Here is a 542,385-nt window from a genome sequence, read left to right as displayed (position 1 = left end):
CATACCTTGCCTGGTTCACACCTTGAACCTGGTGGTACAGTGCTTCCTAAATAATTATCCGGAGTTAACAGCCCTGCTCCATAAGGTGCGAAATCTGTGCTCGCACATCCATTGCTCGCCCATAGACTCCAGTCATATGCAGAGGCTGCAGCAATCGCTCAATCTCACCAAGCACTGCCTAATCATAGACGTTGCAACAAGGCGGAACTCCACCATGCACATGGTTGAGAGGCTGTGCAAACAAACAGAGGCAGGCTGTAATGCATTTGTCGGAGGATACACGGGCAGGCAGTTTGAGGACAGACATGGAGTTGTCGGGTGTGCAGTGGTCACAGCTGAATGACCTCTGTAAAGTCCTTCAGTGTTTTGAGGAATGCATACGACGCCATCATAAGCATGAGCATCCCACTTATGCATCTGCTCATGCAAACTTTGACGCACATTAAGGATCAGGTGTCTGCAGCGGAGGAGGAAGAGGAGGAGGGAAGCCTTGATGACAGTCAGCCATTGTCTGCTCAGGGAAATAAGGGTTAACAGGCAGAATAAGGGTTAACAGGTTTAATAACAGGGAATACTCCACGCAGGGAAGTAAAGGGATAAACAAGGGATAAAAGCCAAAGGATATGGTGAAGAAGAGAACAACGTTTCCGATAATGGCAGTTCGTTAACACGTATGTCAGGAAGTCCTTAAACTGCAGCTCCTGCTGTGAACACAAAAGCGCCAGCAACGGCGGGCGCAGTGACCTTTCCAGAAGTATACCGTAGACGATGATCCGTCTTCTAGCGGCAGTGATCGGTCTCCGGTTACTTCCACTGCCCCTATTCCATGTACTGTAGTGGCTAAACAACGGTGAGGGCCACAGTCCTGTACGAGCCCTATGTGGCTCCTAAACTAACTTCACTGGAGAAATCAGGTCACAAATGTCAGGCCAACTATCTGCAGCAGAAGCTTAGCTAGGGGTTCAGCTTAGGGGGGGCGAAAAAATTTGAGTGGGCCCCTAACCGGTAACCCTGATTACAACTCAGGTTGGCACACTCTAGTCGTGAGCATAGGGGAACCTCAGCAGATGACCGTGCTGTAACTGAAAAAAATCTCTATGCAAAAAACAATACTGATATTACTGCCATATGGTGACCTCATAGTGGTAGATACCAGTCCTGCAGCATATACTGTACAAGAGTTTACTATACAGTTACATATGATAACTTACAGGCCACATTCTTTCTGATAATCGTTCACTTTTACATCTTACTCAGACCAACATGTATACTTCTCCAGCCAGGACTCATCTGCAAAGATTACAAAAAAGACACCTTTGACTTCTCACATTTCCAGCTTAGTACCCATCTATCTCCAACCTGCACAAACTACAAACCCCGATACTGAGCCGCTGCTGCCGTATGTGTCCCTACTATTGTACCTGACACCCCAATACTGAGCCGCTGCTGCCGTATGTGTCCCTATTACTACACCTGATACCCCAATACTGAGCTGCTGCTGTATGTGTCCCTATTACTGCACCTGATACCCCAATACTGAGCCGCTGCTGCTGTATGTGTCCCTATTGCTGCACCTGATACCCCAATGCTGCGCCACTGCTGCCGTATGTGTCCCTACTACTGCACCTGCTGTGTGGTACAAGTGCAGGGATCTTCTAACTGCCTCACATAATAATGCCACCATTGTGCCCTTTACATAGCAGAATGTCTCTTGTGCCCTCACAGTAGCTCCCACACTGTATATAGACCCCCATACTGTATGATGGCCCCCACAGTAGCTCCCACACAGTATATAGGCCCCCATACTGTATGATGGCCCCCACAGTAGCTCCCACACTGTATATAGGCCCCCATACTGTATCATGGCCCCCACAGTAGCTCCCACACTGTATATAGGCCCCCATACTGTATGATGGCCCCCACAGTAGCCTTTAAACTGTACTGTATAATGGACCCCACATTAGCTCCTATACTGTATAATGACCCCTACATTTGCTCCCATGCTGTACAATGACCCCTGCATTAGCTCATCCACTGTATAATGACCCCTGCATTAGCTCTCACGCTCTATACTGGCCTCACACTAGCTCCCATACTCTATCATGACCCCTGTATTGGCTCTCATGCTGTATACTGACTCTTGCATTAGCTCATCTGCTGGATAATGACCCCCGAATTAGCTCTAACACTGTATAATGACCCCCGCTGTAGCTTCCATGCCTTTGATTCTGGTCTCTTGTCGGTCCCTGTCTGTGGGCTCCAACCTGCACAGTCCTGATATATATGACAAAGAACTAAATAGAAGAAAATATAAACAGCCAGTGGGTGTGTATAGAGGCCAGAATATGGGTATAGCTCTCTGAATGTACCCAGGTAAACCCTAAAAGAAATACTCTTGTCTGGACAAGACCCCAAAGAGGGAACTGGAAAGAAAGAGGAAATTAGAAGAGAGGGAGGTAAAATATTACTCATGTAAAGAAGAAACTGTGCCGCCTGGTACGTCTTCTCTTTTATTCCCTTTTCTGCCTTTGAGGGGGTCTTGTCCAGAGTATACGTTCAGGGGTCTATATGTGATCAGCTATACGCACCTGCTGGCTGTTTATATTTTCTTCTGTTTGGCTCTTTAAGGCTAAGTGCACACGTACTTTTTTGCCCTGCGGATTTTTAAGCATAGAATTGAAGAAATCCGCAGGTCAAATGACCTGCATTTTTCCTGCGGATTTCTTCCTTTTTTATTGCGGTTTTCTTGCAGTTTTTGTGCGGTTTTCCCCTGCGGATTTGGAGAATGTAGCAGGTGGAAAACCGCACAAAAGAAGTGACATGCTGCATATTTTGTACCACAAGAAAACCGCGCGGAAAAATCTGCAGCGTCTGCACAGCGTTTTTTTTTCAATTGATTTACATGCTACTGTACATCACAATGCGGATATGCAGCGTTTCTGCGCAGTAAAATGCGATGCGGATCCGCTAGATATCTGCATCGTGTGCACATGGCCTATCAGATATATTCATCCTCAACTTTGTGGGGATTATTTTTTTTAATAAAAGTTATATACCATAATTGGGTTTTCATGCTTGCCACCCTGGATTTACAATATGAGATGATAGGACCCTCAACCTGGCTACAGGACCAAGTCACAGGGTGTGTGTGTGTATATGTATGTGTGTATATATACTGTATACACAGCATGAAGGATGGGCAGTTAACTCACCGTGTGGCAGATCTCATCCTGAGTGCATTCTCTCACAGCCGGGGAGAGACGGTTAAGGGAACCACCAGTGAAAGTGAGTCTGGACAGGGAGAATGCTGAGGGAATGTGTGTCACGGTCCGACCCGGGTACATGCTGTGCAACAGTGAGAGGAGTACAGGGAAAGTGGAAGATATGCACTGCTTGAAATGTGAGGTTAATGCTGTAACAGAACTGGATGTGCTGTGTCCGGAAGTCAGGAAAGTTGTCAAAGTTGATATGGACTGTGTCTCAGTTCTTGCTAATCTGCCTGGAGAGGGTCTACTGCAGGAGAGGGAATATCCTGGAGGAGCTGGACCTGGAGACACAGGTAGGCTGATTAATGGACATTATTTTCATGTAAGAGGAGGTCAGGGCACAGAGATGAATAAGTGTGCGGTCATGACTACAGCCCTGGCACTCCCTTACATGTGTACACTGCTCTGCACGGCTCTGCTCTCGCTGGCTCTGCAGCGCATGTCTCTGCTCCGCTTGGCTCTGCTCCGCTCTCTGGATTACTGGTGGGTACACTGCTTCCCTCAGCACAGCAGTCCCTGCCCTTCGGTACTTTGTGTTGGGCTGGGGAGCGGAGTGCACCGCTCACCTGCCTGTGCGTCGCTCTGCCGTAGCGCCAAACTGACTTGCTTCACATGCTTTTCCCTTCTTTTTCTCTGCTGCTGCACGTGCTTTTCTGGATCTCCCCACCCCCCTTGGTCAGGAGGAAGTCCGGCTCACTCAGGCTTCCCCCAGGCTGCAGGGGAAGGTCCGCCTCCTTCAAGCTTCCCCCCGGGAACAGTGAATGCAGCCTCTCACTGGACCCGGCACGCAGGTACCCGCTGTCTCTTCATCCCCCCTACATACACTCTGCACCCCATCTTGACTAAAAAAAAACAGAAATGTAGAAATTTTTACAAATGTATTAAAAAAGAAAAACTGAAATATCACATAGTCATAAGTATTAAGACCCTTTGATCAGTATTGAGTAGAAGCACTCTTTTGAGTCTTCTCGGGAATGATGCAGCAAGTTTTTCACACCTGGATTTGGGGATCCTCTGACACTCTTCTTTGCAGATCTTCTCCAGTTCCGTCAGGTTGGATGGTGAATGTTGGTGGATAGCCATTTTCAGGTCTCTCCAGAGATGTTCGATTAGGTTTAGGTCAGGGCTCTGGCTGGGCCAGTAAAAAATGGTCACAGAGTTGTTCCGAAGCCACTCCTTTGTTATTTTAGCTGTGTGCTTAGGGTCATTGTCTTGCTGGAAGGAGAACCTTCAGCTAAGTCTGAGGTCCAGAGCACACTGAAAGAGGTTTTCATCCAGGATATCTCTGTACTTCATGCAGCTGAAAAACACCCGTCGGGCCACTCTGCCATAAAGGCCTGACTGGTGGAAGGCTGCAGTGATAGTTGACTTTGTGGAACTTTCTACCATCTCCCTACTGCATCTTTAGAGCTCAGCCACAGTGATCTTGGGGTTCTTCTATACCTCTCTCACCAAGGCTCTTTTTCCACAATTGCTCAGTTTGGCCGGACGACCAGGTCTTGGAAGACTTCTGGTGGTCCCAAACTTCTTCCATTTAAGGATTATGGAGGCCTGTTATGATTGAGTCACCATAGGAGGCAAAAACAGAGATGCTAGCTAAGTCCAGAAAACCAGAGAAGTTGGCAGCTATCGGATTGCAGACCCCTGAACCTATCAACACAACTAGCAGTAGCCGTGGGGGGTTCCTACGATGCCCTAGACCCCTCGATCACAACCGGAGAATTAAATAGGCCTAAAGAAAGAAAGGGGAAATCTAAACTGCCCCAGAGCAGACCCCAAAGCAATAGGCAGCCCCCCACATATAATGACGGTGAAGCAAGATGAAAATACTAACACAGACAGAAAGATAGACTGAGCAAAGAGGGGCCCAAGCTAACTAGACAGAAAAGGACAGGAAGGCTGCTGTCTGCAATCCGTGAAAAACCCTATGAAAATAAGAGCCAACAGACTGACAGTGAAAAAGGCCATGAAGACGCTAGGCTTCAAAAAAGCTATGTCAGTACTCAGGAATATACTGAAGACAGAGCTACAGGCAAAAGGAGATTCAGCTCACCCCAGCAGGGAATGGCAGAATACTGAAAAGCAAGGAAAACAAAAAACAAAACAAAAAGCTAACAGGCAAAACAGAAAACTTAGCTTTAGAGGAGCAGGAATCAGACTGGTGTCCTAGAAGTCCACAGAGAAATCACCCGCAGGGCAGAAGGGCGTCGACAGCCTTATATCCAGTCCGTGACTCCACTCAGCCAGTCATCCTCATTAGACTCAGGTGCCTGATAATCAGGCTCATTACCTTCCTTTACCAGAATAGGGAGTTCACCAGACCCCAGTGACGAAGGGGAAAATGAACTCACAACAGTACCTCCCCCTTGAGGAGGGGTCACGAACCCTCAACCACGCCACCAGGGCGATCAGGGTGAGCCCGATGAAATGCACGCACCAATCTTTTGGCATGAATATCAGAGGCAGAGACCCAGGAATTATCCTCCTGACCATAACCCTTCCACTTAACCAAATACTGGAGTCTCCATCTAGCCAGACGGGAATCCATTTTCTCTACCTCATATTCCATGTTACCTTCAACCAATACAGGGTCTGGAGGTGCCACCCCAGGAACAACTGGTTCAACAAACCTCTTCAACAAGGACTTATGGAACACATTATGGATTTTAAATGTGACAGGAAGAGCCAAACGAAAAGAGACTGGATTAATAATCTCCAAAATCTTGTAAGGTCCAATAAATCTAGGCTTAAACTTAGGAGAAGCCACCTTCACCTTCATAGCAATATTTTTTGATGATAACCACTAGAGTTGAGCGACTTTTGGTTTTTTAGGGTCGCGTTTCGTTTCGTGAAACCCGACTTTTCCAAAAGTCGGGTCGAGCAAGATCGTCCGATTATAGGGAAAAGTCGGGGTCGTCCCGAAACACGAAACCCAATGTAAGTCAATGGGGAATAAAAGTCGGCAGTGAGAGGAGGACAGGAAACACACCTACCGTGCCCATTTGAATGCCAAAAGCATCAATTCTTCTTACTTAAGCTTGTCAACCTTAATTAACTTCATAATACAAGTTACGCACTGAAAAATGGGGGTTATTTGGCTAAAGTTGTGGGGGGGAGGGCTGGCTGCAGGTTTTCATGTGCCCTGGGCGAAAGAGCGCACCTTTAACACATACCACAACTCATCATGCTCCGATACGGCAGAGAAATAGCCGTATAGTACAATGAAAAATACCTCACTTTTTACATCTCATGACGAGGCCCATCTATTTCTCCATACAGAATCATTGGTCCCATATAATGTTTGAAACAGTATATGATGAGCTCCACATAATGCTACAGTATATGTTGGTCCCCATGGATGAAGCTCCACTGTCTTATGGGCCCAAATAATGCTCCAAACATAATGGGCCCCATTTCTAATGCTCTAGTGTATAATGGGCCCTGTAAATGCTGCTCCAGTGTCTGATGTCCACCTTTGGAATGTTCCAGTGTATGGTGGGCCCCATCTATCATTCTCCAGAGTATAGTGCTCCCCAAAAATTGCTGTCCCAACATTGAAAACAATCAAATAAGTCTCCTCGCTAGGGAATCCCTGGACTAGTCTGGACTCCTCGTCGTCCCCATCTTCCATCTCACTGCACAGTATTTCAACCTTGCAAGTGCTGTGATCCTGAGCAAGCAGGGGGGGCCCACTTGTTGGCGACGGCACTGGCACAGGGCCCCTAATAGTACGGTGGTGTGTCTGATGGCGGGTGGGCCGAACCTGCACTTTCATCTGCAGCTTCCTCTTTGTCACCGTGTAAGATGGAACTGTATATGGGAAGGGTAACCTGAGTTTCATCAGGGTCAGATTCAGGCCGTGTAGCGTGAGAGGGGAATGTAGTGGTCTGGGTCAATGTACCAGCAGATTCATCGAGCAGTCGCTGGGCATCAGTGCACTTGTGTCGCCCCCAGGAGTACGGTCGCCACAGTGGCATTACCTTCCTCCTAGGGAGTGTGATGTCATGCTTGGGAGCAACGAAGGATCTCTCTAGCAGGTTAACTGATTGGGCGGCGTTATTCCCACGAGTCATGACCCTCCAAACAGCGTTCATGAAGGCAAAGTGTTTGTTTTACGTGGGCAGTATGGTTGCAAAGCTGAACCTTAAAGGAATGTCCAGAAGGGCACCACCAGGAGTGGAGCCTACGGTTAAATTAGACTCCACCTGGGAAACCTCAAACATGCCAGCTACAGAACAGATGCACACATTGCAAGCTTAATTCCGTTAACGAACGAGACTCCGTCATGCCCCGCGGTCCGAGTCCGGCTTACTAGAGGGACACGTGAGGCTCTGGAACATGAGATTGGCCAATAACTGGTGTGTCATGCCCTTACATGTCCGTGGCTGCATGTGCGCTACACTGAAAAGGCCAGCGTTTGTCGCTTACAGGTGCAGATAACCCGCTGAACAACGTTAGTGATGGGGATCACTGAGTGATTACAATTATTACCCGCGAACAATGATTTCTCAGTAAGTGCAGGTCAGCTGCAGTTCCGGAATTAGGCCTAACCGTCATTCCTGAAAAAATGAAAAACTTACGTGTGCAAACCACAGGTGCTGTAGCTTGCCAGCCGTTCTCACGCCCAGTATGGATTACACGTGATTGCACAAAGGTTAGAAAGGGTACCGTATCCCCAGATAACATGTATGGATAGCGTACACATTCAAAATATATGTCTCAGGAGGCAGGCTCAGACGGTGTTAGGCCCAGTATGGATTGCACGTGATTGCACAAAGGTTAGAAAGGGTACCGTATCCCCGGATAACATGTATGGATAGCGTACACATTCAAAATATACTGTATGTCTCAGGAGGCAGGCTCAGACGGTGTCAGGCCCAGTATGGATTGCACGTGATTGCACAAAGGTTAGAAAGGGTACCGTATCCCCGGATAACATGTATGGATAGCGTACACATTCAAAATATATGTCTCAGGAGGCAGGCTCAGACGGTGTCAGGCCAAGTATGGATTGCACGTGATTGCACAAAGGTTAGAAAGGGTACCGTATCCCCGGATAACATGTATGGATAGCGTACACATTCAAAATATATGTCTCAGGAGGCAGGCTCAGACGGTGTCAGGCCCAGTATGGATTGCACGTGATTGCACAAAGGTTAGAAAGGGTACCGTATCCCCGGATAACATGTATGGATAGCGTACACATTCAAAATATATGTCTCAGGAGGCAGGCTCAGACGGTGTCAGGCCCAGTATGGATTGCACGTGATTGCACAAAGGTTAGAAAGGGTACCGTATCCCCGGATATCATGTATGGATAGCGTACACATTCAAAATATATGTCTCAGGAGGCAGGCTCAGACGGTGTCAGGCCCAGTATGGATTGCACGTGATTGCACAAAGGTTAGAAAGGGTACCGTATCCCCGGATAACATGTATGGATAGCGTACACATTCAAAATATATGTCTCAGGAGGCAGGCTCAGACGGTGTCAGGCCCAGTATGGATTGCACGTGATTGCACAAAGGTTAGAAAGGGTACCGTATCCCCGGATAACATGTATGGATAGCGTACACATTCAAAATATATGTCTCAGGAGGCAGGCTCAGACGGTGTCAGGCCCAGTATGGATTGCACGTGATTGCACAAAGGTTAGAAAGGGTACCGTATCCCCGGATAACATGTATGGATAGCGTACACATTCAAAATATATGTCTCAGGAGGCAGGCTCAGACGGTGTCAGGCCCAGTATGGATTGCACGTGATTGCACAAAGGTTAGAAAGGGTACCGTATCCCCGGATAACATGTATGGATAGCGTACACATTCAAAATATATGTCTCAGGAGGCAGGCTCAGACGGTGTCAGGCCCAGTATGGATTGCACGTGATTGCACAAAGGTTAGAAAGGGTACCGTATCCCCGGATAACATGTATGGATAGCGTACACATTCAAAATATATGTCTCAGGAGGCAGGCTCAGACGGTGTCAGGCCCAATATGGATTGCACGTGATTGCACAAAGGTTAGAAAGGGTACCGTATCCCCGGATAACATGTATGGATAGCGTACACATTCAAAATATATGTCTCAGGAGGCAGGCTCAGACGGTGTCAGGCACAGTATGGATTTGACGGCCCAGATTACACAGCGGAGGAGCAGGGAGAAGTAAAGATTGCAAATGCTGGGGCCCTGCCCAAGCAAGGGGGGCCCACTCGTGGGCGTCGGTACTGGCACTGGGCCCCTCATAGTACAGCGGTGTGTCTGACGGCGGGTGTGCACCACCACCGTCAGAGACACTTGATTGCACTATGAGGGACCCTGTGCCAGTGCCCGCGCCCAAGAGTCGGCCTACCCACCTGTCCAGGGCAACGGCACTCGCACGGTGTCGTGCGCTAGGTGGTGACCCCGGCCATGGGGGGGGAGGCAGCACAGTTAGGGAGTTTTAGAAAGTGTCATATGTTGATGTTGGACATTCAGCTGATGCAAAAGGCGAAATAGGTGAAGTCCCAGGAAGAGGTGGACCAAAGCAAGCCATTTTTCTGTCACCCTATGTGTCATCAGGGGAAGGTGGGACAAAATCCTTGGAAACCCATGCATGGTTCATTTTAATGAAGGTTAGATCATCCACATTTTGGGTTGACAGACGGGTCCTTTTTTCTGTCAGGATTGATCCAGCTGCACTGAAGACTCTTTCCGATAGCACACTTGCAGCTGGGCAAGCGAGCTCCTGTAAGGCATATTGTGCCAATTCAGGCCAGGTGTCCAGTTTAGCGGCCCAATAGTCAAAGGGGAATGACCTGTGTGGGAGAACATCGATATGGGAGGAAAAGTAGTTTGTAACCATGGTTGACAACTGCTGTCTCCTGTCACTTTTCATCAATGCAGTATTACCAGTTGTGTGAGCGGTATTTGAAAAATCAGTCCACAACATTGTCATGAAACCCCTGTCTCCAACGCCACTTCTGCTGTGTGCACCACGAACACCTCTGCCAAGCTGCCCCCGGCCCGTACGGCTTGTGTGAGAACCATCACCGCTGCTGTGTGCTGGGAATGCCTCAAGCAACCGATTTACCAGAGTTGCTTGTTTATTAGCCAATATTAGGTCAAGGTTCTCCTGTGGCATGATGTTTTGTAATTTGCCTTTATAGCGTGGATCCAGGATGCTGGCCAACCAGTAGTCGTCATCGTTCATCATTTTGGCAATGCGGGGGTCCCTTTTTAGGATCCGCAAGGCATAATCTGACATGTGGGCCAATGTTCCCGGTGTCAATGATGCACTGCGAGTGCTGGTTGGAGGAGCACTTTCTGGCAAATTCACATCCCTCCAGTCACGCACAAACCCTGTACCAGACCTTGCCACGCCAACATTTTCACTTGCCCCACGAGATGCATCCTCCTCCCCTAAGTAATCATCCCCATCATCATCCTCCTCCTCCTCTTCTTCCTCCACCTCGTCCAGGAGAGGTCCCTGAGCAGACAATGGCTGAATGTCATCAAGGATTCCCTCCTCCTCTTCCTCCTCATCAACATTGGCTGCAGACGCCTGCTCCTTAAGGTGCGTCAGAGTTTGCATGAGCAGACGCATAAGTGGGATGCTCATGCTTAGGATGGCGTCGTCTGCGCTTACCAGCCGTGTGCATTCCTCAAAACACTGAAGGACTTTACAGAGGTCTTTCAGCTTCGACCACTGCACACCTGTCAACTCCATGTCTGCTCTCAAAGTGCCTGGCCGTGTATCCTCCCACAAATGCATTATGGCCTGCCTCTGCTCGCACAGCCGCTCCACCATGTGCAGGGTGGAGTTCCACCTTGTTGCAATGTCGATAATGAGGCGGTGGTTCGGAAGGTGGAGCAATCGCTGCAGCTTCTGCATACGAACGGAGTGTACAGGCGACCGGCGGATGTGCGCGCACAGTCTTCGCACCTTCTGGAGCAGGGCTGTTAACTCCGGATAATTTTTGAGGAAGCACTGCACCACCAGGTTCAAGGTGTGAGCCAAGCAAGGTATGTGGCTGAGTTTTGAAAGGGCTATGGCTGCCACAAAATTACGGCCGTTATCACTAACTACCTTGCCTGCCTCAAGATGTACACTGCCCAGCCATGACTCAGTTTGTCGCTTCACGTACTCAGCCAGCACCTCGGCGGTATGTCTGTCGCCCAAACACATCATCTGCAACACAGCCTGCTGACGCTTTCTACTAGCTGCTCGATAGGGGGACACATCGTGTGCAACAGTGGCAGCTGCAGATGGAGTGCTCGTACGACTGCGCTCTGTGGACGAGCTTTCGCTTCTGGAGGAGGAGGAGGAGGAGGAGGAGGGTGGAATGCCTACAGCCAACTGTTTCCTATACCGTGGGCTAGGCAGCACTGTCCCACCACCGCTGTCCCCTGTGGACCCTGCATCCACCACATTAACCCAGTGCGCAGTGATGGACACGTAACGGCCATGGCCATGCCGACTGGACCATGCATCAGTTGTGAGGTGCACCTTTCCGCTCACTGACTGCTTGAGTGCATGGACAATGTGGTCTTTCACATGATGGTGGAGGGCTGGGATGGCTTTGCGAGAGAAGAAGTGGCGACTGGGTAGGTCATAGCGTGGTACTGCATAGGCCATGAGTTCGCGGAAAGCTGTGCTTTCCACCAACCGAAAGGGCATCATCTCAAACGAGATTAGTTTGGCAATGTGGGCGTTCAAACCCAGTGTACGCGGATGAGAGACTGAGTACTTTCTTGACCTACTCATAGTGTCTGGGAGGGTGAGCTGGACTTGAGAGCTGCATATGGTGGAAGTAGCGGTGGACAGGGCGGACTGAGAGAGGGTTGATGATGGTGATGGAGTTGGTGTTCTTTCTGATGGCCTAGAATCAGTCTTTCGTTGATATAACAGTGGGATTCCCTGACTGCTGTGGCCTTGCAACGACACCTGAACATTTGCTGCTGTGCTAACCGGTGGGCTTACAGTGGGGGAAACAATGTAGAGTTGCTGACTACCTTCGTTGTGATCAGTTGCACATGTGGCACTTGAGGTTTGGTGTTGTGTCCACGCTTGCAAGTGCATGCTGGTTAAATGTCTAAGCATGCAACTGGTATTCAAATTTTTCAGATTTTTCCCTCGGCTAAAGGTCTTTGCGCACTTCTTACAGATAACCTTGGCCTGATCATGAGGATTTTGTTCAAAAAAGTGCCACACTGCACTCTTCCTACTTTGGCAGACATTTTGCGGCCTAGCACGCTGTGATCTTTTGACCCTCTGGACAAGCTGTCCAGCAACTATTTTGATGTTTGGAACCTGTCTTTGGAGTGCTCCGGGCCTGCCAGATAACAGCTGTTGCGATGTCGATGTCTGCTGTGGATGCTCCTCATCTGAGCTATTGGAAGCAGCACCCTCTTCCCCCAATGGATGCCAATCTGGGTCAACAACTGGGTCATCCATCACCTCCTCTTCTATGTCATGTGCACCTTCCTCTGTGTCACCGTGTATGGTGGTATAGTGTGCGGGAAGGGGCACCTGAGTCTCATCAGGGTCAGAATCTGGCTCTGTACACTGCGAGGACAATGTAGTGCTCTGAGTGAATGTACCAGCAGAATCATCCATCAGCGGCGGTGCATCAGTGCACTCCATGTCAGATTCATCTTGGCCTGGGTAATTCACCATTTCACTTGATAATCCAGGCATGGTATGTGAAAACAGCTCCATGGAGTAATCAGTAGTATGGCCTGCGTCATCCTTCAATCTTGGTTGGGGTGAAGGACACAAGGAAAGGTGTGGTTCATGAACATGAGCCTCCAATGACGACTCAGTGCTTTTACTTTTTACAACTGAAGAAGAGGAGGCGATAGAGCTGGAGGCTGAGTCAGCAATGTAAGACAAAACTTTTTCCTGATGCTCTGGCTTTAAAAGCGGTTTGCCAACTCCTAGAAAACTAAGCGTTCGAGGCCTTATGTTGCCAGACGATGACGCAGGCTCAACACCTCCTGCATTCGGTCCTATTTTGCTCTTGCCACTACCATCAGATCCACCACCAACACCATCATTACCAGCTGCCAACCCCCGCCCAATTTCACGGCCTCTTCCACCAGCCTTCCTCATTTTTGGTAGAAATGTAGACAAAATCCAACAAACTATATAGTATGTAAAACAAGGTGTCTATAGGACAGGGGAGATTTTGAATTTCTGCACACACTTTTGGACACTGGACACTTTTGGATTGTGTGAGGCCCACTGATATCTGAGCGCTATGTGACAGGCTCGATGGCACAGCTGTGACCTAAGTGACTAGAGAATAAGTGAGATTTTGAATCTCTGCACACACTTTTGGACACTGGACACTTTTGGATTGTGTGAGGCCCAATGAATATCTGAGCGCTATGTGACAAGCTCGATGGCACAGCTGTGACCTAAGTGACTAGAGGATAAGTGAGATTGGATTGCTTTTAAAAAAGCAGTTTGCGGAGCAGTGGGTAAACAGCAATGCCAGCCTGTCAGGAAGCCTTAGAAGGCAGCCCAGCAACCAACACCACTGATACACCACTATATAGCCTCCCCTTGCACTGCACACACAGTGACTGGTGTGTTGTGCAGGCCAAATCGCTAGCAGCAGAAGCAGTTTTTTGGTCTTCTTCCCTGCCTAACGCTCTCCCTACAGAATCAACAGCAACCTCTCCCTATGCTAAGATCGGCAGAAGTAAGATGGCGGTCGGCGTGCACGCCCTTTTATACCCCCTGTGACGCCCACCAAAGCAAGCCAATCACTTGCATGCCCTTCTGAAAGATGGTGGTGACCCGTGCCTATGTCATCACGTTGCCCACAGTGTCCGTGGATCCTGATTGGCTGAAAAAGAGCGCAAAACAAACTTTTGAAATGCGACTTTGGCGCGTAAGTCGCCGACCTCGTGGCCGACCTCATCCTAGGGTCGGGTTTCGTTTCATGAAACCCGACATTGCCAAAAATCGGCGACTTTTGAATTTTTTCGACCCATTTCGCTCAACTCTAATAACCACACCATATCACCAATCTTAAACTGGAGACCAATGGTCCTATGTCGATTGGAAAACCGCTGGGCCTTTTCCTGGGAGAGAGATAACTTATCCACCACTTGGTCCCAGATCTGGTGCATTCTCTCCACCACAGTGTCAACACCTGGGCAGGCAGAAGGCTCCACCTGCCCTGAAGAAAATCGAGGATGAAACCCAAAGTTACAAAAAAAAGGTGACATCACTCTCTTCTTCCACTGGTTAGGAACATACAACTTTCCACTGGGACAACGCTCAGGTTTGTCCTCCTGGAACTCTTGCAGAGCAAGTCTCAAATCGGGCAAGATGGCAGAAAGAACTACCCCTTCGCCTAAGATGGTAGCAGGCTTGGTCACCATGTTTTGGCATAGGTGGTTTCCTTCATTGGAGACTGCCCTTCCCGTGGTTGTTCCTTCCCGGGGAAAGACCTGGCTGGTCATTGCTTGCGTTGAGAAACATGTGATGGTGTCTCCGCGGGTTATGTTTTGCATATTTCCCATAAGGGATGGGGGCAGTGCTCTAGAATCACTGCGTTGAGAAACATGTGATGGTGTCTCCGCAGTGTTGGATGTTGATCTCCATGAGTTCATTCATCCTCATTTTCACATTGCATAGGTTCAGACGTCTGTTCAACCGGTGGCAACACCTCTCGTGCAATCCTGCGTTCACGTAATCGCCGATCAACCTGAATGGCTAATGACATAGAATCGTCCAGACCAGAGGGAACAGGAAATCCCACCATAGTATCTTTTACGGCTTCTGACAAACCCTTCCGAAAGAGAGCAGCCAAGGCATTATCATTCCAGGTTGTAAGGACCGCCCACTTTCGGAACTTTTGACAGTACAACTCTGCAGAATCTCGACCCTGGTTCAATGCCAACAGGGTCTTTTCAGCCTGATCAATAGCATTAGGTTCGTCATACAACAACCCCAAACCTTGAAAGAATGCGTTCACATTAGTCAGAATAGGATCATCTGGTTTCAAAGAAAACGCCCAATCCTGGGGATCGCCACGCAGCAAAGAGATGACAATTTTAACCTGCTGCGCGGAGCTCCCTGACGAGTTAGGCTTCAAGGCAAAAAATAATTTACAATTATTTTTGAAACTCAAAAATTTAGATCGATCCCCAAAAAATACATCAGGTGTAGGGATCTTTGGTTCAACAGCATGCGAACGAGCAAGGTAGGCGGAAATTCCCCGCACTTCCGCAGCGAGCTGCTCCACACGATCAGACAATTGCTTTATCTCCATTGAGAGAAAAAAAAAATTCCCCCTATGGCCTCAGAGATATAGAGGAAAGAATATACACACACCTTTTTTTTTTTTAAACACAATTCTTTCCTGCTATTGAGTACCCTAGGATCTGTGGTAGGGCGGGTGATTCTGTTATGATTGAGTCACCGTAGGAGGCAAAAACAGAAATGCTAGCTAAGTCCAGAAAACCAGAGAAGTTGGCAGCTATCGGATTGCAGACCCCTGAACCTATCAACACAACTAGCAGTAGCCGTGGGGGGTTCCTACGATGCCCTAGACCCCTCGATCACAACCGGAGAATTAAATAGGCCTAAAGAAAGAAAGGGGAAATCTAAACTGCCCCAGAGCAGACCCCAAAGCAATAGGCAGCCCCCAACATATAATGACGGTGAAGCAAGATGAAAATACTAACACAGACAGAAAGATAGACTGAGCAAAGAGGGGCCCAAGCTAACTAGATAGAAAAGGACAGGAAGGCTGCTGTCTGCAATCCGTGAAAAACCCTAAGAAAATAAGAGCCAACAGACTGACAGTGAAAAAGGCCCTGAAGACGCTAGGCTTCAAAAAAGCTATGTCAGTACTCAGGAATATACTGAAGACAGAGCTACAGGCAAAAGGAGATTCAGCTCACCCCAGCAGGGAATGGCAGAATACTGAAAAGCAAGGAAAACAAAAAACAAAACAAAAAGCTAACAGGCAAAACAGAAAACTTAGCTTTAGAGGAGCAGGAATCAGACTGGTGTCCTAGAAGTCCACAGAGAAATCACCCGCAGGGCAGAAGGGCGTCGGCAGCCTTATATCCAGTCCGTGACTCCACTCAGCCAGTCATCCTCATTAGACTCAGGTGCCTGATAATCAGGCTCATTACCTTCCTTTACCAGAATAGGGAGTTCACCAGACCCCAGTGACGAAGGGGAAAATGAACTCACAACAGAGGCCACTGTGCTCTTAGGAACTTTGAGTACTGCAGAAATTCTTTTGTAACTTTGGCCAGATCTGTGCCTTGCCACGATTTTTTCTCTGAGCTCTTTTGCCAGTTGCTTTGGCTTCATGATTCTCATTTGGTCTGACATGCACTGTGAGGTCTTATATAGACAGGTGTGTACCTTTACAAATCAAGTCCTATCAGTTTAATTAAACACAGCTGGACTCCAATGAAGGAGTAGAACCATCTCAAGGAGGATCAAAAGGAAATAGGCAGCATGTGACTTAAATATGAGCGTCTGAGCAAAGGTCCTGAATACTTATGACCATGTGATATTTCAGTTTTTTGTTTTTTAATAAATTTGCAAAAATTTCTACATTTCTGTTTTTTTCAGTCAAGATGGGGTGCAGCGTGTACATTAATGAGAAAAAAATGAACTTTTTTAATTTACTAAATGGCTGCAATGAAACAAAGAGTGAAAAATTTAAAGGGGTCTGAATACTTTCTGTACCCACTGTATATACCAGGATCTGGGACATATATACCAGGAAGGGGCCTAGAATGGGGGACATACAGTATATACCTGGAAGGAGCTCAGGATGGGGGTCATTTGTTTAGATGGGGGACATTACTACATAATGAAGGTGGTGGGGCAGACACAGATGTCTTTATAGAATTTAGAACGCAACAAGGGCCAACACATCTGACCAACATGCAGGAGGGGGCCGGGTCCACATTTTGTATCGTTACCCACCTGAGTCTAGTTACGCTAATGCTGAATAGGGATTTCATATTGTAATTCAGCAATGGTTATCAGTGGACCTTTCATGAGGCTACATTTACTACCACTCATTTAGTGAATATGTCCCCCACTTCTCCCTTTTAGGTCTCCCTGGCAGTAAGGGCCCTGTTACACGCTTCAATGTTACAGTGATCCCATCAATGATCCGACGAGGATGGGATCGCTGGGACATAGTTAGCTGATCGCTGGTGAGCTGTCACATAGGCAGACTCACCAGCGATCAGGACCAGTGAGCACGCTGGTATCCAGGGTAAACAGCGGGTAACTAAGCGGCGCACGGCGCTTAGTTACCCGCTGTTTACTCTGGATACCCGATCAGGACCAGAGAGCACGCTGGTATCCAGGGTAAACAGCGGGTATCTAAGCGCCGCGCCGCTGTTTACCCTGGATACCAGCTCCCAGCATCTGCTGTATGGCGCTGGTAGCTCGCTGATCATTGGTCTGTCGCTGTCACATGCAGTGATGTGTGCTGCCCAGCGGGAGACCAATGATAGTTTTATTGCCCAGACCATTAGGCAACGATTAACGATCAGCTAACTGATCGTTGATCGTTGCTACGTGTCACACGCAACGATGTCGTTTTGACATCGCTGCAACATCACCAAACTGGTGACGTTGCAACGATATCATTCACAATATCGTTGTGTGTAACGGGGCCTTAAGACACAATGTCCCTGTCCCATACATCTCACTCCAGAGATATACAGAATTGAATTTATGGACAACTTTTAAGAAAGGTTACTCAGAGAGAATGGAGGTTTATTTGTACAATGATGGCTCAGACTGCAAATTCTACTACTATGGTTTATTTTTATTTCATTCTATAGAATTTCAAAACCTTTTTTTAAATGATTAATCATCTCTGCTCTGTGTCCTTTTTCTATTGTGAAAATTGTCATTGTTTCTCTGCTCTGTGCTGGAAACAAGTGTTGGATTATCAGTTGGCAGTTTAATAAGAACACTGTTCTGGATGTCTTCTGCTGCAAGATTTTCTGTTTGGCCAAAAACAAGAATTCGCTTTCTTGCAGCTGGTTTTAGAAGGCTGCGGATTTGTGAGTTTCCTTACCCCACTCAAAGGACTCTTAGTGCCCGTCATAAAATTTTATTTCACTAAGTGGAAGGAACATTGACCACAGCTCTGAACACTTTGTCCACAATCCCTTTACATTGCCATGGAAATAGGCTGAATAAAATAAGCCAGGACATTCTTGTTCTCTCTCAAGTGCTGCCAGGATACTCATAGCTGTGTATTTCCTATGGGTAATTCACAGATAACAAGCAAAGAGTGTTAAATAGAAAGAATCTGTCACACCATATGTTCAATGGGGACTGAATAGATATGTACTGTAAAGTAATAACAGAGTGGTAATTACGGGTTTTCTCAATTTCTCAATTTGGTTTGGTGCATGGGATGGCAGGCACCAACCCCCCCCCCCCCCCCGATACCTTCCCAACTAACTAAAATGAAAAGACGACACATGGTGTAATGGTTGCTCAAATATTAAATATATTCAATATACTAAACCAATAACCAACAATAAAATTCATTACTTCATAGCCACTAAAAACCATTCAATATCTTCCTAGCATTAATAAATACCATGACAACATTATCAGTTCCGCCATCAGGGCATTACTGCCCTGACTGGCGTATGGGGCCCGGTGGGCAGAGGGGGCCTGCATCGGGCCCGGTCTCCTCTGCTCACCGGGCCCCTACCAGCAGGTAAACCGCACGTCAATAGTTAACAGCCGCCAGCCAATCGGAGGCTGACAGCTGACGTCAGCAGCAGTGCGCACCTCCCCGGCATCTGCCGTCAGTGTCAGTCGCCAGCTAGAGCAGGCTGCAGCGTGGAGGGATGGAGCTTCGCCCACCGCTGGAGCACAGCCAGGTAAGAAGAACTTTTTTTTTTTTTTGACAGCGGCGATCCGGGGGGCAGAATGCTGGACTGTGGCAGAATGCTGGACTTGGGGCAGAATGCTGAACATGGGGCAGAATGCTGGATATGGGGCAGAATGCTGAACATGGGGCAGAATGCTTGACTGGGGCAGAATGCTGAACATGGGGCAGAATGCTGGACTGGGGCAGAATGCTGGACTGGGGCAGAATGCTGAACATGGGGCAGAATGCTGAACATGGGGCAGAATGCTGAACATGGGGCAGAATGCTGGTCATGGGGCAGAATGCTAGACATGGGGGCAGAATGCTGGGCATGGGGGCAGAATGCTGGACATGGGGCAAAATGCTGGACATGGGGCAAAATGCTGGACTTGGGGGCAGAATGCTGGAGACGGGGGCAGAATGCTGGAGACGGGGGCAGAATGCTGGACATGGGGGCAGAATGCTGGACATGGGGGCAGAATGCTGGACATGGGGGCAGAATGCTGGACATGGGGGCAGAATGCTGGACATGGGGGCAGAATGCTGGCTATGGGGCAGAATGCTGAACATGGGGCAGAACGCTGGACATGGGGCAGAATGCTGGACTGGGGCAGAATGCTGGACTGGGACAGAATGCTGGACATGAGGGCAGAATGCTAGACATGAGGGCAGAATGCTGGACATGGGGGCAGAATGCTGGACATGGGGGCAGAATGCTGGAGACGGGGGCAGAATGCTGGACATGGGGGCAGAATGCTGGACATGGGGGCAGAATGCTGGACACGGGGCATGATTGGAGACAGATGGGGCAGGGTTGGAGACAGATCGCATAGGATCATGGGGCAGGATGGATACGATGCAGATCATATGGGGAATAATGGATACTCATGAGGGCGGGATGGGAGAACAAATGGCTAAAGCCAGGAATGAGACACACGGCGGCTAGGATGGGGGATATTATTATCATAGGGGCTAATTAAGGGATATTATTACTGCAGTGATGTATTTAATTTTTTGAGGATACCGTTTTAAATGGGGGGGTGGTCCTGTTACTGTGCAGAGCGACACTCCTTTTTTCCTTCATGTGGTGTAATGTAGGAGTTGGGAAAAAATAAGTAATGTGTTCTGCAAGTGGAGCTCTAGATAACCGTGTTATTTCCTGCAGAGACGAGCCCTGGCTGGAAGACGTGATGGCGAGCTTTGCTGGATGAATGAAATGCAAGAATGAAGGACTTCACCTAGAGACGTCACTGGTGAGTTAGTGTTACCTGTACACTGACACTATACATTGTATACTATATACAGAGGTCCTGTGTATAATGTCACCAGTGATCACTGTGTTATCTGTACATTATATACAGAGCTCCTGTGTATAATGTCATTGATCAATATATAACCTGCACACAGACACTGCATACTAAATACAGATCTCCTGTGTATAATGCCACTTATGGTGATAGTATTATTTTTTTTTTATTAATGATCAATATTGTAGTATTTAGTCACCATGTGGTGGTAATATGTGGTCTGGGCATGGTGTGATGGTATTTGTCCCTTGTATGTGCTATTATTTGGTCACTTTGTGGTGGTAATATGTAGTCTGGTCATGGTGCGGTGGTATTTGTTCCTTGTACGTGATATTATTCGGTCACTATGGTAGTAATATGTGGTCTGGTCATGGTGTGGCGGTGTTTGTTCCTTGTATGTGATATTATTGGTCATTTTAAAAATTTAAAAATAAATAAAAATGTACCTAAAGTGTATTGCATATTTTAACAAATATTTAATAGGTTACAGTAGAGTAGAGCCTGGCCAAAAGTGTCTACCCTGTTATGGTGGCGGCTTAAAAAAATCTTTTGTCCAAAGCAAAAGCTGCCGGCTATATGTGTGATCTGGTGATGGGAACTGTTAATGTGTGATTGGTGAGAAGTGGAGTTTTTCCAAGAGAGAGCGGTGGGACTGTGGACAGTTTGAGGGGTGGAGGCGGGGCTGGGTGGAGCCTGGGTAGAGTCTCAAGGGGGCCCCGAAATTCCTAGTGGCAGCCCTGGACATTATACTTAAGGGAGGGCGGGCAGCTGTTTCTTCAAAATCCTGGCTGCTGTGAGTTCTCTGACAGGAATGTCGGGCTTAAAAAGGCTCTTCTGCTTCGCGCCGAAATCTGTCCACCAATCAGGCTTCTGTTGCTCATTTCTGCCTGGTAACTGAAGACTAAGAAACCAATCTACAGAAGGTAAGTACCACTAGAGATCCAAATAGAAAAATGCGAAATGGTTCCAGCTCCTTAAAAAGTGATTTCTTTATTAAGTCATTTTAAAAATTCATGTGGAAAGTGGTATGCTCTCATGTGGACATTGGCCAAGGTATATCAAAGGCAACGCATTTCGATCTAAAAGATCTTTCTCAAGCCATACCTAACCCCAATACATGGCCCACTTTTATAGATGAAAACCACCAATGATAGTGTGTACTGGGGTCACATGATATAAATAAATAAAAACATTTGCAGACATTTACAAATACACGGTACATATATAAAAAAAAATTAATAATGTAGCATGAGATCGTTCCGTTTATTTAAACCAGCAGGAGATATATCCAAAAAGCCTCACGTGTGAGGAGACGTCGCCTGGAGTCTACGCCACGTGAGGGCATAATTACAAGCTCTATACCCTGCACCTGAAAACATGCCGTGCTTCGAGCATGGTGTTCTATTAAATGTTTAGACGCAGCAGAAATGCTGCGATTTTGACCGGTGGTATTAATTATATCGTATAGATGTTCTCTGATTCTTACTTTGAGTTTCCTGGAGGTGCACCCAATATATGATAACTTGCAGGCACTGCAATCAATTTTATAGACTACATTGACGGAATTGCAGTTTATGTACTGTTTAATTTTAAAATTGACAGGATTATATATAGATTGAAAACTCTTAGTCACTACTGCATGTTTGCAAGTTTTGCAATTATTGGTCCCGCATTTTTTGAAAAACCCCGAGCAATTTAACCAAGTTTTACTAGATTTTTTATTTTCCAGTAAAAAAATGCTGGGAGATATTTTACTACCAATAGTAGGTGCTCTGCGTGACACTACATTAATTCCCTCTTTTAAGATTTCTGCAAGTTTTTCATCTTCATGAAGAATGGGTAGATATTTAATTACAATCTTTTTAATATCAGAAAACTGAGAACTATGTTGGAAACAAATATACATTTTTTTCCTTATTTTTTCCCTATGTTCTTTTCTATAATTTGGAGAAATTAATTCTTTACGATCCCTTTTTCGGGCTAATTGTTGAACCCTGTTAATCATCCAAGATGGATAACTGCGATTTATGAGTTTTTCTGATACATAGGAAAATTCCTCATTTAGTGCCACTTCTGCACTGCAATTGCGTTTAATTCTAGTGAACTCCCCCACCGGAATGGATTTAATAGTATGCTTGGTGTGACTGCTTTTAGCATGCAAAATCGTATTGCCGCATAATGGTTTATGGTGCGTTTTAGTAAACATGACGCATCCATCAATGCCCCAATGATCCAAATCCAAGAATGATATTGAAGTAGGATTATGTTTGAAAGTAAATTTGATATTGTAGTCATTAGAAGTTATGTAATGGATGAAGTCTGGTATGGCAGATACATCTCCACCCCATATGAGAAGGGTATCATCGATATATCTGCCATACCATACTATCTGATCCAAAAAGTGATTCGAGGCAGAAAAAACAAATTCCAACTCCCAAAAAGACATAACAAGATTGGCGAGGGAAGGTGAAAATTTGGCCCCCATCGCCACTCCTGTCTTCTGTAAATAAAAATTGCCATCAAAAGAAAAAAAATTATGTGATAGCAAAAAACTTGTCACCTGTAAAATGTAATTATTTAAATCCATAGAATAATTACTATGTTGAGTTAGATGAAACCGCAATGCGCGGATTGCTAGGTCATGAGGGATACAAGTGTATAGTGACACAACATCACAGCACAACCAAGAATATTCAGATGACCAGATTTTATTTGCAAACATATGAAGAACTTGTTTAGTGTCCCTAATGTATCCGGGAGCTCTCTGGACAAGGCGTTGCAACAATGAGTCAACCCATTGACCAAGATGTTCGTTAGCTGACCAAATTCTGGATACAATGGGGCGCATGGGAGGAATACCCTCTGTCTTATGGATTTTAGGAACCCCATGTATGATAGGAAGGACTGGATTATTAATTTGTAAATATTCCACTTGTTTTTGCATTAGAACCCCCAAGCTTTTACCTTCATCTAGGATCCTATCACTTTCCTTTTTAAATTCATGAATAGGATTGCATTTTTAATTTTTCATAGATCGTGTTATATGACAATAATTCCATCATTTTATCATAGTAATCTCGTGCATTTAATACTACTACAACATCCCCCTTGTCAGACATTTTGATAACTAGATCGGACATTTCTCTTAATTCATTTCATGCTTGGTACTGTTTGCTAGAAAAATTTCTGCGGTTCATTCTATTGGAATTAACATTTTTATGGAGCGATAATAGCTCCCTTTCCATGATGTCCTGAAAACGGTCCATGCAGTCCGATCTGCTTTGTACTGGATAAAAGTACGGGTTTTTTGCAGTAAAATTTTTCTGTGAGCATTAGAGTCTGAGTCCAATTGCTGTAGGGTAATTAGCGCAACTTGTTCTCTGAAATTCAAGTCTATGAATTCATTAGATATGTTGGTAACTTGTTCAGTTTCTTGTGCATCTTCTTCTTTCTGATTATCACCATAGAAGAAATGTTTTTTAACGGTTAAATTCCGTATAAATTTGTTTATATCTAATATGGTGTGAAATAAATCAAAATTTTGGTCTGGCACAAAATTTAGACCTAGGGAAAGCACCTGAATTTGTTCTGGAGTCAAGCTTCTAGATGATAAATTCAGGACATTTGTAAAGCCTTTTATTTTGTCTGATATTTTTTCCTGCGAGTGGAAATTCCCAGATCTTGTGCAATGTTTTCTGCCCCCGCGCCTTTTGTGTTTTTTGAAAGGCGAAAATCCTTTTTTGGGGCATTGATGAAGCTCTCATTTAATGAAACATCTGATGCACTAAGTTGGTAATCAGAAGAGTCAGGATCTGATGACATAAAATTCACATGCAATTTGGTTATTTTGGATTTTTTATTTTTTCGTTTGAGGTGAGCATGACTACTTTTCAAAATGGATTTAAGTGTTCTGTTACCAGTTTCCCAATTGTCCCACTGATATACCTTGTCAGTTGAATAGTCATTCAAGTCTCTGGTCAATTTTCTCTTTTTACGGTCCATTATTTCATCTTCTACTGCCGTGACTTTCTCATTCATACCGGCAATTAGAGAATCAAACTGTGCCAAAGATTTAAATTCAATCATAGAAGAATTTATCATATCCATTTCCTGCTGAATTTCTTTGAGTTTAATGTCCTCATATTTTAAAATCAGTCTCATCAAATTCAGTGAGCAATTGCTCAAAATGGTATTCCATTCCTTACTAAACTCTTCCGAATATACTGTGGTCTGGAGTTTTTGATTCGGAGACCTCTGGGTATCATTTCTTTTGCAATATAATTATTTAGTGTAGTATGATCCCACCAAATTTTAGTCTCTTGTATTGACAATTTCTCCAGTATTATGAGACTCTCCTTAAGACCTGGTGCAGCAGCATTAATGTCCAGTTGATTGGAAAAAACATGTGCAGCCTTGCTGGAACGGTCTCTGGTTAAATCTGTAGCCATGATCACAATACGCTATTGCATTAGCAGGCAACAATGTCCTTATAATAGAATTCGAATTGAATAAGAGAGCAAACTAGGAGCACGGCAATCAATACCACAGAAATGAAAAAATAGAAAAGTAGCCAGCTCACCAGTAACCGCCTCAGGTGCTCGGAACAGCCGTGTAGACACAATGTGGACGTCCAAATAGAAAAATGCAAAATGGTTCCAGCTCCTTAAAAAGTGATTTCTTTATTAAGTAATTTTAAAAATTCATGTGGAAAGTGGCATGCTCTCATGTGGACAATCTACAGAAGGTAAGTACCACTAGAGATTACATAAGGAAGGGGGGGAGGAAAAGGAATAGAAGCCCACTACTGAGAGAACTAACGGGACATACCAAGACTCAACCCTAAATAGACTGGGCTTTTAGCAAATGGGGAGTTGGTGCCAGAATCCCATGAAGCCCCCACGCTATTTGTAGGTACAAAAGCGCTAAGAGAAAGAGAAAGGGGTGCTGTGTTGTAGTTTGACCATTAGAGGGCAGTGGGGAGTGTAGGAGTTTGACTGTGTAACTGCCACTGGTCAAAGAAACTGTCAGGTGATAGTGTGCAGAGCTACCAGGACTGGGAGTATAAGAGGTTGAGGGAAGGTTCTGGAAAGTCCAGTCAGCCAGGGAAGCTCACTAGCAAGGAAGTTCTGCTGTAGAGAGAGACGGTAGAAAAGCTCCACAGAGTGACAGTTGAGACGGTCACGGGGGGGTGTCCCAAAAGACAGTAGCCGCAGACGTAGACGGTCTGAGGGTACCAAGCGGATGGCGTACTTGGAATGGTGAAGCACTGTGGTGGATAGGCCTAGGGCAGCCACAGTGAGAAGAGCCACAAAGGACGCCATGACGATGTAAATAAGAAGTGAAGGTACCCGGGTCTGTGAATAAAAGAAGTGTGCAATTCCTGTGGAGAATTGCGGTGGTCGTCAGTGAGGCGGCCAATAAAGACGGACCTGTTGAATGCAACCCTTGTCTCAGTCTCGTGTCTGTCAGCGGCAAGAAGTGGGTCACCCCCCATCCCTGTTGGTTAAACTCTCACACCTATCCTACAGGTGCACTAAAAAATTTGGATGCCATGCGGCGCTAAAGTAAAGCATCCAATTTTTACTGATGCATTGCAATTCTGTAACATAGGAAACTGTAAATGGTCGTGTAATGATTAATAGCTGCTTGTGTAAAAAAAACGCATCACATACAGATGGCAAGTGAAGAAAAGTCATCTCACCTTTTTGGATGAAACTTTGATTGATTTTTTTTTAAAACACTCATGTGAAACTAGCCTCACATATATTGGTTGTTGTGAAAGAGTAAAATATCTGCTAATGTCTAAGTGGAAGAAGTTGTGGAGCCAAGCCCACCCTGTATGCAGCGGGTGACAGTTGTGTTATTATACAGATGAAATTTGCCTACATCTGCCAGGATCAGAGATAACTCAGATACTAACAGATTAAGGTCCTAAGGCCCCATTACACATAACGATGTCTCAACGATCCCACTAATGATCGGACATGATGGGATCGCTGGGACATCATTAGGCTGATCGCTGGTGAGCTGTCACAAAACAGCCCCTCCAGCGATCAGGACCAGCGACGCTGGACGCTGGTTTCTAATGTAAACATCGGGTATCCAGGAGCTCCTGGATACCCGCTGTGTACCTTGGAAACCGGCATACACGCTGGTTTCCAAGGTAAACAACGGGTATCTAAGAGCCGCGTGACTCCTGGATACCCGCTGTTTACCTTGGAAACCAGCGTGTACGCCGGTTTCCAAGGTAAACAGCGGGTATCCAGGAGCCGCGGCACCTGGATACCCGATGTTTACATTAGAAACCAGCATCCAGCATCGCTGATCGCTGGTCTCTTGCTGCCACACGCAGCGATGCGCGCTGGCCAGCGGGAAACCAGCGATCGAAAAACGGCCAAGGCCGATGCTGCACGATCAGCAATAACCGGCAGGGGGGCCGGTTGCTGATCCCCGTCACACACAGCGATCTCGCTGGCGAGAACGCTGTGGCGTCACAAAAAGGGCCTTTAGATGCAGTGGGGTCTCCCTCTGTCACTTCATTGCATGTTAGAACTCTGATTAGCCCAGAAGTATTGCATTGTATTGTACCAGAGCTCATGTGATGGCATGTTCAAGTTTCATTATGGGGCATAAAAAAGGGCTTAAAAAATGTGAAAGGACAATGTTCCCCCTATTGCCATTTACCATATAATATGAACACAAAAAGTAAATATAATTGGTACCGCTGCGTCTGTACAACTCCCAACTATTAAAGGGAATGACTGTTTAAACGCCTCCCTGTGGAAAGCTATACAGACTAAATGCACAGTCCAAAAAGGGGGATCAATGCCCCTGTATGTATATATGTGTACAGTATAAAAAAAACTTAAGGAAAACATAAGAAATTAGCTGAAACATACAGAATGTTGGTAAAAATGAAGTGTGTAGGTGTACATTCACACAATGACCATTTAAGGCCGGGTTCACATTAGTGTTTGAGTCCACAGCATGGTGCTGCGGACTTCTTTCCTTAACGCAAGGGCCCTCCGAACGCAAGAAAATGCAACTTGTTGCATTCGGAGGGCACTTCAAAACGACGCACGCAGACTCATCCGCATACAACGCATGTCCCTGCGTGCACAATGTTAAAGATAGGTACGCAGGATGCATGCAGAAGTAGGCGTAGCATAAGGAAAGAAGTCTGCAGCACCATGCTGCAGACTCAAACGCTAATGTGAACCTAGCCTTACAGACAGAAGCTATTATAACAAGAAAATTAGCAAATACCCTGCAGTAAGTAAATTAATAGTAATAGTACATGTTAATAACATAGGTCAACTTGGTTGATACTATTTTGATCAAAAAAGCATAAATGCCATCCCACCAGCACTAAGGTATACCCAATCAGGTTGGTCCGATCACTTATGTAAAACCTCTGTCATACTTCTCCTGAAACAGGAGGGAAAGGAAGCTTTGCCACTAGGGACCCCTGATACTTGCCTTGCACCACCCTGAGCTCCCTAGCGTCCCTAAACAAGTTCTTTCACCCAGTGTGGCGATCACGTTCCTACCCCCGTCATACCCTATTTACCACCCTGTATATTGAGCAGGACAGAAGGAACGCTACTCCTGCTCTACTGTAAAGACACAGAGGGGAAACAGACAGCAATAGAAGAAAATCACAATCATACAAAAACACTCTCAAACAATCCAGTGGTAAATAAGGAAGAAGAGGGTGAGGCAAGCAAAATCAGACCAAAGACTAGGAGACACACACACAAACCAGCTACACGCAGATATTTCCTATAGCAACTGCAAACGCCTGTTCGTTTCTCACCTCACTCTTCCAGCTCCAAACCAGGTAGTTACAAGCTATCAATGACAGGTTCCCTTTAAGCAAATTTCTAAAAACAATGTCAAAATTGATGTTTTTTCAAATCCACCCAGTAAAAGCATTATATTCTGTTTTTCAATGCATTCTATGGTAATTAAATTAAACGGAGCCATTAAAATGTTTTTTGTCACACACAAAAAAACAAGCCTTCTTCTACACCTGGTGAGCTTTTGCTCGCCCTGTATGCCCATATAGCTGCCATTAAAAGTGTTAATAGAGCTCCACACTTTACTGGCTGAGCAGGACCTCTAGGACATCTTAGAGCAATGATCCCCAGCAGGGGTGTAACTAGAACTGATTGGGCCCCATAGCAAACTTTTAAATGGGGCCTGGCATTAATTAAGCTGAGACAGCAAGGGTTGCCTACCTTCCTCCGCGCAAACCGACCTCCAGGAACTACATTTCCCAGAGGTCCATGTGGCAGGCAGCTCTGCTAATAGACAGCGAGGGCTCAGGGAAGGGGCGGGACTGAACTAGTCTGAAGCAATACACTGGCTGCAGGCAGGGAGGTGGGCCCAATATGTGCTTCGCTCCACAAAGCAGGCACAGAAATGCAGCGTAGGCTGCAAAATCATAGTGTACATTTTTTTCCACCGGGGCCCAAGATCCCCTACACTACACACACCGGGCCGGCGGGCCCCCAAGACAGCGTTGGCCACAGCACCCGCCAGAGCGCCGCAGTAATGTACCGTATATACCCGTGTATAAGCCGACCCCCCTAATTTTGTCACAAAAAACTTGGAAAACTTACTGACTCACGTATAAGCCTAGGGTGGAAAATGCCGAAGCTACTGGTAAATTTCAAAAATAAAATGGGCCCCATAAGATGCTCCATAAAGTTCATGATGGGTTTCATAAGATGCTCCGTACAAAAATATGCCTAATAATGCTGCACAGTGAATAATGGTGGCCCTATAACATGCTCCATAATAACATATGCCCCATATAATGCTGCAGTGATTGGTGGCCCCTTATAATGCTGCACAGTGATTGGTGGCCCCTTGTAATGCTGCACAGTGATTGGTGGCCCCTTGTAATGCTGCACAGTGATTAATGGCCCCTTGTAATGCTGCACAGTGATTAGTGGCCCCTTGCAATGCTGCAGTGATTGGTGGCCCCTTGTAATGCTGCACAGTGATTATTGGCCCCTTGTAATGCTGCACAGTGATTGGAGGCCCCTTGTAATGCTGCAGTGATTAGTGGCCCCTTGTAATGCTGCACAGTGATTACCGGCCCCTTGTAATGCTGCACAGTGATTAGTGGCCCCTTACAATGCTGCACGGTCATTAGTGGCCCCTTACAATGCTGCTGCCGCTGTCTCAATTAAAGAAAAAAAAAAAACCTATATACTCACCTCGTCTCTGCTGCTGCAGCTGCTGCTCCTCAGCGTTGCCGGCTCTGCACAGTGACTGTTCAGGCAGAGGGCGCCTGCTAACTGCGTCATGGCGCCCTCTGACCTGAACGTCACTGCCAGAGGAAGCAAGACAGCAGAGCAATGCGCAGCGGTGGAACGGGGGACAGGTGAATATGGCTCCCTCCGTTATACTCACCTCTCCTGCATGTCTCTTGCAGCCTCCCCCCGTGCTTATTCCATCTCAGCGCTGTTCTTCCTGCTTTCAGTGTCCACGTGGTGCCGCACATTACATATGCGCATATGTAATGAGCCGCTCATTACATATGCGCATATGTAATGAGCGGCCGCTGAAAGCAGGAATAAGCAGGGGGGGCAGCAAGAGACATGCAGGAGAGGTGAGTATGTACTTAATTGCACTACCCGGGTAGCGCCGATCGGAGCCGGGGACCCGGGCCCCTATATAGGCCGGGCCCCACAGCAACCACTTCGGCTGCTACCCCGGTAGTTACGCCAGTGAGCAGAGCGATGCGCAGCGGTGGAACGGGGGACAGGTGAATATGGCTCCCTCCGTTATACTCACCTCTCCTGCATGTCTCTTGCAGCCTCCCCCGTGCTTATTCCATCTCAGCGCTGTTCTTCCTGCTTTCAGTGTCCACGTGGTGCCGCTCATTACATATGCGCATATGTAATTAGCCGCTCATTACATGTGCGCATATGTAATGAGCAGCCGCAGAAAGCAGAACGAACAGTGCTGAGAAGATGGAATAAGCAGGGGGGGCTGCAAGAGACATGCAGGAGAGGTGAGTATGTACTTAATTGCACTACCCGGGTAGCGCCGATCGGAGCCGGGGACCCGGGCCCCCTATATAGGCCGGGCCCCAAAGCAACCGCTTCAGCTGCTACCCCGGTAGTTACGCCAGTGATCCCCAGTTTTCTGAGAGATGGCTGTGAGCCACCTACTGCGCACCAATCCTCCCACACCTACCCAGAGCCCTATTTACCAGTTTAATGACAGCCAAAGCTTCCCACAGAAATTCCCTTTTGACACCGTACTTTATAATTACTATGCTTGCATCTATGGTTACCCACTTTCCTCTCATTACAAATTATAGCATTCCCACCAAACTATATCATCCAGCTTCAACACCCCTCTAACTAATACAAAAACCCTATCTCCATCTTACAATAAAGTATATATCCCCAGCATCCCTCCTGCCAGTATATGTGCATTCAGATCTGCTCTCCTGTGCTGGAAAACTAACCAAAGTAACCATCTGGAGACCTTTTCTCCATAGCTGTTTGCTGGACCTTGCACTAATGCACCAAGTTGGCATACAACGGTGAGCCATGGATCTTGGGTCTACGAGCCACAGGTTGGGACTGCTGCGTTAGAGATTCAACTAATGGAATCTATATAATTTGATAGGTGTGTTGTTATGACAGTGCTTTTACCATGTTTTATTATATTTATTACATTGCTAATCTAATCTAACTTCTAGCGCAATTAGATTTCAAAATAGTATCTAAAGTTCCAGAGTATAATAGGTAAATTGTCTCTTCAGAGAGGAAGAGGACTAGAACTCTAGTGTCACCTATTGGAAGTAGCAATCCTAAAAGGCAATGTCGACCCTTTAACAAGCCTTGTCATATTACTTAGGATAAGAGCCAAACCAGAATCTCTTATTAGTCTCTTATCCTAAGTCATGTGACAAGGCTCGTTAAAGGGTCAACATTGACTTTTCGGATTGCTACTTCCAATAGGTGGCACTAGAGTTCTAGTCCTCTTTCTCTCTGAAGAGACAATTTGCATTTTTCCCAGAGGGGCATTGCAGCTTTATTTACGTCTCCTCATCTCGGCATGCTTAGCATGTCAGTCTCCGCAAGGAGTAACAATACTTCCAGAGTAATAGGTAGGCATTATGGCATCAGAGGTGAAGATTTAATTGGTGCCCTAGGTTGTACCTAAATACTTTGGCCAAAGCATTTCATCCCCCTACTCACCTTGAACCCCAGGGGGACACTCAATTTGACTGTGACACAAAAGGTTAGAAGACATTTAGACTTGGCTATTATTGGAACTCCCATTATAGTGCATAGAACTGAGCATGTGCGACCATCTCTCCATTCACAGCAGTCACATCACTAGACAGACCATAGTTCTCGAGATAAATGTGGACCAAAGAGGTCCACATCAATTGGACATTTTAAGGATTTCTCTGTTAGTATGAAATGGATTAAAGCACACCGTGCTGTCAATGTGTTCCATGGTTATGGATCACATACCCCAGCTGCTGTAAAACCTCTTTTGAATGAAAGCGGTGCTTCGTGTTGGTCACCGATTAACTGACACAGAGGTCACCAATATCTTCTAGAAGACGTCATGTAGTATTATTTCTAACTGAAAACGTAATACTTTACTTTCTTGCTTTCGCAGCACATCCTTTTCAGATACAGCATCAGCATAGAGTTCCATACAGTCCATATCCTCTACTTTCCCTGCACTTCCTTCTACGTCCCTCAGTATGTGCCCGGGTCGTACCACCGCTTGCGGTACCGCAGTGTCCTCCCTGTTCAGACTCACTGTGCCTGGGGGTTCCCTTGTCAGTTTTGCCCCGTATATGAGGCCATTAGCCCATGCGATGATCTGCCACATGATGAGCAATCTGCGTCCCCGTACTGCTTAGGACCTCTTCTCTTGCTTCTACTCCACACTGCTGCTACACTACTGCTTCAGCTGAACTTCTGTCCATCCGGACTGTGGAAGCTGGGTACACTGACTTTAATGTTGCAGAGCTGCTGGGTAGCTCGGGCTCTAAGCCCACCTGAGTTGTTCGGGCTCCCTACCCCTTCTCCCCTTATCTAGGAAACTGTTCCTGACTTAACCTCCAGTAACTCCTCCTACAGTTAACTAATTATAAGGCTACTGCTACAAACTACACTGTGCCCCCTCTAGTGACTAAACTGAGGCACTGCACTCTCCCTATGTTAACCATCTTATACATAAGCAGAACATGTATATACATATATACAGCTATACACAAAGATGGCTCTACAATAAGTAAGTATTTACATTAAGGAAGGGAGAGGAGTATCACACGGTCCCGGTACACTCCTTACATACACTCTGCACCCCATTGTGAGGGAAAAAAACAGAAATGTAGACATTTTAGCAAATTTTTTAAAATAGAAAAACTGAAATAGTGAATAGACCTATTCTTTCACTCAGACTCGAGCAAGGTGGAGGTGAGGTGCTGCTATGGGCTGCTAATATTAAAGGGGTTGTCCACTATTAGGACAACCAATTCTTAATCTAAATGTTTGGCCCCGATATAATAATAAAACCTACAGTGGGTACGGAAAGTATTCAGACCCCTTTAAATTTTTCACTCTTTGTTTTATTGCAGCCATTTGGTAAATTCAAAAAAGTTAATTTTTTCTCATTAATGAACACTCTGCACCCCATCTTGAGTAAAAAAAACAGAAATGTAGACATTTTTGCAAATGTATTAAAAAAGAAAAACTGAAACATCACATGATCATAAGTATTCAGACCCTTTGCTCAGACACTCATATTTAAGTCACATGCTGTCCATTTCCTTGTGATACTCCTTGAGATGGTTCTACTCCTTCATTGGAGTCCAACTGTGTTTAATTAAGCTGATAGGACTTGATTTGTAATGGTGCACACCTGTCTATATAAGACCTTACAGCTCACAGTGCATGTCAGACCAAATGAGAATCATGAGGTCAAAGGAACTGGCCAAGGAGCTCATAGACAGAAATGTGGCAAGGCACACATCTGGCCGGTTACAAAAGAATTTCTGCAGTACTCAAAGTTCCGGAGAGCACAGTGGCCTCCATAATCCTTAAATGGAAGACGTTTGGGACCACCAGAAGTCTTCCGAGACCTGGCCATCCAGCCAAACTGAGCAATCGTGGGAGAAGAGTCTTGGTGAAAGAGGTAAAGAACCACAAGATCACTGTGGCTAAGCTCCACAAATGCAGTAGGGAGATGGAAGAAAGTTCTACAAAGTCAACTATCAATGCAGCCCTCCACTAGTCAGGCCTTTATGGCAGAGTGGCCTGACGGAAGCCTCTTCTCAGTGCCAGACATATGAAAGCCTGCATCGAGTTTGCTAAAAAAACACATGAAGGACTCCCAGACTATGAGAAATAAGATTCTTAGGTCTGATGAGACAAAGATAGAACTTTTTGGTGATAATTCTAAGTGGTATATGTGGATAAAACCAGGCAGGGCTCATCACCTGCCCAATACAATCTCAACAGTGAAACATGGTGGTGACAGTATCATGCTATGGGGGTGTTTTTCAGCTGCAGGGACAGGACGACTGGTTGCAATTAAAGGAAACATGAATGCGGCCAAGTACAGAGATATCCTGGATGAAATCCTCTTCCAGAATGCTCTGGACCTCAGACTTGGCCGAAGGTTCGCCTTCCAACTAGACAATGACACTATGCACACAGCTAAAATAACATAGGAGTGGCTTTAGAAAAACTCTATGATCATTCTTGACTGGCCCAGCCAGAGCTCTGACCCAAACCAATTGAGCATCTCTGGAGAGACCGGAAAATAGCTGTCCACCAACGTTCACCTTCCAACCTGACGGAACTGGAGAGGATCTGCAAGGAGGAATGGCACAGGATCCCCAATTCCAGGTGTAAAAAAACTTGTTGCATCATTCCCAAGAAGACTCATGGCTGTACTAGCTCAAAAGGGTGTTTCTACTCAATACTGAGCAAAGGATCTGAATACTTATGACCATGTGATATTTCAGTTTTTTTCCTTTTTTAATAAATTTGCAAAAATTTCTACATTTCTGGGTTTTTTTAGTCAAAATGGGGTGCAGAGTGTACACTAATAAGAAAAAAATGAACTTTTTTGAATTTACCAAATGGCTGCAATGAAAAAAAGAGTGAAAAATTTAAAGGGGTATGAATACTTTTCGCACCCACTGTATGCAATTGGAAAACTGCTTTTTTTAATTCTCTGCGCTTTTCTTTTATGTGTGTCAAGCTGGCATCCTTACTGGCTACATTGCAGAATGGCATTCTTGCATTCCGGTTTGTGCTGCCAGTTCCCACACAATGTGAGGGAGGGAGGAAGGGGAGGTGAGGCAGTGGGAAAGGGAACGACACAGAAATAAAAAATGGAAGAACATATTTCCAGGTGACCACAGTTCATATTAATCCAATACTAAATACAGTACATTCAGGAATAAAGCCGAGCAGTGCACAAATAATAGAAAAATTTCAATGATAAAGCAGGAAAGATGTATATCTTTGTACCGTGTTAGCCAGTAGATAGAAAAATATTCAGAATTGAGAGTCCTCAGTGGTTGATACATTTTAATGGCTAACTGAAAAGATGGTAACACATTGAAAGCTTGCAATGTGTTACCATCTTTTCAATTAGCCATTAAAAGGTATCAACCACTTTAAGAGACCTGAGTAGTCTCGAAAGCTTGCAATGTGTTACCATCTTTTCAATTAGCCATTAAAAGGTATCAACCACTTTAAGAGACCCGAGTAGTCTCGAAAGCTTGCAATGTGTTACCATCTTTTCAGTTAGCCATGAGGTATCAACCACTGAGGACTCTCAATTCTGAATATTTTTCTAACGATAAAGCAAATATTTGCTAAGTTTTTCATACTTATTTATACAGATTTACTTACATGGTGATGATGTCTGGGGGAAAGTCCTTGGCAGAAGGAATCGTCCATAATCCAGCACCAGAACAATTGACATAAATTGTTGTGCACCTACAGTGCAGAGGACACAATATTGGAGTCTGTGCTCTGGATCTTTGTCCTTGGTCCGAGGAACAATCATCACTTTCAGTGCTTACCGGATTTGTTGACCTACATCCCAAATTAATCCCTGATTCTTGAGATCTCTTTTTTCTCAATGCTAAATTTGCATTCAGCAGGGATGGATACAAGAAAGTAGTATACAACAGAAACAGAAGTACTGGTTGTCCACCTGTCCAGCAACTGAACATGATAGATGAGCATAGAAGGTCCAGAGTAGCAGTTGCATGGACTATATAGACCAAAGCGACCAGTATACAACTATGTGTCAAGTGTATTTAGGATGAATCAATAGACGATACCTGCACAATATTTCTTGCCATCAATACTACCATAATCTATTTTCCTAGGCCAACATAATTCCAGCTTTCTAAAATCTGGGATCATCCCAATCTGAGAAATTCTGTCTGCATAATCCTCTCTCCTGTCTCTGCTATAACTTGTCTTGCAGTGCTCCAGTACTGCTTATGTTTTCATTGTGACCAGTGGTACCCCCTGGATATTCAGCCCTGCTCCACTTCTTTCATCACTAGCCTGTGCCCTGAGGGGGGTGTATCTCTCTAAACAAGGTCTCACCCACCCCCATAAATTCTCCCTAGAACATTCTTCACCTGCATCTCTTGGAAACCACGTTGTGTATCTCAGTGGGTGGCGGGGCATTTAAATTAATGTGATTTTAAAAAGGTCATTCGCCGATCTCTGTCTTTTCTGGAGACACAGTGAAATCGAAATGATGCCCTATAAATGAAAATGGTACTGGAAAATTTTCAAAAGCTGGCCACTCTATATGATGAGTTATACAAAAATGGAACCCCTTTATATATGGCATGCAAAAGGGAATCAAGTGACAAAATTAGCCACATACTTCTCCAGGTCAGACTTGCAAAAAACTCGCACAAGTCTCGTGTCTCAATATCCGGCACTGCCGCCGGCTCTCGGTACCGAAGCGCTCAGCTGCATAGAAATACATGCAGCCGCGCACTGCGGTCCCGAGTGTCGGCGGCAGTGCCAGGTATTAAGATGCGAGACTTGTGCGAGTTTCTCGCAAATCTGACCCTGGCCTAATACTCAATGTGGTTGGGACCATTTTCTTGATACTTTTGGTATATTTTTCCAAAAAATATTCACCAATCTTTGTTTTAGGCTGGAGTCACACATAGCGACTCACCAGCGATCCTGACAACGATATCAATGTGTCAGGATCGCTGGTGAATCGCTATGTGATCGCTGGTGAGCTGTCACACAGACAGCTTCACCAGCGATCAGCCCGGCGTCGCTGTGCACGTTAGTAACCAGCGCGCTGATGCAGGAAGCTGGTAACTAACGTACACATCAGGTATCCAAGGGACGTGCATCCCTAGATACCCGATGTGTACATTAGTTACCAGCTCCCTGCATTAGAGTGCTGGTATCTAATGTACACATCGGGTATCTAAGGGACGCACGTCCCTTGGACACCCGATGTGTACATTAGTTACCAGCAGGTCGCTGGTCTCCCGCCTGTCACACGCAGCGATGCGTGGTGGCCAGCGGGAGACCAGCGACCAAAGAAAAGTCCTGGCCTTTCCTGCAGCGATCAGCGATACCGGCAGGGGGGTCGGTCGCTGATCGCTGTCACACACAGTGATCTCGCTGGTGAGATCGCTGTGGTGTCACAAAAATTGTGACTCAGCAGCGACCTCGCTAGAGAGATCGCTTTGTGTGAAGGGGGCCTTAGATATCAGCCTATGTGTTGCTTCTAAAGTGCTGCTTATACATGATGCATAGCAGTAGACTTACTAAGAACAACAGCAGTAAAAAGTTGACAACTGGACTCTGCAGCACAAAAGGTCCATTGTTTGATAAAGTTTCTCTATGATACATTGTAAATCCTAACAAAGGGCAATGGGGATCATTCATTAGGGCTCCTAGGAATGGTACTGCACTTATCAACTGTCTATAGACAAGACTTTTTGACACCATTCTTGCTATTTATCATGCCAGATATTACAAGTTGCTGAGCTTTTCCTTGTCTGGTAAAATGTTTGTTTCCTATCCTTTGATTCTAATATGTTGTTATATTCATGAATCTAATAACAGATAGGCAGCAGTGGATGGTGGATGAAAGGGATTATTATTATTTATATAGCACCCTTGATTCCATGGTGTTGTATACAAGAAGGGATTACATACAAATTACTGATATCACTTACAGTAAACAAACTAACAATGACAGACTGATACAGAGGGGAGAGGACCCTGCCCTTTGTGGGCTTAAGGCCCTTTTACATTTAGCGATGCACCAGCGATCCGACCGGCGATCCGACCCGGTCAGGATCGCTGGTGCATCGCTAAATGATCGCTAGTGAGCTTTCACACAGAAAGATCTCACAGCGATGCAGCAGCGATGCAGCGCACGATACTTACCTTTCACACACAGCGATCCTGACGTCCTCCCGCCCGCCTCCAGCGTCGCTCGTCTCACACAGCGGGAAGCCCAGCAGGAAGCTGACGACGAGAAATGGAGCCGCCCAATCTCGCGCGATCAGCGATGGACAGCGGGGGAGCCGGTCGGAGGTAATTATCACACATAGCGATATCGCTAGCAATATCGCTATAACGTCACAAAACCGGTGACGTTTTAGCGATATTGCTAGCGATATCGCTATGTGTAAAACCCCCTTTACATTCTACAGGATGATGGGGAAGGAGACAGTAGGTTGGGGGTTGCAGTAGCTCCAGCGGTGTTGAAATGGCAGCGGGGTCATTGCAGTTTGTAAGCTTTCTTGAGGAGATGGGTTTTCAGGTTCCGAATGAAGGATCAGAATGTGGTTTATAATCATACGTGTTGGGACATAGAATTCCAGAGGAGAAGTCTTGGAGGCAATTGGGTGAGGAACGAATAAGTATGGAGGAGAGAAGGAGGTCTTGGGAAGACCGGAGATTATGTGTTAGGAACGGCGGAATGCACTAAATAAAAATAAATAATAAAGTGCATTCGCCGCTCAGGGTGATCCGTGCAGTAGATGTTACACCACTGCTAGGTAATGACAGACATGCAATATGGCGGTATAACGCGCACAGGTTAGACTTCACCCGAAGTGCGCAAAGCGGGCTCTGTTCACACACAGAGGCACCGAAACATAAACATACAAAAACACTGAGCCTGATAGTATCACAGGCCTCAGGTAAATGCACACACGGTATCTGGTCACAGGAGCAGGACCCAAGACAGAGGAGCTGCATCCGTCTAGACCTACCGTGTGTGCGGCGTCGCTACTGCGAGTGCCAAGAAGGGCTGCAACTGCAGCGCGGCGTAGGTGCGGTGTGCACAGTGGCCTAAGGCTTGCCACTGACTGGTGCTGCCTGCTGAACTAATTCCCTATCCACATGCGTAATATCAGAGGGAAGGGGTTTCTTATTAAGTCAGTCACCAGAATCATACATCCGTCACCATTCACACATAGCAAGTATAGTCTATACTAGCGCATGGCCGAACGGTCATGCGCGCTTTTTATAGCCGTGCGGGACCTTCCAGATCTCCGAGATGGACCAATGAGATCTGGAGCAGGACCTAGGCACATGACTCCCGATCTCCAATGGGAGATCGTCTCATGAGCATGCCCAGTATGAGCACAGAGGAACTTAGTCTCTGGAGCGGTCTGCTGCAAAGTAATCTTCTCTGCAGTAGATAGACAGCAGGAGACCGCAGAATGTGAGGCTCTGGATTCCTGCAGAGCAGACGCAGAAACCTGACGCCTAACATTATGTGAGGGAAAATATTGAGAGATTAGTTCGGAGATGTATGGAGGAGAAAGGTTATGGATGGCTTTGAAGGTCAGTGTTAGAAGTTTGAACTGGATACGCTGGGGAATTGGGAGCCAATGAAGGGATTTGCAAAGGTGGGAAGCGGAAGAGTGGCAAGGAAAAAGATGAACTAGTCGGGCAGCAGAGTTAAGGATGGACTGTAGAGGTGCAAGAGTATTATTAGGTAGGCCACAGAGAAGGATATTGCACTAGTCAAGGCGGAAGATGAAGAATTTTGGTAGAGTTAGGGTTAAGGAAAGGAAGTATTCTGGAAATATTTTTGAGCTGGATGCAACAGGAGGTGGCGAAAACTTGGATGTGCAGTTTGAAGGACAGTGCAGAGTCAAGGGTTACTCTGAGGCACAGTGATGTCAGTTATTGTGATGGATAGATGAGGCAGGGAAGATACATGAGATGGGGGAAAGATAATGAGTTCAGATTTGTCCACATTGAGCCTGAGGAAGCGAGAGGAGAAGAAGGAGGATATGGATGGTAGACACTCCAGGATTTTGGACAGCAGAGAAGTAACGTCTGGGCCTTTGAGGTAGATTTGAGTGTCATCATCGTACTGATGGTACTGGAAGCCATGGGACTTTATGAGTTGTCCAAGGCTGAGGGCGCAGATGGAGAAGAGTAGGGGTCCTAGGATGGAGCCTTGAGGGACTATAACAGAGAGAGGTGGATTTTACAACGTAAAGATACTGTATATAAACATTCATACAGTATAATGAATATTCTCTTGCAAAGCAAACTTTTTTGGAAGTCACTAGGTGGCAGCACTCAGCACAAAACTACATAATACACTGACAGCCCAATCAAGTAAGGTCACGCTGTGTCAGTTTGCACTTTTATCGGATTATCACCTGCTCTAACCTACAGAATGTTGTTCTTATTATTTCCCTCACGTCGCTATGTTTTGCAGCACAATACAGTACAACTGAGGATCATGTTACATATGTGATCATTACACCTCCTCTATTTGCTCTATTAGATGTACTGTCTTCTCTGACTCACTAGAAAACCTTAGAAATGGGTGTTTTGTCCAAGACTCATTATCAGCTAAACACACAGGCAAAGAATCTATAGGTGATATCAGACTCCATGGGACAGAAAGAACACATGCAATCAGAGCCGTAACTAGAATTAATAGGGCACAAAAGCAAAGTGAACTGGGCGGCCCATAACCCTTAATGGAAACTGAAACAGCAACATAGGTAGGAGTGATTAAAGGGTTTTGATTGGCCCTTGGAGTTCAAGTCTGCAGTCACTGTATGTGAATAAATCTGCAGTTATGAAACCTCAAAGTCCGGAGAGCACGCTCTGAAGATTCTCCTGTACTGGCAGTCATATGACAGCAAGTTTGCGATTTGCATACCCCAGGTCACATTCCAACTAGACATATCCAACTTTGCTTATTTTACTTCAATGAGTGAGGCCGCAGATGTCTACTCAGCATGTGACCGCATGTATGGAAATCCTATACTTGCGGCCCCACGCCCACCTGATGAGTATCCTGACAAAGCACACACTGAGTGCTGTGAGGATTCAAAGATCTGCAGTCACATACAGTGACTGCAAACTTGTATTCCAAGGCCAGACAGCCCCTTTAAAGCTACTGATGTAATCGTAGAGATGGGCAAACCCAAACAGTAAAGTTCGCCATCCGTACCGAACACCTATTGTTCGGGAATTGACACTGAACACGGACTTCACCAGGAAGTCAGTGTTACTGTTTGGGTTCAGCACCCAGAAACCGGGTGTTTGTCAAATGACAGCATGAGTGCTCAGCTGTGATCGGAGGAATAAAGTTTACCTCCGATCATTGGTGTCAGCTGATGGGACTATTACATCATTCAACGCCTGACTGCTGCTAATAACAGTGGTGAATTTGAACTGCGATGAACCCGCTTCTGCAACAGGGATCTCACTGAGGTCACCGCATTTCAGCCCGGCTGGGAACGCAGCCACAGTGACCGGAGGTAACCTCAATGACTTCACCGCTGGTCACTGATGCTGTGCCCACAGCACCACCCAGGTTGAAAACTGTTTATCCCCCAGACATGGATTACTGTGTGGGACAGAATGATGGACAGGTGAGGGATATTGTTGCTTTTTATTTTTGTTTTATTACAGGAGAGCGAGGGCTTCGATGGAATTAGGGATTAGGTGAGTATAACTGTGTTTTTGTTATATAAAAATGGAAAAGTCTGTTTTGTTTTATTTCTAATAAAAGACTTTATTCTGGCTGTGTCTTTATTTACAATGTAACTATAGGATTAATAATGGATAGGTGTCTTATAGAAGCTTCTCCATTGCTAAGAAATGGGCTTGATATCACCGTACAATACAAATGTGACATCAACCCCACAAGTATGAACTCCACTTGCCACCGCTAAAGGGCAAGTGGGAAGAGCTGAGCAAAGTGCCAGAATTAGCGCATCTAATAGATTCACCTGTTCTGGACAGCTGCGGGCTGCTATTTTTAGGCTGGGGGGGCAATATTCATCCATTACCAGCCTGAGAATACTAGCCCCCAGCTGTCTGATTTAGCAAGGCTGGTTGTCAAAAATGGGGTGACCCCACGCCGTTTTTTTAAAATTATTTCAAATTTATTTAAATAATTAAAAAATACAGTGTGGGGACCCTTCTATTCTTGATAACCAGTCTTGCTGAAATTGACAGCTGAGGGTTGCAGGCTCCAGCTGTAAGTTTTGCCTGATTGTGCAGATATGTCACATAGAATTGCATTAGATGCAAAATATCCGCAGGTGAAAAAACACATGCATTTTTAGTGCTTTTCCACTGCAGAAACGCACTAAAAACGCTCATAATCCGCAATCAATAAAGCTTAGCCAAATCCAAATACCATTTAAATATTAAAAAAGTAACTTTATTTAACTCCTTAATGACCAGAGATATTTTTGGTTTTCAATTTTCTTTTCTTGCTCCCATCTCTGTGCAATCCCACAGTTGTTTTTTGTTTTTTTTTTCGACATGTTCACTAAATGCTAAAAATAACCAGACATTATGATTCTCCAGGTCATTACGAGTTCACAGACACCAAACATGTCTAGGTTCTTTTGGTGAAAAAAATTCCAAACTTTGTTAAAAAAAAAATTGCGCCATTTTCCAATACCCGTAGCATCTAAATTTTATGTGATTTCGGGTTGGGTGAGGACTTTTGCATGCCAAGCTGATGTTTTTAATGGTACCGTTTTGGTGAAGATACGATCTTTTGATCGCCTGCTATTTAATTTTAATACAATGTTTCAGCGACCAAAAAAACATAATTCTGGCGTTTTTAATTTTTTTCTTGTTACACTGTTTAGCAATCGGGTTAATTCTGTTTTATATTCTAAAGATCGGGTAATTCTGAACACGGCGATACCAAATATATGTATGTTTTGATTTTTTTATTGTTTTATTTTGAATGGGGCGAAAGGGGGGTGATTTGTACTTTTATATTTTCTTAATTTTTTTCATATTTTTAAAAACTTTTTTTCTACTTTTTGCATGCTTCAATAGTCTCCATGGGAGACTAGAAGCTGCACTTGTCCAATCAAATCACCTGTATGTAGCAGAATTGCTGACTTGCTATAGCAGTCCAGCAGTGACAACCCTAGAGGTCTGCATGAGACTGCTGGTTGTCATGCCAACCCATCGGTGGCCCAGGATCACGTGATGGGGGTCACCGATGAATGGATTTCTGCGACAATTGCCGGAAGCGCATATTGAGTGCAGCTGTCAGAGTTTGACAGCAGCATTTAATGGGTTAATAGACGTGGGTGGATCGCGATTCCATCAGTAGCTTTACCGGCACGTGTCAGCTGTTCAAAACAGCCGGAGCCTACATCAAAGGGAGGGAGTTCTACATAGGCAAACATTTACGCCCAATGTCAGAAAGGGGTTAACACATGACATACCAAAAAGAGACAAAAAGCGCAGGGTCAAAAACGCAATGAAAACTCATGAAAGGAATCTGCAACATGAAAAACACACCAAATACTCATCATAGGAACTTTACCGGAGAGATGAAAATTCATGGGCACAGAATGATCATTAAGGCCAGGTTCACATGTAGTAATCGCAGGTACACGTGATGCAGTGACGAGACGGGAGTCAGAGTGAAGTGGAGTGAAGTTAGGATGCAACTTTTATATATATATATTTATATCTATAGGGGCTATCTTGAGTAACCAACAAGCTAACAACAGTTGTCCTCGCAGGTATCAAAACAATAATACACAGGTAACACGATTGTAGGGGAAGTGGACTGACGTACGGACCTGTCTGCAGTGGGACGATAAAGGTATAGTGTGCTTTAGGTGGACTGCTGTATTTATAGATGGGAGACAGCTGGAGATAGGAAAGATGGATGTAGTACTACAGTTTGGCCACAAGATGGGAGTAGAGAGAGTTGTGAGAAATTGACTCAACATCAGCTTATGGCTACGAAACCGCACAGTCATGGGGGGCGGGGTTACAAGAACTCTAGGGGGAATTCCCAAGTAGGGGGATAAAAGGAGGCTGGAGAGTTCTAGAAGGGGTCAGTCCAGGGAGAGGAACTCAGGAGAGAAGACTGAAGGGAGAGACAGATAAGCTCCAGGAAGGATTGACAACGGAGACTGACAAGAGAAGCTGCAGACGGAGAGACAAGAGAGGCCGCACACTGAGAGAGCCTGGGGGTACCACAAGATGGACGGACTCAGGCAGGCGAAGCACTGTAGTGGTAGGCCTAGGGCAGCTGCCGTGAAAGAGCCGTGAGGGCCGTCATATGGAAGTAAGGAGGAAGCGAAGGTACCTGGGCCTGTGTGCGGAGTGTGTCTAGCTGCTGCTGTATGTTGCTGTGGGTCGTCAAGAGGGCGGCCAATAAAGAGGACCTGCTGGACGCATTTCAGTCTCATCTCAGTCTGTTCGCGGTGGTAAGAGGACCACCACCCAGTCGGTACACCTGCCTACACGATCATGACTACCCGGTCGAGACCGAAAACTATAGGGCAGCGGTATGGCCGACTACCGGTCCAGAAACTACAGGTTATTAACTACAACGTGTCACTTATCCTCCTCTGATGTCCGGCAGAGTGGAGATCGGTGTCTCTTCGGCGTCTTAGCCGCTGGGCCCAGCTGACGAGTATCTGATGCCGGCTCCTGGCGTTCCTACTCCCAGGTGGAATGAGGGCACAACAGGCCCCTGAAGAGTTCCTCTGCATTGCGCCTCCCAGCGGAGGCGGGATGGCGTTGGCTGGGGCCCGGGGTGTGTAGGCCGCAACCGCGGGTTGGGGCTGGACAGCAGCGGCCGCTGCTGGCAGCGGGCAGGCCACAGCCACGGGCTGGAGTCGGGCCCTGGCGGCCGCGGGTGGCAGCGGGCAGGCCGCGACCTCAGTCTGGAGATGGACAGCAGGTCGCAGGCACGGGCTGGAGTCGGTCAACGGCAGCCGCGAGTGGCGGCGGACAGGCCACAGCCATGGGCTGGAGTTGGCCTGCAGCCACCACGGGTGGCAGCAGGTAAGCCGCGGCCGCGGGCTGGAGTCAGACTGTGGTGGCCTTGGGTAGGCCGCAGCCGCGGGCTGGAGTCGGACTGTGGTGACCGCGGGTAGGCTGCAGCCGCGGGCTGGAGTCTGGCTGTGGCGGCTGTGGGCGGCAGCCTGTAGCCCGCAGCCGCGGGCTGGAGTTGGGCTATGGTGGCAGCAGGTAGGCCGCAGCCGCTGGCTGGAGTCAGGCTGTGGCAGCCGCGGGCGGCAGCGGGTAAGCCTCAGCATTGGGCTGGAGTCGGGCAGTGGCGCTGCGGGAAGTGCGATCGTACAGTCGGTGTCCGTCTTCTGGACAGTTCGGTGCCGCCTCCTTCTTGTCTGTGATGAGTCTCTCTCCAGTCCCTCTAGTCGTCGCTCACTTCTAGTTCTGGCTCTAGCTCTCTGGCGCCCGCTAGTCTTCCTGCTCCTTCTCTCCCACTTTGTCGAGTGCCCCCTGCTGGCGTCCTCAGCTCCTTTTATATCGGATATGCCCCCTCTCTCGGGTTCATCCTTTAATTAATGTATGTCCCCCGGAAACAGTCCCCCTAGAAACCTTAGTGACAGTCCCCTTAGTTCCGGCCCAGCGGGAACTCTCCCTCCTACACTCACATACAGTATTTCACATCAGTATTTGTAAGCCAACACCAGGAGTGGGTGGTAAATCCAGAAGTGGTGACGGGTTTCTATTATACTTTTCCTCTGATTGTCCCACTCCTGATTTCGGCTTACAGATACTGAGGTACCTTTGCTGTGTAGCAGCAGCTGAAGGGGAAAGTTGTGGCTACCCCTAGAAAAAAACATCTATAAGGCCGGTTTCACATTAGCGCTTTTTAAGCGCACGCACGGCCGGGGGTAGCTCCGCCCCCGAGCCGGCTCTCTGCCCGGCGTGCCCGCCCCTTGCTTGTAGCGCCGCCTACTAGCGGACAGCGGCGCCTGCGATCGGCGCACCCTATCTTTAGCATAGGGTGCGCAGATCGTGCGCAGGCCGTGCGCTAGTTGCGCTTTGACCTGCGCTGCGCACTTTTGACGGTGCGCCGTGCGCGCCAAAATCAAACTTTTCGGATTTTGGCGCGCACGGCGCACCGTCAAAAGTGCGCAGCGCAGGTCAAAGCGCAACTAGCGCACGGCCTGCGCACGATCTGCGCACCCTATGCTAAAGATAGGGTGCGCCGATCGCAGGCGCCGCTGTCCGCTAGTAGGCGGCGCTACAAGCAAGGGGCGGGCACGCCGGGCAGAGAGCCGGCTCGGGGGCGGAGCTACCCCCGGCCGTGCGTGCGCTTAAAAAGCGCTAATGTGAAACCGGCCTTAGGGATAGGGATCTTGAAAACTGGACACCCCGTGATTAGTAGACCAGTGGCTGCCATTTTAAGGGCATTGTTTTTGATGAGACCAGTGGTGGACACAGATAGAAATGGGCTCCTGTGCCAGAAGAGTATAGGAGGCGTCTGTAGTCTAGTAGCTCATCATAATATATAATTTCAATTGGTTTTGGTGTGCAAATAAGCCCTCTTAATGTCTCGTAATATCCTCCTGACAGTGGCTAATGGCGCTAATGTGTTTGCTATGCACCCAAAATTACTAGATTTTGGCAAGTGATGCAATAGAAACAGCAAACGGTTAAAGAAAACGTTTGTGAGACTTTTATCGCATCTCCATCCATCTGGTTACCTTCCAGATTACCTCATATGGTAGCTTTCATTTGAACAGGCAGGGAGTGTTGTTCTGTGAATTAACCCTTTTGCATCTAGAGGATCTTTCGTTGCTGACCATAAAGTTACCAATAGCGGTATCACAATGTGAGAACCCCACCCTGGTGGTTCTCAGGAACATTCCAGAAGGCAAGATAAGGGAGTGTTTTTATCTCCGGATGACTCACTGTTTGATTTTATGACACTGACTGTGCGCTATTACTAGTCACTAAGTAACTGGTGTATCGTTTATAGCTTCATATTGTGTATACTAGAGGTGTATTTAGAAACCGTGCCAGGGGAATAGAAAGCTGCACCAGCTTGTAAAAAGCAAACTTTCCATTCTGCAACCAGGACGTGGAAGCATTCAGACTGCGAGCACAGAGCCGCCAGTATAATTTGTGGCTTACTATTGTTCAATGACATGTCAAGTATTTGTTCTCAGCCGGCACATTTACAGTACCAGTGTTTTCTGACCTTGGCTATAGAACATTCACCTTTTTGGCTACTTAAACTGTCAGTGTTCCATTTTCTGTTATTCATTTTAAAAGAGTAAAATCTGTAAAACTTGTCTAGAAGTATTAAGGTTGGCCAAAGGAAAAGTAAAGAAGTTGCCCACAGAAACCAATCACTTCACTGCTCTCATTTTCCAGAAGCCCGCTATAAAATGAGAGGTGGAATCTGAATGTCTGCTATGGCCAAGTGTTACACAATTTTAATTTGCACCCATTTTTTACATGCATAGATGTGTTTGACACAGTAAAGCCCCCCATAAACATTAGATATCTATTACCCAAATGATTATTCAGTGATCTCTTCAAAATCTCCTATACTATGGCCACCCATTTCTCTGTAAGAGCCAATGCCAGACTGCTTTGGCAGCAGCTTACCTCCCTGCAAAACAAAAGTATCGTCCATTGACATTCCACAGGCCTGGTCCTTCTGTCCCCTGACATCATCTCTCAAAGTGAGTCGGGAGGCCCCAATACACATAAGTTTGTGGGCCAGTCCCACTAAAATCCAGGGGTTAGGCAGGCTAGCTTACATCTAATTTGTATGGGGTCATTAAGCCTTGGTTCACATGTTGTATATTTGAAGTAAATTTTATACACAGATTTAAAAAAAACTGAAATCCGCAGCATTTCAGTATCTAAGGCTGATTTCACATTAGTGTTTTTTAGCGCAGTGCATCGTGCGCGTCCATGCGCATGCGCTATACACCCTATGTTTAACATGGGGGCGCATGGTTTAACGTTTGGACGCGTTTGTATGCGTTTTTGTGCGCATGCGTTCTTTGTAGTGTGCGCCTAGGCGCGCCGGACGCAACCTGTTGCATTTTTGGTCCGTCTATCCTCTGTCAAAAAAACACATGCGCACGGAATGCGCCAAAATAACACATTACAGTCTATGGGAACGCAGGCGTGCGCATGCCTGCGTTTAAAATCGCGTGCGCTTTAAGAGTTAACATGGCTAGAAACGGGTTAAAACGCATGCGCCTAAAAAAGCAAACGCATGCAAAATGCATGATGCGTTTTTTGCATGCATTTCTATTGCGCATGAAGCGCAGAGCTAAAAAACGCTAATGTGAAACTAGCCTAAAATCCACAATTTTTTTTTACTTATTCATGTGTTTTTATGTGTTTTTGTTGCAGAATCTTGGTTTTTATAAGCTTTTCAGATCTGATGTTGTTTTAATGAAGTTTTCTTTTCACTTTTTTTTGCTGTATTTTGACTTTACAATGTCAGGTTTGCTGTAGGTTCCATAAGGAATTTGCACCAAAGTGACGTCATTTCTTTTTATCCCCAACAAGATTTTCAAAACATTTTTCAGAAAAAAATATATTTTTATGGCCATCCATGTATATTTCTTACTGCGTTCAATAGTGTTCAAAAAAGCAAAAAGCATTTCAAGTTATTTTTTATGTGGATTTTGAAACATGAACCTACCCAGAATAACGATCCCTCTACTCATTCAACTAATGGCGGGATCAGATGACAATCTACTGTGTATGGGGGCTACCGGAGTCTCCCCTGACAGGTGATGCCATTGAAGAGAAGGATTGGGCCTTTTAATTTTCAACTGCCGATTCTTTTGTTTGGCGGGAAGGTAAGCTGCCACCAGAGCAGTATGACAGTGGCTTTCTCACCACAAAGGAATTGGTTTCCAAGATATTGTTGGAGGAGAGAAGGATCCTGCATGTCCGATTTTGGACGGCTCAGGGTATATGCACACAGCATCTTTTAGAAACTAGCGAATCTGCATCTTTTTTGGAGCAGAAGACACTTCAGAAAATAACCCATGATATTTTTATATAGAGCACCCTCTTTGTCATATTTTTAATCATTTTAATGGCGGCTTTGCCATCAGAGTCTTTTTTTCCTATACTGCATATAGCAGAAGTCTCCTGGAGTATGGTCAGGTCACTTCGATTAGCAACCTCCTAGCTTTCAAAGCCTGAAGCAGATAAAAGGCGCTACAAAAGAGGGCACATATATACAATCATTCCTGCATTGCTATGCAAATGCTCATTATATTTAAGGTTTATTGAACACTTTTTTCAGGCGGATTGAACATGGAATCACCTGTAAAAGATGTATGCACATAACCTTATCCACATTTTGGCATGGAGATAAGCCGCCACTAAAGAAGTCTGGCAATGGCTCTCTCATACAGAACACAGGAGCGCTCAGTCGACCTTAGCGCACCCGTGTATGGGGGAGTAGGGAAAGGTATTTGTCGGCGAAAATGATAGTACAGCTACTATGTGAGGGAGACTTTAGGTATAATGTGCATAAATCTGTTGCCCATCTCAAGTAGTCATTGATGGTATCAGTCTCCTGATATCTGCACGTGGCAAAACATGGATTTGGAATATTGGATGCTACAATTGGTAAACTGGGGAATGAGCAGCAAATTATTCTTTGGAAGCCTCTTATGCCCCCTTTTACGTGACTGTAAACTTTCTGAATTGAATCTACTATAGAGTTGGCTGTGGAAGCTGCCTCTAAACTTCTATCGCTCACGGCTTCCCTCGGCCTCACTCAATGGTCCTCTGTGGCCACTCACAAAGATGACATCATGGGAAGCCTAGGTAGCTATAGGCTAAAACCCGGGGCCCCTGCGGAGTCCCTCAGACTAGGGGAAACCCTGTCTGTCCCTCAACCCAGGGTTTACACTGAAGGTGTGCCTGCCTGGGCCTCTACCCTGTCCTTGTCTCCTGTCCAGCCCTAAGCTGAACCCACCACTCTCCACCCAGTGAGGAGACAAAACACCAGACCCCACAAATAAGTATGGACAGGGATAAAGGAAACGCACCACACCGCGTACACACAGGAGAATACAATAATGTGCAAGGGCAACCAAAAATTACAACACATGGAGGCAAAATGGCAACAATAGAATATACTACACCAGAAACAGTATGCTCCTTAGACCACCACTCCAGACCGGTATCGCTAGCACAAGGCAAGAGCTATAGTCGGCAAAGCCCATAGTCACGCAAGACAATTTAAAGACAGAGGGCGTGGCTAAGCCCTCAGCCAAAATGACAACCTGGTTAACCCAATCCAAGCCGGATCAGAAGACCAACCAGCGCTGCTGAGAACAAAGTGGTAGGATGGGGTATTACCGCTGTCTGCCGGACACCCTGGTGCGAACAGTGTCTGACATGACAGTACCCCGCTTTCTACGAGGGACCCCAGGAACCTCACAATGTCGAGGACCTGGCTTGTCCCGATGGTGGCGATGAAACACTGTAACCAGTCGGTCTGCATGTATGTCCGAAGCCGGCACCCAAGTCCTCTCCTCAGGACCATAGCCACGCCAGTGGACCAGGTACTGTAGAGTGCGACGCACTACCCGAGAGTCAACCACCTTGGACACCTCAAACTCCAACATGCCATCCACCAAGACGGGAGGTGGTGGCACGGGAGAAATATCAACAGCACCCACGACCTTCTTAAGTAACGCCTTGTGAAACACATTATGTATCTTGTATACGGCAGGTAACTCCAAACGAAATGCAACAGGGTTGAAAATTTGCTGAGATCCTAAACGGACTAATGAACCTGGGACCCAACTTAAGCGATGGTATTTTGAGTTTGATGTTCCTTGTAGACAACCACACCCAATCACCCACACACAGGTCCGGACCTGGCACACGTCTACCGTCAGCCACACGTTTGCACCTAGAACCTACATTCAGCAAGCGTTGCTTTACTCTCCTCCAAACGGATGACAATTGTGCTCCCAACTGGTCCTCCTCAGGGACGCTGGCAGAGCACCGTTGGCGCAAGGTACAGAATTGGGGATGTTGACCATAACCACAAAAGAAGGGAGATTCCCCAGACGATTCCTGACAATGATTGTTTATCGCGAATTCAGCCAGAGGAAGAAACGCCGACCACTCTTCCTGATTGTCAGACACAAAACAGCGTAAGTATTGTTCCAGGTTTTGGTTCATACGCTCAGTCTGCCCATTCGACTGCGGAAGGAAAGCCGATGAATGAGACAATTTAATCCCTAGGCGTGAACAAAAAGCTCTCCAAAATTTTGCCACAAATTGTGTACCTCTATCAGATACAATGTCAGACAGGACACCATGAAGTCTGACCACCTCGCGAATAAATACCTGAGCAAGGGTCTTCGCATTGGGCAAAGATGGCAAAGCAACGAAATGCGACATTTTAGAGAACCGATCAACTATTACGAGAAGCCTCCAGCCGAGGAGGGAAAATCCGTAATGAAATCCATGGAAATCTCAGTCCATGGCTTACTGGGCACACAGAGAGGATGCGACGTGCCAGCAGGACGGGAGCGTGGTGTCTTGGCCCGTGCGCATGTGGTACAGGCTGACACATATGAGGCCACGTCCTGCCGGATTTTGGGCCACCAAAAACGACGTGATACAAGTTCCAGAGTGCCGTTAACCCTGGGTGGCCCGCCAGGACAGTATTGTGATGTTCCCCTAACACCTTTAAGCGTAGATGTAGTGGCACAAACGATTTATTAAGAGGCAGATCCGGCGGTACCTCCTCCTGAGCCTCAGCAATCTCTGCCTCAACTTCTGTCGTGAGAGCCAAGACCACAACTCCCTTTTGGAGGATAGGCACCGGATCCTCAGGTGGCTCTCCACCCGGAAAACATCTGGACAAGGCGTCCGCCTTAGTATTCTTAGAACCTGGTCGGTATGTCACAAAAAAATTGAACCGGGTGAAGAATAACGCCCAGCGAGCCTGTCTGGGGGACAGGCGTTTAGCAGACTCTAAATAAAGCAGATTTTTATGGTCTGTTATAACAGTAATCTGATGGACAGCCCCCTCCAAGAAGTGTCGCCATTCCTCAAATGCCAACTTGATGGCCAACAATTCCCTGTTACCAATATTGTAATTACGCTCGGCAGGCGACAGCTTCTTGGAGAAGTAGGCACACGGATGCAATTTGCCCAAGGATGGACCCTGAGACAGTACCGCCCCCACTCCAACCTCAGATGCATCCACCTCCACGGTAAATGGTAGGGAGACATCAGGCTGAACAAGGATGGGAGCTGAAGCAAAACTGTTTTTGAGGAATTCAAACGCGCGCACAGCAGCCTCAGACCAGTCAGAAAGATTGGTACCTTTTTTAGTCTTGTCGGTGAGCGGTTTAGCAATCATAGAAAAATTCTTAATAAATTTCCTATAATAGTTGGAAAAGTCCAGGAATCGCTGAAACGCCTTGAGATTATCAGGCCGATCCCACTGCAGCACCGCTTGCACCTTAGCGGTGTCCATTTTAAACCCTGAGGCGGAAATTACATAACCCAAAAAAGGTAATTCTTGGACGACAAATACACATTTCTCAAGCTTGGCATAGAGCTTGCTCTCCCTGAGCAACTGCAATACCTGCCTAACATGCTCTATGTGTGCATCACGGTCGCGTGAGTAAATAAGAATGTCATCAAGGTTTATAATAACAAATTTCCCCAAGAGATGAGAAAAGACATCATTTATGAAATGTTGAAATACTGCTGGCGCGCTCGTCAACCCAAAAGGCATCACCAAATTCTCAAAATGACCCCCATGGGTATTAAATGCCGTCTTCCATTCATCCCCTTGACGGACTCTTATGAGATTGTACGCCCCCCTGAGGTCAAGCTTGGAAAACCATTTGGCACCAGACACCTGGTTGAACAAATCGGGTATCAGTGGCATCGGGTATGGGTCATAAACCGTAATCTGGTTGAGTTCCCTGAAATCCAGACACGGGCGTAATCCGCCATCTTTCTTCTTGACAAAGAAGAACCCCGCCGCCAATGGAGATGATGAAGGCCTGATGTGCCCTTTGCTTAGACTTTCTGCAATGTATTCTTTGAGAGCTTGCCTCTCAGGACCTGAGATATTAAACATCCTGGCTTTCGGTAACTTGGCCCCTGGTTTTAACCTAATAGCACAGTCATTGGGTCGGTGCGGTGGCAGCTCTGAACAACCTCTTTCAGAAAATACATCAGCAAAGTCCAGCAGTGGCTCCGGGATGCTGGGAGTCACAGCGGAGATACACGTGGCCAGACAACTCTCCTGGCAATATCTGCTCCACTGGATTATGTCCTGGGTTTTCCAATCAATCACCGGATTGTGCATAGACAACCATGGAAACCCCAGAACTACCTGAGCAGGTAAATTACTGAGCACCTTACATGTTACCCGCTCAGCGTGTAGGACCCCAATGTGGAGATTTACATCAGCCACAAACTCTTTAATCTCCCCTTGTGAGAGAGGGGAGGCATTGATGGTAACCACCCGGATAGGATTAGGCAGCTTTTCCACCTTAAATCCCGCTGTATGCGCAAACTTTTCATCAACGAGATTAGCGGCTGAACCACTATCTACAAATACAGTAATCGACAGCTCTTGGCCCCCGATTACTACCTTGGCAGGGAGCATACACTGGGAGACCACCACGGAGGATATGCAAAGGCTCAGACTAGACTCCTCCAAACCCTCTGAGCCTAGCAGTTTTCCGCCGACACGTCTTTCTTAGGTACCAGGGGGCTAGCATTAATAAAATGTCCTTTTTTGCCACAAAAAAACAGACCCCTTGCTTTTTGGGCAAGGGACATTTATGCTTGTTATTATGTGTATGTGATATACCAGCGATCTGCATAGGTTCCATGGATTCACCCGAGGCAACCTCACCAGAAACTGCCCCCCCCCACAGGCAATGTCTCCTGCGACCTCTGACGAAAGCGGCGATCAATGCGTACTACAAGCACTATAGCAGCCTCCAGAGAGGCGGGAGTCTCATACATTAGCAGAGCTTGTTTAACCCTTCCAGAAACCCCATGCAAAAATTGACTCCTTAGTGCAGGGTCATTCCATTGAGTGTCCACAGCCCAGCGACGAAATTCCATACAATAATCCACCGCCAGTCGCTCACCCTGGAGTAGAGAGCGTATTTTAGACTCTGCTAATGCCAGTCTGTCAGGATCGTCATAGATTAAACCAAGAGCAGAAAAAAAAAAGTCTACGGACTCAAATGCAGGTGAATCAGAAGGTAGTGAAAAGGCCCATGTTTGTGGATCACCACTCAGCAAGGAAATTACCAAGCCCACACGCTGAGCCTCATTTCCTGAGGAGAGTGGACGCATACGAAAATACAATTTGCAGGATTCACGAAATACAACGAACTTACAGCGATCACCAGAAAATCGTTCAGGGAGAGGTAACTTGGGTTCAGCTGCCCTGACTGCTGCCTCAGTTTGCACAGCAGGAACTGACAGGCCTTGTTGCTGGACCGCCCCCCTCAGTTCAGTGACCTGTATGAACAGAGCCTCCAGCTGCTTGGTTATGGAGACTATAGGATCCATGGTAAATAAAATTTGGGCCGACTATAATGTCATGGGAAGCCTAGGTAACTATAGGCTAAAACCCCGGGGCCCCTGCAGAGTCCCTCAGACTAGGGGAAACCCTGTCTGTCCCTCAACCCAGGGTTTACACTGAAGGTGTGCCTGCCTGGGCCTCTACCCTGTCCTTGTCTCCTGTCCAGCCCTAAGCTGAACCCACCACCCTCCACCCAATGTGGAGACCAAACACCAGACCCCACAAATAAGTATGGACAGGGATAAAGGAAACGCACCACACCGCGTACAGACAGGAGGAATACAATAATGTGCAAGGGCAACCAAAAAATACAACACAGGGAGGCAAAATGGCAACAACGGAATATACTACACCAGAAACAGTATGCTCCTTAGACCACCACTCCAGACCGGTATCGCTAGCACAAGGCAAGAGCTATAGTCAGCAACGCCCATAGTCGCGCAGGACAATTTAAAGACAGAGGGCGTGGCTAAGCCCTCAGACAGAATGACAACCTGGTTAACCCAATCCAAGCCAGATCAGAAGACCAACCAGCGCCGCTGAGAACAAAGTGGTAGGATGGGGTATTACCGCTGTCTGCCGGACACCCTGGTGCGAATAGTGTCTGACATGACAGATGGTCACACACTGGACCTTATCTTCACCCGCCTCTGCTCCCTCACTAATCTCAATAACTCACCCCTCCCCCTGTCTACATAGTAACATAGTTATTAAGGTTGAAGGAATAACCCCAAGTGTAATAACCTGTCTTGGTATTGCAGACCCCCTAGTTCCCTAATAACCTTGGTCGCTCTTCTCTGCACCCGCTCCAGTTCAGCTATGTCTTTCTTATACACCGGAGACCAGAACTGTACACAGTATTCTAAGTGTGGTCGCACTAGTGACTTATATAGAGGTAAAATTATGTTCTCCTCATGAGCATCTACAGTATGCCTCTTTTAATGCATCCCATTATTTTATTTGCCTTTGCAGCAGCTGCCTGACACTGGCCACTAAATGTGAGTTTGTTGTCCACCCATACACCCAGGTCTTTTTCAGTGACAGTTTTGCCCAGTGTTTTACAATTAAGCACATAATTATACATCTTGTTCATTCTACCCAAGTGCATGACCTTACATTTATCCCCATTAAAGCTCATTTGCCATTTATCAGCCCAAGCTTCAAGTTTACATAAATCCTCCTGTAATATAAAATTCTCCTCCTCTGTATTGATTATCCTGCAGAGTTTAGTGTCATCTGCAAATATTGAAATTCTACTCTCTATGCCCCCTACAAGGTCATTAATAAATATGTTAAAAAGAAGCGGGCCCAAAACTGACCCCTGTGGTACCCCACTGGTAACCGTGACCCAGTCCGAGTGTGCTCCATTAATAACCACCCTTTGTTTCCTATCCCTGAGCCAGCTCTTAACCCACCTACACAAATTTTCCCCTATCCCCATTGTTCTCATTTTATGTATCAACCTTTTGTGTGGCACCGTATCAAAAGCTTTTGAAAAGTCCATGTACACCACCTCCACTGCATACCCTTGGTCCAGTCCTGAACTTACCTCTTCATAAAAGCTTATCAGATTAGTCTGACAGGAACGGTCCCTTGTAAACCCATGTTGATATTGGGTCATGAGGTTATTCTTCTCCAGATACTCCAGTATAGTATCTCTAAGAAAACCCTCCAGGATTTTACCCACAACCTACTGACATTCTCTTCCTTCTCCTCTCCTACTGCACAACCCCCGCTCCATAAACTCACTCACCATTGCAGGAATCTCAAACACCTCAATTTACAATCACTCTCCGAGTCCCTTCTCCCTCTTACAGACATAGCTTCCCTTCATGACACAGATTCAGCTGCCCCCCTCACGCAGAGCAAAACTTGAACAATCAACTGGCAGCCCTGGCTGACCAGCCTGACCAAAGAACTGAGACGCGTTTCCAGGGCCCCTGAGCGGAGATGGATGAGAACTCATTCTACTGAGCACTTCAGCGCATACAAGCAGTCCCTTGCCAGCTTTAAGTCCACGCTCTCTGCCGCAAAACAAACTTACTTCGCATTTCTCATATCCTCCCTGTCTCACAACCCTAAACAGCTCTTTAACACTTTCAATTCTCTACTCCGTCCCACAGCACCTCCTCCCTCTCCTCTCATTTCTGCTGAAGACTTTGCCTCCTTCTTTAAGCAGAAGATCGACACGATCAGACAAAACTTTGGCCCGCAGCCCCCAATGCCCCTCTTAGCTGCTCAGCCCTGTTCTGCAAAAGCCAGCTTCTCCACCATGACAGAAGATCAGCTCTCCACCCTTCTGTCAAGATCACACCTCACCACTTGTGCCCTCGACCCACTCCCGTCTCACCTCATCCTTAACTTGGCCACAGTCTTCATCCCATCTCTAACACACCTCTTCAACCTTTCACTTACAAATGGTTTCTTTCCCTCATCCTTCAAACATGCCTCTATCACACCCATCCTCAAAAAGCCCTCCCCTGACCCATCCTCTGTGTGTAACTGGGTCGCCCTCCCAGGGCTGCGAGGTACTCGGTACCGGGCCGGTATCAGTGGGATGTGTCACAGTGGCGGTGACCCGGACCGTGGCCCTGGGTGCCCAAGTAATAGAAAGAAGTGAATGGTGAAATGTATTTAAATGAATAGTTCATGACGCCACCTGTGGTGCTCGGCAAGGGAGGTGTTAAGTCGACGCTGCATGCAGATCCACTGGGACTGATGGGGTGGTGCAGCAATGATGTTATAGCCCTCCACAGGCAGGGCTGTTGTCCCAGGGCAATGTAGATATGGAGACACTTAGATGTTGTAGTGTTTGGCGCAGGGGATGCAGCAGTGCCAGGCGGACGGACACAGGAAGGAATGGAGGACACCAGGGCATGTAGTTCCAAAGCTTTACTCACAGTCTGAAGTGCCCGCTTCTGTGCCGTGTCCTCCGGGTCAGGGACTAAGTCAACCTCCAGGCAAGATGGAATGCTCCCTTCCACACTCCGCCAACTTATGTGCCTTTTCTGAACGTCTCCTCTATAGCGCCATTAAGTGTGACGATCTCCTAGTACTGTGTTACACTGGAGTTCCTCCTGACAGATGTTCCCAAGAACTCTATTTGCACGGCAGACAGCTGTAGCCTGCTTCAGGGACTCTCTACTCCTAGTCCCGGCTCACTATCCGTGTTGCTGTTGTGCCCTCAAGTCTTAAATGGGAGTAGTGCATTTACAGCCCACTACTCCACCAGTGTCTGCTGCAGAACCATTAGTGTCCATACAACCTCGGGGACCGGGCCCCGGCCTTGCGCTTAGAACTTCTAGGCAGGGTTCTTCCTCTAACCCACGTCCTTTGTGTTCCCATTTTACTCCTACGTTCCATACTTGTCTTTTCCCTTCCATGGAAGCTCAGGCTTCAGTTGAATGTCCTTCTCCTTCTTTCCTTTCCCGTGCCAGCTGGCTCAGATCACTGAGGCAGCTGCAGCAATCCTTCCTCCATCCCTCTTCCAGGGATCCCCACTCCTCTCCGAGTGGCTTCCTTCCTCACTGACCTCCTGTCAGACTGACCTGTTATCCTAAACCATCCCGCTCATATATATATTCTGAACTCCACCCACCTCCCAGCACGTCTAGTGTTCCAAGCAGGGAACCACCAAAGGTGCTCTGCTTCTCTCTAAGCAAGGAGTCGCAATGTGGTTTTGCTGAACTACTCTATTGTGTGGGGTGCGAGTGTTGGAGCGTGGTCAGGAGCCTCCAACTTACCTGGATGGTGGGGCACCACACCTTAGGAGAAGTTGCAGTACCTCTGTGGCGACTGAGCCTCAGGGGTGCAACATAACTATCGCCCGATATCTCTTCTCCCTTACGCCTCAAAACTACTGGAACAGCATGTATATCTTGAACTGTCCTCCCACCTCTCCTCCTGTTCCCTGTTTGACCAGTTACAATCTGGCTTCCGACCACATCACTCAACTGAAACTGCCCTAACTACAGTCACTAACGACTTACTAACCGCCAAGAGCAAGCGACACTACTCTGTCCTCTTCTCCTGGACCTGTCCTCTGCCTTTGACACCGTAGACCATTCCCTCCTGCTACAGACTCTCTCATCTCTTGGCATCACAGACTTGGCCCTATCCTGGATCTCATCATACCTAACAGACCGAACATTTAGTGTCTCCCTCTCACACACCACCTCCTCACCTCGCCCCCTGTCATAGAATCCCATGGTTTGCAGTATCACCTCTACGCCGATGACACGCAGATCTACCTATCTGGACCCAACCTCGCCTCCTTACTGACTGAAATCCCACAATGTCTGTCTGCTATCACAGCCTTCTTTTCTTCTCGCTTTCTCCAACTGAACATGGACAAAACAGAATTCATCATCTTTCCCCCATCTCACTCTACCCCTCCACCAGACCTATCCATCAATGTCAATGGCTGCTCTCTTTCCCCAGTCCCGCACGCTCGGTGCCTTGGGGTGATCCTCGACTCTGCGCTCTCTTTCAAACCACATATCGAAGCCCTCGCCTCCTGCCGCCTCAAACTCAAAAATATTTCCTGGATCCGCTCATTTCTCCACCACGAAACCACAAAAACACTAGTGCATGCTCTTATCATCTCCCGCCTCGACTACTGCAACATCATACTCTCTGGCCTCCCCTCTAGCACTCTGGCACCACTCCAGTCCATCCTACACTCTGCTGCCCGACTAATCCACCTGTCTCCCTGCTATTCCCCAGCCTCCCCCCTATGCCAGGCTCTTCACTGGCTTCCTATTGCCCAGAGGATCCAATTCAAAACCCTAGCCATGACATACAAAGCCATCCACAACCTGTCTCCTCCATACATCTGTGACATGGTGTCCAGGTACCTACCCACATGCAACCGTCGATCATCTCAAGATCTCTTTCTCTACTCTCCCCTTATCTCTTCTTCCCACAACCGCATACAAGACTTCTCCCGTGCTTCCCCCATACTCTGGAACTCTCTGCCGCAACACATCAGACTCTCACCATCAACTAAAACCTTCAAGAAGAACCTGAAGACCCATCTGTTCCGACAAGCCTACAGCCTGCAATGATCCTCGGTCTACTGAACCACCGCATGACCTGCTCTACCCTCTCCTAATGTATCCTCACCCATCCTTGTAGACAGTGAGCCCTCGCAGGCAGGGTCCTCTCTCATTATGTACTTGTGTGTCCCTTGTCTTACACATGTTTATTATACTTGTCTATATTTCCCCTTTTCACATGTAAAGCGCCATGGAATAAATGGCGCTATATAAATGCATAATAATAATAATAATAATATGTACAATTGGAAGCTATTTACACTGGTATATTGGAACTAACCAAAACAACTGAGAGCACTGGATTGCCAAGGGGTGCGTGTGGTTAGGGACTCGGCGACCATTAAAGGTATATTACCCCCATATCTTATTCCTCCAGTACTCCTTTTTGCACTCTTGCACTTTGTATGTGGTAATGATTTATTTGTAATCTGATAAATCAACAATTAATCATGCACATTCTGAGATGTTTTTCACATGTTTTGCACATGCACTTTAAGTGACTAATCCTATTATACATATAACTTTGTTATTTTTTGGGGAATGTCTCTATTTTTTGCACACATTGATGGCTTTTTTATTAATATATATACTTTCGTGTACTTGAGGTTTATTATATGTTTTTCATGTAATCAATTTTTATATTAGGGTCTGCCTTTTCCAAATATGTTTTATATATATATATATATATATATATATATTGTCCTGAATACGCCCACATTGTTTTTATCTAATTTTCTTTGCCACTATTATTTAATAAAAGTACTTATTATTTAACTTCCTGTCTGGAATTCCTTGTGGTTTCGGTTGTTTTGGTTAATTCGTATTCACTCCTTTTCTCATAGAGCACTGGGGTTATCCACTATATATATGAGTATAGACACTTGAATATATATATATTTATTCATTCATATATTTTTTTTAATTTTTATATGTGATATTTGGTGTTTCTGTTGCTCTAATTTAACACTGGTATGTAGGATTATGGTATATTGGAGCAAGATCAGAGAAGAGCTACCAGGATGGTGAGCAGACTGCAAAGTATGTCCTACGAGGAATGGTTGAAGGATCTTGGAATGTTTAGCTAGAAAAACAGCTAAATAGAAGGCTAAGAGGAGACTTAATAGCTGTCTACAAATATCTGAAGAGCTGTCACAGTGTAGAGGGATTATGATTATTCTCATTTGGACATGGAACCGCAAGAAACAATAGAATGAAACTGAAAGGGAGAAGATACAGATTACATATTAGAAAAAACTTTTTGACAGTGAGGGTGATCAATGAGTGGAACAGGCTACCACAAGAGATGGTGAGTTCTCCTTCAATGGAAGTCTTCAAACAGAGGCTGGACAGACATCTATCTGAGATGGTTTAGTGAATCCTGCATTGAGCAGAGAGTTAGACACGATGACTCTGGAGGTCCCTTCCAACTCTACCTTTCTATGATTCTACAGAGAAACTTGCAAACTTCAAAGGGTATTCCCATCCTGTACATTAATGGCATATCCGGACTGCTGTCCGAGGTGGCCAAGACTCATTGATTTCTTTGAGAATTCGGACCACCTATAACAGCAGCATGCGACAGGGCCCTGTTCTCAACATAAATGTGGGTCTCATTGGTAGAATCTGCACCTACTACAAATTTAGGACTTAATCTTGGAATATGCAATAAATGTTAATGATGGAATAACCCTTTAATCATACCTTGCACAGTCTTCTCAAATCAGCAAGCACTATAAGCAGTGCAAAGGATAACCACTAACGCCTGTATATGTGTGACATCTGCAGACAAAAGCTGGAATGGATTATCTGCAGCAGATTGCACTGACAGTAAGCGTATAATTGCCTGAAATTAAAGTGACACGTACAATTTCCATCACTTTGCTGGGCTCCGGTATTATCTACCATAGTTTCATTTAATTCAATAAGAAACAAGCTGATGTGTCTTTTAAACATGAAAGAAAGCAACAGGACACTAGAATAAATGATGTCACTGAATGAAAGCCATCAGACAGAGCAATCCTAATACTAAGAAGATTACGTGGTCTTAGTAGACAAGTATAGTACTAGCCATAAAAAAAAACCCTCCAGAATGTGAGCACATACAGGGATCCCGGAGTTATCTCCTGCTTGTAATGATGTATGCTTGCATGGAGAAATTGGCTGATTACTGACGCGCTGAAGAGGAATTTTTCCACATTCCCCAAGTATTTCTGACAATAGCTTCAATTATGTTTTTCATTTAGCTGAACCAACAGTATAGGTTTATTAGAGTGGAAAATTGCACTTGCTTGACCCATATCAGCCTATTAGCATTGAGTACTTTGATACAAAGTATATATATTTGGGTCATTTAGAAGAAGTGACTAGGCTTTCTTTTACCCGAGGGAAAGAATGAGTGCACTGTCCTATCCATCTATCTAAATTGCTTGGGTTAGGTTGGGACTCATGAAGACATCCGTGAAATCCGGTCTGAGCACAAATCGCAAAGCATGGACTGTCCATGGGTCTGCTGATGTATGCTTATGAGGCTGTTAGAGGCTGTTGTGGACATCTGTATAAGCCCTTAAAGTGGTCCAAAGGACCAGAAGATCATGTTGTGCCAGCTTGAACCTGTCCTATGGACTGGAATTTCACTTCAGAGTGGTCAAAGCATTTGATCTTCAAACAGGGCATGGTCTTGTGCTGAGCATGATGGCTCCAGTGCATCCACTAATCATCCACATTCATTGCAGCATGGTGTGAGAAACAAAAACGTGCTAGGGCCATTGGGGACTGGATGCTATTTCTTCTTCTGACACGGAAATCGAAGGATCTTTGGGATTGTACCTGGAAATCTCCCATTTAATACCATTAGACTATTAAACTACGTGCATATGGAGTTTTGAGGATTTTGTTGGAGTGGCACCACTTCAAAAATCTGTTAAAGCACCATCTCAGCCTTTTTCTTTTTAAGTGCTGGAGTGGTGCTTCTACTGTATGGTCCCTGCCCTCGGTCTTATACTGACCCTCTTGAAACTTCACCTTTTTCAGTGCCGCTGCGGTCCCGCAGTGCCATCTTGTGTCTGCAACTTCTGACTGACTGGAAATCAGAATTTATGTCATAAACTCTCGATGCAAGTCTATGATAGGCAGAATGAGGCTCTCATAGACTTGTACTGAGTTATGACCTCCGGCTTGCTCCATGAAACACTGAAGCGAACGGCAGGAGACCGACAGGAGCGGCGGCGATAGAACGGGAAGACTGCAGCAGTTAAGTATTAGAGTAGAGTCATGGATCCTAGGTTAAAAGCACCACTTCAGCAACAAAATACAAAAACGATGGAGCAGTGTTTTAAATAACTCAAAGCTCTTCTAAAATGTTGCCGTTCCACACAGTTTCCAATCCCAAAACTCAAAAAGACATAGTGTTACAAAAAAGCCCAAAAAAATGCTGTACTTGCTTTGTTACATAGAATCATAGAATGGTAGAGTTGGAAGGGACCTCCTGGGCCATCTGGTTCAACCCCCTGCTCAAAGCAGGGCTCGCTAAATCATCCCAGACAGATGTCTTTCCAGCCTCTGTTTGAAGACTTCTATTGAAGGAGAACTCACTACCTCTCGTGGCAGTCTGTTCCACTCATTGATCACTCTGTCAAAAAGTTTTTTCTAATATCTAATCTGTGTCTCCTCCCATTCAGTTTCATCCCATTGCTTCTAGTCTTTCCTTGTGCAAATGAGAATAAAGTTGATCCTTCTACAATGTGACAGCCCTTGAGATATTTGTAGACAGCTATTAAGTCTCCTCTCAGTCTTCTCTTCTGCAAGCTAAACATTCCCAAATCCTGCAACCTTTCCTCATAAGACCGGTCAACATTCTGGTCGCTCTTTTCTGAACTTGCTCCAGTTTGTTGATGTCTTTTTTAAAATGTGGAGCCCAAAACTGGACACAGTATTCCACATGAGGTCTGACCAAAGAGGAGTAGAGGGCAATAATGACTTCACGTGATCTAGACTGTATGCTTCTGTTAATACATCCTAGAATTGCATTTGCCTTTTTTGCTGCTGCATCACACTGTTGACTCATATTCAGTCTGCGATCTATTAGTATACCCAAGTCTTTTTCACATGTGCTGTTTCTTAGCCCTATTCCTCCCATTCTGTATATGCTTTTTTCATTTTTATTGCCCAGATGTAGTATTAGCTATCCCTCCTAGCTTTGTGTCATCAGCAAATTTAATTAGTTTACCCTCAATTCCTTCATCTAAATCGTTGATAAAGATGTTGAACAATACAGGGCCCTTTGTATGGAAGGGATTAAAGCACACAGGAAATTTTGTACTACCTTATGCTGTTAGAACTATATGTACTCCACGTGCCTCCAGACCACTGCACACTGAACCTGAACTTCACAGTAACCTCTCACTAACTCAGACTGACTTAACCAAGAAATTCTCCCCCTTTTTGTTTGGTACCCCTCCCATGATGGGCTGGTCCCAAACATCTAACCGTATCCTAACCTATTGCAATACACTAATAAGGCCCACCACTGCTTATCTGCCTTAGGGCAGAGTCAGACGGCCGTATAACTCGTGCGAGAATCGCATCGCACTGCACGGACTGGCCCGACACCTCTCCTGACCTGAGCAAGACAGTGAGCAAGACAGCGTGATGGATTGCTATGTAGCTGTCAAGCTACCTAAATACTAAGCTATGCCCTATGCTTTTCGTGGGATTTGGATGTTTCGCCCCCAGCAGTTCGACCCAGCAGTTCGCCCCGGGTACATTTCGCCCCCGCACATTTTGTCCCCAGCATTTGGCCCCCAGGATGTTTCGCCCCTGCACATTTCACCCTAGCACATATCTCCTCCAGCAGTCCCCAGCAGGTTTTGCCCCCAGCAGTTCACCCTTTGGATGTTTTGCCCCCAGCAGTTCGCCCCCGGATGTTTCGACCCCAGCAGTTCACCCCCGGATGTTTCGCCCCAGCAGTTCGCCCCTGGATGTTTCGCCCCCGGCAGTTCGCCCCCAGATGTTTTGCCCCCGGCAGTTCACCCCGTATGTTTTGCCCCTGGCAGTTCGCCCCCAGCAGTTCACCCCCGGATGTTTTTCCCCCGGCAGTTCGCCCCCGTATGTTTTGCCCCCGGCAGTTCGCCCCGTATGTTTTGCCCCTGGCAGTTTGCCCTCAGCAGTTCGCCCCCAGATGTTTCGCCCCCAGCAGTTCGCCCCCGGATGTTTTGCCCCCGGCACTTCACCCCCAGCAGTTCGCCCCTGGATGTTTCATCCCCAGCAGTTTGCCCCGGATGTTTCTCCCCCGGCAGTTCGCCCCCAGCAGTTCGCTCCCGGATGTTTCGCCCCCTGCAGTTTGCCCCCGGCAGTTCGCCCCCAGATGTTTCGCCCCCGGATGTTTAGCCCCCAGCAGTTCACCCCCGGATGTTTCGCCCCCGGATTTTTCACCCCCGGCAGTTCACCCCCGGATGTTTCGCCCCCGGATGTTTCACCCACAGCATTTTGTTCCTGGATGTGTCGCCCTCTGATGTTTCGCCCCTAGCATTTTGACCCCAGATGTTTCACCCTCTACATGGGGTGAAAGTGCAGGGAACAAAACATCTAGGACTGAACATACCTGGGGGTAAAATATACAGGACCCCAATTGCTGGGGATTCCTGTGGCTGCCTTTTCAGAAGCTCATCCAGTGTCTCTTCTGGCTGGCCTTAAAGGAGTATTATCACCCTAGAACACAAAATAACTGACATACTTACCTGTCGCAGCTGCAGCTCCTTGGGTCCCGGAGTGCAGTCTAGCGGTTCCACGTGACGTCTTATCCTGCTTCCGGCTGTCTTTTCATCTTGCCTGGATCACTGATCCATGAAGCATGAAGAATGCCGTGGCAGTGAGGCCGAATGTCTCCTGGCCGCTCACTGACATGACGTCACTCCTGCCCCATTCATCAGTCAATTCAGGGGGCAGGATGCCTCTCCTGTCACCAAGACACTGCTGCGCATGCTCAGTGCCGCGATGAGATCAGGAGAAGATCAAGCAAAGATGAGAAAAAGACCTCCAGGTAAGTACCAGGAGGGGAAGATCATGATTGCTGAAAGCATGCTGCCTTATTTTGCTGTTCGGCATGAGAATACCCCTTTAATGCAGGCTATGTATGGAAACAAGGGGACTGTTGACTGACAACAGGGTTAATTCCACCAACCATCTCTGCAGAACTGAGATATTTGCTTTGCTGAACTAAAGTGGTGGTTAACCAGCTTCTACAGAACCTCTTTACAGGTCTTCAGAAGGGGGGTTTTGGGATTAGCCCTCACAGAACACTCTGCCAGTACACCAAAGAATGGTGCAGCAGATAAAAGTGGTATTCTCACTTCAGGATCCCTTTTTCTATTGATGCCCATTCCTCAGATTAGGCCAAGAATAGGGTCCAGTTGTATTCTGCATTGAACCAGCTGTTTATCAACAGCTTTAAGCACCAACGACAAGAACAAGTGACTGGAAGCTGCCACCATAGCTCTTGATTTCAGTGAGATCCAGGGAAGATGTGACAGCGCCTGGTAAAGAGCTGATTCACTGTGACATGCCTTATACAGGAGCATGCACTGCTCTGTGCAGAGAAATGCATGTTCTGGACGGGACTCGGTTGTGTGCATCCGGTCTTTCAGTAACAAACGGCCCTTTGGGGACAACCATTAAATTGGTGTGGCCCTTGGTGAATATGAGTTTCACACCCCTGATCTATGACAAGTGACCATCATTTTACTGTCATGTACTCGTGGTTTTACACTTAATGGCTCTTTTTGTCATCCATTACATATCATACTGTATCTAGTGATGAGCAAATCTGATCTGGAAAGTTCAGGTTTCGTATCGAACATTGCCTACTCGGGTTCCACCACACCGACCCAAAACAGGCAATGTTTGGAGTTTGCTCATCAGAAAATAAAAATCACTTCTCTCCCCTTTGCTGAGGTCCTAACCTGTGTGGAGAGTCTTCTTGACCAAGGGAATCCCTAGCTAGGAATCCTGAAAGGGATTCCCTCGGGTACGATGAAATATTCACACAATGTGGAAGTGCATGGAAGAGGACTGAAGAGGACCCTCCGCGTCTGCCGGTACCTCAGCAAAGGGGTAAGTAGCAATATATATATTTTCTTTTTACTATCTGGTCAGTGATGAGGATGTGGTGGACAGATCCTCCACTCCTCTGAGTCTCCATACCCATTGAGTTCAATGGAGATGATAGTTTGGGGGTGCTGAACCCGAACACAGATTTTCTTGTGTGTTTGGGATGGAACTGCCCGAACTGAACTTTGGCAGGTTCACATCTCCCTAATCATATTTTTGGTCTAAGATGTATAAATGTGATCAAGTTACTTTTTTTTTTTAATTCCAAAACTTTTAGTTTTCTAGATAAGTAACTTTACAAACAGACAGAAAAATATTAACAATTGGTCAAACCAACCAACATTGCAGAACAATATATTTAAAGCGTAACTCTAAAAAAAACATAAAACTTTTCATATATTATAGTGCCTGTGGCACTGATCTTTTCTAATGGAGACCCCCTTCCAGCAGCTTTAGTTTTTTTTTTTTAAATATAACGTTTTCTAAATTTTATTTAGTTTTGTGTGAAAAGTCCCATCCAAGTTACAGCAGCAAGCTCTATGTGCTGCAGGATTTCATTGGTTACTAAGGAAGTCGGGCCCCTTTGGTAGCTGAAATTGTGGACGGATTCAGGCTTCCTGTGATACATTCAGGGCTGCTTGTTCACAGCCCTCTTGAAAGTTCCCCTTCCCCCTCCCCTCATGTGCTTCATCCTGGACAAGATGAGGGCTTCCCCCCTGTGTAAAGCCAGTAAAGGATTGAGCACATGGGGAATTAGGGAGCTTTGCAGGGGACTGTGAACCAGCAGCCCTGTATACATCATAGGGGGCACGTTGATGCCTCTTTCAGACTTGCTGTTTTCCTGGCGATTACCGTGGCAGTTTAAAACCGTGGCGGTAATCGCCAGGAAGATAGAACATGTTTTTTTTCAAATGGAAAACCGAGTGGCTTTCTGCTGCACAGCTTTCCCGCGATTTGAGCCCATTGACTTGCATTGTACAAATCGAGTGCCATCTAGTGGTTTTGCCGGCGATTTCTGCTGCGGTTTTAAACTGCTATGATAATCGCCATCAAAACCGCTAGTCTGAAAGAGGCCTGACAGATGCACTTCCCGTGTAGCCACACGCCCTAGAGTCCATCCACAAGTTCTGCTACTAAGGCGAAACGACCTCCTTAGTAGCCACTGAAATCTTGCATCACATGGAGCCTGTTCCTGGAACTTGGATGGGACTTTTCACACAGAAGTGATGTTGCTGGAAGGTGGTCTCCATTGGAAAAGATCAGTGCCACAGGTACTATAACATTGCAAAACTTGTTTTTTTTGTTTAGAGTTACGCTTTAACTGTATAAATTAAAACTGTTAAACAAGAAACATAAAGGGTAATGAGGGGGAAGGGTTAGAGAAAAAGAGGAAAGAAAAGAAAAATTGCAGGTCTTAATGTTTGAATTATTTTACAGCTAAATATGTGACTATCAACTAAAATTCAAAGCTGTTGGCGATGCCTCTCAGATAATCTATTAAGCTTCTATTGTTGAAATCTTGCACAATACGTTTAACCCTTGCTGAAATTGCAGCGTATTTTTTGTTTCTTGCAGTGGTGGGATTTCCTGCTATTATCTGAATAATTTCTAAATTGTGGAGCTCTTGCTGATGTTTCAGGCAGTTAATGAACCGAGAGAGTACCACATGTTTCTTGAAAGCTACGGTGCCATCCTTCAACATCATTATTTGTTTGCTGTTGATCATTTAATGTTCGTTCATACATATTCCAAAGTTGAACTGGAAACAAAGGTGCCTGAAGTCCTCTGCGAGTTGTAGTACATGTGCCGACTGGGGGTGGTCCCTATCGGCTGTGGAACAGATGGGAGACAGATGCAGAAATCCATTCAATCAGGTCCAAACTTTATTGGGTGTCCTCTTGACATCCACAGCAGACACAACGGCTTCTGCTCCCTGGCCTCGGTACCTGTCACCTTCCTTCTGCTTCCATTCGGCGGAGACCCCTAGGTTCCTTCACTGTGGCTTCCATTAGGCCCACGGCCACAGCTCTTCCCCCGACCGAGTCTACCCGCTGTAACACCTACTCACTCTTCAGTGTCCAACCGTCCTGTACCCCAGACCTCCGTTAGTCACTGCTGTCCTGTCCTGCAGCTGTCCTCTCAGGGCCACCCCCCACTCCGAGTAACCATTTCTTTCTCTTCTGTCTTTCCTGAGCTTCTCCTTCCTCGTCCTCTCCTGAGCTCTATGCGCTTCTTTCTACTGGGTGTCTATCCTGCCCCTGGGACTCTCCCTCTTTATATCTCCTCCTTCTGGAAATCCCCTTCCCAGTCCCGTAACTCTGCCCACCATGACTATGCAGTTTCCCTAGCCTAAGGCTTGCTGTTGAGTCCTTTTCTCACCACTCTATGTCCTCATCTTGTAGCCAAAACCAGGTACTACACCATCTTCCACTAATTCTAGCTGTTGTCCCACACATATGCATACAAGTCAGAATAAAGCATTGTATACATCATCTCTTTTACATTTCCATCTTTATCAGAGAGGTCCATAGGTCAGTCCACCCCCTACAGAGTAATTTGACCAATATACAGTGGGGCAAAAAAGTATTTAGTCAGTCAGCAATAGTGCAAGTTCCACCACTTAAAAAGATGAGAGACGTCTGTAATTTACATCATAGGTAGACCTCAACTATGGGAGACAAACTGAGAAAAAAAAATCCAGAAAATCACATTGTCTGTTTTTTTTTCATTTTATTTGTATATTATGGTGGAAAATAAGTATTTGGTCAGAAACAAAATTTCATCTCAATACTTTGTGATATATCCTTTGTTGGCAATGACAGAGGTCAAACGTTTTCTGTAAGTCTTCACAAGGTTGCCACACACTGTTGTTGGTATGTTGGCCCATTCCTCCATGCAGATCTCCTCTAGAGCAGTGATGTTTTTGGCTTTTCGCTTGGCAACACGGACTTTCAACTCCCTCCAAAGGTTTTCTATAGGGTTGAGATCTGGAGACTGGCTAGGCCACTCCAGGACCTTGAAATGCTTCTTACGAAGCCACTCCTTCGTTGCCCTGGCGGTGTGCTTTGGATCATTGTCATGTTGAAAGACCCAGCCACGTTTCATCTTCAATGCCCTTGCTGATGGAAGGAGGTTTGCACTCAAAATCTCACGATACATGGCCCCATTCATTCTTTCATGTACCCGGATCAGTCGTCCTGCCCCTTTGCAGAGAAACAGCCCCAAAGCATGATGTTTCCACCACCATGCTTTACAGTAGGTATGGTGTTTGATGGATGCAACTCAGTATTCTTTTTCCTCCAAACACGACAAGTTGTGTTTCTACCAAACAGTTCCAGTTTGGTTTCATCAGACCATAGGACATTCTCCCAAAACTCCTCTGGATCATCCAAATGCTCTCTAGCAAACTTCAGACGGGCCCGGACATGTACAGGCTTAAGCAGTGGGACACGTCTGGCACTGCAGGATCTGAGTCCATGGTGGCGTAGTGTGTTACTTATGGTAGGCCTTGTTACATTGGTCCCAGCTCTCTGCAGTTCATTCACTAGGTCCCCCCGCGTGGTTCTGGGATTTTTGCTCACCGTTCTTGTGATCATTCTGACCCCACGGGGTGGGATTTTGCTTGGAGCACCAGATCGAGGGAGATTATCAGTGGTCTTGTATGTCTTCCATTTTCTAATTATTGCTCCCACAGTTGATTTCTTCACTCCAAGCTGGTTGGCTATTGCAGATTCAGTCTTCCCAGCCTGGTGCAGGGCTACAATTTTGTTTCTGGTGTCCTTTGACAGCTCTTTGGTCTTCACCATAGTGGAGTTTGGAGTCAGACTGTTTGAGGGTGTGCACAGGTGTCTTTTTATACTAATAACAAGTTTAAACAGGTGCCATTACTACAGGTAATGAGTGGAGGAAAGAGGAGACTCTTAAAGAAGAAGTTACAGGTCTGTGAGAGCCAGAAATCTTGATTGCTTGTTTCTGACCAAATACTTATTTTCCACCATAATATGCAAATAAAATGAAAAAAAAACAGACAATGTGATTTTCTGGATTTTTTTTTCTCAGTTTGTCTCCCATAGTTGAGGTCTACCTATGATGTAAATTACAGACGCCTCTCATCTTTTTAAGTGGTGGAACTTGCACTATTGCTGACTGACTAAATACTTTTTTGCCCCACTGTAGGTATCTTCAAAATAGTTGGCAATGGGTATGACTTCTTGTGGAAAGTCATGATTTTCCACTAACTCTTCAAATGAAGGCACAACATTCTGTGTTGGTAGAAAGGCAAGGGCAGGTATCATGCGTATCCAACGAGCAAATTCATGGTCACCTTGATATTGCATCTTGAGTCCTTCATTTTGAACGTTACGCCAAACTGACTCTGATAGGTGGAAGAAGCAACCGGTCTTCTCGAGGTTGGGGAATTCACTCTCAAATGCCTGGATTGCAGTTAGTGCAAAATCCAACATCAGGTTGTGTGGCTGCAGTCCAGGTTGCATGTTCTTCAGCTCTTACAGCAATATCTGGTATGTTGAACGGCTCTTGTCTGTCAGCAAGGCGTACTCTACAGGAACAACAAGGCCGCTGTGGACTACATGAATTGTATAAAGTTGCTTGAACAGGGATGGTGTAGTGGAAAACATGCCATCAGCAAACCACTCTACTTTGGACCAGTAGATGGGGATTGTCTCTTGTTCCAAATATCAAGATACGGCTGTTAGGCGTCGGGTTTCTCCCTCTGCCCAGGAGGAATTCCGAGCCTTGCCTTCTGCAGTCTCTCTTTCAGTCACAACCGCAGAGGAGCCTGCTCAGCAAAGACATCATTCCCGGCACCTTGCTCAAGCTAGTGCTGTCGGGTTGGTTGCTGCTGCCATTCCTGGTTCAGCTATAGCACCCTGCACTAGCCAGCAGCGAGCAGCTCCTGGGACTAAGTCCCTTTTTCGCTCCACTGAGCATGCCTGTGGCTCAACCTCCCATTGGAGTTCAGGGGTCACATGCTCAGGTCCCATGCCTGTTCTGATATGACCACGGGGAAGGTCCCGGAAGGTCGCCACTATAAAAGACTCACATGGCCGCTCGGTCATGCGCTAATATAGACTCATATTGTCAGTGGAATGTGTGATGATGGATGCATGTATCTGGTGAATGACTCCTTATGACTTCCTCCCTTTGGTTGTGCTTGTTATAGGGTTTAGAGATAGAGTCAGCGCCAATTGGTGGCTATGCTCTCGCCACCGTGCTCCTAAGTGTCAGCACACACTAGCATCCGGTAGTGTCGTCCTGTATGCGGCACTACCATACTGCGCCAAGTCATAGCACCCGCCAGTGCAGCGTCGCGTGCAAGTTGTGCACTGGTTAGCCCAACCCTGGCCACTTAGTGGCACATGCCAGAGTGGCGCCTTGTACACTTGTGCACTACTTGTACATTTATATTACTTTTCTGCTGGCATCGCAGCCGCAGCACCGAGCACTGATGGTCTAGAGGGACCCTATCCTTTGTCTCTGGGGCAGGGTCCTGTGACCGATTAATAGCGCTCCTCCTGCCGAGTCCTGTGAAGTTAACAGGCTCTGGCATCTGTTCCAGCGGCTCTGTGAAGTAACAGAGTTTGCTCCTGTCACACACCGCCGGTGTTCAGTTAGTACTCCGCCATTACCGAGCAGCAGGTTACCATCTCTGCACGGTGGACCCCGGGTTGCGATCGCACTTTCTTATATTTTATATTTAGTGCGATCCATAACCCTAACAATGACTGTGTCCACTTCCTAATTTAAAAGTGAAAGTATTAGTACAGGAAATAATGAGAGACAAAATAAAAAGTAACAAGTAGCAGACAGAGAATTTTGGGATGAATTCACAATAAATTTTCCTAATCAGAAGCATCTGTTGTTCATATCTCACATTAAAAACTCACATTTTGCTTCAGATTTTCTTATTTTATAACAGAAACGTTAAATTGAAGCAAAATCTGGTGTGAAGTGGCTAAACAATAGTTTTTTCTACAACATGTATGTCCCAGTGGAAAATGATATATTCCTATTTAAAAATGCTTCCAAGCTTCAAAAATGTCACATTTTCAAAGTCGTGAAAGGATTAACGGCAGCAAAAACTAGCAAAATACAGAATTCCATGATAATAAAAGGTTTACATCAGGAAAAACGAGCAAACATGTAAGAAATATTTGTGAAAAAAAGCATACTAACTCAATGGTTCATTAGGTCGGGGTCATATGCAGTGTAAATGTCTAAATCCCATCCACATGCTGATGAAAAAATGCACAGTTAAAAAAAACGACATGCAGTCCAGCAGTGGTATACCTACCATGTAGGCAGGGGACGCCACTGACCCCGGGCCGTCAGGCCTGACGCCAAGGGGTGTAATGCGCCCATGAACAGCGGGCCCCCTGGATCTACCATGCTCTGGTAGGTGCCTGTCATTGCAGAACCTCCATTCACCATCCAGGACAATCGGGCTTGACCAGCCGCTCTTGGATTCCTCAATGACCCCGAGCTTCAACATACGCTGCACCTCCTTGGAGGTTACTTCTCGATGGGCCTCAGGAATTTGATAAGGCTTCACTTTCATCCGCACATGTGGCTCGGTCAGAACTTTGTGCTCGACGACCTTCGTGCATCCCGGCAATTCTTAAAACATGTCCCGGTTTTTCTGGAGTAACTCCCAGCACTGTTGTTTCTGGGCCTTCGATAGCGTTTCTGCTATGGTAACCGCTCCAACCTCACCTTCTAGGTTGCCCAGTAAACACGGAGTTACCGCTGGCTCTCTATCTTGCCACGGCTTGAGGAGGTTGACATGGTAAACCTGGTATCTTTCCGTCTTTCGGGTTGGTGAATTTTATAATTTTCCTCACCAAGCTTCTCCACCACCTCATACGGCCCTTGCCACTTGGCCAAGAACTTAATCTCTACTGTCGGAATTAGCACGAGAACTCGGTCTCCCGGACTGAACTGCCTAACTCTTGCTGACTGGTTGTAGACCCTGGCCTGAGCTTCTTGTGCCTGGCGGAGATGTTCTTTAACAATGGGCATCACATTCGCAATCCTCTGCTGCATAAGGGCCACATGCTCAATGACGCTTCTGTGGGGCGTGACTTCGGCTTCCCAGATTTCCTTGGCTATATCTAGGAGACCTCGTGGTTGTCTGCCATACAGAAGCTCGAAGGGCGAGAACCCTGTGGAAGCCTGGGGAACTTCACGGATAGAAAACAGCAGATATGGTAAGAGACAATCCCAGTCTCTACCGTCGTTCTCTATGGTTTTTCTTAGCATGCTCTTCAGTGTTTTTTTAAATCTCTCAACAAGGCCATCTGACTGCGGATAGTACACTGAAGCCCTCAACTGAGAGATCTGCAGAACCTTGCACAACTCCCTCATCACCTTGCTCATGAAAGGTGTTCCCTGGTCGGTCAGGATCTCCTTCGGCAAACCTGTCCGGGAAAACACATGGACCAGCTTGCGGGCTATACTCTTCGCGGAGGAGTTTCTCAGGGGAATTGCCTCAGGATAGCGTGTGGCATAGTCCAGGATGACTAATATATACTGATGGTCCCGGGCTGATTTAACTAAGGGACCGATCAAGTCTATGGCACCTCAATAATGGGCAATGGCACAAGGAGGTTCTGGAAGTGAGATGTGGGGGCAGTTAACTGACATGTCGGGCAGGACCTGCAATAGTTTCCTATCTCCCGGTGACATCCAGGCCAATAGAACCTCTGCATAACCCGTTCCTGCATTTTTTCCACCTCCAGGTGTCCCCCCAAGATGTGTGAATGGGCCAAGCCCATCACTTTCCATCTATAGGGCCTTGTACTATTAACTGTTCTACCAACTCCTCCCTTATTTTCGTGACCCGGTATAACAACTCCCCACACATCATAAAATAGGGAAACCTTGTGTCCGCTCCCAGCTCTTGTGCAACCCCATTAATTACGGTGACATTGTTGAAGGCTTCTCTCAGTGTTGGGTCCCTATGTTGGGCAGTCCCAAAATTCTCAACGGCCACACCTAACTCCGGAATGTCAGATACAGGGGACCCTTCCTCCTCATCCCCCACAAGGACACATAAAGGAAACCCGTCCACCTCTGATGGTGGCGATACCTTATTAGGGTTCATTGGTTCCCTGCTCTTGCTAGCAATCTCAGAGCCCTTACCCCACAGATCCTAAAACAGACAGAAATCCCGGCCAATAATTATAGGATGCAACAAGTCCCGAACGATGCCAACTTCATGGGACTCGGTGCCATGCACCGTTTCAATGTTCATCCTGGCCATAGGGTAGTCTTTTGCATCGCCATGTATGCACTGAATGCTAACCTTTTTACGCGGGAGTAGGTTGAGAGGAAAACTGGCCCGTACAAGGGTCACCAAGCTCCCGGAGTCTAGCAGCGCCTTTACTGCTCGACCGTTCACCTTCACGGGACATCCTTGCTGCCCGTTAGATGGCAAGTTCACACTGCAAGCTGGATATGAATAGTAGGCATTATGGCATCCCATGCTGCAGTCCATCTGCTCAGTGGTCTGGGAAAAACGGGCAGCTATATGTCCTGGCCCGTGGCACTTCCAGCAAATAATATCACCCGTGAGGACCTTGGGCACCGCCTCCCCTGCCCCTTTTGACCTTGGATGCCCCACCCCTTTTTGGGACTCCACCCCATGTTGGGACCCCCAATACGGAATGGGCTGCTTCCCCAAGGAGCCTTCCATCCCCTGGTATCTCTCAACCAGTCCGACCAGTTCATCGGCATTCTGGGGATCACCCTGGGCAACCCAAGTCTGTAGGCGTCTTGACAGGGAATGCACAAACCTATCCATCACCACTCGCTCTACCATCTGTGCAGGGGAAGACGACTCTAGCTGCAGCCATTTCTGGACCAGGTGCTACTGTGGCGCCCCTGAGGCTCAGTCGCCACAGAGGTACTGCATCTTCTCCTAAGGTATAGTGCTCCACCATCCAGGTAAGGTGGGAACTCCTTTCCACACTCCAACACTCGCACCCCACACAACAGGGTAGTTCTGCACAACCACATTGCGGCTCAGTGCTTAGAGAGTAGCAGAGCACCTCTGGTGGTTACCTGCATGGAACACTGGATGTGCTGGGAGGTGGGTGGAGTTTAGATGTATAAAAGAGTGGGAAAGTGTAGGATGACAGGACAGTCTGGGTTCAGTCTGACAGAAGGTCAGTGAGGAGGAAGGAAGCCACTCGGGAGGAGTGGGGATCCCTGGAAGAAGGGATGGAGGAAGGAGTGCTGCAGCTGCCTCAGTGACCTGAGCCAGCTGTCACGGGAAAGGAACAGAAGGAGAAAGATGTAGAACTGCAACCTAATCTTCCATAAGAGAGAGAAGGATCAGTACGGAACGAAGGAGTAGGAGAACAGAGAGGAGACATGGGTTGGAAGAGGAACCCTGCCTATAGGTTCTCAGCGCATGGCCAGGGCCCGGTCCCCGAGGTTGTATGGACACTTATGGTTCTGCAGCAGACACCGGTGGAGTAGTTGGCTGTAAATGCACTACTCCCAACTAAGACTTGGGGTACAACAGCAACTGAATAGAGAGCCAGGACTCCGGAGAAGGGAGTCCCCGAGAGAGGCTACAGCTGTCTGCCATACGAGTAGAATTGTTAGGAACATCTGACAGGAAGAACTCCAGAGTACCACGGTACTGGGGATCTTCAGACCTTAAGGCGCAATAGAGGAGTCGTTCGGGAATGGTACATGTTGGTGGAGTGTTGGAGAGGATCTTCCCATCTGGCCTGCAGGTTGGCTGAGTCTCTGACCCGGAGGACACGGCCCAGAGGCAGGCACCCTTGTGTACCGCAGACTGTGAGTAAAGCTTTGGAACTGCAAGCCTCGGTGTCCTCCATTCATTCTCGCGCCAACCCATTCAGCACCGCTACATCTGGGTGCCATCTTTTACACTGCTGCGGCTTTCCACAACCATTACAACTACACTGCCCTGGGACATCAGCTCTGCCTGTGGAGGGCTCTACCATCACTGCTGCATCCTACCATCCGTCCCAAAGGATCTGTCTGCAGCGTCGGCTTAACACCTCCCTTGCCGAGCACCACAGGTGGCGTCACGAACTATTCCATTCCATTAACTACACATACATTCCGCCATTGACTTGGGCGCCCAGGGCCACTGTCCGGGTCACTGCTGCTGTGACACATCCCCCTGACACCGGCCCGGTACCGAGTACCCCACAGCCCTGGGAGGGCGACCCACTACAGGGCGAACATTTGGGAGCGTGGCGGTTTGTCCTGGTGATAGGCCCAGCGGTGAACTCGCTGTGCCCTGATAGTCCTTGTCACCCCCAACCGTGCGAGAATTTCCGCTTTTAGTTTGGGATACTCCTTGGCGTCTTGTACAGTCAAGTCATAGTACGCCTTCTGGGGCTCCCCGTCAGGTATAGGGCCAGTACCTCTGCCCACTGCTCTGGCTGAAGTTTTTCCATCTCAGCCACCCACTCAGATACTGTCAGGAAGGCCTCAATATCATCCTCAGGGGTCATTTTTTGTAGTGCGCATCTTACCGCCTTCCCGACGTGGGTGGCATCAGCCAGACCTGGGGTTGGGGTGCTCGTCCTGCCCTCCCGGATGGCGGTTGCCAGAAGCTGCATCTGCTGCCGTTGCTCCTGCTGGCTCTGCTGGAACTGCTGCTGTTGCTCCTGCTGGCTCTGCTGGAACTGCTGCCGTTGCTCCTGGTGGCTCTGCTGGATCTGCTGTAACAATAGCCTGTTGGTCTCCTGTTGCTGTGCTTGGGACTGGACCAGGTGTTTCAGCAGGTCATCCATTATTCCAGGTAGAGCTTACTGCCTCGCTGAAAACTTTACCCAGGACATGCAGCAACTGTCTCAAGTCTCTACTGGAAACGCTGCCCGCACTTCTTGCAACAATTTTAGGGATTCTACTCGCTCAGGTGCAGCGGGAGACAATCATGAGGCAGGTTCTTTTAAAGTTCATGAGGTTTATTTGCATCATAAAACCATAAAGCAGCATGTCACAAAGAAATAGCCTTTAGCTTAGGCAAAAGAGAACACAAATGTCCGTTACTTCAGGCTCAGACCTGGGGCCTCAGCAAACATGGAAGGCTTAGTTCTCTCCACATACAACTCCCTGTTTCAGGAGCAGTCTACATTATAAGGGTATAGCCACACCCACGAACACAGCACCTGACTGGTCACGTGATTGTGACCTCACCACAGGTCCTTGCAAGAGATTAGGAATATAGTGATATTAAATAGGGCATACACTACATTACAGAGACAAGCCGTCTCTGATACACATACCTCACATCAACTATACAACCCTTAGCCATGTCACAGTCCATTCACATGCACTAAGTAGTTGCAGCAGACAATCTGCAGCTAATTTGTAGCAGAAAATTCTGCACTAAAATTGACATCTATTGGTGCTGGTCTCATGCGACAACCTTGTCCCTGCATTCTGAGACCCCTTCAGATGTATCGCTGTCACTGATAGAACTGTGTTCTCTGCCCACTGAAAGATTTTTCCTGCTAAAGCCTTAAGATGGTGATGTCTTAATTTTCCTCCATTCTTCCTTGGAAATTTCTTCCAGTCCTGTGAGATTTCTGGTTCGTCTTGCATGCACTGGTATTTTCAGGTCTAGCCCCAGATTTTCAATGATGTTAAAATCAGGGGACTGTGAGGGCCATGGTTAGTGTTGAGCATTCCGATACTGCAAATATCGGGTATCGGCCGATATTCGCGGTATCGGAGTTCCGATACTGAGTTCCGATATTTTGACAATATCAAATACTGGAATCGGAATTTCCCATAATGCAATGAGCCAGTTGAGGATCCTAAGAAGTGTGGGCACATCCTGTTAGGCATGCTGAAATGATCTCATCATGATGTGTTATAATGGAGTGTGGGCGGTGCGTGGGCGGTGACTGTGCGTGACCGTGGGGGGTCTGTGCGGGCCTGCTGGGGGTCTGTATGGGCCTGCCGGGGGTCTGTGCGGGCTGCCGGGGTGTCTGTGCGGGCTGCCAGGGGTCTGTGTGGGCCTGCCGGGGGTCTGTGCGGGCCTGCTGGGGGTCTGTACGGGCCTGCCGGGGGTCTGTGCGGGCTGCCAGGGGTCTGTGCGGGCCTGCCGGGGGTCTGTGCGGGCTGCCGGGGGTCTGTCAGGGGTTGTCAGGCTATGCCTGTTACAATGACAGTGATTGACACATTAGCCAATGATGGGACAGTAGTAATCCCATCATCCGGCTAATGTGTTGAATGTAAAAAAAAAAAAAAACCACAAACATACATACTACATACATACTACATACAATACATTCATACAATACATACATATAGACATACAGTACATATAACATAGAGTACATACTCACGATCACTTGTCACTTTGATCCCCGAAGCCAGTGTCATCTGTAAAAAATATTAAAATAACAAACAACCAATATACTCCCTGATCCGCAGAAATCCACGAGTGTCCTACGACGATCTCCCCTATAGAACAGTGACATCTATAGGACTTTCAGTGACACACTGACAGGAGACAATGGCTCCTGCAGTGCATCACTGAGAGGTTACTATAGTTCACTGGTCTCACTTTAAGGCAAAAGCTGCGTGGGAACTTTCTCACACAGCAATGCCAAAAGTGAGACTAGGGACTATTTTTTTACAGTGGCGGAGGAATACAGTGTGGAAGGATACCTTCCTCCTGTCATTGTATTCCTGGAGCCCCTAGAGAGCGGTCGCATCAGCTGATGCTGCTGTTCTCCACGGGAGATCGTAGTGGGACACTCGTGGATTTCTACGGATCAGGGAGTATATTGGTTGTTTGTTATTTTAATATTTTTTACAGATGACACTGGCTTCGGGGATCAAAGTGACAAGTGATGGTGAGTATGTACCCTATGTTATATATACTGTATGTCTAGATGTATGTATTTCAGAAAGGCAGATTTTAAGGGATTCAGAAAGAGAATTGGAGGGATCCAATGGCTGGATATCCTTAAAGACAAAAATGTCCAGGAAGGATGGGAAATCTTGAAAAATGAAATTCTCAAAGCACAGTTGTTAACAATTCCGAAAAGAGGGAAGAATGGGAAGCATTTAAGGAAACCAGGATGGATGAACACAGAACTTAAGCACATGCTAAACAGGAAGAAAAAAATGTTTATAAAATGGAAAGAGGGAGGCATATCTAAAGAAGAATATAATGCTGTCTGCAGAACCTGCAGGGCACAAATCAGATTAGCTAAAGCTGAAAATGAATTGAGGCTTGCAAGAGATGTCAAAAGCAATAATAAAGGATTTTGGGGATATGTCAAAAGTAAAAGAAAAGTCAAAGATGCTATAGGATTTTTACAGGATGAAAATGATGAAATGGTAAGACAGGATGTTGAGAAGGCTGAACTTTTAAATTCCTATTTTGCATCTGTTTTCTCTCAGAAAGGAAATGTAACATCAACTGTTATTCACTGTCCTATTAAGGGAATAGAAGAATCCAGGATATCTATAAACAGAAAGATAGTGAGGAAACACTTAGCTAACCTAAATGAATTCAAGTCTCCAGGTCCAGATGAATTACACCCCAGAGTACTGAAGGAGATAGCAGAAGAAATTTTTGAACCCCTCTCCATAATCTTTGAAAATTCTTGGAGAACAGGAGAAGTGCCAGAAGACTGGAGAAGAGCAAATGTTGTTCCTATCTTCAAAAAGGGGAAGAAGGTGGACCCAGGCAACTATAGGCCGGTGAGTCTGACTTCTATACCAGGAAAGATCTTTGAACAAATTATTAAACAACATGTATGTCAATACCTGGATAAGAATGAAGTGATTAAACAGAGTCAGCATGGGTTTGTAACTAATAAGTCATGTCAGACTAACTTAATTTCCTTCTATGACGGTATCACTGATTGGGTGGATCAAGGAAATGCTGTAGATATAGTATATCTTGACTTCAGCAAAGCATTTGACAAAGTCTCTCATACAATCCTTATTGAAAAAATGACTAAGTATGGAATGGACAAGGCAACTGTTAGGTGGATTCATAACTGGCTTAGTGATCGGACCCAAAGAGTGGTCGTAAATGGCTGCACATCCAGTTGGAAGAATGTCTCAAGTGGGGTACCACAGGGCTCTGTCCTGGGCCCTGTATTGTTCAACATCTTTATCAACGATTTAGATGAAGGAATTGAGGGTAAACTGGTTAAATTTGCTGATGACACAAAGCTAGGAGGGATAGCTAATACTAGAGAAGAGAGAGAGAGGATTCAAAAAGATTTAAATAAACTGGAGAAGTGGGCAGCGACTAACAGAATGGTTTTTAACAGGGAGAAATGCAAAGTACTACATCTGGGCAATAAAAATGAAAAAAGCATATATAGAATGGGAGGAATAGGGCTAAGTGACAGCACATTTGAAAAAGACTTGGGTATACTAATAGATCACAGACTGAATATGAGTCAACAGTGTGAGGCAGCAGCAAAAAAGGCAAATGCAATTCTAGGATGTATTAACAGAAGCATACAGTCTAGATCACGTGAAGTCATTATTTCCCTCTACTCCGCTTTGGTCAGACCTCATCTGGAATATTGTGTCCAGTTTTGGGCACCACATTTTAAAAAAGACATCAACAAACTGGAGCAAGTTCAGAAAAGAGCGACTAGAATGGTGACCGGTCTGCAAACCCTGTCTTATGAGGAAAGGTTGCAGGATTTGGGAATGTTTAGTTTGCAAAAGAGAAGACTGAGAGGAGACTTAATAGCTGTCTACAAATATCTAAAGGGCTGTCACATTGTAGAAGGATCATCTTTATTCTCATTTGCACAAGGAAAGACTAGAAGCAATGGGATGAAACTGAATGGGAGGAGACACAGATTAGATATTAGAAAAAAAATTTTAACAGTTAGAGTGATCAATGAGTGGAACAGGCTGCCACGAGAAGTGGTGAGTTCTCCTTCAATGGAAGTCTTCAAACAGAGGCTGGACAGACATCTGACTGGGATGATTTAGCGAATCCTGCTTTGAGCAGGGGGTTGGACCAGATGGCCCAGGAGGTCCCTTCCAACTCTTCGATTCTATGATTCTATGATTCTATGATTCTATTGTATGAATGTATTGTATGTAGTATGTATGTAGTAGTATGTATGTATGTAGTATGTATGTAGTATGTATGTATGTAGTATGCATGTAGTATATTGTATGTAGTATGTATGTAGTATGTATGTATGTAGTATGTATGTCTGTGGGGTTTTTTTCTACATTAAACATTGTAGCAGGCATAGCCCGATGGGACTTGTAGTCCAATCGGAAGATGCCTGCACACAGACACAAAGACTCCCGAGAGGCCCGCACAGACCCCCGGCAGGCCCACACAGACCCCCGGCAGGCCCGCACAGACCCCCGGCAGCCCGCACAGACCCCCGGCAGGCCTGCACAGACCCCCGGCAGGCCCACACAGACTCCCGGCAGGCCCACACAGACTCCCGGCAGGCCCGCACAGACCCCCGGCAGGCCCGCACAGACCCCCGAGAGGCCCGTAAGACCCCGCCCGCACACACAGACAGACACAGTCTCCGCCCACACACCGCCCACACTCTTCCCCCCTCCCGAACTGGATGTGCAAGGAAAGAAAGGATTTATTTTCATTCCGATATTTGTGTCCCATTGACTTGCATTGGTTTCCGGTATCGGAATCGGCGATACCCGATATTTTTGGGGTATCGATCCAATCCAATACGATCCGATATTTCCCGATATCGGAAGGTATCGTTCAACACTAGCCATGGTAAAACCTTCAGCTTGCGCTTTTTGAGGTAGGCTATTGTGAATTTTAGATTCATTATCCATTTGTAGAAGCCATCCTCTTTTCAACTTCAGCTTTTCTTACAGATGTTGTATTTGCATCAAGAATTTGTTGAAATCTTATTGAATCCATTCTTCCTTCTTTTCATGAAATGTTCCCCATGCAATTGGCTGCAACACAACCCCAAAGCATGACTGGTCCACCCCCATGCTTAATGGTTGACGAGATGTTCTTTTTCTGAAATTCTGTTCCCATTTTTCTAGACACATGCCTTTGATCATTGCGGCCAAAGAGTTCTATTTTAGCCTCATCGGTCCACAGGACTTGGTTCCAAAATACATGAGGAAATGTGTCATCTTGAAGCTTAGGCCAAAATCGGATCAGAACAGAACATTCTCTGCAGGGCCGGTTTTAGACAAAGTGGGGCCCTAGGAAAAGTTTAAAGTGGGGCCCCAAATGCTAACATTGTAAAATCATACAGTTAGGTTACATTGCATGAGCAGGATGCGGATACAGTTGGCAGAGGGGCCTGGAGCCAGTGCTGGCATTATGGACCCCATATTCAGGGGCCTTATATTGGCCGACGGGTCTGCCACTATTAGCATTACACAGGAGCGTTGCTAGGTTCAGAAAAGAACCCCCCCCAAGCCCCAAAGACAAGGAGTTGTCCCCCAACCCCCTCTTAATTTTTTTTTAACACTGCAGATAGCACAGCAGGGCTCCCAACCGTCCTGGATCCAGCGGGACAGTCCCGATTTTGACACTCCCACCTGTGGGATTGTAGTTTTCCCGCACTGCAAATCAGCCGCCACGCCCACTTGTCATTTCAGAAGTCACTGTGTACCAATTGCCATACAATTCCCTCTATGCACAGCACACTCCAGAAAAGAAGCCCTCCCGACTCACGTGACCAGTCACATGACTGTGACCTCATCCTATGTAACACCAGAGAGAGCAGTAATAACTCTCTGAGAACAGATAATATAGTAGATGTCACCTGCAGTCCTATGTAACACCACAGATAGTCTTACTCTGAAACGCTATGGCTATGTTCACATGCATTTTTTTCAGTAGCCAAAACCTGTTCTATTGGTAGTAAAAATGTTGCGTTCAAAACACCTGTTTGTCAGCTTGTTTTCTGGTGTTCTTTACACTTTTTTCAGATTTTTTTTTAAAGTGAGGATGTTTGCTTTGTCTACAGTATGTTTAAGGCCACGTTCACATGTTGAGTATTCAGTCAGTATTTCACATCAGTATGTGCAAGTCAAAACCAGGAGGGTGAGAAATCCAGAAGTGGTGACGTGTTTCTACTATACTTTTCCTCTGATTGTTCCACTGCTGTTTCCGTATTACAAATACTGATATGAAATACTGACCGAAACATGTAAACGAGACTTAATAGTTTAATTCACCAAAACCTGTTAAAAAATTGCAGCGAAAAATGCCGCTGCAATATCTGCAGCTTTCTTTTTTATATTCTTTCATTGCTTTCTACGGGTGAAAACACACTGAAAGAAGTGACGCGCTGCAGATTTAAAAAGCGCACAGTTCAGAAATTCAATCAGAAAAAAGACAAGCGCATGCAGGAGATTTCGGAAATCTCATATGTTTTGCTGGCGCTTTAACCCCTTTACCCCCAAGGGTGGTTTGCACGTTCATGACCTGGCCAATTTTTACATTTCTGACCACTGTCAATTTATGAGGTAATAACTCTGGAACGCTTCTATGGATCCTGGTGATTCTGATATTGTTTTCTCGAGACATATAGTACTTCATGTTAGTGGTAAAATTTCATTCAAATAACTTGCGTTTATTTGTGAAAAACGGAAATTTGGTGAAAATTTTGAAAATTTAGCAATTTTCCAACTTTGAATTTTTACGCCCTTAAATCACAGAGATATAGCACACAAAAAACTTAATAAGTAACATTTCCCACATGTTTACTTTACATCAGCACAATTTTGGAACCAAAATTTTTCTTTGTTAGGAAGTTATAAGGGTTAAAAGTTAACCAGCGATTTCTCATTTTTGCAACACCATTTTATTTTTACGGACCACATCACATTTGAAGTCACTTTGAGGGGTCTATATGATAGAAAATCCCCAAAAGTGACACCATTCTAAAAACTGCACCCCTCAAGGTGCTCAAAACCACATTCAAGAAGTTTATTAACCCTTCAGGTGCTTCACAGGAATTTTTTGAATGTTTAAAAAAAAATGAACACTTCAGGTCCAATTTTCTTTATTTTACCAAGGGTATCACGAGAAATTAGACTGCAAAAGTTATTGTGCAATTTGTCCTGAGTACGCTGATACCTGATATGTGGGGGGAACCACTGTTTCGGCGCATAGCAGAGCTAAGAAGGGAAGGGGCGCCATTTGACTTTTTCAATGCAAAATTGGCTGGAATTCAGATCGGACGCCATGTCAGGTTTGGAGAGCCCCTGATGTACCTAAACAGTGGAAACCCCCCACACGTGACCCCATTTTGGAAACTAGACCCCCCAAGGAACTTATCTAGATATGGATGAGAACTTTGAACTCACAAGGGCTTCACAGAAGTTTATAACGTACAGCCGTACAATTAAAAAATCATATTTTTTCCACAAAAATGATCTTTTCACCTCAACTTTTATTTTTCAAAGGGTATCAGGACCCCAAAAGCTATTGTGCAATTTGTCCTGAGTATGCTGATACCCCATATGTGGGGGTAAACCACTATTTGGGCGCATGGCAGAGCTCGGAAGGGAAGCAGCGCCATTTGACTTTTTTGGCTGGAATTGGGATTGGAAGCCATGCCGTGTTTGGAAAGCCCCTGATGTGCCTAAACAGTGGAAACCCCCACAAATGACACCATTTTGGAAACTAGACCCCCTAAGGAACTTATCTAGATGTGTGGTGAGCACTTTGAACCCCCCAGTGCTTCATAGAAGCTTATAACGCCCAGGCATGAAAATAAAAAAATCATATTTTTTCCACAAACATGATCTTTTAGTCCCCAATTTTTTTATTTTCCCAAGGGTAACAGGAGAAATTGGACCCCAAGAGTTGTTGTCCAATTTGTCCTGAGTACCCTGATACCCCATATGTGGGAGAAAACTACTGTATGGGCACACGTCGGGGCTCGGAAGGGAAGTAGTGACGTTTTGGATTGCAGACTTTGATGGAATGGTCTGCTGGTGTCATGTTGCGTTTGGCGAGCCCCTGATGTACCTAAACAGTGGAAACCCCCCACAAATGACCCCATTTTGGAAACTAGACCACCTAAGGAACTTATCTAGATGTGTGGTGAGCACTTTGAACCCCCCAGTGCTTCACAGAAGTTTATAACGCCCGGGCGTGAAAATAAAAAAATCATATTTTTTCCACAAACATGATCATTTAGTCCACAATTTTTTTATTTTCCCAAGGGTAACAGGAGAAATTGGACCCCAAAAGTTGTTGTCCAATTTGTCCTGAGTCTGCTGATACCCCATATGTGGGAGAAAACTACTGTATTGGCACACGTCGGGGCTCGGAAGGGAAGTAGTGACGTTTTGGAATGCAGACTTCAATGGAATGGTATGCAGGTGTCATGTCGCGTTTGGAGAGCCTCTGATGTGCCTAAACTGTTGAAACTCCCCACAAATGACACCATTTTGGAAACTAGACCCCCCACGTAACTTATCTAGATGTGTGTTGAGCACTTTGAACCTCCCAGTGCTTCACAGAAGTTTTTAATGCCCGGGCGTGAAAATAAAAAAATCATATTTTTTTCCACAAAAATGATATTTTTGCCCCCAATTTTTTATTTTCCTAAGGGTAACAGGAAAATTGGACCCCAAAAGTTGTTTTTCAATTTGTCCGGAGTAGGCTGATACCCCATATGTGGGAGTAAACTACTGCTTGGGCGCATGGCAGAGGTTGGAAGGGAAGGAGCACCATTTGACTTTTTCAACGCAGAATTGGCTGGAATTGAGATCAGATGCCATGTTGCATTTGGAGAGCACTTGATGTGCCCAAACAGTGGAAACCCCCAATTCTAACTCCAACCCTAACCCCAACACACCCCTAGCCCTAACCCTAGCCCTAACCCTAACCATAGCCCTAACCCTAGCCCTAGCCCTAGACCTAACCCTAGCCCTAACCCAAACCCTAATGGGAAAATGGAAATAAATACATTTTTTTTTAAATTTTATTATTTTTGCCTAACTAAGGGGGTGATAACGGGGGGTTTGATTTACTATTTATGGTGGGTTTTTATGTTTGGCAGCTGTCATCCGCTAAAAGACGCTTATTATTGTAAAAATAGTTTTTGCATCATCACATTTTGAAAGCTATAATTTTTACATATTTTGACCCACCAAGTCATGTGAGGTCTTATTTTTTGCGGGACGAGTTGGCGTTTTTATTGGTACCATTTGCGGGCACGTGACATTTTTTGATCGCTTTTTATTCCAATTTTTGGGACACAAAATGAACAAAAACCAGCATTTCAAGAATTTCTTTTGGGGGGTGCGTTTACACCGTTCCACGTGCAGTAAAATTGATAAAGCGGTTTTATTCTTCGGGTCAGTACGGTTACAGCGATACCTCATTTATGTCTTTTTTTATGTTTTGGTGCTTTTATGCAATGAAAACAGTTTTTTACAAAAAATAATTATTCTAGCATTGCTTTAATCTGTGAGCTATAACTTTTTTATTTTTTTGCTGATGATGCTGTGTCATGGCTCGTTTTTTGCGGGAAAAGATGATGTTTTCAGCGGTACCATGGATATTTATATGTGTCTTTTTGATCACGCGTTATTGCACTTTTTGTTTGGCGGTATGATAATAAATCATTATTTTTTGCTTCATTTTTTATTTTTATTTTTTTAAGGGGTTTGCTAAAGGGGACAGTTTTATAGGGCGGGTCGTTATGGACGCGGCGATACCAAATATGTGCACTTTTATTGTTTTTTTTTAATTTCCAAAAAATGAATTTATTAGGGAATATTTTTTTTTTAATTTATTTAGCGATTTTTTTAAAATTGTTTTTACACTTTTTTTTTTTTTTAACTTTATTACATTGTCCCAGGGGGGACATCACTGTCCTGTGACAGATCGCTGATCTGTCACATCACAGATCACTGTGACAGATCAGCAATCTGTCACAGGCAGTGTGTAGGTTTCCTCCTTGCCTGCGCTTTGCAGGCACTGAGGAGGCCAGCTCCCTGCAGGCCCCCGAAGGTCCCCGTCGCCATCTTGGATCCGGGGACCTGCGGGGAAGGAGACCCCCGCAGCAGCGCTGCACATTGCGCTGCTTTGGGGGGCTCAGGGAAGCACGGAGGGAGCCCCCTCCCTGCCGATGCTTCCCTTTAACTCCCGGTACACCGCGATCGTGTTTGACCTGTCCCTGACCGCCCCTGACACATAGTGCCGGGTGTCAGCTGTGATAATCAGCTGACAACCGGCCGCGATCAGCTGCGCTCCCCCCGTGAGCGCAGCTGAAAGCGCTAGACGTACTATCCCGTCCATGGGCATAGGGGCCCGGGTCCCATGGACGGGATAGTACGTCTGATGTCAGAAAGGGGTTAAAAAGCAGCTTTTGGCCACATTCATATGCAGAATTTCTGCAGCTTTTTCTTCTGCAAATAAGAAGTTTACAGCATTTTATAGCACAAGCAAAGACTGAGATTTTCAGAAATCTCTTGCACACCCTTTGATTTTCTCCTGACTGAATTTCACAACTGCAGCGTTTTTTAAATCCGCAGCGTGTCACTTCTTTCAGCAATTTTTTTTCACCCGTGGAAAGCAATGAAAAAGTTTTAGAAAAGCTGCAAATGCGTTGTTTTTCGCTGTGTTTTTGGTGAATAAAACGAACTTTATTAAACATGTACTGTAGACAAAATGCATACTATACAAAAGAAACAGCAAAAGCTCTAAGGGTCTGTGTCCACAATCAGTAAACTCTGGTTTCACAGCGTCCAACCTGCAGCGGCCAGATGTTACAACATAGTGGAGGGGATTTCTAGAAATTCCATGTCCACTATGCATCCACATACGCCCGCACCTCACCCGCAGAGACGGACATGTGGTGTGCAGTGGCGGATTAAGTGGACTATGGGCCCGGGGCTGTTCATAAAACCTGGCCCCTGTACCCCCCTTCCCACCTGAGCGCTGCGGTCCCCGTGCGGGAATTGACAGCTGTACGGACCGCAGCACTTGGTTTGCTGCGGGTCCATACGGAAAACCCGCCACCATTCCACCACGTGTGGACATGGCCTAAAAAGACGTTGCACATAAGCTGTAGGCCTACGGCCAATACGCACAAAATCGCCCAACGTGATCCTGGTCATAGGGGATCCACTTTAATGTCCCCACTTTAATTTGAAGTCCCCTTACTTCATCCATTGCAGTCCCCTATCACCCACTCACTTCATCTGCAGTGCCGCTTCATCATTTGCAGCCCCTTATCCCCCCTTCCATTTCATCATGTGCAGTCCCCTTCCCCCCCAACTTCATGTGCAGCCCCACTCCCCCATCATCATGTGCAGTTAATTTTACCCCCACATCATGTGCAGTCCCCCTTACCCCCAATTCATCATGTGCAGTCCCCCTTACCCCCAATTCATCATGTGCAGTCCCCCTTACCCCCAATTCATCATGTGCAGTCCCACTTACCCCTTAATTCATCATGTGCAGTCCCACTTACCCCTTAATTCATCATGTGCAGTCCCCCTTATCCCCCACTTCATCATTTTCAGCCCCACTCACCCCCCCTTCATCATATGCAGCCCCACTCACCCCCCTTCATCATGTGAAGCCCCCACTCATCCCCCCTTCATCCTGTACAACCCCAGTCACCCCCCTTCATCCTGTACAACCCCAGTCACCCCCCTTCATCCTGTACAACCCCACTCAACCCCCTTCATCCTGTGTAGCCCCACTCACCCCCCTTCATCATATACAACCCCACTCAACCCCCTTCATCCTATGTAGCCCCTCACCCCCCTTCATCATATACAGCCCCCAGTCACCCCCCCGTCATCATATACAGGCCCCAGTCACCCCCCCTTCATTGTGTACAGCCCCCACTCACCCCCTCCCCCATTTAATTCATTTTATAAATAAAAAAAAATAAATAAAGTTCCCCATACTTACCTCACAGCCGGCTCGCTCCCAGCAGCGCCTCTGCTTTCAGCATCCTCCAGGACATGTCGGCGCGTGCACGATGACGTCATCGCGCACGCCCGACATCTGACCCGGAAGTACAGCCGGAGGGAGCCGGAGCTGAGCAGCCGTCAAGGTGACGGCCGTGCACAGCTCCCGGCCCCGGCCTCATAGAATGTGACGCGGGCGGCTGTCTGCTGCCGGCGGCGTCACAGCACAGGGCATGGCCGGCACTGTACAGGTGCTGGGGGAGCGGCCCGGGGGGCATTTGCCTCTCTGACACCCGGCCCAGCCCGCCTCTGCCCCTGGGCAGTGGCGTAGCAACTGTTTGTGGCGCCCGGGGCGGTCGAAAAATTTGCCGCCCCTTTGGTCGTTGATAATTCGGAAGCATCCGAAGAGCCCACACTACACTCAAAGATCTAATTTTTAGTCTGCTACTAACTCTGCTATTATTTCTAAATTTCTAGACTTTCAACTTCTTGCAGTTCTCTATATGTATGTATTAGCTTGATGATGCTGGATGAAGACCTAATGGCTTTTTTTAATACTAATTTTTAATAATGTGACAGAAAAAAAAACAAAGTACAAATTATTTTGGCGGACAGGGGGCGGACACTGACAGCTTGGGGTCCCTGTGCAAGAAATGTGTCCGGGCCCCCCTCCTTTTATTGCGTCAAAGCTACGTGTGTGTATATATACATATATATATAGATTATTGATGTTATATAGCCACACACACACACATACAGGTATATATTACATAGTCTCCTTTATTATGTATATTGCTGTCCCTTACACAGTGCCTTCTCTTGTTATGTACAGTTCCGTCCCTTACATATTGGATTATATAGAGCCCTGTTATTTATTACATACCGTCCTGTCTTGTTGGCTGTATAATGCAATGATGGCTGATGGAGCATGGGAAAGCTTCCTTTCTAATGGAGGAGCTGATGGACTGGTAGTTTGGTCACCGGCTCTTCGATCAGCAGTCATTTTATATCTAAAAAGAGAGGGGACTATGTAATAAAAGAGGGCACTGTAAATAACAAAATTAACAAGAATACACTATGTAAGAGACAGCACTATACATAACAGCAGAGGAAGCTATATAATAAGGGACGGCATCATATATAACTAGAGAGGATGGTACGTAATAAGGGATGGTGTTATACATAATAAAAGAGGAAACTATGTAACTAAGGATGGTGTTATACAGAATTAGTGAGTACACTATATACTAAGGGACTGTATTAGACATAATAAGCGATAATGTCTTCCTCCACCTCCCCCTGTTCCTAAGGCCATTATAAGTCCCCCTTCCTCCCATCCCAATCCCCCACACCCCTCATTGTCCTCCTCCCCTCGCATCCCATTATTGTCCTCTCCCCCACCTCCATCATTTTCTTCTCCACCACTATCTTTGCTTTCTCCCCCACCACTCCCATCATTGCCCATTCCACCACCTCCATCATTTCCTCCTCCTCCACCACCCCCATTTATTGCCCTTTCCACCACCACCATCATTGCATTCTCACCCACCACCCCATCATTGCCCTCTCGACCATCACCCCATCATTGTCTTCTCCCCATCACTGCCTTCTCCATCACCCCATCACTGCCTTCTCCCCATCACTCCCATCATTGCCTGCTCCATCACCCCATCACTCCCATCATTGTCTGCTCCATCACCCCATCATTGCCTGCTCCATCACCCCCATCATTGCCTGCTCCATCACGCCATCACTCCCATCATTGCCTTCTCCATCACCCCATCACTGCGTTCTCCATCACCCCATCACTGCCTTCCCCCATCACTCCCATCATTGTCTGCTCCATCACCCCATCATTGTCTGCTCCATCACCCCATCACTGCCTGCTCCATCACCCCCATCACTGCCTGCTCCATCACCCCCATCACTGCCTGCTCCATCACCCCATCACTGCCTGCTCCATCACCCCCATCATTGCCTGCTCCATCACCCCATCACTCCCATCATTGTCTGCTCCATCACCCCATCACTGCCTGCTCCATCACTCCCATAATTGTCTGCTCCATCACCCCATCATTGCCTGCTTCATCACCCCCATCACTCCCCTCATTGCCTGCTCCATCACCCCATCACTGCCTGCTCCATCACCCCATCATTGTCTGCTCCATCACCCCATCATTGTCTGCTCCATCACCCCATCACTGCCTGCTCCATCACCCCCATCACTGCCTGCTCCATCACCCCCATCACTGCCTGCTCCATCACCCCATCACTGCGTTCTCCATCACCCCATCACTGCCTTCCCCCATCACTCCCATCATTGTCTGCTCCATCACCCCATCATTGTCTGCTCCATCACCCCATCACTGCCTTCTCCATCACCCCCATCATTGTCTGCTCCATCACCCCATCACTGCCTGCTCCATCACCCCATCACTGCCTGCTCCATCACCCCATCACTGCCTGCTCCTTCACCCCATCACTGCCTTCTAGACCATCACTCCCATCACTGCCTGCTCCATCATACACACAGACATACATACACACAGACATATACACACACACAGACATACATACACACATACATACACACAAGACACCACCTCTCTCCTCTCACCTGTCCGCAGCATCGCCAGCGCTTCCTCCCTCACACAGCAGCGGCCGCTGAATGATGACGTCATTCAGCGGCGCTCCTCTGTGTGAAACAGGAAGCGCGGCCTCCGGGCAGGAAGCAGGACGGACCCTTGCCGCTCTGTTCCTGCTATTCACTCTTGCAGGCAGCGGAGCTGCCGTGATCGCTTCGCTCCCTGCCCGCCACTGCACTGCACTGCAGGGTGGAATTGCTGCTGCCGCGCCGCCCCCACACACATGCCGCCTGGGGCGCAACGCCCCCCCCGCCCCCCCCACGCTACGCCAGTGCCCCTGGGCCCCCAAAAAACCTTGGGCCCGGGGCGACCGCCCCATCCGCCCCTATTAAGATCCGCCATTGGTGGTGTGTCTTTCCAGACTGCAGCATGTCAATTTATCTTGTGTAGATGCGAGTCACCGCAAGAGAAATCTCACCCACACAATGTATAGGACGCGGTGATTCCGCACAGTTCAATGAACACATGCGGAATCACCAGTGTTCAACAGATGGCAGCACTTTAGACGGAGCACATGTCCACTGCGTCCAAAGTGCTGCCATTTCCGGATCGTCTGCACATACCCTAAAAAATGGGTGCTTTGAAAGCAGTGTTTTTACTGCCAAGAGAGCAGGCTTTGGCTGCAAAAACAAAATGCACCAAAAATGCTGATTCCTATGCACACCTGTACTAAAATATATATGTGTATGGTTTACCCTTATTATTTCACATGGGAATTCATTTATTTCTACATCATAAATCCCCTGATTCAGCAGACAATATCCCTGTCTTGTGTCATCCAGACAGTAGTGACAGGAGGTCGCCCTGTCACATTACAAGCAGTGATTAGTGACTGTGGTCATCCTGATCCTGCAGCAATTGGCACAGAGCTCTGGGACCACAGTGAGGAAATCACTTCTCTCTGACCTGTTATTGCTTCTCTTACCAGGTTCTGTGGCTTCACTTAGGCATATCCATTCTCAGGACAGTGCTAGGAGCAGCCATGATCAGGACTCAGGAGGAGACAGAGCTTCAGGCATCTTCCTGGCTGTCACTGTGCTGTAATCGGCCCCTCCCCTTCACTCTCAACTTTTAACCTGACTGCAGGGAGAAAGAGACAGGGGGGCTCAAGGGGCTTTGCGAGACAGACGCTCCGGACTACAGAGCAATGCACAGCATTATTCACTGCTGTACACCATCTGGGCACTTCATAAATGGACTGCAGATGCAGGGGGCCCCCTTTGTAGGTGGGGGCCCCTGGCATCTGCCTGGTCTGCCTGGTCCAAATGCCGGCCCTGATTCTCTAACCCGCAAAGATCTCATTCTCAGATCCGTGATTTTCACGGATGTGTGAATGGACCTATAAAACTCTATGAGTCTGTGTGCCATCCGATAAAAAAAATCTGGCATCACATAGACATATCATGCAAATGTGAGAATGTGGCCTAAGGGATTTTACAGATAACATTATCACTCCAAGTCACACAATGCAGATACAGAATAATATCTACATCTAGGAACTTACTCCTCACGTCTCGTCTGATTAGAGTCATTTTCTGCTGTTTCTTCTCAATCTGGTCAGACCTTCATATGGACAGCTTTCAGGCATGACTCGTCGTCTTGTCACAGGAATTATCGCAGGCCTGAAAATAACAAGGTCACATATGTTGTATACATACATGTGTCTTCTCCTGAATACAGATATGTACTCCACTATTAATATACTATTAAACACCTGCCAATCAAAATATAAAGTGATAAGCAGCACTGTGCCCTCCATTAACTATAATCTCTGCCGCCCAATAATATAAATTATTCAGTCTCTGTGATTCTCTCCAATTACCTGTTCAGCTATGTGCATACGGAAAATATGCAAGATTTTACAGTACAAGCAAAGTGAATGAGATCCCTGAAGTCTCATGCACACGCTGCTTATTTTTTCCTTGCAGATTTGCAGCGGATTAAAATCTGCAGAATATCAATTCTTGCAGCGCATTTCACCCATACTAATTATTGGGGGAAATGTGCAACAAAAGCATGTAACAAATGTGGACAAAATGGATTTTATGCAGCATTCTTCCTGCCAACACATTAGGACATGCAGCAGAATTTTCTCCTGCAAATCCTGAACATGTGCAAATAGCCTTAGTACCTGTCCTGTGCGCCCATTCATTATAAGTCCTTTTTTCTTTCTTTTTTTTCTTTCTTTTTTTTATATAGCGCTAACATATTCCGCAGCGCTTTACAGTTTGCGCACATTATTGCTTGATAGCATTATAATGAATTTGGGGGTGGGAGAAGACATTATCAGGTGCTGAGCATTCTCCGCCACCTCCCTATTCATTGCAAGTCACTGATAGCGTCTTCTCCAACCTTTCAATTCATTATAAAATGTCCTATGCATCTTACCCCATCCTTTCCCAATTTTAAGTCCCTGATAGCATCACATTGCATTGTGAGATGGAGGAAGACGCTATCAGGAACTTAGCACCCTCTGCACCACCCCATTCATTTTACATGCATATATAAGGTCCTCCTCCCCCTCCCCCTGTTCATAAGTTCTTTATACGTCCCCCTTACTCCCATCCCAATCACCCACCCCCTCATTGTTCTCTCCCCCACCTACATCATTGTCCTCTCCCCCCATGCCATCATTGTCCTCTCTCCCACCTCCATCATTGTCCTCTCCCTCACCTACATCATTGTCCTCCTCACACAGCCCTCATTGTCTTCCCCACCTACATCATTGTCCTTTCCACCACCCCCATTATTGTCCTCTCCCACACCTCCATCATTGTCCTCTCACTATCCACTTAATTGTTCTCCCCCACCTCCATCATTATCCTCCCCACCTGCATTATTGCACTCTCCCTACGTCCATCATTGTCCTTTCCACCACCCAAATCTTTATTCTTCCTCACCTCGATAATTGTTCTTCCCCACCTCCATCATTACCTTCTCCCCTACCTCCATCATTTCCTCCCCTACCTCCATCATTGCCTTCTCCCCTACCTCCATAATTGTCCTCCAACACCATTGCCCTCTTCACCATCCATATCATTGTTCTCTTCTCCCCCATAGTCCATTATTGTCCTGAACCTCTCCCCAGTGTATTGTTTAGAAAAAACAACCACCACTCACCTCTCCGTCTGTTCCCCCACAGCATCGTCATCACTGGCAACTTTGTGTCGTTGATGCTGCTGCTTGCTGGCGTCATCCTGCCGTGCGCGCCTGAGTCAGATAGAAAGCACCAGGCAGGAAGCAGAGGACAGATCCCTGCAGCTCCACTCCGCTGCCATTTTCTCAGTACTAGCTACCCTGCATGGGCCCCCCGCACCTCCAGGCTGTGATGCAGCTGCACCAACTGTACCAAAGGTATATCCGCCCCTGGATCACTATACCAAGCTTGGTGATGTATTCCTATACTGACAGTGATTTTGTTGCTGCTTTCATGTACTGATGGTGATTCTTGAGTTGCATTCATGTTCTGATCATGTAGCAATACATAAGGTGCTTCATATTAACCTCTTCATGACCGGAGCTTTTTTTTTGTTTTTGCATTTTCGTTTTTTGCTTCCCAGAGCCATAACTTTTTTATTTTTGGGTCAATATGGCCATGTGAGGGCTTGTTTTTTTGTGGGACGAGTTGTACTTTTGAACAACATCATTGGTTTTAACATAGTGTACTGGAAAACAGGAAAAAAATTCAAAGTGCAGTAAAATTGCAAAAAATGCAAACCCACACTTGTTTTTTGGATTTTTTTTTCACCATGATCGCTAAATACTAAAACTGACCAGCCATTATGATTCTCCAGGCCATTACGAGTTCATAGGCACCAAACATGTCTAGGTTTTTTTTTATCTAAGGAGTGAAAAAAAATTCCAAACTTTGTTAAAAAAAAATTGCGCCATTTTCTTATACCCATAGCATCTCTATTTTTCGTGATCTCAGGTCGGGTGAGGGTTTATTTTTTGCGTGCTGAGCTGACATTTTTAATTATACCATTTTGGTGCAGATGCGATCTTTTGTTCACCTGTTATTGCCTTTCAATGCAATGTCACGGCGACCAAAAAAATGTAATTATGGAATTCTGACTTTTTTTCTCGCTATGCCGTTTAGCAATCAGGTTAATCCTTTTTTTATTGATATATCGGGAGATTCTGAATGGGGCGATACCAAATATGTGTATGTTTGATTTTTTTTTATATATATATATTGTTTTATTTTGAATGGGGCGAAAGGGAGGTGATTTAAACTTTTATAATTTTTTTTTTTACATTTTTAAAAACATTTTTTTTTTACTTTTGGAATGCATGGGAGACTAGAAGCTACCATAACCCGATCAACTCTGCTATATACAGGCGATGATCAGATCGTCTCTATGTAGCAGAATTGCAGACTTGCTTTGAGCACCAACCACCGGGTGGCGCTCATAGCAATCCAACAGTGACAACCATAGAGGTCTCCAGGAGACCTCTGGTTGTCATGCCGACCCACCGGTGATCCGCGAGCACGTGACGGGGGTCACCGGTGGGCGGATTTCTGGTCCGATGGCCGGAAGCGTGAGTTAAATGTCAGAGTTTGACAGTGGCATTTAACAGGTTCCAGTCACATTTCAGCTGTTCAAAACAGCTGAAATGTCCCAGGAAAGATGTGAGCTCACTGTCGAAGCCCATATCAAAGGGGGGGAGGCCGATTTCGGCGTAAATTTATGCCCAATATCGGAAGGGGTTAAAACTGAAAATTCCTCAACGCTTAGTTTTGAGATTTTGTGGAGGATTTGGTTAAGTTTCTGTTTCAAAAATTTTGTATAAGCATGGGTGTGTTCACATTGATTTTTTTGTAGCATAATCTCTCCAAATCCTTCTCAAATACTCACTTCATTCTTATGATGTATTTATGTATTGACAATGGTTCTGTTGCTGTAGTCATGTAAATACCCCTTTAATTTTTTTTGCGACAATCCGGGATTGATTCAATATGACAATGTGGCCCTTGGACCAAAAAATGTTGTGCACCTCTGTGATAGGGAATAACTTCGCAATCACTGGGGATCCAACCACTGGGACCCAGCAAAGTGTATATTTGACCTCCACTCCATTCATACAGGGCTCTTGCTATTTTTCAGAGCTCCAGTTTTTGGTATTAGTGGGGGCAGTGTGGGCAGTTTTGACCCATCCTGGTATATATACAGTGGTGACCAAATGTTTTACTTTTTTTTTTAAAGTGCTATTACTTCTGTCTTGGTGATGAATTGAAAGTGCATGAAGTTGTCATCATGCAAGAATTAATTTTAACCAAAATGCTTTAAAATACAGGTATGGTCATTTAATTAAAAAAAAATCGGACTGCCAAAAGTTTTGCATATACTCTTTATTGATCAAAACATAGAGAGCAATCACTAGCAAACAGATTGAACTTGGATTCATCCAACCACATCACCTTAGACCAATCTGACTCTTTCCATTAGCTGAGTTCTTTGGCAAACTCAAGTTGGACCTTCCGGTTCTTTGCAGAGATGTAATGCATCTTCACTGGCATTCAACCCTACTTCCCTTAGCTGTCGCACCACAGTTTGGCGACTCACTTTGACCTCATATTCTTTATTCATTTCATGTGAAATCTGTGCAGCACTTTTATTGACATCAGATACTGATTTTTTTCTTAATAATGTGATCAACTTTGAATGAAGTTTTCCATGGTCATCTACTTCTAGCTTTGTCAGCTGTTCCATAACCTTCCTTTTCTTTCTTTATTATAGGTGACACTTGAATTCCATAGCTACCTCTTTCTGACTTTTGCCTGATTTCACTCTCAGAATAATAAGCTCACTGACATCTGGTGATAATTTTGCCTATTCCTTTGCCATGTTTTAACCAAAAAACACAGAAATAAACAAACAAATTTTAGGCAAAATTTGACTATCCATGAAAATATATGCAAAATATTTGGCCCAGCAAATGTTGAAAGCTAACACATAAATAGATAAAACAGTGTCAAACAAAATTTTCATCCTTATAGCTGACAAACGTTTGCTTCCGGTTAACGAAAAGCACCTGGAAAATGGCATCACAACAAGCAGACAGAAGTTATCACACTTTTAAAAAAATGCAAAACTTTTGGTCTCCACTGTATATATATGTCCCTTATCCTGGGCCTCGTTCTGGTATATATATCTCCTATCCAGGTATGTATATTCCCCATCCTGGTATATATATCCCCATGCTGGTATATATGTCCCTTATCCTGGCACCATTCTGGTACGCATATATATGCCCTCCATCATGGTATATATGTTCCACTTCCTAGCTCCATTCTGGTATATATATCCCCCATCCTGGTATATTTGTCCCTTATCCTGGGCCCCATTCTGGTGTATATATATATATATATATATATATATATATATATATATATATATATATCTCCTATCAAGGTATGTATGTTCCCCATCCGGGTATATATACCCCCATACTGGTATATATGTCTTTTATCCTGGGCCCCATTTTGGTGTATATATATCTCCTATCCAGGTATGTATGTTCCCCATACTGGTATATATATCCTCCATGCTGGTATATTTGTCCCTTATCCTGGGCCCCATTCTGGTATATATATATCTCCCATACAGGTGTGTATGTTCCCCACTCTGGTATATATATCCCCCATGCTGGTATATATATCCCTTATCGTGGGCTCCAGCTCCATCCTGGTATATATAGCCTTTATCCTGGGCCTCATCGTGGTATACATATCCCTCCCCCATCCTGGTATGTACTGTATGTCCCTTATATATATATCTCCCATCCTGGTATCTGTCTCCCGTTCTGCCACTATTCTTTTATTCATAGAAAAAATAAATCCTGGTATATGTCCCACGTTCTGCCACTGTATTTTAATGCATAGAAAAAATAAACATCCATCCGCTCCCCCGGGGTGTGGTGTCCTCTTCTGAAGCCGGCAGCTCACTTCAGCATGCAAGCGATGGAAGCGCATGATGTCACTGTCATGAGCCCCCAGGCACGTGAACGCTGACGTCAGCAGCAGGCCTCAGATTGACAGTGTGTATTGCTGTGCACAGACCCAATGAGTCTTTGCGCTGCAAAACAGTTGAGCTGCATATGCATCTGAGGAAGCACATCCATTTGAAGTGTGAGTGAGCGTCAACCGCACGGGCCCTATCGCAGTCGCGACCTCTGCGATCATGGTCGTTTTGCCCCTGGGTGGAGGTCCCAGAACCTGGGTAGTTAGATAGGGGATAACTTCCGAACTTGTGAAAACTACATAAAAAGTTACTTTATACGATACATGGGAAAATAAAGTATTGATATATTATATCTGTAACATCATTTCTCAGCCATATTATAATTTTCCTTATTTTCTTTTTAATAATTAAGCTTTAGTAAAATTATTACTAGTGGTAGAAGTCAAATATATGTCAGTGCTAAAGGTTGTCTTAATTTCACACTAAGACGTTATAGTTTAAAGGCCAATAACATAGAAAGCATAATCCTGCAGAACTAATTATGTTAGCTTTGCAATCAGTTTTCCATGGTGCCGCTGAGTCTTTGGCACACATGGTTTGTTCTGCTTTAATAGAACGGTTGAACTTTGATCTAGAAAAAGAGAAATGTCTTGCACAAACATCTGACTGCTTGCAAACAAATTCATTCATTCAAATTCATTATCCAGAGGTCTACACAGACCTGCACTGGCAGTTTCTGTCAAGCTGAGGCATATATTTGATACATTTCAGCCATTAAGGCCTCATCTGTTCCAGATTGAGCAGGACAGTGTTGAATTGGGTGAGCTGTCCCCAGATGGTCAGGGAAAAGTCCTGACTTCCATGTCTTCCCTCCTGCCATCTTCATTGCCTTGTAGCTCTTCCTCCTCAGTGTGGGCAGCATCTCTGCTCTCTACATACTTAGGCCAGGTTCACATTGCGTTATTGAAGTCCATTTAACGGATACATTACAAAGTGGCATTAACGCGATGTAACGCATCCGTTAATGCACCCATAGACTGCCAAAACATAGCGCTAACGCATGTGATAATCGGCGTGCATTAGCAATGTGCCGTCATGCTGTGACGGACCCTCGGACGCATTCTGCATCGTTCGAGGGTCCATCACGGCTAGTGCAGGTGGAGCAGCTGCACTAACGCAATCGCATAACGCAATCAGAAACAAGGCATGCGTTGAACGGACTGCCATAACGCAATGTGAACCTGGCCTTACATTGAATTAAATTACATTTGTAATTCTTGTCTTCTGATCAAGTTCTCCCCGGGATTCAAATCCCCAACCGATATCATTAGAGGAAGGAGCAAACTTTACAAGCCACAGGCTGCACTGACTAGCTCAGGAGTATTTTCTCTACTTAAATGTGCATTGTATTCACCTAAGTTAAAGGCAAACTGTACTTGTACAAAGATATATATATCTCTATAATTAACCCTTCCCGACCAATGACGCCACATAGGCGTCATGAAAAATTGTGCCAATCCGACCAGTGACGCCTATGTGGCGTCATGATTTAATTGCCCTCCTGCAGGTCAGGTGACCGGGGTCACTGAAAGGTCACCCGACCCGCAGTGACAGGACCCTTTGTACTTCACCACAGGGGGGTTGGCTTAGCCCGCCCCTTGGCTACGATAGCTCTAATTGGCTGTTGAAAGTGAAACAGCCAATCAGAGCGACAGAAATATTTCACCAATGATATTTGGTGAAATATTACAATCCAGCCATGGCCGATGCTGCAATAGCATCGGACATGGCTGGAGACCATGATCCGACCCCCCCACACCGACTGACGGTGGCGATGTGCCGCCACCACCTACCAACGGCGGCGATTGGCCGCCGTCAGTATTTGCTCCCCCTCCGCTTCCCTCCGCTTCCCCCTGCCTTCCGATCCCCCCTATAGCCCCTCCGGTACCTCCTGAGTCCCGGTACCTCCCGGTGTCCCGCCGTCTTCTTTCCATGGGCACCGCCATCTTACAAAATGGCGGGCGCATGTGCAGTGCGTCCACGAATCTGTCAGCCGGCGGCGGATTCATTCATTCATTTTACAGATACATTTTGATCAATGTGATAAACTATCACAGTGATCAAAATACAAAAAAAGTAAATAAAGCCCCCCTTTATCACCCCTACAGGTAGGGACACATACAATAATAAAGTAAAGAAAATATATTTATTTTTATTTTTCCTTTAGGGTTAGGGTTAGAATTAGGGTTAGGGTTAGAATTAGGGATAGGGTTGCAATTAGGGTTAGGGTTGCAATTAGGGTTAGGGTTGGAATTAGGGTTAAGATTAGGGTTAGGGGTGTGTTGGGGTTGGGATTAGGGTTAGGCTTGTGGTTAGGATTATGGCTGGGATTAGGGTTAGGGGTGTGTTGGGGTTAGGGATGGGATTAGGGTTGAGTTAGAATTGAGAGGGTTTCCAATATTTAAGCACACCAGGGGGTCTCCAAACGCGACATGGCGCCACCATTGATTCCAGCCAATTTTGCGTCCAAAAAGTCAAACAGTGCTCCCTCCCTTCCGAGCCCCGACATGTATCCAAACAGTGGTTTACTCCAACATATGGGGTATCTGTGTACTCAGGAAAAATTGCACAACTTTGGGGGTCTAATTTTTCCTGTTACCCTTGGGAAAATAAAAGATTGGGGGCTAAAAAATGATATTTGTGGAATAAAAATGATTTTTTATTTTCATGGCTCTGCATTATAAACTTCTGTGAAGCACTTGGGGGTTCAAAGAGCTCACCACACATCTAGATAAGCTCCTTAGGGGGTTTAGTTTGCAAAATGGTGTCACTTGTGGGGGGTTTCCACTGTTTAGGCATATCAGGAGCTCTGTAAATGCAACATGGTGTCCGATCTTAATTCCAGCCAATTCTGCGTTGAAAAAGTCAAATGGTGCTCTTTCCCTTCCGAGCTCTACCGTGCACCCAAACAGAGGTTTACCCCCACATATGGGGTATCAGTCTACTCAGGACAAATTGTACAACAACTTTTGGGGTCCAATTCCTTTTGCTACCCTTGGTAAAATAAAAAATTGGGGACAAAAAGATCATTTTTGTGAAAAAAATATGATTTTTTATTTTTTAGGCTCTACACATTATAAACTTCTGTGAAGCACTTGGGGGTTCAAAGTGCTCACCACACTTCTAGATAAGTTCCTTGGGGGGTCACTTCTGGCGGGTTTATACTGTTTAGGCACATCAGGGGCATTCCATCAAGTCGGCATTTCAAAACGTCAATGCTTCCCTTCCGAATCCCGACGTGTGCCCAAACAGTGATTTCCCCCCACATATGGGGTACCAGCGTACTCAGGACAAACTGGACAACAACTTTTGGGGTCCAATTTCTCCTGTTACATTTGTGAAAATAAAAATTCCGGGCTAAAAAATGATTTTTTGAGGAAAAAAAATGATTTTTTATTTTCACGGCTCTGCGTTATAAACTTCTGTGAAGCACTTTGGGGTTCAAAGAGCTCACTACATATCTAGATAAGTTCCTTAGGGGGTCTAGTTTTCAAAATGGTGTCACTTGTGGGGGGTTTCCACTGTTTAGGCACATCAGAGGCTCTGCAAATGTAACTTGACACCCGCAGACCATTCCATCAAGTCGGCATTTCAAAACGTCGCTACTTCCCTTCCGAGCCCAGACGTGAGCCCAAATAGTGGTTCTCCCCCCACATATGGGGTACCAGCGTACTCAGGACAAACTGGACAACAACTTTTTGGGTCCAATTTCTCCTGTTACATTTGCGAAAATAAAAAATTGCGGGCTAAAATGTCATTTTTTGAAGAAAAAAAATGATTTTTTATTTTCACGGCTCTGCGTTATAAACTTCTGTGAAGCACTTAGGGGTTCAAAGTGCTCACCACACATCTTGGTAAGTTACTTAGGGGGTCTAGATTCCAAAATGGTGTCACTTGTGGGGGGTTTCCTGTTATGAGCTCATTTTCTGCTCCGCCAGTTGAGAGTTCTCCTTCCGTTCTCCCTCTGGCGGTGACAGGAGGTAGTGAGGTTGGTTTAAGTGGTAGTGACCGGCCACCTGATAAGGAGGATAACGATTGGATCTCTGGAGTATCAGACTGGATATAAGACAGCCGACGTCCTATCCTTATGCTGGTGATTCAGTCTGATTCTCAGGTCTTGAACTTCAGCTCTCTTCCAGTCTTCTCAAGTTAAGTTTGTTTTTTGCTAATGTTCACACTTGCGCTTGTTGGTCAATTCAGTTTCTTGTGTGGTCAGCCTGCCCCTGCTGGGGCTATGCTGAACTTCCACTCCTATTTATCTGTATTTGCCAATTTGCCTTTTTGTCCCTTATTAGATTGGCCTCTTTTTGCTCTGTTTCAGAATATTTCAGAGTGCTGATATAGTGGGAGAAGTCTAGTGACTTCAGGGTTAATTTTGCTATCAGACATGTTGGACATTATTTTGGTAGGGTTTTTTGGCAGATTGCAGACAGTGGCTTTCCTTTCCTGTCCTTTCAAGTTAGTTTGGCCCCATCGTTTGCTCAGCCTATTTTCCTGCCTTTGTTTGTGTTTTCATCTTGTTTCACCGTCAATACATGTCAGGGGCTGTCTTTCCTTTGGGGTCTGCTCTGGGGCAGTTAGTTTTCCTCTTTTCCTGCTTTAGGCTTATGTAGTTCTCCGGTTGTGACGAGGCGTCTAGTACCATCGTAGGAACGCTCCACGACTGCTGCTAGTTGTGTGGTTAAGATCAGGGATCTGCAATCTGCATAGTTACCAACCTCTCTGGTTTTCTGAGACTTAACTTGTTGTTTTTTTTTTCCTCCTCGGTGACCCATTCATAACAGTTTCCACTGTTTAGGCACATCAGGGGTTCTGCAAACATAACATGGTGTCCGATCTCAATTCCAGCCAATTCTGCATTGAAAAAGTGAAATGGTGCTCTTTCCCTTCCAAGCTCTACTGTGCACCCAAACAGAGGTTTACCCCCACATATGGGGTATCAGCATACTCATGACGAATTGCACATCAACTTTTGGGGTCCAATTCCTCTTGCTACCCTTGGTAAAATAAAAAAATGGGGCAAAAAGATCATTTTTGTGGGAAAAAAAATGATTTTTTATTTTCACGGCTCTGCGTTATAAACTTCTGTGAAGCACTTGGGGGTTCAAAGTGCTCATCACACATCTAGATAAGTTCCTTGGGGGGTCTAGTTTACTATGTGGGGCCCATTATTCTGAATGGAGGAATATTTGGGGTCCATTATACTTTATGGAAGGCAATGTGGGGCCCATAAGACTATATAAAGAATTATGCTGGGCCAATTATTCTGTTTGTAGGACTATGGGGGACATTATTCTGTATGGAGGACTGTATGGGGCCCATTATACTGTATGAAGGACTATGTGGAGCCTAAAATACTGTTTGGTGGACTATGTGGGGCATATTATACTGTATGGGGGACTATGCGGCGCCCATTATAGTGTATGGAGGAATATGTGGTACCCATTCTGTATGGAAGGCTATGTGGGCCCGTTACACTGTATGGAGGACTATGTGGGCTCATTATACTGTGTGGAGGACTGTGTGGGGAACACAGCTGGGGCATCATACTGTGTTGGGGTCACAATACTTTGCCAGTGGGGTTGATGAGGGTACAGTAAAGTTATGTCTGTCTTTGTTCCTGACCTCACCTGACCTAGGCCACCATGCTTGCCTTATAACCCGACTCCATTGTCATCTCTGCTTTTTAGGCGTAGGTATCAATGCCTCTTCATTTGCTACAGAGGCTCTATCACACTACTAGCACTTTTTAATCTGTTTATTATGCACCTTATGCTTATATCATTCTCTTGATTTTGGGCAACAAATATAATTACTCTTGTTCTTGTCTTACCTATATTTTGATACCCTTTTGTGCTGTATGTGCTGGTGATATTCTGCAGAGACTTTAGGTTATCAGCCGAAGGGCAGTGCCAATATTGAGAATTATGACTTGCAGCACACGGTGATCTAATTTTGCTTATTATTTTTTGGCTTACCATATCACACCCTGCCATTTACTTATTATATAATTAGACAGTCTGGGTCTCAAATTAAATTAAATATTTTGTATAGGTCAGTATACCATACATATACGATTTGACAGAGCCCATCACCCCAATTTGGTGGGTATGTGTAGAGTCACATGTTTGACTTTTAATTGTTTTTAATTGTTGTTAGTAGTCTGCATTAATAAAAACTTTTTGTACATTTCATCCTGGTGATCCCTTTTTCTATAACATGATCCTGATGATACTGTGGAAAAATTCATTGTCGATGTATCATACCGTGTTGGGGGGGCACTTTTGTGGGCATCATACTTTATGGGGGTCAATGAAAAAGCAACCTAGTGGTTTCAGTAGGAGTATGTCACGTGGACCCGTCCTGTGTGACGCGACCCGCGGGCCGGTAACTGTAAACAACAAGACAAGGAGGAGGGAACAAAGTTACAACAGTGGGCCCTGCGATAGGGAAGGGGTACGTGGAGACCTCCTGCACTCCCCTGAGTCAGTGTCCCTAACGCTCCTAACGTTCCCTATGCCGGTTCCGCACCGGGCGCTGCTCAGGATACCTGTCGCCCTGGCACACCCTACACCTATCCCTTGCTAGGGAGCTGGGTGGCGCAGGCACTGGCCCCACCGCTGTACTAATACACACGAAGGAAAAACACAAACAGGGGAACACCACTTAGCTTTACTCCATTGCACTTGCTCCTGGCAACAGAATCCACCACCAGAATGCAGGTCTCCTCCTGAAACGCTGCCACCGAGCTCTGTCAGAGCTACAAGGAAAGCCCCTATGACTCCTTCCACACCAGGGCTAAGACAGTGCTGCAAGGAACATTCTCCAGCTCCTTCCTCCACCAAGGATGGTTGAAATGAATACTATCACCAATGCTGATTGCAACACCTGTGACTCTTTTATAGCAGAGCCAGCAATCACACCTGCAATCTAATCATGTGCACTTAACTAAAGAAACAGAGTGCAATGACGCTCACCACCACCAGGGGGCAAATTTAGAACAAAAGACACCACAGTGCAATAATCCCAATGGCCACCGGGGGCAAAATCCAAAACCTAAGCACAGAAAAAAAAGGTTACCTGTGCTTTATATCCGTCCTGATCCAGCATAGATCATGACAGTACCCTCCCCTTAATGAGGAGCCTCTGGACCCTCAAAACCGCTCTCCATCAGGGAACCACCTACAGCGGGGACGCCCAGACCCAGAGTTCACCCCAGCAACTACCTGTACATCAGATTGATGACAAACGAGCCCGCTGGTATTGGCAACATTTCTGGAGGCACCACACATCTCCGAAGCGCTGACCTGGGGAACGAGTTGTGTATGTGTATGTTTGGTATGAGCTGGTAACACTCCACAACACACTTCCACTGGATGTTTTTGGGTGGCCACCCATACACGCTCGTTCACACACAGGTCCGGACCTGAACGTTTATTGCCACTTGTTCGTTTCTCACCATTTGGAGAACTCTTTCTGGGATTGACAACAGAGGCATCCCCCTGCGTCACCACACTCACACCCCCGCACTTCACCAAGGGGTACACCACCCTTCAACCGCTACCACCACGAGGTCTGCGCCTCCCAGGGTTGGCCAATGGCGAGGGCTGAGTCTTGCCCCTACTCTCCTGCAGCACATCTGCTGCTCTCACCAGAGAGGAAGGGGTCCGTGGAAGAGAGACGGCAGAGACAGTAGTTCTTAGGCAGCAGCCCTTACACGAGTGCCCCCAGCTGACCACTTCCCTCGCCCGCCAATCTATTACCGGGTTGTGTCTTTTCAGCCAAGGGAGGTCTAAAACAATAGGTACTGGCATTCCCTCCAAGACGTAGCACGATAAGGACTCCTCATGATGTCCTATACGCAGATGGATATTCTCTACGACCTTGGTCAAGCTCCCCTGGCTTAGTGGAACAGAGTTTATTGCCTGGATGCTTATAGGCTGGGCTAGCATCCTACACCTCAGACCATGAGTCTGGACAAAGCGAGCATCCACTAGATTGACTCCTGCTCCACTGTTCACATGCACCGGTATCACCTCCAGTACCCCGCCAGCCAAGACCTCTGCTGACATGGTACCTTGGGAGGGCAAAATGGAGGAAATGTATACTCCCTGGTCGCCTCCCTCCAAGCGACCAGGTCAATGGGGCTTCTCGGATGGCACAGATAATTTGGCGCGCAATGGGCAAGCCTTCAGGACATGACCAGTCTGCCCACAGTACAAACATGCCGACACCACTCCCCGAACCGTAGGCAGCTCCGAATACAAACTAGCTACACCTACTTGCATAGATTCGTCTGGAGACTTGGCATGAACTGGGCAGGCTCTCATAAAATGGCCAGGCTTCCCACAGGAAAAGCATACCCCCCCACCATGACGAGCCGCAGACACCCCCTTTTTTGTCTCAACAACACCGGGTTGTCTGGGTTCCTCCGTCCGCACTGGTGGGTCCTCCTTCCTAGCGAGGACATCAAGGGGCACTTTTTGCATATGTCTTTCTCTGAGGCGTCTATCCACCCAGATGGCAAGGGACATGGCGGCCTCCTGCGACCTGGGGGCAGCGTACTGGACCAGAGTATCCTGCAACTTTGGAGACAAACCCTGCACAAATTGACTCCTAAGTGCAGGGTCATTCCACTGAGTGTTAGTGGCCCATCTCCTAAACTCTGAGCAGTACTCCTCAGCAACCCGGGCTCCCTGTTTACACCTACGGATCCGAGATTCCGCCAGGGCGACGCCATCAGGATCCCCATACACAAGCGCCAAAGCCGCAAAAAACTTGTCCACGGACTCTAATGATGGAGAATCGTCCAGTAGGGAGAAGGCCCAGGATTGGGGATCCCATTTAAGAAGGGACATAATGATTCCCACCCGTTGCTCTTCACTCCCTCATGAATGGGGGCGCAGCCTGAAATACAATTTACAGGCTTGCTGGAATACCAAGAATTGATCTCTCCCTCCAGAAAATCTGTCAGGGAGGAATATCTTGGGTTCTGGTTGAGCCTGTTCCTGAACCAAGCCCCCAGAGCGCACCAACAGCCGAAGCTGCGGCACCAACTCTCCGCACAGCCCACTAATCTCATTAGTAAGTGTCTGCAGGTTTTGGGCAAAGGTCTGAACTGGGTCCATGGCTCAGCAGTGAAAAAAAAAAGTTGTAGGTTGGTGATAATGTCACGTGGACCCGTCCTGTGTGACGCGACCCGCAGGCCGGTAACTGTAAACAACAAGACAAGGGGGAGGGAACACAGTTACAACGGTGGTCCCTGCGATAGGGAAAGGGGATGTGGAGACCTCCTGCACTCCCCTGAGTCAGTGTCCCTAATGCTCCTAACGTTCCCTATGCTGGTTCCGCACCGGGCGCCGCTCAGGATACCTGTCGCCCTGGCACATCCTACACCTATCCCTTGCTAGGGAGCTGGGTGGCGCAGGCACTGGCCCCACCGCTGTACTAATACACATGAAGGAAATACACAAACAGGGGAACACCACTTAGATTTACTCCGTTGCACTTGCTCCTGGCAACAGAGTCCACCACCAGAATGCAGGTCTCCTCCTGAAACGCTGCCACCGAGCTCTGTCAGAGCTACAAGGAAAGCCCCTATGACTCCTTCCACACCAGGGCTAAGACAGTACTGCAAGGAACGTTCTCCAACTCCTTCCTCCACCAAGGATGGTTGAAATGAATACTATCACCAACGCTGATTGCAAGACCTGTGACTCTTTTATAGCAGAGCCAGCAATCACACCTGCAATCTAGTCATGTGCACTTAACTAAAGAAACAGAGTGCAATGACGCTCACCACCACCAGGGGGCAAATTTAGAACAAAATACACCACAGTGCAATAATCCCAATGGCCACCGGGGGCAAAAACAAAACCTAAGCACAAAAAAAAGGTTACCTGTGCTTTATATCAGTCCTGATCCAGCATGGATCATGACAGAGTAAAAGACTTTGAAAGGGCTACAAAGTTGTGAGATACAGTATGCTCTTCTGTGACTCTACTGAATATTAGGGTTTTTTTTGGGGAGGGTCCCAATTAGAACTTCTGCTATGGGGCCCCATGATTTTTATGTACACCCCTTCCCATGAGGTAATACCCAATGCTCGGCCATATGCTCTGAGTCTGACTCTTAAGATTTAATAATTAAAATGAACTTTGTTCGTCGGACAACCCCTTTAAGTTTGTTTCTATATGAAAAGTTTCATTGTTATATTTGAAAACTTCCTCAGTTGTAGACTTTTTTTTAATAAATATCATGGTTACCCCCCCAAACTTTTGTCCACGTTTTTAATTTTGACCCTTTGTGTGTTAGAGTTTGACATCCCTGCTGTAATGGGTACAAGTTCAATCTGTGAAAACACGCATAGCACTCGTACAAGGAAAACTGATGTCTGAATGAGCATTTAGCAAGTGTACTTTCTTTAGATTGACCGATTTTTATTTATTTATTTTTTTGACAAATGCAAAACTCTAGCCTGGAAATATGCAGACATTGCAATATGTGATAGTTGTATCAATAAGAAAGCTATGTGCTAAAAAGGAGAATACAAATTGCATGCAAAACCAAGCCACAGTCACTACTAAAGTTGTCCTGTATTGTGTAGTGGTAAAATTGGGGCACACAATGTCTATGGGGAGCCCCAGACTGAAAAAAAAATCTAATAATACATTGGAATGTAGGGTTCTGCAGAACTAACACAGAACAAATCTGGCTTGGTAACCTGCAGAGAGGATAAGATATTCTGTGAAAAAGAATGTAGCCGCAGGTGACATTGTACAATGTAAATTATTAAGCTGCCCCAGGAGCATTTAGTAGAAAATAGTATGAAATCTTCATCTCTGGCAAAGTGAAAAGGTAACATAATAACCAGGGTCGGCTAGTCACTTTGAAGTGCAAAATTGTACTGGGGCTCCCAAAATGTAAGGCACACTGAGAAAAAAGAATAACAAAAGTACCTTTAATTATACAATTACAATACATTGTAGGGATTCAGTCTTTCAGGTAGGCACTGGGTGCACACGGCATGTGCAATACTGCTGATCTCTCTCCAACTCCAAAACTACTCACTTTGCTCAGCTTCCCCAGCTGACTGACCAGGGAACACATGGCCAGGTTCTAGTCATAGATATCCAGGTAACAAGAGCACCTAATCAGAACCTGTAGTGCTAGGATTTAAACCTCTCCTACCCGACTTTCCTATAACATGTAAATAATGAGGTAAAAATGTCACCAAGAAAAGAGGGAAATGTTCATAACTGTTAGGATCATGAAATATAGCTGTGATTTGCAAGTACCATCATGAGAAAAACGAGGTACACCCTCTTTAAAACTGGCATTGAATGCTTCAAAAAGTCACAAAATATTTTGTCTTTCGGCATTGTTACTTTAATTCATAGTGAGCAGTGGCACACCACAAATTTTACATGTCCCTGACTGGAGGGAGATTTTTGGCAAGGCGCATGGAAGTGCCTATCGCTTAATGAATCAGGACATGCGTCTGTTAATGAATCAGTCCCATCTGACTTCATAACACTGGTCTTGATGAATCAGGGCCTATGATTTTACATATTAGGACATCGTGAAGAATATTGAAGACATAATTTCAATCATCTGTATACTATTGGGCATGGAATTATAAAAAATCCTTGTGCACATGCTGTGGTAACATGACTCCTACCCAGTGCAAACAAAGGATTCACCCCCCCAGCTAGCTAGTATGTAGCCTTCTACAGGAAGACCCCCTGAGGATCCAAGTCATGCAGCCTGAGTCCTTTGTTCAGCCAACTAGGATGACCAAGCAAAACCCTCATTCATTGGGTGAAATGATCTTTTGTGCAGTACCAAAGATCATCGACCTCAATGGTGGATCATCCTCTGTAACAGGACTCACACTGCCGAGAACAATGGCAGCCCATGCACACTTAGCGATCTAATATAGACGATATAGTTGCACTCAGTGCACATCATTTGCTTTGGTCTACCTGTATAAACAAGCAATGAAACGATTGAACTGTAAAAGTTTACTGATCAGCGGTGTATCGTGCCACCAGTCGGTCTGTGTAAATGGACCCTTACTTTTCCTTGAGTATTTGAGGCAGCACCAATGGGTTTTGGTTCTAATCAAAATAGAACATATTAAAAAGCATCAAGTAAACAAAAACAACAAAAGCATCACAATGAAGTCCAACAAACCAAACACTTCTTTCCCGACGCCTGAGGAGAGTTGGACACTCCCATGCACATTTCATTTGGCTGAAACTCTTCTAATATCTAGGGCTATCTTAAGGCTGTGTTCACACATAGCGTTTTTTTCGGGGTTTTGCGGAGATTTTAAAGCACAATTTTGCTGCGAAAACACACAAAAAAGCATCCCATGCAATCCTATGTGATTCCACACATGCTGTGCTAATGCTGTAGATTTTTCCGTGGCGGAATTGCATCGCGGAAAAATCCGCAGCATGTTCATTCTTTGTGCGGAGTCACGGAAAAATCCGCACACATAGGAATGCATTGTTCCACTTACTTTCTGCATGTGGCTGTGCCCACCATGCGAAAAATAAGCAAAACATTTGCGGATGGTACCCACGGTGTGGAGGAGAGGAGACTCTCCTCCAGACTCTGGGTACCATATCCCTGTAAAAAATAGAATTAAAATAAAAAAATTGTCATATTCTCACCTTCCGACATCCCACGCAGCGTCAGCAGGCCTCAGTGATGCTCCCGGCAAGTCCCGTTCCCAGTGATGCCTTGCGACAATGATCTTTAATGACATCATGGTCTCGCGATACCGTAGCAGTCTCGCGAGCCAGAGCCGAGTTGCGGGAGCCACAGGCGGCAGCAGACAGACTGCAACTGCGGGCTGGAGTCGGGCGGTGGCTGCCGTGGGCGGGAGCGGATGGGCAGCACCTGCGGGGTGGGGTCGAGTGTTGGCGGCCGCGGGTGACAGTGGACAGGCCACACCCGCGGGGCAGAACCGGGCGGTGTCTCTCCGTTGGACGTCTCGGTGCTGTCTCCCTTCTGTTAGTGGTGAGTCTCCCTTCAGTCTCTCCCGTCGCTGGTCTGCTCTCCTTGCTCTGGTTCTGGCTCTCGCTCTGGCTCTCTGGCACCCTCTAGCTTCCTCGCTTCTCCTGTCCTGCTGTGTCGTCTGACTCCTGCTGGCGTCCTCAGTCCCTTTTATAGTAGCTCCTCTCCCAACCTTTCTAGAAGACTCTGCGGTCCGTCCCCCAATTGTGTCCCCCGGAAACAGTCTCCCTAGGAACCTTGGTGACGGCCCCTTGGTTCCGGCCCAGATACACAGCGGGGACTCTTCCTCCTACACTAGTGTGGCCTTTTTTTTGGGTGGGGCATCATAAACACCTTGCAAAACTTTAACATGGTTTGATACACAGTTGCTGCTGGGAAGGTGCAGGTTTTTAGTAAAAATATGTTGGACAAACCGTTGAATGAAGTGATCTGTAAAAGGGCTATGGTGATGACAGGAATGGGAAAGTTCATGATTAATAACAGCAGTGGCTGTGGGAGGTATGAGATCCAGGATACAGCCAACAATGATTCATCGTTTATCCACCATCAATTACCAGGATCGGTCTCATGCCCGTCATAAGATCGGTGTACCAGATGTGTGTGTGAGACTGGTCCAAAGAAATGTCCATGCACAATATGTTGCCAAACATGCACGTGTCTGTATAAAGAGCAAAGTGCAACATGTTTGTTAGATGCAGAATTATAGAAAGCAGATCAGTGTAGGAGGAAAACAAAACAAACTGATGGATGCTCATGAAAAACTAAGTTTAAAGAGGAGTGCACCGTCCGTAACTATAAACACACCCGTGCAACAAGCTTCTTCATCTTCACCCATATATATTAACAATAATATACAAATGTCACAGTCTAAAATTAATTGTTCAAGTGTAACCAACACTGTTAAAGGAATTCCACAAAACATAAATAACAACGACCCTTTGAAAAACCTGATTTCCTCTTTACAACATATGGATGATGGTATTGACGACTTAGAAAATTTCCACATCCACACCAAGAAGATGAAGATCATAGCTGCAAAAAATGTTCTAAAAAGGCAGTGAATGTCTGGAAAAACATTTTCTCTAGGGCAAAGTTTACCTCTTACTAAAGTGGTACCGAATGAAGTATACACAGCTCTCTGGTGTACTCAGCGTGAGATGCTTGACAGATGATTTATTCTGATTTGTACATGTCCAGACGTGTGATTTTGGTCAGTAAGGAGGTGATCTCAGGTGCAGATAGGTAGATCTGCATGTCATCGGCGTAGTGATTGCAAACCGTGCCATTACATCAGCTGTCCCAGGCCGACGGTGTAGATGGAGAGCAGTAGGGGTCCTAGAACAGAGCCTTGGGGAACAGCGAAAGACAGGTGTCGAGGTGAGGAGGTGGTGTGGTAGAGGGAGACAATGAATGTCCCCCTACCAGTCTTCTTATTTTTTAAAGACTCTGCCGATAACCCCAAAAAGAACATTTGCACCACCGGCAATGGCGCATCAGCAGGGTTAGTAAAACTACCAGCCTTACCACCACCAGCAAGATCAGGCACATGGCAGCAAAGCAACAGACTCTGTTGGTTGAACACCAGGCTCCATGAACAGTGTCTGCGGGTGATACCACTGCCCACTGTTGTGTGTGCAAGCCAATCCCTTGTCCACGGTGCATGCAAAGATGACTCCTGCCCTGCACCTGTCGTTGACCACAGATAAATTGCACCATCATCAAGCACATCCACGTCCTTGTCCCAGAACATCCTTAGTTGTCCGTACCCTAGTCATTGGACCATAAGCGGAAAGACACAGCCAACGCCCCACAGATCACAGTACTAAATTCACAAATTTCTCATCTGCTTGCATTAGAAATGTTGCATTTTAGGCTCATGGCAAACGGACGCTTTCCACAACCTGATGGCGGTGACCGTAATAAGGTACTCGGTCCCCACCCGGCACTGCTTCTCCCGGTTTGCCGTCACGACATTAGACAAGCAAGCACGTGTCCCACAACATTACCCAGGCCATCAACAATGCTGGTACAAGGAAAGTGCACCTAACCACGGACACGTGGACAAGTGCTTGTGGGCAGAGACGGTACATCTTGATGACAGCACACTGGGTTTGCGTACAAAACGTCATGACCCAGTCGGACATTGGGAGACCATGTCAGAGATGTGTGGAGACCTGGATTTGGAGTCACACACAAAATTAAAGTGGAATGCAATGTCCTTAAAACAAGTCAAAATGATGCTCAGTGTGTGGCCTCCACATGTCTGTATGACCTCCCTACAATGCTTGGGCAGCTCCTGATGAGGCGGCAGATGGTCTCCTGAAGGATCTCCTCCCAGATCTGGACTAAAGCATCCACCAACTCCTGGACAGTCTGTGATGCAACGTGACGTTGGTGGATGGAGCAAGACATGATGCCCCAGATGTGCTCAATTGGATTCAGGTCTGGGGAATGGGCAGGCCAGTCCATAGCTTCAATGCTTTCATCTTGCAGGAACTGCTGACACACTCCAGCCACATGAGGTCTGGCATTGTCCTTCATTAGGAGGAGCCCAGGGCCAACCGCACCAGCATATGGTCTCACAAGGGGTCTGAGGATCTCATCTCGGTACCTAATGGCAGTCATACTACCACTGGCGAGCACATGGAGGGCTGTGCGGCCCTCCAAAGACATGCCACCCCACAGCATTACTGACCCACTTCCAAACTGGTCATGCTGAAGGATGTTGCAGGCAGCAGATCACTCTCCACGGCATCTCCAGACTCTATCACGTTTGTCACATGTGCTCAGTGTGAACCTGCTTTCATCTGTGAAAAGCACAGGGTGCCAGTGGCGAATTTGCCAATCCTGGTGTTCTGTGGCAAATGCCAAGCGTCCTGCACGGTGTTGGGCTGTGAGCACAACCCCCATCTGTGGACATTGGGCACTCCGACCATCCCCATGGAGTTGGTTTCTTACCGTTTGTGAAGACACATGCACATTTGTAGCCTGCTGGAAGTCATTTTGCAGAGCTCTGGCAGTGCTCCTGTTCCTCCTTGCACAAAGGCAGAAGTAGCGGTCCTACTGCTGGGTTGTTGCCCTACTAAGGCCCCCTCCACATCTCCTGGTGTACTGGCCTGTCTCCTGGTAGCGCCTCCAGCCTCTGGACACTACGCTGACAGATACAGCAAACCTTCTTGCCACAGCTCGCATTGATGTGCCATCCTGGATGAGCTGCACTACTTGAGCCACTTGTGTGGGTTGTAGAGTCTGTCTCATGTTACCACGATTGTGAAAGCACACCCAACATTCAAAGTGACCAAAACATCAGCCAGAAAGCTTTGGTACTGAGATGTGGTCTGTGGTCTCCACCTGCATAACCACTCCTTTATTGAATGTGTCTTGATAATTGCCAATAATTTCCATCTGTTGTCTATTCCATTTGCACAACAGCATGTGAAATTGATTGTCAATCAGTGTTGCTTCCTAAGTGGACAGTTTGATTTCACAGAAGATTGATTTACTCAGAGTTATATTCTGTTGTTTAAGTGTTCCATTTAATTTTTTGAACATTGTCGATATATATACGTATATATATATATACCGTGAGTGTGCATATATATATATATATATATATAATGAATTATTTCTTCCCAAAATTATTGCAATAACACGTTTTGTTATACATGTTTATTTCCTCTGTGCGTATTTGAACAACATAAAAACAGAGAAAAAAGGCCAATTGGACATAATTTCAAATATAGCCCCAAATATGGATGCCACAAAATTGTGGCAACTTTCAAAAAATATGGATAGACATCTTTGTTTCAAGCATGTGATGCTCGTTCAAACTCATCTGTGGCAAGTAACAGGTGTGGGCAATATGAAAATCACAACTAAAACCAGATGAAGCCAGTGCCATGGTCTTTGAATGTAGCCACAGGGCACTTGCATGACCATCTGCTTCAACCCTCTTCTTGGCTGCTTTGATGAGTGATAATTTTTCAATCTGGATTTTCCTTTAAGATTTTAGACAGGATTCTAGATGCACAATGACAACTATTGATATTAGAAGAATTTCTGCCAGTGTTGTGTACACAGGGTGGCCCTGGCCTGTATCTTGTACATGTCTACAGTTGTACTACTTGTATTTGTACTCAGGGCGGAATAAAGATGGCAAATGTTGAATGTGTTATCAAGATGAATTTACTGAATGGACCTAACCTCAGCTACAGTTTAGGGGACTTGTGCTAAGATACCAAGCAACCTGTGGAGGAGAGAAGCAGATAACAGCTGTACAACTTCCTAGACAATCTGATAACACCAATGATGACATATGACTGTATAATACATCACCTCTGATACTGTAGTAGGTGTAATAATATTAGTAAATACAGGTGCTTCTCACAAAATTAGAATATCATCAAAAAGTTAATTTATTTCAGTTTTTCAATACAAAAAGTGAAACTCATATATTATATAGAGTCATTACAGAGTGATCTATTTCAAGTGTCTACTTCTGTTAATGTTGATGACTATTGCTTACAGCCAATGAAAACCCAAAAGTCATTATCTCAGTAAATTAGAATACTTTATAACACCAGCTTGAAAAATGATTTTAAAATCCGAAATGTTGGCCTACTAAATTGTATGTTCAGTAAATGCACTCAGTACTTGGTCTGGGATCCTTTTGCATCAATTACTGCATCAATGCGACGTGGCGATCAGCCTGTGTCACTGCTGAGGTGTTATGGAAGCCCAGGTTTCTCTGATAGCAGCCTTCAGCTCGTCTGTATTGTTGGGTCTGGTGTCTCTCATCTTCCTCTTGACAATACTCCATAGATTGTCTATGGGGTTAAGGTCAGATGAGTTTGCTCGCCAATCAAGCACAGTGGTACTGTTGTTTTTAAACCAGATATTGGTACTTTTGGCAGTGTGGACAGGTACCAAGTCCTTTTTTATGACAACACCTTCAGGAAGATCTGTTGCCTCTCCTGTTTACGTATGTAGTAAATATTGTGCTTCCAATCAAATAAGAAACCTAATGGTACGTGCACACAATGTCTTTTTCAGGCGCCCTCCTACCTGACCTGACCATTCTTTTGGACTTTTCTGTTTGGAAGCAAGTCAGTAGATAACATACACCATTAAAAAAAAAAAAACCCACCTCCAACAAGTAAAATCCTGTTGTCAGGAAGAGAACATTGCAGAATTAAGAAGTTTCAGAATTGTTAGCATGCGGACTACAAATATTTACTAACACGATCCCGGAGTGAACTGGCATGTTCTGATTTTATTGTAATGCTCGCTTATTTCCAATAAACCTTCATTCATAGGCCTTATTCCCACATATGTTTTCTTTTGTAATCCACAAAACAAATTTTTCTTCATTTTTTTGTGTTTGTTGTTCAATAACTATCAACTGTTCAGCATGTAAATGCTTATATATATATATTTATATATAGCATTTATTGTATACACAGTGACATACGAATAAGATGACGGTCATCCTGGTCAGTGGAGAGTCGCTTTCACCCTCTGCCGGTCTGTAGCTTTGTTGTCCCAATGTCTGCTGCTTGACCTTGTTGTAATGGACTGTCATCTTAGAAATTTAAGGATGGTGGCAATATGAGGCTCACTGTATCCCTCTGCTAGTAAAGCCAGAATTGAGCCCTTCTTTTCCTCACTCAAGACTTTTCTTTTCAACTCCTTTGGCATGGTTAAAAGTTATTTTTTCATTCCTATTCATTTTGGGATATTACTAGCACTTGTTTTGCCATCCAGCTTGTCTTATTGCAAGAGGATTGTGAACACCACAGCAGGGTTTTTAATACTTTCCTGCATTAAATAAGATTTGGTTCAGGTGATCACCTAATCAGAAGCACATTAAGTAGAATGAGGTGTACTCTGGTTGGAATTCAACTGACACTGGAATGGAATGGATGTCAGACATGTAGAGAAGTTGATTTTTATAAAACTGTGCAGTAGTCTCTTAATTTTTGCCAGGGCTGTATATATATAAATATTATATATATATATATATATATACAGTATATGTATGTCATTGTACTGGTAGGGTGAGTGTAGTACCCAGGTTCAGCTACAAGATGGGGGTACATTTTAGTGATAGGAATGAAAGTGTAAATAGTTAAGATAGGAGGGGCACGGTGGATATGGTAGTAAGGACTTCCTTTAAGAAGTTAGTTGGGGCCAGGGCGCCCGTGCAGCTCACTTGGGCTAATTAACCCCAGGCCACACCATGTCACGCAATGTTATCAAAGGTTAATGCCCAGTCATTTCATGTTTGTGGCCAGGATTTCACCAGAAGGAGCAACCGCAACAGTGCTAGCGTTGCAGTATTAGTGGGACTACAGTTGCTGGCGAAGACAAAGCAGTACGGGCAGGTCTCTCATTATGTGTCAGTTTATTACCTGGTGAAGAAGCAGCCAGAATGTGTATGTGATGGGAGGGCAGTGCGCACTAACGCAAATACTGTCAGCCACAACTACCGCCCTGTACCTCCCTCACTCACTGTCAGTCCCATAGATAATAAATTAAACAGTAACAATATATGTGTGTGACCACCATTCAAACAGGGAGCACAAGACCCTTGCTCTAAGGTTGTGGGTGACCCCTAGTGATTATACATTATCTACCCACAGGATAGGTAAAGGTCGCTAAAAATGAACCAGCACCTTCTAATTTCTCCATATTTTCAGCCTTCACCATTGAACATGTAATGAAATTGCACTTTCTATAACCACAAACAGTGACTCTATGGTCTCGGCTGCATCCATGAATGAAACCATTTATCGCACTGATTTTTATGGAGCCCATTTATATTAAGAGATATTCCTGCCACAGCCTTCTTTTTGACAGAAACTAAACATATTTATCCTGTCTTAATCAGGATCTTCCACACTGTCCTCTTTGACTGTGCTTCAAATTCTCGATACATTTTCATATGGATCCAATATAAATTTCACTGCGCTTGCTCTGCAAAAAGCTACAATAAATATGTATCTAGAAAAACGTTGCACCAAAAGGGTATTGGATCCTTTATTGCTGTTCATATAACAGGACTCGCACAGTGCCTGTCTTCACTTGCTGCTTCTTCATTAGGTGCATCTGTAGAACGAGCGCCAGTGTGTATAATTGTTTGCTGTTTACATTTTCATATGGACTGGTGGCCAAAACTGGACTACCTATTCAAGATGCAGTTGCACTACTGCATAAGGTGGTTGTGTAAGCAGGTTGCGGGATGCAGTGACAAACAGGAGGCAGAGCAATAGTTAACGAATTTAACAATAAAGGCACTCCTCGCAGGGAGATAAACAGTTAAACTGGGAAGGAATAAGGGTACTGTCACACTTAGCGATGCACCAGCGATCCCGACCAGCGATATAACCCGGTCAGGATCGCTGGTGCATCGCTAAGTGGTCGCTAGTGAGCTGCCACACAGGCAGATCTCACCAGCGACATAGCAGGGGTCGGGGGTCGCTACTTACCTGTCACACTAGGCGATCCTGACGTCCTCCCGCCCGCGTCCACGCTCGTCGCTCGTCTCTCCACAGGAAGCGCCGCAAGAAGCTGACGACGAGAAACAGTCCTGGACGTTCTCGCGTGATCAGCGATAACTAGCGGGGGAGCGGATCGTAGGTAAGTATCACACACAGCGATATCGCTAGCAATATCGCTATAACGTCACAAGTTATAGTGATATTGCTAGCGATATCGCTTAGTGTGACAGGCCCTTAAGTGTGAATAGCAAAAATAGCAATAGTTCACTCAGTAACCTTTTGTGTCTATGGTTTCCTTAGCTGCAAATGTTCCGATGAGGGAAGTAATCTTTGTAGCTGTCGGCGAATTGTCCTCAAGGGGGTCCAAGATTAGCGATCTGTCTTCTGGCAGCAGCGGTCGGTCTCCAGTACCTTCCACTGAGGCCCTAGTCCATAAGCTGGTGCAGCCAACGTAACAATAGCTGCAGCAGTCCGGGGGTTAAAAGAGGGTTGTGATACACTGTCCAGCAGTAAGATCCGCAGGGTACTGTCCTGTAACCGGCCCTGGGCTCTCTGCACATGCTTTGACTTTACTATCAATGGGTGTGCGGTGCCTCCTACACTAGCTGCCTCACTGGTGGCACCAGGAGCTGTCTCCTGTAGTCTGTCACAGCGCCGGTGCTTCAGGTGCTGCGTGCACTGCTCACCTTGCTGTTCACACACTGACGGTGGGAACCCCACTGCTGCTTCGCGCGCTTTTCTCTCAGATTCCAGCCAGATTTTCTGTCTAAACACGCTCCCACTGCCCCGGTCATGGGGCCTGTCTTGTCTCCTATTCCTTCCCCCAGGACGCAGCCTCGACAGTTCCAGACCCAGCTCAGTACAGGTACCTGCAGCCCGGTCTTCCTCCTTACAGTTGTCTGCCCCTTACAAACCATTATCCATAGGCTCAGTCATGCATAAAACCAAAAACACTGAGGCTTAGGCCTCATTCACACGTTCATGTTTAAACATGTACATGAAAAAAATTATACCGGTGTGAGCTGTCTGTTATAACAATCAGTGTTAAAGGATGGATAAATAAATTACAAAGTTTCTCTCCTTTGCAATGTTAATTACGGACAGCACAGGGACACCATCTGTGTGATGTACATGTTTTTCATGGACCCATAGACTCGTATTTTCCCTCTTCATCTGTGATACAAGAAATAAAAAAAAGTGAAAACAACACTGACATGTAAACATCCACTTACATTATAATGGGTACTTGGTCTAGCTGTGCAAAGTTCCAGATTTTATTAGATCATCATTGATTCCATAATGCTGTACATGAGAGGTGGTTACATACAAAATACAAATATATATTACTATGAACAAATGAACAATGACAGACTGGTCCAGAGGAAAGAGGACCCTGCCGATGTGGGCTTACAGTCTACAGGGTCATGGTGAAGGCAACTGTAGGTTGGGAGGTTGTGGCAGTTCAGGTGGTGGTACGGTGGCAACAGGGTTATTGCGGGTTCTAAACTTTCTTGAAGAGATGGGTTTTCAAGTTCAGTCTGAAAGATTTGAATGTAGTGGTAATTGGATGTCTTTGGGCACAGAATGCCAGAGGATGGGGAATACGCTGGAGAAGTCTTGAAGGTAAGTGAGTGAGGAACGTACAAAAGTGGAGGAGAGATGGAGGTGTTAGGAAGACAGAAGAGTATGTGTTGGAAGATAACAGGAGATAAGTTCGGAGATACAGTATATGAAGGGGACAGATTATGGATGGCTTTGTAGGTCATTGTTAGTAGTTTGTTCTGGATTGGTTAGGAAAATTGGGAGCCTTGCAGAGGGGAAAACAAGAGGAATAGTGAGGAAAAAGGTGGATTAGTCGTGCAGCAAAGTTAAGAATGGGCTAGTGAGGAGCAAGACTGTTAGCAGGAAGGACACAGACCAGAATATTGCACTAGTCCAGGCAGTTTGGTGGAGTCGGAGTCGGTATAAAATGGACCTACTCCGACTCCTAAGATATATGATAAATTGGGTACAGTAGTTCAATGCAGTTTGTGGGGAATATTTTATATTTTTTCATAAGAATTTTGGGAAAGTTATGAAATGTCCTATAAATGTCTGTCCTAAGTCTGATCTAAGGTCTAGACTTTTAGCTGACATGAATCTGTGCTGCAGTTTATGTTCATGATAAGTAGTGAAGCTCCTCCTCTACAGATAAGGGGAAAATAACAAATACACAGGGAAGGAATGCCTGCATTCATCTCAGAACTTCTGGAGTGAACAGGAAAGCAGGATTAAGGTACCGTATTTTTCGCTTTATAAGACGCTCCGGATTATAAGACGCACCCCAAATTTTGAGGAGAAAAATAGGAAAAAAACTTTATTTTTAATAAAATGGTGATGCATCTTATAATCCATGCATCTTATTGCTTACCAGGGGTGGTGATGGAGGAGGCCGGAGTGGAACATTGCTGCTGGGATGAGGGGGTGTTTTGATGTGCAGCGTGCCGCTGCCGGTGTCTGTTACTGCCGCCGCCCTCTGTCCCCTGATGCTTGCCACCACCGCCACGCTCTGTCCCCCGGTGCCTGCTTGCCAGCACCGCCGCACTCTGTCCCCCAGTGCTTGCCACCACCGCCACGCTGTCCCCCGGTGCCTGCTTGCCACCACCGCCGCGCTCTCCCCCAGTTCTTACCGCCACCACCGCGCTCTGTCCCCCGGTTCTTACCCCGGTGTTTGCCGCCATTGCCGCGCTCTGTCCCGTTCTGAGGGTACTTGCCGCGGCACTCTGTGCCCTGATGCTGCCGCTGCGCTGTCCGCCACTGCCGCGCTCCTGTCCCCCGGTGGTTTCTTCCGCCGCGCTCCTGTCCCCCGGTGGTTTCTTCCGCCCCACCGCCGCCGCCGCGCTCTGTCCCGTTCAGCGTGGGGGGTCTCTGTCGCTCCATGCCTGCTTTCTTCCTGGAAAATGGCCGCCGCGCATGCGCGGCGGCCATTTTCCAGGAAGAAAGCAGGCATGGAGCGACAGAGACCCCCCACGCTGAACGGGACAGAGCGCGGCGGCGGCGGTGGGGCGGAAGAAACCACCGGGGGACAGGAGCGCGGCGGTGGCGGACAGCGCAGCGGCAGCATCAGGGCACAGAGTGCCGCGGCAAGTACCCTCAGTGGCAGCGCAAATGTATATCCTCTTTGTAAGACGCACCCCCTTTTCCCCCTCAATTTTGGGGGAAAAAAAGTGCGTCTTACAAAGCGGAAAATACGGTAAGTACTTTTTAAAGCATATCTAAACTTTCAATAAACTATGCATAAATCAATAGTCCAGTATATGTTGTCTCTGTATGCTTGATGTTTTAGTTTGTTTCTCCTCTTAGCTCATGTTTGGAGAAATTAGCTGCTCTGATGACTTATATACACTATACAAAGAATATAAGGGGAAAAACTGTTTTTTAGCATCTCAAATTCGGAAATACAGTAACATAATCAATGAGGACATATATATTTTTGTGTGTGTGTGTTCTGGAATGTGATTCGGCACAAACATACTCCCTCCCTCCTCCCCTCTTCATAGACTGTGATGAACTATGATGTGAAGCATTATAGTGAGGTGTACCCTGAGACAAACCTGACATTGAAAGTTCAGAGTAAAGCTATCTAACAGCATATTTTACAAGCTTTAAACTTATCATCTGTCCTAATGATTTATGCAAAGATTGTTTTATTTCTATCCTAAATTATACAGTGCATAATTCCCCATTCTTGCAATAATTTAAATATACCTTATTTTTTATAGGACAAAATTATTTTGAGAGTGAATTTGCATAATTACAAAATGTCTAAGAAGCATCTTATGAAGTCACCTGTATTTGAGCATTTCACAGTGAATCAAGATAAAAAAACCTTTTGTGTGTCAGTGTATAAGTGTACCCCATATGAAAACAAATGCTGTGCTGCCAAAATCAATGCATACTCAGGCAGTGATAAAAATGCTCCTTCAAGAGGTTCCAATCTAAAAAGACATTTACAACACTGCCACTCAGAAGTTTACAAAGCTGTGATTGAAAAGATCACAGCAGCACCAAGAAACCAGAACACAGCACTTCCCGACAAGCAAAGGAGGAGGAAAGAACGTCTCAAACATCAGTTACAAGATATTTTTTAAGTGACAAATAGAGATGAGCGACTTTGCCTTTTTAGGGTCGAGTCAGGTTTCATGAAACCCGACTTTCTCAAAAGTCGAGAAATCGGCCGACTATCGTGAAAAGTCGAAGGTCCGACTGAAACACGAAACCCAATGCAAGTCAATGGAGAAGCAAAATCGGCAGGGAGTGGAGGACAGTAAACACACCTACATGCCGGACCGCTTTTTTAACCCCTTCACCCCCAAGGGTGGTTTGCACGTTCATGACCGGGCCAATTTTTACAATTCTGACCACTGTACCTTTATGAGGTCATAACTCTCGAACGCTTCCATGGATCCCGGTGATTCTGACATTGTTTTCTCGTGACATATTGTACTTCATGTTAGTGGTAAAATTTCATTCCAATAACTTGCGTTTATTTGTGAGAAAAACGGAAATTTGGCGAAAATTTTGAAAATTTCGCAATTTTCCAACTTTGAATTTTTATGCCCTTAAATCACAGAGATACGGCACACAAAAAACTTGATAACTAACATTTCCCACATGATTACTTTACATCAGCACAATTTTGGAACCAAAATTTTTTTTTGTTAGGAAGTTATAAGGGTTAAAAGTTGACCAGCGATTTCTCATTTTTACAACACCATTTTATTTTTAGGACCACATCACATTTGAAGCCACTTTGAGGGGTCTATATGATAGAAAATACCCAAAAGTGACACCATTCTAAAAACTGCACCCCTTAAGGTGCTCAAAACCACATTCAAGAAGTTTATTAACCCTTTAGGTGCGTCACATGAAATTTTTTGAATATTTAAAAAAAAATGAACATCTAACTTTTTTTCATAAAAAAAATACTTCAGGTTCAATTTTTTTCATTTTACCAAGGGTAACAGGAGAAATTGAACTGCAAAAGTTATTGTGCAATTTGTCCTGAGTACGCAGATACCTGATATGTGGGGGGGAACGACTGTTTCGGCGCATGGCAGAGCTCAGAATGGAAGGAGCGCAGTTTGACTTTTTCAATGCAAAATTGGCTGGAATTCAGATTGGACGCCATGTCACGTTTGGAGAGTCCCTGATGTACCTAAACAGTGGAAACCCCCTACAAGTGACCCCATTTTGGAAACTAGACCCCCCAAGGAACTTATCTAGATATGTGGTGAGAACTTTGAACCCACAAGGGCTTTACAGAAGTTTATAACGTACAGCGGTACAATTAAAAAATCATATTTTTTCCACAAAAATGATCTTTTCACCCCAATTTTTATTTTCCCAAGGGTAACAGGACCCTAAAAGTTATTGTGCAATTTGTCCTGAGTACGCTGATACCCCACATGTGGGGGTAAACCACTATTTGGGCGCATGGCAGAGCTCGGAAGGGAAGCAGCGCCATTTGACGTTTTTGGCTGGAATTGAGATTGGACACCATGTCGCGTTTGGAAAACCCCTGATGTACCAAAACAGTGGAAACCCCCCACAAATGACACCATTTTGGAAAATAGACCCCCTAAGGAACTTATCTAGATGTGTGGTGAGAACTTTGAACCCCCATGGGCTTCACAGAAGTTTATAACATAAAGCCATACAATTAAAAAATCATATTTTTTTCCACAAAAATGATCTTTTCACCCTCAATTCTTATTTTCCCAAGGGTAACAGGACCCTAAAAGTTATTGTGCAATTTGTCCTGAGTACGCTGATACCCCACATGTGGGGGTAAACCACTATTTGGGCGCATGGCAGAGCTCGGAAGGGAAGCAGCGCCACTTGACGTTTTTGGCTGGAATTGAGATCGGACACCAATTTCGCGTTTGGAAAACCCCTGATGTACCAAAACAGTGGAAACCCCCCACAAATGACACCATTTTGGAAAATAGACCCCCTAAGGAACTTATCTAGATGTGTGGTGAGAACTTTGAACCCCCATGGGCTTCACAGAAGTTTATAACATAAAGCCATACAATTAAAAAATCATATTTTTTTCCACAAAAATGATCTTTTCACCCTCAATTCTTATTTTCCCAAGGGTAACAGGACCCTAAAAGTTATTGTGCAATTTGTCCTGAGTACGCTGATACCCCACATGTGGGGGTAAACCACTATTTGGGCGCATGGCAGAGCTCGGAAGGGAAGCAGCGCCACTTGACGTTTTTGGCTGGAATTGAGATCGGACACCATGTCGCGTTTGGAAAACCCCTGATGTACCAAAACAGTGGAAACCCCCCACAAATGACACCATTTTGTAAACTAGACCCCCCAAGGAACTTATCTAGATGTGTGGTGAGCACTTTGACCCCCCCAGTGCTTCACAGAAGTTTACAACGCCCGGGCGTGAAAATAAAAAATTCGTATTTTTTCCACAAACATGATCTTTTAGTCACCATTTTTTTATTTTCCCAAGGGTACCAGGAGAAATTGGACCCCAAAAGTTGTTGTCCAATTTGTCCTGAGTATCAATACCCCATATGTTGGAGAAAACTACTGTATGGGCACACGTCGGGGCTCGGAAGGGAAGTAGTGACGTTTTGGAATGCAGACTTTGATGGAATGGTCTGCGGGTGTCATGTTGCCTTTGGAGAGCCCCTAATGTACCTAAACAGTGGAAACCCCCCACAAATGACACCATTTTGTAAACTAGACCCCCCAAGGAACTTATCTAGATGTGTGGTGAGCACTTTGACCCCCCCAGTGCTTCACAGAAGTTTACAACGCCCGGGCGTGAAAATAAAAAATTCGTATTTTTTCCACAAACATGATCTTTTAGTCACCATTTTTTTATTTTCCCAAGGGTACCAGGAGAAATTGGACCCCAAAAGTTGTTGTCCAATTTGTCCTGAGTATGCTGATACCCCATATGTGGGAGAAAACTACTGTATGGGCACACTTCGGGGCTCGGAAGGGAAGTAGTGACGTTTTGGAATGCAGACTTTGATGGAATGGTCTGCGGGTGTCATGTTGCCTTTGGAGAGCCCCTAATGTACCTAAACAGTGGAAACCCCCCACAAATGACACCATTTTGTAAACTAGAACCCCCAAGGAACTTATCTAGATGTGTGGTGAGCACTTTGACCCCCCCAGTGCTTCACAGAAGTTAACAACGCCCGGGCGTGAAAATAAAAAATTCGTATTTTTTCCACAAACATGATCTTTTAGTCACCATTTTTTTATTTTCCCAAGGGTACCAGGAGAAATTGGACCCCAAAAGTTGTTGTCCAATTTGTCCTGAGTACGCTGATTTCCCATATGTGGGAGAAAACTACTGTATGGACACACGTCGGGGCTCGGAAGGGAAGCAGTGACGTTTTGGAATGCAGACTTTGATGGAATGGTCTGCGGGTGTCATGTGCGTTTGGAGAGCCCCTGATGTACCTAAACTATTGAAACTCCCCACAAGTGACCCCATTTTGGACACTAGACCCCCCACGGAACTTTTCTAGATGTGTGGTGAGCACTTTGAACCCCCAAGTGCTTCACAGAAGTTTATAACGCTCGGACGTGAAAATAAAAAAATCATTTTTTTCCACAAAAATGATATTTTTGCCCCCAATTTTTTATTTTCCTAAGGGTAACAGGAGAAATTGGACCCCAAAAATTGTTTTGCAATTTGTCCTGAGTAGGCTGATACCCTACATGTGGGGGTAAAACACTGTTTGGGCGCATAGCAGAGCTTGGAAGGGAAGGAGCACCATTTGACTTTTTCAACTCAGAATTGGCTGGAATTGAGATCAGACGCCATGTTGCATTTTGGAGAGCCCCTGATGTGCCCAAACAGTGGAAACCCCCAATTCTAACTCCAACCCGAACCCCAACACGCCCCTAACCCTAGCCCTAACCCTAGCCCTAGCCCTAACCCTAGCCCTAACCCTAGCCCTAACCCTAGCCCTAGCCCTAACCCTAACCCTACCCTAACCCTACCCCAACACACCCCTAGCCCTAACCCTAGCCCTAACCCTAATGGAAAAATGGAAATAAATACATTTTTTTTATTTTATTATTTTTCCCTAACTAAGGGGGTGATAATGGGGGGTTTGATTTACTATTTATGGCGGTTTTTATGTTTGGCGGCTGTCGCACGCTAAAAGACGCTTTTTATTGTAAAAATAGTTTTTGCATCACCACATATTGAGAGCTATAATTTTTCCGTATTTTGACCCACCGAGTCATGTGAGGTCTTATTTTTTGCGGGATGAGTTGACGTTTTTATTGGTACCATTTTCGGGCACGTGAAATTTTTTGATCGCTTTTTATTCCGATTTTTGTGACGCAGAATGAACAAAAACCAGCGTTTCATGAATTTCTTTTGGGGGGGGGGCGTTTACACCGTTCCGCGTGCGGTAAAATTGATAAAGCGGTTTTATTCTTCGGGTCAGTACGGTTACAGCGATACCTCATTTAGGTCGTTTTTTTATGTTTTTGTCGGTTTTATGCAATGAAAACTATTTTATATAAAAAATAATTATTTTTGCATCGCTTTATTCTGCGAGTTATAACTTTTTTATTTTTTCACTGATGATGCTGTATGGCGGCTTGTTTTTTGCGGGACAAGATGACGTTTTCAGCGGTACCATGGATATTTATATGCGTCTTTTTGATCGCGCGTTATTGCACTTTTTGTTTGGCGGTATGATAATAAATCATTATTTTTTGCTTCATTTTTTATTTTTGTTTTTTAAGGGGTTCGCTAAAGGGGTTAACTATTGGGACAGTTTTATAGGGCAGGTCGTTACGGACGCGGCGATACCTAATATGTGTACTTTTATTGTTTGTTTTTTTTTATTATTTTCAAAAAATGAATTTATTGGGGAATATTTTTTTTTTTTTTTACTAATTTATTTGGCGATTTTTTTAAATTTATTTTTACACTTTTTTTTAATTTTTTTTTTACTTTATTACATAGTCCCAGGTGGGACATCGCTGTCCTGTGACAGATCGCTGATCTGTCACATCACAGATCACTGTGACAGATCAGCAATCTGTCACAGGCAGTGCACAAGGCTTCCTCATGCCTGCGCTTTGCAGGCACTGAGGAAGCCAGCTTCCCCAGGCCCCCGAAGGCCCCCGTCGCCATCTTGGATTCGGGGGCCTGGAGGAAAGGAGCCCCCCGCAGCAGCGCTGCACATTGCGCTGCCGTGGGGGGCTCAGGGAAGCACGGAGGGAGCCCCCTCCCTGCCGATGCTTCCCTTTAACCCCCGGTACACCGCGATCATGTTTGATCGCGGTGTGCAAGGGGTTAACGTGTCGGGGGCGGTCCGTGACCGCCCCTGACACATTGTGCCGGGTGTCAGCTGTGATAATCAGCTGACACCCGGCCGCGATCAGCGGCGCTCACCATGTGGGCGCCGCTGATCGCGGTAGACGTACTATCCCGTCCCCGGTCATACGGGCCCGGGTACCGTGGACGGGATAGTACGTCTCATGTCAGGAAGGGGTTAAAGTGCGTGAAAACTCTCTCTCCCCGGACGCTGCTCATGTCATCTCGTTGCCCACAGTGTATGTCCTTGCTCAGTGGCTGACAAAAGGCCCATAAACTTGGTGATTCTCTGGAAAGAGAAAGTATTAGAAAATTAGTGATTGAAGAAGCCCTTAACCAAAACAAAGATCTTAGGCTGGAGTCACACAGCTGTATAACTCATGCGACAATTGCATCGCACCACACTGGATTGTTAAGCGTCGGGTTTCTGTCATTGCACAGCAGGAATCCAGAGCCTTGCACTTGGTGGTCTCCCATTCTCCTTCAACCGCAGAGGAGCCTGCTCAGCAGACTCGTCGTTCCCAGTGCTCTGCTCAGACCAGCACTGTGGGCTTGTTGGCTGCTGCCACCTCTGGTCCACATATAGCAACGCAGGCTGGCCAGCAGCGAGTCTCTCCAGGGGCTAAGTCCTCCCTTTGGTCCTCTGAGCATGCCCGTGGAGTGATCTCCCATTGGAGATCGAAGGTCACGTGCTCAGGTCCTTCTCCAGCTCGGATTTGTCCATTCGAAAGGCCAGGAAGGTCCTGGAAGCACGCGGCTATAAAAGGTTTGCATGGCCGCTTGGCCATGCGCTAGTATAGACTGCATTACCAGACTATGAGGAGTGAGTGTTGTATGCATGTATGAATGTCTCTGGTGAATGACTTATTAAGAAACCCCTAGCCTTGGTACGTATGTGTTGTGCAGCCTAGCCTGTTAAGTGCCCAGGCTTAGGTGTAGGTAGGACAGAGTCCGAGAAAGGCATCAGTCTCCACCTGTGGCTCCGCACACCTCATTGCACGTGCTCTACACTCCGTAGTCAGCGTCTATAGTGGCGTCCGCAGTTGTGACGCCCCGCGCTCAGAAGGTCTAGAGGGACTCTGACCCCATGTCCTTGGGGCAGAGTTCTGTGACCGCTTTCTGTGCGCTCCTTGGCCATGCTCTGTGAGCTAAACAGGCTCCGGCAATTATGCTCAGCTGTATTGCGGCTCTGTGAGTTAACAGAGTTTGCTTCTGTTCACACTGGGTGATGTTAACCCACGTGTGACCTTTCCACACCGCTTTATACTCCCGCCATTACCTAGCAGCAGTGTACCACCTCTGCACGGTGGACCCCGAGCTGCGAACGCACCTACTATTATTTTATAATTTGGTGCGTTCCGCCAGCCCTAACATTATACTAGCTCCATGGTCTGGCTAGTAATAGCGGATAAACAGCAACTACTGCAGCACATTCGGCAGCTGGGGGGCAGGTTGACGACTCTCGAGCGTTCAACCTCAGCTGCGAATATTACTGCGGCCGCTGCTCAGGCAGCCGCGGAGGCTGTCTCCCGTGTTCCCACTTCCATCCCTGCACCGATGTTATCCCACCTCCCGCTGCCCGAGAAGTTCTCTGGTGATAGTGCCTCCTGTAGGGGATTCGTGAGTCAGTGTGCTATTCAGTTAGAGCTGCTGGCCGCGCAATTCCCCTCTGAGCGGGCTAAGGTCGGAGGTCGGATTTATCATTTCCCTTCTGGCTGACAGGGCTCTGGAGTGGGCCACCCCACTGTGGGAGCATGGTGAAACCGCGGTTCAGGGAGCCTCTCAGTTCCTAGTCTCTCTGAAGCAGGTCTAACTGGGACCACGGGTCACTCACGATACCGCACTCCAGCTGTTGGCTCTGACCCTATGTTCGTCCCCGATCAACCAGTATGCCATTTGTTTTCAGACACTGGCTTCCGAGTTGGAATGGTCAGATAAGACCCTTATACCAATCTTTTGGAGGGGTTTGGCTGACCACGTTAAGGATGCTCTGGCCACTTGGGAGGTTCCCGGCACTCTGGAGGAGCTTATTACCATCTCCACCCGTATTAATCTCTGCTTCTTAGAGCGAGTGTTGGAGCGCTCCCAGTCCAGACGGAGGTTTAAGTTGGCTCCAACTTTCTCTAATCCTCTGGAGCCACCCGATCGAGCGTCCGAGTCGTCAGTGGTTATGGAGGTACCTCACACGGGCTCTAAGTTCCGCCCTGCTCGAACCCCCATAGCTCACGCTCACTGGCGACAGTCTGGTCGCTTTGCCAATAGGTGTCCACATTGCTCGGAGAAACGCCAGCATTTGGTGGCAATAGCAGGAGGGTTACGAGACACCACACCATTTTCCTCCAAGTTAACCTTCAAGGGGGTGCTAGAGTTTGGCTCCTCCACTCTGGCGGTGGAGGTTTGCGTAGATTCTGGAGCAGAGGGTACTTTTATGTCCTCAGCCTTCGCTCTTCAGCACGCGATCCCCTTGGTTAGGCTACCTCAGCCGATCACCATCAGAGTGGTGAACGGCTTGACATTACCCTCGCAGATTACCCATCAGACTGCTCCACTAAGACTCTCACTGTCTCCGTTTCATCACAAGACAGTGTCCCTCCTTATAATGCCCAAGGGTATCGACCAGGTTCTCTTGGGAGTTTCCCGGTTGCGTTGCCACTCTCCCCATATTGAGTGGTCCTCGGGGAGAATTCTTAGTTGGAGTAAGTCCTGTGAGGGTAGATGTCTGAGCGAGTGCGTTCAGGTGGGCTCCACTGCAGCTCCCGCAGATCTCTCTTCGCTCCCTAAACAGTATCAGCAGTACGCAGATGTGTTCTCCAAGAGAGCGGCAGAGACTCTCCCGCCGCACCGTCACTACGACTGTCCTATAGATCTCTTGCCTGGTGCAGAGCCTCCCCAGGGTCATGTGTATCCCCTGTCTCTCCCGGAGACGGAGCCCATGTCACAGTACATCAAGGAGAATCTGGCCAAGGGATTTATTAGGAAGTCGGTGTCACCAGCAGGGGCGGGATTCTTCTTCGTTCAGAAGAAGAGTGGTGAATTGCGGCCTTGCATCGATTACAGGGTCTTAATGCCATCACCATTAAGAATAAGTACCCTCTGCCCCTGATATCGGAGCTGTTTGATAGGTTGCGGGGAGCAAGAGTATTTACCAAACTCGATCTGCGGGCAGCTTACAACCTGATACGCATATGTGAGGGAGACGATTGGAAGACGGCTTTTAATACCAGGGATGGCCATTATGAGTATTTGGTCATGCCCTTTGGCCCCTGTAATGTCCCGGCCGTCTTTCAAGACTTCATAAACGACACCTTCCGAGATATGCTTTCCTCTTTGGTGGTGGTCTATCTGGATGATATTCTCATCTTTCCTCCAGATTTGGAGTCCCACCGGAGAGAGGTTTGCAAAGTCTTCGATCTCCTACGGGCAAACACCCTATATGCCAAGTTGGAGAAGTGAGTGTTTGAGCAGGAGTCCTTGCCTTTCCTGGGCTATATCATGTCGGCCCAGGGGTTGGCCATGGATCCTGCCAAACTGCAGGCGGTAATGGATTGGCAGGAGCCTCACTCCCTCAAAGCGGTGCAGCGCTTTATGGGGTTTATTAACTATTACCGCCAATTCATGCCGCACTTCTCGACTTTGGTAGCTCACTTGGTTGCCCTCACCAAGAAGGGGGCGAATCCTAAATTGTGGTCAGAGGAGGTATCTAAGGCCTTCCTCTCCATCAAGTCTCACTTCGCTAGTGCTCCCATTTTACATCGCCTCAATGTGGATAAGCCATTTATTTTAGACATGGATGCCTCGTCTGTCGGTGCTGAAGCAGTACTGTTCCAAAAGGATGCCCAAGATCGGAACCATCCTTGCTTCTTCTTTTCCAAGACCTTCTCGCCGGCAGAGAGGAACTATTCCATTAGGGACAGGGAGTTGCTAGCCATGAAGTTGGCCTTTTCTGAATGGAGACACCTTCTGGAGGGGGCTTGCTATCCCTTCCAAGTTTACACTGACCACAGAAATTTGGTCTATCTCCAAACCGCCCAGCGGTTAAATTCTCGCCAAGCCCGATGGTCTCTCTTCTCCCGGTTCCACTTCACCCTACATTTCCTTTCCGGTGAGAAGAATGTCCGAGCCGATGCGCTCTCTCGCTCCGTGGTATCAGCGGAGGAGGAGCCTCGGTTAATCGTACCATCTGAGAGTCTGAGGACAGTGGCTCCGGTCGCCCTCAAGTCTGTACCCCCGGGCAAGACTTTATTCCCTGCCCATTTGCGTCCGGAGGTCCTCTCCTGGGCTCATGCATCCAGGGTGGGTGGACACTTTGGTACTAAGTGGACAGATGAGCTTCTGGCAAGGATGTACTGGTGGCCGCATATGGCTCATGACGTTAAAGACTGCATTCAGGCGTGCGTCTCCTGCGCCAAGAATAAGCCTTCTCGGCAATGACCTGCTGGGTTACTTTACCCCTTACTGGTGGTGGACAGGCCCTGGGAGATGGTTGGCATGGACTTTGTGGTGGGTCTACCCAAGTCCAGTGGCAGCACCGTTATTTGGGTCGTCACCGACCATTTTTCTAAAATGGTGCACTTGGTGCCTCTCTCTCGGCTACCTTCCGCACGGCGTTTAGCAGTGCTGTTCATCAAACATGTTTTCCGCTTGGACGGCATGCCTGACAAGATTGTCAGTGACCGGGGTCCCCAGTTTGCGTCTCACTTCTGGAGAGAGCTCTGTCGCTTGCTCAGTATTGAACTGAATCTCTCCTCGGCCTATCATCCCGAGATTCCACCGGCCAGACGCCATTCCTCCTTAACTATGGCCAACATCCTCGTGTCCCTGTGCCCATGCCCGTGTCATCCACAGACTCTAGGGTGGCAGACTGGGCGGTGGAGTCACATGATATTTGGGATCACACCCAGGATGCCATTTGGGCCTCTAAGGAGAGAATGAAGTTCTCCGCGGACGCCCATCGACATCCAGCTCCAACCTTCTCCCCTGGCGACTTAGTGTTGCTCTCTGCCCTTAACGTCAGGCTGTGAGTCGAGTCCACTAAGTTTGCTCCTCGCTACATTGGTCCCTTCAAAGTCCTCGAGCGGATCAGCTCTGTGGTCTATAGCCTGGCTCTTCCACCACACTTGGCTATCTCTGATGCCTTCCATGTGTCCCTCCTTAAACCTGTTAATATGTCCCGGTTCTACGATTCATCTGCCGGGACATCAGACCTGTCTTTGGACGAGTTTGAGGTCAATGCCATTGTGGGACAGAGGGTGGTGCGTGGTAAAAAGTATTATTTGGTGGACTGGAAGGGTCATGGTCCAGAGGCTCAGACCTGGGAGCCAGTGGAGAACATCCACGATCCACTCCTTATCGTGGCATTTGAGCGTAGCGAGGCTCAGAGTGGAGGGGGCGTAATGTTATGCATCAGGTTCCTGTCACTGCACAGCAGGAATCCAAATCCTTGCACTCGGTGGTCTCCCATTCTTCTTCAGCCGCAGAGGAGCCTGCTCAGCAGACTCGTCATTCCCAGCGCTCTGCTCAGACCAGCACTGTGGGCTGCTGCCACCTCTGGTCCACATATAGCAACGCAGGCTGACCAGCAGTGAGTCTCTCCAGGGGCTGTCCTCCCTTCGGTCCACTGAGCATGCCCGTGGAGTGATCTCCCATTGGAGATCGAAGGTCACATGCTCAGGTCCTTCTCCTGCTCGGATTTGTCCATTCGAAAGGCCAGGAAGGTCCAGGAAGCACGCGGCTATAAAAGCTTCACATGGCCGCTCGGCCATGCGCTAGTATAGACTGCATTACCAGACTATGAGGAGTGAGTGTTGAATGCATGTATGAATGTCTCTGATGAATGACTCATTAAGAAACCCCTACCCTTGGTACGCATGTGATGTGTTATAGGTAGGACAGAGTCTGAGACAGGCATCAGTCTCCACCTGTGGCTCGGCACGCCTCAGTGCACGTGCTCTAGGCTCCGTAGTCAGCGTCTATAGCGGCGTCCGCAGTTGCGACGCTGCGTGCTCAGAAGGTCTAGAGGGACTCTGACCCCGTGTCCTTTGGGCAGAGTTCTGTGACCGCTTTCTGTGCGCTCCTTGGCCGGACTCTGTGAGCTAAACAGGCTCCGGCAATTATGTTCAGCGGTAGTGTGACTCTGTGAGTTAACAGTTTGCTTCTGTTCACACTGGGTGACGGTAACCCACATGTGACCTTTCCACACCACTTTGTACTCCCGCCATTACCTAGCAGCAGTGTACCACCTCTGCATGGTGGACCCCGGGCTGCGAACGCACCTATTATTTTATAATTTGGTGCGTTTCGCCAGCCCTAACAGGACTGGCCGGCACCTCTCCTGACCCGAGCATGACAGCATGATGGATTACTATGCAGCTGTCAAGCTCAGGTCAGGAGAGCCGACAGCCAGTACAAGTTTTACGATGAAAGAAATAATAATAAATTTTATTTCTATAGCGCCAACATATTCCGCAGCACTTTAATACGGCAGTATGTCTGTGTCCTTAAAAAGACTCTCAAGAGACACTTTGTGTTTTTTAAAATGGATGCCTGCACACATCACAGAGTGAACTCTTTTGCTATCAACGTTCGATATGTTTGTGACAACAAAAAAATTGTTACTAAGTGTAATAATAAGTAAGATATGACTTCGCTGGAACATTCCAGAATCTCCCATTGTTACACTACAGATTAGATTTCTGCTTGTCACAAGCTGCAGAGGTGACCCCTTCTCCCCCCCCTTAGCAGTTGCAGCTGTGTGTATCTTCTCTGTGCCTGTTTGTAACCCTACACCAGACATTTCCTGTGCAAACATTCTCCACAGCTAAGGAATGTTAATTAAGCTGAGTGGAAAGAATGTCTTTGTCCTGGCCATGAGGCCAATTCAGGTATGGGAAATATTAAAAGCCCTAACGTGCACCTCATTCACGACAGAAAAATTAAACTTACATTTCTGCAAAATTCATGCCTAAAGGACCCCAGATGCAGGGAGATGTGTGGCTCCGCCTCCTCCCCACATGGCTAGCCTAAAGACCATTAAGCAACTGAAAGTGTTGATTTTCTATGTTAATCCCATTTATTTTATATTTGCATTGTACATACCTACTGTCTCAACTTTGTAACATCTTTTATCTGTGTAATTACTGCCCCCCTTTTCGGGAATAAATTATAAAATTTATTAGTCTGCCTTCATGCTCTAAGAACGAACGTACACATGCCTTTAAGATAATTACACTACTGAATAGGGTTGGCTTCGAACCCCTCTATTAAGTTTATAACTTAAGCAGAGAAATTTGGAGCTGGTGGCGGCAATGTGTGGTCTGGGCCCTGGGCACTGCTGAGAGTGACAGAAGGGGTTTTATAAGCTAATTGGGTGGCTGTGACCAGAGCGTTTTATAATTCCCTCACTGCAGCGTTTTGGGTGGCCAGACCTCATTGAAAGCAGCCGGCCGGTGACCCATTATCCCAGGTGTAGTTCCCTGACTGACCTGAGGGTAAGGAGGGGCGCCGAAGAGCTGCGAGTTCCAAAGTGGAACTGAAAAAGTGGGATATACATAAATAACTGCAGTTCGTGGAAGACTGTTAGCAGTGGTGAGGCATCCAAAATAACCCCCCTGTGATAAATTGTTAGGGCAAGACTAGCATGCTGTTTTTATCACATGGTGCCAGCAGTGGGATAACTAAGATAAGCCCTCCTGTGCTTGTGACAGCCGTGTGTCGGCAGTGCGTCGCATCCCGCTGTCCATGACATACTGGTGTCAGCGGTGGGATCGTGACACTAAGATGCTGGCATTAAAAGATTCTAAAGCTCATCACAGCAGCCAGTTTCTCCAGACCTTAGGGGGAAAAGTTCTGCAAGATTATTAACTCAAAAATGAACATGCTCTTGCTATTGTAACTGGTAATGCTTCAAACATGAGAAGTACAATTAAAATGATGAATGAGAATAATGAAAGTGAACAGCAGCTAGAAGAACATTTCACATTCAGTATTTTGGAGATGGAAGACCACAGCCCTGTTCCCATTACGGAGAAACAAATAGATATTACTTCAGAAGAACAGCAAAATGATTCTTTACAATTAGATGATCTTCACACCCCTTTCCTATTCATCACATGCGCTGTGTTGTGCGCACGCTACAGCTGGCAATAAGAGATAGTCTGCAAGAAGGACATGCTGGAACTCTGATTAGCAAAGTGAGGAAATTGGCTATTGCTGCCAGAACCTCTAAAATTGATTCCATTTTGAAGATGTGAATCAAGCCACTCGGTGGGGTAGCACCTATTTAATGATTGAGCGATTGCTTGAGCTGAAACTCTTCCTTGTAGATATGGCCAACCCTCAGGTAACACTACATGAAAGTCAATGCACACAGGTAACAGGTTATAGATGAGCACGGTCAAATGGAGCGCTCAGGACACAATGTAGATGTCTATTTTCTTTAATCCACAGCACGTTTCAACAGTCAGACACCATCTTCATCAGGTTAAAGTTGACCAGCGGTTTCTCATTTTTACGAAACTTTTTTTTAGGGACCACCTCACATTTGAAGTCACTTTGAGAGGTCAGTGTGACAGAAAATACCCAAAAGTGACATGATTCTAAAAACTGCACCCCTCATGATGCTCAAAACCACGTTCAAGAAGTTTATTAACCCTTTACGTGCTTCACAGGAACGGAAGCAATGTGGAAGGAAAAAATTAACATTTTACTTTTTTTTACAAACATTTTACTTCAGAACCAATTTTTTTATTTTGACAACTGTAAAAAGAGAAAATGAACCCCAAAATTTGTTGTGCAATTTCTCCTGACTACGCCAATACCCCATATGTGGGGGTAAACCACTGTTTGGGCGCACGGCAGGGCTCGGAACAGAAGGAGCGCCGTTTGACTTTTTCAATGCAGAATTGTCTGGAAATGAGACCGGACGCCATGTTGCGTTTGGAGAGCCCTTGATGTGCCTAAACAGTGGAAACACCCAACAAGTGACACCATTTTGGAAACTAGACCCCTTAAGGAACTTACCTAGATGTGAGCTGAGCACTTTGAACCTCCAAGTGCTTCACAGAAGTTTATAACGTAGAGCCGTGAAAATATAAAAATCATGTTTTTTTCCACAAAAATTATTTTTTTACCCCTAAATTTTAATTTTTACAAGGGTAATAGGAGAAATTAGACCCCCAAAGTTGTGCAATTTGTCCTGAGTACGCTAATACCCCATATGTGGGGGTAAACCACTGTTTGGGCGCACGGCAGAGCTCAGAAGGTAAGGAGCGCCGTTTGACTTTTTCAATGCAGAATTGGCTGGAATTGAGATTGGACGCCATGTCGCGTTTAGAGAGCCCCTGATGTTCTTTATTTCATTATATTTCCCTAACTAAGGGGGTGATAAAGGGGGGTTATTTACTATATTTTTCATTTTGATCACTGTGATAGGGTTTATCACGGTGATCAAAATGTTCGTTGAATGAATGAATGAAATCTGCTGACCGGCATATCTCTGCGGGCGCACTGTGCATGCGCCCGCCATTTTCTAACCGGAAGAAGATGGCGGCGCCTATGGAGGGGGAGCACGTTGCCGAGGACCACCGGGAGGTACCTGGGGAACGGGAACCCTATTTCTCTCTCCTCTGATGTGCGATCACATCAGAGGAGAGAGAAATTAAATGGCACGGACTTCTTTTTTTGCGGTCGCAGTTATACGCTTAATAACGGCGATCGCAAAAGCGGGTCGGTAAAAACCAACCCGAATCATGTTCTCTGGGGTCTCGGCAATCCAACTCTGGGGGGCGCTATACACTTTTTCCACAGTTAATTAACGGCGCTGTGGTTTTAGTACCCTTAACTACCGCCGTTAAAAGGAGTATCGGCAGTCGTTAAGGGGTTAAACTACTGTAACGGTCAGAAACATTATCCGAAATATGATCAATAATTGTAAGTCTTAGTGATCTTGGGTTTTTCTGATGCATAGTTAAAAAATGTTTTGATAAACTATGCAGCAGGAAACCATTCCGAATATTCTGACGGTGCTTGTTTAACCGTGCATGCATAGTTTGTATGGTCCGACCTACATATTGGAGTCCACAGGCACACTTTATTAAATATACCACATAGATTGATTGACAACTGACCTGGTGATTAATTTTGAAACTAATGCCAGTGGTATTGGATTTAAATTCTTTAACCCCATGTGTAATGGACGCACAGCAATCGCAGATGGCATTGTTGCTTCAATGAAATGGAGAGACACACTGCTGTTAGAAAATAAAATTCTTCTGGCAGCTGTTTATGTGGACCCGAGTCATCGTATATTGGTGGATGATCAACAGCTTGCTGAAGGAAAAGAAGCTCTGATTGAAGTAGTAGTTAGGATGAGTGGGCTACAGGATGGCCCAAGACAGAGCAAGAGGACCCTGCTGCTGCCATTTCTTCATACTCATCAGATGAGGAGATTGATTTTGAAAAGTATTTGGATGACATGGAGCAGGCAAAGCGTTGCCGCAGGGAAAAAGATTCCACTCCCATAGAAAACAGAATGACCATATTTCAGCAAAATTTTTCACTTGCTCTCAAAAATGTAGAAGAGTTCAGTCGTTCATCAAAACTGACTGTGCACGAGGCAATTCCTTTATATCCTGAAATTGCTTTGCCACCAACCCAATTTAGTGTAGAGAGGTTGTTCTCTAGCCTTAAAATTATTAGGTCAGATTTGAGCTCATCTATGAAGGAGGATCTGATTGAGGCGATACTATTTCTCAGAACAAATTCATAGACTGCGCAAATGTTATTCAGTACGTTTTTGTTGAAAACTTTTTTTCCACTTACTTCATAGTGTATAATAAATTGTAAATATGCAAAAAAAAGTTGTTCCAAAGTTGTATTCCAATAAATATATTTTATGAACTATCTAAATGGCTTAATTATTGTATCATAATGATGATTAAAAGCCTGATGTTACCATTTTACTACTGTAAATTTATCACTTAAACATGAGCCATATATGAGGGAGTCAGAGTCGTGGAGTCAGAGTCATGGAAATTGAGGAGTCGGAGTCGGTTTGGATAGGAGAGTAGGAGAATTAAGAGGGATTGAGGAAAGAGGTGTTCACTTTTGTCCACATTGAGCTTAAGGAAGCGTGATGAGAGTAGGATGTGGCTGTGTTCAGTATTTGTAAGCCAAAACCAGGAGTGGGTGGAAAATGCAGAAGTGGTGACATGTTTTGGCTTACAAATATTGATGTAAAATACTGACCAAGTACTGATAGTGTGAACGTGGCCTATGTCAGGATATGGCTGATGACATCTGGGCCAGAGAGGTAGATCTGAGTGCCATCAGAATATAGGTCAGTTGTGGTAAACCTATAGCATGTATGCCAGAGGGGGCATGCGCGCTTTCTCCTCATCACTAGAGTCGCCACCCCCTCAGCCTGAAGGCTAAGGGTGGTGGTGTTACTAATGCTGAGGGGACGGTGACGCTAGCGCTGAGGGGATGGTGCGCATTCCCAGAGGTACGTATGATATGGTACCTACAGACAGAAAAATAAGGCGTCCGAGAAATAATTGCTCCAGATATTTAATTCCATGGAAAGCTCCCAAAAAGTTATTCCACCACAGTTATACACATGTGAATAGTTAGTGTTGAGCCAAAGTGGAGCTTTAGGAGAGATTGAGAGGTTACTATCCAGTTTTGAGAAAATAACCTTCCCTACGAGGAAGTTTTGAGCACTATGTGGGGCCTATTATACTGTATGGAGCACTATGTGGGGCCATTATGCTGTCTGGAGCACCATGTGGGGCTATCATACCGTATGGAGCACCATGTGGGGCCATTATACTGTATGGAGCAGTATGTGGGGTTATTAAAATGTATGAAGCACTATGTGGGGCCCTTTTATTTACATCATACTTTATTACCTGTATTATTCGAGATTTTTTTATCCTTTGTTATTACATATTTAATGGGAATCTGTCACCACCCCTGGATGTATATGACCTATTAATATGAGCATACAGGTAATAGAAATGTTACACTAGTCCTACCTGTATGCCTCATAATAATGGTCTTGTTGCTGAGAAATATTATATTCTTTCTTTATGTTAAAGATTTCTTCCAGGCTTTGGGGCGTGCGCAGTGGCGTAACTACAAAGTTATGGGGCCCGGTGCGAACGTTCAAATCAAAATACACGCACATCTCCGCTCTGTACACCTCGTACACGCGCAGCTCCGCTCCGTCCAATTCAAACACATGCAGTTCCACTCCGCACACCTCATACACACACGGCTCCGCTCTGTACACATACGGCTCCGTTTCGTACACCTCATACACACACAGCTCCGCTACGTACACCTCGTACACACATGGCTCCACTCTGTACTCCTCGTACACAGGGCTCTGCTCCGAACACCTTGTAAACCCGTCTTGACACCACACATAAACCTACCCTCATCCAGCACCATGACAACCAGCACAGCAGAGTCCTGCACCCTGAGGCCCCTGGTCATGTGACCCCTGACTCTTCCCCTCCTGTGACCTCATCACAGGTCCTGTGTGCACAGAACAGCCATCGAGTGCTCCTGAATGCGCACCTTCCACTTTCTAGCCTGCCTCAGGGACTGAGCACGCTCCTGAATGCGCGCATTCGCTGCCCTAATGAACCAATCAGCGTCTGGCCAATTGCAGCCTGGCAGCTAAAGCACGGAGCTGCCCAGCCAATGAGCGGCAGCAGCTCCCTTGACACACCCAATACACAGCTCACCTTTGAAGTGCAAACTCGCGAGCGGGCCCCTAAGCACTCCGGGCCCCGTGACCGCAGATACCGCGGTAGTTACGCCCCTGGGCATGCGATGCCTGGAAGAAATCTTTGCCTCCTGTCATTACAATACTACACCCCTCCCATGCATGTCAGTTACCCGAATGGAGGATCAAGTATGTATTTTTGAAGGAGTGCAGGGTGCAGGATTCCAGGGCCATAACTGACATGCATGGGAGGGCAGTAGTATTACAATGAGGAGAGGAGACAAGGATTTCTTCCAGGTTCCACATGCCCCGGAGACAGGAAGAAATCATTAACATAAAGAAGGAATACAACATTTCTCAGCAACAAGACCACTAATATGAAGCATACAGGTAGGATAAGGTAACATTTCTATCACCTGTAAGTCCATATTAATAGGTCATATACATCCCGGGGGGGTGACAGATTCCCTTTAAATAAGGACATTGGGTCACATGCATTTTACTGCTCTTATATAACATTATATTATTCCAAAATTTTATTCTAAGATCTATTAATTAAAATGCACTTTGTTCATGGGACAACCCCCTTAATTTTGTTTCCATATGAAAAAATGAATCATTTATTTGATAAGGAAAATAATAAATATCAAGGTTGGACAGCAACTTTGTACAAGCTTTTAAATTTTGGCCCTCTGTGTATTTGAGTTTGACATCCCTAACGTAGAGGGTTATTCTCACCATGATAAAGGGTTAAAATTGCAAAGAGCTTATAAAAACAAACATTTTTGCAATTTTACTTTTGATTAAAAATCCTTTCTATTCTCAAGAACAGACCTCCACTGCAAGCGGTGGCTATAATCTTAGGCTTGGAGTGTAGGGCTTACAAGCTCTTTGCGCGCTAATGTAGTAGTTTTTTTTTTTTTTTTTTTTTTAAATGAAAACCTTAGTATTCAGGTTAAAATGCAGTGTTGGCCCTTTGCAATAAACATGAGTTTAGGGTTGCAGTTTGGGCACTTGGTCTCTAAATAGTTCACCATCACTGGTATAAGTGATTCTCAACTGGATTGAGGTCTGGGCTTTGACTAGGCCACTCCAAAACATTTACACATTTCCCCATAAACCACTCAAGTGTTGCTTTAGCAGTATGCTTTGGGTCATTGTCTTGATGGAAGGTGAACCACCATCCCAGTCTCAAATCACTGACAGACTGAAGCAGGTTTTGCTCAAGAATATCCCAGTATTTCATATCATCTGTCTTCCCCTCAATTCAAACCATTTTCCCTGTCCCTGCATCTAAAAAAAACATCCCCACAGCATGATGCTACCACCATATTTCACTTTGGGGATGGTCTTCTTGGGCTCTTGAGCTGTGTGGGTTTGGCACCAGACATAGTGTTTACCTTGATAGCCAAAAATTTAAATTTTGGTCTCATTTGACCTTAGCACCTTCCTCCATACATTTGGGGAGTCTCCCATGTCTTTTTGCAAACTCAAAATGAGCCTTAGGCACAAAAATTGTAAGGAAAGGTTTTTCTATTTATTTTTTTTACTAACTGCTCAGTACTCCATAAAAGCCAACTTTATGGAGTGTACAGCTTAGGGCTCATACTCACTTGCAAGAGATTCGCACGATTCTCAACACTGCCACTGGCTCTGGGACCGGAGCGTGCGGCTGCATAGAAATACATGCAGCCGCACACTCTGGTCCGAGTGTCGGTGGCAGTGCCGGGTTTTCATGCAAGTCTCTTGCAAGTATGAGCCCTTATTGTGGTTGGATGGACAGATACTCAAGTCTCTGCTTGGGAACTCTGCAGCTCATTCAGGATTATCTTTGGTCTCTTTGCTGCCTAATTAATGGCCTTCCCGGGCTGAGTTTCAGTGGGTGGCCCTCTCTTGGCAGGTTTGTTGTGGTACCATGTTCTTTCCATTTGATAATGGATTTGATGGTGCTCCAGGGGATCAGAGATTGTTTTTTTTAATACCCAACTCTGACAACTTTGACCCTGACTTGTTTGGAGATCTACTGGTCTTCATGGTGTTTGGTTAACGGCGCCTTTTGCTTAATGGTGTTGCAGCCTCTGTGGCTTTTCAGAAAAGGTGTGTATATATTGATAGACCATGTGACACTTAGGAAGTCCACCTGTGTACAATCTTTCACTATGCATGTGAATTATGAAATCAGATTAAATCTTTTTTGTAAACACATTGTAATATAACAAAATGGGTAAAGAGACAAGGGAATAGTGAATAATTTCACAAAACCACTGTACATGTAACACAAATGTCTGAATAAGTCCATACTCTTCATGGGATACAGTGATGACCATACTGATTGGTGGCACAGCTGTCAACATGTTGTCACCACTGTAATCAGTCGTCAAACTTATCAGGTCTGGCAATGCGAACCGCTGAAGTCAGATTTGCTGCAGTGTTGTTCACATGACGTTACCACTGTAGTTGATCAGTCGATCAGAGAGCAGTAGAGGAGGGAAAAGGACGCATGAAGGCAAGTAAAGCTTAGATATGTAACCCTCACCATACCAAAAAAGGGGGCTTAAAATACCCGCATCACTAGAAGCCATGCCTTTCCTAATACATGACAATATCTTGTTGGCTTTTGATGCAGAAGACTTGCGTTGGAGTGTTATAAATTAGTGTATTATCACCAAATCCATCTCCTTGCAGACTCACCCGATGGAAGATACACTACCATTCAAAAGTTTAGGGTCACTTAAAAATTTCCTTATTTTTGAAAGAAAAGCACAGTTTTTTACAATGAAGCTAACATTAAATGATTCAGAGATACCACATTAACAATGTATAGCGTATAAGTGACTATTCTAGCTGCAAACGTCTGGTTTGTAATGCAATATCTTCATAGGTGTATAGAGGTCCATTTCCAACAACCATCACTCCAGTGTTCTTATGGTGGTTTGTGTTTGCTAACTGTGCTAATGGATGGTTAGAATACCCTTGTGCAAGTATGTTAGCACACCTGAAAACAGTTTGTCTGATTAGAGAAGCTATAAACCTGACCTTCCTTTGACCTAGTTGAGAATCTGGAGCATTAGATTTGTTGGTTCCATTAAACTCTCAAAATGGCCAGAAGAAAAAAAAAAAAAAAACCTTTCATGTGAAACATGACAGTCTATTCTTGTTCTTAGAAATGAAGGCTATTCCATGCGAGAAATTGCCAAGAAACTGTAGATTTCCTACAACGGTGTGTCACTACTCCCTTCAGAGAGCACAAACAGACTCTAACCAGAGCAACAACACAAGTACATTATAGTCTGTAGTTTGAGAAATAGACGCCTCACAGGTTCAACTGGCAGCTTCATTAAATAGTACACGCAAAACACTAGTGTCAACATCTACAGTGAAGAGGCGACTCTGGGATGCTGGCCTTCATGGCAGTGGCAAAGAAAAAGCCATATCTGACACTGGCTAATAAAAGGAAAATATTAATATGGGCGAAAGAACAGACATTGGACAAAGATTGAAAAAAAGAGAGTGTTATGGACAGACGAATCCAAGTTTGAGGTATTTGGATCAAACAGAAGAACATATGTGAGACGCAGAACATCTGAAAAGATGCTGAGTGCCTTACACCATCTGTCAAGCATGGTGGAGGTAATGTGATGGTCTGGGGTTGCTTTGCCATGCCATCCCCTTTGGACAGCGCTTGATTGGCGCCAATTTCATCCTACAACAGGACAATGACCAAAAGCACGCCTCCAAATTATGCAAGAACTATTTAGGGAAGAAGACAAAAAACAAAAACACATATCCTAAAATTAAAAGATAAACTGCTAATAATAATAAGGGTATTTGATTAAAAGAATGCACAAGCCATCCCGCCACGTCAAGGAAACCCTTGTGGGACAGTCCTAACTCTAGTATTTAAAATCTTTCCACTTGCCATGTGACGTGAATGTGAACAAGGATTGAGGGAGTGAACCACTATTAAAAGCATAGGCCAGACAGGATGGTTTTCCCTTTTTCTGTGTAATGGTCATGTGTTAAGACACTTACATTGTGCATACACATTAACTTACTTTCTCAGTTCAGACTCCAGTTTTTTTTATTAGAATACCAGCTGCCTGCTTCTTCCCTATCTGTAGTGGAGTGGTCAGCGCAGTCACCAGATCTCAAACCCATTGAGCTGTTGTGGGAGCAGCTTGACCGTATGGTATGCAAAAAGTGCCCATCAAGCCAAACCAACTTGTGGGAGGGGCTTCTGGAAGCATGGCGTGAAATTTGCTGAGGTAATCTAGAGAAATTAACTGCTAGAATGCCAAAAGTCTGCAATGCTGTAATTGCTGCAAAGGGAGCATTCTTTGATGAAAGCAAAGTTTGAAGGAGAAATTTCAAATAAAAATCTTTTTTTCGAACTTTGTCAGTGTCTGGACTAGATTTTAAATTCATTTTCATTTGATTAACAAAAGTAAGAGTTTTCATGGAAGACACAAAATTGTCTGGGTGACCCTAAACTTTTGAACGGTAGTGTATATCACCCATCAGTGAACCTTGTCTGCCATTTTGTTCACCATACAGTCATGGCACCCCCCCCCTCCCATGCACGTCACACTGACCTATGATGTGCACTTGCGGTGCCATAAGCCAGAACATGTGTTGTGCACTTGCAGTTATAGGTACCTTATCTGACCTTCTGTAGGCAGAGTCTTTATCGATCTACTGCGCAGGTGTTGTTGAGTCTCTGCTACTGCAGTGACTCACCGGCGCAGAAGATTGATGATGACTCTGTCCATAGAAGGGCGGATAAGGTTCACATAACAGCACAACCTTATAGATTGTAAGCTTGCGAGCATGGCCCTCATTCCTCTTGGTATCTGTTATGATCTATGTGATTATTGTTATGCTGTAATGTATATTGTCTGTACAAGTCCCCTCTGAAATGTAAAGTGCTGCGGAATATGTCGGCGCTATAGAAATAAAATGTATTATAAGTGGACGGTGCATGCGCGGGATTACAGCACCACAACTGCACGTCACAGATGAGTGAGACGTGCATGTGATTGGGGTGCCATTATAAAGTAGAAGATTTATGTTAAGGATTTCTTCCAGGCACCGTGCAATTTCTGGACGAAATCATTAACATAAAACTGCTTTTCTCAACATCTACACCACAGTTATGAGGCATACAGCCAAGACTGGTTAAACCATTCCATTACCTGTATGCCCATAGTAATAGCTTAAATTCATCAAGGAACCGACACATTCCCTTTAAGGCAGTGTACCTAGGAAATTAAGAAATTTAAATGGATATATCACATTCAACTTTAGATACAATGGTGTAGTCCAAACGCCAGGTCATATTTCCAGCAATGAAGTGATGAGGTTTATAATATGAACTTGCTACAGGTCTAAGATTACAGGACTGCACCAACATTAAATTTTATGACAAGTGTCAAAAGTTTTAGAAGCAAATTGTGTAAAAATGCACACTGCTTAGAAATGCACATATGTGACGCAATAATCCAGCACAATTGGTAAAAGTAAAGATATCTGTATTCATCTACATAGCAAAATATGTGGCGACAGTTTCACAACCCATTAGAAAAACTTTAGACAAAATCAGTGAAAAAAAATGGAAATTCAGTAGAGGACCTTAAGGAGTCTCAGAAATAGAGCTTTCTAACAGAAAGAAACCGCTTTTGCAGACTGCATAAAGGCTTGGTCCGAAGAGCAGTCTGATGCCTACAAAGCCACCGATACAGCGCTTCTGGCCAAACAGGAAACCACTGCAGTGATGTGACTATTAGGGTCATTGATCTAAATGGCTTTAAGTCCCTTCAGTTGTAGGCAATAGGGATCTGCAATTACAGTGCTTTCCATGTAAACAGAGGCATTCTGCCAATGTGATCAATGACCCCAATGGTTGTAGTATATTACTGTGGCCCATCAGAACCCTGGCATCAACGCTTGCCCCATGTTAGCATGGCGTTAATGCTGTACAGTCCTACACGCACTTCTATACTTTCTCTTAACTCCGGGTAAATATGGACGGATTCACAGGTTAACAAGAATCTTCCTTCACGGACAGACCCCACAGAACAGGGGCAATAACCAATCTCTGCAGACAACAGGAACAGGAATAACTGCTGATTCAGATCACAGGAATATTGCTGGGTGCAGACCAGGACTAGCATGGTTTCACAGGCTACTAAAAACTTCCTTTCTTTTACTCCAGTCCATTGTGGGGGCCTTTTTTTGGGAACGCTTTTGGTGGGCTCGTTCCTTAGCTAAGGCCAGTGACATGTTAAGATCAAGAGATTCAGTTGGAGGCACGGGGTCAATGATGGGTGCTGGGTGAGACTCTGGAGTTGCCTATAAGAAAAAAATAAAAATATTACATCTTAATTTTATATTCACAGCTGTTGTTTCCATTACAAACAGTACAGAAGACATGACCTTGTTATATAGAGAAGTAACAAAGCCATCAAGGTGAAACAGATTAGTACATACAGGGGAGGGGTGAGCTATGAGGCAGAACTGGGTGCGCAATACACCAGGGTAAGGAAAGACACAGCTGCTCCAACTACAAGTTGTGAATATGCCCCTCTGGATCCGGTCTGAGTTTACATTTTAAAAGGGTTGTCTTGTACTTTATAATGATTGTCTAGACTTAGGATAAGTCATCAATAACAGATCAATGGGGGAGGGAGACACCTGGCACCTTCAGAGATCAGCTGATCTTGGTCTCAGTAACAGACAAAAGTGATCCGTTGTGGAGCGAAACGGCACAACTCCAACTGTATAGTGGCCGCAGCTGGGTACTGCAGATCCACTTCTAGGAACAAATCAAATGAGCGGATCTCTACACAATGTTAGACCGACATACAGTCATCAGTACAACACTTGGCGTTTCAGTCAGCCACAAAAAATACAGTGATCAACAGGCTGCATGTTCAGTTGACACTCCATTCACACTTTTCCTCAATGGACATTCTGCAAAAAGAGGACACAACCCCTCCATCAGTAGTGGTCCTAGCAATAAGCCCAGCAATCAGTTATAATTCATCCTGTGGATTAGTAACAGATAACCATCGATGAAACTCCCCTTTATGCGGCCCCACACCAAAGTATCTGTAGTTTTACAGTTTCCATTTTGGATCCACCAAAGCACCCGTATACGCCAATTCCCAAACATATGCTAAAGGCTGTCCTGCTGGCCTACAGTTGGCCAGAAGGCGTCAGAACTCTGTGGTCCAAACGGATTTTAAATCAGTTTCCCCCAAATACATTAATCATCTTTCTGCAGAGAGCTAGCAGAGCAGTCTATGCCAAGAAGTAAACAGTGATGGTGACCTGAAAACTAAAGCTTAAGTCACATAAGGAAACTTGGGGCCACAGGTCTTGAGATCAGTGGGCTGTCCAGTTGTCAGATCCCCCTAAAATCATGCATTTACCCACAAAACGTGATAAAGTATTTTATCCACAAAAGTTACCTTTTCACTCTTTTGTGTGGATGACATATCTAATGGCAGAGGCTCTGGAGAATACACCGGGGAGTCTCCTGAAACATCATCCTCCAAATATCCATCGGACTGGTCCTCCTGAAATGCAAGAGAAAAAGTTTAAAAAGGATTGTTCACTACCTGTACACCCCCCCCTCTAAAATATATTAGAGGGAGGTGGAACATCACACACACACACGTGAGAGGTGAGCGCTGCAACATTATGTTACTGGACACCCATAACAATCACATATGTAAAGGTTAAGAGGGAACCTGTCACCCCCCCCCAGACGTTTAAGTAAAAGAGCCACCTTGTGCAGCACTAATGCTGCATTCTGTCAAGGCGGCCCTTTTATTTAGCATCCCTTCCACCGCAGAAAATAGAATTAGACTTACCGGTAATTCGGTTTCTAGGAACCTTCCACGACAGCCACCTTGGAGTCATGCCAACGTTAATTTACTAGGGAGGGACTACGGCTTGCAAGACACGTCTGCCGAATGTCAGATCCCTATTGAAATCCAGTCTATAGTATCTAGTAAAGGTGGCCGCTCTGCAGATCTGCTCTGAAGACGTATTTCCTCTTGCTGCCCCGGACATAGCGACTGAGAGTGGAGTGGGCTTTTAACGACTCGGGAGGAGAGATGTCTTGAAGAATATGCCAGAGATGGACTGCTTGATCCAGCCCGCTATCGTGTTCTTTGCCGCTTTCTTCCCCTTATTTCTTCCTGAATACGGAAGGAACAGGTTCTGATCGATTCTCCAATCCTTGGTTGCTTCGAGGTAACGGAGAACAACCCTGCGGACATCCAGGGTATGAAACTTTCCTTCCTTCGGGTTAGAAGGATTTGGGCAAAATGAGGGCAACATGATATCCTGGCTTCTGTGAAAGTCTGACACCACCTTGGGCATAAAGAAGGGGTCTAGACGTAGTACTGTACTGTCTGAATTGAGTAGGAGGTAAGGTTCCTGTACCCAAAGGGCCTGTAGCTCTCCCACAAGAAACACTGTTTTGAGTGTAAGCATTTTTAATGGGATCTCCGACAGGGGCTCAAACGGGGCCTGTGTTAGGCTATTGAGTACTAAATTAAGATCCCAGGGAGGAACCCGATTAGGGAGTGAAGGACGAATTCTGCCTGCCGCTGTCATGAACCGCTTGACCCAGCGGTGTTTGGCTAAGTCTTGGTCAAAAAAGGAACTTAGGGCAGACACCTGAACTTTCAACTTGCTTGGAGTAAGCCCTAGATCCAACCCTTTCTGCAGGAAATCTAGTATTTGGGCAATATTTGGATGTGTGGGGTCAGGGGCCCCCGGAAGACACCAGGAGGAAAATTTTTTCCATATTTTGCCGTAAATTGCATTTGTTACCGGATTTCTGCTTTTTTGAAGGGTCCGTATTACCCCATCCAACAACCCTTTGGCTCTCAGAACGTTGGCCTCAATAACCAAGCTGCTAGACATAGTGTAGCTTGGTTGGGTTCGGGTGTAGTAATGGACCCTGAGAAAGGAGGTTGGTCTTCTGGGGTAGAAGCCAGGGACCTTCCTGGGCCATGTCCAACAGAGCGCTGTACCAGCTTCGTCCTGGCCACATGGGAGCCACCAGGATTGTAATGACCCCGTCCGCTCTGATCTTTTGTAATGTTTTTGCCAGCATCGGGATTGGTGGAAAGGCGTAGGCCAGTCTGAAGACCCATGGATGGGCAAAAGCATCCGTCCCCTGGGCTCCGTACATGGGACTGAGGGAGAAATAGGTCGCTGCTTTTGTATTTTGCGCATTCACAAATAGGTCGACCTCTGGGTCTCCCCATCTCGAGGCTAGAGCCTGGAAGACCTCTTGGTTTAGACACCATTCTCCTGGATGGACATCCTTCCTGCTCAGGAAGTCTGCCTGGATGTTTTCCGACCCCTTCAGGTATACTGCAGATATGGATAACAGGCGCTTCTCCGCCCAGAGGAAGATCCTTGCTGCCACCTTCTTTAGACTGGCGTACATTGTGCCCCCCTGGTGTCTGAGGTATGACACCGTGGTCACGTTGTCGGAGTATACCCGAACATGATGGTTCCTGACAAGGGTTGATGCGGCCTTCAGTGACTCTTCCACCGCAGTCAATTCCCTTAGGTTCAAAGATCCGGATCTTATGTTCTGGGGCCATTGCCCCTGGAAGTATGAATCCTCGACCACGGCTCCCCAGCCTCTCAGACTGGCGTCGGTACATAATATTCTTAGGGGAAGCCGATCCCAGCTTACTCCTCGGTTCAGGTTTCGGTAGTTCAGCCACCACCAGAGGGTCGATTTTACGTGTCCCGGAAGTAGAACCCTTTTTGACAGGTTGTTTGGATATTTTTTCATGTTTAATCAGGACATACGACTGGAGGACTCGCGTATGAGCTTGTGCCCAGTACACCGCCTGAATGCACGCTGTCAGGGAACCCAGGATGGACATGGAGTCCCTCAGCGTCGGTGCCCTTTGGTCTCTGAATCGGATTATCTTCTGCCGAAGGTCTTTTTGACGATCTTCGGGAAGAAAAGACGTCCTCTATTCTGAATCCAAGAGAATCCCCAAGAATTTTTTCCTCGCGGAAGGATAGAGGGTTGACTTCTGGAGATTTGGTATCCGTTTCGAGTATCTGTAGGGTTCTTGAAACGTCCTGGTTCAGCCGGTTTACTGAAGGGGCGACGATCAGCAGATCGTCTAGATACAGTATAATGCGTATCCCCTGAAGCCGAATGGAGATGACCGCTTCCTTCATTATCTTCGTGAACACCCTTGGTGCTGGGGATACCCCAAATGGCAGGGCATTGAACTGAAGGTGGTTGATCCCTCGGTCGTGGGCAACCGCAAACCTCAGAAACTTCCGCTGGTCCGGATGAATGGGAACGTGATCATACGTGTCCTTTAGATCTATTGTCGCCATGTGCCAGCCTCGTCCAATAAGAGGAATTGCTGAGGGGGGGGGGGGGGGTGCTCGAACTCCAGTTTCAGCCCAAATTGTATAGTGTGCAGGACCCACTGGTTCGTGGTCGTGGCCTGCCATTGGGCGAAAAACTGGGTGAGTCGACCCCCTACCCGGGAGTTACTGCTTCTCCGGGGGCTGCTGCTGTTGGGGCACAAGGATGTTTCTTCCTTTACCCCCTTTCGGGTAGATCCAGCGACCCGTTTTGCCCTTTCCTCTGAATGTCCTTTGAGAGGTCTGTTCTCTTGAGGGACGAAAAACCGCCTTTTGGTGGGTTTCTGTTCCAGTAGTGACTTATTCTTGTCGGAAGCCTTCTCAAGGATATCATCCAGGACCGGCCCGAACACGTGGCTTCCCTGGAAGGGGATGGCACATAGTTTCATCTTGGAGGTGATGTCGCCTCCCCATGACTTCAGCCATAAGGCTCACCTGGCCAAGTTTGAAAGGACTAGGGACCTTGCTGCCACCCGTACCATTTCTCCTGAAGCATCAGCTAAATAGCCTGTTGCCTTCTGGAGGATTGACAGGGAGTCTAAGATTTCCTCTCTTGGGGTACCCCCCGACAGGTGGTCTTCCAATGTACGTAGCCAGAGAAACAAAGATCTGGCTACGCAGGTGGATGCAATATTTGATTTGAGCAGGTTCGTAGAAGCTTCCCAGGATTTTTTAAGATGGCTTTCTATTTTGCGATCCATCAGATCCTTCAATTGGGAGGCATCCTCAAAGGGCAAGGACGTCTTCTTAAGGGCATGTCACACTAAGAGATATCGCTAGCAATATCGCTATAACTAGTGACGTTATAGCGATATTGCTAGCGATATCTCTGTGTCTGATACTTACCAGTGACCGGCTCCCCCGCTGGTTATCGCTGATCGCGCGAGAACGTTCAGGAGTGTTTCTCATCGTCAGCTTCCTGCGGCGCTTCCTGCTGTGAAGACGAGCGACGCGTGGAGCCGGGCGGGAGGACGCAGGATCGCCTGGTGTGACAGGTAAGTAGCGATCCCCCGTCCCCAGCGATGTCGCTAGTGAGATCTGCCTGTGTGGCAGCTCACTAGCGACCACTTAGCGATGTACCAGCGATCCTGACCGCGTCATATCGCTGGTCGGGATCGCTGGTACATCGCTAAGTGTGACAGTACCTTTAGTGACATTAGACACTTGGACGTCTATCTTAGGGATCTCCCAAATGGAACTATCACCTTCTAGGGGAAAACGATTTCTTAGCTCAGAGGGCACCATAAGTGCTTTCTCAGGGGAGGACCACTCTGGAGCTATTAAATCCTGTATAAGCTCATGAACCGGGAAACCCTTTCTACCTCTGGGTTTCAACCCTCCAAACATCTCATCCTGGATTGAGAGCCTGACCTCCTCCTCCAATCCCATGGTATTTCGTACCATGGAGACCAACTCCTCCATATCTTCAGAGGAGAATAGCTTAGTTACTCACCGATAACGGTGTTTCTCAGAACCCATGACAGCACCACGGAGAGGGGATCCGCCCTTCAGGGACAGGAACCTACAGATAAAAAGGGCGGTACCTCTCCTCCGCCTTCAGTTGGTTACAGAGCCTCAGAGGGTCTCCAGGTTAGTTAGACAACAGAAATATATACACAATATTATAATACTGCTTATTTATCAAAAGCACTGTGCCTAAACGGAAACACTCTACTAACAGTAAAACGTGCTCAACATACTCGTGAAGGGCAGGGGAATAAGCGGGTGCTGTCATGGGTTCTGAGAAACACAGTTATCGGTGAGTAACTAAGCTATTCTCTCTCACCCATGACAGCACCACGGAGAGAATTACAGAGATTGGTAGCTTAGGGAGGGACCACCGCCTGAAGGACCCTTCTCCCGAAGGTGAGGTCAGACGTAGAGGCTAGATCTAATCTATAGTGCCTGAAAAAGGTCGAAGGTGATGACCAGGTGGCCGCCTTACAGATTTGTTCTATTGATACCTCAGATCTTTCAGCCCATGAGGTCACTATTGCCCTTGTGGAATGAGCCCTCAGCCCCTCTGTGGGATGGTATTTCCACTGGATGAGTATGCCAGGGCACTCTTGGATGCCTTGAGCCCCATCCGAGGACCCTGGAAACATAGAAAGAGCCTTTCATCCTACATTTTGTGGTGGCCTCTAAGTACTGTACTAGGCACCTTTTAACATCTAAAAAGTGTGGAATTTTTCTTCCCCCTTATTTTTTGGATTTGGGCAGAAGGAAGGAAGGACTACCTCTTGGGACCTGTGGAAATGTGATGATACTTTAGGTAGATAGGCCGGGTCAGGTTTTAGGATGACTATCCTCTAGAATTTTTGTAAAAGGTGGCCCTGCTGATAAGGCTTGAATATCGCTCACTCTTCGAGCTGATGTTAGTGCCACCAGAAGCACAGTTTTAAGTGATAGGATTTTTAGGGGTGCCGAATAAATTGGTTAGAACGGAGGGCCTGTCAGTGTTTAAAGTACAAGATTCAGGTCCCATGACGGTAACCTTTGACTAGCTATTGGCCTAGATCTGGTTGCGGCCTTAATAAACTGTGCTACCCAGGGGTCACCTGCCACATCATGGTTATAGAGGGCGCCTAACGCCGCTATTTGTACTTTTAATGTGTTGACCGCCAGACCCTGTTCTAGGCCCTTTTGTAGAAATTCTAGGATCTTTTCAATCTGAACCCTGTCCTGAACCTTTGCCCTAGAAGTGGATAGGAATTTTTTCCATGTTCTGCCATAAGCTCTCATCGTAACCGGTTTCTTACTTTTTTGTAGTGTAGTTATCAGGTTCTCTGAAACCACCTGTCCCTCATCAGTGCCCTCTCAAATTCCATGCTGTTAAATGGAGGTTCAGTGCCTGAGGATGTAACACTGGGCCCTGCGATAGCAGGTCCGGGAGATCCGGTAGGATCCATGGGTCGGTTACTGAGAGCATTCTTAGCCAGGAAAACCAAGTTCTTTTGGTCCAGAAAGGGGCTATCAGTATCATTCTTGCCCCGTCCTCCCTGACTTTCCTTAGGACCGCTGGAATGAGCATAATTGGGGGAAAGGCTGTTAGACTGTCCATGGGAGCATAAACGCGTCCAGAGTTAGAGGATTCCCCCTGGGATCTAGGGAGCAGAACTTGTCTACTTTTTTGTTTTTGAAATCGGCAAACAGATCTATGTCTGGGGTCCCCCACATTTTTACAATCTGCCGAAAAACGGACCCTTAGTACCCATTCCCCCTGTCGTAATTGGGTGCAAATCAGAAAGTCTGCCCTTTGATTCTCTGTACCCCGGATGTGTAGGGCTGTCAGAGATAGCAGGTTTACCTCTGCAGGGCTCTGCACAGGTACGCCATACTGTGGGTCCCCCCGTCAGGGACAGGAACCCAACTGAAGGCAGAGGAGAGGTACCGCCCTTTTTATCTGTAGGTTCCTGTCCCTGAAGGGCGGATCCCCTCTCCGTGGTGCTGTCATGGGTGAGAGAGAAATAGTATTTTTTTGCATCATGACTGGAGGTGGACGTAGAGCCCTCATTTTCCCAAATTTCCTCCAACTACGAGGAACGGGCCCCTCCCGAGTCCGAGTCAGCTTCTATTGATGCCCTTTTCCTCTTTTTGGGGCAGGGCCCTGGGCCGCTATGGAGGTCTGAACCTCCTGTCTAATGAGAGTCTTTATGCTGTCAAACAGAGGGTTGCTCAGTACGCAGGATATTTTGCGTACAAGGCTGGCATAACTTCTTTCTGTAGTCAGAAGGAAACCTGGCACCACATATACCACACTTGCGGGGGGTTTTAGGGGCAGAGGCCTTGTCTTCCTGCAAGAAGAGAAGGCTTTACTCATACCTGTGCCACCAATTTGCTTGACAAGCCAGGGACCGGCCCTGCTACTCACTGCAGGAGGGGGAACGCTGGGCTCCGCAGATGCTGCAGCTGAGGGCTTCTCACCGTCCATATCTGCACACACAGACACTCTGTGCTTACCGGGAGCTGCTGCACCCTTTTAAGGGTGGTGCGGCTTTCATTCACTGGGTGCTCCTCCCTCCTCCCCCGTCCCTGGGGAGGATGTTGCTCGACCCCCGCCGCCATTGTATTCGTTTCCCGGGTCTCCCCGGGTGCCGGCGCGCGTTTCCCCTATACAGGATGCCGGAGGCCGCAAACCGGAAGTGCGCATCACCGCTACTTCCGGTCGACTGCCCGCCCCCTCTGATGCGCGCGGCCCAATGCAGCGCTGGGAGGAAGGAGGAAGCCAGGGAGCTTGTGCAGGACCCCGGCAGGCACCATACCACCCCGCTTTACCCCGGAGGGCGCAGGAGGGGCGGTCACGTCCCGAGTCACACCAGCGGTGGAGACGGGAGCAGCACATAGAGGAGAAGAGACGAACCCCCCGACCTCGGCTGCCCAGCTTCTGTGAGAGTACCTAGGGGCTCCGCTCGCTGGCCACAGAAGCCCCTTGTGACCTCTTCATGCCCTGATAGGGGACAGGAAAAACACTGAGGTTGCAGGAAGGGGAGGGTTATTTAACCTCTGTGTTCCTGTCCCCTATTAGGGCGGGGAGACAACCTCCAAGGTGGCTGTCGTGGAAGGTGACTAGAGAAATAAGCGTTTTTAAAATTAGCCAGACATACCAGAAGTTTGACCGGGGGGCAGGTCTTTCCCCCTCGGACACAGACGCCTCACATCCATCATTCATTTCCTCCTTCAGTGTTTGCTCCGCCTCCTCAGCGTTCATTTCAAATGCTGGCACCTGCACTGTAATATTTTTTCTTGGGCATGCGCAGTTAGCGCTGCCCTTCTCTGACATCACATGATGTTCTTCCTACCGCGCCTGCATGGATGCGCAGCCATTAGTGCTGCACAAGGTGGCTTTTTTTACTTAAAAACGCCTGTGGGGGGGAGGGGGTGACAGGTTCCCTTTAAGAAATAACAGTGACGATATACAGTAAAACAGCATTACCTTTTCAATGTCTCCATTGGCAACTTTATCCGGCAATGGACCTGGAAAATATAAGGATGTCGTTAAAACTACAAGTTTTAAGTTATTAAAAATGCTAAAATTTCTAATCGCAACCAATAAAAATAATTTTAAAATAATTAATAAAAGAGATGCGCCTCATGTCAGTCTCCGCAGGGGAGCCGTGGGTGTCAGTGAACGCATAGTGGGCATAGGATTTCTTGAATTCCCATCCACTATGTTGTAACATCTGGACGCTGTGGATGTACGCAGTGTCCAACCTACAGCGTTTACTGACCTTGAGCACATACCCTTAATCCGATGTTTTAATCCAGAGAAATACAGGTTGTTTTTTTTTTATATATAGACGAGCGGTTCAGGACTATGGGCGGGACACCAATCTGCATGAGAATCTGCCTGTGATTTGTAATGGCTGCTCTCACTGCAGAGCTGTGTGTGGTTCAAACTAACATTTGCAAGTTCCTCTCAGCTTCTCTCACAGGCTGCAGTGTTGTAATATTGTTGCAATACAGGAGAGCTGTAGCAAATATGTCTGTAACAAGACAAAGTTCAGTTCTGCTGTTCTGTGTTAGTAACATGTCTCACATGTGTCACAAAAAAAGTGTCCCCCAAAAAAAAAAAAAAAAAAAAAAAAAATGCAGATAAGGGGTTAATCTGCAGGTCAACAACATTAGGCTACGTGCAGGTGCGGGCCAGCATGACAATACAGGGAGGAAATTAACCCAGCAGCGTTCCAGTATACAGTGTGGTTGCTGTAACCATGCCCCCGGTCCTGACTCACAGCGGCTGCTGTGTATACTCAGATGACTGAACCTGTGCCCCCAGTCCCGACAGATGCTGGCTCAGCATTGGGGCCAGCTGTCAGTCAGGGCCAGTGCTGATTCAGTCGGCCTCTGTAACCACGCCCTTGGCATTAGGGCCGGCTGTCAGGCAGGGTCGGGGGTACGGTCGCAGCAGCTGATCTGTATACTCAGAGCAGTAACTGAACCAGCACTGACGCCGCCACTGTGATTGAAATGGGAACGCTAATAGGGAGAATAAAGTTTTTTTTTCTCCCTGCAGCATTGGGCTACATGCATGTGCCAGGCAGCATAATAACGCTATTAACCTGCAGATTAACCCCATATCTGCAGATGAATAGCGTTTTTTTTTTTCTGATGACAGGTTCCCTTTAAAATAATGTCTGGAGACACATTGTCAGGGAGATCAGTGTCCGGGCCATAGATCTTAACAGCTCATTTACATATGAAAAATATGTGGATCTCTGAAATAAAACACAGAAAGCTGTACACAGCGATACCTTGATACCTGCAATCCGATGACCTACATGCCAATATAGACAGCTGAGGACGGTTGATTCTACTGACAGTCCCACAATAAGAACCTTAACGGGAGTCCATGGTGGAAAATAGTGTCCACGTTTGGAACCACAATAAAACATAAATGTGACATAAATGAGACACTTAGGTCCATTTAGGTCTTCAGTGGTGGTGGGGGGCTATGGTCTTTGCAATATGTTCCTGAAGCGTATGGTAACAGCCTCTATACAGCACTGTGGAATATGAGAGCACTTTACACAGAATGGGAAATAAAAGCCGTATGCTTGTACAGTTACATTCATTCAAAACTGTTATAAGAATGTCTGTAAGGTGCTGTGGAAATAATGGCACTATGCAAGCGAGTAAAATAAAAAAGGGACTACTATGAAAAGCATTACCTTGGAGGGGATTAGTGTGGCCCAGGAGGGAGAAAAAAAAAAAAGTAATAAAGAGGAAATATAAATCTCTCCAAACAAGTAACCAGCCAGCATTGTGGGAGGCAGCAGGAAGGGCTCAGATCAAAAGCTCCCAGCAAACTGCTAGATGAGCAAATTGCTGGACTCCTTCATACAGCCCCCACGTGGAGCGGAACAAACAGCCCAGATTCATACCCTATAATCCGGCTAAGCAGATTGTAGATGAGAGGAGGGAGCAAGGATCAACCCCTCACAATCCCATCTTACTCACCTGTCAAGTGCTCCCGTCCGGGGGTCACATGACATTCCTGGAAGTATTTATCCGTCTCTGGGTCCACCACCAGCAGGGATGTTTCATCACCCCCGGCTTTGATGGCACTCACCACATCACCATGCTGTTTCCCCAACATGCTCTCCCCATTGACCTGAAAGAAACAAGACCATAGTAATGAGACTGCTGCCACTTTATTCACATGGTCAGCTATAGAATTTTTTTTTTTTGCCAACTATTTACATTTGACATTCACCATTTTCTAGAAGAGTCTCTTGACAATATTCAGATCACAAAGTGCCCCCTTGGGAAACATGGTAGCAAGTGTTCAATTACCCTCCAGCACCACTACAGGGAAAGTTAGGTATTACACCAGGTCAGTTGTCTGTCATGCAAGACAGGGTTGGTCTTCCAGACAGAGGGACACCCTTTATAGCATTTAATAAAACAACGATCCAAAAAGAGGATCCAATATATGTCCTACTCTAGGGTATATGAAAAAGGCCGGGATCACACGCCAGAAACATGGCCGAGTCTCGCATGTTAATACCCGGCACTGCCGCCGGCACTCAGGAGCGGAGTGTGCGGCTCCATTAGGGTGTTTCATTTTTCCGAAGTTATAATTTTCATATGACTTTGCTTGAATCTTTGGTCTAAGTCATCTAAAAGATCCATGTAAAAAATGTTAGCGAAATCGATTAATATTTAGGGGTTGCACACTTTGATCACTTACCTGAAAGTACTGAAATTCATGAAAATGTATCATCCACATCACACTAATGTGTATGTTGTGTTGCAACGCTCTGATAAAGAAGTTTAATAATTCAGAGATGAACAACAGAAACAGTTCTTGTTAAGAGTTGAATATCATAGAAAAGCCGTCACCAATAGTGTTGAGCGATACCTTCCGATATCGGGAAATATTGCATCGGATTGGATCGGACGAATGCCCCAAAAATATCGGGTATCGCCGATTCCGATACTGGAAACCCATGCAAGTCAACGGGGCACAAATATCGGAAATGAAAATAAACCCTTTCTTTACTTGCACATCCAGTTCGGGATACTACATACATACATACATACTACATTCATACAACACGGGGATCAAAGTGACAAGTGATGGTGAGTATGTACTCTGTTATATGTATGTATTGTATGAATGTAGTATATATGAATGTATGGGTTTTTTTTTTTTTCACATTCAACACATTAGCCGGAAGATGGGACTACTACTGTCCCATCATTGGCTAATGTGTCAACCACTGTCATTGTAGCAGGCATAGCCCGATGGGACTTGTAGTCCCATCAGACGATGCCTGCACAGACACACAACCCCCGGCAGGCCCGCAAAGACCCCCGGCAGGCCCGCACAGACCCCCGGCAGGCCCGCACAGACCGTGCATCATGATGACATTTCAGCAGCCAATCACAGCCATGCCATTAGTTAACATGGCTAACACAACTGGCTCATTGCATTATGGGAACTTCCGATTCCGGTATTCGATATTGTAAAAATATCGGTACTCGGTATCATAACTCCGATACTGCAAATATCGGGTATCAGCCGATATTCGCTGTATCGGAATGCTCAACACTAGTCACCAAGCGAACAAAAGAAGGAGTTGCATCTTTCACAGCACATTAGTGTAAATTATTTAATACATATGATACTGCCTATCAATGTTACTGTTTATTGTCACTATTATTCTAAGTTTTGGTAATTGTTTGAATTTCTGATAAAAAATACTTAACATTGAAAATCTGTTTTTTTTTTGGGCACTTTTATTAAACTGATAAAAGTGTGCAACCTCTAAATATTGTTCGATCGTCTTGAAATTTGGCATATATACTTTTCACATTAGTGAGACTCGGGGCGTAAGCAAAGTCTGCAAAAATTTGACATTTTAATTTTTACCATACAAAATGAAACACCCTAGGCTCCATGTATTGCTATGTGGTCACACACTCCGATCCGAGTGCCAGCGGCAGTGCTGGGTATTGACATGTGAGACTTGGCCGTGTTTCTCGCATGTGTGATCCTGGCCAAAGGGGCATAATGTGATCTGCTAAGATCATAAAATCTCATTTATTCCACCACTGATCTGAATTAAACTGCAGACAAACTCTAAACATTCATGGTTGGTATAGAGGGAAAAAAAAAAAAAAAGTGACACGCAACAAATGTGTATGCAAGTCATCTCTAAAGGCCCCTTTACATTTAGTGATGCACCAGCGATCCGATCACGATACGACCCGGTCAGGATCGCTGGTGCATCGCTAAATGGTCACTAGTGAGCTGCCAAACAGGCAGATCTCACCAGCGATGTAGCGACGCAGCAGTGGTCGTTACTTACCTGTCAGACGCAGTGATGCTGACAGCCTCCCACCCGTGTCCACACGTCACTCGTCGGCGCCAGCAGGAAGCGCCCAACGAGAAATGGACCAGCCGATCTCGCGCGATCAGCGACAAACCGCGGGGGAGCCGGTCGGAGGTAAGTATCACACATAGCGATATCGCTAGCAATACTGCTGCGTCACAAAATCAGTGATGCTTTAGCGATATCGCTATGTGTAAAACCCCCTTAAAGCTCTGGGAGCCCTCAGACAGGATCTTCTGATTGATGTGACAAGCCCTTAGCCCTAAGGCAATGTGCACATGTTGCAGATTTGTCCCTTTTTTTTTTCTGAGCAGCTTTATCACAAAACCCCCGATTCTAAAGTGAAATAGAATCCTGAAGTCTCATGCACACGTTGCTTATTTTTGACTTGCAGATTCAGTGCAGTATGTCAATTCCTTCAGAGTCTTTGCTACAGATTTCACTTATACTAATGAATGGGGAAAAATCTGCACCAAAAACGGCCAAGCGTATTTCCTGCCAAAGGATGCAGAAATCTTTGCACCAAATACTTAATGTGTCATATACCCTCATCCTGCTAAGGACACATCTTGCGCATCCTTGCAGTGCAGCACTTCAATAGCCAGAGATGTAAGAGACACGTGCTGGCTACTAATCGCCACATCTCAGCTACAGAAGAGAGAACCCAGGCTTCATTTTGAAGAGAATCGACAACATACTGGATGCAAACCAGCCTGAGATATCAGGGGTTAAAGTGAGAGATGCAGAAGTCTGCAGCTCACATGTCCAAAAACATCTGCAGTCACTGAATGCCAGCCTGACTGCTCAGTATCCTCCGTGCGAGCAGGCAGTTACATGACTGCATATATGTAACCTGCACACTCTAGCCATGTGCCGACTAGATGCATTTGGTTCTCACCTTCTCTACAAGGGGATTGAAAGAAGCAAAATTGGTCTTGATGACACGTGGCTACAAATGTACACATTGCATACATGCCGTCCCACGACCACCCACACATATATAGAAATATATAGACGACAAGCAAGATCCTGCGCAGAACCCTCAACCTCCCAGGTCTCTAGTAGGAGGACCAGAGAATGAGGTAGACAACCACTCCACGGCAGGGTGAGAAAGATATATAAAGAAGAATTCAATTACTATCAGAAAAAGAGTAGAGGCGACACACCATATAATGATTAAAATAAAACATGGAAGAAAAAAAAGAAGCTTGACACAAACTAACGAGGAGAATTCTCAGCCATCACCCCATCAGTCTTATTACAGCTGCTACGTAATCTCTCTCCTCCACTCTTGCCTGGGCATCTCCTCATCAGGTATCATAAAGAGACCAGCTGCTTCACACCTCTCATTGCCTATACCAGCTCACCCCAAATATTAGTCATGGGCTCGGCAATTATTCCATCACTTGGAAACACATATTAGAAACCCAACCGCTGTCCTCCATCACCATGTATCTAAGCAGCTGCCGGAGTAAACCCATAGAAGATGACCTTACCTCTAAAATACGATCTTTTGGAAGAAGCCCGGACTGTTCAGCAGGCGAATTAGGATCAACGGCTCGGACATACTGCCCTGGATGATTCTTGTCACTGTGGAGATTGAATCCGTACCCTCCGGAGCCCTTCTTCATGGTACACAGCCTGGGACGTCCTTCACTCTGAAGTGAGAAACGTGCATTCATACCGTCCACATTTATGTATATTTATCAAGGTTGGCACCCAACATTCGGAAAATTGTTAAGGTCCACCCAAGCAAATAAGATTAGGATGGAGGCAAGGTCCCTAAGAAGTCACACCCTCAGCGCTGCACTTGGATTGCTTCCATAAAGCAGGGCATGGACACTTGTGTTATGCCAACCATACCCCTGCCGGCATGCCTAGACACGCCACACAAATCCGTTTCATTCTGTATTGGCAGCCTATTACTTGAGGGTGCACGAGTAGTGTGCCGCATCACACTAAGGCTTCATAAAACATCTCTGGTCTCTAACCTGCTCATCGGACGCAGGAGGAGTATTATTAGTTACCTGGCAGTTACACAAGAGGAAGTGCTGCGGCCACCAAGTCCGTGACGGGCAGGGGAGAGGCTGGAGGACATGGACAATATGAAGGTACATACAGATGGAGATCACCTTCAACAGCAACTAAACCATAGAATAGATTCTACTCATTTACTACAATGCATCGTCCATTTATCAGCAGCCACGAGAATGTAGTTGTGGACTGCTAACCCCATTACATAGGAACTGGTCATTAAATCCATGCTGTCCAAACCAGGAGCAGAATGAGTGCGCTGATGGGTGACGGGTTCAGACACTGGTGCTATACACCAAGCGCACCAGTCGCTTGCATGGAGCTTCAGTGACACATGACCGCTGTCTGCAATCTCTCCCAAATGCCTATACACGTGAACGTTAGGCCACTTTCTCCCCATTGCAGAGTCCATCAGTAGGTCTTTGGAGTGTGGGAGGAAACCGGAGTACCCGGAGGAAACCCACAAATGCCTTGGAGATGTTGTCCTTGGTGGGATTTGAATCCAGGACTCAAGAGCTGCGATGCTAACCACCGAGCCACCCACATGGTAGAGACCTGTCAACCAACTATACCAGTGCAGGGGGAATCCGGCCAGGGGACTGCATTGGATTAGTCAGGTCTCTCTATAGTTCCTGGTCACCTTCTTTCTGCACCGCTCCTGTTGATCGACCGGTCTCAAGCATGTGTACAGGGGGAGGACTGTCAGTCACCTAGATCAGTGCAGACAGAAGACGGCCAGGGATCAAACTAGACTAGGGTGACTTTTCAGATTATGATTTCTCAAATGCCACAATGTTTGAGAGAAAGTCCAACCTGGCTGCAGTTGTGCCGTGGTGCTCACACTCATTCTGCAGCATCCAGGACTTTCACTTCTTGAGAACTGAATACCACATGCTATCCAGCCGCTTACAACTTCCTATATATATTACCAAGAATGGCCAAGTGATCAACAGCAAAATACGGAAGTGGAGTAAAAACACATCTCACAAATATAGTCTCACCTTTTCGGTTACGGACGCAGGGGGCTCTTTAACAGTCTGGAAACAGACACAGGAATTAAAGAGGTGAAGTCACCAGAAGTAAATATATGCATTATACAGATCATGAAAAATTAGCAATATTTTCCATTTATTTGAAATATTATTGACCTATTGAACAATTAGGGTGTGTGCACACGCTGCGGATTCTGCTGCAGATCCGCAGTGTTTTTGGCCCTGCGGATCCGCAGCAGTTTTTGCTGTGGTGTACAGTACCTTTATTTTCAATGGAAAACAAAAACCGCAGTGCACATGCTGCAGACTTTTCCGCGCGGATTTGCTGCAATTTTCAATCCGCAGCATGTCACTTCTTTGTGCGGAATCCGCAGCGGTTTCACATCTTCTCCATTGTAGAGGTGTCAAACCGCAGGCTAATCTGCAGGTCTTTTGACCTGCGGTTTTACCTGCGGATTTTGCAAAATCCGTGTGGAAAATTCGGCAGCAGAATCCGCAACGTGTGCACACACCCTTATGGTGTTTCGTTACATAGTATGGCGCCACTTGATGTATGACGTGTAGAGCAAAGTGCATGCAGATACATGATGCTTAGGTACTCGCCACTATGCCACATTCTCAGCATGGTGATGCTCTGCCAATTCCACAGAAGCCTATACAAACCAAGCTGGAGCATGTGCAATAATATATACCTGTACACAGCAATGCTTGTGAGGATGTATTTTTTTTATAATATATTATAAGTTAAATAAACATGGCATTCCTTATATGTGAGAGTAATGGGAACCTTATTTACAGCTGCCAGAGGGGGAAGTAGACTATATTTACAGCAGCTAGATGGGGAAGTAGATTGACTAGCACTTGAAAGTATAGGCCATTGTTCCTCAAAACTGGAGTTTTGTACACCAATCTTAGTGAAGTGAGTACTGTCACAAGATGCACATAATTCATTAAGCAGAGCAACCTATAATTGCTTTGAGTCTGACAAATGTTACACCATCTGGTGTCATTTATATCCCTCTATTAGTGATTATGAGGAGTTTGCCAGGCAAGCGTTGCTATGCCCTGACTCCTGCTTTAGCAGAGTTGCCCAGGAGTAGCATAAAAATGGGAAAAGTCAAAGTTTGTGTGACGTTTCAAGGTGTCTTAAGCCAGAATTCTGGCAAATACACATTGATGAACTATGTCCATGGTCCTTCGTAGATTCCAATCGAGTCTCATGCCCTCCCTAAATTTTCAAATCAGTCTCCTTACCCCTCTGGGAATTTAATGAGCTCAATAAATTATATCATTATGCCAACAGGTGCCATGGAGCCTATAATGCAACCCCATGATGACCTTCACAAAGGGGAAGAGACTCGAGAGTTCATCTGGGAGGAAACCCAAACATCAGTGGCTCGCACCATACTGCAGACTGGCGGACCCCCATTTACACACCGCCTTATCTCGGCTCCCTTCGGTTTTAGGGAGGGAGCAAATGCACCATCACTTTGGTCCCATAGAAGTGAATGGGATTTTGTAAATTCCCCATGCCCCTGTTGCATATAAAAGAAGAAATTTACATTGTAGTCCTGTTCTTCCACAACTGTGAAGGAACTATTCTGAGCACAGTGGTGTCAGTGTTGGCTCCGCTCTGACAATGGGGGGTGGGGGTCTGCAGGAAGGAAATAGCCAAACAATCCATGTGGGCAGGAGGGCAAGCTGGTAAATGCCAATAGATGACACAAGATGGAGGCCTGCAGGTGTCACCCAGTGCACCCATGGGCTGTTACTGAGCAGAGTTCTGAGGTAAACCTGGAGAAACTCCGACACATCAAGGTCCCTGGTTTCTCCTGTCAGGGGCAGACATCCTCGTGTGGGGTCTGGTGAAAAGCCCTGTAACGTGAGATGAATGACGTTTGGCAGTAATAGAATGTATTCCCCCAGAGAGGCCCGGCTATGAGGAAGATGGCTGCCAGCACTACGGCAGGACTCAGCCCAACTGCTCATGGATGCAGAGGGGGAAACACGTCCGGTCAGACGTACGGTGAGGAACATAAGTGATGCAAACCGGAGCAGAGGGGACATGATGAATAATCTGAGGGCCACATTGTTTTATTAGATAAAAAGTTCTGCACGTGGAAATTCTTACTTACGCTAGTTCAAAAAACTAAACTGACCCCAAAATAATCAGAGACCCGTCTGCTTCACTCGTGCTCCCGATTCTATACAAGTCACAACTGTTAGACGGCCAAATAGAAGATTATAATGGGAGGGCCTGACCCCAGATAAACGCATGCCAACGTGACCAGACAGATTCATGGGGCCTGGCACAGTACTGGCAGACACACCCAGAATATCAGTGCTCTCGGCAGCACGGCCTGCGTACACTGGGCAACCCAGAACAACGATTGGTAAGAAAGTCTCACCCCACTTATACTGGCAGATAATGCGCAAATCAGCAAAAACGTTCTGCCGAACACCACACACAAAGACGTGACCCAAATAGGGAGAAGCGCTGCCAACCATCATACATAGATGAGCGGTGCCAGCAAAACAGATACGTCATCTGTGCAGGGATAAGCGGTGCCAGCCAGCACACATGCAGACGTCATCCGTCCAGCAATAAGTGGTGCCAATCACCACACATGAAGATGTCATCCGCACGTGGATAAGTGGTGCCGATCATCACACATGCAGACGTCATCGGTCCGGCGATAAGCGGCACCAACATCATCCATACAGGGATGAGTGGCGCCGACATCAACCATACAGGGATAAGCACTTCCAACCATCATACATAGATGAGTGGTGCCAACAAGACATATGTCATGTGTGCAGGGATAAGCGGTGCCAAACATCACACATGCAGACGTCATTAATGTGGCGATAAGCGGTGCCAAACATCACACATCATCCATACAGTGATAAGCCGTGCCAAACATCACACATGCAGACGTCATCCCTCCAGCAATAAGTGGTGCCAATCACCACACATGAAGATGTAATCTGCACGTGGATAAGTGGTGCCGATCATCACACATGCAGATGTCATTGGTCCGGCGATAAGCGGCACCAACATCATCCATACAGGGATGAGTGGCGCCAACATCAACCATACAGGGATAAGCGCTTCCAACCATCATACATATTTGAGCGGTGCCAACAAAACATATGTCATGTGTGCAAGGATAAGCGGTGCCAACCATCACACATGCAGACGTCATCTGTCCGGGGATTAGCGGTGCAGACCATCACACATGCACACGTCACCTGTCCAAGGATAAGCGGTGCGGACCATCACAAATCATCCATACAACGATAAGTGGTGCGGACCATCACACATGCAGATGTCACCTGTCCAGGGATAAGCGGTGCGGACCATCACACATCATCCATACAGGGTTTAAGCGGTGCGGACCATCACACATCGATAAGCGGTGCAGATCATCACACATGCAGACGTCCTCTGTCCGGAGATAAGCGGTGCCGACGTCATCTGTCCGGAGATAAGAGGTGCGGACCATCACACATCATCCATACAGGGTTTAAGCGGTGCAGACCATCACACATGCAGACGTCACCTGTCCGGAGATAAGCGGTGCGGACCATCACACATCGATAAGCGGTGAAGATCATCACACATGCAGACATCCTCTGTCCGGAGATAAGCGGTGCCGACCATCACACATGCAGACGTCATCTGTCCGGAGATAAGCGGTGCGGACCATCACACATCATCCATACAGGGTTTAAGCGGTGCGGACCATCACACATCATCCATACAGAGATAAGCGGTGCAGACCATCACACATGCAGACGTCACCTGTCCGGAGATAAGCGGTGCGGACCATCACACATCATCCATACAGGGTTTAAGCGGTGCCGACCATCACACATCATCCATAGAGATAAGCGGTGCAGACCATCACACATGCAGACGTCACCTGTCCGGAGAGAAGCGGTGCCGACCATCACATCATCCATACAGCGATAAGCGGTGCCGACCATCACACATGCAGACGTCACCTGTCCGGAGATAAGCGGTGCCGACCATCACACATGCAGACGTCCCTATGGCCTCACTGGATACAGACAGAACTCTGCACATTTTTCCATGGACTTTGTGGGCACAGACTGTTGTAGCGGCCACAGCAGTGAGAGCGCAGCCACTTGTGACGTCACTGCTGTAAGCACACCCCGCCCACAGCCGCCTACAGAGCGGGTACCCCGGAACCTCATACCTGGGGGGGCTCCGGACTCTGCTCCTCGGACCCTTCCACCTCCAGGATGAGCGCCTCTGTGGCCGCCCGGATCTTGCTGACCACCTGCTGATGCCCGAGCTCCCGCACATCCTCCCCGCACACCCGGACCAGCCGATCCCCCGCCCGGAGCCCTGACTTCTCTGCGGTGGAGCCCGGCTCTACAAGTCTCACGAACTGGCCCGGCCGGCTCTTCTCACTGTGCAGGTGGAAGCCGTAGCCCCCGGGCCCTTTCTCCAGGACGCACGTCCGCTCCGAAGGCATTCTCCTCCCGTTACCTTATGTTCTACTGTCCCGAAACTCTACGGAGAACGTCACTTATAACGGCGGAGGGACAACTGTGTAGACGGACAGCAGACCCCACCAATCAGCGGACGGGATGAATGTAGCGGTGGCTTCTCATTGGATGAGAAAGTGAAAAGTAAAGCGACCATGCAAATAGAGGAAAGTGTGAGCCGCGCCCACTTCTTGTTTAATCGCAGCAAATCACTCACATGACCACGATAATGCCACAGGAGCACGTGACCAGCAGCCGGAGCCGCTCTGTGGGCTAGGACTGCAGTCACCTGCTGGACCGCGGCCCTGGGCGTCCAGTGTCAGCTATTACTCCCTGGTGGCAGCCCGCACAGGAGAGACGCTAAACCTCTAGTATACTGTAGGGGAAAAGGAGCTAAGCCTGACCCCATAATTCCAAGCCAAGATGGAGGCACAGTCCCTGCGGCAGGTAGCCCCCCACACAGAATGCTGCTCCTGGGAAGCCCACTCATGTGGGACCATCCCGCAGAGTCCAGGACGTATGACGCCACCCTAGTAACACTGCATGTGGTGCCCAAATAATAGTGTTCCGAGACGTATACATTATAGGGGCAAAGGAAGTGCCAGTACCAGCATCTAATGGGCCATACAACCCCAATGATGGCGCCACCAAATCTCCAATTCTAACCATGCCAGACAGTGCCGAGTGATACGTCAGAGAAGGGGCAGCGCAGCACTGGGGTCCCACCAAGGACGTCATCTGCCCGGAGGTTTGGGGGCTTCCTTCCACATGTGTGGCGCCCCTGAGGCTTCAGTCGCCACAGAGGTACTGCACCTTCTCCTAAAGGTGTAGTGCCCAACCATCCAGGTAGGCTTGTAACTCCTGACCACGCTCCACACCTGCATTCCACACACAGGATAGTTCAGTGGGGCCACCTAACAGCTTCATGCTGGGGGTTAGCAGAGCACCCCTCGTGGAACCCTGCTTCGTAACACGAGATGTGCTGGGAGGCGGGTGGAGTGAGATGATACAAAAGAGTGGGAAGAGTGAAAGTTAGTTGGTTAGAGGAGAGAGAAGGGTGTCTGAGGGACGTGATGCAGCAGGTCCCAGTGATCTGGGCTGCTGGCACGAGAAAGACCAGAGAATGAGACTGATAAGATTGATAACCTAACCTTCCATAAGAGAGAGAACAGATCGGAACGAAGGAGAATAGAAGGACGGTGGGAAGCTGGTTGAGAGAGAGAACCCTTCCAGTCCAGAGAGCGCAAAGGCCGGGGCCCGGTCCCCGAGGTTGATTGGATCTTTATGTCCGGCAACAGACACCGGAGGAGTAGTGAGCCGCTAACGCCTTGCGCCCATCATAGACTTGGGACACAACAGCAACTGAATAGAAAGCCGGAACGCAGAGTGGAGTCCCCGAAGCAGGCTACAGCTGTCTGTCATACAAGTAAAGACTAGAAACACCTAGAGCGAGGCATTCCAGGGTAACTAAGTACTGGAGTGCTTCGCACCTAAAGGCGCATTGGAGGAGTCGTTCAGTAAGGTACATGTTGGCGGAGTGTGGAAGGGAGAATCCTATCCTGCCTGGAGGTTGGCTGGAGCCCTGACCTGGAGAACACAGTACGGAGGCAGGCAGTTGTGTGAACTGCAAACAGTGAGTAAAGCTTTGGAACCGCATACTCTGGTGTCCTCCAGTTATTCCCGCACCACTACACCTGGGTACCAGCCTCCATACCATTCTGTGCCTCTCCTCATCCATTGCACCTACACTGCCCCGGGACTACAGCTCCACCTGTGGGGAGCTATACCATCTCTGCTGCACCACACCATCAGTCCCAGCGGATCTGTATGCAGCGTTGGCCTAACATCTTACTTGCCAAACACCACGGGTGGCGTCACGAACTATTCTAATAAACTTTAACACCATTAACATCACCGCCATTGATATTGGGCGCCCAGGGCCACGGACCGGGTCACCGCTGCTGTGACACATTCCCGCCTTGACACCGGCCCGGTACCGAGTACCCCGCTGCCCTGGGTGTGCGAGGGCCACCCATGAGCAGGGTACTTGGATGTAACAGCGCAGACAGTGAGGAGACGGTGAACGTTAGCCAGCACCATCTAGGTAAAAGTGTATATAAGTGAGCACGATATGGCGGTCGCTACAGTATGTTATCGCACAGCACTATAACATCTGTGACATGTTCTATTATATACACTGTTCTGAATGGTCTTATTTTCTACCAGTTAAACGGCTGTTGATGCCTTTACATGTTAACAAATGTCCCTCACAGCCAGGCCTTCTCCAGCATCTGATCAGTATCTGAACCTTCCGTGGCAATGGTGGCTGTAAGACTATGTGCACACAGTGCGGATCCTCCCGCGGATTTTACTAAATCCGCAGGTCAAATGACCTGCATTTTTCCTGCAGATTTCTTCCTGTTTTTTCGCGGTTTGTGTGTGGTTTTCCACTGTGGTTTTCCACCTGCGGATTTGTAGAATGGAACAGGTGGAAAACTGCAGCAAATCCGCACAAAAGAAGTCACATGCTGCTTTTTTTTTTTCCGCACAAAAACCGCAGCATGTGCACAGCGGTTTTTTTTTTTACATAGGCTTTAATGGTACTGTACCTCACCTGCAGTTCTGCTGCAGATCCGCAGCGGCAAATCCACATCGTGTGCACAGGGCCTTAGCCCACCTAGAAGCCACATTACCTGTTCTGCTGCCAACTACCTCTTCTCGGCCAGGCCCTTTATAATTAGTAACCTGTCCTGGTGTCGTCCTCAAACTTTTCCTGTGAGAACATAGGTTCCCACTAATAGGTTCCTATACTGTAATTATTTCTTGACTTTCACTTTTGCCTTTGACCAGCAGATGGTGGTGTTCACTTGTAATTACTCAGCTAGGCATCAACTTCAACTGTAACTGTATTCTGTCACTTGTCCACTTCCTTACACTCCAAAGACATACTGATAGGGATTCTAGATAGTGAGTCCTAGTGGTGACAGTGGCGACAATGTCTGTAAAGCGCTGTGGAATTAGTGGGTAAAACAAATAAATAAATGTCTCAGGAGCAGAGACACCATCTGCACAGCAGTCTGCTACAGTGGCATGTAAAAGTCTGGGCACCCCTGGTTAAAATTATAGTTATTGTGAACAGTTAAGCAAGTTGAAGGTGAAATAATCTCTAAAAGACCTAAAGTTAAAGTTGACACATTTCCTTTGTATTTTAGAAAAAAAAATTGTAATTTTTTTAGATTCTAAAAATTATGGAAAGGAACATGGGTCAATGCAAAAGTTTGGGCACCCTGCATGGTTAGTACCTAGTAACACCCACTATTGCAAGTATCACAGCCTGTAAACGCTTTTTGTATGCAGACAAGAGTCTTTCAATTCTTGTTTGAGGGATTTTCATCCATTCTTCCTGGTAAAATTCTTCCACTTCTGTGAGATTCCCAGGTCATCTTGCCTGCACTCATAGGCAGATTATAGTGAGGGCAATCTGGGTAACGCCCAGGGCCCCAGAGTCTAGGAGGCCCATCGCTAGATTGCCCTCACTATAATGTTTTGTGTGCAACTGTTGGCACATAACCCATCAAGGAGCTTTCCTGGCACTGCGTTCCCAGTGATACAGAATGGCAGCGCAGCTCCAGGGGAGCTCCCATCGCCTCTGCTGTGACGTTCCAGTGCAATGCTGTCACCAGCTGGCACCGGCACAATGACATCATCACGCTAGCATGTAAGCACTGGCCAATAGAAATGGAGCCTCTGGGACCGGAGCAGAGCATATGTCTGTATGGGCTCATCCCCATTTGCGATTAAAAAAACGGTCCGATTTCTGAACTGTAAAAAAGGGTGGAGTGCTATGCGAGTGTCATGCGATTTCTAATCTTTCCATACGTTTTCTATCCGTTTTACATCCGTTTGCAATCCGTTTTTTTTTTTCGCAGCAACTATTTTTCTATAGTCATTTACAGGTCCATTTACAGTGTTCTATGCTACAGAATGGTAATGTATCTGTTTAAAATGGATGGAAAACGGATGGTCCGTTTTGGTTCCATTTTTTTATCGCACCCATTGACTTGCATTGGCGAAAATCGCAGCAGGCTGCGATTTTTTTCTCAGTCCGATTTTGGATGGGGAAAAAAAAATCGCAAGTGAGATGTCACCCATTGACTAACATTGGTCAGAGTGCAATCCGATTTTAAATCAGATTGCAAACGTCCGATTTTATCGCCAGTGACTATGAGCCCTATGTGTTGTTTTTATTAACATGTGTATGGAATGTGAGGGCTCACACGGTATATAGAAGGTTATAGAGGGGCTCATATTGTATGTAGGAGGTAGAGGAGGCTATATGGGGCTCACACTGTACAAAGGAGGCTATATCCAGTCTCATTGGCTATAGGAGGCTACATATGGGCTCCGACTGTAAATAGAAGGCTATGTGTAGGCTCTTTTACTGTAAGTAGGAGGCTATGTGCAGGCTCATACTGTATATAAGAGGCTACATGGGGTCTCACACTGTATAAAGGAGGCTATATGGGGGCTCATATTGTATATAGGAGCATAGGCGGAAACACCACATGTGCAGCCGATGTAGCTGCACAGGGGCCCAGAGGCTCCAGGGGCCCCTGCAGGGCGGCTAATAATGAGGACAATCTCACCTGTTTATCCGACCCTGAGGCTCCTGGGGGCCCCTGGCCAGATTGCCCTCATGCGCGGCGGGCAGGGAGAGATCCCTGCAGCTCCGCTGCCCACAAGAGAGAATGGCAGCGGAGCTGCAGCAATCCATCCTGCTCCCTGCCCAACCACGCTTCCTGTCTCTGTCAGAGCAGTCAGCGGCACAGCTGGATGACTTCATCAAGCACCGCGGCTGATGGCTGTGCCAGAGAGAGGAAGCTGCAGTCAAAGGTGATGCTGCGGGAGAGCGTGCGGTGAGGCGAGTGAGTGTGTGTGTAGGAGAGGGGAATGATGGGGGGTGATTGCGGAGAAGGCAATAATGGGGAGTGGTGGGGAGAAGGAAATGATGGAGGTGTTGGAATGGGCAATGATGGGGGTGGTGGGGGACAAAGCAATGATGGGGTGGTGGGGAAAGGCAATGATTGTGGTGCTGGAAAGGACGATGATGGTCATGGTGAAAAGGGTAATAATGGGGTGGTGGGAGAGGAGGAAATTATGGAGGTTGTGGAATGGGCAATGATGGGGTTGGTGGGGGAGGAGGAAATGGTGGGGTGGTGGGGGAGAAAGCAAGGATAGATTTGGTGGAAAGAGCAATGATGGGGGTGCTGGGGGAGAAGGCAATGGTGAGGGTGGGGGAGAGCACAATAATGGGATGCGGGGGGAGGAGGACAATGAGGGGTGTGGTGGATTGGGAAGGGAGTAGGGGGGATTTATAATGGATTTAGGAACAGGGGGAGGTGGAGGAATATCGCTTATTATGTATAGAGGGAACTTGTCACCACTTTTCTGGCCTACAGGGCCGGCCCGAACGTATAGGCGAACTAGGCGGCCGCCTAGGGCGCCGACCCAAAGGGGGCTCCAGAGAAAAAATAGAAAAAATTATAAAAAAATCTTTTCAAAAGGCAAAAAGTTTTAGGGATGGAAAGAAAAGTGTACATATTTAAGGGCAAATATGACGTAAGAGAGGTTGGTTGGGTTGGCAACAATTTCGATAGAATCTGAAGTTGCTAAACAAATTAATCTCGGTGACTTAGTGTCATCCTTTTAAAAAAAAAAAGGCAAGGAAACAAAAATTTTAATTACCTATGGTCGTTTTTGTTTTGTGTTATTGATTACTTTGTATATATTTGTCCTATACAACTTCTCAGAAGATTAAAGAGTTAGGAGAGAGTTAATTAATCATTGTTGTTGTGGTTTATTTTGCTCCTAAATTTATATCCCAAGTTTTCATCTACTGCCAAGAATAGTAGGGGCGCAACAAAATAGTTTCGCCTAGGGCGCCGTAATCTCTCGGGCCGGCCCTGCTGGCCTACTAGCTAAAAACATCAGTTAATTCAGTGTTAGCTATGCATTCCACAACTACTTCTAAAACCCCCTGAATCCCCATGTATCACCTATAAAAAACATTTTTATTGCTCCCGCGTTGTATGGTAATGTGTTTGGTCCAGTCCGATGGGTGTTGCCTCTGTTCCCTCACTCCAACCCTCTTCGGCTTGCTATACGCATTCTTTGCCGTGAATATCAGAGATCGCGTACAGATTTATATAGACGATCTTATAACGGTATTTCACCATCAGGGCCTTCCAGCGGGGTACAGGCTAGGATGGGCAGAGTAAGCACAGTTTGCCCTGGTGGTAAAATAAGTTTGGCTGCAGCCGGGACAATCATCTTTCCCAATGCTTTTCCTTCACTTGAGGTCTCTTGGGGCTGAGCCTCTCGGATCAGCTGTTGGAATACTTTCCTTTTGAGGGGTGTGAGGGCTCCACCATTTCAGAAACACATCTGTCGACTCATTAATCAAGAGACTTCCGAGCTCCTTCAATACATTCATCCCCAGAGTCACAGCAGGGTCTTTGCCAGGGTCTCCAGCGGTCATCAGCACTCCTTTCCGGGCTACATTTTTGCCACACACAGTGATTTGCATCCAGACCACCCCTGCAACCGGGATGGGCAACTGATTAGCAGCAGTCAACCTGATCACCGGGCCCCATTCAGGCCGTATCGTCTCTGGGAAGTGACATCTGAAGTATGTCTCATGCATTGTGGTTACTTGAGAGCCAGTGACAACTATACAACGAACGGCCCAACCATCCATTTCAGCCCAAACATCCATTTCGGCCCAAACAAGAGGACTCAGACGCTAAACTTGTGGGACTTCTTGCTCTCCTTCTTGACTGCTCAGGCTCCGGGCGGGGTCCCCCAGCCACAGAGCCTCTTAGTTTAAGGAACGGCATTGTAGGGATCTTCCCAGCCGGACACGTCCCCTAGCAAAATGTACAATTTTCCTACAGTTGTAAAAGGGGGGTTGTTCTTCCATGCGAGGCATTTTCATCTCACGATGAGATTCAGGGGTTCTTGGGGCTGAAGGTTTCTTCCTCGAGTCAGACCATTCCTCACGCATGTCTTGAATCTCTTTCCACAACACTCTCACTCAACTTGGTTCGATGTCCAGTGGCAAAGATACCTCCCCGCTCTGGACCTTCCCTGTCAGGACTGTCACCCCCTGCTCTTGCTCACGTGCGCGCGCTTCGCCTCCAACTTCTAGAAAAGTCAACCGCGGATTTACCCGCAAGAGCTCACACAGGGCATGTTTCAGCAGTGCATTTCTAACTGGTCTCACAGCACTATATCAGGAGGGCCTACACATACGCCATCTCGCTTAGCAATCACAGTGTGGATCTCCTGCAGCGCGTTCATGTAGTGGGTCACAGTCTTTGAACATGGCCAAACAACCGCATGTGCAACTCTCCGATGTCTGGGGGGTCTCCGTGCATTTCTTCCAGCATTGGCAGCACGTTGTCAAAAGTGTCTCGCTCACGGGGGGACCGAAGCATGACAGAACTCCTCGCCTCCCTGTCCAGGGCCATCAGGGCAACCTCTGCCTCCATTGCGGGGTCATGGGGTGCATCCTCAAAATTCCCCTGACCCACTTAGTCCAGTCCCATAAGAGAATGTTATTCGCTGTAAATTTAGGGAGGTTGCTCAACATCACCCCCAGGGACATGCTAGTCCTAGGGGCACCATCAACTGTCCCTTCTGCGCCGGTGGACTGCATCCTGCCGACTACAGCAAGTGTGAGCAGGTTGCGGGTTGCAGTGAAGGACAGGAGACAGAGCAAGGGTTAACATATTTTACTTTAACAAGTATGTACTCCACGCAGGGAGAAAAAGAGTTAAACAGGGATAATGCAGCTAGTAGGTAATAAAGCAAGACAACAACGTGCTGAGTCCTTCCAGCAGCGGCGAGTCTCTGATGCCTCCTGCGGGATCCTGACTCCAGCAGGTGCTGTGGAGGGTAAGGCACAGGCCACAGCAATGCTTCCACGGGTCCACCGTGGAAGTGCTAGAATAGCGCGAAACGGCCGTTGTCAGCTAGTAGCACTCATGCCACTTTTACTCCGACCTGACATGTAATTGCATGTGTCAATAAAAGAGATATATTTCATCCCGTTGAGTGCAACCTTTCCTCTTCATGGACTCTAAGAATTGATTGCTGCATGGTCAAAGCACCCGGGAGTCCTGGATTACTGCTTGCTGCCTGACGCATACCACCAGCCGGTTTATGGCAATAGCGGTGCCGTCCACTCTTTCTATATTGTCACAGAGATATATATATCTATATCTGAGTGCATAGCCCCGCCCACTCCGCATAGCCACATTCACTATAATATCTCACATCATCCCGTCAGCCAGAGCTACCGGACTACTACCACTAAAATCCCACATCATCCCGTCAGCCAGAGCTACCGGACTACTACCACTAAAATCCCACATCATCCCATCAGCCAGAGCCACCGGACTACTACCCCTAATATCCCACATCATCTCGTCAGCCAGAGCCAGCGGACTACTACCCCTAATATCCCACATCGTCCCATCAGCCAGAGCCACCGGACTACTACCCCTAATATCCCACATCATCCCGATAGCCAGAGCCACCGGACTACTACCCCTAATATCCCCGATCATCCCATCAGATGGGGTCAGAACCAGAGCGCTGAGTGGAACGGTCCTAACTTCCATACCGGCATCCCTTTAAGAGAGGCCTGGCGTCAGAACCAGAGCGCTGAGTGGATTTGCCCTGACTTCCATACCAATGATCCCTTTAACAGAGGCCTGGGGTGAGAATCAGAGCGCTGATGGATTTACCCTAACTTCCATACCGGAGATCCCTTTAAGAGAGGCCTGGGATCAGTACCAAAGCGCAAAGTGGATTTGCCCTCACTTCCATACCGGGGATCCCTTTAAGAGGGGCCTGGGGTAAGAACCAGAGCGCTGAGTGGAATTACCCTGACTTGCATACTAATGATCCCTTTAATAGAATCCTGGGGTCAGAACCAAAGCGCTGAGTGGAACGGACCTAACTTCCATACCGGGGATCCCTTTAAGAGCCTGGGGTCAGAACCAGAATGCTGAGTGAATTTGCCCCAACTTCCATAACGGGGTTCCCTTTAAGAGAGGCCTGGCATCAGAACCAAAGAGCTGGGATGGATTTGCCCTGACTTCCATACCAATGATCCCTTTAAGAGAGGCCTGGGGTCAGAATCAGAGCACTGAGGGATTTGCCCTAACTTCCATTCCGGAGATCCCTTTAAGGCTATGTGCACACGCTGCAGTTTTTGCTGCGGTTCCGCTGCGGTTTTGGCCGCATCAGAACTGCAGCAGTTCTGTAGACAGTGTACAGTAGCATGTTATCCTATGTTATTTACATTCTGCTGTGCACATGCTGCGGATTGTTAACTGCGGAAAAGCTGCGGTTTTGAATCCGCAGAAAGAAATGACATGTCAATTCTTTTCTGCGGATTCTACTGCGGTTTACCATCTCCTCCATTGAAGAGATGATAAACCGCAGGGAAAACCGCAGGCCAATCCGCAGGTAAAATCGCAGGTCATTTTACCTGCGGTTCCGCAGATAAAAAATCCGCAGACCAATCCGCAGCGTGTGCACATAGCCTAAGAGAGGCCTGGGGTCCGTACCAAAGGGCAGAGTCAATTTGCCCTCACTTCTGTACCGAGGATCCCTTTAAGAGGGGCCTGTGGTTAGAACCAGAGCGCTTAGTGGAATTGCCCTAACTTCCATACCAATGATCCCTTTAAGAGACCCTGGGGTCAGAACCACAGCGCTGAGTGGAACGGTCCTAATTCCATACCGGGGATCCCTTTAAGAGGGACATGGGGTCAAAACCAAAGCGCTGGATGGATTTGCCCTAACTTCCATACCAATGATCCCTTTAAGAGAGGCCTGGGGTCAGTATCAGAGCACTGAGGGATTTGCCCTGACTTCCATACCGGAGATCCCTTTAAGAGGGAAGATGTGCCTGTGGGATGGAGGATGTGTGATGGGTATATGGGGACGGGAGGAGGGATTCATTTCTGTCATGTGCTCTCTGCCATGTGCTCTCTGCTCCTTTCTGGGGGGCAGACAATGGCTGGAGCTTATGTTCCCGGGGGTGCTAGATTTCTCCCACCATGTCAGTGTCTGCTGAGGTGTTTTCTGGAGTGGGAAAACTGTTGCTCATAGCAACCAATCACAGCTCAGCTTTTTTTAAACAGTTCTGTTGAAATGAAAGATGCTTCTTGATTGGTTGGTGATACATACATACATTCAATCTAATATATAAAGTTCAAGTGTGTATGTATGTATGTCCGGGATTGGCATCCGCACCGTCGCAGCTACAGCCACAAAATTTGGCACAGTCACATGTCTGGACCCCGAGAGCGTCCTAGGCTATGTTGTGAGGCAAAATTTTAATCCCACGCGTTCCAATTCACCAAACAATTTTGCCCCTATCTACATACTGGGGAAAAAGTGTGCGTATCAAGCCCCGCCCCTCATTATGATGTCATAATGGTTGCCATGGCGACGCTGATGTCATCATAGGTTGCAAGCCCCGCCGCTCATTATGATGTCATAATGGTTGACTATGGGATGGAGGATGTGTGATGGGTATATGGGCACGGGACTATGGGATGGAGGATATGTATGACGGGTATATGGGCACGGGACTATGGGATGGCGGATACGTATGATGGGTATATGGGCACGGGACTATGGGATGGAGGATATGTATGATGGGTATATGGGCACGGGACTATGGGATGGAGGATGTGTGATGGGTATATGGGCACTCGACTATGGGATGGAGAATATGTATGATGGGCATGGGACTATGGGATGGAGGATGTGTGATGGGTATATGGGCATGGGACTATGGGATGGAGGATATGTATGATGGGTATATGGGCACGGGCCCATGGGATCGTGGATATGTATGATGGGTATATGGGCACGGGACTATGGGATGGAGGATATGTATGACGGGTATATGGGCACGGGACTATGGGATGGCGGATACGTATGATGGGTATATGGGCACGGGACTATGGGATGGAGGATATGTATGACGGGTATATGGGCATGGGACTATGAGATGAAGGATGTGTGATGGGTATATGGGCACTCGACTATGGGATGGAGAATATGTATGATGGGCATGGGACTATGGGATGGAGGATGTGTGATGGGTATATGGGCATGGGACTATGGGATGGAGGATATGTATGATGGGTATATGGGCACGGGACTATGGGATGGATGATAATTATAATTTGCTATAACTAACCACAGTTAGTTACTATGCCCGGGCAGCGCCGGGCTCTTCAGCTAGTTTTATATATATAGATATAGGTACAATATATAAAAGTCCATGTCCATAGAAGCGTGACTATGAGGTATATGGGTATTTTGTTTAACTGCGCTGCCACTTGACTGCCCATTTATGACCTGAGGGGTTATTCTTTGTTGTATTAGGACATCATACAGTGAGGGAAATATTTATTTGATTCCTTGCTGATTTTGTAAGTTTGTCCACTGACAAAGACATGAACAGTCTATAATTTTAAGGGTAGGTTAATTTTAACATTGAGAAATAGAATATCAAAAATAAAATCCAGAAATCACATTGTATAAATTATATAAATCTATTTTTTGCAGTGAGAAATAAGTATTTGATCCCCTACAAACCATTAAGAGTTCTAGCTCCTACAGACCAGTTAGACTCTCCCTAATCAACTCATTACCTGCATTAAAGACAGCTGTCTTACATAGTCAGATTTATAAAAGACTCCGGTCCACAGACTCAATAAATCAGTCAGACTCTAACCTCTAGAACATGTGCAAGACCAAAGGGCTTTATAAGGATGTCAGAAACAAGATCATAAACCTGCAGAAAGCTGGAAAGGGCTACAAAACCATAAGTAACACCCTGGGTGAGAAGGAGACAACTGTTGGTGCAATAGTAAGAAAATGGAAGAAATACAAAATGACTGTCAATCGACATCAATCTGGGGCACCATGCAATATCTCACCTAGTGGGGTATCCTTGATCATGAGGAAGGTGAGAGATCAGCCTAAAACTACACGGGGGGAACTTGTCAATGATCTCAAGGCAGCTGGGACCACAGTCACCAAGAAAACCATTGATAACACATAACGCCGTAAAGGTTTAAAATCCTGCAGTGCCCGCAAGGTACCCCTACTCAAGAAGGCACATGTGCAGACCCATCTGAAGTTTGCCAATGAACACCTGGATGATTCTGTTAGTGATTGGGAGAAGGTGCTGTGGTCAGATGAGACAAAAATTGAGTTATTTGGCATTAACTCAACTCGCCATGTGTAGAGGAAGAGAAATGCTGCCTATGACCCAAAGAACACCGTCCCCACTGTCAAGCATGGAGGTGGAAACATTATGTTTTGGGGGTGTTTCTCTGCTAAGGGCACAGGACTACTTCACCGCAGGGCAGGACGAGCACCCCAAGCGCAAGTCCGGCTTATGACGCCCACGTCCGGAAGGCCATAAGACGTGCGTTGCAGAAAAAATACACACAGTCCATGTAGTACAGCGGGTCTGCCCGCACAGGTCATTGTCTTTAACACCTTTAACCCCAAGGGTGGTTTGCGCGTTAATGACCGGACCAATTTTTACAATTCTGACCACTGTCCCTTTATGAGGTAATAACTCTGGAACGCTTCAACGGATCTTGGCGATTCTGAGAATGTTTTCTCGTGACATATTGTACTTCACTTTAGTGGCAAAATTTGTTCGCTATAACTTATTTATGAAAAAAGCGGAAATATGGCAAAAATTTTGCAATTTTCAAACTTTGAATTTTTATGCCCTTAAAACAGAAAAATATGTCACACAAAATAGTTAATAACTAACATTTCCCACATGTTTACTTTACATCAGCACAATTTTGGAACCAAATTTTTTTTTGTTAGGAAGTTATAAGGGTTAAAAGTTGACCAGCGATTTCTCATTTTTACAACAAAATTTACAAAGCCATTTTTTTAGGGACCACCTCACATTTGAAGTCACTTTGAGGGGTCTATATGGCAGAAAATACCCAAAAGTGACACCATTCTAAAAACTGCACCCCTCAAGCTACTCAAAACTGCATTCAAGAAGATTAAACCTTCAGGTGCTTCACAGGAGCAGAAGCAACGTGGAAGGAAAAAATGAACATTTAACTTTTTAGTCACAAAAACGATCTTTTAGCAACAATTTTTTTATTTTCCCAAGGGTAATAGGAGAAATTGGACCCCAAAAGTTGCTGGCCAATTTGTTTTGAGTACCCGGATACCCCATATGTGGGGGGAACCACTGTTTGGGCACATGGCAGGGCTCAGAAGGGAAGGAGCGCCGTTTGACTTTTTGAACGCAGAATTGGCTGGAATTGAGATCAGACGCCATGTCGCATTTGACGAGCCCCTGATATGTCTAAACAGTGGAAACCCCCCACAAGTGACCCCATTTTGGAAATTAGACCCCCTAAGGAACTTATCTAGATGTGTGGTGAACACTTGGAACCCCAAAGTGTTTCACTAAAGTTTATAATGCCCGGGCGTGAAAAAAAAAATTTCCACAAAAAAGATTTGTCACCAATTTTTAATTTTCCCAAGGGTAACAGGAGAAATTGGACCCCAAAAGTTGTCCAATTTGTTCTGAGTCCGCTGGTACCCCACGTGGGAAAAAACTGTTTAGGCACACTTCGGGGCTCGAAAGGGAAGTTGCGACGTTTTGGACTGCAGCCATTTTTTTTTAATTTGTTTATTAAACCATAAACAGCTATACAATACACACACTGGTATATGATGTTGAGCTTGATACAAGATATACATATGCTTCATATAACATGAAAATGTAAAGCAAAATGTGCGCATCAGTTGTATACAAATAAAGCAAAACATAATGCTAATTAAATCACAATAGCTTTGTGTTGTTATTCCAGTGATGAAATCTACCTAGCTTCTAAACCATACCTACACCTACAAGGACCTAAACTATTCCGCAGCCTACTTCCACATAATTAGCTATTTACTATGTGACATCTCTACTTTAGAAAGTGAGGTGAGAGGAATTTCACCTCTCCCAAATCTTTTCGAATTTACCCGGGCATCCTCTGTTTTGATATAAGGTACATGGGATAATCGAATTCACCAAATTGATCCAGGACCCGAGAGAAGGAGATGAACTTCCCATCCACCGTAATGCCAGTACCTTTCGCGCCATAAACAGTGTCTCCCGTAGAAAAATCCCAGCATATTGACCCCATTGTCTCCTCATCCCATACTCCAAATAGACAGACCAGTGGTTCAAGGGGAACAGGGATTTGTACCAAAGATGTCAATAGTGATGTCACCTCCCTCCAATATTGTGCAACGATAGGACAGCACCAGATCATATGGATAAAATCTGCATCTATTAAGTTACATCTCAAACATTCCGATGATTGGTATCGGCCTATCTTAAAGAGTCGAGTTGGAGTCAAATATGATTGATTTATAATATATAATTGTATCATCCTGTTATTGGCAGACGGAGATACCCAGATTGGTGACTCCAGGATTTCTTCCCACTCCTCTCCCTGTGTATCTGGGATGAGCCTCTCCCATTTCTTAACGGAATCTAAGGTAGACTCCGTCCCCACTGACAGCATATGTGTATATAGAGAGATGAAACCTTGGGGGCCTTGTGATTTAAGGATCCCTATCAAGGGTAGAGACGAAATAGCATTATTCATGCCTATACATCTCATGTGCGATTGAAAAGCTGACCTTAGTTGTAAATAACGAAAAAACTGGGATCTCGGGACATTGCGATTAACTTGTAATTGTTCAAAGTTCCATGATCATATACTGTAGATCACCTATCAGAGACACTATACTGAGCCCAAAACGCGGCAGATGGATGTTCAAGTAGCGCCGGGAGGTAGTCATTATTCTATAGGGGCATTTCAGCTATAATATCCCCAAATCCAACCACCCTTTTAATCTGTCTCCTTATTGATCGTGCCAGCCGAAGCAGGGGTAACAGTAGCGAGACATTTATTTTCCTCATTTCCAAAAAACCCAGTGGGCAGTTAATTTGTGCAGCATGTAGTAGATGATTTTCAGAATTAGGGAGGTGACGACCTCCAGGCATCCATGAACTTATGGCTTTGGCCTGTCTAGCCAGATAATACAGGAAAAAAATCGGGTAGTGCTGCCCCCCTCCCCTCTTGGGTCTCTGTAGAGTGGATAGTTTAAGTTTAGGCCTGGTTTTCCCCCATATAAAGGATGTGATCTGGGAATTCAGATTAGCGAAAAAGGATTTGGGCACCACCACAGCACTATGTTGGAGAAAGTAGCTGAGCTTGGGGAGTAATATCATTTTAATTAAATTAATACGTCCTGCTACAGACAGTGGAAGTTTACCCCAGATCGCGAATTTGCCTTTGACCGTCTCCAGCAATGGATGTATATTAAGTTGCAAATCAAATTTACTACCCTTAGAAATATGGACACCCAGATATTTAAAAATGGTTACAATGGGCAGTAAGGAGAGAGTCTCAAGTCGTGGCATTGGAGCATGGGAAAGAGGCATCAAGGCAGATTTCTCCCAATTTATATATAGGCCAGAATATTTACTGAATTTATTTATAGTAGTGATCACTCCTGTCAGAGTTTACCTTGCTTTGTGCATAAATATCACCATATCGTCAGCATATAGGCCTATGGTGTCTGTCCGACCCGCTATTTCTATACCAGCAATACCAGGGGAAGATCTTATACGAATTGCCAGTGCCTCGATAGCAAGAGCAAAAAGGTCCGGGGAAAGGGGAAACCCCTGACGAGTTCCTCTATGCAATGAAAATTGCTCTGATATGGAATTATTTATGATGACCCGGGCCTTAGGCTTCATGTATAAAACACTGACCCATTTTTGGAATCTATCACCGAATCTGGGTCTCCCTCCCAGAGCTGTGGGGTACTCGGTACCGGGCCGGTCTCTCAGAGGGGATTGTCACAGCAGCGGTGACCCGGTCCGTGGCCCTGGGCGCCCATGTAAAAGGAGTTGAGTGATAGGAATAAAGTTTATGAGTGATTTGTGACGCCACCTGTGGTGTTCGGCAAGGGAGGTGTTAAGACGACGCTGCAGACAGATCCTCTGGGACAGATGGTGGGGTGCAGCAGTGATGTTATAGCCCTCCACAGGTAGGGCTGTAGTCCCAGGGCAGAGTAGATGAAGAGAATAGGGGTTGAGGAAGAGGGTGCAGTGCCTGGCACAGAGATGTAGCAGTGCTGGAGAAGTTGCAGAAAGAAGGCAAGGACACAGCGGAATGTAGTTTCTTTACCTTTACTTTGTAAGTACAGTCCAGTGTCCAGATTACAGATGGCACAGGAGCTGATTAGCCTGGAAGCAACTTAGGAATCTCTCTATGCAGATAGGTTGTGTAGTCTCCTTCCTAGCGCTTACTTGAGGTACATTCAGTACTGTGTTACACTGACATTCCTCCTTCCCTTTTGGACCTACCTCGTATGGCAGACAGCTGTAGCCTTCTATCTCCTTTGGCTCACACGTCGCAGTTGCATACCTCAGAACTTTTGAAGAAGGGAAAGAGGGACAAAGGCTGCGGTGCGCTGAGCACGCCGCGGCAAATTTTAGGCCACGACCCAACCACACCCATTTCACAACTAGCCACACCCATGTCCATGCCCAAAACACACCCATTTAGCACTGTTGATCACACTGACTGGTACTGATGGCACAGTGGCTGGTACTGAGGAAAAGAAAGAACAGAGAGAGAAAAAAGAAAACGGAGAGAGAGAGAGGAAAGAAATAAAGGAAGAGGGGAAAGAAAGAACAGAGAGAAAGAAAGATACAGTTGAAAGAAAGAAAGATTAGAGAGAAAGAAAGAAACTGAGAAAGAAAGATTCAATAAAGATACTATAGCAGCCCGGCTCCCATTGTAATGCCCCCCTGAGCCTCCCGATGCAGGACATATCATGATCCACTCACATGGCTGGCATCCCTGAGTCCAAGGTGATCCTGCTGTCCACGCTATCAGAGGAGGACATGGTGATGGATCTGAAGCATTCCCTGAAGTGCCTCCATGGTTCCGTCACAATCTCCTTCTGAAATTACCTAATTTCCGGTCAGCTTCTAGCACGTCGCTTCTGGTGGAATGTCACGTATGAATTTTAAAGCTCTCTTTGGGGCTCCGCCATGTACTCCTGTGTCCGCGGGAAAAGTAAGCTCCCGGCCAGGGCAGACTATCAAAATCAGGACTGTCCCGCTGGATCCGGGACACCTCATACACACACGGTTCCGCTTTGTATGCCTCATACACGGTTCCGCTGCATACACCTCGCACACACATGGCTCCACTCGGTAAGCCTCGTACACATGTGGCTCTACTCCGTACACCTTGTACACACGTGGCCACGCTCTGTAAACCTTGTACACACATGGCTTCACTCCGTAAACCTTGCACACATGCGGCTTTGCTCCATACACTTCGTACACATGCGGTTCTGCTCCATACACCTCGTACACACGTGGCTCTGCTCCATACACCTCGTACACACGTGGCTCTGCTCCATAAACACACGGCTCAGCTCTGTACACTTTGTACACACAGGGCTCCGTTCCGTACACCTCATACAAACACGGCTCCGCTCCGTACACCTCGAATACACGCGGCTCCACTCCTTGCACATATGGCTCCACTCCGCACACCTCGTACACGTGCGGCTCTGCTCTGTACACCTCGTACACGTGCGGCTCTGCTCCGTACACCTCGTACACACATGGCTCCGCTCCATACCCCTCGTACATATGCGACTCTGCTCTGTCCACCTCGTACACACGGCTTCGCTCTGTACACCTCGTACACGTGCAGCTCTGCTCCATACACCTCATACATGTGCGACTCTGCTCCGTACACCTCGTACACGTGCGGCTCTGCTCCGCACACCTCGTACACGTGCGGCTCCGCTCCGTACACCTCGTACACATGGCTCCGCTACGTACACCTCGTACACATGGCTCCGCTACGTACACCTTGTACACGGGCAGCTCTGCTCCGTACACCTCGTACACGTGCGACTCTGCTTCGTACACCTTGTACACGTGCGACTCTGCTCTGTACACCTCGTACACGTGCGACTCTGCTCCATACACCTTGTACATGCGCAGCTCTGCTACATCCACACTGAAAACCCCTCCTGACCCCACACTAACCATCTCATCCAGCACCATGACAACCAGCACAACCGAGTCCTGTAGGCACTCAGGGGTCAGGGCTGTGTGCACAGGACCTGTGATGAGGTCACAGGAGGGGAGAAGTCGGGGTCACATGATCCGGGGCATCAGACGCCCCTGATCATGTGACCCCCTGACTCTTCCCCTCCTGTGACCTCATCACAGGTCCTGTGCGCACTGAAGAACCCAGCAATCGGCGCTGGGATTCATCACTGTGGGGCTGCGGTGGCCGGTGGGTCTGTCTGGGGGGGCGTGGCGGCTCAGTAAAATGCGGGAAAAATAAGCTACCGCCCGGGACAGCGGGACATGCAGTCAAAAACGGGACTGTCCCGCCAAATCCGGGACACTTGGGAGCTATGCTGTTGTGCCTCCGAGTCTTAGATGTGAATAGAGCATTTACAGCTTCCTATTCCTCTGGTTTCTGTTGCAGGACCGTCAGTATCCATACAACCTTGGAGACCAGGCTCCAGATCATGCGCTCCAGCTGGGAACGAGCTCTCAACTACACTCAGTCTCCCAGCTTCTCTCTCCAAGTCTACACACTTCAGCCTCCTCACAGAACTGACTAATTTCCCTTCCTGGCCCTCAGAGAGCACTCCTCCCCTCATTCTGGTTCAGAGCTCCCTCTGCTGGCCCGGAGTGGGAACTGTGTTGCATGTTATGGTTAACTGCTAGAGAGACCGTTCATTGCTTCCAAACCTGACATCACACTCCATAGAGGAAGGCAATGCCACTGTGGCGACCATACTCCTGGGGGCGTCACAAATCCATACCTCTGCAGACATGTACGGAGAAAAGGCCATTCAAGAGAGTCAAAGGCCTTGGCCGCATCAAGCGATGCCAATGCCCATTCATTATTTGGTACCAGAGAACTATATTGGACCACTGACTGGACTCGTCTAATATTGATGGAGGTGCTCTTACCAGGCATAAAACCAGTCTGGTCAGAGTTTATGAGATCAAATAAGACTGAGTTCGCCCTTTTGGCCAAAATTTTTGTGAAAATCTTATAATCCATATTTACTAATGATATGGGCCCATAAGATCCACAATCTAAAGGGTCCTTCCCCTCCTTTTTAGGAACTATTATATTAGCCTCATAAAAGGATTCCGGCACGTATCCCCCCCCTCCCAAATCCCACGAAACACCGTCAACAAAAGGGGCACCAGTATCTCCTGGTATTTTCTACAGTTGTGGCCAAAAGTATTGACACCCCTGCAATTCTGTCAGATAATACTCAGTTTCTTCCTGAAAATGATTGCAAACACAAATTCTTTGGTATTATCTTCATTTAATTTGTCTTAAATGAAAAAACACAAAGAATTGTCCTAAAGCCAAATTGGATAGAATTCCACACCAAACATAAAAAAGAGGGTGGACAAAAGTATTGGCACTGTTCAAAAAATCATGTGATGCTTCTCTAATTTGTGCAATTAACAGCACCAGTAACTTACCTGTGGCACCTAACAGGTGTTGGCAATAACTAAATCACACTTGCAGCCAGTTGACATGGATTAAAGTTGACTCAACCTCTGTCCTGTGTCCTTGTGTGTACCACATTGAGCATGGAGAAAAGAAAGAAGACCAAAGAACTGTCTGAGGACCTGAGAAACCAAATTGTGAGGAAGCATGAGCAATTTCAAGGCTACAAGTCCATCTCCAAAGACCTGAATGTTCCTGTGTCTACCGTGCGCAGTGTCATCAAGAAGTTTAAAGCCCATGGCACTGTGGCTAACCTCCCTAGATGTGGACGGAAAAGAAAAATTGACAAGAGATTTCAATGCAAGATTGTGCGGATGTTTGATAAAGAACCTCGACTAACATCCAAACAAGTTCAAGCTGCCCTGCAGTCCGAGGGTACAACAGTGTCGACCCGTACTATCCGTCGGCGTCTAAATGAAAAGGGACTGTATGGTAGGAGACCCAGGAAGACCCCACTTCTTACCGCATCAACATAGAGTTTACAGGAGAAAAAAGAGGCATTCAAAGAAAAAAACACGGTCCCTACAGTCAAACATGGCGGAGGTTCCCTGATGCTTTGGGGTTGCTTTGCTGCCTCTGGCACTGGACTGCTTGACCGTGTGCATGGCATTATGAAGTCTGAAGACTACCAACAAATTTTGCAGCATAATGTAGGGCCCAGTGTGAGAAAGCTGTGTCTCCTTCAGAGGTCATGGGTCTTCCAGCAGGACAATGACCCAAAACACACTTCAAAAAGCACTAGAAAATGGTTTGAGAGAAAGTACTGGAGACTTCTAAGGTGGCCAGCAATGAGTCCAGACCTGAATCCCATAGAACACCTGTGAAGAGATCTAAAAATGGCAGTTTGGAGAAGGCACCCTTCAAATATCAGGGACCTGGAGCAGTTTGCCAAAGAAGAATGGTCTAAAATTCCAGCAGAGCATTGTAAGAAACTCATTGATGGTTACCGGAAGCGGTTGTTCGCAGTTATTTTGGCTAAAGGTTGCGCAACCAAGTATTAGGCGGAAGGTGCCAATACTTTTGTATGGCCCATTTTTGGAGTTTTGTGTGAAATGATCAAATGTTTTGCTTTTTGCTTCATTCTCTTTTGTGTTTTTTCATTTAAAACAAATTAAATGAAGATAATACCACCAAAGAATTTGTGATTGCAATCATTTTCAGGAAGAAACTGAGTATTATCTGACAGAATTTCAGGGGTGTCAATACTTTTGGCCACAACTGTATATAGTTCGACAGGAAATCCATCTGGGCCAGGGGCCTTCCCAGAGGCCATATCTTTTATGGCCTCATCCACCTCCTCTAGAGTAAACTCAGCATCCATAAAGGCCCGCTGGGAAGGACTCAGTGTGGGAAACTCTATATCTGTGTTACACCCGGTCCCCATCCTGGCGCTGCGCCCAGGTCTGCCGCTGTTACACCTGGCCCCCGTCCTGGCGCTGTGTTCAGGCCTGCCGCTGCTCTCTGTCTGGGCACTCACCTCGAGCCTCACATAGGCAGCAGCCGGCCTCCTCTGGATCTCATGCTACTGCTCAGCGTTCTGTCCTTCCTCCTGCCTCCTCCTCCTGGCGCCCTGTGAGGAGATCTGTAGCTAAGACTATTAGGGCACGCCTGCCGGCTCTCTTGCCTTCTTAAAGGGGTGGCGCGCATTATTCAAAAAATGCAATTAACCAATGGCAGCGCACTGGCTGCTATTTCTGGCCTCTCCTCCATAGGGAGAGCACCGGAGCAACGAGTATCTATCATTGCTACATCCGGTTCTCATGCTAACCTGTCTGCGCTACATCTTCAGTCTCTGTGCATTGTCTAATGCTCTCTGTTTCCACAGCATATCAGTATCCTGTGTTACCTGGTTATATCAGCAACCATCTGGGCCTAAGCCATCCCATTCCGCCTACAGCCATCTGAGTCCAAGGACTGTGTGAAGGTCACTGGAACAGACTCCTTACCAACTAACCAGATCCAGGATCCCAGCACATTACGCACTCTGCTGTAACTTTTGTTATCCCTTTTGGTCCCGCTGGGACAGCTGCCACGTGTTCAGGGTCTAACTGGAGGTAGCACCTGTGTCCTCCAGGTATTCCATTCTGGCCCTGCCTGAGGGGCTTTACTACGGGTGCCCGGGGCCCACTAGTCACGCCCCCTTCGGAGCCCCCTAGACCGTGGTCCCGAGGTTCCACTTGAAAAATAAAAACGAATGTGAACTTCACCATCTCTGCCTCCGCTTCCATTCGTTACAATCTGACAGATAATTTAGACACCCCGGGCCATCAACATCAGTCTTAGAATTGTATAATAAACCATAATAATCAGAAAAGCACTTCAGTATTTCCTCAGTTGAGGAAACCAAAGTACCATCCTAATTACAAATCTGTAAGATTGTGTTAGTTGTATTATGCTGTCGCACTAAGTAACGAATGCGTCTACCAATGGACACCAGCACGGGTAATGGCTAAAGATACCCCCTTCTCCTCTCTCCATACCCATTTACTTCTGTCACTGATCTCTTTTTTTGGCTGTAGTTTTACAGTATATTTTTGATGACTGTCTGGATCGGTACATTTGGGGACTATGTTTTGGAGATGGGGGTTTTTGGCCCCTATGGATAGCTCACAACTCCACATAGATTATTATATAATGGGGTTACCTTTAATGATGTATGGAGTCACACATGGGGCCTCTGTGAAGGACTTTTGCCTAATTCCTGTGCTGAACATCTGTGTTTGGTAGCGCACTTTTTCCAATTGGGTGCATTCTGATCTATGTCTTACATTTCTGTCTGAGTTTGTAATATATTGTAATAATGTCTTTTTAACATTTATCCTTTTGTACTAATAAAAGTAAAATTAAGAGCATATGTTGTTTCTCTGTATGGATTTTTTGCTCCAATTTTTATAAGTTGTTTCAGTTATTCGGGAGCTCCATTGGGAATTATTCCCTTCCTAGAACTATACCAGGGGTTGTTGTGCCACAAAAATATGTATTCTGAACTTGGGATCAAGTTATTTGTCGCACTAAGTAAGCTAAAAATTTGCTTGCCTGATTCCCCATCTCAAAATAAGATTGTCGGGCAAAAAATAATTTACGTTTTGCTTTAGTGTCAATATATTGAGTATATAACCTATGAGCAGTCAACCACTCCACCCTATTGCTGTTAGTTTGATCAAATATATAGGCTGCCTCCAAATCTTTCAGACGTCGCTCCATCTCGCCATCCTCCTCCGGTCACCTGTTTAATGTAAGAAATCGTAGAGGATAAACAACCCCTTAGATAAGCTTTAAGAGCATCCCAAAATAAATTAATATTTCGGGGTTCAGGGTGGGACGAGACGAAGCAACGTAACTGATCTATCGTTCTATCGGGCGATGTTGTCAACTTCAGCAAAAAAGGGTTGAATTTCCATGTTATCCTATTGGTCGATGGCCTGTATTTAAGTTTAAGAACAACCGGGCTATGATCTGAAATCCCCCTACTTCCATGTTCAACATCATCTACCCATATCGCTAGGCTGCTGGATCCAAAGATGTAGTCTATGCGAGACAGAGAGCGTTTAGTGGAGGAATGGCAAGTATACTCCCTTGCCTCAGGATGGTGCATTCTCCATACATCCAGCCACCCGCTTCCTGCCATAAATAGTGACAGCTGGGATGTAACCGGGGGGGGTCCCACTCTGTACTCCATCGCCTAGTCTCAATTTATCAAGATGACTATTCATGACCAAATTAAAATATCCCATACAAATGACGTGTGCATCTTGGTAATTCAGGGTGAAACTCAATGCCTTCTGGATAATTGACATATTGGCCGGGGGGGGGGTTGTAGATACACAGAATAACATTTCTGAGAGTTGATCAGCGCATGAACAAACATAAACCATCCCTCAGGATCTTTCCAGGCCTCCCTGGTCTCCCACCGAACATCCCTATGAATTAACAGTGAAAATCCCCTTGAAAAGCTGGTGTGAAAAGCATGTATAAACCATTGCAACCACGGTTTCTGTGTGGGAGGAATGGCCCCCGTTGAGTGTCCGGGCCGGAACCAAGGGAGCAGTCATCTGGGTTCCGGGGGAAACTGTCCCCGGGGGACAGAGTTCGAGGATGGACCGTTGTGACAGACAGATGGGCTGGGGGAGGGGCCAGTAAAAAGGAGGTGGGGAATTCCCGGGACAATGAGTCAGCAGACTGACACAGAGACAGCAGGAGACCGTGGGAGCAGCTGAAAGTGAGAGCGACTCACCAGTGCCAGGGAGGATGCTCACCGAGGACTCTAGAAGGACGGTACCGAGGCAATCACCTGGGACTTGCTGCCCCGCTCCAGCCTGCAGCCACTGCGGCCCCCGTTCAACCCGCGGCCGCTGCCACCTCCCCTCAGCCCGCAGCTGCGGCCTACCTGTGGTCACCCGCGGCCGCTGCCATCTCACTCCAGCCCGCGGCTGCGGCCTGTTCCCCGCCACCCGCAGCAGTCCTGCTCTCACCAGTGGCCACGGCAAGTACAGTGCCGCCGCCGGCCACCACTGTCTCGCTCCGCTCCAGTCCGCAGCCGGGGCCGAGCCTCTGCTGGCCGCGACTCCCCGTCGCAGCCGTTAGCTGCGCAGGTGGTCTGTGATTCGCCATCCTACATCGCTGCCGCTTGCCCCAGTCCGGAGACTGTGGCCCACCCGTCCAAGGACTCCGCCGGGGCCTGTGGGGCTTCAGTGTCATCAGCGCGCCGGAGCGCGCGAAGACTTCGCCAACGCCTCAGCAACTGGCCCAGCGACTACTACGCCGAAAGACCACCATCCCGAAGGGCGAGGGACGTCTGGACAGCTAAGTTGACTATATATTTACGGACCCATAGTCGGCAATACCGCTGCCCTATAGTGACCGGCTATTGTTGGAAGTAGTCGTGTTCTACCCGTTTGTGTTTGCTTGTTTTAGAGCCCCTGCGAGGGCAACCTGTGTTACCCCTTTTGGTGATCCAGCCGTGACTGAGGAAAGTTCCCTCTAGTCCTATAAACGTTATTATAGAAAGCACCAAATTGTCTCACGACTCGTCACTGCATCCTGCGTACCTGCAATTACCACATCTGCATCCACCGAACCGTATCCCTAGTCAGATGTGTCTCAACCAGAGCCAGAGATAGTGTCTAATTTGTGAAAACAACTTAATTTTCTTTCGAGGGGTTTTGATGCCTCTTACATTCCAAGTCATACAAATCAACTCAGAACCCATTCCCGTCCATCTGGATATGTTGCATAATGGTGCCCGAACAGAATGCAGAGATCTCACCTAGAGAACAGAACTGGCGTCGGCTGCGGCATTTACCTAAATAACTAAGAAGGAAAACCTTTGAAAAAGAAAAAATAAAACAAGAACCTAGCAATATAGGAGCTCAGTCTCACGCCCCCATCAAAAAATAAACAAGGGGATACCATCACTGAACACAGTGTCCGCTATTGTTGATAACTGGATACACCCCGAGAGAGCTTCAATTAGACCCTTAATTGAAAGGATCCGGAGTAACAGCCACCACATCAGGATTCCTTCGCATGTGATCCCCTATGGGACCGCAGCCATTCAGTCGCCTCCGCTGGATCTGTGAAAAACACGGAGGCACCTTCATGAACAACCCGAAGTCGGGCCGAATATATCCAAGTATACAATGTTCCTGTCCCTGAGCCGTTTCTTGACCTCGATGAATTGTGCCCGCTGCTTCTGCAATTCCATGGAAAAGTCCGGAAAGATGGAGATGACAGCATTATTGAACTTGATAGGACTGTTTCGCCGTGCAAGATGCAGAATGGTATCTCTGTCCTTACAATTGAGCAGGCGTGCCAGGAAAGGTCGAGGCGGGGCCCCCGGAGGCAGGGATTTTGTAGGGACCCTATGAGCTCTTTCAATAGCGAACATTGAGGAGAATTCATCTCCCAAGGAGGTCTTAAGCCAATCTTCCAGAAACTGCTCAGGATGCTGACCTTCCGAGCGCTCAGGCAGACCAATGATGCGGATATTATTCCGGCGCATTCTGTTCGCCAAGTCATCCGCCTTCTGCTTCCAAGCATTCATGGAGCCTTCCACTTTCGTTAATTTAGCCTCCATAGGTGTAGTGGTATCCTCTACCCTGGACACCCAGGTCTCCACCTCCGTAATGCGTGGCTTCATGGCCTGCATATCCTGACGAAGTCTCCCCACCTCCGTGTAAACATCCTCAATTTTCTCCGTCAGGGATGTCCTGGTTAGAGAATTAGCCTGCATCAACTGCTCAGACGCCTTTTTAAGGGTCAATTCTTCCTGCTCCGTCTCTTCTTCACCCCCAGAAGGGCGATTTTTGCGTTGGACTTGAGAGGAAGTACTCCTGATAGGTCGTGCACTTTCAGTAGGGTCGGGTCTGACAAACTCAGTTTTTCCGCCGCTCCTGACCCCTTAAATCGACTCATAGTTACCTGCAGTGCAGTCCAGTGAAATAGTGAAATGTGTGTTTCAGGTATCTTCCACCACAGATGGGACTCACAGCAGGACTAGTAATGGTTAATTAGAGTTCAGGCCGCAGAAGGAGGCCACGTTAATTGTGAGGACAGCAACCAGCACTTATTCAGTACAGTTCCTTGTGGCCAGAGGAGGGAGAGGGGGGCCCCACAGAGACAGCAGCAATGGGGGAGGATGTTCAGAGCCTCCCTTAGTAATGGTGCCAGCCAGCACAGTGAGCAATTGATAGATAGGAAATAACATGCAGGGCCCAATCTTTCAGGGCACTCACTGCGTGTCTCCTCAGGTCTGTCCTCTGATATCTTCACTGCCCGGGCAGTGGTGCAGCAGTATGGGCCGACGCCGCAGCTCTCAGTGGCAGAGCCGTGCGTCCAAGATGGCCGCCGCCTCGTGGAGGATCAGCCGCTCGCTCCTGTCTCCCCAGCCGCCCGCTCTCAAAAGTCGCCTCACGTCCTGCTGCGGGGTACCCGGGGGATCCCGACGTCCAGGGGATCCAGGCAGCACCAAGCAAGCCACAAAAAAAAGGGGTCCAGAATCCAGGATTTAGCAGGATATTGAGGCGCTCTCCTAGCCAGCATCCTCTCTCGTTCATGGCATAGCCACGCCCCCCGGACTGCAGCCTTGGACGGTCTGCGGGCATCATGTTCCGTTTGCAGAGCCCCTGATCTCCTAAACAAGAAAAAAAAAAACACATGTGACATCATTTTGGACACTAGACCCCCAAAGAACAAATCTAGATGTGCCCCAACTAATCTAATGTTTTCGATAAAGTAAATTAGTAGTGCATGGAGGTGTGGTACAATTTGAAGCAATCCTTCATACACAGGCCAGGTGTCACATTGATAAAATGGTGTCCTTGCGTATTCCCTTTTTGTAACACACTCAGCACCTTTTTTGCGGCTTACCTTTTCTTTCGGTTGGCGGGACCACCCCCGGAAAATGCTGACCTGGTACAATACGAGCACCTTCAGTTCCAGAAGTACTGGGGCCCGCTCCTTCCTGAGTGCCAAACATCATGGCCTTAACCACTACGTCTGAACTGAAGGTACGCCGTATCGGTGTGGTGTGCACATCATGACTGCAGGAATGCGTTGAGCATTGCCATTTGGACGATGTGCACGGCCAGCTTTTTACACCACACCTTGGCCTTCTTCAAAGCATTGTACGGTTGGAGGAGTTGATTGGAGAGATCAATGCCCCCCCATGTTTTTAATGTACTCCAGTACACAGTCAGATTTGCTAACCTGTGTAGAGGTATCCCGTACAGAGCAGAGGGCGCTGCCATCATCGTGTATGGTGGTCAAGAGAAGGATATCCCTCTTGTCCTTGTACTTAACCACCAGCAGATGGTCGCTGCATTGGGCTCTGCGCTCACCTTTTCTGAGCATCTACCCAAGTAGCGTCTTCGGGAGACCGCTCTGATTTTTACGGACAGTACTTGACGGAATCGCAGCCTTCCCTTGAAATGAACCAAGGACTCATCCACGCAGATGTCCCTTTAGGGCACGTACACTTGAGCAAACTTTTTGTTGAAGTGTTCAATGACCAGCCGAACTTTGAAAAGACGGTCAAAGTTGGGGTCATCTCGTGCGGAACACTGTGCATTATCAGTATAATGCAGGAATTTGTGGATGGCCTCAAAATGCGTCCAGTCAAAGACCATTCGAAACACTGGAGTGTTATATAAAATATCAACACTCCAATAATGCCGAAGTTCTGGCTTCTTCAGGATCCCCATATGGAGGACCAGGCCCCAAAACTGCGTAATTTCAACTGCGTCTACAGGAGACCAGTTAGAAAATGATGAACGCGGGTTTTGTTCCAAAAATTGACGAGCATACAAATTAGTTTGCTCCACCATGAGATTAATAAAATCCTCAGAGAAAAAGACTTTGAAAAAATCAATTTCTGTGAAGCCGGTGGTGTCAAACCTGATTCCTGATTCTGCCACAAAATCAGGAATCAGTGGCTCGTAAGTTTCGCGGGACGAGGTCCATACGGGGAGCGCTGGTTCAGCTGCGGGCATGATGGGAGCTGTGTGGCAGTTCTGCAGGACCCAAGGAGGAAGATGAGGAGGAGGAAGAGAATGAGGATGAAGAATCCGAAAAGTAGAGAAATGTGGGATCCTCTCCCTCACTATCAGTGTCAGAGGCAAAGAAAGAATGTCTCCTCCATTGAATAGCGCTGTTGGGACGAAATTGATGAGGACATTTCTTGTGTGAATATGATGCTTTGTGTGTACTTTATTTATAACTGTTTGTGTGGGGGGATAGTGATTGGTGTAAACTATTCTGAAAAGAAAAAGCTGGGAGAAAAAAATGCCTGTGGAAAAAAAGTCTAAAACAGCAGGCCCTAGCTCTGATAAGTGAACTGCATGTCATTTATCAAAATTCGGTTGCTGGATTTGCGCACGGGGGTGGTGAAAATAAAAGTGTCTAAAACAGCAGGCACGAGCTCTGATAAGTGAACTGTTTCACTTATCAAAGTTCGGCGACAACTGTATGTGCGCACGGGTGTGGCGCAAGGGGGGAAAACTGCAGGCACAAACTCTGATAAGTGAACTGCATCACTTATCAAAGTTTGGCAGCTGGGGGATGTGTGTGCAGAGTTGGCACTTAAGGGGGCTGAGAAAAAAAGCGAGCACGAGTGTTGATCGATAAACTGCGTCACCAATCAACGCTCGGCGGCTGCGCAAAGGGGGGTGGAGGGGAGTAAAGAGAGGGGAAGGGGGGATGGGGCATTGGGTGGATGAAAAGAGATCGGGCAGGGATCAGTTAAGGTTGTAGTTTAGGTGGTGCAAAGGGGGTGGTGAAAAAAATGGAAAATGTGTGCAAAGAGGGGTGGAGGCAGGGCTGCCACTAGGAATTTCGGGGCCCCATACTGGCCCCTTTAGATTCCACCCCAGCCCCGCCTCCACTCCTCAAACTGTCTACAGTCCCACCGCTCTCTTGTAAAAACTCCACTTCTCACCAATCACACATTAACAGTTCCCATCACCAGATCACACATATAGCCGGCAGCTTTTGTTTTGGCCAAAAGATTTTTTTAAGCCGCCTTCACAACACTGTAGACACTTTTGGCCGAGCCCTACTCTACTGTAACCTATTAAATATTTGTTAAAATATGCAATACAATTTAGGTACAGTATATTTTTATTTATTTTTCAATTTTTAAAATGACCAATAATATCACATACAAGGGACAAATGCCATCGCACCATGTCCAGACCACATATTACCACCACATAGCGACCTATAATACCGCATACAAGGAACAAATACCGCCACACCATGACCAGACCACATGTTACTACCCTAGTGACCGAATAATATCACATACAAGGAACAAATACCACCGCACCATGACCAGACCACATGTTACCACCACAAAGTGACCAAATAATAGCACATACAAGGGACAAATACCACAACACCATGTCCAGACCACATATTACCACCACATAGTGACTGAATACTACAATGCTGATCAGTAATAAAAAAAAAAAAAAACACAATACCATCACCATAAGTGCCATTATACACAGGAGATCTGTACTTCGTATGCAGTGTATGTGTACAGGTAATACAGTGATCAATGACATTATACACAGGAGCTCTGTATATAATTTACAGGTAAGACAGTGATCACTGGTGACACTATACACAGGACCTCTGTATATAGTATACAGTATATAGTGTCAGTGTATAGGTAACACACTAAGTCACCAGTGATGTATCTAGGTGAAGTCCTTCATCTTTGCTTTTCATCTTTCATCCAGCACAGACCGCCATCACGTCTTCCAGCCAGGACTTGTCTCTGTGTTTGCTAACTATGTAAGAAGGCTAATGGATGGTTAGAATACCCTTGTGCAAGTATGTTAGCACAGCTGAAAACAGTTTGGCTGACAAGAAAAGTTATAAACCTGACCTTCCTTTGAGCTACTTGAGAATCTGGAGCATGACATTTGTTGGTTCCATTAAACTCTCAAAATGGCCAGAAAAATGTGAAACTCGACAGTCTATTCTTGTTCTTAGAAATGAAGGCTATTCCATGTGAGAAATTGCCAAGAAACTGAAGATTTCCTACAACGGTGTGTACTACTCCCTTCAGAGGAGAGCACAAACAAGAGAAGTGGGAGGCCCTGCTGCACAACGGAGCAACAAGACAAGTACATTAGAGTCTGTCGTTTGAAAAATCGATGCCTCACAGGTCCTCAACTGGCAGCTTCATTAAAAAGTACACGCAGAATGACAGCGTCAACATCTACAGTAAAGAGGCGACTCCAGGATGATGGCCTTCAGGGCAGAGTGGCAAAGAAAAAGCCATATCTGAGACTGGCTAATAAAAGGAAAAGATTAATAAGGGCAAAAGAACACAGACATTGGACAGAGGAAGATTAGAAAAAAAGTTATGGACAGCCGAATCCAAGTTTGAGGTGTTTGGATCACACAGAAGAACATTTGTGAAACGCAGAACAACTGAAAAGATGCTGGAAGAGTGCCTGACACCATCTGTCAAGCATGGTGGAGGTAATGTGATGGTCTGGGGTTGCTTTGGTGCTGGTAAAGTGGGAGATTTGTCCAAGGTAAAGGGGATTTTGAATAAGGAAGGCTATCACTCCATTTTGCAACGCCATTCCATACCCTGTGGACAGCGCTTGATTGGAGCCAATTTCATCCTACAACAGGACAATGACTCAAAGCACACCTCTACCTTATGCAAGAACTAGTTAGAATACCAGCTGCCTGCTTCTTCCCTATCTGTAATGGAGTGGCCAGCTCAGTCACCAGATCTCAACCCCATTGAGCTGTTGTGGGAGCAGCTTGACAATATGGTACGCAAAAAGTGCCCATGAAGCCAAACCAACTTGTGGTAGGGGCTTCTGGAAGCATGGGGTGAAATTTCTCCAGATTACCTCAGCAAATTAACTGCTAGAATGCTAAAGGTCTGCAATGCTGTAATTGCTGCAAAGGGAGCATTCTTTGACGAAAGAAAAGTTTGAAGGAGAAAATTATTTCAAATTAAAATCTTTTTTTTCGAACCTTGTCAATGTCTGGAGTAGATTTTAAATACATTTGGCAACTCATTTGATTAATAAAAGTATGCATTTTCATGGAAAACATAAAACTGTCTGAGTGACCCTCAAACTTTTGAACGGTAGTGTAACTTAATCTGACAAAAATAATAAATGAAAAATTAATGAAAATTAACAAATACAAGTCAGACATTGCTTTTCAACCATGTTTCCATAAAATTAAAAAAAAAAAAAATAAAACTCATGAAATAGGCCTGGACAGAAATGATGGTACCCTTAACTTAATATTTTGTTGCACAACCTTTTGAGGTAATCACTGCAATCAAACGATTCCTGTAACTGTCAATGAGACTTCTGCACCTCTCGACAGGTATATTGGCCTATTCCTCAAGAGCAAACTGCTCCAGTTGTCTCGTATTTGAAGGTTGCCTTTTCAGACGGCATGTTTCAGCTCTTTTGAAAGATGCTCAATAGGATTTAGGTCAGGGCTCATAGAAGGCCACTTCAGAATAGTCCAATGTTTTCCTCTTAGCCATTATTTTGTGTTTTTAGCTGTGTGTTTTGGGTCATTATCCTGTTGTAAGACCAAGCTTTCTGACACTAGGCAGCACATTTCTTTCTAGAATCCCTTGATAACCTTCAAAAAGAACCTGAAGACCTACCTCTTCCGACAAGCTTACAACCTGCAGTAACCAACGATCCACCAAACCGCTGCATAACCAGCCCTACCCTCGCCTACTGTATCCTCACCCATTCCTTGTAGATTGTGAGCTCTCACGGGCAGGGTCCTCTCTCATCCTGTACCAGTTGTGACTTGTATTGTTTAAGATTACTGTACTTGTATGTATTATGTATAAACCTCCTCACATGTAAAGCACCATGGAATAAATGGCGCTATAATAATAATAATAGCAATAATAATAATAATAATAATAATAATAATAATAATAATAATAATAATCTTGAGATTTCATTGTACCCTGCACAGATTTTAAACACTGTGCCAGATGCAGCAAAGCAGCCCCAGAACATAACAGAGCCTCCTCCATGTTTCACAGTAGGGACAGTGTTCTTTTCTTGATATGCTTCATTTTTCCATCTGTGAACATAGAGCTGATGCGCCTTGCCAAAAAGTTCCATTTTTGTCTCATCTGTCCATAGGACATTCACCCAAAAGCTTTGTGGCTTGTCAACATGTAATACTTAGGAGAAAGAACATAAGAGCACGCAATAAATTCCATATAGAAAAAATATATAAATTTTATTATTATTAAACAGTTTACAAAAAATGGATAGAAAAAGATGTGCTCATAAACAATCTGGACAATAAATCCCATGTACCGACCAAATCCCCTCAAGATGGAAAATCAGGTGAGAATATACTGAAGGCCTCAGATCAAATCCAAGAACTAAATATCGCCCCAGCAGATGTGAAATCCATAATCATGGTAGCGGTGACTGGTATTACCAGTATCAATACACGCTAACAGCGGAGATCAAAGTGCTGGTGGAAATAATAGATGACCATCAGAAAAAAGCCGCCCCAGCTGATGTAAAATAAGTAATCATAGAGGCAGAAACTAGTAATACAAGTGCCAAAAATACACTGCCAGTAGTAATCACAAGCGCTGGTAGTAGTACAAAATCGAATGAATGACAACTCACCAGGGAGGGGAGAGGGGGGGGTCCAGTAGTGGGGCCTCCGACGCGCGTTTCGCGACGTCCCCCGCCGCTTTATCAAGGAGGAGAGTGAATAGAAAGATCCCAGTAGGGCCTTCAAGTAGCCCATGACCCCGGTCACGTGACCGGCGTCAGCCAATCAAGATGGCCTAAACGGCGCATGCGCCGTGGTGTCTGCAGGTCCTATGCTGCAGCCCGGCGTCCACACACTGCGCATGCGTCGGAACCCGAGGCATAGCGCACTGTGTAAAAGGACGCCGACCGCAGCATGGAGCAGCACACAGCACGGCGATGCGCACAGCCATATAACGATTGGACACAGTGTATGTAATCCCTGAACCAAGGTTCCCTAGCAAGGGGCCAAGATAAAATAAAAATGAGCCCCATAATATCAGGAGCAGCAATGCTGTATAAACGTCATAGAAAATACTATAAGCAATGATCCACAAATAACCCCCCCATTCAACAATATGTATACAATGTCGTACATTATAATACCGTATTAATTATAAGGAGTGAGCAAAAGATCATTAATACATAAAAAATGGAATACAGAGATGTACAACAAAAAGTTCAAATAAACAGCATGTTAGATGGTATTCAACCCCTGGGAGGTGTTCTTGATTGTAGACAAAGGAAAATCAGATCCGATATATAGGGCTACTTGAGGCAAAACCGGGATATATGAGATGATACTGAAAATGACAGAACACATATCTCAGAATTAAAAACAATAAAATTAAAAAGAAAATGTATTAAAAACAACCACTAAAGGAAGACATAGGAAATATAGAGTCCTGCAGGAACTTAAAACAAACTGGGGAACCATGTTACAATTAATTCAGGTTGGGTCAAGGAGGAAAGGGGAATCTCACATAAAGTGAGATGTTATCAATGAACAAAGGGCCAAAAAGGGGGAACGGAGAACTGAAGAGTTAAATTGGGCAAAAATGGAGTGTCACAAAAATGGAATAAAACTCAAGGACTCATTTAGTCCCCTAGGTCTCATGGTGTCCAATCGGACAATCCACTTGACCTCCATTTGCTCAAGGATCTTTCTATGGTCCCCACCCCTTATGCCCATATGCAAAGCATCAATCCCCCTGATCTTTAATAGACCTGCCTCACAATTATGATGAGCCCGGAAATGTCTGGGGATAGTTTTCAATTCAGCGGGATCAGATATCGCCCTGGCTGCGCCAATGTCCCGCACATGTTCACGTGTCCGCACCCTCAGCTCTCTCGTGGTAAGGCCCACATAAATTTTGGGGCACGGACAAGTTGCATAGTAGATAACGTTAGACGTCCCACATGATATCCGTTGTCTAATTGTGAACTCACTATTACCATCAGAGGAGCTGAAGGTGGAACAGCGCAGGACATTAGCGCAAGCCAGGCAATGTCCACACTGAAAAGATCCCCAGACCGGGCCACTTGTCCCAAAGAAATTTCTGGGGGTGGGTACATAGTGGCTCCGAACCAAGAGATCCCTTAAATTCCTGGATCTACGTGGCGTCATGGAAGGGGAATGTCCAAGGGCGGCCCTCAGGGCTGGTTCTGTCTCCAAAATGGACCAGTATTTTTGTAGAATGGTACGCATATTAGACCATTCGTGATTGTATGTTGATATAAAACGTATAGGTCCATCTTTATCTCGTCTGCCAATCTTCGTAGTAGATTGTAGGAGGCCATTGCGCGGGGTACATCTTGCTCGATCATAACCCCTCTTAATGCACCTACGACTATAGCCCCTTTTGAGAAAACGATCCCTCATATCTTGGGCTTGTTTTTCAAATCGATCATTGGTGGAGCAGATGCGTCGCATGCGGAGGAACTGTCCGACCGGGATGGCCCGCACAGTTGCCGGATCATGGGCCGAAGATGCATGTAATAAAGAGTTGACAGAGGTGGGTTTCCTAAAGACGTCCGTCTGGATACGCCGATCAATGTCGATCTCCAGGCGGACGTCCAGGAAATCCACAACCCTGTCATCATGCTTATATGTCAAGCGAATATTGTAATTATTGGCATTTAACGACCTCATGAAATTCCCGAGCCGGTCGACCCCACCATCCCACAAAAACAAAATATCATCGATAAAGCGGTACCAGCACAGCACATGGGAAGCGTCACGTGGGCCCCCGTCGCCAAAGAGATCTCTCTCCCAAGCCCCCAAAAAGAGGTTGGCGTACGAAGGCGCACAAGCCGCTCCCATGGCTGTGCCCCGCTTCTGCAGATAAAATTGGTCCTTGAAAACAAAAAAATTGTGGGTTAAGATGAAGTCGACCAGCTCAAGAACCAGCTCACATAGCGGGCCATCCAGGTCGGAGGCCCCCAAAAAGAGGCGAACAGCATCAACTCCAACCGAATGATCGATACATGTGTAGAGGCGCTCTACATCGGCAGTAACGAGAAGAGTGGACGGTTCCACAAGGATGCCGTCAACCCGAGCCAGGACATCCGTCGTGTCACGTATATAGGATGGCAGTGCCTCTACCAATGGCTTTAGATAAAAATCAATAAAGCGACATACGGGCTCACAAATACTGCCAATCCCTGACACTATAGGACGTCCTGGGGGGTCGAGGGTATCCTTGTGGACCTTGGGTAAAAGATAAAAAGTGGGGGTTCTGGGGAATTTTACCACCAAGCCATCAAAGACCTTCTTAGTTATGACACCGCTTTCAAATGCCCTCTCCAGGATCAGTCTAAGTTCATGTAAAAAACGACTCCCTGGATCAGAGGGTAGTTTTTTATATGGTTCAGGGTCCCTCAGTTGGCGAAACACTTCTTTCTCATATTTCTGGCTGGGCCATACCACTATGTTCCCCCCCTTATCAGCAGGTTTAAACACGACATCCTCCAATGATTGTAATTGGGAGATCGCCAACCGCTGTTTATGAGTTAAATTATCCAATTTGCGTCGTGAGGATAGTTTTTTAAAATCCTCACTCACCAATTTGGTAAAAATATCCACAGAGGGACACAGCGACAAGGGGGGGAACCTAGTGGATTTAGGCCCAAATGAGGGGGGGGAACTTACTCATAGATGGACCTTCCTGTTCGGCAAGCAAGTCCTCCAAGTCACGAATCGCCTCCCTTTCAGTGTTGTTCAGGGACCCAGGAGTATAACTAGCAGTATGAAGTTTTTTCAGAATTAATTTCCTCGAAAATAATTGAAGGTCTTTCAGGGCTGTAAAGTAATTAAAGAAATTAGTGGGTGAAAATGTTAGACCCTTCCCCAGAACCTCCAATTGTATATCGGTTAAAACATAATCTGAAAGGTTTAATACCTGTAGGTCCCCCTGAGGACCACCCTTGGAGACTCCCGATCCCCCAGCTCTAGTTTTTGTGAATTGGCGTGTCTCGACCCTCTTGGAAGCAGCCACCTTCGGGCCAAAGTTCGACCCAGTACCTCTCTGCCCCTGATCATCATCCTGAGTTGATATATTAGAACGAAGTGAGGTTGATCTTGACCGTGAATATGATGCATTTCTATTTCTAGGGCGGGATCGCCCACTTATATCACGCCATCTATACACCCTAGAAAGTTGTTTGTCTTGAACATCTCTTTTAAATTTTTTTGCCTTATTTACTTGGATGTCCAGAGCCCATTTTTGGGGACTTTTACCTTTAACATGTTTGTCTATAATTTTCTTTCGAATCTCCTGAGACAACTCTGACAACGCTTTCCTTCGCTTCCTCAGGTCCATATTGAGTGTGATACACACTATGATACCAGACAGCACAGTGAGTATCTGTAGCCCTCTATACAGGCCCACTCACTGATTCCAAGATTGTAGACACCTGTGATGCTAATTAGTGGATACACCTTGATTTAACATGTCCCTTTTGTCACATTATTTTCAGGGGTACCATCATTTCTGTCCAGGCCTATTTCATGAGTTTTATTTTCTAAAAAATTCTGTGGAATCATGGTTGAAAAGCAATGTCTGACTTTCATTTGTTCATTTTCATAGATGTTTGATTTATTATTACTTTTGTCAGATTCAACTTATTTATGTCACCATTGTGGATTTTTCTGTCATTGATCGAGGGGTACCAACAGTTTTGACCACGTGTGTAAAAGGGCCCTATAGGTTGATCGCTTTGGTTATTGTTTGAGGGGACTGTGTGGGGGCTAATATTGTATGTAGGGGGCTATGTGGTGGGTCATTCTGTATATAGTGGGTCATACTGTATATAGTGGGATGTTGGCATACTTAATTCTTAACAATAAGCTATAAAATTATTAATCATTTTTTAAATACTTTATTAATATTGAGCAAAATTAATTTTAGCCTATTGGCTCGGCCTCCACAATAGTCACCATCTGTCATGTAGCGCCTTTGGAAAGTTATTTGCCCTCCCCTGCTCTGTTTTGTATAGTGCTATGTTATGTATAGTGCTGCTATCTCGTTTTCCATGTACCGATGTGAACCAGAGCGCCTGTGTGTTACTAACATGACCCAACACATGGTCTATCAAAGGGGATCATGTGAGATGTCACGCAATACTCTCGGTCCCTTTGGGGGCCCATGCCTTCTAAACTCAGGCCCTGGCTACTCTTAATCCACCCCTGCACTGCTTTTTTGAGGTCTAGCTGCAGATATTCAAATGATGTTCAGATCAGGGGACTGTGAGGGCCATTGCTTGCGTCTTTTGAGGTAGTCCATTGTGGATTTTGACGTGTGTTTAGGATCATTACCAATTAGTAGAAGCCATCCTCTCTTCAACTTCACTTTTTTAAAGATAGTGTTATGTTTGCAATATACCACATCTCCAGAGTCTGCCAAATCTTTCTGAAGGTCTTTTGCAGGGATTCTGATTTCCCTGTCTAGCATTCCTATGAACAGCTCTCTTCCAGACCTTATCTTGACCTCCACTGTTCACGTTAACTGCCCTTTCTTAATTAAATTTCAAACTGAGGAAAGGGCAACTTTAAATCGCTTTGCTATCTTCTTATAACCTTCTCCTGCTTTGTGGGCCTCCAACATTTTTAGTGTGTTAGGCTGCTGCTTAAAAGAACCCATGGCTACTGTTTTTCGGCCAAATCTTAGAGGAGGCTCAGTTTTTGAAAAGCTGGGAAATTTGCATCACCTTGCCTTTCCTAATTATGATAGTGAATAAGCCATAAATCTAACAGGCTAATTAGGGGCTCAAAACCTTGGTCAAAGTTATCTGAGCACACAAATCTCAAACTTTTGCATCTGCTTATCTTCCTTTTTGTAATTTTTTAAATATAAAAAAAAGACACATATTGATGTCAAAGTTCAAGAGCCTCCCATTAGAAGCTGCAGAAATTAGATTTATATTGGAAGTGTGCAAGGAGGAAATTTCACTGTCCAGCAAACTAAAGTTTCATAATCATGCATTCTGATCCTGTGGTGAAATTTCTTTGCTTTGTCTGTCCAGACAGAGCATATTGTTTCAGAAGCTTGAGTATTTGCCTAGTGTCTTCATGGGCAAACGTTAAGTTTGTAGATAAAGAGGTATGTTTCCATAGTCTTATGTAGACCAGACTGCTGATCTCGATGTGATTGCGTCAGAAGGTTACATGTTTATACCATTTCTGGGTCAGTAGTCTGATTTTTACTTGTCTACAGAAACTTGTCTGATTAAATGCAGAACTAACCTTTGTCCACGAAACCTAAGGCAAACATCCAAACTTTTGGAACAATGGGCCTCATTTATCAAAACTGTTTAAAAGAAAAGACATGTTTTTGCCCATAGCAATCAATCAAAGCTCAGCATCGATATTGTAATCTGCTCTAGCAAAATGTAAATTGAGCCTTGATTGGTTGCTATAGGCAAGTTAGATAATTTTGAGAAATCTGCCCCCAAGCTACAAAAGGTACGAACTAAAAGGGCATCTAGCCCCACTATCTCTCTAACAGATGGCTAAAACTTCAGTTTTATTGTTTATACATTAAAACTAAATTCATAGGGAATAGTTACATATCAGGATCATGTGCAAATTAAAATCTCAGTAGACATTTGTTTGATTTGATCATAGTGAATGTCACATATGTCACCTTCAGTGCCATAATTATTATTATTATAATTAATTTAAAAAAATGGCACTTTGAGGTGCTTTTCTATTACTGGTTATTGATTTCCCAACAGAATTTTTAAGACAAAAAAAAACTTAAAAATTGTACCGCTACATGTTTCATTGCTATCAAGGCTTCATCAAGGGAATGGAACATGATTGTGACTGATGTGCTGCCCTTTCGCTCCTCTGTTATATTGTCTAGGCTACATCATCAGGCTGCTGCTCAAAGTATAATAATTGAATCTGTGATGTTACCAAGGAGAATGAGATGCTAGGAATGCCATATTTTGATAGGATGAGAGGAAGAACTACGTGTGTCAGTCACAAGGGACTGTGGACACCTGCCCAATCCCTCAAACTAAGGGCACCCTAGACTATCCCTGTCCCCCAGATTACCCCAGATGGTGTAGATGCTGGGGTATCATACCCTGCTATGCTCATATCTTACCCTTATCTGTTCCCTCCCCCACCCAGGGAAGTGTGAGGCCGAAGTGTATAGGCAAACACTTAACCAGACAGACAGTAGTAAAAATACAAAGAAAAGAAAACTACAATCATACAAATACACTCACAAAACAACAGCATGGGAAACAGGGGAGAAATAGGAAGGAAGAAACCAAATGGGATTGGATAAGGATAAACATGCAAACCAACCCCTTGCAGCAATCTCCTGAAAAACTCTCCAAACGCCTTCTCCAAACACTGGTCTCTCTCCTTCAATTCCAAACCAGGTAATGTTAACTATCACTGGTATGGTCAGAAGCAAGAAGGAGGGCTTGTGTTATGGTTGTGCTAGGATGGGTAGAAAAAGCTAGAACAACCCGGAGTGGACCCTCTGGGTCACGGCTCCAGAGCCCCCGTGGGCGATCTGACCAGGTGGAGCCACTCCCTATACAGGGAGTGTTAGGGGCAGGCCCACAAGGGATGAAACCGTGACAGCCGGAGCCAAAGGGGCGACTGGGTAAGCACCAGGGAGACACAGGTGGAGGATCCGAGCTGCAACTGAAGTGAGGAATACAGGGACCACGGAGCGAGAGAGGCGAGAGGACCAGGAGCACCTGGGGATGGCGGAGGCTGGAGGCTGCAAGAGGGCGAGATAATAATATAACAGCGGACAAGAGGGCTCAGAGCGGACAGACAAGGGAACCCGCAGGCACGAGGTACACCAGACAGCCTGCCGGAGATGGCAGTACGGAGGGAGACACAGGAGCAGGGACAGAGACAGGGACACAGAGCAAAGCAGGAGGTGGAGAACACAGAAGCTACCAGTGGTAGCGCAGGGAGATGGGTGAACACTGGCTGAACGGACAGCGACACCGCAAAGATACACAGGTGTCTTACCTGGGAAGACGCCGGGAAGAAATAGACGGTGGGCGCCGCCATGTTGGGGGTGGAGCCACCGCGTCACAGGTTCCAGCCAGAGCGTCGGGCGCAGGCGCGCAGGAGCGACGACGAGGAGGCCGGATGTCCGGAGCGGGGATGCGTCGTGGAGCGGGGGTGAGCCGGGAGGTGCGCAGGTAAGTCACGGCGCTGGTGGGGGGCGCGACAGCTTGTATACGTGATGGGAGTAACTAAGCAGTTTAACCCTTGCAGCACCAGAGCAAAGAAAGCCAGAAATGCTAATAGGACGGTGAAGCTGTTCTATCGCAGGTGTATGTGTTACCAGACGCTGCGATCTACTGACCCCACTCTGTCGCAGTATCCCTGTGACAGTATCCCCCTCTTAAGAGAAAAAGAAGTGCTGTGGTGAAGAAAAAGGAGAATGGTGGTCAAGGGGGGATTCTCTACTAATAGGAAAAGAAGCTGTTATTTGCCGACTGGACATTACCTCACGAGAAGTGAAATGTCTTCCAGGTGCCCAAATCAAACATGTGTCTCAGAGCATCAGGACTCTTCAGTGCTACAGATGACTACACATGTCCACTAATACACATAGGAACAAATAACACAGCAAAAAAGGACCTGGAAACTATATGCAGAGACTTTGAAGATCTAGGCCAGAAATTGAAGGAACTGGGAGCACAGGTTGTCTTGTCATCCATCCTCCCAGTGGATGGACATAGACCAAAAAGATAGAACAGGATTCTACAGGTGAACAACTGGCTACATTGATGGTGCCATGAGCAATATTTTGGGTTTCTTGACCATGGAGTGAATTGATAGTTTGATAGACCATTTGCTAGAGATGGGTTGCATCTTACGAAAACAGGAAAACACATATCTGGTAGATGCCTTGTTAAACTTACACAGAGCTTTATGGGATGGGTAATATAAGGCCAGGAAAAAAATATGCAGCTAATTAATTCTTTTGAGAACCCTGCTATTATAAGTAGTGATGGGCGAGTAGCATTGTTGCTCGGGTTATCTCCAAGTATTTTGGCGTGCTCGGAGATTTAGTTTTCCTAGTCTCAGCTGCACGATTTGCGACATGCAAACAGGATGAATACATGTGGGAATTCCCTAACAAACAGGCATTCCTCACATGTACTGTATTCAAGCTGTCTAGCAGTCGCAAATCATGTGGCTGAGGCGACGAAGACTAAACCTCCGAAAACACCAAAATACTCGGAGACCACCCGAGCAACAAGTATACTCGCTCATCACTAATTATAAGTGGAAATAAAGAACAAAAGCAGCAAACTCTGAGGGTATGTGCACACGGTCAGTAATTGGCAGCGCTTTGGATGCAGCACATGTCCGCTGCATCCAAAGCGCTGCCGGCTTTTGAACGCAGGTGATTCTGCATGTGTTCATTGAACCGTGCTGAATTACCGCGCTCAATACATTGTACAGGTGAGATTTATCTTGCAGAGACTCGCGTCTCCGCAAGATAAATTAACAAGCTTAGCTACCGGGGGGGCAGAGGGGGCGGTCACCCTGGGCCCCGCGCTCTGATGGGGCCCACTCAGCTACGCTACTGTAACTATTGGTGAGCACATTGTGCCGATACAGTTACACTCTGCTGCAAACCAGGGAGAATTGATCTCCCTGCTCTGCCACCTGGCCGCTATGGGGCCCCTAAGCAGGTAGTGGGGGGCTCAGTACCAGCAGTGGGCTCCCCGCTCATCATCACAGGGTCAACTGTATCGGCATCTAGCCAATACAGCTGACTGCATTGATGAGAGAAGGAGAGTTACACTCCCTCTCCCATCATCCCTCTCTCAGCATCTGACTCAGACACTGACAGCGGCGTGATAACGTCACTAGCCAGCGTCCACTGTCAGGAGATGAGCGGGAGATCGGAGCAGCGCAGGAACAGCAAGGAGGAGGAAGAGAGGTGAGTAATTATTATTTTTATAATGGGGTTGCATTATAATACAGAGTCTGCCTATGGGGGTGCATTATAATATAGAATCTGCCTATGGGGGTGCATTATAATATAGAATCTGCCTATGGGGAGTGCATTATAATATAGAATCTGCCTATGGGGAGTGCATTATAATATAGATCCTGCCTATGGGGGTTTATTATAATACAGAGTCTGCCTATGGGGAGTGCATTATACTATAGACTGTGCCTATGTGGAGTGCTTTATACTATAGACTCTGCCTATGGGGAGTACATTCTACAATATGGAGGCCTTTGGGGAGTGCATTATACTATATTGTGTAACTAATGGAAGCGGAGGCAGAGATGGTGAAGTTCACATTCGCTTTTTATTTTTAAAGTGGAACCTCGGGACCACGGTTCGGGGGGCTCCAAAGGGGGCGTAACTAGTGAGCCCCAGGTACACGTAGTAAAGTCCCTCAGACAGGACCAGAATGGAACACCTGGGGGACACAGGTGCTACCTCCAGTTAGACCCCGGACACGTGGCAGCTGTCCCAGCGGGACCAAAAGGGATAGCAGAAATGACAGCTGGGTCCGTAATGAGACGGGTCCTGGATCCGGATAGTTGGTAAGTAGCTGGCTCCAGTAACCTTGACACAGTTCTCGGACTCGGATGGCTGTTGGTGGAATGGGATGGCTTTCGCCCAGATGGTTGCAGGTATTACCAGGGTTGTCAGGATTCAGATATTTCTGTGGAGACAAACAGCATAAGAACATGCACAGAGACTGCTACGCAGCGCAGACAGGTTAGCAACAGAACCGGATGTAGCAATGATTGATACTCGTTGCTCCAGCGCTCTCCCTATGGAGGAGAGGCCAGAAATAGCGTCCAGTGCGATGCCATTGGATAATTGTCTATTTTGAAAAATGCACGCTGTCCCTTTAAGAAGCCTGGAGAGTGCCCGCATGCCCCAATAGCTTTGGCTGACGACCTGCCAACAGGACACCAGGAGGTGGGGGAAGGAGAGAGACCAGAATGCCGAGAAGCAGCTTGGGACACACAGGAAGCCGGTGACACCACAGGGACAGCGCGCAAGGCACGAGGTGAGTGCCCTGGACGGGGAGCAGCGGCAGACCGGTGTGCAGAGCCAGGACAGGGACCGAATGTAACATATTGAGGACTATCTGGTGTGTTATGCTATACGGAGGCTATCTAGGGGGCCATTATACAGTGTGGAGATTATAGTGATGGGGCCATCATACAGTGTTGGAGCCATTTAATAGTTTGGGGGTTATTAATGGGTCAGTATATATACAGTGAGGGGGCATTATACTGTGTATAAGAGAGCATCATACTGTGTATAGGGGAGCCATACAGGGGGAGACTCGGGACATTATTAAGTGTAAAATGGGCACTTATTGTTATGGGGAACTCAAGTTACTGTGACTGTCAAAGGGGCATACACAGGGCAATATTACTTTTGAGGGGACAAAATGTGGGCACTGTTTTCTAGGGCACTTGCACCCGGCATTACTATATTCTAGAGGGTTGCTTTAGAATTTAGATGTCACAGAGAACCACACAATAGGGACCCATACAACAGCAGCGGCTCAGTATTGGGATATAATCAGGATAAGGAGTTTGTGCAGGTTGGGAATAGTCCCATTGGGGACAGTGCTGAAAATGTGAGAAGTGAAATGTGTCTTTGTTGTAGTCTCTGCAGCAGAGTCGTAGCTGGAAGAAGTTGTCATGTCGGTCTGGGCCAGATGAAAAAGACGTGAAAAGTGAACGACTCCTTCAGAAAGAACGTCAGCGCTAAGTCATTATCTGTAACTCTGCTGTAATCTCTTATATGTTCTGCAGGACTGGTATTTACCACTTGACCATATGGCGGTAATATCAATATTGGTCTTTATATAGAGATTATTTTCAGCAACAGTGTGGTCATATGCTGAGGGTCTCCACCACTATTAGGGTGCGTCACCCAGTTGTAATCAAGGTTTCCTGGTTACGGGCCCCCCCATTGCACCAAAACCCTAGCTACGCCTCTGATAACATGCTGCGGTCTGGAAAGATGTGCCGCATGTCCGTCTCTGCTGGTGATCCGCGGGCGTCAATGCACACATAGTGAAAGTAGGATTTTTTAAAATCCACTATGCTGTAACATCTGTATGCTGCAGGTGGGACGCAGTGGATGTAACCGGTAACTAAAATATGTCTATACAAGCGCACAAAGCATGCAAAACAAACAAGGAGAATTGGAGCTGCTAACACAGATTTTAATACAAATTTTGCAGGCTACAATTTACTTATTAGAAATAGGATTGTTGTGGCATTACAGTGATTGGCTGGCCAAATATTTTAGCAGCCGCATGCACACGAAGGCTACGGTGGGAATGTGTCACAACAGGTGGACGGTGATGAGACAATTGCCAGAATGTCAGGAGGAGGACCAGGTTAGTTAATATTGATAAACAAGTGTTCATGCCGTTATTTTGACAGTAATTGTGGATCGCCCTCGCACCCAGGGCAGCGGGGTACTTGGAGCCGGGCCCGGTGGATTTCAATGGGGGTTGTCACAGTGGCAGTGACCCGGTCCGTGGCCCCGGGCATCCATTGTAAAAGGGGGAATGTTGAGTGATGGAAAAAAGTTTATTAATGAATGTTTCGTGACGCCACCTGTGGTATTCGGCAATGAAGATGTTAAGCCAACGCTGCAGACAGATCCTCTGGGACAGATGGTGTGGTGCAGCAATGATGGTGTAGCCCTCCACAGGTAGGGCTGTAGTCCCAGAGCAGTGTAGATGAGGAGATAGGGGAGAGACGTGAAAGGGGAGAGACGTGAATGGTGCAGAGCTAGGCACAAGGATGTAGCAGTGCTGGGTGTGTTGACGCATGAATAAGTGGAGGACACCAGGGCATGTAGTTCCAAAGCTTTACTCACAGTCTGTTGCAGGTACTGCACACGTGGATTTTCCTCCTGCGGATTTTTCCGCGCAGATTTGAAGAAATCCGCAGGTCAAATGACCTGCATTTTTCCTGTGGATTTCTTCCTGTTTTTGTGCGGTTTTCCACTGCGGTTTTCCCCCTGCGGATTTGGAGAATGGAGCAGGTGGAAAACCACACAAAAGAAGTGACATGCTGCATTTTTTGTACCGCACAAAAACCGCGCGGAAAAAAACGCAGCGTCTGCACAGCGTTTTTTTTATTGATTTACATTGTACTGTAAATAACTTTGCGGATCCGCAGCGTTTCTGCGCAGTAAAATCCGCTGCGGATCCGCAGGAAAAATGCATTGTGTGCACATGTCCTACTACAGGTGCCCGCCTCGGTGCAGTGTCCTCCGGGTCAGGGGCTCAGCCAACTTCCAGGCAAGATGAAGTACTCCTTTCCAACACTCCGCCAACATATGTGCCTTTTCTGAACGTCTCCCTTTTGCGCCTATAGTGAAGTACTCACAGTACTGAGTTACACTGGAGTTCCTCCTGTCAGATGTTCCTATGAACTCTACTTGTACGGCAGACAGCTGTAGCCTGCTTCAGGGACTCCTTGCTACTAAGTCCCGGCTCACTCACGTTGCTGTTGTGCCCCAAAGACTTGTGTGGGAATAAAGTGGTGACAACTTCTATTCCTCTGGTGTCTGCTGCAGGACCATTAGTATCTATTAGTGTTGAGCATTCCGATACTGCAAATATCGGGTATCGGCCGATATTTGCTGTATCGGAGTTCTGATACCGAGTACCGATATTTTTACAATATCGAATACCGGAATCGGAAGTTCCCATAATGCAATGAGCCAGTTGTGTTAGCCATGTTAACTAATGGCATGGCTGTGATTGGCTGCTGAAATTATGTCATCATGATGCGCTGCCTGTGCCGGCCTGCCGGGCGTCTGTGCAGGCCTGCCGGGGGTCCCGCACAGACCCCCGGCAGGCCAGCACATACCCACCGAGAGGACCGTACAGACCCCACCCGCACATACAGACACGCACAGTGTCCGCCCATACACCGCCCACACTCTTCCCCCCCTCCCGAACTGGATGTGCAAGTAAAGTTTATTTTCATTACGATATTTGTGCCCCATTGACTTGTATGTGTTTCCGGTATCGGAATCGGCGATACCCGATACTTTTTGGGTATCGGTCCGATCCAATCCGATCCGATATTTCACGATATCGGATGGTATCGCTCAACACTAGTATCCATACAACCTCGAGGACCGGACCCCGGCCTTGCGCTGTGAATTTGGGAAGGGTTCTCCTCTAACCCTAATCCTTAGTCCTCCTCTCCTCACGTTCCGTACAAATCCTTCTTTCTTTTGGAGAGAGTCAGGCTTTCTATCAATGTTCCTTTCCTGTGCCAGCGGACCCAGGTCACTGAGGTCGGCTGCCGCACTTCCTTCATCCATCCCACTCGGGGACCTTCTCTCCCAGACTGACCTAGTCAGACTGACTGACTGACTATATCCTAAACTCTTCCCGCTCTTTTTATGCTAACTAAACTCCACTCGCCTCCCAGCACGCTTCGTGTTCCAAGCAGGGAGCCACCAAAGGGTGCTTTGCTACACTACTGTGTTGTGTGGGATGCAGGTGTTGGAGCGTGGTCAGGAGTCTCCACCTTACCTGAATGGTGGGGTACCACACCTCAGAAGGAGGTGCAGTACCTCTGTGGCGAATGAACCCTCAAAGGTGCCACAATTGCTTCACCTCACTCTCTCCTGTGTCTGCCAGTCCTCTACAGCAGGGGTCCCCAACCGCCGGTCCGCGGCCCAGCACCGGGCCGCTGCAGTGCCCTTGCCGGTCCGCGGACACAAGGGGAGCCAGGGGCGGTCAGTGGCGTAGCGGGGGCTGGGGCGGCGCGCAGCAGTTCTAGTGGCGGCCAGGGAGCGATCCAAGCAGCTCCGCTGCCTGCAAGAGGGAATAGCAGGAGCGGAGCTGCAAGGACCCGTCCACTGCGTCCAGCTTCCTGCCCGCCGCCCGCGCTTCCTGTCTCAGACTGACACAGAGAGGAGAGCGCGGCTGCTGTGTCAGAGCAAGGAAGGTGGTGTCTGTGTGTATGTATAATGTGTGTGTGTGTGTGTGTAGCCTGGCCCTGGAGGAGATGGGGACATGAGGAGAAGGCCATGAGGGGAGTGATGGAGAGAGGGGAGTGATGGGGTGAAGGCAATGATGGAGAGAGGGGAGTGATGGGGTGAAGGCAATGATGGGGAGAGGGGAGTGATGGGGTGAAGGCAATGATGGGGAGAAGGGAGTGATGGGGTGAAGGCAATGATGGGGAGAGGGGAGTGATGGGGTGAAGGCAATGATGGGGAGAAGGGAGTGATGGGGTGAAGGCAATGATGGGGAGAAGGGAGTGATGGGGTGAAGGCAATGATGGGGAGAGGGGAGTGATGGGGTGAAGGCAATGATGGGGAGAAGGGAGTGATGGGGTGAAGGCCATGATGGGGAGAAGGGAGTGATGGGGTGAAGGCAATGATGGGGAGAGGGGAGTGATGGGGTGAAGGCAATGATGGGGAGAAGGGAGTGATGGGGTGAAGGCAATGATGGGGAGAAGGGAGTGATGGGGTGAAGGCAATGATGGGGAGAAGGGGGTGATGGAGCACTTATTCAAAACCTATGGTGAGTCGAGTCACATTATAAATGTTATTTAATTATAAGTATGCACTGCTACACTACAACCGTGTCCATAGCCCCGCCCCCTTATGACCAAAGCCCCGCCCCTGCCACACCTCCATCCCCGCCCTGCCGGGCCATGGAAGAATGGTCTTGCTTGAAACCGGTTCCTGGTGCAAAAAAGGTTGGGGACCACTGCTCTACAGGATTGTGTAACGTCAAGGAAAGCCAGGTTCCACTGGGGAGGGTAAGTCCTCTCACAACATTTGATTGATTCAGTGTGAATGGCCCCTACCTGAAGATGTATACCCTGAATGACCAAAGTAAAATGCCCCTCACTCAAAAGTACAGAATTTATTGTGATTATTGGAATAGGTCTTGCCAACTCAAGAGAAAATAGACCCTGGGTCTCGACCAAACAGATTAAACCCCATACCACTGTCCAAAAAGGTATAGACAACTTTCATCCACCCAAAAGAAGTTTGGCGGGTAAAACAACTGCGACCTTCGAACGTAGTAAATATGTACGCCAAGGTTGCTAACCTCCACGCAACCTGGGCTTCTTAATTTACGGTCAGCTGTTTGTAGTTATGTATGGATTTGCAGATACCCACAAAATGACCATTCCTCCACACAAAAAAACTCCCCCTTTTGTGTCAAACTGGTGGAAGACCGGAGCAACGAGTTGTGCCCCCCTCCCTCCCCAACTGCATGATTTCCTCAGTGGACTCAAGCCTAGGTTCATAAGACACATGACGGCTATCTACAAGGATATGGCCACCTCCAGAGAAACTGTGGTCTCATACAGAGGAAAGGCATAATTTACCCTTTCAGAAGGCTCCGACAAAACTTACTACGGAGCACAGGGTCACTCCACCTAGTATCCATGGACTACCTACATAACTTGGAGAAATACTTCAACACTGTCTGGTCTCTATGCTAAAGCTGACGTAGTTTAGACTAAGGGCCCCGTCACACACAGCGAGATCACTGATTTTGTGACGCATCAGAGATCTCTCCAGCGATATTGCTGTGTGTGACGGGGATCAGCAACCTGCCCCCCTGCCAGGTATCGCTGATCGTGCAGGATCATCCTGGGCCATTTTTTGATCATTGATCTACCGCTGGCCAGCACACATCTCTGCGTGTGGCAGCGAGAAACCAGCGATCAGCGACACTGGATGCTGGTTTCCAACGTAAACATCGGGTAACTAAGAGCCGCTGGTATCTAGGGTAAACAGCGGGTATCCAAGAGCCGCGCGGCTCTTAGTCACCCGATCTTAGTATAGGGAAGGTGACCTGACGGATGGACGGACTTGTCAGTTATGACAGAAGGGAAACGGCTGAAAAGTGTAGACGAAGTGCAGTACCCTGGATGACCACAAGATGGCAGGGGGAGTGCGAGTTCAGGATTTGACAGCAGCTTAGGGCTTTAGAAACCGTTGGTCAAGGGGGGCGGAGTTACAGGGAACCGGGAAAGTTATAAATTTGACAGGAGGGTACCAGAAAGCTCCAGTCCCTGGGAGGAGCTCAGGAGACGAGAAGTCTGTGACAAATTTTGTGTTGTGAGGAGAGCTAAACCAGGGGACTGAGGAGGAAAGAAGTCAGGGGGCTGGTCCTGACACGAAATACCGCAGTACAGACAAGGTCCCGGGGGAAAGCATACCGAATTTGACGACGACAGCTGACCAGTAAAATTGCTGTTGGTGTACAGGCCTAAGGCGGCCACAGTGACCAAACTGGCAGGAACGTCACTAAGCTGAAAAATGGACGGTGTGTGTATCCACATCTCAAGTTAAAGTACAGTGTGTGTGTACCGAGGCCTGGAAACGGAGGGCCGTAAAAGAATTGTGGTGTATTGCTGGGGCTGTCAGACGGACGGCTGGAAATAAACTTGGACCTGTTGTACCCGAAATCTGCCTCCATCTGGTGTCTGACGTCTTTGCGCAGTATAAAGAGGGACCACCCCCCAGTCTGGCCCTCCACCCCTACATCTGGCGTAGTCGGCAGGATCACCGCCGCTAATACGATACCGTCCATGGCAGGCCTGCGTCTGTGGAACCGAGGAGGACTTGGACTGTTATGTTGTGGAATATCAACACCTGTGGATTACAAATTGCTGACCTGTGGATTACAAATTGGGGACACTGTTGGGGATCTGTGCTGCTGACAGAGGATCCGGGGTGGCACCAGGTTCTGTCCAAAATGGCGGTGGTGCTCCAACGCAGGGGAGAGGCCCATGTTTTTTTTATTTTGTTCCGGACGGCCTGGGGCCCCCTCCAACGTACCCCTGGGGGAAGAGAAGTGTGCCAGGAGGCCGCCGCTACCACATACTAGACCCTGGCAGCTGGGTGGAGAAACCGACAGAGGGAGTGGCTCGGAAGAAAAGGCAGGCTGCGGCTGTTTGGCACCATTTGACTGTTGCCCACCGGACGGGATGCGACGCTGTAGTTGTCGAGGCCTCAGACGCCTGGAGTGGCGATGGTGTCAGGAGATCGAGTCTCGCTGGGAGACCTGCACCTGGGAGTCACGGACAACCATCCCGACCTCTGGCAGAGAAGAGAAGCGAATGCAGGCCCCGTGGGAGCGACCGCCAAAGACCACACTGGAAAGCCTCCCCGCGGAACCCCTGAGCCTGGAGGCTAGCCCCGCCGGACGGCGGGGTGAAGAACGGGGGCTGCGGGAGGAGCCGCGGGATGATGTGCCGGAGGCCGTGGTGCCAGGGAAGGTGAGCGTTCCCCCGGCTTCGCCGACGGCTCCGCAAGCGGCCTCCACCACTCGGCCGCAGCGCGTGACCTCCCGTGTACCTGAGAGCCTGGCCGCGAAGAGCTCTATGGCCTACGCTGAGCTCAGTGATGCCCCCGTTCCCGTCGCCGAGCCACCCCGCCCGGCGACGCCATGCCCGATGTCGCCGGTGCGGAGCCTGCCCGCGGCCGACCCTGCTACGTTCCCCCTGCCAGCAGCAGCCTCGTCCATGAAACCGGCCGCTACTCCGGCCCCATCTGCAACTCCGGGTGCGGCCTGCCCTGCGGTCACTGCCGCGTCATCACCAGAGTCGGCCGCGGCCTACTTGTGGAGCTCTGCGGCTTATTCATCGAAGACTACGGCTGCCCCTACCCGCCACCCGGCCCCAGCGGCTGCTGGGCCGTTGACATCTACGGCCGCCTCTGCCCCGCCTTCAATCCTGGCTATGTCCCGCCCACCGGACTCCGGGGCCTATGCTAGACCCTCTGTTTGGGTCGCGGAAGTCATCAAAAAGAAGAAGGCCAGGGAGCAGGAAGTGTGGAACTTGCTCCATGAGAGGGGAGAGGCTGGTATGTCGGCTACACGATCCTTGGGACGGCTCGTGTATACTAACTTACAAAAAGGGTACGGGTTCATTCGAGACCTCGCTACCGGCCAGAAAGTGTATATTAATGTGACCTCTATACGTCATGGCCGTGCCTTGCAAGAGGGGGGACTTGGTATCTTACTATAAGGAGTATTGTCCCCGAGGCTACTATGCGGTAGCCGTGCTCGCTGAACCCGAGGAACATGAACCCCCGTAGAGAGGACTCTAAGGACACTCCCTGCATCCTGGGAGCTCCACGGCTGTGGGGTCCTTTGCTACCAGCCACCAGAAGATGGTTTGGACTGTCGGGAAACCGCTGCATCGTTACGCAGATCATGGGGACAGTTTGCGTCCTGGTTAAAGGAAAAATTTTTTGTGTGTTGTTTTTATTTCCTCTTACTCCTATATGAGAGTTAAAATGTTTTGACTGACATAGCGGGGATGCAAATACAGGAAAAAAAGGGGAGTGTCAATGTCCAAGGAAGGGGGAGTAAACCTGTTATGTTTTTTTGTGTGTTGGCTAAAAGAAACAGTAAATGGAAAAAAAAAGGGGTACTTGTGCTATTATAAAGTTGGTTTAATGTATAATATGCATAAGAAAATTGCAACAGGTCTGGGTACGGGGGTCTGTGTGACCAAAGTCACTATGAGATAAGAGGGTCTGTGTGACCGGGACGCCGACCATGACTTGTTACTGAGAGAAAGGCAAAGAGATGGAAGATATGGAAACAGACAGCAGTCCAAAATCAGGTCCCTGACACCACGGACACCCCAGAAGAAAGAAGGCGGACGCTGACAATGATCTGGTAGGCGTGAGGCCTCGGTCAGGGCGTACTGGATAGTGGAAGGTGACAGAAGGGGAGAGTAGGGGAAGGTACATGCTGTAGAGAAAATCCGGGTGTACCTGGCCCAATTTGAAAGGAGTTGTCATGTGGCTTGTGCGCTAGCGAGTGGTGGTAGGCTGCTCGGAGCATGGTGCTCCCGGTTTGGTTCGGCCCCCGCAAAAGGTGGGTTTGGCCCAACCACCGGTCCGACAGCAGATAGTAGGGGAAACTTCAGAATGTTGAAGGCAGGGACTCTGATTGTCGAGGACGACAATAGGCAAAGAAAGGACGAGTGTAGGGAAGGTGACCTGACGGATGGACGGACTTGTCAGTTATGACAGAAGGGAAACAGTTGAACAGTGTAGACGAAGTGCAGTACCCTGGATGACCACAAGATGGCAGGGGGATTGAGAGTTCAGGATTTGACAGCAGCTTAGGGCTTTAGAAACCGTTGGTCATAGGGGGCGGAATTACAGGGAACCAGGAAAGTTATAAATTTGACAGGAGGGTTCCAGAAAGTTCCAGTCCCTGGGAGGAGCTCAAGAGATGAGAAGTCTGTGACAAATTATGTGCTGTGAGGCGAGCTAAACCAGGGGACTGAGGAGGAAAGAAGTCAGGGGGGTGGTCCTGACACGAAATACCGCAGTACAGACGAGGTCCCGGGGGAAAGCATACCGAATTTGACGACGACAGCTGACCAGTAAAATTGCTGTTGGTGTACAGGCCTAAGGCGGCCACAGTGACCAAACTGGCAGGAACGTCACCAAGCTGAAAAAGGGATGGTGTGTGTATCCACGTCTCAAGTGAAAGTACGGTGTGTGTGTGTACTGGGGCCTGGAAACGGAGGGCCGTGAAAGAATTGCGGTGTATTGCTGGGGCCGTCAGACGGACGGCTGGAAATAAACTTGGACCTGTTGTACCCGAAATCTGCCTCCATCTGGTGTCTGACGTCTTTGCGCAGTATAAAGAAGGACCACCCCCCAGTCCGGCCCTCCACCCCTACATTTACGTTGGAAACCAGCTTGCTCGCTGGTCCTGATCGCTGGAGGGGCTGTCTATGTGATAGCTCACCAGCGATCAGCCTAACAATGTCCCAGCGATCCCATCCATGTCGGATCATTGGTGGGATCGCTGGGACATCGTTATGTGTAACGGGGCCTTAAGTCAGAGAGACACGGTCAGGGTCGTCAATAGATAAGACCAAGGGTGTGAAAAAATTCCTTGACCATCTGAAGCGACTGGAAATAAGACTGGAGAGATAATGCCCAGGATTGAGGTCACCATGGAGAAGAGAGATAACAATCCCCACCCGTTGCTCCTCAGTACCCGATAAGATACATTACAAAGTTGCTTATTTTGATGTATACTATTGAATTATGAAATAAAATTTAAAAATGACGGTTATTCTTTAAATTGATTACCAGATCACTGAAATTGATGGTTGATGACATCAATCTTAGATCGGTGGTGGTCCGTCCATTGCCACCTCATCCAGTCCGGTGTTTGAAGAGACTGACATTGTGTGAGCATTAGAGCTTCTTCAAGGTGTACATCGGCAGCAGGTTGGTTTCTGTTTGCCTGCAATGTATTTTCCTTAGTGGATGTTCCAGACATAGTATCTGCCTCATTTGTTTCAATGAGATAATGATGCAATATCTTGAATGTCCGCTATAAAAAATACTGCGTAGGCAAGTATAAACCATGGTTGCAAAAACACCACTTATATTTTAAAGCAGCCGAGTGGAGGACATACCTCCAAACGATTGACGAATTGAAAGAGGGACAAAGTATGCGCCAAAGTATGAGTCAACCAATCACACTACCAATTGCTATTTACGCATGGTGCCCCACTAGTAAAGGAGTTTCAAGGAAGAAATGGACTTTACAGTATCTACAAATTCCATCTGCAATAAGCCCAGTACCTCATACAGAAGATAATTTGTCGGCAACCTCAACTGAACCACACATTATAGCATAAACTGAACTGAGCGATTTTGTTAGAGATTTGGATCAGCTCTTAGAGACTCCAAGTTACAGCAGGGGACTCTCATAATAAGCGATGTTAAAGAGAATCTGTCACCCCATTTTTGGCCTATAAGCTGCGGCCACCGACATCAGGGGCTTATCTACAGCATTCTGTAATGCTGTAGATAAGCCCCGATGTAACCTGAAAGATAAGAAAAACGATTAAGATTATACTCACCCGGGCGTCCGGACCGATGGGTGTCGCGCTCTGGTCTGGCACTTCCCATCTTCATACGAAGATGTCCTCCTTACTTCTCCCTCGGCTCCTGTTGAGGGCAGAGTAAAGTACTGCAGTGCGCAGGGAAAGGTCAGAGGTCCGGCGCCTGCGCAATGCAGCAATTTACTCTGCCCACAGCAGAGCAGAGAAAGTACACCTGCGCAGGAGCGCAGCATGAAGTAAGGAGGAGGACTTCATCTCTAGAAGATGGGAGGCGCCAGACCGGACCGTGACACCCACCGCACCCAACCCCGCCCCCCGGCGAGTATAATCTAACTTATTTTTCTTATCTTTCAGGTTACATCAGGGGCTTTTCTACAGCATTACAGAATGCTGTAGACAAGCCCTTGATGGCGGTGCCGGCAGCTGATAGGCCGAAAATGGGGTGACAGATTCCCTTTAAGATTTCTTTGTTCTGCAACCGTAAGGCTCTGGGCCCACGTAGCGTTTTAAAACGCACAGTGAAAACCGGACTCCTTCCCAGAAATCACGCGGTTTTTTCCGCGCGATTTCACCACGATTTTACCGCGATTCTGTTCGCGATTTTGCTGCGATTTTCTCAAGCACTTTCCAAGCGATTTGAAGCATCGCTTGGAAAGTGATTGACAGGTTGGTCACACTCGTCAAACAAACAGTGTTTGACAAGTGTGACCAGGTTTTTACTATTGAGGATGCCAATGCAGCCTCAATAGTAAAAGAAAGAATGTAAAAAATAAAAAAATCGGGGTATATTTACCTTCCGACGTCCTGCGCTGCCATCCCGGGCCTCAGCGTTCCCAGCGATGCCTTGCGAGATCTGTGATGACGTTGGTCTCGCGTTACTATAGCGATCTCGCGAGACCGCTAGAGTCACGCGAGACTACGTCATCACAGGTCTCGCAAGGCATTACTGGGAACGCTGAGGCCCGGGATGGCAGCGCGGGACGTCGGAAGGTAAATATACCCCGATTTTTTATTCTTTTTTTTACAGGGGTATGGTACCCAGGGCCTGGAGGACTTTCTCCTCTCCTCCACACCGTGGGTACCAACCGCACATGAGACGCTTAACTTCCCGCATGGTGGGCATAGCCACATGCAGGAAGTAAGCGATTCTCATGCATTCCACACAAAAGAATGATCATGCTGCGATTTTTTCCGTGATGCGATTCCGCCACGGAAAAAAGCGCAGCATTAGCACAGCATGTGCGGAATGCCATAGGAATGCATGGGGGGGAGTTCTGTACACGATTTTTAAACATTTTCGCAGCATTTTCGAGCTGAAAATCGCGGCAAAAACGCTTAAAAATCGCATCGTGGGCACACAGCCTGACAAAGATTTTGTCCAATACTTCTTCATGGAAAGCGATCTTGTAACATGCAGCAACATCAAGAGTTTAAAGGAAGCTCTAAAGTCATAATCCAGATGAATGAAGGCTCTTCATCGATTCATCCAAAAAAAGCCATCTTGCTGCATAATTACAATGCACTACCTGACAATCTTACCTAAGAAATGGCTCATTTCATAACTGAACCTGACAACTTTTGGAAATATGTAGAACAGAGTTATTGCATTACTGCTGCATTTTTTTTATGCATTTTCCCCCTTATTTTTTGAGGTTTTGGTGAAGCCGCTTTTCTAATGTGTTTTTTATATTTATAGAAAAGCTTTGATTCTGCACTTTTTACATGCGTTTTTCAGACTCCACATAGAAGCTTCTAACAGCATCCTTAGACAGGGGCGTAATTTTCATAAAATCACATACACTTTGCTTGGACACTTAAAACGCAGAATTTCTGTGCACAAAAATCAGCAGAAAATATGCAGCATTTACACTACATGTGAACACAGCCAAAATTTCCAAACAAAGTGGACGTAATTTCATGAAATCTCTGCTCTGTGCGTCTAAAGACACCACTGAACTATGCGGTTTGAGTGTTTTTTTTCCCTCTATAGTTTATATGTTGAGATTGAAATAAATGCTAGGAAAAAAACGCCCTTGCATTTTTAAACACAGAATCAAAGCTTTTGTGTATAATTAAAGGGAACCGGTCACCTCGCTTTTCAGCTATGAGCTGCGGCCACTGCCTTTCAGGACTTTTCTACAGCATTCTATAATGCTGTAGCTAAGCCCCGGATCTAACCTGAAAGATAAGAAAAACAAGTTTTATTATACTCACCCAGGGACGGTCCAGTCCGATGGGCATCACAGGTCAGGGTCTGGCGCCTCCCATCTTCATGCAATGTCGTCATCTTCCTTGCTTCCTGTCTTCATGCGATCAGAGCCGGTTTTAGGCAAACTGGGGCCCTAGGCAAAGTTTAAAATGGGGCCCCAGGTGCTAACATATTGCACATCACACAGAAGCATTTCGGTTGTAGTTACATGCGCTGAGTTCAGGCCGCTAAATGAGTGTGATCAACAATATTGAAGCCGTTCAACACTTGTTTCCCGGCCTCTTTCCACCGTCTGAGAAAGAATTATGGGGACAGAACAATCACTAATGGATCACTAACAGATCACCATACAGTATCATGTTATCAGCAGCACATCTACAATTTATACCCCATAGTCCTCCATATAGTATAATACACTCCTCATAGCCCTCTATATATTAAAATACACTGCTCAATCCTCCACATAGTATAATACACTCATCATAGTGCTCTATATAGTATAATGCACCGCCATAGTCATCCATGTAGTACAATTCACTTCCCATAGTGTAATGCACTCTATAGTTCTTCATATAATGTATTCCCATAGTCCTCGATACAGTATAATGCAGCCACCCCACAGAGTATAATGCAGCCTCGCCATACAATATAATGTAACCCCTCATAGAATATAATGCAACCCCCCCTTAGAGCATAATGCAGTTACCCCACAGAGTATAATGCAGCCACTCCACAGAATATAATATAACCCACCATAGAATATAATGCAGCCCCCCTCATAGTATAATACAGCCGCTCCATAGAGTATATTGCAGCCCCCCATAGAATATAATGCAGCCCCTTATATAGTTTAATGTAGCCCCTCCTTAGAATACAATCTAGCCCTCCTCATATAGTATAATGCAGCCCCCATAGAATATAATGGAGCCCCCCCCACAGAATATAATGCAGCCCCCCTTAGAATACAATGTAGTCTCCTCATAGTATAATATAGCCCCCTCAGAGTATGATGCAATCACCCCCCATAGAATATAATAAATATAATACAGCCACCCCATAGAATATAATGTAGCCTCAAATAGAATATAATACAGCCCACCTCCCCATAGAATATAATGCAGCCCCCCATACTATATAACAGCCTCCCCCATAGAATATAATGCAAAATGTACCCCCCATGGTATATAACACAGCCGTATAGTATACAGCCCAGCCCCACATGGTATATACAGCCCAGCCCCACATGGTATATACAGCCCAGCCCCGCACGGTATATAAAGCCCAGCCCCGCACGGTATATACAGCCCAGCCCCGCACGGTATATACAGCCCAGCCACACATGGTATATATAGCCCAGCCGCACATAGCATACCCCCCCTTCGAGAGGGGCCCCACAGTCCAGCACACACGATATATTTAAAAAAAAAAAAAAAAAAAAACACTCAACACCTTCTCCTCGTGCCCATGCTGCTCCCTGCTGTCTCCTGTCTCCTCTCCTGCTCTGCCTGGCACACAGTGAGAGCGCGATGATGTCATCGCGCACCCGCTGTGTCAGAAGCAGAGTGGGGAATGATGGGAGAGGGAGCGTCAGCTGACGTGCTCTCCTCCATCATTGCTGTGATGGCGGCCGGGGGAGTCGGCGCCTGGGGCAGACGGGCCCCCCTGCCTCACAGGTGCCCCATAGCGGCGGCATGATGTGCCGCTAGCTGGGGGCCCCTGGGGGAGCAGGGGCCCTAGGCAGCTGCCTGGTCTGCCTGCCCCTAACGCCGGCCCTGCATGCGATGTCATCATCCTGCTTGCTTTGAGTTGTGGCTTCCGCATAGGGTACTTATCTGCCCTGTTGAGGGCAGAGCCAAGTACTGCAGTGCGCAGGCGCCGGGAAAGGTCAGAGAGGCTCAGAGCCTGCGCACTGCAGTGTAAGAGTACGAGCAGGAATGCGGGATCCAGTGACGGGACGCAGGCAGAGCAAGGGTTAACAATTTGTTTACAGGGAAATGCACTCCTCGCAGGGAGTGAGGGATTGTAGGGTGATAAGGGAATGGGGCAGAACTGGGAGAGTGGCAGGGTAGGTCAGGGACGAACGAAAGTTCAGTAATAAAGAGGTGAAACTTATCAGTCTGTAGTTTTCTTGGGTGCAGCTCCTCGGGGTTGCAACGGTGGCACCGACAACAGCGGCATGTGACGTCTCGGTGAGGTCTGTGGGAGGCAGGAAGATTTCCCATGCTCACACATATCTTGCACGATACTGAGTCTAGTGTGGGGAACCACCGGAACAGGACTTCGCTCCGTGGTGTGCACAAGTCCTTAGTAGCGAGGCTCTGTCCTAGCAATATATCTCTTTCGCTCTGCGTCACACTCACAGTGCAGTTTCTGCCTTCGCTAGGGTCATCTCCTAGCATGGAGGATAGCGGGGAGCTGACAGTTGGTCGTCCACAAAAGGTGGACCTGTATGCAGGGGTCTGTCAAGTATGCGGTCACTCTTGGGCAGAGCTTGTGCGGTACTCACTATCACGCCGGGTACAGTACTAGGCTTAGCTCTGCTGACAGGGCGCTGCACGGCTCCACTCTGCTGGCATGGCTTCACTCTGCAGGTGACGAGAGCTCCTTCTATACAGCCCGTCGCCACATCGGTACTGTCTGGTGGGGAAGCAGAGGACGCTGCTCACCGCTCTGTGCGCTGCTCCCCGCCAGCGGCAGATTGCTCCACTTCGAACGCTTTTTCCTTTTATCCCTCTGCTGCTACATGCCCTTTTCTTGCTCTCCCCACCCTTCTCCATCCCCAGGAATGTCCTCCTTGCTCAGGCTTCCCCCAGACAGCAGGAGAAGGTCCGCCCCACTCAGGCTTCCCCCCGGGAGCAAAGGATGCAGCCTTTCTAGTTCCGGACCCTGCATGCAGGCACCCGCAGTCCGGTCTATCTCCTTACAGCAGTACTTGCTCTGCACTCAACCGGGCAGATCAGTACGCCTGCACAGGAGCCACGACAGGAAGCAAGGAAGATGATGACATTGCATGAAGATGGGAGGCGCCAGACCCTGACCTGTGATGCCCATCGGACCCGGACCGCCCCTGGGTGAGTATAATAAAACTTGCTTTTCTTATCTTTCAGGTTAGAGCGGGGGCTTATCTACAGCAATCTAGAATGCTGTAGATAAGCCCCGAAAGGCAGTGGCCACAGCTTATAGCTGAAAAACCAGGTAACAGGTTCCCTTTAAAATAAAGTGTTAAGACTGCTGCTTCACATTGGCACTAAAAATACATCAAATATGGTGGAAACCACATAAAAGAAATGCAGCAAACACATAATAGTCAGAGAAGATTGTTATTGCGTTGTGTGGTGAATACAAATGGAATCACAGTCTCGAAAAAATATTTAACAAGAGACAAACTCAAAAGGGGTTCACAGTTTCACTTATAACTCTGCTAAAATTAAAAAGTTATTACAAAGATTACAAACACTTAATTACCAAAATTATACATTGCATCATACCTAAAATAAATGATCACCTCTGGGAGGTGCCTAACCCTACACTGGCTGATGTCTCCCTACCTATTCTAGGTCATCACGAGAAGAAAATTAATTATCTAAACTCAAGCCAAGAAGATCAAGATTATACACCTCTCTTCTTTCTCGCATCCCTAACACTATAGGGCCCCATAGGGGTAACAGGGCGAGCCGTCGTGGAGCGGGGGGGGGCCCAATTGCGCAGGTCCTAGGGCTCCAACCTCCACTGTTAGGTAGGGAGACATCAGCCAGTGGTGATCATTTCTTTTAGGTATGATGCAATGTATAATTTTGGTAATTAAGTGTTTGCAATCTGTGTGGTGAATACACCTGCAGAAATAAAAGCATTAGAAAGAACGCAGCATTTACATTACGTGTGAATACAGCCTCAACGTTACATTTATTATTTTCGCTCTATTAAACCCATAAAAAAAGTATCAATTACAACATTTTTTACACCATTTAACAATCCCCATAAATAATCTTATCACTATGTTGCGATGATCATTACGATTACAAGAACACCAAATATGTCCATGGTATTTGCTGATTTGTGATGTTTATTTAAAAAAAAAAAAAAAAAAAAAAAAAAAAAAGTGCAGTAAAAATGAAATTGTGTTTTTCATTGTTTTTTAGTAATTTTATAGGAAGAAAAAAATAATTTAATCTCCCTCTAGAATATGGAGACATAGAAATACACTGCTGGGTACATTGTATTAGTATAATCTGCCTGCAATACCAGATTAAGTATACAAAATACTCCCAGAGCCTGTGACTCAATAGATTTAGCTCCTGCCTGTAGTGTTAAAAGTTCTGGGTATGAGGACCGGGGGATTCATAAATAAGAAAAATACATTTTTGTAATTTCTTTATTATTATTTTTAATAATTTTATGGGAATAAAAAAAATCTGACTTTCTTTACCTTTGGTGTACAGGGAACATAGAAATACACTAATATTTTATTAATCTCTATGTACATGTATAATCTGCTACTGGATTCACTGCCTGTCATACGGTTCAAGATTACCAAATTCTCCTATCTGCGTCATTATGGGCTGTGTCTCAGAGCTCCTGCCTGTGAAATTAGAAACTCAAGTTCCGGGGAGACCTGATCACAAGAAAAGAAGTGACCATTATAATTTAATTTATACAAGTGCAGAGAGATGGATCCCTGCCCTCTGAGGGGAGGCACACAGAGCAATGATGACGCCAGAGAGGAGACTTTGAGAAGTCGAAACGAAGCCCCAACGTGACGGCGGGACCAAGTCCTCAAATCGGGACAGTCCCTCTGACTCCGGGACAGTTGGTTGCTATGCTCGAGAGGATGCAATGCCCATCAATCTAATGTTGATAGATTATCTTAAGAAGGCTGGATAGCCCATCTAAATTCTATATAACATCAACTTTATATTCTGTTTGAATATCAAATATTAATGTCCATGTAAGAAACTAGAAGTGTCCTTTATTTTTTAAATAGAAAAAAAGAGCTTTTGCTTCTGGCTAATCTTCCCAAAAATATTTTGTGAATATAAATCTGAGTCCTAAACAGTGAGTACCCCACATCTAATTGGGTATTTGAAAATTGAGTTTTCTAAACCAGGCAACTTCTTTGTGGCTCCATTAGTGCTAAAGACAACTGGGTCCTGGCAGTTATATTGCCTGCGGCATAGAAACACCTAATGTGACACACGCATGAAATGATTGTTTTTGATCTTGCATATATTGACACACGAGTCTTGTTTACGGGGAGCGCAACAAGTTATTAAAGTACTGCCGTAATGAGGTGTGTAATATATTTAACTTAAAAACAGTGATTCCTATTAGCAATGCCCTTGTTTTGTTGCGGAATGTCTTTTTTCTAGAGCAGCTAATGGGAAAAATAGAGAGTGGACATATTAGACTTAAAGAGGACATTTAAATGGAAATTTTAATTTGAACTGAGCACCTCCTCTCATTGACGCTGTTCCACTGATTCTGGAAAGATTTTCTTCTATGCCACTCTGTTCCAAAGTAATGTTCCATAAAGGTGCAAATTTTCCATTTAACCAACTGGGTGTACAGAACATCTCTGTTGGCATTTGCCATTTCTCCTCAGATTCTGACCAGTCAAAACAAGAAGTTCTGAGGTATATACCCAGTTGGTTAAAGGAAAAATGTGCAACTTTATCAGAAGAAAAAGAAAACAACTGTCCCAAAGTCAGAGGAGCAGCTGCAAGTGGAGGAGGTACTCAGTTTAGATTAAATATTCAGTGAAAGGCCCACATTAAAACAAGGGGAGTAGCTATAATGAGTAGAAACGTAGCAGTTTCGCCTGCACCCGGTTTATTTGTGTCTGGATCTCTCGGGAAGTACAACTATCATTTATTTAAAATATATCCAAAATATTGGGCCTAAACAGATGGCACTTCCAATAATATAAGACATCAAACAAGACTCAGGAAGTACTTAGCCATAAAATAGAAAGCCATTAGAGTATAGTAACACAACATTAAAAATACATAAAAGGAGATATATGTCCAATTTGCTTACACAAGGTACATATGTAAATAAAGATATACAAGTGTATACAAAGTACCAAAACCTGCATTAAAGAAGCATATAGGAATACATATGCATTACATACGTATATAGGAACAGTATCCAAACAAGTGTATATAAAAGACACCAGTATATGCCTATTAATACTTCCACAAAATAAGCCCACAAGAAATTGCAACTAGTGAGTATAGTAATCCCAGAATTATCTGAGAAATAGAGCTTGCGAAATATTTTGTATAACCACAACAATTAAATGAGCCAGTGCCAGTTATAAATAAATATGTACAAAAAGTGGCAAATATGTACACATATGTACACAGAGCAAATACAAAATGTAAGGGTCCGCAATAGCAAAAAAGATTGTAACCAAAAGATGGCTATATAGTTACCATATAACACACCGTAGTGTAGTCAAATAGGAGACCCATGCTAGTCAGGTCACCACTAATACCATAGAAATTGCAGAGAAAAAATTGCAGAATGAAAAAAACGCATACAACCTTGTGAAGCCAGGCTCCACGACGCGCGTTTCACGTTAGCTTCATCTTGGGGGGGTTTTAGTATGTGTGGTTAGATGATAAATGTGCCCTTATATAGCCATATGTTGGCAGATAATTACCTGAAAGTGATGTGAAGTTCCAGGCATGTGACGTCACTCTAGAGCGCGTCCGCTCGCAGCTCTGCCACTCCCACATCCGACACGTCAGAACAAGGGAGGAAGCAGCAATGCGCCGTGCAGGACGCGTCTCCACAGCAACCCACCCCATCACGAGACGTTGCTGGCTGCTTCGCCGCGCCCCCGTCCGGCGTGTCAGGACAGAAGAGCCGCAGAAGTAAGCCGTGCGAACATGTCTATACCATGCTTACAATATAGGTCTCTTATAGAACTATTAATTGGTAATAATAAAAAGAGTCTGGATTCACTGGTCTCGGAAATTGAGCAAACAAGGATTAAATTACTTGAGAAGATGTCAGGATCAGAAGTTGAATTGTTTAATAAAGAAATGGACACCCAACTTAATATTTGGGAAAAGGAGGTTAAGGATACAAAGGCAAGAAAGTTCCAAAGAGATCTTAATGATTTCAAAAGTGGTATGATCTACAGGTGGCAATCAATCACGAAAGAAGGCCAAAATGCTACAAGGTTTTCCTCAGTATCCTCAATCTCATCTAGGGAAGATGACAATACGTTGGGTAATAGAATTTACAATCTCAGGAAGAATATCAACAGACGGAGAAATGATTACTATAGGAAGAGGGATAAGAGAATGGATACCCCTATATCATCTAGGTTACAGGTAATTAATCTGTCTGACATTGTTTTGACAAAGGTTCTTGAGGTTCTTAGTCTTGGGCTCTCATTTTCACCTACTGCTCCATTCGACTCTTTCAGCGGTAAAAGATCTACACTTATTTGCACGCAAGCTCATACTAAAAAACTACATTGAAAAAATAAAAATGGAGACGAATGGAGTAATGAGGAACTTGAAGCCATTTCTATCTTGGAGGAGATCAATGAGGAATGAGAAAAACCATCTAATTGGGGTAAGTTCATGCCCCCGGTCCCTAAGAGATTTCCTCCTCTTAACTTATATTCTAATGTGGAATTATTTGTTAAGCTTGTATCAGAGGAATTTGAGAAAATTCCAAAGCACATTGCTTATGGCAACCTTACCTATGTCCAAAGAAAAGCACTAAATGAATTGAGTAACCTCAAGGAGGTAGTAATAAAGCCGGCGGACAAAGGGGGGAACGTGGTAATTTGGCCCACGTTGCTTTACGAAAAAGAAGCAATGAGACAGCTGAGAGATAGTGTATGCTACCAAAGAATGACATATAATCCTACCTTAAAATTTCAGAAGGAGATTTAGGTTATATTGGAAAAAGCCTTTGAGGAAGGAATCATCACAAAGGAGTTGAGAGACAACCTGATACCAGAATACCCTAAGGTGGCATGCATATATTTCATACCCAAAGTACACAAGAATCGTACAGCTCCACCAAGGCGACCTATAGTATCGGGTAAGGGAAGCCTTTGTGAGACAATTTCTAAATACCTAGACAATTATTTGAAACCCTTGGTTTGTGATCTTCCGTCTTATGTACGGGATACGAGTGATGTCCTTTAAAAGATAGACGGTATCCCCATGGATGTGGACATGTGGTTGGTGAGTTTCAATATTTAGTCACTGTACACGTCCATTCAACATCATGATGGCGTGCAAGCAGTCAAAATGTATATAATGATGTCAGATTTTGATATTGAATTTATTAACTTTTTGGTATTGTTACTTGAGCATGTTTTGGAACACAATTATTTTGTGTTCAAAGAAACTTTCCATTTACAAAAGCAGGGTACGGCTATGGGGGTGGCGTTTGCCCCCTCATATGCCAACCTGTTTTTAGGCATGTGGGAACGCAAAATCTTTCTCACTAATCCCATAGCCTACATTGAGAAGGTCCTGTTCTGGGTCCGCTATATTGATGACATTCTTATGATATGGCAGGGGACGGAGCAGGACCTTCTCAGTTTTCTCAGCATACTCAATGACAATTCTCTGAACATCAAACTCACCTGCAATTATAGTCAAACAAGTATAGATTTCTTGGACATCAAAATATCTAAAGAGGAAAATGGCTTTTTACAAACTAATGTCCATTGTAAAGATACTGCGGTGAACTCAGTGCTGCATGCAACATCATCGCATCCTAAACCTCTGATAGAGAGTATTCCATCTGGTCAGTTCCTGAGGGCCAGAAGAATTTGTTCTAATGAGGAGGCCTTTCAGGAACAGATTGGTGATCTTTCCCAAAGATTTTTGGCGAGAGGCTATTCCAAACGTAGTATAAGAAGGGGAAGGGAGAGAGCTTGTCAGGCTAATAGTATGGATATCCTAGTACCTAAGAAGAAAAAAAATCTGATGTTCAACAAGTGAGATTCATAGCCACTTACAATGACAGATGGAGGGAAGTTAGAGAGGCATTTGAGAAGTATTGGCCGTTACTTTTGACGGATGGGACGTTGGAGATATACATCTCAAAACAACCGACTATTACATACAGGAGATCGGGGAATCTCAGAGACCATCTGGTGCATAGCTACCATGGTGGCTCTAAACCAGAGAAAGCATTTGGTTCTGTGGGCCAAAAATGGGGTTTTTACCCATGTCAACAGTGTATTGCATGCCCGAATATGGTACGGGCAACCACATTTGGTTCGAGTGATGGTACCAACATTTACCATCACTCAGCATATTACCTGCAATACAGTGGGAGTGGTCTATTATGCCACGTGTCCATGCATGAAGATTTATGTAGGGATGACTTCTAGACCTCTAAAAACCTGAATTAGGGAGCACTATAGAGATATCAAGAATGCACGTGACATGGAAGATATTGTCACTCTCAAACCAATACCCAAACACTAAGATTTTTCACAAATGTAACCCTACACTGCTGAAAGTGATGGGTATTGACAAGGTCTTTATTGATCAAAGAGGTGGTAACATGAAAAAAAGACTAGCCCAGTTGGAGGCCCATTGGATATATAGGATAGGTTCAGTACAACCAAGAGGTTTAAATGAGGTTCTGAGTTTTGCCCCCTTCCTTTAAAGTGGTTTTAGCTTAGTAGCTGTTTTTTAGAATTTCAACACATTTTTTATATATTTCAGAATATTCTGTATGGGTCATATGGAGGAATATGACGACTATTTGGAGAATTCACAGAATACTGCTTGGCTATCAAGTTTTATTACATGGGATGGAGGAAGAATTTTGAGAGGACTTACATCAGTGTGCAGTTATAAAAATATGGCAACATTGGTGGACTTCCGGTGAACTATGTCCCGGAAGTATTTCGCTGCCATTTCTGTGTTCCGGCACATAGTGCACCGATGCATGCGCACTAATGCTTTTCGACTTTGTCTGCAGTTGGACAAAGCATACTGCGCGTGCGCAATTGGAGATTGCAATGTGCTCGCGCGTAATATGGACGACAACAACTATGGAAATTACCTGAAATATTGCATACAGCAGCCAAGTAGTGGTGGAGGGAAGGAGCCAAAACACCGCCCATCGGACCTGATACAACTCATTTACATACAGCTTCAAATTGAGGTGACAGATTCTCTTTCACGAATGACAGACTGGTACAGGAGAGAGGACCCTGCCCATGAGAACTTATCTACAGGGAACAGCAGAGGAAACCATAGGTGAGCATAGAAGCTTCACATATGCCAGTGGTGTACCGCTAAAAGCGGCAGACCACGAAGCCGCCATGGGGTCCATGAGTCTTGGGGGCCCTATGCCAGCGTGAGCAGCTAGTCCTCCCTCTGTTTGACTTCAACTCTATAGAGTCATTCTCCCTGTGCATCTGACTTCTCAGCACAGCGTCATTACATCGTGACTCCTGTGCCGAACAGTACAGACTACACGCTGCAGAGACCAGAGCAGCGAGGGAACAAGGAGAGAAGTATTTTTTAATCCATGAGTACATTGTGAGGGCCATCATCCTATACGGAAGACTATTTGTGGGACCATTATACTATGTGGAGCACTATTTGTGAGGCCATCGTACCATGCAGAGGGCTATTTGTGGGACCATCATACTATGCGGAGGGCCATTTGTGGGACCATCATACTATGTGGAGGGCCATTTGTGGGGCCATCATACTATGTGGAAGACTATTTGTGATGTCATCAAACTATGTGGAAGACTATTTCTGGGGGCCATCATACTAAATAGAGGGCCATTTGTGGGGCCATCATACTATTTGAAGTGCTATGTGGGGGCCATCATACTATTTGGAGTGCTATGTGGGGACCGTCAAACTATTTGGAGCACTATATGGGAGCCATCATGCTATTTGGAGGAATATTGGGCCATCATACTATTTGAAGTGCTGTGTGGAGGCCAATTATACTGTTTGAAGGGCTATGTGGTGGCCATTATAGTGTTTGGGGGGCTGTGCAGAGACCAATTTTACTGTGTCCAGGATTGTATCGGAGCCATTATACTGTCTGGTGGGCTGTATTGGGGCCATTATAATGTGTGCAGGCCATTATTCAGTGTGGATGGTTGTGTGGAGGCCACTATACTGTATGGAGGGCTCTGTAAGGGCCATCATACTGTGTGGTGGAGGCCATCATACTGTTGTTGAGGTATCATACTTTGTGGGTGGTACTCTAGAGTCATCATAATGTGCATTTGGAGGGTACTGTGGAGGAATATATTGCAGTGGTATCTTACAGTATTTGGAGGACACATTTGTTTGCCTCATACTTTATGGGGGCCATGAAAGGGGTATCTTAGTGTGTGGGAACACTAAAGGGCTTCAATAGGGGCAAAATGACTTTGAAAGACCTGAAAATCTGTGGGCTATGCTCTACTGTAAGCCGCCGAATATTATTTTTTATTTTTTTTGGGGGGGGGAGGAGGGAGGTGCATTTAGGATTTCTTCTATTGGGCCCCATGATTTCTGTCATGACTCTGTTGCCGGGTGTCCCGGGACCAGAAGCTCCTTTCCTGTCCCTAAGACTAGGTGGCGCCCTAGCTCACCCTGTTCCCTGGATTACTTCTGATGGTGATAACGGGGGCCAAGTACCTTGCCTTAAGCTCTTGAATCCACCCTCAGTCTGCACCCTTCCCTCACCCAGGGAAGAGGGGAGTAGTAGTATACCGTAGTACACCAACCAGACTAACAAGGTAATATCAACAAGGATAACGAAAAATACCAAACATCCAAATATAGTCACACATATAACAGAGGAATGCACCGAGGAGTGCATTGTAACCAAAGTAGGAGAAAAAAGGAAATTATCACACACTCAAAACTTAGCAACAGTCACAGCTAAACCCTCCAACCGCCTTCACCTATAATATCCAACAACAACCACCAGCCATGGAGCATAACCTAGTTCTGACAATGAGTGCTAGCCAGGGCCAAGATTATACAGGAGATGGGAGTGGCTAACAGCACACAGCTGAGAGCCTAAATGCTCCAGAAGCTCTCAACAGAGCACATTTACACCTGCACTGCCAAAAGAAGTTTACACTGTTTAATAAGAAGGTGAAGTGATTCTAAGCAGTGCAGGAGTAGGAGAGACCAGACACTGCGGTCTTCTGGCTCTGTGACATAAACCCGTGACAGTACCCCCCCCTTCTACGAAGAACTTCCGGAACTTCAGAACTGGGTTCATCAGGGTGTGCCAAGTGAAAAGACTGGATCAGCCTGACCACATGGACGTTAGATCATGGGTCTCAATCTGCATTCCTTGAAGGCTGCAAACCATGCATTTTCAAGATTTCCTTAGCATTGCACAAGGTGCTGGAATCATTATCTGTGCAGGTGATTAAATTATCACCTGTGCAATACAAGGAAATCCTGAAAACATGACCTGTTTGCGGCCCTTGAGCAATGCAGTTTGAGACATCTGTGTTAGATGCTGGTACCCACATTTGCTACAATCTTATAAGAACCAATGAACCTGGGACCCAGTTTCCAAGCGGGAACCTTCAAATTAATGTTGCTTGAGGACAACCACACCCAGTCAGCAACACTTGTCCGGACTCACCAAACATCTCCAATCACCCACACTTTTATAATTGAACCTCATCTTCCTCAAATAATCAATTACGTCTGTGTGGCAAGGGGTTATTGATAATGAAAATCGTTCTTCACGTATTCCAGAAGAACGATTCTTAGTAAATTAGCTGAACTGAGGACGAAACCCCTGCGGATTGTCCTGCGGATTTTTCAGCACAGATTTGACAAAAACCGCAGGTAATCCGCAGGTTAAAAGACCTGCGGTTTATCTGCAGTTTTTCTGCGGTTTTCAACCTGCCATAGAGCAGGTGCCAAACCGCAGCGGAATCCGCACAAAGAATTGACATGCTGCGGTTTTGAAACCACAGCAAATCCGCGTGGAAAAATCCACACCGTCTGCACAGCAGTTTTTAATTTCCATTGATTTTAATGGTACTGTACACCGCCGTAGAAACTGATGCGGATTTGCAGAGCCAAAACCGCTGCGGATCCGCCGCAGAATCTGCAGCGTGTGCACACACCCTTACCAGTAGCCTCATGACAGCGATTATTTACCACAAATTCAGCTAAAGGTAAGTAACCCAATCCTCCTGATTCTCAGACACAAAACACCTAAGATAAGTCTCAAAATTCTAATTAACCCATTCAGTTTGCCCATTAAACTGCTGGTGAAATGTTGAAGAAAATGACAGGTGACTCCCCAAATGAGTGCAAAATGCCCTCCCAAATTTGGAAATACACTGCACCACAGTGGTCAGACACAATATCCTGTAGAGATCCCATGTAATTTTACTATTTCACTGATGAAAATTTGCACCAAATCTACTGAATCTGTACAGTATTACCTGGTAGATCAGTGGTAAAAATCGATCGATAAATTAGTCCTAAAGTCTACTGGTAATCGCCAATGGCTGGAGACACCAAGATGGACGAGTATGAAAAATTTTAGAATGCGCACAGACACTGCAGGCAACCACATACTCCCAGACATCCTCATGCACCCTTGGCCACCAAAAACGCAGAGTAAGGCCGGTTTCACATTTGCGCTTTATGGCGCTGCGACGGCCTGCACACGGCCGCCGCTAAGCCCCGCCCCCTGCTGTCTCCCTGCCTGCCCCATCCGGTCATCGCCGCCTACTAGCACACATGGACGCTTGCGATCTGCGCACCCCATCTTTAGCATAGGGTGCGCAGATCGTGCACTGGCCGTGCGCTAGCAGGATTTTGCCGTGCGCTGCGCACTTTTGAAGGTGCGCCTGTGTGCGCCGAATGCAGCATGTTGCATTTCGGCGCGCACAGCGCACCTTCAAAAGTGCGCAGCGCACGGCAAAATCCTGCTAGCGCACGGCCAGCGCACGATCTGCGCACCCTATGCTAAAGATGGGGTGCGCAGATCGCAAGCGTCCATGTGCGCTAGTAGGCGGCGATGACCGGATGGGGCGGGCAGGGAGCCGGCAGGGGGCGGGGGTTAGCGGCGGCCGTGCGCTGGCCGTCGCAGCGCCATAAAGCGCAAATGTGAAACTGGACTAAGAAGATGTGTGGTGGCTTTATTAACGGGATGTTCGGCCAAGACCTAATCAGTATGTTCACTAAGAACTCTCAGACAGATTCACAGGTGCAAAGTTTACCTAATGGACAGACAGCTGTGGTATCCCCCTGATCATCAAGGAGGGCTGAGTGACGTGCTTGAAAGATAATTACATGTATAGCGCCATGGAATAAATGGCGCTATAGCAATAAATAATAATGAAAATGAGCTTTACATAGAAGAATGGGAATAGGAAGCAGATGAATTTGATAGACAGAGACATTATGGACAGCAGAGAGGGGACATCTGGACCTAAGAGGTAATTTGAGTGTCATCAATGTAAAAGTGGCTCTGGAATCCATTGCATTGATGTGACCTGTTCCAGACAAAAGGGATAGATATAGAAGAGTAAATATCCCAGAGCAGAACCTTGAAGAGAGACTGCAAGACAAGAAGGTAGTGTGGGAACGGAAGACATTAACTACCATAGTTGTTTGGGGAGTTCTGAGCAGATCCAGAAGATGGTACAGACTATAAAGCCAAGGGATTAGAAATTAATAACAGATCCATAAATCTATAAATTGTACAATGGCTTGTTAGACTCTAAAATTGAAGCCGGTGCCTCATTGAAAAAAACCAGTTATTATTGGAAGTCAGATTGGCAGTTATGTAAATTTTGCAACTCTAGCTTATGACAATCTTTGCAAACAAAGAGCATAGTGGAGTGTTCCGATTCGGAAATCCGCCACTCTAGGACATCTTTACGCCTTACCAGAACCGGTGTTGAAGTAACATATACTTTAATTTTTTTTCATGTTGTTCTGAGTTAGAACTGTTATAGAGGAAGTGAATATGAAGGTTGTGTTAGTGAGTGAATCATTAGAAATTTCAGTACAGGGACTTTGCTCCTTGGATTAATGTGCAGCTTAAAGTATCCAAGGAATGTTAGGAGGGAATGTGCACTCCATGTGCAGCAGCAAAGCATCCATCAAGGTGATAATAATATAGATGCCAGTAAAGGATTAAAATCTACATAGATGTTTGCAAAAGAAAACATTGGTATGTAGACTATGATCGTGGAATTGGAAGAAAAAAAAAAAAAAAAAAAAAAAAAAGACATATGCGATAACCGTATCATCCATGCTGTTCTCATAGTGCAATACAGCTGCACATGGTTCAGGCTTAAGGAAGGGAACTGGCATTCCGCCCAGCTAGGATAGTGACGTCAGAACTAAGGTGTTTAAGTGATTGTTGATCTTTTTTTATGTAGCAGAGAGGGATTACTTGCTACCAGTCTGAGCGGGTGATGGGGGCCAGTTATGGACACCCACTGTTGTGACTCATAACAAAAACGAGGAAGAGGTGTGGACATTAACTTCTTTGTAAGATCCCATTAGGGTCCCACGCCTTAAGTTCTATTATCATGTGGATGCTGGTTGCATCTTTTTGTGCATATTGGATGAAAATGCTCTTATCAACAAGTAAATAAGTTTCTTCCACATACCTAGGGATGTCAAACTCAAATACATATAGGGTCAAAATTAAAAGACTAAGTCTCGGGCCAACATTAATATTTATTTTAAAAAAAAATATCCACAAGAGACATTTTCATACGGAAATAGACCAATGAACATTTTCATATGGAAACTTAAAGGGGTTGTTCCACTAACAAAATACATTTTAGGCCGGTTTCACATTAGCGCTTTTTAAGCGCACGCACGGCCGGGGGTAGCTCCGCCCCCGAGCCGGCTCTCTGCCCGGCGTGCCCGCCCCTTGCTTGTAGCGCCGCCTACTAGCGGACAGCGGCGCCTGCGATCGGCGCACCCTATCTTTAGCATAGGGTGCGCAGATCGTGCGCAGGCCGTGCGCTAGTTGCGCTTTGACCTGCGCTGCGCACTTTTGACGGTGCGCCGTGCGCGCCAAAATCCGAAAAGTTTGATTTTGGCGCGCACGGCGCACCGTCAAAAGTGCGCAGCGCAGGTCAAAGCGCAACTAGCGCACGGCCTGCGCACGATCTGCGCACCCTGTGCTAAAGATAGGGTGCGCCGATCGCAGGCGCCGCTGTCCGCTAGTAGGCGGCGCTACAAGCAAGGGGAGGGCACGCCGGGCAGAGAGCCGGCTCGGGGGCGGAGCTACCCCCGGCCGTGCGTGCGCTTAAAAAGCGCTAATGTGAAACCGGCCTTAAGTAATTGATCTTGGAATAAAATATTGGAATATGATATTTTATGCATATGGCCCAATGGCCTAATTTAAATATGTAATAACCAAGGATAAAAAAAACCATGACTAATGCACATAATAAAAGTATAATGCAAACAAAGTGCCCACAAACACAGTATGATACCCCCATAGTGAATTCCTCCACAGTGCCCCCCCCCACATACACGGTATGACGACCCTACTGTACCCCCTCCCTCAATCTTTTCGACAAACAATGGTGACCCCATCAGAGTATGGTTCTTCAACTGTAATCCCCACACAGCCCACTATATAGTAGAATGGCCACAGAAAGTGCCACATTACACCCTCATTAGCCTCTTCACAACTTTCCGTTTTTCACTCCCCTTCTTCCCAGAGCCATAACTTTATTTTTCCGTCAATAAGGCCTTGTGAGGACTTAAGGTACTGTCACACTTAGCGATGCACCAGCGATCCCGACCAACGCTATGACACGGTCAGGATCGCTGGTGCATCGCTAAGTGGTCGCTGGGGATGGGGGTCGCTACTTTGCTGTCACTCTAGGCGATCCTGACATCCTCCCACCCGGCTCTACGCTCGTCGCTCGTCTCTCCACAGGAAACGCCGCAGGAAGCTGACGACGAGAAACAGTCCTGGACGTTCTTGCGCGATCAGCGATAACAAGCGGGGGAGCGGTCGTAGGTAAGTATCACACACAGCTATGTCGCTAGCAATATCTCTATAACGTCACTAGTTATAGCGATATTGCTAGCAATATCGCTTAGTGTGACAGTACCTTTATTCTTTGCAGGACAAGTTGTACTTTTGAATGACACCATTGGTTTTACCATATAGTGTACTGGAAATGGGGAAAAAAAATCAAAATGCAGTGAAATTGCAAAAAAAAGGTGTTATCCCACAATTGTTTCCCCCCCCCCCCCCCCATGTTCACTAAATGCTGAAACTGACCTTCCTGTATAATTCTCCAGGTCAATACGAGTTCATAGACACCAAACATGTCTAGGTTCTTTTTTATTTAAGTGGTGAAAAAAATTCAAAGTTCGTAAAAAAAAAAAAGAAAAAAAAAAAAAGCTCCATGTTCTGAGAGTCGTAGCATGGTTATTTTTCGGAATCTGGGGCTGCACAAAGGCTTATTTTTTGTGCACAGAGCTGACATTTTTATGGATACCATTTTGGTGTAAATACAGTGTTTTGATTACCTGTTATTGCATTGTTACTGCAACCAAAACACAGCAATTCTGACGCTTTTTATCTCGTTACACCGTTTACCGATCGGATTAATTCTATTTCGTATCGCTGCATTCAGAAATCAATGTATTTAAAAAAAATGGTTTTATTTTTAATGGGACAAGAAGTTGTTGATTTGAACTTTTATATTTTTTAAATATTTTTAAGAACTTTTTCTACTTTTCACTTGCTTTAATAGTCTCCTTAGGAGATGTGAAGCTGTGATCGGCTGATCACTTGTGCTGCACATAGATTCACAGCAGCATTTAACATGTTAACAGCTGCTGGAGGATCGCGATTCCACCTGTGGCTGTAAGGGGCACATGACAGCTGATCAAATCAGCTAATGTTCCGGAGAAGATGCAGGCTCAGTGCCTGAGCACGTATCAAATACAGGGACATGACCTATGACATATATACATCATATGTTGTGAGTGGGTTAAGCTATGTTCTCACAGAGTTTTTTTTATAGGGATTCTAAAGCAGATCCACTTAAAAAAAAACCTGCATCAGAGTACTTGAAGAGGTCGTTGATGTGGATTTTTAAGCTGAATCACTTCAAAATGTACTGTACACGAAAACAAAACTCTGCGTGAACAGTCTAATGAGCTGGGGGTGTCCTTTCCATTTCTCACACTGTATATTTATAACTAGGCATAAAGGAGAGCAGTCCTTCCAACTATTCTTATAATTTTAATATTTTTGGTGTGTTTCTTACACATTGGACTTTTTTCTGCTTAAACTGACTAGTCTAGTTTGGAGCATTATTTCAAGTTGTAATGGTTATCCAAAGAGCATTTGAAGTGTTCTTTTGGGAATTTTGGATTAGAATCTGCTTCAAAAATCAACATAAAATCTTCATATGTACATACCCAGCAGACAGACATTGCCATTTTGTTCTCAAGAACAAGATACAGAGGAAGCTCTGCTATGGTTGCCTTATTGCAGCTTCCCTCTCTACATCCAGGAATTTACAGACAATAAAGACATTACAAAGTAACACATAGTTCAACGCATACCAAGAGGAGTGAGGGCGCTGATTGCAAGCCTATAAATCAAAGAGATTCTTATGGTTATATGTATACACGCCCCAGCTGTGGACAAACTATATTGAAACATACAAAGCTCCTCCAGTAGACATTAATCCCACAGTCAGACTAAACTGCAACCCATTTACATTAAAGGGAACCTGTCAGTCAATGCTGCAGGCACTTATATATTCTGCAGTGTCAAAACAACTTGCTGTGCAAATGCTCAGTCTTGTGAGCTTCTTTTCTCAGGTTTCCAAAGACAAGCTGTTAAAAAGTGAGTGCTCTGTACTTAATTTTGTTGAATACAATTTCAATTTTAAAAGACTGATGGTCAAAAGATGTTGGAAAGAACGACAGAAAAGAAGCAGAAAATGGCACATTGGAACAAAAGTCAACAGCATATCCTGAAGAGTTTTCCACCTGAATAACTTGTTGGCTTTGCAGAAGTCTGAAGACATCATGTGCACATACCTTTTCCATAGTAGATAGGACACTCATACACATTAGATTAAATTTGGCAAACCAGCCGAAATCGACGTGGTCTACTGACAGATTAATGTGTATCGATGCCTTTGACTGATGATTGTTGGGGAGGAAAGCATTTGGTGTGTCCGATTTGGGACTGTAGATCCGTTTCTTCTCTAATATGTAAGCGGTTGCTCTAGATCAGCGTTTCCCAATCTCCAGTCCTCGCGGACCCCAACAGGTCATGTTTTCAGGATTTCCATAGTGTTACACATGTGAGAGAATTCCTAATGCTTTGATGATACTTCCATCACCTGTGAAATACTAAGGAAATCCTGAAAGCATGATCTGTTGGGGTCTGCGAGGACTGGAGTTTGGGAACCACTGCTGTAGATGACTGGCAAAAACTCTCTCATAGAGAACACCAGAGCACTCAGCAGAGGCCTCATCCACATATCAATATTTTTAAACAGTATTTCATCAGTATTTGTGGACCAAAGCCAGGAGTAGAACTTACAGACACAAACTATAGTTGAAAGATTGACGCGTTCTGTGTTTTGGAGACACTCCTGGTTTTGGCATACAAATACTGATGAAATACTGATCAAAAACATGCGAATGAGGCTAAGGGAGAGTTCGGACAGCGGCCTAAAATGTATGGGGGCTTTAATCACCTGACACCGGATTGGTTGATATATATATAGCATCATTCAGGTAGCTGTATTTTTCGCCCAGCACACTGGCCACCCTATGTTGTTCTAGCACAAAGTCTAATAAATTAAACATTACAACATCTACATTAATACATCACAGCATCTACATTAATACATCACTAGAACCACCGTCCATGTCTACATTACTAGAACGTCTATGTAAGCAGGTGTCTGCAAAGGAATACGTGGATTTCATCCGCGCTGCCCAAATGATGAAATTCCAGAATGTTAATAAGGTTGCATTAAGTACACACAGATATAACAAAAAAAAAAAAAAAGCTAATGCTTAATGCACCACCTATGTATGCTTCATGTGGTATTTCCTGAAGAAGAGGTTGCAAAAACCTTGAAACGCGTAGAATAAACCACTGTCAAACTTTATTAGCCTTCTGGAATGTCATCATTTGGGCAGCGCGGACGAAATCCACGTATTCCTTTGCAGAGTTCTGTTTCATATAGTCGGTGACAGACTTGTGGATCTGCGGAAGCCCTTATCTATACATGCTTTAAATACCTACTACCAGGTGAGCAGTTTTTTGTCAAACCGCTTACTATATTTGTGGGATAAGAGACTATATTGCGCTTGTGCCTCCCTCTTTCCTCACACTACTATATAAGCAGGTGCTGAGATGCAGTACGCAGGGATTGCAGAGCAATGCGGTATAACAATATTGTTTAATTTGACAGTAAAGATGTAAATCTCCTCGCAGGGAGTTAATAAACAAGAATTAAGAAAATAAGGATTAATGCGATAGTCTGAGGTTTAAACAGCACTTAGTGACTTCCGCTGGTCCTCCTTCGTATACAGTCTGATAGGGGTTGTAGTACTGGCAACGGCCAGCGTAGAGTCCTCAGATGGTGTCCGCAATTAACGATCCAACTTCTGGCAGCAACAGACGGTCTCCGGTTCTGCCCGCTGAGCCCCTAGGCCTGTGATGGCGAACCTTTCTGAGACCGAGTGCCCAAACTGCAACCTCAAACCCAATTATTTAGGACGACGTGCCAACACATGCCAAATGCCCCATCATGATACCCTTCATGCAGAAATATGCCCCATCATGACCCCCTTCATGTAGAAATGCCCCATCATGACCCTCTTCATGCAGAAATATGCCCCATCATGATCCCCTTCATGTAGACATATGCCCCATCATGATCCCCTTCATGCAGAAATATGCCCCATCATGAACCCCTTCATGTAGACATATGCCCCATCATGATCCCCTTCATGTAGAAATATGCCCCATCATGATCCCCTTCATGTAGAAATGCCCCATCATGACCCTCTTCATGCAGAAATATGCCCCATCATGATCCCCTTCATGTAGAAATATGCCCCATCATGATCCCCTTTCATGTAGAAATATGCCCCATCATGATCCCCTTCATGTAGAAATATGCCCCATCATGATCCTCTTCATACAGAAATATGCCCCATCATGATCCTCTTCATACAGAAATATGCCCCATCATGATCCTCTTCATACAGAAATATGCCCCATCATGATCCTCTTCATACAGAAATATGCCCCATCATTGTCCCCTTCATGCAGAAATATGCCCCATCATGATTCCCTTCTTGTAGTAATATGCCCCATCATGATCCCCTTCATGTAGAAATATGCCCCATCATGATCCCCTTCATGCTGAAATATGCCCATCATGATCCCCTTCATGCTGAAATATGCCCATCATGATCCCCTTCATGCTGAAATATGCCCCATCATGATCCCATTCATGCAGAAATATGCCCCATCATGATCCCCTTCATGCAGAAATATGCCCAATCATGATCCCATTCATGTGGCAATGCCCCATCATGATCCTTTCATGCAGAAATATGCCCCATCATGATCCTCTTCATGTAGAAACTGCCCATTCCACCACCTCCATCATTTCCTCCTCCCGATCACCCCATCATTGGCCCTCTCCCCATCACTCCATTCTCCATCACCCCCATTATTCCCCTCTCCCCATCACTCCCATCATTAGCCCTCTCCCCATCACTCCCCTCTCCCATCATTCCCCTCTCCCCATCACTCCCATCAAAGGTCTTCTCCCCATCACTCCCCTCATTCCCTTCTCCCCATCACACACACACCAGCGGCCATACACACACGAATAACAGAATATTATAGGTAGATGGTTGACCCAGCTTAGGGGAAGGAATTTTTTTCCCTATGGAGAAAATTGGCTTCTACTCTGTGGGTTTTTTGCCTTCCCCAGGAACAACAATGCAGAACAATCTGCACTAAATTAGGCTGAACTAGATGGACATAAGGACTTCCTTCAGCCTTCAAAACTATGTTACTATGTTACACACACACACCAGCGGCCACACTCACCTGTCTGCACGACGGCAGCTTCCTCCCTCTCACTTCCTCTGACACATTGAGCGGTCTGGCCGCTGGCTGGATGGCGTCATTCAGCTCCGCGACCACCCCACTCTATAAGTGAGAGGGAGGAAGCTGCAGCTCTGGAGTAGTGAGGCAAGGCCGCGTGCAAGCTGAGAGGGCTCTGTGTGTCCTCTCTGGCACGCATGCCATAGGTTCACCATCACTGCCCTAGGCCATAAGCCTGTGCAGCCAAATTGATGGAAGCTGCAGGAGTCCCTGTACCAAGCGTGAGCTGATGCGCCCTGGCCAGGAGAGGGAACCACACCTGTGTCCTGTAGCCAGCCCACTCCTCTCCATATGAGCGCTGCCCATCGTTTATCTGGGTGCACAGCCCTCGCCACCATCACTGTCCCGCTGGAGCATGCAGGTAAGCCTAGTCGCGGCACGTCTCGGCGCTGCTGCTCTGGTTGCGGAACTGGCTGCTCACCCTGCTGCTCTCTCCCTGATGTCGGGAACGAACTGTTCCTTCGCGTGCTTTCTCCTCACTGCCCAGCTTAGCCACGCCCCTCTCCCCAGGTCATGGGGCCTGTCCAGTACCCTATACTTTCCCACGGGCAACATGGGAGGCAGCCTCAGCAGTTCTGGACCCAGCATGATGCAGGCACCTGCCGCCCGGGTTTCCCCCTTACACCTACACCACCAGAATCGCCATCAATGCATACCTACAGAACCAGAAAAAACGTCAGTGCATGCTTACAGAACTAGAACAACCGTCAGTGCATGCCTACTGAACCAGAACAGTCAGTGTGTAACGAGGTGGTAGTCATGGTAGAGTTTATTAAGACACAGTCAGTGAGCAGCCCGGACCCTTGCACACAAGGGAAGTCTTAGTCCTGTGGTACGTTAGCTACCTCCATCATACGTGTACTCCAGCCACTGGGGAGGGCTCGCAGGAAAACACCTCAGTCACAGTCCTGTTCCAACGGGAAAACTTTACTGTATATAATAGAATGCTTCCTGCTCTGTCCCTGCAACTTCGTGAGCCAGCCCAGCATCACCAGCTCCCATCCGGGTTTGGGAGCTACAAAAGTCCTTCCGGGGATGGTCCCACAACACTAGGGCCCATCCTCACTGCCCGACAGTCCTTGGCAGCTAGTGTCCACCTGGACTGTGGTACCCTCTGCTCTTGGTAGTGAAGCACATCCTGCCTCAGGCAAGCCTGCTGGGGCTCTGCTCCAGGAACAGGAAATTACTTCCCTGTCAGCTTGTTGGGCCAGCCCCCCGCTTAACTCTTTCCATCTCTGAACTAATTATGTACATATTACATATGATACTTAAGACATTACCCATTACAGTACACACACATACAATAATAAAACATTAGTAAACCACACAGTAAATTAGGATTAATTCAATGTCAGGATGCCGCACGTGATTGTCCGACCAGTGTCCAAGGGAGAGGAGGTACGTGAGGTTCCCTGCCACCTCCTTACAAGTGTATTCCTACAGAACTATCGTCAGTGTGTAAGGGCGTTACAGAAACTGTCCTGAATCTCCAAACTTGCTCTGGTTTAGTGTGTAAATTTGTATAATCGTGCATATATTATTGCTTTGCAATGATGTGTAAAATCTGCTATGTAAATATGTATATGATTAGGGAAAGTGTAATGCACACGTTTGGTCACTAGATGGGGTATTATAGGTATGCTTAGTGTAGGGCAAGAGTGTAATCGTGTAAATGGTTAACCGTACGAGGGGTCAGCTGGGTGTAAGGCAGGAATAGTTCCTTGGTAGATTCGGTGAGGGCTAGGTAGCTAAATGCCTGAGCTACTCAGCGCCCCGCAACATTTAAGGAGGAACCCAGCCATCCAGAGTCAGTGGGACAGCATAGCCTCAGAAATAGCAGTGACAGCAGCTACAGGAAATTGGGATATAGAAGTCACTGCAGGGCAGGTCGCTCACAATGTGGCAGGTCATTGCTTGGGCTGATGCCCTCAGAACCGGGGCAAACCATCTGAGGGAACACCCATATGCAGTGAGGCTGGCCAGGGAGGATGCTGAGGAGCCGCTGGAAATGGTCCAACCCAGGAACGTGCAGTGTGACAGGGAGAGGAGTGCAGGGAAAGATGAAGTAGCGTGTAACGTACAAGCTGTCGAAAATGTAACGAATCTGGATGTGCTGTGAAGTCATGAAAGTAAAGTTTTCCATTTTGAGTTGCACCTGGACTGTGTCTGTTTATTCAGAAGAGGCCAGAGGTGACCATAAAGAATGTAGAACAGACCCTGATGACGCAGGGGGCGGAGAGGCAAGTAAGCTGACAGTGGAGCGTGATTTTTATGTATTGGAAGGCCAGGGCACACAAGGCCCGATGAACTCAGCCACAACTACAGCTCTGGCTGACCTCTACAAGTGCATGCCTACAGAACCAGAACCACCATCAGTGCATGCCTACAGAACAAACCAGAATCACCATGAGTGCATGACTACAGCACAAGAACCACCGTCAATACATGAATTCAGCACCAGAACTATGTACCGTAATTAAGGGGTTAAACATTTAAAGATAAACTTAACTTTTGGGAGATATAGATTTTAGACTCATTCATTTTGAGTAGACTGGTGGGTTCTGAGTCTTCCATAGATTGTTCAACAAACCTGTTAGAAGTTTTCAGCTCACGAGACAGGACTATAACTTTCTACTGCATACACTCTGTGCTCTTCTGTCTCCTGAGATGCACATTTCAAACTTGTTTTTGGAGCGATTGGTGGGTTCTCATGACTGTAACCCTCACTAAAATGCTAAAAATTAATGGGCCTTAGACATTAAAGAGTAATTAAACTTTTGGGATATTTTTTTTTTTTAAGGTGCATTTACACTGCCGCCATTATTCAGAAACCAAATTCGGCCACTCTAAGCAGGCCGTCAATTACTGGATGCATGAGCAAATCATTTCGTTATAAGGTGAAATTATTACTACTAATTTACTTTTAATAAATTATTTTATGCTTACTTAAATATAAATCATTCTCTGCAGCATATGCTGCAGAGAACAATGCTTTTCTTATACACACACAGGACAATCGTGTTACGGATCATTCTGCGCACATAAAAGTGCGCTCATACCTGTCTAAACAGGCTATTAAAGAACCACTCTAGCGGGAAAGGGAGGTTTCACCGCTGGAGTGGTGCTTTCACTGTAAGGTCTCTGGTCTTTCACGCACCCTTCGGCATCTTCACCTTTTATTTGGTGCCGCTCTAGTCCTACACCACCATCTTGCGACAGGAGCTTCTGACTGACATGAATTCAGAAGTTGCGTCACAAGTAGAGTTGAGTGAAACGAGTCAGTCAAATTCAAAAGTCGCCGACTTTCGCTAAAGTTGGGTTTCGCCGAGTGAAACCCAACCGTAGCGTGAGGTCAGCCATGCGGTCGCCAACCCGAGCGCCAAAGTCGGATTTCGCAGAATGCTTGCACGTGACTTTTTTCAGCCACTGAGCAAGGACGTACACTGTGGGCAACGAGATGACATGTGCAGCATCGAGAGAGTTTTTGCACACTATATAAAAGCGGTCTGGCATGTAGGTGTGTTTACTGTCCTCCACTCCCTGCCAACTTTCCTTCCCCATTGACTTGCATTGGGTTTTGTGTTTCAGTCGGACCTTCGACTTTTCACGATAGTTGGCTGATTTCGTTCGACTCGACTTTTGAGAAAGTCGGGTTTCATGAAACCCAACTCGACCCTAAAAAAGGCAAAGTCGCTCATCTCTAGTCACAATCACAAGCTATCAATGCAAGTCTATGAAAGCCAGAATGAGGCTCTCAAAGACTTGTATAGAGTTTTGTATCCAGCTGTGACCAATGGCGCGCTTCATTAAACATTGATTAAATGATCCAGCAGGTCAAACTACCGGAGACCGACAGGAGCGATATCAATAAGAGGGGAAGATGGTGGAGGGTAAGTGTAAGCGTAGGATCAGGGAATAAAAAAAACTGCAGAAGTGGTGTTTTAAACAAACAGTTGTTCAGCTTCATATAACAGGCAAATCGCCAGTTGTTTAAAGGCAAAAATTGGCAATGAAATGCTCCATTACATCCAGGTACCTTATAGATGACATCTTCTCTGGTTGGAGTGTTTCTCATTCTTTCTTCATCTGGTCTTCTCCTTGGACTTCTGTAGCACATGCCGACATGGTGTTCTTAAAAACAACAGTGTCATTATATTACTCCTGAATGTATATGACCACCCATACTGTGCCCTAAACAAGCCCTACACTGTGCACTGGAATAAATAATTGACCCTCACTGTGCTCTCTTCACAAAATATTACCCCACATTGTCTCTTATGTAACAGTGTCCACACTGTCCCCTCCTATAAAATATACCCATCATACTGCTCCCCTTTAATTTTTTTAATATTAATACCACCATACTGTACGCCCTGGTGCACTACAACAGCCACTGTCCTCCATTATGAGTTCTACTCAAAACACCTTCCTCCTTTATAAACCATGACCTTCACCCAATGCCTCCACTCCATGACCCCTCTTCTCACTGTAACTTCATACTGAGCCTTATCTTTACAGTGCCCCTTCTCTATACTGATCCCCATACTTCCCCTCCTTCATAGACTGCCCCCACACTGCCTCATCTCTAGCCAAAGAATCCACATACTGACACATCTATACACTGATTCCCTTCTATACTGCCCCAACTCCATACAGAGTCCACCCCCTTATTCTACCCCATCTCCATACAGAGTCCCTCTATATTGCCCCATCACCAGTCCTTCCTTACTGTCCCATCTCCCCCCTATACTAACCCATCTCCACAGAGTCCCATAGAGTCCATATGAAGCCACTCTATACTGTCTCATATCCACTCTATACTATACCATAGTCCACCTATACTGCGCCGTCTCCATACAGAGTCCTCCTATACTGATCCATCACCATATGGAGTCCCCCTATGCTGCCTAATCTCCACACAAAGGTCCCATCACTGAACTCTATATAGAACTTCCCCAGGGGCGGACTTACCGCCCGTGCTGCCGGTTCATTGCACGGGGGCCGTGGGGGAGAGGGGGGCCCCTCCAGCACCACATGGCTAATTATTCATGCAAATTAGCCAAGTGGACTTGTGACTGGAGAGTGGAGTGTACACAGTGTGGATCCTCTTGGTCTGGACTCTGGCCTGCCTGCACAAAGTAAGAGTACCGGAGCTGAGCAGGACTGAGGGATTGGGACCGAGGAGGCAGGCATGATTTTGGGGGACTCCGTCCTGGGGGAGAACTGAAGCATGATGGCCTGGCTGCTCATGAATGGGGAGCCCCAGGCCTTGGGAGAAGCATGGACTGGCTGCTCATGAATGGAGGGGCCCTGGCCTGGGGAGAAGCATGGCCTTGGCTGCTCATGAATGGGGGGGCCCTGGGGAGAAGCATGGCTGCTCATGAATGGGGGGCCCCTGGCCTGGGGAGAAGCATGGCCTGGCTGGTCATGAATGGGGGGGCCCTAGCCTGGGGAGAAGCATGGCATTGGCTGCTCATGAATGGGGGGGGGCCCTGGCCTGGGGAGAAGCATGGCATTGGCTGCTCATGAATGGGGGGGCCCCTGGGGAGAAGCATGGCTGCTCATGAATGGGGGGCCTGGCCTGGGGAGAAGCATGGCCTTGGCTGCTCATGAATGGGGGGGGGGCCCTGTTCTGAATGGGAAACCGAGGAGGAAAAACAAGACAACAAGCTAAGTCAGAAAACCAGAGAAGTTGGTTACTATGCAGATTCCTGATCTTAACCGCACAACTAGAAGCAGTCGTGGAGCGTTCCTACGTTGGTCCTAGACACCTCGTCACAACCGGAGAACTACATAAGCCTAAAGCAGGAAAAGAGGAAAACTAACTGCCCCAGAGCAGACCCCAAAGGAAAGACAGCCCCCCACATGTATTGACGGAGAAGCAAGATGAAAATACAAACAAAGGCAGGAAAATAGGCTGAGCAAACGACGGGGCCCAGCTAACTAAAAAGGACAGAAAAGGAAAAACACTGTCTGCAATCTGCCAAAAACAACCTACAAAAAAATCGTCCAACACTTCTGATAGCAAAATTAACCCTGAAGTCACTAGACTTCTAAACCTATATCAGCACTCTGAAATATTCTGGGACAGAGCAAAAAGAGGCCAATCTAATAAGGGACAAAAAGCAGATTGGCAAATACTGATTAATAGGAGTGGAATTTCAGCATAGCCCCAGCAGGGGCAGGCTGATTACACAACAAACTGAATTGACCAACAAGCGCAAGTGTGAACATTGGCAAAAAACAAACTTAACTTGAGAAGACTGGAAGAGAGCTGAAGTCCAAGACCTGAGAAGCAGACTGAATCACCAGCACCTGGATAGGGCGTCGGCTGTCTTATATCCAGTCTGATACTCCAGAGATCCAATCGTTATCTTCCTCATCAGGTGGCAGATCACTACCACTTAAACCAACCGCACTACCTTCTGTCACCACCAGAGGGAGAGCGGAAGGGGAACTCAACTGGTGGAGCAGAAAATGAGTTCATGACAGGGCCCCTGGGGAGAAGCATGGCTGCTCCTGAATGGGGGGGCCCCTGGCCTGGGGAGAAGCATGGCATTGGCTGCTCATGAATGGGGGGCCTGTTGTGAACTCATTTTCTGATCTACCAGTTGTGAGTTCTCCTTCTGGGCTTCCTCTGGTGGTAACATGAGGTAGTGAGGTTGATTTAATTAGTAGAGATCTGCCACCTGATGATGAGGATAACGATTGGATCTCTGGACTCTCAGACTGGATTTAAGACAGCCGATGCCCTATTATTCTGGTAGTGGTGATTCCTTCTGGCTTTTCAGGTCTTGGTTTTCAGCTCTGTTCCAGTCATCTCAAGCTAAGTGTTTCTGCTAATGTTCACACATGATTTTGTTGGTCTATTCAGTTTTTTGTGTGGTCAGCCAGCCCCGGCTGGGGCTGTGCTGAATTTCCACTCTTATTTATCTGTATTTGCCAATTTGCTTTTTGTCCCTTATTATATTGGCCTCTTTTTTGCTCTGTCTCAGAATATTTCAGAGTGCTGATATAGTGGGAGAAGTCTAGTGACTTCAGGGTTAATTTTGTTATCAGAAGTGTTGGACATTATTTTTGTAGGGTTTTTTGGGCAGATTGCAGACAGTGTCTTTCCTTTCCTGTCCTTTCTAGTTAGTTTGGGCCCCATCGTTTGCTCAGCCTATTTTCCTGCCTGTGTTTGGGTTTTCATCTTGTTTCACAGTCAATACATGTGTGGGGGCTGTCTATTCCTTTGGGGTCTGCTCTGGGGCAGTTAGTTATTTAGTCCTCCGGCTGTGACGAGGCATCTAGATACATCGTAGGAACACTCCACGGCTGCTGCTAGTTGTGTGGCTAGGATCAGGGGTCTGCAATCTGCATAGTTACCAACCTCTCTGGTTTTCTGTGACTTAGCCTGTTTAGTTTTCCTCCTCGGTGACCCATTCATAACAGGGGCCCCTGGCCTGGGGAGAAGCATGGCATTGGCTGCTCGTGAATGGGGGGCCCCTGGGGAGATGCATGGCTGCTCATGAATGGGGGGCCCTTGGGGAGATGCATGGCTGCTCATGAATGGGGGGGCACTGGCCTGGGGAGAAGCATGGCCTGGATGCTCATGAATGGGCGGGCCCCTGGCCTGGGGAGAAGCATGGCTGTTATGAATGGGTCACCGAGGAGGAAAAAATAAACAAGCAGCTAAGTCTCATAAAACCAGAGAAGTTGGTAACTATGCAGATTGCAGATCCCTGAACTTAACCGCACAACTAGCAGCAGTCGTGGAGCATTCCTACGATGGTCCTAGATGCCTCGTCACAACCGGAGAGCTACATAAGCCTAAAGCAGGAAGAGAGGAAAACTAACTGCCCCAGAGCAGACCCCAAAGGAAAGACAGCCCCCCACAAGTATTGACGGTGAAACAAGATGAAATTACAAACAAAGGCAGGAAAATAGGCTGAGCAAACGATGGGGCCCGGCTAACTAAACCGGACAGGAAAGGAAAGACACTGTCTGCAATCTGCCAAAAAAACCTACAACAATACTGTCCAACACTTCTGATAACAAAATTAACCCTGAAGTCACTAGACTTCTACACCTATATCAGCACTCTGAAGTATTCTGAGACAGAGCAAAAAGAGGCCAATCCAATAAGGGACAAAAAGCAGCTTGGCAAATACTGATACATAGGAGTGGAAATTCAGCATAGCCCCAGAAGGGGCAGGCTGACCACACAAGAAACTGAACTGACCAACAAGCACAAGTGTGAACAATAGCAAAAAAACAAACTTAACTTGAGAAGACTGGAAGAGAGCTGAAGTCCAGGACCTGAGAAGCAGACTGAATCACCAGCACTAGGATAGGGTGTTGGCTGTCTTATATCCAGTCTCATACTCCAGAGATCCAATAGTTATCTTCCTCATCAGGTGGCAGATCACTACCACTTAAACCAACCTCACTACCTCCTGTCACCACCAGAGGAGAACGGGATGGGAACTTTCAACTGGTGGAGCCAAAAATTAGTTCATAACACATGGCCTTGGCTGCTCATGAATAGGGGGGGCCCTGGGAGAGATGCTTGGCTGCTCATGAATGGGGTGGCTCAAGGGGGGAGAAGAAACCTGAATCAGGTGGCCCACATAGGGAGAGAAGCAGCATAAACTGGGGGGGGCCACATGGGGAGAAGCAGCATAAACTGGGGGTGCCACATAGGGCGAGAAGCACCATGCCAAAAGTAGACCATTTGGGGGAGAGCATTATGAAACAAAGGGAAACGGGGTGCCTATACATATTACCTGGAGGCTGTCTTGTTCTATATATATTATTTAGAGGCTATGCTGGGCTGTATATATTACCTGAAGGCTATGCTGGACTGTATCTATTACCTTAAAGCTATGCTGAACTGCATATATTACCTGGAGTGGAGGCTATACTGGCCTGTATATATCACCTGGAGGCTGTGGTGGGCTGTATATATTACCTGAAGGCTATGCTGGACTTTACCCATTACCTTAAAGCTATGCTGAACTGTATTAACTGGAGGCTTTGCTGGGCTGTATTGTATATTACCTGGAGTCTGTGCTGGGCGCTGTATATATTACCTAAAGGCTGTTGCTGTACTGTATATATTAACTGGAGTCTTTGCTGGGCTGTATATATCACCTGGAGGCTGTGGTGGGCTGAATATTTTACCTGAAGGCTGTGCAGGGCTGTATATATTAACTGAAGGCTATGCTGGGCTGTATACCATTTTATTTGGAGGCTGTGCTGGGCTGTATATATTACCAACTAAAGGCAATGCTGGGCTAGTGGGCTATATATGTTATTTGGAGGCTGCAACTGGCAAATAATAAATACAGCCCAGCAGCACCCTACATATATTATATCCAACCCTGCATAGCCTCAATATTAAATATACATTACATTTACGGTGGGAAAATCCGCAGCAAAAATTGACATTGTGTAGATTTTCCCGCTCTAAAAAAACGCAGCATATCCGCTGTATATTTTAGTGGCACCATGTAACACGGACCTAGCACAACTGCACTTGCCGCGACCGGCCACAAGCCCGATAGAGAATGAATGGGGTTTGCCGGAGCGGTGCCACAAGTCGCCCGTTAGGCGGCAGAGGTGCGGAAGTCTGCCGCATCTGCTGCTAGTAGGGGGGCCCACTACAGTGTGTCCGCCCCTGAGCTTCCCCATATGCTGCCACAGTTCATACTAAGCCCCTATACTGCCACATCTCCACACAGAATCCCCCTATACTGCCCATCTCTATACAGAGTACACCTATATTGCCCCATTTTAATTCAGAATCCCCTTATACTGGTTTGAAAGACCAGCTTACCCACGTCTGACCTCACCGCACCTCAGGTTATGATTAAGGGCGTCTAGCCAGAAACGCGTAAACAATATTCTGTTGTCTGAACAGCACTCAATAAATCACCAGAGCACTTCCGCAGGATCATTTCTTCTTTTATTTCCCCTTATACTGCCCCATTTCCATACAGACCCCCTTATAATGCCCCATTTTTAGACAGTGCACTTATATTGCCCCCATCTCCACACAGAACCCCCATACACTGTTCAATCTCCATACAGAACCTAGTGTAAAATACAACCCTGCTGCACAACAATCAGGTATGTTTTTCTCTGAAACGCTCTGGGCTTTAGAGACTAATTAAAGAGCCAGCCAAGGATCATAGATAGAGATGAGACTGGCCCTGTCCTGTTCTAGGTGATTGGGAGTGACCAGTCAATCAACTGAAGCAGTGTGGGGATCTTCAAACCATGTTTACTCTGAAATGCCAGAGCAACCACTATCACATGTCCACACAAAGTAATAGCCAATATTAATAAAAGTTACTGTGAAAAGTCATTTGACTGTTATTTAGTTCTTTTGACTGAATGGACTCCCTATTAGCAGGCATGGTCTCAGGGCATAATAAACATGATAAACTTCACTATAATAGAGCAGTCTAATCACTGCTGCAAAACTGAATGTTTAGGGTTTTTTGTTCACTATTTAATGTAAAATTATGTTATTAATGTTACTAAATTAAAGGAGATGCCCATGACTGGACAACCACTTATTAATGGTCCAAGTGTGCTGCATACAGAAATGTGAAAACAGCATCTGATCAGCAGCTGCTGATTGGCTGCAACAGTCATGAGACCAGCAGGGAATACAGAGCTGAGTGGCACTGGTCATAGAGACTAGTTTTGTTTTTTGTTTTTTTAACTTTAAAAAGCACCTTGAGGTGATTAATAAGTAGTTGTTCAGTGGTGGACAATTCCTTTAAGACTTATAAATGCCCATGTCTTATTACTGCATTTTTGCCTAAAGTGAACCCATCAGCTGATACATGCTCCCCACTCAGTCCAACAGGGCAAGGACAATCATTTAAATACACCTCACCTCTATTACCTCCCCCTCTTCTTTGATTGACAGCTCTGGCTTCATAAAGCAAGGGAAGGGAGGAGATAGATGGAAAAGAAGCAGATGGGAAGGTGTATGTAAATGAATGGCCCCACCATGGACTGTAGTGCATTTGAACAGGGACTGTCAGCACAGAATGACTGTTCAAATTGACTATAGGTGCTCCATGGTGGGGCCAATCACTTAAGTGCACCTTCCCACCTATTTGTTTTCCCCGGAATCTCCACCACCTCTTTGACACATCTAGCTTTATAGAGCCAGAACAGGGCAGAGTTTGAGAAAAAACAAGTAGGTTCGAAGTTGCACTTAAATGTTTGGCCGCGCCATGATGTTTGGAGCGCCTCTACTTGGTTTGCAAAGTCATTCTGTGCTGACAGACTCCCATTAAAAGGAAATCCTGCTGATCGATTCCATTCCCCCCAAAACTGCATACATGCACATGTATCTCTTGCAAAGACAATTCCATCCACACCTTTAGCTAACCAGTCTGTTCCTCCAATACCGAAAAATCAACATATGACATAATATACAAATCAGGCTAAAGTGCTTGCAGGTTGTTGAAGCTCTTTTCTTTTTAACCCCTTCACCCCCAAGGGTGGTTTGCACGTTCATCACCGGGCCAATTTTTACAATTCTGACCACTGTCCCTTTATGAGGTCATAACTCTGGAACGCTTCCATGGATCCCGGTGATTCTGACATTGTTTTCTCGTGACATATTGTACTTCATGATAGTGGTAAAATTTCATTCAAATAACTTGCATTTGTGGAAAAAAACGGAAATTTGGCAAAAATTTTGAAAATTTCGCAATTTTCCAACTTTGAATTTTTATGCCCTTAAATCACAGAGATACGGCACACAAAAAACTTGATAAGTAACATTTCCCACATGTTTACTTTACATCAGCACAATTTTGGAACCAAAATTTTTTTTTGTTAGGAAGTTATAAGGGTTAAAAATTGACCAGCGATTTCTCATTTTTGCAACACCATTTTATTTTTACGGACCACATCACATTTGAAGCCACTTTGAGGGGTCTATATGAAAGAAAATACCCAAAAGTGACACCATTCTAAAAACTGCACCCCTCAAGGTGCTCAAAACCACATTCAAGAAGTTTATTAACCCTTTAGGTGCGTCACAGAAATTTTTTTGAATATTTAAAAAAAAAAAATGAACATCTAACTTTTTTTTCACAAAAAAAATACTTCAGGTTCAATTTTTTTTTTATTTTACCAAGGGTAACAGGAGAAATTGGACTGCAAAAGTTATTGTGCAATTTGTCCTGAGTACGCTGATACCTGATATGTGGGGGGGGGAAACGACTGTTTCGGCGCATGGCAGAGCTCAGAATGGAAGGAGCACCGTTTGACTTTTTCAATGCAAAATTGGCTGGAATTCAGATCGGACGCCATGTCACGTTTGGAGAGCCCCTGTTGTACCTAAACAGTGGAAACCCCCCACAAGTGACCCCTTTTTGGAAACTAGACCCCCCAAGGAACTTATCTAGATATGTGGTGAGAACTTTGAACCCACAAGAGCTTCACAGAAGTTTATAACGTACAGCGGTACAATTAAAAAATCATATTTTTTCCACAAAAATGATCTTTTCACCCTCAATTCTTATTTTTCCTAGGGTAACAGGACCCTAAAAGTTATTGTGCAATTTGTCCTGAGTACGCTGATACCCCACATGTGGGGGTAAACCACTATTTTGGCGCATGGCAGAGCTCGGAAGGGAAGCAGCGCCATTTGACGTTTTTGGCTGGAATGGAGATCGGACACCATGTCGCGATTGGAAAACCCCTGATGTACCAAGACAGTGGAAACCCCCCACAAATGACACCATTTTGTAAACTAGACCCCCCAAGGAACTTATCTAGATGTGTGGTGAGCACTTTGAACCCCCCCAGTGCTTCACAGAAGTTAATAACGCCCGGGCGTGAAAATAAAAAATTCGTATTTTTTCCATAAACATGATCAATTAGTCCCCAATTTTTTTTATTTTCCCAAGGGTAACAGGAGAAATTGAACACCAAAAGTTGTTGTCCAATTTGTCCTGAGTACGCTGACGCCCCATATGTGGGAGAAAACTACTGTATGGACACACGTCGGGGCTCGGAAGGGAAATAGTGACGTTTTGGAATGCAGACTTTGATGGAATGGTCTGCGGGTGTCATGTGCATTTGGAGAGCCCCTGATGTACCTAAACTATTGAAACTCCCCACAAATGACCCCATTTTGGACAATAGACCCCCCACGGAACTTTTCTTGATGTGTGGTGAGCACTTTGAACCCCCAAGGGCTTCACAGAAGTTTATAATGCCCGGGCATGAAAATAAATCATTTTTTTCCACAAAAATGATATTTTTGCCCCCAAATTTTTATTTTCCTAAGGGTAACAGGAGAAATTGGACCCCAAAAGTTGTTTTGCAATTTGTCCTGAGTAGGCCGATACCCTACATGTGGGGGTAAAACACTGTTTGGGCGCATGGCAGAGCTTGGAAGGGAAGGAGCACCATTTGACTTTTTCAACTCAGAATTGGCTGGAATTGAGATCAGACGCCATGTTGCATTTGGAGAGCCCCTGATGTGCCCAAACAGTGGAAACCCCCCCAATTCTAACTCCAACCCTAACGCCAACACACCCCTAACCCTAATCTCAGCCCTAACCCTAGTCCTAACCTTAACCCTAGCCCTGGACCTAACCCTAGCCCTAATGGGAAAATGGAAATAAATACATTTTCTTTTAAGTTTATTATTTTTCCCTTACTAAGGGGGTGATAACAGGGGGGTATGATTTACAATTTATGGCGGTTTTTAGGTTTTGCAGCTGTCGCACGCTAAAAGACGCTTTTTATTGTAAAAATAGTTTTTGCATCACCACATATTGAGAGCTATAATTTTTCCATATTTTGACCCACCGAGTCATGTGAGGTCTTATTTTTTGCGGGACGAGTTGACATTTTTATTGGTACCATTTTCGGGCATGTGACATTTTTTGATCGCTTTTTATTCCGATTTTTGGGACGCAGAATGAACAAAAACCAGCGTTTCATGAATTTCTTTTGGGGGGGTGCGTTTAGACCGTTCCACGTGCGGTAAAATTGATAAGGCGGTTTTATTCTTTGGGTCAGTACGGTTACCGCGATACCTCATTTATATTTTTTTATGTTTTGGTGGTTTTATGCAATGAAAACTATTTTATATAAAAAATAATTATTTTTGCATCGCTTTATTCTGCGAGCTATAACTTTAATTTTTTCGCTGATGATGCTGTATTGCAGCTCGTTTTTTGCGGGACAAGATGACGTTTTCAGCTGTACCATGGATATTTCTATGCGTCTTTTTGATCGCACGTTATTACACTTTTTGTTTGGTGGTATGATAAATCACTATTTTTTGCTTCGTTTTTTATTTTTTTTAAGGGGTTCGCTAAAGGGGTTAACTAATGGGACAGTTTTATAGGGCGGGTCGTTACGGACGCAGCGATACCTAATATGTGTACTTTTATTGTTTTTGGGTTTTTTTTATTTCCAAAAAATGGATTTATTGGGGGAATATTTTTTTTTTTTCTAATTTATTTGGCGATTTTTTTAAAATTATTTTAAAACTTTTTTATTTTTTTTTTTTAATCTCTATTACATAGTCCCAGGAGGGACTTCACTGTCCTGTGACAGATTGCTGATCTGTCACATCACAGATCACTGACAGATCAGCGATCTGTCACAGGCACTACTGCAGACTTCCTCAAGCCTCCGCTTTGCAGGCACTGAGGAAGCCAGCTCCCTGCAGGCCCCCGAAGGCCCCCGTCGCCATCTTAGATTTGGGGGCCTGTAGGGAAAGAGACCCCCGCAGCAGCGCTGCACATTATGCTGTTGTGGGGGCTCAGGGAAGCATGGAGGGAGCCCCCTACCTGCCGATGCTTCCCTTTAACCCCCAGTACACCGCGATCATGTTTGATCGCGGTGTGCAAGGGGTTAACGTGTCGGGGCGGTCTGTGACCGCCCCTGACACATTGTGCCAGGTGTCAGCTGTGATAATCAGCTGACACCCGGCCGCGATAAGCGGCGCTCAACACGTGGGCGCCGCTGATCGCGCTAGACGTACTATCCCGTCCATGGGCATAGGGGCCCGGGTCCCATGGACGGGATAGTACGTCTGATGTCAGAAAGGGGTTAAACATTTTTATTAAAGTTTTTTTTATAAAACTAGGAGGTGGATAGGGAGGGGGAACAAGAAAAGGGGAGGGGGGGAGGGAAAATGGTAAATGTACATAGGGCAGGTAAGGGCAATAAAAAAAAAATAGAGAACCATTGTAACAAAGCATACATTAAAACGTATACAATGTATTTATATAAATAAGAGGTACAATAATGCTGAACCTTTAAGGAGGAGATGCATGAGGGCGGTCTAGTCCAACCACTTAAGGAGGTGCATTAGAGAAATTTAAACTCGCCTAAATTTACTGTTCCAGACCTTCCACTTATTAGTATAAGCGAGATTATTATTACTAACTGCGAACCTCCATTCGATAGCATTATGTTGGTAGATTTTGTCTAGGATGTCTGAAAATTTAGGAGGGTCAGATTTCTTCCAAAAGTAAGCCAAGTTATTTTTACCTACAGTGCTGTGCAAATTAATTGGGACAAAGAATTTTTTTTTTTTTTTTTTTTTAAACTAAAATCGTAAGCTGGTTACCAGTCAGTGATTCAAACCAGTTTTAATTGCTTTGAACAGGTGTGAGTGCCTGTTCAAAGCAGTTACAACTGGTTTGAATCACTGACTGGTAACCAACTTAGCATTTTTTTTTTAAGTAAAATTGTTTGTCCCAATTAATTTGCACAGCACTGTGCTAAAAGGATGCGTTTAACTAACTGTCTCACCGACAGGTGCAGTTGATCCAAGTCCAATGAGAACAATGCTTTTTGGGGAGTCAAGGTAAAGTTTCCGGTGAAGGAGTCAATATGACGAGAAACCTGGAGCCAGAAACGTTTTAGTTTCGAGCAATACCAAAAGATGTGGTAAAGATTCTCCTGTTGCCCGCATCCTCTCCAACATAGGGGGGAATGGTCCTGGCTAATGTGGGAGAGTGATAGGCGTGAGATACCACCTTGCAAGTAGTTTGAAATAGGACTCGTGAAGAGTCATTGATATGTTGGATATGTATGTATTTTTTATGGCGATGTCCCATTGCTCAATCGGAACAACAATCCCAAGGTCAGATTTCCATCTCCTTAAATATATGTTCTTGCAAGAGAGATACTCTCTATTGAAAGAAGAGTATATCTATTCCTTAAGCTCCAGGTATTTTTATTATTTAGGTTGCACAGCAGTGAAGACACAATCCCATAGTTAAATGCTTTGCCTAATAGGATTTTTTGTACCTTATCTTTCAGCATTAAGTAAGGGATAAATTCAGAGGAGGGATTATTATATTTGGTTTTTAATTCACTGAATGGGAGAAAGTTAGACCCATTGTGTATTTTTTACTTTAATACCTAAATAACTCCAGATTTCCGAGAGAGGGAAGTTAAATATTAAAGCCACCATTTGAAGTGGAAACCCCAAGGTCTGTTCTATTTTATTAAATTTCTTACATGGTTTGATCAGTGATTTCCATGCAGAAATTATGGGACTGAAAATAGGATGAGAATATACCCTTCGAGGCTCTTGAAATAAGAAGTGGAAAAGTAATTCTTGCAGAGTCAAATTTACTTATGTCTCTCTCCAAGCAAAACTAAGCTGGAGGTTTCTGTTTGTTATTGAGCCAGAACCAGCTCTGTTTAATTAATAAGGCCGCATAGTATACGTGCAGAATAGGCAGGCTCGTACCTCCTCTGCTTTTATGCTTCCATAGAATTTCTGACGACACCCTAGGCCTCCAGTCATTCCACATGAATGATTTTAGTAGGCTTTGTAAATGTTGTATAGATTGGAAAGAAAGAGTGATTGGGCGTGTCCTAAAAAAAAAAAATACATAATTTTGGGCAGGATGATGGATTTCACAACCTTCACTCTACCAAACAGAGTTCAGTTTGCCTGAAAAAGGAAATATCCTTAGAGACAGTAGCAAGGATCCCATTTAGATTTGTTTTGACAGTTGCTTGAATAGAACTTGCTAAAGTGATCGCAAGATAAACTATCCCCTTATCTTCCCAAGCAAGCTCAGTACTTCTCTTTAGCTCCTCGATTTCCGTTTTGGGTATGCTGAGGGTCAAGAATTTTGACTTGTGAGAATTAAATTTGAAATAAGAGGCCTTTCCAGGTCTTCCGCAAGTGCTCTAATGGAATTTAAGGGATCTACAATAGTAGGGTCAAAAAGAGGTCGTCGGCAAATAGACCTATTTTAAAACAACGGGAAGGAAAAACAAATCCTACCATATTTTTGTTGGATCTAATTTTTTCAGCCAGTGGCTCTATTGCTAGTACAAAGAGCAGAGGCGACAGATGGCACCCCTGTCTTGTTCCGTTCGAGATGAAGAACGGATCTGAGAGACAATTATTAGCATAAATTCTGGCGCTGGGGGCAGAGGATAACGCAAAGACCGCTGACAGGAATCCTCAGCTAAAACCAAATTTAGTTAAAGTTGCTTCCAGGTAAGCCCAATTCAGCCTGTTTAAGGCCTTTTCCGCATCCAACGCCAGAAATGCCGATCTAGTATTAGATAGATTTGCCCTGGTAATTAAATTCAAAACTCTCCTCGTTCCATCCGCCGCCTGACGACCTCCAAAGCCAATCTGGTCATCAGATAGCAAACGAGGGAGTATGTTTTTTAATCTTTCGGCAAGTAATTTAGAATAAATTTTAATACTGTTGTTTATAAGTGATATTGGCCTGTAATTTTGCATTCTCTCTGGGTCCCCCCCCCCCAGTTTTGGGATCAAAACAATCACAGCTTCCAACATCTCTTTTGGGAAGGAGCCCAGAGAGGACGCTGCACTAAATACTGAGACCATACAGTTAGGTCCATATATATTTGGACAGAGACATTTTTCTAATTTTGGTTCTAGACATTACCACAATTAATTTTTAACAAAACAATTCAGATGCAGTTGAAGTTCAGCTTTTCAGCTTTCATTTGAGGGTATCCACATTAAAATTGGATGAAGGGTTTAGGAGTTTCAGCTTCTTTATGCCTGACTGATGAGGATAAGTCCAGGCTGCTGTCGGGGATTATGTTAAAGTCTCCAACCAGGACAAGGTTCCCAGATTTCGTTTTGTTAAATTTTTTTTGGAGTTAATTCAGGAAAGAAATTTGTCTTTTATTGAGAACATAGGTGTTCACTACCGTGCAGAGCATATTATTGAGGAGACAGACAAGGATGTGCTATCTCCCCAAGGAATCAGTGACCTTGTTGAGCAATTTGAATGGAACGTCACCACTTACCAAAGTAATGACTCCAGCTTTCTTTGAGGGGCCTAAGGACATGAATTGATGAGGGTAGTTTTTGTGTTGGAAATTTGGTTGGTGGTCGACCGCCATCTTAACCTCCTGTAAACAATATCAGAGTGAGTGTGATTGATCTCCTTCCATATTGCGAATCTCTTGAGTGGGCTATTGAGACCCCTGACGTTGTAAGATAAAATCTTCATAACAAAAGGAAATAGCAGGTTAACAAATAAGAACCAGGAACAAATAGGCAAACTAGCCTGTAAAAGTTCAGCCTAAAAAAAGAAAAAGAAGAGGTATCTAAAAGTAGGTAGCAAGAATTCTCCTGGCGGACTCCAATACAGTTGAAGTCTCACCTGAATTTGGGGGAAAACTACAAATTTGTGGCCAAGGTCCCGGAAGGACATTTTTTTTTTTTTTTTTTTTTTAAGAGGTATATTGTACCAGACTAAAGAGGACTATAGGACCAAAAGCAGTAATAGAGAACAAAAGAGTAATGCAGCACCATTCCTAATCTCTATCCCTGAAAGCAGGTTCTTCCCTGAGAAAAGTCAAGAACCGCTGGCCCTCCTGAGGGGTGTTGATTATGTAGCTCTTATTATACCATATAACCAATTTGGTGGGGAAACCCCACTTGTAGGAAACCCTGAGATCCTAGAGTTTTGTAGTAGTGTCTTTAAAGGGCATGCGTCCATCGTGGCTTTAGAGAAGTCGGAGAAAACCTTGATATTACCATGCGGTTCTGGAAAGGAACCCCTTTCTCTGATAGCCTTCAATATTTTCTCTTTGGTACCAAAAAAAATGGACTGAGAATGGTGTCCCTGGGTCGGGCTTGAGAAAATCCTCAAGGTCTGTTATGTTAGGGACCAATTTCCTAAACTGGAACTAGAGTATGCTGAGATAATACTGTGTGTGTGTCTGAACAATCTGTTTGATAAGTCGATTCATTACATAATTTAAATTTTGAGCTGCTGCTAGCATTGTCCTGGCTCTGTGCAGATACTAACCCCGAGATGCTTCATTCTGTCTGGCTATATATTTTCCATCTGTTTACCATGCCATTATCTTTTAGCTGCTAGATTCTACCTACCTCGCTTTGAGCACCTTGTATATCTTTATAATATTTGTGCAATAAAATTGATAATATTCACAAAAAGCCTCTATATTGTGGTAATATTTTTTCCATTCGTTATGTTATTTATGCTATTAGTAGCTTTATTTTTTGATTAGAGACTGTCTCCTGTTTTCTTGCTTTTTGGTGCTTACTATGACCCGGTTGTATAACAGGAATAAGGAAAAGAGCAGCGGGTAAGTGTCCCTTTAAGAACTAGTTTTGCACAAGGCAAGGTATCTTCAGGGTGGACTATTCCTGATTGGTTCCAAAGAGAACAAGGGTGGGGTCTGAAAAGCAGGAATCCAACAAACGAATCCTTCAGATTTGTAGGTTTCAAAATTTGACAACACTGAAGCCTCAGTTTTTACAGGTACTACTGGTAGACCAGAACAGTCAGATGGGTAGAAGTTGAATTATATTAACCGGAATCTCTCCTTTATCCTTTAATTGATGCAGGGATTGTAGGTTTCTCCAGAGGAGAGCACAACATTCCCTCAATGATTTCTGAGGGAAAAGCTTTATGTAATCTGCATTGTTACATGACTATCACTCCAGATCAGGGCCGGTGTTTGGGACAGGCAGACCAGGCAAATGCCTGGGGCCCCCACCTACAAAGAGGGCCCACTGCATCTGCAGCCCATTTATCAAGTGCCCAGTGGGTGTACAGCAGTGAACAATGCTGTGCATTGCTCTGAAGTCTTGGGAGTGTCTCTCGCAAAGTCCCTTGAGCCCCCTGCAGTTAGGTTAAAAGTTGAGAGTGAGGGGGAGGGGTTGATTACAGTATAGTGACAGCCAGGAAGATGCCTGAAGCTCTGTCTCCTCCTGAGTCCTGATCATGACTGCGCCTAGCACTGTCCTGAGAATGGATATGCCCAAGTGAAGCCTCAGAATCTGGTAAGAGCAGCAATAACAGGTCAGAGAGAAGTGATTTCCTCACTGTGGTCCCAGAGCTCTGTGCCGATTGCTGCAGGATCAGGATCCACAGACACATACAGCAGCGATCAGCATCAGCTCTGACCAGTCACTAATCACTGCTTGTAACGTGACAGGGCGACCTCCTGTCACTACTGTCTGGATGACACAAGACAGGGATATTGGCTGCTGAATCAGGGGATTTAGGATATAGAAATAAATGAATTCCCATGTGAAATAGTAAGGGTAAACCCATACACATATATAAAGTACAGGTGTGCATAGGAATCAGCATTTTTGGTGCATTTTTTTTTTGCTGCCAAAGCCCGCTCTCTTGGCAGTAAAAACACTGCTTTCAAAACACCCATTTTTTAGGGTATGTGCAGACGATCCGGAAATGGCAGCACTTTGGACGCAGTAGACATGCAGGAGGAGATGTTGGGTAGAGAACAGAGCTGGAGTAGTGACACCAAACTAACTACATAGGTGTTGCTCAGTGTAGTAGTGCTACCCAGTCAAGTACTGTGTGTTTCAAATGACCACCAAAATTTTTAGGACAGTCAGCAGAAGAATAACCCATTATAAAATTGAAACAATAATATTCCTTTAATATTTCAAGTAAAGGTTCATTGACAGAGCCAAATACGTTTGTTTAAGGCACCTTCTCATTTCATATTTTATTAATAAATATGTTTGGAAGAAAAAAAATGCAGCAGTGCACACGTCCTTATAAGTGGTCATCATCTTCTGAAATCTCAAAATCTCTTGCACTTGCTGCTTATTTTCCTTGCGGATTTGAATCATCAAAGCATTTTTTTCAAATCTGCAGCATGTCAGTTCTTTCAATGTTTTTTTTACCCATTCAAACTGGAAAAAAACAAAGTAAAAATGCCTGAAAGAGGCACATATTTTAAGTAAGAATTTTCCAGTCAGCATTCCTGTTTTTGCTGCAGACACACAAGACACACAAGACACACACATACACTCACTGGCCACTTTATTAGGTACACCTGTCCAACTGTGTGTTAAGACTTAATTTCTAATCAGCCAATCACATGGCGGCAACTCAGTGCATTTAGGCATGTAGACATGGTCAAGACAATCTCCTGCAGTTCAAACCGAGCATCAGTATGGGGAAGAAAGGTGATTTGAGTGCCTTTGAACGTGGCATGATTGTTGGTGCCAGAAGGGCTGGTCTGAGAATTTCAGAAACTGCTGATCTACTGGGATTTTCACGCACAACCATCTCTAGGGTTTACAGAGAATGGTCCGAAAAAGAAAAAAAATCCAGTGAGCGGCAGTTCTGTGGCCGGAAATGCCTTGTTGATGCCAGAGGTCAGAGGAGAATGGGCAGACTGGTTCGAGCTGATAGAAAGGCAACAGTGACTCAAATTGCCACCCGTTACAACCAAGGTAGGCAGAAGAGCATCTCTGAACGCACAGTGCGTCGAACTTTGAGGCAGATGGGCTACAGCAGCAGAAGACCACACTGGGTACCACTCCTCTCAGCTAAGAACAGGAAACTGAGGCTACAATTTGCACAAGCTCATCGAAATTGGACAGTAGAAGATTGGAAAAACGTTGCCTGGTCTGATGAGTCTCGATTTCTGCTGCGACATTCGGATGGTAGGGTCAGAATTTGGCGTAAACATGAAAGCATGGATCCATCCTGCCTTGTATCAACGGTTCAGGCTGGTGGTGGTGGTGTCATGGTGTGGGGAATTTTTTCTGGGCACTCTTTGGGCCCCTTGGTACCAATTGAGCATCGTTGCAACGCCACAGCCTACCTGAGTATTGTTGCTGACCATGTCCATCCCTTTATGACCACAATGTACCCAACATCTGATGGCTACTTTCAGCAGGATAATGCGCCATGTCATAAAGCTCGAATCATCTCAGATTGGTTTCTTGAACATGACAATGAGTTTACTGTACTCAAATGGCCTCCTCAGTCACCAGATCTCAATCCAATAGAGCATCTTTGGGATGTGGTGGAACGGGAGATTCGCATCAGGGATGTGCAGCCGACAAATCTGCGCCAACTGTGTGATGCCATCATGTCAATATGGTCCAAAATCTCTGAGGAATGCTTCCAGCACCTTGTTGAATCTCTGCCACGAAGAATTGAGGCAGTTCTGAAGGCAAAAGGGGGTCCAACCCCTTACTAGCATGGTGTACCTAATAAAGTGGCCAGTGAGTGTGTGTGTATATATATATATATATATATATATATATATATATATATATATATATATATATATATATATATATATTTGTCTTATGTCTGTCTGTAACCGAAATCCTACGTCACCGATTGGTCGCGGCAGTTAGGCCGCGACCAATCAGCGACAGTTGCTTAGTCGTCGCGGCAACACGGCCACATCGCTTATTGTACAGGCACATAACAGCCGTTAAAGGCATCACTGCTGCGTCGCTCATTACACAGGCACAGTCCTGTACATATACAATACATTAGGTAAGAGCAGAACAGTGACTGCAGCTCTGGGTGTAACAGGAGTACATTAGGTAACAGCAGAACAGTGACTGCAGCTCTGGGTGTAACTGGAGTACAATACATTCGGTAAGATCTGAACAGTGACTGCAGCTCTGGCTGTAACAGGAGTATAATACATTAGGTAAGAGCAGAACGGTGACTGCAGCTCTGGGTGTAACTGGACTACAATACATTAGGTAAAAGCAGAACAGTGACTGCAGCTCTGGAAGTAACTGGAGTACAATACATTAGATAACAGCAGAACAGTGACAGCAGCTACGGGTGTAACAGGAGTATAATACACTAGCTGGTGGCCCGATTCTATCGCATCGGGTATTTTAGAGTCTCTGTTAAAATAAAAAATAGTTATATACTCACCTTCCGACGGCCCCCGGACTCTTCCCCTCCTCTCACCACGCGCCCGGCATCTTCTGGTTCCAGTAATGCTTAGCGAGAAGGGCTGAAGATGACGTCACTCTCGCGAGAGCGCGACGTCATCAGCGGTGTTTCGCACAAAGCATTACTGGAACCGGAAGATGACGGGAGCGTGGAGAGGAGAGAAAGAGTCCAGGGGCCATCGGAAGGTGAGTATATCACTATTTTTTATTTTAACTGAGACTCTAGAATACCCGATGCAATAGAATCGGGCCACCATCTAGTCTGTATTATAATAAGGAATAGCCGCACAGTCCTAATGTTGTGGGTGCAATACTTCCACAAGCAACCAGCCAAGAAGCCTCCATATGTAGAAACGCTAGATTGGTAGCAGCACTACAATGGAAAAATCAGTGAAAAAAGTTTTATATGTAGCATAGTATTTGACCTTAAATTGTTTACCTGTAATGGGATGGCAAAACCACTAACCTTTAAGCATAAAGTTACAATGAATACAATTTAGGCATGGGCAACTGCCCAACCTGGAGGTTCGTATGTAACGGTGTGACTTTTTGATCAAGGAAAATATCTGATCTGACAATTTTATCTCCCAATGCTAGGTGATCTATGGTAGGAAAAAAAAGTGTAGGTTTAAGGGGGCTTCACCCATAGCGATATCGCTAACAATATCGCTAAAGCATCACCGATTTTGTGACGCAGCAGCGATATTGCTAGCGATATCGCTATAAGTGATACTTGCCTCCGCCCGGCTCCCTCGCTGGCTACCGCTGATCGCGCGAGAACGTCCTGGGCAGTTTCTCATCGGCGGCTTCCTGCTGGCGCCAACGAGCAACGCGTGGACGCTGCTACATCGCTGGTGAGATCTGCCTCTGTGGCAGCTCACTAGCGACCATTTAGCGATGCACCAGCGATCCTGACCGGGTCGTATCGTTGTCGGGATCGCTAAATGTAACAGGACCCTAACCAAATCCCTTGACTTATCTTAGATTGACAGCTTATGCAAATGTTTACGAATGATTCTGGCAATATAATTTCTGTTATCCGCATAGGTGCTGACAAAGGGGATTCTACTATCACAGCCCAGACCAAGTCTTATGGTTTCCAGGTCTTTGGTGATCATTCTGAACACCTTAAGGACTGAGCCAGATTGTAGGTTAATGACCAGGTCTCATTTTTTACATCTGACAAGTGTCACTTTATGGGGCAATAACTCTGGAACGCTTCAACGGATCCCACTGATTCGGAGCCTGTTTTTTTGTCACATGTTCTACTTCATTGTTGTGGTAAAATTTGCTCCATATGACTTGCGATCATTTGTGAAAATATCAGAAATTTAATTCTTATGCCCTTAAACCAGAGAGTCATGTCATACAAAACAGTAATAAATAACATTTCCCACATGTCTATTTTACATCAGCAGAATGTTTGAAACAATTTTTTTTTGTTAGAAAGTTAGAAGGGTTAAAAGCTGATCAGCAATTTCTCATTTTTCCAACAAAATTTATAAAACCATTATTTTAGGACTCACATTACATTTGAAGTGACTTTTGGGTATTTTCTGTCATATAGACCCCTCAAAGTGGCACCATTCTAAAAACAGCACCCCCTCAAAGTCCACAAAAACAAGTTTAAGAAGTTTGTTAACCCCTAAGGTACATCACAGGAATTAGTGTGGAAAGAATAATTAACATTTCACTTTTTTTCCAGAAACATTTTACGTTTTTATTTTCACAAGAGTAACATGAGAAATTGAACAGCCAAATTTGTTGACCAATTTCTCCTGAGTATGTAGATACCCCATATATGGGAGAAAACATGTTTGGGTGCGTGGCAGGACTTGGAAGGGAAGGAACTCTGTTTGACTTGAACGCAAAAATAGCTAAAATCAAGAGCAGACGCCATGTTGTGTTTGGAGAGCTCCTGATGTGCCTAAGCAGTAGAACCCTCCTCCCCCAAAATTACCCCATTTTGGAAACTAGACCCCTCAAAGAAAGTATCTAGATGTGTGGTAAGTACCTTCAACATCCAGGTGCTTCAGAAAAGTTTATAACAGAGCCCTGAAAAAAATAAAAAAAAAAACACACTTATTTTCACAAGGGTAACAATAAATGAACCATACAATTTTTTGTGCAATTTCTCTTGAGCACGCCAATACCCCATATGTGGTCGAAAACTACTTTGAAGCACAGTGCAAAGCTCAGAAGGAAAGAAGTGCCATATTGGAGTTTAGATTTTGCTGGAATGGTTTGAGGGTGCCATGTCACATTGGCAGAGCCCCTGAGGTGCCAAAACAGCAGAAACCCCCGTGGGTGACTCCTTTTTACAAACTACACCTCTCAATGAATTTATCTAGAGGTGCAGTGAGCACGTAGACTGACAGGTGAAGGAGTAACTACATTGTACCGCTAAAATGTAGATTTAGCACCGAATTTTACATTTTTATAAGGGGTAATAGGAAAAAAATGGCCCTCCTTTGTTGTGAAATTTCTCTTGATTGCACCAATGCCATACATTTAATTGGGTACTAGTTTTCAGGCACAGTGCAACGCTCAAAAGGGAAGGAGCACCATATTATAGTGCAGATTTTACGGATATGTTTTGTGGGTGCCATGACCCACTGGAAGAGCCTCTGATGTGCCAGAGCAGCAAAACCCCAACATAAGTGACCCCATTTTGCAAACTACATCTTTCAATGAATTCATCTAGAGTGCAGTTGTGGGAGGAACGGCCCCCGTCGAGTGTCCGGGCCGGAACCAAGGGAGCCATCATCCGGGTTCCAGGGGGAAACTGTCCCCGGGGGGGGGCAGAATTCGGGGATGGACCGTTGTGACAGACAGATGGGCTGAGGGAGGGACTAGTATAAAGGAGGCGGGGAATTCCCGGGACGATGAGTCAGCAGACCGACAGACAGCTGGAGATGGTGGGAGTGGCTGAGAGTGAGGGCGACTCACCAATGCCAGGGAGGACGCTCACCGAGGATTCCAGAAGGATGGTACCGAGGCGATTATCCGGGACTTGCCACCTCCCTTCAGCCCGCGGCTGTGGCCTACCCATGGTCACCCATGGCCGCTGCCGTCTTGTTCCAGCCCACGATTGCGGTCTGCTCCCCGCCACCTGCAGCCGCCCTGTTCTCACCAGTGGCCGCGGCAAGCACAGTACCGCCGGCGGCCACCACTTTCCTGCTCCGGTCCGCAGTAGGGGCCGGGCCTCTGCCGACCGCGGACTCCCTGTCGCAGCCGTTAGCTGCGCAGGTGGCCTGTCATTCGCCACCGCACTTCGCTGCCGCATGCCCCAGGCCAGGGGTTGCGGCCCAACCGTCCAAGGACTCCGCCGGAGCCTGTGGGGCTCCAGTGTCATCAGCGCCTCAGCAACTGGGCCCAGCAACTACTACGCCGAAAGACCACCAACCCAAATGGCGAAGGACGTCAGGACGGCTAAGTTGACTTTATAATTAAGGACCCGTAGTCTGCCATACCGCAGCCCTATAGTGACCGGCTGTTGCCAGAAGTAGTCGTGTTCTACCGTTTGTGTGTGCTTGTATAGAACCCCTGCGAGGGCAACCCGTGTTACCCCTTTGGTGATCAAGCCAGGACTGAGGAAAGTTCCCTCTAGTCTTATAAAGCATTATTATAGAAAGCACCTAATTGTCTCGTGACTCGTCACTGCATCCTTCGTACCTGCGAACACCACACAGTGATTATATTGATACCAAAGTTGTTTTACAGAATTTTATACCATTGGGCAGGGAAGAAATTTTTTTTTTTTTTTTTTTAAATGCAAAAAAAAAAAAAAAAAAAAAAAAAAAAAAAAATTGTTTTATACCCAGATTTTACATTTTCACACACAGAAAAGGGTAAACATGGCACCAAAATGTGTCCCACAATTTCTGATGAATGTGGCAATACCCCATATGTGCCAATAGCAGTGCCGAGCTCCTGCTGTGATTGAGCAGGAGGTGCTGATATTTCAGCAGTGGCTGGGCAAAACTGAACAGTCAAGTTCAGGATTCGTACAGAACACCTACTGTCCGTGTTACTGTTCAGTTTCAGGCCACTGAACATCGGGCGTTTCTCAAGCTATCATCTGCATGACAGCACAAGAAACACCGGCAGCTCCGATTGGCGGTAAGATTAACACCACCGGTCAGAGCGCTGCATCTCCCACGCTGTCAGATGACAGTGTGGATTACGGCGTGCAACAGAATGAAAGACAGGTGAGGAATACATTTATTTTTTTTATAGGAGACTAAGGATTCAGTGGAATGAGTGTTGGGTGAGTAAAACGGTTCTTTTTAAATAACGTAAAAGCGCTTTTTAATTTCAAATAAAGGACTTTTTTCTGGCTGTGTGTTTAGTTACAATAGAACTATAGGATTAGCAATGAAGAGGTGTCTAAGACACCTCTCCATTACTAAGCCATGGGCTTGATGTCACTGTACAATACAAAGGTGACACCAACCTCACAAATATGAACCCCACTTGCCACTGCCACAGGACAAGTGGAAAAAGCCAGGCACAGTGCCTGAATTGGCACAACTAATAGATGTACCTTTACTGGGGTGGCTGCAGGCTGCTATTTTTAGGCTGGGGGGCACAAAATCCATGGCCCCTTACCAGCCCCCAGCTGTTTTAGCTTGGCTGGTTGTCAAAAATGGGTAGGACTCCACGCCTTTCTTTTAAATTATCTTTCAAAACAGCATGGGGACCCCTCTATTCTTGATAACCAGCCTTGCTAAAGCTGACAGCTGAGGGTTGCAGCACGCAGCTTTCAGTTTTGCCTGGCTCGTTATCAAAAATACAGGAAAACGCCTACCATTTAAAAAAAAAAACTAAATTATAGCTCAGGCCCGGCTGATAAATAATCCCATCACCTGCCGCCTGCTCTCGCTGTTATTAGTGGCAGTAGGTGTAGACTGATAGGACGACTACTCCCATCAGCCACCGCCAGTGAATGGAGGTAAACCTTTTACCTCCAGTCACAGCTGCAGACTCACGCTGTCATTATTAAGCTATGGTTATATAATATTAGTGTATAATCCAGCAATAAATTATTTTTATGTGTTTTATCACTGTATTCACATGATATAATTAGGTCTGAATGGATTTGACAGATATAAATGTTATAACAGAAATTACTTGATTTGAGCAGACCCATGTAGGCGTGACAATGCAGGCCCTGCTCACCTCCTAACATGGAAGTGAAAAGTAGTAATACGCCTTTACTGATTTATAATGTCCCTATGCTGTTCATTTCTAAACTTTCATGTAGTGATGGCTCCTGATCGGAGACAAAAGAGCTGGCTCCCTGCGGGGAATTATAGAAGCCACCACCGTAGTGAGAGCTGCTAAATTCTCTGAATGTCTCTCACTGGGCATAAAAGGATTGTGTTCGGCGGCCAAAACGTAGACCAACCAAGCCAAACCCAGCCCACACATTGATTTAATTTGCTGGCCACAAGTAGACGGTGTTTCAGCCACAGGTAGTGTGTGGGGGGGTTGGCTGCGTTAATTTTACTTTAAATGTGTGTTCACCTATGGCAAGTTTCCCAAACTTCAGTCCTCAGGGCCCCTCCCATATCGGGATTTCCTTAGTATTGCACAAGAGATGGAATCAAGAAGGCAAAAATCATCACAAGTTGACTCACCTGTGCAATACTAAGGAAATCCTGAAAACATGATCTGATGGGGGCCACAAGGTCTGGCCTTTTGGAAACACTGCCCTATGGTGAACACTTATTTAATATGGATACACATAGGATCCAGAAGAGCTGGCTCCATTGGGTGAGCAGAGCAAAGTGAGCTAGAGCACAAAAAAGAGCTGGGCTGCCCATGAGTCCATGACTACTTACCTGCCTGATGAATTTCTGTGCTCAGAAAGTGTGCATATATCGTTTTCTGGTTAGTCAATAAAAAGGTATCCTCCTATAATTTGTGTGTTTATTTTTTTTTTTTTTTTTTTTTTTTTTTTTTTTGTTAATCGTATCAGACATTATATGACCATAATAATCTCTTGGCCAAGGTAACTAGCAGACTGTTAGATTTCAGATCTGACAGCCATTGCATCCAGAGTGGATACTAGTTTCTCTCTTTGCACCTAAGGCATCAGACAAAAATGACCCCCCTCTACCAACACCCCAATAATCAGAAGTTTAAAATGTAAAATTCTCTTTTCTAACAACCCTCTGGGCTGCATGTGTAACGTGTGCGTGTGTTGTGGGTATATGGGAAGGGAAACATTCACTATCCAGCATGCATACAGTGTAAAGCACTTCAGAGGTCTGCAGGGGCTCCAGAAGTGATGGCTGCTCCTTTCGAAGTCAGAAGACCACTGAAGTATTCGGGAGACCAGAATAAGCATATCATTGGATGCTTCTCTGATGACAATAACCGACTTAACGGTCTTGTGAGTTCAGAACGGTGCAGGAACAGACCTGTGGAGTGACTTGTAATGGATCTAATAGGTCACCGGTAGGGTTTCGGTTTTGTTTAATTTCTCAAAACATCCGGGCCTTAATATACATTTTTTTCTTTTTTAAAACACACACCTTATAAACAGCAGTGAATAAATGAAGTATGTATATGTATTAATGTACTACATACATAATTGTACAAGCAAAGCATATGCAACAAATTGCATATAAGCATATACTGCATGCATAGATCTTTAGCAGCAGGGATGCCATATGCATACCTATAGTCGAACAGTGAATAAACTGCACAGATGTGCCACTTAATGCATTTGTGTATGCAAACATTCACATACAGTACATATATAGCACAAAGTGTATACACCAGGGAAATTGTTATTTACACAGCACTTTTCAAATTTTTAGACAGCTGTGGAGAAAAAATGCTTCATAGTAAGAATGCTGTTAAAATAGAAGTGTTAAAAATAATCAATTAAACTGCAAAGTGAAAGAACAAAAGAGAACTCTAAAATCAAAATCAGTATTTGGCAGTGACATGCCTTTTTTTTCCCCCTCTTCTTCTCCAGAAAAGCATCAATTCATTTAGGTATACTTACAGTTTTTGAAGGTAGTCAGCAGGGAGTTTGTTCCAAACATCTTGCAGAACTAACCACAGATCTTCTGTGGATGTAGGCTTGTACATGTCCTCCTGTCTCTTCATGCATCCTCTTCAAATATGATGATAGGAACTGTATAGCCACCTATTGGAAGTATTAGCCTTTAAAAAGGAACCTGTTAGAAACACTTACCCCAACCCCACCATTAAAAGGGACTCAGTTTCATCGGGCCAATCCTTTAGATTCACCTTCCCACCAGCTTGTTTTCCAGCCATCTACACCACCCTCTTTAATGGACAGCTCTGGCTTCATAGAACCAGAGACGGGTGGAGATAGATAGAAAACAAGCAGGTGGGAAGGTGTATATGCTGGCCCCACCGTGAAGCACCAAGTGCCTGTAGTTGTCCTGAACAGTTATTCTGTGCTGATAGAGTCCCTTAATAGGATTGTGTAACTCTTAAAGAGATCAAATTGCTCATCATTTATTGATCCCAAAGCACTGCTCCAGCAGTGAGAAATCACATTTTGAAATTGCAACTGGAAAGGTATTAGCGCATGATAATGCACTTTAAGCTTCTAAACCTCATACTGTATTTCCTACCTAGCAGTACCCTCCCCTTGCCGATTGAGAGGTAGTTGGCTCTGGTACATGGCCACAGAAAAGTCCATACGCCAGGGGATGGTGCCGTTAGGTAGATGATAATACAGCATGAGCCTCAGCAGCTGTAAGTGCATCGTCACACCCCGATACACTTCCAGACCACTTTAAAACCTGATTTTTTTGCTTCTGAAGTAGCCCATTAGAGTTATAAAATCAATCAATTGGGTTCTCTTTGAAAGGGTTTCCACAGTCCTATAAATGATTTGTGGGGATTAAAGTCTGGTCTGACAAATTCCCTCATAAAGACCTTGCTACATGACTTAGGATAAGAAGCCAAACCAGAAACTCCATTTACAGACAAGTGTTTGCCCTTCATCAGGGCAAATCAGGAGAACTGATTTGCACCTAAGGAATCAGACAAAAATGAGGAGAACGGATTTGCCCAGGTGAAAGACTTTAGACAGGGTAAGGTTTTCTCCAAGTCAGTGAAAGGAAACTTATAGGCCATGCAATACGCCTCTTGGAATTTAAATATGCAAGTAGTCTCTTCAGAAAGGAAAATGACAGGAACCCTTAGTGTCACATAAGTAACAACCCTTTATGGATCCTTGCCACATGTGTAATACAAAGCAGCGAGAGGCAGCTAGAAAACAGCAACCATAGTAAATCCCACTTTTTTTTTTTTTTTTTTTTTTTTAGCTGTGGAGAGAGATTTAGATTAGCCCTTTATAGAAGGCAGATTACTACTTTTACAGATTCTTTACAAGAAAGCTCGGTCCCCTTCTTGCAGATTAACCCATCTGAATTCTTTATAGAAACTGCATAAAACACATGGGCATCTTATTAAAAGGACAAATATTGGAGTAAATGACAGCAGCATTTGACAGGAGCAGGTGGAGCAATCATCTGCCTGGAATAGAGCGGGCTCAGCCCTCGAGTCCTTCCCACTTATCCTCTACTGAAAAATGCCCTACGTGTGTGGTTGGTCATTTAGAGGTTAAACAATTACACTTTCCAAATAACAAAGAAAAGATCTACAGTTGTGTCCGAAAGTATTGACACCCCTGCAATTTTGTCAGATAATACTCAGTTTCTTCCTGAAAATGATTGCAAACACAAATTCTTTGGTATTATCTTCATTTAATTTGTCTTAAATGAAAAAACAAAGAATTGTCCTAAAGCCAAATTGGATATAATTCCACACAAAAAAAAAAAAAAAAAAAAAAAAGGGTGGACAAAAGTATTGGCACTGTTAGAAAAATCATGTGATGCTTCTCTAATTTGTGTAATTAACAGCACCTGTAACTTACCTGTGGCACCTAACAGGTGTTGGCAATAACTAAATCACACTTGCAGCCAGTTGACATGGATTAAAGTTGACTCAACCTCTGTCCTGTGTCCTTGTGTGTACCACATTGAGCATGGAGAAAAGAAAGAAGACCAAAGAACTGTCTGAGGACTTGAGAAACCAAATTGTGAGGAAGCATGAGCAGTGCGCAGTGTCATCAAGAAGTTTAAAGCCCATGGCACTGTGGCTAACCTCCCTAGATGTGGACGGAAAAGAAAAATTGACAAGAGATTTCAACGCAAGATTGTGCGGCTGTTGGATAAAGAACCTCGACTAACATCCAAACAAGTTCAAGCTGCCCGGCAGTCCGAGGGTACAACAGTGTCAACCCGTACTATCCGTCGGCATCTGAATGAAAAGGGACTGTATGGTAGGAGACCCAGGAAGACCCCACTTCTTACCCCAAGACATAAAGCCAGGCTGGAGTTTGCCAAAACTTACCTGAAAAAGCCTAAAACGTTTTGGAAGAATGTTCCCTGGTAAGACGAGACAAAAGTAGAGCTTTTTGGGCAAAGGTATCAGAGTTTACAGGAGAAAAAAAAAAAAAGGCATTCAAAGAAAAAAAAAAAAAAAAAAAAAAAAAATACGGTCCCTACAGTCAAACATGGCAGAGGTTCCCTGATGTTTTGGGGTTGCTTTGCTGCCTCTGGCACTGGACTGCTTGACCATGTGCATGGCATTATGGAGTCTGAAGACTACCAACAAATTTTGCAGCATAATCTAGGGCCCAGTGTGAGGAAGCTGGGTCTCCCTCAGAGGTCATGGGTCTTCCAGCAGGACAATGACCCAAAACACTTCAAAAAGCACTAGAAAATGGTTTGAGAGAAAGCCCTGGAGACTTCTAAGGTGGCCAGCAATGAGTCCAGACCTTAATCCCATAGAACACATGTGGAGAGATCTAAAAATGGCAGTTTGGAGAAAGCACCCTTCTAATATCAGGGACCTGAAGCAGTTTGCCAAAGAATGGTCTAAAATTCCAGCAGAGCATTGTAAGAAACTCATTGATGGTTACCGGAAGCGGTTGGTTGCAGTTATTTTGGCTAAAGGTTGTGCAACCAAGTATTAGGCTGAGGGTGCCAATACTTTTGTCTGGCCCATTTTTGGAGTTTTGTGTGAAATGATCAATGTTTTGCTTCATTCTCTTTTGTGTTTTTTCATTTAAGACAAATTAAAAGATAATACCAAAGAATTTGTGATTGCAATCATTTTCAGGAAGAAACTGAATATTATCTGACAGAATTGCAGGGGTGTCAATACTTTTGGCCACAACTGTGTATAAAAAAAAAAAAACAAAAAAAACAAAAAAAAACCCACATTCATAAATTAGAACATTTCTAAACTGACACAAAGCCTTTAAAAAGGATCCACGGGCAGCATGCATCAGACATTGCCTGCATCATTTTGTTTATAAATGCGGCATTTCAGAGTTAAACAAAAACATTTTAAAAGCTGCAGGGGACAGTGCCACATAGGTGTCTATGAGGAATGGTGGGTCCCCAGTGGCTTCTCCCTGCCCACTCCCCAGGAGTCTCAGGTCTCTTTCTATACACAAATGCAGGGAGAAACCAGTCACTCAAGGGTAGTGAGGAGGATCTACCAGGGACCCACTTTTCCACCTAGACCACCCTTATAGCTCAACCCACGGCGGCTTTTAAACTTTTTTCACTGAAAAACGGCAGTGTTTTAGAGTCAGACACGCAGTATATTACAAAAGTGAGTACACCCCTCACATTTTTTGTAAATATTTTATTACCGTATATCTTTTCATGGGACAACACTGAGGATATGACACTTTGCTACAATATAAAGCAGTCCATGTACAGGTCAGGTTGTATAAACAGTGTTAGTTTGGTGTGTCCTCGAAATAACTCGACAGCCATTAATGTATAAACCGCTGGCAACAAAAGTGAGTACACCCCCAAGTGAAAGTGGCCAAATTGTGCCCAACCAACCACTTTACCCTTCACATTATCATGTGACCGGGTATGAATGCGTATAAGGTGTGTTAAATTTGGTAAAATCACTTACACACACTCATACTGGTCACTGGAAATTCAACATGGCACAGAAATCTGAGGATCTGGAAAAAAAAAAAAAAAAAAAAATATTCTTGTAATATATAGTGATGGCCTTGGCTATAAAAGATATGCTGAAATGGAGCTGCAACATGGTGGGCAAGACCATACAGCGTTTTAACAAGACAGTCTCCACTCAGAATAGGCCTCACCATGGTCGACCAAAATAGATTGCACGTGCTCAGCATCATATCCAGAGGTTGTCTTTTCAGACTAGAGTTAAAGGTTTATTTACAGGGATATTCACTCCACGCAGGGAGGGGCAACAAAAGGGATAATTGCAACAAGTAAACGGTAATACAGTATTTAAAGAAATAAACGAAGGCAGGAATAAACTTGTCTGTAGAAGGCTTGATTGAAGGGTCTAATTCTCCAACGTTGGCACCATCAACAGCGGCACGTGCAGACTCAAGTCTCTGTCCACAATGAAGAAATGGCCTCCAGGGAAAACAGGATGCTGTGCGGTGAGAGGGGCTCCCGCTCTAACTATTCTTAGTCACAAGTTCACATTCAGAACGTGTCACCGCAGGAATGATGCCGCGCTCCTCAGTCAGTATAGCTACTTCTATCAGGGGCTCAGGTCTGTCAATGAGCATGCTGGGCCTGCACAAACTTGCGACTGTCTCTGACCTGTCAGGGGAATCTCCTCTGGCCACGGAGTCTGGCGGGTACACGTTCACAGAGGGTGCTCACCGCGTGCTGCCAGTCTGTCTCAGTCCTCAGCCGGAGGGCCCTCACGCTCAGGGAATGCGGCGCAGCTGACAGCTCTCTCTCTCTCCTGTACGCTGTACTTTCCCACCCTAACTCTGCTCTGCTTCCTGCACACAGCCCCTTCTAACAGGTCACCGCCCCCTGCTGTAACATGGAAAGGTCGGTCCAGGTACGATAACCTTCCCCCTGGAAACGGTGCTCCAGACACGGAGCAGGAGAGGTAACCCCATTTAAGTTCCTCCTTTTCTTCACCCTCATGCGCATAGAACCCTCCAATGATAATGTGAAGTGCAGGAGTGAGGTGGCCGGGCAGGGAGCCACTGTGCAGGCTCTAACTATACTCGTTACCGAAAACCCGGCCAGTGACGATAAACTTCTTACTAACTGCGCAAGCGCAGCCAGGAACGCCATAGTGGCTGTAACCATGTATACCTGGTGACTGTGATACCATGCGCATTGGATAAGGCATACAACTAAAAAATGAAAACAAAAAAAACACAAAAAAAAACAAACCAACACTATACAGAATATTTAATTGGAGGTCATTACCATTTTTAATATTACACCTAGTATATATTGAGATTGGAATACCCTTTACAGGCAGTGCTTGAAAATAATAGTAGCCACATAAAATATGGATGCTTTGGGAACAATTCGGTCATCTTCACTTAGGGGTGTACTCACTTTTGTTGCCACTCTTTTAGACATTAATGGATGTGTGTTTAGTTAGAGGACACACCAAATTTACACCGTTATACAAGCTGTACACTGACTACATTGTATCAAAGTGTCATATCTTCAAAGTTGTCCCATGAAAAGTTACAAAACATTTACGAAAATACGAGGGGTGCACTCACTTTTGTGATATACTGTACCTGGCTGGTGATACACAGCCAGTGTCTAATACATACATGCTGTCTGATCAGCTGTCGGGTTCCCTTTAAATTTTCCCATGAGTTTACATCTGCAATATTCGGTACTTGTCTGAATCTAGCCAAAAAAAACACCACAACTAGCCAGAGCGTAAATAAAGGAATATTTTATTATAAAGCCATTAAAAACTGCATTTATGGAAATATCCACTACTAGCGCTTAATGTGTAAACAGCCAATGGGTGAGACTTGAGAGAGCGTGAAGAGGTAACATGAAAATATTGCAGTAAGTGTATTCAGCATATACAGTTTCCTCCAATTTCTTTAAAATCCTAGGAAACTTATGGAAATAATGTCTCTAAAGGGACGATAAAAATCAGAGGAATTCTTCATACCTTGTAAACAAATCTGAGTTGTGCAACCTATGACAGTACCAGGAGGCTATTGATTGAGAACGCGTGGTACGTCACAATCTGTTATACAACCTTTGTCCGTGTAAACGATTTTGGCACAGTATTCTTGCGCAGCAGGAAGGGGTTTTCTCTAAATGAGGTCCGTCATTGAATTCCATGCAAGAGGAAACACAACGGATTCCTTAGATGTTTTCGAGAAGACTCAAAAGGCAACAAGGCTCCTGCGAGTCCTGAGTAAACAATGGTGGAGGGGCATCAGGAGAGCCAACAAACCTGTCACTGGAACAGAATATGTCCATAACTCTACAGTCAATTCTGGACCAAAACAACACTTCATACCCGGAATTGCTTAGATCATAATTAAAAACACAAAAATCAGAGGAGTCTACAGCAGCCGCTTTTCTTTTTTTGCGACTCAATGTACTGGTGGATCTGGAATTTACGGTCATCTGGGCTACTGGATCTCTGCTTCAGCTCCCTGCATAGGAAAATAAGGGACAACGTGAGGAAAAAATGTCCTGGACACTTTAGATCAGGGTTCCCCAACTCCAGTCCTCAAGGCCCACCAACAGGTCATGTTTTCTGGATTTCCTTTGTATTGCTCAGGTGAAGCAATTATCACCTGAGCAATACAAAGGAAATCCTGAAAACATGACCTGTTGGTGGGCCTTGAGGACTGGAGTTGGGGAACCCTGCTTTAGATTGACATGTGTGAGATACTGGGTTTCAGTTCTATAAATTACACCCAAAAATAGATTAAAGAAAATTAAAATCACATTGCTACCTATAAAATGAATTGTTGGAAGCTTCCATCACAACAGCAGAGGTCATTAACAGACGCGAAGAGAATATATTCTGCATTGTTTTCTGATATTACCAACATTATGCAGTGCCTAGCATATACTCTGCAGTAACAATTATGGTATAAGGTACAGCTTTACAATTATATATGTACATCAGTGCAATTAAGGCTATGCAAAAATTATGTTGCATGCCTTAGTTTGGGAGCCATGACTAGGTTTTGGGTAAATGTTATTGTGCGAGGACTTTATTTTATTTTTTACGACATTCATTATGCAGGATAAACATGATATTACAATGGCTATGGAGACAGAGAGATTAATTTTCTTCTATCATTTATATTTTTTCATAAAAAAGAAAAAACGTTACTTCTAGCTTTCAGGTTACACAGCGGATACAATGTAGATATTCAACAGCATTTCTCCATAAGGGGGGAAAAAACAAAAATCCACAGCGTGCAGAACAACTATGCATTAAATAGCTTGTATCTGCAATAAAAAAAATACGCAGGTAGGAAGGACATGCTGCAGATCTAAAAACAAATGCAAGGCCTCCTTCACCTGTCAGTGTTTCCAGTACGTGTGGAATTTTTTTTTTTTTTTTTTCACAGATATCACACGTACTTATTTTTACACGGACCATGTGTTCATGCAAAAGTCACTGATGTCCATTTTTGTCCCGCAGCACGGATGACAAGGGCCAATACAAGTCTATGGATCTGGGGAAACCACGTACAACTCCCAGAGGGCATCCATGTGCTGGGTTTAACATTGCAAAGTATAGGAGAAGCTTTGTCATTTCATTCTTTATTCATTCATCCTTGAAAACACTGATGGCACCGATACTGGTTTTTCACATATGTGTTGAAGCACGGGCGTGTAAGTGAGGCCTAAAGTGAAGTTTTTTTTTCTCCCTCAGTACTGGTGCTGCAGATTTTACAGTAGTTCTAGCGACGTCTGTGCATCTGCACTAAAGGTTTGATTATTTTTACTTTTTTTTAGCCACACCATTTAAAGCAATTTTTCAATGGCCTGTATATAGGTTTGTACGGGGTAACAGCCGGGCAGTGTCGTGCTCTGGCACAGCTCAAAAGAATCACTAGAACAGCAGGCCAAAAGCTTCCTTCTGCTTAACCCCATCAATAATGTGGTAAATAGCTAGAAGCCATTTATGTGGCTAAACAAAGGAGTATTAGCAATAACTGCAAAGGCAGTGTATTACAAATGGCTCTCTCCCACTTTGTGCAAGGGGGCCAAGCATTACTTAACCCCTTCATCCCAGAGCAAGTATTCACCTTCCTGACCAGGCCAAATTTTACAATTCTGACCAGTGTCACATTATGAAAAGAAAAGGGGGAGACAGGGCGCTTCCAATGCGTAGGTCTGTATGGAAAGTAGAAGAGTGCACAGCAAGTGTTAGGCTCACCTGATAGGGTTGTGAGAGTCACAACACCTATAATCGCATAAAACAGCTGCAGCAGTGTGCACGAGGTCCAAGGACTTGGTACAAAGAAGGCTGGTAGGGCATTGATGCCCTGATGAAGTGAGCTGGGACTGGCTCAGGAAACACGTTGGCATTAAAGATACCTTGAATTCTACCACAGCAGCGCAGTCTCTTATTGCACTACCAGCCTTCTCAGTGTCACATTATAACAGGGGTGGGGAACCATTTTTCTACCAAGGACCATTTGGATATTTAAATCATCCTTCGGGGGCCATAGAAAATCAACTTGAACATTACCTTGCTATATTTAGTCAGACATTTAACTCACCCCTAATGTGATGTCTAGAGCTGCTTCTCTTTGGTGCGGCTGTGATGAAAGGTGAGGATTGAGGATGCTGGTACCTGCAACTGCTTGTCAAGGTGCACAAAGAATGTGCAGCAGTAAGTTGTACCAAATACGGATGTATATTACACTGTAGATCTCACAGCGGGTTCCCCCATCTCTAGGAGTGATGAATTTCCCAAACAGTAAAATTCAGCATCAGTACCGAACACGTACTGTTCGAGCAAGAACACCAAACACTGACTTCACCAGTGTTACCATTCGAGTTCGGCCCCAGAACACAGGGGGTTTGTCACACTGTCATGTGCATTAAAGGCCCATTACACGTAGCGATACCGCTAGCAATATCACTGTAACGTCACTGATTTTGTGACGTAGCAGCGATATCGCTACATGTGACACTTACCTCCAACCGGCTACCCCGCGATGACCGCTGATCGCGCGAGAACGGCCTGGGCCATTTCTCGTCAGCCGATTCCTGCTGGGCTTCCTGTGGCGCCGACGAGCGACGCGTGAACGTGGGCGGGAGGACGTCAGGATGGCCTCGTCTGACAGGTAAGTAGCGACCCCTGCTATGTCGCTGGTGAGATCTGCCTGTGTGCCAGCTCACTAGCGACCACTTAGCGATGCACCAGCGATCCATATCGTTGTCGGGATCGCTGGTGCATCGCTACGTGTAACGGTACCCTAACAATGCGAAAAACCCAGCTTCTAATTGGCAGTAAAATAATTACCACGTCAGACAGCTGCAGTTCTCACGCTGTCAAATGAACCTCTCTTTATCTAGTTTCAAATATATCTACTGTATATTACTGTGTTTTTGAGTATCTTTGTGTGTACATATACAATATTCAGCTCAGACGCTTGTGATCTCTGTTTGGTGTACACACCATGTATCTAGGCAACCCTATAATCGGTCTTAAAATTATGTTTATAATCACAATTGTTTCTATCATCAGCCTAAAGCGTGTTAAATACATTTCCTTGGCATTTCAAATAATCACTTTGTATGCTTAGTGTTTGGATTTAGCATTTATATGTCTATATCTAATGCCTATTTATCACTACTGCGTGCACAGTATTTTGCAGCGCATGCGTGATTTAGCCGTTGGATGTTTTTCCCTGTAATAGGGATAAGGTATTCTCTGTGACAGGGTTGGAATACGCAGTCTGCGCACGCGCTTTACTATGGATCTGACGCATGCGCTGTGTAATTTTCTTGGCATTTTAAATAATCACTTCATATGCCTAGTGTTTGGATTTAGCATTTATCTATATCTAATGCCTATTTACTAATATTGCGTGCGTAGCGCTCTATTTCATAGCGCATGCGTGACTTGATCATTTGACGTTCTCCCCTGCAAAAGGATAAGGTCTTCACTGTGATTGGGCTGGAATACGCAGTCTGCGCACGCGCCGTACTATGGATCCGGCGCATGCGCTGTGTAATAGTTTTCTCCCCGCAATGGGGATTGAGTCTTTATTGTGACAAGGCTTGAGTGCGCTGTCTGCACACGCGCACAACTATGGGTTTTGCGCATGCGCTGTCCAATTGTCTGCCCAACTTTAATACTCCTCCTGACGCCAACAAGATGGCCGCAGCCATGCAAACTCCTGGACACCTCATGTCAGTAAGTTTCTACTTGATTATTTTGCACCTGTGTTACTTACATAAATACATCTGGCACACCCAGACGTTCAGCGCTTCATTCTCCCTTGAGAAAGCCACTTGGGTGGTGGCGATACGCGTGGGGCCTTGCTCCCCCCACCACTTTATCCCACAGCTGCACCAGGCACTTTATTTCCTCTATGCACTTTCATGCCTCAAGGAGCTTTGTTGATCGATCTGGCTCTTTTACCTTTCATCCTTAGAGTAAATGCAGCCATCGCTGTATATTGCCTATCATCTCAGTGATATGTAGATATTTGAACTGTTTTGTCATATAGGCTCTACATTCTATTTGCATGGTGCTATGAATAGCTATACTTGTAGTGTGCAGGGTTCTTTATCATTTATATGAAATTGCAATATAGTGTGTTTTTCTTTTTGCATATTTAATGTGTGGAGCATATTTCGCTTCCATATGTGTTTATCTGTGGTATTCTGGATGTGGGAGGGTCATTGAATCATTATTATATGACATGACCAGTTTGCACTTTCTGCATGTTTTTAATTGTTTTTACAGGTTCAGTGTTGTTCTCTGTCTGTGCCTTTTGTGTTAAATCAAATAAAATATATTTTTTTTGTCTACTATAAGAATTATGTCTGTGGTGTCCCCAGTTTATAGGCAAGTCGCTTTCTTTTACTTCATGCCATTATCTAATTGACATGCCTTTGGAGAACCCTCATTCTTTTCAATAAAACATAGCGGTGCCCTCCTTTCAATGGTTTTGCGTCAAATGACAGTGTAATCCCGCAGCTGTAATCAGAAGCAAAAAGTTTACCTCTGGTCACTGGCCTGATGAAACTACTCACCTAACGCCCATTCCACTGAATCCCTCATCTCCCTTAATAAAACAAAATCCCTCACCTGTTCATCATTCTGTCTCACACCGTAATCTATGTCTGGGGATTACTAGTTTTCAACCTGGATGGTGCCAAGATGCAGATGGAAGTGTGTTTTGTTTTTTTTTTTTGTTTTTTGTTTTTTTATTTGAAGAAAAAGTACTTTTTGCTGTGTCTTTATTTACAAGACAATTATAGGATTAGTAATAGATAGATGTCTTATAGACGCTTCTCCATTACTAATCGGTGGGCTTCATGTCACCAGACAACACAAAAGGTGACACCAACCCCACAAATATGAACCCCACTTGCCACCGCTACAGGGCAAGTGAGAAGAGCCAGCGCAAAGCACCAGAATTGGAGCATCTACTAGATGTGCCTTTTCTGGGTGGCTGCTGATTGCTATTTTTAGGCTGGGGAGGGGGACAATATCCATGGCCCCTTACCAGCCTAAAATACCAGCACCCAGCTGTCTGCTTTAGCAAGGTTGGTTGTCAAAAATGGGGAGGACCCCACGACACAAAAAAAAAAAAAAGCATTAACCAACCTTGCTATCAAGAATAGCAGGGTCCTCACACTGACAGCTGAGGGTTGTAGCCTGCAACTGTCAGTTTTGCCTGGCTGGTTATAAAAAAATACAGGGGAACACACACCAGGTTATTTCTTAAAAATTTTTTTATTTAGAGCGCAGACTGATGAATACTTCCATTAGGCACTGCCTGCTCTCACTGTTATTAGCAGCAGCAGGTGTAGGCTGATGTGAGTAGTAGTCCCATCAGCTGAAACCAGTTAACAGAGGTAAACTTTTTACCGCTGTCAAATGTGTGAGCATGCAGCTGTGATCAGTGTGGGAACCACTGCCGTCTAACCAGCGGTAATGTTCTTACCACCGATCAAACACCGTGTTTGCCACGCTTTCATGCACATGACAATGTGGCAAACACTGGATTTTGGCGTCCAGGTTCGGGTACTGTTCTGGTACCCAAACTTTAACTGTTCGGCTGAACCCAAACATCCAGGGGTCCGCCCATCTCTAATCAATGCTCACGTAACATTTATAGAGCCTAAACAATGGGAGATCTGCTGTATACACATTGCGCAGGAGGCACCAGGGCTGGAGTGTACACACTTCATGTAGGAGATGTAGGGCATGCAGTGTATACATCACAGGAGACATGGGGCTGCATAATATAGATTACAGAAGACATGGGCCTGATGCATATACATCACAGGAGGAAACATGGGCTGCGGATTATACATCACAAGAGGGAAACGGATGCTGCAGCCGAGGTTCTCCAAGGGACAGGAGCGCCTTGCGCCAACGCCACCCATGAAGTACGTTTTAAGGCTGGTACTGGCCAGGAAGTTTTCTTTAACTGTACCTGTTGTAGCGTTCAGTAGTGTGCTCACACTCACAGAGCAAGAAGAAATTAAATGGCTGGCTGCTGTTAAAATGCAGGTGCTGACCCAAGCACTGCGTTCCCTGGGAATCTGTCCTGGAGCCAGAGAAGAGATCACCGACGGACATAAAACAGCTCCGTGGCCTGAAGTTCCCCACCACTGTTTTATGAGGTAAACACTTCAATGGATCCCACAGATTTTGAGACGGTATTTTCATGACATGTTATAATTCATGTTAGTGGTAAATTTATACAGAAATACACAAACACAAAATTTGTTTCCCCTTAAAAACAGAGTTAAACATTTACAACATATCTACTTTACATCAGCATCCTTTAAAGGTAATCTGTCACCTCATTTTTGGCATATGAGATGGCCACTGCCATCAGGGGCTTATCTACAGCATTCTGTAATGCTGTAGATAAGCCCCTGATGTAACCTGAAAGATAAGAAAAGCTAGTTATATTATACTCACCTCGGGGTCCGGTCCGATGGGTGTCGCGGACCGGTCCGTCGCCTCCCATCTTCTTGCGATGACATCATCCTCCTTACTTCTGCTGCGGCTCCTGCGCAGGCGCACTGCCCTGCCCTGTTGAGGGCAGAGTAAAGTACTGCAGTGCGCAGGACCTCTCGGACCTTTCCCAGCGCCTGCACTCTGCAGTAGTCTGCCCTCAACATGGCAGATAAAGTACACCTACGCAGGAGCCGCGGCAGAAGCAAGGAGGACGTTATCGCTAGAAGATGGGAGGAGCTGGACGCGACACCTATCGGACCCCTAGGTGAGTATAATATAACGCGTTTTTCTTATCTTTCAGGTTACAACGGGGGCTTATCTACAGCATTACAGAATGCTGTAGATAAGCCCCTGATGGCGGTGGCCGCATCTCATGCCAAAAATGAGGTGACATTCCCTTTAAAAAAAATTAGGATGTCGGAAGGCTTAAAACTGGATTAGCAATGTCTCAATTTTCCAACAAAATTTAAAAAAAAAGGTTTTGTAAGGGACTACATTATTGTTGAAGTGACTTTGGAGGGACCTATATGACAGGAAATACCCAAAAAGTTACACTATTTTAAAAATTACACAAAGTGCTCATTAAGCTTAAGTGTTTCACAGGAATTAAAGTGGAGGGAAGAAGAATTTATTTTTTCCCCTCACAGAAATGTTGTTTTAGCCCCAAATTTTGCATTTTCATAGAAGGGAGAAAAATTTACCATAAAATATGTTATGCAGTTTCACCCTAGTACAGCAATACCTCATGTGGTGGAAAACTACTGTTTGGGGGCACAGCAAGGCTCGATTTGGAAGGAGCATTTGACTTTTGGAAAGCAAAATTGTCTGGAATTGATAGAAGAAGCCATGTCATGTTTGCAGAGCCCCTGATGTGCCTAAACAGTGCAAACCCCCACCCCCACAAGTGACCCCATTTTGAAGACTACACACCTCAAGGAACTTATCTAGAGGTGTGGTGAGCACTTTGAACCCACAGGTGCATAATAGAATTTTACAATGTTGAGCCATGAATTGTTTAAAATTAGGCTGAGTAAATGGAAGCGTCTTAGTTACCAGTATTTTTCGGAGCCCATGACAGCACCACAAGAAAGGGGATCCGTCCTTCAGGGACAGGAAACCTACAGATAACAGAAGGGTGGTATCTCTCCCCCATGCATCAGTTGGATTACAGAGCTCGAGAGGACCACCATGGCTAATGGGAAAAAAATGTACAATTCTCCCAACACCGAACAATTTGACACACGTGAAAACTTAAGAGGAAGAAGTGCGCACATACACGTGAAGGGAGGGAATCTAAGGTGCTGTCATGGGCTCAAAAAAAAAAAAAAAAAAATACAGTTACCGGTAACTAAGACTTTATTTGGTCTCCCATGACAGCACCACAGGAGAATTACAGAGAGGTAATAACTGCCTTAGGGAGCAACTACAGCCTTCAGCACCCTTATACCAAGGGTGAGATCTGACAAATCACCCATATCCAACCTATAATGGATTATAAAAGGTGGAAGGAGAAGACCATGTGGCTGCCTTTCATATCTGGTCAATGGAGACTTCCGATCTCTTTGCCCATAAGGTTGCCATGGCTCGAGTGGAATGTGCCCTTAGCCCCTATGGTGCTGGCCTGCCACTCAATGTATATGCTAAAGGCCTCCCTAATCCACCTAGCTAACGTGCTCTTTGACACTAATACCTTTCCTGGCGCCCTGGAAGGATACAAACAAGGCACTGTCCTTCTAAGGATTAGTGACGGTTAGGTATTCTAGCAGGCATCTCCTAACATCTAACGGGCCTCTCACATAGCGAGATCGCTAGAGAGATCGCTAAAGCATCACCGATTTTGTGACGCAACAGTGATCTCGCTTTGTGTGACACGTACCTGCGACCAGCTCCCCTGCTGGACATCGCTGATTGTGCTCGAATGGCCTGGGCCATTTTTTCATCGTTGGCGTCCCACTGGCTGGCATGCATCGCTGTGTTCGGCGCTGACTAGCAACATCGCAGAACTCATGGACGCAGGCGGAAGTCGCCAGAATCGCTGCGGTGTGACAGGTAACAGCGACCCCCCACGGATCGCTGTATCACTGCTGTGTCGCTGGAGAGATCTGCCTGTTTGGCTGCTCACTAGTGACCATTTAGCGATGCACCAGCGATCCTGACCGGGTCGTATCGTTGTCGGGATTGCTGGTGCATCGCTAAATGTAACGGGACCCTAAAGTGTGGAGCTGCCTTTTCTTCTGATTAGTAGGATTAGGGAGGATGGAAGAACTCTCTCCTGCACCTGTGGAATCTTGAGTCAACCTTGGGCAAGTAAGCAGGATCCAGCCTAAGCACCACCTGTCATCCGGGAACTGCATACATGGAGGGAGAATAGAAAAAGCCTGGATATCACCAACCCTCCATGCCGATGTTAATGCGACCAAGAAGGCTACCTTGAGGGAGAGCACTTTTGCTGAGGCAGATATAATGGGCTCAAACAGGGCCTCAGTCATGGCTGTGAACACCAAGTTAAAGTCCCATGCATAAACCTCCATGTATAGGCCTATATCTGCCCGCCGCTTTAATAAACCTGGTGACCCAGTAGTTACTAGCGATGTCGCAGCTAAATAAGGCCCCCAGGGCAGACACCTGCACCTTAAGGCTACTAGTGGAAAGACCCATCTCCAGACCCTTCTGAATTAACTCCAGAATTTGGCCTATTGCACACCCCCTCCCCAGCTCTAAATTCTGAAGTAGCTAGAAATTTCCTCCAGGTCCTAGCATAGATCCTGGTCATAATTACTTTCCTGCTTTTTAGAAGTGTGGCTATTAAACTGGGGGAAAATCCTCTATCACTCAGTAACAACCTTTCAAATTCCATGCAGTCAGGTGGAGCTGCGCCACTTGTGGATGGTAGAATGGACCCTGGGAGAGGAGATCCGGATGTTCTGGTAGCACCCATGGATCGAAGACCAACATGTTCCTTAGCCATGAGAACCAAAAGGGGGCAATTACTATAATCCTTTCCCTGTCTTCCCCGATTTTCCTCACCACTGGAGGCAAAAGAGCTAAGGGAGGAAAGGCATAACCCAGGTTGAAGTCCCACTTTATCAGGAAGGTATCCACCACCAGAGGACTCTCTGGGGTCCAGAGAACAGAAGTTTCACTTTCCCGTTTCTCCTAGTGGCATAGACATCCATGTCCAGCCGACCCCACATCTGCACAATCTGGTTGAAGATGGCACTTTTTAGCATTCTCCCAGCCTTAGCAAGTTGCGGCTCTAAAAGTCTGCCCTGTTTGTCCTTTCCTTTTATGTGCAGTGCTATCAAAGATAGAGGAGCATTTTCTATCTGAAACAGGTGCTCTGTTACTTCCATTAGGGGGTCTGGATTGAGTTCCACCTTGGCGATTGATGTAGGCCACCGCCAGCTGATTATCGGACAGGATCCTTACGTGATGACCCAGCAGGTGTATAAAGGTGTCTGTTCTACTGCTGTTAGCTCCTTCAGGTTAGATGAAATCTACCGTTGATCCCATAGGCCCTGGACTATGACCTCTCCCATATGTGTCCCCCCGCCCCAACCAGTAGGGCTAGCGTCCGTGGTGATTACTTAGGCCGTGACTAGACTGAGGTAACCTGTCCAGGGGGGGGTTCCCTGAGAAAATCTCATATCCCAAGGAAAGGTATAGAAGCTGGGGACAAGGTAATCCTTCCCTGCAGGAACCCCCCCCCCCCCAAGAGCCCCATCATTAACTAAGATGCCTCTTTGTAGGGTCCTTGTATGAAATTGAAATTGCCACCGGACCGCCAGGATATATGAAGAAAGGGAACCCAACAGGGACACAGCGGGATTGTTTGAGGCTTTCAAAACCTGGTGACAAAGGCAAGGCAGCTTGTTAGACGGTAGACGACACGCCTGCCTTTCTGAGTCCTAAATGAGCCCAAAAAACTGCTGCACTTTTAAGGGTTGTAGTCGAGATTTTTTAATGTTTACTAGCCACCCCAACTGTTCCAGAGTGGACATTGTCCTCTCTACCTGAACTTGACAATGATCTGCCGACCTGCCTACAATAAGATAGTCGTCCAAGTAGGGAATAATCAGGATGTCGGTCTCACGGAGATGGGCCATGACCGCGGCAACCATCTTTTGTAAAAACACAAGGGGCAACCGCAAGGCCAAAGGGGAGAGCTCTAAACTGGAAGTGTCGGACTGCGCCCCCAATGATTACTGCCACCCTGAGGAACTGCTAATCTTCATGAATAGGCACATGGTAATATACATCTTTTAGATCCAACACTGCCACAAAATAGTTTTCAAAAATTTGTTTTATTGCCGAGCCAAGCGATTCCATCTTGAAGGGGCGCACTCAAAAACTCACTCAGGGCTCCAAGATTAATGATAGTCATGAAGGAGTCATCTGGTCTCTGACCCCACGGAACCTCCATCAGGACCTCCTTATGACATTGTTCCAGAACTTCCGCCTCTAGGGCAGCCCGGTAAGGCGCCCAGGATAGTTTCACGAGAGGCTCCCCTCATTCAACTGAGCTTCTAGTTGGTCTAGCCAAACCATCATTAACCTGGCCACTGCTGGCCTCGGGGATCCTGCCAATATCTCCCATGCCCTATTAAGGAATGCGTCAGCCTTCCTATATAGAGGGTCCTTCAGGGCCCCCCAGGTCCTCAAAGGGCAATGAGGACTTCTTTGATGCCTTGGCCACCGCTGCATCCAGTTACGGGGCTTAATCCCAAATATTTACTATGGGGTCCTTGAACTGGTACCTTGAATTAAATGCCAGAGGCAAGGAGCCCCTTTTCTCCGGCTTCTTCCATTCCCAGTGTAACAGGCTCAGAGTTCTCTCACTTAAGGGAAAAACCTACACTTCCTCTGATCTAGTCCCCGAAACATGACGTCCTGCATAGAACGTTCCGGCCTGTACTTTACCACTCCCATAGTGCCTCTGACCGCTTTTACCAATTTGTCCACGCGGTCTAAGAGGAAGCAGAAGTGGCCAGAGTCCTCCAAGGAAGATGAGCTGGAGGAATCCTCATATAGGTCAGAGGAGTCCAAATCCAGAAAACCTGTTTTACGTTCTTTCCCCTTTCCTTTGGAACTCTCTCCATGGGATACATACTTCATGGACTCCCTCACTTCTACCCTAATGATCTCCTTCAGACTTGTGGTAAAACTAGGCGTCTCTTCTGGTGTGTGTGTGTGTGTGTGTGTGTGTGTGTGTGTGTGTGTGTCAAGCATGAGGTAATGTACCCTACCCTACCAGCTGATTGCTTTCCAACTCCCCTCTCACCATCTACTGAACACAGGGGTGGCAATCTTTTTGGACAAGAGTCCGGCAGGGGACATCTGCAGAGGGTACATTCCTTGTGCCTTGACTTTTCTGTACATTTCTTCCTCTGGCAGGACAAGAAAAATAAAGGGGAAGACTGCATCACCAAATGAACATTCACGAAGATCACTTAACAGTGTCTGCAGTAAGTAGGTACCAGATCACGAGGGGGTCATATCTCCGCCAACGCTGCCGACTCATCTACTCTGGAGGAGCTCCTGCGGCTAGACCAACCACTCTCCTGGCCACTACTCATATCGTCACGGGTCTTTCGCCGGGCAGTACGGGGCTTCTGAGTAGTGTGCTGCTGTGCAGGGATCTCCTGCTCACCAGCAGATACATTGCAACCAATGGACTCAGAAGCACGGATACATGTGCAATGTCTCTTCTTATGCCTCCCACCAGATATCCGGGTCAGCAGGTCATGACCCGGACGACCCTTCCTTCCCTGGAACCGACACACCCCCAGCATCACGTGCAGTCCCGCTCCTCATGGGATACCGGTTACCGCTCCATACCCCAGTGATCCTGACCCCGCTACGTGCGACCAAGGGGACATACTTACCTTCCGGAATTGGCCCTCCGGAGAAGGTAATCCTCCGGACACTACTTCACCTGCCCGTTCACTGTCATGCAGTTCACCCTGGACCCACCTTGGCATTTCCAGCAACCCCACACCAGCCGAGGCAAGGGACCCACCGCTACCTGAACCAACTGGCCGGGACTGGGATACGTCGACTCCTCTGTAGGAACAGGGTCCCCGTCAGGCACAGGAAACCAACCGATGTGTGGGAGAAGTGCTGCCCTTTTGTATCTGTAGGTTTCCTGTCTCTGAAGGGTGAATCCCCTTTCTCGTGGTGCCGTCACGGGAGACCGAATAAATTGTTATTTTTTCCCACTAAAATGTTGCTTTGGCCCTAAGTTTTTAATTTTCAAAATGGTAATAGGAGAAAATGAATGGTATGATTTGTTACACAAATTCTCCCGATTATGTCAATACCACATGTGTGGTCAAAAACTACTTTTCAGTTACAGTGCAAACCTCAGAAGGGAAGCGCCATATTGGAGTTCAGATTTCATTAGAATGGTTTGAAGGTGCCAAGTCACATTGGCAGACACCCAGAGTTGCCAGAACAGCAGAACCCTCCATAAGGGACATTTTACAAATTACACCAATGAATATATCTAGGGGTTCAGTGATCATATTGACACTACATGTGCCTCACAGAACTTTATACTATTTGGCTGTGAAGAATGAAGAAATACATTTTTAGCACTAAATGTTATTTTAGCCCCATGTTTTTATTTTTTTTTTTAAGAGCTCATGGAGAAAATGCACAACAGACTCTGGTACATTTTTTTTTTTCCCTGAGTGCGCCAATACCCTAAATGTAATTGGGAAATACTTTTCAGGCATTGTGGCCTATAGCTCAGAAGGTAAGGAATGCCATATTATATCTGAGGTGCCAGAACAGTACAACCCCCCATAAGTGACCCCATTTTACAAACTACACCTGTCAATTAATTTATCTAAGGGAGCAGTAATCATATGGACACCACAAGTGTCACAGAATTGTATATCATTGTGCAATGAAGAAAAAAAAAAAAAATCCTTTTCACAAGGAGAAACGGGTAAAAATGTCAAAGATTTGTCATACAAGTTTCGGCTGAATGTGGAAATACCCCGTGTTTGCAGTACTGCTTAGCCACGTGTCGAGGCTGAACAGAATGAGCGCCATTTCATTTGACTCTTGGAGAATAGAATAAAAAAAAAAAAAAAAAAAAAAAAAAAAAAAAGTTGCAGACTATATACAGAGCCCCATATGGCCCGAAGAGCAGAATCTCCTACCTAGTGATCCCATTTTGAAGATTGCACCCCCCCCCCATAGGAATTTATCCACAGGTGTAGCAATTATGACTCATGGGGTTTTTCCAGAAACAAGCACCAGTGGATGTTGCTGAGTGAAAACTGCAAATTTGCTATTGTAGTGCCCGTACATTATGCTCAGCTCATGCATCCGGAGACATGCACCCGCAAATTTAGCTGTCTTTCATTGCTATAGAAATGCCAAACATGGGGAGGCTAAACTTCTTTTAGGCACACTGTGGGGTGCAGAAGAAAGAGGGGCATTTGCTTTTTTTTTTTTTGGGGGGGGGGGGCGGCAAGGAGCCATAGCACTTTTCCAGAATTTCGTACTACCAATAACATGGAAGCCCCCCATATTTCCACTGACAAATGATGGACCCGAGTGGGGACTTGCTTTTTTGTGCATTGAATTGAAAGCTTTTACATAACATTTTGGATCACTTTTATCATCGCTACGCTGAGCACTTACATCAGGATTTTCAACTACATCTCAGAATAACATGATTCAGATGAAACTCCTGAGGGAGCCATTCAATATAATTAACAAAGTTACTCTGGACTCTGTTCAGAGGTGTCCTTTTCGGAGGTGCAAAAAAAAAAACATGGCCAACTGTGCTTTTATGTACGCTCATAAAGGCTTACACCGCTAGATCATAGGCCAGATGGAGTCCAGTGTCAACATGTGCCTCATAGGAAACCTTCCACTGGGTATTCCATCTGAATCACACATGTCAGAGATTTGCACAGAAACCCTGACGTATGTGCTAAGTGTAGAGTCCAGGATAGTGAACCAAGACTGATTTTTGGGAGTCAGAATGAACAAATCAACAGCAGGTCAAGAATGTGTTCCATTTAGTCTTTACACTGTTCCTCGTGCAGTATAAGTGATTAGACAACTAAATTCTTAAGGTCGGTGCAATTACAGCAATACCAGATTTATATATTCTTAGGTTTGTCTGTTATCACACTAAAAGAAGCTTTTTTTTGCAAATTAAAATTTTTACATCTCCATAACCTGAGAGACATAACGCTTTCATATTTGGGCTGACAGTCATGTGAGGGCTTGTTTTTTGCGGGACAAGTTGACATTTTTATTAGTACCATTTTCAGGCACAACAAAATTTTGATAGTTTCCATTCCGATTTTAGGGAGGCAGAATGAACAAAAACAGCAATTCAGGATTTTTTTTTTTATTTTTTTAATGCCATTCATCATATGGTAAAAGTGACAAGACAGCTTTATATTTCGGGCCAGTATGAGTTTAGCAATGCCACATTATATTATTGAGATAGATTATTTATAAACTCCCATCTCAGGAACGGCAAAGAGTCTTTATACAGATTTATCTCAGAGTTAAGCATTTTGATAATGACCCATTCTGGCAGAGAAAGAAGCCAATTTTTCTGATAAGATATATTACAAAGTTGCTCATTTTCACGTGTACTATTGATTTAAGAAATAAAACTAAACAAATGGTTTACTCTTTAAATAAATGCAAAACAAAAAACACCACTACTTTGATAACCCCCTCTCAATCCCCATGTTTCCCGCTTGTAAAACACCACATGAATGTAAGCAATTTGGCAAGGAGAGAGAAGCCAACACTTACTGTCTTGTGATCCCTACGGCCAATGTTACACGACCCTGATTTAAACAATAGGTCCTTTTTGATGATGTTTCCCTTTAAAGAATCACTCTGGTGTTTTGTTTTTATCACTGGAGTGGTATGATTAATGTCTGTTCCCTGCAACTAGTAAAATACTTAACCACAGTTGTCTGTTCTTCCCAGCACCACTCTGGTCCCATTCTACCATCTTGTGACCGTGTAAAGAGGAGGTGTGAACGGATCTGTTTTGATGTGAGGTTTGCCTGTATAATGTGTGGTAATGCAAGATAAGGAATGTTGATAACATACAGTGTACAGTGAAGGGCAAGGCAAATTGTAGGACTTAGGACATAAGATAGGTAGGATATGATAGAGACTGTAGTTAGGTAGCAACATTAGGGTAAGGATAGAGTTATTGTTGGGACTAGCCCATAGTGGGAAGGCTTTGGTGTTAGGGAAAGAGACCACTTCCTGTAATTGATCAGATAGGGAAATGTTCAAGTACAAGTAGGAAGTGTCTGAGCATTGCTGCCATTGTGGGTGAACTACAGAAAAAAGGGACAAAAGAATATGGCAACCTTGAAGTGACCAAAGAGGGTAGCTTTCCATAGAAAAGGGGTCCTTGGATAGGACTCTCACGAGAATCTCTGCTTGCTAAACACCGAAGGTAACGGACCTAAACAGGACTGAGTTTGTAGGACTAGTGAGGGTCCCAAGCGTTAGATTCAGGGCACCAGTAGTGGAAGAAATAGGATGCGAAACCACTGAGTGAGTAGACAGGAACTGAACAGGACTGTGGCGACAAGCTAGGCTGTGACGAAGGACAAGACTAGAGTGGAAGGATACTGTGCTTATAAAAATGCTACAGGGTGGTTTCACATTTGCGTTTTTTAGCGCTGGAAAAAAACGCATACCTGCGCATGCGTTTTTTCCCCTATATTTAACATGGGTGCGCATACCTGCGCGCTGGTAAGCGCATGTATGCGATTTTCATGCGCTGCGTTTTTTTGGGGTGTGCGTTTGGATTTTCCAGACGCAGCATGTTGCATTTTTTGGCCCTGCAAAAAAGCGCATGCGCACATATGCGCACGTTTTGCGCTAAAAATGGCCATTATAGCCTATGGATGCGCATACATGCGCACTGGCATGCTCATGTATGCGTTTTTTTGCACATGCGTTTTTTTTTTTTTTAACCATGGAATTTAGGGGTTTAGGGTTAGGGTCAGGGTTAGGGTCAGGGTTAGGGTCAGGGTCAGGGTTAAGTATGGTTTGGTTAAGGGTCAGGGTCAGGGTTAGGGTTAGGGTCAGGGTTAGGGTTAAGTATGGTTTGGTTAAGGGTTAGGGTCAGGGTCAGGGTTAGTTAGGGTTTAGGGTTTGGGTTAGGGTTAAGTATGGTTTGGTTAAGGGTTAGGGTCAGGGTTAGAGTTAGGGTTAGGGTCAGGGTTAGTAAAGTCATGGTTTGGGTTAGTGTGAGGGGCCAACTAATGTTGGAAAAAAACGCATAAAAACGCATAAAAACGCATAAAAACGCATAAAAACGCATAAAAACGCATAAAAACGCATAAAAACGCATAAAAACGCATAAAAACGCATAAAAACGCATAAAAACGCTGCGTTTTTTTCATGCATGCTCATAAAAATGCTTGAAAAAAAACGCAGCAGTTGTATGCTTTTGTATGCGTTTTTTCAATGCGTTTTTTTGCGGGAAAAACGCGCTGCAAAAAAAAAGCAAGTGTGAAACTAGCCTTACACTGTAAGAATTGTCCATAAGACTTTGTATCCGCTACCCCTTGTATATAACCCTAACCAAGTTGTAGTTCAGTAAAGATTGTTTTAGAATGGGAGTCTTTTATTGAACAACAAACTATGGTCCTGGCTGGCCAACACAATTGGCTATAGGCAGCCTGCACTGGCACAAAGCCCTCACAGCACCAACACTCAGCCAGCACCCACTCTGTTGTTATGTAGCACGCCCTACGGGGCGTAACAGGAGAAGACGAGTGCCTTGCCCACGGCCACCGCCCCATGCCGTGCTACAACCGTAACTCGTGACTGACCAGAAGTCAAAGGTAATGGTTACAAACCCCCAAGTCTATGAGAGGGTTCTTCTTGTTCTTATTGACTTACATTGAGAAGGGACTTCCAGTCTGGTCCAGTAAACATAGAATCATAGAATCGTAGAGTTGGAAGGGACCTCCTGGGCCATCTGGTCCAAACCCCTGCTCAAAGCAGGAATCGCTAAATCATCCCAGTCAGATATCTGTCCAGCCTATGTTTGAAGACTTCCATTGAAGGAGAACTCACCACTTCTCGTGGCAGCCTGTTCCACTCATTGATCACTCTGTCAAAAGTTTTTTCTAATATCTAATCTGTGTCTCCTCCCATTCAGTTTAATCCCATTGCTTCTAGTCTTTCCTTGTGCAAATGAGAATAAAGTTGATCCTTCTACAATGTGACAGCCCTTGAGAAATTTGTAGACAGCTATTAAGTCTCCTCTCAGTCTTCTCTTTTGCAAACTAAACATTCCCAAATCCTGCAACCTTTCCTCATAAGACAGGGTTTGCAGACCAGTCACCATTCTGGTCGCTCTTTTCTGAACTTGCTCCAGTTTGTTGATGTCTTTAAAATGTGGTGCCCAAATGTCACATTGGAGTGATCCAGCAGGTAACAACTAGCAGAATAGGATGGGATTGGCACAGAACATGGCAGCTAGCAAGTATTCTTTTAGGCTAGTTTCAGACTAGCATTTGGAGGCGCACCGCAGGGCCGCCGCTAAGCTCCACCCCCAGGCACACCTCCTCCAGTCAGCTCCTCCTCTGATCGCATGACACTGCATGCGATCAGCGTACCCTATAGTTAGCGTTGGGTACGCTGGCCGTGCGCTGGGCTGACTTTGCCGGCGCTTGTGTCCTTTTGGCGCTGCGCCGAGCGCACAAAAATGCAACAGTGCGTTTTTGTGCACTCGGCGCAGCGCCAAAAGGGTGTAAGTGCCGGCAAAATCAGCCCAGCGCACGGCCAGCGTACCCAACGCTAACTATAGGGTATGCTGATCGCATGCAGTGTCATGTGATCAGAGGAGGAGCGGCCGGAGCTTAGTGGCGGACCTGCGCCTCCGAACGGAAGTCTGAATGTAGCCTTACACACAGGAAACAGTGATATCACGGCGGTGAAATAAAAGTAAAAATAACGAAGCAGCGATGCTTTATGGCACTGTAGGCTTACAGCCAAAACATATGAGATATATTTTACTCAATTTTTTTTTCACATTTTAGTAATAAAGACGACAAAGGGTACTATACAGAAACATATGTACTTGAGTCACTTACACACACCCATCCCACCACAGCCACCTAAAATACTTACTTGGCTACAGCCATAAATGCAAGTTCGACATTCACACCTGTCTTTGCGCTTGTCTCCATGAAAGGAATGCCATACTCCTAAGGATTAAGGATCAATATATATCGTAATTAATATAGTTCATTGTCAGATGGCTTTACGAATAAGTCACAGCTATGTGTTTCGTTTAAATCTTATGTTCTCCTTGGAACGACATTTCACTATAGAATTAATCCAGCAGAAAAAAAAAAAAAAAAAACACACAAGCAATGCTGTAAATGCTTTAATGTGCGTCTCTTTAAACTGATCAAATGTCACAGTCTGTATTATACATCTGTGCTGCAAAATAAAAAATTCTGAAGTCTTCCAGTATGCTTTGCTGTCTTTGTATCTGCTCATAGCAGATTGCCTTACAGCATCCCACCAAGACAAATTTCCATATACAATATTAAAAGGGAATCTGTAGGATCAACCCTCCTAAGCTGTCTATATGGGCATGTAGGTAGGAAGTTGAATGAAATGATACCTTGATATCTGTGATCTTATTTTTATTCCAGAAAAATCGACTTTTTCTTAATATGTAAATGAGCCTTTAAGATCTACAGACCAAACACTGATCTCCCTGAGAATCTACATCTAGTGCTTACTGTGAATGAAAGGGGGAGATACCAGAGTGGGACATGTAATGACTGACCGCCCGCCTTGTCTACACATCTCACACTGGTAACGCCCGCTTTCATTTAAGATAAGGTCTGGAAGAAAATTCTCATGCAGAAAAGTGCCCGGCCGATAGATCTTAACATTTACCCATTAAGAAAAATGTGGATTTCTTGGGAATAAAGGGTCCTGTTACATTTAGCAATGCACCAGCGATCCTGACAACTATACGACCCGGTCAGGATCGCTGGTGCATCGCTAAATGGTCACTAGTGAGCTGCCAAACAGGCTGATCTCACCAGCGATAAGATATCAGTCGGGGGTCGCTCTTACCTGTCACACCGCAGCGATGACGACGACGACTTCCGCCTGCATCCATGCATTGTTAGTCGGCGCCAGCGGGACGCCACCGAGGAAAAATGGCCCAGGACATTCGAGCGTGATCAGTGAAGTCCAGCGGGGGGGGCAGTCGCAGGTACGGGTCACACAAAGAGATCGCTAGCGCTAGCGCTGTTGCCTCACAAAATCGGTGACGCTATGTGTGAAAGGCCCTTAAGACAACATATCAGATCTCAATGTATCCGTTTATTCATTCAACTTCCAACGACCTGCATGCAGTTATGGACGGCTTAGGATGGTTGAGCCTACTGACAGATTCCCTTTAAAAGGGTATCCCATGGTCAGTAGGAAGCTACCATCCAAAAAAGGGCTCATGCTTTGGTGGACCTGGGTTGTCTACAATGCAGGAGTAATCTATTATATGGCTAGTAGGGATTTCTTCCAGAAATGAAAGCCGATCATAGGAACTTCTTATGCTGGACCCAAGGCATTGACTAGAACGAAAGCCTGTCACGTGGGATTAGTATAACAGACACCTATGAATTAGCACAACCTTTAACATAGAATATATCATATGCCTGCAGTAATCCATAAATTTAATACATAATTATGAATTCTGGTTAGGACTAGAGAACAAAAACTCCAGCAAAAGCTAAAACTTAGGTATTCATTAAAGTTATATATGTGTTTTAGGTTATGAATGACCCTTTATATTGGGTTCAGACATTTACATACACTACCTTTGCCAAAGTCTCCCCATCTTCTGTTCGAATAACTCGCCCACTGTTTACGTCACACTGAAAGCCAGAATATAACAAATCAATACTGTATTTGGAAGTGTCCAAGAATGTGACAATATAGTCTCATCTTAATGACCAGCTGATTGCAGTAACCAGAAGTTCCAATCATTCACTTGATCTTTTCTCTTCTGCCTTCGGCTGGATCAGAAATTTACCTGCATAGTTTACAGTAGCAGATGTGGGGGAAATTATGACAGGTATTCACATGTTGCTACATTTTTCCCTCAAGGATAAACAGAGGTGAAAGTCATTATTACTGTATGTCAATTTCTGATCTGTTGTGGATTTTCCCTGATTGGAAAGACGGTCCATAGCAACATAAAATGACCCCTTTATTTAATAAAGTTTTACTAATTTTTCAGACTCATTAAAAGGCACCCAAACACCACAAAACTAGAAACAAGGGGAAACAAGAGGATCCAGAAAAAAAAAAAAAAAAAAAAAGGACACAATAGAGTAGGAAGGGGAAAGGGCAGCTACAGTATACCTGCAACACCCCAATACTTAGTTGCCTATACCTGAGCCGCAAAGGTTGGCACCCTAAAATTGCATAATGCCACGCCTGCTCAATGGAGGCTAATCCCCATTATTCCCCAATTACTTATCCTATTGATAATAGGAAGAACAAACCGGACAGTATACAGTATATATGTAGAGCTCATCAAGCGCGTCCTTCTGCATTGTCCTATATAGGACTGAATATTTACAATTGTGGAAAAAGTGTTTGCCTCCTTCCCGATTTCCTATTCTTTTGCACGTTTGTCACACTTAAATATTTCAAAACAAACATTGATATAATTAAAGATAAGACAAGTAAACATAATGCAGTTGATAAGTGGAGGTCTTTATTATTAAGGGAAAGACATACAAACCTACAGGGCCTTATGTGAAAAAATAATTTCCCTCCCACCTTAAAGCTTAAGATTAACTCTGGCTTTTAACATTTTTTGGAAGTTGAGTTCAAATTTCCTAACTACACCCAGGCCTGATTAGTGGCAACCCTGTTCTCAGTTAAGAAATCACTTAAATAGGACCAGCCGGACAAAGTGAAGTAGACCAATAGATCCTTAAAAACTAGACCTCATGCAGTGATCCAAAGAAATTATGGAACAAATAAAAAAAAAGTATCTGGAAAAGGTAATAAAAACAATTGCTAAAGCTGTGGGACTCCAGCAAACCACAGGGAGCCATTATCCACAAATGGCAAAAACATGGAACAGTGGTGAAGTTTCCCAGAAGTGGCCAGCCAACCAAAATTACCCCAAGAGCACAGTGACGACTCATCCAAGAGGTCACAAAAGACCCCACAACAACATCCAAAGAACTGCAGTCCTCATTGCCTCAGTTAAGGTCAGTGTTCATGACTCCTCCATAGGAAAGATACTAGGCAAAAATGGCATGCATGGCCGAGTTCCAAGATGAAAACCACTGCTGAGCAATAACAAAGGCTTGTCTCATAATATTTGTCTTGTAGATTTACCGGTAGATTCTTAGGGCCCTGTCACACATAGCGACTCACCAGCGATCCCGACAACAATATCAACTTGTCAGGATCGCTGGTGAGCTGTCAAACAGGCAGCTTCACCAGCGATGCCGAGCGTGCCGCGTCGCTGTGTACTTTAGTTACCAGCGCACTGATGCAGGGAGCTGTACTAAAGGTACACATCGGGTTTCTAAGCAGCACGCGTCACTTAGAAACCCAATGTGTACCTTGGTTACCAGCTCCCTGTATCAGCGCGTTGGTAACTAAGGTACACAGAGGGTTTTCTAAGCACAGCGCGCCGATTAGAAACCCTGCATTTACCTTAGTTACCAGCGCGCTGATCGCTGGTCTCCCGCCTATCACACGCAGCGATGCGTGCTGGCCAGCGGGAGACCAGCGATCAAAAAAATGTCCAGGGCTTTCCAACAACGATCAGCGATATCGGCAGGGGGGGCGGTCGCTGATAGGTGTCACACACAGCGATCTTGCTGGTGAGATCGCTGTTGCATCACAAAACTTGTGACTCAGCAGCGATCTCGCTAGTGAGATCGCCATGTGTGACGGGGACTTTAGTCTGATGGACATGACCCAACTTGTAAACTGATAGAAACTGTTACATCGCTGATGAGTAGGTCATTAAGCAGCATGTATGACTGCGAGATTAGACTTGTTAGAGATATGGAACTGCACTGACCAAAGTCTGAAAGAGCTGTATACTTCATATTTTGGGCAAGGGAACACATTAGCAAATGTGTGCACAGCCTTTAACCATGCTGCCATTTAATAGTCAGTGTGATGCCATTTCTTCTGTAGAACTTTTGCTGTTCAGTTCTTCCCCAGCAGCAGATTTTGTGATCAGAACGTTGCCCTTGGATATTTGTGAACATTTTGGTTCAGTGTAGAACAGTGTTCTTAAACCAAGTATGTGTAATGATAATGTGCGTGTGGCGGGAGGTAGACATGTCACGTACACAGAGTAGGCTTGTGAGTCGAGTGGGTGTCACAATTCAGAGATCTGCGGAGTAGCAGGAAGTTACCAATACCTTGTTGCCAAGCAGCATGATGACCACATCCTTGTGCGCAAATTCGTGAACCTCTGTAAGCCAAGCCTGAAAGATGTACAAGTCAAAAGACACAAGAAAACCTGACTTAAAAAAAAAAAATAAATGAAAAGATGTGACAAGACAGTACACAAACATCTGGAAGATCACATACAAAACCAAAGTATTAACAGCCGTGCTCGTTTGGGTATAGCCACACTGACCACCATTACAGCTTGTAACGAAGTCTCTATGACCGTGCTCGGATGCTGCACATACAGGCTTTGTGCACAGAGTACTAGTGTATTCCTGAGCCAAAAATCCTGAAAATACACTTGAATGTTGGGCTTTTTCACCTGTAATTTTCCATTTCAAAGTTTATTTTTTTCTTCCCCTTTTTAAAAAGAGCCATAACTTTTTACTTGATTGTCTTTTGCGCACTCAACTCCTCTAGATTTGATTGGTATAATAGAGGAAAATACTATGTTTTTGTTTACTTAATTTTTTTGATGTGTAGTGCATTTTTTTAAATATATAAAAATATATATTTAATATATGTAAAAAAAAACAAAAAACAGCATGATTTAGTGTATTGTAGTCTATTGTCCTAATCTTGGTCTTTTATGAAATGCAGCCTACACAAGCGGAAATGGCCACCCATAGGAACTCTGCAGTCGCATCGCAAAGGAAACATGGCAGACACCCAGGCATGATCGCGCAGCTTAAATGCTGCTGTCAGTGACTGAGCAATATTCAATGGGTTAACAGCAGCCATAGGTGCTTGCTCCAGTTGCTGGCTATAGCATAGAGCTAGCAACCCGAGTCTGGGCATACAATCATGTCATGGAGCAAATGCGCTGTATGTCAAGAAGCAGAATGAGTTAAATAAAGTAGTCTCAAGCTTGCTAATTTAAGCTTAATATGGCAGGCCATCTAACCTGGATGGGGTCATCTCTATACTTTCCCAACAGCAGAGGTCAAGGAAATGAAGGGTCAGGCATGTTGGATTTCAACATAGTCAAACCTTGTGTTCTCACATGAGAAGCCTCCAAACAGGTGTCTGGTAGATAGTGTTTTATTCCCCTCTAATACAGTACACAAGCACACATGGCCTAATGAATGGTGGGAAAAAAAAAAAAAAAAAAAAAGGTTGTTGGCCAGAGAAGTAGTCAAGCTGACAGCCATGTACGGTGAATGGCCATTTGATGCACAAGACATGTTAGCCCAATGCCTTATGTGAATAATAATGAACATACAGCAGTACAGAATATTTTGGGAACTGGTAACTAAGATAACACAATCTCTACACTTTGAAACAACTAGAAAATAAAGTTCAAATGTGTTAGGCTGAAAATATTGACTGACCTCCCCAGGGATTTTCATACCAAGGCCCCGGATTCATAGAGAAAGTTCACAAGAATTCTAGCATAAATTGATTTGAACAGCTTTGTGACTTTTGGCATTTTCACATCAGCTTCCCGCAGTTCAGCCAAAATGGGCAGAGCTGGTGCAGAACAGGATGCAACACCAAAGTTATTCTACATCACGGCTAGCTGAGGCATTCCTTTACACCAGAAATTTTTACTCCAGTTATGGACTGGAGTCAAATTTCTGGCATGGCACATGCCATTCGGCTGACACTCCCGAATCATTAAGAAGTGTGCGCCTCTTAATGAGTCAGGAACATCTAACGCCAACACACCCCCTCAAAACCAGAGAAAAAAAAAATGCCTAGTTTTGATGAATCAGGGCTTAAGTTTAAATTCGGCAACTAAAAATTTTTGATGCGGTGTCATCTTTGTTTTTTTTAAAGGCTTTTCCTACCATTTTCATTTTTATATTGATTGAGCAGTGGTAGAGCTTGTTTTTGGCTGCCTAGTGCTTTATTAATACCAATCATTTTGATTTCTTCCTTTTTTTTTTTTTTTTTTTTTTTTTTAAATCCTGGGATCATCCAATTGCTTACGCTATATGCTGAAATACTATGGCATTGTAGTACATAGTGAAAATCGTAGGCTCCTATGAAGCTCAACCCATGGGGGAGCTTCACAAGAGTACCAAGATGGCAGCGACAGGGGTCTTTTAGCAGGCCCTTGGCTGCCACAGTAATCTTACAGTGATCACAGAAGGCCAGTCTGTGAAAGACTGACCATGGCATTTCTGGGAATAACAGCATTAATTGTGCTTTTAGACACAGATGGCGGCCATGTTATATAACCGAGATCTACCAGCCACTCAGCAACATTAATACGAATTTAAGTATCTGTACAAAGGGTTAAGTCATTGAAATTCACCCCTTCTTTGAAGCCCATTTTTCTCTTCTGGGTTGGACTAAGGGTAACAATTATTCGTTTGTTATTGGGACGTGGCCAATAGGATTTGTACAGAAATGGAAAGCCGCGTTCCTGTCAGGAATTCTTAACATGACAACTTAGCGTTACAGGCACAACACTGAAGCTGCCCCGCCGAGATCCCCTCATAACCTGCCTCCTAATTTCTTCAGGGGTACTTGACATGAAGACTGGCAGGTGTGTCTGTTTATTCAGATGCATGAATGTAAATGAGAAAATGGATCCCCATATCCATAACACTGCACCTGAGAGAAGTCAGCACAGGACATGTAATGATGAGACTTGGGGCCCATGAAACAATTGCCGTGACTAGCTCATGGCCAAGGTGTGGCTGCAAAGCAGCTCCTTTATAAAAGCCATAATGGCTTTCTGCTATATCAAGTCACTTGTAATAATTTTCATGTAATAGAACAGTGCTGTAGCATATATTATGTGGCACACCTTGCACTTTGTGGGACGCCAGCCTCAGAATCTGCCATTAGGAGTCAAGTTTGCCCGCTCACGGCACTCTTCAATTGAGTAGAGGACAGGGCCTACAAAATCTAAATTTTGGAGGACACTTCTTGGGAACAGAAGCATTTTTCATTTGGTTTACTGCCTGGTTACCTGTAGTCCATCAGAGGAGGCGCAGCATTTGCAACCTCTTTACTATAAAGCTTGTAAGTGCTGATTTGTAGCAAGATCACTTGATCCAGTCAGCTTCAGTTCCCTTTGCGCTCCTCTTACACTGCAGAGGTAACGCTGCCTCCGCAAACCCAAGTGGGCAGTGAATAACTTATTGTAATTCTATGACTGCCTGAACTGGGCATCACTCCCTCAGTGGTATCACAATGCATTAGTTTCCCGCCAACTAACCTAGGTGGAGTTTATAACAAGATGATAGTTCTACGAAACTTGTAAGGAAAAAAAAAAAAAAAAAAAGTGTGACCACCACTAGAGAATACCATTGACCTTACACATACACTTCAAACACGGCAAGTGCTGACTCGACAAAGCTTTACTGAAGGTAGGACACGGAAGAGACAGGTTTAGTTTTTGGAGAAATTTGTTACATACACGGATGTTGTCAAATGACGTCTTGCTTGTGATATCATACAACAGGAGCAGAGCTGGAGGGTAGGAGAGAAAAGTTACCAGCACCTGTCAAGGTCTCTGCCATCTCATAACATCAGTCAATTCACATACCCTGAGCATCCCTGTAATATGCATGGGTGACACTTCGAAAGCGTTCCTGACCGGCTGTGTCCCAGATCTGCAGGATGGGAAAGTAAACAAATTTTGAATGATATTCATGAGTATGAGAGTCACGGACTAATAGTCTTGTTTGCATGTAGGATATTTAAAGCTTATCTACTAGGCAACAGAATACAAACTTCTGCAATAAATATCAAATTACACTAGGTCAACCATGCAGTGTTAATCTGTGCTGTTACTATTTCTTCACTCTCCAATCCATAACGGACTCGAAATAAGACTAGTCAGGGTATCTACAATGTGCATGAGCTGGCCCAGAATGGGGTAAATAGGATTTGGCAAGAAAACCATACACATACTAAAGCTGACACAAAATAAAAAAAAAAAAAACCACATTGCTTGTGCATATTCTCACATATTGAAAAATGTCATACTGCCACCTGGTGGCTACTTGGAACTCTATACTGCATTCATTTTAGCTTAGAGGCAGCCCCATCATGTCATATATGCTCGCTCTAAGATTTCTTAATTTATTTAGATCCCACTATATAGTAAATGGGAATGTTCAGTTCTTCAGTATTTCGAGTTACATGGTCTCGTTGGAAGGCAATAAAATAGGGAAATACAAAATTAGAACATCAAAAAGCTAATTTCAATTCAATACAAAATGTGAAACTCATTACAAACAGCGTGATCCATTTCATGTATTTATTTGTTAACGTTGATTATGGCTTATAGCCAATGAAAACCCAAAAGTTTACTAATTTACTGAGAAAATGGACAAAAAACATCTGCAAAGGCTTCCTATGCATTTAAAAAAGGCCCCTTTTGTCTATTTCAGTAGGCTCCACAATCATGGGGAAGACTGCTGACCTGACAGTTGTCCATACGACAGTCACTGACACTCCACAAGGAGGGTAAGCCACAAAAGGTCATTGATAAAGAAGCTGGCTGTTCAGAGTGCTGTATCCAATAGAAAGTTGAGTGGAAGCAAAAAATGTGGTAGAAATAGGAGCACAAGCAACTGGGATAACCGCAGCCTTAAAATGATTGTTAAGAAAAGGCTATTCATAAATTTGGGGGAGATTCACTAGGAGTGGACTGCAGCTGGAGTCATTGCTTCAAGAGCCACCACACCCAGATGTATCCAGGACATGGGCTACAAGTGTCACATTCCTTGTGTCAAGCCACTCAGGACCAATAGACATCAGAAGCGTCTTACCTGTGCCAAGGAGAAAAAGAACTGGACTGTTGCTTGGTGGTCCAAGGTATTGTTTTCAGGTGAAAGTGCATTTTGTATTTCATTTGGAAATCAAGGTCCCAGAGTCTGGAAGAAGAGTGGAGAGGCACACAATGCAAGCTGATTGAGGTCTTGTGTGAAGTTTCCACAATAAGTGATGGCTGGGGAGCCATGTCATCTGCTGGTGTAGGTCCACTGTGTTTTAATCAAGACCAAAGTCAGCGCAGCCGTCTACCAGGAATGTTTAGAGCACTTCATGCTTCCCTCTGCCGACAAGCTTATTGGAGATGGAAATTTCATTTTCCTGTAGGACTTGGCCCCTATCCACACTGCCAGAAGTACCAATACCCGATTTAAAAACCACAGTAACACTGTGCTTGATCGGCCAGCAAAGTCGCCTGACCTTAACCCCATAGAGAATCTATGGGGTATTGCAAGAGGATGATGAGAGACACCAGACCCAACAAGGCAGACAAGCTGAAGGCTGCTACCAAAGCAACCTGTGCTTCCATAACACCTCAGCAGTGCAATAGGCTGATCCCCTTCATGCCACGCCGCATTGATGTAGTAATTGCTGCCAAAGGAGTCCCAACCAAGTATTGAGTGCATTTACTGAACATACATTTCAGTAGGCCAACATTTCGGATTTTAAAATGATTTTTTAATAATCAACATTTAAATAGAAATAAATCACTCTAATGACTATAAGTTTCACTTTTTGTATTGAAAAACTGAAATAAATTTTGTGAGAAGCACCTGTATCTATACATGAACAAGAAAATTTACAAGATCCTGGTCCAACAGCCACAACAGTAATTTGTGGCTGCTGGATCAAAGCCCTGCTAACTGCCTCTTCTGGTTAGTTGGTCCAACGCCATGCACACATACCAGATCGAGTCAGGCCTATGAATCAATGATTCAGACGTTGTCTCAGGGTGGAGGCAGCTTGCAGTAGTTTGGTCCAACAACTACATATCTTTTTGATCTCCTCTAAAAATAATCACCTGTCGACTCCTACCGCTCTGGCATTACTGTAAAATTGTTCCTTACCGGTTCTGCATGGATGAGCTGTTAAGCATGCACATGACTGCTATAAATTTACTTACTAGATTTTATATAGTGTCCTACTCTTGTGAAACTACTTTAACTTTTGTACTTGGATTGTACAAGACTATTGGACTGAACGATTCACTCCCATCTTGTTTCCCCATCACAGATGTCCTTCTTTGGACCACTTTGTAGGTACTATCAACTGCACATCATAAACACCCCACACAACCTGCTGTTTGCGATGGCTAGACAATTAGGTCAGGGAATCTTTAATTTGTCGATTGTCAAATCTGCTCAGATCCTTGAACTTGTCAATTTTTTCTCTTTGTCCCACACATTGTCAAGTAATGACTGCTTACTTGCCTCTTTTCACACCTGTTGGCATGTGCTAATGTAGAGACAGAACAACAACCAGTCAGTGTACAGGGTCTTAGTGTTATGGCCGATGTGTATTAACTTTATGTGGTTAGTTAGATCATATTTAGGATAACAAATATAGAAGCAAAACTTCATCTTTATTACTTGACAAACTGGTGTGCATCTTGAATTTGTTGCATCATAAAGCCACCTAATGTCTCTGCCAGACATGTTCCCCCAACCACGAGTTGCTATAACTTTGTAGTGCCAGTTAATATTCATTTGACAGGTGGACTTCACCATGCACTGTCCCAGCTGTGCTTAGATTTTCAAAAACAAAACTGGTCAGGACAGGTATAAAAACTCAAAGTTGCAACTTTTTTTTTTAGCAATTTTACACTTTCATGCCGGCCTGAAATGAATATAATGGTGTAGATAACAATTGCGGTAGCTACCGGGCCCGTGCGGGTGAGGGGCACGCCAACACCAGTGCAAACTTTAACTAGCTGTGCATCGTCTGACACATTCAGCTCAAGTGTAAGGCGACGCAGAGACCCACCGGTTTCACGTGGGGCAATACACGTTGCCGGCCAGAGGTCAGCAGCTAAAGTTGGCGTGCATGTGACGTCATGCGCTGCCATCGCTTGCACAATGGATTCAGCTGCCAGCTTCAGAAAACGCGTATATTACTTACTGGTATTGTGTTTTTACGGGACCAATAACAGCACCAACGAGAGATGGGATCCACGCTTCAAGGACAGGAAACCTTCAAGATAAAAAAGGGTGGCTCCTCCCTCCGAATCAGTGGATTACAGAGCACGAGAGGACCTCCGAGTTAGTGTATGTATATATAAATAATCAAAGAAAAAACGCAGACGGCACCGCTATTACCGTATGTCCTCAGCTGGTGTGCGGCATTCGGAGCGCTGATAACTGGCAGCTTCAGGTGCTAGACCTGAGAATTCACAATGCTCTGTAAATCCAAGTAGAAATGAGGTCGCAGTCAACGAGCTGGTGAAGATATTGCTTGATTTATTGGCACATATTACACATGTCGGGCCAAGGGAGTGACATCAGGAGTGCAGAGGGAGTTGATAATGATCGTTTCGCGCTATCCAAGCGCTTCAACTGGTCCCGTCGAAGCGCTTGGATAGTGCGAAACGATCGTTGTCAACTCCCTCTGCACTCCTGATGTCACTCCCTCGGCCCGACATGTGTAATATGTGCCAATAAATCAAGCAATATCTTCACCAGCTCGTTGACTGCGACCTCATTTCTACTTGGATTTACAGAGCATTGTGAATTCTCAGGTCTAGCACCATCTAAAACGAGGGCAAAGTTATCTCCTGCTCCCTGTGGAATTTACCTTTGGTAGGAAGGCTGGATCAGTTTTTATGATCACTATCATCCAAAAAGGTGGTATATGGTGGATTTACAGATATCGCCTGCAGCTCGCAAACACGACGAGCTGAGGTTAGGGCCACCAGGAGTACTGTTTTTAGTGTCAGCGCCTTTATTGGGATGGAAGCAATCAGTTCGAATGGAGATGCTGTCAGTGCCCTTAATACTAAATTTAGATCCCAGGGAGCTACCTTAGGTGTTAATTTTGTGGGCCTGGATGTGAAGGAGGCCCGAATGAATCTATAGATCTATGGGTGATCTGCCAGTTTTTGATCAAACAATGCACCCAGGGCCGATACCTGCACTTTTAAGGTGCTTGTGGATAGTCCTTTTTCCAGCCCTTTCTGGAGGAACTCTAGGATCTCCTTTATTGGTATTTTCTGGGCTGTTCTAGTCAATTGTCGGCCCGTGAATTGTTAGAATTTTTCCCCAATTTTTTGGTATTTTCGTGAAGTTACCTCCTTCCTGCTAGCGAGCAGGGTGGTTACCAACGGGACTGAGAACCCTTTTGCTAGAAGGAGTCCCCTCAAGTTCCACGCAGTGAGGTGCAGCCCGTGAACTCTGGGGTGTTCCACTGGGCCCTGGTATAGCAGATTCGGGGTATCTGGGAGGATCCATGGGTCCGAGATAGACATGCGTCTGAGCCATGTGAACCATGCCCTTTTCGGCCAGAAGGGCGCAATCAGGATTATTCGAGCTTTTTCCTGCCGGATCTTTTTTAAGACTAATGGAATCAATGCCAACGGGGCCCCATAGGGGGGGGACGCATATGCCAGGTGAAATTTCCACCGGTGTAGTAGCGAATCCACCCCCTCTGGCCGCTCTCTTGGATTTAGGGAGTAGAACCTGTCCACTTTCCGGTTTTCCCTGGTGGCAAACAAGTCTACTTCTGGTGTGCCCCAGGCAGTGCAGATTTCCCCAAATATTTTTTGACTTGGGGACCATTCTCCCTGGTGTAGTACATGACGGCTTAAATAATCGGCCAGATAATTGTCTGCCCCCTTTAAATGTGTACCCGATAAGGATAGAATATTGTTTTCTGCCCAAGCAAATAATTCCCTGGCCTCTGCCATAAGGGTTGCCGACCTTGTACCCCCTTGTCTGTTTATGTATGCTATGACTGTGCTGTTGTCGGATAATATGGTGACATGTTTCCCTTGTACTTTTTGCTTTACCAGGGGAAGGGCTCGCCTTACGGCTGCCAGTTCTTTTAGATTTGAGGATGCCTCCCTCATTCCGGGTTCCCACTGGCCCTGTAGGGTTTGTTTCCCTATGTGTGCCCCCCAACCACTCGGACTTGCATCCGTGGTCAATACCACCGAGTTTTGAGTCGTCCAGGGCACTGCTCTGTTAAGATTTTCAGTGCTCAGCCACCATTTTAGGGACTCCTGCACTTGAGGGGAGAGGATAATCTCCCGATCTAGATTGGAAGGACTCTTCTCCTGCTCGGACAGGATCTGCCATTGTAGTTCTCTCGTATGGCTTTGTGCCCACCGGACCGCTGGAATTGTCGCTGTTAACGTGCCCAGGAGCGACATTGCCTCTTACTGGTATGGCTCGACCAGACTGTATCCGTTGTATTTTTTTTGTGGATAGCTCCAATTTTCCTTCCTGGAAGGCTGCACTGTTTTAATGAGTCCAACTGAATTCCCAGGAATTCTTGTGACTGTACTGGAGTTAATTTGGATTTTTTCAGATTGATCATCCAGCCTAACCTGGTTAATATCTCCAGGACCCTTGTAACTGCATTTTCACAGTTTTCCCTGCTGTTTGCTATAACCAGGAAATCGTCCAGATAAGGTACTAACAGGATATTTTCCCTTCTTATAAAGGACGCTACTTCCCCGATGATTTTCGTAAATATACGCGGGGCTACTGATACCCCGAAGGGTAGTAGGCACCGGTACTGTAGATGAGTGGGGATTTGAGCAATCTCTACTACCAGTCTCAGATATTGTTGTGTTCTTCCCATATTGGGACATGGTAATAGGCATTGGTAAGATCTATTACTGCCATGTAGCAACCTGGGTCGAGTAGTTTTACTGCTGACCCCAAGGTCTCCATTTTGACTTTTTCTGTTCTGATATATTGGTTCAGGGTTTTGAGATTGAATATTGTTCTTAGTGACCCATCTGGTTTTGGCGTGAGGAACAGAGTACTGTAAAACCCTTTCCCTTTCTGATGAGATGGTACTTTTATAAGTACCTCTTTTTGAATGAGGAGCTGGATCTCCTTTTCTAATGTAGCCTGATTCTTCTTGGCTACCCGGGTCACTTAGTCTCTGAGGAGGAAGGGTTAGAAAACTGAGTCGTAGGCCCTCGTCCAACAGGTTGGTTACCCACTTTGAGGTGGGCAATGCTACCCACTGATGGATAAAGAATCGAAGCCTTCCCCCAACCGCCCTGGCGTCATTGCTTGGTATCGGGTCTCGGGGTGGTTCTACTAAAGAGAAAACCTCTCTCCTTCCTTCCCCTCCAGGGCCTACCCCGCGTGGTTCTATCGTCTGGCCGCCCTCGGCTCCCTCTATTCCCTGTTCCACGAAAGGACGAGTGAGCCTCAGTCCACCGACGCCTAGGGAAGGGGGTTGGAAACTTTTTTCTTATCTGATGCTTCTTCCAAAATTTCGTCCAGTGCTTTTCCAAATAAGTATTGGCCCTCACAGGGGACGGCACAGAGTTTAACCTCTGACTGGAAATCTGCAGACCAGTTTTTTAACCAAAGTGCTCTGCGGCCTGAATTAGAAAGGGCGCATGCACGGGCAGCACCTCGGACGGAATCTACTGCGGCGTCAGCCAGGAATCCTGCTGCTTTCTGTAGGAAAGGTATTGCCTCCAGCAGTGTCTCCCTTGGGCATTTATTCTTAATTTGGTCACTTAATTCGTCTAACCACCTGACCATAGCACGTGCCGTACAAGTGGCAGCCACCCCTGGTTTACACGACCAAGCTGATGCTTCCCAAGCAGCTTTAAGAAGAGCATCTGCTTTCTTGTCAAGGGGGTCTTTTAGGGCGCCCATATCTTCAAATGGCAATGCTATCCCTTTGGATGTACTAGCAATGGCGGCATCTAGTCTGGGCGCCTTTTCCCATTTATCGCATACCTCCTCATCAAATGGGTATTTTCGTTTGAGCGCCTGCGGTATGGACATTTTTTTGTTGGGTTTTTTCCCCACTCTCTCTTGATTAAATTTAGAAAGGTTATCATGGAAGGGAAAAACCCTTTGCTTTTTCCCCCTCAAGATTGCTAAACATAGCATCTTGAATTGATTTAGGCTCTTTTGGTGTCTCAAGTCCCATTGTGGACCTTACAAGTTTTAGCAATTTCCCAATGTCCTCAGATAGAAAATATGGACGCCCCTTTTCCTCGTCCGAGGAGTCTAGGTCTGAATCCGAGGCCCCTATCTCCCCTTGCTCTTCCTCAGACTCAATATCAGTAGTTATCTCTGTGGGAGGCAGTGGGGGCAGGGGTGAGGCAGGCGTTATATCGGTGCTATGTGTAACCTGCTCTTTTATTTCCTCTTTCACCGTCGACTTTACTTGATCCTGGATCATAGCTTTAATGCTTTGGAGCAGGGATGGTGACTCTTCGGCCACTGTCTTTTTAATGCACGAGCGACAGTCGCTTGTCATATGTTTTAGCTAGGGCCTTTTTACATAACGCACATTCTTTGTTCTTTTGTTTGGATGTGGCCTTTCCCTACAGAAAACATACACAGGGCCTTTGTTAATATATTGTGCTGCCTTACAAAGGCACTCACCCGGCCCTCTGGGTACCCCAGCAGCTGGTGGCTTTTCCTTCTGGACTTGCTCTCCAACTTCAGGATCCATTTCGTTCTGCTGCTGGCTATACGTGGAGCCTGTGTGCAGCCTCTCTGGGACAAGTGGCGTCTGCCACGACTCCTTTCTTATGGAGGAGCGGTGCGCGCTTCTGGGACTGCTCCCGCCCGGAAGTGCCCAGTACACCGCTCCCCCGGCGTGCGACGTCACTTCCGGTGCGACTCCGGAAGCCGTCGCCACTCAATCGGCGCCAGCGTCATGGTGGCCACGCCTCCCCCGGCCCTGCCTCCCACTGGAGCGGCCGCCGGGGAGTCACAGGAGGACGCCATTTGCAGCGCGCGCGACCGCGCCCCCTGCCGCTCTCTCCCCCCGGACCTCGGCCTCCCGACCGGATCATCAGAGGGAGATCCCTCCAAGGTACCGCTCTGCCCCAGGCACCCGCAAGAAACAGGAAACCAAACTGAGGGGAGAGGTGCCGCCCCCCTTCTTATGTCTCTGCTACAGGTTTCCTGTTTCCTGGGGGCGGGTACCTTCTCTCTCATGTGCGGTGCTGTCATGGGGAAGGGAAAATCCTGAAAACATGACCTGTTGGTGGACCTTGAGGACTGGAGTTGAGGAACCCTGATCTAGGGTGTGGAACTTTTCCCCTATCATTTTTTGGGTTAGAACAGTAGGAAGGTATAGATATCACCTGTGACCCATGGAACCTAGACACCACTTTAGGCAGGGTCAAATTTTAACCGCTTTCTGAAATCAGGCATAATAGTACGCCAATGTCGGACTCCCTCCCCTTTGATGTGGGCTCAGGTGGTGAGCCCACATCTTTCCCGGGACACGTTGAACAGCTGACATGTGCCCGCAATAGTTGCGGGAGGCATCGCAATCCCCCCACAGCTATTTAAACGGCACTTCCGGCAATCGTGCCGGAAATACGCACACCGGTGACCCGTGTCACCAGTGTATTGGCATGACAACCATAGAGGTCTCCAGGAGACCTCTATGGTGGTCAGTGCTGGATTGCTTTAAGCGCCACCCATTGGTTGGCGCTCATACAGTTAGGTCCATATATATTTGGACAGAGACAACATTTTTCTAATTTTGCTTCTAGACATTGCCACAATAAATTTTAAACATAACAATTCAAATGCAGTTGAAGTTCAGACTTTCAGCTTTCATTTGAAGGTATGCACATTAAAAATTGTATGAAGGGTTTAGGAATTTCAGCTCCTTAACATGTGCCACCCTGTTTTTAAAGGGACCAAAAGTAATTGGACAGATTAAATAATTGTAAATAAAATGTTCTTTTCTAGTACTTGGTTGAAAACCCTTTGTTGGCAATAACTGCCTGAAGTCTTGAACATCACCAGACGCTGTGTTTACGCCTTTTGATGCTCTGCCAGGCCTTCACTCCGGTGGTTTTCAGTTGCTGTTTGTTTGTGGGCCTTTGTGTCTGAAGTTTAGTCTTTAACAAGTGAAATGCATGCTCAATGGGGTTGAGATCAGGTGACTGACTTGGCCATTCAAGAATATTCCACTACTTTGCTTTAATAAACTCCTGGGTTGCTTTGGCTATGTTTTGGGTCATTGTCCATCTGTAGTATGAAACGACGACCAATTAATTTGGCTGCATTTGGCTGGATCTGAGCACACAGTATGGCTCTGAATACCTCAGAATTCATTCAGCTGCTTCTGTCCTGTGTCACATCCTCAAACACTAGTGACCCAGTGCCCTGGCAGCCATGCATGCCCAAGCCATCACACTGCCTCCGCCATGTTTTACAGATGTAGTATGCTTTGGCTCATGAGCTGTACCACGCCTTCGCCATACTTTTCTCTTTCCATCATTCAGGTAGAGGTTGATCTTAATTTCATCTGTCCAAAAAATGTTCTTCCAGAACTGTGCTGGCTTTTTTAGATGTTTTTTAGTAAAGTCCAGTCTAGCCTTTTTATTCTTGATGCTTATGAGTGGCTTGCACTGTGCAGTGAACCCTCTGTATTTACTTTCATGCAGTCTTCTCTTTATGGTAGATTTGGATATTGATACGCCTACCTCCTGGAGAGTGTTGTTCACTTGGTTGACTGTTGTGAAGGGGTTTCTCTTCACCATGGAGATTATTCTGAGATCATCCACCACTGTTGTCTTCCGTGGGCGCCCAGGTCGTTTTGCATTGATGAGTTCACTAGTGCTTGCTTTCTTTCTCAGGATGTACCAAACTGTAGATTTTGCCACTCCTAATGTTGTAGCAATTTCTCGGATGGTTTTTTCTGTTTTTGCAGCTTAAGGATGGCTTGTTTCACCTGCATGGAGAGCTCCTTTGACCGCATGTTTCCTTCACAGCAAAAACCTTCCAAATGCAAGCACCATACCTCAAATCAACTCCAGGCCTTTTATCTGCTTAATTGAGAATGACATAACGAAGGGATTGCCCACATCTGTCCATGAAATAGCCATGGAGTCAATTGTCCAATTACTTTTGGTCCCTTTAAAAACAGGGTGGCACATGTTAAGGAGCTGAAACTCCTAAACCCTTCATCCAATTTTAATGTGGATACCCTCAAATGAAAGCTGAAAGTCTGAACTTCAATTGCATCTGAATTGTTTTGTTAAAATTCATTGTGGTAATGTCTAGAACCATAATTAGAAAAACGTTGTCTCTGTCCAAATATATATGGACCCAACTGTAGCAAGTCAGCAATTCTAAGATTGAGGAATGGAAATATGTGACCCAGAGAAGCAGGAGGATCAGGAGGCAGTCAGCGCCCATACTTCTCAGGAACCAGTACCAGGCTCTCACGCAGGAAAACGATGAAGAAATACATCAGGATAAGAATTTGCCCACAAACAGCAACCTTGTACGCCTTCAGAGTCCTCCTGGATGGAGAAAGAAAAATGTTGTGAAGAAACGGAGAGTGGTGGTCATGGGGGATTCCCTGTTGAGAGGAACAGAGGCCGCTATCTGCAGACCGGATATAACTTCAAGAGAAATGTGCTGTCTTCCAGATTCAAAAATTAAAGATGTGTCTGACAGGATATCAGGACTCTTCAGACCTACAGATGACTACCCATTCCTGCTACTACATGTGGGGACAAATGACACCACAAGAAACGACCTGGAAACCATCTGCAGAGACTTTGAAAACTTAGGCAAGAAAGTGAAAGAACTGGGAGCGCAGGTGGTCTTCTCTTCCAATCCTCCCAGTGGATGGCCATGGAACAAGTAGGTGGAATAAGATTCTGCAGGTGAACAACTGGCTACGTCGATGGTGCTGTCAGCAAGGATTTGGATTTCTGGATCACGGAATGAATTACCTATACAATGGACTACTTGCTAGAGATGGGGTGCACCTTACGAAGACTGGAAAACATGCATTTGGAAGTCACCTTGCTACACTTGTAAGGAGAGCTTTAAACTAGAACAACGTGGGAAGGGAAGCAAAAGACCAAAAAAAGCCATACACCTGACAAATGCTATTGAGAACTCTGCTATTAGAAGTGGAAAGGAAGAACAAAGAAAAGAATCTAATAAAAATATTGGAGAAAGAAACCAATCACAAACTAAAATGTTTCTATACTAATGCACAAAGCATGGGCAACTAACAAGGAGAATTGGAACACAGGAAAAGAAATATGATGTCATTGGAATCACTGAAACTTGGTGGGACGATGCACATGATTGGAATACAAGGCTAGAAGGATACAACTTATTTGCAAGAAACAGACTTGATAAACGAGGAGGAGATGTCGCATTGTATATTAGAAACGCGTATATCTGCACAGAGATTGAAGCTTCAGAGACTGGGAGTTCTGTGGAAACTGTTTGGGTAAGAATACAAGGACAGAACAATGGAAAGGACACCATTGTAGGCATTTACTACAGGCCGCCTGTGCAAGCTGAAGATATGGATGAACTCTTTATGCATCAAATGGCCAAGTTCTCCAAAAAATATGACATAGTTGTCATGGGAGATTGCAACTATCCAGACATTTGTTGGGAATGTCTCTCAGGCAAAACTAACAGGTCAAGGAAATTCTTATCCTCTCTTGCTGACAACTTTACCTTCCAAAAAGTAGGGGAGAAAACAAGGGGAACTGCTACCTTGGATCTAATCCTTATAAACAGGGAGGAAATGGTTGAGGTGGTAAAAGTGGCTGGGACCCTAGGAGGTAGCGATCATGCCATTTTAGAATTTTGGATAACTAGAGGAGGAAGACCTGTGAAGACTCAGACATCAAGGTTAGATTTCAGGAAGGCCGATTTTAAGGGATTCAGAAAGAATTGGAGGGATCCAATGGCTGGATATCCTTAAAGACAAAAATATCCAGGAAGGATGGGAAATCTTGAAAAATGAAATTCTCAAAGCACAATTGTTAACAATTCCAAAGAGGGAAGAATAGGAAGCAATTAAGGAAACCAGGATGGATGAACACAGAACTTAAGCACATGCTAAAAAGGAAGAAAGAAATGTTTATAAAATGGAAAGACGGAGGCATATCTAAAAGAAGAATATAATGCTGTCTGCAGAACCTGCAGGGCACAAACTCAGATTAGCTAAAGCTGACAATGAATTGAGGCTTGCAAGAGATGTCAAAAGCAATAAAGGATTTTGGGGATATGTCAAAAGTAAAAAAGTCAAAGATGCTATAGGATTTTTACAGGATGAAAATGATGAAATGGTAAGACAGGATTTTGAGAAGGCCGAACTTTTAAATTCCTATTTTGCATCTGTTTTCTCTCAGAAAGGAAATGTAACGTCAACTGCTCTTCACTGTCCTATTAACAAAATAGAAGAATCCAGGATATCTATAAACAGAAAGATAGTGAGGAAACACTTAGCTAACCTAAATGAATTCAAGTCTCCAGGTCCACATGAATTACACCCCAGAGTGCTGGAGATAGCAGAAGAAATTTTTGAACCCCTCTCCATAATCTTTGAAAATTCTTGGAGAACAGGAGAAGTCCCAGAAGACTGGAGAAGAGCAAATGTTGTTCCTATCTTCAAAAAGGGGAAGAAGGTGGACCCAGGCAACTATAGGCTGGTGAGTCTGACTTCTATACCAGGAAACATCTTTGAACAAATTAAACATGTATATCAGTACCTGGATAAGAATGAAGTGATTAAACAGAGTCAGCATGGGTTTGTAACTTAGAAGTCATGTCAGACTAACTTAATTTCCTTCTATGACGGAATCACTGATTGGGTGGATCAAGGAAATGCTGTAGATATAGTATATCTTGACTTCAGCAAAGCATTTGACAAAGTATCTCATACAATCCTTATGGAGAAAATGACTAAATATGGAATGGACAAGGCAACTGTTAGGTGGATTCATAACTGGCTTAGTGATCGGACCCAAAGAGTGGTTGTAAATGGCTGCACATCCAGTTGGAAGAATGTCTCAAGTGGGGTACCACAGGGCTCTGTCCTGGGCCCTGTATTGTTCATCTTTATCAACGATTTAGATGAAGGAATTGAGGGTAAAGTGATTAAATTTGCTGATGACACAAAGCTAGGAGGGATAGCTAATACTAGAGAAGAGAGAGGATTCAAAAAACCGGATTACTTACCGGTAATACTCTTTTGTAGAGTCCACGACAGCACCCACTGAGAGAGGGGATCCGCACCCGGAACAGGAAACCTACAGAGATAAATGGGGCGGTCCCCCTCGCTCCCTCAGTTTGTGTTACCGAGAACAACGGAGGAACCGCCATACATGTTTTAGTCAATTTGTTTGGGCGATTCATCTATCTTACCCCTACATAGTTTAAGTTTGCTAAGTTTAACCACGTATAAAATTTTAAATACAATCTCCGCCACCAAGGAGACCCATGTGAAAAAAGTTTTACGGGAGGGAAGTGAGCGGGTGCTGTCGTGGACTCTACAAAAGAGTATTACCGGTAAGTAATCCGTTTTTTCCTCTTCGCCACGACAGCACCCACTGATAGATTTCCAGAGATAATCACTTGGGAGGGCACACAGTGTTAAGGACTGATCTACCGAAAGACAAATCCTCGGGAGAGGATAAATCTAGTCTATAGTGACTATAAAAGGTAGATGGAGAAGACCAGGTTGCAACCTTACATATTTGATCAATTGGGACGTTTGCCCTCTCGGCCCAGGAGGATGATATGGCTCTAGTAGAGTGCGCCTTAATCCCCAGCGGAGGTTCTTCTCCTTTAGCCAAATATGCCATTGTGATCGCATCTCTAATCCACCTGGATAATGTGCCTGTTGTAACTCCAGACCCCTTTCTGTTGCCCTGGAAGGAGACAAAAAGAGACCTACTCTGCCTCCAGGGACTGGTCCTATCAAGGTAGGCTAGTACAGCTCTCCTCACATCTAACGTGTGATATTTCACCTCGTCCTGGTTTGACGGGTTTTCGTAGAAGGAAGGTAGGCATATCTCCTGAGACCTATGAAGTTTAGTTACCCGTTTGGGAAGGTAGGACGGATCTGTCTTCAAAATTAGTCTGTCTCGTGTTATTGACAAGAACGGAGGGTCTATTGATAGAGCATGAAGATCACCTACTCTTCTAACTGATACTAAAGCCACTAGTGTAGCAGTTTTCAATGAGAGGCACTTCACTGATGCTGAATCTATGGGTTCAAACGGGGCCTGAGTAAAGGCATCCAAGACCAGAGTAAGGTCCCATGCCGGAAGCCGAGGAATATGCATCGGTTCTGATCGTTGGCAGGCTGAAACAAAACGGGTCACCCATCTATTTGCTGCCACGTTAGTTAAATAGGGCTCCTAAGGCCGATATATGGACTTTAAGAGTATTTACTGAGAGGCCCAATTCTCGGCCTCTTTGAAGAAACTCTAAGATGGCCGTAATGGGTGGTTCACCGGCTAGCCCTGCTGGGTGAAAGGTCAGGAATTTCCTCCACACCTTGGCGTATATCCTTGTTGTAGATTCTTTTCTACTTTGTAGCAGGGTATTAATCAGGTTTTTCGAAAAGCATTTCTGCTTTAATAGTTCCCTTTCAAATTCCAGTCCGCTAGGTGTAGTGCTTTGACCTGTGGATGGTAGCAGGGTCCCTGCGAGAGAAGATCCTGGTGCAGCGGCAGGATCCACGGGTCGGTTATTGACATGGCTCTCGGCCATGAAAACCACGGCCTTTTGGGCCAAAACGGGGCTATCTAGATGACCCTCGCCCTCTCTTGTCTTATTTTCCTGACTACTGTTGGCAGGAGAACCATTGGAGGGAAGGCATAGGCTAGCTGGAATGTCCAGGGTGCTTGGAGGGCATCTAGAATGTCTGGGTTGTCTGACCTGTAGAGCGAAGCAAACCTTCTTACGCGTCTGTTGGCTCTGGTCGCGAACAGGTCTATCTCTGGTCTGCCCCATTCTGACGCTATCGTCTCGAAGACGTGCCTGCTGAGGACCCACTCGCCCTGATATAGGACCTGGCGACTGAGATAGTCTGCTTGAGAGCTGTCCACTCTTATGTGGAGCGCCGACAAGGAGTGAAGATGTACCTCGGCTACCTCCAGGATCTTTTCCGCGATAGACATCAACGGTCCCGATCGCGTACCTCCTTGTCGGTTTATATAGGCCACTGCGGTGGTATTGTCTGTCTGGACCCTCACGTGGGTTCCTCTTAACTGCGGGAGAAATTGAGACATCGCATAGTAAATTGCTTTTAGCTCCTTTACATTAGAGGAGGTTTCCATTTCATGTTTACGCCACCGGCCTTGCATCATGTGCTCCTCCAGGTGGGCCCCCCAACCTAAGGGGCTAGCATCCGTGGTGAGCACCTTGGAGGGAGTTACCCACCATTGCACTCCTTTTGACAAATTGGTAGGATTCAACCACCACTTTAGGGAATTCACCACTTCCAGCGATAGGGACATCTTCCCTTCCAACCGTCCCTGCAGTCTGTTTCCTGCAGAATAGCCCATTGTAGCTTTCTGGAGTGGAACTGAGCCCATTGCACCGCTGGGATGCACGATATCAGGGATCCCAACAAGGACATACCCTGTCTCAATGATATTACGGGTCTTCCTATAGTATTTTGTATCTTATTGATTATAGCCACCGCTTTAGCGTCTGGTAGAAAGCATTTTTGGCTTACGGAATCTACTTGCAGGCCTAGGAACCTCTGACAGGTCACCGGTTCTAGCCTGGACTTCTCCCAGTTAATTAGCCAGCCCAGTGTTTGTAAGGATGAGATAATCTTAGCCATTCTTGTTTCGCACTGAGAAACAGAATTCCCCACTACGAGTAGGTCGTCCAAGTAAGGGATCACTAGGGTGTCATTCAGTCTTACATACGACATCACCTCCAGCATCAATTTGGTAAATACCCGAGGAGCCATGGATAGCCCGAATGGCATTGCCGCAAACTGGAAATGCTGAATCCGACCCTTTAACCAGACCGCTACCCGCAGGAACTTCTGGTGCTCTCGGAATATGGGGAGATGGTAATAGGCATCCTTTAGGTCCAAGACTGCCATATAACACCTGGGAAACAAAAGTTTTATTGCAGAATTTATTGACTCCATCTTAAATGGCCTCACCCTCAAGAAGGTATTAAGCTTCTTTAAGTTTATTATAGTCCTGAAAGAGCCATCTGGTTTTGGGATTAAAAATAGAGGAGAATAAAAGCCCATTCCTCTTTCGTCCCCTGGGACCTCTATCAGGACCTGTTTAGTTAGCAGTACTGCAATCTCCATCTCTAGTGCTTCCTGCTGTATCTGGGATTTCATGGAAGTCAATAGGAAGAGGTTCGGTGGATGCCGAACGAATTCTAGTTTTAGGCCCGATGAGACGATATCAATGGCCCATGGGTTTGATGTTACCTTCCCCCATTGGTGGCTGAATTTCAGTAGTCTGCCACCTACCGGTGTACTGGTATTAGCGGAACCTGTCTCCTCTGAAGGGACGTTTTCCGAATAGATTGCCCCTTTGTTTGGGGTCCTTATTTCCCCAGCGATCCTGGGGTTTAAAGTCTTTCTTTTTGCCAAACGGTGGTTTTCTGTAGGCCCTCCTATTAAAAGGGAATATACGGGTTAGGAAAAACCTCTCTTTCTCTCCCCCGCTTTTGTTAAGATCTCGTCCAGTTCCGTACCAAATAAGTACTTACCCTGGCAGGGTATAGCACACAGTTTAGTTTTTGTTTGCATGTCTCCTTTCCACCCCTTCAACCATAAGGCCCGCCGGCCTGCATTGGTTAGTCCTGCTGCTCTAGCAGATAAACGGAGAGAGTCCGCTGAGGAATCGGAGAGGAAGGCAGCTGCTCCTTTAATGAGGGGCATAGAGAACAGGAGTTTACTCCTGGCCACTCCATTCTTAATATTGTCCTCTAGGTCATTCAGCCACACCAACATTGACCTTGCCGTGCACGTGGCTGCTATTGCGGGCTTAAAAGCTGCCGCACATGCTTCCCAGGATCGTTTAAGGAGTGTATCGGTCTTACGATCCAATGAGTCAGCCAACGTTCCTGAATCCTCTACCGGCAGGGAGGATCTACAAGAGGTAGAGGCCACGGCCGAATCCACCTTGGGGGCTCTCGACCAAGCCGTCAAAAGGATATTTACGCTTTGACGTTAAGGGGAGGAAGGTTCTCTGCCCCTGTTTCTCCCACTCCTTTTTACTAGCTTTTATAGCTGGGACCACTGGGAATGCTCGGACCTTTTTACGGGAAATGCCTGCAAACATTATGTCTTGCGGAGTCTTGGGGTCCCTACTCTCTTGTAGCCCCCATGGTATTCTGGACCGACTTAACAAAGTTACTGACGCTATCTGTAGGGAAGCACGTCTGCTCCTCATCTTCTGAGGAAGGGTATTCCTGGGATCTATCAGTCTAGATCCCCGGTTTCTGACGGCGAGTTTGACGCCGGCGAAGCTCCCCCTCTTGGTGAACCTATTTCTCTCACGGAGGAGTGACCTCCCAGACTACTGGAGCTGCCTAAGGCCCGTAGCTCTTCTCTAATTATCGCTCGGATATCCTCCTTCTTCCGCGAGGATTCGTCCTGTAAGGCCTCCTCAATACACGACTGACAATCTTTTAGGGTGGCCGTCTGGGAGGGGCTGAGAACATAAGGCACACTCTCTATTTTTCGCCTTCTCCGTTCTTTTGGCTAAAAAAGGGGGATGTGGACCAGAAAAAACGGACATCAGTTATTTATTCTGACTAAAAACACTCACCCGTGAGTTTCGTCAGTAAACTACCGGCTGCGGGGTCCGTGACTCAGGCTTAGGCGAGGCGTGGGACAGTTTCTTCTTTACGTTTTTTCTCTAAGGGCTCGTCTTGTCTGGAAGGTTCGCTAGATTCCTTCCTGGAGCTGCCACTTCTTCTGGTGCTACTACTTCTCCTTGTAGTACCGCTTTGTCTGCTGCCATGTGGGGATTCCACTGGCTGATTTAATGGGAGCAAAGCTGGGTCATCTATGGATGACATGACTGCACACTGGCGCTATGCTCGTGGCTTCTTTTTATAGGTTTTTCTTATTGATGCTCCACCATTTTTTATTTTTTTTTTGCCCCATTGTGCATGCGCGGGCGTTTCCCCGCGATCGCCGCCTCCTGTGTTGACCCCGGAAGTTGTCCTACCACTTCCGGGTCGCCTCTGCCTGGGAGCGCCGCTGGAAGTGCTTATGCAGCGGCTGCCGGACAGTGATCCCCACGCACCCGGCCGCACCCCTTGCCGCAGGTATGATCTCCCGTAGCGCTGCCTGGCACAGCGCTCAGGCCCCTCTGCTTTCTCCCGGGGGGGGGGGGGGGCGCACGGCCACCATCCTGGATATAGCCTCACCCGGATATGCCCTCATAGCATATGTAATGCGCTTCTCGCCCCTTCCTGGGGGGGGGGGTATACGCCCCATCCCTTCAGTGAGCCTTGGCACCTTTCTTACCTCTGGCCTCACCTGCATTACCAGCTCTGGGGGGAGAAAAAAAAAAAAAAAAAAAAAAAAAAAGCCTCTCCGCCCGACGCTGCTTCCAGTTCGGGGGCCCCTGCTGCTCATATTATGCACGCAGGCGGCTACCAGACCAGGTATCCTCTTCTGCGGGTTCCTTTCCAGGAACGGGAAACCAAACTGAGGGAGCGAGGGGGACCGCCCCATTTATCTCTCTGTAGGTTTCCTGTTCCGGGGGCGGATCCCCTCTCTCAGTGAGTGCTGTCGTGGCGAAGAGGAAAAGAGATAAATAAACTAGAGCAGAGGGCAGCAACTAACAATGGTTTTTAACAGGGAAAAATGCAAAGTACTATATCTGGGCAATAAAAATGAAAAAAGCATATACAGAATGGGAGGAATAGGGCTAAGTAACAGCACATGTGAAAAAGACTTGGGTATACTAATAGATCACAGACTGAATATGAGTCAACAGTGTGATGCAGCAGCAAAAGAGGCAAATGCAATTCTAGGATGTATTAACAGAAGCATACAGTCTAGATCACGTGAAGTCATTATTGCCCTCTACTCCTCTTTGGTCAGACCTCATCTGGACTATTCTGTCCAGTTTTAGGCACCACATTTTAAAAAAAACACATCAACAAACTGGAGCAAGTTCAGAAAAGAGCGACCAGAATGGTGACCGGTCTGAAAACCCTGTCTTATGAGGAAAGGTTGCAGGATTTGGGAATGTTTAGTTTGCAAAAGAGAAGACTGAGAGGAGACTTAATAGCGGTCTACAAATATCTAAAGGGTTGTCACATTGTAGAAGGATCATCTTTATTCTCATTTGCACAAGGAAAGACTAGAAGCAATGGGATGAAACTGAATGGGAGGAGACACAGATTAGATATTAGAAAAAACTTTTTGACAGTGATCAATGAGTGGAACAGGCTGCCACGAGAAGTGGTGAATTCTCCTTCAATGGAAGTCTTCAAACAGAGGCTGGACAGACATCTGACTGGGATGATTTAGCGAATCCTGCTTTGAGCAGGGGGTTGGACCAGATGGCCCAGGAGGTCCCTTCCAACTCTACGATTCTGTGATATTTTATTTTTAATTTGTTTTTTTTTTTCCCTCAAATAACCCCCCTTCCGCCCTATGCTGATGTAAGGGCTACTAAAAGTATAGTCTTTAATGTAATTTTATGGACCTTTCAGTTAAAGGCTCAAAGGGGGGGTTCTGTCAAAGCATTCAAGACCAAGTTCAAGTCACATGGAGGGACCCTGGCCAATGGGACTAGTCTGGATCTAGCCCATGCCTTAATAAACCTGACTACCCACGAGGTTGTAATTATACAGACCCTAAGGCCGATACTTGAACTTTCAAGGTACTAAAGGCCCAGTCTCACATAACGAGATCGTTAACGAGATCGCTGAAACATCACAGGTTTTGTGACGCAACAGCGAACTCACTACGTGTGACACATAGCGGCAACCCCCCCCCCCCTCTGCTGGATATCGCTCATTGTGCTCGAATGTCCTAGGCCATTTTTTGATAGTTAGTGTCCTGCTGGCCAGCATGCATCGCTGTGTTTGATGCCGACGAGCGACCTCATACACAGAACTCAGGGATGCAGGCGTGAGTCATCAGAATAGCTGCTGTGTGACAAGGTCTCAACAACCGCCGAGGTAGTTATACAGATCGCCATATCGTTGCTGCGTCGTTGAATAGATCTGCCTGTTTGACAGCTTACTAGCGACCATGTAGCGATGCACCAGCGATCCTTACCAGGTCGCTATGTGAAATGGGACCCTAACCGCCAGGCCCGGTTCCTGCCCATTCTGAAGGAACTCCAGGATCTCCTTTAGGGGAATCTTTCCTTCCAGAGTACACCCTGTAGATGACAAGAAAACTTTTTTTCCAGGTCCTACAGTAAATTCTTGTAGTGACCGGCTTTCTACTAGCAAGCAATGTAGAGTCCAGGTTGGGAGAAAACCCCTTACCCTCTAGTACGGACCTCTCAAGTTCTAGGCTTTAAGTGCAGCCCAGTCACCTGAGGATAACACAAGCCACTGAGCTAGAAGGTCCGGGACTTCTGGAAGGACCCACGTTTCCATGACTGACATGTTCCTCAGCCTAAAGAACCAGGGCCTCTTGGGCCAAAAAGGGGCCTGATCTTTCTGATAACTGCTGGAATTAGACAGATTTGGGGGGGGGGGGGGCATAGGCCAGGGTGAATCCCCATCTGATCCAAAAGGAGTCTACCGCATGAGGATTTTCTTTTGGCTCCCAGTTCTGCAGAGTAGTGAAAAGGTCGATTTCCGTCCGCCCACACATGTCTATCAGACGTCTGAATACTGCTGTCTTGAGGGACCAGTCTTCCTGTAGAAGTTGTCTGCAGGTTATATTGTCCTTTCCTCTGATGTGAAGTGCAGATAGTGGAAGGACATTTTTCTCCGCAAGGCTGAAAATTTGTATGGTAATATACATTAGGGAACGGGACTGTGTACTTCCCTGATGATTCAGGTATGCAACTGTGACCTGGTTGTCCGACAATATTTTCACGTGATGGCCTCGTAGGAATGGTAGGGGACTAATGCATTCCCTACCACCAGAAGCTCCAACATATTTGAGGAGCCTCTTTTCTACTGCTGACCATGTTCCCTGAGCCAGATGGTTGTCCACATGTGCTCCCAACCCCCTGTGACTAACGTCTGTGGTAACTACCCTAGTGAAATAAGGAAACCATGGGACCTGCTCCCGAAGGGACTCCATCTTCAACCACCAGTGCAGCAAATTTATAACCTCCCGTGGCAGTATCAGTATACCTTCCAGATACCCCCGCAAGGAACGTTGATTTTTCAACACGAACCACTGCAACCCTCGAGTGGATTTGGGCCCATTTAAGTGCCGGGATACATGAGGTCAGGGAGCAAAGGAGGGGCATCACGCTCCTGAGGGACCAGATTTTGTATTGACCTGGAGAGGAGGAGACCGAGCAATTTTTCCTTTTTCTGATCCGGTGGTGAATCTTGCTGACATGAGACGGGCAAGAGTCCTACAAAGATTTGTGTCCTTTGTGGGTCTAACCTTGATTTTTCTTGGTTCAAACACCACCCTAAGCTTTCTAAGATGGTGGCTATGTCTCACTTGACTGCAGCAATGAGCAAAAGAACAGTCTACCATCAGGGAGTTGTCCAGGTATGGGATGATCAGTCTGTTCCTTTCTCTGAGGTGGGCCATCACCTCCGCTAATAACTTTGTGAATACACATGTGGCCAACGCCAGGCCAAAGGGGAAGGACTTGTACTGGAGGTGCCCCCTACTGGCACTACTACACGTAGCGTTCCAGAAGAATGTGGTAATACGCGTCCTTCAGGTCCAGGACAGCCATATAGCAACCAGGAAAAAGCATTTGCACTGTTTATATTGACTCCATCGTGAATTTTGGAATCTTCAGGAACTCGTTCAGGCCTTTCAGGTTGAAAATCATTCTGTACAAGCCATCCAGCTTCTTTATTAGAAACAAAGGAGAATAGAAGCCTTTCCCTTTTCGTACTGGAACATCCTGCAGAACGCTTTTCTCCAATAGGCCCAGTGCCTCTGACTCTAGACCTATTTGCTCAGAGCTGGACGCTCATAGGGCTGACACAATGAACCAGTTTGGTGGATGTCTCAAACTCCAGCTTCAACCCTACCCTCACCAGGTTGAGAATCCAAGGGATAGATTATATTTTCTCCCAGGCTGAAAGAGGGAGAGTCTTCCTCCCACCTGGGGTAGGGGAGTCATTTGGAGGGCTTTCTACCACCTTGGGAAGAATTACCGAACAGGAACCCCTTGCCCTTCCTCGGATTATCCTCCCACCTACTACGTTCAGTGGACGTTCTCCTTCAGCTGTATCACTTCCTCCGAAAGGACTGACTGAAGAATGAGAAGGGAGGTTTTGGGAACCCTTTCTTATTGGCAGCTTTCTCCAAGATGTCATCCAAAGCTGAGCCAAGTAAGTAGTGACTAGTGATGAGAGCATATACGCGTTTCTCCCTGAGCATGCTAGGGTGATCTCAGAGTATTTGAAGTGCTCAGATTTAATTTCTGTTGCCGCAGCTGCATGATTTGCAGCTGCTAGCCAGCCTGAATACATGTGGGGATTGCCTGTTTGTTAGGAAATCCCCACGTGTATTCAGGCTGTCTAGCAGCTGCAAATCATACAGCTATGGCGACAAACTAAATCTCCAAGCACATCCAAATACTCAGAAACCACCCGACCATGCTCGGGAATCTCGAGTATACTTGCTCATCACTAGTAGCCAGGGGAGAGAGCACACCTTCCCTTTTGCCTGTACGTCCCCTGGAAACCCCTTGAACCAGACCAGTCTCCAGCCAGCATTAGATAGTACTGCAGATCTCACGGCCATTCTGGTCAGAGAGATATATATATATATATATATATATATATATATATATATATATATATATATATATATATATATATATACATACACACATACACACACGCATACACACACGGGGGATATTGCATAATGGAGTAGGTGCAACTTGTATGTCTTTATAGGATCAAGAATATTACAAGGGCCAATACATATTACCAACATGTTGGGAGCTCAGGCCCAAATCTTACACCAGGGCTCATCAAACTAGTTATGCCACTGGTATAGAACCCTTTTATGTTGCTTTGCCTTATCGCGCATATATTTTTAATAGACGTTTAAAGAAAGGTGTATGCATTTTACCATATATGGATGGTGCCACCTCTACTTTTTCTTATTCAAGATGGGACTGAACCTTGCTGTGCATGCTGGTTATACAAGGTGAGCTGACAGTTTTCTTTATCAACTTGATTATAAGAGTTGTGCTGTGAAGTTGATGTACATGGCCGCCACACATCAGAGGGGTTTTTTCCATTCCCGAGTAATTGGGGAATTTATTTTTATCAATGACTGGAAAGGATCTACGAGTCTTCCCGTCTAGTACTTTAAACATAAGATCCTGCATTGATCTTTCTGACTGGGGCTCCTCAATCCACATAGTACTGATCACTGCTTTCAGTTTCACCAGCCGATTTATCTGGTAGAGCGGGAAGCATGAGGGACCTCCTCTGGCCTCTGAAGACGAGGATGAAGGGGACAAATCTGATTTTAATACCCGAGTCGCTCCCTGAATCTGAAATCGGGAGCCCGGGTTCTACCTTCGTAACCAGTCTTCTCTATGGTAGGGCTTTAACTGAACCCCTGTCTGACCAACTCCCTCAGAGTGGTGGTCAGGTCTGGAGTCTCTTCCACTACTAAGTTCTGGATGCACGGTCTGCACAGCTTTTTCCCGTGGCCATCAGGGAGTGGAACCCCAGAACTTTCACGGAGATCACTTACCCACGGTCTGTAAGTGAGTGGTACTGTAATCTGCGGGGGGTCTTTCCCAGCTAATGATTTGTCTCTGCGGCCCGAGGACTTGCCGGACTTAGACTTCTGACTGGACTTAGCTGCTGTAAGGCGGTTACTGTCACTAGACCGCCGTTGGGAAGCTGATCCATAGGGCTTCTCAGAGTGTACCCCGAATGCTGCCGCTGCGCTGCGGTGAGTTCATTATATGGAATGGACCTGGCTGCGGGTGGTCCCCCTGGACGCCATTGCAGCTCCTTTAAATAGCCGGCCTCCCCCAATGGTACCCACCCTGGCTGGGGCCAGCAGGCGAATCCAGGTGGCCTGCCCGGTACTGTAATGTGTGCTGGGAACGCCTCATCCGCGCCCCCCGGGATCACGCCCTCGCTAGATGACGCCTGTTTACTGGGCTGCATCCCCCCCCGCTGATGTCCGCCCAGCCTGGTGCAGTGTCACACTACCTGGAAGAGAACCGGCACCGCAGCGCCCACAGCGCACACCCGGCCACGTCACTGGACCACGCCGCTGGTCATGTCATCAGGGGCCGCCCCAATTCCCGACGGGAAGACGCCTCCACCGCAACCGCCGCCTCCACCGCACAGCGAGTGCCCCGCACGGCCGTCAACACCCACGAGAGGCAGGAGCACCTGTCCCGGACGCCGCCAGCCGGAACAGACCCGAGGAAGAAGAAAAAAGATCCCTCCGCACATATACTCACCGGTACACGCGGTGATGGGCCCCTTAAAGTCAACCCCCCCCATGGAGGGTGATTTGTCCTGCTAACGCCTCACCAGCAGACCCCTGTCGTGGGCGCCTCCAGGACACCAGACAGGCTGAGGCAGGGGCCCTCCCGCTGCCTGAGTCGACCAGCCAGGCCTGGGAACATCTTCGGTCTTCTGCAGGTATGTCTGAAGAGGCTTCCCTGTCAGGGACAGGAAACCAACTGAGGCGGGAGAGAGGGCCACCCTTTTTCTGTCTGTAGCTTTCCTGTCCCTGAAGGGCGGATCCCATTTCTCGTGGTGCTGTCATGCCGACTGAATAAAGGGTAGTGTCTCTCCTCTGCATCAGTTGGGTTTCGGCGTATGAGAGAACCTCCAGAAAGGTATGTACAATCAACAAAAATCAAACATAATTCCTAACTATGTACCCAAGTTGAGTAGGGCACACCAACTAGTGATAAAAGGGGGTGGGATAAGGGTGCTGTCATGGGCTCTATAAAATCCCATTAACAGTAAGCATCTAAGATTTTTCCCCCCCATCTTCCATGATATCACCACGTCAGAGATTTATATAGAACAAATCCACCTTAGGGGAGGGATCACCGCTTGTAATACCTTTCTCCTGAGGGATAGAGATAGGTCAGCAGAGGAAGACTGGTCAAGTCAATGTTTATGGAGGGTGGAAGGGAGGACCATGTTGCCACCTTACATATCCAGTCAATAGACACTTCCGCCTTCTCTGCACAGGAGGTCACCACAGTCCTAGTAGAATGAGCCTTCAAGTACCCCTTGTCACCTTGAGTCCTTTCCTATCTCCCCTGGAAGAAACAGCCTCACTCTTCCTCCACTGTTTCACCACAGCCAAATACTCTACAGAGACCAGCCTAATGTCTAGGGTGTTAAGTCTATGCTCTTCTGCATTTTTTGGATTCTTAAAAGGAGGGGAGAATAATTTCCTGGCTTCTATGGAATTGTGGCCACTTTCAGGAGATTGTCTTAAGACAATCCTCAGTCTATCTCCAGAAATCTGTGTAAACGGATTGTTAACCAACAAGGCCTGTATGTCACTGACTAACTGGGCTTGAGTTAAAGGGAACCTGTCAGCAGGATTGTGCTGAGTAACCTACAGTGTCAGGTCGGCGCCGTTATACCGATTAAATTACTACCTTGGATGATGAAATCTGTTTTGCAGTTGTTTAACCCCTTAACGACCGCCGATACGCCTTTTAACGGCGGTAATTAAGGGTACTTAAACCACAGCGCCGTTAATTCATGGCGCTGTGATTTAAGTGAATAGCGCCCCCCAGTGTCGGATTTTCTCCGGGGTCTCGGCTGCCAGGGGTAGCCGAGACCCCAGAGAACATGAATCGGTCGGTTTTTACCGACCCCCGCTTTTGCGATCGCCGTTATTAACCCTATAACGGCGACCGCAAAAAAAAAAAAAAAAAAAGCCGCGATTTTACATTTAATTTCTCTTTCCTCTGATGTGATCGCGTTGGGCTAGGGCTAGGCTAGGGTTAAGGGTTAGGGTTGGGCTAGGGTTAGGGCGAACTAGGATTAGGGTTAGAATTAGGATTAGGGATGTGTTGGGGTTAGGGTTGGAGTAAGAATTGAGGGGTTTCCACTATTTACCAACTTTGGGGGTCTAAAAAAAAAAATCACTTTTGTGGAAATAAAAAAAGACTTTATTTTCACGGCTCTGCGTTTATAAACTTCTGTGACGCGCTTGGGGGTTCAAAGTGCTCACCACACATCTAGATAAGTTCCTTAGGGGGTCTAATTTCCAAAATGGGGTCACTTGTGGGGGGTTTCCACTGTTTAGGCCCATCAGGGGCTCTGCAAACGCAACATGATGCCCGCAGACCATTCCATCAAAGTCTGCATTCCAAAATGGCACTCCTTCCCTTCCGAGCTCTCCCATGCGCCCAAACAGTGGTTCCCCCCCACATATGGGGTATCAGTGTACTCAGGACAAATCGCATAATAACTGTGGGGGTATGATTTCTCCTGTTACCCTTGTAAAAATAAAAATTTGGGCGCGAAAAGATCATTTTTGTGGAAAAAAAAAAATGGATTTCTTATTTTCACGGCTCTACGTTATAAACTTCTGTGAAGCACTTGAAGGTTCAAAGTGCTCACCACACATCTAGATAAGTTCCTTAATGGGTCTAGTTTCCAAAATGGGGTCACTTGTTGGAGTTTTCCACTGTTTAGGCACATTAAGGGCTCTCCGAACGCAACATGGCATCCGATCTTAATTCTAGCCAATTCTGCGTTGAAAAAGTCAAACGGTGCTCCATCCCTTGCGAGCTCTGCCGTGTGCTGAAAAAGGGGTTTACCCCCACATATGGGATATCGGCGTATTCAGGAGAAATTGTACAACAAATTTTGTTGTTGATTTTCTCTTTTAACACTTGTGAAAATCAAAAAAAATTGGTTCTGAAGTAATTTTTTTCCAAAAAAAAGTTAAATGTTAATTTTTTCCATCCACATTGCTTTCGTTCCTGTGAAGCACTTAAAGGGTTAATAAACTTCTTGAATGTGGTTTTGAGCACCTTGAGGGGGTCTAGTTTTTAGAATGGTGCCACTTTTGGGTATTTTCTGTCATGTACACCCCTCAAAATGACTTTAAATATGATGTGGTCCCTAAAAAAAGTGGCTTTGTAAATTTTGTTGTAAAAATGAGAAATCGCTGGTTAACTTTTAACCCTTATAACTTCCTAACAAAAAAAAAATTTTGCTTCCAAAATTGTGCTGATGTAAAGTAGACATGTGGGAAATGTTATTTATTAAGAAATTAATGTGACACATCTCTCTGATTTAAGGGCATAAAAATTTAAAGTTTTAAAATTGCAAAATTTTAAAATTTTTTGCAATATTTCTGTTTTTTTCATAAATAAACACAAGACTTATCGAAGAAATTTTACCACTAACATGAAGTACAATATGTCACGAAAAAAAAACAATCTCAGAATCAGCAGGATCCATTAAAGCGTTCCAGAGTTATAACCTCATAAAGGGACAGTGGTCAGAATTGGAAAAATTGGCCTGGTCATTAAGCTGCAAACTGGCTCTGTCGCTAAGGGGTTAATCTTTATTTGTAGTTTTCAGTTCATGATATGCTTGTGCTCTGGGGCAGCTTGTGGGAGGGGCTTCATGGGTGCTCTGATTATATATTCATCTGTATGGCTTATGTGACCTTCACATATTTCACATACTGTATATCTTATTGTTTTGAAAAAAAAAAAAATTACATTAATCATGCAGGCTCTGATGGCAGCGCCTGTGCTGTAGCATGATCGGACCTATTATTTTCATGTCTGCTTCATATTTAGTTACTGTATATACTTGAGTATAAGCCGAGATTTTCAGTCCATTTTTTAAGACTGAAATTGCCCCCTCTCGGCTTAGGCCTGTTTCACACTTCCGTTTTTGTGTCCGCCAAACGGATCCGTTTCCGTTTTTTTGACGGAAACTGATGCAAACGGATCCGTTTTTTTAAAAACGGATCCGTTTTTTTGACGGATCCGCGGTAACCGTAATGGAAGTCTATGGGACAAAAAAAAACGGATCCTGCAAAAAATGGCGGATCCGTTTTTTTACGGAAAACAACGGATTTTGACGGATTTGAAAAAACGGAAGTGTGAAACAGGCCTTATACTCAAGTCATTGTCCAGGGGGGTTTGGCGGGGGAGCGTGGCTGTCAGATCATACTCACCACTTCCTGGTACGATCTCTGCAGTCCCCGTTTCTCCGATGGTCTCTGGGGCCGCAGTTTTTCCTGTGTTCAGCGGTCATGTGGTACCAGTCATTAAAGTAATGAAGATGCACATATTCATTACTTTAATGTGTGGTACCACGTGACTGCTGAGCACTGGAAGGAGCTGCTGGAGACCATCGGAGAAGCAGGGACTGCAGAGACCGCACCAGGAGGGGGCAAGTATGACGGGGAGAGCATATGCGATATTCACCTGTCCCCGTTCCACCTCCGCACGCTGCTCAGTCCTCCCGTCCTCTGGCTGTGACGTTCAAGTCAGAGGGTGCGATAATGTGGTTAGTGCACGCCCTCTGCCTGAGCAGTCACTGCAGAGACCCGGAAGACAGGAGCGCGGCGGTGGAACGGGGACAGGTGAATATTGCAGGTGCCGGGGCCCTGAGCCAGGGGTGACACCAGCACCTGGCCCCCATAGCGCTCTGGTGTCACCACCTGCTCAGGACACCAGCACCAGGCCTCCAGCGACAAGAGGCGAGTATTTTTTTTTTTATTATTCGCAGCAGCAGCAGCATATGGGGCATATTCTATGGAGCATCTTATGGGGCCATCAAGATATATGGCGCATCTTATGGGGCCATAACCTTTATGCATTATATGGGGCCATCAACCTTTATGGAGCAGCATATGGGGCATATTATTCTATGGAGCATCTTATGGGGCCATCAAGATATATGGCGCATCTTATGGGGCCATAACCTTTATGCATTATATGGGGCCATCAACCTTTATGGAGCAGCATATGGGGCATATTATTCTATGGAGCATCTTATGGGGCCATCATTAACTTTTGGGCAGCATTATATGGGGCATATTTTAATATGGAGCATCTTATGGGGCCATCATGAACTGTATGGAGCATTATATGGGGCTCCTCATTCAATATGGACATTCAAAAACATTTAACCTACTGAAGTCTCAATTTTACTTTTTTCCCCTTCTGAAAAAAAAAAAAAAAAAGTCTCGAAATGGGACCGCTCACACCAATGCAGTAGCATAGTTAGGAACGCGATAAATGCTACTGCGAAGGTGCCACGGCCATTTGGCTAGAGGAAAAAAATTTTGATGCAACCAAGATGGCGCCGGCAGCACCTGCGCAGTAGCATCTATTGGATCGCCAAACAGAACTGCCAGTGTCCTGAAGCCCCCCAACAGACGAGCCAGACCTTGGAGAGTCCTATTCCTCTTCATACCGTCATTTATCTGGTTCCCTCAAAGACAGGAAACAAAACTGATGTGGAAGAGAGGTACCACCCTTTTATTCGGTAGGTTTACTGTCCTTGATGGGCAGATATCCTCTCAGGTGGTGTTGTCATGGGAGAAGGGGGGGGGGGGGGGGAACAAAAAAAAAAAAAGGGTTTTTTTTAAGTTTGACACAAAAGTCTGCACAACTGAATTGTGACAGCAGGCAAAAATTTATTGTTTGTATGTGTGTAATATATAGGTGTTATTTATGTGCTTGTAATTCTGCAAGTCAACAGACTAAAGGTGCACAACATGCTGGATCAAGCCGCCATCACGAAATCACTTGCAGGCAGTTTGTACACTTGTGGATATGTGTCATCTGATATCCTCCATCACCGTTCTAGGGAAGTGGGAGAAGATGTGCACATGTCCACAGTTTTGCACAAGGCACTATTCAGGCCAAGGCTCACCCTGGTGGTGTATAAATTATATGAGGAGACAGGTGGATTCTCACTACCTTTCAGTACCACTAGTCAATATAGTTTACCTGCAGTCACATTTTCCTATTGTCTAGTCTGGATCTTTGAGTGTCATACTATAAATATATACAAGTTTTTCTATGCTCTATTGCTAGAGAAAATCTGGTAATTAAAAAAAAAAAAATAAGAGCACTATCTGGGACTTTATTTTTACACCACATGTCTAAGAACTAACAGGTAGGTAGTTGCTAATTACCTGCCTGTTGTGCCCAGCACCGACCTCCGCCAGCACAGAGCGGTCACAGACTGCTCCTGCCAGGAAACATGTTGAGCGGACAGAAAGGTGCCGGCTGTCTCGTATCCAGCAATGCAATCCCCTGGCCTCTAACCTTATTATGGGTCACTGCGGCATAACAAGAAGATTACTACAATTACCAAAATAGGTGAGATGTCCTACGGACACTTGTACTAGATTAGTCATTAGGTTTTCACAGTAAAAGGTTTTATCATTCTGAAAAACGAGAGATTAAAAATATTGCATGAAATTTAAAAACCATGGCCATTTTTTACCATAAACTATGGCACCCTTGTCTTATGGTCGTATCTGGGATGTCAACTCAACCCTTGAATGGCAAGTTTTCAATTCCAGCCACCTCATGGCTCATTTATTCTTTTCTTTGGTTGTAGTGACACCCTTTATACATATGGCAATACCATGTGCACAGACCTAGCTGGAATCTCCATAGTTCAGGACAAACCAATAGATACTTTAAAAATTAAAAAAATAAATAAAACTTAGGAAAATTAGGTAAGACATGCTATGGACTAAGATTTTTGTAGTAGATATGAACTTAGCACTCAACTTGTGTAATCAAAAGGAGATTTATTGTAGTACAAAGGCAAGACTTTTTGGTCAATTGATGACCTTCAGTTACGTGCTTGTACTAGATTTCTTGCAATAGGATGTGCACCTATTGAGTAGCTTGGTGTGGTCAGTATTGGGACATATTGTCCTCAGGCTTGGCTGGTAAGCTTAGTATGAAGTGGAATGGGTCATACGTGCCTCCAGAGGCGGGATCCGCCAACTTACTCAATAGGTGCACATCCTATTGCAAGAAATCTAGTACAAGCACGTAACTGAAGGTCATCAATTGACCGAAACGTTTTGCCTTCATACTACAATAAATCTCCTTTTGATTACATTTAAGTTGAGTGCCAAGTTCATATCTACTATCTATACAGCTTGGGAACCTAACTTTAGCACCACCCTCTAGTTGTGCTCACGGTGTTTTGTTTTAAGATTTTTGTAGGCACATCTTTTGGGATCCACATGTATGATACCTACAAAGAGGGCTTGATGCATTGATCCTTACACACAATACTTAATTGCCTTCTGGTCTTAAAACTATTCTGTGGAAGAAAAAAAAAAAAAAAAAAAAAAAAAAAAATATAATATAGATCTCCCAGCAGCCTATCATATTTGAGAACATACTCCGAAATCCACCTTAGGACTGGAGTAGTTTTGTGGCCATTTTATTAGTGTGGTCTTATGAGTCTGGGGCTTGTCAGGATTCTTGCAGACTTTACTATAAAAAGGATTTGTCTGATTTAGGCCAAGTGTGTGGGAGAGTATTATTCCCTTACCTGTAACTTCACATTCATTCCATCCACAGTAACCATTTTATTCTGTGAAAAGAAGATGTAGAGAGTGAGGACTGACAATCGGATCACAAACAGTGCGCATGTCACAAATAAGCGGCTGCCATCAGCATGGAAGCTATAGACTTTATACAGATCATTTGTCCCATAAGGATCTTGTATACCAACCAGGGTGGCATCACGCCACTTATTTTGGGGGCAGTTTTCTGGTTCGACCATTTAAAAAGTCAATTTTGAAGCTTTTTTGGCTTGGTGCAGAGACGCCTCGAGACTTGACATGTAGCTTTTTTATCCAGTGCCATGTGCACTATAGGAGTGTTCCCACTGAAATGAATAGGAGGCGTACTCCGTATTTGGAGCAGTTTTATCAGTATCGATTTTGGAGCAGAGTCTGCTCCAAAATATTGCACAAAAGAAACTGTACGAATCTATATGTGTGCACGCTGGGCATATACTCAGTGGATTTTTTTGGGGATAGAAAATCCATTGCGTGTTACAGTGGCAGTGCATGACACTATTCCACACTTTCTTAAAAATCAGAAAGTGTTAAAGCAGATCAATTTATAATGTGAATTTTGCTGAGGATTTCACTCGTTGCAATATAAAGGGTAAAATGTGAGACAAGGCAATATATTCTTTTCTGCTGCAAATTTCACGGTGGAAAATCTGCAGCATATATGACCCATGTGCAAACAATTTTAATCCCCAACACATATATATATTTACTTTTCAAGTATATAATAAAGTTATTTTAGATACAATAGTCCCGTCCCCAAAAAAAAAAAAAAAAAAAAAAAAAAGTGTATAAAGTTCAGCATTAGATTCAAGTCAGAGTAAGAAATTAGAATACAAGTCAAGTAAAAGAAGTGAGCAGATCATAATTCTGTATATCGAGAAGATTAGCTGTGACACAGTTGGTGGAATCTGCCAAAGGCTCATGAGCCAGTGATGTCAAAACCATTACTTAAAGGGGTATTCCCATCACCAAGATCCTATTCTTCATCATCCACCATCCATCCATCAACCTCCGTTAGAAATGTAGCATAGTTTTTCTGATTCGCCATGTCCCTTTCCTCATGTGCAGGCATTGCGGGACCTTAGGTATCCATGGTTACAACCGCTAGCAACTAGTTGTCACTATAATCAGTGGAAGCAACTATGGTCCCCAAGGTCCTGCAATGCCTTTACATGAGGAAAGGGACATGGAGAATCAGACAAACTATACTACATTTCTAATTGGAGGTAGTTGCTAATATTATTACACCTACTACATATTGGGATAGGATCTTGGAGATGGGAATACCCCTTTAATGTTCCAAGAGGGTAATTGCAGTGAGAAGGAGCTTTTAACCCAGTTCATCAACAGTGACCACAGACAGAAGAGCAAAAGCAAAAAGGAAGCGCACAATGACTTGCATTTCACTAAAGCGAGATCCAAAGATGTAAAAATACAGGAGAGAACAGAAGAAAAGAAACTGGAGTTCAAAGTAAAAGACCAGCAAGAAGACCAGAGATCTTCTGGAAGAACCTTAATGTGAAGTAAAGGAAAGTTGCCATGTCAGCCTATAGTACAGCATAATTCTATCTGTACAGGTATGAGAGCCAGAAAGCAGATTAGATGCTACAAGTTTCCTACAAGTGGGAAGTCTCACCCGAAAATCAATGCCCACAGTTGCCAGGAACGCGCCTGAGAGAAACGCCCCATCTTTAAACTGGACAAGAAAACACGTCTTTCCAACACCAGAATCTCCTAGTAGCATAACCTGCGGGACAAGTAAATATTTGTTACCGTGATCTATATACCATGGCAATAATGCTGGTAAATCATGGGACCTTAGGCTGGTTTCACATTAGTGTTTTTTTGCACAGTGCATCGTGCGCGTCCATGCATCATGCGCATCTATGTTTAACATGGGGGGTGCATGGTCTTGCGCTTGCACGCGTTCGTATGAGTTTCCGTGCGCATGCGTTTTTTTCTTAAGGTGTGCGCCTAGGCGCGCCAGAGGCAACCTGTTGCATTTTTGGGTCCGTCCAACGGCGTAAAAAAAACGCATGCGCACGGAAAGCGACAAAATAACGCATTACAGTCTATGGAAAGGCAGGCGTGCGAAACTGGTTAAGACGCTTGCGCCTAAAAAAACACAACCACATGCAAAATGCATGATGCGTTTTTACTGCGCACAAAGCCCTGCGCTAAAAAACGCTAATGTGAAAGCTTTAAAAAGGAAATCTGTCAGCACATTTAACCTATGGAAACTATTAATATGGTCACACAGGTTACAGACGGTTTACGAGGGCACAAATCTTCTGAGTGCACCTCTAACCATGTAACCCTGATTACAGCTGTGTGGCTCACTCTAATTGTAGATATAGGAGAACCTCAGCAGATGACTGCAGGGTTACTAAAAATGCAAAAAATACCTATACAAAGACCAACACTGATGTTACCGCCATAGTGACCATATAGTGGTAGATACCATACCAGTGCTGCAGAATATATAAAATCACAGTGAGGTTACAGATGGTGACGGCATTCACTTTTCTCCATGTTTAACATCTGGCCCAGACCAACATGACCACGTTTTCAAGCCAGGACTCGTCTGCAGAGATCTCAAAGACGCTTATGAGTTCACATTTCCAGCACAGTCCCCATCTATCCCCAACCTGCACAAACTCCTTATCCTGCACCTACTGTGTAGCACTGCATGCCTTCTAGATCCCCCCCTTCATTGCACTAGTAAAGTATGATGTCAAACACTAAGGTAACCCTACAGTGAAATCCTCCACATTACCCTGCACACGCACAGTATGACGACGATCCTACTGTATCCCACCCCTCAACTGCCCTGGAAAAGTATTGGGACCCAACTGTGAGTCCCACACAGCCCTCCGTGCAGTATAATGGGTTTACATTACAGCATAATGCACCCCCCTCAGTCCACATGCCATAATACACCCCACACACAATCCATATTGCATAATGAACCCCATCCTCAAAATTGTTTTATGGCTACCACAATGTTCTTAAAAAAAAAAAAATAAAAAAAAAAAAAACACAACAACACACACACACACACACACACACACACACACACTTTATAGGATTAATAAAATGATCCCTTCATATCTGCGCTCCAATATCTTATCCCAGAGAAATCCACAATTTTTTAATATGTAACCAAGGTGTTAAAATCTCTGGGCCAAACATATATCTGAGAATCTGCCTCCAGAGCCAATTTCAAAATAAAAGGTGGTATTACCAGTGCGAGACATGTAATGACCTATTTAGTTCTACAGGGAGATCACAGCTTTGTTCAGTTATCAGAGCAAACAGTACAGTACAGCAGATCTAACCCTTGTCTCATTACAAACACATTTGCAGTAGTCTTTTCACAGTGCTCTCTGCACTGCTCTGCTGTACTGCCCTTCAACACTGGCTGCCTGTGAGATGGAGGCTGAAGGCAATGAGAGGAACCAGAAAATATTTTCATAATGAGACAGAGTTCGCTTCTGCTGTACTGTGTTCTGATCTCACTGCAGAAGTGTGAGTGATGAGAGCAAAGTCAGTACATGTCTCCCACATGTAATGTCACCTTTCATTTAAAATGAGCTTTGGAGGCAGATTCTTATGCATATCAAGAGGTAAAAGGCTCCCACAACTTGATAATAGCATGCACAAGAGGATCTCTAGATAGACATCCAAACAGTAACCTTCAGCACTGAAGATATGACACGTATGCAAATCAGTGTCTGGGCCATAGTTCTTAACAGCTCATTTACATATAAAAACCACCATGGTTACTTACCGGTAGCCGGTTTTTCCGGAACCCATGACAGCACCACGAGAGAGGGATCTGCCCCGCCAGGACAGGAACCTACTGAAACATAAGGGGCGGCACCTCTCCCCCGCTTCAGTTGGATTACAGAGCATTTGAGAGGACTTCCCGGTTAGTTACATATTTATCCAACACCGCATCACACAAATACACCCGACTATTGTGCACACCCAAACGGTGAAAAGGGGGGGGAAATATACGGGTGCTGTCATGGGTTCCGGAAAAACCAGCTACCGGTAAGTAACCATGGTGGTTTTCCCTTCACCCATGACAGCACCACATGAGAGATTCTGGAGACTTCGAACACCTTAGGGAGGGACCACCGCTTGCAGCACCCTTCTACCAAAGGTCAAGTCAGCCGAGGAGGATAGATTTAGTCTATAGTGTCTAAAGAAAGTTGAGGGTGAGGCCCAGGTAGCGGCCTTACAAATTTGCTCTATTGATACCTCTGCTTTCTCAGCCCAGGAGGTCGCCACGGCTCTGGTGGAATGAGCCTTGATGCCGTCAGGAACCGGGACACCACTAGCTGAATAGGCTACACTAATGGCCTCCCTAATCCATCGGGCAATAGTCCCCTTTGACACTCCATAACCTTTCCTAGCACCCTGGAAGGCTACAAATAGGGACTGGGACCTCCTCCACTGGCTGGTTATAGACATATACTCTACTAGGGTTCTTTTAACGTCTAGGCTATGAAATTTCTCCTCCCCTGGGTTTTTCGGATTCTCGCAAAAGGAAGGGAGGACAATCTCTTGGTTTCGGTGAAAGTTAGTTACTACTTTCGGAAAGTAAGCAGGGTCTGTTCTCATAACCACCCTATCCTGGTATATCTGGGTATATATGGTGGGTTGACTGAAAGGGCCTGTAAGTCACTAACTCTACGTGCCGACGTTAGAGCTACCAAAATGATGGTTTTTAGGGTGAGATTTTTAGTTGAAATCTGCTGTATGGGTTCAAACGGCTCCTTCGTAAGGGATTCCAGTACCAGATTTAGATCCCATGGAGCCATTTTCGGTAAGGAAACTGGCCTAGATCTGTGGCAAGATTTTATAAACCTGGCTACCCATCTGTTTGCCGCTATATTGCAATTGTATAATGCACCCAGCGCTGAAACCTGTACCTTGAGGGTATTAACCGCCAAACCTAGCTGTAGGCCTGCCTGCAAGAACTCCAAGATGGACTCGATTGGGGGTTCTTGACCGAAGGGTTTTCCCAGGAATTGTAGGAATTTTTTCCACGTTCTGCCATATATGTTAGTTGTTATTGGTTTTCTACTTTTCATTAGAGTAGTCACCAACCCCAGGGAAAACCCTTTATCTCTCAAAAGTGCCCTCTCAAATTCCACGCTGTCAGATGGAGCCCCTTGACTTGTTTGTGGAATATCGGCCCCTGAGCTAATAAATCTGGAATTTCTGGCAGTACCCACGGGTCCGAGAGAGACATCATTTGCAGTAGTGAAAACCACGGTCTTTTTGGCCAGAACGGGGCTATGAGGATTACTCTGGCTTGCTCGTCTCTTATCTTTTTTACCACTGCCGGGATTAACGCTACTGGGGGAAAGGCATAGCTCAGTTTGAACAGCCACGGGATTTGTAGAGCGTCTACTGCCCACGGGTTTTCCCCTGGGTTTAATGAGCAGAACCTCCTCACTTGCCGGTTGCTTTTGGTGGCAAAGAGGTCGATTACTGGCTGCCCCCATAACTGTACTATCTTCTGGAATATTACACGATTTAAGGCCCACTCTCACTGTTTTAACTTGTTGCGGCTTAGAAAGTCGGCTTGAACATTTTCTGTCCCTTTGATATGTAGGGCCGTTAGGGAGGTTAGATGTTGCTCTGCTTTGAGGAAGATTCTTTTGGCTTCGTCCATTATGGAGTTTGACCTTGTCCCTCCCTGGTGGTTGACATACGCCACTGCCACCCTGTTGTCTGACATAATTCGGACGTTTTGACCCTGTAACATGGGAATGAATGCCTCTAGGGCTCTGTTTATCGCTCTTAACTCTCTTAAGTTGGAGGAAGCCTTCTGCTCTATGTGACCCCAGGACCCTTGGGCCATATGTTCTCTCAGGTGTGCCCCCCATCCCGAGGAGCTTGCGCCGGTCAATATTACATCGGACACGGGCCTGTGCCACAAAGTTCCCCCTGCTAAATTTGTGCCGTCTAGTCACCAAGTGAGTTTTTTTCCCCCTTTCGGAAAGTTCCAGCTTCCCTTCTAAACGCCCTTTCAATCATCTCTGGGCTGATAAGATTTCCGCCTGCAGTTGTCGGGTATGAAACTGTGCCCAGTTGACCGCTGGGATACAGGCTGTTAGCGTGCCCAACAGGGACATTGTCCTTCTTAGGGTCATGTGAGGATGCTGTATTGCCGTAAGGGTCATTTCTCTCACCTTCTCTAGTTTCTCTGGCAAGAGACAAACTTGACGGTCGGAGTCCAAGACGAAACCTAGAAACGTTTGTTTCCTTAGGGGTTGAAGTTTTGATTTTTTTTAAGTTTACCATCCAACCCAGTCTTTGCAGGGTCTCTGTTATTTTCTCTACCTGATGTGCGCAGTGATGTTCTGAATTGCCAATGACCAGAAAATCGTCCAAGTAAGGCACCATAATCACATTGTGGATTCGAAGGAAAGCTGTCATTTCCGCTATTACTTTTGTAAAAATCCTTGGCGCTATGGAGATGCCAAACGGAAGAGCTGTAAATTGAAAATGCCTGAGGTCGCCCTGGATGTATAGGGCTACCCTCAGGTATTTCTGGTATTCTTGGTGCATCGGGATATGGTAATAGGCATCCTTCAAATCTATTACGGCCATGAAGCAGTTGTGGTGTAACAGCTTTATGGCCGAAGTCACTGATTCCATTTTGAATGTTTGGTTCATGATCCATTGATTGAGGCGCCTGAGATTTATTATCGTTCTGAAGGAAAGGTTGGGTTTTTTTATTAGGAATAGGGGAGAATAGAACCCCCTTCTCTCTTGATCTTTTGGGACCTCTATCAGAACTTGTTTCTCCAATAGTCCTAAGATTTCTGTTTCTATGGCTGATTGCTCTCCTGGTTCCTTTCTGACGGGGGTCACCACAAATGAAGCTCTTGGATGCTGGAAGAAGGGGATTTTTAGGCCATTCTTTATAATGTTCAGGATCCAATTGTTGGCCGATATTTTCCCCCATTCTTGAGAAAAGAGCCTCAATTTTCCCCCCACAGGAGGGCTGGTGTCATTGCGGGGATTTTTTGGCGGTTGAGGTATTTCCCCCAAACATGAACCCTGGTTCTTTTTTCCTCTTGCCGTCCCACCTTTTCCGCTCTCCCGGGGGACGGCCTCGATTGAACCTTCCCCTCCGAAAGGGCGGTCTCCTTTGATCACCCATGAATCTGGGGAAGCCCTTCTTTTTATCACCGGCTTTCTCCAGGATGTCATCCAGGTTTTTTCCAAACCAGAACTGCCCTTCACATGGTAACGAGCATAATTTTGCCTTAGATTGAATGTCCCCAGGGCAGCCTTTGAGCCATAACGCCCGTCTTGCGGCGTTCGATAGCCCCGCTGCTCTTGCCGTTAACCTCATCGAGTCGGCGGAGGTGTCAGCCAAGAAGGCGGCAGCTCCGTGTAGCAGGTACATTTCTCCTAATATTTTCTCTCTTGGTACTTTGGAGACCAATTTTTCTTCAAGTTGTTGCAACCAGACCATTAATGACCGGGCTGTGCAGGTGCCGGCTATTGCTGGTTTCAGACCCCCTGCCGCTGCCTCCCAAGTGTGCCTTAGGTATGAGTCCGCTTTTTTATCCAAGGGATCTCTCAAAACCCCTGAATCCTCCAGGGGCAGGGCCGACTTCTTGGAAGACCTAGACACTGCTGCGTCAATCTTTGGGACCTTGTCCCAGATGTCCGTGTCTTTAGCCTCAAAAGGGTATCTTCGCTTTGAAGAGGAGGGAAGGCTACCTGACTCCTCCGGTTTCTTCCACTCTCTCTCAATTAGGGCCTGAACCTTGTCATTGACCGGAAAGGTACGCTTTTTCCTTTCTTGTAGGCCGCCAAACATCACATCCTCCAGTGATCTCTCTACCTTCTCCTCCTGCAGGCCCATAGTGGACCTGATGGCTTTAAGGAGGGCGTCCGTATCTTCTACGGGAAAGCAAGGTCTGCCCCCCGTATCACTGTCTGAGGATGAAGATGACCCGTGCTCAACTTGATACTCCGAAGAGGAGGAGCCCGAAGAGGAGGAGCCTGACGAGGAACTCGGGGAGGCTTTCCTACTCTTACTTTTCTTTTTTAATAATTTTTTAAGTGAGCCCTGTACCTCCGACTTTATTATTGATCTGAGGTTTGTTGCCAGGCTCGGCGCCTCTTCAGCCATAGTCCGCTGGATACAGCTGACACATAAGTCCTTTTGGTAGTCTTTCGCTAAAGGGCTGTGGCATATGGCACATACTCTATTTTTCTTTTTGCTTATAGCTTTTTTGCCTCCCGGGCTCTGGGGCTGCGAAGGAGCGTGCGTTCTGCGTTCTTTTGACCTCGAGGAATCCCTCGATCGGTGACTTGGACGGCTGCTGCTTTTGCCACTCGAGCGGCTCTTGCGACCAGAAGCTTGCGATGGGGGCAGGGACAATGGGGACGGTGAGCGATCCTCCTGAGACGCCATTGTCACCCCTGCAGCCGCTTCTGCTCCTTCTTTAACCGGTGAGTGCCCCTCATTACCCCTCCCCCCCGCGACCGCCAGCCGCTTCTCCTGGCCGGCGTCGCGCCCAGCGCCATGACCGTCGCGTCCTGATGATGTCAGTGGTCGCGCTCCCAGAATCCTCTGCGCCGCTGACGTCAGACGCCGGTCTCCGCCCCCGGCTTCCCCTGCATGCAGGCGAAGGACGGGCGCGCGCGCAGGGGGAGGGCGGCACGTGGAGGAACCTCCGAAGGGAGGACATCGGGACGTGCCCGCACGAACCCGGGGCCCGAATCAGGCAACACCCCGGGGACTGCGCTACCAGCTGCCGACGGCCGGCGTCGCAGGTAAGTCAGCCCTGCAATTTAAACGCCGGGACGGCCCTGGGTCTTTCATCCTGACAGGCGCCGCCGCTGTCAGAGGGATTCCTTTCCAGGACAGGAACCCAACTGAAGCGGGGGAGAGGTGCCGCCCCTTATGTTTCAGTAGGTTCCTGTCCTGGCGGGGCGGATCCCTCTCTCATGTGGTGCTGTCATGGGTGAAGGGAAAACATGACTTGCTCTGAAATAGGACATCAGATCGCAGACATGAAGGCATCACTTTAGTCACCTTCCTAAAACCTGTGTGTCCCATATAGACGGCTTAGGAGGGTTGATCCTGCAGACAGATTTAATCCAATCGGTATACGGTGTAGTAAAAAAAAAAAAAAAAAAAAAAAAAAAAAAAAAACCAAAAGCCAGAATTACGTTTTTGGTCGCTGCAGAATTGCAATAAAATACAATGGGCGATCAAAAGATCATAGCTGCATCAAAATGGTATCAATAAAAACGTCAGCTTGGCATGCAAAAAATAAGTCCTCACCCAACCCAAGATCATGAAAAATGGAGACATTACAGGTATTGGAAAATGGCAGGTTTTTTTATTCTTTTACAAACTTTGGAATTTTTTCTTCACCACTTAGAACCTAGCCATGTTTGGTGTCTATGAACTTGTATTGACCGGGAGAATCATAATGGCAGGTCAGTTTAGCATTTAGTGAACCTTACAAAAAACACAAACAAAGAGCGAGTGTGGGATTGCACTTTTTTTTGCAATTTCACAGCACTTGGAATTTTTTTCCGTTTTCTAGTACACGACATGGTGAAAACCAATGGTGTTGTTCAAAAGTACAACTAGTCCTGCCAAAAAACAAGCCGTCACATAGCCACATTGACAGAAAAAAAAAAAAAAAAAAAGAGTTATGGCTTGGGAAGAAGGGGGGCAAAAAATGAATACAATACAAGTTGATGAGTCCACAAAATCCATTGGACTGCACTTTAATGACATCTGAGCATGGTCCACTTTCTACAGACTGACACAATGGAGGGGATTGTTCTCCATCTTCTCCTCAGAGATTCTGATCACACTGATTAGAGTTTGATCAGAGTGATTTTACATAATTAACCCAATTCTCTCAGAAGGGGGGGGGGGATATATGGTCATCTGCACCTGTCCTCACTGGTATTAGTGTTAAGTGTTCAAGGATCCAAGATTCTGGATCTACTTAATGGTCTTTGATCTCATTAGTAAGGGCCCCATCACACATAGCGATCTCGCTAGCGAGATCGCTGCTGAGTCACAAGTTTTGTGATGTAACAGCGATCTCACCAGCGAGATCGCCGTGTGTGACAGCGAGCGCCCCCCCTGCCGGTATCGCTGCAACAAACCTCTGGACATTTTTTTTTCATCGCTGATCTCCCGCTGGCCAGCACGCATCGCTGCGTGTGACAGCCGGGAGACCAGCTGGTAACTAACGTACACATCGGGTAGCCAAGGGACGCGCTTCCCTTAGATACCCGATGTGTACGTTAGTTACCAGCGAGTTACAGGTGCCGCCGCCTCACGCTGGGGACCAGGAGCCCACGGAGTGTGTACCTGCCGCCGCAGCACACTGGGGACCAGGAGGCAGGAGGACGCCGCCAGGAGAGGCCAGGGATGCAGGCGCGCCCTCTGCTGGTGGAGGACTGGAACAGCAGGCACACTTGTCCGCTGCTCCCGGGCTCGCTCCTTACCTCGGCGTCGCTGTGCTGATCGCTGGTGAAGCTGTCTGTGTGACAGCTCACCAGTGATCACATAGCGACTTACCAGTGATCCTGACATGTTGATATCGTTGTCGGGATCGCTGGTGAGTCGCTATGTGTGACTCCAGCTCAAGTTTACAGTACATGTGCACAGGCAGACAGTTTGTCGTGCTCACTGCATAGCTTTACCTTTTACTACCGAGTCACACATACGGCAACCTGACAATCACACACAAGTGTTCAACCCCTCCCTGATGCAAAACATGTACCTGAAACCGTACACCTTGCATCTGCCACGTCCCCAAGTGCCGTCTGCTCCTCCAACACACCAAACCCGGGCGAGAAGACATAGCATTGTACAGGATGCTGCAGCTCAGTCCTCGCCAAGGGTCACAGGTGGGATTCTTCCCACCACACAGCGCCACCCCCTGGAGGACCTTAGAACTAGATAAAAACAGCACACCTGTTATTTGAAGTGATCTGACACTTTGCATCTGCATGTCACATGACAATATATTAAGCCATCTGATACTTTATGAATAGTTAATACTTTGCGCTTCGAATAAATGAACGTTAAACTGTAAAATATAAGGGATTGCCTAACATTGTATATGAAGGAGGAAGTAGTGCTGGAGCTGCAGTGGGAAGAAGGTCAATATTTGCCATGTAAGCACAGGTAAATATTGGTACGTAGCTCCAGATGGCAACTAAATTGGTGACAAATATTACCAAAAATAAATATTTTCACCCACAGGCGCTAGAGGGATCCAAGTGATTTTGTCGCTATGGGAACAGCTGCATAGACAAATTCCAACCACAACACTAGAGGGCGCATGAGAGCTTACTGTGCCATCACCGAGCTCAGTGTATAACTATTGTATGCTAGCTCTAATGCTCCCCCTACTGGCTGCAGCAGGCAGACAGTAAGATCTGTGTTCCCGTTTCAGATACTAATGGTCGCACTGGGACCAATGTTAGTCTATGGGGGTCACACGTCAGATTTTTGTCTCCAGACAGGGGTAAAAAAAAAAAAAAAAAATTTATATATATATATATATATATATATATATATATATATATATATATATTAGCACGGTGTCAGAGGACGATTCAATATTCAGATAGCATATGGCCATGGAAGTCAGAGTGCGTGCAAAATCACGGGACTGCATTCGGATGCCATCAGAGTGGAGTCAGATTTCCACACACTGATAGAAGATGGAGAAATTTTGGTTTCCATCTTCTATTCAGTGTTCACCGACTCACTCCTCCCACAGGATAGATCACACTACGCTCACACTCTGCTCAGAGTGCCAAGTTGCAAAATCTTCCTGATTCTCTTGGATGAAACAATCTACAAGCTGTCTGACCCTAGCCCATGTCTGAGAGCCTTGTTCTTGCCCTCGTAGACCACACCCCTTCTATTTGCAACCAAACACAGTCTTGGGATTGGTCTGTTGACTGTCTGCAGCCACTGGCCAGTCCAATCAAGTTTACCTAAAAAATTAATCAAGAACTAACAATATGACACCATGAAGTTGATCACACCATCCAGAGGCCATAAAGAGCACACTCCCGCATTGGGAATGAGGAGCAGAGCGGCAGACCAGCGAGGACATGGCCTTCTCCTTGACTGTCAGCAGCGCTGACATCTTAGACAGATGGGCCTAGAACATAGCTTTCCTCTATTACGTTAACCCCATTCTCACCAGACTTTACCAAGCTTCAACAGTTTTATTTTTAGTAGTAAAAAAAAGATTTTAAGGAACTTAGAAAATGTCAAAACCTACTTTTTTGTAATTCCTGTAACTTCCTTCTTTGAGAACTGAGCATTTTGAGGGATTGGTTTTGTGCATAACGAATAGACGTTTTTATTGGTATGCTTTTGTAGTACAGACGAGGTTTTAATCACTTTTTATTGCAATTTTAATCAGCAAATTCTGGTGACTTCAACCTGCAATTGTCTGATTGCTTGTTATATAAAAAGCAATACATGTTCCAATGCAAGTGTCCGATGCGGTCCAGTCCGATGGGTGCCGCAGGTCCGGGTTCGGCGCCTCCCATCTTCTTGTGATGCCGCCCTCCTGCTTGCTTAATCAGTCCCTGGCATCGCGCTGCGGCACAGGCGTACTTCTCCGCCCTGATGAAGGCAGACCAAAGTACTGCAGTGCACAGGTGCCGGGAAAGGTCAGAGAGGTCCGGTGCCTGCGCACTGCAGTACTTTACTCTGCCCACAATGGGGCAGAAAAGTACGCCTGCACCCGAGCATTGATGCCAGGAGGGAAGCAGCAACAGGAGGATGGCATCGCAAGTTGATGGGAGGCGCCGGACCCGGACCAACCTGCGAGTATAATAAAACTTATTTTTCTTATCTTTTAGTTCAGTTTGGGGGCTTATCTAAAGCATTATAGAATGCAGTATATCAGCCCTGAAAGGCAGTGGCCGTACCTTATAGTGGCCAAAACTGCTGACAGGTTCCCTATAAGGCTTCAATGCACAACTCCTTGCAAAGAATGCAGTGATCGAATCCATCGAAAGGCTGTGTACACTACTGGCTCTGCTCGCACCAAACTGAATAGTGCCTAGACCTCAGCTTGTCTTAGTGTAAGCAAATGGTGTGGGACTCAGGACCCCAGCCAGTTGCCAAAATAAGGATCGGTACCCTTTAAATATACAGTGTATGTATACACAAGAGCAGCATTTGTGTACCCTTACTGGGTAGTGATAGTAGTACTCGAGACTGGCTCATGCAGGGGTGCAAATACGATCCTATGAGTATTGGCAAGTTATGGATCAGGCTCAACAGCAGTTTGCTGGTGAACGTGCTACTTCTTTTAACCACATCTGTCAGAAGCACTTAAAGAGGAGACAAAACAAATGTGCACAACAATGTCGCTTCTATATAGCTTTTTTTTGTGTTTGTTTTTTAGCACTTTCAGGCGAGAGCTTTTTGACATACGGTAAGTACCATAAGACAGATACCGTAGGTCTTAGAGAAGAATAGAAAAAAAAAAAAAAAATATTGAAGCAAAAAATGTGGTCAATTTTGTACTAATATTCCCCATCCTGATATATACAGGTGCATCTCACAAAATTAGAAAATAATCAAGAAGTACATTTATTTCAGTTCAATACAAAAAGTGAAACTCATTAGATAGTCATTACAGAGTGATCTATTTCAAGTGTTTATTAGTTATGAGCGAGTATACTCGTTGCTCCGGTTTTTCCGAGCATTCTCGGGTGATCTCCGAGTATTTTGGTGTGCCCGGAGACTTAGATTTCGTGTCTCAGCTGCACGATTTGCGACTTGCAGACAGGCTGAATACATGTGGGTATTCCCTAACAAACAGACATTCCACACATGTATTCAGGCTGTCTAGCAGCCACAAATCATGCAGATGAGGTGACGGAAACTAAATCTCCAAGCATGCCAAAATACTCGGAAGTCACCCGAGAATGCTCAGGAAAACCCGAGCAACAAGTATACTCGCTCATCACTAGTGTTTATTTCTGTTAATGTTGATTATGACATACAGCCAATGAAAACCCAAAAGTCATTATCTCAGTAAATTAGAATACTTTATAACACTGGCCTGAAGAAATAAAAAAAAAAAAAAAAAAAAAAAAAAAAGAAAGAAAAAGAAAGAAATTTAAAAATCCGAAATGTTGGCCTACTGAAATGTATATTCAGTAAATGCACTCAATACTTGGTCGGGGCTCGTTTGGCATCAATTACTGCATCAATGCAGCGTGGCATGTAGGCGATCAGTCTGTCACTGCTGAGGTGTTATGGAAGCCCAGGTTGCTTTGAGCCTTCAGCTCGTATGCATTGTTGGGTCTGGTGTCTCATCTTCCTCTTGACAATACCCCATAGATTCTCTATGGGGTTAAAGTCAGGCGAGTTTGCTGGCCAATCAAGCACAGTGATACTGTTGTTTCTAAATCAGGTATCGGTACTTTTGGCAGTGTGGACAGGTGCCAAGTCCTGCTGGAGAATGAAATGTCCACCTCCAAAAAGCTTGTCGGCAGAGGGAAGCATGAAGTGCTCTAAAAACTTTCCTGGTAGACGGTGGCACAGACTTTGGTCGTGATAAAACACCGTGTACCTATACCAGCAGATGACATGGCTCCCCAAACCATCACTGATTGTGGAAACTTCACACTAATCCTGGGAAATCAAGGTCCCAGAGTCTGAAGATTTGAGAGGCCACAATCCAAGCTGCATGAGGTCTAGTGTGAAGTTTCCACAATCATTGATGGTTTGGGGAGCCATGTCATATGCTGGTATAGGTCCACTGTGTTTTATCAAGACCAAAGTCAGAGCAGCCATCTACCAGGATGTTTTAGAGCACTTCATGCTTCCCTCTGCCGACAAGCTTTTTGGCTATAGAAATTTCATTCTCCAACAGGACTTGGCACCTGTCCACACTGCCAAAAGTAGCAATACCTGGTTTAAAAACAGTATCACTGTGCTCGATTGGCCAGCAAACTCATCTGACCTTAACCCCATAGAGAATCTATAGGGTATTGTCAAGAGGAAGATGAGATACCAGACCCAACAATACAGACAAGCTGAAGGCTGCTATCAAAGTAACCTGGGCTTCCATAGCACCTCAGCAGTGCCACAGGCTCATCACCTCCATGCCACGCCGCATTGATGCCAAAGGAGCCCCAACCAAGTATTGAGTGCAGTTACTGAACATACATTTCATTAGGCCAACATTTTGGATTTTAAAATAGTTTTTTCAGGCTGGTGTTATAAAAGTATTCTGATTTACTGAGATAATGGACTTTTGGGTAGTGTTGAGCATTCCGATACAGCGAATATCGGCCGTTACCCGATATTTGCAGTATCGGAATTCCGATACCGAGTACCGATATTTTTACAATATTGGACTCCGGAATCAGAGGTTCCCATAAGGCAATGAGCCAGTGTTGTGGCTGTGATTGGCTGCTGAAATGATGTCATCATGATGCGCGGTCTGTGCGCATCATGCCTGCCGGGGGTCTGTGCAGGCATCGTCCGATGGGACTACAAGTCCCATCGGGCTATGCCTGCTACCATGACAGTGATTGACACATTAGCCAATGATGGGACAGTAGTCCCATCATCCGGCTAAAGTGTTGAATGTAAAAAAAAAAAAAAAAAAAATAGATACATACTACATTCAGACATATAGACATACAGTACATATAACAGAGCACATACTCACCATCACTTGTCACTGATCCTCGAAGCCAGTGTCATCTCACTGTAAAAATTAAAACAACCGATATACTCCCTGATCCGCAGAAATCCACGAGTGTCCCACGACGATCTCCTGCACTGCATCACTGAGAGGTTACTATAGTTCACTGGTCTCACTTTATGGCAAAAGCTGCGTGGGAACTCACACAGCAATGCCAAAAGTGAGACTAGGGACTATTTTTTTTTTTTTTTTTTTTTTTTTTACAGTGGCGGAGGAATACAGTGCGGAAGGATACCTACGTCCCGTCATTGTATTCCTGGGGCCCCTAGAGAGCGGTGGCATCAGCTGATGCTGCTGTTCTCCACGGGAGATGGTCGTGAGGCACTCGTGGATTTCTGCGGATCAGGGAGTATATCGGTTGTTTGTTATTTTAATTTTTTTTTGTAGATGACACTGGCTTCGGGGATCAAAGTGACAAGTGATGGCGAGCATGTACTCTGATGCATGTCCATAGCATGCATTTTTTTTTTTTTTTTTTTTTTTTTTTACATTCAACACATTAGCCGGATGATGGGACTACTACTGTCCCATCATTGGCTAATGTGTCAATCACTGTCATTGTAGCAGGCATAGCCCGATGGGACTACAAGTACGGGCCTGCGCACACACAACCCCCGGCAGGCCCGTACAGACCCCCAGCAGGCCAGTACAGACCACACACACACGCACAGTGTCCGCCCACACTCTTCCCCCCTCCCGAACTGGATGTGCAAGGAAAGAAAGGTGTTTTTTTTAATTCCAATATTTCTGTCCCATTGACTTGCATGGGACTTCCGGTATCGGAATCGGCGATACCCGATACTTTGAGTATCGGTCCGATCCGATATTTCTCAATATCGGAAAGTATCGCTCAACACTACTTTTGGGTTTTCATTGGCTGTAAGCCATAATCATCAACAGAAAAACACGTGAAATAGATCACTAATGACTAATATGAGCTTCACTTTTTTATTGAAGAACTGAAATACAGGGTGGTCCAAAAGTAGGAGGACAGAAAACATTTATTTTGATTTATATATAAAATTATTTTTACTAACACAAGCATAAGGCTACTTTCACACTTGCTTTTTTTGCGCTGCTTGCGCAGTGCAAATGCGCATAAAAAACGCGTCTTGTTTTTTGCGCCTGGTTTTTACACGCAGACGTGCGCATGACCACGCATGGAAAAATACTATGTTTTTTCTAATCTCAGAGAGGTGGAGTTGCACTACCAGGCACAGCCAAGGAACAAGTGTTGCACTTTTGCCGTACAAAACATTTTTTCAATATCGTATGCCCCCTACAATATTCTCCTCCAAGGTGAAAGCATAGAGAAAGGTTTTGTACGTTGCAGAGAATTTGTAACATGCTGCAATAATTGCTTAAAAGGAATAATAGCAAGTAGTGGAAGGAAAATAACTTCTGACTGATTAGGTGGTGTTCAAATCTGTGTAAGGATTTATTTGGAGATGGGTGTGTGACATGCATGGTAAATGCATATGTACACAAAGAAAAGGATGGGAAAAAAAAAATAAAAAAAAAAAAAAAACAACACACCACACTGTATGCATAAGAGTATTGTGACACCCCATAACTCCTTAACCTGAAACACATTCATCTTGTATGAAGCAGGCTCAGGAGTGGAGCCTGCTACTCTATGAGGAGCAGATAGTTGTATTACAGAGCTTTTATTTGTCTATAAGGAGTGACTGGCACCAATCACTGAAGTTTAGCCTTCCAAAAACTAAGAGGCAGATAGTTAACTACTGGCCTATTTTACCAGGAGTTAAGCCAGAGCGGAGACAGACCGCTCATGCCGGCAATTCTGCTGCTCCACGTCAGAGCCGCTCTTGTCATGCTGATTGACAGCCAGCTCCCCGCCAGTCATTCCACACCGGCAGAGCAGACGAGATATATAATACTATAGTGGCATCCCGGAGGGAAGACTCATTATGGGTATTCATTGCTCCAATAGATTCTTTTTTTGCCATAGGTTTTTAGTCTCTGGACTTCACACATGCAGTTTATTAATTTATGACCATGTGGAATTTATTTAGGGGGAACCTTTTTGTCTTGTTCTGCATTTTATGACTTTAAACAGTCAGTTAGTAGTCTCTTTGCTCCATTTCGTCACATGACTTGTCAGTTTGAGAATTTTTTCTTTTTTTTCCCTGTTGTCAGAATTTGATATGTATTTTTTACTTTTAATGCAGTACATAGTATAAGCGATCGAATGATGGCAGGTTCAAGTCTCCTACTGGAACTAAAAATGAAAGGAAATCTGCAGGATTTCACCCTCCAAACTATTTACATGTGCATGTTGCGCTTTCACAGACAAGTCCACTAATACCTTTACATGGCCAGTCTGTTCCTCCATTAATGAGAATCAGTGTTGTGTTTATATGCGAATGAGGCTGAAGAGCTGAAGCCTCTGTCACTCCAGCTCTATTTCTCACCCAGCTCTGCCTCCTTATGCTTGACTGACTGACTTCTTTGCTTGCTTGAAATTACACAACGTAGAGCGCATCAAGCAGGAAGTGGCACTAGGCAGAGAATAGAGCTGGAGTGACGGAGGCTTCACCTTTACAATTTGCATATCAATTCAAATGCCGATTTCTCAGTAATGGAGGAATAGACTGGCCATGTAAATGTTCGCTTTTCTTTGAATGCGTTACATGCAAATAAATAGTTTAGTGGTGAAATCCTGATGACCAGTTCCCTTTATACAAATATAAAAAAATGTTTAAAAAGATTGGAGAAACGGGGTTAGTGGGTGCTCTCATCCGCCAGCCTGGCTGTCTTTAGCAAGACTGCATGGACCAGGGCTCATACCACTGAATGCCCGCTCTATCTCCCTGTGGGCAGAACACTACACAGACAACACAGGGTTAGGGTAAAACAGTGTGGCCATGCTTTATTGAATCACAACACCCAATAACAAACATAACAATTCCAGCAATTTCCCCAAGATGCCGCACATTACAGGGTCTCAGCCCTCCGCTGACTCACCGAGATGCTAGTGGATGTTATGTCAGAGCTCCCAGGGTCGTTATTCCACCTGTGACACACACACACACACAGAGAAGAGTAACGACAAGCGTAGGGAGACGACCAAGAATAGCCCAGAGTCCATACAAGGTTCAAAGCCAGTTGACACGATGTCAGAGCTCCCAGGGTCGCTATTCCACCTGTGATTAACACACAGAAGAGGTAACGACAAGCGTAGGGAGATGACCGTCCATACAAGCTCCAAAGCCAGTTGGCATAAGAGTCACCATCTGTCTTATCAGACCATCTCCATGGAACCAGACGATCAGCAGGTCCCAAAACTGGCTCTCTCCAAACATTCATAGTTGAGAGATGGTCACTGGATCAGATCTGTGTCCTTCCAACCGGGGCCGACAACCCCTAGGTTGATTCCTATAGAATCACAGATCCATGTAGCTTGTGATGGTGCCATGATGAATTGTCTGCAGTCCTCTCATCCGTTAAGTGTTTTGCAGAATGTCCGTTCAGTAGTGCTTTGTGATGAGATGAGACCTGGTCTCTGTCTCAGGGCCTTTTTATACCCGAGGCAGGTAAGCCATTTTTAGAATTACCCAGTGTCCTTCAGTACACCCTCACAGCCATTCCCTATCTACATTCAAAGTCAACAAACGGATTCCAGAAAATAAGCAAACATCAGATAAGCACACACTATGTTACATGGTATATCATTGTGTAGATCAGTCTTCTTGACCCACCAGAATCCACAAGCCAAATATACAAAGTCAATTCCTCCAAGCCTGCAAAAACATAGTCGTCTGGGCAATTAAGATTACTCTGGTTTCTTTACAAAGATATTAGAATTTTAAAAAAAAAACAAAAGAAACATAGAAGTTTAAATCACCCTCGATATCCCCATTGAAACATGGAGAAGCATTGGCAGGTTTTTATTTGTTTTTACAGCTGTAAAAAAACAAAACAATGGCTGCGTTGTGTTTGTTTTTTTCAACCTACTTGGAATTTTTCTCCTCTCCTTTTTCAGTACACATGTTAAAATGAATGGTGTCACAAGGGAATCTGTCACCCCCTGGGATGTGTATGACCTATTAATATGGGCATACAGGTAATAGAAATGTCACACTAGTCCTACATGTATGTCTCATATTGATGGGCTTGTTGAGAAATCTTATATTTTTTATGCATGTCATTTCTGGTGCTGGAATCCCGCACCTGCGCCCCCTTTACCTCCCTTCTATGGGCACTGCATTTAGGGACCTTCTGCGCAGGCGCCAGCAACTTCCGCTACAGTGACCTCCGGCATGCTCGATGATAAAGTGCTCACCCCATTTCCTCCTTGCATAGTCAATTGTTAGGAACCATGTGTACATAGTGATTACTATGCAGGGAGGAAGTGGGGAGCAGGGCTGTGGAGTCGGTAAGCCACAGTTGCAACTCCGACTCCTTCATAAATGGCCAATTCATAACAAATTTACTGTTGTAAAATATTAAACATCGTGCTTATTCTCAGTTTCTCACCATCATATAAGTAATCAGACCACTTAGAGCAAAAACTACATTTATTAGAATACAATTAGAATATAGCAAATAACTTTTATAAACTTTTCTAAACTGTAAGTAAATATGCAATAAACACTTTTATGCAGTTAATAAGAAGAAATCTATAAATTTGTCCTCAGAAAAAGTATTGCCTCTGTCAGATCCTCCTTCATGGATGCCCTCAAATCTGATCTAATTATTTTGAGAGCAGAGAACAACCTCTCTACACTAACTTGTGTTGGTTGCAAAGCAGTAACCACTCGGGCAACATCTCTGACAATGTCCGGATACAGAGGAATCGCTTGTTGCACTGTTATTTTTGATGAACGGTCAAATTTCTCAATTTCTTTTAGTGCACATGAAAAATTCTGCTGAAATGTACTGGCTGTGTTCCTTGATGGGGATGACTCCTCTTCTATGCGGGAACGCTTTGCACGGTCCTTGTGATCCAAATATTTTTCGAAATTAAATTCTTCATCAGTTGATGAGGGTGAAGATGTGGCAGGACGACCAAATTCTTCTTGTTCCTCCTGACTGTTCTGCAACCCTTTCATCCTTACTGCTATTTCAAACAGAGCTTCTTTTCCTTTACTTAGCTGTTGATCATCTAGAAGAATCCGATGCATTGGGTCTACATAAACAGCTGCCAAAAGAATGTTATTTTGTAATAGTAGCTCCCCTCTCCGTTTCATTGATGTAGCAATGCCACTTGCAATTAACCCTCCTCTTTGGGACAGGCTAAACATCAGGTTCTTCCACTCCTTTAAGAAAATACCTGGAGTTAAGTCCTCTGCTTGTAATTTTTTAGTCATTGTAAATGGGTGCTCTAGCAATTTTTCCAGCTCAGTCACCTGATTCCACTGACTTTCATTTAGCGTCAGTTGAGGGTTAGCCATGTCTACAAGAAAGGTTTTCAGTTCAACCAAGCGCTGAATCATTAAGTACTGCCCCATCGTGTGGCTTGATCAATAATTGCCCCTTTTCCAGCACGTCTCTTCAAAATTGAGTCAACTTTAGGGGTTCTGGCAACAGTAGCCAATTTTCTCACCTTGCCAATCAGTGCAGCAGCATGTCCTTCTTGCAGACTGTCTCTTATAGCCAGCTGTAGCGTATGCACAACACAGCGCATGTGATGAATGAAAGAACATATTGACACAGTTTCAACAAGATCTAAACTATCATGTTGCTGTTCATCTGCAGCAACTTCAGTTTGCTCCTCAGTTACAATACTGTGTTCCTCTATTTCCAACATTTCTGTGTCTGTGGACCCAGAATGTTCTTCTAGCTGCTGGTCACCATCATTACTCTCATTAGCTTAATAGTACTTATCATATTTGAAGCATTGTCAGTTACGACAGAAAGAACTTGCTCTTTTTTAAGTTCATAGTCTTGCAGAACCTTTTCCACCAAGACCTGGAGAAACTCACTGGTGTGATGAGCTTTGGTGTCTTTTACTGCCAATGTCTTGGTAACTATTTCATTTTTGTCACAAACAAATCGGACATTGATGGCAAAATAGTTCACTCTGACGTGTGCAGGCATCCATTTTAAGAAACAGAAAGCGTCCCTTGAGAGTTTTTTTAAGTTCTTCCTTTTGTTTAAAAGCTTCTTCGATTACTAATTTTCTAATAATCTCTCTCTCCAGAGAAACACCAAGCTTGCGGGCCATTTCCCCATTCAGACACATAAAAGCTGGTCGTGAAAATAATGAAATAGGCACACTATCCTTTACAACAAGCTCTATGATCTGTTTTTTAAATGTATCTACTGTCATTGTCACAGTAACTTTGTCACTGACAAAATATCTTGCAACTGATGGCTGCAAAGTTCTCTGCTCCTTTGTTTGGCTGGAAGAGCTGGGCACTGGTTCAATGGTTTGGATGCAGTCTTTCTCATCCACTGCTTTCAGTACTTCTGGATGAAAGCGCTGTAAATGTCTCTTTAGATTTCAAGCTCTGGTAGGAGCATTTTTATCTTTGCCTGAATATGCACTCATCTTGGCTTCACAGCATTTGTTTTCATCTGGATCATTTGTCATACACTGACAGACATAATGTTTTCTATCTTGAGTGATGGTGAAATGTTCAAATACAGCTGATTTAATGTGATGCTTCTTTGACACTCAGGTTTTTAATTCTGCATTCACAATCCAAATGACAATTGTTTTTCCTAAAAACAATTGTACAAAATTGCCAGGTCGTACAACTGATATAGTGGTCAGTAATACTGTTATTATTCCTCATGTACTCACAGTTAACTGATGCAAAGTTTGTTGAAAGGATAATACTTCTTACAGTCTTCCTCTTCTGAGTAGCAGGCAGCTGTGAGATGCTTGGAAGATGCACACCTAGTATGATCTAGTCTAGAGGAGGAGCTTTACTACTAAGAATTTGCAACACATTTTCACTTTCAGTTTCATACATTGTAAGTAGGGGGGTTGGGGCAGCATGAGGTTAACCAAGTATAAGATTAGATAAGGGCAGTGGAGAACAGTGACACACAAGAAGTAAGAACTGTCTCTATCTCCAGCAGAACTGCTTATCACTGTTGTTCATAGTTTGATAGAACATATATTTGAGTAACATTTATAAAATTCATATGAAAGTTCAATTCTGAAATATTAATACATTTTTTTTTTTTTTTTTTTTTAAAGATGGAGTCGGAACATTTCTACCGACTCCGACGCCAACCAAAACTAACTCCGACTCCACGACTCCGACTCCACAGCCCTGGTGGGGAGAGCACTTCATCGTCGCGCACACCGGAAGTCACCTGCACAGAAAACCACGGAATACAGTGCCCATGTAAGGGAAGAAAAGGTACGTATTGTGGAGGGATTGCAGGGCGCAGGAGTGGAATTCTAGTGCCATAACTGACGTGCATGAGAGGGAGGTAGTATTATAATGAAGACACTAGGCAGGGATTTCTTTTAGGCACCGCATGCCCTGGAGCCTGGAAGAAATCATTAGCATAAGAAAAGAATATAAGATTTCTCAAGAACAAGACCGCTAATATGTGGCATACAGGTAGGACTAGTGTAACACTTCTATTACCTGTATGCCCACATTAATTGGTAATATATGTTCCGGTGATATGAGGGGGGGTTCCGGTGATATATTGGGGGATTCAAATATGTACAACTCATGCAAAAAAAAATGAAAAAAAAATAAAACAAAAAACAAAAAGATCAGCCCACGTATCAGCATGTAGAAAGGAAAATATAGAAAGTTACAGCTCTCGGAAGGGAGGTAAAAAATAAAAAACCATAACAATGAGAAGTCACCATGTTTTAAAAGGATTATTTATATAGCACCATTAATTCCATGGTGCTGTATACGAGAAGGGGTTACATACAAAGTTATAGATATCGTTTACAGTAAGCAAGTTTACAATGAGACTGATAGAGTTAGAGGACCCTGTCCTTGCGGACTTACATTCTACGGGATAATGGGAAGAGCCAGAAGGTCGGCGGTGCAGCAGCTCTGGTGGTGGTGAGGCAGCAACCCCAGGTGGTGGTGAGGTGGCAGAATGGTTATTGCAGGCTGTAAGCTTTCAGGTTCCGTTTGAAAGATCCGAGGGTGGTGGATAATCGGACGTGTTGAGGCACAGTGTTCCAGAGGATGGGGGATATTCAGGAGGAACTTGGAGGCGGTTGTGTGAGGATCAAATAAGTGTGCAGGAAGAAGGAGATCTTGGGAGGATTGAAGATTACGTGAGGGAAGATATTGGGAGATTAGTTCAGAGATATAGGGAGGAGACAGGTTGTGGATGGCTTTGTAGGTCAGTGTTAGTAGTTTGAACTGGATGCGTTGGTGAATTGGGAGCCAGTGGAGGGATTTGCAGAGGGGAGAGACAGGGGACTAGCGAGGAGAGAGGTAGATTAATCAGGCAGCAGAGTTGAGGACAGACTGGAGTGGTGCAAGAGAGTTAGCAGGGAGGCCACAGAGAGTGCTGCAGTAGTCAAGGCAGGAGATGAGGGCGTGTACAAGAGTTTTAGCAGATTGAGGGCTGAGGAAGGGACGGATTCTGGAAATATTTTTGAGTTGGAGGCGACAGTAGGTGGCAAGAGTTTGGATGTGCGGTTTGAAGGACAGGGCAGAGTCAAGAGTTACTCCAAGGCAGCAGATTTCTGGTGCGGGAGAGAGCGTGATGTAGTTTACCATAATCGATAGATCAGGTAGGGCAGATACACGAGATGGAGGAAAGAGGAGTTTGGTTTTGTCTACATTATCACTGAATTCAACTTTTCCATGCCAAACCATTACCACATGTGTGTAAAATTCAGCCCCTTGCCATGCAATCTGCCTTCAGAAACATTTGTGAAAGATGCGAGAAGTTCTAAAGAGATCACTGATAACAGGAGTCACCGCTATAACAAGTCCATTCTTAATAAAGTCACCAAGCAAGCATTGGAAGAAGAGGTGGAGATCCTTCACTCTGGAGCAGTGGAAACGGAAACGTGCTACGTGGACTGAGAAGTCACTTCTGATTCTGGCATCTGTCCGATTCAGGAATCAGGGTTCGGAGAATTCTAGGAGAACGTTACCTGCCTGACTACATTGTGTTAACCGTATAGACTGGTAGAGGGATAATACTATGGAGGTATTTTTCAGAGGTGGTCCAATACCACTTTGTTTCACGGAAGATAAATCTTACTCTTTCAGAACACAAGACATTTTGGACAATGATATGCTTACAGGTTTAAGGGAACTGTTTGGGGAAGCCCTTTCTCTGACCCAGCATCACTCTGCCCCAGGGCACAAAGCAAGGTCTATAAAAAGGCATGCTTGGGTGAGTTTGGGGTGGATACCCGACTGACCACACAGACCCCAGACCTCAAATAGACCCTCATCCAAAATCAGTGTCTGACCTCACAAATATATCCCACTCCTCCAGGAGAGCGATTCCCACAAACAAGTCAAATTCTTGTAGAACACGTTGCCAGAAGAGGGGAAGTCGTTATAGCTGCAAAGGTGGGGGAACTCCATTCTAACGCCTATGGATTTATAATGGGACACAAAAGATAGAGTAGGTGTAATGTAGGAGTCTCGATACTTTTGTATACAGTACATATAGTGTACATACACTTACCACTATATTAAGCAGATTCAGCAAAGAAATAATCAAAGGTTAAAGCACCAGGAATGTTGGAGGTGACCTAGAGTCCATCACACTACTTCATAGAAAGTCAGAAGCCATACAATGATTTTGGCCTTACGCGCCACCCATTTTCCGAGACATTCCCCCTTAAATATAGCATTTAAAAATCATAAATGTGACCCCTTACACACGAGAAAACGAATACAGACCCCTTAATCTATTAACCACAGACCGGACTCTTTAAATACAGACCCACCTAGACCCCAAGTAACTATAACCTACAGTCCAGACCCTAAATACAGACCAGAAGGCACCCCCAAAAAAAAAAAAAAAAAAAAAAAAAGGAATTTCTATAATTATTAAACTGCGTAGAGGACACACCACGTGACTTTCCGACTAAACTATATTTACAATAAGTGTGCATCCCACGCGTGTAGGGAGGGAATATACGGGTGCAGTCATGGGATCGGAGAAATACGGTTATCAGTAAGTAACTACGATTTTCTCCCTCCCCCCCATGACGGCACCACGGAGAGAATTGCAGAGACTATTAGGGGGGACCACTGCCTCCAGCACCCTTCTACCAAAGGTTAGATCTGAGGAGGTGGCTAGGTCCAGCCAAAAGTGGTTAAAGAAAGTCGAAGGAGAGGGCCAAGTAGCGGCTCCACATATCTGCTCAATGGAGATGCCTGCTCTCTCCACCCAGGAAGTTGACACCGCTCTTGTGGAATGGGCAGTTATTCTGCCTGGGATGTCCGCGCCTTCTGACGAGTACGACAAGGTGATGGGGTCCCTTATCCACCTCGCCAGCGTGCTCTTTGATGCCTTTCGCCCTTTCTTCGGCCCCTGGAAGCAGACAGAGCCCTATCCTTCCTACACTCCCTGGTTGCCGCTAGGTATTCCATTAGGCATCTCCTGACATCTAATGTGTGTAGAGCTTCTTCTCCCTTGTTTTTGGGACTGGGGCAAAAGGAGGGGAGGGAGATTTCCTGGGTTCGATGGAATCGGGATGCTACCTTCGGCAGATATGCTGGGTCTGTTCCAAGTACCACCCTGTCATCCAGGATCTGTGTGAATGGAGGAAAGGCTGACAGGGCCTGGATGTCGCTAATTCTACGGGCCGATGTGAGGGCTACCAGGAGGGAGGTCTTGAGAGATTAATTTTAGTGTTGCCCTCTGCAAAGGCTCAAAGGGAGGCTTGGTCAGGGCTGAGTGTACTAAGTTTAGATCCCAGGGAGGGGTGTTTAGGGAAGACACGGGCCTTGATCTACAGACTGCCTTAATTAACCTCAACACCCAACGATTCCCTGCCAAGTCACAGTTGTATAGGGCCCCCAGGGCTGCCACTTGAACCTTTAGTGTGCTGGTAGTTAGGCCTTGCTCTAACCCCCTTTGTAGGAATTCTAAGATCTTTGATATGGGTACCTTCCCCTTCGGACTAGCCTTTGACACTGAAAGGAATTTTCTCCAGACCCTCCCATACTACGCAGCAGCGTGGATACTAAATTTTGGGAGAAGCCTCTGTTGTTTAATAGAGCCTTTCAAATTCCAGGCCGTCATATGTAGGTTCTCCACCTGAGGGTGCAGTACTGGGCCCTGGGAGAGTAAGTTCGGGATATCCGGGGGGACCCAAGGAGCGGAGATGGACATTCTCCTCATCCAAGAGAACCACGTCCTTCTCGGCCAGAAGAGGGCTATTAATATTACCCTTGCTTTGTCCTCCCGAAATTCCATCAGTTCTGAGGAAGATAAGGCTATTGGTGGGAACGCATATGCCAGGGGATCATAAGGGTGTCCAGGGCTACCGGGTCCCCAGATGGGTCTATGGAACAGAATGTTTTCACTTTCCAATTCGTTTTGTTGGCAAACAGGTCTATGTTGGGTGTCCCCAATAGCTTTGTGATCTGGTTGAAAACTTCCTGGTTCAACTCCCATTCGCCCTGCCTTAGCTGTGTGCGACTTAAAAGTCCGCCATCACATTGTCTGACCCTTTTATGTGTAATGCCGTTAGTGAGCCTAGATTCCCTTCTGCTAAGAGGAAAATTGACTTTGTCACTTACATAAGGGTATGGGATCTCGTCCCCCCTGATGATTCAAGTAAGCAACTACAGTGCTGTTGTCGGAGAACACCTTTAACGTGATGGCCTTTGAGGGGATTTAGAAAAAACAGGAGGGCGCGCTTCACCGCTGATAGCTCCTTCATATTCGAGGAGGCTGTTCCTCAATTTTCTGTCCAGGCTCCTTGTGCTATCTGGTTGTCCCAGTGAGCCCCCCACCCCCTGTGGCTTGCATCCATAGTAAGAATCTGAGAGACTGGTATTACCCAAGGAACCCCCCTGGATAGGTTTCGTCCACCACTGTAGAGAGCGAGTTGTTACAGATGAGATGTTTAACTTCCCTTCTAAAATCCCGTGAAGAGAAATTTCTGCCTCTAGTATCTCCCACTGGAAATTTCTTGTATGAGCTTGGGCCCACTGGACCGCTGGTAGGCAGGCTGTCATTGAGCAGAGCAAGGACATGGCCTTCCTGAGTGTCATTAATGTCCGTGTTATTGCTCCTGTTGCTAGCTGCTCTATGTGTAACCTTTTCCCTTCGGGAAGGCGGCACTCCTGCCTGACAATCTATGGTTGTGCCCAAATATTCCTGCACCTGGCTCGGAATTAACAGAGTTTTCAGTAGGTTCGGCAACCAACCTAGGTTGGACAAAGATTCCATAGTCTGGTTCAATTACTCTCTACAATGATCGGGGGAGGGGGGGGGGGTGGAGTTGCCTACTATTAGGAAGTCGTCCAAGTATGGGACTATTAGGATGTCCTGCTCTCTCAAGCGCGCCATAACCTCCGATATGACTTTCGTGAATACTCTCAGGGCAATGGCCAGCCCGAATGGGAGGGCTTTGAATTGATAATGCTTTATCTCTCCCCCTATCGCGACTGCTATTCTGAGAAACCGGCGGTAGCCTGAGTGTATGGGGACGTGATAGTACGCGTCTTTTAAGTCGAGTACTGCCATGTAACAAGCTGGAAACAATATCTTTACTGCAGACTTTATTGTCTCCATCTTGAATGGAGGAATCACTAGGCATTTGTTTAACTTTTTTAGGTTTACTATCGTCCTGAATGTCCCATCCGGTTTCTTCCGCAAGAAGATAGGGGAGTAGAAACCTCCTTTTTCTTGGTGGGGATCCTCCTGCAACAACGCTTTCTCCACCAGGGTCTGAATCTCCCGTTGTACTGCAACTTGCTCTATCGACTGCCTCTGTGGGGTCACTACGAAAGAGGGTTTGGGTGAGGTGTGGAATTTCAGTTTGAGACCTGTTTCTACAATGCTTAGTATCCAGGAACTGCTTGATATCTTTTCTCAGGTCGGGAAGAAGAAGCACAATCTTCCCCCTACCTGGGAGACACCTTCAATGGGATTGCTTCTTGTCTGCTGGTTTCCCAAACATGAACCCCTTCCCTTTGCCTCTTCTGTCTTCCCACTTGTCCTGGGAGTTTTTAGGCGGCTTCCTCTGGATAAATTTCCTGCTCCAAAAACGTTTGAAGGGGAAATTGGATGGGTTAGGAAAAGACTTCTTATCCCCTGCTTTCCCAAGAATATCATCCAGTGTAGGCCCGAAAAGGAATTCCCCTTCACAGGGGATGGAAAACAACTTTGTTTTTGTTTGCAGGTCTCCCGTCCAGCACTTGAGCCCTTCGTGCTGCGTTTGAGAATGAGGCTGCTCTGGCTGTCAACCTAATTGAGTCCGCAGATGCATCCACTAGAAATGCCGCTGCTCCTCATTAACGGGACGGAGTCCAGGATTGCTCCCCTTTCATTTTGTTCCTTAGTTGGTCGTCCAGCCACACCATCAGGGCTCTGGCTGTGCAAGTGGCAGCTATAGCGGGTTTTAGTTCACCTCCGACTGCCTCCCAGGCTCCTTTTAGGAATGTATCCGCTTTCTTATGCATAGGGTCTTTCAGTGTCCCCATGTCCTCGAACAGCAGAGAAGTTTTTTCGAGCCCTTTGCTATAGCTACATCCACTTTTGGCCTGCTGCTGTCTCTCCCCCCGCACACCCTGGAGGCCCGCTGACCCCAGCGGTGGCACCTCGGGTAACTGCCCCAGCTGGGACAGGGGGCTCCCGCTGCCATCCACCAGACTGGTCGGCCCCGGCATCCAGTAAGTCTGTAGGTTCCCTTATGGGGACAGGAAACCAACTGATGCGGGAGAGAGGTACCGCCTTTTTATCGGTAGGTTTCATGTCCCCGTGGGGTGGATCCCCTCTCTCCGTGGTGCCGTCATGGGGGGGGGGGGGGGGGGAAAGGAGAAATATTGTTTTTTTATTTTTGGTTTATTACAGGAGACAAGGGCGTTGTCGGAATTAGGTGTTAGGTGAGTATAACTGATTGTCATCTAATATATAAGGCTTGGTGCGTGCGTGTTCATCCGCACCGTCGCAGCTACAGCCAGAAAATTTGGCACAGTCACACGTCTGGACCCCGAGAGCGGCTATGTTGTGAGGCGAAATTTTAACGCCACGCGTTCCAATTCACCAAACCATTTTGCCCCTATCTACATAAGGGGGAAAAAGTGAAAGGAAAAGTGTTGGAGGCAAATTGATAGCTGCCAGATGTGAACAAGGGGGACTTAAAGAATGAGAGCGATGGCGCCAAACAGTATATACACCGTACAGTTGCTAAGGTGGGGCCCTGACATGGGATACTCACCACATGGGGATATGAACACACACACACACAAAATGCACCACACACTACCACATGCTTCAACACACATACCACCCTCAGCACACATTTCACCCTCAGCACACATTTCACCACACATACACCAACCTCGCCACATAAAAGTCGAAACACAAAATTTGCCACTCAAAACTCGCCGCGCTGTCCCAGAGCTGTTTAAAAGATGAAAAATGAGCTGTGATTGATTGCTATCAGCATCAGTTTTCTTTGTAGACAGTTGTGGTAACTAAGGCCTATTAATCTTAGCATTTCTATGGTGTTATCGTCTATTAGATACACGGCTCAGCAGTCAGTATCACACAGGATAGGATTAGATACACGGCTCAGCAGTCAGTATCACACAGGATAGGGTTAGATACACGGCTCAGCAGTTAGTATCACACAGGATAGGGTTAGATACACGGCTCAGCAGTCAGTAACACGATAGGATTAGATACACAGCTCAGCAGAAAGTATCATACAGGAGAGGATACTTGGGTAATCGTTTAGTTAATTTGTGTTGCAAATCTGTAGTGTTGAATATATGATGTGAAATGTTTTTATGTGCAATATAATCATTATAATTTGTTATAACTAACCACAGTTAGTTACTATGCACAGGCAACGCCGGGCTCTTCAGCTAGTTTTTAAATAAAAATGGAAAACTTGTTTTATTTCAAATAAAAGACTTTATTCTGGCTATGTCTTTATTTACCATGTAACTATAGGATTAATAATGGATAGGTGTCTTATAGACGATTCTCCATTACTAAACCGTGGGTTTGATGTCACCTGACAATACAAAGGTGACATCAACCCCAAAAATATGAACCCCACTTGCCACCTCTACAGGGCAAGTGGGGCGAGCTGGGCAAAGCGCCAGAATTGGCGCATCTAATAGATGTGCCTTTTCTGGGTGGCTGTTTGCTGCTATTTTTAGGCTGGGGGGGCTTATCAATGGTACCTTACCAGCCTGAAGATACCAGCCCCCAGCTGTCAGCTTTAGCAAGGCTGGTTGTCAAAAGTGGGTGGGACCCAACGCATTCTCTTATTTAAATTATTTAGAAAAAAAAAAAAAAGCATGGGGTCCCCTCTATGCTTGATAACTAGCCTTGCAGAACCTGAGGGTTAAGGGCTGCAGCCCCCAGCTGAGAGTCTTGCCTGGCTGGTTATAGAAAATAGACAGGAACCCATGCAGTTTTATTCTTTAATTTATTTACAGCACAGGCTGATGAATAAACCCCATCAGACGCTCATGCTGTCACTGTTATTAGCGGAAGCAGGTGTAGGCTGATGGGAGCAATAGTCCCATCAGCCGCCGCCTGCTGTCATCGTTATCACTTTGAATACTGGTGTGTCGTTACATGGTGTGTCGCTACATGATCGCTGGCGAGCTGCCAAACAGGCAGCTTCACCAGCGATCAGCACCACGCGGGTAACAAGCGACGCACGTCGCTTAGTTACCTGCTGTGTATGTTAAAAACCAGCGCGCTGGTGCAGGGAGCTGGTAACCAAGGTACACATCGGGTTTCTAAGTTCCGCGCGGCGCTTAGAAACCCGATGTTTACCTTGGTTACCAGCTCGCTGATCGCTGGTCTTCCACCTGCCACACACAGCGATGCGTGCTGGCCAGCGTGAGACCAGCGATCAAAAAAATGTCCAGGCCATTGGAGGACGATCAGCGATACCCGGTAGGGGGGCCAGTCACTGATAAGTGTCACACACAGCGATCTCGCTGATCTAGCGAGATCGCTGTGTGTGACGGGGGCTTTATTCTCCCCAGCAGAGGAGAATGATGAGAGCAGTCTTCAGCACCCAGTGCCGTGGAACAGCGCTTATGGTAGCATTTCTTCCCTCACGCCAATGCGTGTCACACGGATGAAGTCCCTGTGTGTCATACGTGTGCAGGACTTTTTGCGGCCTGTGCTGACGGTAAAAGACAGACATGCCAGCGATTCTTGCCCACGGACACACGGTCCGTGGAAATACAATGACATGTGCACTGACCCATTCACCTGAATGGATCTACGCATGTCAGTGTCTCCGGTACGTGTGAAAACTGTCACCACACGTACTGGAGACATGGACTTGTGAAAGAGGTCTAATGATCTTCAACCAGGTTGTGTTGCGTCTAGTAACTTATCAAGCTTGTGCCAGCTGCGTCAGACCTATGACCTGTCAGAGAGATAGAGATAATACATATATATATATATATATATATATATATATATATATATATATATATATATATATATATATATATATATACACACACACACACACACATCTGGATTAAGTTTTAAGGGTATGCGCACATGTTGCGTATTTTTCCGTGCAGTATCTGCAGGTCAAAATGCCTGCGTTTTACCTGCGGATTTCACCTGCGGATTCCTAAAATTGACATGCTGCGGAAAATAATCCGCTGTGTTTCAGAGCGGAATTTTCCGCAGCATGTGCACAGCAGTTTTTACTTTCCATTGCCCAACATTGTACTGTACATCACTTGCGGATCCAGGCAACGCGTGTACATACCCTAAAGTGGTAGAAATGTAGCCCTTAAAGTGACCCTCTAGTTTTACCTAAAAAGAACCTGCTAGTAGCATCACTCCCCTCCCCCCTCCTAAATCACATACATGGCTTTGAAATGTAAATCCATGGAGTTGCATCTTCTATCTGTTGCTACATTCCCAATTAATTTGCATTTTCATTCAAATGCAAACAGAGCACATAAGATCCAGCAGCCTCTGCCTCCTTAAAGCCCCATCTCACATACCAAGATCGCTGAGAGGCGTCACTGATTTTGTGACGCGCCAGCAATCTCGCCACATGTGACACGCAGCAGCGACCGCCCCCCCTGGATATCGCCGATTGTGCTCGAATGTCCTGGGCCATTTTCTAGTTGTCACCATCCCGCTGGCCAGCGCGCATCGCTGTGTTTGACGCCAACGAGCGACCTCGTTGGCGACGCAGACTGGAATCGTTCAGAAAAGCTGCTGTGCGACAAGGTACCAACGACCACCGAGGTTGTGAGGGTATGTGCACACGCTGTGGATTCTGCTGCGTTGTACAGTACCTTTATTTCCTATGGGGAAAAAAAAAAAAAAAAAAAGTGTGCACATGCTGCGGATTTTTCCGCGCGGTTTTGCTGCGGGTTACAATTTGCAGCATGTCAAATCTTTGTGCGGTTTCCGCTGCGGTTTCACACCTTATCATTATGAGGTGTGAAACCGCAGGGCAAAACCGCAGATTTTTCGACAAAATCCACACAACCTAAAAACTGTGTGCACTTACCCTCATATGGTTCACCGGATCGTTGCTGAAGAGATCTGCCTGTTTGGCAGCTTACTAGAGACCATGTAGCGACGCACCAGCGATCCCTACCAGGTAGTATCGTTGTCGGGATTGCTGGTGAGTAGCCAAGTGAAACGGAACCCTTAGGGTGTGTGCACACGCTGCGGACTTTGCTGCGGATCTGCAGCGTTTCTGGCCCTGCGGGTCCGCAGCAGAATCTGCTACGTTGTACAGTACCATTTTACTCTATGTAAAATGGAAACCGCTGTGCACATGCTGCAGAATTTTCCACGCGGTTTCAAATCTGCAGAAGAAGTGACATGTCACTTCTTTTCTGCGGATTCCGCTGCGGTTTACCATCTCCTCCATTGTAGAGGTGATAAACCGCAGGCTAATCTGCAGGTCTTTTGACCTGAAATTTACCTGCGGATTTTACAAAATCCGTGGGGAGAATTCTGCAGCACCTAAAAACTACGTGTGCACATACCCATGCGGCATGTTGCATTTCGGCGCACCTTCAAAAGTGCGCAGCGCACGGCAAAATCCTGCTAGCGCACGATCTGCGCTCCCTATGCTAAAGATAGGGTGCGCAGATTGCAAGCGTCCATGTGCGCTAGTAGGCAGCGATGACCGGATGGGGCGGGCAGGGAGCCGTCAGGGAGCGGGGCTTAGCGGTGGCCGTGCGCAGGCCGTCGCTGCGCCATAAAGCGTAAATGTGAAACCGGCCTAAAGTATAACTAAAACGCTGTGCACATGCTGCAGATTTTTCCACGCGGATTTAAATCCACAGCATGTCCATTCTTTGTGCGGATCCACAGTGTTTTGACACCCGCTCCATTATAGGAATCCACAGGTGTAAAAACGCAGGGAAAATCCGCACAAAAACTGCATAAAATCCGCAGTTAAAACGCAGGTCATGTTACCTGCGGATTTAGCCAAATCCGCGCGGAAAGATATGCAGGGTAATCCGCAACGTGTGCACACAGCCTTAGCTTGATTGATAGCTTAGTCGGATTTTGTTGCTTTGCACCTGATGTCACATACTCAAGCTAAAAAGGCTGGTGCTGGGAGGAGAAACAAGCTCTGCAGTGAAAATAGTAGCTCTTTACTACAACAACATTCAAAAAAGCGAGTTTCTTGAAAATGCAACAACAGATAAGGCTGTGTGCACACGCTGCGGATTTTGCTGCGGTTCCGCAGCGGTTTTGGCCGCTGCGGACCCGCAGCAGTTTCTACTGCGGTGTACAGTACCATGATTCCCTATGGGAATCAAAAACCGCAGTGCAGACGGTGCGGAATTTTCCGCGCGGATTATCTGCTGTTTTCAATCCGCAGAAAGAATTGACGTGTCAATTCTTTCTGCGGATTCTCCTGCGGTTTGCCATCTCCTCCACTGAGGAGATGAAAAACCGCAGGGCAAAACCGCAGAGCAATCCGCAGGTAAAACCACAGGTCTTTTGACCTGCGGTTTCACATGCGGATTTTACAAAATCCGCGCGGATGAATCCGCACATAATCTGCAGCGTGTGCACACAGCCTAAGAGTAAAGGTGTCAATGGAGTGACATTTCAAAGACCTGCATGCCCATGCAGTTTCAGCGTCAATAGTTAAAATTTGCAAGTCTATGTATTTGGATGGGTTGGTGCCGCTTACATGACAAGCTTGCGGAAGGTGCAGAGAGTCCCAACAAGATACAGTTGTATGTCGCTTTAAGGAGACTGTTAACGAAGAATAACTGCTCAAACTAAGTACAGGCGCTCAGTGCAGCATAAAGAGATCAAACATTTATCTGTGCCTTCCCACCTGTTCTCCCTCAATTTCAACACCCCTCTTTGATAAACAGCTCTGGTTTCATAGCGCAACACCAAGAGGGTGGAAGGTGTCTACAAATTGCCCCACCATGGTGCACTGAACGCCTGTACTTCAACTAGTCATTCCGTGCTGCCGTGCTTTAAGGCTATGTGCACACGGTGGGGATTCTGCTGCGGGTCCGCAGCAGTTTCCGGCCCTGCGGGTCCGCAGCAGTTTCCGGCCCTGCGGGTCCGCAGCAGTTTCCGGCCCTGCGGGTCCGCAGCAGTTTCCGCTGCGATGTACAGTACCGTTGTTTGCAATGGTAAAACCAAAACGCTGTGCACATGCTGCAGATTTTTCCGCGGGTTACATTCCGCAGCATGTCAATTCTTTGTGCGTAATCCGCAGCGGTTTCACACCTTAGCCATTGTGAGGTGTAAAACCGCAGGGCTAATCCGCAGGCTAATCTGCAGGTCTTTTGACCTGTGGATTTTTACAAATCCGCAGCTCTCAAAACCACGTGTGCACATAGCCAAAGGGTGCAGTCAGACGGCCATATAACAGGGACGAAGAGTGCATCGCAGTGCTCGGACGGGCCGGCGGCTCTCCTGACCAAAGTGTGCCAGCATGGATTTCTGGGTCAGTAGAGCTGATGGCCAGTCCGAGCACTGCAGTGCAATCTTCGTCCCTGTTATATGGCCGTCTGTCTGCATCTTGTACAGAGAGCCAGCACCACACACTCACCTCTACAGGTTTTCTTGTCAGCAAATATATATTTAAAAAAAAAAAAAAAAAAACTAAGAAGAGTTCTACTTTAATTCACTGTATGGATCGAATTTCCTGCGAGTCAATAGCAACGGAAAGAGAAAGTAATATAATATGTCACACAAACGTGCGCACGCGGACCGCTCATATGGGGTCAGGTTAGCGTCAGTTTTCATGATCAGTGATTGCCACACAATAATTACATCACCAACCGTCCGATAGCCTCCGTGTGCCCCCCGTGATTTCCATGGACCCACACACCTGTATGGGCGATTTTGATCAGTGACCCTAATAAAAAAAAAGGCGCGTGAGGAGTCTATAGCCAGTAACAGGTGTGTGTCCTGTCAGTGACATGTGCTACATGAAAACTGATGTCTGAATGGTCAGTGCTGCTCCACCTGGGACACTCACCCCCCTTATGGCAAGTATTGGCTCCACACCCGCACACTACAGGGGGGGCTCCCCCACCACACCCGCACACTACGGGGGGGCTCCCCCACCACACCCGCACACTACGGGGGGGCTCCCCCACCACACCCGCACACTACGGGGGGGCTCCCCCACCCGCACACTACGGGGGGGCTCCCCCACCCGCACACTACGGGGGGGCTCCCCCACCACACCCGCACACTACGGGGGGGCTCCCCCACCACACCCGCACACTACGGGGGGGCTCCCCCACCACACCCGCACACTACGGGGGGGCTCCCCCACCACACCCGCACACTACGGGGGGGCTCCCCCACCACACCCGCACACTACGGGGGGGCTCCCCCACCACACCCGCACACTACGGGGGCACGGTCCTGCGCAGTCTCCATCGACGGTCTAGAACTTTGCCTACCGGACCTCGGGGATCGTGAGCCGACACTTTACGGACGCTGCCACTTACAGCTGTGATAACGCACGGCTGTGACGGGTCAGTGCACATGCCGGGATCCGTGATATAACAAGTGTCCGGACCATAACCCACTGGTTACCGGACGGACGGAGGAATGACTGCAGCAGCCCCACCACACACAACACGGCACCTTGTATGTCTGCTCGTAAAAGGACTCCCGACAACGGCTGAACTTCTGGGATGTCACCGGAGCGGACAAGTCTCCATTCAGCATCTCGGACATGATACAGAGTGACCCCAAACCAGGAATTGGGCGGAGACTGCAGCTTTACCCCCAACAGAGAGGGCGTGGTGCTTACAGACCGCACCCCCGCTCCAGTAACTACCGCCCACATCCTCACCACTCCCCCTATATTCTTTCTAAAGCCACGCCCACTGGGAGATTGTGTTTCAGATGCCCTCGTCTTTCTGTGTAGTCAGCTGACCCGCAGTGTCCGTGATATAGCCACATTACTGACACCTGCCCGCAGCCGTGCTGACAACCGGGCGTCCCTGACACCTGCCCGCTGCCGTGCTGAGAACCGGGCGTCCGTGACACATTGGCCGCAGCCGTGCTGAGAACCGGGCATCCCTGACACCTGCCCGCAGCCGTGCTGAGAACCGGGCGTCCCTGACACCTGCCCGCAGCCGTGCTGAGAACCGGGCGTCCCTGACACCTGCCCGCAGCCGTGCTGAGAACCGGGCGTCCCTGACACCTGCCCGCAGCCGTGCTGAGAACCGGGCGTCCCTGACACCTGGCCGCAGCCGTGCTGAGAACCGGGCGTCCCTGACACCTGCCGGCGGCCGTGCTGAGAACCGGGCGTCCCTGACACCTGCCCGCAGCCGTGCTGAGAACCGGGCGTCCGTGACACATTGGCCGCTGCCGTGCTGAGAACCGGGCGTCCCTGACACCTGCCCGCAGCCGTGCTGAGAACCGGGCGTCCCTGACACCTGCCGGCTGCCGTGCTGAGAACCGGGCGTCCGTGACACATTGGCCGCTGCCGTGCTGAGAACCGGGCGTCCCTGACACCTGCCCGCAGCCGTGCTGAGAACCGGGCGTCCCTGACACCTGCCCGCAGCCGTGCTGAGAACCGGGCGTCCCTGACACCTGCCCGCAGCCGTGCTGAGAACCGGGCGTCCCTGACACCTGCCCGCAGCCGTGCTGAGAACCGGGCGTCCCTGACACCTGCCCGCAGCCGTGCTGAGAACCGGGCGTCCCTGACACCTGGCCGCAGCCGTGCTGAGAACCGGGCGTCCCTGACACCTGGCCGCAGCCGTGCTGAGAACCGGGCGTCCCTGACACCTGGCCGCAGCCGTGCTGAGAACCGGGCGTCCGTGACACCTGGCCGCAGCCGTGCTGAGAACCGGGCGTCCGTGACACCTGGCCGCAGCCGTGCTGAGAACCGGGCGTCCGTGACACCTGGCCGCAGCCGTGCTGAGAACCGGGCGTCCGTGACACCTGGCCGCTGCCGTGCTGAGAACCGGGCGTCCGTGACACCTGGCCGCTGCCGTGCTGAGAACCGGGCGTCCGTGACACCTGGCCGCTGCCGTGCTGAGAACCGGGCGTCCCTGACACCTGGCTGCAGCCGTGCTGAGAACCGGGCGTCCCTGACACCTGGCCGCTACCATGCTGAGAACCGGGCATCCCTGACACCTGGCCGCTGCCGTGCTGAGAACCGGGCGTCCCTGACACCTGGCCGCTACCATGCTGAGAACCGGGCATCCCTGACACCTGGCCGCTGCCGTGCTGACAACCGGGCGTCCGTGACACCTGGCCGCTGCCGTGCTGACAACCGGGCGTCCGTGACACCTGGCCGCTGCCGTGCTGACAACCGGGCGTCCGTGACACCTGCCCGCTGCCGTGCTGAGAACCGGGCGTCCCTGACACCTGGCTGCAGCCGTGCTGAGAACCGGGCATCCCTGACACCTGGCCGCTACCATGCTGAGAACCGGGCATCCCTGACACCTGGCCGCTGCCGTGCTGAGAACCGGGCATCCCTGACACCTGGCCGCTACCATGCTGAGAACCGGGCATCCCTGACACCTGGCCGCTGCCGTGCTGAGAACCGGGCATCCCTGACACCTGGCGTCAGCCGTGCTGAGAACCGGGCGTCCGTGACACCTGGCCGCGGGCGTCCCTGACACCTGGCGTCAGCCGTGCTGAGAACCGGGCGTCCGTGACACCTGGCCGCTGCCGTGCTGAGAACCGGGCGTCCCTGACACCTGGCCGCAGCCGTGCTGAGAACCGGGCGTCCCTGACACCTGGCCGCAGCCGTGCTGAGAACCGGGCGTCCCTGACACCTGGCCGCAGCCGTGCTGAGAACCGGGCGTCCCTGACACCTGGCCGCAGCCGTGCTGAGAACCGGGCGTCCCTGACACCTGGCCGCAGCCGTGCTGAGAACCGGGCGTCCCTGACACCTGGCCGCAGCCGTGCTGAGAACCGGGCGTCCCTGACACCTGCCCGCAGCCGTGCTGAGAACCGGGCGTCCCTGACACCTGCCCGCAGCCGTGCTGAGAACCGGGCGTCCCTGACACCTGGCCGCAGCCGTGCTGAGAACCGGGCGTCCCTGACACCTGCCGGCTGCCGTGCTGAGAACCGGGTGTCCGTGACACATTGGCCGCTGCCGTGCTGAGAACCGGGCGTCCCTGACACCTGCCCGGAGCCGTGCTGAGAACCGGGCGTCCCTGACACCTGCCCGCAGCCGTGCTGAGAACCGGGCGTCCGTGACACCTGGCCGCTGCCGTGCTGAGAACCGGGCGTCCGTGACACCTGGCCGCTGCCGTGCTGAGAACCGGGCGTCCGTGACACCTGGCCGCTGCCGTGCTGAGAACCGGGCGTCCGTGACACCTGGCCGCTGCCGTGCTGAGAACCGGGCGTCCCTGACACCTGGCTGCAGCCGTGCTGAGAACCGGGCGTCCCTGACACCTGGCCGCTACCATGCTGAGAACCGGGCATCCCTGACACCTGGCCGCTGCCGTGCTGAGAACCGGGCGTCCCTGACACCTGGCCGCTACCATGCTGAGAACCGGGCATCCCTGACACCTGGCCGCTGCCGTGCTGACAACCGGGCGTCCGTGACACCTGGCCGCTGCCGTGCTGACAACCGGGCGTCCGTGACACCTGGCCGCTGCCGTGCTGACAACCGGGCGTCCGTGACACCTGCCCGCTGCCGTGCTGAGAACCGGGCGTCCCTGACACCTGGCTGCAGCCGTGCTGAGAACCGGGCATCCCTGACACCTGGCCGCTACCATGCTGAGAACCGGGCATCCCTGACACCTGGCCGCTGCCGTGCTGAGAACCGGGCGTCCCTGACACCTGGCCGCTACCATGCTGAGAACCGGGCATCCCTGACACCTGGCCGCTGCCGTGCTGAGAACCGGGCATCCCTGACACCTGGCGTCAGCCGTGCTGAGAACCGGGCGTCCGTGACACCTGGCCGCGGGCGTCCGTGACACCTGGCGTCAGCCGTGCTGAGAACCGGGCGTCCGTGACACCTGGCCGCTGCCGTGCTGAGAACCGGGCGTCCCTGACACCTGGCCGCAGCCGTGCTGAGAACCGGGCGTCCCTGACACCTGGCCGCAGCCGTGCTGAGAACCGGGCGTCCCTGACACCTGGCCGCAGCCGTGCTGAGAACCGGGCGTCCCTGACACCTGGCCGCAGCCGTGCTGAGAACCGGGCGTCCCTGACACCTGGCCGCAGTCGTGCTGAGAACCGGGCGTCCCTGACACCTGGCCGCAGCCGTGCTGAGAACCGGGCGTCCCTGACACCTGGCCGCAGCCGTGCTGAGAACCGGGCGTCCCTGACACCTGGCCGCAGCCGTGCTGAGAACCGGGCGTCCCTGACACCTGGCCGCAGCCGTGCTGAGAACCGGGCGTCCCTGACACCTGGCCGCAGCCGTGCTGAGAACCGGGCGTCCCTGACACCTGGCCGCAGCCGTGCTGAGAACCGGGCGTCCCTGACACCTGGCCGCAGCCGTGCTGAGAACCGGGCGTCCCTGACACCTGGCCGCAGCCGTGCTGAGAACCGGGCGTCCCTGACACCTGGCCGCAGCCGTGCTGAGAACCGGGCGTCCCTGACACCTGGCCGCAGCCGTGCTGAGAACCGGGCGTCCCTGACACCTGGCCGCAGCCGTGCTGAGAACCGGGCGTCCCTGACACCTGGCCGCTGCCGTGCTGAGAACCGGGCGTCCGTGACACCTGGCCGCTGCCGTGCTGAGAACCGGGCGTCCGTGACACCTGGCCGCTGCCGTGCTGAGAACCGGGCGTCCGTGACACCTGGCCGCTGCCGTGCTGAGAACCGGGCGTCCCTGACACCTGGCCGCAGCCGTGCTGAGAACCGGGCGTCCCTGACACCTGGCTGCAGCCGTGCTGAGAACCGGGCGTCCCTGACACCTGGCCGCTACCATGCTGAGAACCGGGCGTCCCTGACACCTGGCCGCTACCATGCTGAGAACCGGGCATCCCTGACACCTGGCCGCGGGCGTGCTGAGAACCGGGCATCCCTGACACCTGGCCGCGGGCGTCCCTGACACCTGGCGTCAGCCGTGCTGAGAACCGGGCGTCCGTGACACCTGGCCGCTGGCGTCCCTGACACCTGGCGTCAGCCGTGCTGAGAACCGGGCATCCCTGACACCTGGCCGCTGCCGTGCTGAGAACCGGGCATCCCTGACACCTGGCCGCAGCCGTGCTGAGAACCGGGCGTCCCTGACACCTGGCCGCAGCCGTGCTGAGAACCGGGCGTCCCTGACACCTGGCCGCAGCCGTGCTGAGAACCGGGCGTCCCTGACACCTGGCCGCTGCCGTGCTGAGAACCGGGCGTCCCTGACACCTGGCGTCAGCCGTGCTGAGAACCGGGCATCCCTGACACCTGGCCGCGGGCGTCCCTGACACCTGGAGTCAGCCGTGCTGAGAACCGGGCGTCCGTGACTCCTGGCCGCGGGCGTCCCTGACACCTGGCGTCAGCCGTGCTGAGAACCGGGCATCCCTGACACCTGGCCGCTGCCGTGCTGAGAACCGGGCATCCCTGACACCTGGCCGCTGCCGTGCTGAGAACCGGGCATCCCTGACACCTGGCCGCTGCCGTGCTGAGAACCGGGCATCCCTGACACCTGGCCGCTGCCGTGCTGAGAACCGGGCATCCCTGACACCTGTCCGCAACCGTGCTGAGAACTGGGCATCCCTGACACCTGGCGTCAGCCGTGCTGACAACCGGGCGTCGCTGACACCTGGCGTCAGCCGTGCTGACAACCGGGCGTCGCTGACGGCTGATGTGCTGACAACCGGGCATCGCTGACACCTGGCAGCTGCCGTGCTGAGAACTCAGCATCCCTGTCACCTTGCGGCAGCCAAGCTGAGAATCTGGCATCCTTGGCCACAGCCGAGCGAAGAACCCGGTATCCCTGACACCTGGCCACCGTCCCCATCGGATCACTGCCCCATTTACCCATTGAGGCTGTGTTCTCTTTTGCCCTCAGAAAAGCATTATATATATTAAAGGGAACCTGTCAGCACTTTTTTGGGCTACCAGCTAAAAATATCTTGTAATTTAGTGTCACCTATGCATTACACAGCTACTTCTGTTACTCCCTGACTCCCCATGTATCATCCATAGATACCTTTTTTATTCCTCCTGCGCTGTATGGTAATCTGTTTGGTCCGGTCTGATGGGCTCGACTTAGTGTCCGTCTCTATCCCCTCTTCTTCTTGCTGTACATATTCCTTGCTGTGAATTTCACAGATCGTGTACAGTTTTCGCGCGTGCGCATTTAAATGGCATCTCGTGCTTTAACTGTGGGCAAATCCGAAAAGCAGTATTGCGCATGCGCCGGCATATGCGCTTGTTTTCTTTGGCCCGGAAGTATTTGGCAGCTAAATACTTCCGGTACATAGAAAGCCATAATCGCGTATGCCGGGTACTGCGCAATACTGCTTTTCGGCCTTGCCCACAGTTGGGCAAAGCATGCTGCGCACGAGCAAGATGCTTTTAGAATGCGCACGTGCGAAAACTACTCGATCGCCGAAGTTTACCGCAAGGGATGTGTAGAGCAAGCAGGGGGGGGAGACTGAAACGAAGACACGCCCATCGGACCGGACCGAACATATTAACATACAGCGCGGGAGGAATACAAAAGGTATTAATGAATGATACATATGGAGTCAGGGGGTATCAGAAGTAGTTGTGTAATGCATAGGTGACACTTTATTAAATGATATTTTTAGCTGATAGCCTAAAAACGTGCTGACAGGTTCCCTTTAACCCTTTTCCTCCAGGGGGATTTTTTGTTTTTGCGCTTTCATTTCCCCCCCTTCTTTAACACTAGGTGATTATATAAGGTGGGGTGCACGTTGGTGGGTTACACGTCGTGGTAGAACAGCTTTTACATTTTTTTTTTTTAAATCAAAAGCAGTGCTTACTAAGGCCTGTTTCACACGTCCGTTTCTCAGATCAGTTGTAATCCGCGAAAATGGCGGAAAATGGATCCGTCAGCAGATGGACAGCAACGTGTGGCACCGGATCGTTGTCTTGACGGGTCTGGCGAAGGTTGAATTTTAAAGAAACCAGTGCCCGGAAAAACGAGAGAGAATTCTTTTTACTACGATCCTGGAACGGCATTACTTGGTTAAAAATGATCCCGGAGCAAAGCTTCCGGGCATGCGCACATGAAAATAGCGGACCGTCAAGAAGAAAAAACGTTGCAGTGTTCGTCTCATCCGCCCGGGAGCCAGGAAAATTTTGGCGGATCCGTCAAAAAACGGGGGTGACGGACGACCGTCAGTCAAGATCCGCCAATAATGTAAGTCTATGGGGGAAAAAAATGGATCCGCCCCTTTTTTGACGGATCCGTTTTTTTCAAAAATTGGCTGATTTTGACTGACGCGAAAAAACTGAAGTGTGAAAGAGGCCGAAGTAATTTATGTGCATTTTTGCTTTTTATATACAGCAGAGTATATGGTCATTTTATTTTTTATATTGGGTTTGTCTATTAAATGGCCAGTGTGAACATGCACTTATACTAACTTACACTCCGGCATGTTTCTTTCGATTTGCCTTAGTCGCTTGTAATCAGTAAAACTAAAGGCAAGGCCTTTCAGCAATGTGAGTTTCATTTACAGTTGTTCTCAAAAGTTTACATACCCCAGCAGAATTTTTGTTTTCTTGGTCTTTTTTTCAAAGAATATGAATGATAACAGCAAAACTTTTTCTCCACTCATGGCTAGTGGTTGGGTGAAGCCATTTATTGTCAAACTACTGTGTTTTCTCCTTTTAAACGACAATCCAAAACATCCAAATGACCCTGATCAAAAGTTCACATATCCTGGTGATTTTGGCCTGATAACATGCACAGAAGTTGACACAAATGGGTTTGGATGGCTACTAAAGGTAACATCCTCACCTGTGACCTGTTTGCTTGTAATCCGTGTGTATGCATAGAAGTTGAGTGAGTTTCTGGGATCCAGACAGACTCTTGCATCTTTCGTCCAGCCATTGACCTTTCTGGATTGTGATTCATGGTGAAAGCAAAAGAATTGTCAAAAGATCTATGGGAAAAGGTAGTTGAACTGTAGAAAACAGGAAAGGGATACAAAAAGAAATCCAAGAAAATGAAAATGCCAGTCAGCAGCATTCAAACTGTGATTAACAAATAGAAAATCGGGGGCTCTGTAAAAACAAAACCACGGTCAGGTAGACCAACAAAAATTTGGTCCACAACTGCCAGGAAAATTGTTCGGGATGCAAAGAAAAACTCACAAATAACATCAGCTGAAATACTGGACTCTCCGAAACCTAGCGGTGTGACTATTTAAAGATGTACAATAAGGAGGCACTTGAAGAAAAGAGGGCTGCATGATCAAGTTGCTAGAAGAAAGCCATTATTGCTCAAATGCCACAAAGTATCTTGCCTACAATAAGCAAAACATCACAGAGACAAGCCTCAAAACTTCTGGAACAAGGTCATTTGGAGTGATGAGACCAAAATTGAACTTTTTGGCCACAACCATAAACGTTACATTTGGAGAGAGGTCAACAAGGACTATGATGAAGGAACACCATTCCTACTGTTAAGCATGGAGGTGGATCGCTTATGTTTTGGGGATGTGTGAGCTACAAAGGCACAGGAAACTTGATCACAGTTGAAGGAAAGATGAATGCAGCACGCTATCAGCAAATACTGGAGACAAATTTGTAATTTTCTGCCTGAAGCTGCGCATGGGACATACTTGGACGTTCCGACATGACAACAAACCAAAACACAAGGCCCAGTCGACTTGTCATTGTCTACAGCAGAACAAAATTAAGGTTCTGGAGTGGCCATCTCAGTCTCCTGGCCTCAATATCATTGAGTCACTCTGGGGAGATCTCAAGCCCACAGTTCATGCTAGACAGCCCAGGAATTTTCGGGAACTGGAGGCTTTTTGCCAAGAAGAGTGGGCAGCTTTACCATCTGAGAAAATAAAGAACCTTATCCACAACTACCACAAAAGATTTCAAGCTGTCATGGATGTTAGAGGGGGCATAGATGTTAGAGGGGGCAATTCATGGTATTAAGGAATGGGGTATGTAAACTTTTGATCAGAGTCATTTGTTTTTTTTGGGTTGTCATTATGATTTAAAAAGAGAAAACACAGTAGTTTGACAAATGGCTTCACCCAACCACTAACTATGAGTGGAGAAAAAGTTTTGGTGCTATCATTCATATTCTCTGAAAAAAGACGAAGAAAGCAAAAATTCTGCTGGGGTGTGTAAACTTTTGAGCACAACTTTTGTAGCTTTCCATGGCTGGGTGGGAATACTCCCATCAGTCACCGCCTGCACTCGCTGTTAACAGTTGAATACAACTCAACATTCTCCCCTGCTAGTGCTGATCGCAGTGCACACAGGGTACAGTGCTATGAGCTGTATTCAGCACCCGACATCGGGGAACAGCGTGAACCAGGATTCCCCAACTCCAGTCCTCAAGGCCCACCAACAGATCATGGTTTCAGGATTTCCTTTGTATTGCACAGGTGAAGCAATTATCACCTGAGCAATACTAAGGAAACCCTGAAAACATGATCTGTTGGTGGACATTGAGGACTGGAGTTGGGGAACCCTGGCGTGAACAATACCGCTGATTCCCAGGCATCAGGCTCGTATGCGGGACGTTTTGCGGCATGTGCTGCTGTTGAAAAATGGACATTAGCATTTTTTTTCACAGAGACACGGTCCGTGAAAACATACTGACGTGCACAGATCCATTCACTTGAATGGGTCTACGTGTGTAAGTGTCACTGGTGCTCGTCAAAACTGTCACCACACGTATCGGAGACACTTACGTCTCAAAGAGCCCTAAGGTTCAGCTCACATTTATCCTGCGCTCTGCGCTGAGCACTTACGTTGGGGTTTCCATGTAAATCTTTGAAATACATGATTCAGATTGAACACCCCGGCAGAAGATTCCCTATAATGAAGGCACTGTAGACACAATCTGACCTGAGATCTGAAGGTTTCTGTCCTTTTAGGTGTGCACAAAAGTGCCGTCACTCACAGTTTTGCAGTTTTGTGCACTTCTGAAAAGGACACTGCTGATCAGAGGCCAGATGGAATAAAGAGTAAAGGCCCCGTCACACTAAGGCCGGTTTCACATTTGCGCTTCAGGGCGCAGCGCCGTTAAGCCCCGCCCCCTGCTGCGCCTACGCCGGTAGCTCCGCCTCCGGGCGCATGACGCTGCATGCGTCATGCGTCCCCTATGTTTTTCACTGAGGACGCAGGCCGTGCGCAGTATGCGTTTGGCGGCACCTGCGTCTTTTTGAGGTCGGCGACCAGAGCGCCAATGTCGCTTTTCAAAAGAAGCTTCTAGCGCCCTTTTTCAGCCAATGATGGAGGACGCACACTGTGGGCAACACGATGACATAGGCATCAGTCACCACCATCTTTGAGAAGGGCATGCAAGTGATTGGCTTGCTTTGTGTGGCGTCACAGGGGCTATAAAAGGACGTGAACGCCGACTGCCATCTTACTTATGCTGATCTTAGCATAGGGAGAGCTGCTGCTGCTGATTCTGTAGGGAGAGCGTTAGGCAGGGAAGAAGAACCAAAAAACTGCTTCTGCTGTTAGCGATTTCCACTTACAACACAACACTTTGTGTGCATTGACAGCGGAGGCTCTATTTTTGTGCATCAGCTCTGTTGGCTATTAGGCTGCCTTATAAGGCTCCCTGATAGCTGCATTGCTGTTTGCACAGTGCTGTGCAAACTGCTTTTTTAAAAGCAAAAATACTTTTCCTCTTTTCTGCATAGTTACCAAGCGTTCATTTTTCCACCCTTTTGTGTGTGCACTGTGCAGCACTCCTGCTTATTAGGCTGCCTGCGTCCATACTTGGACTGAGAGCATCATTGTCAGCGTCCTCAAATCTCTAGTGAGATTCAAATTCTCACCAATACTATATACACCCTCCACCTTGTCATACACCATCCAATTTCAGCCTGATACATTGAGGTGTAATCTCTACTGGGCCTGAGACAATAGTTCAGCGTCCTCAAATCTCTAGTGAGATCCAAATTCTCACCAATACTATATACACCCTCCACCTTGTCATATGCCATCCAATTTCAGCCTGTTACATTGCGGTGTAATCTCTACTGGGCCTGAGACAATAGTTCAGCCTCCTCAAATCTCTAGTGAGATCCAAATTCTCACCAATACTACATACACCCTCTACCTTGTCATACACCATCCAATTTCAGCTTGTTACATTGAGGTGTAATCTCTACTGGGCCTGAAACAATAGTTCAGCGTCCTCAAATCTATAGTGAGATTCAAATTCTCACCAATCCTATAGACACCCTACACCTTGTCATACACCATCCAATTTCAGTCTGTTACATTGAGGTGTAATCTCTACTGGGCCTGAGACAATAGTTCAGCGTCCTCAAATCTATAGTGAGATTCAAATTCTCACCAATCCTATAGACACCCTACACCTTGTCATACACCATCCAATTTCAGCCTGTTACATTGAGGTGTAATCTCTACTAGGCCTGAGACAATAGTTCAGCGTCCTCAAATCTATAGTGAGATTCAAATTCTCACCAATCCTATAGACACCCTACACCTTATCATACACCATCCAATTTCAGCCTGTTACATTGAGGTGTAATCTCTACTAGGCCTGAGACAATAGTTCAGCGTCCTCAAATCTATAGTGAGATTCAAATTCTCACCAATCCTATAGACACCCTACACCTTATCATACACCATCCAATTTCAGTCTGTTACATTGAGGTGTAATCTCTACTGGGCCTGAGACAATAGTTCAGCATCCTCAAATCTATAGTGAGATTAAAATTCTCACCAATCCTGTAATCTCTACTAGGCCTGAGACAATAGTTCAGCGTCCTCAAATCTATAGTGAGATTCAAATTCTCACCAATCCTATAGACACCCTACACCTTATCATACACCATCCAATTTCAGTCTGTTACATTGAGGTGTAATCTCTACTGGGCCTGAGACAATAGTTCAGCGTCCTCAAATCTATAGTGAGATTCAAAATCTCACCAATAGTAGATACACCTTCTACCTTGTTTTACAGTACCATATAGCTGGTGGTATTTTGGGTACATTTTCACAAAAATGAGCTAGTATGGTGGAAGACGCCATGGAAGTGGGCGGGGGTTGCCAGCTGGTCCCGATGGTGGTGGTAGTGTTGCATCTGTTGGTAGTGGTAAAAGCACAATAGCACCTAAGGCAGGAGGTGTTGAGCCTGCGTCATCGTCTGGCCCCACAAGGCCTCGAAGTCTCTCTTTTCTGGGAGTAGGTAAACCACTTTTAAAGCCGGAGCTTCAGGAACAAGTTTTGGCTTACATTGCTGACACAGCCTCCAGCTCACTCGCCTCCTCTTCTGAAGTTTCAAAAAATAAAAGCACTGAGTCGTCATTTGTGGCTCCTGGTCAGGAACAACACCTTTCCTTGTGTCCTTCACCCCTACCAAAAGTGAAGGATGTGGCAGGCCACACTACCGATTACTCCATGGAGCTCTTTTCACATACCATGCCTGGGTTATCAAGTCAAATCGTGAATTATCCAGGCCAAGATGAATCTGACATGGAGAGCACTGATGCACAGCCACTGATAGATGATTCTGCTGGTACATTCACTCAGAGCAGTACATTGTCCTCGCAGGGTACTGAGGCAGAATCAGACCCTGATGAAACTCAGGTGTCCCTTCCCGCATACTATACCACCTTACACGGTGACACAGAGGAAGGTGCACATGAAACTGAAGAGGAGGTGATGGATGACCCAGTTGTTGACCCAGATTGACATCCACTGGGGAAAGAGGGTGCCGCTGCCAATAGCTCAGAAGAGGAGGAGGAGGATCCGCAGCAGGCAACGACATCGCAACAGCTGTTATCTGGCATGACCGTAGCAGTCCAAATACGTGTTACAAAAACCAAAAGAGTTGCAGGACAGTTTGGCCAGACGGTTAAATTAGCACAGCGTGCAAGGTCTCAAAATGTCTTCCATAGTAGGAAGAGTGCAGTGTGGCACTTTTTTGAACAAAATCCTAATGATCAGGCAAAGGTTATCTGTAAGACGTGCGCAAAGACCTTTAGCCGAGGGAAAAATCAGAGAATTTGAATACCAGTTGCATGCTTAGACATTTAACCACCATGCACTTGCAAGCGTGGACGGACTACCAAACCTCACGTACCACATGTGCACGTGCTCCAAATGAAGGTAGTCAGCAACGCTACATCGCTTCCCCCACTGTAAGCCCACCGGTTAGCACACCACCAGCAGCAAATGTCAATGTGTCGTCGCAAGGGCAAAGCAGTCATGGAATCACAATGTTATTGCTACGAAAGACTGAATCTAGGCAATCAGCAACACCACCAACACCATCACCAACCCTCTCTCAGTCCGCCATGTCCACCGCTAGTTCCACCATATGCAGCTCTCAAGTCCAGCTCACCCTACCAGAGACTCTGAGTAGGACAAGAAAGTACTCATCCTCTCATCCACATACACTGGCTTTGAACGCCCACATTGCCAAACTAATCTCGTTAGAGATGATGCCCTACCGGTTGGTTGAAAGCAAAGCTTTCCACAAGCTCATGGCCTACGCAGTACCACGCTATGACCTATCCAGTCGGCACTTCTTTTCGCGAAAAGCCATCCCAGCCCTCCACGTGCATGTGAAAGGCCGCATTGTCCATGCACTCAAGCAATCAGTGAGTGGAAAGGTGCAACTCACAACAGATGCATGGTCCAGTAGGCATGGCCAGGGCCGTTACGTGTCCATCACTGCGCACTGGTTAATGTGGTGGATGCAGGGTCCACAGGGGACAGTGGCGGTGGGACAGTGTTGTGTAGCCCACGGTATAGGAAACAGTTGTCTGTAGGCATTCGACCCTCCTTCTCCTCCTCCAGAAGCAAAAGTTCATTCACAGAGCGCAGTCGTACGAGCACTCCATCCGCAGCTGCCAGTGTTGCACACAAGGTGTCCCACTATCGAATAGCTAGTGGTAAGCGTCAGCAGGCTGTGTTGAAGATGTTGTGTTTGGGCGACAACAGACACACCGCGGAGGTACTGGCCGACTACTTGCAGCGACAAACTGAGTCATGGCTGGGCAGTCTACATCTTGAGGCAGGCAAGGTAGTTAGTGATAACGGCCGGAATTTTGTGGCAGCCATAGCCCTTTCAAAATTCAGACACATACCTATCAACGTTGCAACAAGGTGGAACTCCACCCTGCACATGGTTCAGAAGCTGTGCGAAGAGAGGCAGGCTGTAATTCATTTGTGGGAGGATACACGGGCAGGCAGTTTGCAGGCAGGCATGGAGTTGTCTGGTGTGCAGTGGTCGAAGCTGAAAGACCTCTGTAAAGTCCTTCAGTGTTTTGAGGAATGCACACGGCTGGTAAGCGCAGACGACGCCATCATAAGCATGAGCATCCCACTTATGCGTCTGCACATGCAAACTTTGATGCACATTAAGGAGCAGGCGTCTGCAGCCGAGGAGGAAGAGGAGGAGGGAAGCCTTGATGACAGTCAGCCATTGTCTGCTCAGGGAAGTCTCGTGGACGAGGTGGAGGAAGAGGAGAAAGAGGAGGATGATGGGGATGATTATTTTGGGGAGGAGGATGCTTCTCAGGGGGCAAGAAGAAATGTTGGCGTGGCAAGGTCAGGTACAGGGTTTGTGCGTGACTAGAGGGATGTGGATTTGCCAGAAAGTGCTCCTCCACCCAGCACTTGCAGTGCATCATTGACACCTGGAACATTGGCCCACATGTCTGATTATGCCTTGCAGATCCTAAAAAGAGACCCCCGCATTGCCAAACTGATGAACGATGACGACTACTGGTTGGCCAGCATCCTGGATCCACGCTATAAAGGCAAATTCCAAAACATCATGCCACAGGAGAACCTAGAGCTAATATTGGCTAACAAACAAGCAACTCTGGTAAACCGTTTGTTTGAGGCATTCCCAGTACACAGCGGCGGTGATGTTTTTCCAACGAGCCGTAGGGGGCAACATGGAAGAGGTGTTCATGGTGCACACAGCCAAAGTGGCGTTGGACACAGGGGTTTCATGACCATGTTGTGGACTGATTTTTCAAGTACCGCTCACACGACTGGTAATACTGCATCGATCGAAAGTGACAAGAGACAGCAGTTGTCAACTATGGTAACAAATTACTTCTCGTCCCATATCGATGTTCTCCCTCACCGGTCATTCCTCTTTGACTATTGGGCCAGTAAACTTGACACCTGGCCTGAATTGGCACAATATGCCTTACAGGAGCTCGCTTGCCCTGCTGCTAGTGTGTTATCTGAACGAGTCTTCAGTGCTGCTGGATCAATCCTGACAGAAAAAAGGACCCGTCTGTCGACCCAAAATGTTGATGATCTAACCTTCATTAAAATGAACCATGCATGGGTTTCAAAGAATTTTGTCCCACCCTCCCCTGCTGACATGTAGGTTGCCAGAAAAATGGCTTGCATTTGTCCTCCTCTTCTGCGGACTTCTCCAATTACTCCATTTGCAGCTGCTGAATGTCCAACATCAACATATGCCAATTTTCCACCTCCCTAACTGGGCTGCCTCCCCCCACAGGGCCGGTGTCACCACCTGGTGTACGCACCCATGCGAGTGCCATTGCCCTGGACAGGTGGGTGGGCACACTCTTTGGCAACGGCACTGGCACAAGGTCCCTCATAGTAGAATCAAGTGTCTCTGATGGTGGGGGTGCACCCCCACCGTCAGACACACCGGCATACTATGAGGGGCCCTCTGCCAGCGCTGTCGCCAACAAGTGGGCCCACCTGCTTGCTCAGGATCACAGCACTTGCAAAGTTGAAATACTTACCTCTCCCTGCTCCACCGCCGTGACGTCTTCCGCGTTTCCTGACAGTGACATTCTGGTCAGAGAGTGCAATGACATCACGTCTGTACGCCCTCTGCCTAAACAGTCCAAGTGCAGTGAGATGGAAGATGGGGACGACGAGGCGTCCAGACTAGTACAGGGATTCCCTAGCGAGGAGAATTATTTAATTGTTTTCAATGTTGGGACAGCTATTTTTGGGGAGCACTATACTCTGAAGAATGATATATGAGGCCCACCATACACTGGAGCATTCCAAAGGTGGACATCAGACACTGGAGCAGCATTTACAGGGCCCATTATAATCTGGAGCATTAGAAATGGGGCCCATTATATATGGAGCATTATTTGGGCCCATAACACAGTGGAGCTTCATCCATGGGGACCAACATATACTATAGCATTATGTGGAGCTCATCATATACTGTATCGAACATTATATGGGACCAATGATTCTGTATGGAGAAATACATGGGCCTCATTACTCTGTATAGCGCACTATGCGGTGGCCATAATACTGTATGGAGTAATATACTGTCCGTTTTTGGAGCTATTGGAGAATTTAAGATGGATATCAGTCATGAGATGTAAGAAGTGAAGTATTTTTCATTGTACTATACCGCTATTTCTCTGCCGTATCAGAGGATCATGAATTGTGGCATGTGTTAAAGGAGCCCAGTGACACTCTTTGGTCCAGGGTCCACGAAAATCTGGAGCCAGCCCTACCCCTCCCTACTACTTTAGCCAAATAACCCCCAGTTTTCAATGCCTAACTATTATTATAAAGTAAATTAAGGTTGACAAGCTTAAGTAATAAGAATTGATGTTTTTGGCATTAAAATGGGCACTGTAGGTGTGTTTCCTGTCCTCCACTCCCTGCCGACCTTGGTTCCCCATTGACTTGCATTGGGTTTCGTGTTTCAGTCGGCCTTCGACTTTTCACGATAATCGGCCGATTTCGTTTGACCCGACTTTTGAGAAAGTCGGGTTTCATGTACAAAGGCTCTGGAAAAGCGCTATGGCTCCTTGACCCCCCCTGAAAGAAATCCAATGAAATCTGTGCTCCCAAATCCAAATGCCCCCTCCCTTCAGAGTCTCACAGTGTACCTAAACCACATATAGTGTCCACATGTTTGGCAGGGGTTTAATTTCCAAAGTGGGGTCACTTGCGGGGGTATTCTGCTCTTTTAATGCTTAGGGGCTGGTGTCTGCAGACTATTCTAGGAAAATCTGCCCTCCAGGAGGCAAATAGCGCTTCGTCCATCCCAAGTCTCACTGTGTGGCTAAGCAGTACTGTGCAGCCACATATGGGGTATAACCTCTTTCAGCAGAAATTGTGTGATAAATTTTGTTGCCATTTTTACCCATTTCCCTGTGTGAAAATGTAAGTGGTAAAAATGTAATTGTTTTTTCTTCACTGCCCAATGGTATAAAATTCTGTGGTGACAATATGATCACTGCACCCCTAGATGAATTAGTTGAGAGGTATACTTTGTAGAATAGTCACTTATGGGGGGATTCTGCTGTTCTGGCTCCCCAGGGGCTCTCCCAGTGGGTCATGGCACCCGCAAACCATAACATTAATATCTGCAATATAATATGGAACTGTGCGTGAAAAGTAGTTCATGATTAAATGTTAGCGCACGCAGGAGAAATTGCACAACATTCTGAGGTCCAATTTTTCCAACTAGCCCTTATAAAAATTAAGAATTTGGGGCTAAAACAACATTTTAGCGGTAAAAATGTAATTATTCTTTCCTCACCACCCAATGGTATAAATTTATGTGAGGCATATGTGGTGTTAACATGCTCACTGCACCCCTAGATGAATTTTTTGGGGGCATAGTTTGTAAAATGACATCACTTATGGGGGGTTTTTGCTGTTCTGGCACCTCGGGGGCTCTGCCAATGTGACATAAAACCATTCCAGCAAAATCTGAACTCCAATAGGGCGCTACTTCCCTTCTTAACTTTACACTGTGCCTTAAAAGTAGTTTTCGACCACATATGGGATATTGGTGTATTCATGAGAAATTGCACAACAAATTTTATGTTCATTTTCTCCAGAGACCCTTGTGCTACCCTTAGCTACCCATTTGGGGCTAAAAGAAACTTTTTGTGGGGAAAAATTGCATTCTTATTTTTTTTTTCATTTTCATGGCTCTATGTTATAAACTACTGTGATGCACCTGGGGGTTCAATGTGCTTACCACACATCTAGATACATTCCTTAAGGGGTAGTTTCCAAAATGGGGTCACTTGTGGTGGGTTTCCATGGTTTAAGCACATGAAGGGCTCGCCAAACGCGACATGGCATCCATTCTCGATTCCAGCCATTTTTGCATTCAAAAAGTTAAACAGTGCTCCTTCCATTCCAAGCCCTGCCATGCACCCAAACAGTAGTTTTTCCCCAACTTTTGGGTATTTTGTGTCATGTAGCGCCCGCCCCCCAAAGTCACTTCAAATGGTTTTGTGAATTTTGTTGGAAAAATGAGAAATTTCTGATCAGCTTTTAACCGTTATAACTTCCTAACAAAAAAAGTTATGTTTAAAAAATTGTGCTGATGTAAAGTAGACATGTGGTAATGTCATATAGTAACTATTTTGTGTGACAAAACTCTTTGGTTTAAGGGCATAAGAATGAAAATTTTCAAAATTGTGAAGTTGCCAAATTTCCAATATTTTCTCAAAAAAAAGCAAGTCATATCGAACAAATTTTACCACTATCATGAAGTATTTATCACAAAAAAACTCTCTCAGAATCAGTAGGATCATTGAAGCTTTCTAGTGTTATTACCTCATAAATTGACAGTGGTCAGATTTTAAAAATGAGGCACAATTATTAATGTCAAAGGGGGTCGGTTCTTAAGGGGTTGCCTTTTACTTACTTACAGTAGGGTATATGTTCATTTTGTTTCTATCCTAGGTTTTGTCTGTCAAATTTTAAGTACATATGACAGTTAGTTCACTTTTATCGCAATTTCTTCAGGGAGGTGCAGTTACCAAAAAATAGCAATTCTTGTTTTGTTTTTGTTTGGTTTTTTTACAGCATTTAACAAAGAGATAAATAATGTTTACATTTCGATCTGAAGCAGTGATACCAAATCTTTTTCCCCATTGTTTTTAAAATGGGAAAAGAAGTATTTTAAAGTCATTTGATCACGTGCTATATACTGCAATACTTCATTATATTCCTAATTTTAGGTTAAGGGCTATTGTTACTTGGTGATTTTTGGTATGATATTCTTTGTTAAATTAATACTTCATTATAGCAGTATACAGTGAAAATCACAGCTTCCTTTGAAGCCTAGAGATACTAAGGCCTCTTTCACACTTCAGTTTTTTAGCATCAGTTCAAATCCGCCAAAAAGTCAGAGAAGCGGATCCGTTCTGAACTGATGCGAACGGATGGCACAGGATCCGTTTTCAGACGGATCCTGAAAATGAGGAAATATAAAGGAACTGCTGGCCGGGAGAGAGAGAGCGAGAGAGAGAGAGAGAGAGAAAAAAAAACAAAAAACGTTGCAAGCTCCGTTTTGAAATCTTTGAGGATTGTGACGGACAGCAACTTTTGGCGGATCCTCACAAAAAACGGATGCAACGGACGGCAATCCGTCACAATCCGCAATTAATGCAAGTCAATGGGGGAAAAAACGGATCCTCAAAAGAAAATTGAGGATCCTTTTTTTTCAAAACCTGGCGGATTGTGACTGATTGTAAAAAACGGAAGTGTGAAAGAGGCCTAAGACTCTAGTTAGTGACGGAGGCCGTTAGCATTTTCCCTGCTGCCATGGCAACCCATCTGCACCAAGTGACCTAAGTGTTCCATTGTTTGTCTTTTTTATTCCGCCATACCGTTGCAGAGATATGGGCATTTTTCTTTAGGGCTGATTTTTGTGGTCTGTACCAAGAAGGTGTTGCTCAGGATTCTCTTGGGGGTGTGAAACATTAGCACTAAATAAAAAGGTCCATATGTCTGAGTCCTTATGGCGTATTTAAAAAAAAAACACAAAGAAAGTATTGAATACTCAGTGGAGCAGCGAGAGTAAAATAAGAGCAAAAACTGGCCACTTTTGACCTGGGGACAGGTCTTCTTTGTGGGGCTTAAACAGTAGCGATCGGAGCTAGCTACAGTCACTGCTGTGCCATAGCACAGCTGGCACTCACCATAAGTGGAGAGCGTTCACATATCGGGAAGGGGTTAATAGCATCATAGTTTGTGCAAAACTACAGCTTTTTTGCGTTTGCTACGCCACAAATCTTATTCCAGTCCCTGCCACTTTGCTCATCTCCCGATTCATTATGAGGCGTGCACCCATTAATGTCAGGAGCCTCGCACTCCACCCTGGCCCTTCATCAAGATTGGTGTTAAGATCGCTATAGCAGATAGCAGAAGAAATTTCTGAACCCCTCTCCATAATCTTTGAAAATTCTTGGAGAACAGGAGAAGTCCCAGAAGACTGGAGAAGAGCAAATGTTGTTACTATCTTCAAAAAGGGGAAGAAGGTGGACCCAGGCAACTATAGGCCGGTGAGTCTGACTTCTGTACCAGGAAAGATCTTTGAACAAATTATTAAACAACATGTATGTAAGTACCTGGATAAGAATGAAGTGATTAAACAGAGTCAGCATGGGTTTGTAACTAATAGGTCATGTCAGACTAACTTAATTTCCGTCTATGACAGAATCACTGATTTGGTGGATCAGGGAAATGCCGTAGATATAGTATATCTTGACTTCAGCAAAGCATTTGACAAAGTATCTCACACAATCCTTATTGAAAAAATGGTTAAGTATGGAATGGACAAGGCAACTGTTAGGTGGATTCATAAATGGCTTAGTGATCGGACCCAAAGAGTGGTTGTAAATGGCTGCACATCCAGTTGGAAGAATGTCTCAAGTCAGGTACCACAGGGCTCTGTCCTGGGCCCTGTATTGTTCAACATCTTTATCAATGATTTAGATGAAGGAATTGAGGGTAAAGTGATTAAATTTGCTGATGACACAAAGCTAGGAGGGATAGCTAATACTAGAGAAGAGAGAGAGAGGATTCAGCAACTAACAGAATGGTTTTTAACAGGGAAAAATGCAAAGTACTACATCTGAGCAATAAAAATGAAAAAATCATATACAGAATGGGAGGAACAGGGCTAAGCAACAGCACATGTGAAAAAGACTTGGGTATACTAATAGATCACAGACTGAATATGAGTCAACAGTTTGATGCAGCAGCAAAAAAGGCAAATGCAATTCTAGGATGTATTAACAGAAGCATACAGTCTAGATCACGTGAAGTCATTATTTCCCTCTACTCCTCTTTGGTCAGACCTCATCTGGAATACTGTGTCTGGTTTTGGGCTCCACATTTTAAAAAAGACATCAACAAACTGGAGCAAGTTCAGAAAAGAGCGACCAGGATGGTGACCGCTCTGCAAACCATGTCTTATGAGGAAAGGTTGCAGGATTTGGGAATGTTTAGCTTGCAGAAGAGATGACTGAGAGGAGACTTAATAGCTGTCTACAAATATCTCAAGGGCTGTCACATTGTAGAAGGATCATCTTTATTCTCATTTTCATAAAGAGGGCTGTGCACAATTAATTTTTTTCAGTGGGTCTCTATCGTGGATGTATGTTTTGGCATCCATTCTGACTATGTCCACTGTCAGACGCATACAGCGGAATAAATAAGTATTGATCATGTCACCAATTTTCTAAGTAAATATATTTATGAAGGTGCTATTGCCGTGAAATTCTCACCAGATGTCGGTAACAACCCATCCAATCCACACAGGCAAAGAAATCAAACCATAAAATAAATTATGTGTAATGATGAGAAATGACTCAGGGAAAAAGTATTGAGCATGCTTGCTGAAATTTTTTTAATGCTTCATACAAAAGCCTTCGTTGGCGATGACATCTTCAAGACGCCAAAATTCAAATGTGGAGAGCTGCAAAAATAGCTTTAACGATTTATTTACTTAGAAATTTGATGGTGTTCAATACTTATTTCACCCACTGTATTTCCTGAGTTCATAGTAGGCAAACACGCAGTGCGGATTGAGCCTTACACAACCAGCATTTGACTCTAATAAGAGCTGAGTTGTTAACACCTAATATGCTACTGTCAATCTGAATGTCTAAAGCGTGAAGCCCGGGGTCACACTGTTCTATGCACCCATCATCAGCAATGCGGCATACTGATGGGTTGCTATGGCAGTCCTTGACTGCTGAAGGTCTCTGTACCTGCCAAGCTTATGGTTGGCATTCATAGAAGACAATTATTTTTATGATATTCTGCATTATTGTGATATTGTAGTATATAATATAAAATGATCAGTGAGGAGGACAGTGGTAACCAACACTATTTATTTGACTAACATAGAAAGAAAATGTATCTATAAGTATACATACACAAGTAAGTAGTATATTGTGGGTAACAGTAACAAGGTCAATATTATGATACTTTAGGAACACAGTGATGCATCTACATACAATATATATTCAACGTTCTATTTATATACTGCCCCACTGATAACTCTGCCTATTATTGAAGAGTCTTTCAGGAGGGTGGCTGTGGATTTGGTTGGCCTGATGGCCCCCCACAGCAGCTCCGGGAAATGCTTCGTAATGACAGTAGTAGAGTATGCCACCCAGTTCCCGGAAGCAGTAGCCTTGTCGTCCTTTCGGACCAACAAGGTGGCCAGCTTCTTAGGCTAGTTTCACATTTGGGTTTGGAGGCGCAGCGGACGCTTGCCATGAAGCTCTGCCCCCTGCTGCGCCTCCTCCGGTCAGCTCCGTCTATGGGCGCATGCTGCTGCATGCGGCCTGCGTACCCTATCTTTAGCATTGGGTACGCAGGCCGTGTGCAAGTATGCTTTTGCCGCCACATGCGTCCTTTTGACGGTGTGGCGATTGCACCAAAATGCAACATGTTGCGTTTGGCGCAGGTCACCGCACCGCATACCTGCGCACGGCCTGCGTACCCAATGCTAAAGATATGGTAAGCAGGCCGCATGCAGCGGCATGCGCCCATAGGCGGAGCTGACCGTAGGAGGCGTGGCAGGGGCGGAGCTTCACGGCGAGCGTCCGCTGTGCCTCCAAACGCAAATGTGAAACCAGCATTAGTGGAGATTTTCTCCTGAATGGGTTTTCCCCAGAAAATGCTCACCGACATGTCGCAGCTGAAGGAGTCCCTCTGTAAGCACAGGTGCAATATCTGGTGACCAGCCCATACCACCCGCAGACCAATGGTCTATGTGAATGGTTCAATGGCACCCTGAAGCAGATGCTTAAGATAGGCTCGACTGGGAACCAAACCTCACACACCTGCTATTCGCTCTTGTGAGGGCGACGTGTGCGGGGGCACTTTGCTATGGTGTACCTGGTGCACAATAATATGACGCAAGCCCAGGCCAAGCAGAATGCTTGTTAGACATACCAGGTGGGTCAAAAGGTGTGGGTACTGGTCCCCGTACTCCAAAACAAGCTGGGAGGGCCCGTATCTTGTGCAACAGCAGCTCAACGCTGTAATGTGTCGAGTCACCTTGGACCACGCCCGGGTAATGCGGAAGGCCTTCCACGTGAACATGATGAAGGCACATCATGAGCGGGAGGCCTGCGCCCTCCAAGTATGCAACCTACCAGAAGAGGGAGAGGTGGAGACTCTGCCAAGTATTATTATTATTATTATTATTATTGCCCAGGCAAGGTTGGGTGGAATCATCGAGGATATGGAGATTTCCAACCAGCTCTTGTTGGACCAACAGTCCCAGCTGTGGATAAACCTTCAGGAGATTGACGAAATGCTGAAGCTGGGGGTAATGCAGCTCTTGGGCCTCGCCTGTAGTCCTCATCCCAAAGAAGAACCTCTGCGTGTACTACATGAGGCACTACGCTGTCACTGTCACCGGTGTACCCAATGCCATGCATTGATGACCTGCTCGATCAGTTGGCCGGGGCAAAGTACCTGACCATCATGTATCTGAGCTGGGGATATTGGTAGATTCCCCTGACCTGTGAGGCATGGGAACACTTTGCCTTCCTCACTCCATTCGGATTGTACGAGTCCATAGTGATGCCATTCGGCATAAAGCATGCCCCTGCTACTTTTCAGCGAATGGTCAACACGCTGCTGAAGCGATAGGAAGGATACTTGGCTGCGTACCTAGACAAAATTGCAATCTTCAGTCTCACCTAGGAGGATCACCTAGAGCATCTGGTGCTTGGGCGAATACGCCAGGCAGGCTTGACCATTAAGCCGGAAAAGTGCCAGCTGGGTATAAGTGAGGTTCACTACGTGGGACACTGGGTATGCGGGGGTGATCTAAAGTCAGAGCCTGGGAAGGTGCATGCCATCGCATCCTGACCCACACCCAAGACCAAGAAACAGGTCATGTCCTTCCTGGACACCACGGGGTACTATAGGAGGTTTGTCCTCCACTTTATTAGCCTGGTAAAGCCCCTGATGAACCCCACCAAAAGGAAGCTGCCCTCTTCTTTGAGATGGCCTTCCAGAAGCTAAAGACCAACCCTTCCAGCTTCCCAGTACTACAAGCAGCCGACTTTACACAGGCGTTTGTAGTACAGACCGACGCCAGTGACTTTGGCCTTGGTTCTGTGCTCAGCCACGTTGACTCTATGAGCCAAGAACACCCTGTTCTGTACCTGAGCCAGAAGCTCCTGCTGAAGGAGATGGCCTACTATATGATGGAAAAGGAATGTCTGGCCATTGTGTGCATCCTGCAGCTTCTGCAGCCATACTTGTTCAGATTCCAATTCACCGTGGAAACGGACCACAGCTCCCTAAGCTGGTTGCACACCATATCCAGAATGAATGAGAGGTTGCTACACTGGAGCCTTGCGCTCCAGCAGTACCACTTCACCATTCACCTCAAGAAGGTCCGTGACCATGGTAACACCGACGGGCTATTCTGATGAGGGGAGGTTGTGGACGGGCGTGCAGGAGAACACCGAGGAGCGATGCCCCCTAGCACTGTCTAAAGGAGGGAGGTGTGAAGGATGGAGGATATATTGACAGCTTGCAGTCTTCCTGAAAACATGCAGTTGTAACAAGACAGCATTAAATAGTTATGATTTTGATACTACCAGGGCTGGTTTCTGGCCCGATATAATCCAGTTTCAGACTGGGCTTATATCTAACGAGGAATTAGTTTCAGTCCTACCAGGCTAACCGGGCACTGTTTCACTGGTGCTAGTGAAAGGGGCCTCAGCCATTCAGGGTTGTGAGCGAATGTGATGCCACACTAGTGACTGCGTGGGCCACATCTTCTCACTCCCCATGCCTCCCTGGGCCCGTGGGGACAGGGGGTGTCTGTGTAAAACAGTGCCAAGCTGACCTTATGTGTCCCCAGGGGGTGCAGAACTTCACATTGGTGAAAGTGGGTAGACCGCAATACTTGATCCGTCTGACGTAATAGTGACGTGAGGCGGGGTGGCGAGATGTGCATTCATCACATATACACTGTCTTTATTATCGTTCAATCTTTGTTTATTAAACATAGCAAAGGAACAATCATACCGTCATAAACAGTAGAGAACATTCCAAGTTATAGGCATACCGACAGAGCAACTTTTCAATAAAAATTATTTCAATAAGAATTATAATAAGAGTCCTGATAGAGTATTTTCACGATTTTACTCAATAGTCCGCAACTTATTGTAGCAAAACCCTCTGTAGCCGGATACAGGACTCCACTATTGTTCCAATTGCATTTAAGGTATTTAGGGAGTCCTCCGCATCTGTTAAACTTATTAAATAAGGGAACAAACTAGTACTCATAGCGAAGCTATAAATAAGCCTCTCAGCCAAGTCCCTCAACTTTTATCAAAAGAATAGGGTGGGAACCTTAATGTAAACAAGAAAAATAACTAAAGCATCTTAACATCTATATTTACCTATGGAGAATCAGAGATTATATACAGCATACCAGGAAACATGATAAAGAAGAGTAGAGAGAATAGAACAAGAAAAACAAGGAAGAGAGAGAAAGCAGGAAAAAAAAGGAAGAAAAGAAAAAAAAGGAGAGGGGGGAACCGCTCTATAGCATACTGAGTGGGTTAATTTTTGTGAAGTAGATCTATGTGAGATGAGCAAAATCAAAAGGGAGTGGATTTTAGTCCGGTACAGGCGAACTTACACTATCCAGATACAGTTTGATCTAGGGGTGCCCCAAATGCTTCATTAAATCTCTGAGAATCAAGAAACAGGACCCACTGACTCCAGGTACAAAGGAATCCATCCCTGGCACCAGTCATCTCCGCAGTAAGGTCTTCCATCTTGTAAATCCGACCCATTTCTTCAAACCATTCAGTCAGTGAAGGACAGTGAGGTGTCTTCCAATGTCTTGGAATGACCGCTCTAGCTGCCGAGAGGCAGAATCGGAGTATGTCCTGTTTTTGGGACTTAATGGAGCCCGGTAGTATTGATAATAGTGCTATCATGGGTATCTTATCTATCATCTGCCCACTGATTAACTGATAGATGTGAAACACTCCCTCCCAAAATGGTTGAATCTTTCCACAGCTCCACCAAATATGTAACATAGAGCCTGTCTCACTGTTACACCTCCAGCATTCATCAGGGACAGAGGGGAAAGCAGCATGTAGAATCACCGGGCAACGATACCAACGGGAAAGAATTTTGTAGTTCCTTTCCTGAGCTGCACAGGACATCGCCAAACTGTGAGACAGGATGCATGCCTTCCTCCATTCTGTCCCTGATATCTGCATTTCGAGATCTTCCTCCCATGTCTCAAAAAATCTTTGTTTAATCATCTCATTCCCTGAGTTTAGTATATTGTATAACTGGGAAATACAGTGAGCAGGCGGGGACTCCAAAATAAACAACTCGAATTTAGTTAAAGGGGCCCTAAAGCTCCCTGTTTTCTCCCCTGTGGAAAAATATGATTTTAATTGAGAGTATTCGAACCAAAGCGTTGCATGTCCTGAGATTGTCAGCGATTCTAAGGGCATCAGGTCTCGTTTTTTCAAAATATGGAAAAGACATGGTTCATCATGTTCCCTCCAACCCAAGAATGTCTTTGCCTTCAATGCCAGGGGGAAGTCCGGATTATGTAAAAGTGGCGTAAGGGGTCCTATGCATGAGGATATGTTGCCCGTCCTAACGTCTCTATCTCAAAACCTCAAGGTTATTGCCAGCATACCTGTCTCAAGGCCAGTCATGTCCCTGCCACCGGAGGAGATCTAGGGCAAGCACCACAAGGGGGTCGCCACATATAACTGCTACACTGTCTTTATTATCTAGCAATTGAATGACGGTTGCTCAGTAATGCATAACATAGTAACATACTGTAGTTAGTAAGGCCAAAAAAAGACATTAGTCCATCCAGTTCAGCCTATAAAATTCTGTCAGAATAATTCCCCAGATCTACGTCCTTCTAAAGAACCTAACAATAACTGTAAGATACAATATAGTGAAGACATCCAGGCCTCTCTTGCACCCTTCGACTGAGTTCGCCATCACCACCTCCTCAGGCAGGGAATTCCAGATTCTCACTGCCCTAACTGTAAAGAATCCTCTTCTATGTTGGTTGAAAAAACCTTTTCTCCTCCAGACACAGAGAATGCCCCCTTGTGACCGTCACCTTCCTTGGTATAAACAGATCCTCTGAGTGATATTTGTATTGTCCCCTTATATACTTATACATGGTTATTAGATCGCCCCTCAGTCGTCTTTTTTCTAGACTAAATAATCCTAATTTTGCTAATCTCTCTGGGTATTGTAGTTCCCCCATCCCCCTTATTAATTTTGTTGCCCTCCTTAGTACCTGCTCTAGTTCCATTATATCATTCCTGAGCACCGGTGCACAAAACTGTACACAGTACTCCATGTGCGGTCTAACCAGAGATTTGTACAGAGGCAGTATAATGCTCTCATCATGTGTATCCAGACCTCTTTTAATGCACCCCATGATCCTGTTTGCCTTGGCAGCGGCTGCCTGGCACTGGCTGCTCCAGGTAAGTTTATCATTAACTAGGATCCCCAAGTCCTTCTCCATGTCAGATTTACCCAGTGGTTTACCGTTCAGTGTGTAATGGTGATATTGATTCCTTCTTCCCATGTGTATAACCTTACATTTATCATGGTTAAACTGCATCTGCCACCTTTCGGCCCAAGTTCCCAACTTATCCAGATCCATCTGTAGCAGAATACTATCTTCTCTTGTATTGACTGCTTTACATAGTTTTGTATCATCTGCAAATATCGATATTTTACTGTGCAAACCTTCTACCAGATCGTTAATAAATATATTGAAGAGAATAGGTCCCAACACCGACCCCTGCGGTACCCCACTGGTCACAGCGACCCAGTTAGAGAATATACCATTTATAACCACCCTCTGCTTTCTATCACTAAGCCAGTTACTTACCCATTTACACATATTTTCCCCCATACCCAGCATTCTCATTTTGTGTACCAACCTCTTGTGTGGCACGGTATCAAACGCTTTGGAAAAATCAAGATATACCATATCCAATGACTCACCTTGGTCCAGTCTATAGCGTACCTCTTCATAAAACCTGATTAGATTGGTTTGACAGGAGCGATTCCTCATAAACCCATGCTGATATGGCGTTAAACAGTTATTCTCATTGAGATAATCCAGAATAACATCCTTCAGAAACCCTTCAAATATTTTACCAACAATAGAGGTTAGACTTACTGGCCTATAATTTCCAGGTTCACTTTTAGAGCCCTTTTTGAATATTGGTACCACATTTGCTATGTGCCAGTCCTGTGGAACAGACCCTGTCGCTATAGAGTCTCTAAATATAAGAAATAATGGTTTGTCTCTTACATTACTTAGTTCTCTTAGTACTCGTGGGTGTATGCCATCCGTACCCGGAGATTTATAAAGCATAGGCTTTATGTTTCAGCTTAACGGGACTCTTACTACCATGCCCATCACTGTCGAATTCTCTTTAAGAGACTCAGATCATTACACAGACCCTAATGCGAGTCACCAGCATTTCCGGCTAGGCCACAAGTCCTAAATATGCAAGTCACTTGGTACACAGTATGCTTGTTACACTGGCCATCTTCATTTCCTAAACAACAGCCCCAAGCCACACTCTGTATCATACGTCAAGCTGGTAGGGCCGTTGGAAGATGTGCTGCCAGCCCCTACGGTCCAGCTAAGGGTGCAACCCGAGGACCCTTGGGCAGTGACTATTTGTACTCTGCAGACTGCCGAGTCGTCGACCCAGGAGAAGGGTCGAAACATCCTGGAAAGCAAGCCCAACTCCTCCAGGTAGAAACTCTACTCGGACAATACCACGAGGTATTCGCCAGCCACGAGGATGATTTTTAATGCACCACAGCCATCACGCATGGAATTCCCATGGCAGGAGCAGCCCCCATCCGGGAACGATATCGGCAGATCCCTCCACAGCTCTACCAGGAGGTGAAAACTTTACTGGGCTAAATGCTCCGGAAGGGGGTCATACGAGAAAGCCAGAGCCCCTGGGCGGCCCCCATCGTGTTGGTCCATAAAAAGGATGGCACCTTGCGATTCTGCGTGGACTATCGGAAGTTGAACGCCTGCACCATCAAAGACTCGTACCCGCTGCCCTGCATAGAAGAGTCCCTGTCCGCTTTGGGGAAGGCAACGTACTTCTCGACTTTAGATCTGGCTAGTGGGTACTGGCAGGTGCCGATGTCGGAGGAAGACAGAGCCAAGACAGCGTTCATTCTTCCCATAGGACTGTTTGAGTTCAATCGGATGCCGTTTGGGCTGGCCAACGCCCCGGGGACCTTTCAACGTCTGATGGAACGGTGTCTGGGAGATCTCAACTTCGAAGCCACGCTGATATATCTGGATGATATCATCATCTATGCTGCCACGTTTGAGGACCACCTGCGGCGGTTGGGGCAGGTGATCGGCCGGCTGCAGAAGTACGGGTTTAAGGTAAAACCCCAGAAGTGCCACCTGTTTCTCACTCAGATTGAATATCTGGGGCATATCGTGTCCGCCGAGGGCGTTAGACTGTCCCTGGAGAAGGTTGCTGCCATCCAGGGATGGCTTACTCCCGAGACGGTAAAAGACGTGCGGGCCTTCCTGGGGTTGGCCGGATACTACCGTCGTTTCGTAAAGAATTTTGCACTCCGAGCCCAGGCTCTACAGGACCTGCTAAAGGGGGCTCCTGCCAGGGCAAATGGGCGAAAGATCCACTGGCAACAACTGCAAGAAGAAGCTTTTCAAGACCTGAAGGCTGCACTCTCGGGTGCCCCAGTGTTACCTTATGCGGATTTCTCGCAACCGTTCATACTGCACACTGATGGGAGCCTCCACGGGCTAGGGGCTGTGTTGTCACAAGTTCAGGACGGCCGGGAGAGAGTGATCGCCTATGGTAGCCGATCACTTCATAACTCCGAGCGAATCCCTGACAATTACAGCTCCTTTAAGCTCGAGCTCCTCGCTGTAGTGTGGGCCATGACGGAGTGGTTCGCAGAGTACTTGGCAGGCTCTGAGGTGGTGGTGCGGACCGACAACAACCCTCTGGCCCATTTGAAAAACGCCAAACTCGGGGCTCTGGAGCAGCGATGGGTGGCCCACATGGCCAAGTTCAACTATAAGATCATCTATAAAAGAGGAGCAGAAAACGTACACGCTGAAGCCCTCTCCAGGATCCGGCATACAACCCCATGGAAAAGTCGGGACGATGAATTGGAAGGGGAAAAGACGCCGTTTGCCCTTACCGCCGAAGTGCTCACAGCTGCTACACAGGAGGAATCCCAGCTAGGACCCTCACGGGGTATGCTGGAACAATCATGTGACAGATGGATCCAACAGCAACAAGAAGACGGAGAAGTTGGACTCTTGCGCCGATGGGTGACCACCGGCAGATTACCCACCGACTCTCAGAGACAGACCTTAACTCAGAATATGCTGCTGATGTTACGCCAGTAGGAGAATCTGATCTTCAAAAAGGGGCTATTGTATCGTAAGGCCGTATCACGGGCGATGTCCGCAACAACTTGGCAGGTAGTTGTGCCCGGAGCCCAACTCAGTGAACTGGCTCAGGAAGCCCACGAAAAAGGGGCTCATTTTGGAGCTCAAAAGACCTTGCAATGGTTGCAGCAGTTAGTTTACCACCCGTGCTTGCATGCTGCTGTAGAATAAACCTGCTGGGCCTACCGCCTATGCGAGCTAGCTAAACCACCCGCACAACGGGCCCCAGTGCAAACAAAAGTGACATCAGCACCCCTTGAACTCTTGACAGTGGACTATCTGACCATTGGTCCCGTGTACCAGGGGTATGAACATTGTCTCGTTATGGTAAATCATTTCACCAAATTTGTCGTGGTAACCCCCACCCGAGACCGAACTGCGGAGTCGGCCACCTATGCGATTTGTAAAAACGTTATCCAAGTGTACGGCTGCCCTCAACGGATACATTCAGACTAGGGAGCGTTCTTTCTGGGAAAAGTCATGGAGGAACTACATCGCCTCAATGGAATTGATAAATCCCGGACCACGCCTTACCACCCCCAAGGGAACGGGGCGTGCGAACGATTTAATAGGACCCTAAATCAAATGTTACGTACTCTGGAGAGTGACCGGAAGGCCCGCTGGCCTGAGTATATACCTGAACTAGTGTGGGTCTATAACAACCGGGTATACCGAGTTACCGGCTATACCCCCTACTCACTACTATTTGGACGAGAAGGCAAAGGGATCACAGAAGTAGAATTGAATCCGGAGGAACCCCAACCCTGGACCGGGGTGTCATCATGGGTCCGAAACCACCAACACCAGTTACAGACTCTCCACCGTATCGTCCATACAAAACTTCGGGACCTTGAGCACCCAGGGGGAACTCTGCCTCCGCCCACTGATTTCCAAACTGGGGATCGAGTACTCGTGCTAGACCAGCACCCCCAGAACAAGTTAGAACCTCGGTGGGAAGAAAGCCCTTACCGATTGTTGCGCCGAATAAGCTCCGACGAACCTGTCTACGAGATACAACCTGAGAAAGACGGGGCACTTTCCACTCGTACTGTGCACTGTAATATGCTACGACCCTGTACATCTGCTGGTCTCATGTGACCTGAGCCTACTCCTCAGGTCCCAGATCCACTGCCAGCAGTCTGGGACCTGGATGACGAAGAAGATGTTCCAGCAGTACCCGCCGACCCTTCAAGGAAAGACATCTCCGTAGGCCCAGTCGACCCGCCAGAATCGACCTGCCCACCACCTTCCATTACCCCAGAAAGCTCCACCACAGTCGAACTAAGACGCTCCGAGCAATCAACAGCTGGCAAACCCCCTGAACATTACGAACCGGACCAGTTCGTATGGCAACAAGAACTCTTGCCTCCAAAAGCCAACCCGAGCCTACTAAGGCCCTCGCCCGAGCATACAGGATGGGGGAGTGTAGGAGGAAGGGCCCCCCGCCGAGTGTCCGGGCCGGAACCAAGGGGACCGTCATCTAAGTTCCTATGGAACCTGTTTCCAGGGAGCAGAGTTAGGGGACGGACCGCTGAGACTGACAGAACGGTAGGGGGTGGAGCCTATATAAAAGGGGCAGAGCGCGCCAGTCAAGAGTGAGTCAGCAGAACGGGAGAGAAGGAGCAGGAGACTGTGGGAGCGCCAGGGAGCGAGAGACTCGAGCAGAAACTAGAGAGGAGGATAGCGACAGGAGGGAGGCTCACGGTGGACTGCAGAGAGATGGTGCCGAGCCGACCGACAGAAGACCGCTGCTTCACCCCAACCTGTGGCCGCTGCCGCCTCCAGCTCGCAGCTGCGCCTGCCCGCAGTCACCCGCGGCCGCTGCCGCCTCACTCCAGCTCGCGGCTGCGGCCTGCCCGCAGGCACCCGCGGCCACCACCGCCTCCAACTCGCGGCTGCGGCCTGCCCGCTGCTGCACTCAGCCGCTGCCGCTCCACTCCCGACCGTGGCTGCGGCTTGTCCATTGCCACTCGTAGCCGCTACCGCCCCGCTCCAGTCCGTGGCAAGAGCCAGGCCGTCGCCCGCCGCAGGTCCCCTAGTGCAGCCGCTGGCTGCGCCAGTGGCCTACCAACCGCCACTCAGCCCCGCCGCTGCCTGCTCCCGTTCAGGGGCTGCGGCCTTGACGCTCCAACCCCCAGGCAGTGTCCCACTGCCTCTGCCGGGGGACATCCCGCCAAAGAACCTCTCTAGGGCCTGTTGTGCTCATGCTTCGCCTGGGCGTCGGTACACCCGAAGACTACACCAGATCCTCAGTTGCTGGGCCCAGCGGCTGCGACGCCGAAGCACAATCGTCCAGGACGCCGTGGGACGTCAGGACGGATAGGTGACACCACATAATTAAGGACCCGTAGCCGGCCATACCGCGGCCCTATAGTGACCGGCCTTTGCCGGAGTAGTCGTGTTCTTATAACCATTGTTTGTTTGTATTGAGTTCCTGCGAGGACAAGTTCTGTTATTTTGTGTGGTTGCTTAGGATAGCCTTATCGGCATCAAACCATAAAAGTTATTACTAAAAGCATAATCCGTCTCGCGCCTCGTCACTGCATCCCTCGTACCTGCCATGACCACAGTAGTAGGCATGGGCGAGTGGCATGTCTTCGTCACACCAACCCGCTACAGAAATAGGGGAACCTTTGGGTTACTGGGTGTGCTTGTGCTGTGGTGTTTCAGTTCTGATTTGCCTACCATGGCACCAACTCTTTTGGTCTTCAGAATGAGGAAACCACACCAGCTTAAAGATGCAATGTTCTTTTCACTAACAGCAACACTCAAATATAAGGAATAGTGTGACAGTTTCCTTGGTCTCCATTCACATACAACAGTACTTTCCCAGTGGTGATGAACACAAACACAGTTCTTTCAATACAGATGAATGCAGACTGCTTCAGCCCTAACAATGACTCCATTGCCCTGGAACCTACATGTAAGGGAGTTCCTGCTACCACCCTACTGTTCCCGCTACCTGGCTTTCCTGGATGTACCTTGCAGATAAGGCTGCCCCAATTCCCGGCACGTTGACTACTGCGTTGCAGTTGAAGAATGATGGAGTCATCAAATTGGTCTCTTGAGGGAAGACTGTATTTGCCACACACCCCCATCTTCTTCTTTTCTCTAGCTCATCTGCCACTCACTAATTCTTTCTCAGACTTACTCACTAACTACTAAAATGGATTCCACCTGGGACAATGTAATAAAGTTAAAAAAAAAGTGTAAAAATAATTTTTAAAAAAATCGCTAAATAAATTAAAAAAAAAAAATATTCCCTAATAAATTCATTTTTTGGAAATTAAAAAAAACAATAAAAGTGCACATATTTGGTATCGCCGCGTCCATAACGTCCCGCCCTATAAAACTGTCCCATTAGTTAACCCCTTTAGAGAACCCCTTAAAAATAAAAAACGAAGCAAAAAATAATGATTTATTATCATACCGCCGAACAAAAAGTGCAATAACGCGTGATCAAAAAGACACATATAAATATCCATGGTACCGCTGAAAACGTCATCTTGTCCTGCAAAAAACGAGCTGCCATACAGCATCATCAGCGAAAAAATAAAAAAGTTATAGCTCACAGAATAAAGCGATGCAAAAATAATTATTTTTTATATAAAATTGTTTTCATTGCATAAAAGCGCCAAAACATTAAAAAACGACATAAATGAGGTATCGCTGTAACCGTACTGACCCGAAGAATAAAACCGCTTTATCAATTTTACCGCACGCGGAACGGTGTAAACGCACCCCCCCCAAAAGAAATTCATGAAATGCTGATTTTTGTTCATTCTGCGTCCCAAAAATCGGAATAAAAAGCGATCAAAAGATGTCATGTGCCCGAAAATGATACTAATAAAAACGCCAACTCGTCCCGCAAAAAATAAGACCTCAAATGACTTGGTGGGTCAAAATATGGAAAAATTATAGCTCTCAATATGTGGTGATGCAAAACCTATTTTTATAATAAAAAGCGTCTTTTAGCGTGCGACAGCTGCCAAACATAAAAACCGCCATAAATAGTAAATCAAACCCCCCGTTATCACCCCCTTAGTTAGGGAAAAATAATAAAATTAAAAGAAAATGTATTTATTTCCATTTTCCCATTAGGGCTAGGGTTAGGGATAGGGTTAGGGCTAGGGCTGAGATTAGGGTTAGGGGTGTGTTGGCGTTAGGGTTGGAGTTAGAATTGGGGGGTTTCCACTGTTTGGGCGCATCAGGTGCTCTCCAAATGCAACATGGCGTCTGATCTCAATTCCAGACAATTCTGCGTTAAAAAAGTCAAATGATGCTCCTTCCCTTCCAAGCTCTGCCATGCGCCCAAACAGTGTTTTACCCCCACATATAGGGTATCAGCCTACTCAGAACAAATTGCAAAACAACTTTTGGGGTCCAATTTCTCCTGTTACCCATAGGAAAATAAAAAAATTGGGGGCAAAAATATCATTTTTGTGGAAAAAAATGATTTTTTTATTTTCACGCCCGGGCTTTATAAACTTCTGTGAAGCACTTGGGGGTTCAAAGTGCTCACCTGTCACCACACATCTAGACAAGTTCTTTGGGGGTTCTAGTTACCAAAATGGGGTCACTTGTGGGGAGTTTCAATAGTTTAGGTACATCAGGGGCTCTCCAAAAGCACATGACGCCCGCAGACCATTCCATCAAAGTCTGCATTCCAAAACGTCACTACTTCCCTTCCGAGCCCTGACGTGTGCCGATAAAGTAGTTTTCTCCCACATATGAGGTATCAGCGTACTCAGGACAAATTGGACAACAACTTTTGGGTTCCATTTTCTCCTGATACCCTTGGGAAAATAAAAAAATTGGGGACTAAATGATGATGTTTGTGGAAAAAATATGATTTTTTTATTTTCATGCCCGGGCGTTATAAACTTCTGTGAAGCCCTTGGGAGTTCAAAGTGCTCACCACACATCTAGATAAGTTCCTTAGGGGGTCTAGTTTCCAAAATGGTGTCATATGTGGGGGGTTTCCACTGTTTAGGTACATCAGGGGCTCTCCAAAGGCAACATGACACCCACAGAGCATTCCATCAAAGTCTGCATTCCAAACCGTCACTACTTCCCTTCCGAGCCCCGACGTGTGTCAATACAGTAGTTTTCTCCCACATATGGGGTGTCAGCGTACTCAAGACAAATTGGACAACAAATTTTGGGGTCCAATTTCTCCTGGTACCCTTGGGAAAATAAAAAAAAGGGAGTAAAAGATCATGTTTGTTGAAAAAACACAATTTTTTTATTTTCACGCCCGGGTGTTATAAACTTCTGTGAAGCACTGGGGGGTTCAAAGTGCTCACCACACATCTAGATAAGTTTCTTGGAGGGTCTAGTTTCCAAAATGGTGTCATTTGTGGGGGGGGTTCAGTATTTTGGTACATCAGGGGCTTTCCAAACGTGACATGGTGTCCGATCTCAATTCCAGCCAAAAACGTCAAATGGCGCTGCTTCCCTTCTGAGCTCTGCCATGCGCCCAAATAGTCGTTTACACCCACATATGGGGTATCAGCGTACTCAGGACTAATTGTACAATAACTTTTAGGGTCCTGTTACCCTTGGGAAAATAAAAATTGGGGGTGAAAAGATTATTTTTGTGGAAAAAATATGATTTTTTAATTGTACCGCTGTACGTTATAAACTTCTGTTAAGCCCTTGTGGGTTCAAAGTTCTCACCACATATGTAGATAAGTTCCTTGGGGGGTCTAGTTTCCAAAATGGGGTCACTTGTGGGGGGTTTCCACTGTTTAGGTACATCAGGGGCTGTTGTGAGTTCATTTTCCCCTTCGTCACTGAGGTCTGGTGAACTCCCTATTCTGGTAAAGGAAGGTAATGAGCCTGATTATCAGGCACCTGAGCCTAATGAGGATGACTGGCTGAGTGGAGTCACGAACTGGATATAAGGCTGCCGACGCCCTTCTGCCCTGCGGGTGATTTCTCTGTGGACTTCTAGGACACCAGTCTGATTCCTGCTCCTCTAAAGCTAAGTTTTCTGCTTTTCCTGTTAGCTTTTGTGTTTTGATTTTGTTTGCCTTGCTTTTCTGGATTCTACCATTCCCTGCTGGGGTGAGCTGAATCTCCTTTTGCCTGTAGCTCTGTCTTCAGAATATTCCTGAGTACTGACATAGCTTTTTTGAAGCCTAGCGTCTTCAGGGCCTTTTTCACTGTCAGTCTGTTGGCTCTTATTTTCATAGGGTTTTTCACGGATTGCAGACAGCAGCCTTCCTGTCCTTTTCTATCTAGTTAGCTTGGGCCCCGTCTTTGCTCAGTCTATCTTTCTGCCTGTGTTAGTGTTTTCATCTTGCTTCACCGTCATTATATGTTGGGGGCTGCCTATTGCTTTGGGGTCTGCTCTGGGGCAGTTTAGATTTCCCCTTTCTTTCTTTAGGCCTATTTAATTCTCCGGCTGTGATCGAGGGGTCTAGGGCATCGTAGGAACCCCCCACGGCTACTGCTAGTTGTGTTGATAGGTTCAGGGGTCTGCAATCCGATAGCTGCCAACTTCTCTGGTTTTCTGGACTTAGCTAGCATTTCTGTTTTTGCCTCCTATGGTGACTCAATCATAACAAGGGGCTCTCCAAACGTGACATGGCATCTGTTCTGAATTCCAGCCAATTTTGCATTTAAAAAGTCAACTGGCGCTCCTTCCCTTCTGAGCACTGCCATGCGCCGAAACAGTGGTTCCCCCCCACATATCAGGCATCAGCGTACTCAGGACAAATTGCACAATAACTTTGGCTGTCCAATTTCTCCTGTTACCCTTGGTAAAATAAAAAAAATTGAATCTGAAGTATTTTTTTGTGAAAAAAAGTTAAATGTTCATTTTTTTTAAATATTCAAAAAATTCCTGTGATGCACCTAAAGGGTTAATAAACTTCTTGAATGTGGTTTTTAGCACCTTAAGGGGTGCAGTTTTTAGAATGGTGTCACTTTTGGGTATTTTCTATCATACAGACCCCTCGAAGTGGCTTCAAATGTGATGTGGTTCGTAAAAATAAAATGGTGTTGCAAAAATGAGAAATCGCTGGTCAACTTTTAACCCTTATAACTTCCTAACAAAAAAAAAATTATGGTTCCAAAATTGTGCTGATGTAAATTAAACATGTGGGAAATGTTACTTATTAAGTTTTTTGTGTGCCATATCTCTGTGATTTAAGGGCATAAAAATTCAAAGTTAGAAAATTGCGAAATTTTAAAAATTTTCGCCAAATTTCCATTTTTTTCACAAATAAAGGCAAGTTATTTGAATGAAATTTTACCACTAACATGATGTACAATATGTCATGAGAAAGCAGTGTCAGAGTCACCAGGATCCATGGAAGCGTTTCAGAGTTATTACCTCATAAAGGGACAGTTGTCAGAATTGTAAAAATTGGCCCGGTCATGAACGTGCAAACCACCCTTGGGGGTTAAGGAATCCTGTTTTTTGGGCTTATGTTATCTCCCCAAAAAAGTAATGCAAAAGAGACCATAAAGTCATATGAACCCTAAAATGATACAAATAAAAACTACAGTCCGCCTCACAAAAAAAAAACAAGCCTTCATACAACTCTGTTGGTCAAAAAAATTTAAAAAATGTATGTCTCTCAAAATCTGAAATGTTTTTACAACTATTCCCTTGTCTGGATTTGCTGCTCCGGACATCAGCCCTTCTGTAGAAGCAATTCATTGGACCCTGTTGTAAGACCAGATCAATGTACAGGCGTTGTGCCAAGTCTGTCCGAAATAACCTTTTGCCTTTTTGGCCCTGTGACCTCTGACAGACGTAATACAAATATTTAACCTATTTATTAAATTAGGTTAAGTTTTCATAAAATTCTGAAGGAGACAAAAGCATGTTGCAGGGTGGATTTATGTGAATCAGCCCTAATGCCACAGCGCTCATTCAGTGGTCTTTTTTTTCCCAAGTACAAGTTCTGTCTTTGTTTTTCACAGATTTTGTACCTAATATAGTCTATGAAGCTGTTCCCATATCAATTTTTAGATATCAAACTCCTCAATTCAAGTCTAGGGGGCCATGAAAAAAAAATCAGGCAGCACTCGGTTGCTGTTTGTTGTCCGTTTTGACTGACTGATGAGAGTATTTTTTTTTATGGCTAAAACTGACAATAAGCAAATGCTGATGAAAAGCGTGATCAAAGACACTGACGAAATTTGGATCTTTTTTGCGTTACGGAAAAATCACTAATATTTGAATGAGTCCAAACTCTTTGTACCTACCCAGTGAATCAGTCACTCTGTTCACCATGCTGCGGTAGTACCATTTACCCTTATTCTGATGGGTGGTACGATTGCAGAAATGCCACATACTTTAGTTTAGATTTTACTACTATGCACAATATTAGTCCATTTTATAGAAAGCAAACCAGTTTTGTCACCACATTCCAATAGACTTAATTTATTTTTCTATCAATGCAGTCATATTTTAGTTTGCATTTTGCTGGACAAGTCATAATTTGAATATTTTGTATAATTGTAATTTAATGTAACTATTTTGGGTACATATAGATCAATAATTTACCATTATTATTTTGGGTGGATGGGAGAGTGGATGGTAAAAAATAACTCTCCTGTTGTCTTTTTTTTAATATAATTTACTGTAGAGTTATAATTTTTTGATAAGTTTATTTATGTTTTCCTATTTTTTTTTCAGAAAAATGTCGTTTGTTTTTTACCATGCACACTTTTATCAAAAACATGTTTTTTATTTTATTCGTTTATTTAGTCTTGGAAGGAAATATTACTATGAGTTTTCAGATCTCTTTGAAAAAAATGCTGAATTAAACTCATAGGTAATCTGCTGGATATGGTCTAAAGGCCCCGTCTCACTAAGCGATCTTGGTAGCGAGATTGCTGCTGAGTCACAACTTTTGTGACGTAACAGCGATCTCACCAGCGAGATTGCTGTGTGTGACAGCGATCAGCGAGCGGCCCCCCCTGCCGGTATCGCTGATCGCTGGAAGAAACCTCTGGACATTTCTTTGGTCGCTGGTCTCCCGCTGGCCAGCACGCGAGACCGTGACATTGCCATTACAGACCTGGAGGCTTGTTATGCCCTCAAGAAAACCCTAATATACCTTTAAGGACAAAGGAAGTCTTTCCGAAATGCGTGTCAGGGTGTGCGGCAACAGGACATGGCGACCCTTAAAGGTATATTTCGCTCATACTTTATTCCCTGTATTTTCCCTGTATTGCACCTAGCACTTTGTTTGGGGGCATTGCAATGCTCCTGATATTGGTATCTTTGTTCATTTTTTTTATACACTTTTTTTTTATTGATCACATTTATCTATTGAGCACCTGCACTTTAATGGGATTATTGTATTTGACACAATTTGAGTTCCACCTATATTGGTGCTCTTGTTTTCCCATATTGCACATAATGGTCTTCCCCATTTTATTTTTACACTTGACGAATATGAGATGATATATATATAAATTTTATTATTGATATCTTTTTGTCCTAATACACGCACATTGCTTGTTATTTTATACATACATAATTTTAATTCATAGAAGCAGTTAAGCAATCTTGGTATTGGCTGAGCTTTGGTCGGCAGCCTGGAGGATGTGATAATTGTAACATCACCCAAGGGTGGCTTAGCACATCAATGAGCATCTTTGGTAGGGTCATAGAGGCCCTCAAAGAGGACAGGCTTTGATAGAGAGGCAAGTCAGAGGGTGCTATCCCTAGATTGCTTATTACTGTTTGTTTTGCAGCTCGGTGATCTCAGGTATCCATGAAACTCGGCATATATGTCATGATCAATTTTTGGATATGTGTCAGTTTGGGCTGCTCACATATAAACTTTTTTCCTTTCTGGCCTTTGGGGGTTAATGTCAGTTGTTTCCCCTGGTGGCCGCTTGTGTTACTACATATTTAGTTAGTCTGCTGGGGCTGGTGGTTACTCCCACCTTCCTATATAAGGTCACCTGGTGCATAAGCTGACAGTTGGTTCTGACAGGTCCTTTTTGGATACCCACCGTGGTGAAGACTGGAGCTACCTGGTGCAGTGGTGGTTCAGCTTATCGGGAGCAGTGGTGGTTCTGCTGAAGAGAGGAGCTTTCTGGAGCAGTGGTGATTCTGCTGAAAGCTGAGTTCAGGAGCCTTACTCTGCTGCACGGTGCATTGGCAGCAGAGAAAGCTAAGTGTTGTTTTGTTTAACCCTGTCTGTTGTATCTCCTCTTGGTGTCTTATTAGTGCAGTGGTGGGACCAGTGTCCGCACTTACCAATTCCGTAGTAAGGGATAAGTGCAGGGTAAGTGAGGGACAAGGTATCCTGCTCGGCGACAGGTTGAAAGAACCTGTGTAGGGGCGCTAGTAAGAGCAGGGCACATCCTCAGGAGAGTGCAGGAGGTGTCCATTTCCCCGTTCCCTATCGCAGGGCCCACCGTTGTAATTGTTTCCCCGGTGTCTCCTTGTTTGTATTGTTGTTTGGTGACTGACCGGTCGTCGGGTCGCGCCTCGCAGGGCCAGTCACATATCGTGACAATATACTTGCCTAGCATTTCATATGACCTTACTATAGACATGAGTTTTTAAGTGAAGCTGTGGCATTTTGATACGAAAATAACGTGTTGTGTATTTTATTTTCTTGGGCTGTATAGTTAGTATAGTTTGGGCTTTGTGTTTGTTAACGGGGGTTGCTCCCATTTCCAGAAGGCATGCAAATACAGGGAACCTCCAGGCATACTAAGCCGCTGGCCAAGCCAAGTGTGCACCAAAGTTCCCTTAATTACACATGAAATAAAACTCTTTTTCTAAGTCACTAAAGCACTGACATCTACTAAGCAGGTAGGATTTTTATTCTTTCCCTATTTAACTCTATAGCTAGATTAATTTGCATTTTGGGGGTGACAGACTCCTCTTTTTGTATTTATATTAGAAAGAGCTAAATATCCTTCTCCAAAAATGTGATTATAATAGAGGCCATGGTGCAGATAAGATGTATATTTGAAGATAAAATACAATTTCTACGAAACTACAGTGCTAGCTACCTATATGTCAACTTGCAAAAGAACAAAAAAAGTAAACACTCTAGGCTAGATACCCAAAGAAGACTTTTCTATGCACTCCAGTGCTACATATTCAAATTTTTCATAATCAGAGAAGAACATCACATTAGTTCCTCTAGTCTCAATAAAACTAAGGTTTAAAGGGAACCTGTCACCCCCAGGGCATTTTTAAGTAAAAGAGCCACCTTCAGCAGCACTAATGCTGCACTCTGTGAAGGTGGCTCTTCTGTTTTTGATCCCTAGGCTTGATGGCCTGATGTCAGTTCCCGGGCAGCGTGCACTGCGCATGCCCGAGAACTGTTGTCACAGCGCAGGCGCCGGCATACAACACAGGAGAAGGCGGTGGCGCACAGGGGCATGATGGACGGATGGGAGGCGGCACCCAGATGCAAGACAGGGGCATGATGGAGGGCTGGGAGGTAGCGCCCAGATGCAAGAGAGGGGCATGATGGACAGATGGGAGGTGGCACCCAGACGCAAGACAGGGGCATGATGGATGGCTGGAAGGCGGCGCCCAGACGCAAGACAGGGGCTTAATGGACGGCTAGGAGGCGGCTGATACTGGGGGACACACCATACCTATGGGACGCAATACAGGTATGGGGACCTAGTTATAAAAGTCAATATTTCGGCTTTATTAGGGGTCAGAAACGGAAGAGCCACCTTCACAGAATGCAGCCTTAGTGCTGCTGAAGGTGGCTCTTTTACTTAAAACCTCCCTGGAGGGGTGACAGGTTCCCTTTAAAGAAATTTTCCAACTTCTAAAACATTAGTTCAGAAGACTGGTAATATGAAATATAAATCTAATATGATACTTTTCAAAACGCTACCCCCTAGGGCGCCAACCCCCGCAGTTAGGCAGATGTGTATATAGGCCATATAATAGGGACATGTAGCAATATTTTTTATTTGTTCACTGTGTTGTTGTTGGGTGTGCACATATCACCTTTTTAGGTGATTTTTAATACATTTTTTCTAATAAAAGCTATTTTTTAAGGGGTCTTTATTCATATGATTTTTCTATTGACATCCCCTACTATTACCATATGAAACTGATTCAATACTTTTAAATTTGTCAATTGATGGTCACACTAATGACATTACATGTCACTTGCAGCCAGGAGAGAACTCTACTAGCACTGGACTGGGGCTGAATTTAACGGATAAGTATACTGCACTTTTACAGGCAATTAACCTTAATTTGGAAGGGGCAAATTACCCCTTTTAAATAATCAGTTGAACATACTTCAAATTTTGCACAAATGCAACAATGAAGAATGACAACAAGAGCTCAAGTGTTGTACATCACGATGTGAATATCCAGTGCCACATTTGCTTCTCTTACCGTGAATCCTATGCCCACTGTAGATGTAAAAGATCCTGGGAGAAATTTGCCTTGGTCAAACTGCACAAGTAATGAAGTCTTTCCCACGGAGCTGTCTCCTACCAGAATAGTCTAAGGAAAGGCAAATGGAAAAATACCGATGGTTAGAGAAAAATCACAATTATAAAATGTTCATGAATGTTAATGAATGTACAGTGGCATGCGAAAGTATTCACACCCCCTTGACTTTGTACCTATTTTGTTATATTATGACCTGTGTTTAAATATTTTTGTAATCCGAATTGTGTGATGCATCAGCAATAAATATTGTAAGTTGGTAAAGTGAGAAAAATATAGACATATATTGCATTTATGGGATCAAATAGTAAAAAATGGCATGTGCATGTGTATTCACCCCTTTTGATTGATATGAAGCCCCTAAAAATTTCTGGTGCAAGCAGTTACCTTCATAAGTCACAAGCTTAGTTAAAGGAATGTGTGCAATCTAACATGGTATGTCAGTATATACACACCTTTTCTGAAAGGCCACAGAGGCAACACCATTAAGCAAGAGGCACCACTAACCAAACAACACCATGAAGACCAAGGAGATCTCCAAACAACTCAGAGACAAAGTTGTTGAGAAGTACAAGTCAGGGTTGGTTTATAAAAATGTTCCCAATTTCTGATGATCCTCAGAAGCACCATCAACTCCATTATCATCAAATGGAAAGAATATGGTACAACAACAAACCTGCCAAAAGAGGGCCGACCACCAAAACTCTCAGCCCTGGCAAAGAGGACATTAATCAGAGAAGCAGCACAGAAACCAAAGGTAACACTGTGTTCAGTGTGCAGTGTTCCCATCAGAGACTGGAGTATCTGTCCATACAACCACAATAAGTCTTACACTCCATAGTGGTGCTCTTTATGGAAGAATGGGCAGAAAAAAGCCTTAAGTTACACAAAAAAATTGTAAGGCTAGTTTTGAGTTTGCCAAAAGACTTGTGGGAGTCTCCCCAAATGGATGGAGGATGGTTCTGTGGTCAGATGAGACCAAAATATAAATTTTTTCGCCACCAAGGTAAACGCTATGTCTGGCACCAAATCAATACAGCTCATCACCCCAAGAACACCATCCCCACAGTGAAACATGGTGATGGCAGCATTATGCTGTGGGGATGTTTTTCAGGGAAAATAGTCTGAGTCGAGCGGAAGATGGATGGTGCAAAATACAGGGATATTCTTGAGCAATATATTTCAGTTTATCAGTGATTCTGGACTGAGACGGAGGTTCACTTTCCAACAAGACAATGACCCAAAGCATACTGCAAAAGCAACAACCGAGTGGTTTAAGGGGAAACATGTAACTGTGTTGGAGTGGTTTCGTCAAGGCCCAAACCTTAATCCAATTGAGAATCTGTGGTCAAACTTCAAGATTGCTGTTCACAAGAGGAAAGCATCTAATGTGATTGAGATGGTGCAGTTCTGCCTTGAGGAATGGGTAAAAATCCCAGTGGCACCATGTGAAAAGCTCAGAGACTTATCCAAAACGACTTGAAACTGTAATTGTCATAAAAGGAGACTCCACAAAGTACTGTTTGCTTCACAAAAAAGGAAAACCAAATGTTCACAGTTGTAGGCACAGTGGCATTTAGCTGGAGCATTCATACAGGTTCTTATATGTAAAAAGAAACCTGATGTAATTGTATTGTTGTATCTCTGTCAATCAATAAGATGGTTAGTCCCACCTTCATATATGGATATTGTTGGATAGTGCTAGTAAATGCAAGCAATTTTTCAATTTACTGCCTGTTTAAAATTTTCTGTGGTGCTTGATTGTTAGTGGTACTTGACATATTATCACTTTTCTTTTGATTACAGCTTGTTGGCTTAGTGACTGACCGCCTCCGCTATACAGTAGAACATTTACAGTAGCTACAAGCTCTTTTTACATTGAGCTTGTAAGCACTGTTTTGAAGTTGGTCACAATTGCTTGAGCACGATGTTGCCTCCTACTCATGGCCAGCTTTAGCATAGTGCTTACAAGCCAGACAACAATGGTGGTCGGTCTCCCAGGCGACTAGTTGCAAACAAAAGTAAAGTGTGAATATCTGAAGAAAGGCTGCATATTTTAATATTTAGTTAATTTCAAAAGCACTAAGCAACAATATCCATATATGAAGAAGAAATTAACCCTTTAAATTATACAAATAATTTTGTACAACCACTACAACAGTGTAATTTACGCCTCACAGAATTATAAATCCCACAAAGCTTTTACAAAGGTGTACATAGCATTTTTGATGCATTTTCCATTGTCATATAGAAAAAAACGCTACAAACACTTTGGCAAAAACTACAAGTGTTAAACCTAAATTTGGGTAAAACAAGCTGCTCCCAGCGGTTCTATTTGTCTGTAAACTTAACCATTTCAAGACTGGACCATTTTTCATGACCAAGCACATTTTTCTGGTTTTTAAAACATGCGGTTTTAAAAGGAATCTGTCATTAGCTTCTGCTGTTCTGAGAAAATCCCTGTTTCATTTGCTGCAAATCGACTATTTCTCTAAATGTTGAGCTTTGTATAACCCCACCTGTCCCACTGTTTGGCAGATTTCTGTGTACGCAGTGCATAGGCAGAAAAAGATCAATATTTTTCTCATTTAGGAGTGTCTCCACCAATGACATAGGCAGGAAATGAGGTCTGTGTGTCTGCATTAGATCATGTATCAGGACAGTTTATATCTGGAACATATTTCTTCTAAATGTTTCCTATAGCCTGCTTTTTGTTTTTCTACCTCTCTATGTCTGTAGATACAGTGAAGGAAAAAAGTATTTGATCCCTTGCTGAATTTGTAAGTTTGCCCACTGACATATTGTATATGGAGGTAGCTCCTCCTGGTATGCACCTATTCACACTAGTCTGGATGTGCCAGTCAGTTTTTTATCTTTTGTATATTAGCTTACTGAGCACTCCGCCCTCCACCAGGTGGTGATTTTAACTACAGAAGGTCCCTACTTACCCATAAATGCAGGCATTGCTGACAGAGGTGTCCACATTCACCCAGGAATTCAGACATCAGCCTTAGCGAGGTATTCACACAGTGTAGGTACCCATCAGACTTTGAGGCCACCTTGACGTTGGTTGATGGGCAGATATAATTTGGCCAAGTTATATGCTAAGCGTCTCATATGTTTTCCTAATACTCCATAGCTGAATTGCTATTCAAATTTCATATATTCTACATTGACATGCTTTAGCATGATAGAGTGCAACCTTATTTTGTATATTGTATATGGAAGTAGCTCCTCCAGGTATGCACCTATTCACACTAGTCTGGATGTGCCAGTCAGTTTTTTGTCTTTTGCCCACTAGCAAAGACATGAACAGTCTATAATTTTAAGGGTAGGTTAATTTTAACATTGAGAGATAGAATATCAAAAATAAAATCCAGAAAATGACATTGTATAAATTATATAAATGTATTTGCATTTTGCACTGAGAAATAATTATTTGATCCCCTACCAACCATTAAGCGTTCTGGCTCCTACAGACCAGTTAGACTCTCCTAATCAACTAATTACCTGTATTAAAGACAGCAGTCTTACATAGTCACCTTTATAAAAGACTCCTGTCCACAGACTCAATTAATCAGTCAGACTCTAACCCCTACAACATGGGCAAGACCAAAGAGCTTTATAAGGATGTCAGGGACAAGATTATAGACCTGAACAAAGCTGGAATGGGCTACAAAACCATAAGTAAGATGCTGGGTGAGAAGGAGAAAACTGTTGGTGCAATAGAGAGAAAATGAAAGAAATACAAAATGATTGTTAATTGACATCAATCTGGGGCACCATGCAAAATCTCACCTCGTGTTGTATCCTTGATCATGAGGAAGGTGAGAGATCAGCCTAAAACTACACGGGGGAACTTGTTAATGATCTCAAGGCAGCTGGGACCACAGTCACCAAAGAAACCATTGCTAACACATTACGCCGTAAAGGTTTAAAACCCTGCAGTGCCCACAAGGTCCCTCTTCTCAAGAAGGCACATGTGCAGGCCCCTCTGAAGCTTGCCAATGTACACCTTGATGATTCCATGAGTGATTAGGAGAAGGTGCTGTGGTCAGATGAGACAAAAATTGAGCTCTTTGGCATTAACTCAACTCGCCGTGTTTGGAGGAAGAGAAATGCTGCCTATGACCCAAAAAAGACTGTCCTCACTGTCAAGCATGGAGGTGGAAATATTATGTTTTGGGGGTGTTTCTCTGCTAAGAGCACAGGACTACTTCACCGCATCAGTGAGCGAATGGATGGAGCCATGTACCCTAAAATCCTGAGTGACAACCTTCTTCACTCCGCCAGGACATTAAAAATGGGTCGTGGATGGGTCTCCCAGCAAGACAATGACCCAAAACATACAGCCAAGGCAAGTGGCTTAAAAAAGAAGCACATTAAGGTCATGGAGTGGCCTAGCCTGTCTCCAGACCTTAATCCCATAGAAAACTCTTGGAGGGAGATGAAGCTCCGAGTTGCCAAGCGTCAGCCTCAAAATCTTAATGATTTAAAGATGATCTGCAAAGAAGAGTGGGCCAAAATTCCTCCTGACATGTGCGTAAACTACATCATCAACTACAAAAATTGTCTGACTGCTGTGCCTGCCAACAAGGGTTTTGCTACCAAGTATTAAGTCTTGTATGCCAGAGGGATCAAATAGTTATTTCTCACTGCAAAATGCAAATAAATTTATATAATTTATATAATTTGATTTTCTGGATTTTATTTTTGATATTCTATCACATAATGTTAAAATTAACCTACCCTTAAAATTATAGACTGTTCACGTCTTTGTCAGTGGGCAAACTTACAAAATCAGCAAGGTTATCAAATACTTATTTCATTCACTGTACTTTCTCTCCTGTCCCTAATAGAGTAAAAAGGTAAAAAAAAATAAAAAACATGAAAAAAACATATGACTCCAAATCACTTTCATTTTCCTCCATTAAAAATAAATAAATAGAAAAAATACAAATATTTAGAATCTCCACTACAGATGAGCAAATTTGTTTGGAAAACGATCGCCAAACATAAATTCAGCACGAATATAGCACATTCGGATTCATGATCGGAAACATGAGCAAAATTTTATAAAATCGGTAACATTCGGTAAAAGTGCGGGAAAATATTTGCGCTGCCACAAAAATATTTTCAGCATTTTAGCAACGATAATGATGGTGTATCATGAGCGTTTGGCACGTGTTTGATGAGGGGATGGTGTTTTCAGAGCCCAGAGGCGCAACGTTCTTGTAAGCGTGTAAGGGGTGGCCAGGACTGTAGTCGTGGCCAGAGACACTAAAGCATCAGTGTCTCGGCTGTCACTCACAGAGAATTGCAATTCACTGTTCAGCGTACCTGCGTCTCCAAGTTCGGGTCCCCCTGGGCACTTTCCAAGCGGCGATGGCCCCTCTCCAAGGTGACTCCCAATAATTGAGACACGGTCCATGGCAACTTGAACGGTTTCTTTACTGATAACTTCACACAATATATCCACAGTTGGTGCATGATAGGATACACATTGATATTTACTTGCTTCCTCAGCTTTCCCTACTTTGCTGACGCTTCTATATGGCACATGTCCGGACCGGACTGTCTTAGACTGCTTCCCAGTTTCTTCCTGGCCTAAACTCACCATGATGACAATTCCTTCTGCTTGTTTCTCCCCAGACTTTAAAACCCGGTTTGGCTGCCTCTGAAAAAGCATCCGACCCATCTGTACCGTTTCCTGCAAAGCTTCAGCATCCTTCCGTTCCTCACACCAACCAACTCCCGCCATAAAGGTGTCCGCCCAGGCTATGAGTCGCCACATCTTCTTTCTACTGTACTGGCCCACTGTATTGATGTCCAGTGGCCATGGATAACGTGGGCTGTTGCTGCTTAACATTACGTGGCTGCCAAGCCGTCCTTGGGCTATAGCCCATGTCACCCTAGCCCCATCTGAACTGACTTCACTTCTCATCTAACCTTAACTCCTGGCAGCCCTTCCTACACTTAACCTACTAAAAGTCCTATATACTAGAGTGCAACCCCTCTAGTGTCAAAAGGGAGCACTACGCTTTCCCTATTCTGTACATGGTAAACCTTGAAATGCAGTAAACATTATCACAACTATGTGCAATTAAAAGCAACAATACAATAAAACATCAAGACAAAACAATGGTAATACCCAGAAAGGAGTAGCAGTACCATTCCATATGTGTGGTAATACATGAAAACATGTGGCAGTACTATACAATAATATTAACTATACATTACATTACAGTAAACGATATCAGAACCTGTTAAGGGGGAGGAACAAAGGGAAACACATTCCTTCATCCCCTTAAAAGCGCAGCACAGCAGTCATTTTTTCCCCCCTAACTTTACGTGTGCACATTGCGGCTAGCCAATCAGGGCACAGGAAACAACCACAATGTCCTGACACTACAGCTTGTGTCCTTGGCTGCTGAAATCATTGTGCCATTGGCTGCAGACACTTTGTTTTAGCGCCATTTTGACACTGTAACAGTGCAGAGGCTGCTCTTGATGCTGCCACTGTTGACACCAAGGTTTAAGCTAGTTAGTTAGGCGGTTGTATATCAGTCAGATAGTGTGGCTAGATAGTGTCCAGTGTGGCTGTAAAATTTAACTTCCGGAATGTTTTTTTTTTTTTTTTTGGGGGGGGGGCATTACTGAGGTCCACAGACAAAGCCAGCGGGGCACATGTCCTACAAGTGTGTTGTGCACTGCTTCTATTGTGCTCCATGCACGAGTATAGCATTGTAAATAATATTATTTCAGTAGCTAAATGTGAAAAAGCATGCTGTATGCACATTTTAGCTAGTTAGATAGGTGGTTGCATATCAGTCAGATAGCGTAGTGAGCTGCTGTTCAGTGTGGCTTTTAAATTTACTTTCCAGCATTTTTTTTTCTTTTTTGGACATTACTGAGATCCGCAGACAAAGTGAGCATGGCATTTGTTGTGCACTGCCTCTATTGTGATCCGTGCAGGAGTATAGCATTCTAATTCACATGTAGCTAGTGAAAAAATATTAAACAGCCTGCTGTATCCCATATTGTCATTTAGTACTGTGGTGATATAAAACTGTCTTGCAAAAACTAAGGCCGGGTTCACATTAGCGTTCGGGGGCTTTGCGGAGGGCTGCGTACTTACTCCGTTAAGCTTCGCCTACTTCCGCAAACTTCTGCATGCGTCCTGCGTACTTATCTTTAACATTGGGTACATTGCCATTCGCACAAAATGCAATTTGTTGCGTTCCTGTGCGGTCGGTGGGCTTGTCAAAACAACGCATCCGTATACATCCACATGTCGTGCGTACCCAATGTTAAAGATTGGTACGCAGGACGCATGCAGAAGTATGCAAAAGTAGGCGGAGCTTAACGGAGGAAGTACGCAGCCCTCCGCAAAGCCCCCGAATGCTATTGTGAACTTAGCCTTAGACAACCTGCCATATCATACTTTGTCATTTGGTTGGGTTTAAAATCAAGCTGTACAGGCCTGATCCAGAGGCCACTAAAAATTCTTCTGTTATTAACAGCATACAATAAGGGACCTGACTGTAAAATAGTTTGTAGCATCTAGTGTGTTATAGAGGCTTGATCCAAATGCCACAAAAAATCTTCTGTTATTTACGTCCTACAGTAAGGGACCTGACTTTAAAATACTTTGTAGCATCTAGTCTGTTATAGAGGCCTTATCCATAGGCCACAAAAAATTATTCTGTTATTAGCGTCGTACAGTAAGGGACCTAACTTTGAAAATAGTTTGTAGCATAACTTCTTTGTCATACAGGCCTCATCCACACTCAAACAATTCTTTTTTTCTGTGAATTACACCATACGGCATGCCATATTTCAACTTTGAATTTACTGTCGAAAGTCAGCTGTGTGCAGAGGTGGAGCAGAGTTTAAAATCTAATTTTTTGTTGCTAATACTGTTTTCCTACCACACTATCTGAGCAATATGACTGGGAAAAAGCGAGGCCGTGGTGGAAGGGGAATTAGGCTTGGTGGTAAAGGTGTACGTGGGGTAGGTGGTAATGTTTGTGAAAGCACTAGTGAAGCAACGACACATCCTATGAAAAGACATCTGACAACTTATGTTACTGGACAGGCTACACCACTACCTTTCTTTGGCAGATTCACAGCGGTACGCCTTATCGATAATGCCCAGAAAGAGCATGTACTCGAGTGGATAGCAAGTGCAGCTTCAAGTGGCCTCACCTCCAGTTCCTCCACCTCAACATCACACCCAGTACAGTCCACAGAGGTGGCACCAAAATTCCCCTTGCTTCCTCCCGCATCTCAACTATCCAACCGTTCAACTGACTGTACGGAACCACAGATTGGTGAGTCTGAAGAGCTGGTCACACATTCTATGCCATGTTCATCAGAAGTGTACTCAAAAGCTTTGCGGAGTAAATCTGCACCGATGCCCACATTTTTTTTTTTAGCTTGGATCCGGAGCAGGAAGAAGTACGGTCCGAACAGCATCCTCACCCTCATCATCAGACGTTAACCCCTGGGGGGAGGTGATCCTGATGAGACTCAGATATCTGAGGCTCATGCAGACTGTACTGTACTGTCAGGACAAGAAGAAGAGGAGGGTGACTCCAATGGCGAGAAATGTGATAACACAGAGGATGATGATGAGGTGTTAGATCCCAGTTGGCATGAACATAGAGGCACACAACTGAGTAGGTCATCTGAAAAGGAAGACAAGGAGATTATGTTGCGCCGTATGTCACAGACACGTAGTGAGGCAGCCACGGCGAGCGATGCATCCTCAGCCACAACTTTGCCTCTAACAGCAGCAACCGTGGGTCTGAAGCTTGCAGGGGTGGCAAGGGTTGCTTAGCCTGGGCCTTTTTTGACACTGCAAAGAATGAGCCAACTCACATTATCTGCCACCTTTGCAAAAAAACTGATTCGAGGTAAAGAGTGCAATAATTTGACTACTACACGTATGAACCTTCACATGCGCAATCAACATGCTTTACTGTGGGAATCCCACTGCGCAAAAATGCAGAACAGGGAACTCAAAAAACATCAGCTGCCCCATCAATTGCATCTGCTGCTTCTTCCTTAAGGGTTAAAAGTTGACCAGCGATTTCTCATTTTTACAACACCATTTTATTTTTACGGACCACATCACATTTGAAGTCACTTTGTGGGGTCTATATGATAGAAAATACCCAAAAGTGACACCATTCTAAAAACTGCACCCCTCAAGGTGCTCAAAACCACATTCAAAAAGTTTATTAACCCTTCAGGTGCTTCACAGGAATTTTTTGAATGTTTAAAAAAAAATAAACATTTAACTTTTTTTCACAAAAAAATTACTTCAGGTCCAATTTTTTTATTTTACCAAGGTTAACAGGAGAAGTTGGACTGCAAAAGTTATTGTGCAATTTCTCCTGAGTACACTGATACCTGATATGTGGAGGGGGACCACTGTTTCTGCGCATGGCAGGGCTCAGAAGGGAAGGAGCGCCGTTTGACTTTTTCAATGCAAAATTGGCTGAAATTCAGATCGGACGCCATGTCACATTTGGAGAGCCCCTGATGTGCCTAAACAGTGGAAACCCCCCATTTTGGAAACTAGACCCCCCCAAGGAACTTATCTAGATATGTGGTGAGAACTTTGAACCCACAAGGGCGTCACAGAAGTTTATAACGTACAGAGGTACAATTAAAAAATCATATTTTTTCCATAAAAATGATCTTTTCACCCCCAATTTTATTTTCCCAAGGGTAACAGGACCCTAAAAGTTATTGTGCAATTTGTCCTGAGTATGCTGATACCCCATATGTGGGTGTAAACGACTATTTGGGGGCATGGCAGAGCTCAGAAGGGAAGCAGCACCATTTGACTTTTTTGGCTGGAATTGAGATCGGACACCATGTCACGTTTGGAAAGCCCCTGATGTGCCAAAACAGTAGAAACCCCCCACAAATGACACCATTTTGGAAACTAGACCCCCTAAGGAACTTATCTAGGTGTGTGGTGAGCACTTTGAACCCCCAAGGGCTTCACAGAAGTTTATAACGCCCGGGCGTGAAAATGAAAGAATCATATTTTTTCCACAAACATGATCTTTTAGTCCCCAGTTTTTTTATTTGTCCTGAGTACGCTGATATCCCATATGTAGGAGAAAACTACTGTATGGGCACACGTCGGGGATCGGAAGGGAGGTAGTGACGTTTTGGAATGCAGACTTTGATGGAATGGTCTGCAGGTGTCATGTTGCCTTTGGAGAGCCCCTGATGTACCTAAACAGTGGAAACCCCCCACAAGTGACCCCATTTTGGAAACTAGACCCCTTAAGGAACTTATCTTGATGTGTGGTGAGCACTTTAACCCCCAAGGGCTTCACAGAACTTTATAACGCCCGGGCGTGAAAATAAAAAAATCAAATTCTTTTCCACAAAAAATGATGTTTTTGCCCCCAATGTTTTATTTTCCTAAGGGTAACAGGAGAAATTGGACCCCAAAAGTTGTTTTGCAAATTGTCCTGAGTAGGCTGATACCCCATATGTGGGGGTAAAACACTGTTTGGGTGCATAGCAGAGCTTGGAAGGGATGGAGCACCGTTTGACTTTTTCAACGCAGAATTGGCTGGAATTGAGAATAGAGGCCATGTTGCGTTTGGAGAGCACCTGATGTGCCCAAGCAGTGGAAACCCCCCCCAATACTAACTCCAACCCTAACCCCAACACACCCCTAACCCTAATCTCAGCCCTAACCCTAGCCCTAACCCTAGCCCTAACCCTAACCCTAGCCATAACGCTAGCCCTAGCCCTAACCCTAACCCTAATGGGAAAATGGAAATAAATACATTTTTATCATTTTATTATTTTTCCCTAACCAAGGGGGTGATAAAGGCGGGTTTGATTTACTATATATGGCGTGTTTTTATGTTTGGCAGCTGTTGCACGGTAAAAGACGCTTTTTATTGTAAAAATAGTTTTTGCATCACAACATTTTGAGAGCTATAATTTTTCCATATTTTGACCCACCGAGTCATGTGAGGTCTTATTTTTTGCAGGACAAGTTGATGTTTTTATTGGTACCATTTTCGGGCACATGACATTTTTTTATCGCTTTTTATTCCGATTTTTGTGACACAGAATAAACAAAAACCAGCATTTCAAGAAATTCTTTTGGGGGGTGCATTTACACCGTTCCGCGTGCAGTAAAATTGATAAGGTGGTTTTATTCTTTGGGTCAGTATGATTACAGTGATACCTCATATATGTCTTTTTTATGTTTTGGGGCTTTTATGCAATAAAAACAATTTTATATAAAAAATAATTATTTTTGCATCGCTTTATTCTGCAAGCTATAACTTTTTTCTTTTTTCACTGATGATGCTGTATGGCAGCTCTTTTTTGCGGGACAAGATGACATTTTCAGCGGTACCATGTGTTACACCGCTCCGCCATACTCACCCGGCCTCCGCTCCCACGCCGCAGTCGCCCTCCGCTCCCAGGCCGCAGCCTCTCTCCACCCGACGGCCGCAGCGGTCACCTGAGACAGGCCCGCGACCGATGCCTCCCCTGCATGCTATGCGCATGTGCCATAGGCCGCGGCCGCGCCTCCTTCCTGCTTCTTATGCTCCGGCTGTGCCCTGACCCGGAAGCACCTTTGGACCAATGGCTGACCAGACGGGGCCATATCAGGCCGCTTCCCCCTGAGGGAGGCGCCTGATCATTGTGTTTCCTGACACTCTGGCCTCGCTCCATCGTGCACACTCTGCTCCTGCAGTTCCTGTCTCGGCTGCTCCTCATAGCAGCTTCTCGGTCCTGCCTTCAGTGTTCCTGTCGTCCTACTCCAGTCCTGCCTTGTGTTCCTGCCGTCTTACTCCAGTCTCAGTCTTACTCCGGTCCATCCTGAGCCGCCCCTCTCGGTACCGGCTACCGTGGTACTCGAACCCCTGGGCCTGCTCCTAACGGTCCCTGTATAGGGGTCGGTTCCACCTGGCAGCTCGCCCGGGGTCCCTCGGTGCCACGGTCCAGAGGGTCCACTCTCGGAGCTCCCGCTCCTGACCACCCACGCTAACAGTACGATCAGGCCATGGACTCCGCCGGTACTACGGCTGCTACCCAGAGAGAGTTGCTATTCCTACGGGAGAATCAGGGGCGTATTATGTCAATCATGAAGTCGATGGACACCCGTTTGTCGGCCTTACAGGTGGCCGATCCTGGAAATGCCACTCAGCTGGCCAGTCTCCAACAGGAGCTGGGTCAGCAGCAAGATACTCAAACCCACATTTTGTCCTACATGGCCTCCTTTGATAGTCGCTTGTCGGCCCTCCAGGCTGCCGCTGCAGTGCCGACTCCTCCCCCTGCGTCTGCTGCTCCTCCGACGCCCCGCCTCGCCAAGCCGCCTCGTTTCACCGGGGATCCCAAGCTCTGTAGGGGGTTCTTAAATCAGTGTAGTCTCCACTTTGAATGGCTGCCGCAGCAATATCCCTCGGACCGGGCCAAAGTGGCCTTCATCATGTCCCATCTGGAGGGAGAGGCCCTTTCTTGGGTAAACCCGCTCTGGCAACGTGACGACCCGGTCGTTTCGAGTCTCCCGGTTTTCCTGGATACTTTTCGTAAGGTTTTCGATGAGCCGGGCCGGTTAGCCTCTCTCACTGAGTCACTCTTTAACTTACACCAGGGCTCTCTCACGGTCGGACAGTACGCTATTCGCTTTCGCACTATTTCCTCTGAGCTCGGCTGGAATAACGCAGCTTTGGTGGGGGCATTCTGGTGCGGTCTTTCTAGTAAAATAAAGGATGAACTCGCTGGTCGAGATACCCCGTCCACCTTAGAGGACCTTATCTCGCTGGCTACCCGCATTGACCTGCGCTTCCTGGAGCGCGCTCGGGAGTCAGTGAGAGACAGGCGCTCCTCCAGGTCAGTTTCTCCTTTCACTCAGTCGGCCAGCTCACGTTCAGTCGGATCTTCCCTCTCTTCGGGTGAGCCCATGCAGATAGATCATCTCAGGTTGGCCGAGTTACGTCAGAGAGAGAGACGGGCACAAGGTCTGTGCCTCTATTGCGGTCATTCGTCACACTATATCCGCACCTGTCCTAAGAGACAGGGAAACGACTCCACCTAGGTCAGGTAAGAGAGGCCTTCCTAGGTGATGATGATGATTCCTCTCAACCCCTTACGATTTCTGTGCTTTTGGTTTCAGGAGGGAGGCGTGGTTCCGAGGTGGCCTACGTGGATTCGGGCTCAGCGGGTAACTTCATTCGGCCGGAAGAGGTAGACAAATACCAAATTCCTGTAGTCACTCTATCTAACCCAATTCAGATTGCCACCGTGGATGGCAAACCGCTACAGGTGACCGTCACCTTGGTCACTGAAGAGGTGGAATTGCAAATCGGAGCCTTACATCGAGAGAAGATAGCCTTTTACGTTTTACCTAAGCTCTCTCACGCCATTCTACTCGGTCTTCCATGGTTAAGAACTCATCAGCCTGTTCTCGACTGGTCTTCTGGGGAGATACTCCGCTGGGGGCACCTGTGCCAAGCTCGCTGTCTGACTCCTGTCCACCTGGCGGCCGCTCCACGGTCACCTCCAGACCTTCCGGGTCTTCCTCCAGCTTACAGCTCCTACGCCGATGTTTTTGATAAGAAGGAAGTGGAGATCCTCCCTCCACACCGGCCGTTTGACTGCCCAATTGAACTTGTTTCTGGTTCAACCCCCCCAAGGGGCAGAATCTACCCTCTGTCTCCCGCGGAGACCACCGCCATGTCCGAGTACGTCCGAGAGAACCTCGCCAAAGGCTTTATACGGAAATCCTCTTCGCCCGCGGGAGCCGGGTTCTTCTTCGTCAAAAAGAAGGACGGGACTCTACGGCCATGCATTGACTATAGGGGCTTGAATGAGATTACCATCAAGAACAGGTACCCTCTTCCACTCATTCCGGAACTGTTTGACCGTCTCAGAGGGGCTCGGGTCTTTACCAAGCTGGACCTCAGAGGAGCCTACAATCTGGTCCGTATCCGTGCAGGTGATGAGTGGAAGACCGCTTTCAACACTCGAGATGGCCATTACGAGTACCTGGTCATGCCCTTCGGTCTTTGCAATGCTCCTGCAGTCTTTCAAGAGTTCGTCAACGAGATCTTCCGGGATCTCTTGTACTCCTGTGTGGTCGTGTACTTAGACGACATCCTCGTCTTCTCGCCGGACCTCTCGTCCCACAGAAAGAGTGTCCGCCTGGTGCTTCAGCGTCTTCGGGAGAACCGTCTGTATGCAAAGATCGAGAAATGTCTCTTCGAACAGATCTCTCTGCCGTTTCTGGGATACATTATCTCCGACGCTGGTCTAAGGATGGATCCCGAGAAGTTGTCTGCCATCCTCAAATGGCCTCGCCCCGTCGGATTAAAGGCGATACAACGATTCCTCGGGTTCGCCAACTATTACCGGCAATTTGTCTCCCACTTCTCCGCGATCACTAGACCCATTTCTGTGCTCACCCGTAAAGGGTCTACTTCCAAGGATTGGTCTCCTGAGGCAGAGGAGGCCTTTCTGTCCCTAAAACGGGCATTCTCCACGGCTCCGGTCCTGCATCGCCCTGAGAGCGATCGACCTTTTGTACTCGAGGTGGACGCTTCCTCGACTGGTGCCGGGGCGGTGCTGTCCCAGAGAACCGCCTCCGGTCACCTGTACCCTTGTGGCTTCTTCTCGAAGGCCTTTTCTCCATCCGAGTGTAACTACTCGATCGGTGACCGGGAACTTTTGGCCATCAAGTTGGCCTTGGAGGAATGGCGCCACCTCCTGGAAGGAGCTGTCCATCCTTTTGTCATCTTCTCGGACCACAAGAATCTGGCCTATCTCCAGTCTGCCCAGAGACTAAACCCTCGCCAGGCCAGATGGTCTTTATTTTTTGCCCGATTTGATTTCGAGCTCCGATTCCGTCCCGGCAACAAGAATTCCAAAGCCGACGCCCTGTCCAGGGTCTTCCAACCACACGAATCCACGGAGGAACCATCACATATCATTGATCCCACTAGGATCATCACCGTGGCTCCAGTGAACTGGCTTACTCCTCCGCCTGGCAAGACGCTTGTGCCAGAGAATCTCAAGCAAAAGGTTCTTCTATGGGGGCACTCCTCCAAACTGGCCGGCCATGCCGGAACTAAGAAGACCCTTGACCTTATCAAACGTCACTACTGGTGGCCCTCACTTCGCCAAGATGTACTCGACTTTGTGGCTTCTTGTCCATCCTGTGCAAAGAGCAAGGTGCCACGGAGATCTCCGTCTGGCTTGTTGCTTCCGTTGCCTGTCCCTATGGTTCCTTGGGAGAACATCGCCATGGATTTCATCACCGACCTACCCTGCTCTGCGGGCTGCTCAGTCATTCTGGTGGTGGTGGATCGTTTTTCCAAGATGGCTCACTTCATCCCTCTGCCCGGTCTTCCCTCAGCGCCAGAGCTGGCCGAGATCTTCATTCATCAAGTCTTCAGGCTTCATGGACTACCTCAACGCATTGTGTCTGACCGAGGGGTTCAGTTTACCTCCAAGTTCTGGCGTTCGCTTTGTAAGCTTATGAACGTTTCCCTCGACTTCTCCTCGGCCTACCATCCACAGTCCAACGGACAAGTAGAGCGTACCAACAAGACGCTTACGGGATACTTACGCCACTTCTCTAACGCCCACCAGAACGATTGGGTCAACTTACTCCCCTGGGCAGAGTTCGCTTATAACAACCATGCTGGTGAGTCTTCGGCCAAGTCTCCGTTTTTCATTGTTTTTGGCAGACATCCTGGTGTCCCTCTTCCGATAACCCCTGCCTCTGAGGTACCCGCGGCCAATGCCTTGTCCTCGGAATTTTCTAAGATTTGGGCTGAGACCAACACATCACTCAAGAGATCCGCTGATCAGATGAAGAACTATGCAGACAAAAAGAGGTTGGATTCTCCTCCGTATCGTGTTGGCGACAAGGTCTGGCTCTCCTCCAAATTCGTCCGACTAAAACTGCCCTCCTACAAGTTGGGTCCACGCTACATCGGTCCGTTTGAAATTCTGGGACGTATTAATGAAGTTGCCTACAAATTGAGGTTGCCTGCTTCGCTCCGGATCCCGAACACCTTTCACGTCTCTCTCCTGAAGCCTGTGGTGCTGAATCGTTTCCATTCCTCGCTTGATCTTGGCCCTCAGCCGGTGGGTGCCGACAACGTTTTTGAAGTGCAGGACATCCTCGCTGTGAAAAGGGTTAGAGGTAGGACTTTCTTTCTCGTTGATTGGAAGGGCTTTGGTCCTGAGGAGAGATCCTGGGAGCCTCGGGAGAATATTAATGCTCCCCGTATCCTCAAGAGGTTTCTTGTTAATCTCCGGGGGGGGCGGCTTAGGGGAGGGGGTACTGTTACACCGCTCCGCCATACTCACCCGGCCTCCGCTCCCACGCCGCAGTCGCCCTCCGCTCCCAGGCCGCAGCCTCTCTCCACCCGACGGCCGCGGCGGTCACCTGAGACAGGCCCGCGACTGATGCCTCCCCTGCATGCTATGCGCATGCGCCATAGGCCGCGGCCGCGCCTCCTTCCTGCTTCTTATGCTCCGGCTGTGCCCTGACCCGGAAGCACCTTTGGACCAATGGCTGACCAGACGGGGCCATATCAGGCCGCTTCCCCCTGAGGGAGGCGCCTGATCGTTGTGTTTCCTGACACTCTGGCCTCGCTCCATCGTGCACACTCTGCTCCTGCAGTTCCTGTCTCGGCTGCTCCTCATAGCAGCTTCTCGGTCCTGCCTTCAGTGTTCCTGTCGTCCTACTCCAGTCCTGCCTTGTGTTCCTGCCGTCCTACTCCAGTCTCAGTCTTACTCCGGTCCATCCTGAGCCGCCCCTCTCGGTACCGGCTACCGTGGTACTCGAACCCCTGGGCCTGCTCCTAACGGTCCCTGTATAGGGGTCGGTTCCACCTGGCAGCTCGCCCGGGGTCCCTCGGTGCCACGGTCCAGAGGGTCCACTCTCGGAGCTCCCGCTCCTGACCACCCACGCTAACACCATGGTTATTTATATCCGTCTTTTTGATTGCGCGTTATTGCACTTTCTGTTCGGCGATAAGATAATAAAGCATTATTTTTTGCTTTGTTTTTTATCTTTATTTTTTAAGGGGTTTGCTAAAGGGGTTAACTAATGGGACAGTTTTATAGGGCGGGTCGTTACGGATGCGGCAATACTAAATATGTGTACTTTTATTGTTTTGGTTCTTTTTATTTCCAAAAAATGAATTTATTAGGGAATATTTTTTTTTTATTATTTACTTAGCGATTTTTTATAAATTATTTTTACACTTTTTTTTTTTTACTTTATTACAATGTCCCAGGGAGGACACAACTGTCATGTGACAGATTGCTGATGTCACATCACAGATCGCTGTGACAGATCCCTGCAGGCCCCCGAAGGTCCCCGCCGCCATTTTGGATCCGGGGACCTGCAGGGAAGGAGGCAGTGCACATTGCGCTGCTGCGGAGGTCTAAGGGAAGCACGGAGGGAGCCCCTCTCCCAAACCGGTATTCCGTGGGACCTTAGATAGCGGAGCTTCCACCTGGGAGGCAGAGGTCACCGTGGATTCCGGGGCTGAAGGGAACTTTATGTCCTCGTCCTTCGCCCAAAAGCAAGCTATTCCGCTGATGTTACTGCCCCAACCCTTGACCTTCAGGGTGGTTAATGGTGCACCTTTACCATCTCAGGTTACCCACCAGACAGCACCACTCGGGCTCTCAATCTCACCATCCAACAGTGAGATTTTGTCCTTGTTCATTTTGCCAGATGGCATTGACCAGGTGCTTCTCGGAGTTCCCTGGCTCTGATGCCATTCCCCTCATATTGATTGGGCTTCGGGGAAAATACTGGGTTGGAGCAAGAACTGTGAGGGAAGGTGCCTGAGGGGCAGTGTTCAGGTAGCCTCCACTGAAGTGCCCGCGGATCTCTCTGCGCTTCCCAAACCATACCACCAGTACACGGACGTCTTCTCTAAAAGATCTGCGGAGACGCTTCCACCGCACCGTCCTTACGATTGTCCGATAGATCTATTGCCAGGCACGGAACCTCCTAGAGGCTGCGTGTGTCCGCTATCATTCCCTGAGATGGAGGCTATGTCTCAATATATCCGGGAGAACCTGGCAAGAGGTTTTATCAGAAAGTTGGTGTCGCCAGCTGGTGCAGGGCTCTTCGTGCAGAAGAAGAGTGGAGAGTTACGTCCCTGCATTGACTACAGAGGTCTCAACGCCATAACAGTTAAAAACAAGTACCCTCTTCCGTTGATCTCTGAGTTATTTGACAGGTTGCGAGGGGCCCTGATCTTTACAAAATTAGATCTACGGGGGGAGTACAACCTGATCCGCATTCGCAAAGGAGATGAGTGGAAGACAGCCTTTAATACCAGGGATGGCCACTATGAATATCTGGTCATGCCCTTCGGCTTCTGTAATGCGCCTGCTGTCTTCCAAGATTTTGTTAACGACGTCTTCCGCGATATGCTGTCTACCTTGGTGGTGGTGTATCTGGATGACATCCTCATCTTTTCGCCAGATTTGACCACCCACTGGAGAGACGTCTGCAGGGTCTTCGACCGTCTGCGGGCGAACTCTCTCTTCGCCAAGCTGGAGAAGTGCCAGTTTGAGCAGGAGTCCTTGCCGTTCCTGGGCTACATCATCTCGGCCCAGGGGTTGGCTATGGATCCTGCCAAATTGCAAGCGGTAATTGACTGTCAGGAGCCCCATTCACTCAATGCGGTGCAGCGCTTTTTGGGGTTCGTCAACTATTACCGCCAGTTCATTCCCCACTTCTCCACACTGGTAGCTCCTATGGTTGCCCTCACTAAAAAAGGAGCTAATCCCAAGGCTTGGTCAGAACAGGTCTCCAAGGCCTTCTCGTCTCTGAAGACCCATTTTGCCGGCGCTCCCATCTTACACCATCCCGATGAGGATAAACCTTTATCCTAGAGGTGGATGCTTCTTCCGTCGGTGCAGGAGCAGTCCTTTTTCAAAAGGATGCTCAAGGTCGGAAGCATCCCTGCTTTCATCCCTGCTTTTTCTTCTCAAAGACCTTCTCACCGGCAGAGAAGAACTACTCCATTGGGGACAGGGAGCTGCTGGCAATGAAGTTGGCCTTTTCCGAGTGGAGACATCTCCTGGAGGGAGTCTGGTTTCCCTTCCAGGTGTATATGGACCATAAAAACCTGGTCTATTTACAAATGGCTCAGCGCTTGAACTCTCGTCAAGCTAGGTGGTCGCTCTTCTTCTCCCACTTCCGCTTCACCTTGCACTACCTGTCTGGAGAGAAGAACGTCTGTGCGGATGCTCTCTCTCGCTCGGTGGTTTCAGCGGAGGAAGAGGAGGCTGAGCCTCAGCTAATTCTCCCTACTGAGAGTTTCAGGACCGTGGCCCCAGTTGCTCTCGAGTCAGTGCCGCCGGGCAAGACCTTTGTCCCTCCTCAGCTATGGCAGGAGGTTCTCGCGTGGGCACACGCGTCCAGGGTGGGTGGTCACTTCGGCAATAAGCGGACCACAGAACTCCTGGCAAGGTCTTCTTGGTGGCCGCACATGTCCCGGGACACGAAGGAATACATACAGGCATGCGTCTCATGTGCGTGGAACAGGTCCTCTAGACAGAGGCCGGCTGGGTTACTGTATCCTCTGCCGGTGGCAGACAGACCTTGGGAGATGGTTGGCATGGATTTCGTGGTTGGTCCGCCCAAGTCTGGTGGCAGTACGGTCATCTGGGTGGTCACCGACCATTTTTCTAAAATGGTGCATCTGGTGCCACTCGCGCGGCTGCCTTCCGCTCGTGGTCTTGCCACAGTGTTCATAAAACATGTATTCCGTTTGCATGGCATGCCGGACAAAATTGTTAGTGACCGAGGTCCCCAATTCGCATCTCGGTTTTGGAGGGAGCTCTGCAGTCTACTCTGTATTGAGCTAAATCTGTCCTCCGCTTATCATCCCGAGACGAACAGTTTGGTTGAGAGAGCCAACCAAACTCTGGTCACATACCTGCGACATTTTGTCTTTACCAGGCAGGATGACTGGGCATCCTTACTACCATGGGCTGAAGTTGCCCTGAATAATGCAGTGGCTGATTCCACTGGTCAGACGCCATTCCTTCTTAATTACGGCCAGCATCCAAGTGTCCCTGTCTCGATGCCAGTGTCCTCCACTGATTCCAGGGTGGCAGACTGGGCAGTGGAGGCTCGCGACATTTGAAATCGCACCCAGGATGCTATTCGAGCCTCTAAAGAAAGAATGAGGGCGTCCGCCTACACACATCGGCGCCCCGCTCCAACCTTTTCCCCCGGCAACTTGGTGTGGCTCTCTCCTCGAAATATCAAGCTGCGGGCCGAGTCCACCAATTTCGCGCCATGATACATTGGTCCCTTCAAAGTCCTCAAGCAGATCAGCTCGGTGGTCTACCGCCTGGCTCTTCCACCACACTTGGCCATCTCTGACGTCTTCCATGTGTCCCTTCTCAAGCCTGTTCAAATGGCACGGTTCTCCGAGTCATCTGCGGGGACATCAGACTTGTCTTCGGATGAGTTTGAGGTCAACGCCATTGTGGGACGCAGGATTGTGCATGGCAAAAAATTTTATTTGGTGGACTGGAAGGGTCATGGTCCAGAGGCCCGGACCTGGGAGCCAGTGGAGAACATCCACGCCCCGCTCCCAGCTTTCGAGCGTAGGGAGGCTCGGGGGCCCTAGGAGGGGGTAATGTTAGGCGTTGGGTTCCTGCAACTGCACAGCAGCAATCCAGAGCCTTGCATCCAGTGGTCTCCCATTCTCCACTGACCGCTCAGGAGCCTGCACAGCAATCACGACGTCCCAGATGCTCTGCTCAGACCAGCTCTGTAGGACTGATTGTTGCTGCCACCTCTGGGTCAGCAATACCAACGCAAGCTGTCCTGCAGCAAGCCACTCCAGAGGCTAAGTCCTCCCATCGCGCTACTGGGCATGCTCACGAGACGATCTCTCATTGGAGATCGGGAGTCACGTGCTCAGATCCTTCTCCGGATCTGATTGGTCCATCTCAGAGATCTGGAAGGTCCCGGAAGCGCACGGCTATAAAAGGCCCGCATGGCTGCTCGGCCATGCGCTAGTATAGACTCTAATTGCTATCTGTGTGAATGATGATGAATGCATGTGCCTGCGAATGACTCATTAAGATCCCCTCCCTCTGATATTACGTCTGTGGATAGGGACTTAGTCATAGAGTCAGCGCCAGTCAGTGGCACGCTACAGGCCACAGTTCACATCTTACAGCACTAGCGTCCGACAGTGTGCCCCCTCTTAGGCATTGTCGTCTGGCGGCTGAGTCGGTCACCACGCTGCAGTCAGCAGCACTTGTTGGCGTCCTCAGTAGCGACGCCGCACGCACGGTAGGTCTAGACCAGTGGTCCCCAACCTTTTTTGCACCAGGGACCGGTTTCAAGCAAGACCATTCTTCCATGGCCCGGCAGGGCGGGGATGGAGGTGTGGCAGGGGCGGGGCTTTGGTCATAAGGGGGCGGGGCTATGGACACGGTTGTAGTGTAGCAGTGCATACTTATAATTAAATAACATTTATAATGTGACTCAACTCACCATAGGTTTTGAATAAGTGCTCCATCACCCCCTTCTCCCCATCATTGCCTTCACCCCATCACCCCCTTCTCCCCATCATTGCCTTCACCCCATCACTCCCTTCTCCCCATCATTGCCTTCACCCCATCACTGCCATCTCTCCATCATTGCCTTCACCCCATCACTCCCTTCTCCCCATCATTGCCTTCACCCCATCACTCCCTTCTCCTCATCATTGCCTTCACCCCATCACTCCCTTCTCTTCATCATTGCCTTCACCCCATCACTTCCTTCTCCCCATCATTGCCTTCACCCCATCACTCCCTTCTCCCCATCATTGCCTTCACCCCATCACTCCCTTCTCTCCATCATTGCCTTCACCCCATCACTGCTGTCTCCCCATCATTGCCTTCACCCCATCACTCCCTTCTCCCCATCGTTGCCTTCACCCCATCACTCCCTTCTCCCCATCGTTGCCTTCACCCCATCACTTCCTTCTCCCCATCATTGCCTTCACCCCATCACTCCCTTCTCCCCATCATTGCCTTCACCCCATCACTGCTGTCTCCCCATCATTGCCTTCACCCCATCACTCCCTTCTCCCCATCATTGCCTTCACCCCATCACTCCCTTCTCCCCATCATTGCCTTCACCCCATCACTGCTGTCTCCCCATCATTGCCTTCACCCCATCACTGCTGTCTCCCCATCATTGCCTTCACCCCATCACTCCCCTCTCCCCATCATTGCCTTCACCCCATCACTCCCTTCTCCCCATCATTGCCTTCACCCCATCACTGCCGTCTCTCCATCACTCCCCTCATGGCCTTCTCCTCATGTCCCCATCTCCTCCAGGGCCAGGCTACACAAACACAGACCAACACACACACAGACACACACACATTATACATACACACACACAGACAGACAGACATACACACAGACACCACCTCTCTCCTCTCACCTGTCCGCAGCATCGCCCGCGCTTCCTCGCTCTGACACAGCAGCGGCCGCGCTCCTCTCTGTGTCAGTCAGAGACAGGAAGCGCGGGCGGCGGGCAGGAAGCTGGACGGGTCCTTGCAGCTCCGCTCCTGCTATTCCCTCTTGCAGGCAGCGGAGCTGCTTGGATCGCTCCCTGCTGCCGCTAAGAATTGCTGCGCGCCGCCCCAGCCCCCGCTACGCCACTGACCGCCCCTGGCTCCCCTTGTGTCCGCGGACCGGCAAGGGCACTGCAGCGGCCCGGTGCTGGGCCGCGGACCGGCGGTTGGGGACCCCTGGTCTAGACGGACATTGACCCTGAGTCTTGGGCCTAGTCCTGTGACCGTATACCATGTGTGCACACCGCTGAGACCTGTGAGGTCAACAGGCTCGGCATTTATGTTTATAACTTAGGCGTCTCTGTGAGGTTAACAGAGCTCGCCAGCGCACATCGGGTGACGTATAACCCGCGTGTGCTATACCGCCATATAGCGTCTGCCATTATATAAGAGCAGTTTAACACCTCTGCATGGTGGACCCCGGGCAGCGAACGCACTTTCTGTTATTTAATATTTAGTGCGTTCCGCTGTCCCTAACATCCAACATCATGTCCGCTCTCTATCTGAAACTCCACCTCTACAAAACTGAACTTCTGCTCCCGCCAATTGACACCAATCTCTCCTTCACATCCCATATACAATCTCTTGCCCGCTCTTGCCACTTACACCTAAAGAATATCTCTAAAATCCACCCTTTTCTCACAATGGAAACAACAAAATCCCTCACTGCAGCATTGATCCACTCCCGCCTGGATTACTGCAACGCTCTAATAATTGGCCTCCCCATTACTCGACTATACCTTCTCCCGTCCATACTTAATGCAGCAGCCAGTGTCATCTATCTGGCTAATCGGTGCTCGGACACGTCCGCTCTTCGCCAATCGCCAGTCCTTACATTCGCTGCCCATTGATTATAGGATCCAATTCAAAGTAATTGTTCTCACCCACAAAGCTCTCCACAGTGCAGCACCCTCCTACATCTCCTCCTTCATTTCTGTCTATCAGCCTAACCGACCGCTGCGCTCTGCAAATGACTTTCGACTAACCTCTGCACTAATCCGTACCTCCCACTCCCGACTCCAAGACTTCTCTCATGCTGTGCCAATCCTCTCGAATGCTATACCCCAAGAAATTAGGATTATCCACAATTTGCATAGTATCAGGCGCTCCCTCAAAACACATTTGTTCAGAGCGGCCTATCACGTTCACTAATCAAAAGTCATTCTCTGTGTAAGTGTGCATGTGTAGCCCATTCACTATCTCCATCCATCCCTCACTCCCTCAAGATGGCTGGACCATCATTGTAAATACATCATTGTAAATACACACCTGTACTTTGTATCTCCCCCACCTCATTGTAGATTGTAAGCTCTCACGAGCAGGGTCGTCTTATTTTGCTTCAATTATTGTATTGTTAACTTTGTTACTTATGACTTGTGTTTTGAAACTGTTAAACTGTAAAGCGCTGCGGAATATGTTTGCACTATATAAATAAAGATTATTATTTATTTATTTTAAAATGTGAACACTCCTGGTTGGACGTCCATCTGCTGGATTGGGTGTAATGAAAGACCTGTCGGTCCCTATTATACTATTTCTAGTGTGGTGAATTTGAATTCACTTTGGTGATGTCTGCCAATAATTTTTAGAAATGTGAACACTCCTGGTTGGGGCTTCTTTATGCGTGTTGCCTGTAGCAGTAGGCCACCGACACCGTCAGGCCTCCACTTCCTTAGACTCAACTACCCATGTTACTATCCTTAACATTTTCTGACAATGTTAGTCTCATATTTGTGCCACCTGAGTGTGGCTCAGCATGAAAGCAGGTGGAGGTGTTGCATGTGGCATCAGGGCTCCCAGCAATGGGGGCCTACACCGATCCTTCACCCACCTCATCTTACTGTGACGTTCAATTGAAAGCTGTAAATGCTGTCCCAGACCCCGATACCTCATGCCTGGCTGATTGCTGCCTTGCCAAGCTAAAATCTGTACTGAGGGTGAATTGAGGCCACTTTCCTGGTGTCTGTCCCTCATTTGATGTGTTTTGTCAGCATTTGGGGCCGTTATAAGGTGTTGTGCATGTGTTTGATTTTGCCTCCCATTGAGCTGAATGGCATTCAGTTATGTTCAGCAAATATTTGATGAATTAATTGACGAATATTGCAAATTCGGCAAAAGTAAACCGAAGCAAACATTGAAATATTTGCTCATCTCTAATCTCTACGTCCGTAAAAATGCAATCGGCCAAAACATAAAATTAATTAACCCAATTGGTAAAAGCTGTAATGATAAAGATCTAAACTCCAGAATTGCAGTTTTTCAGCTGCCACAATACCACAAGAAAATGCAATAGGAGATTATCAAAAAATATTGTATCAACCCCAAAATGGTATCAATAAAAATGTCAGTTCAGGGTGGAGAAAACAGCCCTCACACAGCTCCATCAACGGAAAATTGTAAAATGGCAACATAGTCAATTTTTTCTGTGGATTTCCGATTTTTTTTTAAATCTTAGGTAAAAAAAAAACTATGAATGTTTGGTATCATTGCAATCATACCGATCTGGAGAATCATAGTGCCCAGTGACTTTTACTGTACAATGAACACTGACTTTAAAAAATCGACGCCCCCCCCAAAAAAAAGGTTAAAAGTGCTTTTTTTTCAAAATTTTGCCACAATTGGATTTTTTTTCTGCTTTCCAGTATATCACATGATAAAATGGATGGTGTCATTCAAAAGTACAACTCATCCCACATAAAATAAGCCCTCATGCATCTATGTCACTGGAATTATAGAAAAGTTATTGCTCTTCGAAAGGGGTAGGAAATAATAAAAGCGCAAAAATGAAAGATCACCTGGGAAGGGGTTAAGGATATACAAATTATATAAAAAAGTAAACAACATTTTAAAAACATCTCTATTTATTCAGTATCGAGCATGAGTGCCATGCCCAGTAATTCTTCCAGTTACATACCTTGGCATGCATTGAATTTATTAGTGGTTGTTGGAGGAATGTTCTGCCATGTTGCACTTGGCATAAACATGTTACCATGGCCTGCAGTGTCTCTACATTTTCCACCCATTGAGCACATCTGGGACATCATTGGTGGGCAATTGCAAAGAAAGCTGCCAGCAGCAGATCTTGATGATTTTTGTGCCCAAGTACATTCAGTGTGGCAGAACATTCATCAGACGACCATTAATAACATCATTGATAGCTGCCAAGACATGTAATTGTATTTATATGAGTAGTGCTCATACTATAATTTGACATGTTTTGAAAATTTAGTTTCATTTTTCATTATTTGCCTATCAGTAACATGTCTATTCATCATGAACTTCCTTTTGCTTTAGGAGAGACAGTGGAACATTATAGTATGGGACAGTTGTTCAACTTCAATAGACTTTGTTCACGGCTAATTAGCAGACACAGATGGCTAACTTTTGGGGTATTTTCAATATAATTGAGGACAGACTATTCTCTGAGGTCATTGAGGTCATATTGTGACGGGAGAGTGATATTTGGTTGGACGAGAGTAATTGTAAGATTGTAAATTGCTGTGCTGAATTGCAGGCTAGTCCATACGTTACACTCATATAATCGATCCAGTTTCTAGGGTGTAAGCAGGTAACAGGCATCTGGTTTAGACAGACACGCCAGTAGATGTACTGTAGGTACAGATTGTTTGGGTGCCACGCTGTACAGCACCAGCGACTATTTCAGCTTGAGAGTTTAAGATGTGTGTCGGCTCACCAGAGTGATATAATTGAGTATACCTATATCCACACCAGTATAGGACGGTACCTGTTGTAAATAGATTTACCTCTCTACAGTAATGTTGGTATTCGGTCACAAGATGTCGCTGTTGACTAAGAATTGTTGAAAGACTGTGAGCTGCTTGTAAAAATGTCATTGCAAAAATGTCACAGGTGGGACTACAATGTGACTGATGTGAAATCTAGGAGAAGGAAGTGTGGCCATCTTAAGGGAAGTCTGCAGCTAATGAGAACAGGGAGAGGATGTGCTGGAGAGGAATCCGACAACATCCTCTCGTGGAAACACCTCACCGAGATCAGAGCAATGGCAGATTGGAGCTGATCTTGTCTGTGATCAGAACCTGTTTAGATGTGTTCAGATGTACACCAATTGTTTGTCTGGAGCAGGCTCGGGTTGGTAAGAACACTAAGACCTACTGTGCCGCCGCAGTAGGTAACTGTGCACGCACCACATCACATCCTGGCGCCAAATGACTTAAGTGTCATGATCCAGTCCAGAGTTTGTTTTCAGCTGTCTTCTCTCTGGACTAGTCATGCGGGGGTTAATCCCTCTGCGTCGTTTTGGAGCTGGCTGGGCTATTTCAGTCCTCTACAGCCTGGGGGCCAGTGTCAGCTATAATCCAAGCTTCCAGGCTAGAGCCGCTGACCCGTATACTCTAGTGATCCTTCTGCCTCTGATTTCCTGTACTTGTGTATGACTCGGCTTGATCTCTGGACTCTGCCTCATGTTTTCCGTCTCTGATACCACGCTCCCAGACTTGCTTTGACTCTGGCTTGTACCCTGACTATGTCTTACTTTTCACATTTTGAATATCTTGTTCTCGGTAGGCTCTGACTTCTGTCTTCTCTCTGACTATGTGCATTGCTGTGACCTCAGGTACTTCGTTTTTCCTGTTTGCTGACTACGGTTTGTCTGACCACTCTTTCATTACCTGTGACACCTTTGATGCTGCTCTGTGTTACTACGCTGTTTGCAACCTCTCTTCCTTCACCAGCACCCCCTGGTGGAGGTTGCGCTGTACTGCACTGCGGCATTACATGGCATTAAGGTTGAGATAGAACTTGTAGTTAGATAGTTAGACATATTGACTGTTCAGGCCAAGTTTATTGGCAAAATCAGAGTTCAGAACTTTCAGATTTGTTGCCATGTTTCCTGTTTGTTCCGTAACTAAGAATCCTAATCCACACCTAGGTGCTGATATGGCTCATAAAGCTTCATCCAGGGGTGATGGACAACTGGCTGAAGAACCATTTAATGGAAATCTGTCACCCTTTTTTTCGGCATGCAGCTGCTGGCATAGACATCGGGGGCTTATCTACAGCATTCTGTAATGCTGTAGATAAGCCCCCTATGTAACCTGAAAGATAAGAAAAACATGTTATATTTTACTCACCGGGGAGGGCGGTCCGGTCCGGTGGGCTTTGCGGTCCGGTCTGACGCCTCCCTTCTTCAAGCGATGACGTCCTCTTCTCCCGTCCTGTAATGGCTCTGGCGCATGCGCACTGCTCTGCCCTGATGAGGGCAGAGCAGAGTCCTGCAGTGCGCAGGCGTCGGGAGAGGTCCGGCGCCTGCGCACTGCAGAATTCTGCTCTGCCCTGAACAGGTCAGAGCAGTGCGCTTGCGCCGCAGCCATTACAGGACGGGAGAAGAGGACGTCATCGCATGAAGAAGGGAGGCATTGGACCGGACCGCAATGCCCACCGGACCGGACCGCCCACCCCGGTGAGTATAATATAACATGCTTTTCTTATCTTTCAGGTTACATCGGAGGCTTATCTACAGCATTACAGAATGCTGTAGATAAGCCCCCGATGTCTATGCTGGCAGCTGCAAGCTGATAAAAAGGGTGACAGATTCCCTTTAAAGCATCATTGGCCAATGAGGCAGAGGCAAATCAGCCTCTGTTGATTAATTACCTATGTGCACGATCCAGCACCCAATTTCCTGTCCGCGGTGGAGGAAGTGATGTATCCGTCATCCGACACAGTCACGTGCGCAAAGCGTCACTGGGTATTGTCACGTAACCAAGTCATGTGTACCGGAAGACACTGCATTTCATATGCCAAAATAACTTGTACGCACACAACGGTCTTCCCCAAAAAGTTAAGGAGTTGTGTCAAAAGGATAGAATGGCGGGGCTGGATGTGTCTAGCAAAAAAAGATGAACGACATTATAAAACCACATCTGTCATAACAGATTAATGACATCAGCCTCCATGCTGCACAGTATAATGCCGCGGGTAGGCTGCATTATGCTGTGTGTGGGGGAGGCTGCATTATACTTTGTGCGGGGAGGCTGCATTATACTCTGAGCGGGGGGACTGCATTATACTGTGTGTGGGGGAGGCTGCTTTATACTGTGAGCGGGGGAGGCTGCACTATACTGTGTGCGGGGCTGCATTATACTCTGGGGGCTGCATTATACTGTGTGTGGGGCTGCATTATACTTTGGTGGGGTTGCATTATACTGTGTGTATCACTGCATTATACTCTGAGAGGGCTTCATTATGCTCTATGAGGGGGGCTGCATTATACTCTGAGGGGGACTGCATTATATGCTATCAAGGACCATGGGGATTGCATTATACTATATGTACTATATGAGACCTGCATTATACTGTATCGACTCGAGGACTACCCGAACCAATCACTCTTCCTCAGCTGTTGTAAAGAAACTCGAGAACAAGCATCGAACGACTTCAATATTGTCGATCACACTTGTTTAACGGCCTGAACTGAGCGCATGTAAATAAAACAGAAATATTTCTGTATGATGGTGCAATATGGGGCCCCACTTTAAACTTTTGCCCAGGGCCCCACTTTATCTAAAACCAAGACTGTTCATGGGAGCCAGAGGGCAACGTCCATTGCCTCAGGCTTACAAGAGCTTTTCATCTGAGACATCCAGAGAAGCCAACACCTAAGATTTCCAGAGGCCATCCTGGAAGGAGGGGAGTACTGTCAGGATTTGAACCTAGCAGGTCCTGTGCACCAGATGCCAGATCTTCCCTCTGAGCTATTCAGCTCGCTGGATAGTTCTGTGCTAACCCAAATACGTGTACCTATGTTGTTGCTGATGTCTCCACCCTGAGCTTCCTGTTGGTTAACACCCTGAGTTCCTGATGGTCTCATGCTGATTGCACACCCTATTTAATAATGGCCTTGCTCATCCTGATTGCACACCCAATTTAATTGTGGCCTTGGCTATCCCAGACTATGCTACCTGCCAGTGCTGCCCCTAGTGGTTGCAAAATCACTACTCCAAACCAGGTCAGTCCATGACACTAGCCTTGGCCAGGCGCTAACTAAAAAAAACAGACCCTGGCTACTCATGCACATCTGTGCTAGCCCCAGCTTGGTCAAACAAAACAGCTATTGTCCATAGAAACCACTGATACTTGCGGTTCTCTGCACACAGCCTGTGCAGAATCTTCTCAGAGAATGATTCTGACTTATCTCTCTTTTCAGCTTCAAGACAAATTCAGTCTGGTTAGCTCCCCTGAGCTGGCTTACTCACATGAACACCTAGCCTGTTTATATGCAGGGCCAGGAAGAGCTAGGATTTAACCCTAGCCTACATAGCATTGCTACAGCACATACAGTATATAACTGGATGGGGCACATATATTTCAGGATAGAGCACATATATATACATACCACCAGGATGGGGAACATATATATACAAGAAAGGGAGACATGTATACAAGGATGGGGGACATGTATACAAGGATGGGGGACATGTATGCAAGGATGGGGGACATGTATACAAGGATGGGGGACATGTATACAAGGATGGGGGACATGTATACAAGGATGGGGGACATTTATACCAGGATAGGGGACATGTATATGAGTTTGGGGTACATGTGTACCAGGACAGGGGACATGTATACCAGGATTACCAGGATGGGGACATATATACTTGGATGGGGCACATTATACCTGGATGGGGCACATTATACCATTATAAGTTAGGAATCTCCCACCTTCCCTTTAATTTTATTTTTTGATATTCGGTTACAAGAGTCAGTAAAGGGGACTAAGGGGTTAGAGAAATCTCGTAATGTTATTAATAATGTATTGTATTGTGGGTTGTTTTAGTAAGCATATTATGTTGCAGCAGTGTGGCAAAAGGCGGGAAGGGTCCTCAAAGGTGTTGAATGTGGCTAGTGGCGGATTGATCGGGGGGAATTCACAAGGATCTGAATCCCCCAAGTAGAGTCTATTAAGTGGCGGCAGGTAGTAGAACTTCTGTGTTAAAGGGAACCTGTCACCAGTTTTGTTACATAGCAGCTGAAAATATCACCTTATTCAATATCTGCTATGCATTCCCTAAATCCTTATTTAGCCCCCTGACTCCCCTTGTATACTCCCAAAAACCTTTTTAATTTCTCCCGCACTGTATGGTAATCTTCTCAGTCTGGTCCAATGGGCGTGGTTTCGGGCCTCTACGTCACTCCCATCAGCTGTTGCTCTCCGTCCTACTTCATGGATGATGCCTCTTGCGCCGTGCGACATCTCGTGCCTGCTCAGAAATATTGCGTTTCGCACCTGCGCAGTATGCTTTGCTCAACTGCAGGCAAAGCCAAAAAACAGAAGTGTCATGCGCCGACACATAGTTCGGCTCATGTACTCGAACTTTGCCAGAGCATGTGCACTTCTGTTTTTCAGCTGTGCCCGCGGTTGGGAAAAGCATACTGCGCAGGCGCAAAACGCAATATTTCTGAGCAGGCGCGAGATGTCACATGGCAATGTGGATCGTTATCCATGTCAGGAGGATGGTGAGCAGAAGTCACGGGGAGGGATGCAGAGGCCCAAAACCACACCCATCGGATTGGACTGAGAAGATTACCATATAGCCTGGGAGAAATTAAAAAAGGTTTTCGGGAGTATACAATGGTAGTCAGGGAGTTCTATAAGGAATGCATAGCGGATACTGAATAAGGTGATATTATTATTAGCTGCTATTTCACAAACCTGGTGACAGGTTCCCTTTAAGGGGGTGGAAGGGCTCTTTGGTGGTGGAATAGGTTAATAATGGCTGGTTAACAGCTGACTCTGAACTGATGTTAAATCCAAGTTTAATCTGTTATACTTGTTGTTTGTTATAATAAAAGCTGCAGTGGCCTTTAAAACCCATCCTGGTCCGTAGTTTATTTATTTAAGGGAAGTGGGATGGAGGGGGGTGGAAGTATATTTAAAGGGGGATCACGCATGTCTCGCCAATACCCTTTTTCAAGTAAATAACTCAATGAGTGTCCCTTTTTTGTTTTTTATTCCTACTACTTGCCTATGTATATATACAGCTTTATTCAGTCTCCTGTTACGTTACATGAGTTGACCCACTTGCCAATTTCTTATTAGGCAATTCTGAATCGATAAGTTTCTGTTCAGGGTCGTCATCTCATGACTAAGGTGGACAGCGGTTATAATGAGTGTTTCTCGTTGATGATAAGTTTGTTGCAGATGTCATGACTGGCGGGACTAGGGTAATTTTACAGAGAATAAGAAGAGTAAAGGTTGGCCAAGGTTAATGAGGGCAGGTATGTGGAAGGCTGGTTTACAACCTGTGAAGCAAGCCAAGAAAATCCCAACTCATCCATTCTTGTAAATAGCTTATTGTGATTAATGGTTTGGCAGAAGATCAGGGACCATGACTTGCATACCCCAGAGTTTGCGGCAGTTTGCACTTAGGTTACAGAGTGAGGAGGCACTGCGGACAGCCATGACCCTCTTCATTGGGTGTGGTGTCACGATCAGTCAGCATCCTTTATTGATTGCACTCACATGTTCTGGGTAAAGAGTGGAGAACCAATTATACCATGAACATAATGCGTTGTGCCGGGGATGCATGCACCTTACTAATGGGATTACTCATTAACATAGAACAAGACGTCTCCAGGGACTTCAAACACAATTTTCCCTAAGGTCCATCGGCAAATTATAGTGTCTATATTATCTGCTATTTTAGACAGGGCACCTTCAAGTTCAGGTACAGTTTAACCCTTAGTGGACCTATCAATTATCCTGTATATAAGAGTAAACAGTCCTTATGGGTCCGTATGATGGCAACCCTTAGTAGGGGCAGGAATTCTTGAATATGGGTGCGCTCACTTTTACACGATCCATATTTATTGGCAGTGCTTCAGGTTACTTCCCCCATTATCCCACCCCGACTGCTTTGTCTTACAGTGATTGGGGTGTGTGCAAATGTCTTTTAGTGTATTTTATTTATGCTATTGAAATAATCATTAGCTAGAGTGCCACCAGTACCCAGTATATACGTACTCCTATATGTATGTGCTCATATAATTCATATACACACCTTATGCTGGAGGTCCTCGTCATAGCTGGAGAGCGGCATTATATCAGCATGGTCCTCCATTGTTTCTTCTCCCCTTCTTGTAATTACCCGAGGAAGTGGTTCTGCTCCGTCAAGGCTGTTTCTTTCCACAGACAGGTCACACATCCGTCTATATACTACACTTCCATCTGTAAAGTGAGCCGCTCTGCCTCTCTGGTAGACGTAGGTGTTGGATATGCTTGAAGGAGGGGGCTTCTATTCCCATCTGACTGTTACATAATAAACTGCAAGAAATCATACTCCTATCATGCCCGGGAGATTTTCATTATTATCTGTATTGTATCACATTTTTTTCGGCTGGCTATTATATAATCTTATATATTTTGGGCATTATTATCATTACGAAATATAATAACGTTCCTTGCTGGCACATCCAAGCTCATCATAGTCTTCCTTCTTTGCATCCTAGGAATACATGCTGCCTGGCATCGTACCACCATTTAACTCTTGACATACTGCATGTCCAAACAGCCAAAAACACACTGTATAAAAATGCTTTCTATCGTTTTTTCTTTTGTAGAACCTTTTTCAGGATTCAAATTTTAAGGAAAAGGCTTCCAATATTAGCAGGTTCATATTCATACATCGTCACTTACTACACAATTTAATCCAAGGACTGAATGCATTTCTCCTGTGGTCAGAGAGGAGGTCGCAGGAGGAGGCGCAGTCGGCTAAGGGGAAATGAGGACATGCTGTCACTGAGTGCGCATCTATTGCATTCTAGATGGTGATTTCATCTGATCCAAGCAGAGGCATAATAAGTAACCATGGAGCCGCACAGGAAAACTTGGAAAGGAGCCTCACTTCACCATGACCACCAGGCGGTTCAGAGAAAAAAAAGGCAACATTTTTTTTCTGCCACATATCTAATGCTTAAGGATAATACACACAGACAGTAATATCACAGTACAGTAATAATACACACAGTGATGTTACAGTACAGGGTTAATAAACAGTGATGTCACAGTACAGGGATAATATGTAAGGAGGTGGCGGGGACCCTCACGTGCCTCCTCTCTACTGGACGCTGGTCGCACGTTCACATGTGGCACCTTGTTTTGGCTCCAAGTTTTTAATTTTTTTTAAGGGTTAATAAGAAAAAATGGACCTCAGTTTGTCGTAAAAATTTCTCTGGAGTGCGCCAATAGCCTACATGTCATCGGGAAATACTTTTCAGGCACATGTTAAAGCTCAGAAGGGAAGAAGCGCCATAGTATAGTGTATATTTTACTGTTATGGTTTGCGGGTGCCATGACCCATTGGGAGAGCCCCTGAGGTGCCAGAACAGCAGAGCCCTCCATAAGTGATCACATTTTACAAACTCCACCTCTCTATGAATCCATATAGGGGTGCAGTGATCATATTGACGCCATGGGTGTATCACAGAATTTTATGCCATTGAGCAGTGAAGAAAAATTAATTGCATTTTTATACCAACATTTTGTTTTAGCCCAAGATTTTACATTTTCACCAAGGGAAATGAGTAAAAATGGCACCAAAATGTGTCTCACAATTTCTGCTGAATGTAGTAATTCAGCATATGTGGCTATACACTATACAGGGTGGGCCATTTATATGTATACACCTAAATAAAATGGTAATGGTTGGTGATATCAACTTCCTGTTTGTGGCACATTAGTGTATGGGAGAAGGAAACTTTTCAAGATAATTGGTGACTATGGCGGCCATTTTGAAGTCGGCTATTTTGGATCCAACTTTATTTTTTAAAATGGGAAGAGGATCATGTGACACATAAAACTTATTGAGAATTTCACAAGAAAAACAATGGTGTACTTAGTTTTAGCGTACCGTTATTCTTTCACGAGTGATTTACAAGTTTATGACCACTTATAAAATGTGTTCAAAGTGCTGCCCATTGTGTTGGATTGTCAATGCAACCCTCTTCTCCCACTCTTGACACACTGATAGCAACGCCGCAGAAGAAATGCTTGTCTAAGGGGGTCAGATTCCTTGTAGGAATGCTCGGACCTGACACCCATAACGTGGTGGTACACCATGTTCCTGGAAAAACTCAGGGAACGTGCCATCTTCAGTGCATAAAGAGGGCAACACATCATCATGTAGCATGTTCAGATATCCAGTGGCATTGAGGTTTCCATTGATGAAGAATGGCCCCACTATCTTTGTACCCCATATACCACACCATACCATCAATTATGGGTGTCAGGTGACGTGCGTGCTGACGTCAGCTGCCGGCCTGTGATTGGCTGGCAGCTGTTAACTGTTACTGTGCAGGAGGATGCCCGGTCAGTTACTGAAGTGGCAAGATCCTGCCGCTCCGGCCATGGAGCAGAAAAGAGGGGGCCCGCTCTCTTGGATGAGACGGGGACCCTGCATACCAGTATGGGGTTGAAGGCGATCATTCCTGCCAGGATGAGGAGGCATGCATACCAGGATAAGGATGAGGGGCCATTTTAATCAGGATGGGGATGAGGGGACCTTATTTACCAGTATAGGTGATATTAAGTACAGAATTAAAATAGGAGAGAGGAGGGGTCTGTGTGTAAGGGAAAAGAGAATTTTTTTCATTTAAGTTCCCTGAGATCTCTGATCAACACTGTGTAATTTTGCTTTTTATTCCTTGTAGTCATCTTTTGAGAGATCCACACTTATTTTACCATTGGTAAACAGTTACTAGAAGGAGAAAGAAAAAAAGAGAAAAAAAAATTATGAAAAATTAATAACTCTTAGCTTTTTAATATTTAATTTTAATCTCTCAGTTTTTTTGTTGCTGCAACAGCAGAAATGTTTTTAAATATTTTTATAAAAAAAGCCTTAAAAATGGTATTTTTTTTTATAATTCTTAATGTTCATTTGCCTTTTATTTGTATTGTTTTTTTATTGTGTCTTATATGTAATAAATACACTTCTACCCATTTAATACCCCATTATCCTGAATTGAAACATTCTCTTTTCTCAGCCAGCTATTGTATGCAGTTATCAGCCCATTTGATTTAAAGCTTGATTAGCTCTCTTTAAATACCCCTTGTTTGTTACACTGGTCACCACCTGATGAAGGTGGAAAAGCTTTGTGAGGACATAATGACCAAGTAAAGAAGTTTCTTTTCCATCTAAAATAAGTGTCTGTCTTGGTCTGAGCGCCCTATTCAGCCGTATTTCTCTTTCCTTGCATTAAGTACAGAATTGACCACATTTTTTGCTTCAGTTTTTTTTCTTAATTTCCTCCTCTAAAACCTAGGTGTGTCTTATGATCCGGTGCATCTTATAGTCAGAAAAATACAGTATACAAGTGCTTCTCACTAAATTAGAATATCATCAAAAAGTTAATTTATTTCAGTTCTTTAATGCAAAAAGTGAAACTTATATATTATATAGAGTTATTACAGAGTGATCTATTTCAAGTGTTTATTTCTGCTAATGTGGATGATTATGGCTTACAGCCAATGAAAACCCAAAAGTTTAGAACAACTGACAAGTGTCTGGAATAGCCGCGAGTATAATCGCGATCCACCCACGACTATTAACCCGTTAAATGCCGCTGTCAAACTCCAACGCACGCTTCAAGCCATCGGGCCAGAAATTCGCCCATCGGTGACCCCTGTCACATGATTGTGGGTCACCGATAGGTTGGCATGACAACCAGAGGTCTCCTGAAGACTTCTATAGTTGTCACTGCTGGATTGCTATGAGCGCCGCCCAGTGGTCGGCGCTCATAGCAAGTAAGCAAATCTGCTACATACAGGCGATTTGATCATCACCTGTATGTAGCAGAGCCGATTGGGTTATGGCAGTTCTAGTCTCCCATGGGGACGACAGAAGTGTATGGGTCGGCCAGGACTGTACTCATGGCCGAGGACTCCGGGGCAGTGGTGTCCTGGCCTCTCCTCACATAGACATGACAGCTTCCTGTCAGCATACCAGCTGCTCCATTATTCTCAGGGCTTTCTGTAATGCGCTGTACGCTCTCCTCTGACGATGTGGAACAAACAGAGTCACAGTCCCGTTCAACTTTAACAATGACAGCTTTACTCATTTTTGTACACAGCACATCCATTTTCTTTACAGCGGTTACCTCAGATTCCACACTGCACAATTGTCACTTTCCCTGTGCTCTCACGGTCTTCCTTCAGCATATCTCCAAGACGTCCCATCCCGTTCAGTATCACAGCATCCTCTCTGTCCAGCTTCACCAATTTTGGGAGTTCCCCTGTCTGTTTCACCTAACTGGGGTACTACACTTTCCCTACAACTATAACAGTAGTTATACATAGCATTAACATAAATATACATTACATTTTTATCCCTTAAGGTAATATACAGAATAGTGTAGCAGTGCCTATGTAACACACACATAATGGTAATACACATGAACGTGTACCAGTACCAGTAAGATACGAGAAAGAGATAAAAGATAGACCAATAGCATTTTCCATTCCCTTACATTCCTCCTTCCTTTAATGGTCATCCCTGACCAATTCCATACCTACTTTATTCTTTACAGTCAATACTCCACACAGGGAGGCATTTTAAAAATAATTCAACTTAGCTCAACGTGAGCATTGTTCTTATTAAAATCTTACACTTTTCTTATCAGAGGTTCCTGGTTCACAGTCCTCAAGGTCACCTACAGTCCAATAATACTATCCATGGTAAGGAAAGTCTCTTTCCATGATAACGTTCATTGAACTCCATTCCCGTCCATCCACAGGACGTAAACATATATACAAAAGGGTTCCATGTATAAGGTCCACAGTATTTGGGGTTGTGCTCCCCCTTTCTTTGAGGGAGGCATTGCCCTTTGTGTCATGTGCGCTGCCTGTCCTGAAACAGTCTGTTGCTGCAGCCGCACATAATCTGGACTACAGTCCTAGGGCGTGGTTCTGCTTTCCAGGGGCAACAATAAAAAACAAAAAACATCAACATTCACTTTAGGTTGTCCGGCCATACTGCAACCGGCTATGGGGCGCATTGGGGCTTCTCCACTCATAGGGACGCGGAACAGTCCCTATTTCACTTGGTGCAATGAGCACATTAATGAGGACGTGGAACAGTCCCATTCAGAAGTAGCAATTCATGGCACTTGTCCCGTGCCGGTTCATTATGTCTTGGGCGCCGTGCCCGGTACAACGACTCTGCAGCCGCAGATGTCATCATTTGCCCAGGGAATCCAGATGTAGGGCCTGGCTGGGCAGTATCCTGGGCACTAGGATCTGGATGAGCCCACTCCGGGCCCGCATACAGCCCCAAGTCCTCCTTATTATGCAGTTTGACAGCCACAGCGTATTAGCCGCGAGGGCCATCTTCCCTGAAGAAGGTAACTCAGTCTCCCTCACGCAGGAGCCGGCCAAATTTGACTGAGGCCGCATTGAGGTAGACCTTGGCATTGGTCCCCTTTTCACGGATAAAACCGTAGCCATTTCCCACATTGGTGTAAACTAGCTGCCCACTGCTGCGCCGGTTTGCCATAGCGTCTTCCCCTCGTTAGTGCAACTCTGCCCAGACCTCACTCTTCCGCTGCTTTTTGCACCTGACAACACTCTCGATCCAGGCGGCCTGACTAGGTTAAGGAAAAGGGCCCTCTACCATCTGGTAGAAATGGGAGGCACCCAGGGACATCCCAGTGGCTGAGGGAGGCTGGGCCTTGGAGACACGGAGTTGGGGCAAGGACTTTTCCTCCAAGATAAGGGGCCGAACAACAGCTCCTGCAACTGATGTCCGTGGCAGAGACCATTCATCCAAGGTCAGAGGCTGGGGTGCACTCACCGCTCTGGTCACATTAGCCACACCCGATCCATTTCTGGGTTGGGTCAACTCCATCTACTCCACCCATTTTGCAGCATTTGAAAGTGGAGGGTGTGGTCCTCGTTCCTTTAGCCACACCCACTATGGGTAGTTTTGCGATGACGGGCAGGCAGACTTTCGCGCTCTTTTTAGGACATGCCCACGAAGGGTGGAGTCACAGTTGTCGTTTTCTCTCATGACACCACTCACCACCAACTTTGTCACTGAGGCGTTTTCAGTCCCAAATAAAGGTTTAGGCATATCCAATAAAGTGGTCACTTTCTGAATTTCAGTCTCTACTCTCTTTGCGGCATCGCCACATAACAGTATGGCAATCTACATCAAATCCTCCAATGCTTCCATAGCATCTGAGACACTTGTCACTTCTCTCTCATCTTTTCCTGTCACATCAGTTTCATTTTTCTTGTCACATCAGTGTCTTCTTTTCCTGTCACATCAGTGTCATCTTTTCCTGTCACGCTGACTTCTTATTCTACAACACACCCACGCTGCACGACTTTGGCATCTTACCGACTACGCCAAGTGTAAGTCCTAGCCGAGGACTCCGGGGCAACGGTGTCCTGGCCTCCCCTCACATAGACATGACAGCTTTCTGTCAGCATACCTGCATCTCCATTCTTCTCAGGGCTTTCTGTAATGCGCTGTACGTTCTCAGAAGATGTGGAACAAGCAGAGTCATATTCCTGTTCAACTTTAACAAGAACAGCTTTACTCAGTTTTGTACACAGCACATCCATTTTCTTTACAGCGGTTACCTCAGATTTCACAGTGCACAATTCTGTCACTTTCCCTGTGCTCTCACTGTCTTCCTTCAGCATATCTCTGGGACGTCCCATCCCGTTCAGCATCACAGCATCCTCTCTATCCAGCTTCACCATTTTTGGGAGTTCCCGTCTGTTTCGCCACAGAAAAAAAGGCATCGTCCCATGTAGCAAGCTGCCTCATAATGAGTGATCTGTGCTGCCATACTGCCAACTGTCTCACTACCATCTGTAGTGTAGTCATCTGCACTGCTTTGTTCCACGCTGCTGTGATCTGCGCGGTTGTGATCTGCGCTGCCGTGTGCTGCAGTGTTGTTGTCTGTGGTCCTAAGGCCCTGGACGGCTGGCCCCTTTCTTTAACGTTACAGAGCTGACTGCCCTGTCAGGGCCCTCCCGCCCAACTGATTCAAATCTCCGATGTTTCTCAGCTTAACAGCCGTTAGCTCCTCCTACTTTAACTATTTACAGGCTGAGTATGCACTCCACCCCATCTAATGGCCTAACTGGAGTACTACGCTTTCCCTACAACTATAGCAGTAGTTATACATAGCATTAACATAAATATACATTACACTTTTATCCCTTAAGGTAATACACAGAATAGTGTAGCAGTACCTATGTGACACACATAATGATAATACACACGAACGTGTAGCAGTACCAGTAAAATACGAGAAAGAGATAAAAGATAGACCAATAACATTTTCCATTCCCTTACAGAAGCATGCTAAAATTTTAAAAAATCGGTGACCCACAATCACATGATGGTGGTCACCGATGGATTTCCGGCCCTGTGACCGGAAGCGCAAGTTAGAGTTAGACAGCGGCATTTAACTGGTTAATAGTCACTGGTGGATCGCGATTCTACTCGTGGCTATTCTGGACACTTGTTAGCTGTTCAAAACTTTTGGGTTTTCATTGAATGAAACAATAAAAAAAGATCAAACATACACATATTTGGTATCGCTGTGTTCAGAATCGCCCAATCTATCAATAAGAAAAAGGATTAACCTGATCGCTAAATAGCGTAGCGAGAAAAAAAGTCAAAATGCCAGAATTACTTTTTTTGGTCAATAACGGGCAATCAAAAGATTGCATCTGCACCAAAATGGTATAATTAAAAATGTCAGCTCAGCACGCAAAAAAGCCATTATCAAACCCCAGATCACAAAAAATGGAGACGCTACGAGTCTCAGAAAATGGCTCAATTTTTTTAAAACAAAGTTTGGAATTTTTTTTCACCACTTAGATAAAAAACCTAGACATGTTTGGTGTCTATGAACTCGCAATGACCTGGAGAATCATAACGGCATTTAGTATTTAATGAACATGGTGAAAAAGCAAAAAACAAAAGCAAGTGGGGATTGCACTTTTTTTTGCAATGTTGCTGCACTTGGAATTTTTTTCCCATTTTCGAGTAGACAACAACATAGTAAAATCAATGGTGTTGCTCAAAAGTAGAACTCGTCCCACAAAAAACAAGCCCTCACATGGCCATTTTGGCGGAAAAGTAAAAAAGGTATGGCTCTGGGAAGAAGGGGAGCAAAAATGTAAAATGTAAAACCAAAAATACCTTTGGTTGTTAAGGAGTTCTGTTTTCCTGGATTTTTTCTGCTATGTAGAACTCCTCTGGTTTTGGTCACATAATTCGAAGGGATATTTTATGTGTTTTTCCATTGTATACTATGTAAATAAAAACCTCAATTTGCAGATATATTGTTTTAACGTACAAACAGTTACATCAAGTATACCACAATAATCTGGTGTGAAACAGGCCTAAATGGGCTTTGTGCAAACAACATCTTTTTTAGGTGGATTCTGACGTGGAAACCACCTGAAAAAAAAAAACCTACCTATCAGAAAATGCACAAAAGATTGAACATAAGCATTTCTATGTAAAAATAACTTTCTGTGCATATGAATGTCTTTTAACTATTTCAGGTTTCTAAAAATGACAAGCAGTTGCATGAAGTGACATGTCGATTCTTCTGCTCGATACTTCACAATGCAAGATAATGGGAAAGCATGAAGACAACTGGAAGACAACCACATTTTTTGTAGCGTTTTGCCATTATTTTTGAATAAAAAACGCCAGTTTGTTTCTTCAATATTCAGTGGAGCAAAAAAAAATTACCGGAAAACAACAATGAAAAAGACATTATAAAAACATGAAAAATGGGAAAACCCTCCAAAAACACTCAAGCGTTCAAAATCATAGGAAAAATGTTCAGGAAATGACTGAAATAAAAGACACTTCAGGAAAAAAAAAGTCACAATTTCCTATTTTTTTTCTTCTGCTTGCACCCAACTGTGGTTGATAAAAAGACAGTAAGACATTCACATGTAGGGTTTAATAGACATTGTGCCTATTGGCACTGGCTCTACCAGGGCTTGTGTGACGTTGCTATGTCACGAGATCCTTGGAGCCAGTCAGCAGAAGGAGTGTTTCTTGGCTTTTGGAGCGCACTTATTGTTTGAATAGATTGTTTGGAGAGCCCCTGAGGTTCCATAGCCATGGAATGATTCCTCCCTTTCTTCTTGCTTTAATCTTGATGCAGTGTTTGTGCTTGTAATAGATAACCTGTAAACTTACCTCTCTTATCATGTTTGGTATTGTGTTGAGAAAACTAATGTTTGTGGTGAGTTTTCTTCCAAGCATCTTGACAATGGAGATAAAGAATGTCTCATATTTACTTTACCCCAAATCAGCAAAAGCAACTACGGTAATCTTGTATTTATTCGTAGGAGTAGAAAAAAAGAGCTACAGTATGTGACATCATTGTAGAGTAGATGCTAGAACTTCAGTGCTGACTATTTCGAATAGATAATGAGGTATTTCATTATAAAACATTCACATACATGAGAGTTGAGACAATTCATTCAAGTGGAATTGAATTCTACTCGAATTTTGCAAAAATCTGCATTTGCTCGGCGCAAATTCACCAAAATGGCAGCCATCTGTGGCCACCATCTTGCTGAACATTCATAGAATCATAGAATCGTAGAGTTGGAAGGGACCTCCTGGGCCATCTGGTCCAACCCCCTGCTCAAAGCAGGATTCGCTAAATCATCCCAGTCAGATGTCTGTCCAGCCTCTGTTTGAAGACTTCCATTGAAGGAGAACTCACCACTTCTCGTGGCAGCCTGTTCCACTCATTGATCACTCTAACTGTCAAAAAGTTTTTTCTAATATCTAATCTGTGTCTCCTCCCATTCAGTTTCATCCCATTGCTTCTAGTCTTTCCTTGTGCAAATGAGAATAAAGTTGATCCTTCTACAATGTGACAGCCCTTTAGATATTTGTAGACAGCTATTAAGTCTCCTCTCAGTCTTCTCTTTTGCAAACTAAACATTCCCAAATCCTGCAACCTTTCCTCATAAGACAGGGTTTGCAGACCGGTCACCATTCTGGTCGCTCTTTTCTGAACTTGCTCCAGTTTGTTGATGTCTTTTTTAAAATGTGGTGCCCAAAACTGGACACAATATTCCAGATGAGGTCTGACCAAAGAGGAGTAGAGGGAAATAATGACTTCACGTGATCTAGACTGTATGCTTCTGTTAATACATCCTAGAATTGCATTTGCCTTTTTTGCTGCTGCATCACACTGTTGACTCATATTCAGTCTGTGATCTATTAGTATACCCAAGTCTTTTTCACATGTGCTGTCACTTAGCCCTATTCCTCCCATTCTATATATGCTTTTTCCATTTTTATTGCCCAGATGTAGTACTTTGCATTTCTCCCTGTTAAAAACCATTCTGTTAGTTGCTGCCCACTTCTCCAGTTTATTTAAATCTTTTTGAATCCTCTCTCTCTCTTCTCTAGTATTAGCTATCCCTCCTAGCTTTGTGTCATCAGCAAATTTAATCAGTTTACCCTCAATTCCTTCATCTAAATCGTTGATAAAGATGTTGAACAATACAGGGCCCAGGACAGAGCCCTGTGGTACCCCACTTGAGACATTCTTCCAACTGGATGTGCAGCCATTTACGACCACTCTTTGGGTCCGATCACTAAGCCAGTTATGAATCCACCTAACAGTTGCCTTGTCCATTCCATACTTAATCATTTTTTCAATAAGGATTGTATGAGAGAGGGCTATAAAAAGGTTAAAAAGTTTAAAAAAAAGAAAAGTATGCTCACCTCTCTGCTCGCCCCTGCTGCGAGCAGACGAACACTGGGCTGAAAATGCGACGTGCCAAAGACCCAGATAACAGGGAAAGGACATTGAAAGCTGCCAGAAAGTTGAACAGAACGAGAGTGGCACTGGCTCTCCCGGGGCTTGCGTGAATGTCACGCGATCCTTGGAGCCAATCAGCAGAAGGAGTGCTTCTTGGCTTTTGGATCGCAAAGATTGAATAGATTATTTGGAGAGCCCCTGAGGTGCCAGAACAGCAGAAAACTCCCTTGAGTGATCCAATTTTGAAAACTTCACTACTCAAGGAATATGGAAATCATCTAGGGGTGTAGTGCGCATTTTGAACCCACATGGGCTTCACAGAATTTTATAACATTGGACCCTGGAAATATAATTTTTGAGGAAAAATGTAATTTTTACTAGCTGCAAATTTTAGGTTTTATAGGTAAAAATAGACCCCACAATTTGTTACACAATTTTTCCTGAAAGCAGTGATGCCTCATATGTCCTCAAAAACTACTGTTTGGCCACATGTCAGGACTGAGAAGAGAGGAGCGCTATTTGGGTTTTAGAGCACAGATTTTGCTGCAATAGTTTGCGGGCTCCTAAGGTGCCGGAACAACAGAAAATCGGAGAAATTGACCCCATTTTAGAAACTACACCTCTCAATGAATTAATCTTAGCTGCAATGACTATTTTGGACCCACAGATGTTATCAATCTGCAACATCGATACCATGCTTTATTCTGAAGTATTGCAGAAATGCCTGTTTAGTGCCAATACATTGTGCCCAACTTGTCCTTCTGGAGATGCACACCCCATAAATTGGAAAATGAGCTCTCCCCACTACCCCAAGGCCTAACATGAACTGTAACTGTGGTCTAGGCACACTGTGGAGCTGAGAAGGGAGAGGGGCCTTTGGATTTTGGATTCACTTGATTTTATAGGGGAAGTGTGGTCGGGAGGGTGATTAAAGATGTTTCTCTTCTCTGAAGCATTTGTCCCACCTTTAACATGGAAACATCCTATAATTCCATTGACCGATGACGGACCTGTGTGGGGAACTTTTTTGGCTAAATAAGTTAAAGTTTATTAGTAACATTTTGGGACATAAAGCAATTTTTTGATCGCTTTCAGTTTAAGTCGGGGATTGCATTTATACTGTGATCTGTACTGAGCATTTATATCACTGTTTCTGTCTAAATCCCCCAAAAAACGATTTGGACAAAACCACCAACAGAAATATTCACTATAATGAGGTAGATGAAGTCACTTTGGCCTCCGTTTGACATCTGTTATGGTGGTGTCCTGTGATTTTAGGCACGCACACAACTGTGGTCGATAAAAAGACAGTAAGACACCTAAAAAGTCAAATACTACTAGAACAATCCAAAGTGTCTCAAAGTGCCTCATTATAGTGAGTAGTTCTGTTGGAGATTTCATCTGGCTCATGTTTTTAAGAGATTTACACAGAAACCCCCAGGTAAGTGCTCAGCCTAGAGCACAGGATAAATGTGATCCTGAGCCTTTTTCTGTTTTTGGGGAGGCAGAATGAAGTTCAAGAATTGTTTTTTTTTGTTTTTTTTACACCGTTCACTGTGCGGTATAAGTGATAAGTGCTCTATTCTTAGATCAATGTGACTACAGCGTTACCAAGTTTATATTGATTTTTTACGTTTTCCTACTTTTACACACAAAAAGACATTTAGAAAAAAATAGTTTTCTCATCACCATATTCTGAGAGCTATAACTTTTTTTTCTTTTTGTCTACAAACAAAGCTAAATAAGAGCTTTTTTCTTGAAGGATGAGTTTATATTTTTAAAATAGTTTTTAATCAAATTGTGTGCAGATTTTTAAGAGACTAAAGCAAAAAAACAGCAAATCAGATATTGTTTTTATTTTTTTTCCCACTATTCATTGTGCAGTAAAGTGATAATATAGTTTTTTTTTCTTGATGTCAGTATGCTTATTGCAATACCCGATTTATATTGCTTTTTATGCTGTTACTTTTGTACACATTAATAACAATACTTTACAAAATTAATTTAGTTTTGATTGCCGAAAGCTGTAGTTTTATTTTTATTTCTTTGAAAACAGAACCATATGAGTTTTTCTTTGCAGAACAAGTCGAAGCTTTTAATCATGCCAATATTTGTGCATACAATTTTTTTACTTTTTCATTCTTTTTTTGCGTGTCAGTATGATAAAAAAGCTACATTTTTGGTGTGTTTCTATTTCTTTCTAACAATGTTCACTGTACGAATAAATAACATGACAGTTTTCTTAAATTTTTGTGCTTTATGTTATCGTTTTTTTTACACTTTGACAGATGTTATTGTTTTTTTTTCTTTTTTACTTCATCCCTTTCTGAGACTTGAGTATTTTTTTTACTTAGATCATTGGCCTCATACACTGCAATACTCATGTATTACAGTGCATGAGACCTGTCAGTTTCATATTGAAACAACAGCGCCTAACAGGCCATTGAATGACTACAAAGCAGAGATTTTCAATGCTGTTACACAGATTATATTAGAAAGTTGTATATTATTATTCAGTGAAATCCCCTATTTTTTTAAATTGTAATGGAACTATCGGACTCAGTACTGCTGCTAATAACTGATTGTAGGGGTCATTTTTTGGGAAATACAAATAAATTAAAGCATTGATATAGTTATATGTATTACAAATACATATTTAGATAATTTTATGCAGGCAACTTCTTTTGTAATGAAATTACCTACTTGCAGCCTCCACTAGGAGGAGCTATTTGCTTATGTATTATACTTATGTAGTAACCTTGTGATGGCAATTGCAGGTAGGCAGAATTGGTATCATTTGAAGCAGATTCCTATTTAATTTACATGAAGGGTTGTGTGATACATAAAATTACTTGTGTCTGTTGCTAAAGCCTGACAATTTTTGTAACTTGATTCATTTGAACATTGCTTACTCTTCTCCCTATACGACTGATCCCTATACCTGTTTTTGAACTTTACTCCCTGTGAAGTTTTGTTTCCGTTGCAGTTACTTCTCCGCAGTTTCTATCTCTCCACCTGATATCATGATGGGGTAGCGCTGCAGATACTTACCTCATATTGTGTCGCCGTCGTCCTCTGATATGTAGAATCTATCGCAATGATAGAAACAGGGAGACGCGACTGCAGCTTGCTTCTTTTCTTTCTTTCATTCTTTCTCTTTCCTTCTCTGAAACAGGATGTCATCAAGGGTCGGTAATATAAGCAGGGTGAGTTACAGCAGTGCCACCCCACAGCTTGTGTCACCGCTCCGCACTTTTGCCGTTCTCTGCCATTTTTCCTCAGCTTTGACAAAATGGGAGGGGCTGGGACAAGACGGGTGTGTGGCAACCACTGCCCGTCAAACTCACGACAATTGGCGACATTTGCTACTAAACAAATTTTACTCCAGCAGGGACTAGAGTAGGATTTGTGGGATGGCGCACGCAGAAGTGCACGCGGGGGAGTACATGGAAATCATAGGGTCCCGTAGCAGAGGTTTTATTTGGGCCCCCCTAGCGAAAAAAAAAAGTATATTACGCACAGTATGATGACCAAAACAAAATATGATCCCCAACTATGACCTTCACACAGCCCTCCATGCTGTATAATGGGCCTACATACAGTATAATGGCCCCCCCTACGCTGTATAATGGCCTTCACTAGCCCTCCAATCAGCATAATGGCTCCCACACAGCCCTACACACAGTAGGATGGACTCCACAAAAACCTTCACAATGTATAATTGCTTGCATACAGTATAATGACCCTCACAGAGCCAACCATAAAGTATAAAGGCTCCCATGTAACCCTCTCAATATTATATTAGCCCCCACATAGCCCTCCAAATATTATAATGACCACCTCCATATAGTATTATGCCCTCCCCTTAGTCCTCCATATAGTATAATGCACTCCCCATAGTCCTCCCTATAGTATAATGCACTCTCCATAGTCCTCCATATAGTATAATGCGCTCCCTATAGTCCTTCATATAGTATAATGCATTACCCCAGTCCTCCATATAGTATAACGCACTCCCTATAGTATAATGCACTCCCCATAGTCCTCTATTTAACATAATGCACTCCTCATAGTCTTCCATATAATTCACTCCCCATACTTCTTCATATAGTTTAATCCACTCTGCATAATCCTCCATACAGTATTATGGCCACCACAATAAAAAAAAAATACAATACTCACCTCTCCTGACGCTCCCTCTTTCATCATTACTTTCAACTGTATCGGCATCATCACTGTTGGCTGAAGTAACATTTTTGGTGGTACCACTGACCCGCAGGAACAAGGAGCCACTACAAAAAGGTAAATTGTGTATGGTGTACACATTGGGCAGCTACTGAGCCCACTTAAGTTACTAAAAAAAAATGATGTTACTACTGTACTGTGATTAATGTTTCCTTCTGAGCTGACTGGCCGAGACGGTTTGTGTAGCACTCCCCATGACGTATTTAGTACACAGATTGTAACATCATTGCCCTCTTCTGTCAGTATCTCAGTTAATGAGGGGTCATCCCCCTGATGAAGGCAGTGTTCAGCCGCCGAAACGCGTTGTGTGTTTAGCATAATAAAGGTCTGTATATTTACATTTTGCCCTCATCTATATGCCCAGCGATCCGCTTGACCGCAGTTTTTTCTTTTATCACCAATAGAATGGAGCGCCAGTGCACATGCTTGATGGGGGCTCAAATTTATTCCCTATGGGGCTACTGTGGGTGCTGGGCTCGGCTTTTCCCAGCAGCCCCACAGAGAATGAATGGAGCAGCAGTCGGGCATCTGACTTGCAGCTCCACTTTGTAACAGAGAGAAGTCCCCTATTCTGCCGATCATTGTGGGTCTCAGAGGTCGGACACTCATCAGTCAGCTGTGAGAAGGTGATAGCGTTTTACTGGGCAACCCCTCCAAAAATATATGTACGAGTGTTACTGTACGTCCTGCGCTGGGGTGACAGCGTGTGGAGCAGGCTCAGGAGCGGAGTTCAATCCACACACGGCTGATGTAACCAATTATCAGTAAGGGTTTCACTACATGTGCCATAGTGCATAGGGTGAGTGATCGCGGGTGCCACATCTAGGATGGCACAGTATTTGGACATAGTGCATAGGGTGAGTGATCGCGGGTGCCACATCTAGGATGGCACAGTATTTGGACATAGTGCATAGGGTGAGTGATCGCGGGTGCCACATCTAGGATGGCACAGTATTTGGACATAGTGCATAGGGTGAGTGATCGCGGGTGCCACATCTAGGATGGCACAGTATTTGGACATAGTGCATAGGGTGAGTGATCGCGGGTGCCACATCTAGGATGGCACAGTATTTGGACATTTACCATCTGCTGACGACCATATTTTCGGTCCAAGGACGATCCGTGAAAAACACTGCATCTCACTTGGCCCAATGTTATTCTATGGGGCCGCGAAGATGTCTGATTTTTTTTTCCTCAGAGCCGGTCAAGGGAAAAAATAAAATAAAACGCAGCACGCTCGATTTGCATCCGATATTTGGATCGCACTCGGCCATGCAAGCCGATGAGTGTGTGGAAATTATCGGACTGCACTCGGATGAGATCGTAATAAAATAATTAATGAAAATTAATAAGATTAATTAATCTTTAAAAAATGAAGATTAAAAAAAATAATAACATTTACAGCGTTAGGAAGGAGAGGAGGAAAACAAATGGCACAAAAATGACAAACTGTCCAGAAGTGAAGGGGTTAAGGCTTCCACCAATGAACCACAACACAAGTGGTCTTATTGGGGGTCTAATGTGATACTGAGCCTCGTTACAGCAGTGCAGGGCTGGAGACCACCACTAGAAACAACTGCCACGTGGTTTATGCCCACTGGTTGTCAGGCAACCAAAGACGCCACGTCGAATGTCCGCTGGCGCACCGGAAGTCGAGTTGTTAGAATGATGACGTTTCCCCGTGCGACTGACGCCGGCGGCCATTTTCCTTTTGGGCAGCTCCTATAGGCAGCAGTGCTCGGCGCGCCAGGGCTGAGTTATGTGGTGGTGGAGGCGCACTGCAGGGGATCTCCCGGAGCACGGCTGCCGCTAGCTCACTGCTGCTGGAGACATGGCTGCCAGGGTGCTGAAGCTGGGGCGTCGGTACAAGTACTTGGCGGCTGCCGCCCTGGCTCTGCTGCTGCTACAAGGCCTGGTGGTGTGGAGCTTCAGCGGACTGGACGAGGATGGAGAGATTGTAAGGGCTGCTCTGAGGTTGTGTGTGGCTGCTGCCCTGACAGGGGCTCCAACAGGAGGATGGGGGGCAGCCATAGGGTGGGTGATAGCGGGTGCCACATCTAGGATGGCACAGTGTTTGGCGCACTGTGTCGCGCTGACTCTTCTTGTGCCGTTGTCGCCCGCCTTCCTCCTTTGCTGTGATGACTTTTTGTATTCCAGAATGCCCCTCAGAAGAGGAGTAGAAGCCCCGATAAGGCGGAACGCTCCAAGGACCCTGACAGTTCCGCAGGGCGCAGATCTTGGAGATCGAGAATAAAGGGAGGGAGAGCGGGCAATGAGGTAGCCAGAGTGGCAAAAGAGGCTAATGCAAAGTCCAAGCTGAGCACCCGTCTCCATGTCGCGCAGGAAACGTGGGCCAATCTGACCAGAGACGGGGACACGGGGAGCGTAGAAGGACCTCATCACACCGACCATGGCTTCACCCGCAAATGTGATATCAAAGGAAAAGATGCCTTGTCTGCACTGGCAAGAGCACCTACCCAAAAGTGCCAGCAGGAGATTGCCAACTTGGTGTGTTTACATCAGCAGGGACGGCTCATGCCAAAGAGCTTGCCACGTTACTGCCACGTAACAGGTAGCGCGCCTTCATCTTATATGTCTGTACTAAGGTGTTATTTACTGGCCTGTCTTGGTTGCCCCTGGGTATTCCGACACCCCGCACATTTCTGATTGATGGCTCTCGTGTGGTGCTGCTGATTCCTGTTGTACCACAGGCTTGTTAGTATGTGCCTATTGTGGCCTGTTCCGGGCAGGTGGCGTTATGTGTTATCTTCTTTGGTAGAGGTGGTGGCAGAACCAGGACAGTCATCAAGTTGAGGCGTTTTGAGTTAGAGTAAGATAAACTAAAGCTTTTTTTCCCCCTCCTTATGGCCTCCTCTACCTTGAACCTGTAGGCCAAGTCCTTAAAGGGGTTGTCCATTGGGAGGAAAAAAAAATGTAAAAGGCTCAAGTGGCATAAATCATGTATCAGATCCATGCTGGTTTCTAGTTCCTGACTCAACACCAAACACTCAACACATCAATTATTTTGGATCTTCCGGGCGATTGTCGGGGTGGCAGTGTAATACGTGGCCAATCTATAGAATAGCTGAGCGTGTAACACATAAAAGGAAGGAGACCACCATTGCAAGATCTGCTGCTTGTTAGGGCAATTTTTGTGTTTTTTTTTTTTTTTTTCCTTATCATCGTGCAAGGCAATAATGTCATGAAGGTAAATGTTGTCCCAGTGGTGTTGATGTGATCCAATGTTTGTTTGCCCTTTCTGTCCATAATTAATAAGCATTATCCTCTGGTTGCTTTCTGTCGCAGGTAAACTGGCATCCGGTTTGCAATGGGAAGAAAACGATATTGTAGCTCCAGTCCACAGGAAACCTCTGCGTCTGGTCTTCATGCTTGTGGTACATGGGAGAGCTGTACGGCAGCTGAAACGCCTTATTAAAGCTATATACCACAAAGACCACTTTTACTACATCCACGTGGATCAGGTAAGGGACAGTTACCACTGCCGTAATAGGCGTACATATGCTGAAGAATAAGGCAATCAGGTGACTGTCCGTGTTTCCGGATGCAAGAAAACAGATCAGTTAGCCGTGGTCGACATCCGTGCGTTATCCATTTTTAATGGCGCGCCGTATATTAAATAACCGATACTGATCAGAGAGAAAGGCATTGAGTTTGCTGGAAAAGACGCATAAATTCTATGGATCTCTGTGCTGAGAACCTGTCACAGGTTTTACAATACCATCTGCATCCATTGTTACATAGATCTTAGCCCTGATGAGAGGAGGGTGTACTGACTTTGAGACTGGTATAGTTTGGATGTTAGCAAGCAGTTTGTTTCCTGCTAGAACTGGAGCGAACACTTTAAGAAAGAGATTATTCAGCTAGTCTGACTTGGAGTTCCAAAGCTAGTACACCAGCCTCACCAGGTCTAAGAGAGCTATTTAATAATGCATGATGTCTTTAGTCTAAAATCTGGTGACAGATTCACGATCTAATAGATTAGAAATGTGCCCCTCGATCGCGTCTAATGTTTCTTTTTCCTCTTTTTCTTGCCTGTACAGCGTTCCAATTACTTGCACAATGAAATGGTTCAAATAGCACAACAATACACAAATATTCGTGTCACTCCGTGGCGCATGATCACAATCTGGGGTGGTGCCAGCCTGCTCACCATGTATTTACGTAGCATGCAGGATCTGCTAGAGATGACCGACTGGCCATGGGACTTCTTCATCAACCTGAGTGCTGCGGACTACCCCACCAGGTGAATAAAATATGTTGTGCTTGTTTTTTGCCCTTTACATTAGTGATAAAAGGATTTGATTTATCATCAGTGTTGTTTTTTTTTTGCATAGGACCAATCAGGAGCTGGTTTACTTCTTATCGAAATACAAAGACAAGAACTTTCTTAAATCTCATGGCCGTGATAATGCTCGGTAAGGATATGTGTGTGCTTGTGATACTTTAACGTTTTTACTTTTTTTTTTTTTTTTTTCATTTTATGCACCAGAACATCTGTAAATTCAATAATGGAGGAATTGTATTGAAATCATTTCCCTACCTACATAACTACTATCTCGGTGCTGTTCTTCACCTGTATCTATCAGACATATACAGCATGTCCTGTAAACGTCCAACCCATTTAACCCTTTTCCGACGTTGGGCTTAAATTTACGCTGAAGTCAGACTCCCTCCCTTTGATGTAGGCTCCAGCGGTGAGCCCACTTCTTTCCAGGGACATGTCAGCTGTTTTGAACAGCTGACATGTGCCCAGAATAGCCGCAGTTGGAATCCCGATCCACCCGCGGCTATTAACCCAACAAATGCCACTGTCAAACGCTGACAGCGCCATTTAATTTGCTCTTTCGGCCATTGGGCCGGAAATCTGACAACTGGTGACCCCCGTGACTGCGGGGTCACCGGTGGGTTGGCATGACAACCAGAGGTCTCCCTCTATGATTGTCACTGCCGGCTTGCTGTTAGTGCCACACGGTGGTTGGCGCTCATAGCAAGTGAGTAATTTACTACATAGAGACAATCTGATCATCGCCTGTATGTAGCACAGCCGATTGGGTTATGGCAGCTTCTAATCTCCCATGGATGAAGCATGCCAAAAGTAGAAAAAAGTTTTTAAAAATATATAAAAGTTAAAATCACCCCCCTTTCGCCACATTCAAAATAAAACAATAAAAACAAAGTCAAACGTACGCATATTTGGAATCGCCCGATCTATCAATAAAAAGAAAAGGATTAACCTGATCGCTAAACAGCATAGCGGGAAAAAAAAATCAAAATGCCAGAATTATGTTTTGGTTTTTTTGGTTGCCGCGACATTGCATTAAAATGCAGTAACGGGCGATCAAAAGAACGTGTCTACACCAAAATGGAATCATTAAAAAATCGGCGCACAAAAAGTAAGCCCTCACCCAACCCGAGATCACAAAAAATGGAGACGCTACGGGTATTGGAAAATGGCGCAATTTTCAAAAAATTTTAAACAAAGTTTGGAATTTTTTTTTCACCACTTAAATAAAAAAGAATCTAGACATGTTTGGTGTCTATGAACTCGTAATGACCTGGAGAATCATAATGGCAGGTCAGGTTTCAGCATTTGGTGAACCTAGTTAAAAAAAAAAAAAAAAAAGTGGGATTGCACTTTTTTTTTTTTTTTTTTAATTTCTCTGCACTTGGAATTTTTTCCCATTTTCTAGTACATGACATGGTAAAACCAATTGTGTCATTCAACAGTACAACTCGTCCTGCAAAAAAACAAGCCCTCACATGGCCATTTTGACCAAAAACTAAAAAAGTTATGGCTCTGGGAAGTAGGGGAGCAAAAAATGAAAATGCAAAACCAAAAATAGCTCTGGTCGTTAAGGGGTTAAGCAGCGTCCAGTGTTTCCAATTGATGAGTGTCCCTGTCTTGTACAAGATGCCTAAAACAAGATTTTCTTTCCTTATTCTAGGTTCATTAAGAAGCAAGGGATAGATCGTCTTTTCCATGAATGTGATTCTCACATGTGGCGTCTTGGCGAGCGGGAGGTTCCCGAGGGCATTGTGGTGGATGGTGGCTCGGATTGGTTTGTCCTGACTCGCCCGTTTGTGAAATACGTGATTTATACTCAGGATGTCCTCGTGTCCGAGCTCCGGCGTTTCTACAAGTACACTTTGCTCCCCGCCGAGGTCAGAGACTAGTCACACGCATCCCTGAGTCTGGGGAACATACTGTGTCGTCAATGTTCTCACTGCTGAACGTCTTTCTCTTTTCAGTCATTTTTTCACACCGTCCTGGAGAACAGTCAAGATTGCGATACGTTTGTGGATAATAACTTGCGAGTGACAAACTGGAACAGGAAACTGGGCTGCCGCTGCCAGTATAAGCACATTGTGGACTGGTGCGGCTGCTCCCCTAATGACTTCAAACCACCTGACATTGCACGACTAAAGGTAACCTTCCCCTGTCCAGTCATAAGAGCATCTCTAGATTAAGGGCTTGTTCAGATGAGTGACACTTCTGGCAATGTTTTCAGTAAAGACCCTTGGGTGTGGTTTTGGTTTTTTTTTTTGTCATCCTTCTGCTTGCACTGTTTTGTGGCAGGTTTTTCCACTCTCCGTCCACCTCTTCCATTGCTTGTGCATAGATAACATCAAGCCCCATCCAATGTTTTATCAAGTGCTGTGCCTACAATAGTAATTGGGCAATATTGGCCACTTTCGGCAGTGTGTCCTGACCAAATTTGGGGGTGTAGTGATCCTTCTTCTGTCTTTTTTTTTTTTTTTTTTTTTCTCATTTTTTTCCTGTATTTGGTTTCATGTTCTTACTTGGCCCGTACTCCCAACTACCAAATTCATCATCCTTTTTTTTTTTGTTTGTTTTAGCAAGTTTCCAGGCCGACATTCTTTGCTAGAAAATTTGAGTCATCTGTGAATCAAGAGGCTATGGATATTCTGGACGCTCATGTATTTGGAGACCCAGATCCAGGAACCCCAAATCTGAAAGCCTACTGGGAAAATGTCTATCACTACACAGAAGGACAAGAAGGTGTCACTGATGTCACCATGACTGCGTACATGTCATTTACACGATTATCATTGAGTAAACTTCGGAAACCTGAGAAAGAGAGCAAAAAGTCAGCCTGCAGGTAGCCAAAGACTGAGTCTTTAAGAATTTTACTGTAACCCTGCCATATTATCTCCCCGTCTAGTTGTATTTAGCGTACAAACAGTTCATATACACTCAAAGTGCTAAGTTCTACCTTTTAAAATTATAGATCTAGGGGCAATGAGAGGTCAATCTGTTAGTGTAGAGGTTCCCTTCTAAAGAGGAAGACGTCGCCTTGTTGCTGGCAGATGGGCTTACACAATTTGATGAAAATGTGCCCTAGGGTCCTTACATGTACAAGCACAGTCTATATAGCAGTGATGCAGTTATTACCGTAATTCGTAGAGTTGAAAGGAGTCTGCCAGTAGATTCACCAACAATGGGCAGCAAGAATCGGCACCTGGCAGTGCAATTGCAACCAGGTATGATTTGTTCTGGCTTCTTCCTGCCCTGCTCCAGGTGATTGACAGGATTCTACCTATTTTTGTGCATAGGGAGAGAATGGTCAATCAAGTAGAGGGCAGAGATAAAGCCAGGGACCTGCCTTGGACTAGTCAGCCGAGACACATAACTGACTTTTAAATGTATAATTTTATCTTAAACACTGCAGCTTTTCATAGTAAATCGTACCCAGCTCCAATTGTGCAGCCGCAATCCGTTTAATGCTGCCCATGGTTTGCATTGATGGGGAATTAAGAGCGCACCAATGGGGACAGTGATAAGAAACGATAGCAGTATATTTTAGCTCTCTGACCATGGTTACATTTATTTGTGTGCATGTTAATGCTAGAAGTTATTCTTCCCTTTCAGTTGTAAACATTGATGTTGGATTTAAAATTTCTAGCACCGAAACCTCAACTTCTCTCTCCTCCCCGTGTAGCTTTTCTGCAGATGACTTCCCATCAAGCGTCGAAGTTTATTTTCACTATGATCGCTTCCAAGGTTATTTGGTGACCCAAAGAGTCCGTCCAAGTGAGACTCTGGAATTCTGGATGATGCCACGAGGCAGCCTGAGGATAGTTGACAAGATTGGAGCATTTAGTCGTATCCAAAATTTGGAGGTAATGTGTAAAAGATTTCATTACAAGGACCAATTCCACTTCGAATACATCTGAATTGTAATTCTGACCATAGACAAATGTTAAATTCGTCTTGCAAAAAAAAAAACCCCAGCATATAAATCCTTCATACCTTCTCATTGACAGAAATGCATTTTGGTTGTTGGAATGCAAGTATGAAATCAATAAAAAATAAAAAAATCTTTTTATTAGAGGCCCACCTGTTAAATAAAATATAACTATTTTTTTTTTTTATTTCTAGGTGGGCACTGAATGGGATGCCAAGGAGCGAATTTTTCGTAATTTTGGTGGTCTTATTGGACCCATGGATGAGCCTGTTGCTGTGCAGAGTTGGACGCACGGAGTCAATGTTACTGTTACGGTGGTCTGGATTGATCCTACCTACGTAATAGCCGCTTCATATGACATTTCAGTTGATTCTGAGGCAGATTTCACGCAATACAAGCCCCCTTTAACACGTCCCCTTCGTCCTGGAGTGTGGCACGTTCGTCTGTTGCATTTGTGGGAATTGTTGGCTGAAGTAAAATTTTTGGTGGTACCACTGACCCACAGGAACAAGGAGCCACTACAAAACGGTAATTGTGTATGGTGTACACATCGGGCAGCTACTGATCCCACTTAAGTTACTCAAAAAAAATATTACCACTGTACTGTGATTAATGCTTCCTTCTGAGCTGACTGGCCGAGACGGTTTGTGTAGCACTCCCCATGACGTATTTAGTAACATGATTGCCCTCCTTCTGTCAGTATCTCATTTAATGGGGGGTCAGGGGTATAAGAGGTCTGAATATATGTATATATCTAATGATCTCTGTACTTTTAGGTGACACGTGGTTACATGCTGGCCCATCTCATGGACAGTACATGGAGCAGGATTTTCAGGCTTTGAGTGGAATCCTTGGTCTCCCTTCACGAGCTGAGATTGAACAGGAGGCTGTCAAAAAATCTGACCTTATGGGCCAGGATTTGGAAAAATGGACAGACACCAGTTTAAGTGATTTCTGGTCTGTCGGAGGAATTTGCACCAAGACTGCCTCTACGTTGTGTCCATCACTTCCAGGCTGTTCTGATACGCATTGGAGTTCTTTATCACCTGACCCGAAATCTGAATTGGGTCCTGTCAGACCCGACGGCCGCCTGAGGTAGCAGGAAATAATGGCAAATGGACTCATACCTACAACAAAAGACACTCATTCTGTATATGGCACAATGCTTGACTTGTGCTTTACAGATCTGATCACCACACATCGGAGTGAGAAGATATTTGCTGTCTCGCTCTACTTCCAAGTGCGTGGCACTTTCTTGAGTGAGGATCCAGTGAATGTGCCCTTGGTTCCACTTCAACTCTCATTTAACTTACATGATCTGCAAAGTGTGCCAAGCTGGTCCAGCATTTCCAATGGGTGCCAAATGTGTTCTGGCCATGGACTTACCTGCTGCTACAAGACTAGCCCTGAATTGACCAAATACCACATGGGTAGACACTACTATTCCTGCAGGGGCTGGTTCCTCTGGTGGATGACTATTTCTGTACTGTGGATGGATCACGTGTACAAACGTGCCGACTTGTTACAAATGACTTTATTAATGATGATGACATCACTGACTGCGCTTGAGTTTTTTTCAGTAGTACGGTAATAGTACTGTCTGCTACCACTGAATTGGCTATGGATCCATCCCTTATCATACTGATGGCAGACGTAGTGATGCTAGAATAAGTGGCAAATTTAAAATAAAAAGTTTACCAAAGGTTGCCTGTGCAGTGCAGCTTGCTGTGTAAATGTGTGGGGCTGGCGCCACAGGATAGTGTACCCTCAATCATTCTTGTGACGCATTGAAGCACTTTATTAATGTGATTTTTATGGAGTGAGATCTGTCTTAATAAATGATGTTATCACTACATTTGTCACTAATATGTGTTACTTAAGTGTACTGACCAGGTCTATTTTCTCTGACACAAACAGAAGAGATTTATATTTGTACCATCTGCATATAGCTTGGTTCACAATGCTATCAAAATTATGATTCTAGGCTATTCACATTTTCAATAAAAGTACATAAAACTTTTGCATAATATTAAAAAAGGCAAAATACACAGACACATGAAAAAAGGCAGGTGAGCCGAGTAGTAAGATGTACAAAAGGAATCACTTCAAAAGACCCAAGTCAAGCAAGTCAAAATAGAGCTTAGTAAATACTGACAGTAAGGTCACGGCAGACCAAACATCAACCTGATCAGTAACTGACAACATAAATACTATACCAAGAATGTAGAGGGCTCACCCAGCAAATACCTGACTTGTATTTCGCAACAACCCCAGATGAAGCTGTTGTGAAACGCATGTTAAGTGTTAGGCCTCTTTCACACTTCAGTTTTTTGCATCAGTCAAAATCCGCCAAAAGGACGGATGGCGGATCCGTTTTAGTACTGATGGCAACGGATGGCACCCGTCCGTTTTTTTGACGGATCCGACAAATGATGAATTTTAAAGGAATCGCAGCCTGGAAAAGGAGAGAGAGAGATGGAAAAGGAGAGAGAGAGAGAGAGATGGAAAAGGAGAGAGAGAGAGAGAGAGAATTTTTTTTTGTCCAGCACCCAGAAAGAATTTCGGGTTAAATGAGTGTCTGGAGGATCCGCCACAGAAAAAAAACGTTGCAAGCTCCGTTTTGAAATCTTTGAGGATGGTGACGGACAGGAACTTTTGGCGGATCCGCAAAAAAAACGGATGCAACGGACGCCAATCCGTCACAATCCGCCAATAATGGAAGTCAATGGGGAAAAAAACGGATCCTCAAAAGAAAATTGCGGGTCCGTTTTTTTTCAAAACCTGGCGGATTGTGACTGATTGTAAAAAACTCAAGTGTGAAAGAGGCCTTAGGATTCACTTCCAAGTGGGAAAAACATTTTGTAAATCTCACTACTTTCTATCCTCATCATTTTTCCATGTGTCTGCATTTGCACATTTTTTGTGACTTATTATTATCTAATAAAAGTTATATGTACTTTTATTGAATTCATGATCCTTTATATCCTGCATGATTATTCTTGTTTGTCCATTATGTTTGATAGATTACACAAACCTGATTCTTATAAAGAATCAATCGACCCCAGTGTCTCTGTTGTTTCACCCAAAACATGTGGAAAAGCATGGTCTGATGTTGCTTGTTCTGTAAGTTGACATTTGTTTTTCAGTTGGCAGATAGTCTTTATTAGTATTCTACCAGCACTGGAGGTGCAGAATCTTCTTTCCACTCACTTCCCAGCATATATTGCTCCAGCCACTGTCCAGTCACTTGCCTGCCTATCTGTTATGCCGGTATGCAGTCGTTACCTTATCGCATCTGTACAATTTTCACTTCCTGTAATCCATTTTAGCATATTTGCTGCTAAGAGACAAATTAGGGTGTGTGCACACGCTGCGGATTCTGCTGTGGATGCGCAGCAGATTTGGCCCTGTGGATCCGCAGCAGTTTTTGCTGCAGTGTACAGTACCATAATATCCTATGGGAAATGGAAACCGCAGTGCAGACGCTGCGGATTTGCTGCAGTTTCCAAACCGCAGAAAGAATTGACATGTCAATTCTTTCTGCGGTTTGCCATCTGCTCCATTGTAGAGCTGGAAAACCGCAGGGCTAATCCGCAGATAAACAGTAGGTCATCTGACCTGCGGATTTACCTGGCGGATTTTACAAAATCCGCAGAGCATTCCGCAGCGTGTGCACATACCCTTAACCTTGACAACAGGCAGAGTGGGTAGCTCAGTTAGAAGTGGTTGTCAGTTTGATGCGGTTGTTGAGGATAACAACAAAGGTCCTGATTCATCAAGTCTTGTGGTGTTCACACCGATCTTGATCAGGAGGCATTCTGGTGTCAGACGGTCCTGATTCTGTCTCAACTTAGGGCCCCGTCACACATAGCAATCTCGCTAGCGAAATCGCTGCTGAGTCAACTTTTGTGACGCAACAGCGATCTCACCAGTGATCTCGCTGTGTGTGACAGCGATCAGCGACCGGCCCCCCTGCCGGTATCGCTGATTGCTGCAAGAAACCTCTGGACATTTTTTTCGTCGCTGGTCTCCCGCTGGCCAGCATGCATCGCTGCGTGTGACAGGCGGGAGACCAGCGATCAGCTGTATAATAATAAAAAAAATAAAGTTATTCTCACCTTCCGGCATCCTGCGCAGCATTCCCACCTCTCTCCACGCTCCCGGTCCCAGTAATCCTTTGCAAGAATGACCGTGAGACTTCGCGATCCCGCGAGAACGGACGTCGTCGCGGTAATTCTCGCAAAGGATTACTGGGACCGGAGCGTTGCGAGAGGCGGGAATGCTGCGCGGACGTCGGAAGGTGAGAATAACAATATTTTTTATTTTAATTCTATTTTTGACATGAATATTGCATCAGCGCTAACGAACACAGCGATGCCACGCGCTCGGTATCACTGTGCTAATCGCTGGTGAAGCTGTCTGACAGCTCACCAGCGATCACATAGCGACTTACCAGCGATCCTGACACGATATCATTGTCGGGATCGCTGGTTAGTCGTTATGTGTGACTCCAGCTTTAGAAGTGGCCTGCACCTTCTTGTATGCCATTCCTCAAATCTTACTCCAGTGTGTTCTGAAGCCACTTCTTTGTTATTTTAGCTGTGTGCTTAGGGTCTTGTTGGAAGGTGAACCTTCGGCCAAGTCTGAGGTCCAGCACACTCTGGAAGAGGTTTTCATCCAGAATATCTCTGTACTTGGCCACATTCATGTTTCCTTCAATTGCAACCAGTCGTCCTGTCCCTGCAGCTGAAAAACACCCCCATAGCATGATGCTGCCACCACCATGTTTCACTGTTAGGATGTATTGGGCAGATGATGAGCAGTGCCTGGTTTTCTCCACACATACCGCTTAGAATTATCACCAAAAAGTTCTATCTTCATCTCATCAGACCAGAGAATCTTATTTCTCATAGTCTGGGAGTCCTTCATGTGTTTTAAAGCAAACTCTATGCGGGCTTTCATATGTCTTGCACTGAGGAGAGGCTTCCGTCGGGTCACACTGCCATAATGGCCCATCTGGTGGAGGGCTGCATTTATAGTTGACTTTGTGGAACTTTTTCCCTACTGCATCAGTGGAGCTCAGTTACAGTGATCTTGGGGTTCTTCTTTTCCTCTCTCACCAAGGCTCTTCTCCCATGATTGCTCAGTTTGGCTGGACGACCAGGTCTAGGAAGACTTCTGGTGGTCCCAAACATCTTCCATTTAAGGATTATGGAGGCCACTGTGCTCTTAGGAACCTTGAGTACTGCAGAAATTCTTTTGTAACCTTGGCCACATGTGTGCCTTGCCACAATTCTGTCTCTGAGCTCCTTGGCCAGATCCTTTGACCTTATGATTCTCATTTGGTCTGTCATGCAGTGTGAGCTGTGAGGTCTTATATAGCCAGGTGTGTGCCTTTACAAATCAAGTCCTATCAGTTTAATTAAACACAGCTGGACTCCAATGAAGGAGAAGAACCATCTCAAGGAGGATCACAAAAAAATGTGACTTTAAGCATGTGACTTAAATATGAGTATCTGAGCAAAGGGTCTGAATACTTATGACCATGTTATATTTCAGTTTTTCTTTTTTAATAAATTTGCAAAAATTTCTATTTCTGTTTTTTTCAAGTCATGATGGGGTGCAGAGGGTACATTAATGAGAAAAAAATGAACTTTTTTGAAATTACCAAATGGCTGCAATGAAACAAAGAGTGAAACATTTAAAGGGGTCTGAATACTTTCCGTACCCACTGTATTAAATTTGAAGTCTGCCCCCCTTTACAATTTATCAGATCTTGGTGAAAATGGCGTGAGAACGCCAAAAGTTGCAAAGCTTTAACAGTGACTTTCAGTGCTTTTTCTGACAGAATACTGATGAACGGTCTTTGGTGAATTTTTAAATACAGTGATTTATAGATAGCTGATTTATCAAATGAAATCAGATCTGCACATAGTGACCATTGAAGTTGAGGGAGGACCAGGGTGGCCAGAGCCAGCATAGGCCTAATCTTCATAACTTGTAACTAAAAGGTTACATATTAAAGAGGTGCCTTTGTTGAAAAGACAAACCTGAATATCTTGAAATGGCCTCTTGGTATTTACTTATTAAACAACGTTGTCTCCTGAGGAATGAAGTGGCTCTAAGATTAAGGCCCCCATCACACATAGCGACTCACCAGCGATCCCGACAACGATATAACCTTGTCAGGATCGCTGGTGAGCTGCCAAACAGGCAGATCTCACCAGTGATCAGGACCAGCGAGGACGCTGGTATCCAAGGTAAATATCGGGTAACTAAGCATGCGCGTAACTTAGTTACCCGCTGTGTACCTTAGATACCTGCGTGCTCGCGCTGGGAGCTGGTATCCAAGGTAAATATCGTGTAACTAAGTGCGCGCGTCACTTAGTTACCTGCTGTGTACCTTGGATACCAGCTCCCAGCGCTGATCGTTGCTCTCCCGCTGCCAAATGCAGCAATGCGTGCTGGCCAGCGGGAGACCAACGATCAAAAAACATGTCAAGGGCTTTTGAGCACGATCAGCGATACCCGGTGGGGGGGGGGCGGTCGCTGATGTCACCCACAGCGATATCGCTGTTGCGTCACAAAACTTGTGACTCAGCAGTGATCTCGCTAGCGATCTCGCTGTGTGTGACGGGGGGGCTTTAGGCTGGGGTCACACTTGTGAGTGCAATGCGAGTCTCTCACCTCAATACCAGGCACTGCCGTCGGCCCTCGGGATCGATGATTTTGTGACGCCACAGCGATCTCGCCGTGCGTGACGGGGATCAGCGACCGGCCCCCCTGCCGGGTATCGCTGATCGAGCACGATCGTCCAGGGCCGTTTTTTTCATCGCTGGTCTCCTGCTGGCCAGCGCGCATCGCTGCGTGTGGCAGCGAGAGACCAGCGATCAGCGATGCTGGACGCTGGTTTCTAATGTAAACAGCGGGTATCCAAGAGCCGCGCGGTTCTTAGTTACCTGATGTTTACGTTGGAAACCAGCATGCACGCTGGTATCTAGGGTGAACAGCGGGTATCCAAGAGCCGCGCTGCTCCTAGATACCCGCTGTTTACATTGGAAACCAGCTTGCTCGCTGGTCCTGATCGCTGGAGGAGCTGTCTATGTGACAGCTCACCAGCGATCAGCTAATGATGTCCCAGCGATCCCATCCATGTCGGATCGTTGGTGGGATCGCTGGGACATTGTTATGTGTAACAGGGCCTTAAAGCTGATTTTCCGTTATCAGTTACTGGACACTGGCATGACCTTGGATGTTTTATCAACAATCCAAGAAAGCTGTGTAATGACTTTCAAATTACCAGTCCGCCATACACATGAGATGGTTGTTATCCAACCGCTGCATTAGCCATTCACCCCTATATTCTCTGAGAGAGGCTCTGCCAGACATCTCTCCGGGAGAACAAATTTATATTTTTAACCTCTTCAGAAAATCTGCCGTACATGTTCCTGCAAACAAACATACGTGTTCTGCGTGTCGATCGTGCAAACTCACTCTGAGCACCACCACGATCAAAAGCCGACGTCGGCACTATATGTGAGCTGACATCCTCTAGCAACTCCCACGATCGGTGCTAGCTCTGATCGCAGGCTTAACCTCTCTGATGCCACTGTCAATAGTGACAGCAACCTCAATCGGCATTGTATAGGCACAACATGATTGCACTTGTGTTGTGCCAGTGGTCTCCATGCTGACCTTGCACCAAAGATGTCCATGGGATCACCCATATACAGTGACCTCTATCTCCTGTTCAGAACAGGGGCTGACGCCTCCTCCATGTGCATGATTCACTGATCTATTGCCCTGCAATGCAAAAGCATTGCGGAGTATTAGGTCAGCGATCAGGGCAGGGAAAGTTGATGTCCCATCCTGGGACAAGGTAAAAAAAAAAAGTGTTAAAAAATTGTAAAAATATAAAAAATAAAGAACAAAAAACAATCCAATAAATCCATACATTTATGTAAAAAAAAAAATTAAGTACACATATTTGGTATCAGCACGTCTGTAATGACCTGACCTATAAAACTGGCCCACTAGTTAATCCCTTCAGTGAAAATCATGAAAAAGAAGTGTCAAAAACTATGCTTTTTCATCATACCACTGAACAAGAAGAGAAATAAAACATGATCAAAAAATGAAATGTAAATAAAAATGGAATTCGCTCAAAACATCCTCTTGTCCTGCAAAAAGCAAGCCACCATACAGCTGTTGTGAAAAAATAGAAAAGTTGTAGCTCTCAGAATAAAGCAATGCATAAACAATTCTTTTTCCATAAAAGATTTCGTGTAGAAACGTCAAAACATAAAAAATAATATAAAAGAAATATTATTGTAATCATACTGACCCGAAGAATAAAGTTGCTTTACCACACGGTGAACGGCATATAAAAAAAATTCCTCAATTGCTGGTTTTTGTTCATTCTGCCTTCCAAAAATTGTTGTAGAAAGTGCTCAAAAAACATTATGACTGAAAATGGTACCAATAAAAACGTCAATTCGTCCCGCAAATAAAACAAGCCATCACATGACTATAGCTTTCAAAATATGGTGATACAAAAACATTGTTTTGCAAAAAAAAAAGCATCTTTTAGTGTGTGACAGCAGCCAAACATAATAAAAACACAAATCCGAAGAATAAAGTCACCTAATCAATTTTACTACATGAGGAACGGTGTAAAAATAAAACTAATTCTTCACCTGCTGTTGATTTGTTTATTCTGCCTCCCAAAGATCACAGTAAGGTTTGCCTCACATTTATCTTGCACTGAGCGCTTACACCAGGGTTTCTTAGAAATCTCCTACCTGTATGATTCAGACAGAACCCCCGGCAGATGAGGCACTGTAGACACTATATGGCCTATGATTTGGCGTTGTCCGTTTTTTTTAAACATACATAAAAGTACAGTTGGCTACAGTTTTGTGCACCTTTGAAAAGAAGGACACAGCTGAACAGAGGCCAGGCGTTGTACAGAGTAACTCTGCTACCTCATTATATGGAGTGGATCCCTAGGGGGGTTTCATCTGAATCACGTCATTCGGAGATTTAGATGAGATGGGAATGCTGAATAAATGTGATCTAAAATGTTATGTAAAACATGCCCAACAAAAGCTTCAACTCAATCCACACCAAAAAGCAAGCCCATACTCAGGCCTGTTATCTGTGAATGGAAATATAGGGGACTTCCATGTTACTGGTAGCACAGAGGCTCTGCAAAAGCGCTATATCACCTCGCACCCTAAAAGAAATCCAACAAATTCTGCACTCCCAAATCCATTGCCCCCCCCTCCCTTCTGAGCCCCACAGTGTGCCTAGACCACAGTTAACATCCTTATTTGGCATTTCTGCAACGATGAGAGACCGCTTAATTTACAGGATCCATATATCCACTACAATGTACGGGCACTTCAGTGGCAGATTTGCAATTTTCACTCAGCAACATTCACTGCTGCTTGTTTCTGGCAAGCGCCCATGGAGTCAAAATCATCACTGCACTTGTAGATAAATTCCGAAAGGGTTATAATTTCCAAAATAGAGTCAATTGAGGGAAAATTCTGCTCTTCTGGCACATAGGGGCTCTGTATATGGAGTCCACAAACAATTCTATGATAATTTGTTTACCATGAGCAAATGGGGCTAAGCAGTACTGTACAGCCAGATAGGGAATATTGGCAAGTTCAGCAGAAACTGTGTGACAAATTTTGGTGCCAATTTTACCCATTTCCGTGTGTGAAAATGTAAAATCTGGGGCTAAAACAAAATTTTTGTGCTAAGAATGTAATTATTTTTCTTAACCGCCCAATGGTATAAAATTCTGAAGCACACATGTAGTGTCAACATACTCACTGCACCCCTAGATGAATTGAGGGTTCTGCTGCTGTGGCACCTCAGGGGCTCTGCCAATGTCAAATGGCACCCTCAAGCCATTCCAGTAAAATGTGCACTAAACTATGGCACTCCTTCCCTTCTGAGCTTTGCATTGTGCAGTTTTCAACCATATATGAGAGATAAGCATACTCAGGAAAAATGGACCACAAATTATATTATGCAATAACTCCTATTATCCCTTTTGAAAATTGAAACTTTGGGCCAATGCAGCATTTTAGTGATCATTTTCCATTGACTCAGCCGAATGTTATACAATTCTGTGAATCGCCTGAGGGTTTATGCTCACTACACCGCTAGATGAATTCCTCAAGAGGTGTAGTTTTCAAAATGGAGTCAGTTGTGGGGGTCCTTCTGTTTTGGTATGTCGGTTGCTCTTCAAACACAACATGGCATTCACAATCTATTCCAGTCAAAATTGCTCTTTAGAATTCAACTAGCTGAAGAGCCCGGCGCTGCCCGGGCATAGTAACTAACTGTGGTTAGTTATAGCAAATTATAATTATCCTCCATCCTATAGTCCCGTGCCCATATACCCATCATACATATCCACGATCCCATAGGCCCTTGCCCATATACCCATCACACATCCTCCATCCCATAGTCCCGTGCCCATATACCCATCATACATCCTCCATCCCATAGTCCAGTGCCCATATACCCATCATACATATCCTCCATCCCATAGTCCAGTGCCCATATACCCATCACACATTCTCCATCCCATAGTCCCATGCCCATATACCCATCACACATCCTCCATCCCATAGTCCCATGCCCATATACCCATCATACATATCCACGATCCCATAGGCCCATGCCCATATACCCATCATACATAATCGCCATCCCATAGTCGAGTGCCCATATACCCATCACACATCCTTCATCTCATAGTCCCATGCCCATATACCCATCACACATCCTCCATCCCATAGTCCCGTGCCCATATACCCGTCATACATATCCTCCATCCCATAGTCCAGTGCCCATATACTCATCACACATCCTCCATCCCATAGTCAACCATTATCTAATATATAAAGCTCAAAGTGTGTGTGTATGTATGTGTGTATGTCCGAGAAAGGCATCCGCACCGTCGCAGCTTCAGCCACAAAATTTGGCAAAGTCACACGTCTGGACCCCAAGAGAGTCCTAAGCTATGTTGTGAGGCGAAATTTTAACCCCGCGCGTTCCAATTCACCAATTTTGCCCCTATCTACATACTGGGGAAAAAGTGTGTGCGCGTCAAGCCCCGTCCCTCATTATGATGTCATAATGCTCCTAGCTACATACTGGGGAAACAGTGTGTGCGTATCAAGCCCCGCCCCTCATTATGATGTCATAATGGTTGACTATGGGATGGAGGATATGTATGATGGGTATATGGGCACGGGCCTATGGGATGGAGGATGTGTGATGGATGGGTATATGGGAACGGGACTATGGGATGGAGGATATGTATGATGGCATTATGGGCACGGGACTATGGGATCGTGGATATGTATGATGGGTATATGGGCACAGGACTATGGGATGGAGGATAATTATAATTTGTTATAACTAACCACAGTTAGTTACTATGCCCGGGCAGCGCCGGGCTCTTCAGCTAGTGTCATCATAATGAGCGGCGGGGCTTGCAACCTATGATGACATCAGCGTCGCCATGGCAACCATTGTGACATCATAATGAGGGGCGGGGCTTGATACGCACACACTGTATCCCCAGTATGCAAATAGGGGCATTATGACATCATAATGAGGGGCGGGGCTTGACACGCACACACTTTTTCCCCAGTATGTAGATGGGGGCAAATTTGTTTGGTGAATTGGAACGCGCGGGGTTAAAATTTCGCCTCACAACATAGCTTAGGACACTCTCGGGGTCCAGACGTGTGACTGTGCCAAATTTTGTGGCTGTAGCTGCAACGGTGCGGATGCCTATCCCGAACATACACACACACATACATACACACATACATACATACATACTTTGAGCTTTATATATTAGATTGGCACTCCTTACCTTGCGAGCAATGCCGTGCACATGTATAGTAGTTTTCCACCACACATGGGGTATCAGCTTTCTTAGGAGAAATTGCACAACAAATTGTATGGTCCAATATCTCCTGTTACCCTATTGAAAATTAAATATTTGGGGCTAAAGCAACATTTTTATGACCAATTTTTTTTTTCATTTTCAAGACTCAACGTTATAAAATTTTGTGAAGCACCCGTGGGTTCAAGTTGCTCACTACACCTCTAGATTAATTCCTTGAGAGGTGTAGTTTCCAAAATGGGGTCACTTGGGGGAGCTTTCCACTGTTTAGGCCAGGGCTGTGGAGTCGGAGTCGTGGAGTCGGTGCTCATTTTGGTGGAGTCGGAGTCGGTATAAAATGGACCGACTCCGACTCCTAAAATATATAATAAATTGGGTACACTAGTTCAATGCAGAATGTGCAGAATAATTTTTCATAGGAATTTGGGAAAGTTATGAAATGTCCTATAAATGGCTGTTCTGTTCCTGATCTAAGGCTACATTCACACAAGAACAGGTTCTTGCTATTAATAATAATAATAATAATCTTTATTTTTATATAGCGCTAACATATTCCGCAGCGCTTTACAGTTTGCACACATTTTCATCACTGTCCCCGGTGGGGCTCACATGTAACGGACAATGCTTCTAACATGATAAGTAACTGGTGAATGAGAGTAATGAACAACAGCTAGAAGAAAATTTAGGATTCAGTATGTTTGAGATGGAAGGCCACAGTGCTGTTCATGTAACTGAGGAATAAACAGATATTACAACAGAAGAACAGCAAAATTATACTGTAGAAATAGATGATCTTGTTGAAGCTGCTTCAAAGCACTTTCCTATTCGTCACATGCGCTGTGTTGTGCACACGCTGCAGCTGGCAATAAGAGATAAGGCCCCGTTACACGTATCAATGTCCCAGCGATCCCACCAACGATCCGACGTGGATGGGATCGCTGGGACATCATTAGCTGATCGCTGGTGAGCTGTCACATAGACAGCCCCTTCAGTGATCAGGACCAGCGAGCAAGCTGGTTTCCAATGTAAACAGCGGGTATCTAAGAGCCGCGCGGCTCTTAGTTACCCGCTGTTTAACTTGGAAACCAGCGTCGCTGATCGCTGGTCTCTCGCTGCCACATGCAGCGATGAGCGCTGGCCAGCGGGAGACCAACGATCAAAAAACGTCCCAGGACGTTCGAGCGCGATCAGCGATACCCGGCAGGGGGGCCGGTCGCTGATCCATGTCACACACAGAGATATCGCTGACGAGATCTCTGTGGCGTCACAAAATCAGCGATTTCGCTGGCGATATCGCTGTGTGTGGCGGGGCCTATAGTCTGCAAGAGGGACATGCTGGAAATCTAATTGGAAAAGTGAGGAAATTGGTTATTGCCGCCAGAACCCCTAAAAGTGACTCCATCTTGAAGAGACGTGCTGGGAAAGGGGCAAATGTCGATCAAGCCACTCGGTGGGGCAGCTGTTGTGAGTTCATTTTCCCCTTCACCATTGAGGTCTGATGAACTCCCTCTTCTGGTGAAGGAAGGTAGTGAGGCTGATTACAAAGCACCTGAGCAGAATGATGATGACTGGGTGACTGGAATTGCTGACTGGATATAAGGCAGCCGACGCCCTTCTGCCTTGCGGGTGATTACTCTGAGGGATTCTTGGAGACCAGTCTGATTCCTGCTCCTCAAAAGCAAAGTTTTCTGCTCTTCTTTTTGCATTTGTGTTTTGGTTTTGTTTTGCCTTGTTTTTCTGGATTTCTGCCTTTCCCTGCTGGGTGAGCTGAATTCCTTTTTGCTCTGTCTTCAGAAAATACCTGAGTACTGATATAGTCTTTTTGAAGCCTAGCGTCTTCAGGGCTTTTTTCCCTATCAGTCTGTTGGCACTTGTTTTGAGAGGGTTTTGGCGGATTGCAGACAGCAGCTTTTCTATTCTGTCCTATTTAGTTAGCTTGGGCCCCATCATTTGCTCAGCCTATCTTTCTATCTGTGTGAGTGTTTTTTCATCTTGCTTCACCGTCATTATATGTTGGGGGCTGCCTATTGCTTTGGGGTCTGCTCTGGGGCAGTTTAGATTTCCCTTTCTGTCTTTAGGCTATGTAGTTCTCCGGCTGTGATTGAGGGGTCTAGGGCACCGTAGGAACCCCCCACGGCTACTGCTAGTTGTTGTTGTTAGGTTCAGGGGTCTGCAATCCGATAGCTGCCAACTTCTCTGGTTTTCTGGACTTAGCTAGTATTTCTGTTTTTGCCTCCTACGGTGACTCATTCATAACAGGCAGCACTTATTTAATGATTGAGCGATTGCTTGAACTAAAACCGTTTCTTATAGATATGACGAACCCTCACGTAACCCTAAATGAAGTTCAATGGACACAGGTGGCTGAATTGAAGGAATTGCTTAATCACCCATTTACAGTGACTAAAAAATTACAAGCTGAGGATTTAACTCCTGGCATTTTCATAAGGGAGTGGAAGAGCTTGCTATTTTGCCTGTCCCAAAGAGGAGGTTTAATCGCAGATGGCATTTCTGCTTCAATGAAACGGAGAGAGATACAGCTATTGGAAAATAAAATTTTTCTGGCAGCTGTTTATGTGGACCCAAGTCATCGTATATTGCTTGATGATCAACAGCTTACTAAAGGAAATCAAAATCTCACTGAGGTAGCAGTTAGGATGAGTGGCCTACAGGAGGACTGCCAGGCGCATGAGGACTTGGGTCCTGACAGTACTACTGCTGCCATATCTTCATCCTCATCAGATGAGGAGTTTGACTTTGACAAGAATTTGGATGACATGGAGCATGCAAAGAGTTGCCGCAAGGAAAAAGATTTCACTCCGTCTTCTATAGCAAGTAGATTGACCATATTTCAGCAAAATGTTTCACTTGCTCTCAAAGAAATAGAAAAATTCAACCGTTCATTAAAACTGACTGTGCATGAGGCAATTAATTTATACCCGGATATTGTTAGAGATGCTGCCCATGTGGTTACAGCTTTGCCTCCAACCCAAGTTACTGTAGAGAGGTTGTTCTCTGGCCTTAAAATGATTAGGTCAGATTTGAGGTCATCTATGAAGGAGGATCTGATGGAGGCAATTCTATTTCTTAGAACAAATTCATAGACTGCACAAATGTTATTTAGTATGTTTTTGTTGAAAACTGTTTTTTGCCACTTACATAGTTTATTACATAGTGTTATATATATACATGCAATATATATATATATATATATGTAATCAATATTACATAGTGTATTACATATTTACAATTTATTACAGTTTTTTGTGTTCTAAAGTTGTATTCCAATAAATATATATTATGTTCTATCTAAATATCTTGATTATTGTATCATAAAAATGATTAAATGTCTGATGTTCACATTGTACTACAATAAATTTTTCACTTAAATATAAGCAATATATGTTGGAGTCGGAGTCGGAGTCGGTGTAAGGGAAATTGAGGAGTCAGAGTCGCAGGTTTAGCTTACCGACTCCACAGCCCTGGTTAGGCACATCGGTGCTCTACAAACCTGACATGGCGGCTGCTATCTATTCCAGCCAATTTTGCCCTCCAAAAGCCAAGTGGTACACCTTCCCTTTCCGGGCCCTTCCGTACACCCAAACAGTAGTTTTTCTCCACATATTGGCTATCTCTGTATTCAGAAGAAATTGCACAACAAATTGTATAATTAATTTTCTCCTGTTTTCCTTGTAAAAATGCAAAATTTGGGGATAAATGAACCTTTTTGTGGGAAAAATTAAAATGATCATTTTTTTTTTCCTTCCACATTGCTTTAACTTTTGGGAAGCACCAAAGGGGTTAATAAACTTCTTTTCTTTAATGTGGTTTTGAGAAACTAGGAGGAGAAAAATAGCTTAATAGGGTCTTATCTGGAGGTGATAAGGATGTTTAAAAACAAGGTTATGCTAACCTGATTTAGTTGTGTATACACATCATTCAAAAGACATGTCAGTTCAGCTGCTGCAGGTCCAATGGGTCATCAGACCAAGAAAACACACAGAGAGGATTTGTGGATAATCTGCACTGCTGGTATACCCTTCTCATAATACATCCTTTCTGGATTTGGATCTACTGTATATACTCATGTATAAGCCAAGATTTTCAGCCCATTTTTTTGGGCTGAAAGTCCCCCTCTCGGGTTATACACGGGTCATATACCTAGGGGTCTGCGGGGGAGTCAGATCATACTTACCTGTCCTGCCGTGGTCTCTGCAGCCTCGCTTGCTTCTCCACTGTCTCCCTTCAGCGGTATTCATGCGTGGTACCACGTGACTGCTGAAGACAGACAGTGGAGAAGCAAGCAAGGCTGCAGAGACCACAGCAGGATGGGTGAGTATAGCAATATTCACCGGTCCATCGCTGCTCACCACTGTATCCTGTGTCAGTGACGTTTAGGCAGCAGGGTGAGCGGTGACGTGGTTAGTGTGCACCGCCCCTCTGCTGGCTGAACAGTCTCTGACACAAGATGCGGCAATGGACCCAGGAGAGGTGAGTATGGAATTTTTTTTTTTTTTGCAGCATATGGGGGCATATTCTATGGGTGTTAGGCGTCAGATTTCTGTCGCTGCACAGTGAGAATCCCGAGCCTTACTTCCAGTGGTCTCCCATTCTTCTCCAGCCACAGAGGAGGTTGCTCAGCAAACTTGTCGGTACCAGCGCTCTGCCCAGACCAGCTCCGTGGGTTTGCTTGCTGCTGCCACCTCTGGCACAGCTATGACAATGCATGCTGCTCAGCAGCGAGATTCTCCAGGGACTAAGTCCTCATGTCGGGCCACTGAGCATGCCCGTGGTGTGATCTCCCATTGGAGATCGAAGGTCACGTGCTCAGGTCCTGCTCGTGTTTGGATTGGCCCATCCGAGAAGCCAGGAAGGTCCCGGACGCTCGCGGCTATAAAAGGTTTGCATGGCCGCTCGGCCATACGCTAGAATAGCCAGTATTTTCTGACTATAAGGAGTGAGTGATGGATGCACGTATGAATGCCTCTGGGGACTGACTCATTATGAAACCCCTACCCTTGGTACGCATGTGTTGTGCAGCCTAGCCTGCTAGTGCCCAGGCTTAGGCGTAGGTAGGACAGAGTTGAATCAGATATTAGTCACTCGGCACGCCTCAGAGCAAGTGCTCCGCACTCCTTAGCCAGCGTCTATAGCGGCGTTTGTGGCAGCGACGCCGCGCGCTCAGTGGCCTAGAAGGACTCTAACCCCGTGCCTTGGGGTGGAGTTCTGTGGCTGTTTGCTGTGCGCTCTGTGGCTGGGCTCTGTGAGCTAAACAGGCTCCGCCATTCACTTTCTTTTCCAAAAAATTTTATTTTTGACTTGAACAGGGAAAGAAGTTGGAAATGGAGGGGGAGGGGAGGGGAGGGTAGGACAAGGAAGGGGAAGGAAGGCGGAATATAGGATAAAAACATACAAAAACAGTAAACAGTGAGCAAACATGTGGTACCATTGAGCATAATGGTTTGTATAACGCCAACAGAAAAATGTAAAACACAGCTAAATTGTAACTTATTGGATAGACGATGGGAATGTGTGATCCCATCTTGACCATTTATTGTGGAATTTTTTAAATTGGTCATGTGCAAGAGCAAATTTGAGCTCATATGTTCTGTGTTGAACCAGTAGAGATATGATGTCTTCTATCTTTGGGAGGAAATGTCCCCTCCAGTGATATGCTATCGAGTTCTTAATAATTAAACAAATGTGTAGGACTAAAGGTTTCAAGGAAGAGTCTATGCAATCTGAGTTTAACGAATGTAATGCTAAATGGGGGGAGAGTATAAAAGGTTTACCTAGCAGTTTCCCAATAATCTTGGATGCTTGATGCCAAAGCAATTTGGTTATTGGACAGTCCCAGAATATGTGGAAGAGGTCACCTCTGTTGCCACAGTTTCTCCAACACAATGGAGAGTTGGATGTCCCAAAGTGTGCCATTCTAACCGGGGTGTAATACCACCTAGATACCACCTTAAAATGGGTCTCCTGAAGTGGCATAGATAGTGTTGAGTTATATGATAATGTGAAAGCTTTTTCCCATTCGTCCAGGGAGTGCGTAGACCTAGCATCCTTCTCCCATCTTAGCATAAAGGCGCTTTTTTGGGGGGTTGACATTTGATTGAAACATTCATAGATAAATTTATGACTCCAGAAGATTTTGTGATCTATATTACTAAGGATTTTGACAGTCGTCTCAGTAAAAATTGGTTTAAGTTTGAGGAATGCCGACATGTTATCTTTTAAGATTTGATATTCAAGGAAAATTGTTGATGACCAATTGCGTTTATTTTTTAAATTTGCAAATTTTAAGAATTTGTTTCCATCATAAATGTCCCCTAGAGTGTTGACTCCTAGTTCTTTCCAGATACAATTCAGGTTGTGACCCATCATCATCCTATCATCAAAATGTACCTTTCAGGTTATCCCTCAAGTACCCTCACTTGTCTTCCCTTCTTTTGAGGTCCATGCCGTCAGACTCTACACCCCCTTCTCCATGCAAGTGGCGGTGGTGTATCGTCCTCCCGGCCCCTCCCATCAGTTCCTGGATCATTTTGCCACTTGGCTTCCATATTTTCTCTCCTGTGACATCCCTACCCTCATCATGGGAGATTTCAACATCCCCATCTGCTACTCACCTTTTATCTCTAACCTCCTCATTTGGCCTTTCGCAGCTTACTAATTCTCCAACGCATGAAGACGGAAACTCCCTCGACTTGGTCTTCTCTCGGCTTTGTGCAGTGGATGATTTTGCAAACTCCCCTCTCCCGCTCTCTGACCACAATCTTCTTTCATTCTCTATAAAGAACTGCCAGGCTGCTCAGGTCACCCCCACTGTCCAGACTTATAGAAACATACAGGCCATTAACACCCAGAAACTTCTGAAGAACTTGCAGTCTTCATTGGCCCCTATCTCCTCCCTCTCATGTCCTGATTCTGCATTGAAGCATTACAATGAAACACTTCAAAGTGCCCTGGATGAATTTGCACCCCCTATATATAGAACACCACAACACAGACGGCGACAACCCTGGCACATGGTGCAAACACGTTTCCTGCAGCGGTGCTCCAGGTGCGCCGAACGTCTGTGGAGAAAATCCAATCTACACGAAGATTTCATCCATTTTAAGTTTATGCTTAGAACATACAACACTGCCCTTCACCTCTCCAAACAAACCTATTTCAACACCCTCATCACCTCACTGTCCAATAACCCGAAATGTCTCTTTGACACTTTTCATTCTCTACTCAATCCAAGAGTACAGGCCCCAACCACGGAGCTCCGAGCTGACGATCTGGCCAATTACTTCAAAGAAAAAATTGACCAGATCCGACAGGAAATTATCTCCAAATCCCCTCATACCATGCACTGTCCTCCCTCCCCCACTGCATCTAACTCACTCTCTGATTTTGAACCAGTCACAGAAGAAGAAGTAAGCAGGCTCCTTGCATCTTCTCGCCCAACTACTTGCACCAGTGACCCATTTCCGTCACATCTCCTCCAGTCCCTTTCCCCTGCTGTCACCCCTCACCTAACTAAAATATTTAACCTCTCTCTCTCCTGGTATTTGTCCCTCCTCATTTAAGCATGCCATCATACATCCACTACTTAAAAAACCATCCCTCGACCAAAACTGTGCCGCTAACTATAGACCTGTCTCTAATCTTCCCTTCATCTCTAAACTCCTGGAACGCCTGGTCCACTCCCGTCTTATCCGCTATCTCTCAGAAAACTCTGTTCTCGACCCTCTCCAATCCGGTTTCCGCTCTTTACACTCCACTGAAACTGCCCTCACTAAAGTCTCTAATGATCTGCTAACAGCTAAATCAAATGGTCATTACTCCATGCTAACTCTCTTGGATCTCTCTGCAGCATTCGACACTGTGGATCATCAGCTCCTCCTCACTATGCTCCATTCCATTGGCCTCAAGGACACCGTTCTCTCCTGGTTCTCCTCCTATCTCTCCGACCGCTCCTTTACTGTTTCTTTTGCCGGTTCCTCCTCCTCTCACCTTCCCCTTACTGTTGGGGTTCCTCAAGGATCGGTTCTAGGCCCCCTCCTCTTCTCCTTGTACACTGCCCCTATTGGTCAAACAATCAGTAGATTTGGTTTCCAGTACCATCTCTATGCTGATGACACCCAATTATACGCTTCTTCTCCTGACATCACGCCAGCCTTTCTAGAAAACACTGGCGATTGTCTAAACGCTGTGTCTAATATCATGTCCTCACTATATCTGAAACTGAACCTGTCAAAGACTGAACTCCTGGTGTTTCCTCCCGCTACTAATGTACCTATACCCGACATTGCTATTTCTGTGTGTGGTTCCACTATTACTCCCCAGCAACATGCCCGCTGTCTTGGGGTCATACTTGATTCCGAGCTTTCCTTTGCCCCCCACATTCGATCACTGGCTCGCTCTTGTCATCTGCACCTCAAAAACATTTCTAGAATTCGACCTTTTCTTACTTTTGACTCTGCAAAAACTCTTACTGTTTCTCTTATTCATTCTCGTCTCGACTATTGTAACTCTCTTCTAATCGGTCTCCCTCTTACCAAACTCTCCCCTCTCCAATCTGTCTTGAATGCTGCAGCCAGGATCATATTCCTCACCAATCGTTACACCGATGCCTCTACCTTGTGCCAGTCATTACACTGGCTACCCATCCACTCCAGAATTCAGTATAAACTTATTACCCTCACCCACAAAGCCCTCCATGGCTCAGCACCACCCTACATCTCCTCCCTTGTTTCAGTATACCACCCTACCCGCGCCCTCCGTTCTGCTGATGACCTGAGGTTAGTATCCTCAATAGTCAGAACCTCCCACTCCCGTCTCCAAGACTTTACACGTGCCGCGCCAATTATTTGGAATGCACTTCCCAGGTCAATACGATTAGTCCCCAATCCCCACAATTTTAAGCGTGTCCTGAAAACGCATTTATTCAGACTGGCCTATCGCCTCAACACATTAACCTAACCTATCCCTGTGTGGCAGAGCCAAAAGTTTTACCATAACCAGGTTCCCAGCATCATGTTCCCACATGCTTTATGCATCCATTAGCCCTCTGTGTCTGTACTGTTACACACTTAACATTATGGCTGGTCCATACAATCAGAGCAACTGTTACCACCCACCTTTCGTGTCTACCTCTTTCCTCATAGACTGTAAGCTTGCGAGCAGGGCCCTCACTCCTCTTGTTATTTGTTATAATCTACTGTATGTGATTATTGTTATGCTGTAATGTCTATTGTCTGTACAAATCCCCTCTAAAATGTAAAGTGCTGCGGAATATGTCGGCGCTATAAAAATAAAATTTATTATTATTATTATGATAGCAGATATTAATACAAGAGATAATTTTTTGAGGATGTTTATTTTATAAGTCCCTCTTTTAGGGGTGGACAATTTTTTCCAGGCCAGAGAGATCGCCTGGAAGATAGGATGGGTTGTCGAGCTTGGGAATTTGCGGGTGATAACTTTATATATAATATTTTTTAGTTTAATGCCTTTATTTATTTTATTTTCCAGATCCAGCCAAGCTGGTGGGTCCGAAGTACACAGCCAATAGAAACTGCTTTTTATTAATAAAGTGTGATAATGGGCAGAAAGATTTGGTATTCCCATACCACCATTATTCTTTTTATTATATAAATTTGAAGATGCTGACCTCGGTTTTTTACCACTCCATATAAATGAGTTTATCAAGGATTGCAGATTCGTGAGGTAAGAGGTCGAGATTGGTAGAGGAATACACCTTAAGACGTAGATCATTTTTGGTAGTATATAGGTTTTGACCGTGAAGTTCTTGCCCCACCAAGACAAGTCCTTGTCGCCATATATAATACAGTCCTTTTTAATTACTTCTGTTAAGTTTGTTAAATTAGCTTTGATTAAGTCTGGTATGTTATTATTTAATTTAATTCCCAAGTATGTAATATCATTTGTGGACCAGTTGAGGGATGACATGCTTTTTATAGAGTTTATCTGATGATTATTTAAATTAAAGGGTAAAATGTTCGACTTGTTTTCATTTATTTTGAAATTTGATAGAATGGAAAAAATTTTCAGTTCCTTAAAAGCTTCGGGAGTGGATGACGTCGGATCCGTAAGGGTAAGTATAATGTCATCTGCAAATAGGTTTAATTTATGATGTCTGTTGGGGGTGACTAGTCCTTTGATATTTTGATTCTGCCTAAAATGCTCTGCTAGTGGTTCGAGGGCCAAATTAAATAGTAGGGGGGATAAGGGACAACCCTGTCTAGTCCCATTTGAAATTCTAAAGGATTTGGATAAATGGTTATTGGAAAAGACTCTTGCAGTGGGGTTAGTGTAAAGGGCCAAGATAGTGTTTATTAAATTTTGATTTAGACCGAATTTATACAAGGTATGTTTTAGAAAGGACCAGTCAAGGCGGTCAAAAGCCTTTTCTGCGTCTATGGATATAAATACTGCCGGTGTTTTGGCTTGGTTGATTAGTTTGATAGAATTGATTATCCTTCTGGTTGCATCACACGTCTGACGGCCCTTTACAAAGCCCATTTGGTCATTTTTTATTAGTGAAGGTAAGATTATACTCAGCCTGTTGGCCAGAATTTTTGAGTACAACTTTGTGTCCGTGTTCATTAACGATATGGGTCTATAATTTGTAATATTGCTTGGATCGCCCTTCGGCTTGGGGATTAGGGAAATCGTTGCCTCTAGCATTTCAGGGGGGAAGCTTTCTTTTTTTGATACCCAGTTAAATAAGTCAGAGAGGTGTGGGGACAGTAGTTCTTGAAGCGTTTTATAATATGAATTGCCAAATCCGTCAGGTCCTGGGGATTTAATCAAAGCCAACTTTCTGATGGTGTCTTGTACTTCTTGCGAAGTAAATGGGGATGTCATAAAGTCTAGGTCGTCTGGAGTCATGGTAGGTAATTTTATTGATGACAAGTAGTTTTCGACCTCTTTAGTAATTGTTGGTGGGGGTAGAGAGTTTTTTGCAATATTATATGATTTTGAATAGTGTTCAGCAAATTCTTCCACAATATCTTGTGGGTGGGAGAGGATAGTGCCGTTTGAGGTAATTATTTTATTTAATCCATTATGGATTCTTTTTTTCCTCAGTCTGTTTGTCATATATCTAGTGGGTTTGTTTAATGCTGCGTAATGTTTGTATTTTGATGCTTTGATCGCTTCTTCATACGGTGAGTATATTAAAGCTTTTAGATCTTTCCTTAATTTGAGCAGTTCCATTTGGACATGGATTAATGGTTTACTAGCATTTGTTTGTATTTTTTCTTTATTATTTATTTCTGTTTGAATCAGTTTTATTTTAGCATTGTTTTCCTTTTTTATTTTTGCTGCTATTTCGATGAGTATGCCCCGCAACACAGCCTTGTGGGCACACCATCTGATGGCTGGGTTGGTCGACACTGAATCATTCTCGTTGAAATAGTCTTTAATGGCTTTTTCGATTTTAACTTTGTTGGTTGGGTCAAATAGTATGTTAGTATTACATTTCCATAAGCGGATGTTCTTATGGGGAGGGCCTGTTAGAAAGTCTCCTATTACCGGAGAATGATCAGAGAGACTCCGGTTTCCAATACTTACCTTTTGAAACTTTGGGAGGGAGAAAACGTCTGTTACCAGAAGATCTATCCTCGACGCTGTTTGGTGAACATCTGAGTAATGGCTGTATTCCCTGGAAGTGGTGTTAAGGCACCTAAAAACATCGAACAACTCATTCCTAAATAACCATTGGTTCAGATTTTCAGTGCAATCTCTGGTCTTAGAAGAAGAATCTATGGAGCTGTCTGGGACAGAGTTGAAATCTCCCATCATCAGTAATTCTCCCTGTCTGACTTTGTTGACTTTTCTTATTAGTTTATTTAGGAAGCTTGTTTGTTTACGGTTTGGAGCATATATATTGGTTAGTGTATATATCTGTCCATTAATTTTACCGATTAGTATGTGAAACCTTCCATTTGTATCTGTGTGTTCTTCCAAAAACTCGAATGATACCGTATTTTTGATAAGTGTGATCACCCCTGCCTTCTTCTTTACATTATTTGATTCGAAAGTGTGTGGAAATTTGGGATGAGAGAAGTAGGGGTGATTACCCTGCAGAAATTTGGTTTCCTGAACACAAATTATGTCTAAGCGTAATTTCTCAATTTCTTTCCAGATAGAAAACCGTTTACCAGGGCTATTCAAGCCACGAACTTTATAAGTTGATATTTTTATGCTCATTGTAAATATTAGCAGATGAATAACCAATATAACAGTATAACAACAAATCTAATTTGCTAACTAAGCAACAAAAGTGTCTGCGTGAACTCAAGTATTAAAAGAACTCTCATATAGAGCTCACCACGTAGTATCTCGCTCAATAGCGAGTTACCAGAATGTAATGGAGGGAAAGAAATGTGGTTTGGGAAACCATGAATAGAATCCCTTTGCATTATTTTAAACCATCCTAACTACATTTAGAATAGAAAAACTTAACCAGGTTATACCTTACTCTATGATATATGTCCTTTTAGAGATTTAATGAACTCGGTCCCATCGTCCACAGAGAATAGCGGTATGGTTCTCCCTTTATGGCGAACTAGGAGTTTCAGGGGGAAACCCCAATTGTATGGGATACCTTCTTCTCTGAGGGTCGCAGTTATGTTGTTAAACGACCTCTTCGCATCAAGAGTATCCTTGGAGAGATCTGCGAACACTTTTAGACCTCTATATGGTTCCGGAAAAGTCTTTTCTTTTTTTAGGTACTGCAGTATCTTCTCCTTTGTGTTGTAAAAATGTATTCTTAAGATAGTGTCCCTTGGTAGGTCAGCAGAGACTCTTGTCGGTTTAGGGATCCTGTGGGCTCTATCAATGATTAATTCCAAGTCCGTAAGCATAGGTATTGCCTTCCGAAATATATCTTTGATGTGAGTTGGGAGTGCTTCTTGGGTAATGTCCTCCGATATACCCCTGATCTTGATATTATTCCTGCGGCTTCTATTTTCCTGGTCCGCCAGTTTGATTTTGAGCTTTTGGATTTCAGATGATAGATATCTGATATCTTCGTTTGAGTTTTTTGCGCTGTTTTCTAATTTGTAAAGTCTTTCTTCATGTTCGTCTATTTTTTTATGAATTTCCCTTTTGAATTTATTGTAGTTTGCTTCCAAAGTGCTTTTTATTTCTTCCAGGTTTGCTTGTAAGTCCTTCCTGACTTCTGCAGAGATCCGTCTTATCATCGTCTCCATACAGGCTTCTGAAATTCCTGACGCTGAAATTGGGTCCGATTTTGTTGCCCCAAGTGGTGGGAAATTTTCTTCGTAGTTAGGTCCCATTTTCCCTTTCTTTGTTACAGTCTTTTCAGGGCTTAGGTTGGGTGAGATGTCTGTATATTCCTCCTCTTCTTCCGAAGATTCGACTAATGTATTATATCTTTCACTCGTATCACCAGGGTTTCTCCTTTTGTCATTGCGGGAGGTATCCATTTTGAAGATCTGGTGTTAGCTTTGTCATAGTGGTCCGAAAGACGATTATCCATCCTATTCGGTGACCTAGACCTGGATTTCTCTGGAGTGGTGAATTTAACTTGTTCCATTTTGAAGTAACTTTGAGAGCATGTTTTTCCAGGTTTATTGTGAATGAAGGGTTTATTTAAGTCTTGAGGGAGTTTCCCTTTGGTTTTGATGATGCTCATTTTATATATGAGTAGGCTCTTTAACAATAATAAAAGTTTAATTCCCAGCGTCACTCTTACAATGATGTTTCCAGGAATAAGACTGCAAATTTGGGGTCTTTATTTACTTGGCGTCGCGACTGCGACCATGCAATAGTACAAATATGAGCAGCTCTTATTTATTTGGTGTCGCAAATGCGATCACGTGTCACTCCGATTGGGGTTGTAGTTGCGATCTCGCGACAAAGTTCCCAATAGTGACGCCGTTTGGGGTCGCAGTTGTGATGTTGCGGCAAAGGTCCCAGTAGTGACTCCGTTTGGGGTCGCAGTTGCTATCTCGCCGCAAAAGATCCCAGTCGCGACTCCTTTAGGGTCGCAGTTGTGATCCCCGCGGGCGGAAGTTCGTGACAGTGTTATTAAGGTGTTTTTAATGGTATGAAGCTGGCGGTTTTCACGGTGGGGACCAGGGGCAGCCGCCTCTAGTAAAATAAAATGTTAAGAAGGGGTCTACGGGCCGGGTCTCTGTAAAGCTTTAGGGGGAGAGAGTGCTGCAGCACTGCTTACCACTATTGATGACTGTAAAGTAGATGCTCCTCAATATGATTTAGATAGTCCTGGGTCCTTGTCCTGATCTGGGAAGGTTGTGGGTTCCCGTCCTTGAGGCTATAAGGCTTGCTGTGTGGTAGAAGCAGGCCTCTGGAGATGATTGAAAATTGAGCAGGCAGGCTGCAGAGCCCCAGGTGCAGAGCAGGCCTCAAGGGCTATGTCCTCTTCAGATGGGCCGATTTTCTTGGTTCTGGTGTCAAAACGCTTCTTTCAATGTTAGGAAACGTATTCTGGTGGTTGTATATCCGGATGGTTTAAAGAAGTTGAGATAATAGTCGAATTGAAGGATTCCTCACAGGAGCTCCCACTTCCTGCTTCTCACATCAGAGAGCTCCAGGCCACGCCCGCCTCCGCCATTCACTTTCAAGCGGCTGTGTGGTTCTGTGAAGTAACAGAATCCGCTCCTGTTCACACTGGGTGACGTAACCCATGTGTGACTGTTTTCACGCCGCTCTTCTCTTCCGCCATTACCTAGCAGCAGTGTACCACCTCTGCACGGTGGACCTCGGGCTGCGAACACACTCTCTACTATTTTATAATCTGGTGCGTTCCGCCAGCCCTAAAAATGGGGCAGCATATGGGGGCATATTCTATGGGGCAGCATATGGGGGCATAGTCTATAGAGCAGTATATGAGGGCATAGTCTATGTGGCAGCATATGGGGGCATATTCTATGGAGCAGCATATCGGGCATATTCTATGGGGCAGCATATAGGGGCATAGTCTATGGAGCAGTATATGAGGGCATAGTCTATTGAGCAGTACATGGGGGCAGAGTCTATGGGGCAGCATATGGGGGGCATAAACTATGGAGAAGCATATGGGGGCATAATCCATGGAGCAGCATATGGGGACATATTCTATGGAGCAACATATGGGGGCATATTCCATGGATCAGCATATGGGGCATAAACTAAGGAGCAGCATATGGGGGCATAGTCTATGGATTCCACTCTCGGCTTATACACGAGTCAATAAGTTTTCCCAGTTTTTTGTGGCAAAATTAGGGGGGTCGGCTTATACACGGGTATATACGGTAACTGTTTCTCTTTATTTATTCAATGTGTTTCGAAGTACTACAGACTTCTTCATCAGGACAAAAGAATTTTGTCCCGATGATGAAAGTCTGTAGTATTTCAAACCAGTTGACTAAATAAGGAAAAACTGTTAATACCTCCTGTTTGGACTTGGATCAGAAGGTTATATCAGTAGCACAGATTATCCACAAATCCTCTCTATTTGTGTTAATGAGGTTTTGAGAGGTGCAGTTTTTAAAATGGTGTCACTTTTCGGTATATTCTATCATATAGGCCCCTCAAAGTCACTTCAAATGTGATGTGGTCCCAAAAAAAAATATTTTGTAAATTTTGTTGGAATTAGAAATTGCTGATAAACCTTTAACGCTTCTAACTTCCTAACAAATAAGAATGATGTTTCAAAAATGATGCTGATGACACAGGGGAAAGTTTGAAAATTGCTAAATTTTCTACATTTTTGCCAAATTTCTGATATTTTCACAAATAAACACCACTAACCTAAAGTACAACGTGACATGAAAGCACAATCTTAGGATCAGTGGGATCTGTTGAAGCGTTCGAGAGTTATTACCACATAAAGTGACACAGGTCAGAATTTTAAGATTTGGCATGGTCAGGAAGGTGAAAAACGGGTGAGGGAGGGGTAAAGGGGTTAATAGTGGATCCATTACAAATTGAGAACTACTTTGATATGTAAACACAGCATTTCTCGCTTTGAACCGAAGGGTGCTACATGAACATCTTAAGGAGAGTGACATTATTGGATAGTTGTGTGATTCTCCTTAGGCTGGGATTCATAAGAATACATCAGTTACACCATATATTGCAATACTATTGCGGATTCAAGTCCCCTGCAGTAGCCTCACTGCAGAGAGCAGACCACCCAGCTGCTCCTCCCCCAGACACACGCTGAACAGTGATCTATGGAAAGTGAAATTAGTGAGGAGGGAAAATCGTCCTGTATTCTGGGACAGGCTGCTCCCATCAGTATTTGTGTCATTAGAGACACAGTGCTCACACATATACTGCACCAAATCTGCTGCTGTGTGAAGACATCAGTGACACAGAGCTGTCTCATTCACACAGCAGAGGCTTTGTCACACAACAGATTACATCAGTGACTGCCATCCCCTGTGCAGATTAGAAGCTGCAGATCCCCATCAATGGCCATCACACCGTCTGTTCTCACTGCTGCCAGCAGCCTGGGACAGTGAGGGAAGGAATTACTGATAATGAGTTATGTATTGTAATCATGGAGTGGCCCAGAATACAGGACGATTTTCCCTCCTCACTAGGTTCACTTTCCATAGATCACTGTTCAGTGTGTGTCTGGGGGAGGAGCAGCTGGGTGGTCTGCTCTCTGCAGTGAGGCTGCTAAAGGGGGAGGATTTGTTACTGTGTGATGAGGGCTTCTTCATGTGGACGGGGAGGGCCTGTAGCTATGGAGAGTGGGGTTGTTGCTATAGAGGGCATGTTTGGAGTAGAGTAGGAGGTTACGACCAGTTCTCATTTCAATGCCATAACACCCCCCCTTGGACGTTCTGTTCAGAATATCTAGAAAACCGTGCAAACTAGTGACAGAAAGTAAATTACTTATTGTCATAATTCTGCAGCCCAGATATGTACTGAGATTATGTTAAAAGCCCGGACAATCCCTTTAATTGCCTCAGCCGCATCAACTTATGGACTAGGGGCTCAGCGGAAGGTACCGGAGACTGACCGCTGCCGCCAGAAGACGGATCCTCGTCTACAGGATCTTCTTGGATGAGCACGGCGTCAGCCGTTGTTGGTGCTATTGACTTCCCAGCAGAAATCACAATCTGAGGAACTTCTGACACGTTAAGTGATTCACAAGAACTGCCGCTACCCGATTCATTGTTCCTGAACTCTGGATATCCTTTGCAAATTGAACTGTTTATTGCCTCATTTAACTGATTACCTCCCTTCATGGAGTATCCCATTGTTAATTAAAATTGCTAACCCTTGCTCTGCCTCCTGTCCGTCATTGCATCCCGCAACCTGCTTACATTACAGTCTTTTTGATTTGCACTACATATAGTGTTGGATGAACAGGGCAGCTATGACAATACTGTAATTTGGGTGGATGTTGGCAAAGATTTGTTTTATCCTTTTGTGCTTTTTTTTCTTGTTTGCATATGTTTTGTTTATATTTAGCTAATACAGCACCAACATATTCTGCAGCACTTTACATACACTGTGAGCCGCTTTGGGACAGTGAATGATTACAATCTTTTCCGAGTCCCCCATTAAGTGGTCAAAAAAGTCCTTTTAGTGACTGAAGCATTTGTAGGAGCCTCAGCTACAAGGTAAAATAACCTGATCTTGGCGACTTAGTCACCTTTAGCGTATCATAAAGGAATGCTATGCTGGGAGCACTAAGTCAACTAGAAATCTAGACTCGCCTATAAATGGCATTTGCGTGTATTGACATTTAAGGTGTAAAATGTCACAAGCATCTGAAAAAACTCAGGCTGAAGGCAACAGTTGGAGAAAAGCATACTTCTCAGCGGTTGTTGTTTTTGTATTAGACCAGTAAACAGCTTTCCTTAAAGGGAGTCTGTCACCCCATTTTAGCCCTATCAGCTGCCGGCACCGCCATCAGGGGCTTATCTACAGCATTCTGTAATGCTGTAGATAAGCCCCCCCGATGTTACCTGAAAGATAAGAAAAAAGAGTTAGATTATACTCACCCCGGCGTCCGGTCTGGTCCGATGGGTGTCGCCGTCCCGTCCGTCACCTCCCATCTTCATACGATGATGTCCTCCTCCTTGCTTCTCCCTCGGCTCCTGCGCAGGAGTGCTTTATCTGCCCTGTTGAGGGCAGAGCAGAGTACTGCATTGCGCAGGCATGGGACCTCTCTGACCTTTCCCGGCGCCTGCACACTGCAGTACTTTACTCTGCACTCAACAGGCTTCCCCCATCGTGATGTTACTGCCCTCCCGATGCGATAGCATCGGGCACACATCTAGTATAGAATAAATATCGATCACGCCTTTTTTTTACGTCATTTATCGATCCATGTAAATAATCTGATTGCTGTGATGTGCGGGTCATTACGATTACTGGGACTTCAAATATTTCAGTGTCATTGGCTGATTTGTGATGTTAATTATTTTTTAAAAAGTTCATAAAAAATGACTATTTTTTCGTTATCAAGCGTTTTTCATTATTATTTTTTAGTAATTTTATAGGATGAAAAAATCTCTTATTATCAAATATATACATTGTACACAGCAGAGTATTTTTTTCAATATAATCTGCCTGTGGAGTCAGATCCTGCAATACATATCATGTATTCAAAATTCTCCCTAAGATATCATCAGAGCTTGTGGCTCAGTAGCTTAAAGCACTGTCTGAAACGTTAAGGTTGTGGGTTTAAGTCCTGAAATCTCATCTCTCGAGATCCTGATGCCGAGATCTCCATCTGTGCATGCCCCGCCCCCCCGGCAGCCATCTTCCCAGAGTCCACCGCACAGAAAACCGCAGGGCTACAGGGTTTCTGGCCTTTCACAAAATGTTGGCAGAGCCCCCCCGCAGCACTGGAGACCCCAGCAGGCACTGCCGGACACCCGAGCAGCAATGGACACTCACAGTGGCGCACTGCACATTGGAACACCCCCTCAAACCAGCCTGCGGCCTGCAGCATCACCCCGCTCCTGCCTCATCCAGCAGCGACTCTGGTGCCCCGCTTCACCGCAGCCACCACCCCGGTAAGCAATAAGGCGAATGGATTATAAGAAGTACCACCATTTTATTAAAAATAAAATTCCTATTTTTCTCCTCAAAATTTGGGGTGCGTCTTATAATCCGGAAAATACGGTAATTTGTTTGAGACAAGGGGGAAAAAATGCAGACTTGAAAAAAATGGAGGCTATATTATGACAAGACTTGGTATTAGAAAATATTAGGTGCAGCTGGAACATGAAATATCTGTATCTCAGGAAATATGGAGGAACTTTGGAAAAATATATGAATGAAAAACCAGGGCCGGCGTCAGCACCCGGGCAAGTGCTGGGGCAAGATGGGGGGGGCCCACTCACGCTCTCTGGGATACCATACATAGCTCCCAAGTCACAGCCAGCAATGAGTTCTCGCTACAGCTGTTCTCTTGTGTGCGGCACAGGTCACAGGAGGGGAGGAGTCAGGGGTCACACGATCAGGGGCCTCTGTCTCTGCAGGACTCTGCTGTGCTGGTTGTCATGGTGCTGGATGAGGGAAGTTTATGTGTGGGTTCAGGAGGGGTTTACAGGGTGGATGTAGCAGAGCTGTGTGTGTACAAGGTGTACGGAGCGGAGCTGTGTGTGTACGAGGTGTACCGGAGCGTAGCCGTGTGTGTACGAGGTGTACAGAGCGGAGCCGTGTGTATGAAGTGTATGGAGCGCAGCCGTGTGTGTGTGAGGTGTACAGAGCGGAGCCGTGTGTGTACGAGGTGTGCAGAGCGGAGACCGGAGCCGTGTGTGTACGAGGGGTGCGGAGCGGAGCCCGGAGCCGTGTGTGTACGAGGTGTACGGAGCGAAGCCGTGTGTGTACGAGGTGTACGGTGCGGAGCCTGGAGCCACGTGTACGAGGTGTACGGAGAGGAGCCGCATGTGTACGAGGTGTACGGAGAGGAGCCGCGTGTGTATGAGGTGTGTGGAGCGGAGCCACATGTGTACAAGGTGTACTGTGCGGAGCCTGGAGCCATGTGTGTGTACGAGGTGTACGGAGAGGAGCCGCATGTGTACGAGGTGTGCGGAGCAGAGCAACGTGTGTACGAGGTGTGCGGAGCGGAGTCGTGTGTGTACGAGGTGTACGGTGCGGAGCCCGTAGCCGTGTGTGTACGAGGTGTATGGTGCGGAGCCCGGAGCCGTATGTGTACAAGGTGTACGGTGCAGAGCCCAGAGCCGTGTGTGTATGAGATATGCAGAGTGGAGCCACATGTGTACGGTGCGGAGCCCGGAGCCGTGTGTGTACGGGGTGTATGGAGCGGAGCCGCATGTGTACGAGGTGTACCGGAGCGTAGCCATGTGTGTACGAGGTGTATGGAGCGGAGCCGTGTGTTTACAGAGCGGAGCAGAGCCGGATGTGTACTGGGTGTACAGAGTGAAGCTGCACGTGTATGGAGCAGAGCCGCGTGTGTACAAGGTGTATGGAGCGGAGCCGTGTGTGTACCAGGCATACAAAGCGGAGCCGTCCGCGTACGAGGTGTATGGTGGGGAGCATTCATACCTCCCAACCATCCCGGATCCAGCGGGACAGTCCCGATTTTGAGAGAGAAACTGCCCCAGCCGGGAGCTTACTTTTCCCACGGAGTACAAAGCGGAGCCCCAAGGAGCACTTTAAAACTCGCACGTGACGTTCTACCGGAAGTGACGTGCTGGAAGCTGACCAGAAATGAGGTAATTTCGGGAGGAGATTGTGACGGAACCATGGAGGCACTTCAGGGAATGCTTCAGATCCATCACCGTGTCCACCTCTGACAGCGCGGACAGTTGGATCGCCTTGGAATTGGGGATGCCGGCCATGTGAGCAGATCATGATATGTCCTGCACCAGGAGGCTCAGGTGGGCACTACAATGGGAGCCGGGCTGCTATGGTATCTTTATAGAATATTTCTTTCTCTCTCTCTGTTCTTTCTTTCTCTCTATCTCTGTTCTATTTCTTTCCCCTCTTTCTTTCTTTCTTTCTTTCTTTCTTTCTCTGTTCTTTCTCTCTCTGTTCTTTCTTTCCTTTCTCTCTCTCTGTTCTTTCTTTCTTTCCCATCTTTCTGTCTTTCCCATCTTTCTTTCTTCCCCTCTTTCTTTCTCTCTCTGTTCTTTCCCCCTCTTTATTTTTCTCTCTACCTCTCTGTTCTTTCTTTCTTTCCCCTCCTTCTTTTTCTCTCTCACTGTTCTTTTTTTCTGTCCACTCTTTCTTTCTCTCTCTGTTCTTTCTTTCTCCGTTCTTTCTTTCCCCTCTTTCTTTCTCTTTCCCTCTGTTCTTTTTCCCCTCTTTCTTTCCCTCTCTCTGTTCTTTTTTTCTGTCCACTTTCTTTCCCTCCGTTCTTTTTCTTTCTTTCTTTTTTCTTTCTCTCTGTTCTTTCTTTCTTTCCCCTCTTTCTCTCTCTGTTCTTTCGTTCTTTCCCCTCTTTCTTTCTCTCTCTTTCTGTTCTTTCTTTCCCCTCTTTCTTTCTCTTTCTGTTCTTTCTCTTTCTCTAATCTTTCTTTCTCTGTTCTTTCTCTCTCTCAGTTCTTGCTTTCCTCGTTCTCTCTCTCTGTTTTTTCTTTCTCTTTCTCTCTCTCTGTTCTTTCTTTCTTTCCCATCTTTATTTCTCCCCTCTTTCTTTCTTTCTTTCTTTCTTTCGTTCTTTCTTTCTTTCTGTCTCTGTTCTTTCCCCTCTTTCTTTTTCTCTCTACCTCTCTGTTCTTTCTTTTTTTCTTTCTTTCCCCTCCTTTTTCTCTCTCTCACTGTTCTTTTTTTCTGTCCACTCTTTCTTTCTCTCTCTGTTCTTTCTTTCTCCGTTCTTTCTTTCTTTCCCCTCTTTCTTTCTCTCTCCCTCTGTTCTTTTTTTCCCCTCTTTCTTTCTTTCTCTCTCTCTGTTCTTTTTTTCTGTCCACTTTCTTTCCCTCTGTTCTTTTTCTTTCTTTCTTTCCCCTCTTTCTTTCCCCTCTTTCTTTCTCTCTGTGTTCTTTCTTTCTTTCCCCTCTTTCTTTCTTTCTTTCTTTCTTTCTTTCTCTCTCTGTTCTTTCTTTCCCCTCTTTCTGTTCTTTTCTTTCTCTTTCTCTCTCTAATCTTTCTCTTTCTTTCTTTGTTCTTTCTCTCTCTCTCTGTTCTTTCTTTCTTTCTTTTCTTTCCCATCTTTCTTTCTTCCCTTCTTTCTTTCTTTCTCTTTCTAATCTTTCTTTCTCTCTCTTTTCTTTTTCTTTTTCTGTTCTTTCTCTCTCTCTCTGTTCTTTATTTCCTCTTTCTTTCTCTCTCACTGTTCTTTCTTTCCCAGCTTTCTTTCTTCCCCTCTTTCTTTCTTCCCCCTCTTTCTTTCTCTTTCTGTTCTTTTCTTTCTCTTTCTCGCTCTAATCTTTCTCTCTCTTTTCTTTCTTTCTTTCTCTGTTCTTTCTCTCTCTGTTCTTTCTTTCCTCTTTCTCTCTCTCTGTTCTTTTTTTCTTTCCCATCTTTATTTCTTCCCCCTCTTTCTTTCTTTCTTTCCCCTTTCTTTTTCTCTCTACCTCTCTGTTCTTTCTTTCCCCTCCTTCTTTTTCTCTCTCTCACTGTTCTTTTTTTGTCCACTCTTTCTTTCTCTCTCTGTTCTTTCTTTCTCCGCCCTTTCTTTCTTTCCCCTCTTTCTTTCTATCTCTCTCCCTCTGTTCTTTTTTCCCGTCTTTCTTTCTCTCTGTTCTTTTTTCTGTCCACTTTCTTTCCCTCTGTTTTTTTCTTTCTTTCCCCTCTTTCTTTCTCTCTGTTCTTTCTTTCCCCTCTTTCTTTCTCTCTGTTCTTTCTTTCTTTCCCCTCTTTCTTTCTTCCTCTCTCTGTTCTTTCTTTCTTTCTTTCCCCTCTTTCTTTCTTCCTCTCTCTGTTCTTTCCCCTCTTTCTTTCTCTTTCTGTTCTTTTATTTCTCTTTCTCCCTCTAATCTTTCTTTCTGTTCTTTCTCTCTGTTCTTTCTTTCCTCTTTCTTTCTCTCTCTCTGTTCTATCTTTCTCTCCTTCTCTGTTCTTTCTTTCTTCCCCTCTTTCTTTCTTTCCCCTCTTTCTTTCTCTTTCTCTCTCTAATCTTTCTTTCCTTCTCTCTCTCTTTTTTCTTTCTTTCTTTTTCTGTTCTTTCTCTCTCTTTGTTCTATCTTTCCTCTTTCTTTCTCTGTCTGTTCTTTCTTTCTCTTTCTCTCTCTCTTCTTTCTTTCTTTCCCATCTTTCTTTCTTTCTTTCTTTCTTTCTTTCCCATCTTCCTTTCTTTCTTTTCTTTCCCCTGTTTCTTCTTCTCTCTACCTCTCTGTTCTTTCTTTCCCCTCCTTCTTTTTCTCTCTCTCTCTCACTGTTCTTTTTTTCTGTCCACTCTTTTTTCTCTCTCTGTTCTTTCTTTCTCCGTTCTTTCTTTCTTTCCCCTCTTTCTTTCTATCTCCCTCTGTTCTTTTTTCCCCTTTCTTTTTTTCTCTCTCTGTTGTTTTTTTTCTGTCCTCTTTCTTTCTCTCTGTTCTTTTTCTTTCTCTCTTTTCTTTCTTTCTTTCCCATCTTTCTTTCTCTCTCTGTTATTTCTTTCTTTCCCCTCTTTTTTTCTTTCTCTCTCTGTTCTTTCTTTCTCTTTCTGTTCTTTCTCTCTCTAATCTTTCTTTCTCTCTCTTTTCTTTCTTTCTCTCTGTTCTTTCTTTCTCTATCTGTTCTTCCTTTCTTTCTCTCTGTTCTTTCTTTCTCTGTTCTTTCTTTCTCTCTCTGTTCTCTCTCTGTTCTTTCTTTCATACATACACTACTAATCAATAGCCTCCTTCACATGAACGTGTTTTGCCACAGACCGAGTGTCCATGTGGATCACATGTGTGTCCACGTGATCCACACGGAGACAAGTCCGTTTTTGGCCGGCAACACGGATGTCACACGGCATGAATCATGGTATGTGTTATTAGGGGGGCCCACTGAGACTCTTTCACCCGGGGCCCTCAAAAACCTGGAGCCGTCCCTGTGAAAAACACAAGTCGTAAAAATTGAAAATAAAATTATTCCTAGATCAAAATATGTAAAGTCACAAATTATAAATGTATTGGTGACCATGCAAATAATGTGTATTGCCTGCATATTTTAATGAAAGAAAAAAAACCTGCCCTCTAGTTTACATAATGTTAGTGCACCTTAAGCCTAAAGCCTTTTTGCTCCAGTATCTGAGGTGGAGGATAACACAGATGAGTGGAATGTTTCCCACCTTTGTTGACTTCTTTTTAACAAATTGGCTGTGACCTTCTGCTCTTCAGCTATGAGAATGGACTATTTAGTCGACGATTTTTCAAGCCCACTTCTTTTTCATGGGCTTGTTCTGCTAATATTATTGTATTCTAACCTAAAATTGCCGGTACATTTTATTAATGGAGAAGGTTATCTATATACCTTTTCTTACTGCGCCCTTCTATTTTAGTAATGTTCTTTTAAGGAGAGTTCACATTTATTTTGGGGTTTTTATTAAATCACCTTTTGCAAATGTCACACTGCTTTGTCCTTCATGCTATCTATTCCGTAGTGGATTGTCTTCAAGATTCACTTCACACTTCTTCACATAATCTTGCCTATATGGGCTATAAACGTGGTTCATATGAACGTGGTCCAGATACACACATCATTATTCCAGTAACCTTATTATGCTTACCACATAGGTTTACTTAATTTTTTACACCTTTTGGCACTATGTCCTTGCATTTTATTTTATTCGCTTATTCACTATGGAAATGATCGTTTAACCATTCACATTTTAACGCATCTGTCAGAAACACCACACTGAACTTGCTCACTGAGCCAGTGCGTGTCCTGAGTAAAGCGAACTGTGCTCAGATACCTGTGGAGCGGGCAGCAGCAGAGAAGATGCGAACTTCAGAGCCGCATGGGAACACAAAAAAAATTTGGACTATAAAACCAATTAAAATAACTAAGAAAAAACGACTCAGACACAATAGTTGTGGATTAACATTGGCCGCGATGTTTATTTAGGGTGACATAAGAAGGTTCATAATAAATACCAATAAATTAAATAAAAATACCATGTACCAATAAATATAAACCACCAAACCACCAGTCCACCCAGACATCTGGGTGACTTTCCCCTCAAATAAAACATCGCGACAGGAAAATAAAGAGGGAGGGAGGGAAATTTCTTTCAAATTCAGAGTGAGGAAAAACGGGCAACAGCTGTTTATTTATATGGAGATTTTTCCCGGTCAAATTCCAATCCTCCAATCAGCTGGGTGGAAAAAGGCGCCAAGAGAACTATAAACAAACAGATGACAGACAGCTCGTGCCCCCACAGCTTAACCTGTGACCTTAACCCTTTATTACTCAGATCACCATAAAGAGAATATAATGAACTTTAATGCATATAAAAACAAGACCTGACAGTGTTTGTGTACCCATGTGACCCCCCCTACATATGATTCGGGGGAGGGCAATCAGAACCTGAAGCACGTGACTGCTAGGGGCGTGGCCTAAACTACCCAGAGCTAGGAGCTGCAAGAGAACTCCTAGCAGGGTAACTGCGAGACAAAGTTACCAAGGGGCATAGACAGGGAGGATAGTCAGGACGTAGCCAATTAGTCATACACAGAGATAGCTGTAAGGTACAAGAGGGGCGAGCAGAGAGTAGTCAGGTCACAGGCAATGAGTCATACACAGAGATAATAATGCAGTACAGAATCAACAGGCAAACTCACAACGGGACACAGAACCGGGTCAGGACCATATAAGCAAGCTATAACATCAAACAGGCACACAGGGGTCAGCACACTAGGCCAAAGGTAAAAGTATAACTGGCAGGGATTGAAGCTTCCCAGGGGTTTAAGAAGCTCTCCCAGAACCAGAAAGAGGCCACAATCATTAACCCCAGGTGTGCAGGTCAAAACCTGCACTGAGCACCAGACATTAATCCCTGACGTGCAGCTCAAAAACCTGCACTGGGATCATGACAACATCATATTGTTTCCTTTCTATGTTCACACATGGTGACATATCAGTGTTTGATGCCTATTTTAGGTATAATTTAATTATTCTCTTAATGACACCTCTCTCTTCCACACTCATTATTTGTTTCATTTCCACCTATGCTTCAATATTTGGGCATGAGTACACTCACAATTCATTTATCATATTACAGTAGCATCAGTTTTAATCTATGCATACACATACCTTTCACTCTTCAGGCTTTTCTGTTACTGTCTGTGCTTACATAGTTTACTCTGCGATGCGCATGTACTGTTCGCCATGTTGCTAATCCTCCATGACGTGGCCACAGGAGCTGTCACGCCGTGCTCACCTGGGGGCGGGACCTCGGTCCCGGCGTCATCCCTTCCGGAGCTGTGGTCACTCCAGGGGTCCCGTCGGGTGCGCACGCGCAGCTCTCGTTCCCGGGTCTCCTCCTACATGTCACGTTTGCGCTTGCGCGCTCCTGTCAGTGCGGTATAGGGCTCGGTCCTCTCTATGGTAAGGACCTGACCCGGAACCTGTAGTGGTCATGTGCTTTCTGGCTAGGTCCTGACCCGGAACCAGTAGTAGTCATGTGCTATATCAGACGACCTCCCCCTAGGGGAGGTGCCTGATTATTGTTGTGCTTCCTGGCTTGGTCTGCCGTGTCCCTGCCTGGCTGTGCGCTGTATTCAGGTCCCCTGCCTTGCACTCTGTTGTGCCTCTTGGCACACGCTCTGAATCTGCACTCTGCTTTGTACTTGGTTGTGCCTCCTGGCACATGCTCTTACCCTGTACTCTGTCTCATCCTCTGTTGTGCCTCCTGGCACACACTCTGATTCCGTGCTCTGTCTTACACTCAGTTGGGCCTCCTGGTACACACTCTGATTCCGTGCTCTGTCTTATACTCAGTTGTGCCTCTGGGCACACACTCGGACCCTGTGCTTTGTCTCATACTCAGTTGTGCCTCCTGGCACATGCTCTGATCCTGTTCTCAGTCTCTTACTCTGTTGTGCCTCCTGGCACACATACCAATCCTGCGCTCTGTCTTATGCTCAGTTGTGCCCTCTGGCACACACCCTGCTCCTGTACTCTGTTACACCTCCTGGCACACCTGCTGCCTGACTCAGTGCTCTGACGTGCTCCTTGCACACATCCTGCTTCACTTACACCCGGACGAACGAAGTCTCTGTATACCACGTGTTCCCGTGTCCACGCTTTACACGTTCCTGCAGACACACTCACCCACTCGTGTCTCCTGTGAGCCGGCCGCCTGGTGCCAGCAGTCGTGGTGCCTCACCCCCTGGGGCTTGCCCCTGACACTCCCTGTATAGGGGGTGGTCTTCACTAGGTCAGCTCGCCCTGGGAGGGTTGGTGTCACGATCCAGAGGGTCCACTCCAGGAGTCGTCACAGTATAATCAGGCCATGGAACCCGCTGGTGCCACCACCTCCATCCAAAAGGAACTGGTGTTCCTACGGGAGAGTCAGACCAGGATTATGGTCTTTTTGAAATCCATGGAGTCTCGTTTGTCGGCCATACAATCCGTTTCTGCCCAGTCCTCGGCCCCGCACCCGATGCCGCGCCTCGGCAAGCCACCCCGATATAGCGGGGACCCTAAGTTTTGTCGAGGATTTCTGAACCAATGCCGGTTACATTTTGAGCTTTTACCGCAGCACTATCCCACTGAGCGCGCCCAAATTGCCTTTATTGTTTCACACTTAGAGGGGGAGGCGTTAGCATGGGTGAACCCCCTCTGGGAGCGCAATGACCCACTCGTCTCTCAGCTTTCCACCTTATTGTACACCTTCCGCAAGGTGTTCGACGAGCCGGGTCGGCTGGCCTCTATCATCGAGTCCCTCTTTAACCTCCATCAGGGTACGCTACCGGTAGGAAAGTATGCCATCCGTTTTCGTACCTTGGCCTCCGAACTCGGTTGGAACAATGAGGCTCTCGTAGGGATCTTTTGGCGTGGCCTGTCCGGTCGGATCAAAGACGTACTGGCAGGTCGGGATACTCCCACCTCTTTAGAGGATCTGATCTCACTGGCGACACGCATTGACCTGCGGTTTCAGGAACGTGCCCGTGAATTAGCCAGAGAGAGGAGCTCCTCTCACCTCCTCCGTTCCTGCTCCATGAAGCCGGGAAACTTCTCCGCCTAGGGTTGATAGGAGAGGCCTCCCTAGGTGTACGTGATTCCTCTCCTCCCCTGCTCGTGTCGGTATTATTGAATCTCGGTGCCAAGCATTATTCTGAGGAGGCTTTTCTGGATTCTGGCGCGGAGGGGAATTTTATCACACTCGAGGCGGTTAAAAAATACCGGATTCCTGTCAGATCCCTGGAGACTCCTCGGTCGATTGTTTCGGTCAATAGTACGTCCGTGCAGGAGACCGTTACCCAGGCCACCGAAGAGATCGAGCTGCAGATCGGAGCCCTGCACCTGGAGAAGATCTCCTTCCTCGTCTTGTCTACCATGTCTCACACACTTCTTCTAGCCCTCCCTTGGCTACGGACTCATGAGCCAACCCTGGACTGGCGGTCGGGCGAGATACTCCGGTGGGGACCGTTCTGTCAGGAGAAGTGTCTGTTGCCCGTCCGTCCGATGAACTCTGCCGGCCCATTCCCGGCACCTACAGGTCTGCCGTCAGGTTACTGGTCCTTTGCAGATGTCTTCGACAAGAAGGAGGCCGAGACTCTGCCCCTCCATCGGCCATATGACTGTCCGATTGACCTCATTCCTGGTTCTACGCCACCCAGGGGTAGGATATACCCGCTATCCCCTGCTGAGACCCAAGCTATGTCTGACTATATCCAGGAGAACCTTGCTAGAGGTTTTATCCGTAAGTCCTCCTCGCCCGCGGGAGCGGGATTTTTCTTTGTAAAAAAGAAGGACGGCTCCCTCAGTCCTTGCATAGACTACCGAGGCCTGAACGATATCACGGTCAAGAACAAGTACCCATTGCCATTGATCCCGGAGCTCTTTGACCGACTTAGAGGAGCTCGAATTTTCACCAAACTGGATCTTCGTGGGGCCTACAACTTGATCCGCATTCATTCCGGGGATGAGTGGAAGACCGCCTTTAACACCAGAGACGGTCACTACAAGTACTTGGTCATGCCCTTCGGCCTCTGCAATGCCCCAGCGGTGTTCCAGGAGTTCGTGAATGACGTCTTCCGGGATATGCTGTACTCCTGCGTGGTAGTCTATCTGGATGACATCCTCGTTTTTTCTCCAGATCTCTCCGCCCACAGAAAGAACGTGCGTCAAGTCCTCCAGCGCCTGAGGGAGAACCACCTTTATGCCAAGCTCGAGAAATGTGCCTTCGAGCAAACGTCCCTGCCATTCTTGGGGTACATTATCTCAGAATCAGGTCTACGCATGGATCCGGCAAAAGTGTCCGCCGTCCTCGATTGGCCACAGCCCCATGGGGTGAAGGCAATCCAACGCTTCCTTGGTTTTGCGAACTACTACCGACAGTTCGTTCCTCATTTCTCCTCGTTGGTTCACCCCATCTCATCCCTTATCTGCAAGGGAGCTAACCCAAAGGCTTGGCCCTCTGAGGCTGAAGAGGCCTTCCAGTCGTTGAAACAAGCCTTCGCCGCTGCTCCGGCGCTTCATCGACCTGAGGTTAGTAGACCTTTCACTCTCGAGGTGGACGCATCCTCTACTGGGGCTGGCGCAGTCCTTCTGCAGAAATCCTCTTCTGGACGTTTTGTCACCTGTGGCTTCTTTTCTAAAGTATTTTCCTCCACTGAGCAGAACTACTCCATTGGCGACAAAGAGCTATTGGCCATTAAGTTGGCCTTGGAGGAGTGGAGGTACTTACTGGAAGGTGCCATACATCCATTCAAGATCTTCACGGACCATAAGAACCTGGCGTACATCCAGTCCGCACAGAGGCTCAATCCTCGGCAAGCCAGGTGGTCCCTATTCTTCGCCCGCTTTGACTTTGAGCTACATTTTCGGCCCGGCGATAAGAACGTTAGAGCGGATGCGTTGTCAAGATCATTCCTGTCATCTGATGCAGAGGAAGAACCCTCTCATATCATTGATTTAGCCAAAGTAATTACTGTGGCTCCTGTCAAGTTAACCACGTTACCTCCGGGAAGAACCTTTGTGGCTGAGAATAACCGAAAATGAGTGCTAAATTGGGGACATTCGTCAAAGATTGCCGGCCACGTTGGTGTCAAAAAGACTTTGGACTTAATCTCTCGCCATTATTGGTGGCCTTCACTCTCCCAGGATGTTAAAGACTTTGTAGCATCTTGCCCGTCCTGTGCCCAGAACAAGATACCCAGACAACCACCCTCCGGTCTTCTGTTCCCGCTTCCCATTCCGTCGGCTCCATGGCAGCACATAGCCATGGATTTCATTATTGATCTGCCTTGTTCTTCCGGTTGTACTGTGGTTTTGGTGGTTGTAGACCGATTTTCAAAGATGGCCCACTTCATTCCTCTTCCCGGACTACCCTCAGCTCCTGACTTGGCGAAGATCTTCATTTCCCATATCTTCAGGATTCACGGCTTCCCCCAGCACATCGTGTCAGACAGAGGGGTCCAATTCACCTCCCGGTTCTGGAGAGCTCTATGCGGACTCATGAAAGTGTCATTGGATTTCTCTTCCGCCTATCACCCCCAAACCAATGGGCAGGTGGAACGTACCAACCAGATCCTTACATCCTACCTCCGGCATTTTTCTAATGCTCATCAGAATGACTGGGTCGGTCTACTTCCTTGGGCTGAGTTCGCCTACAATAATCACTCCAGTGAATCGTCTACCAAGTCTCCTTTCTTCATCGTCTTTGGACAGCATCCCAATGTGCCTCTGCCGGTACTTCCTGTCTCGGGGGTACCTGCTGCCGATTCTCAGTCTGTGGAGTTCTCCAGGGTATGGCAGGAGACCAAAACCGCTCTCGAGAAAGCACGGGACAGAATGAAATTACACGCTGACAAGAGGCGCCTGGACGTTCCTCCATTTCTCCCTGGTGACAAGGTGTGGCTCTCCACCAAATACGTCCGCCTTAAGGTACCATCTTACAAACTGGGTCCCCGTTACATTGGTCCTTTTGAGGTCCTCAGGCGGATTAATAATGTTGCTTACAAATTGAAGCTGCCTCCTTCACTCCGTATTCCCAATTCCTTCCATGTGTCTCTCCTAAAACCTGTGGTTCTTAACCGATTTCATCATTCTCCAGGCCACACACCCCAGCCTGTTGGCTTGGAGGATGAGTTTGAGGTGAATGACATTTTGGCCATGAAGAAGGTAAGAGGGAGAACCATGTTCTTGGTCGATTGGAGGGGTTTTGGCCCCGAGGAGAGGTCATGGGAACCCAGGGAGAATATCCACGCACCCCAGATTTTGTCTAAGTTCCTCTCCAGTTTTAGAAAGAGGGGGCGTAAAGGGGGGGTACTGTCACGCCGTGCTCACCTGGGGCGGGACCTCGGTCCCGGCGTCATCCCTTCCGGAGCTGCGGTCACTCCGGGGGTCCCGTCGGGTGCGCACGCGCAGCTCTCGTTCCCGGGTCTCCTCCTACATGTCACGTTTGCGCTTGCGCGCTCCTGTAAGTGCGGTATAGGGCTCGGTCCTCTCTATGGTAATGGAGGACCTGACCCGGAACCTGTAGTGGTCATGTGCTTTCTGGCTAGGTCCTGACCCGGAACCAGTAGTAGTCATGTGCTATATCAGACGACCTCCCCCTAGGGGAGGTGCCTGATTATTGTTGTGCTTCCTGGCTTGGTCTGCCGTGTCCCTGCCTGGCTGTGCGCTGTATTCAGGTCCCCTGCCTTGCACTCTGTTGTGCCTCTTGGCACACGCTCTGAATCTGCACTCTGCTTTGTACTTGGTTGTGCCTCCTGGCACATGCTCTTACCCTGTACTCTGTCTCATCCTCTGTTGTGCCTCCTGGCACACACTCTGATTCCGTGCTCTGTCTTACACTCAGTTGGGCCTCCTGGTACACACTCTGATTCCGTGCTCTGTCTTATACTCAGTTGTGCCTCTGGGCACACACTCGGACCCTGTGCTTTGTCTCATACTCAGTTGTGCCTCCTGGCACATGCTCTGATCCTGTTCTCAGTCTCTTACTCTGTTGTGCCTCCTGGCACACATACCAATCCTGCGCTCTGTCTTATGCTCAGTTGTGCCCTCTGGCACACACCCTGCTCCTGTACTCTGTTACACCTCCTGGCACACCTGCTGCCTGACTCAGTGCTCTGACGTGCTCCTTGCACACATCCTGCTTCACTTACACCCGGACGAACGAAGTCTCTGTATACCACGTGTTCCCGTGTCCACGCTTTACACGTTCCTGCAGACACACTCACCCACTCGTGTCTCCTGTGAGCCGGCCGCCTGGTGCCAGCAGTCGTGGTGCCTCACCCCCTGGGGCTTGCCCCTGACACTCCCTGTATAGGGGGTGGTCTTCACTAGGTCAGCTCGCCCTGGGAGGGTTGGTGTCACGATCCAGAGGGTCCACTCCAGGAGTCGTCACAGGAGCCCATTGCGCACGCGCCATCTCCTTGAGAGCAGTCATGTGGTTGCATTCCAGGCTTCGCCGAGCGGTGGATTTTTTTGTGCATGTACCATTCACGGAGACCTTAGCACTTGATACAAGTGCCACTTAACCTTACAGATTCTCAGTGCAATCACGTGATCTACACCTCCTGATCATCATGATCTACACCACCTGATCCACATCCTCCCGCACTGGATTCCCATGATAGGCTTACCATCAGGATATAATTCGACCCATTCCTCCCCGAGCCCATGCATTCTTATGAAATTGTGATGAAAAGTGCATTGGGGCGACGGGGCTTATCCAGATTGACACAACCACCCTGTGAGTACCTTTTTTCTGTCCTTAAGCTGTTCAGGCATTAATATAAGTCAGGGGTAGGCAATTAATTTTCCCGAGGGGCCACATGAGAGACCGTGACTGTTGTAGAGGGCTGAACCAATATTCGGAAATTAATTCTACTCAATATTAATATTGATATATTATAATTATATTATTGATAATTATATTAATATTGATTGTAACACCTAATATTGAGCAGAATTAAGTATGCTGATATCCCCCTATATATCGTTTGAGCCCAAGTACAGCTCCTTCTGTATATCGTATGAGCCAACCAACAGCCCCTTACACGCAGCATGAGCCCCACACACCCTCCCCCATATGCGGCATGTACCCAACACATCCTCCCCCATATGTAGTATGAGCCCCATACAGCCTCCCCCATATGCGGCATGAGCTCCACACAGCCTCCCCCATATGTGGCATGAGCTCTAAACAGCCTCCCCTATATGCAGCATGAGCCCCACACAGCATACCTATACACTGCATGAGCCCCACACAGCCTCCCTATATGCAGCATGAGCCCCAGAGCCTCCCCATATACAGCATGAGCCCCACACAGCCTCCCTATACTCTGCATGAGCCCCACACAGCCTCCCTATATACATTGCATGAGCAAGCACCACACAGCCTCTCTATATACCCTTCATGAACCCCACCCAGCGGTCAGGGTGCACATTGGCACAAATGACAAAGTTATAGGTATGTGGAAGGTCCTTAAAGATGATTTCAGGCAATTAGGTTGCAAGCTTAAAGCAAGGACCTCCAAGGTGATGTTTTCTGAAATACTGCCTGTACCACGTGCCACACCAGAGAAGCAACGGGAGATTAGGGAGGTTAATAAGTGGCTCAGGAATTGGTGTAGGAAGGAGGGTTTTGGGTTCCTGGAGAACTGGGCCGACTTGTCAGTTGGCTACAGGTTCTACGCTAGGGACGGGCTGCACTTCAATGGGAGGGTGCAGCTGTGCTGGGGAGAAAATGGCTAGGAGCCTGGAGAAGCATTTAAACTAGGGACTGGGGGGAGGAGGGAGGACTGGCGTATGGCAAATGTGGTGCCAATATTCAAAAAGGGGACAAACACTGAATTTGGAAATTATAGGCCAGTAAGTTTAACCTCAACTGTGGGTAAAATCCTGGAGGGTTTTCTAAGAGATACTATACTGGAGTATCTGAAGAAGAATAACCTCACGACCCAAAATCAACATGGGTTTACGAGGGACCGTTCCTGTCAGACTAATCTGATAAGAGGAAAGTTCCAAACTGGACCAAGGGAACGCAGTGGACGTAGTGTATATGGACTTCTCAAAAGCTTTTGATACGGTGCCACACAAAAGATTGATACTTAAAATGAGAACAATGGGGATAGGGGAAAATATGTGTAGGTGGGTTAATAGCTGGCTCAGGGATAGGAAGCAAAGGGTGGTTATTAATGGAGCACACTCGGACTGGGTCACAGTTAGCAGTGGGGTACCGCAGGTGTCAGTATTGGGCCCGCTTCTTTTTAACATATTTATTAATGACCTTGTAGGGGGCATAGAGAGTAGAATTTCGATATTTGCAGATGACACCAAACTCTGCAGGGTAATCAATACAGAGGAGGACAATTTTATATTATAGGAGGATTTATGTAACCTAAAAGCTTGGGCTGATAAATGGCAAATGAGCTTTAATGGGGATAACTGTAAGGTCATGCACTTGGGTAGAGGAAATAAGATGTATAATTATGTGCTTATTTGTAAAACACTTGGCAAAACTGTCACTGAAAAAGACCTGGATGTATGGGTGGACGACAAACTCACATTTAGTGGCCAGTGTCAGGCAGCTGCTGCAAAGGCAAATAAAATAATGGGATGCATTAAAAGAGGCATAGATGCTCATGAGGAGAACATAATTTTACCTCTATATAAGTCACTAGTGCGACCACACTTAGAATACTGTGTACAGTTCTGGTCTCCGGTGTATAAGAAAGACATAGCTGAACTGGAGTGGGTGCAGAGAAGAGCGACCAAGGTTATTAGGGAACTGGGGGGTCTGCAATACCAAGACAGGTTATTACACTTGGGGTTATTTAGTTTGGAAAAATGAAGGCTTAGGGGTGATCTTATGACAATGTATAAATATATGCAGGGACAATACAAAGACCTTTCTAATGATCTTTTTACTCTTAGACCTGTGACGGAGACAAGGGGGCATTCTCTACGTCTGGAAGAAAGAAGGTTTAAGCATAATCACAGACGCGGATTCTTTACTGTAAGGGCAGTGAGACTATGGAACTCTCTGCCATATGATGTTGTAATGAGTGATTCCCTACTAAAATTTAAGAAGGGACTGGATGCCTTTCTTGAAAAGTATAATATTACAGGGTATATACACTAGTTTCCTTGAGATTGGGTTGATCCAGGGAACTAGTCTGATTGCCGTATGGAGTCGGGAAGGAATTTTTTTCCCCAATGTGAAGCTTACTGATTGACACATGGTTTTTTTTTGCCTTCCTCTCAATCAACATGTTAGGGCAGGGTAGGATAGGATATGGGTTGAACTAGATGGACTTAGGCTCTATGCACATGGTGCGGATTCTGCTGCAGATCCATCACAGAACTGCATGTGATGTACAGTAGCATTATAGGCTATGTAAAACAAAATCCGCAGTGCACATGCTGCGTTTTTTTCAGCGCAGATTTGGTGCGGAAGAAAAGTGCAGCATGTCACTTCTTTTGTGTGGTTTTCCACCTGCTCCATTCTAGAAATCCGCAGGTGGAAAACTACACAAAATATGCAGTAAAACCGCACAAAAAATGCACTAAATCTGCAGGAAAAATGCATGTCATTTGACCTACGGATTTAGTAAATTATGCGCGTAAAATTCCAATACGCACCATGTGCACATAGCCTTAAAGTCTTCCATCAACCTTAATTACTATGTTACTATGTTACAGCCTCCCTATATGCATGAGACCCACACAGCCTCCCTTTATACACTGCATGAGCCCCACACAGCCTCCCTGTCATGATCCAGGTTGGATTATGACAGATTTTGCACAAGTAACCTTTTTTTTTTCTTTTAAGCTGTTTGCAGTTAGTTTTGCCCCCGGTGGCCATAGGGTCATTACACTGTGGTTGTTTTAGTTCTAGTTTTGCCCCCGGTGGCCGTTAGGGTCATTGCACTCTGGTTACTTTAGTTTAGTTGCCCCCGGTGGCTGCTAGTGTTATTGCACGTGATTATAAAGCAGGTGTGATTCCCTGGCTCCTACCTATAAAGGAGTAGCAGGTGGTCTCACTCACTGTTGGTGATATTGTTCATTTCCAACCAAGTCTGGTGAAGGAAGGAACTAGAGAGAGGAGTTCCTGGCAGCTCAGGGGAGCTCTGGTGTAATAGCTTCAGGTGGAAGCTGAATTCAGGTGTCGAGCTTCAGGGGTGAAGCTGAACTTTGGTGTTGTACTCTGTTGCTGGGAGCAATAGCAACAGAGCAAAGCTTAGTGGTGCTTTTCCCTGTTTGTGACTTTCCTTGTGTGTGTATTAGTGCAGTGGTGGGATTAGTTTCTGCACCGTCCAATTCACTAGAAAAGGATAGGTGCAGGGCGAGCTAGGGATTTGAGGTATCCAGCTCGTCGCCAGGTGCGGAACCTGCCTAGGGATCGTCAGGAGTGTAGGGACACTGACTCAGGGGAGTGCCCCGTTCCCTATTGCAGGGCCCCCCATTGTAACGGTTTCCCCGGTGTTTCCCTTAACTCTGTTTAAATTCGCCCTGCTGGAGGCGGTGTATCCAGGTTCACGGGTGTTATAGAAATTCGCCCTGCTGGAGGCGGTGTATCCAGTCACACGTGACATTACACTCCCTTTATACACTGCATGAGCCTCACACAGCCTCTCTATATACACTGCATGATGCCCCGGCATAGCTTCCCCATATACGGCATGAGGCTCCCATAGCCTCCCCATGTGCAGCATGTCGCCCCCATATGAAACTGGAAGGAAAGCGGCTTGCTTATACAATGGGAACACCACAGATATAAATGATATGCACACAATTTTATTGAAAAAATCAACACAGACAAGGAAAAGCACAAATTCCATAAAAACATTTAAAAACATATGCAAACAGAATCATAAACCATGTCATGTAGTACTGACATGATAACCCACCCACATCAAAAAATCCCACAGAAATAGACAAACAACCACATGAAATGTCTAGTATAGCATAATTTCAATGAAGTAGATCCAAAAAAGATCTAAAATGCACAATCCAAAAAAAAAAAAAAAGTATGCAGTTGAAAACTATTCACAGCACCATGAAAAATGTGTATGCAAAAACCTTATGGGAGGATGAGGCTGATATGTGTGCACCCCTGGTGTGATTAATAAAAGCATGCAAACCGCATGTTACCAGGAAAGTACAGCCAGTAAAAAATGAATGCAAAAACCCATATAGGACAAAGGAGCTGGTGACTGGGCACCCCTGGTGTGCTGAGTGAGTACATGTAGACCACAAACAACCAGAAGATGCAAACAATAACCATCAATTATACCAGAACTCCATGGATACACATATAAAAAGCGATGAAAGTGCCTAGTGCCTCTGCGAGATAAGATGGTGGGGGGGAGCATGTCACCCCCATATGCAGCACCATGTGCAGTATGTCACCCCCATATACAGTACCATGCGAAGCATGTCAGCCCCATATTTATTTATTTTACTCATTTATATAGCGCTATTAATTCCACAGTACTTTACAGACATTATTATCATATGCAGCACTATGTGCAGCATGTCACCCCCATATGCAGTACCATGCGAAGCATGTCACCCCCATATGGAGCACTATGTGCAGCATGTCACCACCATATGCAGCACCATGTGCAGCATGTCACCCCCATATGCAGTACCATGTGCAGCATGTCACCCCCATATGCAGTACCATGCGCAGCATGTCACCCCCATATGGAGCACCATGTGCAGCATGTCACCCCCATATGCAGTACCATGTGCAGCATGTCACCCCCATATGCAGTACCATGCGCAGCATGTCACCCCCATATGGAGCACTATGTGCAGCATGTCACCCCCATATGCAGTACCATGCGCAGCATGTCACCCCCATATGGAGCACCATGTGCAGCATGTCACCCCCATATGCAGTACCATGTGCAGCATGTCACCCCCATATGCAGTACCATGCGCAGCATGTCACCCCCATATGGAGCACTATGTGCAGCATGTCACCCCCATATGCAGTACCATGCGAAGCATGTCACCCCCATATGGAGCACTATGTGCAGCATGTCACCACCATATGCAGCACCATGTGCAGCATGTCACCCCCATATGCAGTACCATGTGCAGCATGTCACCCCCATATGCAGTACCATGCGCAGCATGTCACCCCCATATGGAGCACTATGTGCAGCATGTCACCCCCATATGCAGTACCATGCGAAGCATGTCACCCCCATATGGAGCACTATGTGCAGCATGTCACCACCATATGCAGCACCATGTGCAGCATGTCACCCCCATATGCAGTACCATGTGCAGCATGTCACCCCCATATGCAGTACCATGCGGAGCATGTCAGCCCCATATTTATTTATTTATCTCACTCATTTATATAGCGCCATCAATCCCACAGCGCTTTACAGATATTATCATATGCAGCACTATGTGCAGCATGTCACCCCTATAGTCTCCCCATGCCCATCCAAGCATCCCATACACATGAAAAAAAACACCACATACTAACCTCAGTCTTGCTCCCCGTGTCAGGAACACCGCACTGCACTTGCTCACTGAGCCAGTGCGCGTGTTCTGAGTACAAAAACGGTGCTCAACGATACCTGTGGAGCGGGGCAGCAGCGGTGAAGATGCATGCTTCAGACTAACAGGGCCTGAAGCACGTGACTGCTGGGGGCGTGGCCTAAGCTCCACAGAGCTAGGAGCTGAAGGAAAACTCCTAGAAAGGTAACTGCGGGACAAGTTACCAAGGGGCATAGGCAGAGACATAAACCAGATGAAGCCAGGGTCAAAGCACGAGATAGCACAACAATACCAAAGGGTTAGACAGAACGGATAGTCAGGACGTAGCAATAGATCAGAAAACCAGAATGGGCAATATACGGTACAATAGGGACAAACTGTAATGGAGTAACAATAACCAAGCCAGGAGGTCAGAACCGGAGAAGATAAAAGTACCAAAACGTGAGACAGAGAACAGAGTGAGGGGACAGACCAGGTCATACACGGGAATCAAACAAGCAATGTAGTATACAAGCACACCAGGGGTCAGACACACAGCCAGAACAACAGTATAGCTGACAGGGAATCCTAGTCTGAAGTGAGTATAAATACCCCTCCCAGATCCAAAGAGAGGCCGGCAAAAGTTAACCCTGTGAGAACAGGACATTAACCATGTCCTAACCATGACACCCCAGCATTCTGGTTCTCTCTCTGCCTCCGGTGCGCTGACTCTCCGCAGTACACAGCTGACGCGATGAAATGTTGTTGCTATCCCTTTTAAAGCCAAGTTAGGCTTTGTCCTATATGTACTCAGACTGTGTCGACCTAAAAGGAGGGGAAGGTAACCCCTTAACGCATTTCCTCAGCCCCTCTTAACCACTATTAATTAGACACTGAGATCGAATGATGGGTGAAAGTCGGTCACAGCTTTATTAAACTTCTTTTATAAAATTTAACAACCTTTTGTAAACAGGCACTTAGCTTTCTTAAAACGCGCTAGCCGCTCAATGCCCCGCTCCATAGACGCAGGCAAGTCAGCCGGCAAGCCGTAGCTTCGTGCCATAACTTCTCCAACGCCGTGACTTGTAATAACTACGAATAAAAGAACGAAATAACATAACATCAGCAAATTTGTAACAAAAAGGGGAGGGAGGGTGGGAAAAGCACTTCCAGGACCGCAGTGAACGGAGGAAGAGGAAGGGCTGCTAACATCCAAGGACTTTATATACGTAGGAAGGGGCTGTGCTAATCCCTTCTTTATCCCAGTTGGCTCCCCCATACTTAAACCCCACCTCACTAAATCATGGAAGGGCAGCTGTCATGCCCGAACCAATCGGGGGTAAGGGGAGGGTAGGAAAGGCACACCCAGTCAGTGGCACTTTCCTTAATCAGATCAGTGCCCACCAGACTGTGTCGACCTAAAAGGAGGGGAAGGTAACCCCTTAACGCATTTCCTCAGCCCATCTTAACCACTATTAATTAGACACTGAGATCGAATGATGGGTGAAAGTCGGTCACAGCTTTATTAAACTTCTTTTATAAAATTTAACAACCTTTTGTAAACAGGCACTTAGCTTTCTTAAAACGCGCTAGCCGCTCAATGCCCCGCTCCATAGACGCAGGCAAGTCAGCCGGCAAGCCGTAGCTTCGTGCCATAACTTCTCCAACGCCACGGAGGATCCTGACCTCAAACAGGACTCCGACCCCCACCCATCAACAGCAATGCCTGCTCAATGTAATCTTGGAGACCAGAGAGGAAGATATCGAGCCCGATATCATTCAAATGTACCCCATCGGGTCTCAACAATGCAGCATTGTCCCCTTCCAACTGTCTATGCCTAACCACTACCCCAAAACGCTCACGAACAAACTTAGAATTCCGAGCATTTATGTTCCTCCTGGTACGCTCCACAGCTATACCATCCCTCGCTCCTTGCCACACCGCCCTTGGAACAGTTTCTGACCATACGAAAACCAATTCTTGAAAAAAAAACCCCTGCATGCAAAACCAAAATTGTCGGACCCCTGGTTCCTCTTGAAATCGACACCACTTCCGGGAGAACTTGCGGCCATTGCAACCCCCTGATGCCTCTCCACATGCAGGACACATCTCGAAAGCCTAAGTGCCTCCCACCAGGGCGGCACTCCGCTCGCGGCGCTGCCCAAAATATGTTTGAGTGTCCCAGCAGCCATACCGTTGGTCTAACCGGATCTGCAGAAAGAATTGAAGCGTTAGTACAATAAATCCGGACGAATGTACCTAGCAAAGCACGCTGAACGCCACCTCCCAATCCGCTGAACTTCATCATCAGGCAAACCTTCCTTAGCAGCCTCCGTAGCAGCCCCAATGCTAAAAGAATGTGTGCCATAATCACGCACAGCCACTCCCACCCCCGTCAAACATTTATTGAACACCGCCTGGAATTGGTATCTAGTCAATGGCGACGAATCTGCGTGCGTGAAGAAAAATTCACCACCGCATCTAATATCCAAGTATGCCATCAGCAAACCAACCGGGCACGTTGGGGAGTCTGAGGCATTCAGCAACACCCAAGAGCCCCGTCCCAATGTATCAGTCTTGGACTTCCTTATGCGTACCCGCACTGCTGTGTCCAAGAAAACCACATCCCCAACTAGTAATCCACACTCTGAACCGTGTTTTCCTCGCGGAACTAATTCCCCAACCCTTAACGCTCCAAAAAATGCTAAACTGAACGCAGCGGATATGAGAGTCGCTTCGAACTACAGACCTTTTGCGAAATCTCTATCAGCTGGCCCAGTAAAGCTAGCGAGACAGGACGCCGACACTCACTAGTAGGATGAATCCTCTTCCACCCTTTAATGGCCTGCCGAATAATAAAGGATTTCGTCACATCCCCCCAACCTAACAATTGAAAATGAAAGGCAATACCCGACAAACGCTGCTGTACTGATGTCCCCGACAAACCCCTATCCCTCAAATGGCAGAGGTACTCTATTACCACTTGCAATCTCGCCTCCCCGCAGACTTGCACCGGCCTGGAACCCGCCAATAAACACCATTCCTTCCACGCCTTACCGTAAGCTTGCCACGTAGATGCAGTCACCGACGAGCGAACCAGCGACATCAGCTGTTCGCGACCACCTCCCACAGGTGCAGCGGACATCGAAAAACCTCCTGGAGAGCATTGGGGCAAGAACCTGATAGCACCTGTAAATCAGGGTGAATGGAAAAGTTAGACATGCAAAGATCACTTTCTTGTACCAATTGAGCTCGAAGCCAGATATTAAATCTCAGACTCAATAAAGCCAACCGGCGCAGCAGGCTCAATACCGGCTGCGACTTGGACGACATATGATTGATACATCTAGCAACGCGCAAATCAGCGGTCTGCATATGAATCTCCTGGTTACTGAGTAACTCACCCCAAAGTTCAATTGAAACGACAATCGCAAAAATCTCACATAATGTCCCATCACGACATAACTCCGAACTCCGCCAAACCTCCGGCCACGGCTCCCTACACGTTCTGTTCTCGAAAACCACCAAAAAACCAGTCTCTGTATCTCCTGTGAAACGTAACCCCAAATCACGAGCCATGCGGCGGGGCAACATGAAACAGGTATGACCATTGAACTTTTCCAAAAACGACCCCCACACTTCCAAATCTGCCTTCATAGTCCTTGTAACCCGCACCCTGTGATGGGGGCTAGACGCACCTTTAGTAGCTAATGATAGCCTCCGCGAAAAAACCCTGCCCACTGGCATGATTCTGCTGGTAAAAACCAAGAGACCTAACAGCGATTGCATCTGTAAAAGAGTAACCTTGTTAACTGACATGAATCCTTCAATCATCGACATCAATTTTTGAACCTTCTCACTGGGAAGACGGTACACCATTGCGACCGTATCAATTTCAATGCCCAAAAACGATAAAACTTGCACCGGGCCGATGGTCTTCTCTTGGGACAATGGCACACCAAATCTGTCTGCCATGGTCGTGAAAGCCGCTGTGACATAAATCAGATCCCTTTGGGCCAACAAAAAGAAAATCATCCAGGTAGTGGGTAACGGACCTGCTCCCCGATTCCCATCTCACTACCCATTCCAAAAATGAACTAAAAAGCTCAAAATAATAACAAGAGATAGAACATCCCATGGGAAGACACATGTCATAGTAAAATTCGCTGTCCACTCGGCAACCTAGCAAATGAAAACAATCCGGGTGCACTGGCAGCAAACGAAACGCCGAGTCAATATCCGATTTTGCCAACCAAGCACCTTCTCCCGCCGCTCTGATCAACGTTACCGCCCGATCAAACGATGCATAAGACACCGATGCGTCTTCGGGCGAAATCCCGTCGTTGACGGAACACCCTTTCGGATGCGATAAGTGATGTATCAATCGAAACGAACCCGGCTCCTTCTTTGGAATAACCCCTAACGGCGACACTCTAAACTCCGGAAATGGCGGAATTGAAAAGGGGCCAGCCATCCTACCAAGACGAACCTCCTTTTGTATCTTCTCGACAAGAACCCCTGGATGTTCCCGAGCTGATTTCAAATTCGCCGGGAAACCACTGCATCTTTGCAGTCGGAACGGAATGAAAAAACCCTCAGAATAACCAAAACGCAGCTGACCTGCCACTTCTTTATTAGGATAACGGTCTAACCACAGTCCCATCTCGACTACGCTCACCGGCGTCCTTCCTATCAGTTTGCTGCGGCTTAATTGGCAACTTTCCTGCCGGCCGCGAACATTTACATGCTGGATGGGAACCGCCACATGCCGAACATTCATGCTTAAACTTACAAAGGCCGTAGAATCTGCAGTGCCCTTCATTGAACAACCAACAGGCACCGGGTCTTCGCACGACCACTGAACTGGAATCTGTTGCGCTTTGTCCAGCAGCCGCTGATGGAAAGGGAGATTGCCTTTGTGTCATCATCAGCCTTAACCAAACCTCAGTCGCTTTCGCCCCCCCCAACCAATATCTGGATGGATAGCCAATCTCCTCCGGAATTCTTCGTCATACCGCCACCATGCCGATCCACCATGAGCCTTATAAGAGTTGTAAATCAAATCTTGGTAAATAAAAAGCTCCGAACAACGACCCGGATGCTTCTGACCCATAATGCAACCCAACACTGCAAAAGCCTGCAACCAATTGTTCATCGTTTTTGCCACCTTCTGGCGCCCTTTATCCGTAAATCTCTCAAACGTTCTCCTCTCCTTATCCACCGTATGTTGATCCACAGAAATTAGCGACCAAATATCTATATAACCATTATTCCAAATTTTTGTTTTAGTTTCCTCGTCGATGTGCGACCCAAGCGCACTCACCCCACAAAACATGGTATCTTTATATACTCCCGCTGGCGCGGTATCAACTTTTGCTTTGTCTTGTGCAACACCGGATGTTAAGGGCAATTGCCCAATCAACGCCTTCAGAGCCGAAAGAACCACAGCATTATCCGCACTTTGCAGTCCCAAAAGGGAACACTCACCCGTGTCCGCTGATGGAGGAGGGACTCCCATCGATGGAGGTACTCCGGCTCCTGGACACCTCTCCAGGCTGAATGTGCTGCGACTTGTAGCCCTGGGAGGTACGGCCGTCTCGACCAGGCTGGAAGTCCTTGACCGCGCCCTCAACTCCCGATGACTAGGAGGAGGGCCCTGGCCATGTTCAGGACTCGCAGACGTACTGGACACCTCCGACACCGAAGATGGGGAGCCACGCCTCGAGGACCGATGATGATGACGACCACGAGAAGGTTCCCTGCGCCCCGACCGCCGGGACATCTTCCTATTCCTCCGAGATGTGCGACGCTCCCGCCGCGACTGTGGGGACGACGAATAAGAGGACGAGGATCTCCGGCGCCTACGCCTGTCCTCCCTCCTGCCTGGGGAACCCCTTAAATCCACATGGACCCCTGCAACCCCTTCTGCAGCCACCATGTTCTGGGCCTGCGAAAACTGGGCGTCATTAAACGTAGCCACAGTTTCATCCGTATTTAAGTTACCCCTTGTGGCACTAACGGACATAATCAAGGGCGGCTGTGCCGGGCTTGACCCCGGCTGCTGCTGTAAAGCTGGTGCTTGTCCCTGTCCCCCCCCCCCAATGGCACCGTGGCCTGTGCTCGAATTGCCTCCTCCGCCGACCCTGCGGAGGAGGTGCTATTCCTGCCCCCCATAATGGGTCCCACCGCTGAGACCGACAGCTCCCCACTGCCCTGACCCCACACCTCCCTCCCTGTGCCCGACTCTATGGGTACCGCCCGTGATACGCGCACGCTACCACTGCTGCGCGCTGCCGCCGGGGACCTGGTCACCACGTCCTGTTGCGCCGCCGCCTCCTCACGTGCATCGGCGCCAGACCGGAAGTGAGGGGGCGGCGACTTCCGCCTCACCGCCCGCCGCCCACGCACCCCGGCAGGCACCGGTGAGGCCTCCCGAAGACGCAGAGGAGGGCGGGTACGGCGCTCGGACCGCCTGCCTCCTCCCTGCCCCCCCGCCGCCGGCCGCACACACTGAGCCACAGCGGCCGCGGCAGGGGCGACCGCCGCTTGAACTGCGCTATGGGGCATAACCGCCGAGGACAGGTGAGCGCTGATCCCTTCCATCACTGACCGAAACCAGGGCTCACCCTCCTGTAGAACCCGAGCTCGCAGGGCCTCAATCAGAGGGTCTTCCATCTTCCTACCAGACAGTGCTACAAAAGCACTTCCAGGACCGCAGTGAACGGAGGAAGAGGAAGAGATGTTTGCAAAGTTTTTGACCTTTTACGGGTAAACTCCCTCTACGCCAAGTTAGAGAAGTGTGTGTTTGAGCAGGAGTCCTTGCCTTTCCTGGGCTATATCATCTCCGCAAAGGGATTGGCCATGGATCCTGCCAAGCTACAGGCGGTGAAGGATTGGCAGGAGCCCCATTCTCTCGAAGCGGTGCAGCGCTTTATGGGGTTCATAAATTATCGCCAATTCATCCCCCACTTCTCGAACTTGGTAGCCCCCTTGGTGACTCTCACCAAGAAGGGTGCAAATCCCAAGTTGTGGTCGGAACCTGTCTCCAAGGCCTTCTCCTCCATTAAGTCCCATTTCGCTAGCGCTCCCATTCTACACCGCCCCGATGTAGATAAACCCTTCATTCTGGAGGTGGATGCCTCTTCCGTCGGTGTTGGAGCGGTCCTGTTCCAGAAGGACACGCAAGGTCGGAAGCACCCATGCTTCTTTTTCTCCAAGACCTTCACACCAGTGGAGAGAAATCATTCCATCAGGGAAAGGGAGTTGCTAGCGATGAAGTTGACCTTCTCGGAGTGGTGACACCTCCTGGAGGGGGCTCGTCACCCTTTCCAGGTGTTCACCGACCACAAGAACTTGGTGTATTTGCAGACAGCCCAGCGGCTAAATTCTCGCCAGGCCAGATGGTCCTTGTTCTTCTCCCGGTTCCACTTCACCCTCGATTTTCTCGCCCGTGAGGAGACCGTACGGGCCGATGCTCTCTCTCGCTCCGTGGTGTCATCGGAGGAGGAGGAGCCTCGGCTGATCGTCCTGTCCGAGAGCCTGAGGACTGTGCCTCCGGTCGCCCTTAAGTCAGTACCTCTGGGCAAGACATTTTTCCCTGCCCGTCTGCGACCGGAGGTCCTCTCTCAGGCTCACTCATCCAGGGTGGGTAGACATTTTGGGACAAAACAGACCTCTGAGCTTCTGGCGAGGATGTACTGGTGGCCGTATATGACCAGTGACATCAGGGACTATATTCAGGCGTGCGTCTCTTGCGCCCAGAATAGGTCCCCTCGGCAGCGGCACGCTGGGCTACTTTACCCCCTGCCAGTAGCGGACAGGCCCTGGGAGATGGTCGGTATGGATTTCGTGGTGAGACTGCCCAAGTCCAGTGGCAGCAAGGTCATTTGGGTTGTCACCGACCATTTCTCCAAGGTGGTGCACCTGGTACCTCTCTTCCGGTTACCTTCTGCACAGGGCCTGGCAGCATTGTTTATTAAACACGTTTTCCGCCTGCACGGCATGCCGGACAAGATTGTCAGTGACCGGGGTCCCCAGTTTGCGTCTCGGTTCTGGAGAGAGCTCTGTAGTCTGATCAGCATTGAGCTAAATCTCTCCTCGGCCTATCATCCCGAGATGAACGGGTTGGTAGAGAGAGCCAACCAGACCATGGTCACTTATCTACGACATTTTGTCTCAGCCAGGCAGGATGACTGGGCATCCTTGCTGCCGTGGGCGGAGTTCACTTTGAACAACCCTGTGGCTGACTCCACCAGTCAGACCCCATTCCTCCTCAATTACGGCCAGCATCCGCGCCTTCATGTGCCCATGCCCGTGTCATCCACCGACTCTAGGGTGGCAGACTGGGCGGTGGAGGCACGTGACATTTGGGACCGCACTCAGGATGCCATCCGGGCCTCCAAGGAGAGAATGAGGTCCTCCGCTGACACATACCGGCGCCCCGCTCCCACCTTTGCTCCTGGCGACTTGGTGTGGCACTCCGCTCGTAACATCAGGCTGTGGGTTGAGTCCACTAAGTTTGCTCCTCACTTTATTGGTCCCTTGAAGGTCCTTGACCAGGTTAACCCTGTGGTCTACAGTCTGGCCCTTCCTCCACACCTGGGTATCACTGACACCTTCCACGTGTCCCTCCTTAAGCCCGTTCACATGTCCCGGTTTTCGGAGTCATCTATTGGGACATCAAGCTTGTCTTTGGACGAGTACGAGGTGAACGCCATCGTGGGGTGTAAGGTGGTACAAGGCAAAAAATATTATCTAGTGGACTGGAAGGGGCATGGCCCAGAGGATAGGACGTGGGAACCGGTGGAGAATATTTGTGCTCCCCTGCTCATTGCGGCCTTTGAGCATAGCAAGGTACAGGAGGGAGGGGGCCCTAGGAGGGGGGTAATGTTAGGCGTCGGGTTCCTGCCTCTGCACAGGAGGAATCCCGAGCCTTGCCTTCTGCGGTCTCCCATTCAGTCCCAGCCACAGAAGAGGCTGCTCAGCAAATATGTCGTTCCCGGAGTCTTGATCAGGCCAGTGCTGTCAGTTTGGTGGCTGCTGCCATCTCAGGGTCAGCTATAGCAGCCTGCACTGGTCAGCAGCAAGCAGCTCCTGGGACAAAGTCCTTTTTTCGGGCTACTAAGCATGCCCGCGGGACGACCTCTCATTGGAGGTCGGAGGTCACATGCTCAGGTCCTCAAGCAGCTCAGATTGGACCAGCAGGAAGGTCCCGGAAGGACGCTGCTATAAAATGTTCGCATGGCCACTCGGCCATGCGCTAGTATAGACTCTTTTTGAATATTGTGTGAATGATGATGGATGCATGAAACTGGTGACTGACTCATTATAACTCCCCTCCCTTTGATACGTATGTTATAGGGCTATAAAGTTAGAGTCAGCGCCTACTAGTGGCTTGGTCTGCGCCACGGTGCTTCCACATCTCAGCGCCATATGGTGCCTTCCAGCTCTGGGCATATTCAGTACCGCATTAAACGGCTGCATCCGCCAGTGCAACGCCGTGCGCAAGTCTAGCGCTTTCCTCCCTTGTCCGGGTGGTTAGTGGCGGTTTGCACGTAGTGTGCTTTATTTTTTCATTAGTTTCTTCCTGGCACCACAGTTGCAGTGCCGAGCACTAGTGTGACTAGAGGGACTCTAACCCAGTGTCTCAGGGGTAGAGTCCTGTGTCTATACACCAGTGCTCACAATGCCGAGCTCTGTGAGCATAAACAGGCTGCAGCATTTGTGTGTGGCGGTCGGGCGGCTCTGTGAGGTAACAGGGTCTGCCGTTGTACAGACTAGGTGGAGTTAACCCCGTGTGTTCCTCTATTGTACCGCCATATAACGTCCGCCATTACCGAGCAGCAGTTACCATCTCTGCACGGTGGACCCCGGGCTGCGAACGCACCTAAACACCTTCTTTAATATGTGGTGCATTCTGCCAGCTCGCAACATGGGGGGCCATTCTCCAGCTCACAGAGGAAGGGCTGGGGGCCACACTGCAGCTCACAGGGTAAGTGCTGGGGGCCACACTACAACTCACAGAGGAAGAGCTGGGGCCACTCTCCAACTCACCGGGGAAGGGCTGGGGGCAACACTCCCACTCATAAGGGAAGGGCTGGGGACCACACTCCAACTCACTTTTAGGGGAAAGGCTGGGGGGTCACACTCCAACTCACAGGGGAAGGGCTGGGGGACAAACTCCCACTCACAGTGGAAGGGCTGGGGGCCACACTCCAACTCACAGGGGAAGAACTGGGGGCCACACTACAACTCACAGGGGAAGGGCTGGGGGACACACTCCAACTCTCTCATAGGGGAAGGGCTGGGGGCCACACTCCGACTCACAGGGGAAGGGCTGGGGGGCCAGACTCCAACTCTTTCATAGGGGAAGGCCTGGGGGCCACACTCCAACTCACTGATAGGGGAGGGGCTGGGGGCCACACTCCAACTCACAGGGAAGGGCTGGGGCCACACTCCAACTCACAGGGAAGGGCTGGAGGCCACACTCCCACTCACAGGGGAAGAGTTGGGGGCCACACTCCTCACTCTTAGGGGAAGGGCTGGGGGCCATACTCCAACTCTCTCATATGGGAAGGGCTGAGTGCCACTCTCCAACTCACAGGGGAAGGGCTGGGAGCCACACTACAACTCACAGGGGAAAGGCTGGGGGTCACTCCAACTCACAGGGAAGGGCTGGGGGCCACACTACAACTCACAGGGGAAAGGCTGGGGGCCACTCCAACTCACAGAGAAGGGCTGGGGGCAACATTCCCATTCACAGGGGAAGGGCTGGGGGTCACACTCCCACTCACAGGGGAAGGGTTGGGGGCCACACTCTCACTCAGGGGAAGGGCTGGGGCCACACTCCAACTCACAGGGGAAGAGTTGGGGCCACACTCCAACTCACAGGGAAGGGCTGGGGGCCACATTCCAACTCACAAGGGAAGGGCTGGGGGCCACACTCCAACTCACTCTTAGGGGAAGGGCTGGGGGGGGCACACTCCAACTCACTCATAGGGGAAGGGCTGGGGGCCACACTCCAACTCACTCATAGGGGAAGGGGTGGGAGCCACACTCCAACTCACTCATAGGGGAAGGGGTGGATGCCACACTCCAGCACACTCTTAGGGGAAGGGCTGAGGGCCACACTCCAACTCACTGCGGAAGGGCTGGGGGCCAAACTCCAACCCACTCATAGAGGAAGGGCTGGGGTTCACACTCAAACTCACAGGGTAAGGGCTGGGGGCCACACTACAGCTCACAGGGGAAGGGCTGGGGCCACTCTCCAACTCACAGGGAAAGGGCTGGGGGCCACTCTCCAACTCACAGGGAAAGGGCTGGGGGCCACTCTCCAACTCACAGGGAAGGGCTGGGGGCCACACTCCCACTCACAGGGGAAGGGCTGGGGGCCACACTCCCACTCATAGGGGAAGGGCTGGGCACCACACTCCAACTCACAAGGGCAATACTGATTTTATGTTTTCCCCACAGTTGGGCAAAGCATACTGCGCACACGTGATCGAGGTGATTTCAATGCGCACGCGCAGCAAGTTTACAAGATCTGTGATATTCACAGATCACAATACATACAGAAAGCCGAGAAGGGGGGAGAGAAGGAGAATAAGCCCCGCCCATCGGACCGCACCGCAGAGATTTACATACACCGCAGGAGAGCTAAAAACGGTATTTATGCATCAAAGGTGGGGAGTCAGGGGTATCAAAAGTACTGCTATAATGCTTATGTTACACTAAATTGAATGATATCTTTACATCATATCACAAAAAATGGGTTACAGATTCCCTTTTAGCTCCGGCAGTGTTGGAGTCTGGAGACTGCAAGTCATTCCGCACAACGAATCCTGGAACCAGGACCCCGTACAAGACATCAAGGATTCACCATCACCGCCGGGAACTGGATCATCAACGCCTTCAGGGCGACACCGGATTCATCACACACTAGCTGCTTTGGCGCCACCATTTGAACCTAGGACTCTGCAGTCAGGAAGCTGTCGAACTGATAAGTTAACCCTTAATAAACCGTTGCTTTACTTATTACAATTGTCACCTCAATCTGCACACCCTTTGTGCTAATATCATCTGCTATACCAATGTGTACCCCTTCTCATCCCTGCGTGATGTACCCCCCTGTTCAAGTTAAATTAACGTTAACCCTTGCTCTGCCTCCTGTCCATTACTGCATCCGGCTAACTGCTCAAAGCTTCATCTAAAGTTAATATGTATATGAGAATCGTAAATGAATTTTGCATTTACTATTTGAATACTGTATATACAATGTGATTCTATCCACATTTTTTTGCTCATATGATGTTATGTATTACATCGCCTTGAATTTTCTCATTTTCTGATCTTGCTCTTTATTAATTACTTGTTTGTGTATTTTGGTTTTTGATAATTCTTTAGTGTGTAACTGATGAAGGTCCAATGACCAAAGCGTTTTTGTACATTATCTTCATGCTGTTAATAAATCTACTAAACTGAGAGCCAAAAAGTTCAAGGATCCGGCAATGTGCACATGTTACGGATTTGATTGCGGATCCGCAGCGTTTTTTGCTGCGCGGAATTGCATTAAATCCGCAGTGTAGTGCACAACCAATGTAAGTCTATGGGAACAGCAGACTTGATGTGCACATGGTGCGGAAAAATCCGCACAGAGACGCAGCTTCTTTTTTTTTCCCGCAACATGTCACTTCTTTTGTGCGGATCTGCAGTGTTTCTGCACACATTGACTCCCATTGTGTCAGGCAAACCCGCAGTAAAACTGCAGATGTAAAAAAGATCTGCGGATTTGCTGCGGATGTGTCTGCAGTTTTGGGTGTCAAAACGCTGCAAAGGGAAGTGATGTCACAGGAGGAAGTGTGTGGGCAGAGGGTAGTGAAAATGGAGTTGTACCGTCACATGGGGATGGATGTCATTGGTTGAGTTGGTAAATATGATCTCTGTGTGTCTGTCTGTGTGTCTGTCTTGTGTGTCTATCTTGTGAGTCTAGTGACTGATTGTAGTCAATCGTCGGATAGTACTACTGCTCCCATCCAAATATGATGATGGGAGAGTTGTCCCATTGTCAGGCGACTGACTACAATGGGTTAAAAACAAAACACAGTACATACATGTAACATGCAGTACATACAACATATAACATACAACATACAATCTTTACAACATAGATGACATACTGTACTCACCACATATGCCAAGTCCCTGAAGCCCTCGATCATCTGATCCTCCGTCATCCCAGACTGTCCCATGTCGATATCAACTCTCCTGTAGTTTTCCGGAATGCAATGAACTCCGGGATCTCACTTTATGGCACTTGACCTGCGTGAAGTGCCGTAAAGTGAGAGTCCCGGAGTTCTCTGAATTCCAGTAAACTCTTGCGCATGCGCAGTCACACTGCAGGAGCTTTAGCTCCTGTCAGTGTGTTTTGGAAGCCGCGGAGAGCAGTTGCATCTCCCGATGCGGCTGTTCTCCATGATAGATCTTCGTGGGACACTCGAAATTAATTGGACTACGTCGGAACAGGTGGTATACTGTTGGTTTAATATTTATTTTTTGTTACAGGAGATCAAGGGCTTGGGGGAATTAGGCGTATTCGTAAGTATGGTTAAATTCAGAATATTAAAATATTTTTTCTGTTTTTTTCTACTATAGGATTAATAATGGATAG

The 542,385-nt window shown here is 46.1% G+C and overlaps 3 protein-coding genes across 13 annotated transcripts; 1 reads left to right on the top strand and 2 right to left on the bottom strand.

Moving 5' to 3' along the window:
• Window positions 1-147,218: 147,218 nt before the first annotated feature.
• Window positions 147,219-169,095, bottom strand: NHERF1 (NHERF family PDZ scaffold protein 1). Its single transcript, XM_073587976.1, has 7 exons — window positions 168,720-169,095; window positions 164,506-164,541; window positions 162,967-163,128; window positions 159,090-159,243; window positions 157,066-157,106; window positions 149,177-149,284; window positions 147,219-148,055 (listed from the first exon to the last, which is right to left on the bottom strand). The coding sequence occupies exons 1-7, from the start codon at window positions 168,999-169,001 to the stop codon at window positions 147,882-147,884; spliced, it is 957 nt and encodes a 318-aa protein (XP_073444077.1). The 5' UTR covers window positions 169,002-169,095; the 3' UTR covers window positions 147,219-147,881.
• A 42,516-nt stretch (window positions 169,096-211,611) lies between these two features.
• On the bottom strand, window positions 211,612-455,574 carry RAB37 (RAB37, member RAS oncogene family). 10 transcript variants are annotated; one of them, XM_073587965.1, is made up of 9 exons: window positions 455,026-455,226; window positions 422,292-422,402; window positions 342,688-342,729; window positions 310,821-310,887; window positions 310,692-310,744; window positions 307,288-307,392; window positions 304,702-304,758; window positions 302,990-303,066; window positions 283,564-284,303 (listed from the first exon to the last, which is right to left on the bottom strand). In XM_073587965.1, the coding sequence occupies exons 1-9, from the start codon at window positions 455,167-455,169 to the stop codon at window positions 284,201-284,203; spliced, it is 759 nt and encodes a 252-aa protein (XP_073444066.1). In that variant the 5' UTR covers window positions 455,170-455,226; the 3' UTR covers window positions 283,564-284,200. The 10 variants fall into 10 exon arrangements, with proteins under 10 accessions (XP_073444075.1, XP_073444066.1, XP_073444068.1 ...); XM_073587967.1 differs by having other exon boundaries at window positions 307,288-307,353; window positions 455,026-455,220; XM_073587968.1 differs by lacking the exons at window positions 422,292-422,402; window positions 455,026-455,226 and adding exons at window positions 344,355-344,465; window positions 379,717-379,890.
• Window positions 455,575-471,727: 16,153 nt separating this feature from the next.
• XYLT2 (xylosyltransferase 2) lies at window positions 471,728-480,116 on the top strand. 2 transcript variants are annotated; one of them, XM_073587964.1, is made up of 11 exons: window positions 471,728-471,992; window positions 472,379-472,607; window positions 473,342-473,517; window positions 474,097-474,299; window positions 474,391-474,471; window positions 476,002-476,218; window positions 476,306-476,482; window positions 476,915-477,177; window positions 478,018-478,198; window positions 478,458-478,791; window positions 479,040-480,116. In XM_073587964.1, the coding sequence occupies exons 1-11, from the start codon at window positions 471,867-471,869 to the stop codon at window positions 479,360-479,362; spliced, it is 2,310 nt and encodes a 769-aa protein (XP_073444065.1). In that variant the 5' UTR covers window positions 471,728-471,866; the 3' UTR covers window positions 479,363-480,116. The 2 variants fall into 2 exon arrangements, with proteins under 2 accessions (XP_073444065.1, XP_073444064.1); XM_073587963.1 differs by having other exon boundaries at window positions 472,193-472,607.
• Window positions 480,117-542,385: the final 62,269 nt, after the last annotated feature.

The sequence above is a fragment of the Dendrobates tinctorius genome, unplaced genomic scaffold (assembly GCF_039654945.1).
Source record: "Dendrobates tinctorius isolate UK_male_01 unplaced genomic scaffold, ASM3965494v1 ptg000103l, whole genome shotgun sequence".
NCBI classification, from domain to species: Eukaryota; Metazoa; Chordata; class Amphibia; order Anura; family Dendrobatidae; genus Dendrobates; species Dendrobates tinctorius.
The sequence above is the reverse complement of the archived record's forward strand: the minus strand, read 5'-3'. Positions and strand labels throughout refer to the sequence as shown.

Excerpts from the sequence above, each read along its gene's own strand:
- NHERF1 (XM_073587976.1), bottom strand. The coding sequence starts at position 169,001 with ATGCCTTCGGAGCGGACGTGCGTCCTGGAGAAAGGGCCCGGGGGCTAC. Across the intron at positions 157,107-159,089 it reads CGGACGGGAGCACTTGACAG|GTCCATTGCCGGATAAAGTT; the intron begins GTGAGTAAGATG and ends TATATTTTCCAG. Across the intron at positions 149,285-157,065 it reads CCAATGGAGACATTGAAAAG|GAGGACCAGTCCGATGGATA; the intron begins GTAATGCTGTTT and ends CTTGCATTTCAG.
- RAB37 (XM_073587965.1), bottom strand. The coding sequence starts at position 455,169 with ATGTGTGACCTGTCTGTGGAAAGAAACAGCCTTGACGGAGCAGAACCA. Across the intron at positions 422,403-455,025 it reads ACGAGGACCTCCAGCATAAG|ACTATTCTGGTAGGAGACAG; the intron begins GTGTGTATATGA and ends GCCTTTCCTTAG. Across the intron at positions 310,888-342,687 it reads GAATGAATGTGAAGTTACAG|ATCTGGGACACAGCCGGTCA; the intron begins GTAAGGGAATAA and ends CCCATCCTGCAG.
- XYLT2 (XM_073587963.1), top strand. The coding sequence starts at position 471,867 with ATGGCTGCCAGGGTGCTGAAGCTGGGGCGTCGGTACAAGTACTTGGCG. Across the intron at positions 474,300-474,390 it reads GCTGCGGACTACCCCACCAG|GACCAATCAGGAGCTGGTTT; the intron begins GTGAATAAAATA and ends TTTTTTGCATAG. Across the intron at positions 476,483-476,914 it reads CTGACATTGCACGACTAAAG|CAAGTTTCCAGGCCGACATT; the intron begins GTAACCTTCCCC and ends TGTTTGTTTTAG.